The sequence below is a fragment of the Aquila chrysaetos genome, chromosome 7, assembly GCF_900496995.4.
Source record: "Aquila chrysaetos chrysaetos chromosome 7, bAquChr1.4, whole genome shotgun sequence".
NCBI classification, from domain to species: Eukaryota; Metazoa; Chordata; class Aves; order Accipitriformes; family Accipitridae; genus Aquila; species Aquila chrysaetos.
Window position 1 is genome coordinate 37,819,109 of NC_044010.1, and position 513,220 is coordinate 38,332,328.

The 513,220-nt window shown below is 41.0% G+C and overlaps 6 protein-coding genes, 2 long non-coding RNA genes and 1 other non-coding gene across 38 annotated transcripts; 4 read left to right on the forward strand and 5 right to left on the reverse strand.

Moving 5' to 3' along the window:
• Window positions 1-98,487: 98,487 nt before the first annotated feature.
• On the reverse strand, window positions 98,488-140,473 carry LOC115343536. Of its 2 annotated transcripts, none has more exons than XR_003924170.2 (3): window positions 139,846-140,473; window positions 125,345-125,499; window positions 98,488-100,356 (listed from the first exon to the last, which is right to left on the reverse strand). It is a non-coding gene; the product is annotated as an uncharacterized LOC115343536 (long non-coding RNA). The 2 variants fall into 2 exon arrangements; XR_003924169.2 differs by lacking the exon at window positions 98,488-100,356 and adding an exon at window positions 118,037-118,289.
• A 19,316-nt stretch (window positions 140,474-159,789) lies between these two features.
• Window positions 159,790-403,017, forward strand: CASK (calcium/calmodulin dependent serine protein kinase). 23 transcript variants are annotated; one of them, XM_030019535.2, is made up of 28 exons: window positions 159,790-159,878; window positions 233,052-233,164; window positions 266,808-266,913; window positions 279,651-279,728; window positions 281,028-281,100; window positions 306,337-306,439; window positions 318,872-319,047; window positions 321,239-321,361; window positions 323,768-323,851; window positions 324,900-324,999; window positions 330,261-330,278; window positions 338,614-338,735; window positions 357,992-358,069; window positions 359,437-359,517; window positions 364,894-365,082; window positions 365,610-365,688; window positions 370,462-370,547; window positions 371,835-371,903; window positions 378,368-378,436; window positions 379,813-379,848; window positions 382,661-382,857; window positions 384,147-384,262; window positions 389,354-389,434; window positions 389,526-389,606; window positions 393,046-393,248; window positions 395,489-395,572; window positions 397,922-397,948; window positions 401,618-403,017. In XM_030019535.2, the coding sequence occupies exons 1-28, from the start codon at window positions 159,805-159,807 to the stop codon at window positions 401,792-401,794; spliced, it is 2,823 nt and encodes a 940-aa protein (XP_029875395.1). In that variant the 5' UTR covers window positions 159,790-159,804; the 3' UTR covers window positions 401,795-403,017. The 23 variants fall into 23 exon arrangements, with proteins under 23 accessions (XP_029875395.1, XP_029875397.1, XP_029875399.1 ...); XM_030019537.2 differs by having other exon boundaries at window positions 389,369-389,434; XM_030019536.2 differs by lacking the exon at window positions 159,790-159,878 and adding an exon at window positions 175,012-175,630.
• On the forward strand, window positions 168,529-168,689 carry LOC115344188. Its single transcript, XR_003924477.1, has one exon. It is a non-coding gene; the product is annotated as a U1 spliceosomal RNA (small nuclear RNA).
• On the reverse strand, window positions 288,832-291,635 carry GPR82 (G protein-coupled receptor 82). The gene is made up of 2 exons (XM_030019561.2): window positions 291,269-291,635; window positions 288,832-290,042 (listed from the first exon to the last, which is right to left on the reverse strand). The coding sequence occupies exon 2, from the start codon at window positions 290,007-290,009 to the stop codon at window positions 288,975-288,977; it is 1,035 nt and encodes a 344-aa protein (XP_029875421.1). The 5' UTR covers window positions 290,010-290,042; window positions 291,269-291,635; the 3' UTR covers window positions 288,832-288,974.
• Window positions 299,883-304,513, reverse strand: GPR34 (G protein-coupled receptor 34). The gene is made up of 2 exons (XM_030019560.1): window positions 304,416-304,513; window positions 299,883-302,632 (listed from the first exon to the last, which is right to left on the reverse strand). The coding sequence occupies exons 1-2, from the start codon at window positions 304,416-304,418 to the stop codon at window positions 301,472-301,474; spliced, it is 1,164 nt and encodes a 387-aa protein (XP_029875420.1). The 5' UTR covers window positions 304,419-304,513; the 3' UTR covers window positions 299,883-301,471.
• A 14,154-nt stretch (window positions 403,018-417,171) lies between the features above and the next one.
• Window positions 417,172-424,748, reverse strand: NYX (nyctalopin). Of its 6 annotated transcripts, none has more exons than XM_030020802.1 (4): window positions 424,432-424,693; window positions 424,202-424,294; window positions 423,974-424,024; window positions 417,172-420,514 (listed from the first exon to the last, which is right to left on the reverse strand). In XM_030020802.1, exons 3-4 carry the CDS (start codon window positions 423,993-423,995, stop codon window positions 419,115-419,117), a joined length of 1,422 nt encoding a protein of 473 aa, XP_029876662.1. In that variant the 5' UTR covers window positions 423,996-424,024; window positions 424,202-424,294; window positions 424,432-424,693; the 3' UTR covers window positions 417,172-419,114. The 6 variants fall into 6 exon arrangements, with proteins under 6 accessions (XP_029876662.1, XP_029876660.1, XP_029876663.1 ...); XM_030020800.1 differs by having other exon boundaries at window positions 423,949-424,024; XM_030020803.1 differs by having other exon boundaries at window positions 424,173-424,294.
• A 158-nt stretch (window positions 424,749-424,906) lies between these two features.
• LOC115344040 lies at window positions 424,907-425,466 on the forward strand. Its single transcript, XR_003924386.2, has 2 exons — window positions 424,907-425,017; window positions 425,357-425,466. It is a non-coding gene; the product is annotated as an uncharacterized LOC115344040 (long non-coding RNA).
• Window positions 425,467-449,950: 24,484 nt separating this feature from the next.
• Window positions 449,951-469,492, reverse strand: DDX3X (DEAD-box helicase 3 X-linked). Of its 2 annotated transcripts, none has more exons than XM_030019687.2 (17): window positions 468,883-469,492; window positions 466,225-466,282; window positions 465,114-465,164; window positions 459,566-459,689; window positions 458,228-458,368; window positions 458,045-458,144; window positions 457,322-457,457; window positions 456,810-456,895; window positions 456,079-456,177; window positions 455,843-456,003; window positions 455,493-455,637; window positions 455,225-455,369; window positions 454,727-454,908; window positions 454,519-454,636; window positions 453,945-454,101; window positions 452,828-452,955; window positions 449,951-452,474 (listed from the first exon to the last, which is right to left on the reverse strand). In XM_030019687.2, exons 1-17 carry the CDS (start codon window positions 468,925-468,927, stop codon window positions 452,392-452,394), a joined length of 1,959 nt encoding a protein of 652 aa, XP_029875547.1. In that variant the 5' UTR covers window positions 468,928-469,492; the 3' UTR covers window positions 449,951-452,391. The 2 variants fall into 2 exon arrangements, with proteins under 2 accessions (XP_029875547.1, XP_040980703.1); XM_041124769.1 differs by having other exon boundaries at window positions 452,828-452,952; window positions 468,883-469,108.
• A 27,744-nt stretch (window positions 469,493-497,236) lies between these two features.
• On the forward strand, window positions 497,237-501,326 carry RPL8 (ribosomal protein L8). Its single transcript, XM_030020152.2, has 6 exons — window positions 497,237-497,354; window positions 497,517-497,661; window positions 498,998-499,139; window positions 499,534-499,752; window positions 500,725-500,840; window positions 501,127-501,326. The coding sequence occupies exons 2-6, from the start codon at window positions 497,524-497,526 to the stop codon at window positions 501,283-501,285; spliced, it is 774 nt and encodes a 257-aa protein (XP_029876012.1). The 5' UTR covers window positions 497,237-497,354; window positions 497,517-497,523; the 3' UTR covers window positions 501,286-501,326.
• The last annotated feature ends 11,894 nt before the right edge of the window (window positions 501,327-513,220 follow it).

Consider the following 513,220-nt stretch of genomic DNA (forward strand, 5'->3'; position numbering starts at 1 on the left):
AATGGAGATGGCCATTGTCTTCATTTCACAGGCGGTTGTGCTTCTCTGTCAGCCAGTTTTTAAACAAGAGCATCCTGGCTAAAATGAAACTTTTTTTTCTTGGCAGAAATATTAGCACCAAATGACTTTTGCTATCTTTCATTCCAGGCAACGGGCAAAAGAAAACTTCAGAAGTATTCATATGAATATTTAAAAGTGGGGAAAATAAACAGTCCAGATATGCTGCAATTCCATCTAGTTCCCACAGGCAAAATGATGCCAATACATCTCTCCAAAGAGCTGTTACGCTGGCGTTTATTGGTCCTCGTCAGCTGCTGATTGGAGGGGGAAGGAGATAATGTTCAAGAAACAAGCATATTAGAGGGGTCCTACTTCGAGCTTTGGGATTTGGATTTGCTTGCAGCATTATCCAGTTCCACCAATTCATTTCTCCTTGCACATGTAGGTTCAGTACTGAATCAGATTCGTCTGTGCCTTCCTCTCCCTGTACTCCCATTACCGAAGGTGACGACACAGTGAGAAGTGTGAGCAAAGGGTGATTTAAGAGGTTCCAATTCCATGCATAGGTGGTTCCTCAGGAGGCCCTTTACTTTATTTGCGCTTGTCTGTAAGCCGTTTACACCACATTTAACCCACTTTCTGACAGAAACAATACTATGCTTAATTCTTACTGCTCAAGTGAAAGTGTACTTGGGATCTGTGAAGACAATCTGCGTGTTTTAAAAATATCCATACTGTTTCCAGTGGTTTAGTCTGGGCTGAGCAATTGTTGCTTTGTTTTCTGGAAGGCTGAAAGTCACTGCCTAGCTCTTCCCAATACTATCTTCTTTCTCTTGCCTTCCAGTTCTGACAGCTCACTGACAAACAACACATACCGTACTGTTTTGCTGGAACCGCTCCTATCTCTTACCTGTACCCTGTAGCACATCAGATGGGATAAAGACAAGGAAAGCTTTCAGTTTTTAGCTCAGGAAGTAAGAGTGGTTAGCCAGGTGCAGCAGAAAAAGCTCACCCGGTTGCCTACATTTAACACATAATTGCCCCAACTCCTGTAATACGTGTAGTTTGTCCCCTGAGTAGGCAACAAGATTCAGAGCTCGGCAATGGAAAGCCTGAAAAGAGCTGGATGCAGGCAAGAGCAAACTCTCTCATACCAGAGACCTGGATCAGCCCTGCCCCGAGGAGTTTCTGATGCAAGCCGGGGAGTATGCTGACTTCATTAGGGGAAGCTTTAATGACAGACTGAAACACATCTCTTCCTCAAGAAATTCCTCCAGGATGAGGTAGTGGTGCAAAACCTGCCTGACTTCCCCTGAAAAGCATTCGCCAGCCTACCATCCGGAATGCGTCTGCTGTTGTGCAGCACGGCAAGTTGCAAAACGTAAAACCTGTCCCCCGCCACTTTGGCAGTGGGCGTAAAACAAGCCCAGTAATTTGAAAGGCAAACAGCAGCCTCCTCGCTATATGACTGAAGTAACTAAAGGTAGGTGAATAACAGGTAAGATGGTTTGCTAGCCGAAAAACAATTTAACTGGCTTTGGTCAACATGATGGGAGACTAGGCAACTGAGGGGGAATTATGCTTTATAATTTTTTTCTTCCACCTGCTCCTCCCCCCCCCTGCCCTGGTTTAATTTCTCTAATTTTACTTTTAAAAAAGGTTAATAGGTTGTAGGTGAAATCCATTTCAAATAGCCATATTAGATGAGAAAACCCAAGAAAAGGAAAATATTTAAGTGAAATATTTCACTTTGACCAGAAATCACTCACCAAGTTTTTCCATTAATTCATGAATAGCTTTATATTATATTAACTAAAAGCTGCATTTTTCTTTGAAATAAAAATTGCTGAAGTCTGGCTGTGACGTGCTTTCTGCCACTAAGTATTTCTGAATCAGTGGATATAGAAAGTCTCAGCTCACACGTAACCAACAAAAAAACCTGATTTGCTTGGCATTGCTGAAAGGCAGTTATGAAAGAAGTTATGGGGAGAAAATCACTATTTCTCCTAATGATAGGAGGTTCTTTCAGAATATACTGTGTCTTGATGTTATCTCTTCTTTAACCTATTCAGTATTATCACATGAATTCCCCGATTTCAACAGTGCTGTCAGAAAATATTCCAGAGTTCAAAGTAGAAACACTGAACAATTTATTCATAACCTTAGCTTCCATTTTTATTTGCGAAGTACTGGTGAATACATTTAGTGTTCGCAAATGTGGGTATTGCCAAAAGTTTTTCAATTAATTCAGTGTGCATAGCAAATATTCTAGGATTTTAATTTTGAGCATTTGCTATGTGTTTTTCTTTATTTGGGTAAGTCACTATCTTCTGACTTGCTAACCCATGCAGGAATTCCCATTCCTGATGCACACACTTGTGCACGCCCTTGCACAAGAATTCATGACATCATGCCTTTGTGTGAATAAACTTGTGAACAAGTGAATAAACAAAGATTCACATATATGTAATTACCATCCAACAGCTGATCAGCACCAAATTAGGCACTCTTGTAAATACCGCTTATGAAAGATTTGGCTATAGCAGTTCTTACCAACTTAAGTTAAGATTATTGTGGTAGAGGTGACTGTGAACTGCCTCTTTGGTGTAATGTCCTAAGCACGTTAATAGTGCCTTTCTGGGGCAGATTTTCTAAAGGTCTTTCAAAATAACTAGCTACAGGATTACCCCCAAATAAGGCATGTGAAAAGACTAAACTTATCATGGTCTCTTCAGGAATGGAAAGATAATAATAATAATAATAATAATAATAATAATAATAATAATAATAATAATAATAATAATAATAATAATAATAATAATACTAAATGTATGTCCAAGCTGAAAAGCAACCACTCGATCTAGTGTAAGAGTAAGAAGCACCTGATGCCATGCAAAATGCACTTGTAAAATATATAGCAAATTTTCAACACCAAGGAAGAATTCTTACGGACAGTTAACATTTAAAGCGTGTTGTTCCCATGCATGGAAACATTACCAACACCTTATTCAGAAGTGGCCTGTAGCACAGGTCTGAGCTAAGCCAATTTGACAAGCCACACGCCTGCAGTTAGCTGCTCCCCTAAGTCCCTCCAGCTTTCTGCTCAGGGGTCAGGAGTTGCTCTGAGCAGTGTGGGGTTTGAAGCGGGAACATTAGTGAGCACATTACACAACTCCAAATTCCATGCCATGCTGGCACTCGAATTAACCTCCCGAGGGAAGAAGGTTTGGCTTTTCTGGGCATGAGCAACATACTTTTGTAGAGCAGCAAATCCAGCAAGAGAGCAGGGAGAAGGCGACAAAAAGCAGCAGGAACAACAAAACTTTTTTGCCGCAACTTTCCTCAGGTCACTGAAAGTGTCCATGTCTGTCCAGGCTTTTTTCTACCCTCTTTTCCTTTTTGTGTCACTTTTTATATTGCCATCCATTCCTTGATCTCTCTCCCCTTTTATATAAATGATTTGCCCTGACACCAATATACAACAGAGTAAATGAATCACCGCAGTAGTCATTATGAAAATATAAATCACTGGTTATCTGTTCCTGCATGTGTAGGCAGACAATATATTCGGTAATAAACCATGTGCTGAAATGGAGAGATTTATCTGGTGCATAATCTTTGGGAAAATGCTTGCACCTAATATGAATCTGTGGAAGTGTGATCTCACCTGGTGTCTCTCTGAGGGGAGAGCATGGTGTGGAGGAGCAGGTTCGGTTGGGGTTCTTACAAAAGAAAGACTGTTGCCGAAAATGTATCCACGCGAGTGTGAAAAGCAAAGAATATTCCACAGAGGAATAAAAAGAAAAAACAAGCCAAGAGAAAGAAAAAGCAGTAACTCACAGAACGAGGAAGAAATCTGTTAGTAACAAACAACTTCCCATACAGTCTTCCCTTACTCAAGAAGAACCAGGGGCAATAAGCAGCTATGGTCCTATAAACTTTATTATGTCTTGAACTGCCCTTCTGATTATATTCCCATATATATAAAATTATATTTTTTATGTATATGTATTCCCATATATATATATGCAGATAATCCAGAGAGGCAGAAAAGGGATAAATGTGAACAATAATAATTCCCAAACAATAAATTCTGTTAAAAAAATCCTCCAGGTCTTTTTACCATATTATCTCCTGGAGAAAACCAGCAGTTGTTGAAAACCTCAAACATACTTGGCAAAATGGATCATCAGCTGGATTTGATGTTGATTGTGGTGGAGATAAGGTTTGCATGCAGCTGTACAGGGGAAGACAACTTTTGCAAACAACAAAAATAACAAACAGAGAGGCAGTAACTATCAACCATTGCTACCTAGACAGTACAAGGGTAAAAATGGGCACAACCTAAATCCACAAGCTCTCTCATTGCATAAAACACCGTATCTGGGAGCAACTGGGTGATGGGTTTGGTGTGAGGGGTTTTCCTCCATAGACAAAGAGCCCTCATCAGTGCGGCTTGGCCTCTAGAGAAAAATGTCTGTGAAAGCAAAATCCTTGTAACATCTGCTGCGGATAGCCCTGTAGAAAATAACTTAGAGCAGTGCAGCAGACTGCTGGCATCATAGAGCAGCAAAGAAGGAGAAGGAGAAGAGAGGAGAGGATGCAAACTGTCCTACTGACAGTTCTCTCAACAGTTCTCCTCCTTGGCTGGAAAGTGCAGACAGCATATCAGTGTGAAGGGATGTCTGGCAGACACTCTGATGTACAATTAACTGTGTGATTGCTCGTAGTATTACTTCAAGCTGAGATAAAACCTCTGCAAATGCTTCACCAACATGTAAATTTCCTGCTGCAGATCTACAGAGCAGTTTTGGGAGGACCCTGCTGAACCACACTTACCCTCACACATGAAACATTCTCCACTTTTTTAAAGTCAGGATCAGAATAACGCAAAGAGCTCTTGGTGTGCCATATTTCTGAGCTTTCCCTCCCCCTTCTCCACCAGTCTTGTGGGATACCTGATGTTCAGGCAACAGCATGGATCTAGAGTCAGGTCCAGACTTGCAGCACGATCCTTTCCTCGGGTCAGTGTCTTTGATGCGATGGTATAGGTGGTTTATGTCGTTAACGAGACTCCGTTCATTTGACAGCTTTGTACCTTGCTTTAATTCAGCACTGGTTTAAGGCAGAAGTCCATAAATTCAGCATCAGCTGAGTCAGGTTTATGGTGCATGTGGAGCAAACACAACAAAACTGCCTTTTATGTGCATGTGGAGCACAACTGTGTAATACACAAGGTACCTGGGGGCATCTGGCACCTTTAATACGGCCCTCCTTTAATTTGATTGCCTATATGATGTGTTATGCAAATGCAGGGAGGTATTTACATTAACCACTGCATGGAAATCCTTTACTCATTTTCAGTGTCTCATTTATAACCTGTCACACTTTCTCAGAGCAATAGCTAGGAAGGTACTTACCCCTCTACAAGTTCAGACAGAAACTGAAGATCTGGATCTCTGAGGTGCCGGCCAAATGCCATCGGTATGTGCCCATGCAAGTCCCATCAAAATCAGCTGGATAACTCTGTGTGTGCCCATGAGAACGGCTTTACTTTTCCATTTTTTGAGCAGTAGTTTGAAGGCTGGAAACAGCTGGTAACAGCGGTTACTTGGTATTGGCACAGTGGAAACATCCAGAAAACTTGGGAATTCCACTCAAACTTTTTTGCAGAGGCTAGATACAAACAGGTAAATAAGTATGTTGAGTGACAACACCTCCACCCCCCACCCCCCTCAGAAAAAGAGATTTCATTTAACTGTGGAAGATAAGCAGTTGGAGAAGTTTTCTGAATCAAAAGGGGACATGACCACGAAGTGCTGGGTACGCTCATGATTCCTGAGACCTTCCTGGGCTTCATCTCCTTAGTTTAGGTCTTATTGATCCATGGAGCTGTTCAGAAAAACTACCTGACACTTAATCAAGATTATACCTAGGATGTGTTTGCCATGCTTTGTGTTAACTTCCTTCGGTATTACTGACCAAAATACTTTTTTCTAAATAACCAGAGGTGAAATTTTGTTTGTTTTCATAAAAAAAAAAAAAAAAAAAATTACATTCATACTTAGCTTAGGAATAGTTTTCAAAATGGACCCAGGAAGAGGAAGACACTGATAGAAAAATACAGATGGGTAATTTTGGCAGTAACACATACATTTTTAAATTATTATAAAGTAAATTACCTTTGCCCCAGGCATTTTAGAATTTTGTTGTTCAGTTCAGTGAACTGGTTCACTTTTATTGTCTTGCTACAGTTGTGACTGCACTAATTACACTTAATGCTTCTAGCGGATTAGTTAACTGGGCAATATCATTTAAAGTTTGAAGTATACGTGCATGTATATAAATAAATATATATAAAGGCTTTAAAAGTTTTTCTTTGTGGAAGATCTTTGTGGGTTGTTACTTCTTACAGGTAAAAAGCAAGCTTCTGGAGAATTTAATTGGTTTATAATTACATTTGATAGGGAATAATTTTTTAGAAATAGATTCTTTTGTTTTTCACATTCAAAGCTGTTGAAACTGAATACAAAAGACATCTTTTAATGGTAGGAGAATAGATAGTTTTAAACTTCCACCTCCTCTGTGGTACTTTGATTTCTAGCAGGATGGAAATTGTGTGAATAAGGGGGGCAAGCCTTAGTATCGCATGTTTTCTATATTCTAAAACACAGGAACAAAGAAGGGGTTTTTTTGGAGGAGAAATTTCTTGAACACCTGAGGAGAAAAATAGTTTTGTCTTTGAAGTACCTGATCCTATTTAAGCATCAGATCTACATCTTCTTTATCTTTTGATTTTCCCAGCTGAGGGATAAAATGGAACTAAGCATTTGCTATCATCTCCTTCAGCATGTTTGAGATAACAGAAATCACAGCTTCAAAAAATAAGACAGATGACGGCAGAATTGATGCATGCCAGTTCCTTAAATGTTTCTGGATTATCGGGAGGGGAAACCCTGACAGCAATCTATAGACCACCCTGGATGGCTCCTCTGCCAGCCGTTACCACTCTCTGAGACTTCTTCACCCCTGCCATTTATTAGTTGCCTATCTGTTCTGGTAAATCAAAATTATTGTGAAGTGCGGTGGCACAGGAGGTGGCAGGGGCCAGTGAGGTTCTTAGGGATAGTAATAACTAAAATGTCTCATTACTATTGACTTCAAAAGGAGATTGATGCTGGGCTATAGTTCCTAATTCCTTCAAAGTACAACAGAAGGACAATACAAAGTACTGTCAGTATCACTGTAACAGTCCTAGGGGCTTTCTGACCCTTCCTCTAGAGAAAAGGAGCAAGGATGCAAAATCTTTCCCTTCAGGAGTTTGTGGAGTGCTGAGATTCCATGCAGAAAATAACAATGTATGCATAAATATCATTTGTAGCTATAGCTCTGCAAACCAGCCCTGCCTCACTTCCAGGTAACATTATGACCCTCCATAAATTCTGAGTTTTGCTTATGTAATTCTATCACACAAACTGACAAGATCTCAAGCATCATGTGTTATGCGATGTAGAATAACCTGCAATGAACCACTGCCATAAACGCTGGCTGGCTCAGTGAAACACCCACACTAAATCTGTGCTAGTTTATTAAACAGTGCAAGACTGTCCCTGGACACTGGGACTCCAGCACCTCTACCAGTCTGGGGTAGAGCAGTCCCTGGTACACTTCAAGCTTGGACCAGCCAGCACTCTCCCAGGCAGTCCCCAGGCAAGAGCCGGGGACTACTCCAAATAAGCAGTTTTAGAGGATAAGAGAGCATATAACATCATGGATGTGGGCCGTGCTGTATTGACCGGTCTCAGCACCAACAGCTCCACGCACATTCAACTTCCTAGACAGAGATGCAGCCATAGGGGCAATCTGAGATCCAAAAGTTGAAGCAAGTGTTTAAATTCTCCATGCACATTTATGTTTCTCCTGCATCATTCTCTGAACTAGTTAAGTGTACCTACTGGCATTCTGATTTCATCTTTGGGATTGCTTACATTTGGTGTAAAACACAGCAAATGTCGTATTCTTTGTTGCTTTATCTCCTCTGACTTCAGCTAGGTTTCATCGAAGGGGATTTTGGTCAATGGGAAGTTTCTCCACTACATCTAATCTTGAACACTCTTTATCAGGAAGGCATTTGCCATTAAAATGTGGGACGATGTGCTTAACAGTACCTCCCTGAAACCGCTGAAACATATTTTATCATGATCAACTACTTAATCAAAAGTATTCTGTAAAAAAAAAGACAAATCTGTAAAGGTTCTCAAAACAAATACTTAAGTGAAGACTTGTAGATGATTTATATTACTTAGTCTGTAACAACAAGCTTTTCTCCTCTTCCCATTCACAGTTTCACATCCAATTTATATTGTAGTCAGGTAAGGTAACTTGCCATCTGCCCTGCACAGGACAGACAAACATTTGTTTTCAAGCAGCTGTGCTGGTGGTAAGGTTATCAATCACCCCTGCTCATGTCCGATTTTTTGCTACCTGTTAGCAGAGCTGCTTGTCTGATTGCTCCCTAAGCAATTTAGTTAAAATGACCTCTATGAACAAACACCTGCCACTTGATTGCTTTAAGCTAGCTGGTCCCTTTTGGATTGGAGCAAGCTAGGGAGTGTTCACACGAGTGCCTGATACAGAGCAGTAGCCTCTAGCTGCAAGGTAGTGTCAAGAAACTGAGGGCAGGCTTGTGTGAGCATCCTTTTCCACCAGCAGAGTTCAATATGGAAGACAGTGTCTGTCCACAGCCAAACTGGAATAGTTTTTTTAAATGTGATCATGTCAAGGCATAACATCATATTACATAAGAACAATTGGTTTTTTCTCACTCCAGAATGCTATTACTGTGCTAAATGCTGGAGTGAAATATATGTGTATTTCCAGATACTATGGAACTGCAAATGTTTAAGATGTATTTGGGGGGGTATTCATTTCCCTGCCACTTTGAGGAGAAAACCAATCATAAAGACAAAGCACTTACTAAAGTGACCAATTAAGGTAGTTTTCTTTAAGTGTCAACTTTAAAAGAGGAAGAAATCTCTCCCTAAGTTCCACCTGTGTCTATACAGAGGAGGTCATAAGTCTTGCAGAGCACATTTCTTATTTGCATTTTAAATCAACAGTCTCAGCCTTTGCTGTCATTTTATTCCACAAAGTGACAAAGGAGGGCTGTACATTTTTGTATACAGATTTTTTTCTTAAGTCAGTTCATTTCAAAATGGACTTTCAGAGAAAGATACTACAAGTGGCCCTGCATACATTAAATGAAGCTGGTTTAATTCATGAGTCTTACACTGGAATTCCTTAGTCCTAATACCTTGCTGCATTTTAAAATGTCAAAGGCTTGATTGATTGATTGTTAGCTATAAAAGTTGAGGAGATTTATGCCATATTGGAAGGATTCCCAATACATACGGTCTCTTCAACAAAGTAAGAGAATGGCTCCTTGCAGGACTTGGTGTTTAATTCTCCCGCAGGTAATACATATCCAGCCTGATCAGAGGATCTCCAGCCTGAATAACAGCTCCAGCATAAACCTGGAGAAGTTCTGTCTTATTGTCCTGTCCCTGCCTTTTCTTTCTGTCACAAGCACCTCCCACATGCTCTTTCCATGTGGTACAAGTGTCTGAACTTAAACACTGGTCCATGACTTGAAGACGTCTGCTAGACTGGTCCCACCAGACTTCTGAAAAATAATTTCAGTGGCTTTCTGCCATAATAATAAAGAATATGTACTTTTTAGATACTTCAGGACAATTTTTACACTGAATATGCAACTATTCTACAGTTGTATACATGCAAGCTACTTTTCAAACTAGGGGACTGCTTTCATGCTGTGAATGGGGGAGAAAGGATATCAGGCATCTCTGTCTGAGCCTTGGATCTTTGGTAGATGCTACGTCCAGACAGAGGTGACAAAATGAAGCCACTGATATTAGTTGGAAAAAAATCTCTGTGTGGAAAAAATGTTATCAAAAACCTACCTATGATGGCATGTCCAAGATATTAGTCTAACTTGAAGTATTTCAGTAATTATTCTCCCTAGCCACCCTAAAGTTTTCCATTCTGCAAAGAAGGGCTAGTGTCTGTCTAGACTGAAAGACCTCTGCCCTGAAGCATTTAGATAAAATCTAGGGACCTGGTGTCCTCTTCCCTTACTAGACAGTAGAGCAGTTTATAAATGTTGCAACCCATTTTTCACTGGTATTCAAGCAAGGATTCAGATCTATTCATCTCTAATTCCCAACCAGAGAAAGAATTATTCCAAAGGCTTTCTCCCAGCCCTTATTTTTAAAGGGAGTTTAAAATTATGGAAATGGAACTTCTTCTCATGGGAGGGAAAGCCTAACATCCTTGGCTGTTGTCCTTTTAAACCTGATATAATTAAGTCCCAGGAAAGCTCCATCTCAACAGCAGAGAGTATGATTCTAATGAATAATGCTTTCTCTTTAAAGACAGAAGTGTGTCTGCAATAGAGGTCTTGGCTTTATAAAATGTGGTCTTGGAGAGTAGAAGCCACTTGAACCACAACCTCACCACATGCTATAGCTGGATTAAGTTTTGGTATAACATGGACAACCTGTGGAAATGTGTTCTGTCTCTAGCTATTTTCCCCGTTTCAGAAATAAATACTGTGACAGACTCACACAGTGCTCAGAGCCAGTAGAGCTTGTGGAGCAGTTACACAAGCTGCTCAAGACAGACCCAGCAGTCTGCCACAACCATGACCTTAAATAGCTTTTCCTTCTATGCCAATTCAAGCCATGGTTTGACTATACAGCAAATCTGACTTCAGGGCTGCCAACATCGGAGCAGAAATGCTGTGGCCACATAATGCAAAGCATTGATCCAATATAAATTCACTCTGCCAGCTCAAATCTGCTGAAACAACATCAAGAGGTTATGTTCGTACAGGCAGGCTTCATACTGTATCGTGTATTCACACCACGCTGTGCTCCTGAACAGGTATCATCCGTCCTGCCAGAGCTGGCAGGGAGCCAGCACAGACTCCGTACCACATGCATGGACTATCTGGACAGAAATGCGGTCATGCACCCATGCCTAATCCACATCAAATTCATACTACTGCATGATTCAGCAGTAACTCATCCAGCATTACAGGTCACGGGGGCTCAGCGTCATTCCTTCTTGGTCTTGAGACCCCGATCAGAAGGGACAGACATCTGCAGGGTTGGTTTTCTTCCCCTTTCCCTTTCCCTTTCCCTTTCCCCTTCCCCTTCTTCCCCTTTTCCCTTCCACTTCCCTTCTCCTCTTCTTTTCGCTCTCATTTTAATTTCCATTTTGTTTCTGTCCATCTGTCTGTGTTTATTTATTTATTTAACACAAGCCCCTAATTCCCCATGAGATGGTCCAGGACTGCCGTCTATCTGACCACCTCTCACACTGCCTGAAGGGCATCCACGAGGAAGAAGAGAAAAAAAATCAGAGGCTTCTGATCATTTTCACTTGGACTAAAACACAGACCCAAGGGATAGTGTGATACTGATGACTGGAATGGTATAGTAACTGGAGGGCATTTACGAATATTTAAAGATTTATCACTTACACAGAAGTTTTGACTGCTACACAGAAACGAGAGTATCCATCAAGCACATAGTTCAGTGCTTTCATTTGAGCAACAGAACTGTCTTATATCCAGAATGTCGTTAGCATAATTTCTTGAAGTAAGAAACCCACTAGCACGCATCAAAACAAACCCAACCCCAAACCCTAAACAAATCATAAGATACGGATACTTCTTCAGATGCAAGCTTTTGTACAATAAAAAAAAAAAGATTGAGCACTAATATGGACACATAACTCTGCACCTAAAGGCTTCATGTTCCTGATGAACTATTTAACCGCGGAGAGGATACAGGTCTGAACAGGGTTCAGCAGATCTCCTCATCTTCTTTAGAGGTCCTGCAGTCCTTCACTCTTAGGTGGCACTGGTATTTTTCTTTCTGCCAGCTGCCACTGCTCTTCTTGGCTCACTCCCCGTTAGAGGAAACAGGCATGTCAAACGCGACTGAGAACAAAAGTTTCTCAGTGCATCTTGGAATGAAAAGTTCAGTAACGTGGATTAGAAAGACACAGTCATGCCCCGTCTCATCACACCAATAGGTATCCCACTGCTAAGTCCAGCTGTATAATAGTGATTATTACCCTTGGTTTCGGAAGAAAAAAGGGAGCAAAATCAGTCATAACACTCAGGAAAGATTTGCCACCATCAAAATATTAAAAACCTCTTTTGATGACAGACTTGTGTCTGGTTGCATCAATCTTTCTCCACACAGATCATTCCCCTGAATAAATATTAACTTTTCTGCTTGAGCATCAAGCAGTTATTCACATAAGCCTCATTCATAACATAATGATACTGGCAAAAAAAGATAACACACAAACCAAGTATTTTCAAACCTACCCTGGCAAACACTGTGTGTTCTTTATGGGATGGTTTGCTGTGATGTGTTACATTACTATAGTACTATTACTTGTTATATTACTATGTTTGGAACAGACTGTCAGCAGCAGATGGACTATTACTGGTATGCAAGTAGGTGAGATACAGCGGCTAGGCAAATTAAACCATTGTTTGCAGATCTCTGTGCTAGTTTCTCCTCGGTAGAGGGCCATAACAAAGTGGTAGGAATTCCTCAATATTAAATCATTGCTGATTTTTTATAACACAATATAAAAAGTAATGCAAACAAAAATTACTGGCGAGTCACGGTTGTGAAAGCCATTTCTATGCATCATTAGCGTACGTATTTACAATAAGATATAAGATGCACAGGGATTTAGCTGTGAAATTCCCATAGGGGAGCCATATGTGGAATAAATCTATGTACATCTTACTTCAAATTGACTTAAGCTTTAAGTGTTTGGGTAACTTTACGGCTTGAATTTACATGTAGAGTTTTAATGGCTAGATTTGGCAGATTTTAATGCTTTAAATTAGACAGGAAAAAATCTTTTGTCTCAAAAGCGAGGCCTAAATGACATTTCCCCATACAGCTGGCTTATTAACAAAACGATGCAAAACAGAGTCAATTATGCCTTTTTCTTCCCTAACATCAGTGGCAACGGGGTCCTCTGGTCATATCCAGTCTACAATGAGGAAGAGATGGGATCAGCCTGTGGACAAGAGCATCCTCACAGATGGTAAGCAAAGCAGCAGCACACGAACAGGCTGTGCACCATGTGTTTGCTAAGATGAGGTACCCAGCCAGAATGTACAAGCAGCCCCTGCTGAATTGAGTCACGTACAGGGAAGGGAAGGCCGCTGGCTGGACCGGCTCAGGATTAATTACTGGTGTTTATAAATTGCCATCACAGGTGCTCACACACACTCATTCACTGGGGAAGGATGCTGCCTCGTAGAAGAGTCAGTAAGTCCCTGCTGTCCCATCCTCCCTCTATTTGTGTCTTCAAGAATAACACCTGAATAAATTTCATAGAGACTATACCTTTGTGGCAACTTAGCTTGCCTCCTGACCATCTCTTTGTATCTTTTACAATTTGAATCCTGAGATGTAAGCAAAAGAATCTGGGTAGAGGGTGCCAGTGGGGCACAGGGTGCAGGGATGGGCACCGATGTAGGCAGCACAGACGCAAGCAGACCCGTGAAGCTTGAGCTGCCCTGTTCATGTCAGAAAACCGTGGAAGCGGCTCATCACCGATAATGCCTGCGCTGCTCATCCGGGTGTGAGCACCACACCATGCTGATGCAGAAGGCGGGTGTAGCTGGGAGAAGACTGTCTCCCTCTCTTTTTTCTCAGTCAAGAAACAGCCCAGCCATGAAATGAAGGGTTGCATGCCTGATCGCCCAGGAGAAGGATGCAGCGCTGGGAGCCCCGCACAGCCAGCAGTGGTGGCGTTGAATCCTGGCTGGGAGGGGGTCCAAGGTGGAGAGCCCAGACAAGCGTACACAGGCACGTGCTGCGCAGCGACTCGCGAGCACTTCGTTTTGTCAATGGGCAGAGCTGATATGTAGGTCCTCTGCCTCCCACTCTGACCTCTAACTCAGTCAGAAAGCTGACTTTATTGGCTTCCTGCAAGCTGTATCATGGGGGAGTGATGACAGCCGTCTCCATGATGGTTGAATTCTTCTCAGAGCCATGGTAACAATGCTCCTAATTAAGGGACACAAAAAATGAGCGGTCTCCCACTCCCTCTCTCTCTTTCATATGCGCACATACACACACACACAGAGAAAACCCAAAAATGAATGATGCAGCGCTCCTCCTGACCTGAAGGATACGCTAACCGTAGAGAGGGAGAATGTACATGTGGGTCACCTCCAGCTTTCTCCCTGCTGCAGTGTCTATAGGGTTCCCGGAGCCGTGGGGCAGCACGACTGCACCAGCAGGACTGCAAAGGCTGTTTTCCACAGGACTGCGTTAGACAGAGTTGTGACAATCAGGGTGCACCAAGCTGTAATATTTAGCATCTTTGCCTTTGTAATTTCCTGTTGCTTCACCTGCAAGGTACTTAACTAAAACATGGCTGGGAAGAGACTGTAGCCTTCGTCACTGAAGGGGTTGGGCTTTTTTGTCTAACTTCCAGCCAAGAAGAATTAACTCTGTGCCAATCAAGTGAGCTAGACTCAGTTTTTTTCTTATGCCTCCCTCATGTCAGTGGATTACACAGTTCAGGCTGATCAGATGATCCTACAGAGGTTTTTAAAGCGTTCACCTTCTCCTTTCTGGTTAATGGTTTTTACCGTTGTTTCTACCATGATGCAGCCAGGGTTCTCTCCCTGCTGTAATGTGCTACACTCGATGACACCACAAGCTTCTTCATCCAGTGCAGCTTCCACGAACTGAGACTTTCTCAGGTGCTGTAACTTCTGTACCCTCACACAGAAATGCCGTGCAAAGAAACCCTCACAAGCTGCAGTTTGATGCCTTCTTAACCTTAGTCCCATGTAATCATCACACAAACATAAACCTCTAGCACTCCACACAGAAGTCAGGTTACACCTTGCTTTTAGCCATTTCCAGACAGCAAATTCCCCTTTCCCATTTTGAGCATCCTCTTATACACCTTGTCCCTTCCTAGGGTGAATAATTAATTTCACCAGCAGGCTTCTGCCTGTTTATGCTGTACATCCCATTTGAAGTTAATTAAGTGTATTAAAGTTTTCAAGCTAAAAATAAAACATCCCCAAAGATGCTATCTATGCCCTTAAAAACACTATTTGTGCTGGCATGCACAAATTTTGCCTGTCTTTTTTTATCGTGAATAGCCCACGGGCTCATTTCCTCTCTCGCAGTTTTCGCCTCCCTCTGAATTTGCATTGCTACGGGAGCCCAGGGGCTCTTGCTCGGTGTTGCCTATTTAATAAACCGTGGTTCTCCTTAGCCGGGACCTTGTTGTGGCAAAGCACTGAGCACCCACTCAACTCCAGCAAGTTCTTGTTCCACTGAAGCCACGTGGGAAAGTGGTTTCCTGGGGGAGAATGTAACTTTGTGATGTGGTGTCAGCCTTGCAATAAAAGCAATCACTGCCTGACAATAGTTGGGGGTTTTTTTCCCTATTAAAAAAAAAAAAAAAAAAGGTTATTTTTAATTGTTGCTAAAATAAAACTGTCCTCATAAGTTCTTATTTTTCAAAAGAACCCTCAATGGTAATTTCTAAGAAGGTGCAGCACATTTTTACTATTATTAAAGAAAATAATATAAATAATATAATATGCTACTATTCTAAAACTACAATACCCAGCATTTCAACACTGACTATTATGATACCTGGAGATTCTAAGACATGTGCTCAATCCTAAACATTGGGAAAAAAATCCACAGCTTTTCCAGATAATATACCAAAACTAGCTTGTGAATGAAACATAAATAATTTGAGATTCTTGCTTTAGCCTTATGAATTTGGGGAGGATTTTTCAAAATGTAAATGATATTTACTGTATGAAAGGCCACTCTGCACCAGACCGTAAGTCCATTTAGTCCTGTCTCCAATAGCTGCTCTTCCCAAGGGAAGCGTAAGAACAGGACAAGAACATGTGATATTCTCCTCTCATATTCTTCCAGTCTCCAACTGTTTTCAAGTAGAGATGGCTGCTGTGCTAGAAGTGGTTTCTGTGTAATTAGTAACACACAGTGCATTTATTTCATATGCATTTGTCCAGTCTTGCCTTAAACCCATGTCAGACTGAAATCTCTTGTCAAGTTATCCCCCACAAATGGGAACGCTGTCAGTTTCTTTCTTTTTCTTCTTTTTGTTTTGTTTATTTGTTCAATTGTTTTATAGGTAGTTGAGATTTAATAACAGAAGTGCGTGGTCAGGGCTTCAAGGACGACATATACTGTGAGAGATGGAAACACTAGAAACAGGGAACAAACCTTTTCTATCAAGGCATAAACCAACTTCTGACCAGTGAAGTTTAGGAAGAAACTGGCCTTGCAATTTATTTTATAAGCCAGTATTGACCTGCTTCTTGCAGTTTTCTTTGAGGCATTTGGTGCTGGTCATCCTCAGAGGCAAGTGGCCAGATTACATAGACCTTAAACAGGGAAGTTTCTGTGTTCCTGTTCCAACAGTTTATTTTATTTATTAATTAACTGAAGAAATATGCAGATTTGACAAATGGTTGGTTTCCTTCCAGAACTAAACTTCTGCCATTCATACAAGCAATTGCTTTATCGATTGACTTAAAATATGTTCCTTCTTTTATTAATCTGTGGCAGGGAAGTGCACATATTTTCCCATACTTGCTCCTTTGTCTGTATGCTTTCAAGCTTTCTCCATCCCTGCTGGCTTTTCTGTAAGAACAGAAGCCCTGATAAAGCTTTTTTAAACACTGAGATCTTCTTTGGCCTTTTTTTCCCCCCTCCCTCTCTTTTTTTGCTGCTTTGGAACCAGCAACTGCCCCAAAACCTGCAGAACAGAACACCACAGATTCCTACTGATAGCCATAATATTTGCACCCCTTGAAAGAAAGCCAAGGAATGCCCTAACACAAGACCTTGCCCTTCCTTGTCCTCAGCAAAGTCTATCTGGGCTGTGAAAACACCAGGACGAGTCTAAACAAGACCTCAGACCTCCCTTCTGGTGAACAGCCCTGACCTTCAGGCTGTGGAAAAGCGGTCGGAGGGCTGCAGGAGTAAAGCACACACTACAGTATTTCTAGGACTTTCAACCACCGCAGGTAATGAAACTGGTTTTATCTGTCTTAAGAGGTATGGTTGTGATTGATTGTGCCTGTGGCAACCAAATGGGCCAGCTTTGCTGGGCGCACCCACCTGGGTGAATAGGAGGTGGTCAGGGAGTGAGTGGGAGCACTGGACCTCCGACCACCCTCGCTGCTGGTTTCTCAGTGCCTGGTGGGGAGAGACCTGGCTGCGCTCACTGCAGGAGCAGCTCCCAGAAGAAAATACAGATGCAGCTGACCATCTCCACCCTATATGGTTGTCCAACACTCTCCCAGAAGGATTTTGATCTCCAAAAATCCTTATGCCATACTCCAGTATATGCAACACATGCCCCTAGGTGCCTGCAAAAACCCTCTCCCCAACTTGGTGTGTTATAAGACAGCCCTCATGTTACTATTTCAGACATCTCAAGTTGATAAAATGCACCCGAGCAATTACAGCTTAGGGTTGCTACCTGAGGCCGGGAGTTATGCGATGCTCAAGGGGATGCAAACCTCTCTGTGACACTTGCCAAAGGTGGCTGGGGTTCAGGCTAAGCCTTTGACCTTCTCAGCTCTTCTGCAGGTGCACATCAAAATGATTCCTGCTCCAAAAATCAAACCTTAACTCTCGACCTGTCTTACTATGGGACTAATTTTAACATGCCACTGGAAACACTTGGACAACGCTTGGGGTGGAAAGCCAGGATAAATGCCTGTACCCTGCATCTGTTCAATGATCTGACAACTGTCTGCCTGACTCTGCGTGGAGCAACGCAGTCACAAGGGTGCATTTTTGGGAGCAGTTTATCACTGTAGATGACCACGGACGCGTGTTCTCACAGTGGGGCCTCGGGGGCAACATGTTTAGAGGTGCCACAACTTGGCCTGAGACCAACAGAAGATGCAGAGGCTCTTCAGCCACCGGGTGTCTCGAGGTGGGCATTAAAAACATCGAAGGCATCCAAAAGGAAGACATTTTAACAGATCTTCTCCTTAATTATCTCTAAATTGGCAGTACTAAAACTCAGCTGCTCCACCAAGTTGCTGTAAAGGTTAAATAGTGGCATTATTAAAGTGCTTTAAAAAGGTAATTAATCAGCATTTTTATTTTTAGAGCCAAAGTTAACCATTAAAAGAAATTTAAAAGATATGTCTCACTTCCCTGGCACTTGCCTACCACTTAATTCTTTGGGAATATCCATTTCTAAGGACTGCTGCTTTTTTTAACCTACATCAGAAATTCTCAGTTAATGCATGCCATATCATAATAATTACATTTTTGTGTCATTTAACACATTACGTATCTGCCAAACTCTCTCCCAGGCTTATTCTAAGTGCAATTGAATTCAAATTGAAGCAGTGACCACACTAAAGCACTTCTGTTTGGAGCAATTTCTCTTCCCTTTTCACAAGAGTGAGCAACTGAGCAATAGCCGGAGAGGCCAATGAGCTGAGCAAAAAAACACTGTTTCTGTCCTTTGGGAAATTCCAATTTTTTTTTATTTTTTATTTTAATCCCAGATCAAAGGAAGGGGTAATTAACAGGACTTTCTGTGGGGCAAAAATGCTTCTAAATTCTAACATAATCTCAGAGAGTTCAGCTGAATCATTCAATTTCTGGGAAATATCAGGTGGTGTAATATCAGGAGAGAGCCAGGGGTCTCAGGGAAGTTGTAGTACACCCATAAGGAAAGCTGGGAACAGGAATTACACCTCCTTTGAGGCACCTGCACTTCAGTGCAGAGCACAAAACAAAATGGCTCCCTTTTTATTTAAAAAAGTGAAACACTGTAATTTGGTTTGAACAGCAATGCAATATTTCACTTTGATGGCTTAAGAAAAAAGTAAACATTTTGGTCTAAGTAGAAAATTCCCTTTGGATACTTTCACATTTCTGAAAAATCTTTTTTCTGACAGCAAAAGGACAAACATGTAATGGAAAATTCCCAATCAATCTAACAAAAAGTCTCAGTGACTGCCAGCACAGAGCTACACAGGAGGCTCTCCCAACAGCATTCAACTGTTTTAGCCCCTAACCCTTAATCTTATTCTCTACAGTGTTTTTAACGGAGAGTTATTGTTTAGGAAAAAAACCTCTGTTTTCACAGGCATACATTATTTCTGGCACAGCTGAGTGCTGAAAAATGGAACTCTGCAGAATCTCTGCTGTACAGGAAACAGCAAAAGCTACAGGCTTGAAGTTGCCTTTTCTTGGAAAGAGCTGTGGATTTGACCTATGCATGTGCTATGGAGCTAGCTCAAAACCAGGAAAATTTCCGCTCAGACAAAAAACATTGATTTTCATAAGTAACTCAAAAGTAATTGAAGATTCCAAAATCCTATTGACTTTTTTATGGAAGTTTTAGAGGTGTTTCAAAAACCATCAAATAAAAATCCAAATATTTCTTTTCAAGCACTCCAAACCTGAGATGAGAAGGGTTGCCACAATGTCTCATAGGAGCTGTACAACCAGGACTTTGCCCTCATTCACCTCTGTGGGTCAGGGTCTTGGGCCGGGCTGGGTTTCCCTCAATGTACCAGATCCCAACTTTTTGGAGATGAGACAAAGTGAATTGAGAATTACTAATTCTAGAATGACATGATGAGAGACAAACTGACCATGGCAGCACAGCTCCAAGCGTACGATGTGCACCCTATAATTCCCAAAGTCATTACAGCAATTCCATTTCTGTTTTCAGGTAGAAATTCCCATTTTGAAATGTGAGTTTCTAAGCATATATTTCTCCTAATTCTCCACAAAGTAATGCTCTCGGCAAGAAGATCAGTTTTGTCAAAAAAAAAATCTATTTACAGTCAGAAAGTTTTGCAAAATGAAGCTGTTCAACCCGTCCTGTTTTGATATGACAATAATTTCAGTGTGCTTAATATAATCACCCTTCAGACTGGTGCCTTCACTGTGCCAACCTGAGCTACTCCCCATAAGTAGGTAACAGTCACTGACAACAGTGAAAACGATGAAACGAGTTATGACATTTTTTCTTCAAGGAGATGAGTGTGGGTGTTTATTAGCAGTCTGTGTGTGAATTCAGTAATGATACACTCCGTGTTTGCTATTAGAAAAATACATATTGGGAACCTTTCAGGCTGCTCCAGCTCCCAGCACATGGAATTCCTGCACCAAGCTGCATGGTGGAGGTGATGGTCCACATGGGTCAAGGGCACGCAGGGAGGGCATCTCCATATGGGAGAAGACCCAGAGAAAGGGCTTGGGGGGGATGTGGGATCTCAGAGCAGGGAAAAGGCTGCAGAGCATGAAATAGGAGCACAAAAGAGCAACTCTCATGCTCAAAACCTCAGACTTGCCAGACCCGTGCAATACCCAATCACTCCAGTACTTACATTTGTTTTCTTTAGAGGTGACTGAGAACACAAGCAGAGGTGAAGGTCAGCACTTAGGTATAAACAATCCCTGCCTTCCAAGTCTCAGAGGGTAAGAGGCCAGACACATCAGTCATGTGAATAGAAGTTGTTCCATTACAGCCCACAAAGATGCACTGATTCACACCACTTGATTTCCTGAACACTAATTTCTTGCAGGAGAATACGTAAAGTCTTATTCCCCACAGGCTGAGGGGAGGGAAACGTACACCTTGTTCACGGGGCAGTAAGGACAGCCCCGTTAACTTTCATTTAAGCTTGGTCAGAAGTGTTGTTAAATGTCTTTCCAAACAGCCAGATGAAACACAATCTCTGTTAAATCCATCTTCTAAGCTCACTAAAACCAGTGGTGTTTTGCATGGGGAAAGGAGCAGCATTCAGGCAGACCTGAAATCTTTCCACTTAAATTCTGCTGCAGAGAGACCGGGCATCCCTCCAGCTGCCTGTCTGGGTCCAGTTGCGTCATTGGTCCTTCATATTGCTTTATTTTAATTTTTCACTTTCCACTTTCTCAATCCTCTAAACTGAAATCACTGAGCCTTCTGGGTTTTGGTAGAGGTAGCAACATCAGGTGACACCTTCTCTCTAAACCTCCTCTATTCCCAAGCGCCTCAGCTAAGCGACTGCTCGTGACACTCACTTCCCCACTGGTTTCCCCCTTTGGGTTTCTTCCTATTTTTTCCTGTTGAAGTGTTGTACGGCAATGTTCACATATGAGCCCTGTTCAACAGGGACTGGGAGGAAGGGAGATTTAGCACAACTCTGCCTGCAAGCAAGGACACAAATACGATTAAAATAGAGCTCAACTATCTCATCATAGTGTCCTACAAACAGTTTCTGTTTAAAATGGTTCCTAGTAGGAAACCATCCCACTGCTTGGCACATGTTGACAGACTGGTAGCACCTGCATAGGGGACAGCTTGGGTTTTGGGAGGGCAGGGCAGAGGGCTAAGGACGGAGCCAGCCGGGCAGGCTGACCACACCATTGCCCACCCTTATACCTGCCTTCGGAAAGGCACGCCAGACCAGCAAAACACACGCATGGAAACTTGACCACTTTTTTGTTTGTTTGTTTGTTTTTCAATAATGGAAAATAAAAACCATTTTGGGGAAGTATATTACCTCCTGCAGGAGGAGCAAGCAAAGCTCAGGCTCGAGCTTGCATCTGCCTTCTCCTGGCACCCACCCTTGGTGCCCTCCGTGGGGAGGGGGCTGCAGCCACGGCCGGGGCTCAGCCTGCATTGCCAGCCTTCGTCTCTGCCTCCTGCCTCCGGCTTCACCATCGTGCCAGGCCACAGCTGATGTGGCGCATCTGTTTTATCCACCGCCTTCTTTTGCTTAGTGCACCACACATTTCCTAAGGATTTTACTCATCCGGACAAATATCATGTTTCTCCACTTTGTGACTCCGCTTTTAGATTTATCATAGATTTTTTTTTTAAGCTGAGCCTGAACAGCCGCCCTCTAGTAACACCAGCCACGTGCCAGACCATCTCCAGCACTCATTCCTCCTCACTACTGACCTTTCTCAAGTGTTTTGTAGAAGTACTATTTCCCGCAATCCTCTCCTCTTTCCTGCTCCCCACTTGATAATTAGGCTACCTCAGGGCAACAGAGTTAAGATACTCAAGTGGGAAGCAACCAATACGTCTGTCCTGCATTTAGCTGGCAGGGTGCAAGAGCAAGCGTTTGTCCCAGCTTTGGTAATCTCATGGTTCCCTCCCCGACAACCTGCCCACAGCCAGCAGACAATCTCTGAACAGCCCTCCTTAACACTTACGTATCGATCCTGCAACATACTGAATTTTACCAAGCCCCCAGAATGTAATTTTCTGAATAAAAATTCAACCTTTAAAAAAAAAAAAAAAAGGGATACTTAGATACTTTACTGCCAAAATCTGCTTCTGATTATCTTGTTTTCACAAGGTTTTCACCACTATTGTCAACAGAATTGGGCTGAACAATACACCTGGAAGAAGAATCATCACCAGGCTTAGCTGACCATATCACCTTGAACCATTTTCTTTCTTTTTGGTTCTTTTCCTTATAACATAAATGCTCACTTCCAACACCAACATCCCTGTTGCTGCAGTTGCTCCCAACGCCTCCATTTCCAGCTGGAGAGCTGCTGTTTCCTAGAGCACAGCCCTGTGCACACTCCGTCTTGCTCGTTACAATTTACAGTTTCCTCTTCCTCAGCCCTGGGCCACTGCACAATATAAACAATTGCTGTGTCTTGAAAACCATCCAAAACAAATGGGTCTCGGTGCCTGTGCTGCTCTCAGACCTGTAAAGAGAGCTTACTGTATGCACAGTTGGTTTAATCCTGTGAATAGTCTGGAAAATATGATATAATGCTCATTTATAAGCGATGGGTCCTTTGTTGGAGTCTTGCTAGGGAGAACTTACCCCCAGATTATTCTTTGCTCTCTGTAGCCTACTGAATAGTTGAGCTGTATTTCTAAAGCTATTTTTTTTTCCACAGTAAAATTAACCGTCTGTAACAAGGAAAGATGTAAAAAAAAAAAAAAAGAAAAGCAAATAATCACCCTCCATCATTATGACTTGGCAAAGCAGTCATAATAAGCAGCTAGAGTCGGAGTCAATATTTGCCAATACTCTGAACATTCAGAGGCATGCTGTGCACCTGGGATTTTTACTAATATTTCCTGGATACTCATATTTTTCTTTTTGCCTCCAGCACAGTTTCCTGCTGTCTGAGTAAACTCCTCAGAGATTCTGTTTTCGCAGTCTCCTGTGTTTTATAATTCGATAGCAGTTTATCACTCCTTTGAGTAATCCACAGTGGCATATACTGCAATCTTCTGCTACAGGGTTGTCAGGTGTGGGATCTTCCCTCCAACTCAGAGCAGCTGGTTTGCTGACCTTGTCATGACAGAACCTCAGGTCAGAGTGGAAGCATTTCAGTAAGATAAGAGATTAATGTCTCTGTGAAAGGGTAGGCTGTAATTCAAAGGAGTTGACCTAAAAGGATAATCTGAAAAAACAGCCAACTCAGGTTAAAGACTTCCATTTTTTTCTGAAATCAGTCTAGGTCATATATAGTCAATAAGATTTATTTTGAGGTTGTCATCTGGGTTTTTCTCCTTCTCATCTGTTTCCTGCTGATGAGACCCCTTTGTAGAGGAAGCAGACTGCATATGAATTCCTAAAGTCATGGCTTTTCATTGTGTATTATTACATTTTGCTGTATTTCCATCATCCTAGTCTTCAAGGTTGCCTTATTCTGCTATAAAATATCCTTATCTATCTTTGCATTGACAAAGCCTCCTAATTTCCTTAACAAATATCCATTTTCTTGTGCCAAGATAATCTATAAAAGACATTGAACATTGCTTCCCAAAACAGTTCTTGAGGACTGACCTCCCCCCAGCCCAAAATTTTCAAAGAATTTATTTGATCAGCTAAAGGAAATTCCTACTGGGACTATCATACAACATCAAAATGCAAGGAATATGGGATTAATTATTCTGGCTATCATTAGTGAAAAAAAATGAGTATCAGTCACAAGAGCAGCCTTTGAAGAATGCAGTAATAATCCCATTCAATCTGGATGATTCCCCCTTCATTATAAGACTGTTATCTGCCTTCCAGTCTGTGCCTTATCCCCTTATAAGCATTGTATGTCTTCTTCAGCATAACTAATAACAATGTGTGGTACTATATTAAAAAAAAAAATCTAGATAAATTAGATCTACTTTTTTCTTGTCTAAAAAATCAGTTATCTCATCAAAGAAAAACGTGAGGCAAGTCAGATGCAAATTATTTTTGGTGAAACCAAGTTGCGTTTTATCACTGAATTCAGACTAATGAGCCTGTTGTTGCTTAAGTCACTTTTTCCCCTTCTGGTAATGTAGACAGTACATTTACTGTTTGCTACTCCTGTGGCATAAGCTCTCAACTTGCTAGTTTCATTAAAAAAGCTTTGCAATTTCCATGCTGGTTCATTCAGTGTATAGGATGAACACTGTCCAGGCCACCTGATCCAGGTGCATTAACCTCCACGAGTTTTAATTCCACCTTGGGAACTGTAAGTTGCATTTCCTTACACTCATTCCACTAGCCAGCATCTGTGCCCTGACTTACTCAAACAGAAACCATTTTCGTTCATTTAGGTGTAGGACCATAACATCCTTCTGGGATAATGGTCCCATTTGTCTTTCCCTTAATTGTTTTTCATAATCCCAGATGCTCTTTGGCTATCCCAATACTTCATGATCACTGAGATGTAGTTTTCTTTGTTGACCACTCTTTTTCTCTCTTCCTGCAGGCTTTTTCCCACAGATATTTCTGCTGTGATTATCCACCCATGAGCTTACAAGACCTACTCTTTTTTGGGCCTTTCTTTGCATGCAAGTTCCAAAATTTTTTTTCCACTTTTGTAAACAGCAGACTATGGTCGAGTGGAGATGTTTCTAATGAGGTTCTGCAGGGACTGGTCCGTGGCCTTAGGCTTTTGAGTAGTAATTTTAAGTCTGGAATGACAGAACACCTTTATCTTCAGAATATGCAGATGAAAGGAAACTAAAGGAGTAGTAAACAAGGAAGAAGAAAGAACCTGATAGAATTAGTGTGGTCTTTAGATGTATAAGCAGAGTAAATGTAGGGATTTTATATGCAATTTACATTTGGCACTGATGAAACTGCTGTTGAATCCAGTTGTGTTAGCCAATATAATGGAAGTAGAGGAACATGGGAGAATCTGAGAACTTCAAGAATGATACAGGACTGGAAGTTTTTCTTTATTGTGACTGATTTAGGGTAGACCCAACCTGTGGGACACACATAGCTTCAGTATCTGAGTGCAGAGCCACATCTATGAGGTTTTAGCATATCAATATGTCTGCTGATGGCAACAGGCTATGATGGAGGGGTGGGCTGGACATGACGTAACGCCTTATGTCTTTCTTCTTTCTACCTTGTCCAGCTTCTCCAAGTCTTAATGCACTTTTGCCTCTGTCCTCTGCAAAGCAGGAAATCTGTTTGATGGAGCCCATCTATTTCTGAGATGCTCTCTCCTGTGTGCCCATCTAATTCTCTGCAGTAGTCTCCCTTTCCAGTGGAGAATCATTTCCTCTGAACACTAATCTCCAAAGGATCTCTGCCCATGTAGGTAGATGCCTCTGCTAATACCATAATGTATCTCACTTGATGCTACTGCAGCCTCCAGTAGGGAGACATAATTCACTCTTCTGAAATCTTCACAAGCTTTAGAAGTTCAGATTTTCACCTTTTCAAAAATAGAAAAGAGTAAGTGTCAGCTGCTAGTAATAATCTTTTAAAAGGCAGAGGTCCTCCAAGGATTCTGTGTACACCAGGATTTTCAATGCTCTGAGATGCAACAAGGCAGCTCCATTGATCATCATGTATCCCATTAAATCATTTATTGTTGAAGTCTCTCTACAAAATCCCTTTTAAAAAACAGAGAATATTTTGTATTATTTATTACAAAATCCTGTTCTGCCAACAGCAAGATTCACTTCATACAGAACTTCAATAATGGTAAACTAACTGATTTACTGCAAACTAACTGATTTACTGGAATAGCTCTTACATTTTTAATAGCTCTGTCTGTGTGCCTGCTGTTATTTGCACCCTGCAAAAGTGGCAAATGAAATACAGGACAGATGTTCTGAAAGCTGAAAAAGAACACTATAGTTTTAACAAACAGCTACCTGTCTGGGAACTATGCTGGAAAAATACCCATTTCTAGGTGGCTTTTGACGAATAGGGTTTAAACAGGTTAAAAAGTATTATTGGCCCGACTGTTGTCATGGTGCTTTTGAAAGGCAGACCGCTGACCAGTGATAAACAGGGATCTTTTCCAGCAGAACAAGGGTTTATCAAGACTCAGAGATTAATTTTGTTCTGCCAAAGATCAAATCTGAGAATTCATTTTGGACCATAAATTTATCACCTTTTTCAAGAAATAGCTATCTCAGATTTAATTACGCTTTTATGCTCTAATGCCCCAACAAGAGTAGTCAATTTTCTCTTCATAAATTGGACACTTATTCCAGTGGACTGGAATAAGAACAGACTTACCCTGTTCATAGCAGAGAACCGCTGACAGTCTTCATTTAAAGTAACTACTAAGCATCAGGAGTTTAAATTTAAATAGGCCTATAGGAGAAAGCATAGTGTTCAATACTATACGGTACAAAGGTGCAACAGGTCAAATTCAAACTAAATGCCACTCCTCTGAAGCCCATAGATCAGTGTGGATTTGGTTTGATGGATTGAAAGTGATGGGAATCAACTGCAGACTGGATGCAGAGGTTACTGTTTATTCATGGCTCACATTCCATACACAGAGAAATGGAAGTAGTTAATGCTACCTGGTTCCTTGAAATTCAAAGCATTAAAACTCCAAATGTGCCAGATTTCAAATGTGTCCAGCAAGAATAAACAACAGATTGTTTCTACTGAGAGGTGGAACCGTACTGAGCAATACATGATGAACAGGTACCTCCCAGTCTGATGGTAGTATTTAAAGGGTCATGCATTTGAATTGGGTTTTTTTCCCTCTCTTAATCCCCTGCAAATCTCACGGACATTGCTGCTTTAGGTACGCAAGAGTTCTGGACATAAAGCCCCATGAAAACAGTATCTCCTTAAACTGTTTTGTCTCAGCTGCATATAGACCCTCTTTGTAACCACATTCAGTGCCATGCATGACATACAGATTTCAATTCAAGCAGATTAATCTCATTTTAGAAAGTAAGCCCAGGCAGGCACGGCAGAGAGCTGCTGGAAGTGTGCATACTTGTCTTTGCATTTTGATATAAGCCTATCCCAATCACATGCAATCTCACATGAAGATTGTGCTTCATAGGGATATGTACTACAAAGCTATTGATGCAAAAAAGGTTTGTTGAAGCAGGTTTAATGCTACTCAACAATCTACACTAGGAATTAAGTTGCTTTCTGGTAGCTGCCAAGTCCTTTAAGCTAATGAATAGGGAAGGAAAATGAAGGGGAAGATACTAGGTTTTTTACTATGTGACTTAGAACTCAAAGTCATGGCACTCCATTAAGGGCTGTGTAAATATAATTGAATAGGATCCCTGCCCCCAAAAGGTAAGACCAGAGTTTTAGAAAAGAAGGAAGACACACTTGGTGATAGGCAGGAAGAAATTTTTTACAAGGGTGGTGAGACACTGGAACAGGTTGCCCAGAGAGGTGTTAGATGCCCCATCCCTGGAAACATTCAAGGTCAGGTTGGACAAGGCCCTGAGCGACATGATCCAGTTGAAGATGTCCCTGTTCATTGCAGGGGGGTTGGACTAGATGACCTTTAAATGTCCCTTCCCACCCAAACTATTCTATGATTCTGTGATTCTATGAAAGCAAAAGGAAACAGGCAGCAAATACCAGTCAGTTGGTAAGAAGTGCATCCACAGATCAGCCATCCTCAACCTTTCGTTTAGCTCAAAAATTGATAGCAAATCCTTTACCCTCCCAGTACTCTGCTGGAATACTGTAATTGCATACAAACAGGGGAATCAGGACTCCATGCTTCCCACCAGCCTTCAAAAGAAATCAACTTAATGTGGTTAACAAGTCACACTTAGATATGAATGAATTGCAGCAAAATGTAAACCTGGCAGTTCAATTATAAAATATGTCAAGGCCTTCCAGAAGTGATTAGCACCATAACATTGAATAAGGCTACCAGAGGCGTGACTGACTAATTGGCAATGCTAAATTTATTTTTAAATACCAAACGGTGTCTTATTGATGTGGGTTGCTATATGGACAATGTATAGCATTTGGTAACTGGTGGCACACGTATCTAAGGGGTTCATCTGTATCTCAAGCAAACAAGCAGCATCCAAAGGGTTTGTCAGCTGATTGGCAAAAATCACAACCTACAAAGTTATTAGGGCTAAAGCCTCCTTTTTGTCCCTGGTTGAAGGACTGTTAGCTGATGATGTTGTCGCTAAAGTTAAGATACTTTTACACAGCCAAAAATTATATATATTTATTTTTACGGAAAATAGTCTTTCCAGATGCTGTAGAGACATTTTAATGGTTCCAACTCAAAGGAAGCTGAAACAGGCCAATTGGTGACTGGCTTGGCTGCTGTGGAAATACAATTTTGCTGGGAGCTGTTCACTTCCACTCCTTCAGTTACTTGTTCAAAGGCTCAGGCATTGTGTTTATGATTTTAATTTCCTATAGAAGCACCTTACCTGAGCTTTATGACATGTAGGGTGGTGCTGTCCCTCCCCCAGGGAGAGTCTCTATGTACATCACCCAGATACAAAATACAAACAGCTGGAGAAACAGAAGGGATGAAGTGACATCACATCTCTAATACAAGGGTAGCACTGTTACTGTTGAAGTGTTTAACAGCAGGTCTTTCTAAGTGCTCTACCTGTGTGATGGTATAATAAGTCATGAGAGCAGGGGAAAAATACAGAGAATTCCTCTACTGAAAGAGTAAGGAGAGGGACTTGATTAAAATCATATAGGATGTTTAAGAGCTGCAGCTGTGAGCTGCATCTGCACTTGTACTATAGGGTTTCAGAGGAAGGTGAGATGATGTCCCACATTGGACAGGGGCTCCAAGTAGTTTCTCCGCTCATCTTCAAAGACAGCATCCACATCTTCACATCATCGCTGTCAACTGCTTGATCAGGAACAAGTAGTAGATGAGGCTTTCTTCAGGCAGCTGGAAGAAAACCTGATGGAAGAGTTTGCCCATGTCATTGCAAGGCTACTCTCAATCATCTTTAAAAGGTTGGGGTAACCAGGGGAAGTTCCTCAAGGACCAGAAGAAAGTGAATGTCATTGCTACTGTCAAGAAGGAGGACCTGGGGAATGACAGGCTGGTCAGGCTCGGATCAGTCCCTGGGAATGGGAAGGGACAAATAATCCTCGTAACTGTTTCCAAACATTATGAAAAATAAAGTGACTGGAAGTACTCAGCATGGATTTCTGAAGAGAAAATCATCACTGACCAACTTGATAGCCTTTACTGGCTTGGTGGACAAGCGGAGAGCACTGGATACTGTTTATCTTGAGTTTAGTAAGGCTTTCAACACCGACTCCCATAACATTCTAATTTCCAAACTGATGAAGTATGGACTAGGGAAGTGGACAACGAGGTGGACTGAAAACTGGCCAAACTGCGAGGCTCAAAGGATTGTAATGAGCAGTATGAAGTCAGCTGGAGATGAGTCACTAGTGGTGTACCCCAGGGGTCTATAGTAGGGCAATAATGTTTATCATCTGCATTAATGGTCTAGATGATGGGACAGAGTGTGCCCTCAGCGAGTGTGGAAACAACATGAAACTGAGAGGAGTGGTTGACACACCAGATGGTTTTGCTGCCATTCAGAGGGACCTCAACAAACTGTAGAAATGGGCTGACAGAAGTCTCGCAGATTACAACAAAGGGAAATGCTAAGCCCTGCACCTGGGGTGAAATAATTCCATGTACCGGCACTGGCAGGAGCCAACCAGCTGGAAGGCAGCTTTGCAGAAAAGGCCCTGCGGGTCCTGGTGAACACCAAGTGACACATGAGCCAGCAAGGTGCCCTTGCAGCAAAGAAAACAAACAGCATCCTGGGCTGCATTAGGCATAGCATCACCAGCAGGTCAAGGGAGGTGCTCCTTCCTCTTTACTCAGCCCTGGTGAGAAATGCCTGGAGTCCTGGGGCGAGTGCTGAGCTTCCCAGTAGAAGAGAGCCAGGGACATACTGGAGCAAGTCCAGCACAGGGTCACAGAGATGATTAAGGGCTTGGAGCATCTTACACATAAGGAGACACTGAGAGAGCTGGGGCTGTTCATCTTGGGGAAGAGAAGGCTGAGGGAGGACCTTACCAATGTGTGGAAATGCCAGAAGGGAGGGTGCAAAGAGGAGGAGACAGGCTCTTCTCAGTGGTGCCCAGTGATATAGGACAAGAGGCAGTAAGCACAAATTAGAATAGGGGAAATTCCATTTAAACATAAGAAAATACTTTTTTTCTGTGAGTGTGGTCAAACGCTGGAGAAGATTGCGCAGGCAGGTCGTGGAGTCTCCATCCTTGGAGATATTCAAAATCTGACTGGACACAGCCGCAAGCAACCTGCTCTAGTTGACCCTGTTCTGAGCAAGGGGTTGGGCTAGGTGGTCTCCAGAGATGTCTTCCTGCCTCAGCAGCCCTGTGATTGCAGAGTTCCAGTTAAGGAAGGTGAATCTCACTAGGTATGTGTACAGCAGTGCCTGGGCTTGGGGTAGGGGACAGGCAGACACTTCTGGAGTCTCAAAAGCATCATTTCTGTACTGATTTAACATTAAAATGGCCAAACTGTTTGCTTACTCATCTTAGCTCATTTCACAGAAAGAACTTGGCATTCTAGTAAAACCAAGAATAGACAAGTATATGTATTTTGCAACGATAAAACATTTTCTTAATCTATACTATTCACCGGTGTACATAGAGTTCTGTGTGAGTGTGGTGGTAAATGGATTTCTCCAGTCAGCTGGACAGAGACACATCACTGAATTCATGTTCCTGTAGCACCACAGGAGTTATTCTCTTATTTTATATTTTTAAAAAATCCAAAACATGAAGTATGAATGCTCATTAGCTCATTTAAAATACTTGTTTTATACCAGTCATAACTGCAAATATTCATTCTTGTCAAAATACATTTCAGAAAGTGTAACTTTTTAATACTTTGAAATAGGTATGCTGTAAACTAGAATTGAGCTTGCAGTAACTGCTGGAAAAAAGTTCTTTCCAAAAACTTGTTTGCCCTGTTGCTGTTCATGGGCACTGAGCAGATGGCTTATGTTTACTAATTAAAAGCAGCACGTAGTCATTTTCCTGATCTGCTTTCTGGATTGCCCCCTTTTAAATATATAGACCTCCAGTTGTGTGATGTACACACAACTAGTGTTTGTAGTTAAAAATTGGAGTAGATACATACTTAAAGGCAAAGTTATTTTTATAGCAAAACTGCAGGGTAGAGTTAAGGCTATTAGACATGCTGACCAGATATATCAGAATATGTTTAATTTTCTTTAAGTGTTTTCTAAATTCTTAATTTACAATTCAATATTTATTTGGGGAATAATCACAACACTAATTTCTTCTTTCATTATTAAGGTACTGAATTGTATTTGTGAACTAAAACCCTGTTGATATAACTTGTCATCAAGGTATAATAAAAAGAAAAAAACTTTCTTACACACAACTTCATAGCTTTGGCTCCTAAGTCTCTGATGAAAATGAAGTTTCTAAATACTTTTTGAAAATGGAACTTAGATATTAAACACTTTGATATGTTACAGCCAGGCTCAGAACAGGATTAGGTCAAAAGATAGAGATCATGTCTATTCAAACAAAAGACTGGTTCAAATACATACAAACATTTTTTTTCTGTTTCTTAGCATCCTTTTGGGGAGTTGGTTTTGGTTTTGTCTTGTTAATAATTCTTGGATCTGGCTAGAGCTTTGGAGAAGCATCAGAAAATTCAGGAGGAAGTACTAGAAATATTTGTTATGATTCCTGGGATAAGCACTGCAAGCATGAATCTCTGCTTGCAAAGATTCAAACGGAGGAAAGAGTTTATTACAAAGGTCCTGACTGAAAGGCATAGAGTATAATTTAAATAACTGAAAATGCTGTTTCTTTAATAACAATGATTCTTTATGAAACCGCAGTTCCATGATCTGGCATTTCTAATGTAAATGATTTTTATCAATATATGCCAGAAAGAGCAAACACATGTGCAATGGAACTGACAATAAGACTACAATGAGTAATGCTCCTTGAAATGAGACATTTCTCTCAATGAGTAAAGCTCTTTGAAATGAGACATTTGTGAGGTATGATCCCAAGCTCCCAAGTCACTTCACCAGGACTTTATACATTACAGAGAATGCATGGTATTATTACATACGCTGAGACTTTTGAGTATTACATTAAAAAAAAAGGGGGGGGGTATTAAATATTAAAAAGAACCTCATTTACTACAGTGTCAAAGACATATAACAAATAAAAATTGAAACACCTGGCAAAAATGTGTTAAAACACAGTGACTGAAAAGAACAAAACAAAACACAGCGAAGCAAAAAAGGAAATAAATAATGGATGAATTAGTGGTTCCTCTTGCATTGTTAAAATCACAACAGAGGATCAAATGACATTAAAAGAGAACCAAACATGAAAGCTTCTTTTTGGAAGAAGAACTGTCAACATTCTCAGAATACATCTTTAATTCAGAAAAAACATAAAAAGGAAAAAATACAAACAGAAATTCGCATTGCTTATTAAAGAAGGTTTGGAAGTCTACTTTTTCCCTTTTTGGTTGACTTTCTGTCAAGTTAGTAAGCTTGTGGACTTAAAAAAAAATTATCTTTGTTCACCTAGGGGTTGAAATAGGAACACTGTATAAACAGAAAGTTAAGCAAATACACAGAAAATTTATGCAAAAACTGTAATTTTATAAAACCTATTCATCTTTCATGCAGTCCCACGATAGCTTTAACATTTTTCAGTATGTCTAGTGATTTCCAGAGTAACATCTGCTCAGACAGTGACTGACCCCCCTTGCCCCTCTGTTTTCACTTTATTTGATTCTCATAGCAAAGTCGAGGGGTCTGTTACTGCTTTTGTTAGAGTTTCTGGGAGTTTTGCCATCTCCTTGGGTCTCACCTCGATGAGAAAAAATTGGGCTTGTGTTGCTGAAACCCAAACCAGAAGCTATTTCCAATGTGATCTTTTTTGCACAGGCATTTCAGTACCTGGGCACAAGAACAAATGTAGGAACATATAATCCAGTCTCTGTTCTCACCGGTGAGTACTTGTGTGACAAATCCTATTAAAAACGACTGATATACCTAAACCAGCACTTTTTTTTCATTACTATTACTTCTGCGACAGTGAGGCTTATTGGTCAGACTGACAATCGGAGTGAACATTAGACTTTATTGCCCTTCTGGAAATGAGGAAGGTCGGGGAAGATGCAACACCGCAGCCTTCTCTCGTGCCAGCAGGTCAGATGCAGCCATTCTTTGCTATACTCTGGAATGATTTGCTGCTGCTACTTAGCACCAAGGTTGAGGGTTTTTTTCCCATTCTTGTTTCTCTGCTGCTGAGGGGAGGATTTAGCTGCATGTGAGATTTTATTTGCTGTTGGGATACCCCAACCAGCCACTAGCTGTCTCTCTAGAAGGTATGGCTTGGGCAAAGCCCTGTGTCATGTCTCCCAGTCCTCTGCAAACATCTGCAAACCATACATGAGGGTATCTGAAGTGACCTTACATGCTTATATTTAGGCAAACGAATCATGCTGTGATTGGCAAAACTACTTTTCACTCTACAGTTGGCTCTTCCCAATCTCCAGGTAAGATCTTGGACATGGAAATTCAGCGAGACTCTTACTTTTGCTTTCAGCTGGCTCAGGTGGAGCTATCTGGAAGATTATGGTCACAGGCAGACTATGGCTTACAGAGTAGGGACCAGGACCCAGAACAGGAATGGGCATCTGATAGCAGGAGCCTGTGCAGAATACGGGCTGGGGCAGTTATCCTCAGTCACTTTCCTTGCCAAGGAGGCATATTGCTGGACATTGCATAAACTGAAGTCTGTGGGTGCAATAGAGGCTAAGGTTAGTTAGAAGCAAGGGATTGCTGCTTTGTCATGAGTTTGAATGGTTGGATATGGCCACATCCAGGTTAAATACAAATTATTTAATTATAGAAAAAGAAAGGAGTGGACTCCTTTCTGTATAGTGCTTGCAACCACAGCAGCTGTGATATCAAGCTGGAAGCTCTGTGATTGTTTTCATTCTCTCAGGTTTGATCAGCTGTTGAGATCTGCTTCTAAACAGAAAGATAGAAGGACATATCAAATCGGATCCATGAAAACAGACATACCTATACTCAAAGAGACAAAGGGGTTCCTGTGGTAGGCAGTGTTGATTACAAAACCCTCTGTATCACCAACAGACAAAGACAGACCTGTATGTCCTTCCAGAGCGATAATATCTATACCTTCATGAGGCATAAGGTTAACATTTGGGTTTCCTCAGTGAACTTGGGAGCTTCTTGCTGATTGATCTCCTTAACTCAACCACTGAAACCCTTCGGAAGAGCAACACAGGCAGGGGATTGGGAAACAGCAGAACTAAGTGCATTAGCCAGTAGAAGGAGTGGAGGAAGGTGATCTGTTAGGAAGGTGTAGGCAAGAAATAGTCTTGCTTTCCCTATGGAAGAAAGCCCACTCACCTTTAAATATCTCAACTTCTTGAGAGTGGGGTTGTGCAGCACAGCACTGAACGAAGTATTTTTGTGACAGATATATTAAATCTGTTGAACTGTTACATGAAGGAGTTTGGAATTACTAATAGCAAATACAACTACAAAGCATATTTACTAACAAAAAGAAGAACAAAGTTATCTGTTTGCAACGTTAACTAACAGGCATGTTTTGTAAGGGGTTTTCACATGTCATTGTGAAGGCAAAAAAATGGAGAAAAAGCATTCAGCCTACATAATGAGCAATGGCCATTACCACCTCTGTGAAAGACAATGATGGACAACAGTTATGTGCTCTGAGATGGGCCTTTACATAGGCTTTCCCCTTCATAGCCACTCAGAGAGTTCTTTCCTCTGCTTTATCAGGAGTCAGCTCAATTCAAAACCTTAATGCATCCCTTAATGAGGAACAGCTGACAGAGCTCATGAGAAGCTGCCAGGGCTTGCCAGGAGTCCATGACTCCTCTAGCTCTCCCTACCCAGCAGCAGCTGCCACCCTGACTTTCCTCAGAGGTTTTCTGGGAGCTCCCCACAATCCCAGAAGCAGCTCCCTGACAATCTAGAAGACCTCAAAGCGCACCCAGAAGCTGCTGTGTCTGTTGTCTGCCTCTCTTTGCTCCACTCAACATGGTAAATTAGGCTTATGACCTAGCACTACTGCCCATGAAGAGCAAGGGGTGGTCCAGCTATCTGCTTCAACCATTCCTCTAGAGGCTGGAGTTACCTAGCTCTGAACATGGGGGAGGGATCTCTGGCATTTGATGGAGACGCATTTGGACTAAACACCGAGCTTGCAGAAGGATGAAGCTGGATGACCTGGATTCCACCTAGGGTAGCAGGCCTACACACAGCTTGCAATCTGGATAGCAGGGACAGGCACAGGAAGAAGCATCACCTCTGCTTTACAGATGGCCAGCTGCAGCATAACTGATCTGCATGAAGTCTTATATAGGGGATAGGAATCCAGTGAAGAACAGCTCGAAAACAGGTTATGCCAGTCAGCCCTAAACCTATTTCGTTTGTGTTGTTCATTTGTTCTTTTTTCGTCTTCAGACAAGATAACTAAGTTAGCATATAAACTTCATGTATATATTTACACAATATATCTTATGTATATAGGAGCATGTTAAAGGCTACTGTTGGACTTCAGAAATACCCTCCACACTTCTCAATTTTCATCATGCAATGTCAATCTTTGTTATCCTTTCACATTTGGCACTTCTCTACTTTTAGAAAGCAAAAATGTCTGGCTTGGTAGATGAGGGGAGAGCAGAGGATATTGCCCGCCTAGACTTCATTAAGGCTTTTGACACTGTCTCCCGTAAGATAGTCGAAACGAAGCTGATGAAGTATGCGATGGATGAGCAGACAGAGGTGGATTGAAAACTGGCTGAATGGCCAGAGAGTGATGATCAGTGACTTGAAGTCTAAGTGGAGGTCAGTAACTAGCAGTGTACCCCAGGGGTCAATACTGGATCCAGCCCACTTCAGCATCTTCATTAATGATCTGGATGATGGGACGGAGTGTACCCTCAGCAAGTTTGCTGATGACACCAAACTGGGAGGAGTGGCTGATACACCAGAGGGTCGTGCTGCCATTCAGAGAGTCCCTGACAGGCTGGAGAAATGGACTGACAGGAACCTCATGAAGTTCAACAAGGGGAAATGCCAAGTCCTGCACCTGGGGAGGAACATCCTCAAGCACCAGTACATACTGGGGGCTGACCAGCTGGAAAGCATCTTTACAGAAAAGGCCTTGTGGGGGTCCTGATGGACGCCAAGTTGCACATGAGACAGCAATGTGCCCTTGCCATAAAGAAGGGCTAACGGTGCCCTGGGCTGCCTTTGGAGGAGTGATGCCAGCAGTTCAAGGGAGGTGATCCTTCCCCCCTGCTCGGCACTGGTGAGGCCATACCCAGAGCGCTGGGTCCAATTCTGGGCTCCTCAGTACAAGACAGACATGGACATACTGGAGAGAGTCCAGCAAAGGGCCACCACTAAGATGATGAAGGGACTGGAGCATCTTGCCTGTGAGGAAAGGCTGAGAGAGCTGGGACTGTTTAGCCTGGAGAAGGGAAGGCTCAGGAGGGATCTCACTGATGCATACAAATACCTGAAGGGAGGGTGCAAAGAAAATGGAGCCAGGCTCTTCCCAGTGGTGCCCAGTGACAGGACCAGAGGCAGTGGGCACAAACTGAAACACAGTATGCTCCATCTGAACATCAGGAAACACTTTTTTCACTGTGGGGGTGACTGACCCCTGGCACAGGTTGCCCAGAGAGGTTGTGGAGTCTCCATCCTTGGAGATGTTCAAAAGCCGCCTGGACACAGTCCTGGGCAACGTGCTGCAGGTGGCCCTGCTTGAGCAGGGAGGTTGGACCAGATGACCTCCTGAGGTTCCTTCCACCCTCAACCATTCTGTGATTCTGTGAAAAATTATTTGGGCCTAGATTTTGATCGACAATTTTTGATAAACCACCTTTTTCAATAGGTGATTTCCCTTTCACAGGTTTTAGACCACAAAAATTAAATATGTGAACTTTGGGAGTTTTTCCAGTTTGCAACACTTCTGTTAAATAATTCCTACTAATTTCCTCTCAAAAGGTACTTGAAAATTAAATGATTCATAATTTTCAGATTACCAGTCCTTGAAAACTTTCAGGATATCAGTTTTCTTTCCCTACTCTGCAAAAGGAAAAAAAAAAGTATCTCAAAACCTCCTCTGGGATAAAACAAATAATTTCCTTCCCACTCCCTATCATTAAGTCCCCAAGTGAAATACTGGCACCAACAGAATCAACAGAAGATTACCACTCACAATTGCCTTAGGCAAGGCAATATCCTTATGGATTTTATTATGCTTTCCATTTTAAGTATAAAGAATTTATTTTTACACTGATAGAATCTTTCAAAGCAGTGAGCTTTCTGAAGTTCAGTCTCTGTGAAGTTACTAACATTTTTAATTAATGCCATGAAGGCACTCAAATCTCTTTTGTATAATACAGTGAATTTAAATAAGTTAAAACCAAAAAAACCCTTTACTAATAAGTTCTCATTCTCTGATTGCTGGAAATTATTAGCAGGCAGTCTTGCCAAAACTGTGTGATTTTTATATCCACCGAGCCTGCCTTTAGCACCTTCAGATGGGGCACAATTTCACCTGTCTTCACTGCCAATGTGATAAGGTCTATTGGATGTTACTACACATATTTTGAAACCTAGGGATACATAAGTAGAATTTAGTATACTCTTGAAAGGATAGCATTCAGTCTTCATGCTGAATTTTCTGATGCTGAGAGATTCAAATTAGACTTTTCAAGCTATTTTAACTTTATTTTTGACATGTAATATATACTATAGATGTGCGAAATAACACAGTGTTAGTTATCTTGTCACAAGGTTTGACAAGATCACAAAGCACCTAGCTAAGTGGTGTTTAGCTCCCCACCTTTACTCATTAGGGAAGGATTGGTAGGGTGGAAACCACAGCTAGTGTTGGGTTCAGAGAGTATGACTCAAGGAAAAAGATTTGCCTAAGGTGGCCTCTGGCTTAGTGAATAAAGAGACTGCAAGAGGTAAAGAAGCCCTAGGAGAAAAAGGGCAACAGATTGATGCAGTAAGCTGTTTAAGACAGTATCTAATTTGTGAACAAGGGGTCATAGCCTGACACTCCCTGCCCTGGTAGGAAACACATTACACTGTGTACACAGACTGTCTGTTTAAAAAGTGCAAAAGAAATATTCAAAGTCAGCCCTGGAAGTGTAAAAAGAGTGCCTGCAAGATCACTAGACACACTTTTCAAGGGAAGAGGTTGGAAAGGTGCTGTCAGTAATTAGATTTGAGCAATAGAAAAGTGGCCGATTATTTTTAAAACCTTACAGGAATAGGCTGTGGTGAACCATATGGTCTTCTGTGCTGAAACACTCCTGTCTATTTTGAAATAAAGGTCTGTACTTAGCCTTCCAGAAGAAAAGTAAATTGGGTGCTAGGTGTGCAATACAGCTCTTCTGTCAATATATAGACCACATAACGTCTTAGTGAAAGAACCATGTGAGAGGTAGGAAATGGAAAGCATCTGCCACTGCACAGAGTGCAGAGTAAGTCCACTGCACCTCTGCAGCCACTCTTCAGACCTGGATCCAGAAGTAGGACATACAAGAGTTTCTGGTATTCAGAACTGTCAACAAGAAGAGATATTTTACTGCATAATTCAGTCTCCAGATAACAGTGCCCACTGCCAGGGGACTTCTTCATTTAAAGTCTGAGGTTCTTAGAAGTTTAATCCCATGCAATGCACATTCCTTTCTTAGCTTCAAAAGGCATGAGAAGCCACATGCTGATCACAATTGTAATCTGTAACCCACCCATCAGCTTACCTACCAACGACTTTTATAATTGCGGTGAGCCTTTCGTGTGTGTCAGTCCCTTGCACAGATTTGAAGGGACTCCATACAGTTGTCAGCAATGTTATCAGAGGCAGTATATTCACTTGCTTTGGCAATGCTGTCCTAGCCTGTCACGATGATTGTCCATCTGTGTCTTTCCAGTGCTAAACAGTGACATTAATATTCTTTTTCTCCAACCCTCTGAAAGCTGCAGGATGTACTGCTTCTCCTGCCTCATTACATGATGATCTGATGAAGAAATTCCTAAGATCATGGAGATATTTGATGTGCCATTGTGGTTTGCAGCTGCTTTTGTCTTTGCTGTGCACCGTGACCCCTTGCAATCACTTTGTTCAAGGCAGGAAACACTCTGTAAAGGCTTCAGTTATCTGCAGACTGCTCAGTTATATTAAAGGACATGGTGGGACTGCTTTGTCATTTTGTTCTGCATGCTTATGCTTTTGTGTCTCTTTCCAGACATTCCTAAATATTCATATTGTAAGTATAGTACCAATCAAGTACTGCTGATCACTTTAAAAGAGATAGCAATGAGATCACCCTGCCCTTTGCATAAAACCATAGCAACCACATCAACTTTCAGGTCAGTGAACTATATTATTAATTATTATTATTATGTATTAACATAAGTCATTTTAAGGCCAGATCTTACAAATTCTAAGAAAGTGAGCCCATTAAACTCAGTGGGAAATTGAAAACCTGGGGTGAACTGAAAGGGGAAAGGGACCAGCTCGTAGACAGGCTATGTATTCACAGGCATTGCCAACCCAACCGTTACAGAGCCCTGCTTCGGGAATTGTGAGAGTCATTCCCAGCTTGGCTGTTCTTTTGTATATATTAAAGTAGGGCATGACAACGGAAACAAATGTAGTAGATGTCACAATGCCTTCCAGAGTCTGCAGGCAGCCTGAGCAGCAATGCCATTCCCAGATGTTAAAGCAAGACCTACCCATAACACTTGTCCTTTAACAACACCCCCACTGTAATTTCTATCTGCCAAAAGAAGCCGCAAACATTGACAGCCTATCCAGATATGCTATGTGGCTACTAAATTCTGGAAGGAAAGCCTGGTTCTCTGTCTCTCCAGACCATGTGGGAGCCCTGGACATTTTAAAGAGGAAAAGGAGTCTTTCCCTGAATCTGCAGTTGAAGATGAGCAACAACTGCAGAACGTCGTCAGATAAAAGACGAAGGCAGACAATGCCCAATGGCTGTCATAGCTACCTCTAGGAAGCAGACCGGCAGCTGATCAGCCCCAGAGCTTATACTTCTGACCTGTACTGCCTAGTTCTCAGCCTTAGCTCCAGGGTCAAGCCAAAATATTTACTATTCCATGTACTGGTCACATTATGTTAAAAAATAGCTGTTGCCAAATGGGATAACCATTTTGAATCAACCTAATGGAATTGCAGGACACCAATTAAAAAATAGTTTAATTACTTTTTGCCAGTCTAACATCTATGATCCAATCCAAGCTAGATATTAGATCTCTAGCCAAGGCGCAAAAGCTTCATTGGGCATTTATAACTGCAGCAACCAAAGGTACCAGCTCACATGGTCAAGGTCAAAGTGCTTCCCATACTGCACTACCCTGCACCATGGAAGCCAAAGGAAGGAGAAGAGGAATGGGAATGTTCCGCAGAGCAAACCGGGCGAGCCCACTGGCACAAGGGTAACAGAAAGGTAGCACACACTGCACCCTCTTTGATTGTTTCTTGCCAAAGAATTGCCTGGGGCTGCACAGAATACGAATCTGCAGCTGCTGGCAGCCTGCGTAAGGAGACCAAGGTGTAGGTGTGTTCCTGGGAAAGAGACCACACTTCCTGGGGTCAGGCTGGTTCACCACTCAAGCAAACAGTGGGCTGGTCTCCTGCCCACCCACTATCTACAGTAGAATGGCAGGCACAGCAAGACAGCCTACAGGACAAGAAGCATGGAGCTACAAGGGGTCCCCACAGGCCATTACCAGCCAGGGACCGTCCCACCACAAAGCAAACCTGGAGATGGTGGCCAGGCCCAGCCAAGAGTCCAGATCATCAGGCAAGTTCATGGCAATGAGAAAGGTTCAAGGTCAACGGAGGAACTCAATCCACAGATCAGGTCTTATGATTGCCCAGCAGGCCAGCTAGGAAATCAGTCTATTAGTACCCACAGGGCCCTGACAGTAAGTGTGGTTGGAGGGTAAGATTTCTGCATGGTTTTTCTACCAATGCTGTGTGCAAGTAACCCAGAAAATTGTATTTCCCTGGTGTATTCAGTGTATTTTTTCACCAAAGTTGGTTGGTATAAGTCATCAGAGTAGTCTATTGTCAGAACAACTGTCAAAAGTCATCCAAGAATAAATAATTCAATTTTTTCTGCTTAGAACACATGGTCTGTGAGCAGGGAGAGCCAACAAACTATCATATTCTAGTATAAGACACCTACATATCAGGTGCCTGGCTCTCTTCTTTTCAACAAAACTCTACTTTTACTATTTGATAATTTATTAATTTGAGTTTAGAGCCTACTGTCTGTATATACTGTATTCCTGCAATATTAATTGTTTTTCCAAATAACATGATTTGTTAAAAACTAATTTTTCTCAAAAATGCTGCTCAAATGAAAGAGCAAAACCAAAACAAGATGGGAAGGGGGAGGAAGAGAGAAGCTCTCTGGGCTTAATTTTTGCCTTAGCTCATTAGTACTTCAGAGAGGTTTTGTAACTCCTTTTGGGTCTCATTCTTGTCTTTCTCTAGGATCTCTCCACTGTGTAGAACGTGGCTCTGCAATGTTAAGGAGTCATATACTGTTGTAGCAGTAAATTATTTTCAGCCTCATTTTTAAGCTTGTGTAACCATGCTTGCTGCCTGTGTGTCTGCCCCCTCTGTCCCCAATTACTTTTGAATCCCTTGTTTCATAGTCACCACCACATTTGACAGAACTGGACAGATCTTACTGCCATAACATTCCCACAAGCTTTGTGAAAACGTGTGGGCCAGGAGAGGAGACAGGATGAACTCAACCTTTATTAGGTATCAGGGAACCCATAGTGAGCTCAGGTCTCAGCCTTACTTATGTGCTTATGCATGTCTTTACAAAGAGAGGCAGATTTTAGAAGTATTACAGTTACCTTCTTTTTCAGGTGAATATTATGTTGCAATTTGACAAGCAAATATTGTAGAATCACAGAATCATAAAATCATTTAGGTTGGAAAAGACCTTTAAGATCGAGTCCAACCATTAACCTACCACTGCCAGGTCCACCACTAAACCATGTCCTCAAGCGCCACATCTACACATCTTTTAAATACCTCCAGGGATCATGACTCAACCACTTCCCTGGGCAGCCTGTTCCAGTGCTTGACAACCATTTCAGTGAAGAAATTTTTCCCAATGTCCAATCTAACCCGCCCCTGGCACCACCTGAGGCCATTTCCCCTCGTCCTATCGCTTGTTACTTGGGAGAAGAGACTGACCCCCACCTCACTACAACCTCCTTTCAGTAGTTGTAGAGAGCGATAAGGTCTCCCCTCAGTCTCCCTTTCTCCAGGCTAAACAACCCCAGTTCCCTCAGCCACTCCTCGTAAGACTTGTGCTCTAGACCCTTCACCAGCTTCGTTGCTCTTTGACGAGCTCCAGCACCTCAATGTCTTTCTTGTAGTGAGGGGCCCAAAACTGAACATAATATTCGAGATGCGGCCTCACCAGTGCCGAGTACAGGGGGACGATCACCACCCTAGTCCTGCTGGCCACACTATTTCTGATACAGGCCAGGATGCCGTTGGCCTTCTTGACCACCTGGGCACACTGCTGGCTCATATTCAGCCGGCTGTCAACCAGCACGCCCAGGTCCTTTTTCCACGAGGCGGCTTTCCAGCCACTCTTCCCCAAGCCTGTAGCGCTGCATGGGGTTGTTGTGACCCAAGTGCAGGACCCGGCATGTGGCCTTGTTGAACCTCATACAGTTGGCCTCGGCCCATCGATCCAGCCTGTCCAGACCCCTCTGTAGAGCCTTCCTACCCTCGAGCAGATAGATCAATGCTCCCTCCCAACTTGGTGTCATCTACAAACTTACTGAGGGTGCATTCGACCCCCTTGTCCAGATCATTGATAAAGATATTAAACAGAACTGGCACCAATACTGAGCCCTGGAGAACACCACTTGTGACCAGCCACCAACTGGATTTAACTCCATTCACCACAACTCTTTGGGCTCAGCCATCCAGCCAGTTTTTTTACCCAGAGAATCATATGCTCATCAGAGCCATGAGCAGCCAGTTTCTCCAGGAGAATGCTGTGGGAAACCGTGTCAAAGGCATTAGTAAAGTCCAGGTAGACAACATCCACAGTCTTTCCCTCATACACTAAGCAGGTCACCTTGTCATAGAAGGAGATCAGGTTAGTCAAGCAGTCAAGTTAGTCAAATGTCTTTATTCTTCCTTCTAACCGGTTCTTCAAGGCCTTGTCACCATGGAAATTGTGATGACATTCATTGTCCCGCAAAGACACGGGCAACATTGCAACACTGCTGGATTTGCACCTTTGTATACACTGGCTTAGGCACTTGTATCACTTGACACACACTAAGATATCAAGCCTATTTCAACAAGCTGAGTGTGAAAAGTAACATTAGGAAAGCTACAGGGGGATTCTAGTGTAATTCAACCGCTACAGTTACAGAGGACCCATCATGCAACACAGCTGCTCTCCTATGACCTTCTGCAAGTGCTTCATGGCCACCAATGCACAGGGAATCGTCACATAGGGTCTTCTGCTCTACTTCAGAGAATTGCATCCATAGGTGCAAGGGAACATCACAAATTCAGGAGCTGACTTTGCAGTAATGTCATAGGTATGGGGCCAGGTCTTCTGTGAGGGTCTGGGACCCTGTGGTTGCTTGATGTAGGTGAAGGTGATTCTTCCTTGCATAAAGTGATGCCCGCTTTGCTGGAACCAGTCACAGACTTCTGTAACCTTAATTATTTCTTGACACTGCTTCACTGATCTTTAATTTAAAAAATAAAAATCCCCATGTTTCTGTTGTCTCTTAGGACACATTATCCTATAGAAATAAGCAGAAAGAAGTATGTTGCAGGTGGCAATGACAAGCGTGCTTTCTCACCATGTCCAGCATGCTTCAACATAGTCACCTTTCTGAGTGGCTAAACCTTCAGGACACAGCTATGTAGAGTGAAAGAGAATGGTCCTGCTCTCTGACATCAAATTCTTCATCACTTGACCTCTAGTAAATCAGAGGAAATCCTATAGGCATGCATCCTACCTTCCTTACTTTAGATGCAGATTCACATGCTTGCTCACCAATGCACTCTTGCTAGTGTCTTTACTCTTCCAGCACATGGACAGCTATATAGAAAGGTCAAATCAACCACCATTGGTATTCCTGATAAACATTATTTTACAAACGGGTAAACATGCACAGTCAGGAAATACATGTTCAGAAAATGCATAATAAAAAATGCATGATTCTTCCATATTCAGGAGGATAAGCTTGTCTTTGTGATGAGTGCCTTAGCAAGAAAAAAAATGTTTAAGTCATTAGCCTTGTCTCTGGCCCAGATTCAGGAAGCTTATGTTCCACCTAGCTCTCTCTGCTTGTCTTCCCTGATGGTGGTCCTGGGCCTTCAAAAATGCCAAGCCAATAGCAAAGACAAGGCAGAGGCTCCCAGTAACAGTTCAAAGGCACTCTGGTCTAGTCACAGTTTGGGGTCACTAACAGAAAGGCCAGCCCCACTGTCAGGGAATGGAAACAGGGCAGAGAGAGAAGCCTGAGTGCTCAGGTCTTGCCTGACAGAGGTACCGTGTCTATGACTCCGTGGGGCCTGAAGAAAGGCGAATGGCAGACCTTTCTCCTCTGTGACTTGTTAGGATCGCAGTATGTAGATCATTTTCCTGGTTCACCCCTCCACTCTACCGCAATTTATAAATAACCTGTTCATCCAAACCCCTTTTTGCTAGGGAGTTAGCAAACCCAGCAGACCCACGGAGGCGAGGCTACTGCAGCTCCATGCCCCCAGGTCCAACCTGTAGCGAGGCTGAGCATGTTTTCTCAGCAGGCGCACAAAGGCACATGTACGCTGCACGTACGCACACAGGACAACACAGGCACACAGAGCTAGTGATCACACGCTGACATAAACCCCACACGCTCGCTCCAGTCGCTGGCACCATGGACACATGGGCCAGCCCAGATGCTGGCACCCAGACGACCCCCCCCCCAACACACACACAGACATACACACATGTGTACAGGGAACAGAGAGCCCCTCACTCAAGAGTTGAAAAGGAGCTTAATAAGGAGACAGGAGAGACTCTACTGATCAGGTGCAGGGCATGGACAGGCTTACTGACCAGCCACTGTTCACACACAGTTGACCCTTTTTGTCCCTTTAACCTTCTGTTCTCCCACACTTGTTCCTCCCCAAACCACCCTGATCCCTCCTTTTCCCCACAGTTGGTTCCTCCCGAAACATCCCATACTGTCTTACGCAATCCTAAAATGTTCTTCCCTTGCATCCCATAACGTGTGCCATATCCACGCAGGCAGCAATCCCTTCGGTCCGCAAGGCACTCCGGAGAGCCTCTCCATTGATGCAGTGGGTGGATGTCCCCCAGCCCATGGGGCTGACGCTCTCCTGGCACAGCTGGGGTGGGGTGATGGTGGCGGTAGGAGCTCCTTTCCTCTGGGATACTGGGGTTCCCCTGCCCACCGTTGCCTCTCTGTGCTCCTTCGTCCATGTGCACAAGTGTGTGTACTGTTTGCGTGCGTGGAGATGAGCTTTTTATGGGCTGATGGCTCTGCTGTGATGGGCCAGGGTATAATTCAGGTTCCCCTGCCTGTCATTGTCCCTCTGTGCTCTTTTGTGTGTGCAGAGATGAGCTTTTTTATCACATAACGTGACAATCTCCTGCATATATACATTCTTGTATTATTATTCCTGATAGCATCATCCTCTGTCGTACATCTTCTTCTTTAGTCCAGTGACACTCCTGAGAGCAAATACCAACAAAGGAGAGAGCATATTCTCTTGGCTGCCAGACTAAGAAAGGGGTAGCAGAGTTATTTCTTAGCAATGAAGATCTGATTCTCCACTCTTTGCTTAGGCCATCTGCATCTTGATACAAAACCAAAGGAGTTCGAAGCATTTAGGTATATTCTATTACACAGTTGTGCTAACAGGGCAGCCACAGAACTGGAATAGCCTGACATCTTCTTTGGTGTCCTCGGGTATCTGTGATACCCAGGCTAAATGCGTATCAGTGCCAGGCTGCTCTTCTTCCACTGCTCTCAGCCGACGTAAGTGGCTGACATACGTGAACTAACCAGGAGGTGCTTTTGCTTATGTTGGGAGCCAGCCTTTGGGAGCTCGCAGAGTAAGAAGGTAGAAAGTAAAGTAGCTCTTTCCCTACTCCCTAGGCTCTGTGACAGGGCTTGGTCAGACGCATGGTGTGGGGACCCCTGGTTCTCCCCTACTTCTTGCATGTGCTGTGAGAAAAAGGAAAGAGGTGAATCACTGTGCCACCACAACCTCTATGTTTATACTCCTCTACGCACACCATATAATCACCCTGGGAAGAACAAATGTGTCCACGAACACCATGTACTTCTGGTGCAGGGTATAAAATAACTAAATGGTCAGGCTGAAAAAGTCAAGATGAACCAAAATAGAATTCCCAGAGCTGATTTCCTCACAGCACAAAGGTAATGGAAAGAGTTGAAGAATATGGTTAGATCTGCACAATAGTTCAGTTATTTCTAAAATTACATTGATTTCTGTGACAATTTTTTCTATTGACATGGACAAGTTTTTCCTGGTCACCTTGAACTGAATTTCAGCTTCACTCACAGAACTACCAGCAACCACTACACTTATATATCATGGGCCAGGTTCTCAGATGGTGTAAATCAGGGTAGATCCACTGACTAGTCCCAGGCCTGAGAGTTTATAAATGCTGTTCACCTCTTTCTGTGCTAACCACGGCTTCTTTCCTTGTGATCACAGTGCTATCAACACACACTTTCCTGCCCACATTCATATTTTGTGGAATCACTGGTCTACCAAGTTTTGTTTGCCTTTTTTTTTTTTTTAGACAATCAACTAAATTATATTCTGCTATTTACTAAAGCAGCAATTGTCTTCTGGCTCCTGTTGTTAGGTAAAAAATGAGCTACTACCTTGGAAACCACGTCAGTGAAAACATGCCTGTGAAAGAGCAGTTATGCTGCATATCCTGGAAATGGCATAACCACCTACAGAACATGCACGGGACTGTCCTGCTGGCACAGCCGTGCCATCTACCAAGGCCCTGAAGAGCATGAAACTTCACTGCTGTCACTGCAATGTTATAACCACCCAATTATCTCCTCACCAGAAGGACTGAAGGCTCCCTTTTTTTCTCACTTGAATGTTTCGCACCAACTGAAGATGATTAATCCTTGAATATGGATATTAAGATCCACCTTCTGTTTCTTAAATGCTTCAAGGACTCACACAGCTCTCCAACTTTTCTGTTTCAGAGCTTAGTTTTGTACCAGCCTTAGTGGAGTCTCCATCCTCACACCTGTAATTACTTCCTGATAAACTTGATAATTCAAGTAAAGAAGTTTGATATGGCCCTTCAAATTTCCACCCCAGCTTCTGATCTGTTCATGGAGGTTTATTGTATCCTTTGGTCCTAACCTCTGTCCCACCAGAGTTTGCTTTTTTGTGAAAAAAGTTACCATCTCCCTGCTGCAAATGGAACTGCTCTCTCAGTATCCCAGAGGACTGCAGGAACCTTCTTTAAGGAGTCAGTGGGTGCAAAATAAAACCCTTTAAAGTGGGAAGGCAGCACTTAATCTACACATAATAGGAAGAGTTCAATTGACTTTATCAAGTCTTATTTGCTGAGCCTTGTCCTTTAGCTAGTCAATATTTGCAATGAGTAAGCCTGCGTCTTTCTCAAACATTATCTAAAGGTTTTCTAAACCATTTAAGGTTCACAAGTCCTAAACCTATGATATATTTTCTTCACAAGTTTTCTAGAATTTTCTGGAATGTGCTATAGCGCACATTGACATCAGGCAAGCCAAAATATTCCCCTGCTAGCACCAAGCGGGCAGGCTTTGAATCTAAAAGTGTTAATAGAGGCATAAGCCATTTAGCCATGGATAAAGTACATACCACGCAGGATCTGGTATCTTGAAAAAGGTCATCTTTCATGATGAAGACTTCTTCATGGCTTTCTAGTATCTCAACTTCAGAAATGCAACCATGAAAAAGGAAAAATTAAGTTCAAAGTAGAGTTCTCATATAGTTCATTGAAGCTACTTTTCTGGTTTTGTTAGACTGAAAGTTCTGTATGCTGCACAGAATACAGTCAACTGCATAGTGTATATACTATATATTATTGCATATACTAACATTATATAGCATGCAATAATGAATATATGCTGTATGAGTAATTCTATTTATATTTGTTGCTGTAATATGTGTTTATTGTGCACTTAAAATAATATTAGTTATTCATGTTTTGTACACATCTAGAAGTAGGAAAAACGTATAGTAAGATGATAAACTGCTGATAATGAATGCCATAGAGGTAAACAGCTAGAGATCTCCTTAAAACAATATTCAAATCATTTAAGTATTGTAAAGTAGGAGGGGAACATGCACCAAAACCAATGATAGATTTGAGGCAATGGAGAATAAATCATTCCTCATCTATGGGTGAGAAAACCTATGGAAATCTGAAGGAGGTCTAGAAATCATACTAGCAATATCACTGGGAGAAAATATTAAGGATAAGGAACAAATTTTGCAGGGGATGTGTAACAACATGTTTTATTCAAACAACAGCTAGTGTTGAAAAAAATGGTCAAGCTTTTGTGCACACAAACCATACTTCAAGAGCAGCCTAACGACTAGTATTACAGGCAGCATTACATGTTCTTGGAGAAATCCTTAGTGTGAAGGAAGAAAGGAATATCACAAGTTCAGCCATTTGTGGCAGTGTAGCTGAAGTTGGACATCTGAAGTGTGTGTAAACAAACCCCTTACATTTTTTCACTCATTGCAGAAATTCCACATCAGGCAGCTGTGACTCCCATCCAGAAAATATGTCTCCTAATTATCTTGTGTATATCTTTAAACTACACGTTATACGGGCTATTAGACAGAGGAAAGGCAAATTAACAACGAATCAATCTCCTTCACCAGTCACTTACCATGGCCCAATGAGTTACAGTGCACGTCTACGAGCGCGGGTGTTCCTGACGGGGTCTGCGATGGAGATGGTGCCTCTGGTCAGTCCTGCTTCACGCTCCGGCAATCCCACTTGCCTGCAGCCCCACACAAGCTGTGTAAGCTCTCCACCCCTGTGCCTGAGTGCTTGCTCAGTAAAGTCAATTATCTGAATCGTTCTGTTTCCTTGCCTCCTGCTTATGCCTCCCAAAAGCTGTCACAGAGGAGGCACATAATAGTTCTCCACAAATTTTGGGCAGAAATAGATGGGACTAGAAGAAGAGTATGTTCTCTCTCTCACAGACACACATACTCCTCTCTCTTACTCATGTGGCTCTCCTGAGAACGAAAAATTAAGACCCCCTTCATAACCCTCCTTAATTTTGATTGTTTGCAAAAATGGAGTTAAAAACACAAAATCCATGCACATTTCAAAACTGAAGCCGGCTGCCTCATCTCAGGCCCAGCTACCTGTGTGTTGCCATTGAATACCCAGCAGGCTACCCAGAAATCCTGGGAAAAGAGGGCAGTGTCTGAAGCACCGTGTTGTGTACCAGGAGCATTCCCTATTCAAAAAAAAACCCAAGAAAATTGTCTTATTGCTGCTTAGAAATCAAAGAAGAGCTTGCAGAGGCAGGGCTCCTTAAGCTGATGTAAATCACCATGGTGTTTCCATAGCAAAAAAGGTATTTCCCTATAGTTACTCTGTTTGTCAGAAAGCACTGCTTAGTGATACTAGAAAGCAGCAAAACTAATCAAGAGTGTCCTCATTCTAACACCTTCACCAAAAAAAAAGAATAAATAAATAAGCACCCAGCTCAATCATCTGCTGTACTCTTTCAAGGACATTTCATTCACATATAATTCCCCACCTTGACCTCCTTTTCCCTTCCTTTCTCCCCACCTTTGGAACAAGAGGAAACTTTCTCACTCAGAAAAGCCTAGCCTAACAGCAATTTTAGAGCAGCAGATACAGGCACCAGGTCCTGTTCTAGGAGAGCAGAAAGCCTCGCTCCCCAGGGCCCTGCATTACCCTGAACGCTTCTCACAGGGAGGAGAAGCAGCCTTTCCTTTGAACAGGATATTCAGGAAGCTTGGGAAGTTTTTTTTTCCATCTGGGGACTTAGAGTATCTCTGCACAAATCTGCTTGGAGGCTGAAGTCCAACCCTCCTTTGTAGGGGCCCTTTCATGAGAGTTTTCATCCATCTGGGAGGGCAGGAAGAGGCATTTTCTCTGCAGCTGCTCCCCATGAATCAGCTGGCAGCCGCATTGCCCATATTCTTCCTCCAGGACTTTTAGGACATGGCATCCACAGCACTGCGAGTTTCTAATCACTCAGAGAAATCTGAAGCTTTGTTCCCAGTCAGCAGCCTGTCCCCTGGCAGAAAGAAGCTGGGTTTCTGCACTTTTGTTACATATTTACTGTAGGTCACTGCTTGTAATTTCTTAGTCCCAGCGCTCAGGCTTTGGTCCTCCACAATGTCTCGCTTTTCTCACACTTCACTGGCCTTCTGTGTTTCACATTAGGCAATCAGCAGGATGACAAATATGACAGCAGTCTCCAGTTCAGCCTCCTGAGTGTTCTCAGCCAATATGCCAAAAATGTAATGGCTTTTCTTTTTTTGTTTTTAATAACGTTATCTGGATGGTGGCTATAGGCATCTGTTGAGCTTGCCATATGCTCCACATTTCCATATAGAAAGATGATGATGCTAATAAAATAATTATTTGAATAGCACTTTATGGTTTAAAAGGAGTGATTTGATGTGCAGTATATAAGTCCAGACCTGGAGCTATTATACCCAATTAAAGCATCCTGCACTTGGGCATGCATTACAGTTAGCACACGGGAGCAGTAGATTTATTTGTATTTTCAGTCTGGTCATAAAATTAAATCACTGTTTGCCTCCAGCTTAACCCCCTTACAGCTGAGTGGCTGGAGCAAAACTACAGATGAATCTAATAGACTAAATCTCTTCTTTGAAGAGATTGTACATGTCCCAGCTAAATTAGATAGGGCAATTTTCTGTCTCTCATGTTTTTCTGCTTTGTGGTACCATACACTGCTGAGCGTCTCAGGGAAATCAGAGCACTGGTACCCTTGTGCCTGCCCTGTAAGACTACGCATATAAACATTGGTCCCTACCTAAGGTCTCTGGGGCTAGGAGCGTCTCTTTGGCCCAAGTTACCATTGCGACTAGCACAGCAAAGCTTGACCCAGGACTCTCAAGCAATGTCATGGTGTAAGATGGATACACCAATGTGGAAGAAATACATTAACTTTTCAAACAGTACTGGCTATTTGTTTCTATGAATTTAAAATCTACAATTCATAAAAACTCTAATATGTAGCCACAACCATATCTTTCCCTGGCAGGCCCTGCCCAAAGGTCTGACTTCCCAGGTTGACCTGGGACCTCCCTTGTCTTTGTGGACCTGCCTAGCATTCACTGGATCTGACCTGTGGATTGAATTCCTCGTTTGACCTTGGACCTGCCCCATCACCATGAGCTTGCATGGTAATCTGGAAACTTGGTTGAGCCTGCCTGTGATCTCGTGGCCTCCTCCACTCCCTTGCTGGGGGTGGTGGGATGGGCCCTGGCTGGTGAGACCCTGGGGGCCCCGATGGAGACCCCTGTGCCTCCCTGCTCCCAGGGACCTGCTGGCCCTTGCTGCGCACTAACATCATCATTCTCTGAAACAGAGTTCCAGTATTTCCTTAGCCAGTAAAAAACAGCAGAATTGCTTTTGGGGTTGAATGAAGTCCAGCAGAAGCTTTAACTAAGGAGAGTGAAAAAAAGCCACAAACTGGAACTAAAAAGGGGAATGCTGCCAAGCATGGAGATCATCAACAAGCTTCCCAGAGCAGACTTCCATAGTGGATGATTTCACCTCCTTACCAACAAGTGTCCAAGTCAGACTTCTTCAGAGTCATTCATCAAAAAATGGAAAATAATTGTCGCTTGGTACTTGCACCCTTTCAGGGATCTCCCTGGCTTTGAAACTGGCCAGCACTTAAATGAATAAGGCAGCAATACTAGAGAATGGGAGCCCCTTGGTGCGTGTCTTAATCCCATTAGTCAGAACGATGAAATCTGTAGCTGAACTGTGGCAGGATTTTAGCTGGATAAAGATTTAGTTTGTTTTCATTTTCCCATGTTACCACTGTGTAATCCCCTGTACTCTCTGCAGAATGATTTGAGGTTTGTTGTTTCCTCTCCAGCACTTGGGGCTGGGGGCCAGGAGTTACATTAATGAAAAATGTAGCTCAGATCATCAGTCATGAAAAGTCACTTCCACCTGATGCTTCCTGTGATGTCTTTGAAATAAAATGGTTAGGGCTGCATTTCAGCCACCCCTAGTGTCCATCGCAGGGGAAAAGTTAAATTTTAAGAGAAAACTCAATTTTCACATCTTAAAAAGATAATTCTGGGAACCAGTAACAAGTTCCCTGTCCTTCAATGGCTACAGTCAGGAGGCTAAGCTTTCAGATCCTTTCCTTCCAATGTCCTACCTAAAGTGGGCCATGCTAGATTGTGTCCAGATGTGTTATTCATTGACCTTACTGACCCAGCCCTGTGGTCAGGCCCATGCTGCACAGTATGGCAACAGTGGCTAGGTTCCTGAATAAGAGGAAGGAAAACCAAAGCATTCAAAGCTGTTTCACTGCTAGTTGTGTCAACTCAACTCACACTGTAAATGTGCCTGTCCTGTACCAAAATCCTTGCCAGAAGGGCACTGACTGACCCATTCAATGGCAATTGTGGAAGAAGTGGATGCACAAACACACAGCTACTTCACATGATGGTTTACCATTTAGCCACTTGGCCGACCGATGGAGCACAGAGGACTTCCTTCTTGGTGCATAATGTGGGGGTAAAACAGGTATGTAGTGGCCACAGAGAAAGTGAAAATAGGACTTGCCAGTAATGCACAGGAAATGTCTGACAGGTATGTCCCGCATGCAGGTATCCTTGGGGCTCTCTGAACATCCACCCGGCAAACAAACAGCACATTCCCTTCTGGCTTGTTCCCCTGCTATCCCAGCTGTGGAGAGGGAAGCACCCCCAAGGAGAAGGACTCGTGTTCATTTTGGGAACTTGCAGTGGTGTGGTGTTGGGTTGGAGCCAGGGGAGCCACCAGAACAGGGCACGGGGGTGCTCCCAGCGCCCCAGTTTGGAGGACACGGGGCTACAGACAGCACGCAGGCACTGGGAAAAGCTGACATACAGGCATTAAACAGAGAAGGATTTGATCAAGTATTGCCCTTTTAAACGGAGGAAGCTTTGCAGGATTATCAATCAGACATGTTCTAACAGAGCACAGACAGACCTATAAGGATATTTAGCTATTGACTAGTCGGTTGCTGCATTCACATGAGTAACTAGGACTCTGTTTGCTGCTAATAATATGAAAGGTTACATGGAGAAATACACTAACTTTGAGTAATTTGGAGATTCGCTGTCTAGTCAATGCATTGATCTGGATGTAAATTGCTCATAGTTTTGTGTCCTCATTAGAGGTGCAGTGTTTAGGACAGAAATACCAATATTTTCGCTAAATATTGTAAGTTAAGTTATTGTGCACTGTGTTCATTTTTATCTTTTCTTAGTATGTTGCATTTAAAATTGCTCAGTACTTGAGGTTATGAGGTGGGCATTTTTACATATTTTTGAATCTGTATTAAGGCATGGCTCAGTTTTATAATGCTTAACTTCCAAAGGTACCACGGTCTCACAAATCCCATTGGCTTCAAAGGCATTTATGAGTTCTCAGCACTTCTGAAAATCTGGTCATCCTGAATGCCTGTAACTACATTTTAATCAGCTATTTAGGCCTTTGTGGTCAGTGCACACACCACCTTATGCAGCTCCCAGAGGAACCACCTACGGATGTCTCCTGACTCCCTATTTCTGAGGCAAGGAGGGATTATAATGAGATTGCCTGCCCTCCCTCTTTCCTCCTAATATTTCAGTGTTCTGCAGAAAAGGGAAAAGATCTTCAATGCCAAGTTTTCCTGAAGGCCCTGCTGCCAGAGAAGATGCACCTTTTTCTCTGGTATAGGATAAGCTCACCTCTCCAGTTCCTCACTTGTGCTTCCAGGCACACAGTAACCATCTGCCTGAATGCACCCCTACAGTAGCAAAATCTGTAGAATGCAAATAGGAAATGCAGCAAAGCCTCCCAGAGGAGGGATGTTGTGGGATGTGTGGTAATGTCAAAGCTCCTTGCAAGGGCAATGCAGCTCTCAAGTTCCCTGACATGGGGACCTGCTCTGTCCAGACCTCATTTCAGACCAAGGCATGCAAACCAGCTGTAAATACCTCTTACATGGTCTCCTCTATCCTGTTATGCAAAATGGATGAGTGTCTCCCAGCAGGTACAGAGGAGAGCTGCCCTCGGTTCTCACACAACTCTCGGCTCCCAAGAGCCCTGGTTCAAACTCTAGCAGTCAACAAGACAGCACCTGGAGAACTTGATGCTCCACAGGTATGTAGTGGTAGGAAACACACTAAAAGGCCATGTCCTTTGGCACAGTCTGTCACAGTAGCAATTTGTCCCCACTGTATTATTATAACATCCCAGTCTCAAGCTCTCATTCATAAACACAGGTTCAGATTTCCACAAACTGGTCCATTCTTTACTTCCCCAGGCAGGGTGCATTTCCCAGCTGTCGATACTGAATGTAAACATATTCCTCAAGTTGAAAACATTTTATGAAAATATCTTTACCAACCACTTTTAGTAGACATTGACATGGATCTATGCTCTGCTCTACTTCAACCAGTTTTTACCAGAGGACGATGTACTGTATTTCTAAAATGCCCATAACATACTAGATGATGAAACAGCAAGCTAGAGGAGGAAAAATAGAGAGATCCAGTAGCTGACATCCAGGTAGCTCTGCCACATGTGCACTAGGCACAGTTTTGGTTAGATATGACAAAATCTGATCTACAAGATGACCAGATACTCCTCTGGGCAGGGGTGAGACTGCTTGGGGTTTTTTAATGTTTTTGCTAATACATAGGTTCAACAATACAATGGAAATTTTTAAAGAATAGAAGTTAAGCCACAGCTGGTTTATAAAGTGGTTTGGTGCGCTTCTGCACTAGGATCAACTTGTTGAAAATAACTCCAGCTGCAGCTCTGGACTGTAGTCCCTCACCCAGCTAGGAAGGGCACTTTCCTTCAAAAGCATCATGCTGCTTGGGCTGCAGGCAGCCAGCACACCCAGGAGCCTCCTGGGCACACAACTGTGAAGCTGCTAGAGAAGATTGGTTTGAAAGACTGGCTTCTTCCAGATTGACCTAGAAAATTAGGTAAATCATGTAAAGCAGTTGTTTGCCCAGCTCAGCATCCTTTTGACTTCCCTGTTATCAGTTAGCTCTGTGCAAGGCATGCCTGCACTTGCATTCACTCAAGGAGGAAGAAAGCAGACATTCATTAAAAAATAACTTAGACTCACTTTAAATTCAACTCATACTTCCAGAGTGAAGTCCTGAGTTGGAAATACAGAATCAGCATTTGTGACACAAAATCAAAGAGATTTATTTACCATGAGGAGCAGAGATGATACTATATTCTTGCTTCTTCCCTGTGTCTATCAATCTTGAATTGTCTGAGACTCCCCAGTTCAGTAACTGATCAAGATACGAAGTGGCTCATTTTTCTGTAGGCCTATGGCTATATATATAGTAACATTCTCAATATCACATGAGGGTTTTTTTAAGCAGCATTTGAAGAAATTCATGAGTCACCAGATGACTCCCTTTGAACAATGAGAGCTTTATTCACCAGTAATGTAAAAATGTGGCCAAAGCTCATAAAATACACTCCACAGAAATTATCTGAAAAGGCAATAAAACACCTCTGCAATATATTTCCTTGACTGTCTTTGTCTTTACATGCTTCAAAACAAAGGAGTCTTTTTTCATGCAGGTTACACTATTTTGGTCTCCATGTCTGATGGGCCTTTTAACTGACAGATCTTGAGCTTTGTGGATTTGGTTCAATCCTTTACAGAGGGAGGGGTTGACATGATGGCTGATATGGGCTTGGACTCCCAACTCCCACCATACTTCATGGTGTGGTGTAGTCAAAGTTTTTATTCAAGTCCATCTCTAGTAAGGACTTACTAATATTTGCTAGCGTACTGCATTTTTTTAGCTGTTAGTCATTTTGTTTTCATACTATGCTCCCCTCACCCCAAATTCCCAAAATTGTTCTGGTATTATATCTGCTAAAAAATTCAGCCTGTGCATATAATTCTCTCCCAAGTCATGGACACCACAAGTGGGAGTTGTGCTGCAACCATTAAAGGGGTAATGGGCACTGTTATAATTTATGTTTTCATTATGGCAGCAAGGACAAGCGGTGGTTTAGAGATTTCACAATCTTGCAATGACGTCAGACAGACATATTACTATATAAAATATTCCACAAAATCCTGAAAGGAACTTGAAGTCAGACTCAGTTCAAATTTCAACTAGATGAGCCAGCTGGAAAAATCAAAGAAGATAAAAAAGGGAAGCGGGGGCGGTGGGGAATCGCCAGCATATTTCCTCCTAAATTGTGTCAGTTTGATTTCTGGCAGACACAAGTTGAGTTTATTATTGCATTTTCTAATACCCCCAAGCTTTGGGACATTTCTCTTTGCTATTTCTCTGCGTTTATAATCACACTATTAGCTGAGCCTCCCCAATAGCCTGTGTTTGGAAAGCCGGCTGGCCCTACTCCTGAGAGAAACCCCCAACTCTCATATCTCCAGGGACTCCCAAGCCACTGCAATCTTTCTTAACATTGCTTTTTTCCTGCATTAGGATCATACATATATCGCATTTGTTGGTTTGAGCAAACATCCTCTCTAGTATGAAGAGGCTGGGAACAGAAGGATAAAGGACAAGACTCTGGCCCCTTTGAAGTCTGTGGGAATGCTGCCACTGACATCGGTGGGGCCAGGATTTTAGCCAGAGCTTTCTTCCAAAACCAGCATTTGTGTCACATCCTTAACATGGACGTTACAGAGAAGGATCAAAAGGAGGGAGATGCTGTTCCCTCAGCAGTGGTCCCTTCTCAAGCAAATAATCACTATGCCAAACATAGCTATGACAGGAGAGAAATTCCTATTTATTCAAGGTTGTTATCAAGAGAGGCCCCTGGCCCCAGAGCTGACTGAAGCATGGCTCAGAAAAGCAGGGTGAGCAGGGCTGGTCGGTGGTGGGGCCACTAAGAGCTGTTTCAGAGCCTGGAACGAGCACAGCATTGCAGTCCTCCCCCACCCTGGCAGCCTCCAGCCAAGAGCACCCACCAGCCCTGCCCCGCTCCTCGCAGGGCAGCCCTGACCCCGTCGCTGTGGCTCTGAGGGGTCACAGCAGGAGAGAAAATCCATAGCTCCCAGGAACCACCGCAGCTAACGACAATCTTCTTGATGGCCCTTACCATGAAGGCACAGACCTGTGCTACACAGCAGAGGCTATCGTCTTGGACCTAGCCACCGAACGGCACAAACCACTCCAAGGGCTTTTGACTACTAAGCACCTGTACAGCAAGCCAGAAAGCAACTCTGGAAAATCAGAGCCTTTAGCCACCCTCCTACAACTAGGAGATTTTGAGTTAACTTCAAAACCTCCGGCCCATCTTCAGCTTCACTCTGATGCACTCCTTTCATCAGCAAGCTTTTGAATGTTTCCGCAAAGCAAAGCCACGAGCCAGTGAACCAAACCAGTCAAGTGCATTAACTGAGCAGCAGCAACTGCCATTAGAGAGCGTGTAGGTGTTAAGTAACAAACACCACTAAATCCACAAATAGCTTTTATCCTATTATTTGCTGTATCTCATACACACAAAGAAGTGTCTGCTTATTTGTTGCCTGGCTTAGCTGCTGCTTGATTTTGTCTTTATAAAGGATTAAAAACAAATTCTCAGCTTTAGCTCACTGAAAAAATAGTCGGTATCTTCATTAATCACCATTCACAGCCTGCTCCACCTTTGATCACAGCCGCAAGACTCAGAAGATTCACTACAACACATCTGCTAATGACATTACATTTTAGATTAACAATCTGGAGCAAAGAAAAATGCACCTCAGATTAAATGCTTCTCTCAAGTTACACAACATACTGGATCTGGTATTTTCAGGTTCATGAGATCTTGATAACAAATATTTTTATTTGTCAAGTTTGGTTGTTAAAATACTTTCTGATCGGTATGGTTTCAAACTTATTAATGTGGTTATGGAGGCTTTCTCTTCACATTGTCTTTGCAGTTTGAAGCTAACTCTCTTCCAAGAACCAGTTGTACGACTCCACCTCCTCCGAAGTCCCCTGGTCACCATATAACACAGTCTCTGGCTACAGCATCTCTCTGGCGCTAGCATTACAGATGGCCAGGCATTTTCCCTAGAACATTTTTCCCATTAATCTTATGATGAAGGATGACCTCATGCAGAGTACTCAATTTGACTTGACTGCTCTTCTGCAAATGTTTTTTGTGAACAGGCAGGAACTAGAAAGGGAAAAGAGAATGATTGCCACTGTCTCCTTTAACACCAGAGAGGGCACCAAGTGAAACTTGCAGGTAGCAGGTTCATATAGAAAACCAGAGTTGGTAGTTCACAGAATTAAGCTTTGGAGTCCTTTTTTACGGTGCCTAGAACTTATGTGAACTTTACAAAAAGGGATTAGATATATTCATTGGGGAAAAAAAAAAAATCCATGAAGAAATGTCAGACAAGATGTCCTCTTCATCAAGGGCACTGCTACCCTGAGTATGCCAATTTTAAGAAAAAGAAGAGAAGCCTGTGCTAATAGCAAGTTAACCTTCCTATGAATCTTAGGAAGTATTAGAGAAAAAAATACCCAGAATGTATCCCCGATTTAACAGTATTTCATGTAGGTCTGTGCAAGAGGTAAAAAAAGTATGGCATCTGCATGATTAAATATATTTGCTGTAGGAATAGTTTAACAGGCTATTGCTAGCATTAGTTTCTTGCATTTTTATAACCTCTCACTCTGATTATTTTAATTGCCCTTTTATTCTATTTGTTCGATAATTTTTACATTCACCTTTAATTATATTTTTTTATTGCACAAGACTGGGATCAAATTTAGATGAACTGCTTTAAATGGGAAGGATGATAAATTCTGGCATATGGCTGAAACATTAAAGTGAACATTGTTCCTTTAATATAGAAAGCTTCTGCCTGGAAAGTCTATAAAATGCCAAAAGAGCCCCCTCTCAAGACCATCAGTCTGTGAGTGCTTGCTGGAGTCAGCAATAAAGAGGAAGAGTGGGAGCTAATGACCAAGAAGCCACACCACCAAGTGTTTCAGCTGCTTCACCTTGACTGCCCAAGCTTTCCACATTTTGCCCTACTCATCTTAGGGGAAAGCAAAACCCAAGATGAATTCCAGTCTTTTTAACTAGACGGATGGTAGAACTCCTTCAAATATGAGTTTTGCTTTTGTGGTATGCTGATAAACACGTGCTGCCTGTATACAGTGAAGTTCACGTCCATCTGTTAACCTTCCTCTTCAGAGTGGGATGTCTGGGGAGGAAAGCCCCATGCCTCGCAACCTGTCATGCAGCACCCCTCAGACCCAGGGCAACACTCACATTAAAGGGAGCACAAACCACCAGCCAAAATTCAGAAGTGCTTCCTAATCAATGTTAGAAAGGATTGCTCACGCCTTAGTTTTAACGCAAGTATTTTCTTCACCTCTTTTTTGGGACAACCCAGTTGCTCTGTCTTGCATAAGTAGTCCCCATGGCACGCGAGTCTTTCTCCACGAACAAGGTTCATCGGGCTCCAGCCCTTCGTCCGCAAACCGTGAAGGCTCACCTCCCCAGGAGACAAAAGCCAGCAGCACGGTGAAGTCTTTGCCTGCATACGGTTACTAACCCAACATCACACGTGGCCTGCAGAGATCTGAGGCTTTGCAGCACACTGGATGTAAACTACAACAATTTCACAGCACCAAGAGCTCTTAAAAGTTTCATGACCAGTTAGGAGTCTTATTAATTAAACATGCTCCATGTTATTACAGGTCTTGTATCAATTAAGCACTGAATTGGTGCTCTGCTATACAGAGTGACAGTGCCGTTGTCCTTTGGATATTACATCGGTGTTTTTACTTATTAGTTTGGTTGTTTAATCCAGATTTTCAAACATGTAATTAATAAAAACTGAAGGCTTCCATTAAGTAGCCATGGCACTGGACGTACTAATTCAATCACTTCTTATGGGCTTGTACTGATTATATCACTTCGGGTTTATTTAAATGCCTTTGAAACCTTTTGATTCAGAATTAACAAACAAACAAACAAACAAACAAAAAACAACCAAAAGAAGAACTTTATATTCCACTCAGTAATGCATCAGGCTCTCAATTTGACCAGCGCTCTCACTGCCTGCTTTGAAATTAGCAACTTTTCATTTTTAGCTTTACCTCAAATTCATCTGCAAGACATTTACGTTTCTTTCTCCCCAGGGGAGGTAATGGGTTGGACTTAGGATATTTGATCTTATTGATATAACAATAGCATCAGTTTCAGCTGAATACAGAAATTTCAAGTAAAAAGAAAAATACACTTATTATTGTGTGGGCTTATATGATTCAAATTCCACAACTGACTCCTGGGCTCTAGGTAGGAGTAGCACCCATAGACCTGATCTAGTATTTCCTCCCTGAAGTTATGACACCTTTTCTGTTTAGGAAGAAAATAATTTATTTTCCAGTGAATTTCTTCTCAGTATCTTTCATTACCCCCACAGTCATGTCACCTGCTGCTTCTGTGTGAGACAGAAGAGGCATGGTAGGCAGTACTTGAGTGATGCTCATGAAAGCCGTAGTGGTTTGAAGGACCCTAGAGAATCACACACCAACAAACTTTTCTGAGTGACCCTGAGAGCAGGGAAGAGTCAAAGCCAAACAATTAAGGTTGAAGCTCTCCCTCGTCTGGCAGGTTGTGTGCCACTAATGCAGCACAGCATAGTGCATGGTGACAGCATGTATCCAGGGACAATAAAGGGAAGTAAAAAAATGTCCAAAAGGAGTCACTGGCGTGTCTGTCACAGCCACCCATCCTCTAGCTGGTGGGGTGTGGAGACAGGTTGTAGGGGCAATCTGTGCTTTCTGTCAGCCAGAAATAGGAGAGGTGGAGGTGTGGCCCCCAAAATATGATCCCTTTGCTCCACAGGGGAGAGAAATGGGCAAAGCGTATCTCCTCAGTGCTGCTCCACCTAGAGGGAGGAGGTCTTCTACTTGGAAAGAGCAGTGGGGTGATCCCTGGAGGGGCACCTTGCTGTCCTACCAGCCAAGGATGGCAGACCACATACACCCAGACCAGAAGCACTGGGGTTTTCCCCTTCTCCCACTCCAGGCTTTCCTGGCCCCCATGGTTTCTCTGCACCAGGCAGAGATAAAAGGAGATTCTGGGGCAGTTTTCCTCCCACAGGGGACAGGAAGCAGCAAGAACATCCCTCTGCCGCTGAGAGCATAAGGCAGCCACGTTCAGCCCCTTTTCGCACTGTTTTCTTCACGGCTGCTGGGATCCAGCTATGCTTCCAGCTCCAAAACAACATGAACCTTTGCTTATCAGAGGAAGAATTTTAAGGGGTTTGCAAGGAAAAGATGAAGTGCCAGTTTCCACAATTTCCACAGCAGCACCAGGTGCTATTACTCGACAAGGAAGCCACAAGAGGCATAAGGACCGATTCTTTTTGCTCCAAAGGTGCAAACCCAGGATTAAAGATACCTATCCTTGTTTAGACAGGAAACTAGCCATGCAGTCTAAAGAGGTACCCACTGATATAAAGTTCTCTTTCCTTCCCACTCCCCTGCTCCTATGGGGCGCACAGCTCAGCCAGAGCAGAGACGGCTTTTCTTTTTGACTGAGCTGGCAGCCCACCTCAGGGAAGGCACATAAACACTAAAGGAGCCACTGCCAACAACTATGCTGGACTATATGTTACCTGATGCTTATGTATTTGCACCTTTGATCAAGTAAAAGGAACTTCTCCCATTGAATATTCATACCAAGCCTGCCACAGCTACTCACCTAGTCCTCAGAAAAAGTTCTAACTGGGGTATCTATTAGCCATTTTATGTAGTGCACAAAACGTCATCCCTTTAGGAGGCACAGCAACTCTCACCCTTCAACTGGCATTTGTAATGGCCAGGATAATCTCCAGCCGTCCACCTGCCTATGCCCAGCAGAAGTGAAATGTCCTAAATATGCACAAGATCCCCTGCATAGCAATGCAAGCATCAGAGGGACACAATGGGATCAGCAGCAACACCAAGGATCACATATTTCCTCAGACTGCGATAAACATCAGGCCTGAACACTGGGCAGGAGTCACGATTTGCAGAGCCTCAAGAGATGAGCTAGTCCTGTGCTTCTACACCACTTCAAATCCAGGATCCTCTTCTGAAAATAATTAGCATGCCATCTTGTGCAGGGCTGTCACAGCAGCTCATCAATTTATAACCAGTAAAGATCAGCTGAAACTTTCAACATTTATGAATTACTTTTCTGTGATGTGTTCATTTGGCATGTATATGGAAATGTCCACATATGTTTTTCCCTGGCCAGTCTGCTTGTTTTGCAGCCATTCCCACAGGGTGCAGGTGGAGAAATTCTAGTCCAATCCACCCGGACTGCAAAGTGGAGTCAGCTCTACCTATGCAATCCCTGACAGCTGTTTTTCTACAGCACCAAAAAACCTGCTGGGAGTAACAGTGTGAACTCTCAGATTAGAAGGACTCAGTGCTCCTCTGTTGAGGAGATGAGAAGTTTTAATTGCTTTTTTGGGGAGGGATCCCATTGTCCAATACGGTACTCCAGGTACAATAACCAGGAGATTTTAATTTAAAGAAATAAAAGGAGGAAGACTGTTGCCTATCACACAGATATAAAAAAGACAATTTCAGGTCTGGATGACTGACTCCAATTTACAACAATCTTGTAACAATAATCATTTCAATAATGTGGCTTGCCAAGGGTTTTAGGGCAGCTAACTGAATTATAGCAAATCTTTACAATTACAACGTTTGTAATGAACGCAGTTAGTGAAGCCTCAGCGGCCTTCCCTTATCATTTACCATTGACTGATTGCTCGTTGGAGGAGGCCACCCTTCAGCAAAGAGCAGCAGAGCAGCACACAAACCAGCCAAGCCTCTTGCAGCTTCAAGGAGACAGGGCTGCAGGGAAGAGGGCACAGGTGATGTGCAGAAGCTCCCCGTGCCCCTTTTCATCATTTTTGCTAAGGACTGTCTGGATTTATTTATTCCTGCTCCGGCTTCTTTTCTTCCATCACCCCTAAGCATCTCTGTGCACCCAGCAGAGAAGCAGCAGGTTGCGTCGCTGCATTTTTGCAGAGGGCTTCGTTAGGAAGCAGGACTGCCACTGGCGGGGGGCAAGGGGCCAGCTGGCCTGTGATGCCCGCTTATGGGGAGGGCACATTTGGGGTTATTTTGTGGCATAAAACACACCACAACAGGAAAAGGCCAAACCTGACATTTCCCTCCACCCTGGACTCATTGAAGGTCCCATTAAGGAAGTACTTAAACTACTATTTTCCCTCTACGTGTTATATACTTGCACACCACCTTGCTAAAGGGCAATTCCCTGCCCTTGGGGGATGCAGGCATCCTCGCCAGGGCTGGGGCAGAGCAGGTCTCCTGCATGCTCATGGACCCTGTGTTTCAGGGAGAGCACGGGGCAGCCCGCAGCATTCACTTCTCCCTTCTGCTTCTCTGTTGCTGTGCAGCCACCAGCAGACGCACGGCCACAGGTCACCTCCTCAGCAATCTCTGCTCTTGGCTGGAGCAGGACAAAGCAAAACAGCCCCAGCCTGCCCGGAGGCTGGAGGAGACAGTTCCTCACCTGCCTCGAGTGATGCCCCTTCATGCAGTACTGACGGTGCCCGAAGGGGAAAAGTCCTGCCTGAGATCCAGGGGGGCATCCGAAATATGCCCTTTGGATGTGACATAATTTCTTTCATTTGTAGAAGTAAGCATCCCCCAGCAAGTCCAGTGTCTTTTCAAGCTCAGTCAATTGCAGTTCATGATCAGAACAGAAAAACTAAAAAGGGCCCAGAAATACGTTTTGTCCATGCCAAAAGTCATCACAGGAGACTCAGGTGGCTCTTCCTTCCTGTCCTCCAGCGTCCTAACAAGCTGGATAGTCAATGTCCCTGTCATGAGGCCAAGACTCCTCTGTGAGAGAGCCCAGCACCCGTGGGTGGCCAACCTTGGCCAGTCCTTCTCACTCAGGCTGCTCACCAAGGCTCTTCTGAGCACACAGGCAAGATCTAATGTGGAAATAATCAAAAAAAATACGTGTATCTACTTTGTTGATATCCACGCTGGAGCTTATTGTTGAGGTTCCTTCATAGTTCACAGAGATAACTCACTGCTTTGTCTTGTTCAGAGGTGACTTTAAAAACAGTTGACAGATACCATACCCAAGAACTGCCTCTTTCTCCGGGTTACCATATAGCGACCCCAGGGGTGATTGCGGCTGGGGTCAATACCTACAGTGTGACACAGTTAAATGATGTGAAACTCAACCCAGCATCCAAAGTAAGTCCCTTGGCTGGCACCTGAATGTCTGCTCAGACAATCTACCATAAGGTAGGTGCCTGGCACTCTGCAGCTGCCCTGGGTAGCTCTTACGGGTATATGAATTAGCTTGGCTACAAATGGAAAATGTGGCATTACTGCAGCAATAAATCGCACTCCGGGCTTATGTCTGGAGTACACATGTTAATGTTGACTTCTGCAAGCAACTAGTGGAAGCACAGGTTAGTAGAGCCTCAGATTCACATTACAAAGATCAACCATCTTTTGGCTTGACACAACATTCAGCAGTTCCAGCAGCAGCCAGTAAGTGCACACAGGCTCTCAATTGGTTTTCTTTATTAGCCTAATATCAATAGGAAGTTTTCATACCAACGATGGTGATGTATGACTGTGTCTGAGACTTCTAAAACTGTCAGTTGTCATTACATAAATAAATAAGCAGTAACCAAAGCAAGTTGCAACCTAAGTAGGCTTTAGGGAGCTCTCTGTATTAGTGTTGCACCAGGTTGTCTCTGTGCATTTGTGCTTCAAAGCACAAGTTATCTCCTTTTGAAGTCAATGCAATTTTGTAACTTAGCAGTGGAAAATCATCCTTTTCATCACCAGCAATGAAACTCAATGGTTCAAAAATTCCCGGTATGCTGAGACCACCATTTCTCCTGCTGATAAATAGTCTTTCACCCTTCCTTTGTGTTGCTTTATCTCCTGACTGCCTCTGACAGCTGCCTCTCATTCTGATACCGAACATTTCCTGGGAAAGCAGGCATGTTTTTCTTCTAGGTTTCTGCAGAACCTGACATGGTAATAATGATAATAATAAGGATTCATATATTTCCAAAGGAGATACATAGTGACATAGCAGATTTTAACAAAGCGAAGAAATCGGTGTCCTCCTGTAAGGAGCAGAGCTAAAAGACCTGAGTGCTCCTAGCGCCCAGCTTCAGGACTAGCTTTATCACTTTGCAGTATTGATCATTATAAGCCTGGGATGTCTATTGTGCTGCTCTGGTTTCTTTGCCAGCAAGACTTATAACTAATTCAGTCAGACAAACCAAAAGCCCACCGTAAAACTTTACTTTTCTGCCCTCATGACTTAACTCTCATCGTTCTTGGCAGACGGCACTCCTCATACTCAGTCTGCAGGCAACGCTTGGTTTTCTCAATGTCAGTACAACGAGCCAAGGTAGTTCTGCATTGCGCAGATGTACAGCACCCTTGACAGAGAGAACAAAGAACTCCCTCACATTTGTGTGTGTTATACAACCATGGAAATAAACAAAAATACATCCCCAATAAAAATTAGGAGGTCTTCTGTATTTGAATTATTCAGATGTGAGTTTGCATTTAAATCTCAGGCTCGAGGTAGATTACTTCCACAGCATGGCCCACATTCAGGATATTGAATATATAACTAGACATACAGCTCAATATATAACTGTGCTGAACAAAGGGGAGAATTGGCAAAGACCTGCTACTGAATCTCCTGCCGCAATTAACCTTGCTCCTGGGTGGTGCTATAATTGACTTCTGCTCTTTGTTAAATGCAGAAGCACTTAGTCCATTGCTTCTGCTCCTGAACTTAGCAAACTACCAGCTGAGCCTTTTCTTAACCCCATCACAGGAACAATAAGGAAGCAATGTGAGCTTCAGCTGCAGCCCACGCGCCCCCCTCCCCTGTGGTATATACACATTTTGAAGAGAAGGTAGAGCCTATATGGGGTGTGCTCTTAGAAGCAGAACCAACACTACTAGCTGCCCTGTCCTTGTCACAAATGTAATTTGTTTTACTAGTTTGGTGTGGAGAACACCTCAGTCACCAGAAGAGAAGCTATGTGTTTACGATGCCATTAGGAAAAATCAAAACTCCAATTCTAAAAGCAAAAAAAAATCTTGTTCGCTCCCCTTCTCCCTGTTAAAAACAGCTGCATCGTTTCAACCATTTCTGCTAAGAGAAATCAGATTTCATACTCGAATGGGCAGAAACCTCACCAGGTTTTGCTTGCTGGCAAACCCTCAGCAAGCTGAAAAAAAGAAAATTTCGTTTCTTTCAAGGACTCGATGCATGCGCACAGGGCTGAGTAGCACCTTTTTCACTGGGTGGGCGCACGTGCTGTGAAGAAGGGTACGCTATAGCTGCCGGATGAACTATTAAAGGCATTCCCTGCAGGCGAGTGAGCAGAAGGCAGGCAGTGAAATTGCTAGACCTTTTTTTTGTCACTGCCAGAACAAGGGTTTTATCTATTCCAGGGAAAATGAGAGGAAATACTAGCATCTTCCTTGGCCTGACCTCATACAGAAGCAGGGGCTAGCCCAATCCTGCCCTTAAAGTACCAAATTGAGACAGTAGGAAGTTGCAGAGTCTCTGATCTGTCTTTAAAAAACAGGAGCTGTCAACAACTCAGCTACACGGAGGTTAACACAAGCCAGAAACCAATGCCAGAGGGTGCAGGGGAAGAAAAACAGAGTCAGGGCAAGGACCTGTTCCTGCAGTGCCTTGGGTACTGATTTTGGGTTAGAAACTCAGAGCTGAGGATTTTTTGTTGAACTTTTTTTTTTTTATTTTTTTTTTTAATTAGCCATGATTTTATGACTGAGCTGTGACATCCTGCCTGGGAAAACAGATACAAGGTTGTCTGCCCTGTGGCTTCGGGCACCAGCTCTTCTGGCCAGCCTACATGGATGTCCAGTCAAAGCAACTGCAACAGGTTGTATTTTTAAGTTGAGTACGCTTGGATATCTGAAAAGTAAGCCAGTTGTTTCCAACTAGCAGCTGTTATATCCCAGCTCATCAACCCAGTAAAAGAATTTTGTTCTTTACCAGCTCTCAAATGTGTCAAAATGACCTGAAATATATTGGGAAAGGCTCACCTTCCTTCCTTGGATGGATTTTTCTTTTTCTCCACAAGGAAAATGTGAGCCATGATAATTGACAGAGACAGTAGGATCGGGATTCAAAGGCAATGAAGAAAGCGAGTCTCGTTTTTTAAGCAATGCCATCAAACATTACAAGCCTTAGCACTTTTCTCTCCCTTGGTGAATACTGGCTTCAGAGAGAACTGCCCACACACCTGGCTAAGAAGTAGCTGTGGCAGCTCTGCACGATTCATTTAAAGTATTATCACCTCCCATCATTGACGAAGTTACCTATTTGTTCAATATGTTCAGAGGAAAGGTCTAAATATGCCCAAACTACACGCAAAAGGAACTTCAGAAGTTCTGTACATGTCAGAAGGGTCTTTTTACTCAGCAGGCTGCATTTTTCAATACGGGGAGTATTTTAATACAAGAAATTCAGTTCAGATCTCCTATACATAAAAAAGAGCACTCCAGGATGAAAGCTAATTAAACACCTCAGGTATCACTTTTCTAATATTCTAGTTTTTCTGTGTGTATTTTTCTCAGTCTCATACTGAAACGACTTGAAGAAAATATAAAATAAAAGTATTATGTATTCTTTTGTCAAAGAGAAATCCCTGATCTACAAAACGTGAAAAGATTTTTATACAATTCATCTACTAACTTGCATATCCATCAGATTTTGAAAACTTTTATACCACTTGATCATTTTCTTTTTTCTGTAAGAGAAGCATTCAAGGAAAAGATTCCCAATAGTCAAGTTCAAAATCTGCTTCTGCCCATTCTGTCAACATATTGATTTTTAACATTTACTTAAGATCAATAATACTGAAAACAGAGAAAGCAGAGAGTAACTCCTCAGAGGCCCTTCTTTTTTCTATTGCAATGGAAGACACTGAAGTATTTGTCTTTATCCCATACCTCATTTAAAAAAAAAAAAAAATATATCAGTAAAATGAGGCTGACTAGGTTTTCCCCCGAGACCTCCTGAGAAATTATATTCAAAGTCTTACTAGAACATTTTAGCCATTTGTTGTACTGTTTCGGGTAACCCTCAAAAAGTTTGTCTTTCCCAAGCTTCTTATTATGTGCTGCTTATTTGTATGCCCCTTCAGACACAGGCTCTGCTTTACCTCCAGTCGCAACCTCTTGGGAGATGTGGTCTCCACAGGAGCCCTTCTTAAACCCTCAGCTCCCCAACCTGTGCCTCTTCAGGGCTTAGAAGTGAATAACCGCTTCTGCCTAATCCCAGATTAGGCAGCCAGATGTCATACAACCACTGTAAAAAAATTTGATGCGCTTTACGGAGACAGACAGACAGCTATGTAAGCATGAGTGACGACTCTCGGGCTGAGAGAGCTTTTGTATTCAGTACCCGTAGCTCCCTCTTTGAAGTTGTTGTTAAGACTTTCAACACAGATGCCAATTATGACAGACAGCCAAACAGTTGACCTCTACAGCTCTAAATTTTGTAGCTGATCACAGAGCAGTTGAATGGGTGATGACTTTTGGTCACATCAGCCTGGGCTGAATTTAAGACCTTAAGGCAGAGTTGAGAACAGAAAGACTGTTTTCCATTACCAAAGCCATAAGGCTTGTTTGAAAATATATTGGCACTAAAATGTAGGCTAATAACAGCATTTTAGCTTTGCATTTTCATTTTTTAACATTTAGCCTGATCTGTAATGTCATGCCAGTAAAGGATATGCTTGTAACAATTAAGTGAAATGAAAAGTGGTGGTGGTGGTGGTGTTATTGTTATTGTTATTATTATTATTATTAACTCAGAATTTCTTATACAGAGCTTACATTATAAATGTTTGGCATTACAATTCAGGTCTAAGTTTCATAGAGTAGATCTAGGAGTAGTATTAAAGATATTCTTAAAAGTAGTTTCCTGTATGACAAATAAATGCTACATAATTAAATTTTGTGCAATAAAAAAGCAAGAAATAGTCAAATCAACATTAAGAACTGCCAGATGGGTTCACCCCATATAGCTGACACCTCTGCCTAAGCCTTGGAAAGATGAGGCGTGGACCGATATCTACTCTTTGTGTAAACTAGCTTTATATTTATCCACAGAGGTAACTCTAACCCAAAAGCTAATACCAGAGGCCAAAGGGGACAGTTAAAAGACTAAAGGTTTTAGATACCTAGGCAGTGGGCACTGTTGTAAAATTTCCAGGCAGGCAGGCAAAAGAAGCAGAAGCTAAAAATAGGAATTTGTCAACAGGCATCTTTGGGAGATCATTTATCCTATTCGCAACTACCAGCAGGAGTGAAAAGCTCATTACTGTTCACTGGTTACAAAATGTAAAACAAAGGTTCAGAATGAAGTCCAACAGCTTTAAGGCCACATTTCTTAAAAATGCTCATGAAGTTATTCCCTCTGTATGTTTTAAGTGAGATATTGGTGATGCTGGTTCATGGGTAGAGCATATCTGAATCTCTTTCCTAAATCTGGCCATAGATCCACAGTGCCTTTGATAGACAGGCATCTGCCAGAGGCTGGGGCCATAAAATACTAAGTACACAAAGTGAGCACACCCTTAGAGAAACTCAGCCCTTAAGTAAGTTGTTGAATCTAAATTTTTAGCCCCAGTTACAAGGATTACTATTTCAAATATTTTCCATAACAGATTCTGTAATTTATGTGATAGCAGAAATAAAGGCCAAACCAAACCCGAAAGCTTTAAAAATATACAAACCTGATAGACTAATGACCTTCTTCAAACTCCATCCTCAGATAAACCCCATGCTTCCATACTTATCCCTGTGTTGTACTGAGGCAGCAAAGGGTTTCCTACTTCCTCTGAATAACTGCTCTTAACTGGAGGCTTCTTGCAAAAACACTTCACCTTCTCATGGAGGTCAATGGGAACTCTGCGATCAGCCTCCAAGAAGAGCAAACCCCACCAAGAACCACCATCCTCGGTAAGGCAATGCTGGAACGAAAGACACAAGCCAAACCAACCAGGTGTCTTGACCGACTGCATGGCAAACGTCCATCAAATATAGATTCAATGTCACTGATGTGGTTGTGTGACATTAATAATGGGGGGGGGATCTTGTCATGCTACAAAGTTTAGCAGGCTGGCAGGATAGTACAGCCATGTTTGAATTTCAGAAACCCGCGGCTAACACTGAGAGAAAAAAGAAGTTTCACACAGGTTATCCCAATAGTATATATCATTTCAGACACATCTTTATAGGAAGTGTTTGTACAAACTACTGTGAGGAGCTTAGGCTTTTTAAACGTAAGAGAACATTTTAACAGACTTTAACTTAAAGAATACAGATTCCTGAAAATTAAAGGTTCTTTTTCTCTCAGATGCAGGAAAGTTTTCTCAATAAATAAGCAGGAAAGAGAAGCTGATGGTATCTTTAAGAAAACCTATGTAATACCTTAACATGTATGAAAAATCAAAGTAAGAGTTGTCATCTTGCCAAAGCAATGCGCCCATTCTGCTGCTGAAGAGCAGAAAGGCAGTGGCTGTGCAGCAACATTCAACTCCCCGCTGCCAGCAATGGGTCTAACTTCGTTGTGTTGTTCTGTGGAGTCTGGGGGTGGTTTTACTTGTTGCTTTCCAGAAAAAGAAAAAAATATATATATATATTAATAACAGCACCTCACAGAAACAAGAAATCATTTAGGAGCTCTGCTAAGAATGCCAACTTTACCCTGAGGTGTGGAAAACTGTGGCAATGGTAGACAGGAGAAATTATATATAGGTGACACTGTTAAAGTAGATTGCTCTTTAATTTTCTGCCCTGGGCAAATATTACCATCTTTTTCCATTCTTCATTCTGCTTCTCCCCCACATCCCTGACACTAACGTAAAGTTTCATTTTTCAACTATTAATAAACTGGTAATGTTATAAAAACCTTATATCTAGTTGAATAATACCAAATTAACAGCTTAACCACTGATCAAATATATTTCTATGTAAAGGAAGAATATCTGCTTTGATATCAGTGGCACTGTATTACATTAAACTTGGAGAAGATCAGAGTCACCTCTCAAGATTACTGTCTAGGATAAAGCTTTTTCCTCTCCTGTTCATTCATCTTCAGTCTGAGGCCAGATTAATTTTTGAGAAGCATATTGCTTAAAGAGTAGACTACAGGTGAATTTCCACCAGTTTGATTGAAAGGTGAATTTTAAGCTGATGCAATCAAGCAACAGCAAAATACAAGGTGTTTTTTGAAACTTCTTTCCAAGAAGATGTTTAGATTGGTTTAAGAGTGGTTCACACTGATTTAGCTTAAGAGGCAAACAGCTTGCACACCTGTTTACAAGGTTTGTCCTCAGCTAGAGGTTACGGTCCATCAGCTGAGATGCAGGAATTAACTCAGCTGCCCACCCTTAGTCCTTTAAGCACAAAAGGGCAGCAGCTTCACAAACAAGTCTAGCCAGAATGTGAGCACCTGTCTGATCTCGGCTGGAGTCAGTTCCTTTCTCATTTGACCTAACCTGGAATAATCCATTATCCCTCTGAAATACAAATCTCTATACAGGCTTTGGGACTTGTTGACCAAATCAAATACAAATTGATTCAAGTTGCATCAATACAATTTACTTAAGTCCCTTTGCTCTTACCACGCTCCAAATCCTAAGCCCTGGTACTTTGCCCATGATCTCAATGCAGATTTAAATACCCTCCTGTTAACCAAGATATATATGCTCTGCTCCACAGTGAGTCTCCCAGAAATCCTTACTTCTGCTTTGATTGCACCTGATCCTGGACCTGCTATGCACTTCCCTCTGCTCCCATGGCTGTGATGTCTGGTATCAGTGGGAGCACTGAGCAGCTTGCAGGATCTGTCTCCAAAGCCCTGACCATGATGGATACCGGGAGACCCACGCTCCCATCAACAGCACCACAGTCCATGCTGCCCAGTACTTCTCCCAGCCTCAGAGGGAAGACATTTGGCTGATTCATATTTTCAGTGTCTACCTACAACTGCTTCCCTACAGTTATACTTTTCCCTTGTTCTATGCCTGAAATGAAGGCTTCACTTGCACGCTAAGTTTCAGCACGCAGGAATGTCGTTACCCCTCCTTCAAATACCCCTCCACTTGGTCCGCTGACATTTTTCTTCAAACTCTCCCTTTTCAGTCTGTAGCTGTTTGAGATCAGCATTATTTAGCATCTTCGCTCTGGCTTCTAATTTTCTCATCACAGCTGCTGCTATTCCACCAGGATCCTCCTTTCTTCCTCGGTCTGGCTGTCGGGAGGCTGTAGGTGTGCTCCAGCTCCCCAGTTTCTGCCTGCCTGTGCCGACAGATGACCCCAAACTTCCTGGGGATTCCCCACATTCAGGTGTGCCCCTCACCTGCCAGGGAGGTGTTTCTGCACCCCGTACCAGCCGTAAGAGCACAGAAAAAAGGCTAGTTTCACAATATGGTTTCTAGGAAGCCTCCCTTTATTTCAATTTTGGGGAACTCAGCCACGGCAATGCTGCAGGGTTATAGTACCCTAGCTCTAAGTCTGCCTGGCTTTTACTACATGTCCTCCCCTGTTCCTGGCTGTTACGTATTTGAGGACACCCTGTGTAAAGCTCACCCAGTGCCCCACTGAATCACAAAGTATGCTGCCTAGAGCTTGTCTCCAAGGGAGAAGCTAGTGCATCCTGTGCATCCCAAAGGGGAGATCCCCCCATCTCCTCAGCACCCCAACCTTACGCCTGCTGCTGGGCTCCACGGGAGCGGGTAGGCATTTGGGATCAACATTTCCTTGCGGGTGGAACGGTTTGCCAGTCAGTCTGAAACCCTTCTGAAAACTAGACCAGCATTCTGCAAAGAAAGAATAAGCTTAATAAAACAGTCTTGGAACAAATTTATAAAAATGAAAAGGAAGCGCTCTCTCTCAGCTAACTGCATCCTGGCTCGGCTCCAGTTGCTGCTCTCTTTATTTCATCCAGCTGAAGTGCTGTCAGGGCCTGTCTCAGCTCCAAGAGCCACAGTCAGAGCCTTAAGAGCCTGGAAAGCCGGAGCAGTTAATGTTGAACTCCAACACCTTCATTGCTTTCCAGCTCCTTAGGCAAGGCACAAAACAGGATGCTGCCCTGGGGATGCTCCCGTTCCTACAGACCCCATCTCTCTTTGCAGCTTGTTCAGGTGCAGACATCGCATGGAGTGTTACCTGCAGCTGCTAACTCAAATCTTTAATCAAGAAATGCATTTTTATCATGCAACCTGTGGGATTGTTATCTCTTAAAACCTGTCTTTAGGAGTGTGGATGTCCCCTGGGCATAGGCCAGACGCAGCCTGGTATCACTATTTGTGTGAGCAGTGAACTCCAGGCTTTCCTGAACGTGAATGCAGAGAATAACGACTGGGTTAGTCATTTTCCCTGCGAGCAGCCCAAGTACTCGCTGTGGATGAGATGCTCCCTGCACTCCCAACAGGATGACATTTAATCCTAAATCCACTGCGATGAAACATCTCTGCTGCCAAAAAGGGTATGTGTACCCTCCCTCTCCCCAGAAACACTTCCCCACCCCTTTCCCTACCGCCAGCATTGATATAACCACATAAGCAGCCAACTCAAGCCAAACAGCTCTTCAGTGTACGTTTTGCTTGCTGAACTCCCTGAACCAGCACACCATGGAGTAGGACACACAGCAGTGCCGATGCAAACGAAGCAGCCGAATCGAGCAGCCTTGCTCTTTGGACCGGGGGGGGAAGGGGAGCGGGGCCACTCATTTCTGCAGCAGACCACGGCTAGGTCAGCTTAATCGCCCACTTCATGCTCAGTCCTTACAACCTGAAAGCTACATTTTATGCAAACGCATAAAATTACTGTCACGCGCTGTACAAACAAAGGGTGTGACTAGAGACACAACAAACAGCAGGGACTAATAGCAGGAGGGTGGGGGGCAAGTTCCTAACTTGACTGACCAAATACCGGTGCCAGGTTTTAACACCTTCATCGCGGAGTCCACAGAGACGTCACATGCCAGCACTAAAGGCTTGCAAATCTTTTGCGTGTGCACAGGTTGGACATGTATTAATTTTCCATACTAAATGTTGAGTTGGGCAATTCTACAGCTCCTCTGAGGCTCATCTTCTTTCCATCACACCATGATGTCACGTCACCATTCAACGTGGCTTGTCTTAAAGCTGCAGTGGGACTGCAGCCTCCAAGGGTCTGCTCCAAACGCAGTTAGGAGCAACACTCAAAAATTTATTTCAGACTACAGGTTTGTAAACCCACACATGGCGGCTGTTACAACAGGTCATGAAACATCTCCCGTGCCTGACTTCAGTAGTTTCATGTTTGCTTTTGGTGAGAACAGCAAGGGCTTTCTCAAGGAGATGTTCTGTCATCTCTGTTACAGGATTTGATAAGGAGCAAGTGGTAAATGTCACTTGCATCTTCATTTACCAGCCAGCTGAAACTCAGCTTGATACTTTTGGACTTCCACTTTTAAGTGCTTTTTGCTCGACCATTTCAACAGTTTAGATAAGCTGGAAAAATGCAGCAAGGACACACACCAGCCTTCTGGTAATGAATTTGCTTCAAGCTTCTTGATGATATATGGAAAACAGCAGCTAAATCTAGCAATGACTTGTGCTGAAAGCTACCACCAGTCATCAAGACCTGTACTCACCACAGTATATCACGTTTAAAAGTAGGCCTGAAAGGTGCTGGGGAGCCAGTGAGTAAAATGCTGGCGTTTTACTTTAAGAACCATGATTGGAGTGGAAGATGTTGCCTTAATAAAATATTCTTTGTACCTGCTCTTAGTAAATCACAGAGAAATTGACAGTCTATACAGAAGAGGGAGGCTAGAGCTCAGCTTGCAAGCAGACTGAATTACTTCTCACTACAGATTTGAGGTTATTGGCAGACAGCCCATGTTGCCATTTAGTCCTCATAGCAAGCATGCTTTAAAAAATATTTTCCATATAGACAGACATACTGTAGCCACTGAGACTCCAGAGAGCTGCCGTTTAGGCCCTCCTGCCCTTTGGAGGCTCTGGTTTGATTTCCAGGTAATACAAATCAAAACTGAAATTGCAATTATATCTGTGCCAAAAAATTGCTAGTTCTCCACATGGCAAATAACAAAGAGAAGGGTGAAACGTTCCCAAAGAATGAGGAGGAGCACACTGCTTGCTTTCCTCCCAAGAGCTACAAGCATCTCCCCATCTTGGAAGAAGAGGAGCATTTCTGACCAAGTACCACACCGTGACCCCTCTAGGGCCCAAGGGTTTTGTCACAGGCAGTAGTGACACTCACACTCCACAATCACCATATCTCCATCCACACAGACAACACAAGAGTTTGAAATTACATAATTGTGATTTAATACTGCCATGTGATAGCCTGCTAAATCTTGGTAACAGCCGGTGACCAGTGGCATTCCCAGAATGGCACCTCTGTTCTTCACCGCTGCTCTTGCAAGTACCAATCTATAACTAACTGTGAATTCATATGTTCAGAAGTCAACAAACTGAAAAAGTGAGCACACCTTTGCCCACGGTAGGGCTGTAAGTAAAAGATGGGTAAACTTGACTGTATGATATTTGTGAGAAAGACATGAACACTAAAGAGCCCAAATAATGGGGAATGAAGTCCATCTACCCTCAGATCCATCACTGCTTGTGGTTCGCTGGCTGTTGTTTTGGGGTTTTTTTTAAAGCAATGTGTAGAGAGCCTAAATCATCAGTCCACCCTTGGGCCAAACAGGCACAAGGAGGGGGCGAGTGTTTGCAGGACTGACCCTTCCGTGGCACTTGGTCAGCCAATGTCTAGAAACAAGGTGGCGAGGATGGCAAAAAGCTAGGGCCAACTCTATTACCTCTCACAGTCCCGAAATTTGCTTTGAATAGAGACTACCATGTCTTTATCAGAGTAATGTCTTCAGCTATAACTGGGGAAATGCTAGGCAGGAAAAATTTATAATTGTAATGTTTGCTTATACTTGATTACTATATATCTTTTTCTTGTTCTTCTCCCTTTTATACTTTAGACAAGAATATTCTCATATTTAAATGTCTTTTAGGTTGCTACTAAAATAACCAATGAAACACTTTCAAGAAAAAACCCACACAGATTTACTCATTAAGATGTCTTCTTTACCTTTCTCCTCAGGGAACTGGAGTTCTCTATGGCCTATGCAGATATGCTCACCTATGAGCTATTTTTAGCAATGTATTATGGCTGCGTGTTAGTCCCCCTTTAGAGACACCCTTAGGCTATTGCTTTTTTGCACGATCAAAATAGAATTGCACAAACTTCTGGGTGACTAATTGATGCAAATTATACTGACATAGCTGGTGATTTTCCTGCTTTAAATTAGCAACCATTTCAATGCAAAACTTGTTAAAAAAAAGAGAAGAACTAAGTAAATAAAAATGTTATTTGTTGTGTTGTTGGCTAGGCTTAATCCACTAATGCTTTAAAAGTACTTTTTAAATTATTTTCTTTTAATCAGCCCAGCAAAAATTCAAAGGCTGTTTTTTTAACATTACTGTGTCATTGTCTGGTTGGGTCTAGTTTGAAACTGTGGCTGGACAAGAATTTGCACAGTTGCAAGAGCTATGACGGTATAAGTACTCAGGATGGAGGGAGAAAAGGAGACGGGAGGGAAGAAGGGAGGCAGGGATGGAAGGAGACAAGGTTTTTTATTACAGAAGGCTGACATATCCACATTAAGCTCTAGGATAAGTCAGAACTTCCTTCTCGCATCTTTTTCATGTCATTAACAGACTGCTTTTCAGAAACCAAAAACTCAGTGAGAAGATCCAGAAAAATGTATCTGTTTTAATAACTATTTTCTCCTGACTTTCCCAAAATATCTTCTTTTCAATTTGCCAAATAGACTTAATAATAGCCTCCCTTCCCCACCCTTCCCCAAACCAACCCCATTATTTCCAAAGTCATTTTGGCAAAACAGTTATTTGAATTCTTATAAAGGTCATGAATGAAGAGCCTTGACCATCTCTAGCCCTCTTCACAACATAGGCATGAACTTTAGGTCAGCACTGAGCAGTAACCAGAATTTGTAGCACAAAAGTGAGACACTGAGGAAACCTGTAAATGAAGCATTTAAAATGGCATGTAGTTCCTCATCTGTAGTCTTGTGTAAGAAGACTGTGCAGTGGAGACAGGTCCAGCCCAGCACAAGAAGCTGCACCACTACCACAGATGCCCTGAACAGCTTTGGGTGAAAGACCCTGTCACCTGCTTTCCACCAGAACAAGGGCTGATCATGAGCGTGGCTTTGGGGTGGGAAGGCAGCAAGGATTGCTGTCCCAGGGCACCTGCTGGAGCACTGGAGGGTAAGTTACCAGGTTGAGGAATGCTGCTGTCTGTCTCTCACGCCAATTCATGCCCTAGAGAAGCTGGCAAGTCCTCCAGTGTTGCCTAAAATAGCTGGAACGTGTAGACATCTACTTCAAAAAAAAGTGCCTATGATGCTCATGGGCACTTCTCTTGGAAAACTCTCATCACTCTTTCCTTACCCAAAACACTTTCCCTTTGAAGTTCACACATTGCATGCCAACATGTGAGTGTCTTCTAATCTAATGTTAGCAGGAGAAAAAAACCTGATCCTAAATCTCGTGATGCAACTACGATTCCCCTCGAAAAACAGGCAGTCTTGTAGCTGTAACCTTCCTCTTCACCAGACTCATGTTGTCCCCCTTACCCTCTTAGTTCTTTAATCTCAGTAATAGACTTGTGACTAACATAACATTTTAAGAGCTTTGGAGCAGGGATCACAGCATTTTCCTGGAGCTAGGACGTGATTACAACATTCAAATATATGATACATTAATAAAAATAAATTAATCTGCTACAACACAAGAAACATCTTGAAGCGTATTTATTAATTCCACTGGGATTATGTGAACTGCTCAGATCCTTAGAAATTTCTTGTATGGTGCTATAATCTATGCTACTGTACCAGAGAGACTAGACCTGGTAGCAGCCTGCTTATCTATCTATGAACAGGTCAAGGATTAAGCGTTATCAGTGTGTTAGTAGACTTGCCTGGGGAGAACAAGAGTAACTGCATCATCAATAAAGGCAACCTTGCTAAAGTTAAAAATTGTTGAGTTTCTAAAGTCTGTTGCAAAGTATGTTGAGCACATTGGCTCTCAGCATTGTGTACCTCTGAACAGAGAAAGTGTAGCTCTACGGTGACTTCCAAAGTGAAATTCTGCTGTGGGATGAGAGCACGGGACATCTGCAGGAAACCCATTCTGCTGGTGAGCCCAAGGGCAGCTGGGCTGGAGCATCCCCTCTCTACGGGAGGGTAGCAGAGAGGGACCCTGTGCCTAACACGGACAGCAGAGAGGGCCAAGATGGTGTGCAGGGTCAGAATCTACCTTTGGGACATTCCTGGGCTTTGGTGGCAAGAAAGCAAACAGGACCGCTCAGTGAAGATCCTGCAAGGGGATTTCCACCAGAGTTGCGTGGATGTCAAGACCTCTAAGGCTTAAGAAATTATTTACATTGTATTGTTTAATGTCTTCCCTGCTCTGTTTTCTGAGAACGAAGGCAGCCCCCCAAGGTGCTGCTTGGCGTCTTGTGACCATGCTTCAGAGCACACGCCATTAGCACCTGTGACCACCCATGTATGGATTCCAGATCCCAGGGGCACGGCTGTAATCAGTGCTTCATTAGGCTGTTGCTTTGTTTACCCCCTCTTTATATGCAACGACGTGTGCCTGGTCTACATACCCTGTGCTTTGTGCTTTTATAACTATATTATAAGTTGATTGATTGCTGCAACCAGCTAAACTTGGGGGGCTGGGAGGTGGTTAATATTCAAGCATGCTGATTAGCCACATGGCTTTGTATCTATCTACACAAATGCTCATGTCTTGCTCACTGGATACAAAAAGGCGTTTGGCAGCACAGCTTTATTCCACACAGAAAAAGGTTTGTTTAACCTGAATAGCATCGCTTAATGCTGACACCAGAAAGTCAGAAACCTGCACATCAGCAAGTTTCTTTTATAATCTCTTGAGGTTCTACTTCAGCTGTTCTCTGCCCAGCTTGAATGTCTATTTGCCTCATCACAAATGATTGCCGATTTATTGTCAAGGGTAAAATTACCTACTTTAAATCCCTGCTAACTACCTCACTTACTTACAAAAAATGATGAAGAAAAAGACTAGGTGGGGTTTTTTCTTCCTCCAGGATTTACTGGGCTAATGTCCCTTAACCCTAAATTGAGGCTAAGACAAATTATATCACAAAAAGCTATATTAGACTAATATTAAGAATTTGAATTGAAGTTGCAAAATTGACAAATTTCAAAGATGGATCTGAAATTCCCATCTAGCAGCCTCTCCTTTCTGCATCCTGTAAACACAGAGCCTTTACAAAATAAAAGTGTACTACCTACAGATTGGAGACTCATGAGCTACGTCAATAGTAGCAAACCAAACAAGGCCATGGCCTGGCCTCAAACACCATCCATGAATGTCCATAGTGTTTACACGTTAGTGTAACCCTGGTATGGTTTAGGTTCATGTCCATCAACACTCTGCCGCGCAACATCCATGCATGGTGCAGAAGCAGCACTGAGCCATGGCTGCCCTTGCTCTGCTATATGGGCAAGGACACCCGCTCCTTGGGAGAAGAAAACGCAGCACTATGGGAGCAGGTAGTGCTACCTCACATCCCTCAGCGAGAAAGAGCTTGCTCTCATCTGTTTTCCTTCCTAAAACAGGCATAGCTATTCAGTATTTTTATAATGATAAGCCCCAGGACAACGCTTTAGTTTTTGAATCTAGATTTCTTTTCTTTTTTCTCCCTTCTGTGTTTTCTGCTTTGAATTGAGCCGTATCCTCAGTGCATTCTTCCACTCCCCTTGGCATGTCAAGAAACTTAACTGAGTCTGACTGCACTCGGATCAAGCACAGCTCCTCAAGGGAACTGAGCAACCCAAATAAAATTAAATGTAGGGATTAAGATGAATAGGGGAGGATGTGATTAACACAATCAATTAACGCAAGTTCTCCTGTGTGGAATAAGACCTACCACATCCATGATAAATTCTCATTAAGTTACTCATTTTATCATGGATGAACATACAGATAACCCATCGCAGTCCCTTTTTGTGGTAGATGTCCACAATACGGACAGAAGTAAAAACAGGTATAGCCAAGTCCAGGCCTTCGTGGCTGGTACAGCTGTGGCCGAGCTCTCTGGCAGACCAGGGGGATGATTTGCCCTGTGACAGGGCCAGCAGCTGAGTTCAGGTACTCACATTTCCAGACGTGGAGAGGTCTGCCTGCGCAGGCTGAGCATCCTGCTTAAGCACGTTTGTGCTAATCCGTGTGGGGAAAAGGGGGAATGGGGAGCATGAAACATGTCATCTCCAATTTTAAATATACATCAGTTTCAGCATGGGGAGTCGGATCAGCAGACACCAAACGTGGAGCACCCGAAGCCACGGCACTGTCCTTGGTCCAGATCTCTGCCTCCAGGAACTGAGGGTGGCTGGCAGAGACAGTAAGTTGTTTTCTTTGACATTTATCTGTTTTAGAGAGGACTAAACCAAACACTTTGGTAAGGCATTCACAGACCTTCTCTGGAAGCAAGGGAACATGGAAGCAGAGGAATTTAGGAACAACAAGAGGCAGCCCCAGATACCCTCCTGGCTGCTGTCGCTCCCCGGCCCCTTGCACTTCTCCAACGCCTTGTGCAACTGCCCCATCCTTCCTTCTAGACTGTTCCTCCAAACCCCCGGTTTTGCTGTCGCCCCTGCTCTCAGCTCCAGTTTTGCTCTTCTCTTCCCAATCTTGGCTGTCCTAGTCTCCTCACCCACTGCTTCCCAGTGGAGTTCCCAGTCCCATTTCAGCACGCTGCCCCGGTGCTGCCTGTAGTGCCCAGCAGTGTGTGTGTGTGCGCGCACGCGTGTGCACACGCATGCACCAGCTGCGTGCAGTTGTATCTGATGAGCAGTTCAGCAGCCCGCGTTAGATTAAATGCTTCCGCAATAGACAAAATGCGTTTTCCCTCTTTAATAAAAGCTGGAGAGACAATTTTATTTCTTTCCTCATTTACTCTTACAAAAATGTACAGTGGTGTTGCCCTAGGGCTTTGAAAATTATATGACAGTTATCTCCTTAAATAAATAACACACACTGTAATCGCAGGTTCCTGAGGATCCTCCCCACCCAGCACCCAGCAGACCCAAAAGAAGCAAGGTCCTGCTTGCCTGAGTAAGGGTTGCTCCAGAGGTTCCCACAGTAGGGCTGGGGGAACAGCAGGCACTGCATGAGCAAGACGCGGGTTTTTAGTCCTGATTGACGAGGGTCCTTTATAACAGCCATTTCTGAGGTATGATGGTTCCTGCCCAGCCAGCTGCTTTCCGTCTGACAATATTTCAGGTACATAAAATACAGTGATAATGCTTAAAATTTATGCCAGTTCCAGAGTTATTCACAGGGTTAGGCATATTTATCTCTGTAATTGCAATCTTATTAAAACCTGTATGCATTAGGAAATACCTCAAGCACACGTTCTAATAGAGCAACTCTGTTCAGAAGGATTAAAGGGAGGTTAAAAGCCAGGTACATACTCTTTCATGAAAGCATGTAGAGGCATCAAAGGGGGATGAGGTTGTTTTTCTGCTCTTTTTGTTTGTACAAAAGCTGTTTGGCATCTATATTGTATGTGTTTGTTTGTTTGGCAATAGTCTGCCATATGGCTTTTCTCTTCTCTTCCAACTGCAGCTCTATGTTTTCTAAGAAGCATAAATCAGAATGACAGGTAAAATAACAAGACTTTTGTTAAAAGTATATGCACCTCCAGTGTTCTAAGGACATGTTGATATAGCATGTATACATTGTGTTTTGGAGAGAATCTGGAGAGAGACAAATTCACTTCCACCCCTCCAATGCATTGCCATCCTCCTCCGCAGCACGGCAAAACCCCCTTTCTGTACCCAGGTGCAAGTTTACTTCTTTCTTTCACTTCCCTTCCTTCCAAAATGTCAGTCTTTTAGGTACATGTTCAAAACACCAACCTTCTAATCTGCTCAAAAAGGACAGTTCAAAGCTGATATCAAAATCACATTCCCTCTTTTTTCCTGTTTTGTTTGTTTGTTTTGATTTGTGCCGTTTCCCTCAAAATAAGCCAATTTTGCTCTTACAGCCATTCCTCCTGATGAAAACAGCTTAAAATATTTTCCTCAATGAAACCTGGACACCTGCCTTATTTCAATTTCTCAGTGCTTTAAGTGAAGCAGATGCTGTTGAGTCAGACCAGCAGAAATTGTACTGTTCCTAGTCATTTTTGTTAGCTAGATTCTCCCTTTAAAAAAAAAAAAAAAAAAATACCCTTAATCTGTATATCACCTGGTCTCCAAGAGGGTTACAAAAGGCCATGGAAAAATAAAATAGTGCACAACATCTGGAGGCTGCAGAGTCTGCTCTGCCCAGTCTCCTCCCTGGGCTGGAGTCAGCTGTGCATCCTGCTGACTCAGACCCACCAGGGTTTCAGAGGAGTAAAATATGAGTAAAAAGTGCTAAAGTAAGTGTTCATCTATAATTAAAATTTGCCGGATATGTCTACATAAGTTCAAAATACCTTTTCCATAAAACACTATTCCTATAAAATGAGATTTTTCTTTTCAGATCAAAGAATAGTATTAATAAATGAGGACAAAATTATCCGTCGCAGCATTTCTTACAAGAGATGGTGATTAAATTGCTGCAGTTTCTAACCTGATCCCTCTGAATTCTGAGAAGCATTTCCTGGTCAGGTGCTGGCAGCAGCCCACCCCTCGTGGGGTTTTCCTGCTGTACATGGACCCCAGGGCCAGATCCCAGCTGCTGCACAGCTGCACCAGGTGGGTGACTGAGGGCTGTGATCCCTGTGATCGCCTGAGAGAGCAGCAGACAAAATCAGTGGCTGCTTTGTACCTGTCTGCTGGATTATTTATATTGAAGAGAAGGTCACGCAGCCTCAGAAAACGCCAAAACATGGCAAGCTTGCTCCTTCAGAGCTCTCTGAGCCAATTCCCCTGGTTTTTTCCATTGCAACGAAAGCTCTTCCCTGCAGCCACTGTGCTCCTAGAGCTGCCAGGGGAAGGTGATGGTGCAGCACAGCAGCAGTTTTGCTCCGGAGGCTGTATGCAGCGCCTGCGCAGCAACCATCAAAGACCAGACTTCAAGCTAAGAAGTATGTCTGGGGAGGTTTCAAAGAGGCTGCTGGCTGCTACGCAAGGTGACCAAGGTCTCTCTGGTGCAACTATCCCAGCCAGCTAGTTTTCCAGACGTGTTTTGTAAAATTACTGAGTTTTCTATTGACCTCCAGCAACGCAAATAATTTTCCTCTATTTCATCATATTTACCATGTGCTAAACAGCATCAGAAGCATGCAAATGATTACAGAGGGAATCTCTGCCCTATTGGCATCATTTCAACACAGTCGGAAGAAAATCTCAATGTAAGCATTTTCTCAGGTGTCCAAGAAGCTATATTAGGAATATGGCCTTGGAGGAATAAAAAAAATAATTCTGTTTTATATCAACTGTGACAAACTTTTTTATAATTGTTCTTATTGCTTATTACTGAACCAAAACCCAGGCCAGATTAAAATATCAAGAGACAGGCCCATATGGCAAACATTCACAGTCATGCTAAGTATTAAATGGATGGATGAGCAGATGAAAAAAGGACAGCTACAGATCCTAACACTGAAAAAGGCATTAGGTATATTCTCTGGGTCAAGAAGAGGGAGGAACACTATGAAAACGGTGAATTGGGAGTTGGAGGCAAAGGCTGAGCTGGGACCTTCTCTTCTACCTTCTGGTTTTTAATGAAGAAGAAGAGGGGTCTGGGAGAGTGGCTGTGCAAAGAGACAGGGCAGCTGAATGGAAAGAGATCAGGTCCCAGGTGTGCCTCAAAGAGCAGAGGTGGAAAAGCAAGTCTCCAGCTCCAGAAAGTAAACCAGTAGGGTTTCAGGACACAGAAATCCATGAGGCAGGCTCTTGGGAGCTGAGTGGGGTTTCAGCCTCAGCTCCTCGAAGGCTGAAATCCTGGGATCCTCCATCCAGCCCACTTCCCGTGCCCGCTCCGGGATGGGTGGGAGCAGATCACCAGAGGAAGGTCCACCTTGCACAGCTGCAGCACGGCTGCCAGCGCAGACATGGCTGGACAGCAGGGTCCTCAGAGCATGCATAGATTTGTTCACCTCTCAACGGTGAGAGCCCTAAGGGATTTAAAATGGTTAAGCTACATTTTTTCACCTGTTTGAATCATGCTCTATTTCTCCATGCTTTATGGTAATGATGAAGTGATTGGCCAGTAAGACAACCCCGCTCAGGCAAACTCTTAAAGACCATGATTGCATTTGCCTACTACTTGGCTTGTAAAGATAAAATAATGGAATAATAAATCCTCCTCCCCCATCACAGAGGAGCTTTGTTTTTCCAAAGTTAAATAACTTGGTGGATTGTGGCAGTGCACAATTTACTCTTTCAGCATGTGAGTCACAATTGACTTTAATTACTTAAGTAATTCAGTCCCTGAGCCCCATTTACAGTGGGCACCATTGCACTGTTTGGCATCCAGCCCGTGATTTGTAGACACATCTGAATCTCCCACATGCGTGCAGTGCTCCCCTACATAAAACTTTATATATGCCTACACTCCTTCCAGGAGTCATATATTATTTACATCATCTGTATTGCAAACATACCAGAAGTGCACTACAGTTTTCTCTGGAGTTCAGCTGGCTTTTCATGTTTCCCATGCCTGAAAGTACATTAAACATTCCTGCTTCATCCTGTATCTCTACTTTACCGACTACACAGCCTCTTTGATGCAGAGCACTGCTCCCCCTGTAAGTAGGTGAAGGTTTGTTTACTCACATAATGCAGGATGGCTCCTAAGCTAGTAATTCTGAAAAAGCAGCTGTAATGGCAGTGAGAAACAACAGAAGGAACCAAGTAGCAATATTTCCTCCTCTGAACATTTGAATGGGTTTGGCTAGAAGCGAAGGAGAACTGAAAAAAACGAGAAGGTAACTAGGTGGGACCACCAGCAAGGAAACAAGCTGAGATTGGCTCTGCGGTATGGTAACTGGTAGGAGCAGTGGGGAAAGCCAGTATGGAGAAAGAGGAGGAAGGCAGCCCCACAGCGTTCCTGTGTGCATGGCCAGGCTGCAAAGTGCCTCTCCTGCAACTGCCCCAAGTTCTGGGAAATCACTTATGTGGCTTTTGAAGTCTTTGATCTCAAATGGATCCTTCGTTGCTTCAGATATTGATCAGCTTACAAGCTGTTCTGGGCAAACACGAGAGGAAAAATACCGTTTTGGAGAAAAGTGGAATATTGCAGAAAGTAACATTTCTAGAGCACACATTAGAACCAGATGTTCCGCTCAAAAGTATTTGTGGTCAGGGACTACGCTGAGAAACTAACTGCTATAATGGGAAAAACCCAGAATTACAGCACACTGGATACAAGAAGTTGTTACACCAAGAGAAAAAAGAATATTGAAAAAGGATATATTAGGTGTCTTGCACTGACAACCATAATTACAGGTTCTATCCAAGCAAGAAAAGGGTTGGATCCAGCTCCCACATCTTCCACAGATGTGCTTCTGGACTTAGACCAAACCGCATAGGCTTCACTTCAATGTTGAGTAAGGACTTGAGGGCTTTGCCACACTGAGGGGTTTTATTTTCCTCTCTCACTGTGCCTTAGTCATAAGGACTGGATGCAGCCCAGAGGCAGCCAGTTCTGGGAGGGCTGGCAGGGGAAGGGCTGGCACGGCAAAGCGCTGCATGGCCATTTCTTCAGGGCACCACACAGAGTGTGAGGAGAAGGAAGGCGGCTGGAAGTCTCTCAGGGCCCTTCCCAGCCCAGCAGACTCTTCCCAGGGTGAGGATACCCTTGTAAAGGGGGATTGGGCTGCTTCTCTGCCATTTTGAAGAGCTGCGAGGGACAAATTCGCTCATACATTTAGGTCACCCACATGATACAGTAATGGAAGCGTGGAAAAGCATACAAATGAAAATAAATAAATACTTCAGTCATAAATTTTAATGACAGAAAAGCGTAACAGAAGAACAGCCATACTGTTATCATACAGAAAAGCAAAGATTCACCTGGCTCTATACCGTGAGTGTGGTCAGAAGGAAATGTTCAAGTGAAGTGTATGAGGAGTAATGCAGACACTGAGTGACCCTCCCCTGCCTCCCAGCTTCTGGTCATCGGTGACATAGTGACTTCTGAGCTGTGGGTTTCATCCTGAACATCATTTTGAAGAGAAACTGATGGCCCTACCCTCTGGAAATTTGCCCCATCAGCTTTTGCACCCATTTATTATTTCAGTCTCCATAATATCCTGTGGTCATGAGTTGCACAACTTCACCACATGCTGGGTGATGAAGTGCTTCCTTTTTAAACACCCAGTTGATTATTTCATCAGCCTGTATTCTTATATTGTCAGGAATGATAATTAATCTCTTTCCTCAATTACCCGTTACCATTCATGATGTTATCAGGCTTCATCTCCTCCCCAAGCTGAAAATACCCTGTATATTTTGCCTTTCCTCACACAAAAACCACTCCATTCACCGAGCCTGCTTCTTCCTTTTTTCTGGGCCACCTTCAGCTCTCCATTCTGAGCTGTGGTGATGAGTTCACTGCATAATATCCAGGATGCAGATGCATCATGAATTTATGTGGTAGCATAACTTTTTTTTTCCTGTTTGCTCTCTATTCTTTTCCTAATAATTCCTAATAATCTTTTTGACCACTGCTGAGCGATGAACTGATTTTCACAGGGACTTACCAGTAATGACTTCCAAATTTCTTTCCCGAACATTAAAAGCTAATTTAGAAACTGTCATTCTGTAAGTAGCTAGGGTGCTTTTTCCCCATATGCATCACTTTGCATCTATTGACTTTGAATTTCTTCTATCATTGTATTGCTCAATCACTAAGCATTGTAAGATCCTTCTCCAAAGATGAAAATGAGAAAATTGATAGTGAAATCTGGCCAATTTCATGTTAAATGTATTTGTAATTTCATGGGAAGCATAGTCAATATGTGAATAATACAACTCAGCGAAAAACATACCTCTTACTGCCAAGAAATCATGGGAAGTTCATCTCATAGAGGATCTGATTTCTAGAAAAAAGCAATTCTTTTCTTCATTTGTATGTGGCTGTGGGACTTACAGCTTTCCAACCTAAACTTCAAGTCTGAAATTTCTATGATGCAAGGAAGGCTGGATTTGGCAGTGAGGCGGTCAGCATCTCTTCATTGTCTCAGGGGGACGAACTAAGCCTATACCATTCAGAGAGTATTGACATCCCAGTCAGGATAGCTATATCCTGACAAGACTATGTCAGGTCTGATAAGACTGTGAATTGGCGTTCTTCAATGTCCTAACACCCTGATGCAGGGTGAACCGCATGCTTTGCTGTTTGCATTCCCACCCGCAGACCACAGGTCGCTGCTGCTCACATGCTGCATCCCCCTGAAAATACACTTTGGAAATTATTTTCATTAATAGCTTTCTGTATTGATTTTTGAGCCATCTGTATAGGCCATCCACACCTCCAAGCAGTTAGCTGTGTCACCAAAGAGAGGGTATGTCCCACTTGGAGAAGAAGAAAAATGTTCTCTCTGTGCAAAGAGAGAGCTAAAGAGGACTTGTTACCACTGTAACGAGCAAGTTCAAGTGTGCACAAGGTAAACCAAACCTGACACTTGTACGTGGGTGCCTGCATAAGCCAAGAGGTAATGTTTGGCTATGGATTTGCAAGCATAGATCCTGCCCATGAAAAAGGTGTGGCAGGACCTGGGAGAGATTTGACGACGCCTCCTGTCCTTCTCAGGCAAAATGCATCAAGCTGCCACAGGTTTCCGTCCCTCCTTCCTCCCTTCCCATTGCCTTGACTCCAGGAACTTTAATTAAGCAAATGCACAAGCTTGTGCTTTAGCACACACAGTCTTTTACCCGTGTTAAATGTGAGTTTGCTGCATTCAGTGTCATCACAATTCTGAAATTTCGGGTGGAGCACTTTTCACTGGACTGCATTCAATTATTTATTCAGGCTCTGGTTCTGTCCCCACCGAATGCAAGAGCACTGACTTCAACACAAGGAGTATCAGACATACAGCTGGAAAGAGAAAAAATGTGAATTAAATGCCACTTAATCTCAATTAATCACTTTTCTTCTCCTCCTTTCCCAAAAGAATAAGATTTAGCAAAGAAATAAACTGTCTGAAAAGGCAAACTATTAAGTAAGTTTCAAAGTCAAGATCATGCCAACTCGTACTATCTATTTCAGGACTTCCTGCCTTGCTTATCTCCTTTTAATTAACCTATTTCTGACCTGGACTGTGTTTTTGCCCGGCAGACACAGTCCCATTTTGCAATTGCTCTTGGTTAAATAAAAGAGTAAGTAGCAGTGCTTGTGATCAACACTGCTGCTATGTATTTCCTGCAGCAAAGTTAAGAGCAGCATGTGAGTGAGGCCGGGAAGCAGATGCGGAACAGGAGTAACGTAGCGGGAAGCTAAGGTTTTACTCAAAATGCTGCACATTGAAGTGGTTGATAAAACAACATGGTCAGTCTATCTGCTTCTATCTCCCTGTTTCTAGAGCTCAGACGGCTGGAAACAATCCTGGAGCCAAAGGGAGCACAATCAGCAGAATTTCTATTCATTCTTATCTTCTAAAGTGCAGGTTTAAAATCCTCTTGTGCACAGTGACAAACAGGCCATTGCTGGGTGACAATAAACTTGCTTCCTAAATGGAGTCCATCCCTTTATTAAAAATCTGAAAATAAATCCGATAAAATTCTCAAACTCCAGATAACACCTAGCAGTCCCACATGTGTGTTATGCAAAAGGCAGCAGCCCCAGAAATATGTAGTTTTAACTGCCAAAGATTTTATCTCTTATGATTTTAGTAGCAATTTGATGCAGCCCTGGACAGAAAAAAGAGAGACACTAATCCACTTACTTTCCCAGCAAATCCTGTAGTCCAAAAAGTACAGAGGCTTGGGCTAGGGCAAAACTGAGCTTGAACAGTTCCTTTTCCAATGCAGTAAATTACAATAGGAATGTTACATAAATAGAAGAGTTGAAGGAAGGAAGGAAAACAGGATTCCGATGCAAGAAAAAAACTAAGAAGGAGTAGGATTAAATACCTTTATCTAGGCAAGTGAAACCCTTGTTGGTAAATACAGGAAACTGATGCTATGAATAGATAGAATCACAGCTGAAATCTTTTCTCCCCAATTCTTTTCCTTATTGTGTTCCAATAATTAATATAAAACGGTGGTTATTCAGTGCAGGAAAGCTGTATAAATACAAACTAAACACAGCCAACTATGAACAATTGCAGCAGTGATTTAGGAAGAGAAAAGCATATAAAAGGCAGTTTAGAAGAAATTCCTCCAAGAAAGGCAGTCGATGGCAGGATCAAACCTCACGCTCTGGAAAACAGCGCATCTGAGCTGCCTTGGAGGGGATGCTCTTACGCTGTGGCGCAGTCTGCGTGCGGCCTCACAGCGATGAGACTCTCCAGAAGTCCTTTACTGGACCCCAACACCTTCCAGCCTGGTCCAGCTACAAGCACCGCAGTGTCTTGGATTAGAGACAACCAGCAATGTGAAAGTTGAAGATAAAAGATAAATGCAAGATTTTCTCTTCTGTCATAAGCTCAACTGAAATATAACACTGTCCCAAGCAGAGAGGAGATAATCTTAGACGTTGCTGCCAACCTGTTTACTTACTTACTGTCAGATGACAAATGCTGGCAAGTCTTCATCTCCTCCTGTCTGACTGCAGAAAATGTTGCTTTCCAGAGTTTCTCCTGTCAAAGACATGCTGAAGTGGACATAAACTAAGGTAGATTGCACGAAGCCAAGCTATACACTGCTGAGGGGGGGGTGAGGCTGCTGCAGCACCGTGCCCCCAAGCCACAGTGAGGCTAGGCATGATTTCCTCACACTTTCTTCTCTTGTTCAGGGTAATTATATTTCCCAAGGATGGTTATACTCTGGCAGGCAAGGTGCATCTTCAGTGTTGTGAACAGGCTAGGCTTGAACATAGACATCACGGCATTTGCCTCTAAACAGGGCAGTCACAAATGAAATTGAAATGTTAGAACCCTTAAAGGAAAAGCACGTATCTCTGGCAACAAATAACTATGTGCTGGCTTGCTATACCAATTAGCAACACAGGTTTTTTTGTACCTCTCCTCAGATCTGAAAGAAAAGAAATACGAGTTCCCGGGAGTAGAATATAGAAGAGCATCATCCAGCATCACTAAAGACCATTTAACCAATGGCTTCCCTCCAGCACTGGTCAAGGAAGAAGGATTTGCTTCTCAAAATACTCTTTTGTCTGTAACTCTTTTAGGAAGGATTTTCTACTTATTCTTTGCCTGACCCAGACCAGCCCCTGCCTCAACTGGGCAAAACATCCCTGGGAACTAAAAAATTTGTTGTGAAATAGAGCTTGAAAAGTACTGGGAATATTACATCAAAACACTGTGTTTGGATGATGCTTAATAAATATTTCATTTCAGAAATACCTATGTGTTCTGTCTGACATCAAAACAAACAATTCCTCTGAAATGACACTACTTATCTAAACAAAATCTAAAGCAGAAAAAGGTTAAAAGGATTAAATAGTCCTAAAGTGAAGTTGAAAAAACTCCTTTTAGTTTAAATAAAGCGTTTGAGTTTCACAAAAGAATCCTTAAAAATACCCTTTTTGGCTCAGCATCAGGCGAACATTTTTCTATTCTTTTGGTTCAATTGCCATTCTGACAAAACTAATATTCACCTCTCTCTCTTCCACAGTGCAAATTCAAAGCAGGAGTACCCCTATCTTCCCAGACAATGCTGGGAAGAAGAATTCTTTCCTAAGAAGAATTTCTTTTGAAGCTGACATGTCTTGAGCATAAAATCTATAAATAGATACTGAGGAAGGTGACTTGGGACAGCTGTGAGCTGTATAAAGGGCGATTTCCCTACTCAGTGAGAGCAGCAAAATTGGATTCAATTCATTTCTACGCCAAAGACTCATAGCCATGTATCCAGATGTCTGTAATTTTCCAGAAGAGGAACTAGCAAACCTCCCTCAGCAGGGAAGAAGGACTTTTTCTTGGGGCACTCTCGTGCAGCCCAGTCTGGGGGGTGTTGGTCTGCAGATCAGGCTTGTAAAGGTGACAGAGAAGGGCAAAGCCAGGAATGTAGCTCTGCTCTCCCAACCCAAAGGTGCAGTTTCATGTGTCAAATATCTGAACATCAAGTGGGCTGGAAGGCTCAAGCAAATGGCAAGGGGGTGACAGGAGCTTCCCCCAAGCTCATCTGTGGGCTGCCAGTGGCCGGGCATTGCTTCTGCCCAGCTGCCTTTAGGATGACAGGGCCCTTGCTCGAACTCATGGCTGACAGAAAGCTGTGGCACAAATTCGCTATCACAAACACTGCCAGAGTTAGACATTTTAATAGATGCCAAAGGTGAGATGTGCATCCAGCTGTAATTACCTTCCCACAATAAGCAGGAGAGGTCCTGTAAGTCAAGGCTTAGAGACATTCATAGAAAGTAGAAGGAAAATGTTATTGCCACCACGGTAGCTGTACCTTTACCACTGGGTTATTTCTGATAAGTCTATCTGAACATCCAGGTATGAGAGAAAATGACAGATTTTAAATCAAACCTCTAGCTTATTACCAACAGTAAAAGCAGCTTTAATTTATATATGTAAAGAGCTTCCACTTAGACATCATATCCACGCTGTAATTTCAAATAAACAACATTTAAAACTGCAGCTAACAAGACTTAAAGTTAAAAGCCCGATGATTAATCCATCACTTCACCTGTCTTCCCAAATTATGCATGTTTAGCCAAATAAAGTATTAGCATTCTACATTTTACATACAGCAGCACTGAATAAAATAATCCACTGTGACAAATGTTTCCGGAGGGGGAGTGGGGGGAAAGACTTGTAAACTGTTGAGAAAGCTGATGTAATGCACAAGAAGCTCTCGGAGATTTCATAAGCAAAAGGCTGAGCTTTCTGAACAACACCTTGCACATATTTTCTGAATGCATTCATACTTGTACTGAATTACATCGTGCATTTGTGGCTGTTGTCACTGGCAAGGAATTGCAAGGAGGGCCACTGAGATGGCTTCTGCGCCTTTTCCCATTACAAAGGGTTTCACACCACACTGCAAAAAGACATAGCTAGAGGTAAGAAAGGTGAAAATGAAAAAATAGAGAGAGCTGAAAATCATGCTCCATCATGAAACATGGCATAGGGCTGACGGAAACCGCCTGGCATAACTGCAGTTTCTTACAAAAGCAGTCTGAGAATATGCAGAACAACTGATTCAGAGCAGACCAGGAGCAAGCGTATTAAAAAGCAATGCCAGCTTGTGAAATACAACCAGAATAGCACTGAGTGCTGTGACACATAGTCAAGGAAACAGGCTCATTACCTAATGCATATGTTTGGAAACTGTTTCTGAGGGAGATTTTCTGGTACTAGGTACAATTTGTTCCTCTTTCTCATTTAGCTAGGTAACATTTTCACTGATTAAGGAGAAACATAAACCAGTTAGAGCAAGACTGGGACACATCCTGGCTCATGTCTAGGCTTGAGCTGGGAGGCTGAAACTATGTCACCAGACCTGTGAGCTCTTTCTGGGGTGTTGTATGTGACGGAGTCAGGTAGCCCACTGAGGAGGACCTGAAACTACAGGCAATTCAAGATGTATTTTTCTCACATTTATACAGCATGTCTTGCAATTCTGTCACAATATACTTGTATATAAAATCTTAAAACCTGGGAGGGATGATTTACAAGCGCATGACAGCAAGGCACCAAGGGAAAGATGGAGTTTGTTGAGGGAAGGCTGCTCCTTGGGCAGGCTGTGCTCTAGACAGTCATTCCTTGGCTCTGCTTGTGCTTTTTGCCTACTGTCATGATGTAATGCTTAAGAAGAGCCCAAGTTGTTACTGATTTTCCTCCAATGACACCATCTATTAGTGTCCTGTTAGTAAGGACTGTCACCATCATATTATGGTGGTTTTAGAGAATGTCTAGGAAATGGGTGGAGCATGTCGTGCTCTGGCTACTCCCCAGCATAGCCCTTCTCCTCGAATGGGGTTATTACCATCTTGTTGGTGGACTCTTTGACTGACCACTAAGACCTCAGAGGCAAGAAGTCTGGTAAAATGACAGCCTGTGAGCAGCCAAAGCAGCAGTAATCCAGTTTTCCAGTTTATTCTGGCATTGGTCTTTTGAGTGTTATAAGGCTTAGTGATTTCAGAGTCCAAGTCTTAGTGCCAACACCATGTAGAGTTTACGCTGCAGAATGAGCCAGAGGTGTTGTCATTGTATTGCAGTGCTCTTGATGGAAATTTTTTTCCATTCATTTATTCAACCACCTTTTAAGCCCCAGATAAGATTTCAGTGTCCTACAGCAAGTTCCACCATTCAGCTATGTGTTGGGTAGAGAGGAATAGCTCTTGGGCTTTTCTGAACCTGCCAACTGCCGCTTTTGTTGTCCCCCCTAGTTTTGCATTGGAGGAGGGATCTCTTCTGGGCAACTCTGAGCAGTCCCAGCTCACCTTCTCCATACTGCTCACAAATCCACACCATCATAACTCCGGCTCGGTCCTCTCCCTTCCAGGCTGGAGAGTCTCCCCTGAGGCTCCGAAGCAGGACAGCCACCCCCACACACCATGGACCTGTAACAATGGGCACAGAGAAGGGTTTGCCAGCCCAGGTGTGTTGTATTTAGTATGCTCTGGAGCTAATGCAGTCACTGTTTTACATAATACAGACATGCCTCAGACACTCCGGAATCCCTGACCCATTGTCAGAAGACTTCAGTGGGTTGTCACCTGGCATGTCCGTTAGGAAGTACAGACAGGGGAGACAAGGAGGGGGTGTCGTCCTCTATGTCAATGACCAGCTGGAGTGCATGGAGCTCCATTTGGGGATGGATGACCCAGAGTTTATGGGTCAGGATTAAAGGGAGGGCAGGGACAGGTGACATTATAGTGGGGGTCTGCTACAGGCCACCCGACCAGGAGGGCCGAGCAGATGAGGCCCTCTATAGACAGACAGGAACAGCCTCACGTTCACAAACCCTGGTCCTCATGGGCGACTTCAGCCACCCCAGCATCAGTTGGAGGGACAACACAGCAGGACATAAGCAAACCAGGAGGTTCCTGGAATGCATTGATAACTCCCCTCTTCAAGTGATAGAGGAGCCAACGAGGAGAGGTGCTATGCTGGACCTTGTTCTCACCAACAAGGAGGGGCTGGTGGGGAATGTGAAGCTCAAGGGCAGCCTTGGTTGCAGTGACCATGAAATGGTAGAGTTCAAGACCCTTAGGGCAGCGAGGAGGGCGCACAGCAACCTCGCTACCCTGGACTTCGGGAGAGCAGACTTTGGCCTCTTCAGGGATCTGCTTGGTAGAGTACCATGGGATACAGCCCTGGAGGGAAGAGGAGCCCAAGAAAGCTGGTTAATATTCAAGGGTCACCTCCTCCAAGCTCAGGAGCAATGCATCCCAACAAAGAGGAAGTCAGGCAAAAAAGCCAGGAGGCCTGCGTGGCTGAACAAGGAGCTCCTGTACAAACAAACACAAAAAGGAAGCCTACAGAGGGTGGAAGCAAGGGCAGGTAGCCGGGGAGGAGTACAGAAAAATTGTCCAAGCAGCCAGGGATCAGGTTAGGAAAGCCAAAGCCCTGATAGAATTAAATCTGGCCAGAGACTTCAAGGGCAACAAGAAAAGCTTCTATAGGTACATCAGTGATAAAAGGAAGACTGGGGAAAATGTGGGCCCTCTCCAGAAAGAAATGGGAGACATGGTTACCTGGGACATGGAGAAGGCTGAGGTACTCAATGACTTTTTTGCCTCAGTCTTCACTGGCAAGCGCTCCAGCCACACTGCCCGAGTCGCAGAAGGCAAAGGCAGGGACTGGGAGAATGAAGAACTGCCCACTGTAGAAGAAGATGAGGTTTGAGACCATCTAAGGAACCTGAAGGTGCACAAGTCCATGGGACCTGATAGATGCATTCGTGGGAACTGGTGGATGAAGTAGCTAAGCCACACCATCTTATTTGAGAAGCGGTGGCAGTCCAGGGAAGTTCCCACTGACTGGAAAAGGGGAAACATAACCCCCATTTCTAAAAAGGCAAAAAAGAAAGATCCAGGGAACTACAGGCCAGTCAGTCTCACCTCCACGCCTGGCAAGATCACAGAGCGGATCCTCCTGGAAGCTATGCTAAGGCACATGGAAAATAAGGAGGTGATTGGTGGCAGCCAACATGACTTCACTAAGGGCAAATCATGCCTGACAAATTTAGTGGCCTTCTACAACACAGTTACAGCCTTGGTTGATAAGGGAAGAGCAATGGACATCATCTACCTGGACTTGTGCAGAGCATCTGACGCTGTCCCGCACGACATCCTCGTCTCTAAATTGGAGAGACATGGATTTGACAGGTGGACCACTTGGTGGATAAGGAATTGGCTGGATGGTTGCACTTAAAGAGTTGCGGTCAATGGCTCGATGTCTGAGTGGAGACCAGCGACAAGTGGTGTTCCTCAGGGGTCAGTATTGGGACTGGCGCTATTTAACATCTTTGTTGGCAACATGGACAGTGGGATTGAGTGCACCCTCAGCAAATTTGCCAATGACACAAAGCTGTGTGGTGCAGTAGACACGCTGGAGGGAAGGAATGAGGGACCTTGGCAGGCTTGAGAGGTGGGTCCACATGAATCTCATGAAGTTCAACAAGGCCAAATGCAAGGTCCTGCCCATGGGTCAGGGCAATCCCAAGCACAAATACAGGCTGGGCGATGAGTGGATTGAGAGCAGCCCTGAGGAGAAGGACTTGGGGGTTTTGGTTGATGAGAAGCTCAACATAACCCAGCAATGTGTGCTGGCAGCCCAGAAAGCCAACCGTATCCTGGGCTGCATCAAAAGAAGTGTGACCAGCAGGTCAAGGGAGGTGATTCTCCCCCTCTACTCTGCTCTCATGAGACCTCACCTGGAGTACTGCTTTCAGCTCTGGGGACACCAGCATAAGAAGGACATGGACCTATTGCAGCGAGTCCAGAAGAGGGCCACAAAGATGACCAGAAGGCTGGAGCACCTCTCCTATGAGGACAGGCTGAGAGAGTTGGGGTTGTTCAGCCTGGAGAAGAGAAGGCTCCAGGGAGACCTTATAGCAGCCTTCCAGTACCTAACAGGGGGCCTACAAGAAAGCTGGAGAGGGACTTTTTACAAGGGCATGTAGTGATAGGACAAGGGGTAATGGCTTTAAACTGAAAGAGGGTAGATTTAGATTAGATGTAAGGAAGAAGTTCTTTACTGTGAGGGTGCTGAGGCACTGGAACAAGTTGCCCAGAGAGGTTGTGGATGCCCCATCCCTGGAAGTGTTCAAGGCCAGGTTGGATGGGGCTTTGAGCAACCTGGTCTAGTGGAAGGTGTCCCTGCCCCTGGCAGGGGGGGTTGGAATTAGATGATCTTTAAGGTCCCTTCCAACACAAACCATTCTGCGATTCTATGATTCTGTGTCCTTGCCCCAGAACCGCATGTTTCAGTGGAAAGTGATAGTGACAACATCTTTCCAACCAGCCCCTTTCAAAACTTCAGCCTTTCTCAGGCATGTTTGTTTTGACTGCTCCAAAGTTTCCTCTCCCTTTAATAGATGGCAAATATATTAACCAGCACAAACAGGGAGCGCATATGATCGGGTGGAGGGACAAAACAGATGGCACATGAGTCACTCCCGTTTGCAAAGTCAGTGATGAAAACACACTCTTGCTTTAGCATCCTGTTGGAGTCTTTTTCAAAAGACAATTGACGAGCTGCACTTGGCACTGAGTCCCTACAGCCTTCCAAGTGAGAAAGGGATCGCCGCTTAAGTCCTTTCTTCTTACATCAGAATTGATCTGGGAAAGGGCTTGGGGACTGTGGCAAGCCCCTCATAAAAGTGCTGTTTAACAATAGTTAACTCCCCAGCAATGATGTGCAGGGACTGAATGATGCACCAAGACACCAATTGCAGTGCTTCCCCAGGGCCACAAGCTCTCAGTACGTCTTCAGTGTATTAAGCTTCCTTGTCAGATTTTTCCACCTGCTTTGCTATTTGCTTTTAATTCCCTGTGCCTCACAGCACTAGGCATGTTCCCTGTTTTCTTTTCTCGTTTGTTTTTTTTTCCCCTCCCACAATCCTTCTATGGGTAATGGATTTTATATGCAAACTCACATTACTGAAATATCATGAATGACACAAGTAGGAGTAGAAGACATTGGTTATGCTCTTGCCAGGAAAGATCCCCGGCCTATTGGAAATAATGATTATTTGCACTGTATAAATTGGATTTCTGCCATGAACAATATTAGAAGGAAAAGGTAGTGAGCAGTATTACTCTGCTGCTGAGTATTCATTGTGTTAAAACAAAAATAGACATAATATCAGATAGCTACCACCTGGAAACTGCATTATATATTTGGGTGAGAACACAGTCCCAATCTGCAAACACATTTGCACATGATTACTTTTACACATTGCAAGAAATTTCCTTGAAATTCAGTGAGTATAATGTTAATAGTCTTTATTCATGTCTGCAGATGACGGTCTTGGCTTACAGGAATAGTCACAAGGTAGTTATTACTAGCAAGCAAGTTTAGATAATTTTCCCTCATAATTCAGGGAGGGGTGATTGTTGGAGTCAAAGACATATAATCAATTATTGTATTATTAGTTATTTCTAATTTAACTGTCCAAATTCAGAATTCTTTAGATAGCAAAAGACATTTCACTTCATATCTAGAAAGGATTCTTTTTTCCAAAAACCAAGCCAGAGTTATTCCCATAACTATCTGAAAATTAAGATTTGGATTTCAAAGAAAAATTGCTACTATTGCAAATCAGAATCTTTCACGAAAAAGATTCAAATGTGAAACTCACCAAAGTCAAGATACATACAGAAAGAGACTTTCTCATTTTTTCCCTCTTTCTTTTTCACACTGACACTGTAAAATCGATAATATCAAAATTGTTCCAGTTTTGCTTTTCATTTTCCTTTTTATTGCCTGCAATAATTTTGAAATTTCCTCACCTTTGAAAAAGAAAAATGAAACAGTCCCTCCTTTGTGTCACACTTCAAGCACTAGAAAGGTTTTTCAAAGTTTCAATAGCAACCAGCAGCAGAAACACTTGAAAATGCAAAAAAAATTTTGCTTGTGTGGGCAGAGGTGCCTGTTCAGCTTTCATTTTACTGTCCCCAGTCACAAAGAAATATTTGACACTGTTAAAATTTCAAAGCAATCAGACTTCGGTATTTTAAAAGGTTTACAGAAATTCCTTTTGAAAAACTACGTCGTGTCAGAAGAACAATATTCGGAAAAAATCCTAACTGTGGCAGACACTGGTTATTTGCATTAGAGTCCCAATAGTAATGAGCATCAGTAGAAGCAACACTTCCCAAATACTCGAAGCAGCAAGGCTCTAAGGCTCTAATAAAGAAAAATAGCTTACACAAACCCCATCATTTGTCTCCTACAGTGTCTCCTCTTAATGAAGGAGATATGGTAAGGAGAAATAAATTTCTTAAAGTGGTCACTGATTCTGCACTCCCTCATCTTTAGACATCTAACATCGTGCGAGCTCAGGCCCTTCAAATGTGTTTCATGTTCAAAGACTTCCACCAGCGTACTTCTTGGCACATGCAACATAGTATATGCAAACTACACCGTAAGATAGTCACACATGCATACAGATTTCACAAACCAATAAACAGAATAAAAAATACAAGAATTCACGAAGTTCAGAGAAGAAATAGTATAAATGGAAAGTCATAGATACAAAAAAGATGGTCTATAACAAAACAAAACACCCTTTTTTTTTATTGTTAATGTTGGGATCCAACTTTGCACCAGTAAATTGGCTTTGATCTTTGTCTGTGTTACTCTCCCCTGCACACAAATACAATAGCTGATTTCTGCTGTGGTAGCAGTGCTTTCCACTGCGAGCAGAAGAGATTCATGGCCTCTCAGGCTTGGGCTGGTGCCAGGTCATGGATCTGTTGCCAGACTCTTTGTAAGCGCTGTGCGGCCACCTTGCTCTCCTGCACTGATGTAGTCCATCACTCCTCTGCTCCCTTCTGCCTCTGGTCAACCTGGGAAAGGGAGCTGAAGGAGGTCACATACAGCCCCTGCCCAAGAAGGACTTTACTTACACGATTCAGGTAATTCAAGTAGAAGTGAATGCACTTTTTCACCCTCCACATACAGATAACTTCCCACAGAGAGTCAAAAGATGGCCTGAGCCTCACAACCTGTGCTGAATAAACAAAATAGTGGAATTCTGAAGTGGAAAATGTAAAAGAAAATCCTCCTTCAAGTCACATGTAAATGCTTGTAAGCAGGTGAAGGTGCATCACTTTAGTCAGCTTGTCGCGCAAAACCTGTAGGACAGAAAAGGTACGAACAGAAATCAGAAAATATCCCAGACTTAAGCAGACCTGGCTAGGCTCATCTCAGAATAGCACTACAATTGCTGAATCTGAGCAAAGCTTTTCCCAAAAAAATAGAAATGGGACAAAAATGTAACTGTGTGGCTTACACATAAGTAACTACCGGCATAGATGTACCCTCAACCCACCATACCTTTCTGCAGGTAGCATGAAATAACAGCTCTAAGAAACACAAATAACTTTAATATATTCATTTCAATGTACGCAACTAAGGCATTGACATCAGATTAATTCTTAAAGTATTGGTACTAGCTACATGATCTGTTCGCCAGACGACAAAAAAAGATGTGTGATCACATGGTGAACATCTGCACTGGCTCTTTGGATGACTTTTTCTTCCTGACTCTGGAATGGGAAAAACTTGGTATTCATTCATCACTTACTTACATTTCGTCCATCTGACCTACGTATTAAGGAATCACAAGTTGCCACGTTACTCATTTTTTTCCTTGGGGAATTTTTTTGGAACAATAAATCTTACTTTCCTTAATAGTGTGGCTTTGTTAATGAATTTAAAGCAAGGAGGTGTCCACACATGTAGTCCCTGGGTCTTGAAACCTTAGCACCTCAATTTGAATGCAGAGAAATGCATCCCCGAGCTGCATGTCAGGGAGAGCGGAGACCCCCTGTTAAAGGGAAGCTCCCAGCTTGAGCCTGCGATGGAGGGAAAAGACAGATTGGGTCAGGCCCTATTTTGCATCTCTATTATAGGAGTTTTTAAGAGGGGAATGTCAATTTATTAACTTAATTCATTAAGTTTTTAAGGGGGAAGGGTTAAAATAAAATGAAAATGCTTTTCGACGCAAAAGATGGGTGTAGGTACCTCAAACAGGTCATGCAGACCACAGCTGGCAGAGAGGTGCTCGGGGCAGACCACGGGGTAAGCACTGCACAGCAGGGCATCCTGCGGGGTCCCTCACATCCCCGAGTCTCCTTGGGAAGGCTGCAGAGATACTGGCCAACCTAACACAGCGCTGGACCAGCCCTGGCCCTCTCTCCTCCCCACCCTAGTCACCAGCTGGCCACTTGTCATGGGGGCACATGAGGAGATGAGGCCAACTGGGGAAGAGGCCCCCCAGGAGGTGGTGTTGGGTGGGCGTCCCGTATTGCACAGGGGTGAGGGGAGGGACGTGGTCCACAGGAAAGCACCTGCGGGAAAGCTAAGCACCTCACACACACATAACCCCTGTGTGGCACCAGGTGGCCGAGGGCCTGTGTCCTCTACAGAGCTCCTGGTGCAGCCCATGCTTTCGTTTTGGTTCCAATGCTGTTTCAGGTTTCTTGGGAAGAAGCTGAAGGTCATGGACAGAACCCCACTTTCCTGCTGATGTCCCCTCTTGGAAGTGTTTCATATATACGCATGGTAACAGCAAATTCATTAGGCATGTCCATACACAAACCCCCTGGGCACCCACAAAAGTGATGTCAGAGGGGGATGAAGTCCAAATAAATTTCAGATGCAAAAATTACATTTGTTATTCCAAAAACACCTCTCACTGGTAGGTTAATGCAGCATTCAATTTGTATATCCAGTGCTTGGTTTAGCTTTACAGCTCACTTCCAGTGTATCTCAGAATCTACATAAAAGATTTTAATTTAGTAAAATGTCTGTTATCACCAAGATTTACTTAGCTCTCTTCATCTGTACAACATGGTGCAATAGGGAACAGATCGAAGGATCACTGAACTCAGGACAAGACTCTTACTGATTCAAACCATCTGGTAAAAGTGTTTTCCTTGAGTCCAGGGCATGCATCTCACAAGTCACTATAAACTACAGCCTACAGGAATACAATGAAATATGATAACAAACTCAAGCTGTTGAACGAACAGTATAGCCAACCTCTCCCCAGAATGGTTCGTTGATTAGTCAACACCAATGCAGAAACGCTTCACGTGGATAATTTACGGTTCACATAAAGATCACATTATTATAACATTTTCCTGTTCACTGAGAGATAATAAAAGACATACTCCAAATCAATATTTATTATTTTAGTTTTCCTTCCTCCCTACTGTTAAGCTTGACATCCTTCTCCTCCCCATTTATAGCCTGCCATTGCTAACTGAACCCCTTCACAACCTCCGAGATAAGTATCTGTAAGAGATCCATATATCATTATAGCAATAAACCAATCCCTCCAGACACATTTAACCACAATGGAATATTGTCAGGCTTTGAAGACAAGTTGCTCTCTGAGGAGCAGAACTACTGAACCTTGATTTCCTGCAGTTCAGTGTCCCACAGCTTTCCTCTTCTACCCCAAATAACCCCTCTCTGCTTCCAGTACCATAAGTTCACCATGTCCCCTAAGCCCTTTCATAGTATCCTCCATGTCCCTGTAACATTTTGCCTTGCAATACCTCCAGTTGCCTTCATATCTCCCAGGCTTTCTGGTGACTCCACTCGTTTGTCCTTCATGCCCTTGCTGCCCTTTTCTATCTTGCTACTGGGGCAGGAGACAACAGGTACTGAGACTAGGGTGGAAATACACATTGGAGCCTTGGTCTGCCAGAAGGTGGCTGCCACCTGGCCAGCTAGGGGGCTGGCAAAATCAACACAGAGCACTAAGTTGTCCAAACAAGTCGTGAAGAAAACCTCTGTCCTTTTCCCACCTGCCAGGATTTTTTCCAAAGCTTCATTGATAAATTAGGATTGCTGGAAACACTGCCCCTTCTCAGTTTTGGTTTGAAGCGTCTGAGAGTGTCACAAGTTACCAGAGGGCCATCAGACAGGCAACGTAAACCTTGCACCTTCTTCTCCCAACACCACAAAGCCAACCACTTGCTGACCCACCCCATACTCCACTTTTCAGAGTCAGTTGACTGACTCACACGACTCCACATGATCTTCAGTTAGACTGACCAAACTCTTCTTGAGGCAGCTTTACCAGGCACCAATCACTTTTTTGATGTCTCGTGCTAAATTTACATTTTAAAGATCTGTTGCTTATTATTGTCAATGTTGCCAACCCAAATCTATGACAACGTCAAATTGGTTATGCTGCCAATGTTTTGCTCTCTCTGAGGTGAAGCGTTTCTTTCATTACCATCAGTGCTATTTATACAATTTCCTTGTTCAAAAAGAAGGAAAAGAACACAAAAAATTACTTGGAGTATAGGGAACGCCTAGGAATTGGACAGTTAAGACAAACAAAGCTGCAGTATACACATTTCCTTGTACAGCTCTTATAAACAAAGTTTAGCTGCCTGAATCCTAGTGGTTTATACTCTTTGGGCAAATATTGAGCTCATACCGTGATTCATGTCCCTAGTCATACTCCAAAGCAGCACTGTGTTCCCTCCACTGTGTTTCAGATGTGTGCAACAGAATGTTACTGTTTGATCCAAAATGTTTTATGACTTGCTTCCTTTTCCTTTGGTGTATTAGCAGAGGTTTTTGGCAAGCCTGACTCCTTTTCAAAGGTTATCAGAACAAAAGGGTCAGATTCTAATTTCATTGACTTGGAGGAAATTGAGCGGGTGGGAAAAATACATTTGATGTCTCTCTGTGAGCCAATAGCTGTCCCCTGTGGGCAGTTTCTGGCCCTATCTTTTCTTCCATGACGGAAGTTTCACCTTTGAGTCTTGGCTTTCACCAGGAAGAAGTGAGAACTTATCCTTAAAGCCACTTTGACATCAACTGATCATTTTGCTCACCTAAGACTATCATTTATATGCTAATGGCATGTTCAAGGCTGCCATTCAGCTGCCAGCTAGTCCCCAAATGGGTACTGAAGTTTTCTTGGGTCACCTCAGCACTTAGCGGTGACTCAAGGCTGACAAATCAGTCAGGGCTCCTACTGCAGTTGGGGCTTCTGGGAGCTGAGATGCAGGCTGGTCTCACCGGCTGGCTCCAGCACAGCAACCAAGCTTGAAGAATGACAAACACCAGATTTCTGCCACCCCAGGAGGGCCACAGCCCTGCTGCTGCCCGCAGTGGGGACCAACAGCCACCAACACAGGGCATGTGCAGGACACAGGAGAACAGGAGAGGTATGGCAGGGTGAGGGGGATGTTCATCTGCCAGATCTGGAGATGCCTCACATGAGAAACTTATCTTCAGGAGACTATTCACAACTGGGTGTCTTGCACAGCAGAAGAGGAAGAAGAAGGACTGCATGGCTTAGGTTCAGCCCTGGGCTGATGACCCCAAGGTGAAGCACAGACACAACACTCTTTACCAGCGTGGGTCAGGGAGCCGGGAGATCTTTGCGTCATGTGGCACACAGATGTGCTCTAGCTTACTTTGTACATCCATCTTGACCAGAATAGACCTGGCTTGTCTGTCATTATGCTCACTGTGTGGCTCTCCTCCTTGACACCAGGGCTCCTCCATGTCATCACACGGCATAGAGAGAAGTGGGAGCTGTCTGGAGGTATAAGATCAAGAAACAGTGACAGACATTTTGATAGGAACCATAAAACCTTAAACTGCATATGGGGCAAAACATGCACAGGCAGAGCTGAGGCAGCGCAGGCTTTTCCAGGCCATAACCAGGGGCGGGCAGCCACAAGCCCAAGAAACCACGAGGAGCAAAATGTTGCTGCCCACGATGTGGAAGAGCACAGGGCTGATATTCACTGTCCTGCACAAACCTCTCCGCTTGTGCCCCGATGGGCAAACCTCCTTCACAGTGTACAACAGCACTGGTGACTGCGAGGGACTCCCTGCTGCTTAACATGGCAGCCCTTCCATGGCCGAAGGGGACGGCCTGCTTCTGTGAGAGCTCACTGAGCAGCACCGTCCTGACTCCCAGTAGAAGCTCAGACTCCGTGGATGTTGAAAGCTGCTCAAGAATGACAGGAGACATGCTGCCAGTAGCTGATGAGTTAATTGTTGGAGTGAGATTACGGTGAAAAATGGTAGAAATGACTGAGGCCTTGGTCTCACGTGCGGTGGCAGACCTACTTCGCCCAGCTAAAATCATTCCCACTCCCACTCCCATGGTGGCACAGCTGTGTGCGGTCACACTGGGAGACACGTCAGGGAACAGATCCAGATGGAAAAAACTAGTTCAGATTATTTTCCAGGTCATCACACATTTTTGTTGGCAACGAGACAGGGAGTGACAGGAGAGAGAAAGGACGAAGGAGGGTCAGCAGGGAGGAGAAGGGGTGCAAACTGTTTAAATGGCATCACACTCAGACGAGGGCACCCAGGCCAGCGAAGCCTAAATGCTATCTTTAAGTCACTTGGCATTCCCCAGATCTCACTGGAAAAGGGGATCTGGATTTCACAGGCACACATGATTTTTTTTAACGTTGCCCAGAGTCCATATCCCTACATTATTGTCATTTCATTTCAGCTTTTGGCCTGGGGGGACACAGTATGTATTTATATTCATGTACAAAATGAGAGATGAAGGAAGAAAAAAGACTGGGCCAGACTAAAGCTTGCATATTCTGTGGGTTTCCTCAATAAATCTATCAGTTTTACTGATAGGGACAATTCTTAGTTGACTGCAGTTCATATCACGGTATTACTGCATGGCAGATGTTTAACTATTTTTCAAGCAAGCTACAGAATACATGTGTTTTTCTGTCACTTATTCTTTGTTCAAAATATATCCCTACATCACCGAGAAGAGAGAAAGAGGGGAAGGAAGAATCTACACTTCCTTGACATTACACAGCATATTTGAACTGTCAACCTCCCCCATGCCTTATAAGGAGACCTTTTAAGAATTCCAGTTATTGAACATCCTATAAATTTCTTTCTTTAATTTTAAATTAAAAAAAAAAAAACAAGTCTCACTCTCTGCAAGAACAAAATGTGAGGGAACACATATTGTGCAGACACATATTGTACAGTACTGCCAACATCTGTTGCCATAATTAAGGAGAGCAACATTCAAAGCAATAATAAAAATTAGAATAAAATAGTGAAAATATGTCTTTTCACTGGTTTCATTCTTGTAGGCAGCCTCATGTAACACACCTGAAGAGTAAAAGGCTGTTACTTATCTTCCAGCACTGAAGTTCTGGCATTCTGAGCTTCAGCAGCTCTCATCATCTTCAGACTTGCACTATCCGTTATATTTATGTGTTTTATGAATAGACTAAATTACTATCACAGAAATATGCCTTCTTTTTCTGACAAAACAGCACTGCCTCCATGCTAGATAATATGTGTTGCTGTTGCAGCCTAGTAAGCACTTATTCTTTTATATCAAATTTTAGGAAAAAGAATATTTTTTAAGCTATAGGATTAATACATTGACTAGGTTTGTCAGAACAAAACAACAGCACTTACATTAACAAATGAAAAGTCTAGAAAGTCCTCAGAGGCATTTGGTTTAGACGGATTGTGGATATTTTCCTGGCATGGGATCACATTAAAATTTTTACTGCTATAATGTTAATTGCCATATAAAATCTTACATAACCATGCCTAGAAAGCAGAATTGCAGACTGAATTTCTTATTCAGCCTATAATCTGAAATTAATTGGTGTTCAGTTATTGTTGTTTATGGACTACATTGTCCCATTGGTCTGAAGGACAGATTACAAATATAAACATAAAAGTCTTTGCCCTGGGGAATTTACAGTCTACTAGATGAGTTATCTTACAAATGGTGAAATAATGCAACCAACAAGTGGTGGTTTTTTCCGAATTATTGCTTTTTAGCAATAAAACATCACCACATCTCTATTAGGAACTTGCTAAATTATCATCACTACTAGCCAAACATTTAACTACAGTACCTGAGAATGGCTACCATTAAAAAAAAATAATCTGGTAATTAAAGGCCATGATTAGCTCAGAAAGGTGAATTTGGCATGGTCAGCCAGCTCTATCTGGATTTAAGATGACTTATTTTAGATGCCATATTTTTCATATGTAATGTTCTCAGTTACCAAGGGATAATAGACTCTTCATTGAAAACATACTCAAATTCTCCCACCTGGGAGTTCTAAATGAATCTATACACAGTTTGTACCTTGTATATATCAGCCAATGTGTATTATTCAACAAGAACCAAGGGCAATTTTCCAATGCCTGAGAGATAAGGAGACTTAACATGTCAATTTTTCTAACTCAGTGCTTTACAATACAATCCCATTGTTGTATAAATCACTGATAAATAATAACCCCCTTAATACTATCTTCACCTTCCATTAACCAAAATGTTCTTAACTTTAAATTGCAAAATGAAATAAAGGAACATTGCTCTATCATGTATTACATGCACTGTTCATCATTTTACTATTCAATAAAAAAGAATTCAACAACAGGATTCAACATGTAGGTTCACTGTTAGAGAATTTTCATCAACTTCTATGCTGCACCGTTTCAGCTGGAAACAGGGGCAGATGAAGGTCTACAGATAAAGTTTATATTTAAAAAATATTTCTAGATACAACCACAATTTTATTTGGCTAATTACTTTGGAAAAGCAGTTTTTTTCTGCTTAAGTTCATAACTAAGGTACATAGCCTCCTTGCTTTGGCAGCAAAGGGTGCAACTGTATTTCTTAAGAGTTGTGGTAGCTGTGGATGCTGTAGTCCAGGCATTCCCCAACTGCATTCTCTTTGGCATCAGTTATCCAGCCATCTGAAGTTAAGATAGGCAAGGGTAGCACACCTGTTGCAAGGATTATTTCCAATCTCATGCTTAGTAGAGTATTGTCAGTGCAAGCTGGAGTAAATATTTTTCGTATGGCAGAAGTTAACCAGAACCTATTTCACCCCATTTGTCACAGCAGAGTTGCTAACAGCAGTCGTTGATATCAGCTGTTGCAATTTCAGGCATACACAGATGACTCAAGAATTCCTACAGTTTTGAAAGCTGTGATGAAAGCTCCCATGTTTGCCCAAGCTCAGCAAAATTCTGTTAAAAGCACTCCCTTTGCATAGGTTTTAAATTCCCAGAATTCCTGTCTTCAAAAACATCAACATTATTGCCCCTCTAAAAGGCGTGCAGACAATCGGTGGCTTATATATATGCAAGTGCCAAGCCAACATATACTTTATTATTCTAAGTGAATCTTTCCCAGATCTACGTTCCAATTTTCCAGTGCACTGGCAAGAAATAGATTTGCTGAACTCAAAAAAGGTCACTATTTTCAGCAGTGGTTATGACTGTTTTTATCCACCATTCGAGGCCTGGAGGACAAGCAAAATAATTTTTGCACCTGCCTCCTCACTGCAAAGTGTGAGAAGTTGGGTTCCTCACAGTGGTTGCTGGTTAGCTTGAAGTAAAGACATGTGCCCATGCTCTAGAGAATGATGTCATATCATTTATCTTCATAATACATTTTTCCCAGTCTTTGACTAAGAATTGTAGGAGGAGTGACCATTCAATTTTTCTCCACTGCTAAGTCTTGCAACCAGTACCTACAACTACAGACTGTATCCTTGTACTGGATGGCATTCCTCACCAGCTTCGGTGCTTCTGGTAAGTATCAGTCATTTTTAAGATGGTTCTGGCAGCTGGTTGGCTAACTAGTAGATCTGTCTTGCAAAGTAGTTTATTATACAAAAAAGTCAAGATATTCAAGGTACTGAAGGAATTTAAACATCACATCTGGTCTGATTCTCTGGACATCTAGATTTATTCCAACATGAAGTCTATGACAGGAGTGTAAGAAATACCAAATGCTATTAGGTTTTCATTTTCAACACCTTTTAGATGTCTGCGTTATACTTTAAACTGACGCATGATTTAAAAAAATGAGTAATTGTAAAGGACTGAGTCAAAATGCTCTTGGCAGGTATTATCAAAAACACTGTTGATCCATTTAAACATCTCTTCCAAGTGGGCAACATCAAATATGACTATTCTGTAGCCAAGAAAGGAATTAATCCCATACTAATCTAAAGAAGTGCTTCATCTCTAACTGTGTCAAGCCTGACAACACAGGTATTATGCCATCCCTTCAGTAGTTGCTGGATAGGGCCTCAAGCTATGGTGCCAAATTCTACACATACTCCTCACAAACATGTCTCCTGGAAACGTTTGCCAATAGTAAACAGAAGATTGCAAATGGTTTTGAAGTCGCCATCCTAGGAATGTTTCCATGTACCCTGTGCGTTTATGCACATGGCCTTTTCACAAAGAGTTTAATCGAAAACATTTACATTGGCAGCTCCAATATTTCCAGAGTCGTTGGTACCTAATGTCCCTGCCTATTGCAGGGGAGAGAGCAGAGGGCAGGTGGTCTGCACAGTGGTGGCTTCCCAAAACATCTTTCCAGATGAAAGTATTGAACCTTGTACTGCTGGATTGCTTTTGATATGACAACAAATGAATGTCTACCAGGCGCTCTCCTGCACGCACTACATCCCTGGTGTGCTCTCCTGGTCCGTAACGTGAGAGAGCCCGTCCCATCCCTAACCCTCCAGGCTGCCTCCAGTGTTCAGTGTTCACTGTTTCCATCTCACAGCAATAAATTATAGGTTTTCTGGATATAGTCTTACAAATGGCAACAGAACAATGACTCCATTTATACGATATCAGGTATCCTTCCCAATCACCTCCTGAAGGCTATCAGCACTGCTCATATGCAGTGTCCAGCACACAGAAGGAAGAATATTCAGTAGCAGCACAACATCTTGGTAGGTTGTCTACCAAGACTAAAGGGTTCTCTTCCTCTCCCAAGTTACTGTATGAAACACATGATGTCCCAGCCTGCTTAGTATTTAAATGCCACTCACATTCCTTGCTAGCCTCATAACGTGACTTCCTAAAAAATAACAGTGAATATGCTTTAGGAGATTATTTTTTCCACATGTGACTGGTATTGACTGAAGTCTATCAAAGGAGCACGGAAGACGCAGAAGTCACACAACTTCTGAAGATCAAACTGTGGATCTGCTGACACTTAATGGTATAAACTCAGGGATTACTCTTCTGAGAGCCACCCAGATTTACAGTGGTGGGATCTATTAGTTTACATGATGAAGGGCTAATCACCATAAACACAAAGGTCTGGAGATGAGCAGAGGACAGTACCAGGCAGAGGAAGCCCCACAGCACCTGGACCTGGCTACTCCCAGGGATCTCAGCAGAGGACAGCCTGGCTGTGGTCTGGATGTCGGAGGAGTCTCTGCTTTCACCAGACAGCCTGGCAGACTGAGCAGGGTTACTGCTGGCAGGTGTACGGGACTCATTATGGGATGAGCATTTGGGGAATGGTGTTAAATTTACTGCGGGATGTTTTAAAGGGGTTAGTGGGAATGTGTGAGACTTATGGGATATTAAGGGTAAAGACCAAAGGCAAGAATGGGAGGGTGAAGTTTGCTTGCGAAGGAACAAGTGTGGAAAAATACAGAGATCAGTGGATAAAAGGAGCCAGTTACATGTAAACAGGCTGCTGCTCAGTATGCTTGTTTGGTCATGCCCCATGCCTGATCACCACAGTCTTCTAGTTAAACTGTATTTCTAACTACTTTCCTGAGTGAGGGACTCTGCTCTCTGTGTGTGTGCCTATGGGGGTGTGCCTGCAGCAGCTGGAGTCAGGCTATGGGTCAGAGGGCCCATGTCTCTGGGGTGCCAGCAACTGGAGACACCAGTGTGTGTTTATGTGTGTGTGCATTTCCCAAGGGAACGTCAGTCCTGTGTGAGTGCATGTAGGATAAGGGGTTCTGGGAGACAGCTATGAGGGAGACCATAGGTCAGGGGCTGGATACCAGAGAGACACCAGGGGTCTGAGAGTCAGATATTGGAGTGACCATAGGTTTGCACAAGCTCCCAGAGAGACCAATGTGTATATGTGTATGTGCATATGTGTAGCAGAGGGCCTGACTGCCAGCAACTGGACTGGAGTTGCAGACCCATCACTGCAACCGCATGAACATCCTGGTCTCCAAGTTAGCAGCCAAGAAAAAATCACTGGCAGGGAGGCAGAGGCTGAGCAGAGGATGGGACAGTGCAACGTGTGACCTGAGAAGCACTCGCATCCTCCCATTCCCAACCATCAGGCTGGAGCGCCTCACCCAGGTGAGCCAGGCAGAGGAGGCTGCAGGCAGGTGACTTGCCAGACCTCCATGCATGAGGTTGTCAAGGTCCCAGGTCACAGGGAGCACAGTCTCAGCCTGTCCAAGTCTTGTTCTCCCGAGACAGGAGAAGGAGCAAGAACCTGAAGCAGAGCTGGCCACATAAGGGCAGGCCTGACATGGAAGACACAGGTAGGAGCTCAAGCGCTTTGCAGTACTGCACTGCCTAGAGGCACCCCGTGTCCACAGGGTACCCGTGAGACAGTCACAACCTGCCCTGTCCAACAGTGTGATGGAAAGTCTGGAAGTAGCATGAGCAACTTCCAGGTGGACCATGGTGTGTCCCGAGGGTGTGGGGTGCAGCAGTGGTTTGGCTTCTGCCTCACGGGATGGTGCACAGCTATGGACTTAGAGCCATCCTTCCCTCCCCGGTTGCAAATGGCACATCTGCCTCCTGATTCAGGGGAACAAGCAGGGACAGCCCTCCTCACCCCACTGGTTGTTGCTGCAAAACAGGACGGTGGGGAGACGGGCCCTTAGGCCACCCCCCTGCAACTGCTCCTGTGCAATTATGCCGAAGTCATGTATTTGCATTCACTTGTAGCCCAGGCGCCGGTGCTGAATTCTTAACAAAACAGACTTTCATAGGTTACAGCGAAGATGCAAACAGATGGCATAAGGCTTCGAGCGCAGCTGATGCGAAGAGCTGTCATGAGGAACCGGGAAGTGCTTTCCCTCTACGGTGTGGTAGGACGGGGTGGCTCCGGGCTCTGCCATGCAGCCTTGCCAAAGGCATCGCACCTTCCCGCTGCTGCAGGCTGCAGCGATGGGTTCCCGAGGAGCTTTGTTAGAAGCCAAATGAGGGGTATCTTTTAATAAGTGAAAGGGGCGGGGGGGGGGAGAATCACTTTCTTTAGCAAATGGCCTCACTCCAAAACTGCAATCTGATCGCAGGACTCTGTTTCTAACTCAAGCGTAGAGAAGGATTATAACTGCCCTGAATTTTGTATTAAATAGAGCATGTTAGAAAATCCTGTATACATCTGAGAAACCGCAAGTCTAGGCATTAAAAAATCATACCTCTTTAAACTTCACAAAAGTAACAAAGGATGTTAGGCTTTGAACTCCCAATTACAAGTGTTCAGGGGACAATAGAGCTGTGCAAGGAACACGCGATCTGTAATTGATTTGATTGATTAAGTTCTTTTTCTGCCCTCTGAATATCTACAAACATGCTGCAACTGTTACATGCATTTGTTTATTCAAATGCATTTGATTAACAGCATTCAGAATTTTTGACAAAGTGGATTGTTCGTAAATAATCAAAATCTGACTAGTGTTGCTTAGCTGTAATTTGTTAGGGAAAAAGAAATGGTTTAACAAACCAGCAAAGCACAGAGGTACTTGTAGGTAGAAGCTGATTTCTGTATTTGTTTATCTGTGTGGCTTCGAAATTGACTCTCACCCAATATTCGTGCCAGGATAACTATTGTTCATATAGGCACAGCATGCAAACATTAAAGTCTGTAAGCGTGTTCACTCAAACTGAATTCATCTAAAAACTCAGCCACTGTTTGCATACTTTAATTACATACTAAGAACTGGCAGTGCAAGCAACAGAAAAAAAAATGCAAAGAGAGAAGTCAGACATGCCTTAAAAATTAAGCTCCTTGTTCAAGCCCCAGCAGACAATATCAGAGCTGGCCCTGAAGAATAAAGAGCAGAAAAAAGAAAACCAGAAAACAGTTCTCATTTTTCCAGCTTCCCAAGTTGCATCCAGTGAATCTTCTCTGCTTCGGTCTTGCTTTGTGCAGACCACTACTGTGTTAGCAAAGCCATTTTCTTTGCCTGGAAAATGTGAATATTCCCTCTGAAGAGCACTTGAAGCATAGCGGGGGGAAATACTGCAGTGAAGAGAGGTTTCTCTGAAACTAACCATAATGGATTCCCTTTGTTCGTGTGTTAAGGGACTTGCTTCAGAGCAGAAAAGTAGCCAGGCTCCTTCAGAGATAATCTCCCCCTTTCCTTTTGCCCAGTATTGAATGGAGACTGAAAGGGGAAATATATTTTCCTTGGGCTCTGCCCTGGGGTACCCGCCTCTGGTCCTCAGGGGCTCTGCGTTGTATAGGGCCAGGGCGGAGGGAGGATTTGTGGTCTAAGAGTTAAAGCAGGAGGAAAGAGAGATAGGACCCCTGGATTATAGTCTTTGCTCTGAGATAGAGGTAAATAGTCACTTACATTCAAATACAAAAACTTCCCCTTTGAATTATTTTTTCCATTCCCTACCAATCCCAGCTTATCTCCCCAAAACGGTCTTCACTTTCAGAATCAATTTATAACCGATCAGACAGCTAAAATAGCTTCTTACAGTAGGTGTCTCTAGTCAATGACTGATTTGCATTAAGAAAGATATGACAGCCAAGTGTGAAGAGAAAAGAATGATAGTTTAATTTTAGAAAAATTCCACATTCATCTGAGAAATGATTACTAAGCACTGTGTATCTTCATACATAAATTATTTCTAAAAATGTGAAAAGATATTAAAATGCTAAATATTTTCTTGCAGCGGGAGCAGGAAATCTCCAGATCAGATGCTGTGGCCTTTCGCGGGAAGGGATGGACTGGATTCACGCCCCAGGGAGGTACCCGGTGGTCCTGTGCCACTGATGGTGACACCGAGCAAGGACAAGAGTGAACGGCTCAGGGGAAAAGGGGTAGAGGGACACAGGAGGAGAGAGCCAGCTAAGACAGAGGCAAAAGCACCTTCCAGCCCCTCTGGGGATGGGTGAGAAGCCTCCCCCTCGTGCTCCGCTCATGTGAGCGCTGGGACACCCATTCTGCTGGCGCGGCAGGCGCTGCTCGGCCTTAGACAGGCCTGGGGGCAGTGGTGCACGGACATGTAATTATGGAAATAAATAGCGAGGTTCCCAAGCAGGCAGGCTGGGGAGCGCCAGGCAGCCCACCTGTATTGGGTTTGCGTGGCAAGGTTTTGGTATTGAGGGGCTACAGGGGTGGCTTCTGTGAGAAGCTGCTAGAAGCTTCCCCTGTGTCCGACAGAGCCAATGCCAGCCGGCTCCAAGACGGACCCGCCGCTGGCCAAGGCCGAGCCCATCAGCGACAGCGGTAGCACCTCTGGGATAACAGATCTAAGAAGGGAAAAAAAGTTGCTGGGGCACAGGAAATTGCAGCCGGAGAGAGGAGTGAGAACATGTGGGAGAAACAACCCTGCAGACCCCCAGGTCAGTGAAGAAGGAGGGGGAGGAGATGCTCCAGGCACCGGAGCAGAGATTCCCCTGCAGCCCGTGGGGAAGACCATGGTGAGGCAGGCTGTCCCCCTGCAGCCCAGGGAGGTCCATGGTGGAGCAGATCTCCACCTGCAGCCCGTGCAGGACCCCACGCCGGAGGAGGGGGATGTCCGAAGGAGGCTGTGACCCCATGGGAAGCCCGCGCTGGAGCAGGCTCCTGGCAGGACCTGTGGCCCCGTGGAGAGAGGACCCCACGCTGGAGCAGGTTTGCTGGCAGGACTTGTGACCCCACGGGGGACCCACACTGGAGCAGTCTGTGCCTGAAGGACTGCAGCCCGTGGGAAGGACCCACGCTGGAGAAGTTCATGGAGGACTGTCTCCCGTGGGAGGGACCCCATGCTGGAGCAGGGGAAGAGTTTGAGGAGTCCTGCCCCGGAGGAGGAAGGATTGGCAGAGACAATGTGTGATGAACTGACCGTAACCCCCGTTCCCCATCCCCCTGTGCTGCTGGAGGGGAGGAGGTAGAGAAAATCAGGAGTAAAGTTAAGCCCAGGAAGGAGGGAGAGGTGGGGGAAAGGTGTTTTAAGATTTGATTTCTCATTACCCTACTCTGGTTTGATTGGTAATAAACTAAGTTAATTTCCCCAAGACTACTCTGTTTTGCCCATGACAGTAATTGGTGAGTGATCTCTCTCTGTCCTTATCTTAACCCACGAGCCTTTCGTTATAATTTTTCTCCCCTGTCCAGCTGAGGGGGGGAGTGATAGAGCAGCTTTGGTGGGCACCTGGCCTCCAGCCAGGGTCAACCCACCGCAGCGCTCCAGCTGTAACCTCTGCAGAGCCAAAGGCAGCTCCAAGGAGCGTGACACAGGCATCGGGGGATGTGCCAGGGAGCCAGGTGCCAGCTCCTGAAATAATTCCTACAGCTTGTCAACAGAGCTCTGTCATCTTATCCAGAAAAAGACTAATAGTGGGCTGACGCCTGGCACTGACAAATTACCAGGTTGCTGGAATTGGGATTTGGATTCTTTGCTGAGTTTTGTTTCAATTTTTTAAGGATATCTTTATTTTACCAGGACAAGCTCTTTTTTTTTGTCCTCTCATTGTCCAAGCTGGCAAAAAGCTGCCTGACATCTCCCACAGAGGAAGCCCAGACCCTGCCAGGGGCCTGTGCACAAGCGTAGGACATGTTCAGAGGCGGCAGGGACCTCCTTGCAAGATAAATTGTAGGCTCAGAGTCTATGAGAGAAGGAAGGGAAAGAGTCAAGAGGTGAGAAAGGTGTGTGAGGAGGGAGAAAGATGACAAGAAGGTTGCTGCAAGACCGTTAGAGCGTATATTGTGTTTTTTACTAGATGTGCCTCATTTTTCAGTGTCAAGAAGAGGATGAGTACGCGGTGTTTGTCCCACGCTAACACACCCTGCGAGAACAGACATCAGTCACTGTGTGCCACGTTTTTATTAGTTAAGTTTCACAGAAGCATCCCTCCAAGTAGGGAATAACTCCATGCATCACAGCTCAGGTTTGACAGGAACATTAAAGGTAGTATGTATTTTGACATACCGGTCTAAATTTGTAGGCAGCAGAGGTCAGACTTGATGTAAAAAATTGTTGAGATTATTTTTTATGAAAAAGTTAAGTTTGTGGCCCTCTAATGAAGATCTTACTATCTTACCTAACAATTTTTCAAACAATCTAAACTTGTGTTATCTGACATTTTAATTAGCCTCATCTCATTGCCTTGGAAACATCCTGTCTTTTTGCATTATAAGTCCTAGAGCATTTGACACCCTAATGCATAAGACCATTTTAGAAAGACAGCAAACTTTTATTAGTGTTGACTTTGTTGCTATACACTAGAACTCCATTATTTGACATATTCACTCTGCACATCACCTAACTTCCCTGAAATATAACACGAAACTCTTTCCTGGCTTCATTCATTCAGAAGAAAATTATTGTATAAGCAAATTATGTCACATGGAGGACCAGATCTTTTTAGGGATTTTTGTTCTTAGGAGACAACATAGAACAAGAAATTCTCTTTCCAGAAAAGTATACCCATGAGTACCATTAGAATGACTCCAAGTTCTCTCACGCAGACTTCTCAATGGACTTCATACCAGAGGTAGAAATAAAGTAATTCTTTCATATACGGACTGGTCCAAAGACTGAAAGGCAATGGGAATCTTCTCAGCAGACTTGAGAGCAGACTTTGAAGAGAGGAGGTACCTCCAGCTACATAAATACTTACCAATCTTCACCCTTAGTTTAACTCAGTGAGAGTTTGGGAAAAGCAGAACACTTCCAAAACTGTTGCCTTTTTTTTTTTTTTTTGGCTTCACTGTTGAGATCTTCAACGACTACCCATTGTTGTGGCAGAGACATCAACCCTTGTTCAATGCCACTGAAGTGTTATCAAAACATCAGTCGTTATTGTGTATTGGCCTGGACCAAACTCAGCTCATTCAGAGCAGCGTGCTTTCATGATCTCAGTACAATGCAAGCACATTACTCGTTCCTTTGCAAATACATAGCACTGTCAGTGTAAGGGATTTCTTTGTCTCGTCAAAATAATTCAACTAGCCTATAAAAATTACACTATTGTAGTATGACACTGAACAATTTCAGTTCCTTCAAAAGTTCTTTGAAACTGTGCAGAACTCAAGTGTTTTCCACCCAGGACAATAAAGAGCAGTTGCTTTATTTTGCATAATTCCCTTTTAGAATTTTTTAAAAAATTTGTCCTGAAACAGGAAAATATCAATTTTAAGCGATACATTTTAGACAGCAATTTCACACACACATAGAGTGGTCAAAATACTATATAACAGAACATTTCCGTGGTGAAAGGATTATGCTGGTTTACACCAAAAGCTGTATCTCTAGTACTTATGTATTCTGAGCAATAAATTAAAAAAATGGTGGGAAATTAATTTTTTTCATCAGCAGGGCAAAAGGTTCAGCATATGAGTTTAAGTAAGTCAATTGTCTGAAATTGGAGTGGAAAAGCACCATCCCCCATCCAGCAATGGCTCCAGTTTTCCATCTTTCAGGGAAGAGCCAGATTGCAGGAGTTCAGCTCCCAAGTTTAACATTCATCTGTTAAATCTGTTTTCTTTGACTTCTTAGCCACAATGTATGGGTTTTCACCCAGGAATTCTGTACAACAGAATACCCTCACTGCCTCCATTTCTGTTGACCAATTATTGCTGAAACTACATTCCGGTGCTTTTGAAAACAGGCTGTTTAGGCTGAAGCCTAACAGGAGTCACATGCCAGAAAATACGTCAAAGATTTTCTTTCTCTCTGGATGAAGCTAACAAAACCCACACTTTTCCTTTCTTCCCCAGGTAAAAGCTTCTTCGTTCACCCTGTGGAAAGGAAATTTAATGACGTCTTTTCTTTTCAGATAGCTTGCTCTTTTTCAGAGCTGCAGCACTTGCTCTGGACCCCAGGCCCCGTTTTCTGTAGCAGACAGACAGTGCTGATTTGACGGGCTATGCCTGTACAGGAAACAAATGGTTCTGCCAGGAGCATCCATGGGATGGATTGTCCCCACCAGGAGTCTCGGAAAAGGGCACCGAGGCAGGAAAACTGAGCGACTTGTCTCCATGTAGGTGCCCCGGGATATTAATGTGCTTTTACTCTTCAGTCTTTCACTGCTGGTCAGAAGGGCCTCTGTAAAAAATACAGAATCTGCCTTAAAGGTCCTGGTAATTCATTTTTGTTCCTCATGTGAGCACACAGAAACAAGGCAAGACCAGCTCAGGCCTAAATCCCATCAAAGAGTCCCCAAAGGTTTCCACAGGACACCCACACTTCAGAGAAGGGGAGCAAGTCACAATAAAATCTGGGCAGCCACCGTCTACCTCCCTGGGTAGACCTGGACTCCTTAGCTGGCAACAAGAGATGTGGTCAGATAGCACTTTCCCCAACCCTTGCAGCCGCTGCAGAACTGCCTGCAGGCTCACGGAGGACATCTCCACTGTCCTTAAAGGGTAGTCCTGCAAGGACGTAGAAATTTAACAGATTCCTAGCTCTACTTCATGTGTTCATATCTGGGGACAAACAAACCAGACCCCTCAAGTTCCAACACTACCAAGCCCCCAGCCACAGGGTGGTCTCTGCTCAGTGGGCACCCCACTGCTTTGAAAGCCCCCTCCTCTCCTTCCTGGGGCTGCACTTGCACAGACCGTGTACGGGCTGCAGATCTGGTCCTGAACATTGTCTGCGGTCATCACCTTAAATGACTGTCTGGCACAGTCAAGCAAACTTTTCCTTTCTAGGCACATCTGACCAAAGCTATACATTCTTCCAATGCAAGGTGACATTCTGCTATTAATACGTGACTCCGGGAGCCAAAGACCTGCAGGAGCCCCACTGTGAGCATGAATGGCACCCAGCTGCATGGCAGCTGGGAAGAGAGTAGCGCTGCTCTCTCATTTACCCAGCTAAAACGCAAATATTTACTCCCAAATTGAACTGAGCTGCAGCTAGTCTGTACCAGCTGGTTATCCCATTGAGCAAAGAAAAGAGGGAAATGGATTTCTTCCTGTTTTCCTTACTGGTCAAAAGATTAAAAGCAATATAGTGGTGTTGGTCCCTAGGTATTTTCTGATTAATATCCTGTTAGCCGGCTGGCAAATTGCCAAATTCACTTCTCTTTAAATTAGAAAGAGACTGTTCCAAAAGCTCAAATGAACTTTATTAGCATAACACTAATAATTCAGCACTTACAACCCAGAGACAGGATTGCAAGTAAATATAGGCGTGCATTGCCTATCAAGGTTTCTTTTTCCCTTTCCTCCTGGGTAGGCAAAGAACTACAACACATCAGATATTACACCACCACAGTCAGGTCAGAAGGGTCTAACTTTTACAGGAAAGGTGTTATGAAGCAAAAAGGCCAGAAGCCCTGAGAAATTCCTTTCTCCCAGGAGCATCTAGAAACTTGTCCCTTCTGGTTTTTAATAGTGTTGATCAGGGAAGAGGTAACACAGAGAAGTCTTCTTTCTTACCTCCAGGTTTCTGGCCTAGTTAGTAAGCTAGGACTTTCCTCGCTGAATGTTGTCTGCTGGCCCATAAATCAGCTCCCTCTTGCCTGACGCTTCTAGCACATTTCACATTAATAACCATTCTGAATTCTCCAGCATGTCATTTCCTTTGGTCTTCTTCGTAGCAGAGGTTTATAGCCAAGTTCAGTTTAGAAACCACCAGTACAAGACTGGAGTCAGCGGCCCATAAGGTACCCGAGATTGCTTCATTCATTCAATGTTATTCACATGTTTGGGAGTGCAGTTATGACATGCATATCTTTTGCCTACTGTCTGCATCAGCCATTCATGTCAACAGGGATTACGGAGGAGATAACTCCTCTCTGTCACCTCGAGCAGCAGTTGCTTCCCAAATAGTGCTCCCTGAGGGACTGACATGCCATAGAAGAAGATAAATGTTCTGAGGACGCTCACTAAAAATACTGTGTGTTAATTCCCCAATCAAAAGTCTCAGGAGGAGAATAATGAGTGATCTGTTAGCAATTCTGTAGGTTCGCAGTTGTCTGATATCCCACATCTGGGAGCTACTGCCCTCGGGTAGCAGCTAATTGGCCCCAGTTACCGTAGTGCCTCACAGTCCTTAATGTATGTATCCTCTCTACTGCTCAGTAAAGCAAAGAAGGACTAATTTCAGTTCGATAGACTGGGAGCTGCGTTTCAGGGAAAGCAAGGAACTGACTTTACAACATTATACTCCACGTAAAAATCAAAGAGTGAGGCAAAATCCAGGTCCTGACAATTTCTTTCTACGCGGGGGAGAAACTGGCCACAGAAGATGTTTCTTTGGGTCAAATCCGCTTATTTACAAGGACTGCAAAAGTGCTGCTTCCCTATCAAAATCAAACAACAAGCAGTTTCTTCACCTAGCCCCTCTCAGCCAGCCCTGTAACCAAAAAAAACTGTCGCAAGGCCTTTGCTTGAGTGAAGATCCAGTGATTGCTCTGCCTCCTCGGTTTTGTGTTACTTTCTGCCTCTGCCTCTGCAGAAGTCCTGCTCCTTCTCCCACACAGGCAGGCACACAGAGCTCATTACCTCTCCCTCCAGCTCTTTATTCTCACAGGCCAGCGTAATTCAGCTTTTGTGGGAGCTTAAGAACTTGCTCCTATGGTTTTGGAGACTTGGTACAACCAGGGAGCTCTGTTACTTGTAAGGCTTATCTTGAACAAAACGTGGCTTTAAGCCCACTCACCCCCTGCAAACGCGCGCAGGCTGTAACAGCGCTGAGATACCTCAAGATTTTTTTCTTTTTAAATGCTCCATCAGCATTGATTTCAATAGGAGCTGGATGCCTAATCTGCTTATGCACTTCTGAAAATCCTATTAAGTGCCTCTTTACTTCTCTAGGTGCCTAAATATACTTTTCTTAATTTGGCTCTAAGTGATTTGCATCCGTCATCAAGATTTTTGAGAGCGCGGCTCGAGGGGAGACGCCTCCCTGTCACAGCCCTTCCATGCAGTCTGTCACTTGTTCAGATACCTAAACCGGGAACCGAGCTCTCGCGAAGATACTGTGACAGTGTGAAATATGTCTATTAAACTGTGAACGCTCTTCATGCTGTTGCCTCCTTACCTCATTACGCCTCCCATCCCGCGCTGAGCACACGCGCCCTGTCACCCAGGGAGCCCTCACCATGGGGTTATCATGGCTTCGTCTCCCTTTCCACTGCCACCCCAGACCTATACAGTTTTCTGCAGCGGGCCCCAGCTGCGGATGGAGCCGCGGCTCCTCGGCGAGAGCAGGGCGATGTATTTTGGGAGGGGGCAGGGACGGTTTGGGTGCCTGGGGACAGCAGCCGGGACAGCAGCGGTGTCTCACCTTGGCCTCCAGGCTAGCAAATACGGAGCTTATAGAGAAGTGTGACCAAACCAGGCAGCGTATATAAACATTTACTTCTAAGGACGTCCTAGAGAATTAAATGCCTGTGGCTCAGAAATGTCTTTGCTCAGCTTTTCTTATCTTCCTTGGCTTGTTGTTACTAAAAGGCAGTCACAGGCAAGAAAAGCTGTGAGGGGACATACATCTGAGAGGCTCAAAAGAGCTAAGGCTCAGCTCCAAGGTTTGTGTCAACAGGACGGCCAAACACTCCTTGATCTGGAGAAAGGGCACGAAAAAAGGGTCTGTGCCTTTAGAGCCGGCGCTGGATGCAGTAACTGCTTCCTGCAGCCAATGGATGTAGAAATGGGGCCAAGAATAAACCAAACTGGCCACGACCAGGCTGGTACCCACCTATGGACAACTTCTTGGGAAAGATGGGCCCCACTGGGGTCCTCAGCAGCTCTGCCCCAGCCCCACTGCAAGCCTCGGTCAGAAAGGAGAAGAGAGGAAATTAGCACCTCCAGGAATTACAGTTTAAACAGTCCTTGGAGCACCTTTAGCTGTTCTTAAGATGAAAAGAAACTTTGAAAGGGGGATTAAAGTTAGGATGGTCTGGTTTTGATAGGGAAGAACAGCTATTTAAGAAGAGCAATGGAAAATGGAAACATATTCAGACATCTAAGCATACTTTAAGAGAAATCTAGAATAGTGCAAATATGGAAATGCTCTGAATCTGATCAGCTATTTCTCCTCTTACAGACCCTATGCTGCAGCCCAGAAAGCTTTGATGAACCAGAGCTTAAAAACCCACTTGGCCTTTGCCACTGATTTCTCTGTATTAATTCTGTTTGCTAATAATCACAGTGCAGCAGCTGAAGTGCACCATCACGCGCAGCAGCCCCAGTAAGGGCCCAGCAGTGCAGGATCTGGCCCGTGAGCTTCAGTCAGCAACTTCTGCACTCCCAGGTCTTTCCTTGCAAAGTGTCAGCTTGAGCAAGTCTTACAACACATCTGTGCTTCAGTCCCCTGTCTGCAATACCACAGTAATAACAGTGGCCCTATACAATCCTTATGGATTAATTAGTTACCATTTGCAGTGGACATTGACAGTTGTACAGCTGATAAATCACCTTTTTGGAAAGAGTGAATAAACTCCCATTCAAAAACCCCAGCAAGTTACAATTTCCTGATACACAACAAACAGGCAGACAGCCCATATCCAGAAAAAAAAAAAGATAATAAAAAACCGATTTTGCTCATCCTCCCATTGCGTCTGTCACGATGAGCAGAGAGAGGAAGAAAGAGTTACATTTGGAATATTCTTGCCTTGAATCTGCGAAGCTTGCAAGGAAGATCCCCAAGCTGGCTTTCCTCGAGGAGCGAATGTTAACTGACAAACAGAGAGTTGGACAGGCTCCCTTAGGAGGGGAGCAGGGCTTCCCCCAATACTGCTTTGGAGAAAATAGTTTGCATGAGGCCTAGAGCCAGGGGCCAGAACATAACCTAATTAGGCCAGAAAGGGTGATTAGCTGTTTATTTTGAAGATGTTCAAACCATGCACTCACATTATACACTGCCCTGGGAGAAGAAGGATGCTGTTTATACTCCCAGATCTAAGGGATCAGCAGAGTTTATTTTCCCCTACAAATGAAGGCCTGTTCTACTTACATTCTTTCAACTGAGATCAGATCTGTTTATTTTCACTCATCTGCAGGAAATGGGAATATTTCAGTCTATTATTCTGAGTCCAGGGAAGCAGTTTGTATTGCTTAACCATGGGCAAAGGCAAATTAGTCACAGCCTTCACGTGCTACCTCAAAAGATTTTTTTTAACAGTAGTACCATTAGTGGCAAAAGGATTTACAAAAACCCATAGTGCAAATTCTGCTTCTTGAACCTCTTCCAGAAGGCATGAGAAACTTTGTTAAACCCCCTAGATGACTGGTACTCCATCGTGGGAGGTGGAGTTGATCGAGTTCTCCGTCTTCCTAGCAGGCACCTCCATGTATTGATGCTGAGCTGAGGGATTTAATGCAATATTTTCAAGCTCGCTGCTTCTTCACTCTATTGAATTAGCTGCTGATTTGTGAGGGTATCTGGAAGCATGGCACTGAAAAAGGAAAATGCTGGTGGGAGTGGAGAGGTGCAATGAGGCTCCCCACACATGGCTTCTGGTCAGACCAGTGGCAACACAATAAAGATGTCTTCATAATACGTAGAGCACACCCCACCAAAAGCTACAGTGGCATCCCACTTCAGTGTTTCCAAATATTTGTTTGAGTTGGCTTCATATTTAATTATAAAACAGTACCCTTTTGCTTGAGTTTGTTAACAGGATTTGTTGGCATGCTTTGATCTTTTATTTTTAATCATCTCTTGTGTTCATGAAGCCTTTGGTAAGATTCTCTGCTGATAAAAGCGCTCAAATTATAGCAAATGGACTACGAGGTGACATTATATCTTAAAGAGGGTTTTAATTCCTTTGAAGTTAAGCTTTCTGATGGTCAGTTAAATTATTTTAATTGTATCTTACTTATTTTAAACTTAAATCAAGACTGTTTTCCAACTACTGGAACTTAAAAATTCTGCAGAACCTAGGCAACTGCAAGCACTGTGAATGTAAATTTTATCTGTTGACTACATTCAGCAGAAGAAACAATCAAGAATGCACTGAACATCAAATACTGTGATGAAGACAGAAATTACCAGCAACCAATTATAAAGATATGGAGCAGCAGAAGGTACAGTGTGTTACATACATTATGGGGCTGCCAGAATAGGCTACTTAGGGATGTACAATAATAATTTAGATTGTTGATCATAATAATCTCATGCTGGTCATAAGTGTCTGGCTGTTATTTTATGCTTCCCCAGCCCGTTTGCTGAAACTGTTTGCTGGGTTTTGTACTTCTTTATAGTTTGCAAATTGTTCGAGGCGAAGTGAATTTTGCTGTTTGTTTGCACAGTACCAGCTCTCAAGAAGGGGATGGGAACTTCCGTGATCTCCTTCACTGAAAATAATTAAAAAATCCCTAATGGAAACAGTAAAAATTCTTCTCTAGGAAAAACAAACTTAGCTGAACTCTAGCTAAATTAACTGATATCCCTCATGATCCACCAATTTTCATGATGGATTATGCGGAAGCTTTATGAAGTTCAAAAATAGCACCGTGTTCCTCCCTCCTCCTCCTCCTTGTCGCAGGGTCATGCTGGCTATCAGAAGATTGATCTGCCGCAAGCAGAACTTCCCCACTACAATGAACATAATCCTCCAGTTCACTGGTTTAAGTGAGTCTTGAAGGATTACTTTTCAGCGTAATGAGGGGTTAGATGCTTCCCAAGATAGCTAGACAGCCTTCATGGGTTTTTAAGATGAGTCAGTACATGAGAAGTTGCAAAGTGCCGTAGCCTTTACTTAGGTATTTTTCCATTTTCTCACAAAAAGTCCAGGTGCTCTGAGACATTCACCTTCCTGGGAGCAAGTTTCTCATGCGGACCCCAGAGAAAACCGTTCTTGAGGTGCAGATGTTTCTCTTGTTTGTTGGGGTTTTTTTTCAAATAGCTTCATTTTGTCTCTTTATTACAAAAAAAAAAAAAAAAAAAAAATTCTTTTCCATTTTCAAATGTTCCCTGTGATTTCCAGGGCAACAAAACATACCAAGGTAAGATCACTTTTTTGGCAAGGTTTTCTTACAGTGGAGAAGTGACAGCCCACAAACTCGCATGTATGGCATAACCATGCATCCCGGTGGCCTGGCACACTGTTGCCATCCCTTGCTGTTTGAACAGTAAGAGGACTCAGTCCCTAGCAGGCTTCAGAAGATTTTCCAGAGTCCAAAATCACATGCAAGTAAGTCCTACCTGGTTTCCTTGCTTTCATGGACTCCTTGGCCAGTCACTGCCTCCTGTGGCACACATCCTGGTGAAGCGGCTCGTGAGTCATGGAAGTGGGAGAGCAACCGCCCAAATGCTCAATAGCTGGATTTTCCGACACAGGAATGCCCCAATCCTGCCCCCTGCAATGCAAGTAGCAGTTACTGCTCCTGGAGAAGTTGAGGACAAGCAGTCACAAAAAGCAGCTCCCCCATTCCCACCTACAGTCCCCCAGCAGAAAAGCTCCTGAAGGGAATGGAGAAGGTCACAGCTGAACAGCAGCAGCATCCTATTTCCCGCTTCAGGCAACCATCTCTTTGCCCAAAGAAAACAGGCATTGGTTAAACAAAGCAACACCTTTCTTGTAGAGTATTGGTTGTTTCTGGTGTCCCCCTTGCATATGACCAAAGAGTCCAACGGAGACAGTACTTTAACCAGAAGCTTGATGTGAGCCACTCTGGGGTTTGAAGATTTCAGTATTTCAGATTTTTCTTTTTGTTGTTTGTAGGAAAAAAGTAGTTAATAGCTGATTAGCTGGTTGCTTCTCCTGCAAGACCTGACCCACAGGGACAAGCACTCCTAATATCTACTTGAGATTATTAAGTAATTTCTAGCCTCACTAAAAATTGGACACATTTCTGTGGAATTTACTTGCAGGTTTTTTGAGACATATTGAGAAAATCCATGGGAGTATGGCTGATTTCTCCCAATACACACAGGAATCTATGTTAAATTAGCTAACAAAGCTGCTTGGATTGGAAAACAAATTAATCCACCCAGTCTTTTATAAAATGCCCACAAGAAACAGAAAAATAAAAGCTTTTCTACATTTTACTTCTGTGAAGACAGAATGAAACATTCTTGTCTCCAGAGATCTTCCAGTCCCCACTCCCATCCTTTAAGTTTTATCTTCCCTCCCCAGATTCAGATTCTGAGGAGCAAAATTAACTGTTTTTATGAGAAGAGGTGATAATGACAAGAGAGGATACTGTCAATCAAGGACCAAGTCCCCGGCCGCATGAACATCCAGGACAAAATGCTCAACGCAACCAGACAGGCTGTCCAGAGGCTGCTGGGGAGGAATGCCCTGCATGAGGTTCCCCCGCAGCGTTGATGCTTCCAGCAGAGGAGGCATCTGAAGGTCTGATAATTGATGGCGATCTAATCAATACAACGATTGGGGGGGGGGGGGTGTCTATTCTGTTGTTCATCTCAGACAAAAATAGAAGCTTAAAAGCAGATGTTTCTCTCCAGTGACTTGGACCTCTTGCTCACACAAAAGTATCTGCATTTAGCAAAATGAATCCCACCCTTTCTTAAGGCTGTTTGCCTTTCCGGAGGTGCTCAGGAGGGAACTCTCTTTCCTTTCTCTCACACCGTAACTGCCCAAGAGGAGGGTGGGTGCTCAAACTTCGTTTGGCAAGAGCAGTCCCCCCGAGGATGAGTGCTGGGGGCAGTGATTGCCAGGGTGAAAGGAGGAAGAAGCTGCTTGTGTTCAAGTTGAGAGGTTCTAGCAAAGTCCAACAGAGACACAGAGGCTTAAGAAATTCCCCTCAGGGGAAATGCTAGGCTGTATTTTGTCTGCAAAAAACACCACAGCTGTACATCATGGATGTGCCCAACAATGGAATCTAACCAGCAAAGTTCATCCACATCTGCTATCTTTTAAGAAAGGGGCAAAAGTATATTTGATGCGGTGTTCAGCTATTTGCACTTTGGAAATCCAGCTCCCAGGGAGTTATTCTCTCATTCTGTTTTATTAGTTTTCACTGTCTCCCAAGATCTGTGCAGTTCGGCTCCATGGTAACTCAGGAACTTGCTTAGTCACCTTACATATTGATGTATACAAGGAAAGCACGGTACTAATACACTGTTTGAGCATCTCTAAGATATATTTAAAATATCTAAGGCACGTGGCAGAGTAGGATTTATACAGGATACAGAATAGTGCTGCCTTGCCTTAAGGTCGTAGTGATTGTTTCTTGGGAAATCCTGCCAAGTCACTCCTGGCTTTGCAACAACTAAAGTCATGCTAAACTTTTGTCCACACTGTTAAGCAACATTTGTTCTCCCTGCCCTCCAGAGATTACAATTAAAAAATACAAGGTGATTAAAAAGGGGAAGAAAAACAGAGGAAAAAGGACTTGCCCTACAGTAACTAGCGGTGTCTAGACTTACTAGCTGGGTGCTGCTGACATAGCCCAGGACATGAGCCCTGTAGTCCTCATTCTTTGCTTGTCTGCAGCACACCATGACTCTGCTCAGCCTGCCAGGCTTTTTTACAAATCGCAGAAATGCATGAGGGGTTGGTGCATGTCTGTGTTTTGCTCTGACGTGTATCCATACTGAGAAGGACTTCAGGCAACAGGAAACATAGAAAAGCCATAACAACTCTCACGCAGACCTGAAGTCAGATCCCTGGTTCCTACACTTTCCAGCCACCAGCTGGCTAGCCCCGTACATGACATAAACTGATCAGTTACTTTGAATGTGTGTTGATTTTTATAATATATGATGGGGTCCAGACAATAAAATGTTTAGTACAAGCTGCAGTTCTGGAAGTGCTGTGGGGATTCATTAGTTAATGCCACAAGGACCTGGCGTGGAACATCTAAAGCCTTAGCAGCGTTCTGCTCCTTCTCACTCTTGTTAGCTTTGAATATCCTTTGGATTACTTTTTTAAATACCTCAGAGAAGATGACAAGAAAAGTGGAAAAGACTGCCAGAAAAAAAAATGTTTTTCCCACATGTTTTGGGAGAGGAATAAAGCTGCATGTTACCCTTCTAATATTTGCATTGAGCAGGCAAATTTTCAAAGAGCAGGAGAGGGATCAGCTTCTGCTATTTCAGCTGCAGCCAGTGACCTGCATGGTGCTAGCAGAAGATGAGATACTTGTCCAAACACAATGGCAAGAAGCTAAAAACCTGTAACAACATGTTCTGAGATCCTCCAGCCTGCTTACTTTTTCAAATGCCAGTTCTACTTTGAAAAGCCCACCTTTGAAAATTGCTAATGAGTAACCAGTGATGTCAAAACTCGGTACCTGTTGGGCCAGTGAGCTTTCCAACTACTGCCATTTGGATTTTAATGACCTTCTGATGTGTATCAATGCAAAGCAACTCATACCACAACAGATCTGCTTTAACTGTTGCCGTTTAACTTACAGGATAAGCCATTACAGAAACACATCTCTTCAAGGCAGCTGGCAAAACAGATGAGGTGAAGTACCTAATGTCAAAACAGAGAGAATAAACACTGAAGAGCTTCTCAGGCCTGTGAAGGCATTTTCATTGAATGTACCTACATCTGCCTTTGAGCACAAAACCTCTTCCAATAGTGCTAAAGGGTCAGCAATGTGTCGGGGGGGCAAAAAAAAGACCATTGCGGCTGGCTACACTATTGAACATGTCAGAGTAAACGCAGGATCCTGACTCCCTCCACTAGCAAAGGTCAGGCAAGCACAGGCATCAGTCACCGGCTTCAAATCTGGAGGTGAAGGTCTTTGCTTGGTAGTTTCACAGAGTTCCCAGCTAGTCTTCGTCGTCCTCCTGCTCTGGCAGTCTTTCCATCTGAAAGACGCTGCTGTACAACATCAGGGTTACTTTAGGTGAGTTTTAGTTGGTGGTATGCAACTTTCTGGCTGGGCTATGTTAATCTGTAATCCTATCAGCTAATTTCCAAAGTTGAAACAAAGCCAAATGCAGAAAAAGTGAAAATGGTTGTCTTCTATCCATGTTTTAAAGTCTGTATGGACCTCTAAGATGAAGCTCCTTATTGTTATTGCTATTACTATTGTTATTATATTTTTCATTTTGAAGTGCCAAAAGATAAGACAAGAACTAGTTCAAAATTAGTTCAATTAAAAGGAGGGAAATTCACCCAAGTATATATGATATATAATTATACAACATGTATAACTATACCTACTACTACAGAAAATAAATCTACATGGTCAGGATCCAGATCCAGCCTATGTAGATAAAACTGATGAAAGAAAAGGTACTTTACTTCTGGAGACATGTGTTGTCTGCTACTAAGTAGGGAACTAATTTCTAATTAGATAGATCTTACATAAAATGTTTGGCATTATTTGAAGCATCTTGCATTCTGCATCTTGTTTTAGCTACCTGACTCATCAATATTTTGCTTTTGTAGCCAAGGAGAGCCATACTATGCTAAGGCAAAAATAAACAGTCATCTGATCTGTAAGTAAATAATAATACAGTAACGGTAGTGACCTATTATTTCAGTTCCATAACAATTTTTGCTTTAAAGTTCATTTCATTAGAATGCTTCAGCACATTTTTCTCTACACTGCTCCTTGGTTAGTTCCCAATCAGAGGAAAATATTTGGAAGTTGCAGGTTTTAAGAGGAACTGCTTTTTCAGAACACAAAATCAGCAATTTGTAACCTTTCATACTGAAAGTTTTGCCCATTCATTGTCCAAAATAGACAAAATTGAACAGAAGTTTTCTCACTGGCCAAGCTGACAATGAAGACACGGAATATTTTTTGCCAAGAGCCCTGGGGAGGATTTGTTACTAAAGCGATCTCTGCACTCAGTATAAACCCATGAGAAGTTTAGGGAAAGGGTACGAATACATCACCTGTCCTAGTTCTAGTTCTATCATACTTTGATGGCTGGAGATACATTATATATGTCTGGGGACTTATATTAATCAAATTTACATAAAAGTCCCCTATCTCTGCCCTTGTACCTATCTAATGCAAAGTGAAGACCTCAGCCTCTAAAGATCATCCTGAAATCCACCTCTAGCCTATCTCCTTTTATGAATATTCTTGGCAGATGTTGGCAATGAATATACTCAAGCAGTCGTTTAAATTCTGCTGCTTTCTCAGGAAGGGAATTTGTTATAAATTATATTTGGTAGCCTCTACTAATTCATTCATTCTCCTTCAAATGCCAGCTGTAGCCTGATCCCATATGTGTGTTCATGTAAAAAACTTTCCCTTTAAGCATCGAGAGTCCAAGACTCAGCAATAAAAATACTTGAATTGTTGATTTTATTTTCTAAAGAAAATTACATTGAAAACTGCACATTCCCATGCTATGTTTCCACCTTGATTAAATTTCCACTGGAAAAAAATGCATTTTCTGCTCTCTATTTATGGAAGCATCAGTCCATCTTCCTGAGGTTTCTTCGCAGTTCAGACGAGGGCAGTCTGCACTTTGCACCAATCAGCTGTTTACTGCCTTAAAAAAAATTGGGCTTCTATATAACGAGTCACGGGCATGGGAGATTCAAAGATCAGTTCCTGGGTCCCAACTAAGAGAGCACTTAAATTATGCTTAACTTAATTGTTAAAGTATATTTAAATGCTTCTCTGGGTTGGAGTTGTTTTCAGTTTATACCACAACTTAACATTTAATGGACGGTAAGTTTCAGTGCAAGTACCATCATGCAAAAAGCAAACGCACATACTCTGGAGTGACATTTCATGTGACAGCTAGTTAGGAACTTCAGCTGATGGATAGTGAGCATGTACGGACACGGGGGTAAAACTAAGGATGTTGTAGACTTTGCACTGCCTGCTTCCTGGATTTTTAGTACTCGTTTCACCTTTATTAAACAGCCCCATTGTTTTGAAGAACAATAAATTCTTGCAATTAAATCTGCTTTGCAGTTATCTTGTTTGGGAAGTTCTTTATGGATCACAGTCTTTTCTGAAATTACACTGTGCAAATATTATTACTTGTGAGATTAAATTATGCTTAGTGAGTAAACCAAATATGTGTGCAATAAATAGACGACCTTCGCTGAGCAACTTATTTCTGAATACATTTGGACATATCCATTAATCTGGCGTTCTGCTGGCACTGAACCGTAATTTCACCACCTCAATAGCACAGTGAAAAGCAAACAAGAACATAGTCCCTGGGTTTTAGTGCAGATTGTACAGAGTAGCATTTAACTACAAGGCCACAGCATCAGATCGTGGTCCTGGCAAAGACTGGAAGGTCCTACTCTTGAAATGAATGACTGCCAATGCTGAGATTTTCTTTACGATGACTTTTTCAGAGTTTGTTTCTCCCGTTTCAAGTGGAATATTAAGGAGATAGTATTTCCACCAGTATTGGCTCAAAAGATTATGAACATTTCCTTCAGGTTTCTACCTCCATATTTTATCCTGTACTCATTCCACCTACCTTGAGATACCTAACTGAGATGTCTACTTCAGAAACCTCACCACCCAAGGAATATCATCTGCCATTCAAAACTCGTTGTAGTCACCAGCTCTCCTCACTGGTCACAGAGATGTGTTTTTCAGCATGAGACCTGCAGACCCAGAGGCAGCTATGAATTAGTTCTTGACAGGGTTTTGAAAGGTGACCAAGAAAAACAATCCCGTAGTCTGTGGGATGAAATTCACTGTAGCAGGATTCCACCTTACACTGGCAAGTTGAAAGGAACTGTAAATCAAAAAAGACCGAGGAAGACTTTGTCCACTCTTAGCCACTTCCATGGCTAAACCTAAGCGTTTGGTCCTGGCTTTCTTGTGTGATTAGCCAATTCTGAACACTCTGAGGAGCAAAAGACTTCAGCAGTCCTTGGGCATCTTTGTAAAGCTGTCCACATTTTTAAGCAGACTATGAAATATCTTCGAAGCAAACTCCTCACCACAGTTCATTACATCCAATTGTTCAGAAATATCCACGTGGTTATCATCTCATAAGCACAGTATAACAGGTAGTAAAAATCATGAAAACTTACATTTTGCCTCTGCTGAATTCCTAAAATTACCTAATTGCAAAGCTAGTCACAAAATGAAGAGGGAAAAAGTTGAGGAAAACTACAATAAACTCCAAAGTCAGCATTGACAGAGACAAGGTTGCAGGTGGCAGATTAGATAATGTACCTTGTGATTGCATACCACAATGTGGCTTCATTAAAAATACAAACAAATTTAAGCCTGAGGTTATGAAATTGACCTTAATTTGTCTTCCTAATGACATCTAAAAATTTCAGAAGATGTTGGCAGAGAAAGAAGCTAAAGACAACGCTGAAAAGAAGTTCTATTTTTTGTACAACATAATCAAAATTGAAATAAGCCTTAGGTTGAAAATTAGAAATATGATCTGACTTCTAATTAATTGGGTAAAGTTAGGTAATTAGGTAAAAATTAATTCATGTTACCTTGAGCTTGAAAGAAAAAAATATGTAAGTGGAGAAAAGCAATTTACCCTCTGTGCTCAGCTGAATTCATGTTGCTTATGTGTTCAAAGGTACCTATTTTTTTTTACATGAGCCATGTCATTAAAGGGAAAACTTTACTTCTAAGTAAAAGATAACCAAGAATCCAGCGTAATCACCGGCCTTCTGATCATTCATACTAGTTAACTCTTAGGTCATTGCCTTGCAAGCTCTGTTTTAGACTGTCTCAATCAGATAATTCCAACACAGATCTGCTACTAAGGGACTAGCTCTAAGCATTATAAATTCAGGCTATTCCACATAACTCAGCTGTAGTGCCCCCTTAGTTTTCTTTTACTGAGCCATACAGACATAGCCTGGGAAACTTGCTTTTACGGTCTCAACCTTGCTGCCCTGCCCTCAGTTTTTTAGTATAGCACCCACATACACTACACCTCTGCTATAGTTATTTTTTAAGGACACATCAAAGGGGTTTTTTTAAAAAGTGATCAGAACTTAAGCGTGAGGGCTTTGCTAATACAGTCGCATCAGTAAAGATCATACAGCATAGGAATGCTGTTACACTCTTAGCATGGGTATGAGTTTTGAAGGTATGGTTAATTTTGCTTGGGAAAGTAGAATCACAGGAAAGCTTAAAGTGGTTTTGTCTTGTTTTGTTTTGCTTTGTTTTAATCAAATTAAGCTACAATAGCAAAATTCAGGGTTTGCAGCATAAATGGTGGGATTTCTTCAGCTCATTTCCATCGGTTGCACCATGCCACCCTTTTGCCAATGTGGTTTTGAGAGCTAAAACTTTTCTCTCTGACACCTAGGAAGCTGGCTTCTGTCTTAGGCAAATTCCACACATCTGAATACAAAGATCATCCTAGTATAGTTTTAGATATGAGACTTCATTATTAAACATTACCAAGGTATTTTATCTCTGTCTGACAAACAAAGAATATTGGAAAAGATAAACTGGAGTATCTGAGCTGCAGAAGGGCCTAAAAGGTTCATTAGATAAAAAATCAACAGGAATTTGACTCCTAACCCCAAAAGATAATAGCAAATTGCTTGTGCTGGCATTTCAGCTGGATTTTTTTTCCAGATTTCTCTACAGGTTAAGAAAAAAAGACTTGGGAACAGGGACTCCTAAAACAAACTGAACAAAGATTTATGTCTATTTGCAGAAATATTAGTTCTCAGTGGGTATGTCTGCATTCAATATTTTCTATATTATTACATGGTTTCACTGTTGCCAGAGTCTGTTCAGCTACTCTAAATATTTTTTTGCTTAAGGTTATATTTTATTTCTGTTGGTGGGAAAATCTGAGCCTTGTAACTTTCTGGGCTACAAATTCGTAAGTGACAGTCAGACATGAACAGACTTTCTCTCTTCAGCACGCTCGATAAACAGAAACATGGAAACGGTATCTTAAGTGTAAGCAGGGAATACTGATGTTAAAGTGTTGTTTCAAAAACTGCCAGGAAGAAACAATGGAATTCATAGGTATCCAACAAAGAAAAATGAGAAAAAAGAATTAATACATCTATTTTCAGCCAGCAAACATGACACACATTAAAAGGCCAGCAAAACCAAGCTCATGAAATAGGATTCCTCTAGATGGAACTCTTGAATTTTAAAGATGACAGTCGTGTAACAAAAGCATCGAAACTTAGGAAATTATTCTCTTCCTCCACTGATTATTTCTCCTACTGAAACACCTCCTTAGAGGAAAATGGGCTTATCTCACCTACTCACCCCATGGCGTGATGAGACACAGCTCTTCTGTGCAGAAGACTTGAATTTAAAGGACTTGAATAATGTGGTAAAATAAATAAAATGATGACTACGATAGAGGTTTTGACAGGTGCAGAGAGCTATCTATCTGTGTAGTTCCTTTTAGAGTAGGATTAAAGCTGCTAATCAAGGATTTTAGATTTGACTCTGCTCTTGCCATTGAACTTCCTACTAACACTTGCAAACCTGCCTAGAGTAGAAACAGGATTATTTTTATTTTTTTTTAATAATCTTTTAATTATTCTGTAAGTGAAACCATTATATAAAAATACTTGGGAAGTTAATGGGCAACTGAAAAATCAAATCCACTTAAATAGAACAGAATCTTTGTAAAATATTATGAAGTACTGACTCAACCATAGAAGAATATGACATAGCAATTTTGTCAACAGCATCAGAACAGTTCTGCAATGATCTTTAAAGACAAGTCTGATATCTTTTAAAACTAATCACTAAAAATATATTGGAGAAAAAGAAAAGAAGTATATATCTAAAGACCTAAGTGGTATCCTTCAGCTTCAGAAAAACACAAAGACGCCAGCAGTAACACCTAGCCACCACAAATACATTCAATAAGAACACAAAAGCAGATGAGGCAGAAGTGCTAAAATGACAAAGAGCTTTGCAGGATAATACATCTCAACTGAAGCACTTGCAAGGTAAAATAAAATAATACGAGGCAGCTGCTCCTAAAGCCTCTGCACTTGCTCTGAGGAACCAGGTGTCAGCTGGATGTCAGGCCCCTGAACCCCCCATCAACGCTGCAACGAAAGGAACTCCCATAACCAAGATCTCTGCACTTCAGCACAGCGCACGGTGTGGAAATAATAGAGACACATCAGAAATACAATGTGAAATACAAAGGTAGCGAATGTTGACTTCTGCCAGTGACTGTGCAGTTTTTATTCTTTGCATTTTTAGCTTCGCATCTTGACTACTGAAAAACACTTTTCTTGGGGCTATCTTTGGAACGTATAGAGAAATCTTGTCTGGCAGAAAACATAACGTGCCTGACCTACTGTGGTACACATAAGCATGCGCTGTACTCTCTCATAGCTATCTGTTTGCTTCTGGCTGTTATTAGAGGTACCAGTTACCCTCCCAAACTCGTACTGCATATGTAACACATTTATCTTCAAAAGTTCGTTTTTCTCATTGAATCTCTCGCAGCAGCAGCAATGCTTTGCTCCCCTGTTTCTGTGAAGTCCTAGGACTACATCAGGAGATGCCAGTACCCCGATATCCTCCACGCGTGGGCCACGGTCCCGGAGCTGCCTTTCCCCTCGCACCGCTCCAAAGAAGATCCCAGCTTCTGCAGTCAGTGAAACATACAGCTCAGATGTAACTCAAAAATTAAAAATACATGTGCAAAATCATTTAAAAGACACCCCTACACAACACATGCAGCGATACCGTCCCAGCCCAGAGACAGCCCAAAACGCGGTCCCTGAGAGGAGTAAATTGCCACGTGTAGGATTATCGCCCCAGTGCCTAACAAAAAAAACTGCACACAGGAGAAAATGACGCAGCAGACCCAAAATATATTAACTGATCTATTTCTGCTTCTGACATGAACAGCAGGGAGGACCAAAGCCACCTGTGTCTCTCTGAGGTGCAACAGAGGCTTCTGTTACTGCTGCCAGAGGAAAAGGTCCCTGCCCACAAGTCCCATCTTGTGCCCTGGCACAGCAACTGGTCCCAGCTCCGGTACAAGCTGCGCCAGAGTGTGGGGTGGGCCCCGGATGGCACTGGTCCGGCCCTGGGTGCTTAGCGGGTGCTCCTGAGCCCACGGGTGCCAAGCCAACAAGTACCGCGCAAAGTCTGCAATTGCCTGCTACCCCAACGCGCAGCAGCAGATGACAGGGGTGGTAGTTTTTCAGAAGACATTTTGTAATTGCAACTGTGTGTTTCATATACAGCAGCCAGATGCTTGGGGGGAGGGAGGGGGAAGAGCTATAAATCTATAAATAAGTAATGGAGTGTTGGGCTATGAAACTCATAGATTACCATAGGAGAAATTCTCTCAGCGGCTGCATTAACGCCAGGACAGCTTTCAGCTGTTTATCACTTTGAAACGGCTCCTGCCTCTTGCCACAAAGGCTGCGCGGGGCTTGCCTGGCCTCCTGTGTGCTTTTCTCGTGTTCACCTCTGGCCATAAAGAATTAATTCATTACTGAGATCGTACAATCAGTATCTCGGGCTCCACTAATGCCCGCTTAAATAATATGACTCTGCCTCATGTAACACTGACCTCTCTGGCCTCAGAGTCCGGCTTGGTCCTCACTGCCTGTCTGAGAAGTTTTGGGGGGACAAGAGGCGCAAGCGGCCACCTATTTCTGCTCTCACACTGTGAGCCCACGCTCGACATCAGAGACCCCAAGGTCACGGCAATATCCCACGCGCTTGAGACAGGTCTGGGAGAGGATCTACTGGTCTCGGAGAATGCCATGAGCCACCCCCGGTTGTCAAGCAAGGACCGATCCAAACCTGCAGAAGCCCTTCCACGTACTGCTTTTTCAAGGAGGTGCTGGTACCACACGTCCTGGAGAGCTGCCACCACGACCTGCGGCCGCCCAGCAGAGCCACGTCCGAAGTGGTGGCCATCTTCCCAAAGCTGCCTCCCCCACGGCCCCTTCTGCCCCCCCCCACCGCCCAGGGCACCGCTGAGATCGCTGGCATCCCTGGGGCAGCTGCTCAAGGGATGGGTAGCTCCAAGCCTGTTTCCAACCCCTCTCTCGCAGGGACAATGCGTGTTTCGCCTTGCCCAGCTGCCCAGCTCGACACAAGACCTTCCCCCAGGTTCCCCTGCCGAGGGCAGACCCCAAGCGCAGCACGGGGTACGGGCTCTTGCACAGCCCACGGAGGTACCTCGCTGTCCAGCACCTCAATCCTGCAGCTCCTCTCCATCCACGTTTACCCTGTCCCTTACCCGTTTTATAGTGCCTCTCCAAGTGATTATCATCTTCCATCATGGAAATACCATACGCTTTGTAGTTAGTCACTTTATTCCTCTGCCAAGGATGCTCTCAAGCTCCTGTCACTAGAAGCACCCTGTGTTCTCTTCATGCCATAGATCTTTAAATGCAGTAGTTATACATTACTTAGGCTGCACATATTTTTTCCTAAAATAACACAGGCATCTCTATAGACCTTCACTAGGCCTTTGATGCACTCCAGGCATCTTGCTTTTCAGTCTATTATTCAGTAGCACAACTTAAATAATTGGGCCTTAGTACTTTCTAAGTCTTCACAATTTTTTTGACTCCTAACAGGGTGAGTGGTCAGGTGTGATGCAGAGCTCAGAGGAAGCTGGAAGAAAAGAGAATAGATGAGTATGCTAGGAATTAAGCTAGTTCTTGTTGTTTGCCTCTGTAGTGGGGTGTAAGGCCTACAGAGGAGAAAATCATAGATAGTACCATTCTGAAAAGAAGTGAAGAAGGTGAATGAATGGAAAATAATGTAAAAGTCAAAGCCCACAAAAAGTGTGGAGCTCCTGAAGCAGCCTTTCATTCCCCTCAAAACAGTAAGTAAAATCCCTGGAGGTTCCTGTCTCAAGCAGACCAGCAGGGAAGTCCATAGCTGTGGCCCATGTGAGACAAATCCTGTTCCAGCTGCTTCACTGGGTACTGCCTGATCTCGGACAGAAGCATCCTGGAAGGATGCGTGAGGTGCCCAGACATGAGTCATTGAGACATCTGTGCTGTCCAGGCGGAGCACTCCCCACTTTCAACCACGGTCCTGAAATCCCAGTTGCCCACAGCGCGTGCGTGTTATACTTTGCATCTAGCCCCTTCTACGGAGCGAGTTAATTCTCTAGACAGGGAAGTTTGAGTACAGGTGAGAGGCTGGAGCTGGTGGGGACTGACCCCTCAGAGTACACGCGTGCCGAGTGGGATGCCTTTTGCCCGCTCCAGTTCTGCAGGAGTGCCCCAGCAAGGCCCTCATCTTGCTGCAGTCCCCCACACCCACGCGCTGTGCCCCCAGGTACTGTGGCTTGACACAAAAGTGTGATAACAGCAGGCTGCAAACCAACCTTCTCACTTGCTTCTGGATTTTCTGCCTACACATGACACATGCACAGTGTTTGAGACCAACATCTGGAGGAGACAGGGACCTACTTCTCTGTGGGTACCACATTTGTAGGCAGGGATTTGTGGGGGGGAAACACTGTTCTGAAAAAATACAGGTATCCTGGAGTTGTGGTATGTGCTTTGCTAGAGCCCAGGAGTACCTTCCACTCGGGCAATAGAGCCCTGGCATATCAGGGAGGAATATATCTTGTGATGCACCTGTTGTCACCATTTTGAAATACCCTTCCACTGCTACCAGAGCCCAGGTGGCTTGGAGTTAAATGTTTATTAATCAAATAGAAGAAAATCAATACATATCTTTTTAATCCAGTCATCATTTGAAGTATTATAACCTAAAGAGACAAATCAAAACACTGAAGAGGAAAAACACAGAATATCTATTAAAAAAGACCCAGGGTCCGAAATAGGATGTACTGGTTGTAAACATATTCCATCATTTAGCTGCACCACTGTCTACAAGGAAGCAGCCATGGGATATGCTCCTTACGTAGTAAGGTCCAGGGAAACATTTCTGCAGTATCGAGGCGTGCGGGCTAGCAGTAAGGCCAGCTGGCCAGACCTGCCCTGCAATCATCTCTTGCGTGATCCCACTGAAATTAGTAGGGTTGAACAGGCTTACAAATCAGGAAAGCAGGATGCCCACTTCTAGCTGTCGAAGTTGCAAACTAAATCTGATGATCACAGCCAGAAATGTATAAGAGTTTGGTTAAAACGTTACAGAGAAGTCTAGAGATGGTGTTGCAGAGGTTCACGCTGGTTACTCCAGAAGCCCAGAGCGCTTCTGTTTAGGTAGACCATTTTTCCCCAGGTTTAAACCATTGGAATTGCAAGCAGAGTTTGGAAGAAGGGATCCAGCTTTGCCCGTGGCTGGCAGATAACTGAAGTCAGGAAGTTTCTTGCTGAAGTCAGATTGGTTGGGTAAGGGGAGCTGGGTGAGGCCATAGGATGGCTCTTTGAGCGAAGTGTGACGTACAGTAACACCTGAAGTGGAAAATGCTCCATACTAAAGAAAAATAAGAGAGAATTACTCTAGAGGCAGACTCTTGTTTTATTAGGTGCAAATCAGATGCGATATTAAATCCATATGGTAAAGGTTAACATGTAAGAAGTATTGCATACTGATCGCAGCACTTTAGAATTGGCCCATTTTTCATTAGCATTTTATTGGCTTCACAATAGGCAGCAACACTGATACAGAATGCCTAAGAATTAACTGCAACAGTAAATGATAATACAAGTTTTAAAAAGATAATAACGCCTTCCTTACACTTGTGATGATAACAAACAGCAGAGATCCCTAATAGCAGCACCAAACAAGGAAAAATTAACATGGAAGAAAGAAACTAGGCAGATCTACCAATAAAATCATAAAGCTGATAGTAAAATGATCCAGCAGCAGGGGGAAAAGCAAAATCAATAGCAAAAAGATATTAATTAGTACCTTCTCCATTCCGTTGCATCTATGTCAGACTCCAGTGCTTGGAAAAGCAGGAAAGCTTGTGGCATCAGGGCTCCAGTCTCTGAAACTCATCTTTCTATGACTGAGCAATTGTCCCCGAAGGCCACTAAATTAAATAGAGGGAGACAGAGACGGTAACATTTTTTTCCCAAGAACGTAAGAGGATTGTAAGATTAGACATCTCCCCGGCACTGCTCTCGATGGAACTGTAACACACTGCCTCCCCCTTATCTCCACATATTAACATCCCAAACTCTGCAAAATGCCTCCCCGATGGGCGAACCGGCCCTGGCGGTGACCCTGCAGGGTGACAGGAGGGGACTGGGGTAGGCAGGAGGTGGGCTTCGAACCCCCCTCAGCCCCTTCGAGGTCGGCGCTTCTCGTGGTAGGGATCAGCGGTCAGTCCCCAGTTCTGGGAATTACCCCACCGCTCGATCCTTGGGCTCACGCAGGGGTATCTACGCTGATTCGCGTCCGATTTGCATTTCACGGGCACGCCCGGTTAAATGTAAGGAATTAGGACCGCGAGCACAAAGTACAATGGGTAAGGAAGTTATCGGTCAGCGAAACCACAGCCTGAGCGTCCACCCGGACCCGGACCCGTGCACAGTCCCGTCAGCGGAGCAGAGCCCACGCACACGACCGGCGTCAGCCCTGGCCGCTGCTCCGCGTGGTCCGCAGCAGCCCGGAGGCTGGGCACCTCCGCGTCCCACCAAGCAGCCAGGGAGCAGAGGTGCTTTCCGAGCCGGGGAGAGCACGGCGATGGTTGGCATTCAGCAGATAGCCGAGCTGAGGATTCACGCTGCAGCGTAATGGTGAACCCCTCTATTTTGTTCTTCGTGCCTCTGCCAGCAATTCCAGGCAGACTTTTTTCTTTTTACCTCTTGCCTGCTGCTGAACACTGCTGTTTTCATAAAACTGCCTGTTACAGCCCAAGCTCTTTCCCGAGCCGAAATAGCTAGGTCAGACCCCATCGTTGCACATGTAAAGCTTGGAAAAAGTCTCCATTTACACTGCTTTCTACTCATCAGCACTGAATTTCACCTGCTGTTTTACTACGTGGTCATTCAGTGTCGCGAAATCCTTCTGCAACTCTCCAGACAGCTTTCATTTGCACTGCCCGCGGTAACTTAGTGCCATCAGCCAGAGATGAAGTTATTTTGGCAAGTTATCTGAAATGTCTTCTCCCCACAAAAAAATCATTCTGTCAAATAAACAATCCTTCTTCTGTGAGCACACCACTCCAATTAATGGAGGTTAATTGTCTATAACAAACAACCATTCAATGTATTCATTACACTAATGACATTTCCTTTTTAGAGGATTTATTAGTTGAAAAATACAGTTTTGTTCACTTGGCCTTTAACTGCAGCAAGGAAACACGCTTGAATTTGGGAAAGTCTTTCATTCCAAGAGAAACTAACAAACTGCTTTTTAAAGAAAGTGGATATTTATCCACTACTTGACACTTAGATCTCCCTCAGCAAAAGATCAAAAGAACTGCTTTCAAATACATGCATTTACTAGGTGGTTAGTAATATAAATATGTGTGATACTGCAGTTGCACCCACTTGTTACATTGACCATAAAGATTTTTTAAAGCATAACTGACCCTAAGAAAACAATCTGCCTTCCCATGTCACCAGCAGGTTGCCACCATAGAGTTAAAATTACCCAGTTTTAACAACAATGTGCTGGAAAGCCAGTGGTAAGTAACAGTTAAGATACTTTCAATTCCCTTATTTTAAAGTTTTCACAGTTAAAATAATTTGGCTGATTAAACATTGTCCATTAAAATTAAAAGGCACATATCACCAGAGACAATGACACTGGGCTGGGTTTGGCACTGCTGCTGCCAGACCGCTACATCTTGTTAATTTACAGTTAGCCTGTGTATTCTGTTCTGCTCTCCATTCATACCCATGTTTTCAATGTAACTATACCCCAAATAAGAATCTAGTATTTTAATGATTAATAAAGGGATATTCAAACTATTCCATAAGAAAAAAAAAAATATTTTGGTACACAGATATGAGCAATCCCTTAAAGAAGGAAAGAAAATACATTGACTGTGATCTTTGTGGCATATTTCTAAGCCCATCTACAGCATTTTCACATCCTGTGAGTATTTGTGCATCTCTCATTTTGCTTGCACAAATGTTTGTGCTGATCCCTCTTCATTGACATGTGCAACATAATAAGCTGCTATCAGGCAGCCACAAGGCTCCATCAGGCCAGGTGTTCTGCAAAGATCTATAAAGACATTTTATACCAAGAAATTTGAAACTAAGACATTTAAAAAGTGACCACAGTGGCACCAACTTTAAGTCTTATGCACATGGCTTTGTGGTATTTACCTGCCACTCATTTAGACTGCATTTGCCCTCACATCTGGGTCAAACTCCACCTTGAAGGTAAGGTTCTCCGGTGAGGTTGTCCACGTGCATGTGGACATGTAGTCATCACTAAGATCTGTAAAAGCTACGTGATGTCTTATGTGGGAAGTGCTCTGCAGTACTTACAGCAATTGCGATATGATGATAAAAGAAGGCATTTATAGCATGGTGAATATGAAGAGAGAGGAATGGGAAAGATAATGAGAAGCCCTACCAAAAGGACAGATTAAAAGCCTCAGGTACTCCACCATGCCAACAAGCCAACTCATCCTGCATCACTTCCACAGGGCCAGTTTCACTTATCTTTTCCAAATAATATGTGGTCAGCTTTCAAGAAGGGCTTGGCTGTGGGGACTGAAAAATAGCACGGGCCACAGGGCAAAAAATCGTGCATGAATGTTTATAAGAGCATCTACTTAAAAGTAAAAACTCACTTTCATTGTATGTGTAGGTTCATTTCTCACTTCAGCTGTGTGTGAAGAAAAGATCATTAAGAGCACAGGCATGAGTTATGAAAATATTTGACTGCAACTAATAAGATGCTAAACTGAATGAGATGTGATGGGAAACACATCTCTTGGCATGGATTCCACCACTGCTCCATTTGGACTGAAGAAAGCAAATACCAGCTTCAACTCAATTGTTTTACTCCAGCAAAAACCGCTGTGGCCTTATTCATCCTATTGAATTTGCTGTCTCTTTATGTCTTACATACAGCTCCTCTTCCATGAATGGAGAGAAGAGCCAGATGCCCCCTGTCAATCAAATCATACCATGGTATTTTTACCAAAGATAATTTGCAATATACTGTTCCAGGCCATTTTGATGCAGAATTAGCTTTAAATATAATCCACTTCTCTCAGCAACCCCTCCCTAATGTCTCCCAACTAGTCACATACACAGCCAGCAAAACAAATATGAAACATTACTGCATCAGAACTCATATTAACAGATTACATCCTCAGGGACTGCTGCCACTCTGGGTAGTTTCTCAAAGCCAGCATTTCCAAACCAAAATTTTATAATGTGCCTTGGATATGCGATACTTTCTGGGTGAATGAGGTTAGGAACATTTTATTAATGCCAATTAAACAGCAAGAGTAGAAAAGGCATAAGATGTTCCAAAAATGAAACATTTAGTAAGAGTAAATAAAAAGAAAAAAGTGCAAAAAAAAAGAATCCTCAATCTATCTCACTTGATTAGGTGATACTTCTTTAATCAGCAAATTGCAATCTTGTTTCAGACTGCAGATTGTTGCTATGAAGAGTGTAAGAACAAACTAAATCATCTAGCACTTATTTAAAATGCTGCAACACCAGCAGGCTTATTGTAATATAATAGAGTAGTAGAGCAATTACACTGTGAGATTAATATTTATAGAACATAATCAGGTTTTCCTTATTTAAAATATTATTCAATAATTTGTGCTCCTTAAAAGCATCTTCAAAGTCGATGTAGGGTTTGAAATAAGTCTTTACGGAAAGGTATTGAAACCCTGGCAGGAACCCGGAACGATGGTCGCTGCCCCTCAGAGATCACCCGTGGTGTGGTCCCTGCAAGTCTTGCGCTTCAGGAGCGAGCATCTCCCTCTCTGATCTGAAGGAATGAACACAAGAGAGATTAGAGGATGGGTTATAAAATGGCACGAAGTAGGTGCTGTGAAAGGGATTTGCAACATTGCCTGGGACAATGGCCATTCTGTAGCAAGAAACACAAGAAACCAACAGAGATCAGAGACGGAACCTCACCAGGAGGAGGGAGAGGAGGGTATTTTTCCACAAGCAATCAAAAATACTGTGATACTGACATATCCATTGTAATCCATGTAAAGCCAGAGCCTCAGAAAATTAAGTGTGAACCTCCAGGATGGCCAGCCAGTGACACGAGGACACAGGTTTCTTTCTTCCAGGACCGTCCCCTCTCTCGAGCAGGAGCTGTCGATCACCCTGTGTTCATACTGCACAAAGCCCAAGCATGACCAGTCTGGGCAAAGGTCTCTGTGGGATATTGCAACACAAATTGTGTGCAGTAATGACTAGTATTTCTGGAATATAGTTAAAACTAGCATCGGAGCTCTTAAACTATTTACTTCAAATGTGAGAAAGATATATGCTGTGATTTCCTTATCTGAGTCGGAGCAACAACAGTGCCCAGATTAGAGAAAGAGAGATGGAGGTAACAAATCCCTCACACCCACAGCACAGGGGATCAATGTCTCTTTCCATCAAGAGGAACTGACAGTATTTTAAGGTGCTAATTGTTAGTACTGCCAATTCTGAGCTCAACATCTTCTGCTGTAATGAGCCCTGCTTCAAATTGCAAAATGCACGCACATTTTATAACAGGGTGTGGGAGTGTTGTTAATTGCTTAGCTGCACTCTTCAGGAAAGCATTTCTTACATCTGAGTGTGTGTAACTCCTGGTCATATTCTTTGCCCTGTAAATCCCACTTCTTTTTACCTTATAGTAAATACCCAAAGTGCTTTATAAACTTTGCATCTAATGTAACCAACCAAGATATGATTTTGCTGTATAAGCAAGTGGGAGAGTCCTTCAGTTTCCCTATCTTCAAGGTTTGTCCTGCTTATAGACAGGACAAAACCATCACCTGGTTCTGGAGTGCTCAGCATCCAGTTTCTCCGGTATTCATAGAGATTTCCAGACCCCACTCCTGTGACATCTCAGTCTCACTCAGCACCCAAATCTGCTTGGCGCTGCCCAGTGGAGCCCAGGTTCAACCCCGCGCTCCCCTCGGATTAGCCTGAGGAAAAATCCCACACGTCTCCTCTCTGGAAGTGGCCTGTGACAGCAGTGGAGGAGAAGACAGCTCAACCAAGCATCTTCACAGGGAATAATGATAGGTTACAGCAGACACACAAACGGAGAAAATAGAATACTTGAGATTAAACTAATTAAATTCATTGCTGATACAGCTTCTGGCTTCAGCAAACTTGGGTTTTTACATCTCACCAAACACACAGCTCCCTGGCCTCCCTTCTTTGTCTTCAAATTGTAAGAAAGCCAAATTTTTTGTTTGCTTGTACCATCTGATCAGCTTCCTGGCAATGGCTGTCAGCAGTGGACTTCTCTTGACATCATGTCACTAATGGGGACAACTTGCAAAGTATCAGTGTAATACAGAGCAACAAATGTTTCGGATTTCATTTTAGAAAGCACTGAATAGAATATAGCATCCACCGCATAATTCCCCTGTACAGTCTCTGTTAACTGCTCAGAGGTGCTCAGTACTTGGGAAATCCTTGAAATCAAAGGCCATTTCCCTCTTGTGACTTGCTCCAGACAAGCCCAGGCTGATTGGGGTTGCTGGTGGAACTGAAAACAGTTTTGCCCTCTGCCTTTTTTAAAATAGCAGCCAACCATGTCAATCCAGCTTTGTTTGTGACACGAGTAAAAGCTACAACGTGGCCACTTCCATTGTTTGTTTTTTAATTTCCCTCCATCAAACAGTACTTTATTTCCTTCACCTTCATATCTTCCCTGGCAAGCCAGTGATTCACAAATGTATCTTTTTCATATCTTTAGCAAAGATATTTTAATAAAAATATTAGCTTGACTTAGGCGAACAATACCAAAGTGTACTTCCAAGTGTAAGTCTGAATTGAAAAATAGAAATTTGCTTTGATATTCACAGTGCCTTTGGTCCTTGTAAACATTCACAGAAAGGATTTTTTCCCTACAAAGGCAACCAATATGTTTGCAAGTTCATGCGAAGGCACTGGCACTTTTATAAACAACAACAAGATAGTCATCTAATTACAGGACAAAATAAATGGCAGGGGACTTAAGTGGCTATTCCAGCATTGGAAGTAATAAAGTACAAATGGATGACAATATAAATATTACCACATACAGGTGAATAAAAGTGTGACTTGTACGCACCTCTGCCAATATATTAATCCATATCTCACATGTATTATTGTTTTGATTATTTAAATGAACAGCTGGACTTCTCCATCTTCAGTGGCTAATTTGAAAAGAGAAGGTTCCTATTCCTACATCATAGGCAGATAGAGAGGAAATGGTAATTCTGTTTTCAGACCAGGGACCAATCTGTGCCAGATCAGTCAACATTTCCTACAATCATAGAATCGTAGAATATCTCAAGTAGGAAGGGACCCATAAGGATCATTGAGTCCAAATCCCTGCTCCTCGCAGAACTATGTAAAACTAAACCGTATGACTAAAAGCATTGTCCAGATGCTCCTTGAACTCTGACGGGCTTGGTTCCATGACCACTTCCCTGGGGAGCCTGTTCCAGTGACCCACCACCCTCTCAGTGAAGAACCTTCTCCTAATGTCCAATCTGAACATCCCCTGAGACATATTTAGTCCCGTGGATCTCAGTTTTCTTTTTAACTTTGAGATTTAATTCTTTCTCTTTTTTTTTTTTTTCCTGTCTGAAATAATTAGGCATGTTTTGCCTGTGAACCTGGAGGGTGCATCAGCTGGAGCATATTCGTTCAGCAGTTCAACTGGAAAAGTGCATTCTTGAACGTAGACCCATTCCAGAAAGTCAGTTCCTGGTGCCATGTAGAAGGTAGGGAAAACACTTGATGGTTCGTGACTTGCATCTTGAAGAGAGAGCGCCCACAGTGCCCAACACTTTTGCGCTAGTAAGAAAGATGTACCAGGTTGCAGACCCCAGAAGGGCCTAAACTTTATTTCTTCACTTGAGGTGCACAAAGTGGGCAAGAAAAACAAAGCACTGCAGGGAAGTGCTGCTGCAGTCTGCTCACGGTGGCTGTCCTCTCTTTCTTCCCCCCATTGCCACAGCTCAGTGATGAGTTGGCTGTTTAAACAATGCGGAAGATGGGACTGATTTGTGAAATTCTTTTCCTGTGTATGAAATGCTTTGTATGCAGTCTTTTTGACAGGTAGAAGCTCCTGTGCACTCCATGGCTTCCTCTTCTCCTTTATTTAGGAATTCTTGATTTTAACAGGAGAATATTGACTGTTGCAACTATGAGAAAGGTTATGTGGTGTCAGTCTCAGATATCATGTAGAAGGAACTTGTACAGAAAAGACTGCAGGCAAATTAATGCACGCTGTCAATCTAAAATCACTGTTGTCAGGCATTTACAGCCCGTATCTAAATTATATTAATTTTTGACTGTCCATACTGCCAGCCTGACAGATGACTGGTTCATGTAATTGTTGTGTTTTCTTCTCATTAAAAGATACTTGCAAAAGCATCTTTAAGCAAATATACAAGTCGCACGACAAGAAAACGGTGTTCTTCTAGCAACCTTTGCTCTGCACATTTCTGGCAGGTTTTTTCACCACATTCCACATCAATAATGCAACAGCAACCAAAAGGCCATGTAGGCATTTAATCTGTGAGTGCTGAGGGCACACAGCTACCGGCTGAATGCTCTGCAAACACTCTCCATCATATGCTTCCACTCCAGGGAGTTGCCATTGGAGACTCCTCAAAGTCTAAGTTAGATTCATTTTAAAATACAGCACTTTTTGACACTAAATAAAACAAACTCGTAGCTTTATTGAATTATATGAAGTGCTGCAGAAAAAAGAAGAAAAATTATGTCTTTAAACTGTAGTCTTGTCTCATCTGAAAACAGCTACCAGGAGCAGACTAAAACTTCCAAGTGATGGCATGTAAAAGTACCCTTTGTCCAATTTATAACTTGTATATATCTACATAAATGTATACATCATCTTTCTTACTGCACCCAACAGAGCTACATAACACTGATGCCAGCAGGAGAGAAGGAGCAACAAGAGACAGCGTGAAGAAAGGGAGCAGGGCTACAAAATGAAGAGAGCAAAGGAGAGACAGACTCCATATCTACTCTCATCCAAGGAGAATGGAGCAATACAAATTATTTTTTCCAATGGTGTCTTCCAGACACAGCCAAAGGTGCTTTGTTTGACTTTGCCCTATGCTTTGAGATTGTTCACTTACTTAGAGCAACACACAAATATGGAAAGCAATTATTTTTGTGAAGCGTGCTTCAAATAGGGAAATAGTATTTGCTATAACTCGTATCCCATTATATGCACATTGCCAAAGTGCAATTAATCACATGCAAACATTATAAACATTATAGTTGTCAACATTTAAAATCTATATTAATGCTTTTGCAGGTAATTAATATATGGAAAGCATTCCTCCAGTGAAGGAAAGAGAACACCTAAGGAATAGTATGGTAATCTTATCTTCTCTCAAAGGCAAAACTGTAAAGATTTTAGTGGTGACACTGTCTCTGTAATAAATGTAGGCTGCCTGAGCTAAACACATGAGAATATATATATAGCATGAACTTTTAAAGAAAAGTTAGCTTGTTGCCCAAAGAAAAATAAGAGTTTTTTCTCCCTTTTCTTGCTTCTTCTGGTCCTTTCTGACTCCTGAATGCCAGGAAGTAGAAAAAGCAATTAATATTAAAAATTACTGTCATTACATAGCAAATAATATAATATATAATCCCCCTGACACCAAACCTTAGATAAGAATTCAGTCCACGAAAGGACCTTATTGGAAATGTTATTGTGCAACTGCAAAGACAGAGACACAACCCTCGGTTTTGCTTCTAAGTCCCAGGGGCAGAAATAAAAATAGAAACTCCAGGGGCAGCAGGGACAGGACAGCTCGGAGGGCGAGGAACTGGGCTGCCTTCACCTCTTCCCTCTTGCAATGTCGCAGTCATCTGCTCCTGCTGTTATCCTAAGGATGTGTCTATTGCCACTGGAAGGTCTTTGGCATAGCACAGTTTGAAAAAACAACTGCGGTTTACCAGAGGGAAAAGATACTGAGAGTAATGAAGTGAAAGGATAGTCCTTTCTACCCATGTATATATATCCTTATATTTTATCTGCAGTATTTCTAGAACACCTAAGAACTTAGTCTTTGCATGTTCCTTGAAAAAAGAAGTATACATAAACATATGGCAAACGCGTTCCTGGAAAGAAAGATAGCTACTAATAAACGAGCTCCGAATTAGGTGACAAACCCGCTGGAGGGGGAAGGACTGGAAAGATCAAGGTATACCCACACTGCCGTCTGTGATAGAGCTGCAACTGCTGCTGTAAGCGCAGCAGTGCAGATCTGGCTTTGTGCTAACTGCTTCTCGGGTGGGTTTGGCAGCCTGAGCCGTACTCGGAGCTGCTACCACCGAGCTGCAGGCAGCAGCTGTGAGAGTTAATTTAAGACTGGCTTGAGCATCCTTCCAGTATAGTGCTGCAAGAGCACTGACTTCGGGGTACTCTTTAGGCAGTATTACAAAAGTATAAAAGTATTAGGTATAAAATAATGATTAATGTACAGTAGATAGATGGGTGTTCCTTATTTACTCTTTTGCATAAAACAGCGCTAGGACAGTATCAGTAAAATAGAAAACAAACACATCCAGGACAGACTTTTGCATGTGAGGCATAATTAGCTGATGGAGTTCCTCTCTAGCACACATTACTACACCCAACAAATCAGAAGAATTCCAAGAAAGGGTAGAGATTTGTATAAACTGTGAGAAGAGAGTAGAAGGGACAAATCACACATGAATATTGAAAAACACTAATGCTAAAGCAAACAGCAAAAACTCTCTTTTAACTGTTAGGATTTAGGAAGACTACAGAAAATATATTTCATAGTTGCTTCTCATACCATTTTCTAAATTGCTTGGCATGGACCGGTCTCAGAAACTGTCAGCGTACTGGAATAGAGGAGTTCCCAGTATGAGATTTGATACGGGAGGTGCTAATGATGCTGGGAATGATCATCACCATTGCTCAGCAAGCATTCCCCAGACACAAAGCAAGCCTACAGAGGCTGCTTGTGAACACAGCTCTCCTTTCGTCCTGAGATGTTGAGCAGTGATACACTCAACAGCTCACTCTTTTACTGTATTGGTTTTATAGTCTTTAAAGGTCTGAATATGACTTTCCATCTTTCCGGCAATGCTTTTTCTTTATTGCTTGCATGAGTTGTTCCATTTCATTATCCACTGGCATATTATATCTTCCTTGTTTTGACAGGGACTGTTCTGTTACAATTACCTGCTGTCGTTGCGGTTCAAGTGAAGGTGCTGCCAGCTGGACAGGGCTGTAAAGCAACACGAGTGAATTCCCCAATGTTAAAGTTTTTTTGAAAATACAGGAAGCAATTAGCTATCTCTATATTTAGAAGAGTGCTTGTATTGCAATGAGGCACTGCAGCCGGAGATTGGGGGCAGACGGAGCCTTGATGCTTCCCAAACTTCAGAGATGTTTGACTCTTTCATCGCATTTAAAAACTCTTCATCTCATCTGGAAAATTCGTAACATATAGGAACATGTGATACTTAGCCACAAAAGAACATGGGGATAAACTGCACCAAACCTTTCAAGAACAGTATTCCACATCATTCTTACAAGGGGAAACAAAAAGTTATGACAGGCGGCAGAACTGACAGAAAGCGCATGTTCTTCTGGTGGGCTGAGCACCTCTTGTCTCAGCTAACCTGAATAGAAATCAGCAGGGAACAGAAACCTGGGCTTACCAGCATTACAGGTCTGCATCCAAAAACACGGGAAGGAAAGGGGGAGGATGCAGGAGGTGGCAGCACGGGCTCATACAGGTGACCTGCTCCACTACCAACGGATGGACGAGGAACTCCCTCGTGTCCCTGTACGCTCTGTGCTGGAGGGACAGTCGGTGACCAGTGGTGGCCACCGGACCTGGACTGCTGGAAGAAAGGCTTAGGACATACGGGACACCTATCGTCTCCTGAAAGATTTCTTCACGCACAGTTAATTATGAAAAAAATTAATACAGCCTCGTTTTAAGAAACGAACAAACACAGCACAATATTTCAAAGTTACTTTTCAAAAAGATGACTAGAACACATTTGGAGGTCATGATAACCCCAAAGCGTACTACCATTAAACCAGACTTTGCTACCAAACGTGCAGCTTCAGCAATAGATGAGTACAGACCAGAAAGCTGAGGCCATACATGAGGGGCCGTGCTCCTAAATGTGAGATAGAAAACTTGAAGAGAAAGAGGAATTTCAGCTATAACATGATAACTGAAGCTAATCAAAATTTAGTACATTTAGCACGGGTAGTACTTTTTGCCAAATTAATCTTAGTTATATAAAAGATCATTATTTGCCATAATAAGGCATAGGAATGTTTTTTTGACATTTTTTGCAACTAGTTTCTACTGAGCTAGTAAGTCTAGAAATTATTGTTACCTTCTGAAAAATGAAAATTAACCTCTTACTACCTTGTTTGCTCTAAAAGTTTGCCATTTAATCCGAATTGCAATATCCTTTCCTTTTCGGAGGATATACAGTACAAACGGAAATATTTTCCTTCTCCAAAGCACCTTCAGTTTCATGGAAACCTAGAGAGATTCCTGTAATTTTCCAACTATTACAGTCCCCAAACATTTTACTCTTGAAGGTGATTATTAGATCCACCAGTTTTGTCTTTCATCTGTGGCTTCCTAACAGATAAGCTGGTTTTGTGCCCCCTCATAAACTTACAAATTAAACTCCTACATGCCCTCCTGCTTCTTAATTTGTTGTTTTGGGACAGCACTGCCATTAGCTCACTTCAGAACAAAACCATTATTGAGATGAGCTACAACAATCTCGTCTTCAAACAGTAAACTGCAACTTACAAAACAAATTTGCATTACCCTCAATATTTAGCTTAAACATTCAGTACCATACAAAACAAGCTCAAGAGCATTCAATTTAACGACACATGGAAGAAATTCTTTCCAGAAAAGTGAAATTTTCATCAGAAGTCTGGGGTCATCTTGTGTTAATGAAAATGTTTTTGATGGGTCTTCTATAGTCAAGTTCATCACTGACTGCCCCTTGCAGCACTGACTAGTGAATACCAGTAATTATTCTCAGGAGCAGCATACAATTGCCACTTTATACAGTATAAATATTTGCTTAGGCAGCAAGAAAATAGTGAACTGTTTGTTCCCTAGACTTTAAACTGGGCTATTACTTTTTTCAATGTAGAGAGACATACTGTAGCCTCTCACTGGAGTGCGTGATCCGATAATGAGGCATAAAAATAAGGAGGAAAGTTAATCCATAATTCCTAAAGACAATTAGGGTACCTAAAAGTACTCACTGCCAGGATGCTTCTAGTGACGCTCTAGTGACGCTCAGTAGGTAGCAAATTCAGGAATAGCAAGGGACATGTCTTTGAAAGGTACAGTGTATGGTCCAGGCCCAAAGCTACCAGCCAATTTAGGGTAAAATATGGTGGTATTGGTGTTCTTGCTTACCTGGCAATGAGAGTGTGCAGAGGTCAGGCTCAATCTTGCTCTTTCCCTAACCCTGCACACTTGTTAAGTGCGGTCAATAATTGGTCTAAAATATTTAGCTCCATTTTCTAACACTTGCATGACGATAGCAATCTTTGTAGAGCAGGCTGCAATTTCCAAATGTACACAAGCAATAACTATCAACGCGGCAGCAGCTGCTGCCCTTCCAGAGGGACTGATGTGCCATGGAGAGGGAAGCAGGGCTGGAAAGAAGGTTTCATCCTTCAGTTTCTTCCCAGAGATAAGAGATACTCATGGAACACGCCAGTGTGGGTCTGCTAATTCAGAGACAGGAGTAAACTTGATCTCCTGGTGGTAAGGATGAGATATTAAGCTAAGGAGCCATATAGCCAGGGCAGTCACAATGTGAATGAGACGTTACCTGAATAAAGCCTTCATTTCTTTAAACAAAAATCCTTACAGAGACAAAGGTTTTAGGCTCTCCTTTGTTAGAGATTTTTCTGTTCAGGAGAAACTTGGGATCCACAAACCTGAGTCCCCAAGCTCAGGTCCTGCCTGAGACTCTGCAGAGAAGAAATTTCCCCTTTCTGAAAAAGCGATGAACATCTCCTATGTCGTACCAAGGATGACATCTGGACAACCCTGAGTGCACAAAGGTCAGAACAACACCAGGCTGCTGAAAGAAGTACAGTAATGAAAGCAAAAAAACCCCACCCAACCTGGCATTTTTTATAGACTCCAGAGGTAAAAAGTGGAACCTCAATTACAGTAGAAGTGCTCTCATTAAAATCTTCCTCTTTCTGTTTCAAATGTTTATTAGTTAGCATACAGGGAACTACATGCAGGTTTTTATAAATCAAACAGCACGGCATTTATGAGGGCTTATGATGCAGTGATGCCATTTTAATAATAATAATTATGATTATTGTTTTACTTTTGAAAAAATTTATATCTGAATATGACTTGCGACTCAGTAAATGTCTCTTGTCTAGATTGCAATTTAATTTTTCAAAAGAAATTACCAACTCTCTTAGAATTTGAATCAGTTGCTGTTGAAATATTCACAGTGCTTTAGGTATAGCATTTTACATAGGATTTAATTTCATATGAGTATATATCCTGGGGAAGCAATGCCTGTTTTGTCTCTTTGGACTGCACTGGTAGGTGACGAGTATGGCTCCCTGCACCCCCACCCGGGTGATACCAGGTAATCAAATCACTGTTCCAGAAGGGGTCAAGGTACCCAACCAAGTTAACAATGTCATCCCAGACGGATGCCATGAAACACAGCACTGCTAATTCATTTCCCTGAAAGGTACGAGATATTTGGGAAAGTGCACTCACACAGCGACTGATGTCCGTACAAGTTCATCTCCTTGCCCTGGCTTAATCTCTACCACTCTTAGTTCCAGGAGACCCGCTTCTACCCACCTCTGAATTAACAAACTGTTATATTCGCTGCATCTGCCTCCCTCCCCACCTCTCTCTCTGTGTGGCTATCAGCTTCTATTTGCTGACAACCCACTTCTTATTCCTGGGATGAGAATTTGTGAGGTTTAAGCATTCTCTTTTGTTTCAAGCCTTGGGAACAGTAAACACTCCTAGACTGGACAAAGTCAAGCAGATGGGCTTTTTTTTTTCCTCACTCTGCTATTTTTCCTGAGGGAATTATATTTTTCCCATTGTTTCGTCTCCCGTGTAATTTTCCTTTACTGCCCTCTTCTGATTTAACTCTTGGATATTAGGTAGGTTAATAGTGAATAGATAACCTGCAAGTCATCCAATATGGTAAAGATGCTGGCACTTCCCTCACTCTGCCCATTAGAGATATTCATCATTATATCTCCAGTGACAGCATACACATAAACCATCACCAAGGATGCTAGACAAAAGAATCCCCAAGTTTAGTGGATAAATCAGAAAAATTTAAACAACATCATAAACACAAACTTCCATACTTTCTACAAACTTCCATTACTGCCAGCAATACATTTTGAGATGATGTCATAATGCATACATCACAAATATCCAGATAAGCAAGGCTTGTAGCAATCTTCCTACCAAACAGCCAGAGAGCATACATATGTGAATATCTTTTTGGCAGTATTTGGGCTGGAGGAAAAAACAACATTTTTCTCAGGCTCATCAAAAAGCAATTGGCTTTTTAAGCACAGAGTTTTTCATCCATGGGGGTTTATTTAGGGGACTTTATTGGTTTCAGTATTTTGCAATTGCACATTGATACAAACAACTTATTCTATGTATATTTCAAATTTTGTCTTTGCTCATTGTGAAATTAAATAGCCTGATATGAAATTTGAAATTACATGCTTTTATTTCTGTGTAAACAGCATCTCCCAGTAAAGTAACCTGTAACACAGTTATGGAAGGAAATTATTTTAGAAATGGCAATTCTCAGTTGAATTTGTCTGCTCCCTTTATAGATTGAGTCACCAAATCTTTATAGACAAATGTTAGTCTTTACTACTTTTTGCTTTTGCAAAAGTGTACACCCCTGGGAGCCTGAACTGGGGTGTCTTTATGAATCATTAGACTTCAAGGATTGCAAAGAAACCCATTAACTGCATCCCAAATTCAGAAATCCTGCCGCTGGTCATTCACAAGCTATAGAGAAACACAATCTTAATTTGCAGGATACATTTGCTAAGCTGGTATCTGACAAAGCAATACATCTGGCAGGAATGACAGAGGCAGTTTGTCTGGAGCCCTCCAGTCACCAATTTTACAGTCTTGTTCCAGTCCGGAGCTGCAGCGCCCTAACAGCACCTTTGGCCAGGGGCTTCTGGAATCTACAGCAAGTTGGTAGCGTCCATCCGTTCGGATCACAAGAGCCAGGCTAACCGATCGCTAACCCCCCCCCAGTGGACTTGGGACCTGAATCTCCCGAATCCTTATCAAATCAGCTGGATTTCTGGGAGGGGAATATCTGAAGTCAGCCCACCCAGACAAACGGGAGATCCTTCCCCAGCCTGCCAGACAGGTAAAGGGAGAGGTAAGGGGGCACAGAACGGCACAAGCACCGTGGCCCCAAAGAGGCTGGAAGGTCCTTACTATATCCTTACGTCAGGCAACCGCCTAGTCATCGTGGCCCGTGACCCGTTGCTCGTGGCATTGGTCTCTGGCAGTGCTAGCTAGCCGAACTGAACCACAACAATCACCTAAGCTCAACTGCAGGTAGAGACGTAATTGCACACAACCTGCTGCCACCCTGACAAAAACTCATACACTGTAGGTTGGAGTGTTTCCAGGGCCCCAGGCAGTGTCTCACTGACAATACTTCTCGTGTTTAGAAACCACTCTCCTTTAATAGCCAAGTTAAGATTCCGTATATTACTCTTACAGCTTTCACTCTGTGACTTTTTAATGACTCGACTATTAAAATCTATAGACTTTAAATGCAACCAAGGTATAGCTTAAAAAAAAAAAGAATCCCTAAGTTTTACTGTTGGTAGGTGGTAACGGCTGAGTTAAAAGGCGTGATACTTCTCAGCAAGGATCGCTGAAAGGGAAATTAGCAAACTGGAAACTTGAACTGTCCATTAAAGAGAAGGTCCCTGCAATGGGAGTCAAGTGTGACAAGACAGACCCTCAGAGTGAGGTTCATGCAGACTGCAAGGTAAGCTGAACAGAGAGAGAAGGGATCAGAAGTAGGTATGAGACGAATGTAAGAAATGAGTTAAAGATCAGAATGAGGCACAGGGAATAATATGGCAGTATTCTATAGAAAAGATTTTAAAGTTCAAAGGTATACCTTTGATCAGGACTGATATGGACAGACAGCCGTAGACTCTGAGATTAAGAGAAAAGCATTTTTATTTATAGGTCCAACTAAAGAATAAAGCTATATGTTTTTGGACCAAAGAGAGGACAAAGAAAGCTTAGGAGTACTAAAAACCTGAAATTAAACTCTGAAAGGCTGTAAGTATTGGTTTTAAAATACAGAACTAAGAAAAGGCTCGGTATAAATATAAATCTTGTTTCCATAACGGAAGTCCAAGCTCTCAGATTAGAATCCCTTCATATTTAAGGAGCTAGGCTGTCAACACCCTATAATAAGGACTCTCACCAACTTATGTCCAATCAACTTCAGGTCTCTAGAGCAAGAGCTATAACATGCGATAGAGGATGAAGATGTTTCTAAATAAGCTTTAAGGCCTGAGTCGGTCTGGCATGACACTTTTATGCTTCCAGGGATGCTGTGGAAACAGCTAACTGGGCTTTTGGCAGAGGTAGAGCGCACTCACCCAGGGCAGCTTCATACTATAGAGCAGCAAATGGCTGAGCAGAAACATGCCCACGTCTTCTCCTCTGCCTAACACGTCTTACTTTCTTCGTCCTGGTGGAGCATGAGCAAACTCCGCTGTCTTTGGAGCGCAGCGGTGGAGCATGATCAGCTCTGGCAGGAGAGCAAAGGGGTCCCAGTTCAGCTGCTAGCTACACCTGAGCGCTCCTGTCTGGGAAGCTGTAACGCTAGTACATCCTCAGCAAAAGTCCCTCCCCACTGGATAATATAGCAGAAGATAGGAACCAGTAGTTGTTTTTCACGGCGGGGGGGGGGGGGGGGGAAGGATATAAATGTGGACAGAAGAGCTACAGCAAGCTACTTAAATGCAACTCTTTAAATGCTAGTCTATCCATGTTTTAAACACAAAACTCAATTCTATTCCCCATTATGAGAAATACATAAACTCTTCAGTGCACAGCAAGGTCTCTAAAAACTTTGCTCTCCATGGGTCCATGTGGGACTCCGTTCTGTCAAAACCTAACCCTTTCACAGGGGCAAGGGGACTACTTTTAATAAGGTGTTTCAATAATATGGTGGGGTGTGGGGGGAAGGTTTCTATAACACCCAGATGGGGAAACTCGTAGTTATTTATACCCAGTTACACTCAGCTAGGGGCAGCCCCAGGTGAATGGGGGTTCACAGCTTGCAGCCAGGGCAGCCACTTCTGCGTGATGGTGTAACCCGAGGTACTGCTGCATCATATGTGACCAAGAGGACTCAGGTCACCACACAGGTCCCTCTCACGGTCTGTACTGCTTAATTTTTGTCTCCACTCCAATTGCATCCAAAGATGAAACCTGTCTTCCGGGAGATTTATGGCCTTTGTATCACATTGCATCGAGCCCATCAAAATTTAAGATCAATTGACAAAAAACAGCGCATGAGACTTCTTAGGTTGTGGATATCTACACTGTTAGGGAAATGGAAAAGACATAAACTCAGCAGTACAAAAGGACAAGACTATGAGCTTGGACATATCTTAGGCACTTTCTGTTTGTTTTCTTTTTTTCTCCAGGATGGAAAACCCAGCCATTAAAGCGGACGTGAACAAAACAAAGATGGAGACAGGAGTCTCCATGGTTCTGTGGGATAACCTGTAATTTTACAAATGATTGTTTATTTTAAATAGAAATATTTCTGACCTCTGGTTTGTTCAGATGGCTACAGCCGTGGTTGTGATGCAACAGCAGAACCACTTTGTTCTGATTCTTGTTCTGATGCTTATATGACAGTTGAGGATTTCTGATTGTTAATAAGTTGGCCATAGCTGTATTTCCTCTACCTTACTGAGGCAGATTTACCTTGGGGTACAAAATGGGCAGATGGCAGGGATATATAGGTCATGTGCTCTTCAACACTGACAAAGGAACTCCTCCATGCGTATACATTGTCTGTCTCCTGCTGACTAAGTCTGAGAATAACTATAAAAGCACTCATTATAAACTGAAATATCTGAATTTAAGAATAAGCATACTGCCTAAACTAATTATTATGTTCAATTTTATATACCCCCTGTGAATATAAATTTCCTGATTAAACAAAACGAAGCATCTGATCATCCAAAATATGAAAGTGCTGGGTTTTAATATTGTTCATATTGATTCCTCTAATTAGCACCTTTGACTTCCAAATGGGTAGACTAGATGATACTACCTAATCTAGGATCATGTCAGCAACTGTTGACAGTCCCAGATGCTTCAGATGAGGAAGACAAAATCCTCTTCTTTGTGCAAAGATGAAATAGCCAGTCCGTTTCCTTATTTTAATGTCTGTTTTTAAGTCCCTGAATTATGATAATTTTTACTATGCTTCCTCTTCAGTCCTATGCATACTGTAGTATGCTCTAATTGAGGACATAAATATCTTTTAACTTCCTCCATCTGGTTCTACTCCTGGCCTCAGGATTATAGTCTAGTATTGCATCCATTGCTATCCATTATCCATTCTGTCTTTATCTAAATATGGTAAGTTTTATCGGTTTTGTTTGACATTTGGATTGATTGAACATCTTCTTGCTCTTGTATTATAACTAAAAATACAAGAACATGAAATATCTTCCCTTAACTATTTTTAATGTGCACTTCTATAGTTCCCATTCATTTCTTATCTAGATAATCCTAATTTCAAGTTTATATGGGAAGTTTTCCATGTTGTTCTTCCCAGTTGCTTCCAAATTCTTCTTTTCTGCTGCTCATTCTTTTTACATGACAACCAGCATTGAAAATTTCCAAATAAAAATACCACAGATTTATTTAGCATATAAATCCATACCTTCTTCCATGCCACTCCTAGACTTGGACTGAAGTTTTCATTCAAAACTTTCTTTTTTACTGGTTGCCTTTAACTTTGAGCTCTGACATCTGTATAAGCAGTTTAGGCAATTCTTCCAAAATGCAATACCCACATTAATTTTCATCTGATGCTCAGTGACCTAGCTTAGCTATCTCAGTAGTGCTCTTCAGTCTTCTCTTGTTTTAATTATCCCAAACAATTTTGTCATATTGCAAACGTTGCCACCTCACTGATCATTCTTTTACAGACTGTGAATTATATTAATCACTGAGTACTGGTACTCAGCCTTAGGCCATTCCACCACTTCTTTTGACATTTCTTTATCTGTCTCACCATGTTTCTATAAGAACTTTCTCTTCCCCCACAACAATTAGCTTTTTTCACAGGTTCCTACAAAGAATTTTTCAGAAATAATTTTTTTTTTAATTCATTTCTGTAGAAAATCTTGCGTTTTCTTTGATGGAAAAATGTTTGCTCCTACCACATGACATCCACTTAGGTGTCTTGTACCTATTCATAATTGTTTAATCCAATTTACCCAGCAGTTAAGCAAAGCTCACAAGGGCTGTAATCACAAGATTGTCCAGAGCACTTACAATCTGTTCAGCTGTCTAATGCCTTTGCGGTGTCTCATCTCCCATTTGCGCTGTACCTCCCTGGAATAAAAGCCAGCCCGGTGATGCAGGCAGAAGGCTCGGAGTCAACACTGGATTCCTGCTCCAGCTCTGCCAGCTACTGGCAGTGTAACCTTAAGTAAGTTTTCTAACCTTTCCAAATCTCCCTCCTTTCTCCAATGCAGATGGTGCTTAACAAGGTCACAGGAACAGATTTGAGAGGTCTCTGTGTTTGTCTTAGTGCCAGTTTCTGGGGGCTTGTTTGGTGTCTCCGTCAGAGCATTAGAGGTCGCGGTACGTGAGCGCAGAGCAAGCAGGGTGCCCTGCTCCTCCGTACGTCTCTGAACACCCCGCCAGCTTTCCGAGGATTTCCTTTCTGGACTGGACAGGGAACACTTTGCGGGCATGGCTCTGCCGGGCCAGAGAGCAGGGCTTCGAACCGCTCGCCTGCAGGAGCAGACACATCTGGAAAAGCTACACATGAATTTTTTATGAAGCTTGATTATTAACATTTTGTAAAATGCTTGGAGATCCTTGGTAGGAAAATTTTACCACCTGCTAAGTATTAGCCTTCTATAAATATTTCCAAGCGGGGCACAGTTGCCAAACATTTCGGTTCAAGTTTAACCATTCTAACGCTGGGCTGGGGGGAATTTTCATGACACCCCAAATCTTCCTGTTGAACAAATGTTTTGCACTGCTCATTTTTCTGGTTTCTGTGTCAGTAGTCCCCATTGCTTCCTGCCCTAACCTGTCCTTTGAATGGTCATTGTAATCATGGATATAAACATTTTTTGTCAAATGTGTATCTTCTTTCCAAAGCCAGAACTATACCGTCTTAGTATTAATGCACTGGTATGCTGCAGATATTAGTTTCAAGGTCTCAACGTACGTAACGTAATTAGAGAATCTGAATAATTTGTTCCAGTATTGTCATTTTAACACTGTATTGGTTTTCAGCTTCATGAAGTATTGCATAGGACCCTAGCTGCAGAAACTCTGAGATAAATTACACCACTTGAATTTTGAATTTATTTACTCAGTCAGTAGCTTGTAGCAAAGTTCATAGCAGTAATTCTATTGGGTAAATTATGGTTGTAACTTTTTGGCAGCTTCATTTAAAATATTAGTAGCTGACAACAAAATTAGTAAAGCAATTTGCCCCATTCAAAATGATGCAAGACCAATATGCAAACAGAAGAGAGAGAGCTTTAGAAATGTAGAACTATTATTATTTGAATACATATGTATTTAAACTTGTATTTAAACATATACACCACAGAGATGACACCAGCCAATGCCAGTTGGTCCTCCTACACCGTAGGCTGGCTTTGATCTCCATGTTCCACATATTTCTTTCCTTATACCAGCAGAACTCTTGACTTTCTCTGCCAAAGCACCACCTAAATGGCTGACTTCAGTGCGAAGTTTTTCTCTTCTTTTCCACATGCTAGTACTTGAATCAGAAAATATTATTCTTATTTTGTATTATATTTGCGTACGACACTGTTTTTCCTTATCTTAGTATGCTGTGTTAAAGACAGAAAAGTAAAATTGTCTGATCGTTCATGCTGAATTCCTGGTGACAACCTGTCATACTGTGAAGAAGATCCCACTTGGGTTAATTTTCACTTACCATCTCTCCTATATGTATACTAAGAAGATGGTGTAAAAAAGACACAGAATTATGTTCGGGAGTGATGTTTTCTTCATGTTGTATGTCCAGTCTACATGACTACATGATCTACTCTAAAGGCTTGGTGTTCTGCAGCAAGAAGCAGTCGCAAAGAAATAAGTGTCCAGGGCAGGCTATGTGCTGAATTTGGTGGGGAATTCCTCAGTTAGTATTTCTCCTGCATTATGTCCCCCTTGGAGGGAGGTCTTTTTACTGCAGTGGCTGAAAATGAGCCAGGCATGTTTTCAGAGTGTACTTCAGTTTGGTATCACCATACAGAAGGCTGATTCAGTTAAACAGACAAAACAAAGTTTTCAGATACTTAAACACACAGTTAATCTTACATATGAGAGATCCCAAGTTTAAGGAACAGATTATAGATGTGATCTTTCAGTGTGCTGCAGGATTGAACCCCAGGGGTTTAAGGTCGTGTGGGAACCAGGCTTTTTCTATGCTATTTCTCCTTCTCAAAATGTTTTCCAAAACATTTTGCTTACCTGTCGAAGAATGACAAAGGTGCTTAAAATTGACCTTGAGTCAAACAAAGATAAAAAAAGATTTAATTTTTAGTCAAGAACTAAGTTTAATCAATTCTTTTCATAAGATTAATTTAAGAGAGTCTCATGAGCAATCTTCTGCTATATTTAGGGATACTGTGTCATTTGTGTGACATGAAAAATCAAAGCATAAAGAGGAAAAGGTAAAAAGAAAAATCAGGCAAATGCATAACATACTAAGAAACAGAGCAAATAATGTTACCAGCCTCCTCTTACTTGAAGTGAGAGGTTAAACCTAAAAGAAAACAAAAAGCAGAAGTTCTTCTGAAAATCTTAACTTTTGATTCATTTTGATCAAATGTAATTCTAGTAAAACAAGGGTATGCCGAGTAACAGCATACAGGTCTGCTGAGGGTAACAGGACTGCTGAGACCTGTGACATTTTCACAGTGAAGGTGGAACCCCTCGAGCGTGGAAATGAAAATTCTTTAATTACAATGAAATTGCCAGCATTTTTTGCCTATCCACAGCAAATCATTTCTGTAAACATTTTCAGCATTGGGGAGCATGTCTCACAGATGAGTGATAGTTACGAGTGCCATCCGTAGACTTCAAAGTACAAAAACTGAGAACATTTTCTGTGCCACAGCTGCTGTTAGCTGACAGTATCAGCTGTAAGGCTGCCCAGTGCGGGGAACCACAGCTTTCCAGAGCTCTGGAAAAAGCCAGGAGCTGGTGCAGAGAGCCAGGTTAAGCCATGGCGGTCAGTGAGATATCAGACAGGGAATGAATCAGATTTCACTCAAACGCCTTGGCTCTGTATGTTTACAAAACAAAGCTTGGGGCCAAAAATAAAATGAACTAAGAGTATAACTTCACTGAAGACTGCAATGGTCAGCACAGATATCTGAGCCAAATTTAAATCAGTGAGCTTTCAGCAGAGCAAATTAACCAATGCAGAGCTTCGTGCTGTCATACACAACTAGCTTCGCATATGAGCACGCTCTCAGAAATTTAGTCATAGCTGCTTTAGTTTATGATATTTAAACTAAGGCATATAATCTTGCACCTGGGACGTGCCGGATGCTTAGGGACCAATAGACATCCATTCTGGTTGTAGCAGTCATGGCAGAAGCTCATGTGTTCAGTCAAAATGAGCTGGGTAGCTTCAGCAATTTAAATAATAAGTCTTCATTAATCCAGCTCATTTTCTAGAATGGTTCAGGAAATGATCACACGAGGGAGGTTGATGTTATCATTAGTATACCTAGCCTGACAGACAAGAAAGGGTTTAAAGATTCCTTGGAGAGACGAATGTTGTAGGCAAATTCGTGCCTGACGGAGCTGCCAGAACCAGCTTTCTAAGCCTGCCGCTCTAGAAAACAGAGGACACGGCAAAGTGCTTGAGAAACGAGTGCCACCGCTAGCGACAAAGCTTGTGAGAAACCAAAGGAGTTAGAGAGGCCTGTAAAAGTAATCGCAATACCGAGTTTTCTGCCACCCGCTCCGAGAAAGGCAGTGGCACGAGTCCTCTTGACGCTGCATGGCAGCTGCACAAGTGTCACGCGTCTCAACAAAATGCCAGTGCATCTCAAAAGGAGAGGGGAGGCGATGGTCGTCAGCCCCACAGCTAGAAAGGTTCACACTCTCATTCCCCAGTTTTAGCCGAAAGTGACTGTTGGCCACAGGGACCTGGGAAATAGTACTTTAAAGAGGGATATTCAGCTACACATATGGGATTTGCAAGTTAAATGTAAACCTAGGAAAGTTTTGGTGGTTGGAGGCACGCTTTCCTATTTAACAGTAGGGCTGTGGGTCAAAGTCCAGAGTCAGATTTTATGTGAATCAGGCAGATAAAAAGCAACAGTAAAAACAGAATATAGACTTTCTCAAAACTGCTCTTACAAACAAGTTTCTTACAAAATGTAATTAAAAGTATTTACATACTGTGCCCAGCACATTATACCGTCTTTACTGATAATCTTTATCACACTAGAGTTGGGGGAAGCTCTTAGCGCCAGATGGATGCTTGAAGACACGGGAGCCGTCATTTTTAGGATGTTATTGAAAAATGATAAAATGGACAAAGGAAACTCATTTATGGATTGAAAACTGTAAGAGAAGGACTAGAGATTTGTCCTGATCCTAAACAAACGATGCCATTAAGGAAGTGGTAAGACTTGTAAAATGGCACAGCAAGTACTTGTTCCCAATGCAAAGGAGAAACAAACTTGCATGTCCTGGCTGGAAAAGGAAAATGCACAGTCAGCAGTCCCTTACTCCTAGATATGTATTTAGAGTATTCTCATTTTCCTGAGATAGTGTTGCTAGAAAACATAACAGCTTAGAAAGATGACATCCCAAATTTGATTCAATATGCTAGGCCTGGTATACTTGATACAGTAATGTCTGACATTTATCAGGTTCGTGTTTAACCGTTCTGCTCTGAAATACAAGTTCAGTCATATAACCATAACCTCTATTATCTCCAGGCTCTGAAGGCTAGCAGAAAATATGTTAAAGGATATACAGGAACAGATGCCAATTCTGATCCATACTTGGTACTGTTAAATAATGGAGTCGTACCAATGTAACATGACTTGTTACTTGCTGACATTTTATTCAACAGAAAACTGAGAACAAGAGTGCCTGCTCCTAAGCACCTGTTAGGAACTCATGTCAAAGTCACAGCAACCAGCAGATATATGGGAAAAAAGACAGGGTGGGGGGAAGGTGAAAGGAAAACATAATCTGGGGTACTGGGAGCTGTCACTGTTTTGTAAAAAACAACTGTGAGAATATCTATAATGAAAAGCAATGACTGCAAACAGCAATAATGTCACAAGAAATATCCTGTGGTCAGAGACAAATTGAGGCACCAGGTGGACGTATGCAGAGGAATAAGTGACACTCTCTCTAAAGGAGGAGTACGAACACAGCGATTTTACCTGAGAAATTCTGACAGCCAACAGCCACAGCAGGTTGAGATGAATTAGTTTCAGGACACAGCACAACTGGAACTAACAGACTTGCTGCCATCTGACAGCAAGAGTATTGATACTCTGCGAGAGATTTCCAATACCATGAATCAGTCCAGAGTACCTTAGAGACTAATTGAATGTGTGCTTGTTCATTAAGTTAGATTAAGTTAGTATCTGAACTTCCTTATTATGTTAATGTTTAATTTCAAGATGCAGAGGCAAGTTGCTGAGAACCATGTCTTTAAGAGATTCTGGCTTGAACCAGTTGTTAAATACAAGCTACAAAGTGCAATGCTCTTGTTAAGAGCTCACACTCCAAGTAAGGCAGATCCCTATCAAACTCCATGGTGCCTGCTGGTCGCAGGACAACCCAGACACATGAAGGAGACAACTTTTTTACTCCTGTGAAGGTGAAAGCCAGACCAGGAAAAAATAATACATTTCTCATTACTTTTTAAAAAGCTAGTAATTTTCTCTGTTTCTTTTAGGGTACCCATTACTATATTAATGGAATAGTTTAAAGCATCCCCTCTGAAAGATCAACAGCAAAATATCCCTATTTTTTATAAGGGAAATCTAGGAACTTTGCTGGAGCTACTCGCTGCCTCCCCAGCATATCCAGAGTGATTATGCCCCAGAAATGCCTGTATCTGTTGACTGGCTGTAAAGGAAGCCCAGACAACTAGCTCAGGTGTAGACGTCTATACCACTGCTGTCTAAAGTTACATGAGATGATTTGTATTAGAAACTCACAAGATGAGAAAACAGAATTAACGATCACTTCCCAAAATCTTGGTTTATCTGACCAGCTGGGCACCGGCTGTAGCTATACAACAGAGGCAATAATAGTGTGTTTCCTTATACATATTCCATTCCTGGTGTTCATGCCCTTCACATTCTTGAGTTGACATGCTTTTGGACAGGTACAACTACTGTGGGCCACATCTTCTCTGTGATTATCTTCATACTTCCAACCAAAGGCACCGAAGGAGGGACAACACAAACCACCATCAGGCCTAGTACTATGAGTCACAGCTTTTCCACTGGGTATGAGTTACCCATTGTTCTGACAATTACTGTAAATAAGTACTTAGCAGTTAATTATTAGATATCCATGCTAAGTTAGAAGGTTTTTAGATAGCATCTCCTTTCTTCTGAAACAAGAAAACACTTGATCCTGCCTGTTTTGTTCTTATTTGAAAGAATCAGTGGTTATGGCTGAACTTGAGCCTCCCTCTAAGAGTTGTCCTTTATCCAAAACTGTGATGACTGAGCACAGGCACACCCAAAGCCTGGGGGTGCGGAGCACATAATGGACACCAGGGTAGTTGTAAATCTTCCTCGAAGAGAACCCAAACAGCAAGGGAGTCTGAGGGATTTGAATGACACATAGTGACAGCGTGGTGAGGACACCAGTGGGTATTCCTGCTCTGGGCTAGCCTCAGAGATGCTTCGCTGTTCCTGTGCCTGTTACAGCACAGAGGTTTGGGTGGACAGTCAGCAACAGGGATGGCTTTAATTAGCCTAAAAACACTGCAGTGTAAGTAAGTGGGTAGTTCAGAGTCTGAGTGACAAGCAACACAGCTATCTCTTCCATAGGCTAGGGCAGACAAGAGATGTTAAAGTAGATCCCCCCCTTTCTTCATCATCAGAGCCCTAATTTTCTTAAGTTCCTTCTAAAGAAGCCAATACATCCATCCGGAGCCCAGCTCTACAGTGACTAAAGCAGAAATTATTTAGAATTTATCAAAAAGTGTTACTTCTGGCTCTTTTCCTCACAGAAAACATAATTTCTCCTAAAGCTTTGTCCTCCTTAATTCACAGTAAAAATATAATCTTCGGAATTTAGTTCTGCTAAGTGCTTTTGTGTTACTTGTGCTAAGGACATCACCAGCATCTGACAGAGCTTCTGATTAGGAGTCATCATCCATAAAATACATACTAAGTTAGAATAGGTATCTGCAGTTCATTAAAAAGTGTTTATATATTTCCATGACCCTTGGTTTTCCTCTGCTCCTATGATAACATATGGATTTTACATTGGTGAAGGAGCAGAGAGATGTGTTTGATGTTGCTGTACACCTGGAGCTGTGAGAAAACTGAGGGCAAAGTCTTGTCTCCAGATGAGCAATGATGGCCGAAAAACCTTGACGCTGAGCATATTGGCCTCATGTATAAACAGCGAGCAAAGCATCACCAGGGACCACAGTTTACTACAAGGTAAATAACAATTTGTTCACCTGTGTGTCAATCTCCTGTCCTAACATCAAGATCCACTTCTTCCCACCTTCTGTTACATTCTCCATTGACATTCCAATAGTGAGAGCACATAGGGCAGCAGTCCTGAAAACAGTCTCACACATAGCACACAAATACCTTTTCCCAAACAAAAAAATATTTTGCCTTTGTGGAAGTATTTTTTTCCTCCTCAGTGAAAAGGCCCCAAGCTACTCATAAAAATTTCCGCTGAGATTCAGACCATGTGCAGTGCACAGGTGATCACCAGGGGAGTATGGCTCGAATTTCTTCAAACTAAGGGTGCTCTTGAGCCCATAAAGGAAGAGATCAAAGAAATACTATGTGCTGGGTTTAGAGAGAGATATTACAGAGTGCAGTTTTGTTTTTTCTCTCTCCGCTGTCTCCAAACTTCACTTTCACCACAGCTTTTTAGCTACAGCCAGAGTGTCAGGTTCCCAGAACAATGCTGTGTGCAGCGGACGCTGCCTGGGACAAGAATGCCCAGGGCTGGTCCCCTTGGATGGCTGCCAGAGTGCTGCTGCCGACATAAGCCGTAGGAAAAAAGGATATTTTTCTTCCAGTTTCTCCCTCTGTCAGACCTGAATAGAATTTCACGGGACACAGAAAAGCATACATCTTTACCCTCCAGGACTTTTTCCCTGCTAAATTTCAAAGATCTGTTGCAAACAATCTATGAATTGGATTTCTGCAGGCAAAAGATTTACAAGAAGCTTTCTCAGTGGTAACTTGGCCAGCCTGAATCAGGAAGTTGATACTAACTGCTTCCATTGCAGGTGGGTTTGTTCTCGAAGGATAAAAGAGCCTCGAAGTTTGGGTGTGAATAATCATGCCGTGTCAGCATAACACTTCAGAAAGGGAAAGCGTAAGGAAGGGACAAGTGGGAGTGGGAAGTACACTAAGTGGCCAGGCAGAGAGGTGTTTGCTCTCCTCTTTGAAGCTATACCCCATCTGAAAAAAACATTGGCTGAGAAAACCAAGAGAAAAGGAAAAAAAGCTGGATGACAAGGAGGAAGATGAAATACGTGGCAAATAATTATTTACAGAATTAGTATTCTCTTCTAAAGTTATAAAATGTGGTAAGCTTGGCTTACCCTGAGGCTATAGGATAAGTGGTAAAGCCATAGCTGTGTCTGAGGAGTCTTCAACTGTAAGCCTTGTCAGCTTTTGGATTGTATTACTGCACATTAATGGAAATAGTGATCTGGGAAATGCAGTAAGAAAAAACAGGTACCTCAAACCTCATAAATAGGGTTTGGAAAATAAACTGGTGGCAGAATGAGGACAAAATAAAGGACAAAGTCAAGAATGAAAAATGAAACATAGGATGAAGCTAAAAGGCTGAGAATATAAGAAATGCCCTAATGGGTCCACCTAGCCCTACTTACCCAATAGGGGATCAACAGACTGAGATCAATAATGTGGCCTTCCTGGATAAGGATATTCTTTGCATTCCAGGTATGCTGACTCTTGTGATTTCCCCGAATGTAGAGAAGCTGACTGCATAATTTGTAGTGAAAGACTGTATTTACACCTTTAAAAATGAAAATGGAGCAGTGGGAGATAGTTCAGAAAGTGCATGAAAGCCTAGCCACTCTCTGCAGTCAGTTCCCCTTCCACTTTCCCAGCACCTACATTTGTTGTGCTAGGGATGCTCCACGGCACAGCCCTGCCTATTCCTTCCAGTATTTGTTTATAATGATGTGTCATCCCTGAAATGGTCTAATTTCTTTTTGAACCTGCTGATATTATTGGTGTCCACAGCCTCCTGTGGCAGCAAGTTCTCAAAGTTCACTATCCAGTGTGCATGTATATTTTTTTTAGAAAGTACTTTCATGTATCTGCCTTAAACTACCTTCCTACTTGTTTTACCAAGCACACCTTAGTTTTAGTATTGCAGGATTTGGTGAACAACAGTTCTGCCTTCACCTTATCTACCACCTTCATGATTTTGTAAACCTCAACCATATCCTGCCTCAGGTGTCTCCTCCACAAATTGACAAGTCCTTTTGACCTCTCCTGGCAAGGCAGAGGGCTCATCCTTGGTTTCTTTTCATTGCCCTTCTCTCTCTGTTCCTTTGCAAACTCTTTTGTGTCCTTCTGTAGAAGAGGAGGCGTGAAATGTCCCAACCCTCCAGCTGTGGGTGCACCAGAGCTTTACATGGAGGGAAAATGACACCTTCTGCCTTGTTTTCATGCCTGTCCTGATAGCCCTAATATTTTATTGGCTTTTTTTTGACCATCACTGCACCCTGCAACAATGGTTTCAGAGAACTGCCAGAGTGAGTCCGAGGGCTCTTTCCAGAGCCGCAACTGCCAGTTCCAAGTTCAGCATCACGCAGGGATGGTGTAAACGAGGATTTCCTCTAGATGCAGCATTCCTTGCCATTTATCTACACCAAAGCTCCTCTGGGCACTTACTCTGCTTTGCGGGGCCCTTCTGGAGTTCCTAACTATTAAGGTTGCACCTGCCTCCTCAAAATTGCTTAATAGGTTTCTACAAAAGATAGTAGAAGGGTGAGAAATGCAAGAAGAAAGATATGAAAGGAAAATATAAGTGGGCTTTTTTTCAGTGGTAGTACATAGCATTTTGATATTGTCCTTATGATGTGATTTTTAATTATTTTTCTGTATATAGGTGCATGACTGTAGCATATGGTTGCAAATTTCTGTTTAGAATAATGATGAAAAGATAACCGGAATTTTGAGTTGGTTTTATTACCTGGTTTTATCCCCTGTACATCTTGTAAGATCTTTTTAATTTAAAAAAGTTTCAATAAAAGCATCATGGAGAGATTTCCTCCACAATTCTTAGTATTTAATCCATAGCCATCAATGAGGAAAAGCTGCAACTGGGGAGAAAAGAAATAAGCATCTCCGGTAATTCAATCAAGATTGTTCACAGGTACACAGTACACAAGGAAGGGGAAAATAACCAGAATGGCAAGGAATAGCTAAAAAAGAAACTCCATTAAGTAGGGGTTTGTGTAATTTTTAACTTTTCCCCTCTCTTTTGATGTTGCCAGCTGTCCCTACCTGGGACTGTTTCACCTTTGGAAATTGATGTTGAAGGGTGGCTGTGAGCTTCTGTGACAGTATCAGACAGGCTCAGCTTTGGTTTAGTTTACTACCTGTCTTCAGCAGTGTTACTGTAATTTATGTTTAATTATGAGAGTGGTCTAATTACAGATGAGGAACATGACATTTTCCCTTACCCTTCCTTGACCAAGATCTGCCTGATTACTTGACCTGGCGCTCTCGCCCAGCTGGGTCACTATGAGCCAAGTGTCCAGTGAAGGGGATGTGGTCACCATGTCTGAAGGGCAGTGAAAAAAATTCCTCATTCAAAAGAGGCAGCTCTTAGCCGGTTGCCTGAGGAAATTACACTTATGCTTTGCCATGTTCACATATACATAGAAGCCTGTATCTTTCCCAGGAACTTTTGAACCTTGGGGTCAATTTCAACAGAATTAGATGGGGGCAAGGTACGGATCCCAGAGATAAGCTCCAACTGTCCTTTGAAGATAGGGGGCTGCAGAAAAGAGACCTGATAGTGTCTTCAGTGAGGAAGGGTGGCAGTGAAAGTCCACTTCCCATTGAACAATGGAGAATTGACACCGTGGAGGAACTTAGAAAAAACTCCACTAAGGAGAAAAATGCAGTTGGAGATTTATCTTCCTAGACAAACATAATTCACCTGTTAAGACACGCATTTGTGGGAAACCCGGCCTCCTTAATTACAGTATGGCACGACTTGTGCAGCATGCTACACCCGAGCTCTGCAGCTGCAGACTGCCCTGCCACACAGTAGATTTCCAAGCAGATTTAATTATATACTTTTGTAAGAAGTTATCCAGACTTATTCAGGGTTGGCTGATGGCTTTTTAGGGTTCTTTTGACCGTCATTTTTTACAAGGATTGAAAATGTCTGTGTCTGTCGTGATCAAAACATTGTCTCTTTTCACTGCAACCAAAATACATTGCATTGCCCAAAATACAAACTATTTTCAGTTCACAGAATTTGCACTCCTAAACAAGATGGCAGTTTGTCAGAAATCTGGTAAGCCTCCAATACTCTCTCTTACAAAGTACTAACAGTTCATACTCATCTTCAGTGCCAGTATCATCCTCAAACTTTGTAAGATGGAGTGAATTAATACCCAGGTTACAGATCAAAGTACCCGGGGCCCTGTTATACTTGGAATCTGAGGCACAGAATTTGGTGGTTCCTACATCTTTTGGATTACAGAACACTGGCAAAACCCTAAAATTTCTTGTTCTTCATCACGTACCTTTTACATCCCACTTTTAAATGAAAACACTATAAAGGTTGTTTGGATGTAACTGATAACTATGGTTCCATAAACAACCTTTGAACAACTTACCTGCCCTGCAGCTCACCAATGGTGTGCGGACCGTATGTGCACACCCTGCAAAGACCACAGCCATGTAAAACTTGAAAACACCATAAAATTTTAAGAAATGGGTTTTCTAGTGCCCAAGCCCTCACTCAGCTATTTCTTTGGACTTTAAAATAAACTTTGGAATTAAACAATGTTGGTTTGCCTAAAAATACTCCTTAACCTGGCAGTACAGAATCTGACAGACAGGCAGCTCAAACACGTGCAGTGGTTTGGGGAAGGCTACTAGGGATTGTAAAGCATTTCCCTCCTGCAAATAGTCAGTGTCCTTTTCTTGCTACTTCTGTATGAAGAAGTCCCTCTCCCAGCCCTGACACGACTGATGCCCTGAACTGTTTTCAGACCAACCATTATCCTTGTCAGTAAAACATTCCAGGTCTCAAGTGTAAAGTTTCTTCTGCTTGTGTGTCAAACATTATTGTTACATATTTTTAATAAGATGTTAGATGTGCGTATTTCAGAATTTAACCTTATAATTTTAAATTAAAGCCAGAATCTGTAAGGAGGAGGATACATGGGTGAAAATCAAGAATGCCTACCTGTGAAAGGGAAAGGGAATGACTACTTTCAAACTGGTGGCTGAAATTCATGATCACAAACATATCTGTATATGCATTGCTTGGATGGTCATAATATTGGGTATTGGCTGCTGGCGAACTTACGCTCGTATTTTCTTGAGCCCATTCAATCTGAAACTGAGTTACAGCATAGATCTCATTTGTTCTACTAATTGCTGATGTAGTGGTATCCTTGCTGCTTTTGCTGGTTCAGTATGCAACTTTGTATGATATAGATCTGCACACAAATCCTAGTTCAGACAGATTCTTCTCATGCAACTCCAGTGCTAGGTAGCACCCGTTTTTGCTCTCCCCCTGCGCTGAATGTGGACAACCGACATGTTTGTAGGCTTTCATAGATTCGCCTTGCTTCTTGCCAGCCTAAGCAATGAATGCTACAGCTGCTCTAACGAGTGTGTCTTTGCTCCAGAATGGGAAAAAAAAAAAAAAAAAAAAAAAAAAGGAAGCTCAGCCCATCAGATAAAGAAGCAGCAGCTACCCTCCTTCCTGGAAGGTAGTAGGACCCTTCAAGTAGGCTAGATGCAAAGGGAATGAACCACCTCTCTCAGCAGAAGCCCATTTTTGTTCAGTGTCTTCCAAGAAACTACCTTCCCACAACAACTTGAACTCTTCAATCTGTGCTCTGAGACCCCGTTCATTAGCAGAAAACCATGTTTATGTGCTGTGTCATCCCAAAACGGACCCAACTGCCCTCCAAAGTTCTTAAAGGGTTTGTTCTATTACAATATTTTGGCCCCAAGCCCCCCCATGTATTATGCTTGGTATTCCTTGTTTTCAGTTTAATCTGCAACACCCAGGTGATGTGGCCTGGTGTGACTCTTAGCACTCGGCATCCAGAGGAAGGTGAGACCCCCGTGAAGTGATGCTGCTGGACTGGCAAAAGCATTTGCCTCAGCCCGGGAAGGGATCTCTTACAAGCATTTTAATGCCTTGTGTGTTTTTCTATCATTTTTTCTTGTTAACTTCTAATGATGGCTCCGCATATAGTCAAATAACAATTTCAGCTCAAAACATAAGTGAACACTCACCCATATTCTAAAACTTACTACTGTGAGGCCTATGTGGTACTCAGCCTGATGGCCTTGCAAAAGCAAAAATTGCTTGCCCACATGTTTAGCTGTGTGAAATTTAGTGAACAATCTAAATACATTGGCTTTTTGTTTACGTTCCAAATAGCAGATGGTGTTTAAATACTATTTAAAGGTTTGTATGGCATAGAGCACAGCCTCATGGGAATCTCTCACCTTATATGCTACCATTGTGCAGGAGATCGATGTAATTATTTTCACTGCTTTTCTTATTTTTTTCTTTTGAATTCATCTGGAGACAGGAACAAGGTGTTCTTGGTTAAGTGTTGTCAGCTCTGCATTTTAAAGCTAACCTTTAAACCATTTCATCAGATAATTCTGCTTTGACAGGTTTTTTCTCAGTGTGGGGAACAACTATATAATTTACCTTTGTTAATGAGTTTTAAGAAGTTGCATGTGTGCTGAAGTACTTTGGCAAAAATAAACACTTTGTAAACTGCAACAGTTCCTTACTAATTCCTTCAAAAGAGCTTTGCTTTCTTCTACAAACCATCTAATTCAGCACTTAGAAGAGCACACACATGCAACTTAACATCTCTTTCGTATATAGTTTTCTGTGTGACATCTCAAAAATCATGGAACACGCTACATCAGGGAAGTACTTCGTGTTCTGAAATTCACCGGGTGTCTCATACACTGTTTTTAAGTGGCTGTTAAGAGAAACGACAGCCACCAGTTACTTGCCCAACTGGAAGAGCACTCCCAAAAGGTTCTTTCAATGCACTACTTTTAGGGCTAACAGGATGACTGTTTTCCTAATAACAAAGACGGTTCAAATCGTGCTCCACACAATACTTGTATCCTCTTGGGGGTGGGGGGGGAGCACTTCAGCCGCCCCTGGACAAAGCCCTACAAGCCCAGCTGTGCACAGAGGTTCTTTATTACCACGGCCGCGTTTGTGAGAACGGGAAGGGACGCCTGCCGCTACAGAGCACGCCTGGGCGTGCAGCCGAAGCGCCGTACCCCTCACCTCAGCAGCGGCCTTCGCCAAGCGCTGAGGCGGCGGCGGCAGCACCAAGTCTCCTCTCTCCCCTCCCCGCACCTGCCCACGCACCGCACGCCCCCGCACCCCCCCCAGCTCCGGGGCCGCGCTCCCCCCCACACCCCGCGGCCTCAAGCGCGGCGGGGCCGCCGGTCCTTCTACCGCCGGCCCCCCGAGAGCCGCTGGCGGTCAGCGGACGGGCGGCGGGGGAAGGTCGGTACCTCAGACCTGCCCGCCGCCGCCGCTCGCCGCTCTCCGGCCCGGCCGCGCCCTCACGCACCACAGCCGCCGGCACCGACAGCCGCCCCGCCGAGCCCCCTCCCCGCGCCATGACGTCACCCCAGCCCGCGCCTGCGCACATTGCCCCGACCGCCCCGACCCTCCGAAACGGACGGTGGGCGTGGCCCCGCGCGCGATACTGGCGGGGCGGGGCGCGGCGCGGGGGAAAGGCGGGAGGGAGCGGAAGCGAACGCAGCCCCCCGCGTGCGTGCCGCGCCGCGCCTGCTCGGCACTGCCGGCGCGCGCGCCCCGCCGCCCGCCCGCGCTCGCTCCCTTCCTCCGTGACGGCTTTGCGTGACGGCGGCTGGGAGCGCGCGCCCGCCCGCCCGCCCTCCAGTAAAGCGAGCGCCTATCGCGGCCGCTGCCGCTTCTCCTCCTCCTCCTCCTCCTCCTCGCGCCTGGGAGCGTAATCAACGGCCGCGCCTGCAACTCCCCGCCCATCCCCCTCCCACTATTATCCTCCCTCCCGGCGCGCGCGCCCCCCCCTCTCTCTCTCTCTCTTCCCCCCCCCCCCCCCGCCAGCCCGCCCGCCCGGCCGGGAGCGCGCGGCCGCCCGCCCGCCCGCTCGGCGAGGGAGCGAGACGGCGCTGCCGCCTGCCGCCGGCCCCTCTCCTCCTCTCCTCTCCCCGCCGCGCCGATCCCCTCCATGGACCTGGCGCCGCCCCGCTAGCCGGAGCTGCCCGCCCGCCCGCTGCCGCTGGGGAGTAGCCGGCTGAGAGGGGGCGGGAGGGGGGGTGGGGGGGGGGGGGCGGAGGAGGAGGAGGAAGGTGGGGTCGCGGAGTGTGTGACACGCGCGGGGAGCGGCGGCTGCGGCCCGCGGCAGGAGGAGCGGGGAGTCCCGGCGCGGCCGCGGGAGCCCCCGGGCGGCGGCGCCTCAGGAAGGTGGCGGCGGCGGCGGCGGCGGCGGGAGCTGCCGTAGCGGTGGGGATTTACCGTGGTGGTGGCGGTTGGCGCTGACCGGCAGGGGAGCGCGCCGCGCGGCGGGGACTGTGCCCGCGGCCCCCCCCCCCCCCCCCCCCCCCGGGCCGCCGCCTCCCGGGCTGATCCCCCCCCCCACCCCCCCCACGCCCGGACCATGGCCGACGACGACGTGCTGTTCGAGGACGTGTACGAGCTCTGCGAGGTGATCGGCAAGTGAGTCCCGCGGGGAGCGGGAGGAGGGCAGGGCCCGGGCCGGGCCGGGCAGGGCGTGTGCGCCGGCGGGCAAAGCGGGGGAGGGGGCGGCGGTGCCCCCCAGGCCCGGCCCCCGCCGCCGGGAGTCGGGGGAGCGGGTGGGGGGGGGGGAGAGGGATGCTCTGCTCGGCACCCACCTGAGTCGCCGCTGCCGCCGCCAGCGGGTCGGTGCGGGATATCCGGGTTCCCCCCCGTGGCCGGTGGCGGTGAGGCGGAGGGTGCCTCCGCCGCGCTGCCCACCTTCGCGATTACACGGGAGGCGGAAGGGGGAGAAGTGACCCCATGTTTCCTCCAGCCACCATGATTAACCAACCACCTAACCATCGCTCAGGCTGGCTGCAGCGAGCGGCAACCACTTCCCACCCCTTTTCTTCTCCTCCCCCCTGTATCCCATTCCTGGCACACCCATCAAGGATTGCCTATTGGGGAAGGGAGAGGGAAGATATCTCCCCGTAGATCCACCTATTCACTGGGTGTCTGCATATCTGTGCGCCAGGTGTTGGTCTTTCCTCCTCTTTGCTGCATAATAACCAGCTGCTTAGTGGCAGTAATAGCGGCGCCGGGGTTGTGCTCGGTTTTCGTCCAGATCTTTCCCTCTGCTCTCATTCGTGTGGAAATAGAGATGTATAAGGCAGCAGGAGTGCTTGGCCTTTTGAGTAGTCTTATGCAACTGCTATTAAACCGATGTTCGAGGCTTGTATCGAACCTAGGAGTTGAGGTAGTTGCTGGCGTTCCCCAGCAGCCTGTTTCGGGCTACCGCTGTTGTAGGGTGGATGAAAATGACAGTTCAAGTCTCGGTCTGCGTAATCGCACTAGGAAAATGCATAGAATCCCCCCAAATCAGATTTGTGACAAAGAATTAAAGCTGAACTCCGTTCCCCCCCCCCCCCCCATGTTTTTGTGACCGCTCGGTTTCAAAATCCGTTTTTTATTTATCCATCATCTTTCATGTGTTTTATGTAGTTGTGTCTGTATTGCAAAATGGACATGAAAGATGTAGCAATATTGTGACTTCCTAATTTTCCGTACGTTTCTGATTCCGAAGCTGAGATTGCTGTGGAAGCCTTAGTAGTGACACTGTTCAGTGTGTTTGCATTTTTTTTCTTCCTGACAATGAATTTTATAGGAATAATTGTTCACCATGTTTTGATTATAAACAAAGAATTTTTTCTGCATGTGTTCTCTTGCCCGCTCTCCAGCAGTATGCTTTTCAGTTTATATCAAGTGCTGTCTACTTTCAAAGCTGGGGCTAAAAATAATCTAGAATTAATCTTTCCTCAGGATTCTACTAAAATGCTAGCCTTGGACTTAGCAGGTGACTTTGTTGTCAGCAGAAGTTTCAGCACTCAGTTCTGTCATTTCACAAGGTGTTACTACCTTTCTCGTAACACAAACAACTTTTTAAAATATTAAGCTTAAGGGGCCTTGTTTGCTGTCATAAACGGAAAGCGATTGCTTTAGCTTAATGCTGGTTGTTGGTGAGGAGCTTCTGTAGCCGAGAAACAAAACAGTTATTAAACATGTTTTGAAGACAATTTTTGGCACACTCCTTTCACAAGAGGTTTTATGCTAACCACTGCAGTCCACACACTATTTTATTCATACCTGATTACCGTTAGAAAGAAGGTGCAGTGATTATGCGTGACCGCACACCCTTTTAGAGAATGGGTGATTCACAGGGGTCCAGATGTTTGCACATCTCGAATGACTTTTTGTTTTGTGATCGGAGAATTTTGAAGAGAGAGCTCAAAAACTGTGGATTAGGTATTGGCTACAGAAGTTCCACATGAGATTTAGGTGGTATAGATAGTGTTGTGATATAACTAGATCTAACGGATAAATATTGAATCACAGTAGCATAATGATGCCAAGAGCACTGTAGCAAAAACAGGGTGGATCACTGAAAATAGCAGCAGTGATGGTGTGAAGGGTTGATAGCTCGTTGTGATTGCTCAGGCTTTTCCGCACAGATGTCATGTCAGTCCTCTAAAAAAACGTTTAAAATAAAAACACAATTTCATGTGCGGTTGTATAAGGAGTGTTCCTGTTTCTTTGCAATACTACTCAGGTGACTTCCAGGGAACCAGGGATGCAGCATCTTTATTTAGCTTACAGATTCTGGGTACCACCTTGCCCATCTTTAAGCAACTTGAGGAAAGCCGCTGTAAATCTGCTTTGAATTGCTACGTATGCATCTTACTAAACATCCTTCAGTGAAACATCCACTAAATGTCTGCACATTCCTGTGATTTATTATTGATTGATACAGTAATTTAGTTCTTGCAAATAGCACATCTGGCCCAGATTTGCGTTTCAGACACATGAAATATTAAAACGTGTGATTTATCTTTCCTAAATTGTTAGTTACCACTGTCATTTAAGATAGTAAAAAGTATTTTCACAAAGGGTGTGGGAAAGAGATCTTTGCCTGTAAAATGTCTGAATATTTAGTCAAAGTTCCCATACAATTTACTAGAAAGTAAGGAGAGAGTTTCTTAGCTGACAGCATGCGGCCCAGTTTGTTGACGCATATTCTGATCTTTAGGATAAACTTTAAACACTTTTACATACAATAAACTGGTAAGACTTACTGTGTGTGAACGCAGTTATAATAGCTTTTGGTGTGCTGGAGTGTGGAACAATTACAATGCAATAGTGTATGAATGAATAGATTGGAATGACAGTGATAAACTGTTTATTATGTGATATTTAATGTGTTTGAGTTCTGCAAGCATGCGTTTTCCATTTTGAATGGGTGCAGGAGAAAAGAAAGGCCAGGAGGGGTAAAGAGAAATTCTAGTTCGTGTTTCCTTTAAAAAAAAATAAATTAAGGGAAATCTTCATTTGCATATATTTCCAGTATACCCTTCCATCACTGAAAGCTATATGGAGATAAAAATTGGAATAATAATCCCAATTTCTTGTTGAACTTTAAAAAAAGGTATTTATGACACTAACATTAGTCATGTAGTTTACCCTACCAGATGTGTTATGTTCTAGGTTACTGTCTCGTCTTCAGACTTGGCTGACACAAACACACTTCAAGCAAGAAGTAAATTGGGGATTTATAGATTAGCCTTCAAAAATGTGTTAATGTATCTCAGGATAACTGGTAGTGATGAAAACCACAGGTGTGCCATTTTTTTTCAAACTTGCTTCCAGGTAACTTTGAAGAGATTCTCCCTGTACATTGGTTAGGAAGTACACAATCTAAGCCTTTTGTTATGTTGATCAGACCATGCGTTTGATTGACGGTTCACAGATAATAGTGCTAAGTGTACTTCTTTAGTAAAATTTTCATTCAGAACGCATTGAGTAGTTTATAAAATGTAGTAGTTGTAGAGTTGAAACATCTTGGGTATTCATCTGCGGTGAAAACTGTTATGAGTTTATCAGAGGAGCTCCATATACACATAGCAGCAGTTTTCTTTATGCCAAAGAGAGAATGCCTGTCTTTAGTTGGTATTGAATCTAGAAGACCGAAGCATGGCTTTTGTGATAGATAGAGTCCTCCTTCTGCAAGGACTTTATTTTACATTATCTGGTTTTGAGTTTCTGCACCTCTTAAGATTCATGTCAGTTTATGTTAGCATTAGAGGAGTACCATAAAGATTGTCTGATCTTTCTGACAGTAGGATTGCAGGTTGCTTAAAAATTTCTGCAACTTTTTAAGTTGTAAATACTATGTGATAAAGTTGATAAAAGTTTATTTGTGTTTAAAAGGGCATTGATCACAACTGAAATCATTAGTTTTCATATTAATAGTCACTTAAACTGTAAATTTTTGTAATTTCGTCTTCCATTTGCGGACCGTATATATGTACAATCATTGTGCATAGTAGTAGTGCAGTTGTTGGTATTTTTAATACTAAAGTATAATGTGATGATTGGTGCTAACACTATTGTAGCTTTCAGGACATTCTCTGCAATATGGCTGGGTTCAGTCTAGTCCTTTTCTGCACTGCACACTTGAGGATTTTAGTTTGTTTTCATCCTCCCTTCCCCTACGGTGGGATGATTCTCTCTACTTGGGCTCTTCCATCTAGTAAAGAGGGGTTAAAGTGCCTAGAGCCTGCAGGTGTTCCTGTATTCTGCAGCCTACCAGGACTGCTGGAATACTGGAGGAGATTTGAGGGGAGGTTGCAAGGTCTTGGGGCGGGAGGTGGGACAGGGGACTTTTTTGCACTGAAATATGAAGGCTTGTATCCCATTGAAGTCAGACAAGGGGATGGTGGTTGCAGTTCCATCCTAAGCTATTACCTTGAGATGGAGATGCTTTAGATTTATGCCCCAGTCAGGGAGTGTTTAGGAAAGGGAGGAGAGAGCTCGTGGATTCCTTGTCCAAGAAATATTTTAATAATTTTAAGTATTGTGGTAACAAAACTGTGTAGAGGTATTTTGATGGTTTCAGTGATATTGTTTTTTCATTATTGCCTCCATTTTCTCTGCACAGGAGTGAGAATACTGTTGACTCTCAAATGTTCTTTTTCTCTAATACACTGCTGAAATTTTGCATCTCCTGTAAAACTGATGCAAATAACTAATAGATATAGTGTTGACAAACCAAATGAAAATGTGAAACAACTTTATTATGCACTCACTGTTTGGAAAGGGGGGAGAGGCAAGGGAACTTCTCTGGGATATGGAAAGTGATTTGTCTAGCTTAGCTTTTGAGTTTTTTAGTACTGTTTGAAATACTAGTGTACTAATAGAACATTCTCAGCTCTTTTCTGTGTTCCAGTGTTTAAGAGTAACAAATTATAATGAATATTTGATTTAAGCATGAGGTCATAATGGGCATTACTTCAGGAAAATAACAGTAGATTATTTGAAGTGTATAGTTGCTGGAATATCTCCTTAGCTAAGTTATTCTGCTATGGATTTTAACTGCGGTAGTGACCTGTTTCTACTTAAGAGGTTCTGTCTACTTCGGAGGTTCAACTGTAGCCGAACATGGGGTAGAATTAATATACCTAGTTGCAGAGTACAACATTTTAATCAGTAGTCTCCATTTGTGTCCCTTTTTCTAGTGTTGTTTTGATAAGCAGCTGCATTCTTGCATACATCCTTATGATGTGAACAAGACGGCTGTAACGATTGGGAAGTAGAGGCTCGCTTAAGAGGGGAGTTTGAAGGAACTTCATCTAGGAAAACGCAAACGGAGAAAGATTGTGCAAGGGCTTTGCAAATATGTTTTTGTGCTTAAACACCCAAGGGAAGGAAGCCCTTGAAGATAAGAGCAGATGACCAAATGTGTGCAGACTAGTCCCAAGTAATTTGAGGCTGAAAATTAGAAGATTTTAGACCAATTTACTACTGAAATTCTGGAGCAGCTGTCCATGAGAAGTTGTGGGACAAAAAAAGCTACCTTGTCTTGAAGATTTGCAAAGTTAAGAGTTTGATCTTTTTATTAAAATAGTATGAAACTTTGTTGCCTTCAAGAATGGGGGCTAGGCTTTAGGACCCAAGTGATCCTTGATAATCATTTCAATTCAAACACAATGCTTGAGATGAAATGCTTCAGGATAAAGAAATATTAGGGAAAGAAAAGACCCATATTTTATGTCAACAGCCACTCACCTACTCAGCCCGCTGTCTGATACAGTGGCCTTTTTATAATCTGTTATGCAGATATCATGACAATGAATGGTAATTGAGTAGTATTAACCCTAATATGATGTTTCCAAAGATCACTTTTCAGAAACCTGTAGTCACATTAAATGTGCCATCTAAAGAATGGTGACTTCAGAATTGAAAGTGGTTGCTGTTAAAAGGAGGTATTTTATGCCAAATTATGGAGCTAATAAAAATAACTCTTACGAATTCTCCTTTCTTCCAGGAGTGAGTACTTTTTCTTAATATACAGTGTGAAAATCTGTGTACAGGATATATTACATGCATGGCCAGAATTATGATCCCTAGTCGTTTAAAAAGTTAGACTGATCTCTTAAGATAGTGTACTAATCACGTAATATGCACACTGAAAGAACCCCAAGAAAACCTTTTCTTTTTCTTTGCGTATGTCAAATAAGCATGTAAGAGGATACCTAGGTAAGGCATCCAAAGCATGGCAAGAGAGAGCCTTCACTTCAATGTAGCTGTAAACTGAACTGTGTTTTAGAGTGTCAGGTTAGTAACTTCTTTTAATAAACTTCTGCTGTATTCAGAGTGAGTTACAATGTTTCTTGGGAGATGTCTGTTGGTAAAAGGAATGCCTCTCCTGTCCAAACAGAAGTCCACAGCAAGCTTTGGCATTTCAGTTACAATAGTGCTACTAGTGTTTAAGCCCCGTTCTTCCCAATATCTTTTTCTGAAATGGAAACAGCTAAATAAGGTTTGGAATAATGTTTGGAGCTTGACCATAAAAGACCTTTGCATTATAATAGACTATTTCCTAATGTATTCTCAAATAACAGAAGTGACCCTCCTTTGGTTAACAAATGCCTTGCTCTTTTACTTTCATACTTTTTTTGCTAGAATAGGGTAAGAAGGGGTAGCCAGAAAGCTACTACATACCTTCTGTCTTTTATTGCAACATTCAAGGTACAGTGGGGCTGTACTTCCCTTCCAGCCTTAGGATTTGTCAGAATTCTTGTATTGTCAATATTTTGTCAATGTCTACATTGACTTAGCTTTTTCAGAAACCAATAGTTAAAACATGTCTTCGCTATGTGAAGACATTTATAATTGATGCATAGTTCTCACACACTTAAAAAGTTCATTGTGTGCCCTTTAAGTTCTGTATATTTTCCTTCCACCAGAGGTTTCTAAGTAGCATTTGGTTAACTAGATTTTTGCTTGGCTTGTTCACCTGTTTCTTTGGCTACCCAGCGGCATGTGTAACTGCTTGCAGGTACTCTGATTTCATTTTTGACTACCATCCCCATTTTCTTTTCTGAATAGTGTGGACAAAAGCAATTATTCCTAGTATTTAATACTGAGTAAATTTCCTAGGATATGTGAATTAAGCAAGCTGTAAAGAACTTGCCTCTGAACAATTTTTAGGAGTAAAAGCTGGGGTCTAAGTCCTGTATGGGCACTTAAACTGGTATAAAATGTGTTCTGTTTCAGTTCAGTTGTTTAGGAAGCACTTTCACCTAAGTTGAAAAAACTCGTTTCATCTCATCAAAGTGTCAGTTCTGCTGTAGTTGAGATTGAGAAATCCTTACCATTTTAAAGTGTGCCTTTCCTAGGGAACACATGATTCTTAGCTAATTCATGACTTCATTCAAACTCACTGTTACCAGGGTTTGGAAGGTAGTTCATGTTTGGAAATTTTTGATCCAAAGAGCTGTAGGGGTAAGGAAAAGGGTCTTAGCTGCAGTGAGGCTGAGGCTTCTCAGGTACAGTGGCCTTTAAGAACTCAGAACTTTATGAAATCTGTCTCTAGATGTCTTCTTACGTGGGTATGTAAAGTATCCATTTTTCTTTTGTGCCTTCAGGATTCATTATGGACTTTCCTAGTATTAGAGCAGTTGTCTTATTTTTTAAATAAATAGATAAATAAACAAAAAACCCTTTACAAAGGTGGTCCCTGTTTTTCACCCTGAAACTTCTCACCTCTTCTGCCTTTTTGATGGAATACTGTAGAGCTCTTTCGGGGGGGGGGGGGGGGGGGGGGGGAGACGACGACCAACCAACCAAAAAAAAAACACCACAAAACAAACACAACAAAAACCACAACAAAAGTAACCCACAAACCAAAAGAAAAGTGTTCTTAGTATTTCTCCTAAAGGGAAGTTTAACTTGTCCTGGCAAGATCTTTAGACATGTTCCTCTATCTTCTTTATTCTCCCAATTTTGTTTTGGGGAGAGGGTCTATGAGTAAAACCTTTGGCTGCATTCCTGATGTTCTAGCTTAGAGAAGCCAGCCAAAAGGGTCTCCTATTACTTTACTTCTACCCTGCTCCAGGGAAATCCTGCAGCTGTTGCTGCAAATGGAGTTGTCAGCTACCCACTTTTCTCCTTTTTTTTTTGTCTCCAGATGTTGTTCCTGATACTGAACAGAGGGGAACAGTTTTGAACTGTGGGAAAGCACTAATTTACACTCGATTAGAGGGATCTATACACCTGTAAATGGAAGGCACAGCAAAGAAACAAGTGAGGCAATCTTATCTCCCTTCTCCGAACCACCATTCCATCCCCCTCTTACTGGTTAGGAGAAGATGATATAGAAGGTGGGGGTGAGGGTAGCCTGGGAACATTAAAAAAAATTTAGGGAGTGATACATTTCAGTGATAGGATCTGCATCCATACCGATCTGACCTAGTAACATTTCCTGGAACAGAGCAGATCTTTGTGGAGCTCTTTAGTTTTGCCAGGGTTGAATTTGAATTCAGCAGGACCAGATAGGTTGGGTTCAGATGGGTTTAGAGAAAACATCTGTCTGGTCAGCGCTGGTCTAGCTGTAGAGCAGCTAACCAGGGCAGGATTTGAGGTGAAATTCTGCATATCCGTAATCCTGCAGCCTCTTTAAGTATATCATGATTCCTGAAGGAGAGCTGTATTGAGTTGTAGCTGGTCTGTAGATTCTGTAAACATGGTAGTAGTAGCCTTTCTCCTCTTTTTGCCCCTGTGTGAGGCACTGTGGGAGTATATGAGTGCAATTTTGTAATGTGAGCTGAATTAAGTTTGCTGCTGCTGGAAGAGGGAGGTCTTGCTCTCTTTATGTGCTTCCATGCCCTGCATGATCTACCCTTCCTCTTTACCAGCTTTAGCATTCATGTGATCTATATAAGTCAGATGCACTACAAAAATATTCACTTGTTGAATGGGTTATTCTGCTGTTTTCACTGGTTTGACTAGACCTACAATGCAGTCAGGGCTAGCTCAAAGTAGAAGACTTAAGGATGGAGAGAGAGAAGGTGTGCAGGACCCCTTTCATCTCGTCATCTTTGACAGCAAGGAACTACTAAGGCCATATCCTAAAATGCTTTATTGTTGTTTTTTGAAACATGTTTGGCTTTTTTGCATAATAAGCTGGAAGATAGCCTCCGAACGCTTTCCTGCAACAACCCAGAAAACGGTGTGGAAAGGGGAGGAAAAAAGGGAAAGATTTTTTTTTTTTTAAGGAAAAAAATAAGTTGCATATTAACAAACAATTATTAACATACACACACACACAAAAATCACACTTAATTGCTTTTATGTTCTTAATTTGCTTCTTCCTTCTTTCTATACACAGAGACATTCCCTATAATTAAAACCAAGCACTAGCTTTATGTCAGGACCTCACCTCACTCGGGATTTAAATTGGATACACAATAGAGTCAAATTAAAATTAGGAAGGCAACTGTAAATCTGGAATTTTTATTTTTTGAATATTTGTATTAACACTTTGAAGCATATTATCTTATGACCTGGTCAGATGCTCTTCAAGTGTGCATGTGTTTTGCTGGGTCCTTCAGGGCTTAAATATTAGCAGTTGGATGTCCTCTGAAGTGCAAGCATGCTTAATGTTTGTGAGTGCTTCTAATTTTTATAGAAACCAAATCTAAGTCTGATACTTCTGGTTCTGATGTGATTATGTGCAGAAGTACTGATAGCATATTTGGGAAAATTCCATAAATTCAAACCCAGAAGTTTCCTGAGCTACCTTTTTTCAGATTTTGTTTTGCTCTAAACCTAAATTTAAAACTAATTGCATTGATCAAAAACTTGTTTCAATTAAAATTTTTGCTGGGTGTTTGGTTTTGGTTTTGGTTTGGTTTGGTTGGTTTGTTTGTTCTTTAGGAAAAGTTCTGTGTTAGTATATCTAGATCAAGTTTAGATTGAAAAGTACCAACTTCTGCTTACAAAAACCACTGTTTTCCTTTCTGCAGCCCCTAAACTAGAGATAATTTCTTCTTTAGTGTGTTCCTGCAAGCGTCTTAATTCAGAGCTTCAGCACTACAGAGATGAAAGCAACAAAACGGGCTTTTAGAACTGAAGGTCAGACAGAACTGTTCTGCTCAGTTACAGTTATTAGATTTTTTTTTTTTTTTTTTTTTTTTTTACTTTTTCCTCTGTAGAAAAAATGGTTACCTTGTTGGCTGGGTTTCTCGGATGCTCAGCCCTTAAGGTTCAATTATCTTTAAAAGCATAAAGTAAACAGGGTGTTTAAAATATCAGGAGCTCTTTCTCTAATCTTAGATCTCAAATGTGTCAAATTTTTATCAGCTGTAGGCACTTCCACTTGGAAAGTATTCAATACTTCATAGCTGCCATTGAGACAAGATACTTTCTCAGTTCTTACAGTTGTATCTCCTTTCTTGGATTCTTAGTTTCTTCATTGTTTGAAGTTTTCAAATGTGAATTGTCTGTTTGCTTTGCTGGTTAGGGATATTTTCAAATAGATTGCCATCTGTAGAGCTGGTTTCCTTGTGTTGTATATATGAAATACTTAAAATTCTCTCAGAACAGGGACTGGGAATCAGATGTCTTCTTTTTGCTTAGTAAGTATGATCATCATGGATGCTTCTTTTCCCTTCTTAGTGATCTGGTGAATATTAAATGATTCCATAAAACATCAGCTGGGAGTGTTGAGAATACCTTTGTTTCCCATATCTTCTAGCCTGGTGAGTGCTTTTTCAGGCACTGTGTGTTAGGGAGGGACTTGAATATGTGCCTCCTAATTTTGGAGTGAATGTTCCAAGCACTGATGAGTGAGTAGCAGCTGCCGCTGCACTGGGCATGGACTGGCAGGTTGGTTCTGAGAATGTGTCCCAGTTAGTAGCTAGGCAAAATATGTAGCAGAAGTGTTGGTTTGGGTATTCTCTAGTTGTAAGATACTGAGCTATTTGTTGCTGTTGAGACAGTGCTTTTCAATATGTTAGGATCCTTTTGTTTTAGAATTAAACAGCAAACTCAGAAGTGTAGAATTTTAGGGTATTCTCAGGGATGCAATTTAGCAGAAAGGTGAGATCACTTTGTGAAACTTTTGTGATTCTTTCCCTGAATATTTGTCGTTTTTCAGAATAGGGCTTAGTTTCCTATATTGCTAATGTATTTTTAAAAAATTTAAAGTGTTACAGAAAACTAAGAGTTGAAAATTCTCTTCCTGAAACTGAGCCTATATGCAACTTTCTAGTATTTGTTACAGTTGCAAAGCTGAGGAAAAGCATGAGAATAATACCGTCCTGAAATGTGGTTTCAGATATATGGCTGGAACATTCAGGAATCAGTGGTTACTTCTGAGAATATTGATACGTGGTAGATTCAAACATGCATATTTTATTGAAAGCTGTTTTAAAATGCTTTTTCTGATATGTGCTAAAAATTGGTCTGTGAAGTCATTGCATTTAAAAATAAAGCCTTACTGTGGTTTATACCTGTTCTTTCTAATGGGTTTCCAATTTTTTTTGTCACTGTTTAAAAAAGGAAAGAGAAAAAACCAACTTGAAATGTTTACTTTTTGAATAAAGCTGTAAGAATTATTCAGAACTTTCCTTTTCATTTAACTTTTTCTCTTACTCTCAGTTGATAGCTTGAGACTTTGCTGCCATCTCTAGTTTCTTGATGAAATTTATCTTGAGCTGCTATTTGGTCCTACATTTTCATCTGTACTCTTAAAAAGACAAATTTTGGCTGGATTTCATGACTGACTGCTGTTAGAAGAGTTTGTTTTGTAAAGCTTGTATCAGTGAAGAAGATAGCTGTGTCCTGTGTTTATTTCCTTTAGAAAACATTAGGGAGTTTCTCTGAAGAGAATTATCTTGTATTCTTCCTTGACTCATCTTCAGATACAGCTGTAGTTAATAAGCAAACTTTCAGCACTTTTTTGCTCTTGTTTTGGCTGTTAAACGTTTGCAAGTCACACTCCTGTTACTGTTCTTACTGTGATACAATACCTTAAGTTTTTAATCTTAGTTTGTTTTCTGTAATTTTAAGAGACGTTTCAGAATGGTTATAGTTTGGTTTTAGCGATTAATATGCTGTCTTATACCACTTCTATGCATATTTATATCGTTTGTAAAAAGTAGTTCTGTTCATCATCCTCCTTCCTACACCTTAGAGTGCTTTCAGAATATCTTGAAGAAAGGATTATACTGGATCTGACTCTGCTTTCTCTGTTGGTTGGTTAATGAATATAGAACAGTTTTATTTTTTGCTAGTCTCTTCAGTACCAACATTTTACTTCTGATTTCAGTGTCAATATACCTTAATGGTTTTTTAAGGGTTTCTCTGCCAGTTTTCATTCTTTCAGCATTTCTTTTATAATATAAAGCTCCTCAGTAGCTCTGCCAAAGCTTCTTTCTGCCTTTTTTTCTCCTCTTTGCCTTCCATTTATTTTTCATATCAATACTTTTATATGTTGTTTCACACTGTATGTGCTGGCCTACTCTGAGATCTCATTTAGTTTTCTTCAGACTCACTGGCCTCCCAGCAGACCATAGGATGTCTGTCAATCAGAATTTTGCTCCCATGGAAACTGGCTTGCTGCAGAATCAAACTACAACTTCAGTTTCTGAAATCAAAACTAACAAAAAGTTTCTCTAGTCCTCATAGTTACAAGAACCTTTGAAAAAGTGTCATTATTACAGTTTTATCTTTGAATTTGCAGCCAACTGCAGACCGTAGTGTTGCGACCTGGATTGTTTTCCTTAGAGGGAGTGGTACACAGTAACCTGTTTTGTTACTGTCCCCTGAAAGTCCTGATGACAGTTCAGGTACTTAGTATGTGATACTTCCCGCCGCCCCCCTCCCCCCCCCGGCCCCCCAAATATTCATAAAAGCTGGGGGGGGAAAGCTTTTATTCTAGCAGGTTGACTGTGCTTCCCTACTCTCTTGGTCTGGGGGAAGAGCACACGAGCATGTTTTATACCTAATAACTACAAACTTGCTCCAATCTTTCCTGTATACTGTAACTAGCAGAAAATATTTTTTGTATTTTTCTACTTTATCCAATCTCTGTGGCTTTGGGGCAGGTGGGGGGTAGTCCTCAAAGAATAATTAAAAAATGCTTCTTTTTTTCTCCCTGCTACTTCTGTTAAGCTGCTGCTGGTTTACAGGATAACTCTTGAAATCTCAGGAAATGGAAACTTGCATGCCTACTGCCCGTGTTCAAGGTCCTGTTACTTCCAAAAATATAAGCCTCCAAGGGAAAGGAGAAAGTCGTATCTCCCAAGTCTGAAACTGTAACATATCTTCTGCAGGAGCATATGTGTTCTGTGGAAAACATTATGCCAGTAAGCTGGTTTGGAGGGGTGTGATCCTGCCCTGTTAGTAAATGAGAGATAATATCAACACTGTGGGTTTTTTGGTTTTGTTCTTGTTTTTTAAACTTTATCCACATGTAAATAGGCTGGTGGTAAAATTCTTCTTTTTTTTTTCCCCCTCATTCTCCTTCACTTCTAGTAAACATAAATATGATCTTCCATCTTATCAGCTTAAATGCTATTTGGAGAAATTGTTGTTTTTAAACCTTCAGAAAGTATGCTGTTCATTAATGACGTGCAAGAATCTTTTGATCATTCTTTGGAGTGGCTCAAATGCACAAAGGTGTGCTAAGTCCAAATTCATATTTGGCCAAGTGCTAATTAAGCGTTTTTCTTGTTTGGAGTTAGGACCCTGTGAAACATGCAAAACCCCTGTATTCTTGTCTGCTTTAATGGATATGAGCTGAGTTGTTATGGTCAGTATCTTGCTCAGGAGCAAATTTTTGATCCTGGCATACTTAATGCAAAGGTGGACAGTATCAATCTAATGTGAAAGTATCCTTTATTTTTTGGTGGGTTTTTTGGTTTGAGTTTTTTTTTTCCAGTTGTTTCAGATGTTTTCTATATCTTCCCTAGTCCTGTTTCTCAGTAAAGCGTATGTAATCTGTTACTTTCTCTTTTCTAACAGGTAGGTTGGGAAGGGCTATTTCTAATTATTAGCAAGCTAGTAATCAACAAGGTAAATATGCTGATATGGTTTGGGATGATCCAGTTTCCAAAACTGTCAGTGTATTTCTGAATCTTTGGTGCCATTCAGATTGGACTGAAAAAATCATGTTCAGCTTTTCAGTATTATGTTGGAGGTGACTTGCTAATGAAAATTGATTAGCATATGCTCTTTCATCAGTTAAAATGGTTTCTTGGTTTACATTCTTGAGAAAACCTGTCTAGTAGTAAGATTCTAACTGTAGTCGGACACTTGCCATAAAAAGTTTATTTAAATTATAGTCCATGTTGGTCTATGTAAACAGTTTGTAATGTTTATGTAGTATATGAAAATCTTACTGATTTACACAGGTATTTCTGTAAAATGGGAATTATTTCCCTGTGAAGAAGTTGACAGCAAATAGTAGAAAATGTTCACAATATTAATATTGCAGATCGAATTCTTTGTCTTGTCCAGAAAAGTTTCTGTGCAAATGTTTCAAAGATTTTTACATTTCATAGTAAAATGTATATAATGAAGTTCTAAAAAAATCTGTCAAGCAGTGTTCCTTCAGATGTGTTCCCCCTGCCTTGTCATTTTTACTCATGTTCTTACAGTTTTGAGGCCTAAGCTAGACTGAAAAAAAATCTGCATTAAAAGGAGTGTCTCTCCCCCCTCCCCTTTCATAAGTTTCCCACCGAGTCATTCGCTTCAGACATTTTGGCCAGTTTTCCAAATACAGCGCAATTACTTTTAAAACCTTCATCTTTACCTGGATAGGAATCAGGGTACACCGGAAAGCAAATTGCTGTGTGAACAGTGACGTGTCTTCAGGAAAACAGTTAAGCCAGGAAACCAGTTTATCAGAAAGATTACATGTGTTTGGTTTTAGAAGGAAAGCACAGATGATATCAATTTTTTTTACCTCTCAGGCAAATATTTTCTGCTTCTCAGTGGACTACGTGTGGTTGTCACATGTTGGAAAACAGTAGTGAAGGAAGGGGCTTTTGGTGTTGGCTCCCTTTCAGTGATGCTACCTTAGTGATGCATGGACTGTGTGATATTTGGAATCTAGTTTGTTACAGAGGAGTGTCATATAGTAAATATACCCATGTGTAGTATCCCATGTGTAGAAATTATTTTGTTAAGAACAAGGCTGGCACCTTCCTTGAATGTTCCAAAAAAGCCCAGAAAGAGGAGGACCAGGAGATCATTAGCAGTTTTCAATATACATATTTTAAAAAAACTTCTTCTAGTTTGGCATAATCTTCCTCCAGTTTGTGTTTGAAGCCGCATTCAGATTAGAGTCTCAATAATAAAGTGATGGCATTAAAGCTTTGTTCGGGACAGATTCTTGCAGAAAGGACAAGACTGTAAAGATGGAGTTTTCTAGCCTTATGAAGGGAGTGCTTTCTCCTTAAGATAGGAAATGAGCAATCAATTGGAAATAGATAATCAATTCTGAAAGTGTGCCTCAACCATAAAAAAAAAAAATGTTACCCTAGATATATGGTTGAACTATGTAAAATGATTTCTAGATATCTTAGAGCACTCTTTTCATGGATTATATATTCTGGTTTTGGCCATAGTAGGATCTGGTTTTGGCTATAGCAGCTGGCATTGGGTAAGATTTCCATAACAAATGGGGGGGATCACCTTTGTATTCAGAGGGAAAATACCCTAGGTATAGAGAAGACTGCGTTTATTCTGCATTCCAAGTCTGCACCCAGAGGGGAGAAAAGAAGCAAGATTTGAATCTCAAGAGGTGTGCAGAGGGTTGCTTTAGTTCTTTCAGTTGCACTTTAATATAAAAATGAGGAAGGGGGTTTTGATTCAATTTGTAGTATGTGTTTGCACTGAGAATCAGGAACGGGATCCCCATTAGTAGGGGCTAGTTAAGGTGACAGTTCCAGACCTGTTCAGCTGCTTCTCAATTGAATGTGGAGAGAAAAAGCAGGTAATAGCAGTGACCATCGTTCTGCCTAGTTCCTACTAACATGTCACTGGATCTTCAGGTAGAAGTAAATGAGACTTGTTTTTTGCAAGGTAGGATAGATTTGAAATGAATGCTTGGACAAACTGATTAAAGAAAACTACTTAGCTGCTGCAAGTTCTTATTTTAATTAGTACATTAACTTCTGAAATATGGCCTAAGCTTACCCAAGAGACTTTTATAATAAGCTGATAACTGTCTGTGGGGGAAAAAAGGGTTTGTTCATTTGTTTATTTTTAAAGCATATGCATAGCATAATTTTTAGTATGTTGGGGGAAAAAAAAAAGTGGGGGGGATTTTCGTACAAACTGTTTGGCAGTAAACCCTACCTTTCAGCATTTCAACCTTACTCCAGCTGTGAAGGTTCATGCAGTACAGCCTTGGAACTTTTTTCCTACTTGTTGTAGCTGTACTGAAGTTGCATCTCTGCAGAAGGCTGTGTCAGATTTATCATCTGCTACCATGTCTACCAAAGGCTTTCACCACCAGTCAGGATGCATGCTTCAGTTCTCTTTTGCCAGTTACTCATTGCCAAGACCGAGCCTTGTCTGCACCCAAACTTGAGGCAGGCCAGGTAGATGCACTTACTGTAGTATCTGCAATCCTTTTTTTTATTCAAAATGTAACTGGATGTTAAGTTTTGTGCGAATTTGCTTTAAGTCCATTTCTGGGACCTCCCCCACCCCACCCTGACTTGTCTGAAGGTCTCAACAAAGACTGAAGACTGTCAGATACCTTACATCAGAAAAAGTAATTTATATTCAGAGAAAACTACTTGCTGAAATACTTTCATGCTGTTCTATCCAGTCAAAAGATGTAATTTTTACTTTTTTTGTACCTGTCACTCATATTGAGCTGCTGAGTTTTATCTCAATTAGTATTTTGCCATCACTGCTTTAAGATGAATGAAACGATTATGTTTTTCCACATATCCCCAGTGCTGATGTTTTTGAAACATATTCACATCTCTTATGGGTTATAAGGTATAAAAGCAAATTAAAAGTTTGAGCTTTTATATTGTGACAAACTGAAGGGAAAATTATCTGTGGTTTAATGGCATTGAGTTCATCATTGGTTTTTTTGTCCTGATAAGAGTAAATGTGCAGTTTCTAGGTATGAAGTTCTACATTTAAAAAAAAAAAATACCGCTTAATATTTCTAAAGTGTCATCTTAATTTTTTTCCCCACAGAATTAGCTTTAGTTGTATAGTGTACTTTCTAAAATTATTGGTCAGTTCCAGTCTCTGCTTGAATAGAACTGTCCAGGAAAAATCTACATCTGTGTGTTAAATGGAATTGATTCAGGGCTACATTTAGATCAAGGATTTTGCCCAATTTCTACTTTCAGAAGCCTAGCAGAGCTTCAGTTGTATGCTGTGGGTCGCTTTTTATTATTACTATTTTGTTGTTGTTACTTATTTAGAGCTTCATCTGTACCTTAATTTCACATGGTGTAAAAAATCATTGATACTTACATTTGGGAGCAATAAATTAGCAGTGTGCTTCAGCAAAGTCTACAAACTCATGCTCAAATCTGATCTGCTGACATAGTTGCTTAGGATAGGTTTGAGCTCTGTTATGTTGCAGCAGTGAAGGAAACAGTGCAAAACTTCTCCTCAGCCTCTGAATATTTTGACATAAGCTTTCTCAGGTCAAGTCTGGCCGTTTTAGAATATCTTGAACTCGGTGCAGAGCTCATCAAGCATGGTTACTTTTGATGAAAACTGGGGGAAGGGGGCATGGAGAGGGAGAGTAGGAAGCAACTTCCTTTTGTCCAGTGCATGGTTAGTGCACCAGCCCTGGCTGTTGGAGACCTGAGTTTGACCGAGTGCCCCTACTACTATGTTAGAAGTCGGACTTAGATGTGGAGCTCTACAGCTGTTCTAGCTGGGTGACTGTACGCAAGAATACACTGTTACAGGGCTACAGGTAGTGGGGAACTTAGACTGTATTCTTGCCTGTGAAGGGAACTGCACTGTACAGGTTGGAGCTTCTAATGCCGTTTATGCATCTTGTTCAATGCTGCTGGAATGAAGAGTACTTAAGCCTTTGGAGCAGGAGAAGTGTTAGAGCCATCTAGGATTTCAGTATATCCATAAAAATATGATCTGCTCCTTCTGGCTCTTTGTGTACAGTTCAGCTCATGAATGCTGGTTTTTGGTTTGGTGGTTGGTTGTGGTTTTTTTTTTCCTTTGGAGAGTCAGACTGGTTTAATCAGTTTTTCAGGTGAACCATCTTATATGCAATAATAGAAGACACTATTTCTAGCTCATATAAAAAGACATAAGGTATATCATAATTAAAGTAGTAAAGGTAAAAATTGAAGAATTTCATTAATGGTCTCAAAGACAGCTTTAACAGCTTCAGAAGAACTCTTAAGAAAAGGAAGATATAGAATAGATGTCAATATTTAAATGGACTTCTTAAGTTCTTAGAATACTATGAAATAGGTTAGAGTTGCATTCTAGGTTCAACATATAAAACTTCTCTAAAGAGGATAAATATAAAGAAATGAAGACTGTAGAAAAGAACAAGCAAATAAGTTCTAGAGAATACAAGGTAATTTAAAGTGTAAAATGCTCTCATTTTCTCATTAAGAATTACAGTATTATAACATTTTATGGGAAAAGTATGAAAAAGCAGTCATTGGTACATATAAGGCTAATACATCAGAAAAAGAATATTTCTAAGAGTTCTCATAGCAAGTCTTAAATATACAACTGATTCGTTATTTATGTGTGTTTGGTAAGTGAAGGACTTCATATTTTAGGGCTGCTATAGCAATATCTGAAAATGTATATATTTTGTTTAAAAACTAAATCCTAGTTTAAAATAAATGCTTAACTTCTCAGTGTTATGCCTTTTTTTTTGTTCCTGAAGGGGACGGAGCAGGAGTCATTGAAGTCCTGGCCAAGTGGATTCCGGAGGCTTGTTTTTTAAGTGGAGCATGTTCCAGCCCAGTTCTGCTCAGGAGTACATTTGCAGTTGCTGCAGGATGAGAAAGGGGGGAACAGAAATTGGAATTGGAAGCTGCTGAGGGAAAGATTCCTACCAGGAGCGAATGTGGGAGAAAGAGGGAGGGAAAAGGATGAGTAGAGTAGGTTGATAGGAAGGAAGGAATAAGGAACTGTGTTTGAAAAATGAAATTGAATAACCAACCAGAGGAGGAGGATTGTGATTGCCAGCCTGCAAGGACAGAGAAAATGGCTTGAGGGAGGGAAAAGGAGCAGCAAGTAGAAATTAATTTACAGGTTAATAACAGAATGTTTGTAAAGGTGAGAGGAAAAACATGCCAGCTGAGCTAAAGGTTGTGGAAAAGCAGCAGCTGGTGCCTGAGAAGGTCTGGGGGAAGAGGAATGGAAGTGAGATGAGAATCATGGAAGGCAAGATTAGGATTAGTGAGGTGATAATCAGACATGACAGAGACTACTTTAGCAAAGCAGAACAGGCAGAAGCGTGTAAAGATTGATTCGTGAGTAGGGATGGAATGTTTGACAAGGTTATTGCCATTAATTCTTCCTGAATATTCAGTGGCTTTTAAGTAGAATGTTTTTCAATTGCAATGATTTATTTCTTTCTTTGTGTGCCGTTTAGTGGCATGAACAGAGTAGAGGTTATTAGTATGTTAAAGTAAGCTATGAACAAAAATGTTGACTTCAGAAACTGTACTGAGCTGAATCACAGGGGATAATCGTGGGAGGTAACAGTTGACTTCTGTCGGCCATCTCAAGTTATATTTTCCCTGTTTCTTAATCCTATATTTTAACTGATTAAATTACTCCTTAATCTTCATTCTTGCTCCTCCTTCCCCCTTCTCCCTAGCGCTTATGGCACAGCTCCTTTAATTTTAAATGAACTGTGTTAATTTAAATGTTTCAAATATTATATCTTTCTAACCTAGCTCATTCAGACTAAAGCAGGTTAGGGAACAATTGCACAAACAGACAAGGTGAGGGATGAAAGCATGCTTCAACTCTGACAGAGGAAACAACAGTTGGTTATAACTAGGTTTGACAGCTCTGTGCCAGCTTGGATTCTCTGATCCTGTATGCCTGCATCTTACTGCAGCTGTCTTGTAAATACATATAAATTCACAATTTACTAAAAGTTATTTAGGTTTTTTTTTAATACAAACTCCATAACATTATGCTAAGGTCATGCAGATTTTTAATATATTAAAAATATTATTAATGTGTTTATCTGTTGGTACAACCTACCTGAAGATGTTTTCTGGACAAAATTTGGTGACTCACTCCCAGTTGACAGACCTATTATTTTCAGACAGCACAGAAAATGGAAGACTTTTTACCTTTTGATAGTCAGACTTTTTCTAAATCTTAAGGTCACAGCAGATATTTTGTTCGGTTGGTTTGGGGTTTTGGTGGTTTTTTGCAGGGGTGGGGTGGGTGGGGCATGAGTGGGTGGGGTGGGGGAGGGCATTGTGGGGTTTTTTTAGTCTCCTAAAGCTGAGCACTCAATGTATTCCATGTTAACGTTATGATTCTGAATCCTGTGGGTTTCTTGTAGCTACATACTGGTACTTCTATTGTCTTTCTTCTGAAAGAGTTAAGTTTCTCTACTTCTTGAGATTCTTTGCATTTTGTTCTTCCTTAACTTTTCCACATGATGCATATAAGTCATTGGTTTAAGAAAAAAAAAAAGAAACAAAACCTGTTAGTATTGCAAACTTAAAATTAGCCAGGACTAATTAGTAAGTGTGACTCTTTCCACCTTTCCTGTGATGTGCAGTGTGAATACTGTAACCAGAGTGGCTTAAATCTACCGTCTAGACTTGAATGAGTTGCATAGAAGTCAGCATACGGTTGTTAAATGCAATGATTTCCTATATCATAGCCTTGCAGTCTCCTTGAGTAAGGGCTGGATTGTACAAGGTTACCAACAGATAGAATTCAGCTTGCAGCGCTGCTGTTGTTGGCACGTTACAAAGAAAGAGCACTTGATTAAACATTCCTGGAAGGATGTTGCCATGTAGAAATACCCATTTTACAAATATAAACCTGGAAATTACCTTCTACTTAAGTGCTGCTTTTGTGTAAAAGAACCTTCTGTATAGATACAATAAAAAATTTAGCCATTGCTCATATAGTATTTTTGTATACAGGTTTAGCAGAAATCAAGCATTGTAATTTTTACATTTCCTTCTTAAAAACATGCAAGATACTGCGATGCCACTCAGCTTGCCACGTCTCTATAGAATTGTGTGATCGTCTTATCTGTCACTGAAAAAGAAGATTCCCGTGTATGGATGCAGTCAGAGGATGGGGTTTTGTGTCAATCAGGCAGTTGTTTATATTCAGTTAACAATAGGAAATGGTGCTCTGTCCCTCCTCCCCATGGATTTTTTCTGTCTTTTATGCTGCTGGAAAGAAGCAGGTGGTTGTCAACTCTCTGCCTCAGACTAATGAGACTGGAGATGCTTAATGTATTACATAGTATGAATGCAGTACAAACTCTCTTGCTGCTAGCCTGTTTGAATGTCTGAAGATTTATGGGTGAGAAAATGAAGAATATCACTTTAAGACTTTGTTGCTGTGGCAGTTTTCTTTCCCATATGGTGACCCATCAGTCCAGAGGCAGCAGGATGGATAAATAAGATCTGTGTTGCATTGTTCCTTTGGCAAAACAAACAAAAACCCCTGAAGACTCAGATAAGTGAATGAGGTTTTGGGAATGAATGAGTTATGCTGTCTATGCTTACTACGGGTGTGCTGTTAGGCCACTGCAAACATAAAGTAAAATTGATTTCATAGAATCTTTCAGATTAAAGGGCCCTTGAGAGGTCTTCAGTCCAATCTGCTTGAAGTGGATTGCTCGAGGCTTTGTCCAGTTGGGTCTAGAAAAGGATAGAGAGCCATAATTTCCATGGGCAGCCTGTTCCAGTGTTCAGTTATTTTACTAGGGAAAAATGTTTTTCTTATATGCAGGTGGAACCTTCGCTGTTTCTCTTTGACTGTTGTGGCACATTCTTCCACTGTACACATTGGCAAAGAGCTTGGCTCTATCTTCTTGACAACCTCTTAGGTGTTGAAAGACTACTGCTAGGTACCCTGTTATGCTTTCTCTTCTCTAGGCTACACAAGCTCATTTTCCTCAGCTTGTCCTCATAGGCCAAATGTTTGAAATTTAATCGGATGCTAGATTTGTCTCTCGCTCCCCCCCCAAGGACCTTTGGTCCTACTTACAGTTGGTACATCTCCATCTTTTTTTTTTCTATGAAAAAAGATCAAGGTAGATGAAGGGACAGCAAGGGATATTCATAGAATTATAGAATGGTTTGGATTGGAAGGGACCTTAAAGATCATCTAGTTCCAACCCCCCTGCCAGGGGCAGGGACACCTTCCACTAGACCAGGTTGCTCAAAGCCCCATCCAACCTGGCCTTGAACACTTCAGGGATGGGGCATCCACAACTTCTCTGGGCAACCTGTTCCAGTGCCTCATCACCCTCACAGTAAAGAACTTCTTCCTTGCATCTAATCTAAATCTACCCTCTTTCAGTTTAAAGCCATTACCCCTTGTCCTATCACTACATGCCCTTCCAAAAAGTCCCTCTCCAGCTTTCTTGAAGGCCCCCTGTTAGGTACTGGAAGGCTGCTATAAGGTCTCCCTGGAGCCTTCTCTTCTCCAGGCTGCACAACCCCAACTCTCTCAGCCTGTCTTCGGAGGAGAGGTGCTCCAGCCCTCTCATCATCTTTGTGGCCCTCCTCTGGACTCGCTCCAATAGGTCCATGTCCTTCTTATGCTGGTGTCCCAAGAGCTGAATGCAGTACTCCAGGTGGGGTCTCACGAGAGTGGAGTAGAGGGGGAGAATCACCTCCCTCGACCTGCTGGTCATGCTTCTTTTGATGCAGCCTAGGATATGGTTGGCTTTCTGGCCTGCAAACATGCATTGCTGGGTCATGTTGAGCTTCTCGTCAGCCAACACCCCTACGTCCTTCTCCTCAGGGCTGCTCTCAATCCAGTCGTCGCCCGGCCTGTATTTGTGCTTGAGATTGCCCCGACCCATGTGTAGGACCTTGCACTTGGCCTTGTTGAACTTCATGAGGTTCATGTGGACCCACCTCTCAAGCCTGTCAGGGTCCCTCTGGATGGCATCCCTTCCCCCCAGCGTGTCAACCGCACCACACAGCTTGACGTTGTCAGCAAATTTGCTGAGGGTGCAGTCAACTGTCCATGTCACCAACAAAGATGTTAAACAGCACCGGTCCCAATACCAACCCCTGAGGAACGCCACTCATTCTAGATATTGTCTACCTAGACTTCAGGAAGGCCTTTGACATTGTCTCCCATAAGATCTCATAAAGAAGATGGAGTATGGGTTGGATGAGCAGACAGTGAGCTGCATTGAAAACTGGCTGAACAGCTGGGCCCAGAGGGTGCTCACCAGTGGCGTGAAGTCTAGTTGGAGGTCAGTAACTACCATTGTATCCCAGGGTCAATACTGGGTCCAATCGTCTTCAACATCTTCATTAATGACCTGGCTGATGGGGCCGAGGCAATCCTCAGCAAAGTTGTAGATGACACCAAACTGGGAGGAGTGGCTGATAAACCAAAGGGTCGTGCTGCCAGCCAGAGAGTCCCTGACAGGCTGGAGAAATGGGCTGACAGGAACCTCATGAAGTTAAACAAGGGGAAGTGTGCAAGGTCCTGCAGGTGAGGAGAAACAACACCATGTACCAGTACATGCTGGGGGCTGACCAACTGGAAAGGATTTTTGGAGAAAAGGCCCTGTGGGGGTCCCAGTGGACACCAAGTTGAACGTGAGGCAGCAATGTGCCCTTGCCGCAAAGAAGGGCTCATGGTATCCTCGGCTGCCTAAGGAGGAGTGTTACCAGGAGGTGGAGGGAGGTGAGAAAGGCAACAGGCACAAACTGAAACACAGGAGGCTCTGTCTGAACACCAGGAAACAGGTTTTTTTTTTACTCTGAGGATGGCCAAGCACTGGGACAGATTACTCGGAGGTTGTGGATTCTCCATCCTTGGAGATATTTAAAAGCCGATGGTCCTCGGCAGCTTACTCTAGGTGGCCCTGCTTGAGCAGGGGCGTGGACCAGATGACCTCCAGAGGTTCCTTTTAACCTCAACCACTCTTGATTCTGTGTACATGATTTAGAGAAATAGATGGTACATCTTGTGTTTTTTATAAGATCTGTGGCAAGTTTCCTCAGCATAGGCTGAAGGCTTGAGGTTTTAATTGGATCCAACCCAGGTTTGCATGTGGCAGCTGCTTTTGATGTTTCTGAGAGTGGAATGGCCTTTGATACTATATTCAAAATCTCACAGTTTATAAAAATAGTGGGAATGAGATGCACAGTTCTATATGCTCAGGTTTGCTGTGATCAGAAATATGTTGAAAATCTGGCTGTAATATACCTTTAAGTTTGTCATCTTAAGTTGGATCTTTCATTTAGTACTGAAAGTTATTAGACAGCATTCCAGACCTCATATCCTTCTAAACCTGGGGGGGCACACACAACTAACAAAACATTTGGAAACATTTCTTATGATGCCTCAATTCCTAATTGCTGCCTCATTCACTATGCATGTATGACGATGCTTTCTCCCACAGTGTGGTGCTATTGTGTTTAGCTCTGTAAAGCTAGTAACAGAACTGAAATAAATCATTCTTTAAAAAGGTGTAAGACAATAGAGCTACAGCTAAGAAGGATCCTGATATTTTCCCCCTTCTGAACACCACAGTCCAGTTAACGTTTGTTATAATTGAAGCTGTGAGCATGGACAAGGTTTGCATGGAGTTATGTGCTAGTAAACCTAATTATTGTTAAAGTTTTCGTGGCTTCACAGCCTCCTCTCATTTTGCATTGTAAACAGAAGCAAGAAGTGGAATGTTTTTTAAAGGTAGTTTTTCACTGCATCTGTCAGAGAAACATGAATGTACATGCATGTTCCTCATAGGTTTTCCATGTGGACTTCTGTAGAGAAAGGAGATAATAACAGTAGGTGAAACACCTGGGTACAAGGTAGTTCTTTTTTCCGCTTCAGTCTCTGCTAAATTAATGTAGACATTTGACTAGGTCATTGGACCACCTTTACTAAACCAGAAGTGAATAGCCTTCTGCACAGGACTGGAAAAAAATGAGCTTAACTTAAAACTATTATTTAATTTTGTTTAATTGTGACGTTGATTTCCCCTTCCCTCCTCTTAAAGTGATAGTGGAATTTAAACACAAATGTAAATCAGTGGTATGTTATACTAAGATACACCTCGCATTGAAAGTGAGACATAGTAAAGTTGGGTCATCATCAATTGTTTTATTTCCTGTAACAAAATGTGCCCAACTGCTTGCAGTCCATAAATAGTTGTCAGTTGTGCTTGTTCTTTTCTTGTTGTTCTTTTTCCTTTTTTTCTTTTCTTTCTTAATTGTGAATCAATTTGTGTTTCCTGAGAGGAAGTTTTTTCTTAAGACTTTGATTTACACTAATGTGGCCATAAGTGATTCTAATAGAGCTTTCTTTGCTTTTTTTTTGGCATGATCCTCAAGTATCTTCCCTTTCACCCCATTGCACACACTGAGTTCAGATTCTTTTTTTTTTTTTAATCTTTTCATCACATTCTTCTCTTCTTTTTCTGAGTTACATCTTTCTGCCTGCAATGGCATCTGTGCAGCAGTAATGTTTACTCGTCTGTTTTAGCCACATGGGTCTGTGATTTTAATCCTCTCTCCTGTTACTGAGACCCAGTGCCAAAGACTGAAATTAGCTTATTTAAATCCAGTTACAAAAAGCTATTAGTTCTTGAATTTGTCTTGCTGATTTAGTATCCATATACAGGCTTTTACTTGAAAGTGATGTAATGAATGGCTTGTTTGCTGTGATTGTTCAGTTTTTTTGAGTTCATGACATCCTTTAATGTAACATACTCTGTAGTTATTAAAGGTGTGAAGTGCTTTCAAGAGTAGTGTTGGTAACAAACTTTATAGGGTGTTGCTTAAGCTTTAAAATGTTCTGAAGAAACTGAAGCTTATGCAGTTATTTTTAAGTTATTGCATCTGAAATAAATAAATCTTCAAATAGCTGCTAAATAGGCTAATAAGACTTATCTGGCCTTCACCATGTTTATGCTATAAATAGATCTAAAGCCAGTCCTTGGCAGCAGGCCGCTTAACAGGCTTCTGTATGGCTTTACAGCGAGAGCTGTGTATGTCTGGGAGACCCACCTGGTGAGTAAGCTCACTTTTTAAATGGACCTTTTTTCAATGGTGAAAGTAAATAAGAAAAGAAGTAAAATTTATAGTCATGGGAAAAGAGGGAGGGGGCTGGATCCATCTAGTGATTTTAGCTCTTCTAAAATCTTTAAGAGTTAACAGCATGCTTGTGCTACCTCAGTAATTAGATGAATAAGTTGATCGTCAAATATCCAAGGAGTATTCTGTTTTTTTCTGAGTACACCGCACTTAACACATCACAATTGATATAATTTATCATTTCCCCCGTGGTTGAAAAAGACATAAGTAAAAATTTGGTATGTAAAAGAGCATAAAGGATCACTTGCTCCAAACTTGCTACTCAGAAGAGTAAACATAAAATACCCTACTCCTAATTAAATTATACTTGAGCATGTGTCCCAATTTAGGGCACAAATAACATAATTGGAAAGAATGTCCTCAAAGTTTGCTACACTAGAATGGGAGACCACAGATCACCTGGACTGTTATAGATACCTAATTTAATTTTTTAGAGAAATATTAAGGTGATGGGGGATCAGATTGAAATAATTTTCTTACCGAGAGATAGAATTTAAAAATATTTTTCAGGAGAGCATGATGCTGTTTCTCTCATTTAAATGATCTTGTAGGCATTTGATGAATAATTAGGTCTTTAAAGAATGTACATTTAGATTCATTTCTGAATCTACTTAAAATGAGTATACATCATATATAGAAGTGGCTAAAGTGCATCCAAATTGTTCTCTGTTATGCATTATCTGTAAAAACAAAACCCCAAGATATTTATTTGAGATGATATACTGTACACTGTAATTGTTTTATGCAAAGCAGCATGTCTTGTTTTCTGCACAGTACAGTGACAAATGGAGGGAGGAGTTTCATGAGAGACGAAGCAGCTTCTTGTTTAACAGTGCCAAGATTTCTGTTTAACTGCCAGTAGTATTGAAACCTGTCAGTTATATGCTGTCTATAAGCGGGTATTGCTTTTGTACCTAATACTTGAATTAGTTGTAGTAGCCACTTGCTTAGAAGTATTGACCGCTTTGGACATTAGGCATGTTTCTGATTTCCAACCCAGCCACACAGAACTTTAATTTTAAAACAAGGTTACTGAAACTAACAGCTGGGAAACTAATAGTATCTCATTATGTTTGTGAGCTGAAAAATAGTGTGGCAGCAAATAACAATTTGGGAAAAGTTGGGGTTTTTATCTGTGTTCCTTTGTGCAAAGAGTGTTATTAATGCATGCATGCATTTCCTCTGAACATAATTTATTTGGGGTTTAAGGAGATGGCTATAGTCTTTATGCCAGCCATGATATCAAAAATTCTATTATTCTATAACAAAACTGTTTTGTAACATAATTGTGGCAAAGACTTTTACTATCAGTACATAAAGACAATTAATTTCATGAGCACATTCCCCCTCCCAATCCTGAAAAGTACTGCTTTTGCAAATACAGAGTGAAATAAAGAAATTAGTTTCACTAATAATTAGAGAATATATTATTTGGGCATTTTACCTACAACTTTAATTTTCTTTTACTGTAAGACAAGTGAGAAATAAAAAAGATACAAATTTCTCAGGCTTGGCTCTACATTGATATCACCATGCACAGTATTCCAGAGTTGTGTTCTGTAGTATGTACTCTGTATGCATGTAAACATAATTTATAGGGTATCTAATAGTCTCATTGAAAAATGTCAAATACAAATTTGTCAGAAGGTTCATCTTAGAACATTATGGGGAAAAATTAACGTTTGTCATTGCTTTCTTGCATTGTCTTGGGAACTCTGTGTACTTAAAATTGAACCATATTAGATGTTTTGTGAGGTTTGAACTTGTCCAAGAAACATAGGACTATGTGGTGTTTGCTTTATATGTTTCCCCGAACTGATGTATTTCATCAATGTGATCTGTGTACGAAATACACATGTAAGAGGTGTTCATGACAGGAGCATCACTAGCAGAGGCAAATGAGTATTATAATTAATCAGGTTCTATTGTTTTGGAAATGGTGTAACTTATTAATATGGGCATTGTTTAAGTGAGTTTATCCTGCATGCAGTAATGCTTCTATAGCACAGTGCTTGAACAGTAATTTTAGTGGTTTCATTTCTTTTGTTTAAGGTTCTCTAAACCCAAGGTTGTGGCCTGAGCAGATGCTACTTATGAATGACCAGACCATTTTCAATTAAGTGAAAACAGAAATGAAATAGTTTCCAATTCAGCTACCAGTGAGCAGTGATTCTTTAATATAAAACAACAGTACTACTGTTTTTGATTGCAAGCACAATGATGTAAGTTAGACACAATGACAACTTTCTTAACTCTGGATTTTTCTTTTTTATAACTTTACTTGTAACTGCTTTAGTTATATTCCTTATGGATCTGTTAATCATTCTGTTCAAAACTGAAGAATAATTTGAGATACTGCATAAAATTTGATGCGAATATGTACCAAACAGTTAACAATCCTTAAAGTGCCTGTGGAATTCCTTTACGTTTCCCAGGTAACTTTCTTTATTGCATGCTGTAAAAATTGCTGTACTACTACTACTGTATATTATAATAAACTGATCTCCATACACCTTCTCCAACAGCTAAAATACATCTTAAAGTAACACTGAAATGCTTTTCTAAAAGCACAATTAAAAGTGCTTTTTATAATACTCCTGTGCATGAACTGTGACCTAAATGTTAGTGTTTGAAAACAATCAAACAGAAAACCCACAACAAAACCAAAACAAAACAAAAAAACCCACAACAAAACCAAAACAAACAAACCCCGCAACAAAACAAAACCCCTCAAACACAGACAACATTCAGTCTGTCCCGTCCCCCCCCTCCAAAACTAATACACGTTTTGTGTTGAAGACCTGTGTTCCATGTGTACAGACGTTCTACAGTGGTTAAAGTAATGAAATAACATTAAGTTAAAAATATGGTGACCATAAGGAATATGTGCAGAACTTAGTTCTATGTATTTAGTTTTAAATGTGTTTCAAATTAAAGTACTTTGCTCTGCAAGGGGCTTTATTTTGTCGTGGCCATTAAGAGTAGCATCTTATTTAGATACACAGACTATGGTTATCTAAACTTCTGTTTTGTAACAGTGTGTAGCTTTTCTAGCATGTCCATGTCACTGACAGATGGTTAAAACTGAACCAGAGGAGAAAGTGCCCTGCTTTGTGTCGTTTGAGGTAATCATTCCTGTCTATGAAATTTTGAGACTTAATGAGAGCTACTTAATTCTGTTTCTGAGACAAAACTATTGGTTGCCTAGAATTTTACTAGTTGGAACAAGTATTCTGGCCTTACACTTTGTGTGCGTTTGGGGAATTTAATATTGTTAGAATAACTGCTTGTTCATGCAAAAATATTCTAACAAAATTGGAATGCAATCAGTAAAATGCATGTTGTTATGGGATTAGAGTTACATTAAATTCTACTGTCAGAACTCATTAGAGGAAGTATTGTCTGAATGCTTTTTTAAACCTGTACGAGTAAAACTTAAGTAACTTCTTCCTACAAACACTATTCTTTCATAGCTGTTATGGTCTAAGCATATAACACTATTGCTAGAAGTATTGGCTTAATTTCTTTAATATTGGTAAGTAGCCAAGTAAGGCTATCATTCAGATAAATAGTAAGACTATAATTCAGATATACAGGTGTTTAGTAGATTTTACCATTTCTGGATTATGGCTTACTTTACTCCTGCAGTTAAAATACTTTGGGTAAATTGAGTTACCCCTTGTTCAAATACAATTCTGTATTGTCTTTTCCAAATACATAGAACTAAATATAATGTATCTCAAGGATGTTTGCAGTTAACTTAGTGTTGATATTTTCACTATAACAAATCCTTTCAGTGAGTTGCGTCGTTTTTACTAAAAACTGTGCCTTGCTGGTACTTGTGCTTATGAATAAGTTGAGAAATGTTGTACCTAGCAAACTTACCGTATTGATTTTATTAACAAAACAGAACTGTGGTTTAAATTTCCAACATTCTAACATTACTGTGTTACTAGTATTATCTGTACATACCTATGCATTTCAAAGCTGATCAAGTATTCAATACAATAACTTGGTTTTGTTCTGAGTGCTGGTTACAGTAGCTTGCCGTTTGCTTTGGGGTCTGACCTTTCAAACTGAGGAACAGAATGAGTCGTATGCTGATTTCATTGGTTTTGTGGAATGTATTTAAGTTGCATCCTAGCTGAAACATCTCTGCTGGTAGCAGTTTCTTACAGATCCTGATGTGGACTGGGAGGAAAAAAAAAAAGCAGATTAAGTCTGTAACTTGAGCAGCAATGTCTGGGACCAAAACATCTATGAACTTTTGTAGAGTACAGCTAAACAAATTCCACTAACCTTTTAAAGTGTAATTTTTTTGAAAATTCTTTCTGTATTGGTTACTAACATAGTACCATTATTAACGAACAGTAAGAATGTGAGCCAGTAAAAGAAATTATCTTAATATATCTATTTTTTAACATTGCTACAGTAAATGTGAATAGATTTCATATAACTTGCAGGTATCTTGCCCTCTAGATAGTCTAACTGTATATATTATGCTTTAGGGCATTTACCTGTGATCCTAAAAAATAGCCAGTAAATAAGCTCAAATATAAAATCCAATGTTTAAATTGCATAGTTGTTAACTCCCTCCGTGGCTTAGTTTTTGATTGCTCCCACTGCCTCTTTCAAAAAAAAAAACTTCTGTAGAGCTGGCTAGCTGTGAACAAAGCATATATGAGCCAGGTAGTGTTGCTTGACCTAGAGTCCAGGAATGGGTCTTTGGTTGTCTCTTATTTGGCTGTTCAGCAGTTCAAAGGTCAATTTCTAACTTTTACATTTGAATGTACAAAATTATTAGCTGAAATAAACACTTTAATTATTGCTTGCAATTACAAATGTAGTGTTCCAGAATGTATAGCAGATTACCTGTGTCAGGTACAGTATGGGCAAGTATTTTAAATATTGTTTTCCCAAATCATCTAACATGCAGGTTAGTGTGATTACAGGGGGAAGAGGTGCAGAGCCCGTCAGAATTAATTAGAAAAAACCAAAACAAAACAAACAAAAAAACCACCAAAAAACACAAACCATAAAATAGCAAAAAATTAAGTACAGCTACAAAAGTCGGAGTACAGAAAACCAGATATGATCTCTTGAGGTCTAGTAACAGTGAAGATGTGAAAAAGAGTGTAACAGTATTTCTGCCCATAGATTACATGGTGCATCTCTTGGTAGAGTATCTTTAGAAGATTGCTGCAAAAGCAGCATGTTAAAGTTAATTTAGTGTTCCCCTCGTGAATTCTGTGGGAAAAAAAGGGAAAATCAAGAGATAAATTAGGTGATGTAAATAAATTTGAGATAGAGCATATTTAACTCCCTAGTCACTTCTTATATTAACTCTTCAAAGGGAAACAAATTTTTATTATATGTTAAAATTTTTCAATTGTCTCATATTTTTTTTCTGGGTTTTTTTGTTGTTTTTTTTCCAGATGTCTGCCTCACAATCGTATGACTTAGTGTTTCCAGGTCACATCAATATATATCATAGTTTAACTCTTAATGGTGTTTGAGAGAAGAGGATGGCTCTTAACATGGGGCTTTATCAGAACTGTGTAAGCCATGCTACTTCACTGGACTTTGTCAAAACATTTTTAAACACTTCAGAATTTACCAGTCTAGTACGTGAAAATTAGCATACGCTTTCCCCAAGAACAAATGTGCAAGAAAGATACAACACTGTAAATCCCTTTCTGTTTGCAGTGTAGGTTGTTTTAAAGTATGTGATATATTTTTTCCATATTTCCAATGTGAGTTTTAGATTTCTTTGTTACAGAAAAACATATTTTAAGCCAGTGGACCTGCAATATGGGTGTGTCTCCATTGGTGTTTTATTTCAGGTCATGAGTGCTCTTTTGAATTAAGTCTCTTGATCATCCAACCTTAACATGCTTTGCTGCATTTCATATGGTAGAGTGATCTCAGAGTGTCTGAACTGAATTCTTTTTGAATTAAACTAAACTGAATAATGTGCTCTGAAGGTGAACATAATGCTTTCCAACTACTAATGGGTCTTTAGTCCATGGGACCAGACTAGAGATAGTTCAGAGCAAAACTTCTGAAACCACTTTCAGTGTGAACATTTGGATTCTCAATACTCTTTCACTCTACCAACCAATTCCTATTGCACTGCACCTCTTGCTAATGTAGACTCGTGGTCTGGTACATAATTTGTAATTTTCTGAATTTTTTGACAGGAGAGGTGTTGCAGAATGTTCATTTTTAGCTGTCCTAGTGAATTTGACAAGTGGTTTTATCTCTTAGGTTGTCTTTCTTTTCAGATATATAAGGTACCAAAGTTTTGATAAAAATTGATTTACTGAAACATTTGAGAGCTGTGGTTGCAATGATAATAAAGTATGAGGGGTGTCGGGTTGGGTAGTGGTTGTATTGCTTTAGGTATCCGACTACTATCATTTAAAGGTAGGGACCTATTGCTACTCTGAAGGAGGTGAGAAAGGGCAGGGATAACCAACTTAGGCAGTATCTTCCAGTACTACCTTCACCGTAGCTCTGCTTTCCAAAGAGGGAAAGCACATGGGTTTGACTTGGTTAGCTTGGACTGATTTAAACCTCATCACGTTTTAGTCATATCTCAAATCAGAAAAACAAAGGTGAAAGTTTCATTATTAATGCTCTATTTATATAGAGTTTGCTCTTCACTTAAAGGCAATCCTGTGCACTGTCTTGCATTAGCAGAGTGTGATTTTTTTTTCTTTTTTTTTTTTTTTCTTTTTATTTAAATGAAACTGTTGTGTGGGGTGTGTGTTTGCTTTGGGGGGGTATTCAGCACATAGCAGGTTTGCTCAAGGGCAGTGTACCTGTGCTCCAGGTCCTCTGTGTGGCAGTGGGCAGGTTGAAGGCCTGTGCTGCTCTGTGGGTTAGCTGCTTCAAACTTCTGAAATGTAGCATGGAGAAAAGTGAGGCAGTAAACTGACAGCTTTTAGGCCAAAGTAAACCAGGATAGCCAACTGGTATGCTGAAGGCCAGATCTGGCAGTTAAGACACCTTTATTTGGCCCTGAGAAACACTGACAAAAGACAGTCTATTCCAAAGTCAGGGATATTGCTGGTGGATTACATATGGGTCTAGTGGTAGTTATTGGCTCAGCTGCAGCGTCTGGTACTTTTGGTTTATCAGGTACCACCTGGGATGGGTTTATCACACCCAACGGGGAATGAAAGTGACATCTCAGAATGCAGAAATTTGTCACCTCTTACATAAAAACCTCTGAAACTACTCTTGTCTGCTCTTATAGTTTTAAGGAAGAACTTTCAAACTGGGTCTCCTTTTCCTGGGATACTGGACTTCACATAGCTCAGTGTACCCTCCTGTGCTATCCAGGCTAGATCTTGAAAAGAGACTACAGAATTTTTTCTGTTTACCTTGAAGTTTATCTTGACAGACATAAATATGGTAACTTTTACTGGGAGGGTTCCCATCTGGAAAAATTGATAGGGATGGTAGCTTATTTTGATTTCTCCAGGGAAACTGTTCTGTGCCCTTTGTGTGTGCGTGCGACCGAATTGCACCAGGATGAGAGATGACTTTTGACAAACAGCTTTTGATTTGTGACATTCAAGATGTTGGCTGTGATGTGTGTCAAGACTCACACAAACCTGATTATGAGTGACATCAACACACATGTGAAGAGATGACTTAATGTGTAGTTGTGTTGTTCTGTAATAGCAGAAGAAAAAACACTGTAGTTTAATGTACAGTTCATTGTGTAGTATAAGTGTTGTAGTGTTACTGGTCTTTTTTGTCAGTTTGCATTCATTTTTTATGAAGATAATGTGATGGATTATGTAAATGATTTGAAATTGGTCTGAATTAAATAAGGATGCTACATGAGTAGTCAGCATGGATTTACCAAGGGGAAGTCATGCTTGACCAACTTGAGAATCTTCCAAGGTGAGACAACTGGCCTGGTGGATGAAGGACAGCAGTGGATATTGTCTGTGTAGACTTCAGGAAGGCCTTTGACACTGTCTCCCATAAGATCCTCAGAGAGAAACTAAAGGAGTATGGGCTGGTTGAGCAGACGGTGAGGTGGATTGAAGACGGTGCTCATCAGTGGCACAAAGTCTACATGGATGCCAGAAACTAGCAGTGTACCCCAGGGGTCAATACTGGACCCAGTCCTCTTCAACATCTTCATTAATGATGTGGGCGGTGGGGCAGAGTGTACCCTCAGCAAATTTGCAGATGACACCAAACTAGGAGGAGTGGCTGATAAACCAAAGGGTTGTGTTGCCATCCAGAGGGACCTTGACAGGCTGGAGCAATGGGCTTTCAGGGGCCTCATGCAGTTCAGCAAGGGGAAATGTGCAAGGTCCAGCAGGTGGGGAGGAACAACCCATTGTGCCACTACATGCTGGGGCTGACCTGCTGGAAAGCATCTTTGCAGAAAAGGCCTTGTGGGGGTCCTGATGGACGCCAAGTTGCACATGAGACAGCAATGTGCCCTTGCCCATAAAGAAGGGCTAACGGTGCCCTGGGCTGCCTAAGGAGGAGTGTTACCAGCAGTTCAAGGGAGGTGATCCTTGCCCCCTGCTCGGCACTGGTGAGGCCACACCTGGAGTGCTGGGTCCAGTTCTGGGCTCCTCAGTACAAGAGAGACATGGACATACTGGAGAGTGTCCAGCAAAGGGCCACCCCTAAGATGATGAAGGGACTGGAGCATCTTGCCTGTGAGGAAAGGCTGAGAGAGCTGGGACTGTTTAGCCTGGAGAAGGGAAGGCTCAGGAGGGATCTCATTGATGCATACAAATACCTGAAGGGAGGGTGCAAAGAAAATGGAGCCAGGCTCTTCCCAGTGGTGCCCAGTGACAGGACCAAAGGCAGTGGGCACAAACTGAAACGCAGTATGCTCCATCTGAACATCAGGAAACACTTTTTTCACTGTGGGGGTGACTGACCCCTGGCACAGGTTGCCCAGAGAGGTTGTGGAGTCTCCATCCTTGGAGATGTTCAAAAGTTGCCTGGACACAGTCCTGGGCAACGTGCTGCAGGTGGCCCTGCTTGAGCAGGGAGGTTGGACTGGCTGACCTCCTGAGGTCCCTTCCAGCATGTGAAATACATTTTGGAATTAAAAAGCAAATGTGGAAACAAATGTAGAAAATGCAGGTGGTCTGAAATTTGTGGGAAGTAATACTGGATTGTTTTAAATAGTTGCTTCTGCTTTAAAAGAAGGTTTTTGAGGAGATCATTTAGGAAACCTATTCAAGTCGTAGTATATATTGGAAGATTGACTAAATACTGCTCACTTAAAATTATTTTCCTTTTGTCGCATTTAGCATGTGACTTGCAAGATTATTTCAGGTAGGTGTTAGGCCTAAAATAACCTCTGAATTTGCATAACTACAATAGTGCAGTGTGGATGATCTAATTGAGAATGAAATACTTGTTTTGGAGAGCTTTTTTTTTATGATCATCTGATTGCATACTAAAGCATATTAAGATTTCATGGGTATTTTAATCGCTGTTTGTAGGAACAGCAAAAAGGTTTTGTTTCAGGGTTTTATATTGTGTGATTCTCAACTATTTTAAAAATAGTTTTGAATGATAGGTTAATTCTTTGCATCTAAACTTTAAGCAAAAGTGAATTAGCTTTTGACAGAAGAGAAGTCATAGGGTGTCAATTTTGCTTTCATACAAGTGAGGTCTTAGCTTTACTTTTATAATTAAGTTTCTGGCTGGAGTAATCTTAGTGATAACAGTGGCCGTAATTTTAATTTGTATAAAATTGAAGAGTGTCAGTATAAAAGAGAAGCCAAACCTGTTTTGCAAATAGGATTCTTCAAATGTTTTTAAGACCTGTCAGGTTCTGCTAACAATCTTCTGTCCTTTAACACTGACAAGCACTCTTATGCTTTCATTTCTTTGTTTCAAGCTGATTGAAGTAACATGTTTCGGAAAGAGGTGATCCTTCCAGTGACCAGAAGAGAACTGAAAACCGACTCATCTAAGCCCAGTTCTTTGTGATGGGTTGTTTTTCCCGAGGTACATTTTTACCTGTCTCACTCCTGTGGCCACACAACTGCCAATGCTAATACGAAGAACCTGGCAGAAGTGCATGCCTGGAAGGACAGGATTTCCTCATTTGATGACTACCTGTATAATGGTTCATCTTAAAGCAATTGTCAAGCTGTAGTCCAGGTGGCAGCTGGAGTCACTTTTGGTGTCTGCCCAAGTTTTCTGCTTTTGAAAAAGGTCCAGAGGTGCAGTAGAACACAGGAAAGAGTCACTGAAGTCTGGCCAAAATAATCTGCTTGTGTCATACTTGTCTAGCATGGAAAGTTGTCTGCTTGTGCTGCAAGTTCATGTTAAGTAATAGGTTTTTTTAATTGGTGCTATTTGGTTTTGACCCAGTATGGTACCTTAATTACATTTAAATTACACTAAAGCATGTATTAAAATGTTTATACCTTTTTTAAAGTATGTTTGTGTTCTGTTTGTTATTTGATGCATTGAGGGCAGGAAATATGCTTTCAAATAAAATGAAAGCACTTATGATCTGTATTTTAGGTGCAAAGAAGCAGTCAGTACAGAATTGTTAAATAATACAAAATTGAGTGTATTTTTTAGTCTTGATAAATATCGTAGTACCAAGTCATGCGTAAGCATTACTTTCTCAGCTTTGCTAATTACATATCTAGGAATAACCTTCTTGTTGTAATTTCTGGATAGCTAATTGGCTAAATACGCTTTGTCCATAAATTGTTTTATTAATATTTAAGCTATGTTTACTAAAATTCTGCACAGTGCTTGCAAAAGCCACTTGTTAGCAGCAGAAGAGAGATGGTTATAGAGGCAAGGTAGTGATAAAAGCTGCAGATAACATGCAGAACCTGGAACTTATATTTCAAAAACTTTAAAAAAAAAAATCTCATGTGTGAAAATAAATTTCTTACAGGTAATCTAGTTCAGTACTTGTGTCTTAAAGCACCAGAAGCAACACAGAACTGATTGGTGTTCTCCAGACAGGAAATGGATATCCTGCAGATGTTAATCTTGGTTGAACTTGTTGATAATTGTTTGAACTGTGAAGATTTGCAACTTCATCAGGTTTTGTTTTTTAACCCTTGTTGCTTGGCAGAGCTAAGAATACAAGTGTAGCAGAGATGGTGAAGAAGGAGAATAGTTATGTGCTAGAGAATTTGACTTTTGCAGTCAGCTTGAATCTCTCAACTTGTTCCTGCCTTAAGGAGGTGTCCTTGTCCTGTTTCAATACCTATGTGTGGGACTGGGGTGAAGGGCTGTCAAACCTACTGTACAGACAGAGATTCAGTATGCCCAGCATTTTATTATAAATACCCCATTCTGTGTTTGGCAGAACAGTTGTAGAAGGGGTTAGAGAGCCCTGACAGCTCTTAGTAGACTGCTGCTCCTACAGTCTGTCCAATGCATAACCTGTCCTCTGGTTGCTCTTGGGAAAGAAGGTTCCTGGGAAAGCAGCCAGCATTGAAAGACTTCTGTTCAGATACAGTGTGAATGTTTTTGCACCTTATATTGAATTGTAAAGACCATTTAACTTTGTCCTTCAGTCACGGTTGTAATGTTCAACCACTCTGGTGTGGCCTATGTTTATCTTAAGGTGCAAAGAAAGATGCTCTCTGTAAGGCAAGCAGTCAGCTTAAAATTGAAAATAATGCATTTCCAGGAACTGTAGTTGGTAACCTGTGACTAATTTTTTTCTGATTTTTACTTTTTTGAGCATTTAGCTTTTATGAAGAACTTTTTAATTATGTTACAAATATGTAGAATATATAGGAAAAACCATATAGTGAAACTATAGCTCTTGCTAATAGGAAGTGCCTCCATTAACAAGGCAACATTAGTCGATTACTGAAGGAGCTTTTTCTAAACGTTTCTAGACAATACGGTAGTTTTGAGTGCAGCAAGTGGATAACAGAACAACTGTCATGGTTCCGTCAAACTTCATGACCGTACAGAGGAGAAGAATTTTAAGAGCTTGCTATGAAGCTCTTGTAATACAAAGGAGGTCTGAGCAGATATTAATCTGTTGCTGTATAGGCAGCTCTATTTGTTTTCATAGCTTTCAACATAACTTTTGCAAACAGTAGAAGAGTAGAATGCTCTGAGAAAAGGAGCATCATCCGTTTGTATTTTCTCTTTATTGGTAACTTTGTGATATCCATATTTCTTTCCCAGCATACACGAAAGCACAGGAGAGAGCTTTTTCTGTTGGTATCATAGGACTGCTTAAATTCTGAATGACAAACTCCATAAACTGCCATTTTCTTCCCCCAAAGTGGTCTTATTTGCTCTCAGTAGAGCAATTGGAAGCTTAATTTAGGCAGATTATGTTGTGGCTTTTAAAATGTTAGGGGTTTTTTAAGAGAAATTTTAAAAAAATTTGGGATTCTCCTATTTAATGTTGTTAGATGGCAAACTTCTATAGCTCTACATTTCACTCATGCCTCCTGAAGAACCAAGAGGTGAAGGAGCAGTGTCGCTTGTGATTTTCTTCTGTAACTGATATCAAGTGTTTACCTGGGGAGAGGCAACATGAATACCAGATATCATTGCATACCTACAGCGTGCTCTTGTGAATATCTATGCATATCAATGTAGAAACATAACTGATTTTCAAAGCCTTTTAACAGTCTGTAAGTAGTTCTGTAAGAACTTCAGAAATGAGACTTCTGCAGTACTCAGTTAATTTTATTTATCTTTTTTAAATCTTGCCTATGGATTTAAATAACTATCAGCTGTTGTCAATAGTCTGTATTCTAAATGTATTCTGCTGTTTCATTTCTGCTGTCTGTAGAGGATTTTTATTTTTTTTAACTTAAATTCAGTGCCTGGTGTTCCTAGATAAAGATCTGATGCACAACATAAAAATATTGATTAAAATATTTGTGTAGGATTGTCTATTGTAAGATTGTGATCTGAAGCTAAACCTTTTTCAATAGATGTGAAAGATGGATAGGGAAGCAGAGGAGATGGGACATAACTGTGCATTCTAACCAAAAATCCAAATCTGCGCTTGACTGAAATACAGTAAAGACAGTCTTTATTATAAATAATGAAAACAGATTTCACAAAACTGGAATGGGCTCCTTGTGTTGCTGTTTAGCTTGTGATTTGTAGAAGTGGAGTTTTCCATGTGCTAAATACAGTTATTCTTGAGAATTACACAGCAGTAATTGCCAGGGGGAATGGTAAATATCAGTAATGCACTGAGTTTACAGTTTTACTGGGATTTAATTTTTTTAACTTTCCTGAAGAAACAAGAAAATTTCTATCCTTGTTCTTCTGTTTTTACTAACACTCCGATTTTAGCTAATAGGTGAAAAGAGTAAATAATGTAGGACAGCTAATGTAATAGGTTTTATCAGTTGACAAGCTGACAAGAGGTATTAAAGTCAATCCTGCTGAATTGTTTTTTGCTGTTCTGTGAAGCTAAATCTTGAGGTGCTTCATAGACATGAGCACTTGTCTGTCTTTTAGCAAACTAAGATCTGTGACTGATGAATTTTGCTCAGCTATAACTTCTACAGGAAGGATTAAATTGTCTGATCAGGAACTACATTATTGATAAATGCTTCTGAACACTATCAAATATAGCATCAGGTCTTAAATTATTGGGGGTTTGCCTCATTGTTGACCCATTACACAAGATGTTTTTGTGCTGGTGCGCTACAATAATTTAAAAAATGTAACTTTAAGGTAGTGAAAATTTATACCTTGGACACCTGCATTTTATTTAAGAGTGGATGGAACTGAAAAGTTAAAATTTATAATGATGCGTTTTTTCAGAATGAAATAACTTTATCTGGTAACTTTCTGTTATGACCATGAGTTAGCCTGCATACTTGGGTTTGCAGAATAAGAACTCCAGTAGAATTAAACATAGAAGAACGATCTGAGCTATTTAATGATGGTTCACTAATGCAGTCTCAGATCCACTTAATTTTCAGAGGAGAAAACTAGATTTCAAAAGTGTTTGCAGAAGATTTGACTTGAACATACATTGGAATTGCTTTGGCATACTGCACTTTAGCTCTGTGTGTGTGTATATGTATATATATATATATGGGGGGGGAGGTCTCTGTGTGTGCATATAGGCATCATGTATATCTATGCCAATTTGTATTATTAATAATGTACTCATTCAACTACCTCAACAGAAACTCCATGGAAAGGCTAGATCCAGCTTTGATATCTCCTTGAAATTGTTGTTATTTCGAGTGAGTTTTGAATATTATAGCAGTTTTGCCAGGGAATTGGGTATAAGAATTCCTCATGGTATGCAGGAATCACTGTTCTAGATATGTTGCCATCCGTTCGTTTTAATGTGAAACTTAGTTTAGTACTATCAGCCAATAAACTTTCTGTCTGCAGGGGTATTGCTAAGCTACTAATGAAGCTGTAATTTGTTATAAAGGTTTATCTGGAGATGCCACAGACACTAAAGTAAGTTGGAAAATAAAATATACAGCTGAGTTATGAGCAAAACTCTTATTCTGACAGTTATCTGAACAAGTAGATTTTGTATCTAAATGACTAAATACAAAACAGCCTGATCAAAATTCCCTTTTAATTCTGGTATTGCAAGATGTCAAAGCTACTTTCTGACATCAGTTTTTTTCTTTTGTTGCTCTGTATTTCTCTGTGTTTGCCAGCATTCTTTGATTTTTATGCCTAGCCAGGTGTGCTAGTAAGCTACAAAAAATCTCTCTCCTGCTCTTATTTCTGTGCTAAAGTCTAGGGCTGTGATACCACTTTTTGCCTTGCTCCTTCCTTCTGGGATCCTGAATTCTACCATCTCAGGGTCCTGCAGCAAAGGCTGCCACTGATCTTTATGAGTTCTTCCTTGATTGTAAGTGTGAGGTTTCAACAGACCATCTCCCCTCATTGGTTCCTCAACCATGTGTGTCAGGAAGTTGTATTCCATTTGATGTACTCCAGAAACCTGCTGGATTGCATGCACCTTGCTGTTTTGTGCCTCCAGCAGATATTGGGGTGTTTAAAGTCCACCAGGAGAACCAGGGCCTGTACACATGAGGCTTCTTCCAGTTCTCTGAAAAAGACTTCATCTGCTTCATTGAATAGAACCTCCTGGAGGACGTGTCAAAACATACGGAAGGCAGGGAGGTGATTAGAGACAAACAACATGGCTTTAGCAAGGCCAAGTTGTGCCTGACTAATCTAGTGGCCTTCTATAATGGAGTGACTGCATCAGCGGACAAGGGAAGAGCTACAGATGACATCTACCTAGACTGCTGTAAGGCCTTTGATACAGTCCCCCACAACATTCTTGCCTCTTAATTGGAGAAATATGGTTTTGATGGATGGAATATTAGATAATTAGGTAATACCTGGTATCAGTACAAACTGGGAGATGAATGGGTTGAGAGCAGCCCTGCGGAGAAGGACTTGGGGATACTGGTGGACAAAAAACTGGATGTGAGCTGGCAATGTGTGCTGGCAGCCCAAAAAGCCAGTCATATTCTGGGCTGCATAAAAAGAAATGTGGCCAGCAGGTCAAGGGAAGTGATTCTCGGCCTCTACTCTGCTCTCATGGGACTCCACCTGGAGTACTGCATCCCATTCTGGGGTTCCCAGCACAAGAAAGACATGGACCTGTTGGAGTGAGTCCAGAGGAGGGCCATGAAAATTGAGTGCTGCAACACCTCTGCTAAGAAGAAAGGCTGAGAGAGTTGGGGTTGTTCAGCCTGGAGAAGAGAGGGCTCCAGGGAGACTTTATTGCAGTCTTTCAATATGTAAAGGGGGCTTACAAGAAAGATGGAGAGTGACTTTTCACCAAGGCCTGTAGTGACAAGAGAAGGTGCAACAGTTTTAAACTGAGAGTAGGTTTAGATTGGACATAAGGAAGAAATTCCTTATGATGATGGTGGTGAGACACTGGAACAGGCTGCCCAGAGGGGTTGTGGGTGCCCCATCACTGGGGTTATTCAAGGCCAGGTTGGATGGGGCTTTGAGCAACCTGGTCTAGTGGAAGGTGTCCCTGCCCATGGCAGGGGGATGGACTTAGATGATCTTTAAAGGTCCCTTCCAACCCAAACCATTCTATGATTCTGCATTTTCCTGACCAGGCAGTCTGTAGCAGACACCCACCACAATGTCTCCCATATTGGTTGTATGCTAATCCTGACCCATAGTCTCTCACCTGACTCCTCACCAGTCCTAAGGCAGAGCTTCATACATAAAGCTGCTCTCTTACATAAAGAGCAACTCCCCCTCCTTACTGTGCCAGCCTGTCCTTTCTAAAGCCTTATACCCACCCATTGCAGCACTCCAGTTGTGTGAGCCAGTCCACCATGGTTTTGTGAACCAAATGACACTGTAGCCCTGCACCTGCATGCAGACCTCTGACTCTTCGTGTTAATTCCCCATGTGGCATGAGTTATTGTACAGGCACTTCAGAAAGTCACCTAGTTGTAGTGATTTCCCAGAAGAGGTATGAGAGCTGTCCCTGTGCTGTCCTGTACATCCTTCCTTATTTATTAAGCTTGAAATCGGTCATTACAAGGTCTCTGCTGTCCGTATCACCCCCCTCACTTTGGTCCTCATTTCCCTCCCCTGTCATTCCTAGTGTAAAGCTCTCCTTTACCAGGATGACCACCTTGTTGGCAAAAATGCTTTTTGCCCTCTTTGGGTGGAATCTGTCACTTCCTAGCAGTCCTTGGTCCTCAAAGAGGATCACATGCTCCTAAAAGCCAAATAAATCCTTGTTGCCAACTTCAACTGCATAACCAGCTGCCCAGTTATTATGACTCAAAAACTGCTGGATGGATGTTTGAAGGGAATAAATACCATCATAAGCTTTCATTAAAGTTTTGGGGGTTGTTTTTGGTTGGGTTTTGGTTTTCACTTGTACATGTTTCACCTAAAGTATTGGGTGTCAGGTATTTATATTTTTACATCTTTACAAGTAGAGTTGTACAGTTATTTGAAAACCCTGCCAATGGGAAGTTGCTTTCGGTGGTTGAGCAATACTCTCTGTATTCTCTGCAATCTATTGCATTTCCTTTTCTCTTTTTCTCTCTATTTAAATTATTTTGGCATAATATGAAGCATATTTCAAGCATAATGAAGAAAAAATAGTATGATAATTTGATTTCTTCCCATTTCCCTTTCCCTCATCCTCAACTGCCAGCGCTTTTCTCCTCATTCGTTTTTTCCTAAATGTTGCCTTTCTTAGCAGTTAACTTCTGGCTCTGTTTTGTATAGCCTTAATTCATCTAAAAATATGGTTAGACTTAAATTTACAATGAAATTTCTAGTATAAAGCAGGAGGGTGCTATGGTAGGGTTCCGTAGCACATGTTCATACATTCAGTCCAAAAGCAATTGGCAGTTTTAAGTCCTAGTTTCGTTCAAATTTGTGACCTCACTGTTTGAATACTTGGGATTCTTCATAGCTCTGAGGTTGTGCCATTATTCAAACCATAGTAGTAGCTAAATTCTCTGGCTTTGCTTTTTTTTTAATTATTTTAAAGACAGGGCAGTTGGTGTAGATATGTGCTTACTCCTTCGTGTGTATATAGAACAAAGCTGGAACTGCATTTCTACTGCTGGGGCTCTTTTCTGGTGACAGCAGTAGCAGCTGCCACCAGCTACTTGTGGCAGCCAAGCAAGCTAAGCTTGGGAATGCCTCAAATAGGCAGCAGCAAGTTTCTTACTGAGCAGTCTCCTAATTTCTTTTTTAGGACCTCTACCAATGTCTCTGGATTTTTATTTTTTATTTTATTTTTTTTTAAGATCATCAGTGCCCAGGTGATTTGGTGCTTTGAGACAGTAATTTAGGGAATGACTTTGATTCTGTGGTCCAAATGGGGGACCACAGCATTTATCACTGCAGTTGAAATCACTTTTAGTTTGATTTGAATTTAGAGTGACGTAACTGAAAGAATACTTTGACTTTTTGCTTGTTGGTGTAAGAATATGCAAGGAAACAAACTGAGATCTACTTTTGGACCCAAGGTTTTGCTCATCTGCCTCATTTCATTATTCAGTCCGTGAAAAAAATAAAGGGCAGCTGGAAACTGGTGAAATGTCAGCTGTTCCTGGCCTGGACCATGAATTCAACTTCCTATTTTTGTCAGTGTCCCAAAGGTCAAATAATCACTTGCAGGATTGTGGAGTCTTTCAGTGTGTGCACCTTACATGGTCATGCAGAGATGGAGTCAGTCCTCTGATTACTGCTAATTTCATAGTTCCGGAAATAATTTGTTGTTTGATCTTTTCAAAAAAGCAGTACTAAAAACCTAGTTGTCTCCTGGCAGGTTGCTAGCACCCCTGTGCTATCTTCACATAGGCATTGGCACAAACTTTAGTACAACTGTGTCTCAGAGCTGACTGGGAAATTGATCCAGGCAGCTTTTCCTTTTTTATAACAAAAAAAAAAGAAAAATATTAAATGTAGCTTTTAAGTAGAGGCTTTACATTTAGTTTTAGGTTGTTAACAGTTCTATTCAATGTTTAGCAACTGGAAAAAATAATGTGGCTTTTTTAAAAAAGAAATTGTGAAATGATCATACAATACATTATGCTGTATGCGTATTAATAATTGTCTTGTAGGTGATTATAGTTCATATAGGAATAATATTCCTGTAGTTAATATGAGATATTTTGTATGGTAGAGTCTTTCTAATGACACGATCATGCTAAGTAGAGACCTTTAAATTAACATGTGAAGAAGAGAGTTTAATTTAAAATTCATGAACAATTGTTTTACAGGAAACTGGTATCTCATGTTTAAATACTTAGTGTAGTTGTTACTTTTACAAACAACAGTGGTTCATTTTCCTACTATACTTATGTAACAATATACCTTCCAAATATTTAGTAAGGTGAATAGCCCTATTTAGTTTTAAATGTTTTTCTTGTAGCTGCATTAGCTTTTTCCAAGACATCTTTAATTTTTGAAGTTAGCGAGATGACATTTCTAAATAAACTACTAAAAAGTAACTTGTTTAAAGTTTAGAAAAAGGCTGAACTAGTAGAAATGGTATAGATTAGTGTTTTTTTCATAGATAGATTGAGGCTGTTGAAATGCAATCTGTACTTAAAAAAACAAACCCCAAAACAAAACACCCTGACTTTGAACAGTAGTTTATATGCCTTAAATATATAAAAATACAAAGAACTACTGTTCAGAAACCTAACAGATCCAGATGGAAGAGAGAAACTAAGTGTTCTTATTTTCTCTGTGTCAGATTTTTCATTCCAGTATATTGTTGAAAGCTTCAGATTTCAAGAGGTCAGAATTTAGTCATTTTTCCCCTGGAGAGAGAATTCAACAACCTTCTATAAATATCACAACCAGGAATTTTTTTCCCAATATTCATATGAATGTTCTTAATAAATCCCATAATCCTTCCGTAATTTAAAACATTATGAATCACCCTAAAGGCTGATGATTTGAGTCATAAATTGATTGCTGAAATATCGGAAGTCTTCCAACATCTTTAAAAGAAAACCTCAAGTATTTATGTTTTCCTTCACTTCATACATGGTCTTGATGACAGCTTATGGAATTTAATACTAATCTGCATACTTTTGAGACACAGAAGACACTTTCTTTTCAGGATACTTTTAATTTTCCTAACACATGAAGGTGTTTGGCATTTCAGAGGCCAAACTACTGTAAGAAGTACAAGAAGCTGTCTGTCTGGATCAAGATTCTTCAGATAATTTAGCTTTACTGATCAGTGCTGCTCCAGAGAACTTCCTCACTTAGAAACTTGGTCTCTCTTGATTTCCTCAGTAACTTCTGTGTATTGGTTCCAAAGGGTCTTGTGAATTGGTATGCACACAGAAATGTCCCTGAGGCTGTGATTTTAAGTGACAGCTAAACTGAACTGAATTGTTTCTTTGTTTGTTTGGGTTTTAAGCAAAATTTAAATATTGAGCTATACAGGAAGCAATTTTGATTGAAATAATTACCAGAATAAATTCTGTTTAGATTCAGGTATCAGTTTCATGGGAGATACCAATTTCTTGTATATGTGTGTGTCTTAAAAACATTGTTTTGTTTGACCATTGCTGTGTTTCAAGTTTGAGACTCAACTATTGTGTAGTGGTAGCAGATTAAATGGGAGGTTTGTTGTTAGTCAGAAATGGGGAAGAGAGAGGCCCTCAAAGAATTTCTGAACCTTTTGCATATGTTGCAGTATAAAGATGATACATTTTCAGTTTTGAGGAACTGTCATGTTATCACAGACATAACAGTACTTAAATGAGGTTATTTCCATAAAAAATGTGAAGTTTATTCTCTACTTCTGTAGTGGCCCATGCAAGTTAAGTGTACCTTTCTCCATTGTCATGAACATGTAGGAAACTTCTGATTTGTGTAACACAGTAGTGTTGGGGCAGCTGAGTTAGTGGTGGTGTATTCTGAGCAATGAGAAAACCCCTTCTATCAGTCAGATCTGCTAGTGTTTCCCTCTCACTTCCCTCCTGTAATTTGGGTTGCTGGTTTCTTTAAAACAAACAAAAATATTACTATATGATAAATGTGAAGTATTCCGTATTGGACTAAAGAAGAAATTAGAACGGGGCATTCAAAGAGGAAATAGTGCAAAAAAGTGAAGGTTTGTCATTGGGCAGTTTTGGATTAGTTGTCTGCTGGGTTATTTTAAAAGAAAAAAAGACTAAATTGAAATGTACTGGTTAAACTATGCTTTTTTTGATGCAACATTTGAGGATTAGTGCTGCCGAGGAGGATCTGGACATCATCCAGAAAAGAAAAAAAACCTTTACTAAAGGACTAAACTAAAGGACTTCAGTAGTGGAAATTATGAACTTCTAAATACAGGATCCACCACTTGAGAATGGAAAAACTAGTAACAGGCTTTGGGGTAGGCAAAGGCTGGCTGGTTGGAAACAACTGAGGCGAAGAATGTAACTATATTAGGTGGCTATATGATGTGCGTGTCGAGAAGGCAAGTACAGGATTCTACCAGGCACAGTACTTCCAGCAGAGAAGAAAGTATCGTTAACATTGTGCAAACTTTTGCTAAGACCTTGTCTGGGGTACTACTCACAGTTCTGGTTGCTTTTGTTAAGAAAAACTGAAACTGGAACAGATGCAGGGAAGAGATTCTGAAATGAGAGAGCCCATCATTAAAAAAGTGTATTTTGTTAGGCTTGGCAAAATCTGCGAGTGAAAGAGAGAAGAGGAAGTAGTATGTAAGCTCAGTTTTGTTAGCAGGACTAATAGATATAAAGTGGACATTAATAATCTTAAAGTGGAAATTTAAAATAGAACCACTGTGCAGGAGGGAGAGATGATGTAGGGAGCATTTAACATATGTAAGTTCACCTGAGGCTGTAATCTCCTGAAGAAATTTTTGGCAACAGTGGTGGCTGACGTATTCCCCATTCTTCTTTCTCATCTTGCTCTCTGCGCTATGTGTTATTGAAAGCACTTGTAGTTGCAAGACAAACTGCACAGTGGAGCCAGCTATATGTGGATTTACCTAAGACTTTCTCAGATAAGTTCATTTGCTTCATTGCATGAGTGCACATATGCTATATTGATGCAGGTCCTACAGTTGGCTGTAGGACTGTATGAAAAATCATTGTGGTCTGAGACTAGATTCACTTTTAGCAGCAGTGCTGCATAAGCACCCCCTGTGTCCTAGCCATTTGTTCCTGGTTTTGACTGTCTTGAAACAGCTCTTTGCGTAGCTGTACTGTACGCCAAATCAAGCAACTGCTCTGGATGAAGAGTAATACAGTAAAAAAACGGGAGAAGTGGTTTGTGGGGGGTATTTGGGTGGGGTTTTTTTCTTCTTTGGCTTGGTTCAGTGTAACCATGCCAAAGCTGTTTCAGGAGGACACAATAGCTAGAAGGGTTGCTGGTTTGGCCAGTACCACTGCTGAAGAAATGCTGGTGAAGCCACAGCCTGAGATGGAACAAGGCTGTGTTAATACATGAATGGGATAAAAGGGTCCTCTGAATGGGAAAAGAGAAAAGTAATGATCATTGTCTCTAGCTGATGAGACTGAAGATACTCTACAACCTTTCTCTATTTTTTTGGAGTCAAAGCTATTATTTTTAATATACTCCCTTTTGTTCCTGTGATTGAAGTGCTCTTTTTAACACATTTGTTCATTCCTGCTGCTTTTCTTCTCACTGTTGAATGATTTCATACCTAATGTAGTTTTAGATTTTTTTTTTTCCAGATTTCCTTCGCTGCCTCCTGATCTTGCGCACTAGGTCTTTCTTCACAGAGAAGAGAAAGGGGCAAAAGATTTGGTCAGATTTTAAAGGAGTCTGTTAGGACAACAGCATCAGTTTTTCTGAACAGTTTTGAACTGATGCTCTTGATTCAGCTGCTGGTGTGTTGTATTTTTCTGTGAAGTGTTACAGAACGTTAGAGCATAAAAATAAAATTTTGGGGATTTTGATTCTATGCTTTTATTGCAGTATTTCCAGTGGGAATTTGTCAGTGAACAAAGCTCTCTTTATGTCCCCCTTCTCATGTTCAAGAAGTAGGTTGTGTGCTTTGATTACCAGTCTCTACCCACCAAAAATCCCTTCCTGCGTGAGATGTGGATTCTCACCTACCTTAAGGTGAACCAGAGAGAGAGAGAGGAGAGTTATATTAGTCATCAGTTTCTTGAGTTCTTTACTGGTGAGGGGACAGGATGTTTCATCTCAGCTTAACAAACCAATTTTCATTCTTCTTTCTCACCAACAGTTAAAAAATAGCACCATTTTCTGAGACCCTTATAATTATTTATATCTCAGTTAAGAGAATGTCATAATTTACCTGTGTACTTAGTACATACATGCCTTAGAAATAATTTTTTGTTCCTTCTTTCATCCATCTGGAAGTGGGACATGTAATCAGTCACTTTCTTGAAGACTGAGGCTGCTAGCATAGCGTTTTAAACCTATGTACTGATTCAGGAAAGTGAAAATACTGTCCAATATCTAATCTTGCAGCAACAGCAAATTAGTAGTGAATCATTGGAAACAGATTATCAAGGAAGAAATGAGCTAAAAATGGAATCCATAGAGCCAAGAGCCTGAACTCTTTAAGAAGGCTATTTAAGAGTTACTCAGATTTGAGGTCTTGACCCTTCTCTTGCAAATGACCTTTAATGAGTTGAAAAATAGGATGTAAAGGGAGATCTGAGGACAGTCTCTTGAAAGAGCTGTTCTATGTCAATAGCTATTGCTTCTGTTTAAAACAGTCATCATACTTCAGTATCATCCAAACATGAACTTGAAATGATGTTCTGTAATCTTCTGTATGTGGCCCTTCCTGTGGAAGCATGCCCCTCGGAAAGCCACCCAGCAGCTAATGTCTGATCTTGTTCCAAAAAGTGTATAGGTCTTAACAAAGTATGCTTGCTATTACTATACCTGCTATGGCTGCAGCTTTCAGACCAACTCTTTTTAGACCATGAAACCTATTACTACAATAATTATTGAAAGCAGAATTTGCTTCTCTGTATGCTGAGTTGAAAAATTATTTGTAAATGGTTGTTTTCAGAGAGCGAGGTAGTTTCTGCTGTTTTCTTTGGAAAAAAAAAAAAAAACTTAACGTGGTAGTATTGGTTCTGATAGCAACAAGTAGACAGATTTTTGTTCTGACAAAATTTATTAAGCATGTCCCTTCAGACGTACCCTCCAGCCTATATTCTTCTATAAGTCTATGAATAAAATGTGAGAATTTACAAGGATAAAGTCAGTGTTAACAGATAATTATGGAATTCTGAAAATGAAGGGTGTTGTAGTATATGTGAACATAAAAATATTTTCTGAGTAGATTGCATGTGAAGAATGTTGTTTGTGACTGGTGCTGAAATTTTTATTTCATGGTAATAGAATAGAGGATCTAGTGAGCATCTTATCTCAATGTTCTTTCTTTCCCATCCCCTCAATATCCCAGCCAGTCAATGTAAAATATGAGTTGTTTACAAACTACAGATACATTAAAGATATTTTTCCATATCAGCATCTGTTTATAGCATATGTATGCCTAAGAGATTTGGTAGATAGACACCTCATACGTTAAAATGTAGAATGACTGATAAATTCATTCTTGCTTTTTGCTTGATAAGAAGAAAAATCAGGCCACAAACTTACCATTTCTGTTGATAGAGGTTACAAATCAGTTAAGGATAGCTTATCGCCCTTGCAGGTTGGAGATAGGAAAGACAGGATAGCAGAAGAGATCTCTTTCTGCCAGTGCTCTGCTTTTATAGTGACAAAAACATGTAAACAAGCTTCTGAATTGTACCAGAAAATCCTAAAATTGAAAGTAAATATTTTTTTCAGTACCTTGCATGAATTCTAAGCATATCCTAAGGTTTTCTTGGGGAGTGTTTCCCTTTCACAAGCACTGGAGTGGCTACTCCTTCTGTAGTTTCCTATGGAAGGAAAGAAATGGTTAAGAAAAAAAAAAAAAAGGGAAAAAAGGCTTGGAAGCTCCTCTTGTCTCCTCTCTGTTTTTTCTCTGGGGTAACTCTGCCAGTGTTTTGGCACTGAACATAATCGTGTGGTGGTCTTTTCAATTTTAGTTTTCATTTCTTCCCTTTCTGTGTCAGACAAGGCTTTGAGGAGGGCTGAAAAATGGGTTCTAATAACACTGCAATGAGGGAACACTGCTGGAAGGGCAGTAGGTTGGAAGGAGGACCATGACTGGGTTTCTGGTCCACACGAGCAACCACTGCTTCTGACTGGAGTTGCACTGAGCTCTGCAGTAGAAATACTGAGTGATAAGGTCATGCTGGATGTCTAATTAGCTCCTATAGTGCACTGCATTGATAGGACTATGCTTTTTTAAGCATGTTTCCCCACCCTCACCCCCCATCAGGTAGTTATGTGTTGAATAACTGAAGTTTAAGTTACTCTAGGTTTTTTTCACAGGTGTTTTCCCTGAAGTTTTTGTTCCTATGTAGAAAAGCTTGCTTAAGCCTTTAAAATAGACAGTAGTTGACTATTTTTAAGCTGTAAGAGTAATTTCTTATAAATCATATTTTATTACTTAGCTAATATTTCTTAAATTCTTTAAAACCTATTATTTAAAAAAACCGCCATTTCCAAATCTTTTCTTGACTTTAGTTCCAATGTTTTTAAATGACCTGTTTCAAACCCTACCACTTTACTCAGTAGCCTTTCTCCAGTTATTTCATTATTTACAAAATCATTAGAAAATATGCATTGTATTCAAATATTATGTAAACACTATGATTCAGTACTTTCTAAGGTGTTTAAGTGAGCATGTCTCATAAAAATGATCATGAAGGTGAAGGAAGACTTCTGAGTTGTTGGGGGTTTTTTCCTACCTTAGAACCACAGCTTTGGTACTCTGTGTATATTCTTTTTTCTGTTGGATTAATATTAGAAAGTATGTATTCATATTGGGCTGAGATCCAGTGAACTGCTGTCTTGTGCTTTGTTCTTTGTATGTTTTATCCTAAAACTGAGTTAAAACACAGGCTTGGTTTTGAAGATGTGAACTGTTGAAGCATAATTGTGATAGAAATGTTGCTGCTTGGGAACTCAGTTTTGTGACTTGTACTGGGATATCTAATTTTCTAAAGAAGTACCAGATCTTCAACCCAAATGTTCTTCTGTGCCACAGTCATAATAATTCTGTATTTTAAACTTTATTTTGAAAATATAACAAAAAATGTGTACCCAACATTGCCAGTGATGGCTTTTTAAATGTGGATGCCGTCTAATCCAATGTGCTAGCTTGCAGAGAGGTTCAGTCACTGTTTTAGGCTGCAGTTCCATGTGCAAATGAGCTGATATAGTGACTAATTGCAGGTTTAATTAATCTTGGAAATACTTAATTTTCAAAAGAGGTTCACTTCAATCAAAGGGAAAATTAAAGAACAAGAATATATTATAAATGACATGGATGATTGAAGAGGGAAAGAGAACTATCTCTTTAAAATGTGGTTGTAATTTGCTTCCTTTCCAACAATTTTTGTCAATTTAGATACAGTCGTTTTGGAAGTATTAACCACATTAGTACAAAGCAGTGTTGACTGCTGCTTAGGTAAGAAAATGCATAGCCTTTAAAAAAAGAAAAATTAAAAGAAAAAAAATCTGGGTATATATGTCTCTTCTTATGTGACTTTATCTGTATACGTTTAAACTACCTTAATGCAACAAACTGACATAATCCCTTTTAGGAAACACTGATCTTCCATTTAAAATGTTGAATAAAGGTAACTTTAAGACCTCTTATTACATGTTTCAAATTCTTAATAGTTAAGCCCTGTTAAATAAGGAAAAGGAATCTAAGGCCTTGTACTTCTAAATGGAAGCTCATTTTTAAAGGAGCACTCTGGTCATTGGAAAACATGTTGTTCACTATTGTTGGTTTTACTGACAAAATGTTCAACTTGTGTTTCTTACCTTTTTTTTTTCCAAACTTAAATTAATGAAACTGAATTTGAGAGCCAAAATGCATTGGTTTATATTAAATTCCTCAAAAAATTGTGACTCACTTAAGAGAGGTGTTAAGCAAATTCTTGGTGATCCAATATGAAAATGACTTCAAACCTCAAGTTTGACGGCTCTGAAGCACAGAGGTTCAGAAAGTGTCTTTATAGCATCTGTCAGTAGGAACTCCATTCCCACAGGTCGGCTCAGTTCATTCAGGACACGCGAAGGGAACAGGCTGTAGTTACTGGTTGCGAGTATTTGTGGTTGTTATGAACCAGCAAGGTATATTTTAATCACAACCAGTTCTCATTCTTGCACACCAACATGGATTGGAGGAAAGGGGAAAGGAAGCAGAACAGACAGGTAAACCAATAAGATTCTAGTATAAAAAAAATAAAGCTTGCAAAATATCATCTTATGATCTTTATGCTTGAAGTCCTAATGACATAGACTAAATAAAATAATTTAAAGTGAAGGACATGATAAAAAAGTCTTTGATGGTCTCAAATTTTTAGGATTTTATTCTAATTCAAGTGGTATATTCCTGAAGGAGAGAGTAATTAATAATTGATTTCCTTCAAGTTTGTGTCTAGCTGATATAAAATTAACTGTTCTGTGCTAGACAGTAAAGCTAATCACCAGAAAATTGTTTCACTAGGGTTAAGGTTACATCAGGACCTGCCCTGCTTACTCGAAATTTTGGAATCATGAAAATAACTGGTTATGAGGCACCTCTTCAGCATTCTTACCCACCTTTTTATGGCCTACATGCCTACATGTAATCAACAACCTCCTTAATAATGTATTCTAATACTTGATTTCCATCTGCAGTAGACAGCAAAAATCAGCATGCATCCCAAATTCATTTTAAGAAAATACATTTTGCTTTTTGGTATGCATTGCTGGAGGGACTCAAAGTATTGCAGGTGTTGGAATGTGCTGCTGCCAATGTTGACAAAATATCAGTGAAAAAATTATCTGTCCTTACTACTTGCATATTTTAATGATTCTCATACTTTGAGCTAGTGTACTCTGTTGTGTGCATCCTAACTGCAGTGAAAGATTTTGAAAGCTTGAGGGAAGGCGGGAGGATAGCTCTGAAACCAAAGATTTATGTATCTCAGCAGGTATGTCTGTTAAGGGTAGCACAGAGAGAAATGAAATATAAAACATATTACATTATAATTTTAGTTTGCATGACTGTTACAAGATGCAGTCTTACTATGCAACTTAACTCAGTTCTTCTGTTTTAATAAGTAAACAAATAAGTACTCTGATCTATCGATAACAGTTTTGATGATCTGTATCTAGTGTTACAGTTATTCCTTCCCCTATCTGCATCACCTCTGTATTTTAGATCTGTATAATTCAAGCTGCAGGGTTAGTAAAATGAGCTATAGAAATTGTCATTTAGTGAGGATGTGATACATGTTTCCCCAGTGGCAGACACAACTGTTGAATAGCTCCTTGTCTCACTTCAGAGATGAAACACTGTAGTCCTTTTCCTGACTGAGAAGAGTGTGATTTTAGTACTGAGGGTGACCTGAAAGACTTTTGTGACTTAACTTCCAAATAAGTTTTGAAACTACTGTGTTAGGAAGCACAGATTTTTTTTTTCTGACTCAGATTAGACAGTATCATCATGGGCTATTATAACTTTATTTGTAAAATTGCTGTGTGTCATTGCAGCTATGAGGAAAAAGTCAAAAAGCTAACTGCAACCTTAATTTATTTAAAAGTTCCTTTCTGTTACTTGGCACATGGAAGCAATGGTGTCTGCTTAATTGATGAGGGCACCTCTCATGGGTGTTTTAAAATTATGTAAAATTGGAAAATTCAAGCCTTTATTGTGCTGCAATTGTCATGGAACGCATTCATCTAATGTCATAACATCTACTATTTTGAGGCTGTCTGTGGCTTGAATATGAGCGAGATAATTTTGAAAAAGTTGGAAATCTAAGGCTTGTAAACAGCTGAATCTTCAGGTTATGTTTAAAAATCTTTCTATTTCTATATGAAACTCTAAATTGGTGTGGGTTTTTAATAGAATGAGTTCATTGTAGGCATCACTGAATTCTTGATTTCTGTGCTTTACAGCACCTTTGATTTACTTAAGAGTCTTTGGCATTCTTCATTCTACGTAGAGAAGGCTCTGTCAAAAACATAGCTAAATTTCAGTATGACCATAAAAGTTGAGACTGTACAGATGTTTCTTGTACCTTCTCTGTTACAGAACTAAATAAAATGCTTAATTTTTTTTGTCCCAGACTTAATATGCAGGAAGCAAATCACTGAAGTCAGGGTTCTAAAATGTTAATGCATAATGGAAAGAAAAAATAAGTCACGGTTATGAGAGAGAAAGGTAGGGTTGACCACAAGACTGATACCTTTTGGAGCTGCAGTTTGTATGCTCCTTTTTGATTTATGATTTCTCTATCTCTCCTTGTCTGCTCAAAGTATGTACACATATTCTGGTGGCTGGGCAAGCTCTCCAGCCCAGACTTGAGGAAACAAGGAAATCTAGAATTAGGTTGGTCAACAGCAAGAAATACTTATATTCATAGAGTTTATGTGAATGAACAGAAGTCAGGGGTCTACCTATAAGTAAGGATATGGCCTTGTCAGGCATCTCTACGCTCTAGTAATCTACCATTCTGTAACAGATTATGTTAAAAGCATTGTTTAATGTCTTCAGAAAGGCTTTGTGTGTGGAAAAAACAATGAGAATGAAAAGAAAAAGGATCATTTTAATGAAATACATTTGGTTTCTAGTAATTTGTGGCAATTATGAATGAAAATGAGTATTGTCAATGTTATTCCAAAGCTGTGGTTTAGGTTTTGAAATGTTTTTAAGTTACCATAATATAAATGTGTTTATAGTATTTTAAAGCAATTTTACTTTGACAGATGCTAAAACAGTAAGCAGGGACTTGGGATAAGAAGGTGACAATGATCTATATAAAATGGGACTTTTTAATAAAAGATTACTTTTTGAAATGTGGGGGGAGGATTCGAAGTCAATAGTTGTAGGCCTTCCGATGCCAAATGAAGTCAGTTGAGCCTTTCGCATTTACAGATGTAAGTGGATTTCTATGTATTAGAGTCTTAATTGAACATCTTTTTAAAAATATCTGTGGTAACTGTTGGTAAAAGACCAGATACTGAACAATAGTGGGGTGTGGATTCAGAGGAGAAAATAGCCATCAGTAGGGAGGATTTCATTGTATGTTAGGAGCAAGGAAAGAGGAAAAAAACCCACGCATTTTCTTGTGTAGTTAGTTCTGTTTGAGCACATCAGTGTAATTCACATGTATATAGCTGTGCTAATAAATACTTTCCTTGTTTGTGAATGTTTAGATTGTGATTCATTGGCTGGTTTTGGTATTCCTGTTCTGTGTCAGAAATAATCCTATTTCAAGAAATCTTGGCAAGTATGTTGTTTAAAGAGTACAAAAATTGGATTTTAGCTATGGGAGTACAGGTTTGGTAGTGTGATGAAGTAAATACTTCGAATCATCTGGTGTGTAAAGGAATAACAAAAGCCACTTATAAGGGTTTGTAAGTGCCCTTAGAGGAACATTTCTCCCTTTTCAGGGAACCTTTTATTTTGAGAATTGTGTTGCTTTGCAATCTCATTGCTCAGAAACTTGTAAGCTAACTTCCAGTTCACTGCTTGAATGGAAGAATTTATCTTTTAAGCTATATTTAAGAATTTATTTCACTCAGCAGGTGAATGTTCACTCAATACATGAACTTCTGAACAAAGGCATTTTCCATCCTCAAATTTTCCCTTACATCTTTTTGAATGGATTTCTTTAGAACTATCATGTCAGTCATTAAATAAGTAGCAGTAAAAAAGGATTGATTTGCCACAACTATTGCAGTCTTGAAACAATCCTATTCTGTTTTCATAACCTATTAATTTTTCATGTTTGAAAGCTTGACCTACCATAATTATCTGATTGTATTATTTGTTGTTAATATTGGATGGAAGATTTCATATTTTAAGTCAAGGCACCAAGGACTTAAATCATCTACTAAAAGAAGCTTCCAAAAATTGTATTGGTGGTGATGGTTTTTAAAAGGTTGCCATTGTTCTAACTTGTGTTTTGGCAAATGTAATTTCAATTTTGAAAAATAACTAGGTTTTTATTAGTCGAGTGCAATACTAACATCTGTCTGAACTAATTTTGATAAGTCTTTTTATCTATAACTTTTGTGGAGGTTCTTTAAGTGCCATAGATGAGAGAAATTTATAAGCTTTTGTGAAATTTTGAAGTATCATAATGGAGGTTGTTTATATCTAGTGATGTCAAATAAGCTTAAAATAAACCTAGTTTGTGTAAAACAAACAAACAAAACCAAACAGCATGACTCAACAATTCTGTTACTCTTATCATTGTTTTGAAGGAATATCCTTTCAGTTGTTTCAAATAGTAATTTCTAAACTCTAGCTTAGGACTGAAAGCAAGAATGTCTTTCTCAATTTTTTTTCCACTATTTGAATTATGAATCAAAATAAAGTCCACTTAAAATTTAATAATAATGTCAGTATATTGCATAAGGTTTTCTAAGAGTATAGACTTTCTCAAGCGGCAGGGTAAGTTAATACAACTTTAATATAGGAAAATACAAAACTCATTTGGTGTTCTTTACACTAGTCTGTACTTAAAATTATTAATTTTGATTTAATGGGCAGCAAGGATGAGACGTATAAGCTTCTGTGTAAATGCTACACTTGAATGTTGGAATCTAAATTTTGTTTAGAAATAATGGAATTGTAGCTCAACGCATAAAAGAGAATGGCTTATTTATTGCTGTTTTCTGTGTGTGTGTTTCAGGGGTCCATTCAGTGTTGTACGGCGATGTATCAACAGGGAAACAGGGCAACAGTTTGCAGTAAAGATTGTCGATGTAGCAAAATTCACTTCAAGTCCTGGATTAAGCACAGAAGGTAAGAACGAACAATTAAGTAAATTCTAAGCAGACAGGTTTTTTGATTTGTCAACCTTTTCTATGTTTGTTTGCTTTGTAAGATCCTTTCTGGTTTGTATTTTGTAGAAGTTTTATGGCAAGGTCTTATATCTTAAATTTATCTTGATTCAACTTAGTGCATACATTTCTAATATTTAGTAGTTCCTACAGCTATTCAGTTGTGATAATAAATATTAGAAAGAATAGTAGGTCTATACTAACTCTAAGCCATTGCTATTTCTGTTTGAAGTTTTTTTTTTAAGAATGTGAATTTCTTAAAGAAACAAATTAATTCTGAATCAAAAAAGCATACAAAGGAAGTAAGAACACATCAGTTTTGTTTTTACTAGTCTAAATTTAACAAGTAATTTGCTATAAAATGTGTGGAAACTTGTGATTGAAGTGTGCAAAATTATATAAAAAACTATACATTTTTCATATAGTCAGGATTTTAAAACAATGCTGCAGAACTGCTGCACTATAAATAAAAGGCTGTAACTCAACATTTCCTATTTTAGGATAAAACACTAAGTCTTTTCTAAATTGAATATGCAACTCATGTGTGCATAAAGTGCTTCTTTTACACTGCATGAAAAAGCATGGTAACTGAATGACAATCACTGTGTATTCTATGTCCAGTGTATTTTTGCTGGAGATCATATTCTTTTGAACAGTAATGTTTTGGGGGGATTCCACTTGTGCCATCTAAGTCCTTATTGAACCCAAGTTCCCCAGCAAAAAAGGGTTTAATGACTTTTGTTGGCAATGATAACAAACAGAATCTTAAGCCTTAATTGCTAGTTTGATTTACAAGGTAAATCACAGGTCTTGCTTCAGACTTTACCAAAGATTTTCATTTAAATCTGATAATGCCATTGCTATTTTCTTTTTCCTAGCCCTCCAACAAAATATACCCCATGCTTTTCATAATATTCAGCTTGTGCATAGCCACATTATGGTTTTGGCAGGTTATACCAAAATCATTGTATTTTGAGATAGTGTAATCTTACTAAAATGATTTGGTATCTTTTAAAGAAGTTCTGTCTGTATTCTAGTGTGTTTCTGAGCCTCATCTTGACTACTGATGCTCGGACACATTTCTACCTTTAGTGGAGTACTGCTTTCCTCACTCCATGACAGTAAAATTCAACATTTTGGAACTATGAAGGAATTGTTGAAAGGGAGAAATAGCAGACAAAAGAGTAGGAAGTCATCAGGAGGAAAAGAGAAGCCAACAGTAATAATAGATTCACTGAAAAAATGAAGGATAGCTGTTGATGGTTTGCATTTGCTGCCTGGGTCTAAAGAAAAGGCTTGGGAGTATACTAAGAAATTTTGTTTTTTTCAATTCCACTTGTGTTATATTGATATAGTTATAATTCAAGCTAGTAGGTTGTTGAGTTAACAGGTCGTAAACACTTTATGTGTTTAGTGGGTTTTTTCCTTTTGTATTTCTGGTTGCTAATTGTTGTTGGGTTTTTTTGGTTTGGGGTTTTTTTTAAGATTTTGAATTGTTATGCATTAGATTTGTAATATTAAGACACATAAGATGTATAAGTGAATGTGGAGCAAGTCCTTAACTCTCCTTAAGAATCTAAGTCTGTTTTTCACAAACTCTTTCCATCTTGTGTACTCTTTATTTTGTTTTTCCTCTGTGCTTGGTTTGGGGTTTTTTTGTGTGTGTGTGTGTACCTCTCTTCTATCCATCCTCTGGGTTTATATTTTCAAAGATTTTATTTTTCTTAATTTTTTTATTTGTTTGTCTTATTTCTGATATGGCATTCCTTAAACATATTGGTGGGGAGCCATGATGGTGGTATTTGAATAAAATAAATGTTAGATAACTTATCTGGGAGGAAGCTGTGGTTGTAAATTGTGTTAAAGTGTAAGGCAGAATGGAATGGTAAGATTAATCCTTAGGAACATTCTTTACCTCAAAGTTTTGCCCTCTGCAAGACCATTCTGGTCTTGAAGGTTATCTTTGTACAACTTTCCAACTCCAGTCTTTCTTTGAGGCACAGGAGTGGAAGAGCAGGACATTCTGCATGCGAGGGAGCTGATGACAGTTCCTTCCTTAATTTCACATACATGTAGAGTGCTGAGAGGTAAAGACCCCAATATGCCTCCACGCTTATGATTAAGTCTCAAAAGTCTCTGTTCTTGAGTGCTATTGCATAAGTACCCATGTGGGATGACATGTGTTTATGGGTAAGAACTTTGTCTTTGTATTTGTCAGCAGCGTGCTCATGTGGCAGAGGCAGCCAACTGCATAGCAGACTTGCAGAAGTGTAGCCAGCAAGTCAAAGGAAGTTATTATTCTCTCTATTCATCCCTTGTGAGACCGCATCTGGAGCACTGTGTGCACTCTTGGCTTCCCCAGTACAAGAAAAACAATGATGTACTGACATGAGTCCAACAGAGATGGACCAAGAGAACTAGGTTTGTCTAGCCTTAAGAGGAGAAGCTAAGGTGAGATTTAGTGCTCTCTTCAGCTACTTAATAGAAGGGTATAGAGCAGATAGAGCCAAACTTTGTATAGGCGCACAGTGAAAAGACGAGAGGCCATGCAGACAAGTTGCAACATGGAAAATTCCAATTAGACACGAAAAAAAAATTAACCCTGTGAGTGGTAAAACTCTGTTACAGGTTGCACAGAGAGATTGTGGAGAGCATCCTCAGAGATGCTCAGAACTGGGCTGCACAAGGCTCTGAGCTGCCTGATCTACTTTGACCTGCTTTGGACTGGATGACCTCCACAGCTTCCTTCCAACCTACCTGATTCTGTGATTCTGTGGTATTAGGAGCAACAGTCTGCATGTAATCTGTGGGGCTATATAGTTTCAGTACTACTTAGGGAGAAAATTTAGGCTTAACAGCACTGTGCTTAAAAAGGAGTTAAATATAAGCCTGGGTTTGATACAATGTTTCAATTTTAAAGAGTTAATTTGTTGTAGTTTGATACAATGTTTTAATTTAAACCTGGTTTTGATACAATATTTCAATTTCTTTAACATGTGAGGTGGTTGGGCACGGAATGTGTTTTAAAAGGACTATTTGCTAGTCTAAACAATTCATTTAAAAATAATTATACCGATTTTTTACAATAATGGTATCTGCTTTACTACAGTAACAAAAGCAATCAAGCTTGAAAAATTAATACTTCTCTAGGCTAATCTGTGTTTATCAATTGGTACTATCGTGAGCATTTGTGGTATATGATAGAGAAGCCACTAGTTTGCAAGGCAAACTTTCATCTAGTATAGCATTCTTTCCATAAGGCTGCTTACACATAGTGTGTATAGAGATGGACATCTCAAGTGATTTTTATGTCTGTGTGCATCTCTGCAGTGGTTTGATAATAGGAAAAAAAAGAAATTAATGCTATGTAACGATGCCTGACAGCTAACAAATCTAATTTAGGCTAAATTCTATTGGATTCAAGTATTAGTATTCATGGTCTTGCATACTGTGTGTCATCAATCTCTGTAGTGTTGTAATTCAACCATATTAATGAAGTATATTGACACCTTGTCACTGTTCAAGTGGCCACATGATCTACTGGATTAATGTTGCCTATTTTACAAAATGACAGATTCTAGTAGAGTTCACTATGCTTTCATATCACAGAGACACAAAAAATTTAAAATATACATAAGAAAGTGCAAAGCTTGAATATTTTTAGATATAAAAGTGACTATTTTGTACAGTTCAATTTAGAGGATTCATGTGGAAGAGTACTTGATGCTCTCAGAAGCTAGTTTACTCATTGAGGCCTAATAAAAATATCAGTGTAAATAAACTTGTTTTCAAACACAGCTCTTGGTTGTTATACTCAGAATTTTTGCTATAGAAAAGTGTAAAAGCATGTTCCTTATTTCTGAATTTGTTACAGCTCATACCATAGTTACCTTTTACTGTCCATTTCTTCTGGTGCTCTCTTCACATCCCATGCATTTTATTTTTCTCATATTTTTCTCTCTCTGACTTGCATATCTTGCTTTTAGTTAGCTGTTCTAACACCAAATATCTATAAGTGCAAACACTATTTCTCAGGGAGAGAATGGTGATTGCTTCTTTACTACTTAGTAAAAGCCAATATATGTAATTTGTCTGCCTTTTCTTAATGTCAGATTGTTCTCTTGTAACATGCTGAGGGTTTTTTTTAAAGCAAATTAAAGGGCAGTGACCTGTGCTTACAGTGCATGTCTTTTTGAAGTTGTTTGTCAAGATTTGATTCATCATATATTAGATTCAGTTATCTGTAATTCATTTTGATAGAAATGTCCTCTGAAAGAAAGTGATTACCATTACTTCCACAACCTTCTAATAGGGTAGACCTTATTTATTAGGTTGATATATGCATCTGTACAGGTTTGTATGCATGCAAGGCACTGTGAAGCTGAATAGATGAGCTGATAAGGAAAGATTCAGGTTTCCTTTAGAACCCCAACTGGTTCTACTGGAAGTGAGCTGTGAAGACAGTCTCTGCAAAACGTTTTTTGGCTGTGACAAAGAGCAAGATTGTAGTCAAGAAAGAAGTGGTTTGAACATAGTTCTTGGACTACTTCTAGCACGAGGAGGGGCAAGATAATTGAATCAAAACTGGCATTGCTATGGATCATCCATTTTAGAAGAATTCCAAAATTATTTCATTGGGGACAAAAAATGTGAAAGTTGGCATCAGTTTGGTTTTTTTCTACAAAGAGCCCACAGATCTTTTCCCTGACATATTTTCAGGTTGTGAGTGATTTTCTTACAACTGAGACCTTACTCTTGTTCTGCATATTTCCTTAAATAGGATAATAAATAAAACTTGTTGGGTGTTGGTTTTTTTTTGTTTGTTTTTTTTTTTTTTTATTTAGACTTGCATTTTTTAAATCATTTTGTCAGGGCAGTTCATTTGAAAGGCTTTACTTTAATTCTGAGTAAAGATGCACAACTAAGTATCTTAAACTTTTGATATTGGAAGGCTGTGGTGAATCACAACTTACTTTTTGCAAAACTATCTGTGTGTAATATTCTGCACCTTCCTCCCTGTTTTTTTTAAGGGTTTAAGCAAAAAAAAAATGCAGTGTCAGTGTTGAGCTCAAGTCTTTCAGTAAAAAATATTACAAATCTGTATGTCATCAGATTTTATGATACTATACCATATGTAGACTGGATTTGAAGAAAGGGTGAGTGACTCTGCCTTTGATTTGGAAATACCAACTCACCTGGAATTTCTGGTAGTTGTCAGTTCTGTGTTGTACCATATTTCACAGATCAAGGGAAGTTACTTCCTTCTGTGTGGCATTATTGGGCCCACACCTGAGCTATTGTGTCCAGTTTGGTGCTTCACAATTTGAGGGATGCTAAAGAACTGGAAAGGTCCCAGCAAAGGACTAGCAAGATAGTCAGGCCCCTACAGCATGTGATGGGCAAAGAGAGGTTGAAGGAGCTGGGTTTGTTTAGTCTGGTGAAGAGGACGCTAAGGGGATGATATAATAGTAGTCTACAACTACTTGAAGAATTACAAAAATGGCAGAGCCAAGCTGTCTGTTTAACACTGACAGCTATTACAACAAAGAGTAATGGCCAGGAATTGTTGCTTGGAAAGTTCAGGTTGAACATGAGGAAAAACTTGTCCACTGGGAGGGTAGTGCAGCAGGTACAGGTAGCCCAGAGAGGTTAGAGGACCTCTGTCCCTGGAGGTTTTCAAGCACAGCTGTGCTTATCTAATGTTAGCAGTAACCTCACTGCATCAGCTTGACCTTGCTTTTTCTTTTATTATTATTTTAACCCTATAAGAAATCTTAATCAAAGTATTTAGTGATAGTAGTGTTGCAGATACAACTTTATTATATAGGAGCTTTCTTGAAAACTCATTGAGTGTATATGTCTTGGTACTGAAGAGGTTGAGGCATCTGTTTATAGACTGCAAAAAATCACATGGTATTAGTGACGCCTAATACACGAATATGGCATTTTGAAGTAAAGGTATTTAATGTGTTGGTAGCTGCTTGTCATAGGGTTCATGTTGCTGGTCTTTTAAATACCACTATAGTTTCTGTGTATGCTGTACCAACAATGAAGCAGGTTGGGGTAAAAAGGTAAGAAGCATTTGAATTTACCATGTAGCTACAGTAATACAAAATCAAGTATAAAAAGAATGCTTTTTAGGAAAATAAAAAAAAAAAAAGAACGGGTGTCAAGGTCATGATAAAGGGGACACATACTAGAGTTTGTGCCTATCAACAGGACTTGAAGAACGATGCTTAAAACAAGTTTTGATGTTTGTCATTCCAGGAGTCTACCTTTCTGTAGAATAATAGAATTCTCTAGAATAATATTACTAACATGTAGTTCCTAGCTTAGTTCTACTTCTTTCACACATGGGTAGAACTGTTCCTGTTTTGGTACAGAAAATGTTACCTAAGCCTTTTTGAGGAGTTTGCTTGTTTTAACTTAATGAAGGATTTGAGTGTTGTTCTTTTCTTTTTTTGGAGAAGCCATAGGCTGGTTTGGTTATAAATTCAGTTCAACTATTTTGTACATATAAATTTCATAAATGTGTAACTGGTTTATAGTTCTGCTATAACTTTCATAAATAAAGAGTCATTAGAATTAAATACTTCTGTGCAGAAACTTAATGTAAGAGATGGAACCAGGCTTTTTTCCCCAGAAGGCATTTCTATAAGTGTTGAAGCATGTTAACTATATAATAGGTACAATGAATCACAGGAATGCATGAAAGCGTAACAAGGATTTCTTTTTCAGGACTCCTTTTTTTCTTGCTACTGGAAGTCAGTTCACTGCAGAAATGGTGCACGTGTTTTTTGGTTGGAAATACAGAATTCAGTCTTAGGCAACACTTCACATAATTTTTTTAAAAGTGTAAAATACAACGTTATATATTAGGGGCCTTTTTTGGTGCTGTTTCTAGTACGTGCTGAGATACAGGCTCCCAGGAGTGGGATATGAAGTGTCACTAAGTCACTAAGGTCAAATTACCATTGTTTTGACCTCTTTTGGAGTCCCACATACGAATTTGATTGGTCCAGGGAAACAACTACAAAGTTCTATAAGGAAACATGGCCTTTCATCCAGATCATAAGCAAAGAGTAATAAAGATCAACTATATGGTATTATTTTATTTCAAGAACATAAAATTTCTTGAAATTTGTTGCAAGCATAGTCACAGCAGTGTTGACGTAATGCTTTCCCTTTCCATCTTCAGAAGGGAAAACATAGCTTGTGAATTTATTACATCCACTTTAAAGCACATAAGAATATTTACCTAATTTTTTATGAACTATTGCTTAAATAGAAGGAAGATCATTAAGTTTTTATGTGTTGCAAGCAATTGGTTCTTTATTCCTCCTAATCGGTCTCCAAAATAAGGACAGCTTTGTTTGCTTTATGGCTTCAGTTCCTTGCCTATAATATGTATCTGTTTTTACTGGATTTACTATAGTACTGAACACACAATGGCTCTGCAGGAGCACGCCTCTTCCCCCCTCTTTTTTAATCTTTACTACTTGGCTACACATTGCTCTGATAACTTTGTTCATCTGTTCTTGGCTTCAGTGTAGTGCCAACATTGTAAAAATGACTATTATATTTAGTGGCTGAAACCACTATGGACTAGTTGCTCATTGCCAGATTAGGTAGGTCTTACATAACGTTATCGTGAAACTGCTTTTGAGGATGGTATTATGCAGCTGAGCAGCAAGATTAGTCAATGCATTTCCCAATTTTATAAATGTGAACAGTACCCTGTATAGGTTTCAAAATGCAATTATATGAAGTGTATTTGACTGTCATTTTAATAATTATTTATTCTAAGAATAACATATTAGAGCATTAATTAAAAAATTGCTGTATCTTGAAATTCTTAGAACACATATAATAATGAAATAATTATGTAATTAGCACTAAACAGAATTTATACAGCAGATAATATATAACTTAACTATTATTTTTGTTATATAACTGAGTATGCAGTTGACCTGCATTTTTTAAAAAGTAATCATAATTGATTGAAAAGTGCTCCTGATGTAACATTGCTATAATCTTTTCTCTCACTTTACATCCCACTTCCATACAAGTGGAACAAGAAAATATGTTCACATATATGAATAAGAAAATAAGACCTATACAAATGAATCTTGTTATGAAAAGTTTCTTTAAACTTCCTGTCATTTAAATCAGTGAAAGTTGGTGAATATGGTTTGTCACTTAAAAATTAATTCTTCTCTGTACATATAAAATAGGGCTTAGTGGCCATTTATTAAAATCTTTACTGAAATAACTAGTATTGTTAAATATGTGAATCTTGTTGGGTAATACATAATACTGAACAATTTTTCCAAAGAAATACACATCATTTATGCACATCTTAGTCATCTCAAGTCATAAAGGATATTTACTAATTGAGGAAAACTTCTGTACCGACTTGTACTTATGCATCACTTCTGCTTCATCTAGACAAAAACTGCTCGGTCCTTTAAATCTGTTGTTTGAGTCCCATCTCTGTACCTGGGAGCTCACAACAATTTAGAATGTAAGTTTCACTGAAAATTAAACTTGAAAATATTTTAAATTCTTAATAGAATTTTTGAATTTAGGAAAAACATTTTCAGATAGTGCTTGTGGTTCAGCATAAATCACAGAACCCAAAAGCTGCAGCTGATACTATTTATTCCAAGCAGACTGGCAAAATGATGCCTGCCAGGTAATTGGGACATCCTATGATGTACTGAATACCTTACAAGTGTCTTGGAAATAACTGTCCTAGGTTTATTTTGTGGGGGGTTTTTTTGCCGGTGGTGAGTCTGTCATTGAAATGTCCATCCCACTCAGCTACAGTTGTATCCTCAGTCAGTCACTCTGAACCTCATACTGCTTATCAAACCATATCTCCCAAACTGTAATGAGAAAGGTTGTAGTTGCAGGGTTCTAAAAAGCCTTCTATACTAATCCTCTCGCTCCCAGAAAAACAAGGAAAATAAAATATCACAGACATGCTTCGCTATTATTCAAAAATAGGCTTTAAAATCTCATACTATTTCAATCTTTTCTGTCCCTTTACTAAATATTTAGTTGCATGCATGCGGTAGTTTAAGAGTATGATGACTAACGTGCTTACATTTGGTAGTTAAATATGTGAAGTATTCAGTAAAGGAAATGTCTGAGAACTCTCTGCTTTGTGTCAATCAGAAACAGGCCTGAAGCACCCAAGAGGATACCATCTTGTTAAAGTGTTCATTGCCTCTAAGTGTATTTACACAGATGTGGGTCCATTCCATCAGGGCCCAAAAGTGCTGATGGAGCTGAGAGATACCATTGCAAGGCCACTCTGGATAATCTTTGAATGATCATGCTGTTTGGGAGAGGTGCCTAAGGACTGGAGGAGAGCAAAGGTCACTCCTATCTTCAAGAAGGGCAAGAAGGAAAACCCAGGGAACCACCCAGGGTCAGTCAGCTTCGCCTCCATCCCTAAAAGGAAACCATTTCCAGGCACATGAAGGACAAGAAAGTAATCAGGAGTAGTGAGCATGGATTCCCTAAGGGAAAGTCATGGTTGACCAACACTGAGAAACTTCAAAGATGAAATGACTGGCCTGGTAGGTGGAGAGCAAGGGATTTTGTCTACCTAGACTTCAGGAAGGCCTTTGGCACTGTCTTCCATAAGATCTCATAAAGAAGATGGAGTACGGGGTGAATGAGCAGACAGTGAGCTGCATTGAAAACTGGCTGAACAGCTGGGCCCAGAGGGTGCTCACCAGTGGCGTGAAGTCGAGTTGGAGGCTGGTAACTACCATTGTAGCCCAGGGTCAATACTGGGTCCAGTCGTCTTCAACATCTCCATTAATGACCTGGGTGATGGGACAAAGCGTACCCTCAGGAAGTTTGCAGATAACACCAAACTGGTGTTGTGGTTTAAGCCCAGCTGGCAACAAAGCACCACAAGGCTGCTTGCTCACTCCTTCCCCCCCCGGTGGGATGGGGAGGAGAAAACGTAACAAAAAGCTTGTGGGTCAACACAAGGACAGGGAGGGATCACTTGCCAATTATGGTCACGGGCAAAAAACAGACTCAACTTGGGGAAAAAAACAAAATCAATTTAATTTGTTACCAATCAAATCAGAGTAGGGTAATGAGAAATAAAACCAAATCTTAAAACACCTTCCCCCCCACCCCTTCCTCCTTCCTGGGCTCAACTCCACTCCCGATTTCCTCTACCTCCTCCCCCCCCCCAGCAGTACAGGGGGACAGGGAATGGGGGTTGCAGTCAGTTCATTACACGTTGTCTCTGTAGCTCCCTCCTCCTCAGTGGAGGGCTCCTCACACTCTTCCCCTGCTCCGGTGTGGGGTCCCTCCCACGGGAGACAGTCATCCATGAATCTCTCCAAAGGGAGTCCTTCCCACAGGCTGCAGTTCTTCACTAACTGCTCCAGTGTGGGATCCTGCACAAGCTGCAGGTGGATATCTGCTCCACCACTCCCCTCCATGGGCTGCAGGGGGACAGCCTGCCCTCTCACCACGGGCTGCGGGGGCATCAACCTCCTCCGGTGCACCTCCTCCTTCACTGACCTCGGTATCTGCAGAGGGGTTCCACTCACATTCCAATCCCCCTGCTCACTGCAGGTTCCCCTTCTTAAATCTGTTCTCCCAGAGGCACTACCACCATCGCTGATTGGGTCAGCCTTCGCCAGAGGTGGGTCCGACTTGGAGCCAGGGAAGCTTCTAGTAGCTCCTCACAGGAGCCACCCCTGTAGACTCTCCCTTGCTAACAAAACCCCGCCAAACAAACTGAAAACAACTGCGAGGAGTGACTGATATGCCAGAGGGTCATGCTGCCATCCACAGGGACCTTGACAGGCTGGAGCAATGGGCTTTCAGGAACCTCATGAAGTTCAACAAGGGGAAATGTGCAAGGTCCAGCACGTGGGGAGGAACAACCCCTTGCACCAGTACATACTGGGGCTGACCAGCTGGAAAGTATTTTTGCAGAAAAGGCCCTGTGTGGGTCCTGTTGGACGCCAAGTTGCACATGAGACAGCAATGTGCCCTTGCCGCAAAGAAGGGCTAACGGTGCCCTGGGCTGCCTAAGGAGGAGTGTTACCAGCAGTTCAAGGGAGGTGATCCTTGCCCCCTGCTCGGCACTGGCGAGGCCATACCCAGAGCGCTGGGTCCAGTTCTGGGCTCCTCAGTACAAGAGAGACATGGACATACTGGAGAGTGTCCAGCAAAGGGCCACCACTAAGATGATGAAGGGACTGGAGCATCTTGCCTGTGAGGAAAGGCTGAGAGAGCTGGGACTGTTTAGCCTGGAGAAGGGAAGGCTCAGGAGGGATCTCATTGATGCATACAAATACCTGAAGGGAGGGTGCAAAGAAAATGGAGCCAGGCTCTTCCCAGTGGTGCCCAGTGACAGGACCAAAGGCAGTGGGCACAAACTGAAATACAAGGGGCTCCATCTGAACATCAGGAAACACTTTTTTCACTGTGGGGGTGACTGACCCCTGGCACAGGTTGCCCAGAGAGGTTGTGGAGTCTCTATCCTTGGAGATGTTCAAAAGTTGCCTGGACACAGTCCTGCGCAACGTGCTGCAGGTGGCCCTGCTTGAGCAGGGAGGTTGGACTGGCTGACCTCCTGAGGTTCCTTCCACCCTCAACCATTCTGTGATTCTACAAAGGCAGCCTCAGAACTTCTTGGATGGATGGATGGACGTCTCTCCTGTGATGGGCCTGGGAGCAGCTGAGCAGGGTATTATTTGGTCTCCTCCCATACCCTGCACAGCATTGTCTCTCTGTGCTCCTTTGTGTGTGTAGCAGATGAGGTTTTATTACATAACCTAATAGCATTTTTCTTTTCTAAACCCCTAGTTTAATTACAGCTGCCTTCTTGCTTAAGCAAACAAACTGAGAAAGAGTTTGAGAAAAGCAAGTTTGAAAAAGAAATCTAGGTTGGAGAGGGAAGCAGGTATATTCCTCCTTTGGTGTTCCTAAAGTAGTAAGCAATGCCTGGAGCTTTTACTGGCACAGTAAGCCAAATGACAAAGGTGTGTTTCTTCACCCTCTTTGAAAAGCAAAGCCATAATTAAATTTATGCAAAGAAATCTGGAAATATGCTTTTTAAAAGATTTATTTTGAGAACTCTCTCAAGTCTTCATTCTTAAACATTATTGTCTTTAATCTCTTTGCAAGAATGCATGAGGTATGTCCAACTTCTGTTCTGAAAAGTGGAAACGCTTTCCAAAACACTTCTGTCTTTGTAAACATTCTGTACTCATTTAACGAATCATGATTCTTGCCAATAATTCCAGAAATAGGCTTCTAACTGTGCTTGCCGTTAATTCAGGCTGGTTACAAACATAGAGAAGATAATAAGCATCAGCTGTATTTTCAAATATTTTCTGTTTGGATGCAAGCATGTATTCTGTTCTGGTTTGTACAGTCAACAAAACTCAAGATTAATTGCAGCTGAGCTGCAATTTCTGTTAATTCATTGATCCAAAAAGAACCTTCTTTGACTCTTAAATGCTAGGGTTTGTTGTTTTGTGAATCTAAAAATATATGTCACTGTGATATGATAAATAATGATCCTTGTGCAATATCACTCTTCTAGAACTGCTTTTCATGTTAGAATGACAAACCTGTATATCCTGCCATAGCAGTAAGACATTGGCAAAAATTCAGTCTTCAGGTTGTGTGATTTTTTGCTTGGGACAGTTTACATCCTGTGAAAATCTTATCTAAAATCTGTTTTTCCAACAGCAGAGATTTCATGGTTTGTGATCCATAGATTCCTATTCTTTTGTACTCTCCTGAGTTTTCTGCTAAGTCAGATAGGTACATCATGATCTTAGGTAATCTTCCAACAAATCAGCTACAAACATTCCACTTGGTGCTTTTCTGCATGTACTGATATTTTTACTGGATTATAGATGAACAAAGTTTTGAGCTATAGGCAATGGAAATTTGCAAAAGTAAAGATGTGTTAGCAAACATTGATGGACCCCTTAAATAATAGGATGGGAGAAAGAATGATACCTTTTTAAATGGGGGCATACTTTTAATATATAATATATATAAGTCTGTATATTCATAATAATATCCATACACATACAGAGTAAAAACCTAGATCGGATGCTGGTTTTTGTAGTTCAAAACTAAAAGTACTTGCTCGTAAATCAGTAAAAATACAAGAGATAAACAAGAATGCATGCCTGAAATAAAAATGTTTTTTGATCTTGACTGCTTAATGATCAGTTACTTAAGAAAGTACAAGATAGCTACCTAATGGTTGCTGTTAGTTGCTGTCAGTTGTATCAATATTTGTACAATATGTCAATTTGCTGCATATGCACTGGTGATTGTAAGAGCAGTTTACTAAAACCGCCTAACTGGTCTTCAAACTGAAAAATTAAGTAGAGAAAAAAATGGTAAAGCTAAAGACCAGTGACACACTCATAATCTATACTACAATTGTAGAAACTGATCTTCATAGAAACTTTCGTTCTAACATCTGCATCAGCAAATACTTATGACTAATACATGAAGTATATAGGAGTTGAGAGTTCTCTATAGTATGTCATTATGTGGGAGAATGGAAATATTTTGAGGAGAAGAAAGTTCGAAATGTATGGGGTTCAGGAAGTTGTCAGTATGTCAGTTGCTTGTGAGAATTAAATACTTTAGGTCGCATTAGCACATATTAACTTGTAGAGATGCAAAGGTATCTGCCTTTCTTGAGTGCGAGTCATGGGTTTAGTCCAGTTTTAAACACTGCCAAACAATGGCTGTGTTTTCAACGACAAGAGTTGCTTCAGTAGGAAAAGAAAAAAAATATATCTTGTAATCTTTTTAAGTAAAAATCTTTGGAGAAAAGAGAAGAAAAAAAATGTCAAGAGAAACAAGTCTACTGATGTGAAGGCAGATGGAAATATTTTTTGGAAGCTATCTTGTAAAACAGTTTAAAGAAAAGATCTTGGCTAACATATAGAGTAGAATTTGGAGATTTTTAGCTTCTCAATATAGAGAAGCATTTTGATTTAAATAAGTCAAAGACCTGGAGATCCTGAGGAGATCTATGAAATTAATTCTGTTTCTTAAAGGCTTTCTACATTTTATCTGCTATTCTAGTTCTACCATGTCAAATATTATAATGTCAGTTGTCTTCCAGTATATTAATTATTTTAATAGAATGAAAGAAGTTAGGTACAAACAATAAGTGTTTGTCTATACAGTTAAATTTAAGATAAAAATCCACTTAAAAACTTGAATAAACATACGATTTAGGAATTCAATTTTATCTTCAACTTTAATACCGCATTAAATTTCCTCCTGATTCTATGTTTTAAAACTATTACGTGTTTAACCAGTAACTTTAAGAATTTGACTGAGACAACTGTCATTCTCTCCACTGCAGAGTAATGGAATGGAAGATGTATAGTTTTAAAACACTTTGATCACTTAACTACCTAGAAGATAGAAGGATGAGAATATTATATCATATCTAACTAAGCACTGCAAGATACTTGCATTTTCTTAAGGTTATAGCCTAGCAATTTTGGGTTTCTTTAAGTGCCAAAGGCTTTAGGAGAGAGACCTGTTTTAACAGCTCTGTGTATTACTGCAGTCTGAACACTGTGAAACAGTGCTTACTGGCATGGCATTTTCTAGCTACAAGTCATTTATTTTAATGAAGACACTTATCAGGGACACCTGGATAGCCTGCTCTTGTTGAATGTATTGTATGTACTTGATTTCCTAATATGAATCCAACCAACAAATACACACAGTTGACAGTAAGTAAATTGGCATTGTAAAAAAAAATACTGTGATATATAGTTGGTTTACTTCAAATCTGTGACAGAGATTTTTCTTGGAGGTTGTTTTTTAAGATCATATATGAATAAGACTTACACTGTGTTTCTTGGTTGGGGGAGGGGGTTGTTCTATGTATTTATTTTACCTAAAATATTCAGTGGTCAAATTCTTTCTTTTTTGAAGTTGCTGTGGAAGAAATAGCCGGATTGCAAATTAAACTGGTGCTTAAAAGTAATGTTTTATTCTTTCAGAATGTCTTAGCATTTGTTAAGGCACTTAACTGATGATTTTTTTTTTAATACTTTACAGAACTGAGGAATTACTTTATAGATATATTCCAAGTTCCACAGAAAGTTACTAGCAGAGTCAGCGATATAAAACCTAAGTTTCTTGATTTCTTCTGGTTTCCCAGAAGACTAGCTGAATAAAGTTAGGTTAAAAAAATACATTGTTTTATCTGCTGTGACAGAACCAGTTATTGTAGATTTCTTAATATCTGTCACTTTTAACATTGCCTGTGAAACAATGACAATTAACAATTGTAGGCCCTAGTGAAAATATTGCCTTAGTTTATAGCATCATAAATAGTGAAAATGGCTTATGAAATACTACTTTGCCTGAGTAAGGTAGATTTTTTCCTTTGCCAAATCAAATAAGTATTTGTATCCAAGTTGCCACCACATAAATGTTTATTACAATATGTATGTGTTACACATCAGCATTTTCAGGTCTGTACAGGTTATCATCACTGTATTCTCTTTTGTTCTCATAGTTCTCTTTCAAAAGCTGTGCCAAACTGGAGCCTGTTTCCAGCATGGGGCTGGACAAGTGGGGTTGATGTGTTTGGAAAGAAGCTTTTAATCTCTGATGTTGTAGTTTTACAAGAACCTCTATTCTCCTTGTGCTGCAGAGTGATAGGGCACCTACCATATCTATCTCTCAAAAGCTTATGTTTGAGGGGAAAACCAGTAAAGAAACTAGAATGCCCTGGAAAGATAGGATGCTAACATCTAGAATTATTAGATGCCACTTACCATCTCTGCAGTGTGTGAGTGAGTCTCATTGCTTTGCATCTCCTCCCCTTTCCCCCTCAATAAGACTGGCTTAGCTGGTGACGTGGTTTAACCCCAGCCAGCAACTAAGCACCACGCAGCTGCTTGCCCACTTCCCCCCCACCCAGTGGGATGGGGGATAGAATTGGGGGTAAAGAAAAAAGTAAAACTCGTGGGTTGAGATAAGAACAGTTTAATAGGACAGAAAGGAAGAAAATAATAATAATAACAATAATAAAATTATAACAATAATAAAAGGATTGGACTATACAAAACAACTGATGCACAATACAATTGCTCACCATTTGCTGACCGATGCCCAGTTAGTTTCCAAGCAGTGATTTGCTACACCCCAGGCCAACTCCCCCTGGTTTATATACTGGGCATGATGTCATATGGTATTGAATACCCCTTTGGCCAGTTTGGGTCAGCTGCCCTGGCTGTGTCCCCTCCCAACTTCTTGTGCCCCTCCAGCCTTCTTGCTGGCTGGGCATCAAAAGCTGAAAAGATCCTTGACTTAGTGTAAACACTACTTAGCAACAACTGAAAACATCTGTGTGTTATCAACATTATTCTCATACTAAATCCAAAACACAGCACTATACCAGCTACTAGAAAGAAAATTAACTCTATCCCAGCTGAAACCAGGACAGCTGATTTAACAGCTCCTGGCTACTGAAGGAGGAGGGAAAGCCCCATTTCTTCAGCCCAGGTTCCTTATTGTGCAGTCCTGTCATTTAATTTGCATTGGCTTTGTTACTTTTTCTACCTTTGGACTGATTTATTCTAAATCAAGCCAGGGAAAAAAGTGGACAGAGGACTTGCACCCTAAGTCTGCTAGACTTTACTTTCTTGTCAACTGGCTTGCTTCCTTTTTTAAATGCACCTTATTTAGAAACCTGATAGGGTTAAAGAAGAATTACCTTGTTAAGGGGAAAGCATAAGCAAGCATAGTTTGAATTTATTCAGCTGGGAGTTTTGATATTGTCTTCAGAGGAAAATATTTCTGTATGTTTTGTATTAGCCTAGAATCTGAGGTAATAAACCAGTGTGGGATGCTTAGAAAACAGAAGAGAGGTTCACTTCTAAGGGCTACCCTGTGACTCTGTTTAACACATGAATGCAAGCTGGAGTTGGAGTAGGAACTGTATGAGCATGTCTTTTAAGTCTTGTAAATAGCTGTGGTTGCTACCTCAGTTCCTTCCTAAATAGCTCATAGGCATGTTTGGTTTTTCTTTTTGCCTTAAATAACAAGCAAGCAAACAAGCTTAGGTGGAGAAAGTGCATGCACAAGGTAATATTGATGAGAAAGTGAGAGGAAGAAGTCTCAAATCTTACCAAAGCTGCTATCCTTATCTGTGTTCCTGTCCATCTGGTAGGACTGGTCAGCAATTAAATATCAATTAAGGATTTAAAGATACATGTTCCATTCTAGAAATTGTCTGGACTACCAGGCTTTTCCCCCAGTTTCCTTTTTTTGGTCATGTCCTGTTTTGTTTGTGGCTGTGGAGCAGTCTATAATCAGCTCTTCTTAAGGGCACTGCCCAATTTACTGAAGGCGCTCGTTCTGTTGGGATTTGCTGCTTTTGTGTCATTATCCCCTCCCTCCCCCATCACATGGCCAAAAGAAGAGTCTACTAATTTGGGGGGAATTTAAATCAATTTAATTTATTATCCATTAACAAACTTTTAATTACTGATTCTGGTATTGAAACAAACACACACGAGCTTAGGCAAAACATCCCTCGCCCTCCACTCTGCCTGGTCTCCATTCCCGTGGCCACAGGTAGCCCTCGGTCCCCTGGGAGAGGCAGCGACAGCAGACCCTCTGGAGCCATACCTCTTGGCTCTGCTCGGGCTGCTGCTCTGCTCCAGCCCCTGCTTTCTCCTCCTGCTCCAGCCTGCACCTTTTTTCTTCTGGCTTCTCATTCCTCCCACTCTGGCCTTGTTGTTCATCTTGGGTTTTTTGGTGTTTACTGCCCTCTCTTAAATATGTTTTCACAGAGGGTCTATGAATTCCTCTGGTTCAGAGGCGGCACACGTGTGGCTGATGGGGCTCGGCTGTGTTCTGTGGTGGGTCCATTGCAGAGCTGCCTGTGTCTGGCATGGGACAGCCCCTCACCTCTTTCCCCTGAGAGCATCCCCGCAGCCTCTTGCTACATTAAGCATAACACCTTGCCGGTTATGCTTAATACACCACACGCACCCCCAACCACTCTTTTATGAGTTTGTATGAATTTGCTCTTCTTTTTCTCTTTTTGGTCTTTGCTAGTCTTGCTTTTTCACTGTCCTCTATGAAGATTTGGTCATTTGCTGTTGTCAGGTAATGTTGGAATAAATTGATTACAGGGGAAATACAGCTGGAGTTCAGTGCAGGGTACTGTTTTGTTCCTTGCTTATCCCTTTGTGTGTTACAACATAAGAGAAACTTCTACCTTGGTTCTGTTGTATTTACTAACTTCCCCATACAGAGTATAGTTTGTAATGACTTTTGAGGAATTATGGGCTGTACTCACTAACAGTCAAAGCTATTCACAGCTTCAGGGCATGGTAATCTGAGTTGCAAATGCTGGTCTGAGGACTGAACCCACACCTAAGTGCACCAAGATATGCAATGATCTTTGGAGAAAAAAAAAAATCTTTTAATATCTATTCTGGTTTTTTGTAAAAATAATTTACATTTTGAAACCTTTTTCTTTTTAGGTCTTCCATGTAATACCAACTACTGCAAAAGATCTGTTTCTTCAGTGATGTAAAAACTGAGGGGAGACATAGCTTCTTTATAAAATTGGGTATCTTCTGGGTTAGCATTTAGAAATATTTTGTTGTAGAACAGGGCTTTAGAGCTGGTCATGCTGTGGTGATCGTTTGTTTGCTGATAGGAAGGCATTCATATCCTGAATCAAATCTGTACCCTCATGTGACATTGCAGTAACCTCATTTCCCCTTGCTCTCAGTCCTGTTCTTCGCTATCACCTTTGCCTCTTGCAACCTGATTGCTGGATTTACCCAAGAGAAGTAGCTCCTCTGAAGAACGTCATGTCAGATGAAGAGGATTCTGCTGTCCTTTGTTTTTCTGAAATTGTGATTAGAAGCCTTGGACCTTCAGTTCCTGTACATGCTTTGTTTCCTAAGTTTGTTGGCTGTATTCATGATCCAGTGGCCCAAAAAAGAAATAAATACAATTGGTCTAGTTCTGCGGTTACTTGTAACATGTAGGAACTGCTAACCTTGAGGGCACTGGCTTTGCTGAGATAATGCTGATTTCAGGATTTGCTTTGTCTGTCTCAGAGGATTCTGTCCTCCTTCTGTATCAGTTAGGATGGAATTTCTGAGTTGTGCATCACCCCATATTTGCCACACATTTCGTAGATGCTGGATGGCACTTGTGCATAGTTTTGTTTTGCCCTTCCTGTTACTAATAAGGATCTTTCTTACAGGGAAGGTAAGACTTCCTTACCTCACCAAGTGGACTAGATTCTGGCTTAATATTCCTACAGATTGAACTTTCCACTGCAGTTGTCTGGGGCCCTAAGAGCTTAAGGCATCTTGTTCCTTTTATAGTTGGATGGAGTCTGTCTGGCAGCAATTCTCATCATGTGTTAGTAGGAAGTTAATTGGTGTTCACTTAGATGTTTGTATATAGGAAACGTTGAACCTATTGAAAAGGACCCAATTCCCAAAAGAGTTTGGAGGTTTTAAGGACTAATGGGGCAACACTTAACACATACCACATTGCAAAAAAATGTATTGTTTATGTAAATGGTGCTCTTGGTAGCTGTCAGTTCTCTGAAGTGGTATGGGGACGACAAAGGAGCAGTTTTGTTTGTGTAGAGTAACTTATGTTGTTTCTCCATTATCGAGATGTAAATTGTCATTTTCATTTGGTCTGGAGGCTTTTGCACAAAGGCTAACCCTAAGAGTGTTCTGAGGTCAGGTGGTTTGCTTTGGTTGTTACAGTAATGGAGTTTATTCTATCCATCTGAACTGTTTCCGAAAAGGATGGCATGTTTCATGTATCAGGACTTCAAGAAAGAGGTTGTAAAAACAAGTAAGCTCTGTTCTAGGCCTTCCTTTCTTAAGCCTGTTGTCTGGGCAGGTCCCTGTGGGATCCTGTTGCAACTCCGTGGCTCCTTAGATCTTGAAAGATTATAGAAAGTGAAATTTTTTTCCCTTTCATCTGATGCTATGCTGATACTTTATTTCAGCGTCCAAGTCCATTCTTCAACAGATTTTAACCACTCAGAGAGCGGTCAAAGTCCATCTCAAAGATTAGTTATTGCTGAAGGTCTTGTAACTTACAATATTAGGTGATTATACTGAAAATGTGTTATAGTAATGAAGGATATGTGTATACAAGAAGCGGAAGAAAATTTTTTAACTTTTAAACTTAGAAAATGGAAGCTTTAGAAAATTTTCTTACAAGTTTGTTGTGCTTACTAATTATGTTATGTGTAAATAATAAATCTGTATATTAAAATCCTTCTCCAAACTAGAGACGATGAATCAGATTTCATTGCTATTAGCAGGCAACTGGTTTTATGTCATTTTTATCATGTGAATTTTATCAGTATTTTGGGAACTTGAAGATAAATTTGCAGTTAAAAGACAGCAAAACAAAGAAAATAGTCTGTAGGAGAAATGGTTGTTACATTTGTGCAGTATTTACATTTATACTTACATACAACAAGTTAAAGTTCAGCCAATGTTTTCATTAAAATCCATGGGCTGTTGTAAATGTCCTCAAAGTTTAATTTGGCATATAGCTTCTTAGACTTTTGTTACACGTATTTTTGAGAAAACTCTTAAAAGTGGGTTATGACAGATATGTCATCGTCTGCTTTCACCATTCTTTGATTCCAGTATTCATTGCTGGCAACACATGGCACTTTTGTGTCTATGAGTGTTCTTAAGTCAGCATGAGCATCACTTGAATAATATTGCTTGTGGTAAAAAAAGGTTTAAATGGATTCCAGTTTCATGATTTTCTGTGGCATCTGGAAAACAAAAGATGAAAGATGATTTAATTTAAGAAAGCATATCTCAAGAATGCTGAAAAGTTCAAAGGTTTAGGCTCAGGTTCAATGCTAAAGGTTTAAAGGTTTAAAAAAATGTGTTGAGAGCTTTATTTTTTTTTTAACTTAAGAATGTTATGATGCAGTTTATTCTGTTTTAAAATCCTACTTACCTAGAAATTACAAATAGGCTTTCTAAACTGACTGTAGTTATGTGTAAAACATAGGATATATATATAAAATGTATGAATTTCTCTGTGCTCTGAGGCCATTTTATTTCCCTAATTAGTTGTTCATGAATGAGGATTTATACAACAGAGTGATTTAAGCAGCCAAATCTTACTTCTCTATGGTAAATGGAGACTGAGGTACTGTAGCTAATAAGATAAAAGAAGTGCAATAATACAGGTACAGTGGGATGTGTTAGAAAACATGTGGATGTGCAAAACATGTTCAGTGTGCTTGTATCTGTCGAGATTTGTGAGCTCTAGCTTAGCACCAGTCCAGAACTGACCCTTTGGAGAGCATCAGCCCCGTTTTCTTGGCACTCCATTTCTGGGAGTGTTTATTAGCGTATCCACAGCTTGTGTTTAGCTGGGCTAATAAATCCTCAAGAATCGGGGTCTCTGTGACTTTCAAGTGATCTTATGTGGAGCTAGCTCAAGTCCATCATGGTTTATTAATTCAGGTATTGACTGGGAGAGACTATACTGTGTCATCAGGCCCTGAAGCAGCATAGCTGTTTTGCATATACTGCATTTAAGCTAATAAATTCTGCTAGACCTGATCTGGCTCTTAATATTGTTGCAGATGCATATACAACCTGCAGATTGTTGTATCTCAACAGCTCACAGATTTGCAAATTTGACTTTTTTGTCCAAGTTACAGGTGCATAACTCATCCCCTTCCTATAGTGGCAAGTACACCCCTCCCTGCCTCGGTTTCTTGTCTTCCTCTGCCTACTGCAGTTCTCTGAAAGAATGAGAACATGGCTGTGCAGCATGAGGCTCACTGAACAGGTGATTTCACCAGAATTTTGTGAGAGAAGGGAGGTCAGGCTCAGAACTAGTATTTGCTTCCTCCTTCGCGGAAGGGATGGGGAGTACATCTCGTGCAACTAACTGTGCTTCATATTATTTTCAGGATCTGGACAATGCTGCATTCAGCCTGAGAGTCATGTGTTATCATGTTAAGTCATGGTTTTGATTTTGTTGTGCAGACAGGAAAGGTGGTTTAAAGAATCTGCAGAATGGGTCAGGGCTCTCTTAATTCAGCTGACCTATGTGAGTGTTATGTTTTACGTTTCCAAGTACCCTGTCATGTCAATGAAATTCTTTATCCTAGTGGTATTTAATGTAGACAGATATTTAATCTTTTTTTTTTTTAACTTGTGAGGAAACGAAATTTGGTTTGTTCTTTTAACAAAAGAACCCTGTTAGCTATTCTTCCAGTGCTCTTACAAAGTTCTGTTTTGCAGAGAGGATACAAATTATTATCAGTTATTCTACTTCTGTAGACTTCTAAAATATAATAGTGGACATGCTTTGCCCATTTAATATATATGCAAGCTTATTGTTGCTCTTGCACTTTAGAGCAAGAAAAATGGGCAGAATTTATAAGGTTCTGTTCTTACTCTGATTGATCCTCATTTCACATTTGGATACCAAAGTAAGAAAATGGATCTCATGCTAAGCGTGCAGGAGTGAGATAGTACAGGTTAGTTGTTGGAACAAATCTGAGTCAAGACTTTTAACACCTGCAGAAGGTTCATTCAGTTCTGAGAGTGTTTTACATGCAAGTACTATGAGTGTAAATACTTAAATAATCTTTGCTCTGTCAAGCAGGAGGAGCAATCCATTATCCCCAGCTGGTTACTGCAAGGCTTTATAGATGGATGTCAGTCCCTCAAAATGCACTGTGACAGTGAAGGAAATTGTTGTGTATTACTATGTGCTTCTTGCCATTGGCATCACCTGGAATTTCAGAGACAGTGGGAAACTCCCTCAGAACTTAGTTAAAAAGCCATGCGGATGTACTGTTTACAAGTCTGTATCTCCTGCTTTCTGATATAATTTCCAAGTTCACAGAGTGGATTAGATGACCAAATGGTTTCTAACTCAATTTTTGCTAAGTATGAATTTTAGGTATTTTTTGTTCCTCACTCATCACCAGATAATAAAGAGGGGAAATGAAATACTGTTTTCTTAACACTTGGGTGAGATTAAAGAAGTAAACTGTCTATATCTGTATTGGTGAAGAATTGTCCTTTAAATATCATGAGAAGTGTGCGAATATTATGAAAGAAAATATTTCTCAGATGACCTTTAATTGTGATAGGATTCAAATCAGTTCATAGGCAAAATTCTCATTGGATAGCTTCTTTACAGGGATATATTACCTTTGTCAGTTTTGGCTATTTTACAGAGAAAAGCATAAGTAACTATTTCTAAAATTTTGCAGTATTTTCAGCCTGTTGTACAATTCGAGACAAGTTAGGCAAGTTAAAACCTTATTCCTAGAGCTGTGACGTGAACGTTGCTAGAAACAAGTTTGAGCTCAGTTGCACTGGTTTCATCACTAACATTTGATTTTTGTTGAATGAAAGGGGGGATATATTTTAAGGGCACTGGTTTCAGAGGCTCGGAAGAATATTGCAACTGTACAAGCAGAAAAAGGAAGATGTGCTCTTTAAAGCATTACAACCTTAACAGGCAGTATTTAAAAATACTTTTGGAATATGTGGAAGTAACAAGAAGTCTAGTTAAAACTTTGTTGGTTCTTAGCATGAAATCCTGAAAGTGCTGGTGAAGAATACATTCTGTAGTGGGATTTTTTTATTACTGAACTAAGACTTGCACACCTGTTCTACAAAACTTGCTTTATAATGTGTCAGTTAACAAAGAAAAGAAACAAGTTTTCTGTGACTTTAGGTAATAATTGCAAAGAGAAGCATGTGCAGAAGTGGAACAAACCAAAACTAACTTTTTTCTTATCCTGGTTTACTACTGCTTGAAAAGAGTTTTCTGGTTCCTGACATTGTTCTGTCACTGAACCAGAAAACAAGTTTTGTTCAGGTAATTTTTCTCCAGTGTTCAGACATCATTCTGCTACAGGATTTCCTAGCTGGACAGAATTGGTATCATCCTTAGAAGTTGCTAGACAGTTATCTATTACTCAGGGTGCATCTCTGCAGTGAACTGTAGCTGCTGTTTGTCCTAGAGTTCAGTGTGCTGTGGAGGGCGCTTTCGGTACTGAGGCTGTCTCAGTACAGCAGCATGTAATGCAGCTTGCGCTATTTTACCTGAGAAAAACTGTAAAGTAACCTGTGCTGTATGCCACAGCTACCAGAACTAAAACGCTGTCACTCACTGAGCTATGTGACATTGCTGAGTTAATTTCATTGGAGCAGACTGATATTTTAAATGCTGGTTTTGCCTGGGTTGTCTAGACTTGATATGGGCAAAGTAGACTATTTCCTTTCCAGCATTAGTGAGCAACTGGTTTCATATTGGCTGTGCAGAGCCCGGCAGTTCAAGACCAAAGAAACTTTGATCAAAGCCAACAAACAAGTAAATTTTGTCTGTATGAGAAGCATCTTAAGCTGTCAGTTCCTTCTTCTGAGTGCCTTGGGGCACTCTGTTTCTGCCTGTTAGTGTTCAACAGCAGCAGTGTAATGGATTATTTAACCCTTCCTAGAATAGGAGTTAGGGACAGTTTGTCTAGACGAGTTGAATCTGTTATGAATAGATTTCTGTTGTGACTTTCAAATTCCAGACATTTTCCCGTAAAATTGAGATTCTTTGTTAACATCAGAAAGTAAATTTCCCTGTCATTATGTTCAGGTAAAGGCTAAGCCACAGAAGAAAAGACATTTCAAACAAAAAGAAAACTGCAAATATTAGAATGATCAGCAACAGAAATAACTTTTCGTTTTTCAGGATCAAGTAACATTCTTTTCTTGATAATGTTCCATTGCCTTCAAGGACACTTACTTGATGTAATGTCATTACATTTTAGTACGAGTACTAAAAACTCATTTAAAGGACTGCAAAGTCTAACCTTTAGTTAACCTGATCTACCTAAGTGAATTTTGGCCAAAATATTAGAGAGATGTCAAAGTTTGGGGTAAAAATTTTCTGCCAAGCTGAATTTAACATTGGTAGTGATGCTCTTAGCACATTCTAAGATATACATTACCTGTATTGCCCCAGCCAAAGCCTGAAGAGAAAACACGCATCCCTGCAGCAAAAAAAAATCCCCGGAAACAAACAAACAAACAAAAGCCAAAACAAAGAACCCACCCTGTGTGATTAACCTTTAAAAAGGAGAAATTCCGGTGATTTAAACTGAACTGCTTGCAGGTTCTAGCTTTCTAAAGCTTTTTGCTGGACTTCAAAGCGATAATCACACTGCTCTGTTATAGTTTTGTGGATTAAACAAAGAACTTCTGGCTTACGTGAGCAAACTGTGTTTAAATGTATTCTAGTTGTCTAATACAGTTATCGATGTGTGCAGTGTGCAGTAGATGACTGGTGTAGTCATCAGCTCGGAATGGCTCGTTAGGCGTAGAGGAGAGAATGGTCTTCCAAGGAATCTGGATAAAAGGGTGCTTAGCCCTGGATGTACCTTAATTATTTTAGGGTGGCGTAGGTTTTTTTTGTTCTCGGGTCTGAACTGTAATCATCATTAATCAGATCAGTGGAATAAAACTGGCTAAACGTAGAGCGCTCTGCGGCTAACTAAATGCAGCCAGCTTTTGTGTTCGGTTGCTGAGTCCATGCCAGCTCCAAGCAGGAGATGGGTTGCCACCTAGCGAGGAATCCGTAGGTACGCATGTCGTCTTGGAGTTCCACCAACGTAGGAAATGACAGAGAGGAAAGAGAAATAGGACCTGGCCGTTTGTTTCTGTTGCTGTGCTGTCAACACTATTGTGCTCATACGTGTTTGTGCAGATACCCAGAACTAGCCAGAACTAGTCTGGCTGAAAAATAGCTGTAAGGGGAGAGGAAAAAAAGGTTGTTTGCAGTCGGATTGATTCCTTGATCGTGTTTATTGTGCAGTTGTACAAGGAGTTGCACTAGCATGAAGGGGAGAGATGGTGCAGGAGGGGAGAATGAGTTGACAGAAGAGGGAACGATTACTACTTTTAATGGGGCTGCTAGTTTTAAGTGTTTGTTTTTTCTTGTAGTGAAAACTGATAATCTGTGTAACTTTGTGAAATTATGACCTTCCAGTCATTTCAATAAAGATGACCGCTGTGACCTTACAGGTGAGCATGTTGCCAGTTCAGTGCTCCAGCTAGCGTGTAGCATTCTTTCACCAAATACACACCTTATGTCTAATTGTTTTTCTATTTTTATTTAGTTAAAGAAGTTTCACAGCATGTTCTGAGAGATCTGCTGCTGCACGTACCTTCCACTTCCCTCTGTTAAAGAATTTATTGTATCGCAAAGTGTTTAAAGTTGTGGTTTGTAGTGTAACAACATGTGGTCTAAGGTAATTGGGAAGGTGTTGGGTTTCAGACTATTACGCAGTGTTGCATAACAGGTGGGAACATGGGATTTAATATAATATGGTTATCAGTAGTAAACCCACTTTCATAATTTGATTGATCATGGCTGGAGAGTCAATGACTATTTTCAATTTCCTTTCATTAATTATTGAAAACGGAGCAATGTTAGGAGAAAAGGAAAGTGGTTCAGATTTTACAGCAGAGGTTCCAAAATGTCTTCAGCAGCAACTCCACTTCTGTTTGGAAGTCCAAACTTGTGACAGAGAGAACCCTACTTATTCCTTTTGAAATTAATTTATAGAGTTTATAACACTACTTCTGATTATCATGTCCCTACTTGAGTTTGTGAAACGCTTTTGAAACTGCTACTTTGCTGTAGGGAGAACTACTAACAGTGTTTTGAAATACAGATTGTGCATCAAAAAAAACCACCAAAAAACCAAAACCCAGGAAGTGTTGGTTTCACTTTTCTGTGTTTCCCCCCTTCTTCCTCTGTTCCCCTACCTCTCAGAACCTGCTGTTGAGTATAAACTGAGAGGATGTAGAATGTAGAAAAAACTTAGAGGAGAGATATGGGTTTATCCAATCTTTGTTCCTGCTTGAGAAAGATTAGATTTAGTTTGTTGTTTGTTTTTTTTTTCTTTGTGGTGGGTGCTTTGTAAAAAAGTTGCTAAGAATTATCATTTAATTAAATGAAATTAAGTTATTTGGTTTTAATTATCTGCAATAAGCAGCTGTCACTATTCTTTCAGACATTCTTAAACATTTTTATTAGTTCAAGTTCATTCATTACCCAAAATACACCATCTTATTTATGAAGCATTGCTTATTTGTATGCCAATAAAAATGAGGAAACGAGTAAAAGGAGGGAGGGTTTGCTTTCATGGACACAACCATGCAAATCAACTTACAACGTCTGTCAGATATGTGATTCTGGACAAGTCTGGTGGATGTATCAGAAGTCATGAGAGAAAAGGAAAGAAAAGTGTTTTTTCACACCCAATTTCATGTATTTAAAGCTGATGGAGTATAAACTGAGGAAGGAAAATTGCCTTTTAAGTCTCCCAAGACACCCAGATCCAGCTAAAAAGCCATTAACATGTTTATATTTATGTCCAAACACTGAGAAAGAATAGAGTAGAAAATGGAAGTTATTCAGAATTTAGTGAGCATCTATAAAGTCTGATTCCACAAAATGGACATTTCCATAGATTTCTGCATGGGGGGCTCAGAAATGGATTCTGGTTGTTGAGTATTAGGTGTAACTGCATTTTGTTTTTCTTCATGTCATTGTTTTGTTTCCAAATGCTACAGTAGCATATAAACAAAAGATACTGGAGATGGATTATCTCACATTGTCATTGTAATTGTTGATTACCATGGTGTTTTTATCAAGGGCTGTTCACAAGCTATATGCATTTGTTTCTTTTTGGTATGTGTTTTAAGCATGTTTGTTAAGGTAGAGATTGATTATACCAATTGATTATACTGTAAAAGATTTGATGATGATGGAGACACTTTGCAGGGAAAGGTGTGTATTTGGGCTTGTACTTGTGTTTTGCAACATCCTAAGCAGCTCCGAGTGCTGGCTTTCATAGTCTGATTTGCTTTCTCCTCCCATATTCCTTTCCATTCTTCTAAGCCAGCTTCTGTACTTGAGATTGCCCACTGAGCCATTTCACATGCTAAGATTGCATGACACCAAGCCGGGGGGGGGGGGGGGGGGGGGGGGCGGAAAATGAATGGTTTTTTTACTGAGTTAACACTGAAATGGTTTGGTGTGTGGTGTGACAAGCTCCAGGCTGCTGTACAGTGGAACAGAGGGCAAGAATGTGTGTGGGATGAAGGGAGAAACAGCCAGCAGTTAAATCAGCTTGGCTACCGCAGAGCTTTAGCCACCCCAAAGTGCGTGGGAGGGGAGGCAGGAAAGCTTTTACTACTTGTTGAGGCAAGGAATCATTAACTGGTCAGATGTATCTGTGCGATGAGGAGTCGGTCACATATTCCAGGAAGGTAGGCAGTGCGGTTTTAATTAAGAGAAAGGGGAATACTCTCTCGTGGAAGAAAAAAATAAAAAAATCTTTGGGGCAGAAACATCACTGTGGTTCTGTAACATGAGAGTTTGATTGCCAATGTCAATACAGAATGTTCCCACCTCCAGCTGCTCGTTCCTGTTGCAGTATGTTGGCTGTACTGAGGGCTTTTATGACTTCCTTGCTATATTATTAGAATAATAAAGCCTAGAAGTAATTTTCACAGAGGAGCAAGAATGAGCAAACAGAGAGGGGATAGGGAAGCTTTTTAAGCTAGTATTGCAATGAAAGTTTGCCTGGTTTTGGAAGTGTGACCTCATGTACAGTATGATTGGTTAAACTAGAGTTTGCTGTTGTGCAGGTCGTGTCGTGTGCTTGTTACATGCTGTCTTGAGGCAGAGGTGTATAGTGGTGTGCTTGGCTTGGAAGCAGTCAACTCCTTTGGAGCCCCTTGAAGCATGGTGTGTAGTGTAGTCTTGGCTACTAGAAAATGGAGCAGACCTGTATTAAATGCAAGTGGCAAGTTTTTGGTGATGGGAGGCTGCAGGGGCAGCTTCTGTAGGAAGAGGCTGGGGGCTGTCCTGTGCTGTACACTGCCGGTTCCAGATGGCTCCAATGGACCAAAGCTGAACCCATCAGACGTGTGTGGCGCTTCTGTGAAAATATATTTAAGGAAGGGTAGGAAATGCTAGAGTGTGGCATAGGGAATGTGGAACAAAAAGAGGGAATACCAAGATCAGGGAAGGAGGAGGTTCACCATGGCATAGCAGATATCCCTTGCAGCCTGTTGAGGACCCATGCTGGAGCAGCAGAAAGGTGTGATAAGGAAGGAACAGCAGAGAGGAACCACTGTGTACTGAGCATGAGTCCCACCCCCTGCACCACTCAGAGTTGGTGGGTAGAGGAGCCTGGAGTGAAGGAGTGAAGCTGAGCCTGGGAAAGGGGGGAAGAAATTTGTTGGTTTAATGTTGTATTGGTTTTGGCTGCGATAGAGTTAATTTTCTTCATAGTAGCTAGTATGGGGTTACAATCCAGGCTGCTAGAGAGCATCTAATTCTTCCATGCTGTAGGATACCATGAGCATACTTTCAAAATGTGTTCAGTATGTTTGAGATGTTTTAAAACCTTGGGTATCAGACTTTGAAAGGAAATTCAGTATTTGCCAGAATTGTCAGAGATGCGTAGGATATTAGGTAGTTAAGTCCCATAGAAATGTTAAGTGATGCTCATGTTTTATGTTTTCTCTCAAAGATTGACGTATCTTTCTTTGCGATTATTTAGAGCAGTTATCTTTTTAGGGTTTCCAGCAATTCATTTTCAGTGTCTCTATCCAAACACAAGGCTGCATTTTCTCTGTATGGTGATTATCGCTGGGAGTTCCCTTTTCCATCTTGGAACTTTTCTATTTGTTACAGAAGTCTGAACTTGCATGCCATTTTAACAACTTCAGTGACTCTCCCTAAATAATTAGCCATGTATAAAATGGAAACCTGAACATGTCTCCAGTTGATAAAAAAACCCTCACAGTTTTGTAAACAGACTGAAATTCTGGACTGCTTATTGGTAAAGGTAGTGTAAAATGACAGCTTTTAAATGCTTTTCAAATTATGATGTAAAGTATCAGACTGTTTGCTAAGCAAGTTAAGTGAAACACCACATCTTTCTCCCTATTTCTGGTTGTGTAACAATACCTTTCATGCCATTGGCAGAGGAACTTTTAAAGCTTGTGCTTTTAAACCTTGCTGTTCTCTTTATTATCGCTGTTGGCATTAATGTTTAATTTTGAAAGAGTGCTGACAGAGAAGGCTTAAAGAATGGACTGGAAAGTAATTTCTTCAGCCATATCAAGAAGAGAAAAATGAATAGAAGACGTGTTCAAAAAGGATTCAAATATAAAGTACAATAGTCCAGCAATTAAAAAATGATGGTTTGGTTTAGATTCTAAGACTTTGTCTTACCTTAGGGTATGTTCTTTTACCTAAATTTTATTTACTAGTAAAGGAGACTGTTCTAAATATTAGATACATAATCATTAGTAAATGTTACATGTCACCTCTTGCTGCTTAAAGCCGACTTACTCCATTGGCAGATTCTAGAGTTGTCCTGAAGCTCTTTTAGGTGTTTGGAATATGAAAGGCTTATTTTGCTATGGGATGTGTTGGACCTTTATTACTACACAACATGGCTAAAATACTCAGCAGACGTTTAGAAAACTTAGAGGAGGTAGCAAATATTTCATACAATGTTATATTCAGAATGATAAATTACAGACAATATGGTGGCTCACAAGATAATACTGGGATTTTTCTTAGGATATCTTCAGCCACCTGCTTGCAGCCAAACATCTGCTTGGTTTTATGTTGCATTCAGAACTGGAACAGTCTCTATAGGCACTTGGGATTTTAATTACCATTTGAGGAATATGTGGAGATGAAATTTAATTCAGTCCAGTAAAAGCATTTGATAAAGGTTTGAGTAGATGATGATGTCATTTTTTAAGTGAAAACAATGACATATATGTGCCATCTCTGCCTTTTCTCCTCCTTCCCCTTTCCTTTTTACTGGTCTTAAACATGACGTATTTTGACATTTGGGTCACAGTCCAAATGGACTTCAGAATCTGTCATCTCTTTTCTGCCCTTTGCCTTTGTTGAATCAATGTGGTATGTACTCGTCTGTCTCTTTATACCTAGTTTTCTTCTTCCACAATAGGTCTACTGTTAAACAAGTTCCTGCTGTTTTTAAAATAGGACTTTGTTCTGCTTTTAGCCCCGAGACCCCTTAGTCATACAAAACCTTGTTCTTTGACTTCTGTTCATTTGTTTTCCTGTTTGGAGATTTTATTTTCCACTTCTGTTTCTCCTTCCTCTGGTACTGATGCTCAGTCTGTGAGCAATTCTTTCATCCATGCAATATTACACAAAGGAGCAAGGTAAATGGCAGCATATATTTTCTTCCTCACAGTTCTACTTCCCTTCAAAATATAAATAAAGCCCACAAGAAATTAAGAGAGTAAGCAGCCAAAATAAACTATTTTGAACACAATTTCTACGTGTAAATAAAGCAGAACTTTTTTGTAGTTGCCTATTGGATTTTCACTTTGCTTTCCATCTAAAATAGGTATCAGATACTATGGTGAAGTGTGGTAGCATTAAAGTCATTATACAGTAAGAGACAAAATAAAAGCACCATATTTTCTGGAGATCATAGTCATTCACAGAATCACATAGTTTTCTATTCTCTTATGCTATCCATCAGTATGCTTACCTGTGATGCTATTTAGGAAAGACTGGATGTGTACTTCAGTGAAAGACAAGGACTGCCTCACTGCCTAGAAAAGAGGTGTTAATCATCTAGTGTGAAATCAATGCCTAAACATGATGGAAGGGAAAGCTACAATACGGTTTTAGTAGTTACTTTGCATGAAGGTGATGTAAAAACTGATATGCAAGTATTTTCAATAGTGAAAGACATACTGGTGTTTTCTTACTTGATAGAATTTCATCTCTGTATAAAGGAAAAATTTTACATGAATTTCTTTATCTAAATTTCTTCTGCATCAGTGAAAGACAGTTATTTGCTTCTTTTTGCTGCTCTGTTTGCACTTCCTAAGATGACATTACATAATGGTTTCTAAGGGGTTGCTCTACTCATTTTGCTTTTAGATTATATTTGCAAGGATGTGAGGGAGGAAGCGCATAATGCAAGTGTAATATGACAGTTCTATTAAGAAAATTTGCACTTTGTGAATCTGAAAATTTTTCTTGGATTAAAATTTAATCATTTCCAAATTCTGAGCATTTCTGCTGAATTTATAGATGACTAAAAGATCACAACTCTACCATAAATCTGAGTAACCTGTTAAACGCTTCACGTGAAAGAATGTTCATCTCGCTGCTTGTATTTTTGAATGTTGTTGATTCATGTTAGAAATGTAATAGGGCACATATGAAAATAGTGCATTTTAAATTTCTTTCTAGTGTAGCACAACAATATGGTAAGCATTCTCAAACCGAGAAAGTGTATTTGTATTTTCCCATAAATACATATATAGGTCATTCTTGAACAATGAACAATTGTATGGAAAGAGAATAGAAAAGTAAAATGTCTACTTCAGAATACAGACTGGTATTTTCCTCTCTTCTCAAATTATCATCAAGGCTATTCATTCAGGACTTTGGTATTTTTCTAGAATACTAGTGGTAAGTTTAAAAAAAAAAAAACAACCCACTTTTAAGGATGATTAATTAACAAAAATACCAAATAGTTTCAACAGAGAAGAAAGAAAATTAATTTCAGTGTGGTTTCCTTTTTTGCATTTCTGTACTAGCAGAAGGATTGATTTGTGATCAGAAAAAGTAAGTGTGGTGTTTGGTAAAAACAAAAACTTTCAAGCTTTGAGAGATGTCACAGTGGTTTCTGCTCTTTCTTTATTCACAACTCTTTCTGCTTTTCTCCCTCTTCTCTAGAACAGAGGTGCAAGCTAATACAGGCTGGTTAAAATTTATGCCAGTGTTATTTCATATACTGTGATTTATTTATTTCTTTTTAAAAAAATCACTATTAAAGAACTGCAAGAAATTTAAACATAAGAAAAAAACTTACTTACTTATGAGAGTGATCAGATACCAGTACAGATTTCCTACACAGGTTGTAGAGTCTCCATTCTTGGACATGTTCAAAATCCAACTGGATGTGGTCCTGAGCAACCTGCTGTAGTTGACCTTGCTTTGAGCAGAGGGATCGGACTAGAGACCTCCAGGTTTTAATAGTTCTGTAGTGTGGTGAAAGAGCCTGTCTTCTGTATTTAGAGATAATTTCGCAGTGATGTTGGATATTTAGGATGAAAATCTTGGTGTAGTCTACATATGTGCATTAAAGGAATGTATGACTGTATAGTCCTTCAGATTATGACCAAAGAGATCTTTTATTAATAGGTCAAATCAAGAAAGCCTGTTAAGTTTTGTGTGTTTATATTTTGAGATCTGCATGAGTTTAAGTTAATTTCACACAAGTTCTGAAGGAGAGTAATTAAATATCATCTCGTCAGTGTTCTTTATAAAGATTAAAGAATTTATTAGAAATTTCAGATGTGTACGTCTTTCCAAACAGTGTGTTCGAATTGTTTTCAAATTTTTTTTGTATTCAACAGCTTGAATATATAGCTAATATACTACTTCATTATCTTTCACAGATCTGAAGAGAGAAGCCAGTATTTGTCACATGCTGAAGCATCCTCATATTGTTGAACTATTGGAGACATACAGCTCAGATGGAATGCTTTATATGGTCTTTGAGTTGTAAGTTTCTCTCTTTGATTTTACCTTTCTTTGTTGTCATTTGCTAAATAAAATCCTAAAAGTATGTCTGCTTTCACCTGCTTGTTTTGTAGCTCAGAAGTCTTGAGTGCTATGAAAATATTTATTTCTGGCCAGTACAGGTTGTCCCAAATAAAAAAAGCTGTCACACTGCTAAGTGGCTGACATCAGGCTGATTCTTTATAGCATGCTTTTTAAGGGCAGACATGCAGTTTATTGATGGCTGCTGTGTCCCTAATAGGGTACATGAGAACGAGTTAAAAATCTGCTGATGGTCATCATCTTTGGGTAACTGATGGTATTCTATTCCAGTTGTGAAGTTTTGTTTGTTTTTTTCCCAGACTATTGTTTCTTTTGCACTGCTTTTTCCTTTTTTTTAAAGTATTTGAGTATTCTTGTAAATCAATATACCTATTCACATCATATGAAGAGAGGCATTTGTCTAAAAGATATGTTTTGCAAGTTTGAATGTAAGAGTTTAGTTACTGTTGGCATATGGAAGGGTGAACAAAACATGACTTTTCAGCAGTGTACAGGTATTTTTAATCGACAATAAGAAACAGAAGGGGGGCAGCCCCTGAATCGCCACATTCCTTCTTTGAGGGAAAATTTTTAGTCCTTCTTGAGTTAGGTTTTAGCTAACTGGGAAGGACAAGTATAGACATGCAGAATGCTGATTTGTGCACTTCTGTATTCAATCTTCCTTCTTTTCTCTGCACCTACCAGCTCTTCTTTTTATGTTCCCCATATATGGATTCCTAGTGTGTCTGGGCATATGTGTTTATACCTCTTTAATTTCTCTGATCTTCCAGCATTATGTTCTCTGATGCATTTGGCCTGCTTATGTTGGAGCAAGCCACATCCTACCAGTGTGTTAGGTTGAACTGGCATGTCCACTAGAGCCAAGAATTTGACGTGAGATATGCACTTAAAAAATAGTTCTCACATGTTAGTTCTACCGTTGAGGTAGAGAAGGTGGCAGGAGCTAACAGCAAAAAAAAAAATGATGTAAAGCTGAAAGTTGTTGCTTTTAAGTCTTCTGCTTTTTTGGATTTGTTTTTTTTTTTAGGTGAGTTTATAAACTTATAATTGTGTGAAATAATTGTTTTATGCTTTCCTTTTTGTAAGTTTTGATTCAATACTGACTTTCGTTTTTATTTTGTAAATCCCAAAGCATGGACCAAGGGACTTTAATTATCTTATTATGAAATAATTATGTACACCTTGGGGAGACATACTGTGATAATTAACAAGATTTTGAAATGGAAAAAAGGTTTTGCTTCTATTTTTACCATGCTGGTAGCTCAGAAATATGAGACAAAAGCAGTAATTATTTTTTAATGACAAGCCTATTATCATTTATGTTTGTACACATAAAAAGTAAGTCTGAACAATTAGGATTACTACACAAATACTGTACCTGACTTCAGGCCACATGAAAGAAGGAAATACGAGGCTAAATTATTTGAAGGATAATAAATCTTTACCATCTTGTATGTCCTTGTCTCCCTTGTACACTGCAAGACATCACTCTTTTGTAACAAACAGTGATAGAAAATGAGACAGTAGGAACACCTGTGCTCAAAATGTAGCAGGGAATGGAAGAGTTGTGGGTGCAGTGTATTATGCTGAAGGGGATGCTTTGGTAAAGCGATTCAACAGAAGACTGATGTTTGCTGTGGAGTAAGACTGCATTGTGTGAGTTTTATTGAGTTAGTGGCATACTATATAATTGTGACCATAATAAGAAACTTGTAGTTAGTAGAAAAGCATCAATGTATTTGTAGGTAACTTATTTTTCCTCGTACTGCTTTCTGTTCATTATGCTATTATTATAACAAACTTAACTGCTTTGCAACAAAGTTCCGTCTACAGTAATAAAATATATTTTATTAGGGTCTAGTTATTCTGAAATGACAGAAAAGGGGAAGACAACACAGATTTGCAGAGGAGATATAAGCCCAGCTGGTGATGGGCTATTTGTGGACTGGCAGATGTTTTGCATGAAAATTAATTCAGGTCCAGCACATGAAACGCACAGAATAACCACATCTAAAACTTTGTGCCATCAGTTGCACATAAATGATACATAGGTGCACTACTGTTTCTCTTTCATAAGCTGTGAGCTACATGGAGCAGCTGGTAAAATGGCCCTGAATATCTTGCCAGATCTATCGTATTTGAAAAATTACACTTAAATAAGCAAATGCAGCATATATCTGATAACAAGAGATTGTACAACTCAGGAAAACAATCCAATCTGTGCCCAATTTTGAAAACTTTTGTTAAAATAAACGTTTAAAAAATCAAGTCATAATTCATAGAAGTACTGATGAACATGAACAGTAGCAATGAAGTTTAACACAAAAAAATTACCTATGTTTTTAACCACTTTATACGGAAATTCAAGCACTCTTTAGAATGGGGCCATCATGTCATGTTACCAGTAGGTTGCCATTAGCCATATGGTACTGCTGTAATAAACTGCATAGAAGCAGTTGGTCTTAATAGATGAAGTGCCTGTGTAGAGTAAGAAGCAGACCCTGTCCCAGAAAGTCTAATTCTTAAAGTAAAATTATTATTTTAAAAGTATTTAGATGTTATTACATCATAAATGAGAAAGTATGTGCCTGTGCCAAGTGATTTCCTCCCACACACACCCCAGCTGCTCCTCAGAAGGGTAATGGACTCTTTCCACTGATGGAAGAGATCCCTTGGAGGCTCTGGAGAGACCTTGCATCTGAGATAGGGCCAGCTTTAGTCTTCATCATACAGTCACAGTTTTCTTTCCCATTCTGTGGTGTTATTTGCTGACAGCTGTGTATAGAATCATAGAATCATTTAGTTTGGAAAAGACCTTTAAGATCGTAGAGTCCAACCGTTAACCTAGCACTGCCAAGGCCACCACTAAACCATGTCCCTAAGAGCCACATCTACATGTCTTTTAAATACCTCCAGGGTCTCAATCATTTCCCTGGGCAGCCTGTTCCAATGCTTGACAACCATTTCGGTGAAGAAATTTTTCCTAATATCCAATCTAAACCTCCCCAGGCGCAACGTGAGGCCGTTTCCTCTTGTCCTATCGCTTGTTACTTGGGAGAAGAGACCAACCCCCAGCTCACTGCAACCTCCTTTCAGTAGGTGTAGAGAGCGATAAGGTGTCCCCTCAGCCTCCTTTTCTTCAGGCTGAACAACACCAGTTCCCTCAGCCACTCCTCATAAGACTTGCTCTCCAGACCATTCACCAGCTTGGTTGCCCTTCTCTGGACACACTCCAGCACCTCAATGTCTTTCCTGTAGCAAGGGGCCCAAAACTGAATACAGTATTGAGGTGCGGCCTCACCAGTGCTGAGTACAGGGGGATGATCACTTCCCTAGTCCTGCTGGCCACACTATTTCTGATACAGGCCAGGATGCCGTTGGCCTTCTTGGCCACCTGGGCACAGGCTGGCTCATATTCAGCCGGCTGTTGACCAGCACCCCCAGGTCCTTTTTCCATGAGGCAGCTTTCCAGCCACTCTTCCCCAAGCCCATAGCGCTGCATGGGGTTGTTGTGACCCAAGTGCAGGACCCGGCACGTGGCCTTGTTGAACTTCATACAGTTGGCCTTGGCCAATTGTCCAGATCCTTCTGTAGAGCCTTCCTACCCTTAAGCAGATCAACACTCCCGCCCAGCTTGGTGTCACCTGCAGAGTTACTGAGGGTGCATTCGACCTCCTTGTCCAGATCATTGATAAAGACATTAAACAGAACTGGCACCAATACTGAGCCCTGGAGAACACCACTTGTGACCAGCCACCAATTGGATTTAACTCCATTCACCACAACTCTTTGGGCTCAGCCACCCAGCCAGTTTTTTACCCAGCGAAGCGTATGCCCATCAGAGCCATGAGCAGCCAGTTTCTCCAGGAGAATGCTGTGGGAAATGGTGTCAAAGGCATTAGTAAAGTCCAGGTAGACAACATCCACAGTCTTTCCCTCATCGACTAAGCGGGTCACCTTGTCATAGAAGGAGATCAGGATAGTCAAGCAGGACCTGCCTTTCACAAACCCGTGCTGACTGGGCCTGATCAGCTGGTTGTCCTGTACATGCTGTGTGATGGCACTCAAGATGATCTGCTCCATAACTCCCCGGCACTGAGGTCAGGTTGACAGGCCTGTAGTTCCCCAGATCCTCCTTCTGGCCTTTCTTGTAGATGGGCATCACATTTGCTAACTTCCAGTCAACTGGGACCTCCCTGGTTAGCCAGGACTGCTGATAAATGATGGAAAGTGGTTTGGTGAGCCCTTCCACCAGCTCCCTCAGCACCCTGGGGTGGATCCCATCCAGTCCCACAGACATATGTGTTTGTCTAAGTGGTGTAGCAGGTCACTAACCGTTTCCCCTTGGATTATGGGGCTTCATTCTGCTCTCTGTCCCTGTCTTCCAGCTCAGGGGCTGGGTACCCAGAGAACAAGTGGTTTTACTGTTAAAGACTGAGGCAAAGAAGGCATTAAGTACCTCAGCCTTTTCCTCAGCCTTTGTCACTATGTTTCACCCTACATCCAATAAAGGATGGAGATTCTCCTTAGCCCTCCTTTTGTTGCTAATGTATTTATAGAAACATTTTTTATTGTCTTTTACAGCAGTGGCCAGATTAAGTTCTTTGAGAGCTTTGGCCCTTGTAATTTTCTCCCTGCATAACCTCACAACATCCTTGTCCTCCTGAGTTGCCTTCCCCTTCTTCCAAAGGTCATAAACTCTCTTTTTTTTCCTGAGTTCTAGCTAAAGCTCTCTGTTCAGCCAGGCTGGTCTTCTTCCCCGCCAGCTCATCTTTTGGCACATGGGGATGGACGGCTCTGGCACCTTGAAGATTTCCTTCTTGAAGAATGTCCAGCCTTCCTGGACTCCTTTGCCCTTCAGGACTGCCTCCCAATGGACTTTGTCAACCAGTCTCCTAAACAGGCCAAAGTCTGCCCTCTGGAAGTCCAAGGTGGCAGTTCTGTTGACCCCTCTCCTTACTTCTTCAAGAATCAAAAACTTTATCATTTCAATATCACTATGCCTAAGAGGGCCTCCAACCGTCACATCACCCACCAGTCCTTCTGTGGTTGTGAACAACAGGTCCAGTGGGACGCCTTCCCTAGTTGGCCCCCTCACCAGCTGTGTCAGGAAGTTATCTTCCACACACAAGTGATCCATCATTAGTCTTGATTTAACTGTGACCTTTTACTTAACACAAGCATGTAGTCAATAGAAGTATGTGAAACAGATATATTTTACAGTGTCAAAATAGATGAAAGCAATCTTTCTTTAAGTCTGTGCCTTGCAAAGAACAAATAATACGCAAAACTCTCCTGCTATTTAAAAATTCCATTTATGAAATGGGGCACAGTCTGGTTTCTTTAGTATTTGTTCAATACTGTGCTATTCTAGACAGTGCTGTCCCTGTCACATCATGTTTGCTTGGTAGCTTATGCATGACGGGGACGGGGGGTGTGGGGAGACACTGGTTTTACATAGAATGCTGTTTTCTGTTTGGTATATAACTATCACTTTTGCTTTTATATTCTGTTGCTTATGACTTTTTTTTTCTAATGACCATGGGTCTTTATCAATGACAATACTTTGAGAAGGGTCAGCTACTTGCAATATTTCTAAAACAAAGCAAATATTCCATTTGAAGTGTCTGAAAAGTGCATTTTAGACTGAGAGTACATTATATGCAGTTTATCCTCAGTATAATCAAAATATGTGGACTGAGAGTACTTACCTTTCATGCTGAAGAGCTCAGATACATGAGTAGTGAGTGAATTGCAGACACCTTAATATCTGGTCATTTGCAGAATAATGTCTTGCCACTATACATAGGTGGTTTTGCTTTTCTTAGTGCATTCTAAGAGATTTATCTCTTGGGACATTAGAAGAACTGATCTTATTTACCAGTTAGGCTGCATATACGTATAGTTATATACACGTAACTGCCATTTAACCTAGCTAACATGTAAAAATGCTTTAGTTTCAAAATCTCAAATTCATAAAAGCAGTACTTTACAATGCTGCAATTATTTAGGTTTACATTAAGCATAAGCTGATGAGCATTTAAATGACAGTACATTCAATCACTTGGCTTTGTTGAAGTGTTAATTAAAAAAGAAGGGGAAAAAATGAATGCTATCTATTTATTCTGCCTTATTACAATACTGTGAAATAGCACAGCTTCTTAGTTTATAGAGTGAAAACTTTTTTTACATTATTTACGTAATGATGTTAGGATTCCAGTTACGGTTTTATTTTTAAATGCAGTCTCACCTGTAGTCCTTCACCTTTTATATGCATAATGCAAGTATGAAAGAACTTTTATCTAGGGTAAAAATAAGTCTTAAATGTTAACTTTTAAAAGTAAAATCAAAAGAAACTAAAAACTGTATTTTTCACGCCAAAACAGGTTACTGTGGTTACTGAAAGAAAATCATTTCAGATGCTTCTAGGTTTAAAGTTTGGGCCAGACTTTCGAAATATCCAACAAAAGGAAAAAAATTCAAATTCATTTTGAAAAGCTTACAATACACTTAGAGAAGTCATTAAATTAGAGAGTCTGTCTGTCCTAACTTCAGATATTTAAAAATTACACTCTAAATCTGAGGCATCTCTGTACGTGCTGTTTTTTCCTGTGGACTGAAAGGGAGCCTAAAGTGACTAACTCTAATTTTAAATCTTAGAATAATTTGTGTTGGAAAGGACCTTTAAAGGTCACCTAATCCAACCCCCCTGCAAAGAACAGGGACATCTTCAACTAGATCAGGTTGCTCAGAGCCCCATCCTATCTGACCTTGAACGTTTCCAGGGATGGGGCATCTAACACCTCTCCGGGCAACCTGTTCCAGTGTCTCACCACCCTCATTGTAAAAAATTTCTTCCTTATATCTAGTCTAAATCTACCCTCTTTCAGTTTAAAACCATTACTTGTCCTATAGTAACAGGCCCTGCTAAAAGTGTGTCCCCATCTTTCTTGTAGGCCCCCTGTTAGGTACTGGAAGGCTGCTATAAGGTCTCCCTGGAGCCTTCTCTTCTCCAGGCTGAACAACCCCAACTGTCTCAGCCTGTCCTCATAGAAGAGGTGCTCCAGCCCCCCTGATCATCTTCGTGGCCCTCTTTTGGACTCGCTCCAACAGGTCCATGTCCTTCTTGTACTGGGGACCCCAGAACAGGATGCAGAACTCCAGGTGGGGTCTCACGAGAGCAGAGTAGAGGGGGACAATCACCTCCCTCGACCTGCTGGTCACACTTCTTTTGATGCAGCTCAGAATGCAATTGGCTTTCTGGGCTGCGAGTGCACAGTGCTGGCTCATATTCAGTTTTTCATCCGCAAATACCCTTAAGTCCTTCTCCATAGGGTTGCTCTCAGTCCCTTCAACCCCTATCCTGTACTGATACTGGGGGTTGCCCCAACCCAGGTGCAGGACCTTGCACTTGGCCTTGTTGAACCTCATGATGTCAACATGGGCCCACTTCTCAAGCTTGTCCAGGTCCCTCTGTTTCCATTGTGTTTGTATTTGGGATTTTTTGTTCTTTTTTTACTGTTATGCATATTCGGTACATTGTAGCCTTGTTACTCGGGGACACAAAGTTTAGGCAGTTATCTGGTCTGGGTACGCTGTTTCTCTTTTGTCCCCGATAGCCTGTGAACTATTGATTGGTTACAGTCAAAGGAAGTGATAGAGAATTTAAAGCTAACTTATGTTTGAGGAAAGAGATACCAGGTTTTCATCTTAACGTTTGCTTAATATTTCTTGATTTCATTCATTTGAAGGACAGGAATTAATAGGACCCCAGACTTCATTAGTATTAATGCTTAAAGAGCAATCTTTGGGGGCTTCCTGTTGAGAAGGCCAGACTTAGAAATCGAAATTTTGGCTCTCTTATTATAAGTAACAAAATTTGGCAGAGCAGCTGAGAATTCAGAGCATTGAGGCACTGATGCATTGAAATTCAGGCATTTATTATAACTTTAAGTATCACAGGCTGTTAAGGTGCATTATTCTATGTTAGCAAAGCTTCAGAAGACCCACTTTTAAGCAAAATTAACTGGTAGAAGTCAATATAAAATGTTAATGCATATACTTGTATTTTCAAGAGTTTGTATAAACATGAACTAATTCACACAGCATTGCTATAAAGTGAGTATTTTTGTATGGCCTCATGATACTGGCTGACATGAAGGTTTTAACATTAAATTGGAATATGGATTAAAGATTTCAGGTTAGGTACAGTACTACTTTTATATTACTACCAAAATCAGTGCTTTTTAAGGATGCCTATGTTCTTTATTTCGTGCTATTTAATACTCGGGTTGGACCATTGCTATGAAAACACTAGTAGAAAATTGTTTCCAAGCATACCTATTTAGAATTACTTACTCCTCCTAAGATCATCTTCTATGCTGTGATTTAGGAATTAAGTATTACTCAGTGACGTTTGTCCATTGTTTGTGACTAAATGGAATGAGTTAGTTTATAAAGAGCACTGAAATTCATCTCTTGGCTGCCAGCAAAATTGTAAAAATGTCTCAGGTAAACTCAGGAACATCATTTAATTATCCAGAATGAGCTAAAGCCTGGATGCCTGGGCAATATATAGGGAGTAAGAGTTTCTGTACCTCTTGGTCTTAATTTTCAGAGGTTACTGCATAGGTCTTCAAGAAAAGTTAAATACTGTATTTTTTAAGTTAATTTATGGCAGTTTATTTGTTGTAAGTGAAGATGGCAAGTATATAAAAACTATCCAACTGAAGGAAAAAATGGCATTGTGCACAGACCTTTAACATACATGGTACAAAACTCAGTTAAGCTCAGTTACAAGCAATATGCCAAGTCTTTTTTTTTTTTTAAGTAATAATTCAATTCACTAAAGCAGTGTTTCTCAAACTTTCTGATTCTTCATCGATAAATTAAGTTGTAGGCCACATCTTATTAGGTTATCAGCAAATTCAAAGCTATCATACTCCCAGTATTAAAATGTAGATAGATCCCTTTTGGAGTATACTGTCTATTCTTCAGAGTGACTGTTGGCCTCAGAACAGATTTCTGCATTGAATATGATTCAGGAGTAAACTTTCTGGGCAAGTTGCAACTTATCATAAGCTTTGTGCCCAACAGCTGAAAGATTTTCAAGGTGCACAGTAGCACTGATCAGAGCTATGGAAAGAAACATTTATCCAAAGGGCTGAGATCCAGGCACAGTTCTTCTAAAAACATGGAAGAATCAATAGTAGAATATGGGAAATTGGGGGACATAGTTCGTACTGATACCCAAAACAATTCAGATGTGGTGGTGGTGTCTGTTAACTCCCCGTTCGGAGTTGCTTTAGCTGGCACTTTCAGTGTAAATACCATGACCTGTCCCAGTTTATGTAGCTTCCGTGAGTGCCCTCTACTGGTATCAGGTGATTCTCTCTCAGATCATGAGCGTGCTGTAATTTGCCAACTTTTTTTGCATCTTCCGCTTATGTCTTCAGCATATATATATATATGTGTGTGTGTTTATTTTGCTGGATTTTAACTTTTTTTTATTATTTTTATGGTTTTCATGTGCCTGATGCTGTTAGTCCTTAAAAAAACCTTGAGACTTCCTGAAATTTCATTTCATTGGTATCTCAAAATTTTAATGCTCTTACATCACATAATTCTTTCACTTTCTGCAAAGTCATCTTTTAAGTGGTTGTCATATTGCTGAGTTTTTAGTCTGTTAGTGTACTGAATCTTCTGGGCTTTCTTATAACCGAGGCTGACTCTTGCATTTGCAGCCTCAGCTAGATAAAAGTCACCTAAGATTTTCTTATAAAATTTAACATTATTGGGGTGATACAAGCCTTATTTATACATGAAGAAAAATCTACTCCTAGAATAAGATTTTGTCTTGAAAAAGTAGTCAGTTGAAGTCAGAGATTAAAATAGATCTGCCGCATATTTGTGCTTTTGAGATCAAAAGAATTCATCTTAATGGCATAAAACTTACAAACATTACTGCTCACAGTCTGTAGCAATTTTTAGTATCAAAACAATTTAAACTAATTGAAAAAATTTGCAAAAAGAATTCAAACTGCCACTTACTGTTAAAAAATTTAAATGAAAAATGCTGGTATGTGTAAGTGGGAGGTAGAAATACATGTTCAAGACCATTCTGATTATAAACACCTTGTTTAATAGAAAAGTTAGTGTAAAGGAATGACACTCGTGGCTTGGTGTCTCAGCAACTATTGATACTGCTAAAAATCTTGAGTGCCTCTGGATCTTTATTTGTGGGGCTTGTTAAATCCGAAGATGGTACCAGGTGCCGAAATAACTGCCCAGGAAATTTTTTTTCCACCTACTTAAATGAATGTGCATTTCTTTTGGTCACCAGTCTCTTTTATAGTTGTCAGTGCTCTATCTACATGATAGTGTGTTTTGCATGGGGATACCTTTTGGATTTATTTGGGAATTAAAGCTTCTGCACATTGCTTGTGACTCATTAAGCAGAAGTTTTGCATTGCAGGTTGTGGAGGGTTACCAGGTGCCCACCAAAGCTGTTCTATCCCTCCCCCCCCCCGCCCCCTCCAACTCAGCTGGGCAGGGGAGAGAAAATATAACAAAGGGCTCATAAGTCGAGATAAGGACAGGAGAGATCACTCAACCAGTTACTGTCATGGGCAAAACAGACTCAACTTGGGGAAAATTAACTTAATTTATTGCCAATCAACCAGAGTAGGGTAATGAGAAATAAAACCAAATCTCAAAACACCTTCCCCCCACCCCTCCCTTCTTCCCAGGCACAGCTTCACTCCTGGATTCTCTACCTACCGCTCCCAGCGGTGCAGGGGGTCGGGGAATGGGGGTTGCGGTCAGTTCCTCACATGTTGTCTCTGCCGCTCCTTCCTCCTCAGGGGCAGGACTCCTCACACTCTTCCCCTGCTCCAGCGTGGGGTCCCTCCCACGGGAGACAGTCCTCCACAAACTTCTCCAGCGTGGGTCCCTTCCACGGGCTGCAGTCCTTCAGGCACAGACTGCTCCAGCGTGGGTCCCCCGCGGGGTCACAAGTCCTGCCAGCAAACCTGCTCCAGCGTGGGCTCCTCTCTCCACAGGGCCATGGGTCCTGCCAGGAGCCTGCTCCAGCATGGGCTTCCCACGGGGTCACAGCCTCCTTCGGGCATCCCCCTGCTCCGGCGTGGGGTCCTCCCCGCGCTGCAGGTGGAGATCTGCTCCACCATGGACCTCCCTGGGCTGCAGGGGGACAGCCTGCCTCACCATGGTCTTCCCCACGGGCTGCAGGGGAATCTCTGCTCCGGTGCCTGGAGCATCTCCTCCTCCTCCTTCTGCACTGACCTGGGGGTCTGCAGGGTTGTTTCTCCCACATGTTCTCACTCCTCTCTCCGGCTGCAGTTTCCTGTGCCCCGGCAACTTTTTTTCCCATCTTAAATCTGTTATCCCAGAGGTGCTACCACTGTCGCTGATGGGCTCGGCCTTGGCCAGCGGCGGGTCCGTCTTGGAGCCGGCTGGCATTGGCTCTGTCGGACACGGGGGAAGCTTCTAGCAGCTTCTCACAGAAGCCACCCCTGTAGCCCCCCAGCTACCAAAACCTTGCCACGCAAACCCAATACACAGGTGTGTAACAAAGCAAAAGTAATTGTAAGCTGACATTCTGGATAGCTTACCAAAACGGCCCTGATAACATTGGCTTTCTAGATACCTTGCAAATTCTGCCTTTTTTTTTCCCCCTTGAGTCTTTGGTGGAGAGGAAAAAGAAATGTGTAAAGGCTGAAAATGACGTGTTACAATTGATATTTTGGCAAGTGCCTTGTTATGCATGAATTATAATGTGATTTTTATTGTTCCTGTTAAGTCTTGTTACTCTCTCCTTGCCCCGTCAAGCAGTGAACATTTTTAGATATAAACCTGCCTTAGGTTACTTACAGGAGAAAGAAAGGGAGGGTGGTTTTGCCACACCAAGCTGCTTTAGTTTTAGAGAAATAGTAGTCTAATTTTAGCCTAAGGGCTATCAATATACGTGCATCTAAAAGCATTATACTACTCATTGTGGGAAGTTAGGTTATCAGAAAAGCTACAGACAATTAGGGAGAAAAGGAACAAAATTATCAAGTATCAGAGCTAGTGATATAGTATGTGTGCTGTCACTGTTTTCAGGTGCCTTCAGTGAGGCTGTGAGGTTTAAAATATCTTTTTGGCTTCTTAATTATCCTTATGAGAATGCTAACTGGAAAAACTATACTACATTTCTATAGTATTTTTTAAAGTCTTCATTTAAAATTCAATTTGAGTAAGATTTTTGTATAACTACAGTCTTTATGATACAGTTGCACTTGTAATGCTTTTAAGAACAGACTTAATGTAAAGTCATGCATTAGTTGTTAACTTGCAGAGCCTTCTTGTACAGGGCATTGACTTTCTGCTGTCTTGCGCACCTTGTTCAATGAGCGGTTTAAGCAGTAGAAGAAATGTTTGGTTTTGCTAATGTTTTGAGAGAACTGTTATATGATCTGAGGGGCATAAAACAGTTAACCTGTGGCAAGCCATATTCTATTAGATTACCTATTAAATGCTGTTTTCGTTAGTAATGCATTGTATCCAGAGTATTTTATGTAAGATTTATATAAGTGGAGTAAATAGATTTTTTTGAAGCATTTTTATGTAATTGATTGTAGTTATTTGTCTTAAGCATTTTTCCCTCTTTTTACCTGCAGTATGGATGGAGCAGATCTGTGTTTTGAAATCGTGAAGAGAGCAGATGCTGGATTCGTGTACAGCGAGGCTGTAGCCAGGTATGTATTATAATTTTAATTAATCCCACAGGATAAATGGAAAATAATGGAATATACTGTTGTACAATCTGGTAGCTAGAAGTTGGAATACTATAAATAATCCTGTTTCCACAGTCTGAATGTTTATTACAATAATTAGCATAATCAAAGTAGAATTTTGGAGCATTTTGTCATTTACTAGTTGTATATTTGGATGGGATTATTGAATAAAATAGTATATCACATCCAATACTTAATTTTCTGTCTTTGCCTTTTATGGATCTCTCATACAATGGCATTAGGTGACTTGCCTGACAGGTCTGAGTTTTATTGGTCTTGCTAGATGGAGTCGTCTTGCCCCCCCCGTTTTTTTTTTATATATCACTTTATTTATGGTCACTTCAACTTTTCACTTACGAGGTAAACTAAAGTCAAAGAGTCTATATAATTTCAGGAGGACAACAAACCCCATTGTCCCAGTGGCATGATAATTGAGCTCAAAGCCCATGAGATTCTTTGTTTGCTTTTCTTGACACTGTAGTTTTTTTAGCATCATAGAAGCCAGGTTGGAAGAGATATCAAGAGGTCTCTATTTCAACCTTCTGCTCAAGGCAGAGTCAACATTTCATTTGGATTATGTTGCTCAAGGCTTTGTCCAGGGGGGTCTAGAAAATCTCCAAGGATGGAGATTCCACAGCCTCCCTGGTCAACTTGATCCAGTGCATAATTATGTTCCTAGGCAAAAACATTTCCTTATAACCAGCTGGAACCTCTAGAGGACAAGGATTGCCTCCCTTAGCCTAACAGTAATGCTCTGCCTGATGCAGCACAGGATGCTGTTGGCTTTCTAGGCTTTCTATGGTCAGTAATCTGTCAGGGGATCCTTTGGACACAGGGGAGAAAGAAGTTAGTCTTCAATCTGCATCAAGTAAGCCAAGATCTTGGTTCTGTCCCTTTCTAGTTAAATCAGCACTGATACTCACTTTTTGCATTTCTGTGTTTTGTTATAGAAGACCTGAAGGGTCCTGACTTCCTTGTCATATGAAGCAGAATTATTGAACATTTGAAACCTTTACAAAATGGAAAATGCAGATTTTTCTTTTCTAATTTTCCTTGACTTCAGAATCAGAATAATCCTCAAACTTTACATTTTATTATTCATTATTATAAACACAAACTCTATTCTACTGACCTCTGCATACTTAAGGTTAAGTTGGTTGATTTAGTTTTACATAGTTAGACTCTTAAAACTTGGTTTGTTATATGTGTATAGTAATTTTCCCTGCAGGTTTGTCATGTATGATGTCTTTGTTTTTTCAGTCATTACATGAGACAGATATTGGAAGCTCTACGTTACTGTCATGATAATAATATAATTCACAGGGATGTGAAGGTAAGGGGTTTTAATTTTTTCTTTTCTTCACCACAATAATACAAACTACAGACTTTTGATTTCTGTAATTTAAAGGAAGGGGGAAGCTGTAGAAAAGGAAGCTATATTTGCTGAGTGTGTGTTTACTCTTACTGTGTCATGTAAGATTAAACCCAATCTCTAATTCCATCAATATAGAACATTTAGGAGGTCTTTATTCACAGATTACATATGCATTTGATTGCAAATGACTTTCAAAGTCAGTTTAATTTCTAGTTTTTGAATATTCATATGAAATCTGCTTGCTTTTTTTTTCTTGTTAGGCAAGTGTGTACATAAATTAATTGCATAAATTAAACTGGAATTGGTACATTAATGGCATCGTTTTGACAGCATAATGACAGTCTTCATCCAGACTAAGACTTCAGAGATGTGCATGCTTAAATGCCACAGTATTGGTAATATTACCTACTTCTTGCAAGCAGTCTTATACATTTATTATGAAAACTTCTCTAATACAAACAAGTTTGGGAGGAGAAATACAGTGTTTAACAACAGTGTATGTACATACTTTTTTTGATCTGGTAAATTTTGTACTATTTCTATGGATATTTATGGAACTAGTTTATCCCAAAATACTGTCATGTAAGTAATTGGGAGTTTTAACCTAAGTGGGTTTGACTCTCTTCAGTTTGAATATACATATTCGTTGTTAATGTCGTAGTCTAAGGTAGTTATTCCCACTTGTCTTCTCCAAGAGTTGCTTTTATCCAAAATGAGTTAAGCATTATAGGAATTAATGAAAATTCTGACAAGCTCTGATGGTGCAGTTTGAGGAGTGAATCTCTGGTTTTAGTGACTAGAGAAGACTGAGAGAGGGTAAGCTGTGTTTCAAACTCCTACAGGTGATCTGTGAGGGAAGAGAGTATGGACACTGAACTGATGATTTTCATTTAAAGAGTCGTTTGGTCTTGCGTACGCAGGCATTGCAGACCTTTCTCAATCTTTTTCCTTTCCTTCTAAAATCAAGAAAATTATTCCATGTAATAGGCTTTTTTTTTTTTTTTTTTACTAAGTTTGGTATTTTAAAAGTAATTTCTTACAGCAAATTCTAAATACAGCCTCTTAATTGCTGGTAGAATGTCTCATCTTGTTCTGTTTTGAAGGTTCCAGATTCTTTTAATTGTTCCTTTTTGGTACCACAGGAGAATATCATCTTTATGTTGCTGTGTCTTCCTGAAAGCTGCACCTGTTTTTGTTGGACTATGTTACTGAACGAAAACAAATTTCAGTTTCAAGGGCCTCTGAGGGAGGCCCATTTTACTGAGTGTAAAATGGGAGTTTATTTTGTAGCTTATTCAGACTCTGAAAACTTTAAAATCACTGTTTTCATTAAATACCATCCTTAGAAATAAACCTGTTCAATTACATAAGTGAGCGAGAATTTTTAACGTATCAGTCTAAATTAGTGTAAACCAACAGATAGTGTTTCATTTTGGCAAAAGCAGTGCAGAAATACGCGTGTAGGGTTTGGGTGTGTAACATACTAAGCTAACTGCAATATCCCAGCTCTAGATGTCACTGTAGACATTGTTTTGAAAGGAAGTAGACTAAATGACCAATTTCCAAATTGTCTGAATAGATGAAAGTGAATTAATAAAAATCTGTAAGGTTGATATAGTCATACTACATTTTTTCCTTCTTAAGGTTTCTGTGAATGTTATTGTGAACTGCAAAATGTTTGATCATTATCTGCTGCACAGGAAAATTTGTACCTTATAGTCCCTGTAAGAATTAGGTGTCTTTTAGCCACTTTTGTGCTCCCTTAGGTCTTGACCAATTAGGAAGAGTTAGACGGGAATACTTCAGTTTGCTGTAGTCTGGTGCCAAAAACGTCACCTGACTTCTGTAAGTGACAAGATCTACCAAAGCTTCTGGAGCACTATGACGCAGCCTATGATAAACTCCCATATGCCCCAGATTCACCTCCGATGACAGAATCAAAACATGATAGCTTTTACAAGATGGCCTGTAGTTGTCTTAATTTCCTTCACTGCTCTGTGAGACCAGACGTTTCTTGAGCCTCTGTATATAATTTGACCCCTTTCAACATTGCTTAAAAGCTTTATAATAAGTGACAATTACACCTTTGCTTCACCTGCAGTTAATGTGATCCTGCATTCAGTCACTGCTTGGAAGTTGGATCATACAATAAGGAAAGTAGAAAATGCTAACACAGGAAGGTGAAAAACTCAAGACAGCTGTGCATCAGAAATGCCAATGTCAAGAACTTTTTCCCTTACCACAACATTTATTCCTATTCTGCCAACCTAGTGATATAGGACTCAGCCATTCCTTTTATTCTTTCAGAACCTTGCTGTGTCAGAAATACCCAAAAGATGGCTACCAAAAGTAGCAACATTGAAATGGGGTCTTTTCCAATATAGACTGTTATTACACAGGAATACGTATACAGAATGATCTTTATGTAAGAGATCAAAAAAAGGGGAAATGGGAGTAATGTGGGTCTGAAATGAGATGCTTTTTCCATAAAACCCTTGCTAGAGTTTGAGTACCATTTGTCACTGAAGTCAGCCACTTTCTCTTGAGCTGTCAGTATTAGACAATAATGAAAGTATTTTGTTAATATAGTCATTAAAAAGTGATGAGTGGGAGAGGACCTTTAAAACAGGACAAAGAACTAGGAGAAAAATGGCTTATCTCTTTCTTCCAAATCTCCACTTCACTATATTCTGTCCTGCAAAATAGTGTTTTCTCTTACTTCACCTTCAGGAATAAGAAAGTAACAAATTGGGTTAACTCTGCATTAAAGTGGTTTTTCTCTTAACATAAATACAACTGAAGATAGTTCCCTTGTATACAACAACACATTTATTACAGGCAATAATGCATACCTGGAGATTTAATGGAACTAAAACCAAGTAACGAAAATGTGCTCTATAGCTGTAAACTTTCTTCAAGCAGGAGACAAATTAATAGTATGCCTCTGCAACTCTTAACTGTGAAGGATACCACTGATCATTGAACTTCCTTAAGTTCTGTGCTATAGAATTATTTTAATAATTATGATTTTAAAAGCTGAATTGGTGGGTTTGTTATAAATAGGTGAACTTGAATATTTCCAATCCCTATGGCAGTTAATGTGGTGTAGAGTACCTAAAGCAGCACTGTGCATTTAGCACAGTCACATTTGGTCAGCATTCACTATTTTGAGTCATTACATTCTCAGCATGTGGGAAAAGTTGCTTTATCTTGCCTTGACAGTTTCACTGAGTTACCTTTTAGTAAGAGGATAGACTAACATTGATCTTGGTAGAAGACTTTTGTGCTAGTTACTGAAAGTAGAATGGTATTCAGCTCAAGAAATAGGCTGTTTAAGCATTGTGTAAGTTATGAAGCAGGACAGTGTTCTATAAAAAGTGCATTTCTTCAGTGTTTATTGCAGATTTTTTCACCTGTTCATTTTTGCAATAACTTCAACGGAATGTTTTTTTATCAGTAAAACATCAAGAGGTTTTACAATCTTCAGTTAGCCTATATTGTGATGCTTATGTAGCATTTTATATAGTTGCAGAAATCTTGTTATAAAAATACCTTTTAATATAACCGATACAAGAGTAATTTAATCACATCAAGAGCATTAATTGTGGGGGTTTTATCCTTAGTCCACTCCAAATACTCCGACTTTGTTCTATGATTTCCTTATAGTTTAAATGTTTGTATGTGTTTCTGTGATCAGTAGAATGATTGGTGTGCAACTGAAGTCAGAGCAAGCTTGTTGGCTAAATGTAGACATCCAAAATTTTCATTTATCTCAGTGGGTATGAACACTTGTTTCCAACATGTGATCATCTAAATAGATAAAACTGCTAAAGCAAAAATACACGGATTCTGCCTTCTCTGCTGTTAAGATTCAGTTCAATATTTCTGTGGCTGGAAGTAAAACCACTTTTTCCAGAGAGTAGAACTAAGCATTAATGCACTGTGTTGTGAGTCTCATACAAATCTCAGTTGGTCCAGGTGACTTGAGACTTGATCTGTGGATAGATTTGCATGTTGATTTATGCGCTATACAGAACTTAATTAACCATATGCATTCTGAGAGCGCACACAGTTACCACTTCTGTCTTTCACTGCCTAAACTACTTGTAGTTAGGCGCTTCAGATTTTGCCAGTAGAGTTCAAGAGTCTTATACTTCTGCTTTTAGGTGTATCTAGAAAATGAGTAAGGCTTGTACATATGTGTGTGTGTGTGTTTATGTAAATAGTGTATATTCAAATATATAAAAAAATAACCAGAATAGAAGCTGTTCTTTAAGACCATCTTCTCTTTCCAATCTTTGAATATCCAAAACAAGAAATCTGCTGCGTGTTACTTTCCTTCTACTCTTTTCACTTTGGCATGGAACCTGTTTTATGCTTTCTGGAGACAGCCAATAATAACTGGTGCTTTTTCTGTATTTTCTAGAAGTTATTAGATCCTTGAGATCCAGTAGCAACTGCTTCCTATCTCAGAGTCCCCATTCTCATTTTGTCCTGCCCTTTTCTTAGTGTACTGTTAGCTGGCTGCTGGGTGTTCAGAAGCAGTTTTGCTGAGAAGTATATTTATGCTGCTTGGCCTACTTAGAGCTCAACATCTACATGCTTTCTGATCAGGAAGTTTATATATTCCAGTCATTTGCCCAGCCAGTCAGAAAACATGTATCTTCTGATCGATGAGCTGGCCATCCATGTAGCACATTTGAACAGATTAACCAGAAAATAGACAGACACTTGCAGTCTTTTAAACTGCTTTGCAAACCATATGCTGTGCATATTTGCCTTAGGATTTTGTGTTCCCTGCTGTGGAAGTGAATTATTTTATTTCCTATTTTACAATTCACGAGTCACTTGCCAACTTCTGGTTTGGCACCAGGATGTCTAAGCAGTGCAAGAAGTTTAGAACGAGCTGCATTTTGCTGAAGTATTTCTCTGTCCCTCCCTCATGCCTTTCTGTTTTGGGGTATTTTTCCTCCATGAACTATTCTGTCAAATGCTAGACCAATGTATTACTCAATTTGTAGTTTTTAAAATTACTTGTACTGTATGAAAGCTTTTCCACTATTTAAAACAAGAAAAATTTTAGATGCAATTCAAAAATTTAAAGGAGACATCATCTTGAACAGACTACATAGGAAAAAAGTAAAGTATACATCATTTTTTTGGCACTATGTAGAAAAGGTGGAAAGGCGTTTTGCTAAGAGTCTATCACAAAGTTATATTTGATTAGTAGTTCCCGAAGTTTCATCCGTTTTCTTGCCTTTTTGATAAATGCAGCACTGGGGAACAAGTGACTAGAAAAGTGGAGAAAGAATGACTTAAACCTATGCTACCATCAAGAACTCTATATTAAGAAGAACATTCACAGGCAGGCGCTTTGCTGAGATATCCTAACAACTGCAAATACACTCCCTAGAAAATGTGTTTAAGGAGGGACAGAAGTAGTGGGTTCTCAGTTTGGGCCTGTGCAAGTTTTAAGATCATATTGGTAGTAAACAGCTTTGCTCACCCAGACTTACTGATCTAAAACCAGTCATCTAAGCAGCACTGTGCCGTCTGGAGGACTTAAACTGCTCGATTCAGTCCTGCTGTAGGTACTTGGTCATTGGTTGTGTTGCGCAGTCAAAAACCCACCTGCACAAACCAGCTTCCCATGCTCAAGGACTGTGTTCGCAGAGCAACTTTCCTACAGCGCTTTGTAGAATTAGACCCTGAAGCTGCCAACTTCAGGTTTTTCCATAAGTCGTATGCTAAACATCACATGGGAATCCTGTGAAAGAAGCAATCACTAAATTTTATTATCACGGGTAACACTGTATTAAATAAAATACTATATTCCTATGATTTTCTGTCTTTTTCACTTGCATCTTTATTTAACTTCTGCAGAACACGAAGCAGCTGTCAGATGATATGAAGTCTTGGGGTCCCTCCAAGAGAAGACCTAGTATTTTGTGTCTACTGGCACTTGGGTCGGTTTAGTGTACCTGTCATGGAACTCAGTGGTATTGTTGGGAAGACAGAATTGCTTACTACATTTTATTGTGAAGTTTTGGATGAGCAATAGGATTTCTCAGAATACCGAGTATTTTATAGCACTTTTTACACTCAGTAAACTCCTCTTGATCTCAGTTGCAGAGAAGATTGTACAAAGGTAAAAAAACATTATGTAATCTTAAGTGTCTTCTGCAGAAATGGTTCAAAATAATTGAAATCTTTAAGTCATCATGATATTCTAACTTCTACAGTTAAAAAAAAAACAAAAAACAAAAAACCTTCCAGCCACAAAATCTCCTGGTTTGCATTGCTCTCATACTGTTAATGATCATTAAATGTTTATCATTGAATATATTTTGTATACCAGTAAATAATAAGCATTTATGCCTTCCTAATTAAACCATAGAATATACCTCACAAGATTAGGCTAGGAGTATGGAAATTCCAGTGATTTGTTTTGGGGTTTGGGGGGGGGGGGGGGGGGGTTTAATCATAAGTAGTACCAGAGGTTAGAAATAACTGCATGTATGCATTTCATCCTTCCCCCCCCCCCGCCCCGAATATTATTGTATATTCAGATATGTTGCAATTTTGTAGATCTTTTGTGCTTTATGCACTCTTCTATAAATGATCTGGATTTAAACATTGGTGTGAAGGAGGTGGCTTCTGGAGCAGCATGTGTTAATGCACCTTTGAAGTGGAATAAGTTTGTAGCACTTTGGGGTGAGTATGGTATCCTGGGTACACCAAGGCTGCGTATCAATAAGGAAGCCACTGCCTCAGCTGTTGAATGGGACTGTCCTGGATAAGACTGCAAGAAAAATTACTCCTGACAAAGCTACAGAGCATGTATAAAACCCATTCTTCTCAAACACTAAGTAAAATCCTAGATTTTCTAATTTCTCTTCTTTTGTGGCTACTTCACTCCTGCAGGTTATCTGTCACCATCAAAACTTTCTCTTCAGAGTCACCGTGTTACAGATGTAATTTCAGTAACACTGTGGCCATGATAGGAAATGTCAGTGCAGTGTGATAAATTAAATCTTAAATCTGAGATTTCTGCTATTTTAGTAGAAAGCTGTAGTAAAGCTTTTTCTGTGAAGGCTAGAATAAAAAAAGTACATAATTTCTTAACACAGTTTTTTACTCCTAAAAAAACAGTTCCTATAGCAAAACCCTAATGTGATGGACAGAGTTAAAGTAAATAATGGCATTTTTCAGTAACTTTAGAATAAGATGTCATCAAGAAATTTTCTTTATGCACTAAAGAGTTTTAGCATCTCGTGATGCATTCCCCATTTAAAAAGAAAAAGGAATCAACTTTCTACCCAAATAGTCCTGAACAAAAAACACATATTAATCTTGAATGTGTTTTGTAGCTCTCTGTGCCTGCTTCCTTAAGCCTTTGATATGTGGTTCAGCCATTGCAGAGAAAACGTTTGTGCTTTGTTCAGCCTTCTGTATAAAGGAAACCCGTGTCCAAAACCTGGGATTCTTTTATTGATGATAAAAGAAAACTGGGTCCTCAACTTCAGCCTAGTTTCTGCCTTCTTCCTTGATTATTTAGGTAGAAAACACTGTCCATGGGTCAAACATAAAATGTCTTTTGCATTGCATGGATGAAGGGGTATTACACAGTTCACTTGGATTCATTTGGATATGCACATCAGATTTATTATGGCTAATGTTGATGTAGCAAGCAAGATAATTTGAAAAAAAAATTACAAGTAATATGTTATCATTTTACTTAAATATTCACCATGTCATATCAAAGTCTGGTTATAGGTAATTTAAACGAGTTTATTGTTACTTATATTCTACTAAAATCTTTTCATATTCCTTCACATTTCGGGAGTCTCTTCAGTGAAAATATCAGCTTTACGTTTGTGGTGTTCTGGTGTGGATTTTGTAAACAGGCCATACAGACATTTCTTAAATTTTTTATCTAGCAGAAGGGTTATAACTGGATCTAAACTACTCTTAGCAGCAGCAAGACAAGTAAGGAAATTTTTAATTTCCACTAGACGGTTTAGCCTTGGGCAGTCATTATTTGTAAGCAGTATATAAAAAATTGGCCTAAAAATATGATACGGAAGAAAGCAGACAGTTAATATCATCTGGATGACAAGAATGTTTCTTTTCACTGTATTGTAAATTAGATGTTTTTCTCCAATACAGGTATTTTTTTGTATTTTACTCAGATGTCTGGTAAGAGAATAGTATGATGACAAAACTATCATAAAAGATAAAAAAAAACATGCAGTGGCAAGAGAAGCTGCAATCATTGTGGTAAATTCCCCAGCTTCTACCCTGATGTTGTAGCATCTCTGAAATTCTTCCATAGCCCCTCCCTGGACATTATATGTTATAGCTATTACCGTTATGCAGAGCACAGTAAGCCATATAATGATGCACAAATATTTAGCAAATTTTGGCTGACGAAATTTTTCAAGTACACATCTGTAAAAGTTTTCATTAACCACTTGAGAGTATTGTGTGTCACTATTTTTCTTCAGTGTTGCATACTGACTTAGAGCAGTTGAACATAAAATTATAATCGTAACATACATACTGACATGCATAATGAGAGTCCCAATGTGATTTGCTATTCTGCATGCTACAGAGTTGTAAGTCCACTGGTACCCTCTTGCAAAATAGACAGCCAGAAAAGGCATTGTGCTACATACAAGTAAATTTGCAGTGACAAGGTTTGCCAGGTAAATGTATTGTGTTCTTTTTGTGGGTGCTTGTCTCGAAAATATCCAGGCAGCAAGAATATTTCCAAAACTTCCAGCAGGAAATAAGAAAGAGTAGATGACTGGTAGAGCTACAGTAGTAGCTAACGATGGCTGAAGAAGACATGTTGAATTTCTCATTTATGCTGGTATTTCTTGAATGAATGGTCAGAGCTGAAACACAATGAAAAGAATTATTCTTCTGTAATGTGCCTCTAACATCTCTCTTATTCTTTGCTCTTATTTTAACTGTTTCTTTTTCTCCCCTACTTTTCAGTGTTACTAACTGCTGTTTGTCCTCTGCGGTTATCATCTTGAGTTTGCATGAGGTTACCGTTTGGGTGCTCTCTTCCACTGAGAGTTTGTTAAACCCCAAAGATTTTACATGCATAGAACCTAATAAAATAAACTAGGAAACAGAAGGTTTGAGCTAGGGTCTGACAATAACTGTGTGGTCTTGGTTTATTTCTCAATCTTCTGGAACATCTGTAACCTACTTTGGAAACCACTTCTAGACTATATTCAGTTAAATAAGCAAAATAAATGCAAAGTACTACTTTAATTGCAGAAATGCAGAGGAGTATCCTGTACCTCCATTTAAGTATAAATTAGACTGTGCGTGATGCAGGAATAGGTGCATTTATTTTGTGCTGATACCTGTATCTAACGTTACTTTATTCAAAGGTCTAGTCTTAGATGTACCTTTTGCATAAGCAATTCAGTCTGTATTTTTCAACATAGAAAATGGTTGTTGAAAACTGATATATATATATATATATATATATATATATATATGTATTTTTCCAAGTTCAGTTTTCAATCTTTTCTCAATTTCCAGGCTGAAAATAAGAAATCAAACTCTATACAATGACTGCATATAAAAACTGGCATTTCAGCTTACTAACCTGTAGTGAAGAGAGATTTTATTGTTGTACAGGTACTGTTTTAGTGAAGTGTATCCTAGTTAGCTTTTGTTCCATATAAAATCATATGGAAAAAATCAACAGATTTCAAGCTTACAGACTGATAATAATTTTTTTTTAAACAGCTGTAAGTAAATGAACTCGGATACCAAAGAGGATTCTGTGTAGCTATGATAAAAAGGCCAGATACCAAGTTGATTAGATAGCAAAAAGTTGTAAAAGTCATATTTAAAAATTATGCTGTAGGCCATGTTTGACAACTTGCAAATTAAACTGACTTTTATAGCTGTTGCATTTTAGTGTACACTAAGTCCCATATGGATTGTTGAACCAAAATGTGTTAAATTCTTTTACGATAATGAGTTACATTCACAAAGTAATTGTTGAATTCAGTCATTTAGAAGTCTTAATGATCATTTTTGTGTCAATGCCCAAATTTTGTCAGTTGAAACAAAGAAGTAGTAGTTTTAAGCTTACCTATGCAAGCTGCAGGCAACCTTCCTTTGCAGAGAGGAAATTTTTCTGTCTGATGTCCTTTTTATCTCCAATGCTGCAATGAAACGGATGATACTTGAATCTGGAAAGTACAGTTAAGAATATCTCTCTGACATAAGTAGGTTTTTAGAATGTACGCTTTTCTTTTACAGTGTCAAAATGCGGCTAGACATTTAAAGTTCAGGCAAGATGATGTTGTCTGTGCAAAAAAAACGTTGAAATCAGGTCAGGGTGCAGCTCCATTAGAGAAATAAAAAGAATGAGATAGTGTCGAAAAGCGATAGTAACAGTCCTTTGGTCATGTAGGTATGGCATAGAAACACCTTACAGTCCTTTGTCTAGTGCTTTCCTCTTTTTGGGGGTGGAGGGATTGTTACTGTCATTCTCTTTAGGACTGCCCACTTTCTAGAGTGAAAAAAAAAAAGAAGTTGCTGTTTTACGCATGAAAACTTGTATTTTCAATGACATTTAACTGTTCTTCAGCTCCAAGAGGTATCACAAACCTGACTGTCTATTCCTGAAGCCCACATGCAATAATACTGTATCCATGTCTGTCCTCATATGAGTGACCAAATGAACACCTCATGTGTCTGTTCAGGTGATGGATTGTGTGGAAGCAATTTACAGCTGATACGTTCTAGGCATCAGTTGGGGAAAACTGACTCTGTGTCCAAGAAATACTGTATTTTATACAAATCATCCAGAAGTGTGCACAGGACAATTTCCTTCCTCCACAGGAAAGGTTTGATCACAGATCAGTCAAACTCTGTTTAGCTCTGCAGAGCTTGAGACCTTTGGATTTCCTTCTGTCTGATACATGTGTGGTTGTCAGATATGGCTTTTTAACAGTTATAAGTAAGTTCCTTTATGAGAACAGAGGAGATACCATACAAAAACTTCTGCAATTTCGGTAAGGTTCTTGTTTTGTTAGTTTTGTTTTATGTTTAAACAGACACTGTGAGAATCCACCTCAGTGATCTACTATCAATTTTATTGTTCAGTCTCATTATTAATTTTATATTTTTTTTACTAAAATGATAGATACATATGCTGGCCTCTTATTTAGACTACATAGTTGATCTCATTTAAGATGAAGTTTAAGTGAGGGGAAACTTGCTGTGGAGTGTTAGTAATTAGTTTGCATATGCTTTAATTCTTGTTCCTGTTAGGTTTAGTTATACCTTGTTTTTATTTTTTCCACTTTTGAATGTATAGTTATATTAAAATTTGTTCTAACAAAGGAGTCTTGCATTCATTAAATATTTAATAGTCTCTTAAGTAGTCTTAGAAGTTCTTGTTACTGTGGTGTTCCATACAGGTTTAGACACAAGAAAGCACATCCTGAAAATTTGCTAAAAGGAGACATGCTAAAAATTGTGTGAGCAATTCCAGTTAGTAGGGGTTTTTTTAATTATTATTACTCAGTTTGTTATTAACTGTAGCCTGTATTATTTATAATTTGATGACCATAACTCTTGCTGTAGGAAGAGATAATGCTACATTTTTTTCTGAATTATTGTGTGGTAATAGATTATTATACTCAATTACAGTCTATCAGACTTCATTTTGGAACTGATGAGTAACAAAGGAATGGGATAAGTATAAAAAAAAAACCCAACCCCAGAAATACAGTTACAGTTGGTTCTAAGCTCTAGTAAGCACCTACATTATTCTTTTAGTGGACTATTTCCATTCACCTAACTTACAAATGGCACATTTTATCTAAAATATATTTGATGATATGGTATATATTTGATGATAATGGTAAAAGTGCATCTTTTATGCCATTTGCTCTTAGGTTCTTCATAATGGCTTTCATGTGCATTCTTCACCTCAATTATTTATATTTTCTATACTCTTTAACCATGATCATTTTCTAATTTACACATGTAACTAGATTTTATATGCCAGAAGGCAGCATATGTTGCATTCTGCCATTGTATGCAGACAACTTATTTTGTGGCCCAAATCCAGGGAAATTCCCAGTGGTGAAAGGTATTTCAGTTAGCCGCATATAACCCATACCTAGCGTGTTATGTAATATAATCATATATGACAGAGTGATCCACTTGCAGGCTGCCTGGCCACTTCCTCTCCCCTCCACCTGCTTGAGATGATAGAAGACGGCCCGGTCAACCTCCTATCTCCTTGTGCCTGTCACAAACCAAATGGAGAACTGGACTGTTCCTGCTGTACAACAGAGTATATAATGCGTTTGCAGCAGTTGCTCCTTGCAGGATGGAAGAAGGCAGCAGCTCAGTTACCTCTGGCTCCTGTAGCAGTCCTGGCTCGCTCTGTGCCGTGGAGGGCCCAAGGGATGCACTCAGTCTCTGCATCTTGAAGGGTGGAAGGCGACTGCTGAGGCTAGGGCACAGAAAAGTGTGCGACCCTGGGTATGGCTACAATGGGTGCTGAGGATGAATCATACCGAATAGATGTACGGCATGCACCAAGCATGCAGCAGCCTTTAAACTGAGATTTAATTTCATGTATTTGGAATTTGATCTACTGTATGGCATTTAATACCAAGATAAGTCTCTAAGATGCACTGGCTACTACACAAGTGCGATCCATATTTTCTTTCCAAAAAAAATCATTTACCAAGTAGTTTGCCTAGAGCTTTGACTTTTGGTGCTTAGTTTCATTGGCGATTTTTTTTTCCTTAAACTTTAAAATTGAAAGGGTTTTTGACTGCATAAACTCTTAAGACAGATGCACTACACGATAAATGTTTTCAGTTGGACATCTATATCAGGAGAGTTGTTGCAGAGAGGAACCATGGTGCTCTGCCGGCTCATCAGCTTTCCATGCAGGGGTGACCCGGTATGTGTGCAGCTCTTCTCCTGACTTGATATAATGAGGATTTTAGCTATAGTCAGTGTATGTATTTAGTATTGTAAGAAGAGCTTATCAAAGCAAAATCATCTAAGCTCATGTTTAAATCTACTCTAATTGAGTCAAACACTATGCTGAATCAGTGAAGATAAAATATTTGGCAGGTTTGAGCTGGGTCTGTCTTTGCTGTTCACTAATGATTTATTTTCACCAGTTTTAGAACTGCCCTTGTGGTTCAGCAAAATAGGCCCAAAATGAAACTTCTTACATTGTTTGATGAATTACAAGTGTATGCAGCATAACTCTGTAGCATCCTTAGGGATATAGAAATGGGGATATATTGCACTCATAGCTTCAATTCTTTGGTTGTCATAAAATATAAAAAGTTAAGTGTTTCATGGGCTCTGGGTAATTGTTTTACATAGACAAAACACAAGCCAAACAATGTCTTTTATGCAGGAAAACTTAGCTTGAAGTTGACAGTACTAACAAAAATAATCTTCCAACATTTTTATACTTCAGGTCTTGAATGCTAAATACTTGGTATTTTTTTTCCCCAATGACGTTCTTTCTGCAGCTCTCAGAGGTGTCTTTAACTGTGTTTGCTTCTAAAAAAACATTGGCTGTGTATTGGTCATGATGATTTTTACTTTTAACTTAAGAAATCAGTTTTTAACGTGAAAACTGTGTTGGCCATCATACTCAAATAGGAAAGTTTCTCTTTGTGTTTCTGCACCATACTATAATTTGTGTTTTTTCAAATTAAATATGTTTGTGTATAACAGCTTTCTGGCTTTTCCAGGTTCTTCTTGAGCTTCTGTGAAAATGCAAAAGTAATAAAGCAAAAATAAAAACCTAAAATGTGGCAGTAAAAGCAAAACTGAGACTTAAAAGGTAGATTCTGTTGGCTGCAAGCTGGGGAGTTCTGGCTGCAAAATTAATTCCTTGCTGATAAAGAACATTTCTATACCCCCTGACAAAAATGACCCTGTCTTTTCATCAGAGTTTTAATTTGTTGTTGACCGTGCTGACGTTAACATCTTTACCTAGTAAGAATTTTTGTGGGAGGAGTAGCAAGTATATTTTTCTTTTCAAAGCACAGTCATTTGTATCTGTGGTTTGAGAGTTCTATGAAGAAGGTGGCCTTGCTTTGTAATAAGTGCAAAGGTGTACTAGCACTCTTTGTATGCAAACTTAAAGGAAGCAAGACTCACTATTTTCAGGCAAAAGCAAGATAACTTTTGAAGGTAGCATGTACCAGAATGTATTCGTGTTGGTATATTTTAAATAATTCATTCAGCTTGTTAAAACATAGGCTTATGAGTAAACCCCAGCTTTTTTTCCTCCTCATTTTGTTTCTCACTTTGCAGTACTATGATACACAATTAGCCATTTCTTTGCCATTCATGTTCTTATTTCTACACTTCCCACTCTAACTGTGCAGTTTCAATGTTAAGGCTTTTTCCAGCTTCATCCCTTCCCCCCAGTTATTCTCACTCTCCTGATATCTGTGAACAACTTCTGTGCAAGGATTTTTCCTACCAATTCACTCTACAAGCAGTGAATGGTGACAGCTTTGTAGCACCTTCTCCCTTCCCTTGGATTCCACAGTAGTTGGGATTTTGTGTAAGGGATGGAAAAAAGGCTGTCAGAAGGTTACCAGTGCTACAGAGAATACGTTGAAAATATATTTTGGACTGGTGGAACGTTATCAATGGGTTCTTTTTCTGTGTACACTTTATTGTACTGTGCAACACAACTCCCCCCTCTCCACCCTGATTCTGTATGTGCTTTCAGAGAGAGCAGTAAACTAGAGCATCCACATGTGAACTTTCCACATCCAGGAATAATGTGGCTCTCACTTGTTTATCAGTGATCTAAGTTGCACTTCTCTTCTATAGTTTCATTGACTGATGTTGTGAAGGAAGTTGTTCAGTTAAATTTTTCCATGTTGCGTTATCAAAACAATTGATAGTTGTCTGCCCTCATAAAAAATACCAATTTGCAGGTTAAAACCATAATTACAGTTAATTTCAGTGTGAAAATGAAAGCTGATGTTGTGGTTTAACCCTGGTAGGCAGGTAAGCGCCACACAGCCGCTCACTCGCTCCCCCTCAGTGGAATGGGGAAGAGAATCGGAAGGGTAAAAGTGCGAAAACTTGTTTATGATTTCTGTCTCTTCCCCCTCCTGTTCTTGCGGCTGCTTTGCTGCAGAGCAGGCTGCTGCTTCTGATGTTCCCTCCTGCTCCCTCTAACACGCTCTGGTCAAATCTGTCGTTATCTCAAACCCTTTGAGTCCCACGTTGGGTGTCAAAAAGGGTTGCGGTTTAATCCCAGTAGGCAGATAAGACTCACACAGCTGCTCGCTCACTCCCCTTCCAGTGGGGTGGGGGGCAGAATGGGTAGGGTAAAAGTAGAGAAAACTCATGGTTTGCGATAAAGAGAGATTAATAAGCTTTAAGGGGCGGGGGGGGGAACAAAACCAAGAAAAGCAAGTGATGCAAAAAAACCCAATTGCTCACCCCCAGCTGACCAATGCCCAGCGAGTTCCTGAGAAATGGCAGACCTGGCAAACTTCCTCCTTGGCTTTCATTGCTGAGCATGAGGTCATATCTTCTGGGATATCCCGTGGGTCAGTTGGGATCAGCTGTCCCAGCTGTGTCCCCTCCCAACTTCTTGTGCCCCCCCAGCCTGCTCGCTGGTGGGGTGAGGAGCAGAAATGGCCTTGATGCTGTGTAAGCACTGCTCAGCAGTAACGAAAACATCTCAGCATTATCGACACTTGTTTTCAGCACAAATCCAAAACATAGCCCCATGAAAGCTGCTGTGAAGAAAATTAACTCTATCCCAGCCAAAACTAGTACAGCTGTTTACTCAAACCAGGTACACTTTGATATGTTTATGATTCAAGCTATAAACTTGTATCTAGCAAACAGTTTTGTTTCTTGGCTTATTTTTTTCCATTCATTTTAAGGAATATATGTATAAGAATATAGCTATTAATGTATTTGTCAAGTCTAAAAGGTACAGAAGTGACTAGCCAGCATGTATGCTTTTTATGCATTTTGTAACTATTTATTCTAATGAAGAATATGTGCTCCTTTTTACATGGTAAAAAAGAGGTGACATTTTGGTACACCAACTGAAATTTGAGGATGTGTTGTAGATTTGAATAAAGAAGGAAAACAAGATTCATGCAGGTTATGTGGAGATGTGTGTTGAGTTAGCCTCTACTTAGAGAAAGAAGAACAGATAGAATCATTTTCATGTTGAAATTCAGCTGAAGACTCAACTAATTGCTATAGTTGGCCCTAATAGTACTTAGGAAGCACTGCTAAGATAAGAAGTAAGAGACACTATTAAAGTGACTAATTATATGGTCATTTGACATGTCACAGTGTAACTTTCAGCACACCTCCCAGAATGCTTCAGCTGTTTGCTCTTCAGTAATATTGTTTTACAGAGCCTGGCATTTTACCCTGAAATTTGGGAAAATTGATTGCAGAAAAAATGTAAGGATTAAATATTTTTAAAAAATAGTAAAGATACCTGCTTTTGGTTTTGGTAAGTAGTAGTTGTTTCCTACATGACAGTGCTGTCTAGTTTCAGATCCCTTTCTCAGCCAGTTGATACATCTGGCCTTTAACATCTTAAAGCACTGATTTACATAGTACTGCAAATCTATAAGTATTTTCACTTGTCTGGTTGCTTTTGGGGGTTATTTTTTTCTTCTAACTGCTACTCTCTTAATGCCACACTCTGGCAAAGATCATATTGTCATACCTGTTCCCCTCTTCTGTGCCATACCTGCCGTTATAGACTTGTTGTGCTCCCTTTCAGATTTTCATTTCTGAACTGAAGAGTTATTTATTTAATGTAGTCTGTATCTAGATATCTAGATAGATTCTGTATCATATAAATTATACAATAGCACAATGATGACTTCTCAGGTTTTTTCCTCCTAATTTTAACTGTCTGTTAGCTCTTTTATTGCTGTTCAGCAGAGAGTTATATCTTCAACTTTTTTTAGGTTTGACTACCCTGAATAATTGTGTGTTGTTTGAAAACTTCGTCATCTCCTTACTCTCACTCATTCCACATTGTAGTGTTAAACATGTTCGTAAACCTATCTATTTGCATTTTCTTGGGGAATATCGTGAAGAAAAAAGACTATGTATTTTTAAGCTTTCTTTCCAATTTTTAACCAGTTTTAAAGCAAGAGTTAACATCTAACATCCTAGGGTTTCTTAGAGCCTTTAGTAAATGACCTTGCTGAAGTCCAAATACACCATATCACCTTTATCCCAGTTCTCAGCTCTTCCAGAGAGCTCCTCTGTTATTGATTTTCTGGTACATGGCTTGCCTCAAACAAATCTATTCACTTTTACCTAGAGTACCTTATACATCCAAGCTTGCCTAATTTTATTTGTCTTTAATAGGTGCTATGGATTTGCCTAATACGAACATTAGACTGTAGCTCTCTGAAATCTCTTTAAAAGATTTGGGTCATATTTGCTGCTTGTGTACAGAGACTGGTCTAAGCAACAGATTATCCTGTATTGAAATGCTTTTGAAACATTTTAACGTGTAGCGTTATTTTAAAGTAGTCCTGGGAAAGTGTTACTCTTTGACGTTTCTTCTAAAATGTTTTTTTCTGAAACCTTGTCTGCTGATATTGTGCATGCCTTCCTTGGTGCTCCTTCTCTACAATCTGTAAAGAATGGCTGTCATGTAGAACACATCTGATCAATGCAAATAGGTATGGGTGTTTAAGGCTTTCCTCTTGAAGAAAATACTGACTAGATTTCACTGTTGAAATTATTAAAAACAAAAAAGCCCATGTAATACTATTCACATGATGGACCAGAATCTTGAACTTGTACTGCTTGACTATTTTCCTGTTGTCCTTTTATGTATTTAGTTGCTTACAAAATAATATTATAGTAACCAAGTAAATATTACATAATTTACAGAAGAAGTATGCCGAGAATACTAAGGTGGTCTTTTTTTGTCCTGTGGAACACATTTCTATTTGGCTTTGGCTTTAAAAGTCAACTTCATTTGTAGCATTGAAGCCCTATAATATTACTTGATCTTCTGAAGAGACCTGAACAGATCTGGTTTTGCAGTCATGCAGTGTCCATGATTTGCAGCCCTTGTAAATTAAAATTCTGGTTTAAACAGAACACTTTCTTCAAAAGAATTTTAGAATTCAAATTTTGTTCAGGCCGCACTGTGTCGTTCATGTCCATCCTGTCCCATGTTCCCCACCCTCCCCAGCCTGGTGATAAGTGTCATCAATCAACTACTCACAGTAGTAGAAATATAGGCAAAGAAAGAATGATGAGATAGTGTATGTATCTTGTGCAGTGATGGTTTATAAACTCCTCTAGATTTACCAGAGTTGAGTAACTATGTAGAATTACTATACTGCATAGGACAATTGCAGAGGGCAAGGAACATGCTATTCCTTGCACTGTACAAATACAGAGCCAAGACAGTTCTTGCTTCAGTGTACATGTAATAGGATGACAAGATGCTAGATAAAAGATCATGAAAAAATATAATGCAATTACTGTGAGAATCAATCAGAAATTATTGTACAAATATCTTAATTGTATGCTGAAATGTTTAAGAAAAAAATGCAGTTACCACCGTACTTTTATGAAAATTACATGTTTGTAGGGATCTCTCTCTTGAAGATTAAGAAACCTCACCCTTTTTAAAAAAAAAAAAAAAAAAACCACAAAACCAAAAAACATTAGCTAGTAACGGTAATTTGTTTAATGTGTTTATACCCAGTTTCACCAATACTGAATGAAGTAAAAACACATAAAAATTAAACCAAGTTTATATCTAGCAGAGGTGAAGTGTTACGTTTACTTTGCTCAATAGGATTTTTATGAGTAGCTTCTGTAAAACCAGAATACTGTACAGAATTAGTAAAAATCCACAAGTTTGACAAAGATTTGGCATTAAAAGTCATGTGATCCATCAGAGAAGTTACTGGTAGTCGTATTAAAACCAAGTTCTTTAAACCAGCTTACATGAGCAATATTGCTTGGTATGTTCAGGATAATAAATCCTTATTTTATGGAGCTTAACATCTAGTGTCTGATTTGTTCACCTTTCTGGCCTCTCATGCCAGACGTTTAAGTTGTTCTTCGTATAACTGCCTCTTTACTCGTCTTTGGGTCAAACAACCCCCACCTTCAGCCCCCTTTTTTTTGAACAATGTTACAGTTTGAAATTTTGGTTTGTGCCTAAATACATAAACTTGTTTGGTTTTAAGCTGAGAATATAGTTGTATCTATGGGACATTGCTGTTACTTTGCTAATGAGATAGCATCAGCAATTATCAAGATTATTTTAATCACGTGAAAAGAGAAGGCCTGTGCCAGGGAGGAAGCGTGCAGCTGAAATGCCTGGCTTTGGAAATCTGTAAGTAGACCGGTGACTGAGCCCAAGTAAAGATCAGAGCTTGTGTGTCAAGTCTTCACGAGAGCTAATTTTTCTATTCTGTTCTTTACGCTCAGTTCTGTGAGTTTTTATTTTCCTTCTTGAACTACTTTGTGTAGCTGCAGTCACCAAATTTGTCAGAGTTTGAAGGAGATCTTAGGTAACTGAAAATACCCATATGTCATCTCTCCTTCATTAATTTCTAATTTCTAAAAGCATTGCTTAGTTTTCCTCAGGTGTTCAACCTTGACATTCATTAAAATGTTGAAAATATAATAAGGAGCTTAGGAGGCTTGAATATTTTAATTTTGCTGTTTAATAAAACTAAGTGTATCTTCTGTAATTATAACTGAATTAATGGCAGTTGTATTATTCACCTCATTTTTAAGCTACATATGTTGCTAAATTCTCAAATATTTTCTTGGAAAAAATACTTACATAAATGTAATTAAAATGCTGATCTCTTTGAAACCTGTTAAAACAGAGAAGTACATAAAATCTGTAATGGTTTATGGAGCTTTTTCAAATGGACACAATTTACTTTTTGCAAAATTCATCTATTATTTACATACACAAGTTGGTAATATTAATGTCTATATACAAGATTCCTTATGCAGGTTGACACCACTTGGTGAAAATCTCCTTAAAGAGTTAGTGTTCTAGTTTAGTCCAACAGAAGATGTCTGAGAACTTCCTGTTTTGTTTTCTTGGATAAACAAGAGTAAAATACTTCTGAAGAGTAACTTCTCATTTTCACAAACAGAAGTAAGACTTCTCATTTTTAACAGGAAGACAGAGGCAGGATTAGTAGCTCTACAGTATAGCATTTGGTAGTCTTAAATTGATGTCCTGGAGTGACAAAGAGAAGCTAGTACCCATTCATTTAAACAATCAAATCAGAGACTTCTTCTTCAAAGAACTTGTGTGGGGAGTGGTAGTAGATAATCGCTCTTGTGTATATTGTCCAAGTTTTATTTCTGAAGTGCTTTCCAGAGTTAGGCCTGAATCTCCATGAATTCTTCTGCAAATAAGTTGGAATACAGTCTTACGGACACTTCTGGACATTAGGAAATACATAACTGGGTCTAAGCAGCTGTTAAAAGATGAAAATATAAGCATCACCTCATTGCATTTGTGAATTACTTCCTTCCAATAACAAGATGGATTTTGTAACTGTGATGTAATGTAGACAAACCGGAACACATGGTAAGGAACAAAACAGATGGTGAAAATAATGAGTACAATGAAGGAATTCCTTGCTGTCTGGGTGTATTTTCCTGCGTTGGGAAAATTTGCTCTTTTCCTTGAAATTTTTAGAAGGTTCTTGGCAATTTTAACATACGAAAGTATCAAAAGGAAAAAAACTATCCAAAAAATGATTACAATAATATAATTTAAAATTGCTTCTGTCTTTGCATTCTGTTTATTTCGGTAATGAAAGCACATGGTAGAATTGCTGTCCTCACTCTTAAAGAAAGATGGTGCAACTACTGTTATAAATCCTGTTAGTGCAAGTGCCCACACCACACAACAAATATGTATACTTCGTGTAGTAGTTAACATTTTAGGATGCTTCACAGACTTATTTATTTTTACGTAACGATCTAGGCTAATTAGTCCCAACAGTACTATGCTAATATACATGTTCATATAAAATAGAGTTCCTACAATCTTGCATAAAATCAGTCCAAACATCCAGGTGTTTTTGGTAACATGATAGAGTATTCGGAAGGGAAGACAGAAGATCAGCAGAAGGTCTGCAACTGCTACATTTAGCAGGTAAACTTGGATAGAATTCCTTTTCTGATGAATGCACAGGAAAGCAAACAGGGCTATAATATTTCCAACCAATCCAACAACAAAAATAATGGAGTAAAAAACTATCAAAGCAAGTGACAGTGAGTTCTCATCTAAGGGACAACTGGCATTATTTTGAATTTCCGAGGCATTTATGGCTAGGTTAGTTTGGTTACTCCAGAAGTCTTCCTTGTATGGAATAATGGTCAGTAAATCAGCTGAAGCTGCAGCCATCATTTGTGAGGATTTTTTGTTCTGTAGGGATGCAAAGAGAAATTTTAAGAATTAAATTGCCATTGGATCATTTTCACATGTTTGCTTGCTTTATTGCATACAGTCTTATGTGATGTAAATATAAAAGGCAATAACTAAAAAAAGTAAATGCACCAAAGTATCACTGTAGCTGAGTAGAAGCAGGACTTTCAGCTGGATATCATGATACTATGTAAGTCTAGAATAATCGGTTCCCCGTTTTTCTTCATGTGAAGTAGGCAAGAACAGATGGTACAGAGTACTCACACAGATAACTATTTTTGTAATTACATCTTTATTACTATCTTGTGTTTTAAAAATCAATCATTATGTTTTGCTGCAAACTTTAGAAATTTAAATTTTTTGTTTTATCTATAAGTACAAATGATTTTTTTAAGTTCAGATGTTAAGATTAGTCTTTCTAACACAGGAAAATTTTTAATTAACATGCAAGAACAGGTAAGCATAGCTAAGTGAAGTATTCTCAGTGTTGATAAAAAGTACATAGGAATATGTGAGAACAATTCTAAACTCATCAGTATTAATTTTAAGTAAGTCCCCAGGATCTCTCGCATGCAAGTCACTAGTTTTCAATTAGAAAAGCAATTGTCAATTAATATTTATTTGGCTATGTAATCTGTTATAAGTAACACTGTGAGTCAGTACTATTACAGTAGCTTGTTTATAATCATTTATATCTTCATGCAAATTTAAGTATTTTTTCCTTTTCTTGACTGTTCACAAACCAATATTATGCAAATAAAATAATATTAGCTGGAAACCACATTAATGCAGTAACAGATTGTTTTCACATCTTCATTGTTTTCATTGTTTTCATTTCAAAATTTTAATTTCACTAAGCTTATTTTTGACCAGGAAGCTACAATCAGGAAGATAAAAGACAGCTTTGACCAAAGAGGGAGGACCAAGAAAGTGTGTGGTTAGGAGAGCAGAATCACAATGAGCTGTTTAGAGAGACGGTTAAGACTGATTAGTAATGATATTATTACTAATTTTTGTCCTCAATTTTAACAGGGCAAGGTTTTTTCCCCATATCTCATAAAAACTTCAGAAATGGTTTTTGGTACTCTGAACTTAGTTGTCCAACAACAGTAACAAGAAAAAAAACAACAACAAAACACTGTCATATACATAACTTTAAAATAGTTTTTCATTTGCATGCTAGGTCTTAAAAATGAAAATTTACATTTAAATGTGTGATATAGCTACAGCAGTGAAAATGGCAGCACTTTAGGTAAAATTCTTAGTAAGACCTAATGTACATACAGAATCTGAATTATGAGAGGACTGTCTAAAATATTTTAACATCCTATGTTGGCTGAGCTTACAGTTGCATTAAGTTTGTGCAATATCTTAGCAGTTTCAAAAATATTTCTGTTTTCATATTTGCTATTCATATTGTCAGGACAAGAAGTAATTTTAAAAGTTTGATTAAAAACCATGATGCTTTCAAATACATCTTGAAACCTATCTACTACTAGAATTTCTTGTTTATGTTGCTTTTCTATAAAAATGCTTGACATCATGACTTGCCTAAGTAGTGACAAGTTTTAGGTCAATGAGAGAGAAAAATCAGTTACACTGCAGATACATTAGAAACATAACTTTTCGTTATCCTAAGTTTTGTTGTCTGTAAGCAAGCAGGCATGCTTATACGTAAGTATATTTAAGAAAGGGTTTGAAGGTCAGTAGTACCTCTGCAGTTAAGAGAAATTTTAATAGAAATTTGTTTTACTATAGCTTAAGTATAAAAGAAGCCACTTACCATTTATATATTAAGAACTTCTCCTGATTGTCAAAACCACTGGTGAAGACAGGGAGGAGTAACATGCAAGTCCTCTTATTAGAAAGCTAAAGTACCAGCTTCTCTATGAAAGTGATGAGAATCAGCTGACACAGTACAATTAGCAACAAGGGGAAGTTTAACTAGTGTTGCAACTGTTTTTTTTAAAAGATATTTTAAACTAGCAAAACTCAGTTTATTGAAAAGATCAATTTTGCTGTTAATTTGGGCTTTGCTGGGAGAGGTTCTACAATAAAATTTTCTCTGAGTTTCACTCTGAATGGGAGATTTGGATTTTTTTTCTCAGAAACTTTATTTCTGGTGGGCAGTGTCAGTGGCTTCCTTTTTGGATGACAATTTTGTTGGGTACAGCCTGTCTTCTTTTTAATAATGTCATGGAAATAGTATCACTTTTTCAAATGTAGGGTAAATATAAATCAACACCACAGTGAAATGGTACATTTTGCTTATGTTGGTGTAGTTCTCCCATCTACCTTCCTCCTTGCCTGGGGTTAGAAAATTGAGGTTGATCTTTTTCACTCAGAATGATAGCAATGAGAGAACGTGAAAGTGCCCAAAGTGTGCAGCTTAACAATTTCAAAAAGGCAGAAGTGAAATACAATATGCAGAGATAATACCACCTAGTAATACTATTTTAAATAGGATGTAAGGGATTGAAAATTACATTTATAAACTGCAAATTTAAAAATGGATTCTAGAAGTCCTGGTATAAGGTAGCCTAAATTTCATGATCATCTCAAGAACATTGTCTTGGCTTAGTATTCTCCTTAGCATTTGAAATGAGACTTCCCATGTTAACTTTCTTAATATATCATCTGTTTAGGAATTGGGCTTTTATGGGATTCTGCAGATTTCAGTTAGAATTGTAAACAGGCTATGCATTCTTACTTGAAGGTGCTTGTTCTCATACAATCGAAACTTTTTAAAAGAAAACATAGGTGGTTACAGATGATGACTTTACAGGGAGTCAGATTGAGCTTGTTGTAGCCCCTTTGCACTATTTTGAGTTCCTAGTTTTGTAATTTAAGTGGTAATGTATTTTCAAGAAGCAGTATAGAAATCTGACATTCTTCCTGTTAAATAATATGGTTGACTGCAAAGGGAGGCATTGAGTAAATGCAGGAAGTTGTTCTATATTAAATGCGGTAGTTTGGCTATGTGTATTAAATACTAAATTGTGTTCCAATAGATTTTGTCTGTATGTTGCTTCCTCCTACACCAGTCACTATACATCCAAATTGTTGTATAATATTATTCCATTTTTATACGTTATACCTCACTCTTATTAGTGGAAACACTGTGGAAAATCAAAGGTATAGATGACTGTGCCTGGAATTCAGTTTAGAAACCTAAACAATTTCCCCCTTTACTGTAATATTTATTAGAAACATCACAGGGATGTTCCTTTTCTTTCCTGCAGTTGGAAAGTGATCAGTGATTTCTGTGATTAAGGCTCAAAATAGTGTTTTATGTTCCCTGTGTGAAGGATAGGATCCCACAAAATGTATCATAGGCAGGATATTTCTGCTGGAGAATTGAAACAGTGTAAGGCTTAAGGGTGAAAGGTAAAAAGAAAAAATAATACCAGGTAAGAAATTATAGGTGTTAATTTTTTATCTCCATTTTATTACGATTTCACTTTGTATTCCTTGCAAGTTCTGAAAAGTCCTGGAAGGATTTTGCTGTGCCTAGGACAATTGAAAGGGAAGCCAGTGAAGAAAGAGTCGTCCATGCCAGAAACAAATATATCTGAAATTAAGAAATTCTTTCAAAAAAAACCCAAATTCTAGCTTCTGTTTGCAAATTTATGAAAATAAATTCTAAAATGCAAACTGTATTTCTCAAATAATATAATAATTTGTCTGGGGTTTTGTCTTTTCAGCCACACTGTGTACTGCTTGCCTCAAAAGAGAATTCAGCCCCAGTAAAGCTTGGTGGCTTCGGGGTAGCAATTCAGTTAGGAGAGTCTGGGCTAGTTGCTGGAGGTAAGAAATTTTCCTTTGAAGTTATATAATATTATGCATGTTGTACTGCAGAGTTCTGTTCTTCCGACACAGCCTGGCCTGCAAAACAAGAGCTCAAAAATAATCTTTCACTAAAGACTTTGTTAACATTATAAATGCACACAGTTAAGCTAAATTTCTAGTAGAATTGTTGTGCGTACATATACTGAGTATTAAATCCATCTAAATGTTACTCAAAAGGAGCTTACACTGGTTTGATCAAAATAACATTGAAAAAAAGCAAAGAATTTTCCACTTTAATACAATCTTTGGCATAATTCTTCCATGCTTGACAAAGCAAATGAAATAAAAATGCTATCAGGATTGAAATGTATGTCAAAGCAATTGAGTAAGGACTTACTACAGCATCGTCAATGCTCCCCTATGTTTCCTAGGCAATTTCTGTCAGAATGCTATGCTGTTTAATAGCAAAATCTTACTAGTTTTCACATGTGACTCTTTTCTGTGTTTTAATATTTCATTGTAATTATTGCATAAGACATCAATACTTTGATATGTATGTATATTTTTTGACTAAGTGTGTTTTGTTTTCTGTGGATTTTATTTCTTCTAGCTGCCTTCCATATTGTTCCAGACAATAGGGTTATGCTTTAATCAGCCTGCACAGATGAAGACCCAATCAATTTTCTGATGCTTTCATTGCCAGAGTAGACCACAACAAAAGATTTTGTTAGTTTTAATATTTTTTTGTTCAAAACGAGTAACTTCCTCTCAGTACCATGCTGCTTCAAAAACTCTGATTTCCTTATCTAATTCCTTAAAGGTCTGCATCAATTTGGCTTTTATATGCTCTTTAAAATAAAAAGCAAATCCAATATAAACATACCAACAGCTTCCATTCCCTTCCAGATATCACTAATACCCTGGAAATATCTAAGTATCTTATTAACGTAGAGAGCTAGATACATCTTTTCAAAGAAAATACTCATTCAGTTAAGCTACTGTTGTTTCCTTAATAGAAAGATCACTTCTTTCTTTACTTTTCTTGTGTTTCTCAAATTTTCTGTACCTCAGCCACTGCTTTTTTTGTGATAGTTTCTACACTTTTGTTTATGATTCTCTCATTTTTCTTCTTTATATTCTCACTGAGCAACTTTATCCATTTCTTCTGTTTCAGCTACTCTTCTGGAGGTAGTCAGATACAGTGTACTTTCTTTCAGACTACTAGCTGTCTCGCAAGAAACCTCAAGTTCAACTTGGAAAGAAAATCCTGCGTTTTTCCCCAAATTTGTCATGTCCTTCCCTTCCTTTTACCATTCACTGTTCTGTGATCGCACTCATCGTTCACGTGCTCAACTTCCATGCAGTTATCACTGCTTGTCTGGTCTTTCCTTTTCTATGTAAAAATGTTTTCATTCCTTTCTAGTTCTGTTTGCAGTACATATAGAAGCTTCTTTCTTAAGCCTCATCAGTGTAATATTTCTCTGTATCTGTATCTTTTGCCTCATCCATCTCAACTTCTTCCTTCCTTCCTTCCTTCTTTCCAGTCTGCCTTCATTTTTTTTTTCCTCTTTCTCAACCATCATTTCCAATTTGTACCCTTTTCCTTAGCACTTGTTACTTTCAGCTTCAAATTCTTCTTGCTTTCAGGGATATCCAGAGTAATTCCACTTCATTTATATACCATGGGAGGTCTCAGTTCTACTACTTGTTTCAAACTTTCTCCTTAACAGACTCCTTATCTCTTTCTTCTCATCTTCCATTTTAGTCTTTATACCACAAACTACATCTGTTATCTGGCAATTCTTTTCCCTCCCAGAGTCCTACCTGAAGGCATATTAGTAGACAGTCCCCTACAGAGCACTTGCAAGATTTTATTTCTTCAACTTTACAGTATCACCCCCTATGTGTTATATGAAAGTAACAATACTGTCTGTTTGAATTGGGCTATAAATATCTTGTAAAAAATGGTTTATCTACATGTTTGTTTAAGTTAGTTATCCATATGCCCTATGGATAATTTTGTTTTGTAGTAATAATAAATTACAGGCACTACTTATTTCTTAATTGTCTCCTAAATGAAATAGAAACTCTCCTTATAGAGAAGTTTGAGCAGTGTAATAGCTGACCTGTTCACTTTCACATACTTTTTCTGATTTTTAGTGAAAAAATTTGATTCAGTTTAACATAGTCAATCATTTCCCTTTCAGCATGGCAATTCCTGTATTTGGTGGTTAACACATAAAAAAAGAAATTCTCTATTAAATAAAAGCTATTATGGCATTAAGGTTCTCTTACTGACCTAAAACCCCTGTGCTAAGCCATTTCAGTGCTCAGTACACCTTAAAATTTTTACAATACTGAAAACACGCTGCCTTATACTTACAGAAAGTGCAATACTTATTAATCTGTCTGTATCTAGGTAATGGGTATTACCACGATACCCTAACAGCATATACTCATTACTAGTGTAAATCCCTATGTAGATGACCCTGGTGTTCAAGAAAAGAAATCTTTTCTCTTTCTTTATTTTATGTTGCTTGGTGTAGTTTATCTTTTAAACCAGAAAAGGACAGCTTTCCTTTAGAAAAAGCATGTCAACACTGAAAGTAATTCAACTGTAGTGAAGTTCAACTGATAGGACCCTTCCCTTAATCTTGCATAAAAATCCAGCCATTATACAAAAGCTCTTCAATATCTATGATGATCACTTTCTTTTGTGGTAGTATTTTTCCTCCTAAAATAGGAGTTGCTACATCTAAAACATTCAGAGGCTACCCATATTCTAAAATCTTTTTCCTGCTTTCATGCATTTGCGTTTGTGCCATTTTGCTTACCTTTTTACATTGACACACCTATGCCTGGCAAGCCCAGATTGTGTGTACCCCCAGGAGAACACAAATAGAAGGGAATTTTCTCCCTCAATGTCTTCAAAGCCTGCCTTCTGGGGTACAGCTTTTGCTTTGTTTGGGACTATGGATTTTTTTTTTAACTTAACAAAAGACAGCTTTTTTCCAGTGTGCGTAAATTGTTTTTTGGGGGAAAGGGGGGTTTTGTAATAGTTAAACTAAGTCCCAGGTATTGAAAGTAGACCAGTCCCAATCTTTTGATATAAGTCCAAAGATAGACTTGTGTTGTTTAGAAGGATTATAACTACAGTTTTCTTTCGAGCCGATAGAGCGTTATTTAGCAGAAGTGTAAGGGAGCTCATGATAGCAAGCTATGACATCATTTTAGATGTCATTAGTGAAAATGTCTATGGAATAGATTTTAGGAACATGGCTATTTTATCAGCTAACAGCCCAGCTGAGTTTATTTTTAAGAGAGTTTAATTATTATTAAGTACCAAAAAAGGACATAGCCATAACTCATTTTTTCATAGACCAGAAGGGAGAATGTAAGGAAATACTTCTTGTTCCACTGCTTTTGCCCATAAGCTGCAACGCAATGAATAATAAGCATGTGTCATCTTCTGAGTTATAAGAAATTGTTTTCATGAGCTACCAATCTCTGAAGGTGTCTTCTTGCAGTTCTTATGATCAGAAGTGGAAAATTTTGCTAAGTGTATTCGTTTGAAGCATTGAAGTAGGTACTTCAAGATGGAATTCTGGCAGTGTACACAGTAGTTACAGATCATCATAATTTATAAGTGAATTCTTTTATGGAACAGGATGTAGACAGGAAACAGTTATGTTTGCATGGTTATGATGCAGCTGGAGTAGTGGAACCCCTGAGAAGTCAGTGATTTAATAGAGCAATCTCACATTATGATTTCTGTCTTCTTCCTTGCACAATTTTTCTTTCAGAATGTGGTATGAATTGTCACAATATTTTTGTAAATAAATGTGACATCAGATTTATCAGATATCAAATATCTTGGATGCTAAGTCTTGGGATTTTTAGCTATCATATCATATAAAAGTCTGAAGGAACAAAAGCCATTGAGTCCACAAGTGCTATTTCCTTCACTTAATCTACTTATTTTCTCCTGGTTTCAACTAGTGCAAAATAAGATAACTGTATAGACCTAAGTGGTATGAGGTTCTATACTAACTGTCAAGTCTTATCTATGGATAGTTAACTGGTTTTCACTTTTTACCTTTAGCAGCAAAATGTCACAGGTGCCATGACGCTAATCCAGTCCAGTATTGATTTTATTATTAATTAGCTCCCCTAAATTGCTTCGGAATCCTGTAGTATCTTCAGGTATCCTAACACAACTGCTATCATCTTACTGGAAAACATCTTACATGTTCTTAATAGAAGTACAGCACATAAATATCAAGTGTTCTTGGTTCTTCATCAGCTAGCCTTTTAGACTTACTACAAAAACAGCAAAGGAAGGCATTACCATGTATTTCCCTGCAAATAAGACTATGGAATTTGGGGTGGGGGTGGATCTTTTAAGTTCCTTATTTTTGTTTTGTTCCCATCAATGTAAAAATGATCATAGAATCATAGAATGGTTTGGGTGGGAAGGGACCTTTAAAGGTCATCTAGTCCAACCCCCCTGCAATGAGCAGGGACATCTTCAACTAGATCAGGTTGCTCAGAGCCCCGTCCAACCTGACCTTGAATGTTTCCAGGGATGGGGCATCTAACACCTCTCTGGGCAACCTGTTCCAGTGTTTCACCAAACTGGATCTTCTTGGTGGTTTTATAAACCCCAGTTTAAAAATCATACTTTTGAAATGTTTTTTTACACTGCATAGACTTTTTTCCTTTTCATCATCAGTGTCTCAACGATATAGCGAATCTTTCTTTTGTTTTCCAAGGAGAACATTTGTAGGCTGAGATCCTACACTAGTACTATTCTTTCACTTAAATGGTAGTGTTTCTTTTCTCTGCAAAGCAAGAGCACTATTTCACGGGGGTTTTTTTTCCCCCTGAAAAATAAAAAAAATGTGAGCCTCTTCAAAGCTTTGCCTCTGATAGACTTTGTTTTGTTTAAAAGATACAACTGTGGTTTGCTGTCTCTCAGAAATTCCATTTCACATCTGGGTCGATTTGAGAGTGCTTGCAGGAGGCTAATGTGTTTAAAAGTCAATTTAGGTTTACTTCCTCCATCATAGTTTTATGGCTGAAAAGGCCGTTGAATCAATTATTATAATTTGGTTAACATGTGATCTTTGCGTTGTTCATTTTCTGGACACTAATATCCAGTTGTCCAGTTGTCTGCTGATGCATCTTTTAAAATACATTTTCTTCAGACAATCTTCTGTGCTGAAGCTGAATTGCCTTTTTTTTCTTTTCTTTTTTTTTTTTTTTCTTTTAAATCTATTCATCTTCTCTGTACACCTGCTTTAAACATCTCTATTGTCTGGAGTAATGTGGAAAGGAATTAAAAGTAGTAAAGTATTGACCTATCTGATCCGTTGTGTGTGATTCTTCGATTCCTTCCACATTATTCTGGATGTCCCACTCTTTTAGAAACTCCTTAATTTATGAACATATTTCTTATTACACTATTGTGAGAGGTCAGATGGTGATGTTTATTAGTACCTCACATTTTTTTCCTAAAAATTATTTGTTCCAGTTGTTTCCTTATACATCGTTCAGATACTACTGCTGTTGAAAGACTCTCCTTCTGATATCTTGGTCATCAATCCCCTGCCTTAGGGATGACAAAATCTGATTGGGTCTCTGTATATACTCTTCTTCTTGTGGAAAGCATAGCCCTATTGTCTGGAATAATATGGAAAGAGTCATAGAAACTAAATTATCAAAGGTAAGTCAAAATTTATCTTTAGTGCTTGTAAATGATATCAGATTGACAACACCTGAAGACTGAAGCTCTCTGTTTATCCACAGGAAAAATCAGCAAAATTAGCAATTTTATAAATATCCAGACTACCAACATGCCTCAAAACTGGCTGATAAGAAAGCTTACCTCTAGAAATAAGATGTCGAATATCTGTACCTATTCAGGCATTGAGTGCTTCCTAAGTCAGCAAACACTTTGTAGGCATTTGTTTACAATGAATTGGATGGAGGCAAGTATCACATTGAATACATACCACTGCTGAGTCTTCATATAGTGATGATTTTCAGTTAATGCTACTCTAGAACAGATAAGAAGAACCTAGAAGCACATAGACAGAAAATTTATTCTAGCCTTCCATACAATGTCTTCTCACATACAGATACAACTAAAGCATGTGTGTATGCATGCATGCATATTTATTGAAATAATGTTATTTTTTTCATGGGCAGTCATTTGAGTGTTCTTATATGCTGGAGAATAAAAGACCTCTGGAAGGCAGAAGTTATCTATTATAGAAAGAAAAAATGCCTGTGCTTACTGTTCTTTCTCACACTGGCTCCAAAAAGATGCAAAGCTTCTCCCAAAACACCAAAGAAAATTCAAAAGCTTCTAAAATATTTTAAAACAATTGAACTGTTGACAACAATTTTGAAATTTTACACTGAACATATTTAGAAGGCAAATTTTCTAGATAATGTCCAGCAAAAATTATACTTGGTCTAAAGAGCAGTGAGTATCCATGATTTTAGAAAACTTTGCTGTCTATAGATTTTGTTTATCCTGTTACTGATATTCACCTTACAGTTCTTGTAGTTGCAACATAGGCAAAATCCCTATCTATGTAAGTTCATGTGTGCACTCCGTTCATTTTGCTGAGCTAAGTGCAGCCCAGAAATGCAGGAATGCTCAGCTCAGCAGTTCTTGCTCAGGTCAGTTTTTAGAATAACCTCAAAATCATCATTTGCTCCTTAGATGAACCCAGTGAAGTGGTTAGCTGTCACGAGGATGACAGCTGCCCTAGAAATTACTTTAGCCTTTTTGAGTTTCTAATACATACATACATACCCATATATATGCAATTTTTAATCCTGTTTAACTGGACAGTTCGGTTTCAACCAATTAATTAATTAATTCTGTTTGTTCTGGGTTTGGTTTTTCATGTATATGAAATAGTGATTTCCACCATCACCACCGCCCCCCCTGTCTAAAGTATCAGGATCTTGTAATCTACACTAAAACGGTTATGAAACCAAATCATTCTGTAATTATTTCACTAATTATAATCTAGGAGTGGTAAATGGCAGGATTTTATTAAGTTAGCCTAGCCTTCTTTCTCATTTGATTTGTATTTATGGAGTTCTCATTTTAAATTTAAAAGTGAGTATTAAGGTTTAGTAGTACTGATTTTTCAGCATGCTATTAAGTAGCATCCGTTTTTCAACTAGTTTATAGCAGCAGTCTGTTGGGGTCTTAATGTTACCTATTACTGAACTAGTCTATGTTCCTTCTGCTCAACATCAAGCAGTTCATTAAAGTGGATTTTTATGGTATGCTGGTTTTGAACCAGGGCAACGAAGACAGAGTTCTTCTGCCTGTGATCTAAGTTCTTTAACTTCCAAGGGAGGAGAAAGAAAATTTGGGGTCATCAGACAGGGACAGGGTTTTTTAACCATAACTTCTGTGTCAGTTTGTCTCTAAGGGCACTCGAGTACTAAGTAAACATGCAGCCTCACATTCTGATGTGAGGTCACCAGATAAAGCAAAATAGGAATCTTGAAGTATCAAGAGGCTATAATTTGTCTATTGTCACATAGAAAGTAGGAAATAAACCTCAAGAAGCTTTTCTGTTAGGAAAAAAAGTGTCAATGAAAAATAACTATAATATGATGAAGGTCATTGATAATGAACAGAGTGCTGGCAGTGGATGGCTACTGCACAAGAAATGCTTGCATATTATGTTTTGTCTGTAATTTTGATAAGCATACTGTTGCAAGTTATGTTTGCTACTTGTTGATATTCAGTAGTTTTGTAAGTATTTTTGTATTGTCTTACCCTGTCGTCAGGAAGTGGAGGGGGAAAGGAAATCCGAAAGTGTTGTCTACCATCAAGACCCTGCTTTGCAAAATATAGAGAAGCTGATTAATGCTCAGTTTCAAGAAACTATTCTGTTCTGCATATATTTATGAGTGTGTATAAATAATGAAGGATTTTTTCTTGCTTATCAACTTCTGCAAAGTAATTTTAATTTGAAACATTATTTGCTGAAGGGGAGAAGGAAGCAAAAAAATAGGCACTTTTAATACTCTCTTGACACTGTAGATTACTTATTTTATACAGCCCATGATTAAATTGGGTAAGGTGATATTTGAAAACTAAAAATGAAAGAAACAAGCTGTATCTTTGGAGGAAGATTCATCTTATTTTTCCCATCTAATCAGTATTCTGTATGTTAATACCAGCATAACCACGTGTGGTGGGTTGACCTTGGCTACGGGCCAAACTCCTCACTCCCTCTCCTCAACAGAGCAGGGGGAGAAAATAGGATGGAAAAGCTCATGGGTCAAGGTAAATACATGCAAACTGCTTATCAGTTACCATCACGGGTAAAACAGACTTGTCTTGGGGAAAACCAGTTTAAATTTATTGCCAATTCAAATAGATTTGGGTAGTCAGAAACAAAGACAAAAATGAAAACACCACCTCCTCTCCTCCCCTTCCCAGGCTCAACTTCACTCTCTTGTTCCTGACTCCCTTAGCCCCCAACCCCGAGTGGAGCAGGGGGAATGGGAATGGGGGGCTGCGGTCAGTCTGTAACAGCCCCTCTCTACCGTGCCTTCCCCCTCACACTTTTCCCCCGCTTCTCCGTGGGTCTTCCCACGGGCTGCAGTCCTTCAGGACAAGCCTGCTCTTGCATGAGTCCTCCACAGGCCTCAGTTCCTTCAGGGAATATCCACCTGCTCCAGCATGGGGTCCTCCATGGGCTGCAGGGTGGATACCTGCTCTGGTGTGGGGTCCTCCAGGTGCTGCAGGGGCGTACCTGCTCCACCGTGCCCTCTCCGGGGGCTGCAGGAGAACCTCTGCTGGGGCACCTGGATCACCTTTTCCACTTCTTCCTGCTCTCACCTTGGGCAATGTTTTTCCCTTTCTTACACACACTTTCCCTGAGGCACCACCACCTTGGCTGCTGTGCTCAGTTGTGCCCTGCAGTGCATCCACTGGAACGGGCTGTGTCTGGCATGGGACAGCCCCAGCTTCTCCTCACAGAGACCACCCCTGCAGCCCCCCCACTGCCACCACCTTGACACCTAAACACCTACACCCAACAATGCTATTGCATTGCTTATGTAGCATGTGTAGCTGCTAAATATACTATTTTACACCATAGGAGAAAATGTAGGATGGGTAATTGTTTGCAAGTACTCCTTTTCCTCAGAACAGGATGTTCTATAGGTCGGCCTTCACTGTACTGCAAATGCCCAGCAGACAACCGCACTGGCGAAAAAAAACCCAAACCAAAACCCAAACCTTTATGTCTACTTCTCACAGCACATGGTAATTTTTTTACCATGTTCATCTCTGCAATTCTTTACTTAAAACACAAAGAAGGTCCCGAGCTGAGAGGAGTGGCACACGATTATTGGAAATACACATTAAATCAACTTAGAAAGCATTTGATACATAGGATTCTTAGTTTCATTAGCTACTTGATCCAGACTACTCTGTATCTCCCTGAAGTTTAATGCCTCTTTTAAACAGCTTGCTTTGTTCTTATGATATCTTGTCTTCTAGTGATTTCTGCTGTTTGTCTTTTGAATAATCACTTTTCTCTAGACTTCCCAGATTTCATAACAGCAATTAAAAAGCCTGGTAGGAAGGCAGAATCTTCATAGTATGCACAGTTTTCCATTTGTATTGATAAAAAAGATTTAAACGATCTTTATTACCAGAAATGTGTTTTTCAATGTGTAAGAAAGGTTATACCTGCTCCAAAGTTGCAAATGAGTACCTCTGCACCCAAATGCCAGGAAGTTTACCACTGAGATAAACAACACTTCGGTAAGCCAGGCTGCTCTGCGGTCTTGCATGATGTCGTCTGTACTAAAGATTTCCAGACTGTGGTATGCATACCACTAATGTCACATAAGCAGTCGAAGTGATACACAAATACTGTTTGATCAGGCAGGTGTTGCTGCTTATGTAATGCATAGCCTGATACAGAGATGGAAATGTTGATGTTTTTGCTGTCATCAAATGGCGTCTTAGGGGAAAAAAAGTTAGGAAACCCTGGGAGATACAGATTTGTAGGCACATTAAAAAAAAAAAAAAAAAAAAAAGGAAAAAAAAACAGAGTTCTCAGCAACTTGTGCATAGTGGATATAAATTTTTTCTGTTTTCCTTCCCTTCCCCACACCTGGCATCTAAAAGAGAGAGACTTTGCATCATCTAAGGAGATAATTCTTTACCTCATATTTGTGATCTTGAAGATTTGGCTTTGAGGTTTATCACTTAGGCTGGAAAATATATCGTAAGCCTATAAACTGTGTATAACCAACAAGAAGAATTAGTAATCTTTCCCATGTCCTTCTCTCTCTTTCTCTGTCCAGAGTAAATATCGTTCCTTTTCCCCCAGTGATAAAAGGGATGAGCTGGACCTGCAGCATCTTGCTGTTTTACTCTTTTTAGCCTGGGAAGGAACTGCCCCTTTGCTATCATGTCAGCCTAGACTGCATGGACTTTTTAAGATGCCAGCCTAGCTTAGTGGTGAGGTAACATTCCTTTGTCACAGACAGATTCCTAACATTTGTTTGGCAGAGGGATCACCTCATAAACTGGGAATGAAAAGGTTTAACACAAAGGCAGGTGAAGAAGTTTGACAATGGTGTTGTTTCTCCTTAAGAACAGTATGGTGAAAAAACTACCATCTTTCTGTCAGTTTTTTAATCCTTGTAGATGCAAAAAGGAGTGAGTGGGGACTAGTTAACAGCGCGTAGTGTCGTGGTTTAACCCCAGCCGGCAACTCAGCACCTTCCAGCCACTCCCTCACCCCCCTCACAGTGGGATGGGGGAGAGAATCAAGGGTAAAAGTGAGAAAAGTCGTGGGCTGAGATAAAGACAGTTTAATAGGTAAAGCAAAAGCTGTGCATGCAAGCAAAGCAAAACCAGGAATTCATTCCCCACTTCCCATGGGCAGGCAGGTGTTCAGCCATCTCCAGGACAGCAGGGCTCCATCACACCTAACGGTGACTTGGGAAGACAAACGCCATCACTCCGAACGTCCCCCCCTTCCTCCTCCTTTCCCCAGCTTTATATGCTGAGCGTGACGTCCTATGGTCTGGAATATTCCTTTGGTCAGTTGGGATCAGCTGTCCCAGCTGTGTCCCCTCCCAACTTCTTGTGCCCCCCCAGCCAAAACCAGCACACATGGTCAGATCGTATTCCTGCATTAGGTGGTATACATGAAGGATGGTCTTTACTGACTAAGCTACTGCCAGATAGTCTTGTAGGTGTTTGTTACCAGTGCTGTGACTTAACTAACTCGCATTCAAATGGAGTGCAGGATAGGCTAGTCTACCAAGAGTCTTTTTACAAGACAAGACTGAACTAAATACGTGCCGTGCAAACACCTTGAATTCTCTAGGCTGCATTGTAAACCCTCCTAGCCAGCACAAAGGTGCTGCAAGCATTAAATTGAGCCTCGGAAGTCCGCTGTAGTATCAGTGAGCAAGAATAATTTATGAAGGTGGTACAAGTGGTAACAGTTTGCTATAGTTGTGGGTTTTTTCTTCTGTTGGTACTTGGTGGAAACAGGGTAGTTCAAAGACTACAGTGTTTGTAAGTATCAGTAATGCCCTGAGCATTCAAATCTTGATTCTTAGAAACCTTTTGCAGTGGAAACAAACCTCTTTACAATGGGAAACATTTATAGGGAGAGGTAAAATGTTTGTTGCTTTTATTTGGCTTAATGTGTTACATAGAAATGGAATTAAGTCATTCTAATCAGTTTATCCACTCAAAAGATTAGTTGGTACTAAATGTTTTGTTTCCGTGAGTGTACGTTCATTACCAATCCAAAATCAGTACTGTCCCAGAACCGTTACTGTGTGGCACTCATTGAAAGCACTCTGTGAAACAAATTTGCATTATCTTTTTATCTGCGGTAAGATATTGCCTACTTCAAATAAATGAACAACGTATTTGCTTTCTTGTTGGCAGTTTCAGTAGACTGGCTAAGGTTTGGGCAGAGCATCAGACCAAACTATGCTTTTGCCAATTACAGGCAGCTTTTTCAAGTAAGCAGTGTAGACTAGAACTCTACAATGTCTTTGTACATGCTCTCTGGATAAGTAATTCCTGTTTCAAAGATTGTCCAAATTGATATTTTTACTTTTGTATGGCATGTTTCACTGAAGAATCTTAGTGCTCATATATAAGTCTTGTCTCACAGTCTGCAGGGTAGGATAGAATATTCCTCAATTTATAAAAGTATAAATCAAGCAAAAGGGAAACTACTGATTTGCCTTACTGGATATATTTAAAAAAAATTAAACTTAAGGAAAAAATAACTGTGTTAAAAGCTTAACCTATGAACAAAACTTATTAAAACTGTTTTAGTTTAATGCAGTGATGTTCTTCATTTCCATGTTTGACACACATCACCTTGACTCAATTTTGTTTTTATTTCCATTTAGGACGTGTAGGAACACCTCATTTTATGGCCCCAGAAGTTGTAAAAAGGGAACCTTATGGGAAGCCTGTAGATGTTTGGGGTTGTGGCGTGATCCTTTTTATCCTGCTAAGCGGTTGTTTGCCTTTTTATGGAACCAAGGAAAGATTATTTGAAGGCATTATTAAAGGAAAATACAAGGTAAATGACAGTGTACCTGAATCCTTTTCCAGTGAGATGAGCTTTGCTGGTAAAATTTCTGGAATTTGATTTTTGTATTTAGGCTGATTTAAATATGAAGCTTATAGAAATCTGTCTGTGTTACACAGGAAGAGAGATGATTTTCTCTCTCCAGTCTATCTTGTTCCTGCTGTGTTTTTTATCAAAGTTAGGAATTAGAATACAGAAATATTTACTCAGATGAAATAATAAATGGGTGCAACAACTAGCCCTTAATTATACATTGGGCTTGGTAGGATTACATAAGGTTTAGCTGTGAAGTATAACATACTGTATTTTACCTTAGTTTTATGGATCATTTAATATTTTTAATCAACTAAAAGAACTATCATAAAGGCTGGTCATCAAGTTGCCTTTGTTTAAAACAAAATGCATGTTACTGTAAAAATGTAGTTATGCATTTTTCTTTTTAGTACAGTATGTGTTGAAGTACAGCTGATGATTCAAAACGAGCCACTTGCAGCTGAAAGCAAATTGGTGTGCGTGCAAGATAAACGTGTTTCATAACATAAGCATCCTAGAGCCATTATGGAGATAAATTTAAAGCTTTGACTTCACTGTTTTTGCGGTTTTGTCTAAGATGAGTTTTGCTCTATTTTGCAACCAAGCTCATACATGATCTGTGTATTAGCCAATTAAGAGTGGAAACTTCTAAAACTGCCTGATTGTCTGTAATATGGTTTAGGAAGTATTTTATTATATGAATTTAACAGTAGTCTGCTAAAATTTAAGTGACAGCAGTGGTACTGCACTTGGTCAGAAGCACGTTTTTCATTCTTTAAACTTTGTATTGCTAAAAACAGTAGGATTTCTTCATGGCATTAGCTTTGGGATTACATAGACTGGTAGGCGTTCCAGTTTCACTTTACAGAAGATTTTTTTATGGAATCTCTTAAGCAGCTAAAAGCTTCTGGAACCGTACAAGTTAACTTTTCTTTGTTTAAAAAAAAGTCATGGCCAGCACATTGTGTCTTCTCAGTTCCTTTTCTGTTCCTGTTTCCACAATAATATGTCTATTCAGTGAAAATACTGTAATGATTTCAAAACAGTCTTGCTGCAAATTTGCAATTACCTTCATTTCATTAGAGCTGAAAAAGAAATGACAAATCACAACTATAAATGTGCATTTCATAGCCATATAATGTTCCTGAGTGCTCCAATTTAAAGCCATCATTTTTCGTAAAGACTGATTTTAAATAAAATGGACCTCTTTAAATGAAGAGATTATAACATTGAAGAGAGTCTGGTTATAGTTTTGAATTTTCATTTAGTACCTTATAAAATTAGCAGTGTACCATTTAAATAAAACTTAAGCTCTTCATAAATTAAAGAAATATTAGAAATAGCTTAAGGATAGAATCCTTCATCACAGAAAGAATTTTCTTACTTTAGTTTGGCTTTATCGAGTGTCCATCATCTTGACCAGTTGGACATAAACCTACATATGCATAAGATGAAAATATATTCTAAATCATCCTTCACATTGTTTCTCCTAAAGACACAGTTTTGCTCTAAAAAGTGTTGCAATTGCTTATACAGTTGATCACATGTCAGTATGCTTTCCTACCTGAGTGGCTGAAGATGCTTAACTGTTGTAAAGTTGAAAGGAATTTATTGGGAAGAGCCATTGTCCATGATACCTGTGGGACAGGACCAGAGTAGTTCACAACAGGCATTAGCTTACTACCTTCTTACTCAGCAACCCTGGCATGAAATTGTGGGTTGCTATAGATAGTCATGCCATTCCTTATACTGATTTCAGGAGTAGATTTAATTTCTAAATTTATCATAGGCATAGTTAACGGTCAGACAAAGCCTAATTATTTTTTCTTTTTCTAGTGAAGGGTCACTTTTATCTGAAGAAAATGTAGCATAGGTAGAAAATTATACTGTAATTATAAGATAATACCAAGGATATGTCAGCTTTTATGTGATACAGTGCTCACTGTTTTCAATTTTTTATGCCATTTCAATAGCAACTAATGTACAATTTTTGTAAGTTATTAAAAAACTTAGAAACTTCCTTTTACTATAATAAAATGTTTACAAATACCAACCACTGTTAAATCTCTGCAATTACTTTACATAAAAAGTAGGTTCTTTTCTATATTCTTATTACTAATGTATTTTCTTTTTTATTCCTTGTAATCAGATGAATCCTAGGCAATGGAGCCATATTTCTGAAAGTGCCAAAGATCTGGTACGTCGCATGCTTATGCTGGATCCAGCAGAAAGGATAACAGTATATGAAGCACTGAATCATCCCTGGTTAAAGGTAGTAAAAGCAGCTGTTTACATACCAGTTTCCTCTTCAAGGGAGAAAAAGATTTATTTCTTTTTTTCTTTGAACTTTTCAAAGTAGGCATGACATTGTACAAAATGTGTGATAATATGTTTTAAATGCTTTGTAAGATTAGAGCCTGAGATTTTGATAATTGCCAGACTTGAACTCTTGCTTAACAGCAAGAGCAAACTCACTTAGGCATCTTCGGCAGCATCAGAGTACAGGGAGTAGGGCTGCGTAGAATAAAGCATGAAGAAGGTCTTCATGCGTCTTTCTGCGGCTCTCAAACTCCAGAGGAGTAATTTCTGATGTCGTCTTTGCTCAGTTATAACTAGGCCTCTTTCATATTACGCATGTAGCCTTGCAGTTTATTGCAGTGCATTATGCTACTTAACTGTGCTGCTTTCTTACATTAGACTCCTGAAATATCCCACCAGAGTGAAGGAAGTAGGTAGTGGTGTGTTGCTCAAAGGCTGCTGTAACTACATAAAATTGTATGGCAGCTGGTAATCAAATTATTTTGCAGTGGTGGCAGAATTTACAACACATTTTGAGCCAGTGGAAGAGTAGTTGCTGGAAACAGAAGATTAACAACAGGAGCAGGAGAATATACACCTAGCTTCTCAGTAGTCCCATTAATAGGCTGTGCTAAACATTGGAGTTGGAGAATGATGGGTGTGTTGCAGATTTAAAAGGTAGCAAGTACTGGTTCAGAGCATTGTATTTTCTTTGGCAGAAACTGCTTAATCAACTATTTTTCTTTGTTATCCTCTACTTTTCTGTAGTGTGGGCCCAGGGTAGGGAGAGTCATAATATCATTAACTTAAACAGGGCACTTACTTGGAAAGGGTGCTGTTCTGATGTCTGCTCCTGGGCTGTTTAAATGTTCTACATTAGACAAATATTGACCAAAAAAACCAAAACCACAAAAAAAGAACCTTGGAAGCACAGGCTCATATGTTTTTCCTCCAGGTAAATGGTCTAACTACTAGTGAATGGAGTTGTTCTTCCACTTCTCTGCTTATTTTCTGGCTCTGACACTTGTATTCCAAGCTGCAGAATGGTCTAGCTTATAAAAGGAGGGCAGGAGTGTGCACTCTTGGAGAGTGGTTAAGGCACTCTTCTGAATATTGGGAAACTGTGGGTTCAAACCTTTCTACTCGAAAGGAGCCGAAGTTCTGTCTGTTCATCTGGGGCATACATAGTGCATCAAATATTTCAAAGAGCATAGGAATGAGCACCATGTTTGGGAATCCCAAATGATCATACTCCAGTGACTGAGTTTGTGGTAAACATAGGTGATCTGGTTTTACCTGCTTGTAATTTGACTTTTTCCTCATTTTGTGAGCTTACCCATATTTAGATGCCAAAGCAAGGGTTTTGTTGAGGGTTATTTTGGCAGAAAACTTTGCCATTTTTTGTTGTTTGAGCAACTAAGCTGATTAGGCTTTTTAAAAAAGATAATTCTGTAATGCAAATATGCAAGTTCTTCCTATGTAGCATAGCACTTTTGATGTCTGTAGTCTTTTTCTGATCTTTCCACTATTTGTTGAAAGACAAGCAAGGAGAAAGATTTAGTTTAAGACAACTTTGTTTCCAAGCTTAGGCCAGCATTCTGTCAGTCAGTCCTCTCTTATTTTTGCCTGTGATAAACTGCCTTCCCTGCTGACTCAGAATTTTCTTCTAAACCATTTATAGATAGCAGCCAAATACAGCATGAGACAGGGACATCTTTAGTGCCATAAAGAGACTGAATTACTTCTGCCAGTGATTTCACTCTGATTCAGGAGATGCATGTGATAAACATTTACATTTAATTAATAAGTGTGTGTAGCTTCTGTGATGATTTGGGGCAGGGGAAGAAAGTAGTCAGTGCTGCAAGTTCCACCCCCACTATCCGCTGTTCGTTGGCAAATTTTTCATCTGCATCTGCAATGGAGAATTCTTCCTGTAAGCTTGCACCTGGTGTCAGCAGCCATCGAGCTGGCACTTCCTGCTCTGTATCAAGCACCCATTCAAAGAGTGCTTGACCACATTGCTTCACTGGGATTTGTGAATCCCAAGAAGCAGAACTACTTTGTGCTTGCCAGTTTCAAAGTTCAATGCTAGCCACAGACTGACTAACAGCACAAGAGTAAAACAAAAGGCTAGGGTCTTACTACAAAATGGGAAACAAAATTACAAAAATAAAATATCCCTGGCCCAAGTTAAGAATTCTTTCAAAATATCTTAATCCCTCTCAGTTTCTTGAAGTTTTCCTTAAGTTGCAACAAATCCTCATTCTCCTTAGGATACTTACTAGCTGGTACGTTTCTTGCCTAGTTTCTTAATGTCGAGAGAATATTAAGAGCCTGTATTTAATGTTTCTTTTGTTTTGTTTTTGCGGGGTTTTTTAAGGAGAGAGATCGCTATGCATACAAGATTCATCTTCCAGAAACAGTAGAACAATTGAGAAAATTCAATGCAAGACGAAAACTAAAGGTAAAATGAATGTAGTGTTAAAACAATATAACTATGTAACTTGAATTTTGTGTGATACTTTATTCATTTTTAAAGTGCTAAGAGAAATCTATGCTCTGAAGTCAGCAATAAAATAAAAAGTTGAAACAGGCCTTCACAGTTGTTTATTGCAATGGTGTCTTGTTAAGGGTGTTCCTCATAAACAGCACTTTCTCTTAGGTGGTTTGTATGTCCAGGTAATGCTTTCATTAAAATGTTAGCTAGGACATTTTAGAATATCACCTGTTTTCCTGCTCTAGCGCAGTTTCAGATCTTTCCCAGATTTCTTCCTGGGGAGGCCACTATATTTAGTCTCCTGAGAGCTTTTATACCAGTGCTATTTGTTTTCTACCATTTTATCCGAAGCACTGTTCTGCAGAATGTTTCCTGCAATTATTTGTTGTCCATTTTGCCTACTGCCACAACTGTAAGACATTAAAACCTGAGTGCTTAAACTGTAATTTACTTGAAAAAGTAAATATGTCAGAGCAGATAAACATTTTTCTGGCTTTGTAACTTCCCACGTAACACTCATTCTGGGATTATTACATTTTCATATAGACATATTATGGATGTCAAATATCCTAGCGCTGTCAGTGTCAGATTCTGACAATTTCTCAAATAACAACATATTGTGTTGCTTTAAAGCGTGGATTTTTATACTTGCTAAGCCATCCAGTCTAGGTAAGAGGGGAAAGAGCAATAAATTAGTTCTTTTGTTTACATTGTACTATGGGAATGTATGCCTCACACTTATTATTTTAAAATGCTTTCCCATAAAGAATTGTTCTCATGAATCCTCTCGTAAAGAATATATTTACTGTTTATTAGAGTAGTGTATGACCAGATCTTCTGTTAGATATGGTCACTGGTAACAGTGAAGCAGAGCTGAAGACTATAAAATTTATTTATTCTTCACTGAGAAGGTCGCCACATGAAAGACCTCAGGAGACCGAGTGATCCAAGGTGTCTGGAAATGTTTCATTATCCTTCTTTGTGTAATTTAGACTTTGTGGATATTTTTATTCAGGGGGCAGTACTAGCAGCTGTGTCAAGCCACAAATTCAACTCCTTCTATGGTGACCCCCCTGAAGAGCTGCCAGACTTCTCTGAAGACCCCACCTCCTCAGGTATTTTAACAGAAAGTATATTTACTGCAGTCAACCTGTCTTAATTCTGTGCTGACTAGAGTACCAAGTATTTACTAATTTCTCATTTCATAAAGTTGCATATTAAGTTAACGTTTAAATGGGAAAGCATAAGTAGTTTTCAGTCCTAATGGTGTTAGTGACTGCAGAAAATGAAGAAAATCTCTGCACAGTTGTAATTTTCTACAGAAATTCTGTCTGATTTTTTTTATTTGTTGTATGTACATTTAATTACAAATAGTGCTGTAATCTCATATGTATATTACTTGAGCGTAAAAGCTTATTGACATTTTGTCTTGAATTCTTAGGCAGGAGCAAGGTTCTCATACCTTACTAATAGTTATTTATAAAAAGAAGCCATTGAGTACCAGAGTTTCTTGACCTCCTGTTTTAAAGAACAGTATGATTAAGATGTCTCCTCTTTAAAGCACGCTGGACAGTATTTCTGATACTATAACCCAGACCCCCAAATCTTCAGAGACAATACATGTACTTCAGGGACCTCCCAACATACTTCGAAGGGGAGGATAATACCTTTGCTGTGCTGTGAGCACCTAGCTAGGCCTTGGGCAGGACAGTGATCTTACTCCAAGCAGTCCTTTTGTCCTCAGCCCATATTCAGGAACTTAAATAACCTGGCAGTCCCTATACTAACACAGTCCTGTCATAGTTATGTATCTTAATTTTGATATAACATTACTCACAACATTTGCAGTGCAAAAGTCTGGGTTGTTCTGTCTGATCTAAAATTAGAGTTGGTCTGTCTGATCTAAAAAAAGTTAAATGAACTTTTAAGAAAAATTTAAGGCCAATAGGACACTCTCTTCTATTTTTCTAAACAACAAAGTAGTACTTGCAGAATATTTTAGCTATACACTGACTTTACTAGAAGACATTTCAGGAACTTAATTACATGTGCTGAACTGCTGTGTGATAATTCTCTTTCCCAATGTTTTTATAGGTAAGAAAATTACTTACTGACTGCATATTTCTGCTCTTTCATATGAGCAAGTAATTTTTATAAATTATTTCAGCGTCATTGATATAGGAATTGGGGGCAATTTTTTTTGGTTGAAATTCTTAAATTTCAATTCTTGGAATTCAAGTTTGAGTACTTAAATTAAAAGGTTGCTTTGTCCTTAGAGATGCACACTGCTCATAATTTCCATAGAAGTGAATGGGAATCTCGGATCATTTATTGCAAATGGGTAATTACAACCTCATGGCTTAACTTCAGGCAGCCAGCTTTTGAATACTTGATGTACTTGTAAGTAAGGATCCATATATTCTTTTAAAGAAAGAATAAGTTGGGTTTACTTCATCCAGAATTACTTGCAGTGCTTTAATTTTTCTTCACAGCTACTTCCCCCATTTCAATAAAATGAATAGGCCACCAACATGATTGGCAGTGGCAACTTTCCCAATCTAAAAACTGCAGTTCCTCTTTCCAGTTTCAGTCTGACATCAACAGGGCATGTGTCTTCCTCATAGAGTGATGTAATTGCAGATTATCAGTATACGGCAAAGGTACAAGTTCTATTTTTTCCGCACACAGAATACATGAATCCAGTACACATGTAAACTCTACAAAATACCTGTGCTGGATCCATTGTTATCTTGTGTTCATCTCTGAAATAACTGAAACAATAGCTTGGATTTCTCAAGGAAGTGTAGTTATTCTCCAAAATAACATTGTTGATCTTGCTGATGGGAGATCGTAGTGATCAGGACACCATACTAACCGGGTAGTTTTCGTGATGTTTCCCTGACTGACTACATTAGCTGATAAAATACTTAATATCGCAGGATAAACACTGAGGCTTGCAAGAAAAGATACTGCAACTTTCGGCTTCTGAAATTGCTAGATATGGAAATCTATTTTGTTTCCTCTTCAGAAGTACACTAATAAAGGTTTCAAATATTTCTAGCTTGTAAAGATAGGCTCTTTTGATGATTCTAAACTAAACTAGTTTATAGAAATTAGACATAAAACTCTTGAATTGCAGTAGAAACTTGACTATCTTAAGGTTATTTAAGTTTCCTTCCTAACACCCCATAATGTTATTCCAGATCATAAACCCTAATGAAAAGCGATTAATATTTAAATGTTGTTGCCTATTTAATCCTCCCATAAAATTCCATGAAGCTTATCATTAAAATTAAATGATTTGTCAGAAAGGGGCAAATGTGGAACTCCTACTGAGATAAAGATGCAGAAATATAAATGCTTATTAGGTTATGCAAATTGTATATCCTGTCCTCCTCCAGGTCTTTCTAAACACAGAAACAGAAAATTTTCAGTCCTGTCTTTTTTCCAGATTAATCTAGAGGTGTTCTTCTTCAGAGTTCAGTAAACCTGAGTTTGCTGGAACCTTTGAGCATCCTCCTATACTACCAGAGTAATAGCCTGGGATATGAAGGCACTATAGGCAGCAAGTCAGATGAATCACAAAGGATATTCTTGTTAGAGAGCTTTGCAATGAGGGTCAGCAAATTGCTTAACTAAATTAGATGGGAATGAACACAGATAAAGTTCATTTAAAGTCAACCAGGTATTTTTCTGTATACATCTTCCTTTCATTCATACAGAGCGTGCTAATAATTCTTGGTTCCCACAGCTTGTCCTGGGTGATCTATTTCCTCTTTCATCAGCAACTGTCCTCTGAAGGACTTAACTTAATCCCGCTATCATTCTGTTGGTAACGTGGCAGAAGTCAGTCTTGCTGAATTCTGAGGGAGTATGATAAAGGCTTTTAAAATGTTTTGGAAAATTAGGTAAATATTTTTAAACTAAAATATTACTTTACTGCTGATAGGCTGTGTTCAGTAACTTCTTTAGTAAAGCCACTAAACAGCTCAAATGACATCTTGCAAGTATTTTTTGCCAGAATGTAAAACTTTTGACTTTCAGGTTGCCTGTCTTCAAGACATTGTAAAATGTCCATTTCCCAAGGCAGTGAATGTTTTGGATATTTTTAATATGCTGAAACAAACATAAATCAGAAGTTAGCAATCAGCAGCTCTAAAGGCTAAATCTGGCACGTGAGAAAAATTGGCCTAGTAGAGAGTATTTGAAGTGGACCGTGAAATTAATTAGGTGCCAGAGAAATTCACAGTTTGCTCTCTGCTGCCCTTCCCCATCCAACTCCCTCCCCTCTCCCCTGCCCTCCCTGGCCCTCCTATCACCTGGTTGCACATTAGATCAAGACGGAGGATTTCCTCCGATTGTGTCATATGCTGACCATTTGTCCCCTAACAGAGAGTACAGAGGTATAATTTTCACGTTTTTTGATAAGAATGCCTCAGGCTGCAGAATGAACATCACCAGGGTAAAACTTTTAATTTTTCCTCCTTTTGCTTCTTCAGCTCCCCCATTCTGCGGCAGCCCAAGGAAAGGCTGTGGAATTGTTTGACATTTTGACTTGGGAAGCTGAATTCAGGAAGACCTTTTAGTTTACTTTGGAGTTTTAAGTAGATTCAGGATGTTTAATTTTTTAGGCCAACAGTTAGAAAAGCCCATAAATTGAAGAGGTTTTTTATAACTTTCTGTTTCCAAAAACCTTTTTGTAGCCACATTTTCAGAACTACTGAGTCAGCGTTGGAGTTAAGCCAGTGGATAGTCCATAGTCTTTGGAAACCTGCATAACTGATTTTTAATTAAAGCAAACCTTACCTTTTGGCTAAAGGACTTTCTCTGTAATGCCTGATTGAATTGCTTGGTTTAGTGTGCTCATATTCTGAAATGTGACTAACAGCTTTCAGACTAGCTTTTTGCTGCAAACGGTTCTAGATTCCTGTAAGGCATTTTATGATGCTGTGTTTCGGTTCAACCACAGAGAAAGCACAGCAGCATATTTTATAAGAGACTGACCAAATGTATGTATGTAGCCTAGGCTAACAAATAGCGCTGTTGCAGTACTTCCTGAACATTTACGTGCTTTCTGAGCTCTGTGGTAACAGTGTAAGGTGATGAACATAGAAGCAGTGTTTTTGCATTGCACAGAAAGCAGGCACATTTAGTCTATGTCAGTGTTTCTAGTTTGTTTTCTCAAACTGCAAGGCACAAACTTCATATGGCATTTTTACAAATGCATTTTGCTATTTTGTCTCAGGGTTTCTGTATGTAAATTGAAATTTTCGTTCTTTTTTATCTTGTTAGAATCTATATTGTCATATCAAATGAGAAATTTTTAACAGTATGAGATATTGATTTTCAAATTTGAAAGTAATAATAATGGGAAAAAAGGTAAATCTGATAGTCTTTCAGAGTGAGATCAAACAGCAAATGTATGGCCAAGTTGTAAAATCCCTGTTTCCAACATACGTGGAACTAACTTAACTCACAATTTAATGAGTGTTTAGTAGTTTTATGGGATTTAGATTCCATGAAATATGGGCAATATAAGCCCATATCTTATAAACGGTCTCATGGACACAAGGAAGAAAAAGAAATACTGTAGTTACACAAAAATTACCTATGATTTTGTAAATATTTGCAAAGGGTCTTGTGTAACATTTTTCAGTATGAGTGCTTGGGGAAAAAAAGATTACATTCACCTTATAATTTACTGTTATTAAATCCTTATCTAGTATTACAGGTATAACTGACTATCAGTTTTGAGATCACAAGTTTGAGTGTGATACTCCATTATTATCTTTATGATTTTTCAGCTATTTAATCTTTGTTCTGGTACATTTAAGTACAAAAACTTTTAAGTATATAAAGCCACTGTAAATTAAAATCAATAATAAAGTGATTGTATTTCTAAATAGTTCTCATAATGGTTATCACTGCAACTTTTGTAAAACAATTTATTTCAATATAATATTGCTAAATTCTAGCTAGTAAATATATTAATTAATATGATGTTATGCTTCGTTTGCAGTATGTTGAAATAGTTTGTCAGTTCACCTCTTACAATATTCTTACTTTAAGTCTTTTTTTGTCCACGAGTTTTTTAAAATAGTTTAACCAATGTTGAGAAAAGTCTGGTATTATAGATACCTAACACTGCATACATGTGCTACCCTCCCATTGCCAAGTGTTTGTTTTCCTCCCATCCCAGTCGCAAGTTGCATTTGCTTCACACATAGAAACCATATTAAAAAAAACGGGGGGGTCCTGTCACTTTGTTCATACTATTTTGTGGCTAAACTAGTGTGCTAGGTTGCAGCTTTATAAATCGCTTGTTCTGAAATCTTCATACTGTTTGTTGTTTGTCCAAATGCTGCCTTCCTACTAGGACTTCTAGCAGCAGAAAGTAGGTATCCCTTTGTTTTCCTTTAAGGCATATCATTCAGCTATGGTGTGTGTCTTTGCATGTTTAAAAATCAGCTTTCTTCTCTTCTCTTTGCTATTTTCAGTTTTAATACTGCCTGTTCAAGAAAAATAGCCCATATGTTTTTGACTAAATCTTTCTATAACTTTGAAAGTATAATTACCCAGAAGTAACATGATTTCCAGGGAATTCTGAAGATTCTAGTATAGAGGCAGTATTAAAATTACCTGGCTTTTTGTTGTCAATATTTGCAACACAACTGAAATAAATTTTAATTTTCATTAAATTAATAAAGGATAAAATGGTTTGGTTTTGTGTTTTAGTTCCAAAATTAATGTTTTCATGGACTAATGGGCCTTTTTCTCCTCACACTAAATATATACTATAATATTAGTCATGTATTATTTTCTTGCTATACCCTTGCATGAAATTTCTTGATCATTCTGTGTTGATGTGATACATGATATATGCATATGCATTGTGTATATGCATACACCTGATTTAAATAACTATCCAGTATGTGTCTCCTTAATGAAGGAATATTATTGACATGTAGGGAGGAGGTTCAGCTGCAAGTTAGTTGCACGCTTCATCAGAGACTGAAAGCACAAGCACTTCTAAAACCTGCAGACTATACTAGACAGAGAAGGTGTGAAATTCTAGACCCTTTGACACAAACCGCAACCATTTCAAAACGAACAAACTCAGCATCTCAAAACACAAGCTATAAAAAGTGGGGGTTTTCCTGCAGCATTTTAAGATTCGTAGGCTAACAGTTCTTCTTCCGTCCTATGTCAGGGCAGCAAGACATATGTCCATGTCTCCATTTCTGATCAAAGTCATGGATTTTGTTGTTGTTGTTTGGTTTATTCTTTTGACCTTATAGGTTGTGGGGTATGTTGCTCCTTGTCCTCCTATTTCCCTGTCCCAGAATGCCTGTCCAGTAATACGAGAGTGAGAACTCAGTGGATTTTTATGTAAAATTTTTGCAACAGTATTATTTTTATACAGTTGTAGGGAAAAAAGAAATCTCACACAGAGCCTCTGCCACTGATGTTTGGTTTTCATTTGTGCATAGAGACTTTCTTCAGTAAACCTACTGACTGATAGAGTGTGCTGCCCTCGTACTGGTCAGAAGAGGGTTTCCATATATTTTTGCAATAAGGAAGAAAGTATCTAAGGAAGTAATAGTGAAGGGCATTCATTTGTTAAAATACTTATTTGTTTAGTTGCATGTGAGTGTGCTACCTGTAAGGTGTGGGTCTGGTCTGAAAAACAATACCTTCTCAGCACATATTTCTTTACCACCACACTAGACTGCCTTCTGTGGTATCTGTGGCTAGTTTTACAGTGAGAGATAACTGGGAAAAGGAATTCACAAACTTTGTGTAAAGGTCCCAAGTATGGAGACAGGAGAAAGCTGGAGATCTGCATACACACAGTGCCCCTGTGTGTGCAGAATAAAACGAAGGCTGTTTTCAAAATCAAGCATCAGTTTCTCCCTGCCCCTTCCCCCCCTCCCCTCCCCTCCCTTCACCCTCACCCCCTCCTTTTTTTTGTATTTCCATATATAGTACTCTCCTCTGCGTTCCTGCTTCTGTTTAGGAACACTTTATCTCTTGTTTTCTCTCTCTTTTTTTTTTTCCCTTTTCTTTTTATTTTGTTTGGTCTTTTCCTCTTTCTCCCTGTTTTTCTCTCCTGCACCTATTTCCTTTGGTTTTCTCTGACTTTTACATGCCTTTCTTTCCCTTCTTGTATTCCATAGGTGTTCCATAGGTATTCAAAAAGCGAGTGGATGGGATACTTCAGGACATGGTTTAGTGGGCATGGTTGATGGTTGGACTCGATGATATTGAAGGTCTTTTCCAACCTAAATGATTCTATGATTCTATGATTCTTAACTTCTTTGATTTAGTTGTAAATCCCAGTACCCTTCAATCGCACCAACTGCCTTCTTTCTGAAGTTTCACTGTAGTCTCCATAAACCTCCATCTTTCTAGTTGTCTCCCTAGATTCTTCCTCATTTATATATATATAAATGTGTATATATATATTATTACTGTCTTAATCGCTTCCCAGGAGCATTCACAGAACTGTGTGCATGTAGGAGCATGTAAATTAAGAGAGTGTCTAAACTTGGCTGTTTGGTTTCTGTCCAAGAAGGAAGAAGTCATTAAACACTATATAGCTCAAATTTGAGGAGGATAGAGTCCTTACTTACCTTTCACTTTAATTACACTGTTGTGTATATATGTGAAACATGTATCTCCCACCTTATTTTAAGCTATTATAGGCATATATATACACATGGCTTGGCTGTCATCTGTTCTTACAGAGATAGTTTCTCTGGAATATAGTGAAAAACAAAGAGCAACAAATTACTGTGTGAGGTTACAGGCATCTCAACTCCAGTGATTCTTGCAGATGTGGTTTAAAGTGATGAAGAGCATCTGGTACTCACCTGGCTTTCTCTTACATCTAAGAAGTTACATCAGCACAAGTAGTAGGAAGATCCCATCTCTGTAAAAGATTATTTTCTCGCCTTTAATGGAAACAGCATGTGTTTAGTTTTTATAATTATGCTGATATTGAGCCTAGATTTTCATGTTTCGCTAAAGTGAACAGTTTTAAATGGGTACGTGATTGTTATTTGAAAACCTCAGCTGACAGACACCCCATCGTTTCCACAGCATTTTGATATATTGCTTAATTACCTAATGTGTTAAAGATTTATGCGTTGTGTTTTTAGGGTATCATAATCAGATGCCAGCAAAACAAAACTACTGGAGGCACTGATTTATACAGTTATCACTAAATACATCATTTAAAGGTATAAGTGTGGCTGGAGCCTTAAAGCAGAAGCAATGTGAAAAATAATAAAATCCACGCAACTTGAATCTCACATTACAGAGTTGGTAAAAATTATCTCATTGTCACTTTACCAGATGTGCTCTATCAGAATCTAATAGTATTTATAAGATATTTTTTCTGAAAATAACTGCACTTCATAATAATGCCCATGCTTGTTTTTTATGAGATTGTACCAAGTGACTTCATTTAGTGACTCTAATATTTGATCTCTCTAAAATCTAACAATTTTGGATGGTTTTTCTTCTGTCCTTGCTGTATTTGCTAGCTTCAGAACTCTTCATAAACAAAGTGAAATGCAAATCCTACCTTCTGAAATGCCTGTGCTTTGAGAGCCAGGATTGTTTTTTAATTTCATTTCCGGTGGCTGCACACAAGAAGGCATCCAAGAGAGGAAGTTAGGAGAAATCAGCTTGTGTTGATTGTAGATTGACTGCCATAAGGACTGAATTGTGATATATAGAGAAATTGCAAATAGCAGCTAAGCTTTGGTTAGTCATTTAAAAACCACTGTAAAATCTTCAATGCATAGTTACTTACCTATTTGTACAACATAAAGAATAGTTGAAAAGCCAATCCAAACTAAGGTAGTTTATAAGAATGAGCAGGATTATAATGAGTGGTTGGTGTCAGGACCTTAATTTTATACGATTCTACAAATCTAAGGGGTTTGCATTTTGTCAGTGTCTGTCTAATAAAAATATGCTATTATTATAATGTTTGTTATAAGGTCTTCTGCAGAGTAATTTCCTGGAATACTAATTGCAGGAGACTTGCAAAAATGTCACGGGTTTATAGTTTTGTATTTAAACAAGGTCAGGCTTCCTCTAACAAGTTCTCATTGCTCAGAGGAGGGTTTATGACTGACAAAGACTTAAATGGGCATTTGTAATCTTCAATATTAAAAAAATAAAACAAAGAATTCTTTTACCCTCTCTCAGAATGTGTTTGTAGTCTAGAATGTAGTCTTTGCATTTTGCAGCAAGATGTAAGTCTTTTTACCTAAACCCTCTTTTATTCATATACTGTCGCAGATCACTGCTGCATGAAAAGAAGCTCGTAATTCACTGTACTGCCTGCTGCATAAGAGAGGAAGTCAATTGTACCTGCCTTGTTTGCTGAGCCTCGGAAAAGCAAACTTTTGGTGTGTTTTGTGGTGGAGACATATTACTATTGGAGAATATGTAGGCAATACGTGGAATAGTGTTTTAAAGATTTCTTTTCTTTTATTCTCTTCTCTCCTCTTCTGCGGAGAAGTAAGCAACTCCCACCTACCTCTAAAGTTCAGTTTCTCTAGCCAAACCACCTGTTCCAGATGAGAACAGCTAGATGCCAGAATGTAATAGCAGCACTATTTTACCAAAGATTCATCTACTTGCAACTTGATGAACCAGTGTCCCTACCAACTTCAGGTAGTATTAAGGGCACTGTATGAGAACTACAAAGACTCTAGAGACAGAATTTAGCTGTAAGAGAGAACTACTTACTAATGGCCATCTCCATAAATGAGGTAACAGAACCTGCAAGAAATACCTATGATAACTTTGACTACACACTGGGTAAAGAAATAATCCCAAGTTATTGCCTTATAAAGCAAATATGTCTAACTGACAAATAATAGATCTGCCTCTGTAGGCAGAAAGCTACTCAGTTTATCTCCATCTTCTTAGAAGCAATTTGATATCATCCTTAAGAAGTCATTCCAGTAACTATGAAAACATTTAAGGTACTAGTACTGACTGCGGAAGACTGTCATAAGCATTCTTTTTTTTTTCTTTTTAATATAGTGAGAGCCCATAGTTTTCAACTTTTCAGAGTTGTCAGCCCCAAGGGAACTGTGAATAGTTGCAGCCATCCTTTCTTAGGTGGTCTTGTGGGAATACAAGAAAGATAAGGTTGTGTGCATGGCCCAGAGTCACTGCTCATTTGCACACCGAGAACATTTGTGCAATTACAGTAGGATCCACAGTTACCACAGTCTTCTCACAGCACAGAGCCATGTTTGGTGTGGATTTTGTTACTATTATTGTGGAGAAGAGTCTTCTACTTGTATCGCTGGAATTAAAGCTTTCCTGTGCAATTGTATGTGTATATATTTTTATAGTAACTTAAGGTGCAGGGTGAGATTCATATCACCTAAGTGGTTGGGGCTACTTGAAAGTTCTGTGGCAGTAAGCAGCATTTTCTAACAACGTTTACTTCAGGGAGTCTTAAAAAACCAAACAAAGCCAGTCAAGTTAGTCGACTTCCTTTTTTTCCTGGCTTCCTAATATTTATGCATCGTTCTGGTTTTTATATTTATGGATTCTGTCTGTAACTGCTACAGACCATGAGAAATCTGAGCTTTTAGATTGTATGACTGTATAATAACTCAATTCCTTCCTTTATCATCTATGCTGAGGCTAAAATGGGTGCATTTGCAATGATGAAAAGAGATTAAATCCTATTTCTGGAGGATACAAGCTTTAATTATAAATATTGAGTGTTTTTACACTTTCCCTAAAGATTAGAAATTTAGCTTAAATATGATAGAATATGAATCTCTTTAGAGACAGGTATGCTGTAAAGATTGGTTAATTTATTTTATGTAGTATCTTTTATCTGAATTTAAAACTCTTCTGAAAGGTACTCTTAGGCTTTTAACCAGATGTCTGTAACAGAGAGAGTTGAGGTGTTTACAAAAATGCCTGCAGAATTGTTCTATCACTTTTTTATGCAATGACATGCTGTCAGTATATTGCTACTATGCCGTTTTCTCATGCAGGTGCCTGTTGTTTGTAAATGCATGAAAGACAGGGCAGTAGATACAGCATAAAATTATAGGTAAAAAAACATAAGGTAGAACTGTGATTTTGAGGGATTAGCAAAGTCACTGTCAGAACTTCTCATCAGATTTGTTAAGGATATTCTTGGAAACTTTCTTTTTTAGCCATCTATTCAATGCGACCAATGGACAGGAGAAAAAAGACCTAATGAACAAAGCTTAATATTTTGCAATTCCCAGATATTCAAAAGGTTGTTGAGAAGCAAATATTAAAAAATAGTAACATTTATTTCTATTTGAAAGACCTCAAAGTATTCCACAAAATAAAATTCCCAAAGTAAATAATACTGTAAAATAAATAATGTGGTGGTCCAGAGCATTCAGTGTGTCACAGTAATACAGCGCTGCAGACAACTTTGAACATGCTTCTTCATTGGTTCTGGTTTTGGCTCAAGCTTTAGTGGTTATGAGCAACATTGAGCAGTATTAGAGACTCTTAACATATCCAAGTCTCTGAAGTGAATCTTATCTTGAGTTTTCCTTAAGCGGTCCAAATACACAGAAAGACCTTTGAACCCAGAAAGGGAAGTTTTGCTAGAAAAGAAAATCATTAATTTAAACTCTGAGCATGACAAGAATAGAAATAAAGGGAATTCTAACAAATTTCCTTCTCCCAACTGCGTTCTGGAAAGTCAAGCACTTTCCTTCAGGCTTGAAGATCTCTAAGTTCATCAACTTTTAACTGACATACTGAAAACGTTAGAAGAAACTCAGCGCACAGTCCCTTTTGGGTCCCTAGGTAATGGTTTTCTTCCTTGCCTTTGAGGCTTAGCTGTGATCTCTCCATGCTCTTACCAGCAGATTCCCAGTGCCTGTATTTTCTCAGGTTTCCTGCAGTGTCTCCCAGTGTGGAAGCTGTGGCGCAGGCAGAGGAATATGGAATGTTCCTTTCAGCTGAGCATGCTTATTCATTATCAAAGACAGAGCAGTTTTTTCTCTTCATCAGTGCACCTGACCCCATGTACAGCAACTATACAATAAGGCAAACCATTAGTTTTACTTGCTGACCAACCACCGCTTTTTTAAAGGAGCATAACTTAAATTAATACATCAGTTGGAAATAAGTAGTCAGACACATTTAATGGGAGAGGACTAAGAAGTCTTATTGCTCCTGAGCCATGGTTGTGGTGAGGGGAATACTGTTGTTCTTAACCTTGGTGTACAAGGAACTGTGAGGAGAATCCTAGGTTGAGATTTGTACTAAATGCAATGCAAGAGTTTCTAGACTTGTAACTTACTCATCCTTCTAAGCCATGAGGTCTCAAGTCTTCTATAGTAGTTTTTGTGTATTTTGTTGTGTTTATTCCAGTTTTTCAAGGTTTTCAGAGAAATAAGTGAATTTAACTTGTTTCCTTCTGTGGTTAAGAGGGGGTTGGAGGTTTTGGTTTTATTACATTCTGAAAATGCAATAGATTACAAAAGGATTTGTTCATACAGTGGAGGATGGAATTTCAAGAAATACAGCCATTTTTTAGATATTATCTATCTTGACAAAAGGAGACTGGCAAATTAATTAAGTAAACAGAATAAACATATTAAGGAGAAATTAGTGAAATACAGAAAGTGTAGAATTCTGTATCCAGAATTAAGAATTTATTTATGAAAAAGCATTCAGCAGTTCACTGTCAGACACCAGCATTTTTGTAGACCACTGGATATGCTACCATCTTTCCAGATGCTTATACCACTGTGGAAAAACTGAAGACATGGGCTGTGGGTGTTTAGATAAGCCAAAGTTAGCATTCTAGTAATGCACACAAGTGGCAGCCACCACTGATATCTGATTTGTAAAACAAGTTGTTACACAAGGAACCAATATGGGCTGGTTTACTGTTTACTATTGTGTTTCTGTAACCTCCCCTGCTGTGAGTTCAACTCTCCTCATGGACTTCCACCTTCCATAATGCCTCCTGTTTCTCCTTTTTGTCCTCATATCCCTCGCTTCTCTTTTCACCCTTATGCCATATAAAAATCATCCCCATCTTCCTATGACCCAAAACAATCCACTGGCCAAAAGGCAGCAAGTGCTATAACTGGGTCTGAGATAACTAAGCAAGCAGAACAAACAGAACAAAAAACGGAGCTCATGTTACAGCCTATTTTTTTCTCCCCCGGAGGACACAGCAGCCAGGTCTTTCTTTCTCTTCCTTCCTCTATCCAGATGCTGATTTTAAAAGAATTTGTGAAAACGTTGCTTCTTTCAAATTTTTACTGATTTGGAATATGTATTTGAAATTGGCCAGCAGTTAAAAAAGTGAAAAAAGAGAAGGTTGGGGTGAGAATGGTGAGGACAGGCAGTTGGGCAGATAATCCAAGTAACTTCGAAAGACAGCATTGGAAACCAGGCTAAAATAGAACAAAGCTAAGCTTAATAAAAAAGAGTTTTAACCTCTCTTCAGTTAAACCATTTCTTATGTATAATTACACTATATATGGGCACTGTTGATATACATGAAGTTTATTCGGTGAGTTTTCCTGTAAAAACTCCAGCTTTCTGAGGTTCCTGTTCCCGTTGTACCAGATGAAGTGAAAGTTTCCTTTTCCAAAGTTCAGTTTACTGTGAGTCTTTGCTTTATTGATCTTTATTCTTTCTTTTTTTTTTTTTTCCTGTTTATTGCCCCATAGGAGCAGTCTCACAAGTGCTGGACAGCCTGGAAGAAATTCACGCACTTACTGACTGCAGCGAAAAAGACTTAGATTTTCTTCACAGTGTTTTCCAGGATCAGCATCTTCACACGCTACTAGATGTAAGTTTTCTGTGATAAACAATTTGAGTGCATTTCTGTGTCTGTTGTTCATTGGATAATGTTTTGTTTTATCCCGAATATATTCTCTGTTATTGTTTCATACCAAAATGAATTTATTTAGGTGTGGAATGTCACAATCAACTTTACACAAAAATACATTCTAGGACTACATATACAGAATATTTTAGAATATGTAAGTGCTTAATGACTTGGTTTGAATTAATAGCTTTGCTTTAAAATAATTTATCATAATAAGCTTTTTTCTTTTGGTAAGGGCTGGATTATATTTTTTATTTTAAATGTGACTTGCAACTTTATAACTGTACAGATTCATCCTTTTTTTATTATTTTTGAGTAATGTAATTATCTTAGACCAGTTCTATGGATATTCTTACAAGTATGACTTTTTTGTGTGAAACACCTAGGTATGCTTGTTTCTGTCATATACTTGAACACAGCATGTAATAGGCTCAGTCATTTACATCTGTATTATTCTGTGATTCGTGAGAGCTATTACTCCATAAGACAGCAGGGGGTGTTTCACAAGAAAGTGTACAAAAATTACAAAGCTGGAAGATTCAGGTTAGTGCTCCTGGTAGGCATAATCAGGACTTGGTTGCCATTTCTTCACTGTCTATCTGTAAGCATAGTTCACTGTCTGGCTACACATACAGATCAACTGTGATATCAGATGGTTCGCAGATTTCTTTTTCTTCCAGAAAACTAAAGCACTCTATTTTGCAAAAATAATTTTAAAAAGCAAGTAGTCTGGTGTTTGAGAGAAAAATGCTTGCACGCTACTTATCGTTCTGTGCCTTGAGGACTTCCTCTTTTCAAAGTTTCTTGTTATCTTGTCACATGCAGAAATCCTATTTATATTTCCCAATAGTTTTTTAACCAAGCAGGCCTAAGAAGCAAATACATTGTACTTTCTCCAAAACTGTGTGAGTTTGGGAAAACATACCTATAGTTTTGATGTAGAAGTATTTGCTGAACTTCAACTGTCTGCAAAAACAGACACCTTCAGCATCACTGCAGGCTTACACTTCATCCCTCACATTGAGTGCCAAGACCCTCATTGAAGGACAAATTCAAAAGCATATCATGCTGTCATTGATTTCTGTGTCTACACAGTATTGGGGTCTAAAATAAAGGTGAAAAATAAGCAGAAAAAACTTTCCCTGATTTTTTCTGGGATATATGGATACTCCATGTTGAAGGCAGAGGACTTGCCTTCAGGCAAGACAAACTTTTTCTAAAGCAATCTACACATTCCACTGAGAAAAAACTTACGATGGAACCAGATCCACAGGCATAGGCTATGTCCACATTAGCAAGTACTACAACATAACAATAACAGATCTGTAGAGCAAAGCAGTTGACACCCAGTGTCAACAATTCTTACACTAGCTATACCGCAGTCCTATGGACTGAATAGCCACTGGTAGGTGAACAGCATCTTCTATTTTAGCGTCATTTGAGAGTAAATATGCTCTGGTAACACTGTACAATGAAAACAAAAGAATGGTAGGTGGGCATAATCAGAAGATTCATTTCAAAAATGCACTCCTGAATCAAACAAAAAGCTCATGTGACCATATAGATGATGACCGTTCTACTATGTCTTAAATTTAACAGCTTGGATACCTCAGTGAATATCACAAATCTAACAAGATGTCTATGCTTTTTACCCAGTGAAAGACACACAGCAATAGGAGTCATTCCAGCTATCTGATCTGCAGGTAGATGATTATGGTTGTAGAAACTTTAAAGAGTTTCTGAAAAATTGTTGAATGCTTTAGTTCCTATATGCAGCTTTGCAAGGGTATGACCTGAATGTAAATGGTGCCATAGTTCCTTTGGTGTCCAAACTCTTTAAAATGTAGTAGATGATTTGTACACTTCTTACAGTTTTTTTAGTGATTGGTGAATAGTGGGCCACCTGGATTCTGTGCATCCTTCAAGTTTAAAGGACTGAAATCCACACATAGTTCCTTCCAGAAGAGGACCCAGCTGTGGGGTTCTGAACTGGCCTGTATGGGAACATAAGCCTTCTGGTAAAGCTTCCCCACAACATAGTTGCCCGTATGACTCGAGGGACCGGAGATAGCTGTTACGTGATGAGGGCATTGCTCTGGCACAAGACTCTACAGTTCTAATCTTTGTTCTTGATAACTGTTTATGCATTTTACATTAAACAGTCATTGGAGAAAATTATATGAAGTATGCAGGAAGAAGGGATTCAGAGCTCATGGCTTTCCTAAATTGCATCTCCAACAACTCACCTTGCAATTTGCATTAAAATATGAATCTTTTTTTTTTCCAATGTAAGTTCTTCTAGCTTGTGTTCCAGATGCTTAAGTTGCTCTGTCTTTTTATATTGCATGCTGCAGTATAGAAAGGTGGTCAGATAATAGGAACGAGAAATATAAATCTGGACAGGAAGATAACAACATGACTGTAACAATAAGAACCAAAACACTTGTGTCACTCATGCAGAAAGGTTTTATATATTTATTAACCATTATTATGTTGTCATATAACTTCTTGGGCTTTGGTAAGTCAGATGGCCTTAGTTTTAAGTATTTAGCTGTATGACAGGTCTGCCAGACATTAACCCACTCTTCTGCAATACTTTTACTTTTTTCTGTTCTTTACAGTACCAGTCTGGTTCATAGTACTTCGCTAATGATCTATTATTTCTGTAATGGTCTGCTGTAGCCTTTTAAACAAGAAAAAGCTGCAATGAATTCATACCATTTTACCATTCTTTTATTTAAAAGTCATGGTCATTCTCTTAGACAGAAAGGGATACATTTAAATGCACACTATAATAACATATTTGTGAGAACAAAATGCTATCAAAAAGCATTTTTGTTTTATTATGATATGTAGAAGGGGAATGATAGAATCTTCCAAAAAATACTTTGATTAGAATAATACAAAATAAAGTTCTAAAAGATTGCAATGTCATGAAATACATATTTGAAAGACTGATGCAAGTTACAGACAGTATTATTTGAAAGGGTAGCTTTTTCATTTCAGTAACATATGTGGGAAATTGATTTCTGTTTTTGCATTGATACTATTCCAGTTTCTCTCAGAAATCTGAAAAAATCATCAGTTGTACTTGGATGAAGTTCTGTCAGGGAAACGGTTTATTCCTCTCAGAGTATTTGAGGTTAATGAGGCCGCCAGAACAAGTCACCTGTAAAGCATTGCATTCCACTGAGTAGGAATTTTCTAATCTGTTGTGAAGTTGTGGCTGTCACTTTGCCTTAAAACTACTGTTCCTCTTCCTTGGACTTTTTCCACAGTTAAATTTGTTCTCATGTTCCTACTCTTTCTCAAGAGTTATCCTTATTTTTAGATTAGGCACATGATGATAGATCACATCTACTGCTGAAATACGTTCTTTTGCTTCTGAACTAACTTTTTTCTGAAAGTAAAAAAAAGAAAGGACAATCTTTGTGTTAAGAGTGCACGTTACCCATGTGTTGTTTTTTTCAGGTATTACAGATCACAAAATAGAAGTCCTCTTTCTGAGTAATTCATTAACTTAAATGTTATGAGGACAGGCACCTCTGAAGGCCATAGAAGGCAGGGTTCCTGTCATCCCACTGATTGTTTTTAATTGATTCATTTCTGTATGTCTGTTTAGATAGCTATTTTAAGACTCTCTTCCACTATTTGGGTGCCAAAGCTGTTCAAAACAAGGGGGGAAAAGGTGCCAACTACTTACAAAGTAATTTATATTGACTCTGTGCCAAATCCTGCAAGACACCTGATGTGGGCTTATTGGATAGCTGCATGGTGTGTTTTTTTCATAATTTTACACAATCCTTCTGTTCTGTTGAGTGCTTTTTCCTACACAAAAGTTACACAGTACATTATTAAAAACTTAATTTTGATTACTGGGGAGAGTAAAGAAAAGGGCCTTCTAGGAACAACCATTTAGAAATATTCACCACCTAAAAAAAAATTTATTGTTTAGTAATTGAAAGAGTAGCTTTGGGTTGGACAGATTTTTTTTTTTTTTTCCTTGCTTCTGTTAGAAATGTGATGATCAAAATTTTGGTCAATGCTGTAGGACATTCCTGTGTGTGACTTGGAACTGTCTGGGTTTATGCCTATATAAAGCTTTATAGATTGTTTCATTTTGGTATCCAATTTAGATCATAAAGAATGTAATAAAGTCAAGTAAAGAATATAAATAACTTTATGGAAAAACAGAGTTAAATTTAAGTAGTGAAACAGCTTTTTATTACCACTGACAGATTTTTAGAAGCCTTATCAAATGCTTGAATTAAGATTTCTTTTGTTGACTTTCATGAAAGAGATCCTGGGAGGCATTGCTGTCTTGTGCCAGCAGTACCGATAAAGAAGTTGGAAATAAATATGAAGAGGTTACTAATTTTGGAGGCGTTGGTGTTTGGCTATTTTCTGTATCATGACAAAAGATTTTACTTTAATGATTATTTGTTTCGAAAAGTATACTGGGCTTCAAGGCTGTGCCAAATGGGGAAGATCTTTACACATTATGTTTCATCTCTATTGGTGCATCAAAGGAAGCAACGTTTGCTAAAAAGTAAAACCAGAAGCTGCTATTTTATGCAGCTGCCTATATTGAAGGAGACAAGAGAAATCATTCTCCTCTTGAGTCAAGTAGTTTGGTCACCTCTCCAGGGATGCTTTCTGTGGGTGATTCTGAATGCAGATGTCGTTCGATTTACAAGTGAGATTTTCGCTTAGCTGGAGAACAATATCAGCTTTTGTGTGACTGGGGCCTCTCTATGCTACCGGCTTTGTCTGTGTCTGTCCTGAGTCAGATAGTTCTCTAGGCTGATAGCTTTTCGCTGTTAATTTAAGAAGTTTGTTACACTATTTTCATAGATGGAATCATTAAGGTAAGTGTTGTTATTTCTGCAAGTATATCTGCGATAGAAGTGTTATGAACTGTTAAGAAAGTTTATTTTAGCTTTTGCTGGCGTAACACATTACACACATACGGTTTTAACTCAATGAGATTAAATACATTTTGGAGTGGCTATACGTATCATATCTATTTGTTTAGCTACTTCTTCCCTTTAGAGTTTAATTTCAAGAGAATCTTGCTTTTATGTCTGTTATCCTTTGCTGCTAATGGTAATGTTTCAAAAAAACATGCATCCGTGCACACTTCAGAGTTCCCTTAGTATTTCTTTTGAGCTCAGTCATCCAAACAGATTTGGTCCTGAAGTCCAGACTTTTAAGGAAACATACTTTCTCTTTTGCTAGAGTGAATGTTGTTGGGACCTCAGTTTAGCCTCTTACGTTGGCTAAAGCTTTCTACTGGATTTGTTTTGGTTTGTTCTGTTTACCCTCCCAAAGTTGGACGTTGGCACAGTAAATTTGAACGTCTTTTGTAAAAGTAGCTGTTATTCAGCAGTGTCCAGCCATGGCTGATACTATAGTTCTCTATTTGAAATGTCTTAAACTCTTCATACATTTATCCCTGATTTGCTCTTTTCTGAGCGAAGTGTATTAAATTAACAATTCTATTATATACTTTGAAAAAAACCAAAGCAAGAGACATTTTTATTTCTATTTTCAGGATGCTTTAATTTCCTTCTTCCTTTCTTTTCTCTTATGTTATAAATAGACTGGTGGAATATCAATCATATGGTATAGAAAAGACAATAAAACCAGCAGCTGTGTATAAAAAGCTCAAATATTTTCATGAATTGTCTAATTTTTCTATTTTTTGATTTGAATAAGAATGGTTTTCTATGTGAATCACATAGCGTGGTTCAAGTGTTTTGGATCAACATTGGTCCTTACGCTCTTGAACACTGATTATGTTAAAACTAATAAGTGGAACATGAATGTGTTTCTTTTGCAAAAACAGATCGAAAAGTGTATGTGTGCTAGATGTCTTGCTAAACTCCCTCAGAACATGTTATACTTATGTGAAATAATCCTTTCTCATTTTTAAAACACCTTCTTTTCCAATTTTTAATTATCCTTTAATTGATATGTTTGTAAGACAAAAGCAAATGGAAAATATTTGTTAAAAAAAAGGAAAAGAAACTATGTTGGCAGGAAAGCACCTTGCTATTTGGGGAATCAAATCTGGCTTTTATCCCAGTCCAGCAGAGGCAGCATGCTCAGCCCCAGGGAGTGGGAGGGACTGTCTCTCACACTGCAATGGAAACTCCTTTCCCAAGTAATGTAGAAGGAACAATGACCAAGCCTTAGGGAGAACTGTTTGAAGAATTCCTTCAGCGGGTGGGCTGGATCATCATCACCACTGCAGTATGCTTTTTCTCTAAAAGGTAACTTCTCTGGAAGGCCATATCTGAAAGAACACTAAAAGCAGAGACTACTCTAGAATTTCTTCTGCATTATTTCGTAATCATTCTCTAAAATACCTTCCATTTTCAACTTCCTTCATGTATTTGCATTTCATTTTCTGTGCTCCTGGGATATGTAGATCACTGTGCAAGTCAGCATCATCTCATTGTTTTCTTGTTCCTCCTGTTTCTCTGTCTTACAAATTTATATAGAGAATTTGTCTTATATTTAGTCTTCTGAGCAGAAACCATTTTTCTTCCATGTTTTTATAATATCTTATATAATACTGATATGTGACTGGGTCTCTTAAACACAAGACTAATACAAGTAAGAGCTAACAGTAACTTTTATATTGAATAATACTCATTTTTTGAGAAATGTATGTATCCACCACTTTCCAACAATGCAAAATTCTGGGTCGGATTGCATGACACTGTGATAGTTGCTTTGTTGCACTTAACCTGTTTTATTTCTAACTAGTGTTCTGTCATTCTGAGTATTTACAAGCATAGTACTGATGTGGTGAATCATCAAGTGAAATTCAGCTTAATAAAGTATGTACTTTAAATTAGAATTGTACTATTTAGCCCATTCCTCTTGGCCTAATGTCATCTTCCCTGTGTCAGTGGTGTGTCATTGTGAGTGTCTGTGCAAGTGTGTGTGTCTGTGTGCGCCAACATATCTTACTCCAAAAGCATAAATCCGTAGACTTTTTTTTAGTATGTGGAATTAAAAATTCCCTTGATTACAGTGTATTTTTTTGTTACTGGGCCATGATCTGTCAAAGAACACTAGAATTGTATTGCTGGCACTTGCAGAACGTTTAATTAGCTTCACTGATATTGTTTAGAGGTAAAGAGGATCATTTTCATATCTGACTTTCTAGATTTTCTTCACTTCTTTTTATGTTGACTGTAGTTCAAGTTAGTTTGAGTTCCTTTTTACCATAAGGGTTACCTGTTTGGGGTTTTTTTCCTTATAAAACTTCAGATTCTCAGATTTATTATTTCTCCAGGAGCTTGGGACTTACTCTGAGAAAAGACAAAAATAAAAAAATGCTACAGCGCCTGGCGTACAGTCCACAAATCTTGAATAACACTTCTGCTTTGTTGGTGCTGAGAGCTTTCTTCTATACTTAGTTTACATTAAAATACCCAAAGGCAATACAGTAACAGCCCAATAAGCTATGCTTCTATCTTTGAAGTCAGTCAGGCCTCACTGCCTCCTACTTCCAGTTATTCAAGTAGTTGGCTGGTACATGTTGACTGTTCTTTGTACTAATGAGTTCATTGCAGTGTATTTTTATTCTCAGTATATCATTACAAAAAGTTTAGATGGATAGGGAAAAACAAAAATGGTTCTAACTCCAACATTAGCACGTCCTGGTGCAAGATATGCTCAGTGTCACAAAACAGGTGGGAAGCTGTGTTCTTTGGCAACTCTCTGTAATCATTGTGGATTTAGCTAGTTTTATATGGATTCTATATCCCCCTGGAATAAGGTTTGTGTTCATTAGCATCCTTTTCTTCAAGATGGTGATCTAACCCTGAAAAGTTAATTCAGCTGACAGAATTGGGAATGAGCCTATTTAGGCTTAACCTGAGTCTATAGTTCCTGCTATAGGTCATTAGTTCATATTGGAAGTGGGGCAGTAAGACGGGGGCAAGGGTTGTTCTGTGGGGTGTATCAAGGTGTTGTCCATGTAACATAACTCTTTTTGTAGCCCTTCATGTGTTGAGGCATTAGTTTTCCCTGGTGCTTATAGAATCATAGAATCATTTAGGTTGGAAAAGACCTTTAAGATCAAGTCCAGCCATTGACCTAGCATTGCCAAGCCCACCACTAAACCATGTCCCTAAGCACCACATCTACACATCTTTTAAATACCTCCAAGGATGATGATTCAACTACTTCCCTGGGCAGCCTGTTCCAGTGTTTGACAACCATTTCGGTGAAGAAATTTTTCCTAATACCCAAGCTAAACCTCCCCTGGCGCAACTTGAGGCCGTTTCCTCTCGTCCTATCACTTGTTACTTGGGAGAAGAGACCGACCCCAACTCGCTACAACCTCCTTTCAGGTAGTTGTAGAGAGCGATAAGGTCTCCCCTCAGCCTCCTTTTCTCCAGGCTGAGCAACCCCAGTTCCCTCAGCCACTCCTCATAAGACTTGTGCTCTAGACCCTTCACCAGCTTCGTTGCTCTTCTTTGCACACGCTTCAGCACCTCAATGTCTTTTATGTTTACTTTTATCTGATCAGCTGCTTGGTGTCATCTTTGAAAGGTGGTTTGCCTTGGTTTTGTTAAGATCAGCTTCAATCAGATATCTGATGGAGCAAAAAAAAATCAAGGGACTGTTATCAAAATAACAGGATTTTTGTGTCCTTGAAATTACAAATATGTTGAAGTACCTTGTGAAATAATGATCTAAGCCCGTGTCTTTCATAACAGTACTACTGGTACATTCCAGAATGAGAGTGGGGCTTTTTTATTGGGACCATTGGATTTTAGTGTGCTGATTTTCCGACTGCTGTGCTAGTTTTCTTGGTACTGCTGTGTGCAAAGTAGTACCTTTATCTCATCCTAGCTTAACTTCTTCTATCTTTCCAAAAGAAGTTAAAACAATTGCAATGTGAACAGAGAAAAATCTGGTTTATGATATAAGAATGCAGTTGAGACCCCCCCCCCAAAAAATGGCTGGAGGGACTTGTGGCAGAATGTTCCTGAAATAAAAAAAGATTAGACAGCGTACTGAAGGTTTCTTGTAGTGTACAGCGGAGGACTGAAGGGTAGCCTGGATATCTGCAGTGAGCCCGTGGCAGCAGAAATTGAAGAGTTCTCACCTCCTTTGAAGAGGTAGGAAAACATCTTTATCAGTCTACTTACATCTAAATCATTGTTGTTTTGGCACCATGACTTTAAAGTGTAGCATGTATTTATTTAAGATTATTCAATACCAGGCTTTGCTTACCACACTTTGCAATTTGAGAGAACATATGTTTACCTACATGTATCGCGTATGATCTAGAATTTTGCTAAATTGCAACCTCTTCCTCTTTGGCAAGCTACGTACATGTACTGTCTGGCATATCTTTTAACATCTGCTATCACTTGTTGAGAACTGCAGATTTACAGTCAATATAATTTTTATGATGACTATTAATATGGGTTTTTCTTAAAATATGAGACAAATTACTAGGTTAGAGTCCTAATTTATAGTGAAATATAATGCTGTCAGGTACTAGAGTCTGGATTCATTATACATGAAATAATGTCTTGTGTGATTTTGAGGAGTAGCATAACTGTTTATCATCATTACTTCTGTGACACAAAAAAAAAAACCCTTCTTGGTAAATATGAAGCAAATCAAGAGGCACAATTTAAAAGAACAGTTGTGGGAAAAAAAAGCACACACACTGCAGTTTATTTTGTAAGAACATTGTCTTTTCCTCAGCTCTTTTACCTCTGAAGTGTGAAGGCTTTGAATTTACAGAGTAGGTGCATAGCACATGGTAGTTTCTGCAAAAAAAGAATACGTTCTACAATAGAGCTAAGAATTGTTCATAGCTCATGAATGCTGAAGGTAAACAGTTAGCCTCTTTAAAGAAATAAAACATACAAGTCAGGTATTACTGAACATCTTGACACTTGACCATGTGGTCTGAACCAGTATAAGCATAAGTGTGTCTCTGAATCTGCTTGAACTATATCAGTTTAAAAATAAAATTAGATCAAGATTGATTTAGAGCAAATTGTGAAAATATTTGGTGTTCTATGAAGACTGTAAAAAGCAATGTGCCATGTAATACACATAAGTAGAAATATTTCCTTTATCATTTTAAAAGCTAAAATTGCTGCTTGTCCAAACTAGCAGCATAAGAACTACAGTCAAAAAATGGTTATGCCCACATATATAAGTGCAGTGGATTTAGTGTATGGAGCTGCACAGATTTGTATAGCCTTAGTTTCAGATTGAACTTTGTGTGATTTCCCACAGTTCATGACTGCCTGCAGTTTTGCTACAGGATTGTAACCTATTGAGCTAATTTAAACTTGGATACATTTTCACTTTTTTAAGTTTTGGTCAAAAGATAGTTACAACAGATATCCCAACATTTAGCTACATAACAGAATGGAAAACCTTTTCAATGCTCTATACCTTAACCTTCTAGTTCCCCTGGTGTTTCCAAGTGTACAAAATATGTCAATGCAAGATTTAGATGATAAAATATTGAGTGGTAACATATGTAATGCCCCTTGGTATCTATGCCTATTGCCAGCACTGGTAAAGGACTGTATGCTTTCCTTCCAACTGTCATGTAGCCAAATTGACACCAATAGACAGACACTGTGAAGGCAATGAGGAGGATTTCTTTCTGGGTTCCTTTTTACCCCTTGGATTACTATGAAGGCAAGGCATACATACACGGTCCTTCGGCCGTGCACTTCTTCGGGTTTGGGGGGATGTGTTTTCCCTCTGAAAGGAAGCCTACAATCGTTTCAGGGTTCCACCTTAATAAAACGGATACCATATCTGTCCATCGATCCGCAAAGGACCATATCTGTCCTTTAATTTATATTCATCCTCAGTAGAATGAAGCTTGATGGTTTGTGCTTTGCTAAGATGGTGTTCTGATAACTCAGTAGGACCACATCTGACAAGCAGTGTTTGTTGTCATGTATAGCACGCTGAACAGTCAAGGAGTTTTATTATAGCGGTTCTTGAAGTAGAACATATTTCCTCCTTCTCCAGTAGTAAGGCATCGACCACTAAAAAACATGTAATATCCTCTGTGAGCATCAGAAATGTGGTTATTCACATCCTGCTAACATGTATTAAACAAATTCCAGTTGGCAATTAGCTTCATTGGTATGTCAGTTTTGCATGGTCAGAATTTCAGGTTTTGTATATGCAATACAATGAAATTTGTCACTCTGTAGAAGACAATTGTTTGCCAATCGTATGCAGTAGGAATTGAACTAATACACAGAGAAAAATGTTTTGCCCAATTTGATCGGGTTTCCTCTCCTCTCTTCTTCCCCCCAAAAGTTCTTGATTTAAAATAAAACAAGTGAAGAAGCCCAAATGTGGAATGGTGCCAAAAAAAGGAAGCAGCTTGGAGTAAAAGTTGAAATTCCATGGGGCTGATTGAGTTTACCTGGCATCATTTCTTCTTACCCGCTGTTGTAGGTAAAGGCCTGAGAAGATCTGGGTTTATGTTCATTTCTGACACAGGTAGGAGCAAGTGAAACTCTGTTCTACAAGTAACACATTATAAATATGTAAGAATACAGATGACTTTCAAAACAAATTACAGTTGGCCTACCTTTTGCAGATAAAAGTTCCTCTAAAAAATAAAAGAATATGTATATTTCAGTTCTATCACCTAAATAATCAAAATTAAAGTGAAATTTGGGGTTCTCTTTGCTACTATAAGAATTTTTTTACATAAAAAATAATTTATGTTTTGCATGAATGTGAATATGTAGAAAGAAGTCAAGTATTTCAAATTAGTATAACCTCTCTCAGGGTTACTGGAAGTCTGAGTGCCTGAAGTGGCAAGCTGCAGTGATGGCAGCTGTCAGTTCTGTGGCTGGAGAGAAGCAAACACTTGTCTGTTCAGACAGAATTAATGTACTGCTTCAGACTGTCTTGTTCTGTGAATACTGTCTCAGGGAATCTTATTTTAGCTGATAAACTGCTTCCTGAAACCTTCTATTGAAGTAGTTTTGTTCGCTGTTTAGTTGCACAGCGTTTCACTTTGTAAGGAACTTGAATGCAAAGGTTGATCATACTCCGATTCTACAATAAGTGTATCACACAGAAAAAAGTTTGAAGCTGTGGAGGGCTGTAACGTGTAATGCTCTAGAGGTCACAAAGTAGAGTCTTAAATATGCTTTGGACTTTCACATGGGACGGGACTGTAACATGCTGTAGAATTATGCTGGGAAATGAATGTTAGGTCACTGATGCTAAAATGGTAACAGTGAGCTTCAGGCACAGTCCTTAGCAGTGAAAAACAGAGGGTTTAAAAGAACAAACTGTCTTTAAACAAAGGTGAAGATAAAGCCCCTGCTGACTGTGACCTTGTTACTCAGTGTGTTTTCCAGTAGGAATCGTTACCTTCAGGGTTGTGTTTCCTTGAGGGCATAGAATCCCGAGGAAAGAGGCACCCATGGGAAGGTTATAACATTTTGCATGGAAAAGGGGATGTGAAACAGAACTAGCAGAAGAAAGAATGAAGTGGTCTATCAATTATCTAAGTGGCTCTTTATTACTGCTTGTGAATTTTCATTCAGTAGGTCATGGATTTCTTTCAGACTTGCAGCACATGAAACCCCTGGGTAAATGGAGTACCATGATAGGGAGCTGTGAAAGGTAACAGAGCAACAAGCCTATTTGTTAGTAAATGTTGCTGTGCAAGGGGCAGCAAACCCACCTGAGAATTTTTAGATGGTACAAAAACCTAAAAGCGATGAAAAACAGTCCTCTAATATCACTGTGTTGCATATGGTTATATTGTTCAGAAAGCAAAAGTCAAATATATAAGGACATGTTTTAATGATTATTTTTAGATGTTTCAATTCAAGGATTTAATATTTGAGGTTGGCAACCCAGTATCTGTCTGAATTATAACTGAATCCTCACAAAACGTGTATTTGTGTTGAAAAATCATGGGGTTTTATGCACTAGCAGTACAGTAACTCTTGTTTTAACAAAAGTTTCTCGTTTGCATCACAGAAACTTCCAGATTTTGGATAGATAAAATACTCACTGATTTCACTGTGTGATCTAACTTTGATTACATTCAAGATTAGACCAGACAGTGATGTGAAATTTCTGCTAGTTGTGATGTATCTAGATTTTTCAGTGTGACATTGAATGGGGGTTGTGTTCAGACAGTATTCTGACTCCTCTTACAGGAAATGGTTAAAAAGGAATTTCTGCACATCTGAAAAACTAGTCAGAAGAGAACAGTGTGTTGTTTTGACTCGCCTCCCTGATTGCAGATTAGGCTGTCTGCTTTTAAATATCAGAAGAAACGAGTTCCCTTTATACAGGCAGAAGACAAAGTCTCGACTCGTGCAAAAGCTGGTCAACTGATAGTGACACTACTTGACTTGTTGTGGGTATTCTCTTTATAGCATTTGTGTTCTAGCATGCAAAATTTAAAGCAAAACTTGTCTTTTTAAGAAGCAGTACTACTCTGTTAATTAGCTATTATGTCAATTTATGTTTGTTATATCAAGTTTTCTTAATATATCAGTTGTGATTGTTAAGCTCTTCTAGAGCAAGCTCTTAATTTTGATTTTCTTGTAGCAAATGCAGAAGAACTGGTGCTGAGGAGTGAGACTGAGATGCAAAGTATTCAAAAGTCTGGAAATTCCGAAGGTTACAATTGCTGTGGCATTTTACAACAATTGTTTTTCATTATTAGAAATTTTTAATTGTTATATTTATGCTTATTGCTGAGTGAAATTGTTGGAGGTTGGGCTACTGGGGTGAGGGGGCAGGGTTATTTGCTTGAAATTGGAGCATCCCAGCAAAAAGAAAGCCCATTGTTAGGGCACATACAGATTTTGCCCTGCTGAAAGTCTGTTAGTATTACATAGAAAAGCATTCTGTTGAGGACAGTGAAGAATGAACCAGTTCATTCTGTTCCACAAGAAACCACCTTTGGTATGGTCCCTGAAGGACTGAGTTGCAGTTGAGTTGCAGACTGAGTTTCCCTGAGTTGCAGGGCTGCTGAAAGACATCAGCATTGTAAACAGGCTGGCTTTCTGTGACTAAAATTGTGTAGCTAACTGAACATAGTAATGTGTTCCGTACCACAGGAGTATCTAAAGCCTGGCTGCAATTCTCATTAATGTTTACTTTAATCTGTGATGCGTGCAAACAGGTTTCATTCAGATTTTTCTTAAACATTTTGTAAAAAGTTTGTGTAAAGGTGTGTTGGATTCTTATGTCCAAGGGGGAACAAATGTTCTTCTTAATGTGTCTAAACGAAACCTCTAAATTCAGATGCTTTCAGAGACGAACTATGGAGCTGTAAATTCCTTCTTCTAAATTGCTTCTGCTATAGCTATTTTTTAAATGCAAAAATATTTGAAAAGTATTGCAAAACAGTCTTTTTTCAAAGATTGCAAAGAAGGTAGGACTGCTTCACCAGTTCTGGTGCATTAATGCATAGTGTAAGCTTTGCTCCTCTTACCAGCTTCTGCTATGTTCTGTCGGAAAGCTTCTAATAATCTTCTGTAACCAGTAAAGACTAATATTTGTTAGAGTTTTTTGAAATAGGCTTAATAACATAATGCTAAAAATTTCTGACCAGACTGAACACACAATTACTAAAATTGGAAGTGAGAGATACAAAATAATATCCTGGATTCGTCCTTCTGTTTACACAAGTACATACCAAACAAGAGACAGTTTAGAACCAGACTTTTTTTTTAATGTCCAAAAAAATTCTGTGAAAGCATTGTTGAAATGGTATATTGAAAAATTTAAATATAAAACAAGTACTAAGAGGTACTAATACTTCCTTTGTTTCTGGGTTTACTTATTACTTCAGATGTTTTTAAAGTTACATATCTTGGTTGTATTCTTATTTTTGCTTTGAGTTCTTATTTTTGCTTTGAGTACATAAACAGTTAATGTAGAAATAGTACTTCTGATACAATCTTGTACATAATATTATTTTCATTTCTCTTAAGGATGCATTAGAAATCCATAAGGACATGTGAACCTGAACAAGATAAATGGTTCATGGGGGTTTGCTGTATATGTATTTATAGATTTGAAAACAGTCTTGTCCTTTTACTGTCTTTAGTGTGCAATAATTACATTTGTCTTGTGTATTGTAATTTGTGCCACTACTCTCCAAAATAATTTAGTGTTATAATGCATTATACCAGAGAGAATTTGCGTGGCCTGAACAAAAGGTTGTTTCCAGATGAGATATGAAAATAGACACTGAGGCAGTTTGGTAACAATACTGGTTGTCTCCACTAGGAAATTTTTCTGTTGCTAACATCAAATGTCAGTATGTAAGTACAGCTGTTTTGTTGTTAAAACGGGGTGAAAAACAGTTTTAGGTCAAGACAGTGTTCACCATCATTTCAAGAACCACAATTAAAACCTAAGAATTTGTGGCCCATCTATAAGACAAAAAAACCTTGACATGATGAAAGCCACGGTCAGCTCCTGTTTTAAAAGTAATTCAGAGCACAGAGGTAGAGCACAACTAGCTGAACATCTAGAATGTGTGCTTCAAAAATATTGTACAGGAATTGACAAACTACATTTTTCTGTATGTCATTTGGATCTTCTCATGTGGAGATCTTTGACCATTGATAACTTCACATACAGAAATAAATCTTTCTACTACTGCTATTGGCTTGCTTTAGAATAATGCATAAAACAGCAGTTTTAGTGATATAGATATCATTTTCCAACAAATTACAAAATAAATTATTTACAGTGAAATTTTAAAGGTTAATCTGTTTATAGAATATGTGGCTAGGAGTGGCAATTTTAATTATGTAGCCTGGTCCCCTTGTAAGCTAGAAACTCCATGAACTAAATTGAATCAGAGTGTACCATTTAAAAAACACGTGTTTCTGATTTTTTAAAAAATTCCCAAGAGAGTAAATGAATTACACCCTTAATTACCTGCAATGTTGATATTGGTGCTTTAATTCTACTCTGAGTTTGTCCTGACTACTTCCTTTCACTCAGATCATGTGATAGTTTTGTCATTTAAACTGAATTCCCTTATTTTATCAAACTTCTGTCTTCCTTAAGCATTTTGTTATACTAGCGGGGAGAGATGATTGATCTTTTTGGAAAGTGTTTTCTGAGTACTCTGCCTCTTGACATCTTTCCTGTATTTTGAATGTAGAACTGAACAGTGATCTATTGTGGGCATGCCACAAACACATATACCAGTCTTATTTCTTAGTTGATATTCTCTTATGGTATGGCATTTGGCTGTAGTCTTCCCTGGGAGAAACTCATACATAGCTGACTTTATGCTTTCTGACTGCCTGAGATTCCTCCTTCCCCCTGCCAAGATAGTGTCCCCTCCTGTAAGTATTATTTGTATTCTTTGTTCTTAGATGTATGGTCTTTTATTTGGGCAGAAAATACACTTTTCTTTTTCCTTGCATGCAGAGGTTAAAGTAATGGTGACCCAGTTAAACAAATGAAAAAGTGTATTTCTTTTTTCCTTAAATCATACCTTCATGAAATGTCCCTGGTTTTAATTAGGAATTTACCATTTTAAAATGCATGTCAAGTTGTGGAGGTTCAAGTTTCTTTTCAGAGTTACTGTGGGTTTTGTTTTCTTCTTGCTTTTTAGAGTTACGATTGGATAATACTTTAGAGAAAAACACATTATACTCATGGTAAAAACATGCAATGTAGGCTGTTCACATAGTCTTTCCATTAGACCCTGGAATGAGTGCCTTCCACTGTAATGAGCTTTGGAGGAAGAGTACCCAAGAAAATTCTCTAGAACAGATCTGCTTGTGCTGGTGACGCTACCAAAAATACTTTCTCTAGTTGAGGCTGTCTTCTACCTCCGGAAACAATGAATGGATCCCGTGGCTTGAATAATATATAGGCTTAAAGCCTTAATGCAAACATGAAGGTTTTTCTTTTAAGTACTGTCAGAGTCGCTCCTAATGGTTTGGTGCCTTGGAAGCAAATCTCAGTAAGTAACAGTCCTAGAAGATGACATTTAAGTGCCATGCCTCAGCATGAAGGCGCTACGGAAAAATAAATGCACCCTTGTTTAGTCTGAACTTTGCCTTGATTTTTTTCTAAACATTCTTAGAGTCACTTTGCTTCCTACTTTCCTTTTTGCCTCCTTCCTAATCTCAGAAGATAACTTTGCCATGATAGTGAGAAAAAGTTGTTTCTGTAAACTGCCGGTTGTTTTGGATCACAATAACACAGCGACTTGAGTGAAATCAGCAACTTCAGCGACTTAGCTTTTAAACAATTGCTAGAAATAACTAATAAAAATATTTTCATGATAACTTTTCTGTGATTTCATTAATCTTAAACAGGATGCGTGTGTGAGTTTTAGAAAAATAAATTCAATTATATTCATGTTGGGTATCATGCATTTTCAACAGCTCCTACTGCACTTTACTCAGTATACAGTGCTTGATGCAGTTTCTTAATCGGTGTAAAAATGTGATACTTAATAATTTGGAGTTGCTGGAGTTTGGGTAGGTTTTCTTAAGTTATTTAAGATAAGGTAAAAACAAATAATTGTGTACGCAACTAAAGTATCTCCTGAACTATAAGCTAGCAGAAAGCTTTTGTTTTAAAAACTTCAACAATGGTCAAGGCTGCTTAAACTGTTGAGTACAGCAGTGTTTTGGCAGCACAAGGTGAAGTTGTCAGATGGGGAAGAAACTGATTTAGCTTGACTTTTCTACTTTTCTTTCCCCAAGATAGTGGTATAACTGTCCTACAGGCAATGTTTTTGGAAGTGACATTGTTTCCTCTTTTTGTATTTATTTGCGTATGGACTTGAAATGTTCAACATGTGCATTAGATTGTTAAGGAACACAGGGAAAATGATGATGATATTGGATTGCGTTTATTGCAATTTACATCTCTTCTAAAACCGAATGGTATTTCATGTGAGAAAGAGGGCACTTCTGTAGTTCGACAAGATTCCCTTTTTCAAACATCTGAGGCCGTCCTCAGCCAAACAATGGAGCCGTAAGCTTCTCAGAGGAGGCTCCGGAGAACTCCTTGCTGAGCAGCCTGAATGGGGGGGTTCTTGTCAACTCATCCTTTACACTGTTAGGATTTGCTGAAAGTGTTATAGAGTCCTTTGTGTATTTACTGTTTCGAATTTCACTTGAGTTTTGAGTATTTCCAAAGTTGAGAGATTCCACAACTTCCCTGGGAAACTTTTTGCAGTGTTTCACCACCCTCATTGTGATAAAAATTTCTCTAATATCCTAAAAATAGGGTTTTGTATCTTTTTTCTGTCTTATATTTCAAAGTAGTAGTCTAACATAAATAGGAAATAATTACAGGCATGACCATCTTTTTATTGTTTGAAATGTAAGCCACAAGTTTTTTGTTTGAAAACAGTACTTATTAAAGTGCCTGTTTATTCTTAAGTATACGTTTATTCCTTTATAACATGCATAATCTGTTAGGTTTGTATGAAAGAGAGCCTGTAATATCTACCTTTGATTTGAAGCTGAAGATAGATCTTTTGCTATTGTGTTTTGCATAGTTGAGGGGTTTTTAAAAGTTTTTTTAAAAAAATAATTAACCTGGGAGGTTTACGATTTCCTATTTAAATACATTGGCATTCTTCTGTCAAATAGAAAATCCTAGTAAAATAAGGGTACTCTTTTTTGTGAGCACTCTTTCTTGGAAAGGTTTGGGTTTCTCTTCTCCAAAGACTTTGGCTTTTGTAGCGTTGTATCTTCAAGAGCATTTTCCCATATTCTGAGGTTTATTTAAATTACTGTGTGCAATGTCTGATGATTTGATTTATTGAGAAAAGTGGGATATGCAGATTAATTTGATTTTATAGCAGAATGTATGATTTACAGCATTTATTCAAGATTCATAGGATCACTTCTAGTAGAAGAATATAGTTTCTGTAAATCTGTGGAAAAAGCATGGGAGGTTTGCAGAATCCCTTAACCTCTTGAACTTTCCCATGTCATCCTATGAACTCTGAATCTATGGCACTGTTCAAATCAGGAAATGTTTAAAAATGAAAAGCCAAAACCCTAAGCTGCTAGATTTTGTATACAAAACATCTGTGGTTCTTGCAGTTTAACAATCATCTTTGTCATGGTAACAGAAGCAGGCTATTGTTAGCGCTCATCTTTATATGAAGTAGCATATGATTTCAGTAGTTTGTTTTCTTGTTATTTCAGCTTTACGACAAAATAAACACAAAATCTTCACCACAAATCAGGAATCCCCCAAGTGATGCTGTACAGAGAGCCAAAGAGGTAATGGCTTTAAAATACATTTTTTACTTTGAAAGTTTGATTGCATTTAAAGTGGAACGTTTTTTTCTTCATTAAGATACTGGTATGTATTCTGGTTCATAATCTGAATTATTTCTGGAATTCTACCATTGCTTACTTAAGTTACAGAACAAGTTGCATAACCTTGCAAAATTCCATTATGTCTGTAAGGATTATATATTACTCAGTTTCATCGTTAAACCTCTCCTGCAACAATAGTGGTATTAAAAGCAATACTCCTGTTGGGTAAATGCAGTATCTTTCATGTTCAGTTTCTTTATCTGCAGCAGAAGTTTCACATTTATATGACTTAGTCACAAAAAAAGATATATTTCTAGGTATCAGCTTTTTAAATTGAAAAACGAAGTTTATCATAGGTAGTTCTAAGAAGAGCAGACCTAGAAATGCAATGAAGGTGGCCCACTAAGGTGAAAGATAAATAGACACAGATGTTCTTAATTCTTATACCTGACAGATAGTATTGTATTTGTTTGTTTATTGCAAGTAGTAAAAAAAAAAATAGTTGTATTATCTATTATCAGTATAAATAAGTACAATTGTTGGGGGTAATGTCATAGGAAAACACTGTTTATAGTGCTATTAAAATAGAAGGAACAGGAAGACTTTAAAACACTATTTAATAACTGAAGTCATACGGATAGACATCCTGAAGTCCTATTCTGCAAAATTTTCTGGCAGTTAATCCTGGGAGGTGCTTCCAGAACCAAAATACTCTGCTTTTGTTGTCCAAGTAGTTACATGTGAAAATAAAGGTGTAAGTATCAGGTTGCAGGCAACTGAGTTAAAGCTTATTTACTCCTTCCTCCTTCCCCCAATGATAAGCTGAAATATGACTCTGATTTTATAAAATCTGGAGCTTGGAGGTAGGGTAGCAGATGGACCACCTACACTTGATGTCTTTGACAATTTAATTTGTGGAGAGAAGGTTTTATGAGTATTTTTAATTCTGCTTTTAAACTGATTGTTTTAATAAATTGAGACCATGTGTGAAAGTAGCAATTGGTGGTGGTGACGTGTGTCACCTATTAGCACTTCATTTCTGTCTCCATATATTTAGCTGTTGGAGGAATGCTGTCAATTGAAAAAAGAGCAACTGTTTCCTTCAAATTTCTGCTTCAATCTCTCAGAAAGAAAATTGAAATGAGGTATTAAATTCTCTTGAGGGGGTGGGGAGGGCACATTCTCCTAAGCCCTTCCCTATCAAAAAATATTCTTTTGTATAATTACTTGGAGGTATTCTGGCAGACCAGTGAGGGTTTTCATTTGTTAGATTAATAGCTTTATTTAAAAGAAAGTTACTATGGGCATTTCTCCTGCTTATTTTGCAGGTATTGGAAGAAATTTCATGTTACCCAGAGAACAATGATGCAAAGGAGCTAAAGCGTATTTTAACACAACCTCATTTCATGGTAAGCACATGCTACTCTTGTTGGTTTGGGGCGGGGCGGGTAATATTCTTTGTATTAGAAAACTTAAGTTCAGTAAGTTCTACCTAAAATCTGCAAGTGATGAAACTGCATACAATACAATAGGCCTATTAATAAATATTTCTAATGCGCTGATCTGGCAAAATAATTACTATTACTACTACTATTGGTCCCCATTACTGTGCTGAAAACTGTCAACAGTTTGGAGTAATCTAATTATGGAGCAGTTTCGCTGTCTTTTTGAGGGGGCTGTGTTGCACATAGAAAGAAGAATGAATCCTTTTGGATGTCTGCAGGTAGAGCTGGGATCTTCCTTTTTCCCAAGGTCTTGTTAGGATAAAGGTGTGTGAATTCATTGCAGAATAAATGTTTATTTAACGTTATTTTACATTAAATCGATAGCTTGTACAGTCTAGTGAATTTGTGTTACATATCAACTCCTTCTGTGTCTGTTTCACAAACCTGATTTGTGGGCAGTAATTGTCCTAAGTTCAGGGATGTGACTGCTTAATAGCTTGGTTCAAGTTACTGAAGTCCAGTCTTTTGAAACTGCTTAAAGGATTTCTTTTGTTTATGCTGTGGATGAAGTTCCTAATTTCAGAAATAAAGGCATTTGCTTAAATTTGCTATACACTATTGTTGGTTTAAAATCGTGAATTTGACTTTCCCTAACACAAGGATTATATGCAGGGGGCTTTGTGGAATTGGCTTACCTGAAAGCTGAATTACTGTAAGTCTGAAGGATAAACCTAATTTCCAGGAAAGAGTGAGCTGAAACCAACCTCATATTCAGGTATAAGATGAAATCTGGATAGCTGCATGTCCCAGTGTGTTCTTTTGATGGCCACTGTAGCTTTGGGTGCATTTTTTTTTTCAGTACTTTAAATCAGATCAGGAGTGTGTTTTTGAAATGAATCTCCTGATTGTCCCCTTACAATGCTTTGGCTTGTATCATGTAAGGGTCTTGGAGCATGCAAACTAGACTCCTTTCAGGTAAAATTAAACTCGAAGATATACGCCAGAAGCCAGTGTAATCCAGCAGCTAATGGGCATTCAGTCCACAGGGCAAGATGGAAGCTGGTCAGCAGTAAAAACTCCTGCAATGCATTCAGTGTGTACATCAGGTCCTCACTAACCCAATGGTTTTACTTGTTGATTCATTCCTATTTCATTGCACTAATTGCTAATGCAGACATTGGCTTTTTATGTTGTACTCAGCAACACACTGATATGTCATTGCCTGGAGATGATACCTATCCTGAAGTCTGTAACAAATCTGGTTCAATGTTTAACAGGAATACTTGCTTGAAATAGAGCAGAAAACAAGGTGGAATGGTACTCAGCCATATTGTAAGAAAGATTTAAAAAAAAAAAAAAAAAACCAAGAACAATACTGTCTGGCACTCAGTCTGACAGCTCATTTGATTTACCGTTTTTGCATAATTACCACACAGTATTGCAAAAACATTAGGCACTGTGAAGAAAGAGCATTTTTAAAGTATATTTTCAGAGTAGGCATCAATAAAAATGATTGTGGCAGATAAAAATTTCATGTATCAAGTCAAGCAACAGGAAAAGTGAGTTGGAAATCATCTTTTACAGGTATTTATTTCCACCTGATATCCTCATAAATTTAAAACCATCTGTCAGAATTCTTTTGCTGCAATTCTATAAAAAGTATTTTTTTTTATAAAGAATAAGCTGCAATTCCTTAACAAATATTTTTGATGAGGAGTAATTTCAGTAAGTTAGTCTATGGCATCCCAAGCTAATTTGCTAGTTGATGGAGTCCCATCCCTTCTCCCCATGTTTCATCCTCTCCCTTGCAGTTGTTCTGAGGTTCATCTGACACTGCACTTCGGTATTGCACTGTGCTAAACTAGTAGAAAACTGCTTCAACAAAACCGTTATCCATTTAGCAAAAAGAATTGGGGACAACTGGAATGCTGCCAGACCCAGAATGAGCAAGGGGATAGAAATACGCAATCCGGGTTAGGGAGGAATGGCACGAACATGTAAAGCAGCAGTTAAATCAGCATATGTTGCTGTGGAACCATACCTTTAGGGTGCAGATAGCAAAGAGTCTTCAGATGTCAGAGGCAATCTCATCCTCTCCCATCATTCCTACTCCTGCTCCCAGATACACCTTTTGTAAGGTAGCAGACCTTACAAAGTTATTCTTATATATGTGGCATTCTGCCAGACTTTCCTTCAGAGGCAAAGCCTTTAAAATAGATACTATTAGGAAAGGAAATAACTGTATAAAACGATATTGTCAGCCTACACTCAATGTGTTTACCAAACATTGTCCAGAGCAATACTCTGGTTAGTAAGTTGCTGAGCTCTGATGCACTGAGACTGAAGCAATAAAGTGTAATAAGTAGGATCATGTGCTTTAACACCTGTATGATAACAGAGTATTTTACCATTATTTCTATTATTACCTAATGTGTATGCCTAATCGGAAGACAATGGAGTATAATCTGTCTCGTTTACTTAAACACAGTGTTAGTGGCTCAGACTATGTATAGGCCTTTACAGAACCAAAGCCAATAAAGTATGTGTTTGTAAGTACTCTTACTGGCACTGAGATCTTCAAGTTCAAAGTTTTTTGTTTTTAGTTTTGTTTTACCCTTGCTTGCCTTATGGGTACAGGAATAAATTATTAATTTAGTCTGTACATGCTTAATATTTTAATTTAAAGAAACGTGTAAATTTTACATAAAGGTCTTTCAGCAGACAGTTAATTTAAGAATTCTTTAAAGATTGTCAAGTACCTCATTTGTTATGTACAAATTTCAAGGAGCTTTTATTCTATTACACAACTTTGAGTAGTTTTTCAAATGTGCAGGTATTATCTGTAAAAGGTTCTATTATATATGTTTAGTATGTGGCAGGAATTGAAACATTTGCTGTACTAGGAGACTTTTACTTAATTACATATTGAAGTTTCATCTATCATCATGTGCCTTCCTACGCTGTTCTTTGTAGACAATGATACTGAGATATAGTAGAAAGCAGTTGTTCTCACTAAACTTATTTTCAGCAGGATTATCATTTTCTGCAAAGGAAAAAAAAACGGGGGGGGGGGGGATCTAAATTATCAAAATTAACAGAAATGCATGAAAACAAGTATCTTTAAGTAAAGTCCAATAGCAGCCTTTATATTAAATGTTTTCAATGTTTAAATTGAGCTTGCTGTACTTGAATATCTGGTGTTTCTGAATCTGTGTTAATTTTTGTTAACACATTCAGAAGTCGTCTAGTATAATTATGAACCTTTAAAAATGTTCAGATTACCATATTTTAACCTCCTACAAGGTGTATATTATTGCTGAAAATACAGTGTAAAGCAAGGCAGGTATTTGATGTGAAACAAATGTAAGGCCCTGAATTAAATAAGAAATGTAATATTAAAGCGTGGAGAGTATAACAGATGCAGGCAGGTGCATGAAGTTGAGTAAGTAGCTTTGAGCAGATTGAGCTGAAGGAAGCACAGAAGATCATCCTACTCTGTTAAAGAGTGCTTGTGTGCACAGCCAAGACCATGCTCACTCCTAGAATGGATGGGTTTTGTAACAGCCAGAGCTAAGGCATGATTGCACATGGCTGCTCTTCTCTTATCTGGGACAACTGCAAACAGTTTTCAGATACTAAAATGAGAATTAAACTAAATCTCTAAACCTAAGAGTTTGAGCTTAGTGGTTGACAAAATAAGACGAAAAACAGAAAATGCAGATACAGGTCAGTATTTAACTAAAAACAGTATTTGTGTAGGTGGGCTTGAAACACTGGAAAAACAGGAGGGAATGTGGATAGAGCATTGCTAATTTAGGGAATTCCGTTCCATCATTGTAATGCTGAATTCCCAACTATAGTTCAAAACTGATTTGAGGAAAGGGAACTTAAACTGTTTATGGAGCTGTCTTTTATAACATAGTACACTTTAGAAGTGCTACCTTGGGAACAAATTCAGGATTTTGTAGAGGCCATAAAAATCCCCTTGTAGGGATTTTTTTTATCACTTTTTTTCAGTTTAAGTTCTGCTTAAACATTTTAATTGAAGACTAAGACGTTGCAGAGTCAGATTTCTCTGCCAAAAAAAATTCTAGGTGGTCACTCTCAAGCCTTGCAGGATTGATGGATTTTGCAAGTTAAGAGCTATGAGCCTTAAAATGAAAATTAACAAGATGTTAACTATAATATAGATTGACCTAACTGTGGTGGTGGCTGATGTCTCTACTATTGCAGAGATATTGTAAGAACTAGGCTTGATTTATCAATCCTTATCTGAAAGACCCGTCCATTTGGGTATAGAGGCAAGATCTATCTCTGGTCCTTGATGAGTTAGTATAGCAGTACAATTAGCACGTTCACATATAAATTGTATTTAGCGTTTTGACAGAAGCAAGCTAGTTATAATATACTCCTTATTAAAAGTTGAATGCAAATGTGAAATGGATGTGATATGGGGCTTTTAACAATATCCTGGAGGACAGTGGAATGTCATACCATAAAAAAGCCTGGTACTATTGAATACTGCTTTGCAAATGTTTACACTTTGTCCAACTTATGTCTCGTAGTACTATGTTATACTTTTTACAGTTATACAGGCTTCAAGTCTTTGCCCTAGCTTAGAGTTCTTAATAAGTTGTTCTGCTTATCAAAGATATTTAAATACATTTAATCAATTATGTGTTGTACCATTCTTTGCATCAAGAAACAGAATAAAACTGATGAATTAGTATTTGAGCAGTTTGTTGGTTTAGACTGTAATTTTTATCACGCATTTTGAACTCAGTGTGGTTGTGCTGGGTCTGTGCTCTGGGGGAAGGGGAGAATATCGAAGTGGTGATGCTAGTAAACAACAAATAACAGTATTTCATTCTTTCAGTCAATACCGATCCACAGTCAGTCTTTATTAGAATGAAATACCATGGGATCCGAATACCTTTCCATTTTACTAGGATAATTATTAAAGAATAGTTTGCTCAGAAAGATAGCTTCCTAATTCTGTGTCTAGGCACATAAATAAAGATGGCTTAATTCTGACACCTTGCAGGTGTCAAGAAGACAGGGGAGAGGGAAGCAGCATCATTCTCATTGAGGTATCTACAGTGGAAAATCAGGTTTACTCATGTAGATTTTAAAGGCTAGGTATGTGTGTATGCATTTGCAGTCTGCTGAAGTTTACCTTAGAATCCTTTAGGGGAAAAGTTTCTGTATAGAAAGTGAAGTACAAATAACTTGGATTTCCTTTAGTTTCTGAAAAGCTTAAAAAATACTTAAAGGAATGAGGGGGGGGGGGGCATCAGAGATGATGGAAGTCTGATATTTTGTTGCTATAATCTCCCCTAGGCCTTACTTCAAACTCATGATGTAGTGGCACATGAAGTTTACAGTGATGAAGCGCTGAGAGTTACACCTCCTCCCACCTCTCCATACTTAAACGGAGATTCTCCAGAAAGCGCCAACGGCGACATGGACATGGAGAATGTAACACGAGTTCGACTGGTGCAGTTCCAGAAGAACACAGATGAACCAATGGTATGGAGGGAACCTCAGTATTTTTCTTGACTCTGTACTGGTAGAGACCAGTATTATAATGATTTTAATGCCAGGTTCTGCACTTTGAAGTAGGGCTGCCAGTATAATTGGAATAGTTCAGCAGCCATTGTAGATACTTATCCTCCTGTGCACATCCTTAACTTAAAATGCTATGTGTGCATTCGTGCTACTGCTGTACCACTAGAGCTTTTTTTGTTTAAAAATGACCTTGTAGCATTTATAGCAGATTAGGCTTTAAACCAAGCTGGACGCTTTGCACTTCAATACAAAATTATATTTTTAATAAACCAGAATCTTGTATGCTCATATATTAAAGTATTACATCTTCACTTATAAATAGTATCTATTTTCATTGCTCGTATTTAAGTGAGTGACAAAGTTTTTATTTTAACCTTAAAATTTATACTCTACCTTCAAGCTTTTAGGAGAAGTGACTGTTCTTAACCACTCAAGAATCACATTGCTTAATGTTTTATTTTAAAAATATAAACATTTCCTTTTTCTAGGGAATCACTTTAAAAATGAATGAGCTGAACCATTGCATTGTGGCAAGAATTATGCATGGAGGAATGATTCACCGGCAAGGTAATCATGTGTCATAAATAGTTTTGTCGTCAAACACAATTATTTAGACCATTTTGTACAAACTGTGTAACGGTACATACTCCTCATTTTGATTGCTACTATTCCATAGTAGTGTACCTCTGTATTTGGATGAAGTCCTGTTAACTGCCTTTGTTACCTTCCAGTTGCAGATGTCTGCCAGTGTTTTGAGATGAGAGCCCGCGATATTTCATTTAAGCCTTAATTAGGGTAATGGGAGCATAGCTCAGTAAGAGATTGAAATGCCAATAATTTCTGGAGCAGTACTTATTTAAGCCACTGTTTCAAAAAGAAAATCCTTAGACTAGTTACAGTACTTTTCCTTGCAAAAAGGAAAGAGCTTTGTTCAACAAAAAAATTAAATTTCTCCATGTATTTTCACACAATTCTTGAGGATCTTTGTACTTTTGAAGTTGAGGGTCATAAAAATCATTTTTTAAATAAATATATTTCTTGTGCCTAGAACTTGAATTTTTATTTTCAGTTTTCACTACTACAGCAAACCCTGCAAACATGCATCTTTTATCTCCAGTCTACTCCTTTTTTCCATTTTGTGTGTCCAGATCAGGTGTCAAAAAATAGCTGGGCTTTGTCCTACTTCAAACAGATGAACTTCCCTGCTAGGTTGTTAGCTGCAAGTTGGGATTGCACCCTTAAAAGGATTACTTTAGTTTTTCCAGTTTGCCATCTTTTTCTTTTGATGAGCACAAAAATTTTCATCATTTGTCAGACCAAAGTTCCTTCTAGCCTAATGTTCTATTTCAAAGGAAGCTAGGAACAGGTAATTAGGAAGACAAAACATAAAACAGGGAAAGGGTACAGTGATCTTTCCCTGATATATTCACTTTATCTCCTCAATATGGTCAAACCTGTCAAGAAGCAGGAAAGATAGAACTTTTCATACAAGCAAAGACGCAGTTCATACAGACTTTATGTTCCTTTAGAGGACCCTCTGAATTGAAATTTATTTGGCTTCTAAAAGTGAATTTAAAAGGAGGTTGCCCTAAGATTCACAGGAAGAAGGTTTTCTTCCAGCCGTACATAGGTAGTGGTGATCCTCTGCAGACTATTGTTTCACGTGAGTGTGCCACAATGGGGGTAATAAAACTTTTAAAACCTGTTAAAACTTCATCTAACTAAGGTAGCTCTTCTGCACATACGTTTAGTTTGAAAATGAACTATACTTCAGTGTTTTTGTAGTACTGTTTGGGGGGTGGGGTTTAATGTTTCTAATTTTGTTAGTGCTCTAGATGCCTCCTAGCTTCACTGCTTCATTCAACATATCTGTATTTAAAATATTTTTACTGAATAGAACAACGCGAATGTAAGTTAACAGTGACCTCGAGCACAACATGTCTTTGAATCCTATTGACAGGGTCTGTGGCTTTTATTTGATTCGGGGTGGGAATATGTTGTTGTTTCTGCTGTCTCCTCTTGCTATATGGAAAACTGCCAGGCAATAACAGCAATGACTAGATAACAGATCTACTGGGAGGGTTACAGGAAATGTGTAATTTCAGGTCTAGCAATATTAAGTAGAAACTGCACAATTCCCAATCACGAAATAGAAGCTGCTGTGAAGTCTGCCTCCTGTCTCTATGCCAGCTCTATCTAGTCCTGCTGATTATAGTTGTCCTTACTCAAAAGGTGGGGGAGTTGAAGTGGGAAGATAGGCTTGTAAAGATGCTATTTACTTGCACCTTCCAGAGGACTCAGCTCAATGAAAATGAAACACCAGTTTCAGTCATTAAAAATTGTCCTTTTGTTGACTTGTCTGCTTTTTTAGGATAAGTAAATGAATGGTATCTTAGATCTCAGGCTTTTAATTATGTCTTGGCTTTCCCCTTTGTGTCTGTGCCTTAACTTATCTCAGTTGTCCATTCACTTTTTACCTGTGGATTCTGTTTAGACTACTCATACTGTAAATACTATTTTCAGAGGATCTGCATATAGCCTGAGTTCTCAGCAGCTCTCAGTATCTTAACCCATGGGGTTTTTGCTGCTGACTGATTTTGGGGCATACACGCTTAAAGGTGAATTCATTCTTAAGATGCATTTAAGAAGAGGGACCAATACGGCATTTAAAAATATTTCCAAAGAAGAGAGAGGACTTATTGGCAGCTCATTTAACTTCACCAGAAAAACAGCAGTTGTACATTGTCTGTGCTACATTGTTGAAGTGACTTAATGTAAAACTCACACCAATTTTTGAAACACTGATACGCCGATAAGTTTTATTCAGTTCTAACAAAATGTATGTGATGACTTGGTGAAAATATGATTTTACGTTTACAGCCTTTCACTTTCCAAGCTACAGGATTTTCTTTTAGCTACAAAACATGTTTCCGAATAGGGACTCCAAGAATTTGTTCTGTCTTCTTCCTAATAGGGTAGGATTTCTCATACTTCTGTGCAGAGCAAGAGCACACACTTCCTAAAACTGTCATCGCTCTGCCTTGCAAAGACAAAGAAGGAGATAATTTACTCCAGAAATACATCAATTCTTTGTTATTACAGATGTGTTACACATCAATAAGTCATGAATAGCTTAAGTTCTAAATAAACACTGCACTGTCAATAGAAAAGGAAGCAAAAGCAACCAAAATTAGATGCTTAAGCTTAGGTATCATGGGAGCTACAAATAGCACGGAAGACTCATTATTCAAAGATGTCGAGAATACTCTTTTCCAACAAGAATATTTAGAAAGATTTAAAAGTTTCTACAAATAATAAAAGCCTCTTCCCTCAGATTGAAAATGTCTTCCTGTGGTTTATCAGTGCATCCACCCCTCAAAAGAGAATGACCATCTACTGCTAAATGTCCATGCTTTATTCTCATCTTTTATGTGTACTGCTCCATTCCAGGCATGAACAGAAAAATATTCACTTCTGTCAGAGTAACAGAAATGGGAATTTCTCCAGAAGAGGGGATTTTATTTAAGTGCACTATTGAAATGATTTGATACAGGGATATTACTGAGTCTGATTCTCATTCTAATATTTAATTCCATCAGATTTATATTTTGAATAATGCCAAAGAATCTTTATACTATTCCAGGTCATATGCTCTTTCTGATTCAGTATTATTGTTTAATAACAGTTACACTCCAAACACAATTTAATCTTGGCATGATACAGTGAACACAGAGCCTCATTTTTTTTAGAATTTTTTTTTTTTAAGAATTGGGTATTGTATGCCTTCCTGAGAAAGTCTGCCAAAACTGAACTTTCAAAGTGTTTCACTAGAGATTCAGTCATTAATATTCTAGATGTGAACTAGATTAATTTGAAATTCAGATGCAGGACTGTTGCATTCACATTCAGTAAACTATTAATTGTGATAATTTTTCCACTGAAGTGTGGAAGAAGAACTGCGATGAGTCCTCTTTTGTAATTTCACTGTCAGCAGATCAGCTTCTGTAGAATTGTTTGGAGCATTTAATGTAGCTGAAGGACTTACTCTTGAGAGTACTGAAAGTTTGCGTAAACTTTGGGCTCTCTCCTGTAGCAATGCCAAGTGAGCTTCAGTTTCACAGAAGAGAGCCCAAAGGGACTCATAGCAACAGAGCTGTTCAGGATTCTTCTCCTTGGTTCAGTCTGTGCTTGTGTTTAGCAGGCACACAGTTTGATTTTCCTACGTTTGTCCAGCTGAAAGTTTTGCTTGCATGGTATTCTTTGGAAAAACTGACTATTTTGGTTCAGGAAAAGAATGTTAAGGATTTTCCAGGATTCTAGTTGATTGACTTTTTTCAGGTAATTTTCCATACATGTGTTTTAGTTTAGCAAATGTTTGACAGTTGCTAGTTTTCTAAGTAAGATTAATTATATTAGGTACAGTAATTGTATTAGGTACAGTATTTTGAAAAGGATACTTGCACAAATTATTTAAATCATATAGCAGAAAGAAGTATATGTGAAATAAATGGTCTTGTCATATTTCATTATACATGAAAAACATCTTCTGACTAATAATAAACCATGGAAGTTTTTTTGGAGAACTGCTAGAGAATTAGGTGGGCTTAAGCTACTCAAGTCAGAAATTATCATCTAAAAAGAGCCTCCTAGGTTGCTTCTAATCCTGAAGATAATTAATTAATTTGCTGCCTCCTCCCTGTTGAGCTTTTGTAGTCTCAGAGCCGTGTTGCAGCATGCCATTCCCATCCCAGCTTCAGCAGGTCAGTTTTTGACTTGCCTAAGCTAAGTAGATAATTTGGTTCATCATCTGACATTGTAGGTAGTCACACCAATCATTACATTCAAGCTGAAGTCAAGTGTATATACAGAAAATGCATACTGTAACTATAGCAAATCAAAATCAGAGAAATGAAAAAATACGGCAGTCTGACAGATAAAATTAAGACTGTGTCCAGAAGCCAAACTGCATTAAGTAGTCATCTGATAAAATACTGCTTGAATATCTCTGTTGAATGTTTCCAGCTGACTAGTTGCAGGTGACTTTCTTTTCAATGTGTGGGTTTTTTGCAGTGTCCTTGTACGGGACTGATGTTTTCCCCATCTACTTTATAGGGTGCCCAGGAGTCTCATGCTGGTGTATTGACTGCACTCTGAAAGACAGATTTGTGATCTTTGGTAGCTAATACATAGCTACCGAAGTCCTTTTCTGAATCTAGCCAAAAAAATGATTTTAATGTTGTTTCATATTTGTGCCTTTGTATGAATATTAGTACTGTCTTAAAATTATCTCAATTTGTAAAAACATGTTTGAGGTGATTGTGTATTTTGTTAAATCCACAGGTACGCTACATGTAGGGGATGAAATCCGAGAAATAAATGGAATCAGTGTGGCAAATCAAACTGTAGAACAGCTACAAAAAATGCTTGTAAGTGCATGAAATCTTTTTCATGTTCTTTATAAAAGTGCCTGTCTTATTTTGACAACTTTTGTGTAATTGCATTGTGACTTCCCCTTTTTCTTCTATTCTTGATAGCCTACATGTGCAAGTAACACAAAGTCTTCCTGTGTTCAGCTGTTAAAGCCTTCTACAGGCTCTCCCCTGTTTTTTAGTACTGGCTTTTTTGCACCTTATACCCAGGAATGGTAAAAGGCACCTCCAGGTGTCATTTTATTTATTCCATTTAGTCCCACAGAAAAGATCATTGACACCCAGCCATTCCTGACAGATGTATGTCTGAGCAGCTCTTAAAAAAACTTGAGTAATGGAGGTTCCCCAAACTCTCCAGGCAGTTGACTTTAGTGTGTAACTCTTCTATGCTTTAGAAAGTTTTTTCTAATGTCTGACTTTCCTTTGTTGAAATGCAGGAGTTTCTTCTCTTGTCTGTAGTGGACATAACAGAAAAAATACCACTTTCCTCCTGTTACTCATCCCAAGTTAGTCTATAAAGATCATGCCCTTATTTTAAATCTTCAGTCTACACCAAGTGTAGTCACTGAGTATACTGTGAGAGAAAAGAAACTTTTCTTGACTGTTGGTATAATTGCTACACAAATACAAAGACAATAAATCATAGAACCATTCAGGTTGGAAGTAACATCAGGAGGTCTCCAGTCCAGTCTCCTGCACAAAGCAGGGTCAATGTTGAATGCAGCCCAGGTTGCTCAGGGCTTTGTCTGGTTAAGCCTTGAAAATATCCAAGGGCAGAGATTTGACAAGACAGGCGCCTCTTTGGGCAACCTGTTCCAATACTTAATTATCATCATAGGGAAAAATGTGTTCCTTAAATGTATCTGTGAATATGCTTTTGCTATTTTAACATGTATGATGAAAGGGAAGAAAATGCCACTTTAGTAGCAAAGAGTCTGTGGATCACAAGAATATAGCTACAAAGAAAAGACTGATATGGAAGAAACCTACACATCTCTGAATCTCTCACCTTAAAATACAGCTGTAGGTTCTAGGCATTCGAAAACTGGTCAGGCGAACAAACTGATCATATATGTTTATATTTTAGATTAATGAGAGATGATTTAAATGTTTGTTTATAAGTGAAATGACAAATTAGCTGTAGCATTTTAGCTTTTCTGAATATTTACTTTAGGAAAGCATACAGCTGCTCTCAAGCTATGATGCGTTCCTTTCAAGCATTAGTGATTTGGAGGTTTTATCTTCAGTGTCATAGTCTTTAAAGAAGTGCTTCTCTTTTTCCAGAGGGAAATGCGTGGAAGTATTACCTTTAAGATTGTGCCAAGTTATCGCACGCAATCTTCATCCTGTGAGGTAATGAATTTAATGAACTGTCCCATTTCTTCCTCAGTCCTGTAACTAACTGCCTGCTGATGGCTGAATGTTACTGCTTTCTGGGAAATTGTTTCTGCCTGTCCTGTTAGATCACGCACACCAATTTTACAACAAAGATAACGGAACATGAGTAGGTCCCACCTACCTACTCAGCCCTGCCTTCATATTCATCTCATCAGCACCTTAACTAACTCTTTACAGCCTATTAAAAAAAAAAAAAAAATAGGAAAGGGGATCCTCAACTTCTGCATTTAGGAAGCCCCTTTAAAAAAAATTACAATTTAAACGCATTCTCCAGGAAGTCTATTAAAGTTCCTAAGCTGAGGAACAATCATCCTTTTTTTAGGCATGAAACATTATTTTACTGCTTTGGGCTGTTAAGGGTTAATTGAAGAATCTGTTTCTGTATAACCCTGTTGAGGTAAATTTGTGATGGTTGTCTGTAACAGTTACATGTGGCTTAATATTATGTTTCCATGAAAAAATGGTATTTGTCATTACAGAAGAAAAACAGATTTGGAGTTAGTTCCTGTGGAACTAGAAACTTGGTATTATGGTTTTTGCACAGTAATGTTTAATTCCCTTCTGCTCACAAAATTATGTTCCAGACTGCAACTGAAGGGAATTAAATTCTAGAAAATGGCTACTGAGAGATACTGTTCCAATTTAAGCATACAGATGGCATATGCACTATGTAGATGATGCCAGTCTTTCTGTGCCACATGCTTAACTGCGCAAACAGTTCCCAAATTAGAATTCCAAGGGTGAAATCACAATCCCTGTTGAAGTCAAGCACCTTATCTTAATTAGAGCTGTGATTTCACCCTAATTGTTTTTGTGTCTCAGCAGATGCTAGAACACACAGAAACTGCTATTGTGATTGTCAAAACAATCTGTTTGCAAGAAAAAAATTACTGCTTTTTGGTTGCCTTCTGTAGTTCTAATAGAAGTCAACAAGAACTAAAAGGTTTTAGAGGTAGCAGGTTTGACAAATTTTCACCTATGAGGCCAATTTTCTTAAAAGGTATAAATATGAAAGCAAAAGTTCTTTATGAAATGCAAAGGCTTTAAAAAAAAAAACCTCAGACAGAAATTCTAGAGTGTGCTGACAAATTTATGTACTGACTTCTGTGCTGTAAACAGCAGTAATAATAAAAGACATCTCACTTTCCAATATTAAAATACAGAAACTGGTGAAATTATAGACCTGCTGAGAAGATGATTATTTGAAAAAAATAATTCAGCATACAGCTTTAAATTAATACTATTAGGTGTCATTTTAGTAGTAGCAGGTCGTCTCTTTTCCTTAGCTTTGTGCCCTTAGGTTCTTCTTGACTATTTATTTCACAGAAGAGAGGAAAATGGACTCCTACCTTCCTTTGGAAAAAACAGTAAAACTAGAAATGTGTGATCAAAGACAAAGGAAAAAAAATAAGCACGTCTATCACACTTTGTGGTATTTAGCATCCATTCAATCAGACATGGCTGAGTCTATTCCACCTGCTTGGCCACACTATGACTTTGGGTAGATTTTCAACTGTTACAAGTATACACAAAAAGCCAACATTTTTAAATCATCCTATTAAAGCATCACTAGTCCTTTGGTACAGAGAATTTTTCAGGATTGTGATTCAGATGATGAATCAAATTCTTAACCATTGATAAAGGCTAAAAATGAATGTTGAATGACATTACTAAGACACAGAAAGCTTGCTTCTCATGCTCTCTAGCAGGATAAATTCAGAGATTGGGTCTTCACTAGTATAATCTTACTAGTTAAGGTATTTTTTGGCAGTACTTTAGTATAAATTTATGTTTGGTTCCCCTCCCTCCCTTCAGTCATGGACTGATGCTCACATAGTATAGTTTTACCAAAGAGGAATGAATATAAAACAGAATCGATAACTGGGTTTTTTCGGAGGCTCCTACCATGATTGCATCATTGGATTGCAAAGCATCTTGTTAAATAAGAAAAACTAAATGTTAGTAGAACCAGAGGTGATCTCCCTTTTACATAGAATCTGTCTATTTGGCTTTATCTACAAAGGTGAGGAGGGGCGCAGGATGGTTTGGGTTTTTTTTAATAACTGAGATTTGCATTTTTTGCCATATTTTTCTTCTTTTGTAGGCATTTAAGAGAAGTGGTGCAGTGGTGGTGTTCTAAATATTAAGCCACTTTTGCATGTATAGGGAAGTCTTGTCCCTGTAGTAAGTAATGGTACTTCAGTATCACTAGGCAGTTTCCAAAACCTCAGCTGAATAATTTACACTTTCTTAGGGATTTGTGGCTTCTCCTGCACCCATGCCTTCTATTCAGTTACCAGACCTTCTATTTTGTGGAGTAGGCTTTGCTTGAAAACATAATACTTATGAATACCCTTGTATAAAAATCTGATCAGCTGATCTACTGTGAGATGATCTGTTCGGTCATCGTTGTGGCAAATGGCCTGAGTTACTCAGATATCTAGATAACGGTGCCCGGGATGTTGTGTTTTCTGCTTCAGATACCCAGGAAGTTACAGACTTATATAAATATGAACTTAAGTAATTATTGCAACACATTCTTCTTATGGCTGATGACTGCATATGCTGTTTATATGTTTCAGCTTTATCCAACTGAGTAAGCATTTTGCTCTAGCTACATTTGCATTCTTACTTTGTACTGACAAAACACCCCGAGTAGCTTTTTATAGTGTCAGATATGTGAGAGTGGTAAAGGAAGTACTTTTTTTTTTTTTTTTTTTTTTTTAAACAAAAAAAATTTCCTTATAAACATCCTTTATGTTTCAGATTGTCTTCCTGAAACACTTAAGCTGTTTCATTAAGAAGAAAAGCCCTTATATATATGAGGTTTTAAAAATCTGGTGGTAATCACCATGGATTTTTTCCTTTAGTCTTGCAATGTTTCCACTAGTGCTCAGACTATAATACTTTTTATAGTCTTAAACCTTTTTTGCATTTGTATTAAAAATACTGCCAGAAAGGTTCCTTGAGCAAGACTGAAATTGAAATGTATTTTCAGGTTTTTGGAAAGTCTCTCTTTTTTGTGTGTGTGTGTGGATCTGGCAACAGTGTCATTAATCTAGCTGTTCTTGTCAGTATCTAATTTGTTCAGGCCACATCTAGTAGACATAATGGAGTTCTGCTGTAGGATTGCATCTCAAATGCATTGATTTATCATTCATAATCCACACCTAAGAAGAAAGAATCAAGAGGAAACTAGTTTTGCCATCATCTGGAAATAATTGTGATTGTTTCCTCTAAGGCTTCAGCTGTGGTGCTTCAACTGAAGAGCAAGGATCCAAAACACTTCTGTTTTGTCGTTTGGCTTGGGCCTAGACAAGGTTGGGAAGTCTAGGTAGTCGAGTTATACTGAAATATGATGATAACACTTTTTCACTACTCAGAATCATTGGATCCTCCAAGTGTTTTTCCGCTTTTATCGCTGGAAGAACTAAGCCTTTTCTGATTTACTGGAGAAACAAACTCACAACCAAAGCTGAAGTTTTCTGGTCCAGTTTTAAGCAGTCCTAGCATTCTACAAGGATCTCTCTACTCATTGATTTGTCTCATTAGACTGTGCATAATAGTTTTTCTCTTAACTTTTGAGTCTGATATTTTTGGAAAGAAAGACAGGTCCCTAGGAAATAATGAATCTAAATGCCTTTGAAATTGTGGCTGAACTGCCTTACTATTTAAAAATTGTACATATGCCTCTTGACTAGCTTCATAGATGTCGTGTTTTAACCCCAGCCAGCAGCTAAGCACCACGCAGCCGCTCACTCACTCCCCCCCACCCAGTGGGATGGGGGAGAGAATCGGGAAAAAGAAGCAAAACCCACGGGTTGAGATAAGAACGGTTTAATAGAACAGAAAAGAAGAAACGAATAATGATAATAACAACACTAATAAAATGACAACAGCAATAATGAAAGGATTGGAATGTACAAATGATGTGCAGCGCAATTGCTCACCACCCGCCGACCGGCACCCAGCTAGTCCCCGAGCGGCGATTCCCTGCCCCGCTCCCCAGTTCCTATACTGGATGGGATGTCCCATGGTATGGAATACCCCGTTGGCCAGTTTGGGTCAGGTGCCCTGGCTGTGTCCTGTGCCAACTTCTTGTGCCCCTCCAGCTTTCTCGCTGGCTGGGCATGAGAAGCTGAAAAATCCTTGACATTAGTCTAAACACTACTTAGCAACAACTGAAAACATCAGTGTTATCAACATTCTTCTCATACTGAACTCAAAACATAGCACCGTACCAGCTACTAGGAAGACAGTTAACTCTATCCCAGCTGAAACTAGGACAATAGATTAATTTCTTACAGTTAGTACTGAAATCACCAATAGCACTGAAAATGTGTATTTTTCTCAGTATGTTATGATGAACATTTGCTTTGAGTAATACGCTGTCTTCTGTTGAGAATTGTTGGAGGAATACAAATCAAAACACTTTCAAACCAAGAAAATTTCCCTCAAAGGGAGAAGCCTTCAAGAGAGTCTGGAAATAGTGGCATTCTCCAAGTTACTCTAAACTTGTTTTTCTCCAAATGATTTGGGTGCTTGCATCACTTTTCAAAGCTTTCCCTTGCTAAACCATCACTGACTAGCAGATCATAACAAACTAGGTTTAAAAAAAAAAAGGTAAAATTAATTTTTCACCTCTTCTTGAAAGTGAGAAAATGCCAGAGACAGAATTGCAGAGCAAGCAGAAAATCTCTTTATAAAAGAAGGAAGTCACTGACTTTTTGGAAAAAAGTATCTCCTAGGTGCTAATGGATTAAGGTGATGCTGATAATCGTGTACACAAAAAAAAGGAAAAACAGTTCCTTTAGGCTTTTCTTTTTTCTTTTTTTTCTTTTTTCCCAGTAATTAATATCTTATTTGGTCTCATTTGAACATTTTAAACTTGTTATGCTGGAGTGATTTTGTAAATAGAATTAGAGCTGATTTCCCCCAGTCTGTTACATGTTGCAAATGAGTATTTTGTTCTTATGCATGTAGCAGAAGTATATAGACCTACGTATTTTGAACCACAATGGTTTTACAGCCATAATATTGTCGGATCTGTCCTCAACTGTGTTAAAATCAAAGCAAGCAGCTAGATAGCTACATATGGAACTTTCTGTGAAATCATATCTAATGAGTCCACAAAAAAGTGCAGAAGTTCTACATGAGTTCATTGCACATCAAGCGTATAGGCAGCAAGAGGGATAAAGTATTGCCTGTCATTTTAACTTTTCTTGATGCTTTAAAATAGCTATGAGTGCTATCACATAATTAGTATAGGTTTGAGGATATTAATAGAGGACCTTTACCTGATTAATGTTGCATGAAGAGTTTAGCTCCAATTCTGGTTTTTAATTTATTCACAAAGGGCCCTTGTATTGGTAAAATGTGACAGGGATAACTGTTTTCTTTGAAAACTGTTTTAGCCCTTTTTTTCTGCTATCCTTGACATTATGCAAAATTACCAGACGTTCCTACATTGACCTTTGACATGGAATATTATATTCCAAAATTCCTCTGGGGGTAAAGGGGATTTCCCCCCCCCCACCCAACATATGAGTGAATTATTTTATTTCCTGAAGAGGTGGCTCAATTATCTGATCTTATGGAATTAAGTGCTATACAGTCAAAATGGCATGTGAAAAAGATTGCTCTACAAGGGACGTCCTTGCCTTTGCAAAACCCAGTCAGAAATTCCTATTATCCTTTCTGTAGAATTTCCCGGTACGCACCCTGCATCTGCTGTCTCCTCACTGAAGTGTAGGACCACACTGGTAGTCTGAGGCAAGAGAGGTGGCTTTTTTGAAGTGATATATTTTGGCAAGGTTTAATACTTTTAAGCCCATAAGAATGTTGGAGGAAAAAAACCTCAGTGTGCTGTAAACTGGATGCGGAGGGAGAAGAGAGCGTCCACCTTCCTTCTCAGGTGTTAGCTTCCGTGTCTTTGAGGCACTGCGGAGAGATGCATCTTACAGAGTACAAACCGATCAACACTGACCACCACCACATAGCTCAAAAAAAGATTTGGAAGCACTTTAAAATGGAATTATGTGCCTCATTCTCTTCAAAGTATTATTCAGCACATAACTTTCAGGTAATTGCCTTTAACAAAGACACCAGTATGACTAACGGCCCTTAGCATCGTCAGCCACACGAGATCTAAGAGACCCCAGATACTCAGTAATTAAAAAGCTGTTTGATTGCTAAGGCAATGTAAAAATAGTTATTACCTAGGATACATCAAAAAGTCAAACCTGAATCTTAGACTGTGGAAAAACTTTTCAGATTTACAGAGTTTGTAGTGTGGAAACTTTCAGAGATGAAGCAGCTAAGCAAATGGTTATAAGGCTGTGGATGTAACTGTTCTTTTAAATATATCTGTGTTCCTGTGATAGTGTTGTGTTGTTAATGAACCTTGTGTCTTATTTCAGAGAGATTCCCCCTCTACATCCAGACAGTCCCCAGCTAATGGTCATAGCAGCACTAACAATTCTGTTTCGGTAAGATTTCCAGTTCCACACAGAGAAAGTGTGAAAGTTTTGTTGGTGCTCATCTGCCATTACTGTTATACTTATCGTGTGGTCAGTGGAAAATTTTGTCCTGCTGATAGAACCAAAGTTATTACATATGTAACTCCCCGTTTTCTTTTTTTAAGACTTTTTTCCAACATATTCTTCTCATTAAAAGCCATGCAGTGAATTAAATGTTAATAACTGTAATGTGACACTTCAGTCATCCTTAAATCATTGTTAGCAGTTTCCTCAAAACTAAGCAAAGGATTAAAGTGGAAGTTGTATTTCTATCCTGAACTTTGGAAGCAGTGTTTGAAGAAAGAATAACTGTGCAGTTGGTATTTCAAGACATTTTAGACTCTTTTAAGTTTTGTGTTTTGAGAGACCTCTGGAACGTGTACTGGTTTCCGCTATCTGAGTTAACGAATTGGTGTGCCCTCTGCTGTTGTGGTACGTGCACATACTTTGTGAAATATGAGCCTTGCCTGGATATGAAAAGCAAAAGGAAGTGGCTTTAAACTGCACTACAAACCAAGCTATTATCATCACATCTTTAACACAAAGTACTTCTGTTTCGTATGTATTCAGGTAGAAAGGTGCTGTTGATCTCCTGTTTTTTCTAAAGTATAGTAATGTTAAAATTTGTGTTGTTTATCATTTGTCATCGTTTGGACCAATGTAGTAACTGTACATGCAAGTTCCTTCAGTAAGAGTGCTGTCAATATCATGAGTTCATGGGACTAGCTAAAAAAAAAAAAAAAAAAAAAAGAAAAACAAAACTCAGTAACTATTCCTTTAACTATTAAAAAAATTACAACTTAGAAATTATTTGCCACAAGGTAAAGTGCTTATTAATTAATACAATGAGAAATAATTGTGTGAATGAAAATTTTAAGAAATTTTTGTGAATTAAATTGAATTTGTAACATGATTAGTAGTTATAATCTTATTCCTCAGCACGATTAATTGCATTATATATTTTTAATTATAGATTTTTTTTAATATTTATAATAGCCATCGTTCTCTGTTAAAAACAAGACTAAGTATTAAGTGGAAAAAGTGTTCGCATAAAGAGCCTCTTTCACTTGACAGTGCTTTTGTGTTGAAGATGCTGAATTATTTATTAAAAAGCACATTCTCTACCTGCTTAAACTTTTGACCTGCTTTCTTCAGCTTGCTGCTAAACAGCCTGGGTTTGATTTTTCCTTAAGAAAAAAAATATTTCTAAACATGGGTCAATGCTTTATACTTTTGTCTGACTTACCATTTTACTGTAATGTAGTATGAATCACTAACAAATGGTGTTGTATACCCTTAAAAAGTAAAATGAAAATTTCTTCTCCTGGGTTGACTTTATTCTGCAGGACTTGCCATCGACAACACAACCAAAAGGACGACAGGTGAATAGATATCCTCCATGGGAATTTTTGTAAACTTAGCTGCTAGTGAACATCCCTGCTTATCTTTTCCCCCCTCATATTCTGTATGTGCTGGACTAAAACATTTAAGCTTGGAAAATTTGTTCCATTTTTTTCATTTTTCTTTTTAACTCATTTGTTTGTGGCTAATTCAAAATAGCATTATTTTTTTATGTGTCCATATGTGTGAGAGTTACAAAGTCATTGTAAATTTAACTGGAGATGTTGTTTTAGTTCAGAATGCGTTAATAGACTTACTGTTGTGCAGTGACCTGTGCAGATTTTCATCTTAGAGGAAACCTCAAATTTGTATTTTAGCTGAAATGGAGACTAGTAGGGCAAGTGTCTAATACTCTCCTCTAAAACATTGTATTGACAAAGATTCTAAAGCTTGAGTTGATCTATAACTTAATAATTAACAGTAACAAAGCTCTTCAAAGAAAAACATTAAGGTCAGTTTCTATTAAAGGTTGATAAGTCTGAAGATGCCCTCTTAAATTTTCAGTCCTAAGGCCCAGATTCAGTAATGTACCTTAACTTTGTTACCTTGACCTGATGGTAGTACATGTCATCAGGGAACAAAGAAAGATCTTCCCTCTCCAGACAATTCCAAGAAAGCCCTTAAAGGCTCTGCAGAGGATTTCCTATGATTCCGTTTGCAATTTTAAGAATTAGGTTTTTTAACTGCAGCCTCCAAATCAACACATACCATCAAGTGATTTGTGATTCCTCTTCAGTAACTGCTCCATTTATATATAGCCCTTCCAGCATCTGCCTCTGAATCTTTAACCATGGACTCAACCTCTTTCTCTACCAAGGGTTTTAATAACAACCCTTGCAATTCCACTCAAAAGAGTCAATTAAGTCCATGATCTGTTGTCTTTGAAAATTTTTTTATACTACTGTCTGGTTAAGTTAGCTGGAACATCTATTACAAGAATGGATTGCTCTCACTTCATTTCCTATTTTTAAAGCTTACAGCTATATTTCTTTCAACTTTCTGTTGTCTTCTGAAGTTTGCAGCTGCCTGAATGTAATTTTGGAAAGGCTTCATGAAAGACCTTCCAAGCTGTTGTGTTAGGGGTTTTTTGCCTCTCATAAGGTATTTTTCCCAGGAGAAGAGACTTTGTTCAAGGCATATCAGAATAATGGTGTTCCTCGTACTCGCACCATTTATAGTTACCTGTTTTTTTCAAGAGTCTTTTCCCATTGAACCAGCGTTATTTTTCTGGTAGCTTGTCGTCCTTGAAGACAGTAAGGACTTGGATAACAGATACATTGCTCTCTGTAAGGAAGTCTGTAACATTCCATGAACTGCCAGTATGTGGTGGATAATGGCTCAAACTGGAGCAGGGACTTGAAAATCAAGGAAGTTTCTAGATGGTAAAAATACTGCTTACATTTCTAGACCTATATTAGATAAGGTTGAGGAGAAATAAGGGATTGGTTCAATACTGATTACTTCATAGAAAGCCAATTACTAAATAAACAAAAAAATAGGATGTTTTGAAACCAAATAAAAGTGATTAAAAGAAGTTGGGTTGCTTGTCCAAACTCACATACTCAATGCACTGCAGAACAAGGGTCAGATTTAGTATATTAAAAGTTGACTTCTATATTGAAATTATCATCTGATGCTCTCACTGTGAACAGATAAAAATGCATCGGGTACAAGATAGTAGTGATTAGCCATTTAAGTTAATTTATTCATATGTTGGGTTGCAGATTGGATTACTATAGAAATGAACTTTTTAAGTGCCATGAATAGTGCTAACACTGCATAGTTACAGCTATTTTTGGAGCAGAATTTGAGCAAAGTTGGCAAGTATTTGTTACAGTTTAAATGAAGGATATTACTTTGCAATGTAAATTTTTTTTTTAAATTTAGTCCATTTTTAGTAAGGAAATCAGCAGTAGACTACACATGGCTGCCTGAGATGCTATAGTGTGATGTTTGAAGTTCATAAACTGTAGAAATTACCCATCTTGGACATGACATTTAATTCTGGTTTTAAGATCCTTGGATGCATCAGGGCTGTAATTAGCAACCAAAACTGTAGATCACTTTTATTTTTATTTTCTAAGCTTGAGACCTCACTAACACACAAAGCAAGGATTGGTATATTATTTTTAATTGTGAAGTCAGAATCTGAATTCTTTCTGTTAATGCTCCTTAGAGAATAACTTATTCAAATCGTTAGTTTTCATTTATATGGGAGCGGACTTTTACTGAAAAATCCATGCAGAGAATTCCCACATTCCTCCCAAGTAGCTATATGCAATGGGTGCAACACAGGACTTCCTATTTAATCTTAAAAAAAGGTACTAAATTTTCAGTCTAAATACTAAAGATCAGTAATGTAGCCTAAGTCCTTTATACTGTCCAATAAAATTTCCTGCCATACAAATTTTTAAAACATACCGTGGGACTTCAGTTGGAAAGCCCAGTATAGTTCAAGTTGTAAGCTGCTGGCTTATAGTCTTTAATGATTCATGATAGTTAATATTGATTTGAGGGACTCTGTCTTACATGTGTTCATTTTTGCTGTTCAGGTTTTACAGTATGTAGAAGACATGAGCTTTCAAAATAACATCATATGTCTCCATTGCTTGCTGGGGGGGTGTGTTTCTGTTTCATTTTCAACTATCACTTATGCTTTTGCCATTCTGTTTCTTCCTTTGCTTGTTGCAAACAGTATGTGTTGCTACATGCACAGATCAAATTTTCACCTGTTACTTTTAATACTGTACCAGTAATAATACTGCAGTGTCTTTTATAAACTCTTTTTTATAGATATATGTAAGAGCACAATTTGAATATGATCCAGCAAAGGATGACCTCATTCCTTGCAAAGAAGCTGGCATCAGATTCCGAGTTGGTGATATTATCCAAATCATTAGCAAAGATGATCACAACTGGTGGCAGGGTAAACTTGAGAACTCCAAAAATGGTACTGCAGGTCTTATTCCTTCTCCTGAACTTCAAGAATGGTATGACTTAAGTTTTCTGTAAAAATGAATTTAGCTTTGCTTTTATTTCTGTCTTTCACGCTTTTCATTGTTGTATAGCTAGTTTTTGTATAATTTTTTCTTTTTTTTTTTTTTTTTCCCAAAAAAAAGTCTATATATTGCCTCAGTTTGTGTGGCATTGATTTTTTTCTCTCGTATATGCATAGCAGTAAGAGTTGCATGCAATATCATATGTGTGGTTACATTAGAAAAATAATCACCTATGTTAGTAAACATTGTGCTTTCTGATATACTATAGGAAACTAGGATTGAAGGCTAGTTGTTTATGTAAGGGGGTCAAATTAATTTTTTTTTTTTTTTAGGTTCAAAACAGTGTTTTCATTAGTACTGCTTACACGCAAGTGCTGCAGGAATAAGGTGTTAGCAAGATGTCGAGCACAAAGGTCATTGAGGGAGTTTGGGGGTTTTCTCTTCTTTTCATTTTTCATATGAAAGCCAAAAAGTAAAAAGAAATCACAATGCAGATTCCTGAATGACAGATTCAGTGAACTGCAATGGCACTGAGTACCACAAAAGCAATGCAGAGCCTTTAAACAACCTCTTGCAGAAACTGTTTAATAAATACTTCAAATGTATCAGCACGAACTCTGGCAAGCAAGTCCTGGGCCATGAAAGTCATGGCCATAACTCAAGAAAGTTTATCAATATGGATAATCTAGCCCAAAATATTTCATGCAAGATTTGCTACGTAAAAGAATTAGAGTGCTGTAAAGGGTTTAACAGCACCTGTGCCACCTGGACTGGCCCATGGAGATTTTGCTAGAGGAGAAACAGCGGTAGACAAGACATTTCATTCCATCTCAAGAGCTCCCTTGCAAGCCCTGACGTAAGGGGGACACTGGTATACATTGCAATAGGAACACTTGCGGTAATTCATCCTAAAGGTGGACCTCAAAACAGTTCCGCAACGCAACTTGCTCTGAAGTAATTTAGACCATAGTGGTCTTTACAGACCTCATGCTCTTCCAGTCTAATCTGCTGCAAAGTGGTCTACAGCCATTTTAGCAGCTACCCTTCCTCCCATGCTCACTTGATTTGTGAGTTCTAATGATCTACCACTCAGAAGATATTCTTTATATCAAAATACCTCTGTATATAAGTGCTTTTAAGTCACAAAAAAAAAAGGGGGTGAAAAGTTTTACTGTACTCTTGTACTATTAAAAAGTATTAGTTTTCTAATTCATTCTGTGTGGCTTTTTGAAAATACATTGATTACAACAACAAAAAAATTTTTCTCCTCCATATGCCAGGCGAGTTGCTTGTATTGCCATGGAGAAGACCAAACAGGAGCAGCAGGCCAGCTGTACTTGGTTTGGAAAGAAAAAAAAGCAGTACAAAGACAAATATTTGGCAAAGCACAATGCAGGTAGGAAAAAAAAAAAGCAAGTATCATTAACAGGTTAAATTTTTTACAATCTAAACCTTGCCGTTAATTGTTCAGCTGGCATTGTTATATAAACCTAATGAGGTACTTAGGAAAATAGAAGTAAAATTCTGATTATGCCAACATTGCTGTGCTCGGGTTTTGCTATTTAAACATACAGCTTAATCAGTGAGAGGCAAGCTGCAACAAAATAAATGCATCATAATGTATCCTAACAGCTTACATTGTTTTGGTTTTTACATTTGAAGGAGCACTAGAAACCAATAGGATATGAATTTTGCAGTCTATGTAACTGTACTGTGCTCTACAGAAGACTTTTCAGTAGCATCCTTGTTAATGTGTGTTTATAGTTACAGATCATATGTGTGAAAACATCGTGAAAGGATATTTTTCTTGAAGCGTTACAGCTGGCAGTGGAATAAGAGCCATTGCGTAGTCAGTGTGTTATTTACAGTTACCAAATAGAACAAACTGCAGAAGTTTATCCTTGCAGTGATTTCTGCCTGAATCCTAAGTTTTTGTTTTCTATTTAGACTGCTGAAAAAATGAATTGTTTTAGAAAATTTTGAAAGTAGAAGTGTAGAGTAAGAGATCCTTGCTGAGCAAAAGTCATTAGTTTTAGTAGTAAAGAAGGAAGACCCCTTCATTCATGAGCGAAATTTAGTTCTTTTTTTCTTTTAGTATAAAATGCTCAAAGTGCTGAAGCTGTTTCTGTTGGATTTGCATTGATATCACATACTGTAATGATAAGTATGTTGTTGTAGTCTCTTGGGAGACTTGCAGAGATTTTTATTAGAATTAAAACACATACCTGTCCAAACAGTGTAATGAAAGTATTTTATATATTGAATTAATTTCTGGGTTTTTTTCAGTTGCATTCTTGAATGCATGAATCAAACAATATAAATCTCTATTTTTGCATTTCTCATTACCTGTACAATCTGTATGCAGTATCAGAGCTCATAATATAGCAGTACTACAGAATTTGTTTACTTTTAAAAAAGTCATTTGAAAATAAAATCTAAGAAAGTCAAAGAACAGTAATTGTCATTTATAGTCCTTAATTCACCGTCACATTTCAGATGTTCACAGTTAAATATAAAATTACGCTTTACCCTGAAAACCCTTACAAGTAGCGACTGAAAGCTTTAACTCGTTTTCTTCCTTTTGCTGGTTTAGTATTCTGGTTGTTTTAATGTTTCCACTTCATTCCGGTAGCAGTAAACCATGTTTTACTAATTATGACCTTAACAAAAACTGTTGAGAATAAACGTGGATTATATGACCTAAAGTCTTTGACAGTACTGCTTTTAAAGTATTATCAGTTGCTCCCAGCACACATTCCCACAGCATTGCTACTCCCTTCAGGTGCGGCCATATACCTTTGCGTGGCCACGCTGTTAAATGGATTAGCTGAAGAACAACCCAACAAAAAACATTGATTCTTTTTCTTTAGGGCAGACACATTTCTTAATACAGTTCACAGTGCAACAACAGAGTTAATAATGTCAGTGTGACTAAGCGTGGCATGCTACAAAGGAATAAGCAAAGGAAGGAGGATGGCCAGGGAAGGAGAAGGAGCAGGCAGTACTTTAGGAGCAAAACTAGCCCAAAGAGTTCCTATCAATTAAATCCCTGAAAGGAAGGTAATGTAGACTTTCCTATCTTGATGTAGTGGGGACATTTTGGAGAAGGTTGACAGCACTTGGAGTCGCAGTTTGCCTGCCTCAGTGCTTGCCACTATCAGTGCTGTTAGTCACTTTACATCAGAGCACGGTGTTTGCCAAAAATTAGAAACATGAACTTTAAAAGTTATCACAATGACCATAAAAGAAACTGTTCGTTTCAGAATACCATCTGATACCTCCCCTTCCCCCTAAGAAGTCAAAAAGTTAATGAAAATGCAGATTGGAATCAAGATTTCTCTTAGAAATGTTTATTGATCTTAGTGTCCTTGAGTTATTACAGGTGATGCCAGTAATATGCCAGGGAATGATGACAAATGTAGGATATAAAGAGGTTCACTGAAATGCTATGGTGCTCGCATGAGTTTAAGTTTAACTAAGGTGGTACTGAATTTACCTTCTCTGAACTACTCTATCATGTCTGGTATTGTTAGTCAGAAATACGGCAACGCTGGCTTTTGCAAGCTTTCAGTGTGTCTGTCTCGGAATAAAAACCAGATCTTTTCTTCTGTCGGTTCCAAAATAAGTATAATTAATTTGGAACTGAGAAGTCTAATCCAGATGTCAAAATATTGCTCTTACAATAAAGTAGAATTTATTTTTCTTCTGTTTTAGTATAAAATTCAATAAATCATTTAGCAGTATGTAATCTGTTTGGACTTCCCTGTTATTTTTGTCTTAGGGATGAGACTGAACTGGGGTGCTGAGAAACGACCTAGTAAAATACTTCATAGTCAGCTAAGATTTGTGTGGCTAGCTAATGATTTGAGAGCTTAGATTGTAGTGTGATATATTGGGATATTACTGGAACTAGAAATGAAATTATTCTGCAAATCAGACGTAGTTTATGAAGTAAAGAGAATATTTCGGTTAGTTTTTATAATTAAAAGCAAATATATTCTCCTTTACAAGAAAAATATCATCCCATTTTTCTTTCCTCCATACTTGATATTATTGTGTCCTTCAAGAGACAATTTCACAATCATACATCTTATCATTTTAATGTCAGTTTTAAACCAAAGCCCACAGAAAAAATAAAATATTTTTCATTATTAGGTTCACTGACATTTTTATAAATGCTCTAGAGATATACTGCAGTGATATCTAGATATATTTTTTTATTTATTTTACCGAAATGTTATTGCAGGACTTCATAAAAGAACACTCTTTAGAACATACTAGAACTATGCTTCATATTATGCATAATGTAGAAAATTGCCAAGCTTTTATAAAATATGTTTATCATTTCTTAATGTGATTTATTTGCCTTGTGTTTAGACTATTGCATGGTAAAGTTTATTTTGTGCATATACTTTTTATTTTACTAATATATTACAAGCCATATCTCAATGACCCCTGTACATTTTTCATGCTGTCTTACTCCCAATGGCCTCTGTGCATGTAAGTAACCTGTCAAGTGACAATGCCTCTTTATTTGCTTCTTACTGTTTCCTTTCAAGAACTCCTTTTCTTTATTAGCTAGTAACACAGAAGCATTAAAGTTCAGTCTTTAAATGTGCCCTGTATTCCTCATATCTTGTGTATATTAAAAAATTAATCATTTTTCTTTTGCATTTGAAAACCCTACAATCATTAGTTAAATCCATGTAGACTGAAACACATCTTCTCCATGCTGCTGGTTTGTGATGAAGGCATTAATATGTATCATTTCTGTTGTTTGTTCCTGTTGTTTGTATCTAACATAATGTGGTTTTGTTCAAGAAGAAAATAAAGGATTAATTTTTTCAATTATTTTTTAATGGGAAAAGATACTTGCAGGCCTAGATGGTTAGCATGGTAAAACTGTTTAACATGTTGTAGATCTTTAACCCTTTCTAATATGAAATTATTTATTAATTAGTTTAAATAGTGTGAAGTTGCAAAAAGGACAGCAGTAAGAATTCCATGTTTGTGGAACGGAAGAAAAATATTACTAAATTCTTGCTTGTAATATTTGGGGAAAGGTTGAAAGAGATTCTTCTTTAGGATGAAATTCAAAATGCTTCAAATGGACTAGGAAGTTTTCATATCTGTATCTTTTCAAGGTCTTAAAGAGTTGAGTACGACGATTGACTAATTTGTACTTTGACCAAATTGAAGTAGATGTACTTTTTCTCTGGGGTAAAAAGACTGCCATTGAACTGAAAAATCTGCCCTATAAAAAGAAATACATAAAGTTAAACCCTTTGCTGCTTTAACTGGGACTTTAGTACAAAGAGCATGTGCTTTCTGGTAGGCTCCACAGTGTTAATGCTGATCGTGGTGGCTGGGGACTTCTGGAGCAAGCAAACTAAAGCTCCTGCCACTGCGTGCTTTCCTAAGGGGTTTTGGATAGGGGGAAAGGGACAGGGATATATCCGGACTCATCCTAAAAGATGGATGGGATATAGTTGAGGTGAATACACCAGCTTAGGACTTGGAAACACTCAAAGATCCCATACTTTAGATGCAGTCTCTCCTCCCTTCTTTTTATATCGTGCATAAATACAGAACTGAAAACTCTTGTTCGTTATTCTGCTCACAATTGCTGATTGCTGTAATCTTTACAAGTATAATTAACTGCCTCCTGGCTTCTTTTTCATTAGAATTCTGCAAGAATTACCAGAGATGATGTGTTATTGCGCACAGGAGGAATAAGCTGTTTTCAATGAACAAAACTTGATTTGTCAATCATTATATATCTTGGCAATTGACAATAGATTGATAGGCATGATGGAATTCATCCAATTTCAACTGCAGTTGAAATTATTTCTGAAATAATACTTTTACAATTTTTCCCTAAATATGGTGGAGGTTCTTTTATGTAATGCCATCACTTTTCATTAGAACTCTTCATTCTGTCACAAGTTTTGAAAGCATGTCAGTTTAACTAGCACGTGTGTTTAAAGAGAACTCTAATTACAATTAATGTGGTAGTAGTTTTGAAGACTAAATACCACAAAGTATTAACAGTCTTCTCTATACATTTCTCATAGACCTTGTGAAAACATGATTATGAAAGTATCCCTATCTTTAGTGTAAATAGATGTTCTCATATTGTATTCATGTTGGTCACTGTCTACAGATTTTTATTTAGTATTGCTATTTCTTAGGAATGCAAACGTGAATGGCATGCCATTTTAGCTAATTTTTGTGGTCTGCTGAATACTGCATGAAAGGACATGCAAACTTTCCTGAGCATTTCAGTAGCTTTGTTATTGCTTTTTAACAGTTTTTTAAACGAACACTTTTGCTAAAATTGCATAATGAAATCGTTTTATTTTCCATAACATATGATGTTGTATTGTAAATCTAAAACTTGCTAAAATTATAATTTGTAGCACAATTAATTACCACGCTTAATATGCCTTTTTTTCTTATCCCTGTGGGGGTTTCTTTTGTGTTTTAGTGTTTGATCAATTAGATCTCGTCACATATGAAGAAGTAGTAAAACTGCCAGCATTCAAAAGGAAAACACTAGTCTTACTAGGTAATTTTGAGTTATTATTCTGAACGTAACAGCATGGGTTTGAAACTCTTCTAGTGGAAAATTTATAATTCATTTCTGTGTTGTGGATTAGGTGCACACGGTGTTGGAAGAAGACACATAAAAAACACACTCATCACAAAACACCCGGACAGATTTGCTTACCCCATTCCTCGTAAGTAGCAGTGTTCAATGTACTGCAAAATTGTTTGTATCATCCTTGACAACACACCCATTGTACTGCTACATGTGTTCAGTTCTGCTGAGACGAATCCTATCTTAAAGGTGGGAACTGTGATAAGACTGGGTATATTTCTTCTTTTGTTTTTTCAGGACGGGGCGGGGGGGGGGGCTTGTAAGTAGCACCACTTTTACATTGGATGTTTCTTAGTATTCACAAAACTTCTTGTTAAGCATACTTCTCTCTACCCCAAATGTTTGTTAATTTAGAATGAAACTTAGGGGTTTTTCTACCTATAAGGATTTTGTTGTTGCTGAAAAGTATTATTTTTAAGAACTTACCTGTTTCCCTATTTGGAAGGGGAAAAGGATTAGTTGGCTGCTGATTTAAGTTCCCCAGGCTTGCTCGCTAAGGAGTTAAGACAAAGACCAGTGCCAGCAGAAGGAAAACAGAAAGACCTAGCCCTTTTGAAAGCATGAGCCATTAGATCACACCAGCAGCAATGTGAAACTGCACTGTTTGTCACGCTACTGTTTATATCTAGACACTAAAATCCTGGATTAGATGCTTTAAAAGCAGGGTGCCAGGAGTATGTGATGTATGTTGTACCTATGTTATTCAATACAGACAAGATTATGTGGGGGAAGGGAGCAGTAACCCAGCAAATATGTTCTCCATTACAAAGAACTAAAACAAAGAGTAATAAATGCTTTACAGTATGCTTTTCACCCAGTCTCTCTCAAGTACTAACTGTATTGCTGTGGGGAGGTAGAAGCTGAACTAGTTAATTTATCTTCAAATACCTATGAAAATGGACTCGCCTATACCATGACGACCATGCCTTAGATTGCCTGCATTAGGTTCCTGCTCTGTGGAAGCACTGAAATTGCTTCACTGATTATATGAGAAGACTAAAAAGACTAGACTGCAAATCAGGATGAAATTCAGGTGTTAAAGCATCAGTTTGATGTTTAGATGCCTGTTTTAGACATCACTTGGCCTCCAGCTCCACTCCAGAAGAGCAATGGTCTCCATTGATTCCTGTGTTACATCTAATAGTCCTATATGGATATTTCAGATTTAAGGCATTTAGGGCATTTAAAATAGCACTTTATGCTGGTGTTTAGAGACCCAAATTACTTCCTTATGTTAGTAGTGATATAAATAGATCATATAAAATATATCACGTACACTTTAAGTATTACGTGAACCTGATCTGTCTTTCAGCTGACTCTAGGTAATTGAATTTATTCTCTCCAACTCTCAGGGATGGATTTTACTGCATTTTCTGCATTCTTTTACAATACCATGGTAGGATTAGGCAGCTTTTGAGGTAGGCCTTAAGTTGGGTGTGAAGTTTTGGGGAATGCTTTATGAAGAAATTAGCTACCTACTGAAAACCTGACCATAAAGGTCATGTCACACACAGTGGTAGTTAATTAAAAGGATTAGTAGGCCATACATCTCTTACCACATAGGTCTGCAGAAGCAATATATTCGAAAAGTATGTTATTGCTAAGTAGCTTTCATCTCTCTTGACCACAAGTAATCAGGCCCTCATCCACTTTTTAGACTTACACTTTCACACTCAGAAGAAAACCTCATAAGAATTTAATTTAAAGAAAGGAAAAGGAAAATACAGAAGTGTTTTTACAAAAGAAGAGGATTTGGGGGAAATATAAGTTCAGTAGACCTGAGGCAGCAGTGAGTAGAATAGTGATATTATATGGTTTATATAACCCATTGTTCTTGAATTCCTTAAAATAATAACTATGAACTATAATATTTCTATAGAACTTTTCATCTTTGAAATATGCTAATTAATCCTCAGAACATTGCTAATTAATCCTCAGAACAGTAATAGGTATAATTAAAAATAGATAAGTTCAATTTTTGGATACTTTGGTTGAAATTATGATAGGGTTGTTGGAAGATACAGGATTAGATTGGGAAGAGATGTGGTGTTTCAGATATGTCACCAACATAAATATGATAGTGGAAAAATATGAGAGCGAATCAGTTTGTAAGGGAATATTAGAAGAAAGAGAAGCAAGTGGATATCAGCATGCCTGTGGGGAAAAGAGGAGCAGATGGCCTACAGAATCACAGAATGGTTGAGATCCCTACCTCTGGAGGTCATCTGGTCCAACCCCCCTGCTCAAACAGGGCCACCTAGATAGAGCCAGTTGCCCAGGACCATGTTCAGGTGGCTTTTGAATGTCTCCAAGGATGGACAGTCTATACCACCTCTGTGAGCAACCTGTGCCAGTGCTCAGCCAGCCTCACAGTGAAAAAGTGTTTCCTTACGTTCACGTGGAAGCTCCTGTGCTTCAGTATGTGCCCATTACTTCTTGTCCTGTCACTGAGCACCACTGAAACGAGACTGGCTCCATCTTCTTTACGCCTTCACTTCAGATATTTGTACTCATTGATGAGATCCCCCCTGAGCCTTCTCTTCTCCAGGCTGAGCAGTCCCAGCTCTCTCAGCCTTTCCTCAAAGGAGAGATGCTCCGGTCCCTTCGTGCCCCTTCACTGGACTCTCTCCAGCATGTCCATGTCTCTCTTGTACTGGGGAGCCCAGAACTGGACCCAGCACTCCAGGTGTGGCCTCACCAGTGCTGAGTAGAGGGGAAGGATCACCTCCCTCCACCTGCTGCCAATACTTTGTCTAATGCAACCCAGGATACCTTTAGCCCTTCTTTGCCACAAGGACACGTTGCTGGCTCATGTTCTACCGGGACCCCCCAGAGAGCCTTTTCTGGAGAGCTGCTTTCCAGCTGGTCAGCACCCAGTATGTACTGGTGCATGGGGTTGTTCCTCCCCAGGTGCAGGACTGGGCATTTCCCCTTGTTGAATTTCATGAGGTTCCTGTCAGCCCATTTCTCCAGCCTGTCAAGGTCCCTCTGGCTGGCAGCACGACCCTCTGGTGCATCAGCCACTCCTCCCAGTTTGGTGTCATTGGCATCCTCGCTGACGGTACGCTCTGCCCCATCACCCAGATCATTAATGGAGATGTTGAACAGGATTGGGCCCAGTACTGGCCCCTGGGGTAAAATGGAGATGTTAATTGAATTGTTTAGAAACTATAAAAACTGTGAGATGTGCCCTTTGTTTGCTGTTGAAAGCAGCTGATAGAGTCTTATAGTCCTGACCAGGTAAAGGTTATTTATGACCTTCTGTTCTTCCTCTGTTACCTTTTGATTTTTACCTTTTCCACATCCCTTCATTTCCTGCTTTTCCCAAAACACATCCCCCTGACTCCTGCTTTTCCCAGCCCCTGTTATTCTGCCTACCTCGAGCTCATGCTTCATTGTTCTATATGTGATTTGACAGGTCATCATTCAGTGAATAAGTATTGATAAACCAAACAAAAAGTCATATATAAGCTTAATATTGCTTTTGTACTAAAAATAATTTTATTTTGTTTTTTCAGACACGACCCGACCTCCAAAGAAAGATGAAGAAAATGGGAAAAATTACTACTTTGTATCACATGACCAAATGATGCAGGATATATCAAACAATGAATATTTGGAATATGGCAGCCATGAGGATGCAATGTATGGGACAAAACTGGAAACAATACGAAAGATCCATGAGCAGGGACTAATTGCAATACTTGATGTAGAACCTCAGGTAACTAATTAGAAGTATATTAAAATGGGACTCATCACAAATCCTTCAACCTTACTTTATTGAGATTTATTTATTTTCATTGATCGCACAATAGATAAGTAATGCATACAGTAATGTGGAACAAAAGTCCCTGGAACACCAAGGTATCAATCTGTGAAGTAGAATTCTGGTAATCATCTGGTTAGAAGGACATAGAGCAGAAACAAATTCATAGTTTATCTTGGTATGCAACCACTGTAGCTTGAAAATCTACTTACTGTGTGACTTTTTACTATATTAGCCTCATGTCCAGTGAAACATATCAAAACAAGTGATTGGCATTGCCTGCCAGGAGTAATGTTTCGATATTTTCAAAAATTTCTCTTCGATGCTGTATTAGAGGGTAATCTTGTTCCTAACTGACTCTTGGCTCCATATCACTATTGAGCATGGTCAGAAGCATTTGTGGTCAGTTATCGATATTGGTCCTGTTTGCACAATGACCAGATCAGTGTTGTTACTTTATAAACTCCTTTCTGTGTTGCGGTATTAAACTTTTCAGAAGAGGGCAGGAAGGAAAATCAGGCTCTCAGGAAACACTAAGTAGTTTGTTCATTCATTATATAAAATCTTCAGTGGAAAATTCTGATATCTTTCCTTTGAAACATCCATGTAGTCATGCTTTTCAGTTCACAGGGATGTGTTTATATGTTTTGTTAAGTGGAACAACGTGAATATGGACAAATGTGATGTTTATTATTCTAGCAGATTGAAGGAAATGGGAGGAAAGACAAATTAAAATTGTGACCAGTGTTATCTATTTAACTTTGCTGCCTTCTTTCTTCTTTGTGAATGGATTCAAGAAGTTCAAACTCATTAAGAATTTAATAGCAGAAATAAGATACCTGACTAAATTATTTAGGACAGCTAACATAGTATGCTGGTGTGGTGCTGTTCTGAAAAATAAAAGCCCACATTTAACAGTTTTCAGGGAGAGCAGCATTTGTAGTTAGTTCAAATGGAGCAGCTGTTAAAAGCAAACTCTCTTGAGAAACCTTTTCAACTTGCATTATTCAGAAGTATTACAATTCTCAGAAGCCATTTTAATCTTTGTTAGAATATATTTACATTTGGTAACAGCCGCCTTTGCTACACTTCCTCCAGTGTCTAGCAAGCCTCTTTCTTAACCAGCTTCCTCACGCATCCATCTCAGCTCATTAAGGCCAGCCTGTTTGTGGACTTATTCCTAGTTATGTTCACCACTTGCCTGTTTTCCCTTGTGTACTCTTAGTTATGTGAGGTTTTTTGACTTTCACATACGGGGTTTATCTCTTTTTTAGAGGAGGTGGGCGTAGATGACGTATATATATAGGTGGGTTTCAAGCAGCAGAGGTTAAAACCTCTTTATCTTGGGAAAAGGATGGATTGCGGGGTTTTGTTTGGTCTTTTTTTTTTTAAAAAGAAAAAACTTTGGAGAAGACAGGAAGTGGAAGGAGCAAAAACAGACTGACCTTTAGTAGTCTTTATTTATCTTGTCCACCCATTTGAGTTCAGCTGAGGTATGTTTACTTGCTCTCCTGCACTTTAGTCTAGCTTGGATCTGTACCAGAGTTTCACATATGGCAGCTCTGTGTGTCACTCAGTAAATTATGACTAAGTCAACTGTTTAATGAGAACTCTTCTTTTGCACAGATTCGGTTCAGGGGGTTGGTGCTGCATTTACTGTATTAGTGCTAGGCTCACTTTTTTAAAACCTCACTATGCTTACTTTTTAAAAACTTTGAACCTTTCACATCACATTTTCATTTGTTTCAGAAAATAATAAAAAAGTGTTGGTAGGTAGAAAAAGTCAGAAAAAATTATATTCTAGTTAATATTTATTCTAAAATACAGTTGGCTCTTTTCCCTATTTATGGCATGAGTGAATTTTTTTACCTGGTGTTAATCATTTAGTTTAAATGAAAACAGAATTCTGCACTCTTTGAGACTGTATGGGAAGAGCCTCTCTGAAAATGCCAAAGCTTTCATTGTCTTGAAAACTCTCTTTAATTAAGGATAAATACACGGTTTGACCACCAAAAATGTAAAATAATGCAAAAAGCCAAGTGTCTGTATTACTGAAGTCTTGACTCCAGATCAGTTAAAAACAAATACCAGCATTGGTAAATCAGGATTTTGTATCTCTTGCTCGTGTGACTAAACTTATTCGCATTGATTGTTGAGGGGTTCTTCTAAAGTATCTGATTTTTTTTTTCACCTAGGCATTGAAGGTCCTGAGAACTGCAGAGTTTGCTCCTTTTGTTGTTTTTATTGCTGCACCTACAATTACCCCAGGCATTAATGAGGTATGGCATGTTGCAATCTAATGTCCTATCAGAGACAGAATTAAGGATGAGATTCAAATATGCAGATAAGACTCTTTAATTATTTCCTTGTCTGTAAATGGAGGCAGAAAGACAGTTGTATAGCAGCATCATTAAGTTGATTGAGATGTGTTTATTGTTTATTAACTGATTTTTCTAATTCAAAATATGAACTTCAAGTTGAAATATCCACATGATGTATTCTAAAAATACAAATTCTTTTATTTCATTCCCTGCCCTAGCTCAAAGATCCATTTCCAAATCCTCAACAAATCATTAGCACAAATTACTCAATTCTGAGCTGCAGTGCTAGCACTAGATTACAGCTGGCCTGAACTGAAGAAATGGGTGTGCGTGACTGTGTTGTCATCCCACCTTTATCTTTTAGTATTCTTTCTATACAGCAAATATATATCAGAAATAGGCTTATTAATTTTGAAGACTGTTCTCTAAGAATTGGAAGCTTTGACCAAAGGGGTAATTGCTTGTGGAATAATGTTAAGTATTCATGGAGGTCCACATCCTGAATTTCCTACTTAGGTTTTTATAGAGTATCCACTCTGCAGATTGCTACTGATTTCAAAGATGGTATCAAGCGGTTCTGGATTTAGCTCACAACAGGGCAAACGGTATTTATACAAACACTTTATCTGCTCAGCCTTTTTTAAACCATGATATTAAGGTATTTAATCAATTGGATTTGACCATGAATCTGTTCCAAATCTCCTAGATGTCTCCTTGATCATGCAAAAAATAAAGTCAGAAGCCCTGTCTCTACAGCCTGTTTCTATAGAAATGTAATCACAGTATCATAAGTATGAAACTGTGACATCGCTGCAGAGGCTTGCAGGAAAATAAGGAATAAGACAAACATATTTAAATGCAAATGCCCCGAATGATTATTAAAATAGCAAGTGGAGAGTGAAAAATACTGGCCTCAAGCTGCAATTTTACTGGCAGCTGAGGCATTGTACTAGTTCACTGTTGCTGAAGGGAGGGACTCTCTCTAACTTGCTTCTAGGACATATACTGCCAGTCTGCACTGGCCATGGCACTCACCAGATCCTTTAGTGAGCTACTTTAGCTCTAAATTGGATTTTTGTCAGTTTTCAAGCAGCTCACAAAAGCTCTGACAAGCACCAATGCCAGAACAAGCAGTGAAAGCATATAGCCAGGAAGAGAGAGGGGAAGGGGAAGAAGGCACTTTTAACTTTCACAGCAGTAAGTTATGTCATTTCACTGTGTCTTATCGACCCATACCCTAACTGGTAAATGTCAGGAGTACACAGACGAAGGTGTCTCAGAACATCACAATTTGCTATGTTAGTGAAGTGACAGTTTGTCTAACTGCTGGTGTTGGCATATGCTGTAAATCAGTATGATCTTGAGAAAATACTAAAATTTTGTATTCTACACTGAATTCGCCTTTATGCAAGCAAACGGCATGGCATCGCTTCAAAAATAGTTAGAATCGTTCTTTGGATGTATCGGGCAAGCATTGTGCTTACAGCAGCACTCGGGCAGCCAGGTACCCTGTGGAATTATGCAATCGCCTGGGTTTGTTGCCTCCATACCTGTGTCTCAGCTCCCAAATAGTCTTCCTTGGCCTCACTCACCTGCCAGTGGTACTTAACTTTTAATCTTCCAGCTGTAGGATATAATGCAGAGATATTTGGGACAGTTCATATGAGGGAGAAAATATTTTCCGTGGTACACTAGGAAGAGGACAGAAATGTACCTTTTATAGTAGTGGTGGGGAAATATTTGTTCATGCCAAAGAAATATTAGTAGAGGTAAAGTATTATGTTCTAAATATTTGCATTCATGCTGTAAGACTGTGTCTTTATTTTAAGCTCTTGTGACTAAAGTCTCTGTGCATGCAGGGTTTCACTCAGGCACATGAATTGCTGAACTGAGGCCACACTTATAAAGCATGCTAATTTATGAATCAATTAAACTTAAGGAAAGGGAGGGGCAGGAAATGTAATAGCAACAGACCTTACCCAAATACAGGATCCTATTTTCCAAGGTTTGCTGGGCTGCATGAAGGGAGATAACGCCAATTGTGTCTGTGTGTTAGCAGCCTGCAAGGCAGCAAACAAGGGTGGAGAGTGTGTGTTTCATATTTCCCATTCATGCTTCCTTTTTGAAAGGTTCATTTGCATAATGAGTATCCCTTTCTGTTTATCCTCTTATCCTGTTTTGTTTATTTTACTTACGCTTTTTGAGAACATTTCTGTAAATGACTGTCCTTTTTTTCCCCTTATGTTTTCTTAAATTTCATCTTTGCTTTTCTTTTCATTTTCCTGCACTCGTACTAATTGTACATAGCTGCCAAAATGGTGCAGAAAATTGCCTGTAAGTACCAGCTAGGGGCCGACAAGGTAGTCCTGGTTATTTCAGTAGTTTTAGAATGTAGATATGCTCGTTCCCATTCAACGTTACTTTCGCCATTGGAATAAAAATTTAATGTAGTAATGACTTCAGATATCTGCGCTAAAATTATCCACTAGTAAAAAGAAACTAGAGAGTAAAATTTCTACTCTTACAGCTGTACATCTGAACTTTGTGGTAAAATCAGTGCAGAGGCCTGATCTTAAAAGGATCTCTCGAGACACTTTAGCCTATCACAGACCACAAAAAATATCTCAGTAATCAAGGACCCCACAGCAAGAGTTAAGAGACAAAATATTATGCTTTCCAACTGAATATAGCAGTGCACTATGAGCAATTCTGCAAAGCACAAAACCAATTTAAATCATATAGGAAATCTCCCAGAGTGTACCCACCTGTCTAATCACAAAGGAAACAGATTATTGCTGTGCTAAAACAGGGAGAGGAGAGAGCATATCAGGAAACACTGAAGTAGTTCCTCTTTCCTCCAGCTGTTTTCTACCTCCCGTTGCCCAGACAGCAGCAATGAGGAGTTGACAGGCTCCACTTTTTTGATCTAAATCTTTATTGAGCCACATGTAAATCTGTATTGAGCCAAATTCATCTGAATTTTTAGCTATGCTTCTTCCCTTCCTACAGCCAAAGAATAAAAGGAATTTTTCTTAAGGAGTTCACAGTCCACCAGCTGTTTAAATTGAGGAGAATTTCTTTCTGTTGGAGCAAAATTGGCAAAGGCCGGATGGTGTGTCTAGACATTGTTCACAGCCTCAGAAGGGATTATTAGTAATTTGTTAGGCTGTGATTTGACTGTCACGAGCAGCAGCTACTGTCCTACGTAATTTAGGACAAAAAAACCCAGCCCTCAGAGACTGAAGATATCACTGGTGGCCATTATGCACGTGGGAGAGATTTTGTGGATAACAGCCGTGTTTCACTCCTTTCTGTCCCAGCTATGGTGCAGGAGGAGAGAAGATTAGCAAAGTGAACTGAATTCTAGCGACAGGAAAGAAAAGTCTGTTCCAATAATGGACAAACTGCAACTAGACCCACATAAAATGCCTATTACTGAAATTACTGAAGTTGTGGCGATTCATTTGTCTGTCTGCAGCTAGCTGAACCTTTTGATAAATACCTTCTTTCTTGACACTATTGAGAGCGCAACTGCTGGAGAATATTCTTCTTGGAGAATAATCTGGGATGTTCACTATTCAAAATTTAATTAAGAAATTTTAGAGAAATTGAGAGGAACTTACTACAGCAAAAATTTTGAGGAAGTGTTAGCCTCGAAGATGAACTTTGGCATTTAAGACTTACAGAAGAAACACTTAGCCAAGTCTGACGTGGTTTTGAATGTACAAATCCCAAACTTAATACAGCCCCTAAAAGTATATGAAAGAAGTAATGTTTTACATTTCCAACAGGCTAGGAAATCTAGATATTCCAAAATACAACCCACTGTGATCCCAGTAAAGTTGGATCTAGGAGAAGCTAAGTCAGAAAAATATTAAAATTTAATGAATTCTTGAAACTCTTAGTTTTGTGACATCTATGTGTGTAAGGTAAATATTAGTATTCATTCTTCTCTACCTACCAGTTGTTGTTTTTAAGATGAGATAGCTGTAAGTTTTTCAGATTTTTATTGTCAGTCACCATAAAATGCTTGAGTGAGAAAAGTTCATTCTTGCAGGTAAAGGTGACACTGTGGGGAAATCTGAATAGCAGTTAAAAAGCTACATATGAGTTAACAGTTCTAAGGCTTCGTGGGGGTTTTTCAGGTACTGTTAGCCTTGTGCCATGAGATTAAAACTCTTTTAAAGGTGCAATATGATTTTGCTAAGACTAGCTTTAAATATAAAATTAGTCTTAGCTAGATATGTTTAAAGCACTGAAAATATTCTGCTTGACAGTTATGATTTTTTTTTCCTTTGTAGGTTAATTTAAGCAGAAAAGTATAGATCCTCTGCTGACATAAATTGCTGTCTCTTTTGGAATCTATGAGAAGTTGGCAGTTTACCTAACTAGGTTTTTGGCTTAAAGACACTGGGCCATATGAAATCTTCCACGAAAATATTTAATATTAGTATTGATCCATATTGTCCAATTTGTTAATACCATAAATTAAATTTGCATGCACTGGTATTTTCTGTGGAAGTTCCAGACATCGCTGGCGATGCGTAACGGTCCGTCCATACAAGGAGCATCCCTTGTACAGAAGCGCATGTGAGGAGTATTTGTCTGACTTTGAATGAAATCTGTAGTGATTATCAAGTGAAGGCAACATCCCCCCTCCTCTGAGGCTGCAGCTTCAGGAGAGAAGCAGAACTGTAACTTTGGTACAGAACTTCTCCTCCAGAAGTGGCTGGTTTCATAGCTACAGGGAAGGAGAACTGTCTCAGTGCAGGTTGTTCCCTTCAGAGGACCTGAAAGCTGCTGTTCCACAGCTACTTGTCACTGTAATTACAAATACTTGGAAGTTTAAACAGAAAAAAGGGGAGTCTCTTATTCTGGGAACAGAATTTATCAGCTAATAATTTCTTTGAAAACAGCTATAGGCACTGCGTCCATACTTCCTGCAGCCTAAAACTCTGTTATAATAAAGTGTATCCCAGTTGGTAGATCAAGTAGGGTGAGTGACCCTATAGATACTTTAGAGCAGCAGGAGTCTATACTGTTCATATGTAATTTTGCCCCGTATCCACCCCAAACCTGTGGGGCAGGAAGGACTTGATTACTTTCCAGTGGCTATTTCAAGGTTCCTGAAAGCAGCAAATGTTTTTTGGGGGGTTTTTTTAATTTCTAAGGGAATTTGCGGGAAGAGAATTCAAACTAAAAATTGCTGCAGAGCCGTAGAAAGAAGCCTTTTGCAATCCCGCGCTCTCAGAGAGGCAGACCTCACTCACAAAGCCCATCGCTGTAGCGCTGCTGGCTGCACAGAGTCCAGTAGCACACCCACCAAGTAGGATGCGGTTGTTTGCGTAAGGACACTGACACAAAGCCATGGAGAGCACCCGCCTGCCATCGCTGGCCCTTCTTGAGCGCGGGCCGCGTGGTTCGTCTTCAGGATCTCGCCCTAAGAGATGCTGGAAGTGGCATGCTCTGAAATAGGAACCGCAGAGTAATGCGGAGTGAGAATTTCCTTATCAGTAAATGAGTATTAAAGGAAGTAGATCCTGAAGACTGACGTTGAACAGAAAACACGACCAAAACTGGGAACAGCTGATACCTGACAATACGCCCTCTCCTGTTTCTCGTGTTCTTACCCGGACATAGGCCCAATAGCTCATATTTGTGCACTTTGTACGTTATATTCATATATGGTCTCTGTTGCTCATGTCTGTGCTGCTTTTCTAAGCTTCCATCCTCTGCCTTGCTTTTTTAATGCTAGACTTGTGTTTTGTCTCAAGTAATGTCAGTAAGTGAGTGCTGTTTGAATGTCAGCTTCGAGAGAGAAATTGTGCCATTTCTCCCCTCTGATTTCCGTAGATGTAGGTGGGGGATCTAAACGACCTAGGCCTCCCCAAGACTTTTTGGCCCATTTCCTTCTCTGTAAGCAACAGTTAGAAAGCTGTTGTAGAAGAGTACGAAAGGATCCAACTTCTCTCTCTCCCATTTTCTTTTCTGACCGCCGAACAGGATGAATCTCTTCAGCGCCTGCAGAAGGAGTCTGAAATCTTACAGAGAACATATGCACACTACTTTGACCTAACAATTATCAACAATGAGATTGATGAAACTATCAGGCACCTGGAGGAAGCCATCGAGCTTGTGTGTACAGCCTCACAGTGGGTCCCGGTCTCCTGGGTCTACTAGACCGGTCATGAGAGAATTGACAAAAAAAAAATCTGTCATTACTGGGAACCACCTCATACATGGAAAACCTCTTCGTTATTGACCTTGTGTCAACAGGTCTTGGCCCCTAGAGACTACCTAGATGTAGTGTGACCTAAAATATAATTATTGTCATGTCCGAATAGATAGGAGGAGGGGAAAAAAAAAATTAAACACTAATTTAAAGAGACAGTATCTTTTTTTAATCATTTCTCCTAAACTTTAATAAAATGTATCTTTAAATATATGTATTATTCAGTCCTTTGGAATGTTATATTTTTGGAAATCATAGCTTTTTATTTCAAGGGCCCCTAAAAACTGCACAAAATAGATGCTGCTTTCTATAATCTATTTTAATAGTAATAATAATATGATTCTGTTACCTTAACTTGGGGGTGGAACACTACATTCTTTTTAGAGTCTGATTTTTTGATTGGAATACTTTGCTTTCCTTTATTTATTTGAAGTAATTAGTCTAGTGGTTACGAAACAAATTCATAAATTTTAAAGGCCTTTTTTCGCTTTTTTTTTCCTAGGATAGTATTTTTAAGTACTTTTGTGTAACATCCAGATAATGTGATACTGTCTCTTTGAAGAACTCTGTAAAACTTTTAGAAATTTGAAATTGGGTCTTGACTCTTAATGCATGTGGACAGTCGCAAGCGTTCATGCCGTTGGTGTATCTGTGTTGATAAAACCTGTAATCTACAGCAAAGTACATTCCGTTCATGGGAACACGTACCCAAGGGAATAAAGTAAAATATTATTCTGACTAAGTTGTAAACCTATGCACATCCCTTGCATTTTGGGCAACTTTATAAAAAAAAAAAACTGATTTTTATTAATAATAATCATGTAGTGAAATGTGTTTGTAATTTTGTCTCAATTTAATTTGTTGTAAGGTGGGAGGGGGCAATTACTGGTTTCACCATTTCAGATCTGTGTTGTCTGAGAGTATTAACGTTTTAATTAAGTTTAAGCAAAGAAATGCTGATTTTTAATATGTATGTAATTGTTTAAAGATGCACACATTTTAAAAGAAAATACTGTGCAATGAAGAAACCAGTTTAGGCATTGCGATAAACTGACTATTCCAAAAGACTCATCTACAACAGCCCTGTAAATTCCTTTAAAAATGGTAATTGACTCTACAGTCTGACCAATTTTTTTTATTTTAAATATACTTCCTTTTATGTGTTCAACAATTAAATGCTTTTGGGTCCTTCATTTCATCGCAGGGAGTTTCAAGAGCAAATCAGTGACTCATGCACGAGAAAAGGTTTCTTAAAGTCCGTTAAGGGAAGGCCCTTGTAGGGCAAAGCCCGTAGTCTGTTCCAGGGGCTCTGCTCCGCCGGTACTACCAGCACAAGTTCAACTAATTTAGAATTAGAGCAGAGCCTAGTAAGAAAACTTAACCGTGTGCTGACCTGGTGTTTTGTTTCCCTTCTTCATGCTCTCACTGGCCCAGATGGTTTGCATTTTTTTCTGAAAATGGTTAACAGAAGCAAGCATTGCCACCTCTTTTTAGGTGTCAGAAATACGACGTTCCTTAAAATGATTTATCTTCAAAGCTTGGTTGGCTGTGCTGTTGTATAGTATGAAGTCTAGTGTTTATATTAAAATGATACAGTGTTCTCAAAGGATTTATCCTCAAAGTTGAACTATCAGCTGTAATTGATCTGTGGGCTGTTCCAGTTGTTTGGGACCACTGCACATGTAATCAGAAAAGGTTCTCACGGTTGAACCTTTACCATAGGGGTAATTATCATAAAGTGCGTAGGTCGCTACTCCTACTGCAGGTCGGGTGGTCAAATCTCTATTCTTGTAAAATCCTTAGGCAAAGTCTAGGTCCAGCTAGGCATCCCTTCCAGCCAGGTCAGGCGAGGTGTTTATTTTGTGCAGCATTCTCAGCACAGCTTGCAGCCTGCAGCCCAGAAGGGAACCTGAGCCGCCGCGTTACCCCACCTGCTGAACCCACTTACGCTACAGCTGGAATCACAGTTCTGTGACTGCGTCCCAAAACCAGTACTGTAACCGAGTCCCTTGAGTTCGTAGTTTGCGGAGTGCTGGAAACTAACCGGTGAGAAACTACCTGTGTGGGCCAGCGAGTAAGAGGGAACCTGTTGGAGTAATAGTAGCTGCTCATCTGTTCTGAATTTAGCCCCTGTAAAAGGGGATAGGTGCAAACTGTGAAGTATTTTATTTAGTGAGTAAGAGGTAATGTTTCAAGTAGTCGTGCCGTGTCATTTTAGTCCCGGACGAACCTTAGCAGGTGTTCCTGTAGATCAGCTGTTGCAATGGTAGTATTACACACCAGCTGAGCTCATCGAAGTGACAGTTTCATTCTCTCTCAAAACTACCTCTTTTCCCAGTAAAGCACAAAGATGGGAAGACCTGCTGAAAATCAAGCAGTGGAGTGTTTCTGATGTTAGAAATACAAACTTCTTCTCTGGTAAGCATTGGTATCTGACTTCAGTGACACATTCTTCATCTCAAATGTTTATGATATTAAACCGGTAAAGTAATTTTGATAATTCGGCTATAGTCCACCATAAATGTTTTGACTACACGCTTTTGACTCTGTTAATGTGAATTTCTTGGAGTTTCTGTGTATCCAGCCTGTAAAGAAAGAAAACTCATAAGGCCCATGAGGGTGCTTCTGCCTTACGTAGATGACCATAAGTAGTGATTTCATGTAACTAACACACTTTTCTTCTCTTAAGTGGAGCTACCATTCAGTTAATACTGCACAGTAGAAAGACTAACTTGGAGAGCTTTGTTTCTTTTATTCTCGCTGTATAGCCTTTTATCAAGAGACAAAAACTGTAAAGCACATCAGCTAGCATACTGCCCTGCCTCCTCTTTACCACAGACTGTTTTCCTTGTAGGAACCTTCCGTAGCAAAAGATTAACTTGGAACCCCCGCTAGGCTTTAAGTACAGCTGAACCACGCAGTCCAGTGAGCTCCGTGAACCGGTTTCAGCACAGGCCCAGGAAGCGCAGAGCAAGCCCGGGACTCCTCAGCCTGCCCGATCCACGCCTCCCCTGCCTCCTGCCCTGCCCAAGCCCTTCTGATGCGTCTCTGTTATCTGTGTGGTACGTAGAGGGCAAAAGGCTGCCATAAATTCAGCTGGAAGCTTCGCTTGCATAGCGAAGACTCATGCAGGTGCAGAGCTAATGTTGTGATTCTTTTTTTTTTTTTTTTTTTTGATCTCCAACTGGAGAAGGGTCCTCCTAGTACTGTAAATATCACCGCATAATTTAGAGCACCTCTTGGACTTCTCTAAATTTATGCTGAATGTGACCTCAGAAGCAGCCCTGGGATTGGGAAGAAACAAATATTTCTGTTTGCCCCTTTTATACTTTATTTTTGTACAGGGGCTCATAGATTTGTAAAGAAAACTTGATCTTATCAGTATGCTGCCTCTCAGTCTGACTGATGCCTGTGATTTCAAGGTGTTAAGTTGGTCCAATAAATGTTCGTTAACCTCTGCTTCCATTTACTTAATAAAAGTACACTAGGTTATTCAATGTCTCGGAGTGGTAAGATTATTGCATGGAAATGGTAACCTAGTTTAGACAATCCTGGCCGCTGTCATGCAACCCACAGCATGCAACTATTTAAAATCCGAGGGACGTTTTTAATCTCATCACCAAAACTGAATTATTCCGTATGTTTTAGCATTGGTTTTCTTTTTATTTGATTTGGGTCAAGAAAGACGCTGTGCCACTAGCCTCTAAGTGAAAATACCGCTACCTGCTTCAGAAACTTCATCAGCAAAGTTACTCAGTTGATTTTGAAAGGACAACATAGAAGATGAGATGAGCAGCATTGAACTGGAGTGTGTACTTCAAGAACTGGATACTAGAGCCATTAGGAAAAGTCTAACTTCAGTATTTGTTCCATGTTTATTCTTTTCCCTAAAGAAATTATTTCAGAGTGCTATTATTTAAACAAATACTTGGAAATGCTGCCAAAGCTTACATTGTGTTTTGCAAATCTAGATTGAAATATTAGATGCAAACAGTTCTGGTCCCATTCTCTTCCACTGTAATTAGTTCTCAAGATCTTTAATGAAGGTAGTTAGAACTCAATTTCAGGCTCTAAAATACTTGGTAGAAGAGGATTTGTGAAAACTACAGAAGTACATTTCTTGACCGACTTGAGTAAATGTCATCTTTTTATAAGCTAAATTGATAGAGTATGAGCTAAAGCAGACACCACAAAAAGTCTGCTTTCTTTATGTAAAGCATATTCATTTTCTTAATAAGCCTGTCTCTCAGCCTAGTTTCTTCACTACTTTTAATGAGCTAAGAGATACCTGTAACTCTTACCGAGGAGACTGCTGCACATTAGGTCAAATAGTCAAACGAATTAAAATATCTGCACAACAGGAAATATATCATAGACAAGCAGGGCAGAAGTAACTTCTCCTGAATGATTGTGCCTTGTGTGCATACCATGAGGATGAGCGCACAAGCTTAAGTTAGAGGAGAGTGTCTTTTTGCTACTGCTACACAAAAAATACAAAGCCAGTTCCAACATTTAAATGTTTACCATGGGGTTTTTTTCACTTGCTGATACACATAGTTAGTGCACCTACCGTAATTTTTACTTTCTTCCCCTTAAGTGATTTTTAGCAGTCTTCTGCTCCAATCCTGTGAAAGCTGGACTGAAGCAAGTACAGAAGCTTTTTGACTTCTTATGATTTCGCCTCAGAGTTAAAGGCTTTTCAAGCCTCTTTCCCAGACCTGTACGTTACATAAATAATTAATTCTTACCTGGGAAATACGTTTCCTGTAGCTGTAATCTCAGTTAAGATTTTAGTTAGAAAGTTGATCGCTTTTCACGTAGTCTTAACCTTTCTAAGAAAAAATAAAGGGGGAGGTGTGCATATGCGTGTCCATGCATTCTGCTGTATCTCTTCTTAGCAACTGCCATGGGAAGATCAGTAACAAGCAGATTAAATCTGGCCACATCTCTACCATATGTTCTTATGATTAGTATGTAACTTGAGCCTGGTTTTGTATTGTGGAAGATAACTGAACTAGTAGCCCATTCCACACTGTATCCTTGAAAGAGTTCACATTGCATATTAGCAAAGTAATTGCAAATTTTCCCTTGTCAGTAGCTGTAGCTAATTTTTCTATCCGCATAGAGGAAATACCCAAGAGGAAGGGAGGAATTTGCTTGTTGTTAAGTGTAACTCTTCTTGAAGCTGAAACCTGAGTCTGTTTTTCTCATTGCCAGCCATCCAGACGGAGTCTTCGCTTTCACTGTTTTTTCACAAAATGGTCATGGCGGTGGAGCAAGTCCTGAAAATAGCAGGGATAACATGCAGATTGTGCTGAATGTCACAGTTAACAAACCAGGGAATACATCAAAAGCATGACCAGGCTTTTAAAAGAGAGACGCAGCAGAGTAAGGAGAACTCCATGGCGTCAACCCATGCCCAGACCTGCTATGGGACTAATACATTGAATGTGTGAAAAGAAATTTAAACAGATGCGAAGCAGCAGAACTGTCTTATACTTGGGTCCATCTTTGTGTAACTGGGGGGAGGGAGAGCGGGTAGTATCACATTCGGAAACTTTAATTTTAAGGTACGTTCCCTAGCAGTTGGCAAATGTGTCTTACCCCTCTGTATTACTTAGTATCCTTATTACTTTGAAGTCTTTGAAGATTCATCTCCATATTAACCAGAGGGAGATGTGGAGGAGGGAGAGGTCAATTAATAGTTCTGTAGAATATTTTATCTTATGGTAATTTTGATAGAATTTATATAAATTTGTTAAAATCAACAGAATATTTATCAACAGTAAATACAGCACATAATACTGAATGCTGAAGAATCCATTCCAGGCTTACACAGAAATTCAGCTTTTTAAACTCAGTCCTTTTTCACTAAATCCAACAATTTAGATGTCTAAGCATCTCCTTACTCTGCCTTACAGCCATTTCTGTTTACTAGGATGGGTATAACAAAAGCAACAGCTCTGTGTCAAAACCATAATCCAGTAAAGATTATTGCTTAATAAATCAGTAAAGATTTATGAAGTTACCCGGTAGGTGAAAGAAGAAGAAAGAAGTTCCACAGGGTTATTTTCTGTTTATTATGAAAATTTTCAAAACTTTTATTTTCATTGAATATTGGAAAAAAAACATACAAATAAACTCTGTAATGCATAAAAAGCAGATTTATCTAAAAAACGCGCAAGTTGGCTAACCATGATGACTCTCCTAAAGTAAAATATTCTGGTTTTTCACTTAACAGAATAAGCATTTCAGTAAAGCCGTTGGGGTATTTCCCAAGTGTTAGGAAAGGAAGAAGAGAGAGATTCTGCTTCCAGGAAAATACCTTGTTGATTTTAGCAGCTCGAGCAGCTGCCCCTGCCAGGGTCTGCCCTGGAAGGGTTTTAGTGCCAGCAGTTTGAGGGTTCCACTCTGCCAACATTTTCTTATTACAATTTGTGATTTTAAATTAGCAAGATTTCAGGTAGAAAAGAACAAGCTTTAGCTTCTTGCGCGTATGTGTTGCTGGGTTCAATGTTTTCCCTCTGGCTGTAATTTGGAGTGCTCCTTCAGTGTGATATTAATCCACTGAAGGCAATGGAAAGACTCCCAATAATTTCAAGAAGCTTTGACTTTCAGTCTAGCCATGTATTTTCATTAATAGCTTTTTAACATATTTATCTGTTTTGATCGTTAAAACAATTAGCTTAAAAGTTGGAGATCACTGAGGGTGTTGCTATCTACTTTCTCATTCCTGCCCTCTGTCCCAGCTGTGCAACAGATGGGTTGCTTTGTAGGCTCCGGTGCTGCGCGGGGTTCGCGTGCCGACTCTCGCGCTAGAAAGGACCTTTTAGGATCCACACAGCGATGAGGTCCTCTCTACCTGAGTCTCGCAGACTCCATTCTTGGTAGCATGCAGTAATCAGGCACGAGGGAAGGGTAACATTGCTGCTCAGAATGGCATATAGGACTAAATCCTACTGACTCTCAGGGTCAGGGCTCAGTGACTGGTGTCTGTTGTCTCCTGAGAGAGATCCTGGCCCTGTCCAGGACAGACACATCTCCACAGGCACTGTGCAGGGAAGTTTGCATTTGCCGGGGAATTCTTTGGGGAAACCCATGTGCCTGACATAGCAGAGCCCCCCCAAAGAAACCGGTCACAAGACTGCTAAAGGAGAGAAGAACTTGGAGAGCTTTGGCCCCCAGACTAGGGCAACAGTCAACAACAAAAGCCCAAAACTTAAAAGGCAACAGAAGACATTTTACTAAATAAAATTAAGCATCTTTCTGGATACCAGAGATCAGAAAGAAGGTGATTGCAAATCACCAAATTCAATCCACAGAACAAGGCAGTCTAAGCTCAGACTTTAATTACTAGGGGTTTTTTTCTCTTGTCATTTGAAAATCCCTGAACCTCACTTAAGTAATCCACGTGCTCTCTTCAAGAGTTCATACCCAACCCGATTTGGATTTATAAGGTACCTGTCAATAGAAATTAAACAGTAGGATTGAATGAACAAAGAGAAAGGTAAGTTGCCTCCAGAGAAAATAAATAGACAAAGGCTCAGAAACAGAGCAGCAGATTTGGGAACATGAGAGCTGTGCTTGGCTCCAGGAGTCATCTGCTGTGCAAGACAGGGTAAGTCGCTTCACCTCTCCCTGCGCGTCCTCTCCTGCGTTGTCACTTGCTATCTATTTAGGTTGTAAGCCGTTTGGATAAGGACCTGACGCTCACCATGTGTTTTACAATGTCAAGCCTAGATAGGTAAGGCTGCAAGGTGATACCAGAATATACGGGCATTAACAACTCCTCCGGCGCTTAAAGCTGATGGTGAGGCTGAACAGTCCCCAGCCCCTGAGCAGTGTTTGCAGGCATGCTCTGTGTAAAGTAACTTGGGGTTTCATCAGAGATTTTACCCCATCACAGTAACATTCAATGCCTAAATCTGGATTTCAGTAGGTGCTGTAGGTACAGGCGTGGTGTCCACCATCTGCCCAAAAGACAGGCAGGTTTCTACCGTGAGATGTAAATACTTAAATCGGAGGTACTAAACGCTAACTAGCCCTTTTAATACTAAGCTGCACGGGCAGCATCCTGTGTAAGGTCTTCCATTGACTGAAGACAGAGATGAGAAATTCCCAGGGCTGGAAGAAGGGAGGAGGGTTTTCTTGGCTCAGGGTAGATGCTCACCAGGAAGAATTCATTGTGCCAAGGAAGCTGCTCACAGAGCTTAAAATTCGGGACTGCGCAGTCTGTGGGATATAGGTAGCTTTATAGCTGTTGCTTGTAGCAATTTGTGGTTTATTTCCATTTTGAGGGTTTGGGGCATTGTTTTTTAAACTGTCTTGTCTTCTCCAGTGTGACACCAGTTGCAATGCTTCTTCTCCTGCAGTGCCTGCATCTGCCTCCTGGCTGGTTTGTCACTGTTTTCCAAACTGTTTCTGACAAACACTTTGTCCCATTTTAGTGATTTCATGAAAAAAATTTCCCTCTCAAAAAGGTTGGTTCTATATATGATATACTTGAAGGCTACGTGGTTGTTTTTATTGGTTGATGTTGCCATAAATGCCAAACTGTTGAAACTTTACATTTAAATCTTAAGTCCAAAGTTTAAAATACTTAAGTCTTGTTTTCAAAGCTTGGGGGCCTCTTACTGGAGTGTTACATAAAAGCATGTGAAAAGTAGAAAAGCCCTGTGAATCAAAGTGAACCTCCACATCCCCAGGGGATCCTGTGGTGAAGGTCATTGTGCTCTGTGGCATAGAGCAGAGACGTCTCACTCGTCTCTAGAATTTGTGATCATTTGTGTCCCACGCTGCCCGTGATCTGGGCGGCATTGGTTAACTGGCTTGCTCACAGACGCTTTCAAAGGAAACCCAATACACAAAGGGAGCTTCATAGCTCCCACAAGACTTAACACTTCCTAGGTCTCTCCATCTAAACAAGACTTACCACCGTCTAGGTCTCCTTCTAAAAAAAGCCAGTCTTTTCAGTCCTGGCTAATGAGAAATCTTAGTTCTGTGACTCGTCTCATTTACTTCTGTCACCAAACTTTATTTCTGCTATGTCTTTTCTGAGGTGGCGAGACAAGCTGGACATACTCCAGATCATGATGTACTGCTAAAAGGCATAACAGTCTATTGTTATTTTTCCGGTCCCAGTCTTTGTTACTCACAGCATTTTGTTTGGTTTATGTCAGTTGATCTACCAGCCCTTCACAGCAATTCTCAGGTCTTTCTTTCCCCAAAAGCCCAGCCATGCCTGTGAGCAGTTCAGGTCGTGTCTTCCAATATGTATTACCTTACATAGGTCAACAACTATTTTATCTACCACATTGCTCCAAATTACCTGGCTTTCAACTAATATGGAATTCATCAAAACCTACTTTAAGCTTTACTGGCCTAAAAAATTCTGCATCTGCAAATTTCAGCGCTACTTTTTGCCTACGAAAATAATCAATCACCTATTTCAGCACAGATATTTACAACAAGCTTTGTCTGATTGCAAGTTTATCATTTATTTCTACAGTTTGTCTTCTGACTCTTTGCCAGTCTCATACATCAAGAAATCCTATCCACATAGTGTGGATATATCCACATAGTGTCTGATATATATCTTATTGTCGCAGCACATTGAGACATAATCATTCAGCATGGTGAGGAATTGCTACTGCCAACTCCATCCCAATTTATATGCACACAGCTAGTTGTCCTTTGTTACTGATTTATCACGTTTGCCCATTTGCCTACTCCCAGCACTGTGCACTCGGGTTTGTTTTCATCATCAAAAGACCAGAAGTAAAACCCCACTGAGCTACACCTATTTTTACACCTGCCTGCGTGACGCAGTTTGCTGTGAGTCCAGCAGATCCTCACTCCACCAGGCACTCAGTCTCTCCTTGCTTGCAGCAAGGAAATCTTGCTCATCCCCTTGTCTGCTCTCACAAAGCCCGAGCCTTCCTAGACCTCTCCTCCCTACTCCCCAGCGCCCCTGTGCCCGTGAGTCAGCCCTCAATCTAAGCAAAATAGAAGTAAAAAAATAAAAAAATAAAACCGTTATTCAAAAATTAACGCCCACAGTCCACGTCCTCTCAGCTACAGGCAGGTCCCACAGAACCACAGCTCCGCGTTGGGCGATCCCACGCAAGCCGCTCTGTCCTTGCGCAGAATTGCGCTCCTCCTTTCTCGTTAGACCAAGGCACGGCTTGACCCTCTTCCAGCTGAAGCCAGATAACTCCCAGGGGTCATTTTCACATGAACGCGGTCAGATCTGATCAGTTGTTAGATGTTTAGTTGTTGCTCATGGTTTTAATTAAAGCACGTAAGTAACCAACTCGGAGGCTGCTCATGTATTGTTTCAGGGGAGAAGGTAGACAAGCTGCAATGATGTCATCTTCAAAAAAAGCTGTTTGCACTAAGTACAAGCAACAACAAGAGTTAATGATAAAAGTCCTAGAATAAGAGCATTTTTACAGTGTGTCTTAAGCTATCGTGTAGGGCCTATTTTGCTGAAGCATTTCTTAAATTCAGTTGTTAATTTCTTTGGGTCCCGAAAAGAGAGAACACCTCTCCCTGTACCTTCGCACCAGATCCATGCTGGTGTGAGTAAATCATACGGTGCAAACCAGCAACTGAGCGTGATCTTTCCAATTTAGCTTGTCCCTCTTTCAGATACAGCAATTACAGTTTCTTATTATTAGCCCCAGCTTAACCCACTTATGCCCAACCTGACTCATAAACTTTTAGGGGAAATAGTTGGGCTCCTAACCATCAAAAAAGAGGGAGGGGCAGATGTTGTTTTTAACTGGGACATTTCGGTGATCCACTTTCAAGCACAGCCAGCCTTGCGGCTGCAGCGCAATGAGGGTGTGGGCAAGTTTTGGCTTGGAACAGGAACAGGCAACCAGGGAAAGGAGGGTGGGGGAAACAAGGGCGGGAGAAGAAGGACGCCTTAAGCTTGTCTCACTGCAGACCTATAGCCACATCAAGAAGCTGCTGTCACAGGTCAAAACCCCTGTCCTAGATGCTGAACAACACGAAGTGAAATTAGCTGTTAACCCAAAAAGCAAATAAATAGGATATGCATGTAAAGTAAACCATGGGACGGGTAGGTATGGTAAAGCTAATGGAAGTTTTAGGTCTTTTTAAAATGCCTTGGGATTCTTCACAGAGAATATAAGATTTATGCTGTACAAGTTAAGAATTAACTCTAAATCAGACCTTAAAAGAGGGAGAGATGAAGAGGGAAATACAATAAAAATCAAAGGATGTGGTGAAGGTCAAAGGTGACAAAAAACTGCAGAAGTAATGAACTTTTTGCAGTCAAGGCTAAAACTAACCACAGCATACAAGATCAGACTGGTTCAGCTAACCACAGGGTCAACAAAATCAGGCTTTGGGCAAGATCTACTCTGTCCAGAAATATCTATTTGCCATATTTGTATTCATCTTTATATTAGAGTTTAAAAGACTAGCTTTGCCCCAAGACAAAGAGACCTTTTGGTCCTGATCCTGTGCATCTTTAGGTTTTGACCTATAGGTGCTTCATCATGTAAAATCTAAAGTTTGTCCAACAGCTGGCCACTTGGTAATGTCCCTTGACATAGTTGCTTCTTAGACCTTACACGTTTTCAGTATTAAGATTATTTTGTTATGCTTTAAAAATTAATTATGTGTTTTTCTTTAAAGTAATACTTGTGATGCTTTTTATTATTTTTTTTTCATGGTCTTTACACCATGGTTAACATTTTCCATAAAGCTCTTTTAAAACTGCTTTGGAGGTCACTGCAGCAGATTCTTCAAACTCCACAGGCCTCTATCAGCTTCAGGTCGGGGGAAAGGAAGGACCACTATTATTAGTGTTTCTGCAACAAGCCCATACCTTGACTTTACAAAAGCAGGCATTTAGAAAGGTACGCTTCATGTAGCTAGAAAGTATTTTTTTCTTACCCAAACCTGCCCTATCTTCTGAAGTTCACACTGGGGCAGCAGTGATCATTACAGGCTTTTTTCTTGCAAGGCTTCATATACTCCAAAGGAGGAACAGCAGTTTTCCGGAATAAGAAACTTTAACTCAGTTGATTTGGTTCCTCTTGAATTTGTGACCGCAAAAAATTATCAGGGGAAAACTCAACAAACCAAGGTTTAATTTTTTTAAAAGCTACCAGCTAAATGTCATAAAGACAAGAATTAGCTAAAATACATAACAACCCACTTTAAAATTGGCGATGAAGTTCCCAAGTCTCAGCGAGCCAGGATCTGCTGCCTTTCTAGCAAAGTTATCTTTACAGTGATTCCTCTTGCCCTGGACTTCATATTTCTTTCCAAAGCAGAAAAACAATGTAAGACTCCACATGATAAGCAAAATAGCCAGTAGCTACATCTCACAGGAGGTTACTGGCAGAGCTGGAAATTTAATGAAAAAAAAAAAAAAAAAAAAGGGTCGTAACAGTGTTCATGTTAAACACCGAGTATGACCCCTAGGAATGCAACATGGGGGCAGAATTCTGAGACCAAGAAATGATATCCAAAATCAGATAACTTCTTTTTTCTATTTACTTTGACCATTTCTCCCTTCTAATCTAATAGCAACTGTTGTAAAGCATAAAAAACAGTTGCACCAGTGAAGAGCACTGTGTTAACAGGTATCGTACATTGAAACGAATTGCCTTCTCCCAGGACCTCAGATGCTTCGGTGTGGGAACACCAGCTCTCTGAATAAACTTCAGTCAGGAGGTATATCCTAACACCAGGCAACTCATGACCATCCCTCCCCACTGCTTGAAGTAAAGCTGAGGGCAGGACTCAGGATGAGCACCCGCATCACCCTCCTGGATGGGGTTTTGCTGAAAACACCTGTAGTTAGTCTAAACAGACACCGGTTTGGCAGAAGTTTTCAGTCATTTTCTCTGCCTTCCAGATTACAGGCAGTCAATGTAATCAAAACCAATGGACCAGTCAAAAAAAAAATAATTCTTTGAACGTTTCCTACCAGCTCCTACCCCAGCATCTGTCTGACCTGCGACAGGGATGCAGAGTCTGTGCAGGGCAATGATTTTGTAACCGGGCACCCTACTGAAACGATATCACGTCGCTTCATCTGAAAGACATCCACATGAATACCAATGAATGAAATGCCTGCCCCATCACGGTCAGACCATTACGGGTTTGCCCTCACCAGCGCATGGAGAGCAAGGCACTGGAGGATGTGAGTGCAACTGCATCATGGTGTTTTTATGTCCGTGTGCTCCTGCGGGAGTAGCGTCAGGGTGCGTGATGGATGATGTTGCCCTCAGCAGCGATGAAGTACTCCTTGTACTCGTGATTTCTCCCTTCTGCTGCCCTTTTGCCCCAGGACAGCCTCAGGCCCCGCAGCACTGCACCCTCCTAGAGCAGACCCTGCTTTATGAGTACCTCAGCCCACGGCACAGTGACATGGATGTCCCAAAGCCAGCGTGAACTGAGACTGGCATCTCAGCTGGGCTTGAACTGGATTTCTGTGACATCTTTGGAGGTGTCTCAGTCCAGAGGCAGATTTTGAAAACAGCATTGGTTTGTGAAGGGACTCTCAGCCATGGACTTGTAACCAACAGCTGGTTCAGGTTTACCAGCTGAAGCACGATTTTGCAGCAGGAGTCTAGTCTAAGAAAATTTAAAAAAAATCAAACTATTCACGCAAAAGGCAGATCCCTAACTTTTAACTTGTTTTCTTATCAAGAGATTCAAAACAAAGAAAAAAATGCAGTTGTGAATTGGCATCTACCCATGTAATCAGTGAAACAAGGCCTTTGCTCAGAGCTTAGAAACAAGGATCATGAAAGAATGAACTGGGCACTTCTAGTCTAATACAAGCTTTCACGGTGCTGGAAATCCTGTCAGGGCTTTTGAGCAGCCATACATCGCTGTCCTTCCCAGAAGGCTGCTGCTCTTCCAGGTAAGTGCCGAAGCTGAGCAGAGAGGGAGACAAGGAAGGAGTGACGCGGAGGAGAGAGGAGCAAAGCGAGAGCAATGCACAGACTCACGGACTTTTCCTGAGCACTCACATGACAGGTGCTCTGTACCACTGGAAACACACATCACTGATCTCTCGGCTCAGGATTTCGGAGCAGGAGAGCATGAAGTCTGTCCCCGTTACTGCAGGGAAGCTGAAAGCCCATTACATGCAGCACAATGCCAGCCATGCGCTCCTAGGCAGCCACAGCTATATTACAGCAGCACAGGGAAAGCTTTCTGGGGCAAGCAGTTAGGGTATTTGACTACAAGAGACATTTAAACCATTGATGTCCAAGGCCACTGGCCCTGTTGTCACACAGTAAAGTATGATATACAGTCCCCTTGCCCATCACTTGACAGTGCAATCTCTGCTAAAACCTACACTTTAAGATGCTTCACATTCAGATCTGCCATTCTTGCAGGTAAAACAGAAGCATCTTTGAAGCCCTAATTAACTTGAAAGCCATACTCAACAACTGCAGAGTAAGACGATCCTCAGGTTTAATGTATTTCAGAGCAGAAAATGGAAATGTAGGTTATAAAAACAATTCACTCATGAGACATCCGTGCTTATCGGAAGTGAAATACAACCATTTGTGCCCAATGTCCTACCATCTGTGCCAAGCCTATTGATAAACCTTCCCTGACAGGATGAAATACTGCTCCTGTAAAGGCATCCTTAACATAATATGCCTCTACAGCATTGGGCTGGACTAGGTTTGAAAAACAGCCTTTTATAATACACAGATGAATTTAGCACTTAAGAAGATTAATGGATTCATAAATAGCCTGGAAATCCAAACTCATTGAATTTAGTTCATGGAACAGGTCAAATAGGCATTTATCAAACCATCTGGCATCTTTCTTCCCTGGGGAAAAAAACTGTGGTCGAGCTACGGATAGCTGAGGAGCCATCACAACAGGGAGGGTTTGGTTTTCCCTGTACTAAGCTTTCCTCTAGAAATCGCTAGCGCTAATTAGGCAGCAGTAAATCTTTTTGGATAGAGCACTGCGGACCAGAGCAGGCTGCCCCAAGGCATGTGTCTTGAAGCCGCTGGAGACACTGCCTTTTTTGCTGGCAAAACGTGCAGGCAAAAAAAGCGGCTTCCCTGTCTCACGTGGCAGCTGCTCCGGGAGTTCAGGAGCGCGCAGTCATTTTGCGCCTGAGCTAACGTTGGCTTTCGACAGAGCTGTTTATCCTACGGGGCTGCGGGACCACCCGTGGGCTTGTTCACAGACGTGCTGGGATGCCAGCGCTGCTTGAGGCCGAGGGCATTCACTCCTCCTCCAGGCTGGCCTGGCCCGGCTACTGTGAACAGACCCGACCCAAGGCACCTTTGCTGAAGTGTTGAGCCCTTTTTGAAAAAGTTTATTTATTTCCCCAGTTTTCCCAGACAATCACAGATGTAAGAGGGCACGAGAGCTGCTACGAAAAGGTCTTTGTGCGTGAATTTGTACATCGGCCACCATTTTTCAACTGTTCTATGCCCAAAGTCTATCATCTTCAGCTGGCCTGTCCTTTGCACATGTTTTTGGATACTCACTGGTGTGCGACTGGGGGAAGGGGCAGAGGCAAGGACAGCTACTCTCAGTTGGTTTTAGCCAACGTGTTGTCCATACTGAACCACTACCTTAGCAAAGAGTGAGCCAGGGCAGCTCGCCCTCTGCCACTGCTGCTTCAGCACCCACGGGGACCGAGCCAGGCAGGGGTGGAGGTCACGTTCATGTTGAATTGGTCATGAAAAGGCGGGGGGGGGGGGGGGGAAGGGGGTTATGAAAATGTTTGATAGGTTTTTTTTAATTAATTTCCATTTTTATTCCTATTTCATGACATTTTAGCAGTACTAAAGGACTGTATATGCTGTATCATTTTATATGAACATGTACATCATAGTATGATAAGCCATGTATAATAATTTAATATAGTTAAAATATCACAGAATTGTATTTCTATCTAGTCACTTATTTTTTAAAGCATTGCTACTTAACACAAATGTAAGCACGGTCATGTTCTAAGTTAAACTGTCTATTCTTTATGCTGCAATAAGTAGCTTGCCATTTGCTCTAAACCATAAAAAGGACATTCATGTGCACACATTTGAGTAGCCTACAAAAAACCCAGCAGAGTAATTCGAAGATCTCAAAACAAATGTGGGTTTTGAGCAGATAGTTTATTTTTGTGAGCAAAATATCAGATTATTTTATTAATGTGCCCTGATACATAAAACGTGATAATTCTTTCTGGCCATATTAGCAGCTTTCATTGAAGATTTCAAAGATAAAACATGTAAGAGGCCATATAAAAGAAAATGATGGCATAGTTGGTTAGTACAGCATAATATGACATGCTATGTGGTACACATTAGTGGTGGAAATAATGCAAAATATTTAGTAGGGCCTGGTTGCATTTGTCATGTTCTGCCCCTGCTGTCATGGCATGAAATAATCTACAAATAAAAACGATATATTCCTTGAAACAATAGATTCATTGAAAAATAAAAACACATCGAAATGGCATTAATAAGTAAGCCATTAATTTTAAATAGCTTTGCCTCAGAGAAGAATGTTTTGACAAACATGGGTCTGTCTGGTTCTCCTGCACCTGTGCCAGGATAGCAGGGGGAGAAAGGATCAAAATCCTGCCTGTCGTCACGGCCAAAACACTGTGCCCATCCCAGACCCGCCTGGGGCAGGCACCCTCCCCAGATGCTGTTCCGTTCACAAGGGCTAGTGCTGCACCCCTGGACGCTGCCCAGGACAGCCCAGCTCCCCCCAGCACACGCTGGTGGAAATCAGGAATGGTTCGCCAGTCTTCGGCAGCACCCGCCGTGGGTGCGGGTGGGTGTCTGTCAGGATATGAAGGTGGGGGGGTCTGGTTTTGCTGCCTCATCTTGCTCTCGTAAAGTCGATGGTTGCGTCAACCAGAGTTGGCCCGACGGAATAAACGGCGCTGCACCACCAGCCGTGCAGAGCCCTCTTCCCTCCGCTCCCAGCAAGGGACACCGCACGTCTCCAAGCGAAACTCACCTTACTGCTATTCTTTCATTGCTCATCTTCCACGCAGGTCGGTGAGGGTCTGGGACGCTCTGAGACCGCACACGGCAGAGTGGGACCCAGCCTTGAACCAGATCCTACCAGCTCCCAGGGGAATCTGGAGCCAGATCCAACCAACCCAACCTGGGAGAGTTTGGAGCCGGTTATGTATCGGAGGCCCGCGGTACAAACTTTTCCCTAATGACTAGGTAGGTACAGGGACTAAACGCTTAAGCGGGAGCCACGCTCCATGCAGCCCTTGGACTATTTGCACCGCAAAACAATCACTGTAAAAAGTGCTGGGAGGTAAAAAGAGAAGGAGATGGCCTCGATACTGTCTTCCCCCACCCCAGAAGAAACCCCATCAGTCAGTCCATCCAGCTGGGTGCTGTTAACATAGACTTCGGTGGTGTTTGCCACCTCTTCGGGAAGGCCCATCTGGAGCAAGAGTTTGGAGATAAGGCTGTTGAACTTGCTCTCTGTGGTAGACCAAGGCTCTTCACTTGGGGTCGGGCCTTCGGATGTAATGTTTAGCTCCACCGGGTCAAGACAGTAACCTTCTGGCGATCTCTCGTAGAGCACGTCCATCAGGTCAATGCCAGCTACTGAGGAGGGGGAGGCACAGGGAATATCCCTGACGAGTCTGTAATTCTCCATCCACTCCTTCAGCCACTCGATGCGGCAGTCGCACTCCCAGGGATTGCGGAAGAGGTACAGCCGCCCAAGGAAGTACACCGGCTGGAAGACAGAAAAGGGCAGGGTCGTCAGGTTGTTGCTGTTCAAGTGCAACGCGACCAGGCTGGTGAGGTTTTCAAAAGCCCCTTCCTCAATGTAGTTGATCCTGTTGCGGTCCAGGTAGAGGACCTCCAGCTCCCCCAGGTCCCTGAACCAGGTGTTGGAAATGTTCCTGAGAAAATTACCCCCCAGGTTGAGCATCTTCAGGCACCGCAGGCCATCGAAGGAGTTTTCTGGAAGCTCGCTGATCAAATTGTCGTTCAGGTACAGGTACTCCATCTTCCGGCAGCCCTGAAAAGCTCCCTCGTGAATGACGTTTATCCTGTTGTCCTGCAGATTCAGGTATTTCAGCTTGGTCAGGCCCTGCAGGGAGTTATAGGCCACCGCTTCGATCCTGTTTCTCTCCAGGTAAACATGGGTCAGGTTCTCCATGCCCCTGATGGCACCTGGGATCCTGCGGAAGTTGTTCTGGAAGCAGAAGAGCTCCTGCAGAGCCGGCAACTCAATGAAGATCCTGTCCGGGATGTTGAAAAGGTTGCAGTCCGCCAGGTCCAGCTTCACCAGCCGTCTGAGGGCAGTGAAAGTCCGCGTGTGGAGATAGCGAATGTACTCGTTGTGGGCCATCTTCAGCTCGGTCAAGCTGGGCAGCCCCTTGAAAGCCCCCGGGGTGATGAAGGAGATATTGTTGTGGTTGAGCGACAGGGATTTGAGGGAAGGCAAGGTCCCGAAGGCCCTCTCGGAGAGGAACTTGATGCTGTTTTTGTCCAGGTTGATAGAGGAGGCTTCACAAGGGAAGTCACTAGGGATCTGCCCCAGACCGGCACGATCGCAGAGGACGGAGCAGCTCCGCTCCTGGGTGCACACGCAGTTGGCGGGGCAGGACCGCACGCACGCCCACACCGCATGGACATGGGGGACCCAAAGGATCACTGTCAGAGAGGAACGCGCCATCCCCATGGAGGCACGGGAGGAGAGAATTGGGATGCGTCATTAGCAAATACATTAGTCACGACAGGAAAAGGAAATTACGCTATCTTTGCCTTCCTTTTAGCTAGGCTAATTGCCACACGCTACTTATACACCAGTGCTGACCAAGGAGATCGCATGAAACTTTCCTAAAAATCTTCTGCTGGGGTTTTTAAACCCTCTGAGAAGGGGTGTGTGTGTGTGTGTGTGTGTGTGTGTGTGTGTGTGTGTAAAACACCATCTAGAATATCACCTCTGATTAATTTCTCTACCCAAAAGGGGGATTCACCTGGACTTAAGTATTTCTCAGTGTCTCTGTGACTGGCCTCTCTGCAAGTTGATGGGGACACGGTTTGGCCGGGGAGCAAGCAGAGATGCTTTGAAGGCCAGCAGCTGTGGATGGGTTGCAGTATTTCTGGGTGGGGAAGAGGGGAAGGCAGTGTATGCTAGCCCAGCAGTGGGCAGGGGACAGTTAGTTAGACAGTTAGTGGGCAGTTAGTTGCCTGGGGCACGTCAAATTCATGCCTTTTGCTTTTTTCTTTTCTTTGTTCATTCAACCTAACGTTTCTTCACCGGAGCCATGAGCTGGTGCAGCACTACAAGGGGAACTATCAGCTCTCAAGGATGCAGTACAGTGTTTAAAAACACATTACCACTGTGTACTGGTAGAGCGGCATGAGGAAAAACAAATTGAGGGTTATTGTTCAACTGCTTGCTTCATGATCTCATCATAGATGAGATGATAGATACTCTGCGCCTCCAGCACAGTTTTTACTGTTTTGCCAATTCTCAAGGCAGTCACCATAGTGCCTTATGCTTGATGGGAACAGCTGCTTTGCCCTTTTATCAGCCTGACATGAGAGGTGTGTGGCTATTGTTGTTTCTTTTCAAGTTAGTCCCACACAGGTGGATGTACAACAAGGAGGAGGAGAAGAGAGCTCTTGGGGAGAAATCAGAGAAGAACGAAAGGAATGGGAGGCATCAGCCTCCACGGACAGGCATTTTTGTAGGGAAAAAAACATCCAGTCAATCAGACATCTGTGAAATAAACTCAATAGAGAGGAAGAACTGAAGGCAGAGCTCATTCTGTAATTGCTCTTGCAGGCACATCCTACCTGCCACTCAACAAAATGAGCAGCCACGCCAGCAAACTCTCCATGTAGTCACTAGTGGGAAACGGTGGTATTGCTACTGATTGGTTTTTCTGCTGCAGTTTATTGGCTCCCACGGAAGCATAATCCTTTTATTTTTTTTTCAACAAGACATGAGATACCAACAGCCACCTTTATTACAGCACTGCTGGGATCGCATTGCTGCTGCTGCTGCGTGTATGTCTGGCCCCAAGGGACAAGGAACAGGCTTTCCCCCACGCTCCTGCTGACTCGTCTGGAGAGCGGAGCTCCCAGCAGCCGGGCTGCCTCTCGCCGCCGGTTTGCAGCGCAGTGATTGCCCGCTACAGCTGTATTCCCGATGGACATTTTTTTACTAAGACAGACTTGTGAGATGATATGCCAGGAAACATCAGCTTCAGCAAGTGTCAAGCTTTTATTTTTGCAGCCTCTAAGGCTTTAATGTGCAGACCGAACTACAGTTCAAATTGCAATTGCTCTGTCCTTTCTCCATCTTTGCCTTTAAAAAAGGCAACATGCACGGTTACTGTATTTATGACTTTACGCTGCCTGTGGCTTCTTCGAGCAGGAGGCTTGCAAACCCAGTTGCTGGGCAGGTCCCCATTGACAAGACATCAACCCCAGAGCCACCCAGCCTGGTGCTGTTCGAACTAACCTGGTCGTTGCATGCAGAAGAGGGATTTAGATACTTGGATGGAACAGCACAGAAGGACTTTAGCTGTGGCCTCTTTATCAAAATTCAAGTCCCATCAAGGCTGGCTACGCTATCGTGACCAGAGAATTCACGAAACAGCATCACTTCAGGGATAAATGACAGTAAAGGACTCTTGAGAGGTGGAAAGGATTTTAGACAGGTTGTCATTTTGTTTGCTTGTATGTATGCTCTCCTCCTTTTTCCTGAGCCCTTATCTAACATCCATGGCTAAAGGAAAGTGCCCTTTCAGACAGGGCCCTGGGTAGAAAACAGGCGAGGAGCCTAAGGACAAGAGGGGGATAATGCACCGGCCTCGGATTGCTTTTTCTTTGTGCAGGCTGCCCAGGGGCTGCCTCGTTTGCTACCCTTTGCACCAGTCCACTGTTGCTTGCAAACAGGGGCATATGTCGTTCCTGTTACACAGTTACATAAACTGAGGGCCAGACAGATTAAGGATTTGCCTGTTCCCAAATGTCTGACCGCAGGTGGCTGTCTGGAACTGATGGATCCAAGTGTTGCTGCTGGAACGAGAGCCTTGCATATGCTCAGGGTGACATCCAGAGGGATGTATGTGCATAGGCTATCCTATAGGTGAGTATGTCCCAGGCAAGTTCAGTGTGTAGCTACAGCTATCCCGAGCTCAGACACAGCTCTGGCCTTCAGAGCAGACCTCTCCCAGCAGCCGTGTACACTGCGTGCATAGGAATGAGCACGGTGATAACCAAATCCCATCCTTCCCCTCCCTGCTTGTTCTCTGATCACTTGATAAAGGAAATGTCTGTACCCAAGCCTTATGCAGCCTGTTCTCCTTATACACAAGGGGGGGTTAGTGCCAAATCTGGGTCTTTTGCTAGTGGCATTTCACAGCACGCTTCTAAGAAGATCTCTATTTACAAGTGTATCCATCTCTTTGCATAGTGCGGTACATGGAAAACAAACACTTGAGGCCCATTCAAGCAGAAAACAATCCCCTGGCAATAGGAGCTCAGAGGAGCCCCTCGGCACTGCAGTCTTTGTGGCAATTCTCCCTCTTCGTCTTGCAAAGGACGTCAGAAGAAAATCCTCCATCTGAACCCCACCAAACCCTCAGAAGAGCTGCTGCTCAGAGCACAGGAGATCAGATCTCTGCTGTTGGCCAGATCTCCTCTGACCAACATAGCATGAAACATCTCCTCCTCTCCTTCCTTCCTCCTTCCCCAAAAAAGGACGTTCTTTGCTTTTAACACTGTGGCAGCAGACAGGGCAGCAGCTGGAAGATGCCTCCAACTCAGTGTCACAGAGGGTGCTCAAATGAGATATGTGTTTAACAAAAAGGGTGAAATACAGCAATAAGGTCAAAAATATTCGTGATATTAAGGAATAAACAAAACTCCACCCAGGGGTGATCTCTTTTGCTTTTTTATACTATGGTAATTCAGCATTTGAAAGGAAAAGTGAGAGACTAAAAAAATGTTTGCAGAGTTTTTAGAAGGGTAAAGAGACAATGATTGCAGTAATTGAGTATTTAACCTACACCTTTCCAAACGATCTGTCTAATCCACTACTGGGTAATGCAGAATAAGAGTATACTCACCATTTAAAATGATGGCAAACATTACCTTGATTATTCACTAGTGGCATTTCAGGTCTGGCAGGCAAACTTGAGGGATCTAAAAGCACACAGGAAGAACAGAGACAGGTTTCATCCTCTGTCATTTCCCTGCATCATTTTCCCACAATAAGATCTATGTTTAGAAAGGAAGATGAAGGAAAAAGCTTCTCTCCCACAAGCTTTCAAACTGAAGAAGTCTCCAGCACCTTTCTGGTATCTTTCTTCCACCACTGACCTTCTCAGGGAATCCTGCGGCTTTGTGCTACTCCTTTTCAGGAGCTCATCCACATCCTTCCCACCAGCCGTGCCAAGGGCAGGTTCCTATCATCTGAGGTGAAAAAAGATCGGTAAGAGGCTGGCCCTCTCCCTAAGAAATACGTGCTGGTACAGAGAAGCGTCACCAGCTTAGCATCAAACAGTCGAAACCAAAATTCCCAACAGAAATCACCTAGATACATTGCTTACCTAGCCAGGCAGTGGCTGTGTCCTCCCTCCTGCTCATGAGGCTGCCATTAGCCATACGAGTCAGTCTCTGAAAAGTTGGCATTTTTTTCTCACAAGCTATCATTTAATGGCAGGAAAATCCTCTGTATCAGAGGAGGATTAGCAGAGATGGAAGAATGTGTCTGTCCTCTAAAGCTCCCAAAGCAAAACAGGGATTGCAAACAAACCAAACTGACGCCCCCCCCCCCCCCCCCGCCAACCCACTCTCCCCCCACCATTAAAAAAAAAAAAAAATTACAGTTCAGAATTGGATCGCTGCCATTCAAACAGCATTGCTGAAAGTCATTACTCCACTCCCTATTATATAATGGCAGAGGAGGTGGGAGCGGAGGGTGCAGCCTAAACGGGATTATATTTGGGGGCAAGCGCAGGCTTATGGTTTCCCTTCGTTGAGCTCTCCGAACAGACGCAGCTTGCGACTCTTTTCCCCCATGCACGCTTTCCCAGTCCCATCGTGGCTCACGCTGCTAACAGGATGCCCGTGTGCTTTGCTGTGCGGGGAATTGCTCCTGAAGGACGAGGAGATGCCAACAGCACTGGGAGAAGGGTCAGCAAACACAGGGAGCTTGCATGGTGTCTGTGGCCCTGATAATAATGAACTCTGCCCTGTCTGTGAGTGTGTTTTGCTTGTGATGCTGCAGCTGGTGCACGGAAATCATAAGGACAGGTTCTGTATGTGGCGATGTTTTAGCATTCAGGATGTGAATTGGGTTTTAAAGCCTTTTCTGACAGAATGATGATGGTTTCTTTGGAGAATGGGGGCTGAATAAGTGAGTTATCTCAGCCTCCCATGCCTTAGGTAATTGTGTTCACCATGTCAGAGGGAAAAATAGCTCTACTCTTCAATTCTAAGAAGTGAATTATTCTGCTTTTTTTTTTTTTTCAGGAAATGGAATACCTGATGAATTTATGCTTGATACAGCAGGAGAGATTCAGCTGGGAACCAGCCTGCTGCTGCTCGGCTCTTCCTGCAAATTAAAGCACCCAGCTACATCAGGTTTATTTTGTTTTGGCTTTCCCTCAGTCTTAAGGCACCTGGCTGGCACCTCAGGAAATTTGTGTCTGTCTGTCTAAACAGCATGTAAGCAGGCTGGTGCTGGGGGACAGGCTGGAGGGAAGGGGGTGACCCACATAGCACTGATTTTTATCTGAAGGATACCTTTCCCCAGTGGTGTTGTACCAACCCCCCCCCAGCTTTGCACTTCTGCGCTTTGCACAGAGGAGGAGATTTGCAAAGCCACACACAGGTGCGTTGCGGTCTCCGCCACGGAGCTGAAGCTGGCGGAGACCTTGTGGGGACAGAATTGGCACCGTCTGGGTGCTCACCAGCACTGGGGCAGCTGCTGGTTCCCCTGAAGGTCCCGGTTCCCATGGGAATACCGGGAAACCACAACCTGTGTGATCGCAGAAAGCAGATCGTGATGAAAACTAGGGGGGAGGAGGGGAAAGTGCTATTCCCAGCTCCTTTCTCCCCAATATTTATCAGAGCCCTAACAGCGGTACCAGAAACCTTGTCTCTCCCCAGGTGCACGCATGCTGTAGACAAGGGTTAGAGGCAGTGGGCGAGGAGGGTACGCGGGACTCGGGGACAATTTGGTGTATTATCAGTCGGCAGCTCCCTAGGGACTAGACCTGCTGCTTGGTTTGCACGGCAATACTAAATCTACTTGTCAGAAATGAGGAAGGGATGATCTGCACCAAGGCACCAGACTTCTGCTGAGACTCTGCGGCTCTCCTGTGCCTCACTGCTCTTCTTCCATGTGCACAGTAAGGGACTGGTGGGGATGGGACATAAAGGACTACTGAGCCCCAGAAAGTGCTTTTGTGATCTGCAGAGCCACCTCCTCCAGAGGGGCAGCTTGCTGGACCCAGCAAACCACATCCCCTACGGAGGGTACTGGGAACCTCTGCTGGGTACAATGGGTGGATGGGGGCTGGTAGGTTGGGGGTCGGGGAGGGGGTTGTTAAAGTGGGAGCTGTATGCACCTCAGCAGTCACTTTCGAAGGTGGGGGGAAGGTGGCAGTAGGTGCCTGCTGCAAAATCAGCAGCCACGATGTTGTTAGCAATGCTGCCGAAGGAGGCTCCAGCAGAAGCTGGAGGAAGGCTGGCAGGGAGCACCTCCAGGAGCTTCTGACAGCAGCTCTGCCGTCAGTGTCCCACATACAGAGCTCGGTGGCTGCAGCTAGCCTGGCAATGGAGCCCAGCCCCACTCCGGCCTTTTCTACTGCGGCTGGAGGTAGGAACGGCTGAAACAGCCCATGTCCTGCCCCATCGTGAGCTCTCCCACCCACAGCCTCACCAGCCAACCTGTGCTGGCACACCTGGAGCTCCTGCCTGGCCAGCAGCAGCAGCAGCAGCTCCAAGGCTTATACAATACATTTCTGTGCATCATCTGTGAGCAGGAGCATCACCAGGAGCACCTCCAGACCACAGCACAGAGAAGATACGAACATCTCAGCATGTGCACGGGGAGAGCCTGGGGGTGGGAGACACACTGAGGTCACAGTTTCTAGGAAAGTCTCCTGCTGCTGGCAGCCAGCTGGTCAGGGAGCATCGTCCTGCGAGTGGCTTCAGCAGAGCACTGCAAGGAGCACCAAGCTTGCCACCCAGTGCTTCCCGTGAACTTCTGCCAGCTCTTGCAACTCCTGATTCATCTCCCGATAACCCTTGGTCCTGAAAGAGCACGACAATGTGAGAAAGAAGCCTGGTAAAGAAAAGTTTCTAGTCCTCTTATGTAGAAAAACTTAAATACCAGGGAGTACATACGGTAGACCAGCGTTTATTCTTAAAATAAACAAACTTGGGCTTTAAACCACACCTCAACATTTTTGAGAGCATGACTCACGGCTGGTTAACGCTGAGGGTTGCGCACACTGCAGATGCTCGGTGCTGGGAAGCTGCTGTGGCTGCCAGGCTGGAAGTAGACTCGGAAGCTATAGACCTTGCTACTGCAGCTCTGCGCCGTTAATTTTTTTGCCACCAAGGGCTCTTCCTCGTGACCTGTCCTGCCCTTTTTAATCTCTGGGAACTCAGAGAAGCCAGAGGTCAACATAGCAGTGGAGCCGAGCCCAGAAAGCAGCAGAGCTATGCTGCCACTGAAAAAAAAATAAATAGATGTTTATATCTGATCTTCCACCAAAAGAATTTGGAGAATTCAGCCCTGACCAGGAGCCCGCTCTGCTCCGGCTGTGTGTGCTGGGGACATGTAAGCCTTGGCACAGCTTCACTAGCTGGCTCTGAGGACAAGCCCACCTTGCAGGGCAAGCTTGTGCAGACTTGATGCAAGACTGCTTCTAACAACCCATTTCTTCGTGGCCAGGGGCATTTCATGTGACCGTGGGTTAAGGATCTGAATGTAGCTCCTACCTCTGATGATACACATTGGTATGATTTAAAATGATCGCTGGGGACCGCTAAGTGCGTGCAGTGGTTCAGCTGCAGGTTAAAATATTCCCTTTATTTTCAAAGGTTGGGTAAAAACAGTTGGTGGGACTCATCTTACCACTTTAGCCATCTACCTGTGGGTGCCATCGTGGGCCTCAGCGGGGCCCGTTTTCACCGACGGAGGATGACAAGACAGCCGTGCAGCTTTGGGGACACCTTCACACCATTAGGCACCAGTGCTGGGTTAGCTGGACCCCAAGCATCGCACGTCTCGATGCTTCCAGCCAAACGCTGCCCTTCTCAGAGCAGTGAAGAGGCAGAGCTGCTTGCCTGACTCCGGTGGCTGAACATCTTCGCTCCCCCTGTTTTTTTATCTCTAAGAGCTGCCTGCATTCGTGGGACTAGTGCAGGGGGGGGGGTGAGGTTACTGCGCCGCAGAGCGCCCGAGCCCCTCCGTCCGCCCCGGGCTTTGGTTTCCTGCGCTTCTGTAATAGCAGCCGCAGCTCGGTGCATACTTCCCCTGGTCTCACAGCAGCAGCTGTGTCGCACGTCCGAACCTCTCCTGTGCACGTAATCGCTGGGGGTGACCTTTGAAGGAGCTGCCTCAGCGTTTTTCTCGCCGGGGTTCCTGTCGTCAGCTCCGCTTCACGGGGACCTGGGCTGCGCGTATGGTGGTCACCCAGCCGGCCACGCTGCTGCAACACGCAGCTCCGGCTGGTGTAGGTTCGGGGTGGGGAGGATGAGTCCTCTGCAGCAGGGACCGCTGCGGTTCAAGACGACAGGACGGACCACGGGCAGCCACGCTGGGGTTTGCAACTTCAGCACAGCCCACGCCACCGCCAGAAACAGTGCTTGGTTGCAGGCGTGATGTTGCTGCTTACACGAGATGCAGAAGCAGCTGAGGAGCCAACCAGGACTTCACGAGCAAGGAGTTAAGAGCCCTTCTCTCGCTCAGAAGACAGGACAGCTTTTCTCCTGCAGGCAGGGGGGTCATTTTTGTCTGGACTGAGGCCCCCAGACTTTGCTCAGGCTTTAAGCTCCGAGGGCACCTGGAGTTGTTATACGGGGAGTTCCACCCCTGGGGCCTCCCCTCACCCTTGCCCAAGGGCTCGGGGGGAGGGGGGGGGGGGGGGGGGGGGGGGGGGGTCTCATTTCATCACAGCGCAGGGCCGTTGGTCCCTGCCCAGCCTGGGTGCTCCATGCACGCTGCCTGCCATGCTCTGCCCCGTGTTGCAGCCCCCTCGCAGCCTGCCCAGCCCCGTCAGGCTGCCGTGCCCTCGTCAGGTTGCCTTCTGCTGGAGAAGACCCACGCCGCCTCAAGAAACCCCCTTGGAAAGGAGAGTTGCTGTGGTGCCCACCGCGACGTCCTCCCCGTGTATCCTCAGCAAGGAGGGCTGCCACCAGCGACAGTGCCTCCGGGCTGTCAAAAATGGCTCCTGCCCTTCAGAAATGAACCCAGCCCGAGGGCGAAGCAGCCCGGTGGGGTTCGGCTGGCTGCAGGCTACCTGCGGGGGTAACTCGGGGCGGGGGGAACTCTTCACCGCCTGGTCCGTGGCAGGAGGAAGCAGGGAAGCACCAAGGCGGCCAGCAGCAGCGTTTGGCAAGAAATAGCCACCAAAAAGCCGCTTACCCACGGGGAGGGTAAGGAAGCGAAGCCAACGAAGCAGCAGAAGGAGGAGAGGGTCAAGGTGGGCACCAGATTTGAAGCCCCAGCCCAGCTGCTGCAGGACGGCCAAGCCCTGCAGCAGGAGCAGAGGCCCAGGAGCCTGCAGCTGCAGCGGGAGCATCTTCCGAAAGGGAACAGCACACTCTAGGGTAGGGAGACTGAAGCAAAAGCAGCTGCACAGCAAACCACAGGCTAGCGTATTCGTCTGTCAGCCCAAACCTCCGCCGACGGCCCGGTTAGTCATCACGCAGACCCCATGCAACAGGGACAAGGAGCCCAGGGGATGGAGTGTAGCTCCATCGGGGTGAAATCCTCCCGCTGCCTCGTGCGAGGGCAGGACAGGGACCCTCTCCAAGGCTGTCCAGGCCACCGGCTTTTACACCAGGTCATGGGGTCTCTCCCAGCCCATCCTGTGGATGTGGTTTCGTGTCCCACTCGTGCTAATCAAACAGTAACATTTCCAGCAAGAAAGGACCGGTGTGGGCTGCTCTGCAGTGAGGGGCTGGGCACTCACCTGGGAAGCAAGCTCCTGCTTCCCATTGCAATACATGTGTATGGATGTGATGCTGAAAAACAACATCGTTGGGGTTACCGGCTGACTCCCCACAATACCCAGAGCAGCCTTGGGGAGGGAGAAGGAAGCTGGGCTCACATCTGTGTTAACTAAAGCTGAAGAGGAACTTGAATCTACATCTCCTACATCTGCCCTATGACTCTTGGCCTCCATCACAATTTTTTTTTTTTTCTAAAACTGGCCGGCCACACTCAGACGTCGCAATTCAGGGATGAACCGCTGCTGGTGAAGCCTGAACGCGGGCTGCATCGCCTGTCTTTCTCTGCAGGGTGTGGGGAGCCCTGCCCTCGCTTCTGCCTTCAAACAGCCCTCAGCTCCGCGTCCCGTGCTCCATCACCGCTTTCGCCCGGCGTGCGGCCGAGCAGGCAGCTGCTGCTCGCACATCCCGCGAGCAGACGGGGAAAGTCAAGACTGGCAGTGCCCGCGCCGGCCAACCTGCCCTCCCCGCTGAAGCCGGTCCAAGGGTGCCAGTGGTGTGGGCATGCACAGCCGGGGAGCCCCGGGGGGGGGGGTTCGGGCTCATGCTGCTTTTACTAAGAGCTGAGCAGCTGCCCTGCCCCAGCCCTTTGGCATCTGCAGGGTCATTTCTATCCTGTGTAATAAACAGGGAGCTGCTTGCCTCCTGCCTAAGTCCTCAGGCTTTCCACAGGCTGCTGCCCAAGGCGGTGACTGCTTGCAGTTCCTCGTTATCTAATGGGAAGGCTGCGCGGTAGACGCACAAAGGCAAGGACACATCGCAGTGAGCTCCGCTTAATTCCCCGTTAGTGGCTAGTGAGTCCATTAATCTTAATAAAGCTGCCTCCACAGCCACGTATGGGCAATGCACAATGAACTTAAAACACAGCACTGCAAACACCTTTGGCAACAGCCTTGTCTGCAATAAACACACAACGGGCAATATGTTATCAAAGCCAACAGCCCTCCCAGGCCTCGCCAGATGATAGTTTATTTACCTCCCGGTGATTCATCTCTCCCACCTACATGACAGGATCAGTGGCACCTTCTCCCCGTTGTATAGTGTTAACATTTGGGGCAGGTTCATCGCCTACCTGTCTCCGCTTAACTCGGGCACTTCTGTCAGGAGCCTGCTCTGTAGCCAGATCAGATACTCGGGCAGAATGAACCAGAAGTCCTGGGACTCTTGAATTGAGGACTCCGGGGGCTACGGCTGTGCTGCACTGTGATTTTTGCTCTACCAATTACAGTACTTTCCCCCACCTGACTAATGTTTCTGAACACCAAGTAACAAGGAGCACTCCATCACGCCAAGCAGCCATAATTCCCTGGTAATAAATCTAAAAGGATAATTCTGTTGCCTGTCAAAGATGCTGGCAGATAGGAAAGGAGCCACTCATCAAATCAGGAATAAACTTCAATAACACAATAACCAGCGCACTCAACAGGAGGTTAGAGCAGTATACACTTACAGATGATCTGAAAGATTTGTTAAATGAACTTACCATGCCTTCCTCAGCATGTAATGGCAATGCATTCAGTGCATAATCAAGCCCAGATCAGTTAAAGGACTGGGCTGAAAACACAGTAAGAGAACTTACTAAAAAATGTTCAATATGGCCAAGTCCTCCTTCCAGCTAATGTTACAGTACGAATAGCCACATAGACACCTTTCACCCATGCCCCCTCCTAGTAAAGGAAAGGGGCATAAGAAAGTCTCCAGTGCTCCTCCCTGCAGCTGTGGGAGAAAAAGCTTCCCCACATGGTACAACGCACCTGAACGGCATGTGTTGGACCACTGCAAAAGGATGTGTCATGGGTAAAGGACAAAAAAACTCAGGGAGCCCAAACATGGCGTGCATAAAACTCTGGTAAGAAACCGAGCATCACTCCAGGGTGCGCTGGAGGGGACAGGGAGCAGCCGATGGGGCAGCCGTCTGCCACGCTGCTTTCTCCAGACCTCCACCGAGTTCATCTGCAAGGGGGTTAGATTCTCCAGCTACAGTAATGCAGCTACTCAGACATCCACCACCTGATGTACGCAGAGTTTTTGCACGGGTCTAAGACGATTAAAGCTAGCAGAGCTTGGGGGTGGGAGGGGAACGGCCACTGTGGTAGGTAAGCACACATTTACGCCCGCATGTTCTTCCCACTCGTTCCCTGCCTGTGGTTTTATGGGCTGCTGACACCTCCTCCTCCGTGCCAACCCTGAACATTGCCAAAAAAGCCCCCGTGGCTGTGTTACGGGCAAACACAGCGAATCCTCCACACTGGGGTGTATTTATGGATCACAGAAGTATACCACTTCTGCTCATGCAAAAGGCTTTGTTTCCTGCCAGCTGCAGAAGACCGTGGTACCTGAGGGAGAAGGGGCACAACAGGTTTTTTTCTGCGATATCAAATCAAGAGCGACAGAAGAAATAACTCCTCTGCAGCAGGGCGAGTACTACCCTCTCAGATAGGATCGGCGCCGAGTCCCAAGCCTAGCAACTGGCAACGTGAAGAGAAAGCTCTACTCCTGCTAGCACGATAGCCGCCAAGCTGCAGCCTGCAAATCCCTTAACCGTTTCTAGGTTGCATAGAGGGATGCTGTGCAGGTTGCGTGAGGTTCGCGGGAGCCTGCAGATGGGTGGGGTAAACCCTCTTTGCGCTGCTCAGAAAAGCTGTGCTACAACAGCTGCACTTCAGCAACAAGTGTGTTGCAACAAGTTCTTTGAGCTACCGTGCTGGATTTGAGTTATAACAGAGAGTAGAGAGTATCTGCTTTCCTTCTATGGTGGGAAACAGATAATAAATGAAGAAGTAAACACTGTGTGTACGAGGCAGGGGGAGGGAGGTGCTGCAGAAGCACATTGATCGAGCCAAGCTGTGGGAAATGCGAAGGAGGGCTAGACGTTCAGCATTAAAAATAAATCACACCAGGGCTCTACAAGACACCACAGCCCTCAAAAAAACTGTCTTCTACCGAGAATTTCTCACTCTGGTTATTATTTCCCTTTGATTTAGGCAGCACTTTCATGCTTCTCCTCTGAGACTTACCACGTTGTGCTGGCGGGACACATTTGGCTCATGAGGGTGTGGGATGGGGAAGGGACAGCGTGCCTGGCCGTGCAGGGCTGTGCCTCCCTTCACCCCGGTGCCCGGCAGCATCTCCGGGACATCCAAAACACAGCCTCTCCCTCCTTGGCACTCGCCGAGCGTTCGCGGCAGCCGCTCAGGTGCTCTCGGTGACAGCCCATCCACAATCTCGCTCTCCTACCAGAGCAATGGGCTCACCAGTGTGACAGAGATGCTTGTCTTGCCTTTAAACAGGATAGGGAAACTGCTGCTTGGGGCTGCTGCTACGATTTTTCGTGGTGCAATTTAAAAATTGCAAAACAAGGAGCAGACTGTGGAAGCGATGAATGAAAGCACCAAGCTGGGACACCCTCTGTCTATTATTTTGGGTAGATGCTCAGTAGGTGCCTTTGACAGAGCATCCCATCGGGTCTGAAGGACCTGACCAGGTTGGCTGCATGGTGCCTAAGGGTCTCCAACTGAAGGGCTACAGCATCGGCCCTCATCGCAGGGTGCGGAGAAAAGGTGCACGCACGGGTCCCTCCCAACTCGAGGGGCTGTAGCGTCCACAGGGGAACGGGACGGGCAGCCAGGGCGGTAACACGGTCCAGCGAGGTTGGCTTGTGCCAGCAAAGCCCAGATCCGAACACACCTTCTCTGCGAACACCCCTCCGGCAGCTTTGGGGCTGTGCCGGGCAGTAGCCCAGTCCAAATACACGCCGTCAGGTGTTGCCGGGGCGTTGCTCACAGACCTTGCACTCCTCCACCTTATTTCGTGTACGGAGCCCAGCCCGGCAGTCGCTTGCGAGTAGGGCAACCTCCCCGGCGAGGCTGAAGAGAGCGTTTGCCACCACTCCTCTGGCAGCATACAGGGACAAACTGTGCTCCGCGGCACGCAGCAATAGTTATACGAGAAATGTCACCCAAGGCTTGTGTAACCGGCAGGTTTTTGAGCGCTCGCGTGACAAACAGCAGCCCCAAGTTCTCTGCTTTCCACCATACGGGGAGAGCCAAACCCACACCACCCCTCTACCTTAAAGAAGTGCCCCACCAACAGAAGCGATGGGCCAGCGCGGATCGAAAGGGGACTATCCCCCCCTCCTGTTGAAACCATGACACTGTGCAGCAAAATTAATAAATAATGCCAGCAGGCTCCTGTCTGGCAGAAACATACTGAAAGAGGAGACAGGGCTTTGCAAACATATCCGGGGGGGCGGCGGAGGGGAAGCGTTGCCTTCTGTTTCCTGGACAGCTTCCGCATTTTGCATTGAACCGATCTGTAGATAAAATGCAGAAGCAGCCTCAGGAGCCGAGACCAGACCCCAAAATTCCCCCATCCACCGTGAAAGCCCTCGCAGGCAGCCCTCGCTGCTCCAACCCCTCTGAAGGACACTATGTCCTTGGCCCCATGCCGGACAAACACTCACGCAGGTAAAAAAATACGAGGCCCAGAGACTTCGGGCACCAGCAGAGCAGAAGCTGAAAAGGTCAAAGTTTTGTGCTGTAATTAATTTTGGGGTGGTTCCTCTTCCAGGAGGCCCCTCTGGCATTATCAGACCCCTGCCCCGATGACAGGGCAGCTTGTCTTCTTCCGATATGTAAAATGGGAAATGGCAAGATTAACAGAACCCCGAATCAACAGACTTAAGTGTCTGCTTTTGAACAAATCTGATAAGGCAAGAAAGCTTAACCAGGGCCTAGAAGAGCACTAATTATCAAATGGAAATTTAACAGGTAATAATTGTCTCTAATGTGAGCTAATCATTTTGAGGGAAGGAATTAATTAAATGGGGGAATTAAATCACCAAGAATTTGCGAAGTGACCAGTTCTGATGGGATTCAGTTAATGAGCTATCTGATAATCGTGTCAGCTTCATTTTTTTCTCCTCCGGACACAAGAGGAGAGACAGAGAGCAGGAGATTAGTGCAGTGCCTCCCCCTCCCGGGCTGCAGCCTATGACTGCACCTTACTCAGCCTCAGCCTTTTTTCTTGACAAAATTTGAGTGAATGAAAAGCAAAAGCCAAAAGTAGACAGCTGGCAAAATGCAGTTGTTAAAAAAAAAAAAAAAAGATTTTAAAAATTAGTAGGCAAGAGAGAAGGAAGTTTCCTTTACATAAACAGCTCACAGGGTCATGAACCACCATCCTGCCTTAGCTCAGCGCCAAACAAGCAACACAGTGAACTAGAGTCAAAGTCCAGTGCCAGCGCTCTCCAGCAAAGCAGGGGGGTAAAAGGTGAGCATCCTTCCCTCGGATACACGCGAGGCACTTGGAACAAGAAAAAACTCAGTTTGCTTGGGATTTCAGTTGTGTCTGAGCTGTTACTCAGCCCCAAGCAATGGATGGGAGGATGAAGCTCTTCCACGGCCGTTAATAAAACCCAATCCGCACGGTGCTACCGACACGCTCCAGGCTGGGTGCAGGCACGCAACCTCATTTCTGTCTAATTAGCCAGAGCGGTGTTTATGTCAGCGTCACACTTTTATGACAGCTCCGTGCCAGCTGCAGGAAGAGAAATGATCTCCAGCTTGTAGAAACGCAGAGCCACATGGGCAGACACCACCTGATCTCTCACAAAGCCTGCCAGCACAAAAATAACTTCTCAGAAACACTGGCACACGTCTGAACAAGCAGAGTGAGCCAATACTGGATCAGCACTTTGCATCACAGGGCTGCAGCATTTGTGACCCAGCCTTCAAAGGCCTAAACGTGTATTTGCTTGGATTTGCTGCATCTTCAAACCAATGCCCAAGCTCACCTACTTTCAGTTCTGCCACCTCCTTACAGCATTATGTGCCAAATCCTCTAACAACCCTTCTGGATGGAAAAACACAAGCGTTTACACTTCAGGGCAGTGACTAATTTGTGGCACCTATAATGGGTGAGGCTCTGCAAGTGAAATAATATGGTCAGATCCGGGTGGAACTGAGGGGGGCAGTTACATTATCCACTTCGTACACAGGCTGTGTTTTTCCACAAGTGAACAGAAGCCGAAGGAGGCAAACTAAAAGCTCACGGCTCTCTCAAGAAATGAAATTCACTGTGGCTGATTTGTAAAATGATTCTCCAGGTGTTAGGATTTTCCCTGATACTGCATGTACTTGCTGTGGCAACACAACCTGATAGCTCTGAGACATTTTGCAGTTTATGCCTGAATGACAATAATAATAAGAAAAGCAAAACATGAAAGCTGTCAGTGTCTGTTAGTGAGTTCATATTACAGAACAAAATATTCTCTCCTGGAACATGCTGAGTCTTATGCAGATTCAACTTTTCTGGGTGACGCAAATGCTGTAAAAACAATTCTGAGTCATAGAATAAAATCACATAATTCTCCAAAGCCAAGTAAGGACAGAACTCAGCCCACACGGCTCTAACTTCCCACTTTCTTAGTAGTAACAATTTTGTTTATCTTCCCTTCTAAATGATACCATTTGCCTTGCTCTCACTGCAAATCTTGTGTTTCCTATCACTCAAGCCCATAGTCGGTGTAAATACTGGTATTGTAAAAAGCAAAAGTCCTGTCCCAGCATCTGCAAGGTCTAGCGTAAAGCCTGTTAGGTGCTCTCTGGGACTAGCTTTGCTAATTGGTATGAAGTCTTTATGAGGAACCTGGAAGGCATTCTCCCAGGCTGTCTGTAGTTTTATTTTGATATATTTTTTCACCAAGAGTTCGTTTACAGCCCATTAGAGCCAGGCTTGGGTATTTTATGAATGTAATACAGCAGCATGCAAAGAGCACTTAATGCCTTAAGTCTTTAGAAGGCTTTTTAATTTCATAACACAACTAAATTGTTTCACCGCCAGATTTCCCATGCGCCAAATTGGGCAAAGCCTTGTGCAAACAGTCTTGCAGCATGTAAATAAAGCCTTCAGACTTGATCTGTGGGTGGTGTAAATCATCATCACTCTGTGCTGCTGTCATTTTGCATCAGCAACTGCTGAGCTTTCCACTTCAAAACATTTTATTAATAGAGTGGGAGGAGTTGCATAAAAAGAGTTCTACGTAACGAACAAGACGTGATGTATTTGCAGTACATGTAAGCATATTGTTTTATTTATTTTCAGCATTTTGGATTTTCATTCTCCCTGGGTTGACAGCATCTATTCATGAGAGCTGAGTGACTGTGCTGGAAATACAGGTTGTAACATTCGAATGGTAATGCACCATAAGCTTGATCGAACTGTAAAGCAAATAAGAGCTATTTGCGTCCTTACTAGTGACTAACAACTCTCTTCAGGGGCCAGTCTGGAAGATGCGGTGACATACCCTTGGCTTTACATTTTGCAAAGCCAAAGCCTCTTCAACTGGGTGAGAATGTAACACTGTGTTTGCATATTGTTGCTGCCTGATGATTGACATATACGATATACTGCTGCCTGACGAAGATACGCACACACTCCTGAAGCCATTAATACAGCAACGCAAAGACACACTCAAAGTGTGGGATTCATAAATCAGAAAGAACAAACTGTGCTGTGATCTACCAGAGCTTTAACTCATCCTTCGGCTGCTGCGCCGCAGTTTCAGCCAGCCAACGCGTGCTGGCACAGCTGCACCTCCTTGTCAGCCTTCTGTTTAGCTATCCCTCCTTCTCTTCCCTGCACTTAAGTGTCCTCCAAGTTACCACTAGTAACTGAATATATTTACCGAATATAACCGAGGTCTCCAAGAATAGAAGAGACCTCGTGCACATTTGACATTTTTGTGTTTAGCAGTAACATTTATGTATTTGAGGCATGTTTTTCCACTGCTGTTTTTGAAACACAGTAAATTCAGTCCCGTTTTAATGCTGTTTTTTCCTGAAAGATCTACCAGATCTCTAACGGAGGCTATATCACCAGCATGTTACTTGACGAAAAGCAAAAGAAGTGATTTATTCAGTCCCTTTAAAACTCCTGTGTCATTAAATCCAATGTAGCACAAATGTTTGAGAACTGTTGAGAAGAAAGTATGTCTCTATTAAAGCTCCAAGACTCTTGTCTTTTTGATTAAGGAAAAGCAATTTTATACTTCTGAGACCTCCCACACCGTATTCTTAAGAGAGGAAAGGCAGAAAATAGTCTATCTGACATTCCCCCTTTGGGGGGGGGGGGGGGGGGGCAGGAGAAACACTTCAGAGTTCCTTTATTTATCATAAGCTAGCTAAAAAGAAATGACCAGGGTTTTGTCTTTGTTGCCAACTTTAATCCACTGATAAGCCTGGAAAACTCAATGCTTCCACCTGGGACTTACATGTCCACATGCAAGCATAAGTTAGTTGCAGGTAAGCATCCCTAAAGAAGAGAAAGGGCATGTTAGTACCCGACCATCCTGGCACAGTATCTGTAGTGCTGTATATGAGCTTGAACTGGGGACACAGCAGTGACTTCCACTTGGACAAATGATACATGTAATTCTACAGTGCAGTACTGTCTACAGTAACCACTAAGAAGCTTACAGAAATTTCCTCCAAATACTGTTACTCATCTGTCTAATTTGTACCGTCACAAATGCACTATCATGGGCTTTGTTGTAAGTGCTGGCCTTTCTTTTCCATCAAAAGGAATGTCTTCTATTGAGATTTATACAAATGGGCTGCACTGCAAATTGGTAACAAGCCTTTGCAGCCCAAATGTTTGGTTCTTTACCTGTAAATAGACAACATGATCAAATCTGAAGTTGACAGCCTAGGAAGGTCACTGGAGCACTCTGCCCCTTTAAAGCTACACATAGACATTATACTATTTTAGCCTTGCACATGGAAGACTGCAATGCAAACACCAATGCATTCCCAGGCTGCAACTGGATTTTATGACCTTTGCTTTTCGTCTTGCATCTCCCGCTTCTCTAACTCGTGGCAAAAGCTGCACCTCCATCTCTCAGCCACGGAAGACAAGGGGTGATGTGTCACAAACCAGCGAGGCTGGAGCTGTCAGAACTGACGCCAGTGTTGGCTGTGTCATTCTGCAGGGGGCACTTGTTACTCCTCCGGTCAGTCACCAGACCATGGTATGCACAGTTTCACAGCTGTCACGCTGAATATTTTAAACGACTGGTTTTTTGCCAAGTCAGAACACATTCACAAACCCAGAGATCATCTCAGGACAAAGCCTGTCCAGGAAAAAGCCTGTTTCTATTTTGGCACTGCAGCTTGGAGCAAGAGGGTACAGATCCCAGGACTGTCACAGCTGGAGTCTGTTTATGGAGGAGGTTTAAAACACAGACTTAACTACTCTCTGAATTTCCTAAAGCAAAACATACAACACTGCTTGTTTATTCCCCCCAGACAGGAATTTCATCAGATGAGGTCTGTAGCATCTCAGACTGCAGTTTGCCAACCACACTCTCAAAGCCCACAGGCGATACTTCGGGGAGATCAGAGGAAAAGCAGACCTAAGAGACTGCTATGAAGCGTCCTCCCTAAACTCTCGTTACCATCAATCTGTATGAATTATGGAGTTAATCCTCTCTACACTCATGAGTAATCCTATGTATTCGCATAGCAATTCAGACAAGATGCTACTCTGCTAGATGCTATACAAACATGCAACAAAAGGCTACAGGACATCACAGATGGGATCTGTGTTATCCCACGAGTCCATTGCCAGAGGTGGCTGGCATGTGCGCTGCCACATCGTGACACCCTCTGGAGGGACGATCCCATTGGGGTAAGGGAAATAAATAATGGAAAGGAGACATATCCCAACTGACAAGGTGGGACAAGGTATAAAAAGATGGTCCAGAAAGAGTTTAGGCAGAAGTCCTGCCGTGTTAAAATCAAAGTACCTCAGAACAAGGGAAGTGAGAGACGATGAAACAGATGGAAGAAGTTTGGAGCCTGGGACCTGTGCAGTCCTCTGCCTTACACCCCTGTGCGCTCAGGGGCCTCGGATTTCCTCTGAACGTGCTTCAGTCTATCAAAATACACAGGAACACGTGAGCAACTGTAATACATGTGACACATGACTGTACACCAAAACATGAAAGCCGGAAGGGAAGAGTGAAAGGTTGTATTTGAATGTGCAAAATACTTGTCCAAGGCAAACTGAATTATCCCGAGTCAAAAAGACTCCTACGCTGTTTAAGTGCCCAGTTCCAAAAGTAACAGCATATGCACTCTCCCACCTGCAAGTCGTCAAGATCGAAGAGGCTCAGTTCCCCGAGCGGTGGGCTGAAGAGAAATACCCGAGGGTTGCCTCCAGCCCCGGCCGTGGCGGGGGGGCTCTGCAGAGGAGCTTTCATATGACCAGCAGCAGGTGCTGCCCAAGGGACAGACCGCACGTGGGAGCCAAGTGCCTAAAAGGGAGGGTAGGTAAATGGTTCCCAACCCTCCCACACGCATGCCCTGCCTTTAAAAGGAAGAAGGGCCGCTTACAGCTAGTATCTTTACTAGCAGGCCTGTTCTTACAAATAAGCAGAGGTCTGTATCTAGGACTGCTATGTTGGATTGCGGGGCGGGGGGTGGGGGGGGTCACAGCTGTTGAAGAACAGCATCTTTGATCAAAACAGCACAGTCAGGAGATACTGAGCTCTCCGAGCTAGATGAAGAGGCACTAAGCTAAATTAAAGATTAATGTTAGAACTTGAAGCATAAATTAATCTCACTATTGGCTATATGGGTTAGAAATTGAATTAATTTCTCATCACATGAAAGGGGCTTGAGCACTATCTCTGGGATTTTTAGCTTCCCACTAAAGGACAATAGTTTTACATTATTTAAGTCAGCCAGGATAAGCCTGGCTCCTCTCTAGACTGGTTTACTGGCACTTCACAATGCAAACATGCATCCTGTACCAGCTGGGCTATAGAGACTTGAAGCAATGTGCGATGGAAATGTTCTGACACTAATGTACTCTGCTCTTAATGGCTCTTGCCAATCAGCAATCACCCTGCTAAGGCTGACAGCCTTCTCTACTGCACTGAAATCACTATTTCCTTACTCCCTATCTGCTTCTTTTCCAGTTTGACCTGGAAAAACCTGGACATTTTTCCTTCCTGTCTGCTCCTTTACTAATACTGTAATACTGTCCTACAGGCAAGCTGCCCAACATACTTGAAAATGTGCTCTGAAAGTCCCTGGTGACACAACGTACAAGACGAACAGCAATCAAACCCATCAACGCTTTCATTTTAGCTGCTGCGTAGCTTGCCTTCTTCTGCCCAGCGCTATTCCAGGCCAGCACTCCAAGGACCTCTCAATGATCCCAGCGAAACAGTGACATGGTGGGAACTTTCTGCTGGGAGAAAGGGAAAAGCATAACCTGCCCCAGACCTATTTCTGAGGGCAGCATCAAAGGTTAAATCAGTCTGGGTGGGAGGTGTCACCCCACAGCCACAACCCTTCCCTCACCTCCCAAAACAAGGGAACACAAATCTGATACTCAGGAGGCACAACAGGAACGAATGGTAGCACCAGCCACCCACAACTTCAACAGCTAAATAACCCCCGTATTGGGAAGGAAACCGAGACATTTCTATAGCAAGAGAGGATCAATTCAGCGATATATAAAGATGTTCAAAGGAAAAATGTGGCATGTAGCTTGAGAGCAGGGGGGACTCTGGGAAGCTCTGCATGGAAAGCCCAGGAAAGACTCATATCCATCGCTTCAGTCTCACAATATTTTTCTCACTTCAGCTCTTGCCAGCGCTAACTAATCCAAGACATTTTCTCTACCCACAAAGCTGATCAAGCATATCCTCCCGCCAGCCTGCGAGCGTCAGCAGCCAGCTTGCACCAGCGCCAGCATACCCAGCTGCCATCTCCCCTGCCTCCCCCACAAGCCAGCGTCTCCGCCGTTCGCAGCCTAGCCCCCCACAGCACACAGCCTCAGAGATCGGGATGCAGGCTGTGATCTGTTACGCTCTTCCCACGTCTTTAAAGCAAGATCCAAAGCTTTGATCCCATTCCCACTTTGCTATTGAGGTTGGAGGGCAAAGCCTACAGCACGGCTTACTGCAGCAAGGCTAAGTTGCCGTTTTTCAGGCAATAAAACATAGTTCCCCCCGACTGGTGGTAGACCCACTAAAAGCCTCGTTTACAGTAGCAAATACCACCACCACTACTAACCACCTGCTGCCTTCAAGGCTTAAAAAAGACTCATCCTTCAACTAAGCCCCATGAAGCAGCAGAGGAAGGACTGTCCTCAGCCGCCCAACCGTAACACCAAATCAGAACCGGTGAGAGCTGCTGAACCAACTTTCTTCCCACTTCGCATCAGCCGGAAACTTTCCTTTCAAGAAAACAGCAGTGAAGGTACGCCAAGAGCCAGGACGCTTTGGAAATACTGCCTCGACTGTCTCCCCTGAGCTTGGAAAAGTGCTTTGCAAGAGCATTAATCGAGATGATGTAACCCTACCGTAGACCTCAGCAGAATCAGCCCTGTACAGTACACAAAAGGAGACAAACAAACTAGGAGTTTAAAGGCCCACTTTTGTTCGCAAAAATCCAACAGACATTTTCTCTACAACATTTCTGAGAGCAGGATGGGGCTATAAATCAGATATACTCTACAATCCATATACTGAACACGTAGGCTGCTGAGGCTGTACTTTCATAAATTGGTGCTAACTTTGTAAAATGAACATACAAAATAATACAGTGAATAACAAGGCAAAACTGCTGGCAGCCCAGGTGCCCCTGCTGCTCACTGGAGTGAAGCAGCTCACCCCCAGGTTTTTATTGTCAGATGGCACCCACCCACGACACCTGAACCTACAGCACCCAAGGCTGAATTGGTGACACACAGTACAAATTTTGAGTCATGCTGCGACAAAGAAAATGGTGTCGCACACTGATACGAAATTACAATAGAGCCGGTCAGGAACTCTTCAACAAAACTGTTTTGTGGCTGTTAGAAAATGCTGATACTTCAAAAAACATTTGTGAGGTGGGGCCATTGTGAAAAATGGTTCAGAAGTGTCAAAATGTCAATCTCGGGCATTCTTTAAAAAAGTATATTTTGAGTATTGGATTTAGAAACTAAAGCCATTTTAATGTTATTTTTAATAAAGGGAGCAGTACCACAAATAGCCTCAAGTTATCAAACAACCCAGAGTTAGTGTTACAACAAAGACATTGCTATTTTGATCCTATGCTCTGTATCGGTAGGGAGGAAAAGATTTTAATTTTAAAGTTGAAAGATTCCAAGGATAAGGAAAAATCATCCCATCCAGGTCTAATTTTAATAATACAGCATGCTCTAGTAAACAAAATTAAACACAGCATGCAAATACAAACTAGCTTCTTCCTCATTTTGGAGGTTAATCAGTCACTGCATTCTGGTATTTTTATACTACTGACAAAATAATAGTCAAAAAACCCCCCTTCTCAACATACAGCTATCTTCTCCTGAACTGATGAGAATTCAGATTTTGAGGACTACATGCAAATTTCACAGCCATATCCATTACAGTTCTGCCAGCTACTGCTCTAGGTTAAAAGAATACAATGACCTGGAGAAGCTATGTTTAAATAACCTACAGTAATAATTCTGCTGAGAAAAACCTTGAGCAGCCATCTTCCTGCGGCTCAGACGGGACCTATTTATTACTTACGAGGTCCTGCCTGAGCAGACCTGCAAACTCTGCATCTGGAGGCATGGATTTCAGAAGTTCATGGCATGGTTCAGAAGGATGAGGGCAGATCTTTGGGACTCAGAGGAAGGTAGAGGCTTCTGGGCTTAGTAGAAAGAGTCAGGGAAGACGGAAGGAAAACAAAATGCTTGTAAGTCAGTGGGACAAATGGCACAAACACGTGGCAATAAATGGCTGTTGGTCCCCAACTTCATGGCTGGCAGTTTAACACCCTGCCTAAAAACTGATGGACACAAAACCTAGCACAGAAGTAATCTCTAATCACAGAGCATCTGCTGATTGCAGAAGGAAAACCACTCAACAGCTGGGGTAACGAGGATATGCACCACAAAAAAAAATTTGGATTTCCAGTTGAACCATCCATGTGGAAACTCATTCCTTGTCCCTAAGCATGATCTATGATATTCATGTAATCCTTGACAAGTCTTCATTTAACCTGATCTTAAAGGTTTCCACTGCTGGAAGTTCCACCTCCGATCCAATGCCTTCAGCTGAAGAACTGAAACTGAGGTAGGGGTGAACCTGTATGTGGTGTCTACAGCCTGTCCATGTGGGCTTGAATTAACACGGATGATCAGATTTCTAAACCAAAGCTGTACCCTTAATATTAAAAGAATTGCTCAAAGCAGTATGATCATTTCCTTACATGAGAGTGAGATTCTGGTATTGGAAATAAAGAGCATGAAGTTACTTGACCTCTAGTGCATCCTGGAGTCTCCACTGAGTTAGCAAAAGCCCTAGAAAAGTCACTTGTGGTGTGATTATCAGGTAGACATTCTTTGACCACGCTTGCTCAAGCAGACATCAACAAGGACCCAGAGAGGTCCTGATGCTTCCATCTTGTTAAGACATTCATAATCCTATGGCACAGCCTGTGCCAGAAAACTCAGCAGTGCGCTGCAGGGTTCAACTCTTATTTGCTACTAGTTATAGGAATGCCGTCTTGTACTGCCGTATACACTGAAACCTGCCTCCATTTCCTAAGTGGCTCCTGTCAAGTGTATTTCAAAGTCATGATTAACTCCTTTAAGGATACCTCAGAGTTTTACAGCAAGGGAAGCAAGGATGCATCACCTCTGGTGCTAAACTGAAGACCAGACCAGCAGTAGCAGAAAACACCTCCTAAACCCCCGATGACCACCAAAAGACTTATCTTGCATGGGGAACTTTTGATTTCCAGGGACCTACTACTAAAAGAGTAACGACTTCCAAGGCAAGTGCAATGGCTGCAGCCTGAGTGTCAGTTCCCATGCTAAGACAGAGTGCCTCACGCTGCTTCCAGCTCCCCAGGTTATCATGAGAGGAGGTTGATATTTGCACTACAAGAGCAACATGGGGTCACTCAAGAGAAGAGCCAGGCTTCTGGATTCTAACTTGGCCACTGACCTCTTGCTTGACTGCTTTGCGTCTCAGTTTCCTGGCAAGGCTGACCTCCTTCTTAAAGCATGCTGAGACTTACCTGTGAGAAGTACTGCAGAAGCACTAGCGGTTGTGGTGGGCCTATCATTTTAATTTATCCACATAAAATACGCAAGTACTTGAGTCCCTGTGGGAACGAATCCATTTTGTCCATGAAGTACATTGTGATTTGACAGTGGTCTAATTATCAGATTCCTCAGCTGTTTAAGGAGCAGTGAGGAGAGGAGGTATCCTTCTTTGGACCAGCTGATACAGTTAGAAAACTCTGGCAAGCTTTCAAGTACATGACCCCATTATACTCTTAGACACATACAACTTAACATAATTAAGTACATATAGAGTCTTTTCACCCAGAGAGTCCCTAGCATATCTTCTCCATACACAGATGGAGAGGAGAAAGCTGGAAAAGATCAACAATGAGGTACTCTGTTTCCATAAGCCAGTCCTCAGCTTTCAAGTGGTTTTACATTTCTTCAGAGAACACTTCCCATAACCTGAATCTCATCTCTGACTAAGCTCAGCATACAAGTGGTATTTAACAAACAGCTTCAATTATGACTCCTGGTCCACTTAATTTCTGGCCATTTCTTCTTTGTAAATAGCCCTAAGCATCTGTTTCCCTTGCTTCACAAGAAATGCTTTCAATCACATGAACCTCTGAGATCTCAAGCACCACGAGAAGTAATGTTTGTTTCAACTTCAAGAAGAAACAAGTGTTTACCAAAAAAAAAAGACAGAAAACAGAGTAAACAATGGAAGTTGGACTAGAAAGAACCACAAAAGTAATTATTTGAGCAATTCTACCAGAAATCTCATTTACCTGTCTTGTTATAATAGAAAAATGAAGGAATATGCTAAGGCATCCCATGTTCTTATTGGGCAGTGATTTCTTTTTAAGTTGAATCTACCTGCAAATTATTGTTTTTAAGTAGAAACTAGAAGTCCCAGGTGAGATGACAGATGAAATACGATAGGATGCTGCAGTCCCTGCTTGAAAAAGCTGATGTCTTACACTGACAGGATGAACAAGAGACAAGGAGAACAGTTGCAGCATGATGATGTGACTGGCCCCAGGTACCTCAGATCAGCAGCGCAGCTGGGAACAGATGCCATGCGTCTTTGCCTAACCCTTTTTCGTGTTTCCTCTTCAAATTTATCACTGCTACTTCTTTCACACTGAGTCATCAACTGAAGGAGATTAGATAAATTACTTAGCCACTGAAAAAACTCTGGCACTCAAGTCCCTCCTTGAAGCAACACTGTTGCATTTTCTGCACCAAGTACATAATACCAACAGATTTCTATCAATTTACTGCAGATTGTACTTCAGCCTTCCCTCCAAAGTCTATAGTCCTAGCCTATCAGAGTATGCCCCTTGATGGTAAACACTTCACCTGAGAAATCTAGTTTGTATAAAACATCAGTGGGAACAAAGTTTTCATCACACCAAATATGCAATTTGACACCGTCACTGTACTGAAACCTGTACAGATCATTAATCAGATTCAGCACTGTGTAATCTGTGCTCTGAACATACTGAACGTCTATTTGAACAATGTAATTCCTTCAGCAGCAATATTTTTTGCTAACAAATCAGATGATATACATGATAAATTTCCCCTGAAGTGGCAGGACTAAGAGTGAACCTATTCTTGATAAAATGCAAACAGTTTAGAGCAGGATTTCAATTGCTTACAAAAACTCTCTGCAGAGATGCAGTGCCCCTACTGACTAAATATACAACAGAATTTCCTTCCACCCTCATCCTAAATGGACAGCCAAGACTTACGAGATCCATAACACTGACAGCCTTTCCAGATCTTCCCGAAATAACGCCAAGAAGAACTAAGGGTAGCAGTAGAGGACGACGTTATGGTAGATCAACGAGTGGACAAAGGCCCTACCGCCACTGACCATTTTCCTAGTCTTGGCTCTGGTCCAGGCCTGCTTCGTTAACCATCAGCAAGTTACTTCAGCTTGGTAAGTAGTATTACTGTGTATCGGGGGATAATTAAACAGATCACTTTCCGGGGACTACTTACGCGAGTGCTACATATGAGCAATGCTACGCACAAGGCAAATGATTCAATGAAGCAACCAACCAACCAGGAGGCCAGCAGAACCAGTTAGAATCTGTACGGGTATGTTTTCTGACACAAGGTGGTAACCAAGATAGTTTCATGCAGTATTTTATGTCATCTCTATAGCCTTAGCAATCTTCTTCGCCTCAAAAATAATCCAGTTATGACCGTCCTGTGAGGTGGGCTTGTGTGCTAGTGCAACAGAAATTAGCCAGGTTCACTAAAGTGGAAGAGCTCACAGCACAGTAGGAGTGAAACTACACACTTCTCCTTTGCTCCCCTCCTCCAAAGAATGAGACCTAACACTTAAGATTTGTAATTCGGTGTAGACACTATAACAACTAACTGCAGGTTGTTTTCAGCAACACACTGATCAATATGAGCAACAGTGAACACTGCACTTGATGAGGATTCACAAACTCAGGCGGCTACAGACACACAGTTTTAATGAGGTATACAGTGCAACTTCTGTTTGATTGCCATGGTGAAAGCCTCAGCAGTATCCTGCTTGCGGAAGCCGTCTTTCCTTTACTCAATCACTGCCTAGATTTCATGCTTGCACCTAACCAAACAGTAACCAGTTCCCTCTAGTAACCCCACTGCTCTCTCAACTTCTATGAAAATCCACAATAGCACATTAATCTAAATCCCTCCCACCCCTTGTCACCAGAGTCAAACTGATGTTGTTTCAAAACCACTGCTTATCTGCACAGGTCACAGTAATCTCACTGGCAGAAACAAGTTTTACTACAGCCCTTTTACCATAACCTCTGCTGCTATTGGCATATGCAGCCATTTATTGCGTAAGGACTGACTTTACTGCACATTTTAAAGGCCTGATACAATGCAGCTTCAGAATCAAAGACAAATCAGTAATCATTTTTACCATTTAACTTCATAGCCCTTTCTTTACCTTACAATTTAGGATCAGTTTTCTCCACCCCTTCCCAAGTCTTTTCCCATTTATCACGGAGAAAAATTATGCTGCCCAGTAGGCCAACAACTACTAAAGTACAAACTCCCACCTCTGTGGGAACATGCCCTCTGCTTCTCTTACCACAGCACTCTAAGTGCCCTAACACTCCTCACACCTGCACTAGTTTCAGCCTCGTACCACCAGACATAAATTGCTTCCTCCAGCCTCAATGAAGAGCCTTCCTCAGCATTTCTGCCACACATTGGCACCAGACTTCCTCCCTCAGTTTTCACTCACTTTGTACTCAGAGCTCCCCTTGCTTTACACTAACTATTCCACTACCTTTACAACCCCTGGTCCGGAGAGCATTGCTCACAGGGCTGGCCTAGAGCTGCTTTCACTGTGCTCCTGTGGTTTCAGCTGCCTAATGAATTCTGCCGTGCCTGCACTTTCTGCAACAGCCTTCACCAGGAACAAACCTCATCCTCAAGCATCAAGTGCAAACCTTTACACTCAGAGCTTGACTTCCAGATCCCACGGACCACCTCCACAGCGCACAGCCCTTCACTCAGAGTATCTCCTAACTGTGGTTCCGTATTTCTGTAACTTTAGCTACAGGATATGGGGGCAGAGAAGGGGCAGGGCAAGAGGCAGGTTAGAGCTTTTGGAATATACTTAAGTGCATGTTGCACATCCAGGGACATAGCATGACAACACAAAGCCCTGCATGATGAGGTTGATAATTAGTGCAAGTCTAAAGCAGGTAAATTTAGTGTGGTCCACAGTCAGTGCGCTCAAAGCTGATCCTCCAGCAAGCTATCCCAGTAAGCATGCCGATCTCCTTTCCATCATTCTCCAAGGCCCATACATATTACTGATTGGCAGTGTACCAAGTAGGGTAGATTCCCTTTACAGATATGCACTATGAGGATCCAGGACTCCAAGTCCACATTGTTCCCTTTACTGGTCCTCAACCCATACCATGCACCTGCAGCACACTTCTGTGGATCAGGGTTCCCAGGCATTACTTTCTCCCTGCTCCCTTCCTCACCAGGAATGCACCAGTTTCTACAGTCATTTCAGCACAGACCCAGGTTCTTTCTAAATCATCTTCTTCTTCTAAATGAAGCAAAACTTTTGTCTGGCTTCAAAGATAGGCTGGAAACATCTGAACCTATTCCTTCCACTGTATCCCCTTGGATATTCCAGTACTCACCCCTCATTCCAGCCTAATTACAGCTCAGTCCCATAGCTTAGTTTTAGAAAACAAATTCAAAACTGGAGTGTGGGTATACATTTGGTAACTAGGGGAGCAAGGAGGCATATTTTCGGAGAAGGAAAAGGGTATGTACTGCAGTTTTCCCCCAGAATCGCACATGCTTGTTTTTGATGAGCCTGCCAATCAACAAGTAAGATGTCAAAATTAAAGCTGTCTACTACAAGGCACCATTGCTAAGGTCAGAGGCACAACTGAGAGATAAGGTCCTTAACATTACATGGCTAAGGAATCAAGTCTGAGGGAGTTCAATAAATCTTAAATTTTGTTACAGCCAAACTTGGTACCCCTAAGAAAAAAAAAAAAAAAAAAAAAGAGAAAAAGGTTGTCTCCCTATCTGTCCCACATCTGCTTTGTTAAGCTTCTCTAGAAAACTTGTGTACAAGTATCCAACATTGTGGGGCAGTTATTTTAAGGTTGCTACAGCTATAGCCCTAAGCTTAGCTGCCATTTATAAGCACACTGATGTGTACCACAGTAGATTCACCTGCTTCCAGAGTTGCATGTCAATGAGACTACTTGGGCTACAGATCTTGTAAACCAGAAAAGTGACGCTTCACAAATGAGTAGACTGTGCAGTTCAACTTTTTTATTTTAATAAAATCAAGAATATGCACAGCACATGCAGTGCTAGCATCTAAACTAATACAATAAGCAATTCTAAACCTACAGTGACTTGAAGTTCAATTTTCACATTCAGCAAGTTTAAATCCATTCTTGCATATTGTTTTGAATCCTTGTATCTGAACTGAAAATATTGCTGGCTGATAAAACTTGCTAAAATGCACAAGTCACTGATTATGCCAATACAACAAAGATAACCACATGTTTGAGGATTGCAATGTGCCAGACATTCACTGAAAAAAAAAAAACACACAACTAAACAAAACTCACGCAACAAACATCTGAGAATCTGGACACTTCACATCAGTGTTTAGAAGTGTTTCATTAATATCTTAAGACAAGTGTATCAAAACCTTGGCATGTTTAATTTTAAGTTGCCAATTTTTGTTTTACTATCAGAAAGTTATGGCTACACTGCCAATGCCGGGTCTGCTTAATTTGACTTAAGAGTTTAATATGACTTAAACATTAAAAGCTCACACTACCCCGAAATATATAATTTCACGCATACGGTGACATTCAACATTCAAGTGCCAGTGTTTTTGTACTGTCTTTTGGTCAAGTTTCTTTAAACTTTCAAAGAATCACTTTTAGGCTTACAAAAATAAATATTTGTCAAAAATGTTCAATAAATATTACACAAAACTAGCAGCAAAAAGTATCTAGAAATCTGTCGTGTGCAAATAGTTTTCTTCCCAGCTATCATTCCCATGGTCCCAAATAAGTTTTAGAATCTATTTCCTTCTCCTTAAACAAGCTGCGTTCAATCTCCAAGAGACAAAATAAGATTGGAAGTTAAGGACACGCACACAAGACATATATAAAATTCTCTGAATGTGCAATAAAAGAAGTATTTTGTAAAAAGTTATGGGCAAAATGTACAAGGGCCTAAACCTAGACTTGAAATAGCACCATAACAAATGACCTCAATACTGTCAAGTGCACCTACTTAATAAAAGTTTTAGAACAAGGCACAATACACTTGAAAAAATCTATTGCACTTTAGGAGATTTTTGCCATTTTCCTACGCCACTGTAGATTAGTTGTTAACTGCTCTGGCCACAAAGTTAGCACAGAAATTCCAAGTGGCAGAGGCATTTTTCTGGTGGACAATACTTATCTTTGGCCAGATTTAGCATAAACAGACTATAAATACAATGGAAACCTATGCAACTAAAACTGACTAAAACTGCACTTTAATAGCAGAATTGAAACCTTGTGCAGTTTATGTACATTTCCAACCTCTGTGATCTCAGGTTTGTTTGTTACTCTTCTGGAGCCATTTTACAAAGTCTACAGTAAGCCAGTTTAACATCTCCACGCAGCTTGAACAGAGTAATGTGAATCTGCATTAAAATAAAGCCTGCTGCATAATTCTTCCTGTTCATACCCTCTTGACCAAAAAACATCAACACTAGCATGCGTTATTAGACCAAAAATTCAGTCAGGCCCTTAAGGAGGACCAATCACTGCCATGGTCAGCCATTCTACCATTTCAATTTCATATGGCAGGCATTTTTAAAAAGTCTAAATAGATGAATTCTCCTAAAAACTATTTCAAGTTATCAGACCTTTAAACGTTCCCTGTAATGTTCTGCCCACATTTGGCTAGCTCACATTAATGATCTGCCTAAATATTGAAAAAGGAATTGCTGTATTTACTTGCATTAACTTCAAAAACAGTGCTTTTAATGTATGCATGTATCCATACATCATCTCATCATGACTGGAATGGCTTATTAAAGGCTATCAGGTTCTAAGTACCTATCCAGGATAGAGTGAGCAAATCAGAACTTTAACTTAGTACAGTTTTGCCACATTAGAAACTAATTGCATTGATATGCTTCAAGATGTTTTATTTTTCAAATCTGCAGATACCAAAAGCCCTAATGCAGGCTACCGCATAAGTTTTTCTTTGTAATATTATGGATGAATCAGTGATTCCTGTTTAAGTTGTATCACACCTGTGTGCCAAGGTTTGATTTTAGCCCAAGTTCAGTAATTTTTATTTTGTCAAAACAATTGATATCTTGAGCATTACTGAGCCAACAGGACATCAAAATAAAAGTTGTCTAAAGTTAAAGGCACAGTACATTAACAAACAAATGATCCTCAGTCACAAAATTATAAATGCAGTTTCTGGGTGGGGATGGGTGGGAGGGGAGTTAATCCTGACTACAGCAATAGAGTCTTCAAAACCACCTTCAAGATAGGGCTACTTGTTCCTTTGTTTCCATCTTGTGACCTTGAGCTCCCTTAAAAAAAATTTCAGTGGAGAATCACAGCTGGTAATGTACTGCGAGTTCTTGAAGCTACACAAGGTATAGTCTGGCTAAGTTACATGTGGTTTCCATATTAGCTTGTTTGGTAGGATATCTGCTGCAAGCAGATTCAGTTGCCCCACCAGTCAACCCCCTGGGAGTTATAGTTTCCTCCATATCCATCACTGTTGTAGAAGCCTCCATAACCACCACCTATGAAAGGCAAGAGAAAGTGATGCTTAATTAACCTGCTAGACTTGTGCCTTCACAACAAGAAAATAACCCAGGGCACAGACAAGATGTCTATTATCTATTAAAGTAAACCCACCCAGAAGTACTGTCAAATGCACACAGACCAAAGTCCTGGAAAGAGAGGTAGCATCAAACTATTCAAAGACAGGTAACTTGTGCTAGCCTAGATCCAAGAAGGATGCTAAGACTTTGCATAACAAGCACCAGCTGACCTCATATTTAAACATTACCTCCCGAAGTTTTACTACAGCAAGCATTTTACATCTGGTTTTGCTATTAGCATTTGCTAGCACTGCCTGCCCAGTTTTTCTTACCTCCAAATCCTCTGCTGCCACTTCCTCCACTGCGGCTGCTGGTTGATCGACTGCTACTAAAGCTACTGCTGCCAGAACCGCTACTTGTTCGATAGTCTCTGGCACCAAATCCTCCACTGAACCTACTGCTGTATAAAGGAAGGAAACAAACACTTGAGTAAAGTCAGTGGTATTTTAAGCACTGTAGGCATTGAGATTCAAGTACTAAATTTCTTAAACTCTGGTTACCAACTACAGCTGGCCAACAACCAGTACAAGTGTCAAGCTCAGCAGGCAAGCTTGCTCAGTAAGCATCCCAATGCTACCTGGAAAGGGCATTCAAGATGGCAAAGGAAAATTTACTATTCAAGCAGGCTCATGTTGAACTTGTCATGTTACCCTAAAAATTACTCTCTCGGGTCCAGGTAAGATTTGATTCAGTGTGACCTCTGTTCCACAGAGTTTCTAAACCTATCCCAGGGTTTAAGTGATACATTTATGACTATTTTTTGTGTTGTAGAAAAGGATGACCATTTTACAAGCATACTTCTGAAGAAAAAAACCCAAACAACTAGAATTCATGTGGTCATATCATCTTAACTACATTAAGAGGAAGGGTTGTCTCTCCTCCCACCCCTTTAAGCCATTAAACATAGCTTTATATTACCAGCTTATGAAGCATTTTAGGTTTCCATAGCAAAACTATTTTACCAGTGGCCACACATCTGAAGTCTAACTTCTCATACCTTTCCTCGTTTATGTCAGGAGGCATGCATTACCTTCTCCTAAACATCAGAATAGCTGCTTATAGTACACCTCTGGCACATGCAGGTATGCATTTTTAGTTAAGTGTTTTGTAAGTGCTTTCACAGAGTTCTAAAGCCATTTTTGCTAGATGTCATTCTACCTCAGCTGTATCTAGTTGTCTGCTTAAGAGGAAAAAAAGTCTTATGGGTTAATTGCCTTACAGTAAGATAGAACACAACTAGACATCAAGCTGTCACCTTCTGGTGCACCTAACTCAGTTTATAGTGCAATGGTTTGTCTTCCTCCAACTGTATTTTTAGACTGAAAATACATCACAGAACTGCCTCACACAATGGATTAAGTACACCTTTAGCCAAGTTGTGACCATTACCTCTTAGATCGCCCACGGCTACCACCTCCTTTGTGATGCTGTTCATAAGCCATGTTTTCCAGCCAAGATGGTACTTCTTGCTTAGCCTCAACAAGAAGATCAAGCAAGTCCTTGGTGATGTTTATGTTCCTCTCATTGAAGAATGAGGTGGCAAGACCTGAAGTAAACATTCAGTTTTAGCACCACACAAAACAAGTACCCTACAGCACCTAAACCCATTCCACAACTCCACTTGCAGCTGTGACAAGTACAGTATCAGATTCCTTATAGCCAAGCTTGAGAACATGACAATTAACTAAAGAGAATGCTATTTCTAGTCACAAAACACTGGCTATTTACTGACACAGAAGATACTAAGCTTACATGTGGCAGAGCTTTTTAACAGCAACAAAAGCACTAAAGGAACTGGTTACTTTCCACACTGGCTAGACAGCAGTCACCAGCTTCTGGTCACAGAAGGTAGCACATGGGTTTCTCTCAAGTACTTAGCTGGAATTTGCTACTTAGCCAATACTAATACCTCAGTTGATACGTGTAGTAAGTGCTGTCTATGAAAATTCCAGGTAACACTTACCAAGGTTTCCTACACGGCCTGTACGACCTATACGATGTACATACTCTTCAATGTCACTTGGCAAGTCAAAGTTTATGACATGCTTTACATTTGAGATATCCAGTCCTCTTGCTGCTACCTAGTGGTTAAAGGATTAAATCAAGTCTTAGTAAAATTCCACAGGCCAAGTAACAGGCTTACTGGCTCAAGCTTCATAGATTTCACTTACTGCTGTGGCAACAAGAATTGGGCTCTTGCCCGAACGGAACTGGTGCAGTGCTTCCTCTCTGTCTCTTTGAGAGCGATCTCCATGTATACTTGTACAGGCATATCCTTCATGGTACAAGAAGTCCTCAAGAGCATCTGCACCCTTTTTAGTTTCCACAAACACCAGAGTCAAGGAATCCTTGCCTAACAATAATTAAGGCACAAGTTAGCAGAAGAAAAGCTACACAGACAAATACATGGCTCCACCACCTTGTACAAGGCAGTTTCAGTTCTCTGCCCTTGTTTATTCTAAACTGGACACTAGAGACCTCCCTCCTCATTTTATATTACCAGAAGAGCTTACATCAACTTAAAACTGACATTTAGCCAGTGCAATACATTCACTGCATATAAAGGAAATACCCTTTCATTCACCTACTCAATAGTTCCTATTACTTGAGTCATTAGATTTGCCCCATCTGAATTTTGCGTTATTTGCATATCTGAAACTGGTCTTTACCTGTAGCATTTAGCAGGTCGAGCAGAAATGATCGTTTGTCTGACTCTTCCACCCATACTACTTTCTGTGTGATATTTTCAGATGTAGAACCTACTCTGCCAACAGCCAGAAAGATATATTCATCCAGGAAGTCACGAGCTAGCATCTAAGAAGAGGGAAGGGGGAAAAGAGGGAAAAAAAAAAATTTAAATGGAGTATTTTTCCCCTCCTTCCAGAGATGAAATCTGGCCCTATGACATGTTAAAGCATTTGAACTTTTGTAAAGTACCTGGATTTCCTTGGGGAAAGTAGCACTGAACATCATGGTATGACGAACACCCTTTGGTGGCATAGTATCTTGTTCAACAATCCGACGAATTTGAGGTTCAAACCCCATATCAAGCATTCTGTCAGCTTCATCAAGCACTAGGTATCTAAATAGTAACAAAAAAGGTTATTCTTCAGAGCTTTTTTCTTTAAGCTGTAACCCAGCACAGACACTGGACCGCAAGTTCTCAACTAGACGTTTACACAGTCCAAAAGCTACAACTTAAGTGTCATTAACTCCAGATGTCACTTTAAAATGCACAGTTGCTAGTTGTCAAGTCATTCACATATGGACAAGAACACTTTACTTACTTGCAGAAATCCAGTCCAATCTTCCCCCTCTCCATCATATCAACCAGTCGTCCTGGAGTTGCTACAAGCAAGTGACATCCACGTTCTAAGTCACGTATCTGCTGACCAATGTCTGCACCACCGTATACAACACAGGGACGAACTCTGGAACGGTATGCAAACTATAAAACAAAGTAAGTTAGCTCTAAGAAAAACCATACTTCAGCTATTTTATAATAATGAACTCCTAGATATACCTTTCTGGCTTCCTCATAGATTTGCACAGCCAATTCTCTAGTGGGAGCCAAGACCAGCGAGATTGGATATTGCTTGCGGCGCCCATACCTTCCATTCTCCTGAACGAAAAAAAAAAAAACCACCAAACTTTGAATGAGTACCCCAAATACAAAGGGAATTAAAACAGCTACTATAGGCAATGTTGAAGACAGGTCACCCAAGTTTGTCTTAACAAGAGAAAAAAAAACCACCACAGCTGAGAGCCAACTTGTTTTAAGCACTGCATCTGAAGACTGCCCTACTACAGTACCCAACTGGTTAATACATTAACAGCAACACAGCTGCACAAGCTTGGCCTCTACAACCCACACTGTGACCCATAACTTAAGCAGCAGAGAAACAATAGCCATAAAACCCGTTACTTTCTATCCTAAAGTCACTACAACAGACATGTGTGACCAAGTAGCTTTTTTGTAGCTAGAAAAGCACTTTTAAAGCTTACACAACAAACACACTTGTAAACAACCTTTTCTCTAGACAATTACACATATCAACTCTTTAGGTAGGAAAAAAAAAGCGTTCTACAGCCCTATTTTTCAAGAGAAATAGCTAAAATCTTCTAGAAGTTGAGAAGCTTGCCCATCATACCCAAAATAATGACAACATTTAAGCCCAGCTACTATGTTCAGAAGAAGGCAACAGCATACAAGGCAAAAATACACGTTCCAGGGCTGGGTATTTAAATACTTGCCTTCATAGCTCTCAAGGCATCACCAGGGCCATCTGCATAGATCTGGCTCAATATTGGTAGAAGAAACGCAGCCGTTTTCCCAGACCCTATCAGGACACAGTTCAGTATTATTAATAGTTATTTCAAAGCTACTGTACTGTCAACTACAGCACTAATCCTCTATCACTAGCATATTCCCAATAACACCTGCACTACTATATGGATGCTACCTATGCCATTGGAGTGCACTCAGCCAGTAGAGCTTATCTACAAAAGACTTGTCACTCAGCACCACAACACCCTGAAGTGAATGTGATTTAAGCTATGAACATTTCTCTCAGGACAAACACATTAGATCCAGTCAAGCTACATCTAAAACAGTTGCAAGACTCTAAAGCTAATTAATTTCCAACACTGTAGGTATTGCAGTATACTCTAAACAGCAAGTTGTACTACCTTACAGACCTCTTACCTGCAGCTTGAGGAATACAAGACCCAACTGCTGAGAGAGAGAGACTAAGCAGTAAACTTACCTGTCTGAGCACAGGCCATCAAGTCTCTCTTTTCTTTAATAATAGGTATTGCATGTTTCTGGACTGGAGTAGGACGGGTGTAGCGTGTGAGCTCAATGTTTCCCATAATAATTTCTCCCATGTCAACATCACTGAACTGTAAGATATTTAAAACAAGTAAGATTGGGATCCTTCCCTTCAGCCACCATGAAACACATCATTCAGTCCAAGAAGTCATTTGTAAAATAGCTTTTGTTTCATCTCTTCCTATAAAACTTACCTATTAAGTTTACAGATACTCAGGAACTAGCTACCAGGAGTCTGGTAGCTACTTAGTCCAGTCACATAAGTGATTCTTATAAAAGCCAACCAAGCCTGAAGTGCAGACTACACTAGCACACTACAATTAGCACAACACAATGTCTATGCTTAAGCAGTTGCTACGACAAACCAGCACCTCCAAGCACTCCTACTTCTATACATGTTTACTGTTTAAAAACAAGCCACATAGTTAAAAGTGAGCTACAAGTGTTAACTAACAAGCTTACACAACTTCTCCCACGTCTTAGTTCATCATATGCAATCCTCCTCTGCAAAACAGCTTAGCTGTAAGGAAGGCAAGACTGTTTCCCTTCCTCCCTAAACTTAAGATAGCATGACATCAAGTTTCACATGCAAAATAGTCACTATTAGATACATAAGCAAACCAGACTCAAAAAAAAAACCAAAAAACACAACACTTACACTTTCAATATGTGGAGGACAGTTGCTGCCTGTTGCTTCAACAGGAATGTCATCATACTTCTCAAAGTTAATGCCAGTATTGCTTCCTGAAAAGAGCTCTCTAAAAACATAAGAGAAAGTATTTTACATGCTAGACTTATCAACTGACCCCATCGTGTGAATTTACATTAACACATTACTTACTGTTCCAGGCGTTCACTTGGGGGAAGAGGCTTTGACCAGTCATCTTCATCTGATTTGTCAGACCAGCGGCTATTCCCACCACGGTCAAATCTACCAAAGCCACTCCTATCATAGTCGCCACCTCTTCCACGCTCTTCATATCTAAATACAGCAAGAATATCAGGCCACCATTCCTGGACAACATGATTTTTTTTTTGACACGCAAAATTAAACCTATAATAATCTAGCAGTGTATGCTCTGTGTATTACACATACAACTGTAGAACAATTCAAAGTCATCATATTATCTGTACTTGCTTCCTGACCTATGAACCAAAATTAACTTAGTCCCAGCCATCAGACTAGGTCATGATATTCTGCATCATAGACAGAAGAGTTTGTCATGATTTCACAGCTCAGTTTAGCTTAATACGCTGATCCTTGTATTGAAACTTATTTGGTTAACTGTAACAAATGTAAAGAATCAGTCATCTGCCAGCAGAGCTGCAATTCAAGTCGCTCAGTCTTTGCCATTTTTTGTAGGGAGCTCTTCTTAAACCTCTTGGGAGGCACTGTTTGGTATTCCCCCCTTTCTCTGTGCCTTATTTATATAGGTATCCCACCTCCAGACAAAACCCTCAAGTGCTGTAGTTTTCTCCTTTATTCCCCCACCACAGGTGACCAAACTAAATACCTCAATCACATGTCACATTATTATTTTATAGAGAGGGAGCTCACCTGTATTAGACACTTGGAAAGAAGGTGGAAAAAGTCCTTACCTCAACTGTTTAGTTTTTGGTCTGGTATATCATGTTTGAGAAAAGTCTGGATACAGGACTAGCATCAGCTTTACTAGTCGATAAAGGTCACTCTCACCACACTTGTGCATACAGCGCATGATGTGTGTAAGACTGATCAAGTAAGGTAGAGAACCTGCAAGAGTCTCACCCAGTTTTATTAACTACACTTTTTAAACAAGGAAAAAAAATACTGAAATTAAAAAAAAAATCCATTTTGATGTATTTTACGTGCTCCCAACAGCTCTTCGTGATTTTTCTGGAAGTAGCCACCCATCTAGCACTTTTTTGGTGAAATGGTTAAGTCAGCAAATCATTATAGCTGCAGTGAGTGGCTGGTGGTAGACTACAGGGCACATTTTTCAACACATGCAAGTTTCCCATCCTTGAACTCATGCAGCTTTAAAAGCAAGGCTCTCTCACTCTCTCCTCCCCTCCCAGGTTCCTCCTACCTTATCCTGCTGTTCACACCTAGAACTCCAATTTTAACGTCAAGATTACAGATGCACTACTAGAACTGAGACAAACTTCATATGTACCACCCAGACAAATAAGTACTTGCCTTCCTCCTCGTGATCCATTTCCACGATCAAAGAAGCTTGACTTTGCTCCACGGTCAGACCGTGCACCAAAGCTGCTGTATGCATCCTTATCTCTGCTAGAACTCCAGCCACCACTATCAAAACCTAGTAGAAGAAAGATATTTTAGCCATACATTACACGGTCTAGGCTTTTACAAGAAAAAGCTAAGTTCTGCCCAGTAAGCCTTCACTGGAAAGTCTACAGGATTGAAAGGCACACAGTCCTTCAAGAATGGAAGATGTACAGATGTTAAGACTTGATCAAATAGGGACTAAGTATCTCCCATTGCCTATCAGAACTTGCTGAAATCCCTCCACTCATGTACAAGCATGTTATTTTTTATAACAGTGCACTTGCCTTAGCACTAATATTAAAGTTGCCTACTCTGGAAAGATGGGTATCAGAAGAAACATTAAGACATTAAGTCTTGCCAAGCCTCATCTACATTATCTCTCGAACTTCAACACATACCCTTGACAATGCATTTAATTTTTGTGAGGCTAACAAGGCCTCTGATGGAGATCAATGAGTGGTATTAGCCCTTGCATTAGAAATCCATATGGAAGTTAGAATGTTTTGTCATACTGTAAGTACACAGAGCAATCTGATCTATGCAAACTAAAACAAATTAACAGCATCACGCAGAAATGAGGAATATGGAGTTCTTCACTATGAATTACCACATTGAATTTTTCCACAGTACTTTTACACCTACCTACAGTAAGTAGATGCCTACTTAGGTATGTTAACTCAAAGAAAAAGGGCCAAGTAGAATAGAAAGTACATCAGCTTGCCAACACCATCAAGTAAAAAGCATTGGTTTTTTTCAGCTACCAGGGGGTTGGGAGGTAGACAGAAACACAGAGCATTCAACAGTGCTTTGGTACTACACTAAGAACTTACAAATTCTGATTCAGAGTTTCAACCTTAAGTTTGAAAACATGACCCAATGAGTCTCAGCTATGGGATGCTGGCAGAGAGTAAGTGACATAATTAAACAGATAAACAACTAATGTCACTCCTGTTAGTGAGCATGCTTTTGCCAGCCTCACAGCACAAAACCAGTCAAGACCTATGCACTGGACAATAAAAGCAACCACAAAACAAAATTACTCCAAAGAAAGGCATTCTTCTAGGTCCTCTCTCTCTGAAAAAAAAAAAAAATTCCCTACAACAATTACCCTACCTTGTTAGATGTGCTCTGGCAAGTGTCATTACCCCCCCCCCTTTTTTTTTTTTTTTTGAAGTAAGAAATTCTACTCCCCAGAATCCAGACATGCTCTAGTCACGAGGGAACTTTAAAAACTAGTGTGACTATAACTCATTTGGTCTGGCTAACCAAAGCAGACAGCAAAAATAATCAAGGCATGAAGTTTATTAGCACAGAAGACCATGGAATGCTTCAAGACCTCCAAGTCTTTTAAGAAGTAACTTAAGTCCTTAAGGATAAATTAACTTCACACAGAGAGACTGCTGACAAAGATCAGGAATACCATAATCACTTCATTAACGCATGAGAAAGTTATTTGTAGCTTGTTTAGAAAGCATCTAAAACCAGATTTTAGTATGAGTATCTTTCAAACCACAATAAAAATACTGGGGTATGTCACCCTGCCAAGAGATCCAACAACAGTGGTACTGACAGAGCAGTCTTCAGGAAGATACAGATGTAGTTTCTCATTAATGAAAAAACTGGGCTGACTCTGTACTACATTAAGATCTTCTACCAGGTCTGAAGAGTTCCAGACAGGAGTCAAAATTTTATACTCCAAATAGTATACCAAGTAAGCTTACTAATCTAGCTTGTTACTGCACTGGTTTCTGAAGCTGGTACCTTGCCATATTTTTCTTTAAGGTAGTGTAGCAACCTCTGGACCAAGTCCTTAACAAATACATATATATATATATACCCTGCTTGACAATTAGGGCCATTAATTCTGCTTTTAGTTTGGTATTCCTGATTTGATTTTACTTGTGGATCAGCATAGAACAACAGAGGTCCAGGCCATTCAAGTCAACTTTAAGTAACCAACTAGCAGAAGATATCACCATGACTTAGAACAAGACATGGCAAATTAAAATCAAAAGCAAATGCACTAAAACAACCCATAACAGACCACAGATTGATGTCTCTGAAGTGAATGATCACGAGACCATGCAAGAAATATCAGGAAACTCCTTTAAACATCAAGGCTTTTTTTTTTTTTTTTTTTTTTTTAGTAAAAACCTGTATAGATTCCATCCAGCACACATTTCTTATCTCAGCGTTAAGTTCGGAGTTCAGTAAGTTAATGAACTTCCAAAGCAGTTTTGTAGTTCTTGCATCTGTGAAGTGATAGAATTTTCAATGCTTCTCCTCAATCAGCATGTTAATTCGCGCATTTTATAATGTTCTAACACCAGTCGTTGTCGGCTTACTTGGAAAGCTGCCACATGCAGCAGCAGTCATCAGGTTTATTTTCAAAGATGGGAAAAACAGTTAGAATCATGGAATCCTTTAAGTTGGAAAAGACCCTTAAGTTCTATCATCTACTCCTTGACCTACTATAGATCAGATCAGACTTTAAATATCCAAGAACAGCTTCCAGAAAGCTTAACAAGAAAATGACATGACAACAAGCTTTAGTGTTCTCAAGTCAAGCTCATGGAAGCAAAATACTTTAGACCAGGCAGCCCTGCATACTGAGCTCCATATACTGTACCTTCAACAGCTGAAAAACAGAACTGCCATTAAGTAACCTAAGGACATATTTTTTATGCATGCTTTTACTTCCTGTGGTTCTGTACTGTACCATTTTGTTCCCACGTGCAAAGCTAACAGATTAGTATTACAATAGGGACAGATCTGCAGGCGTATGGAAAGAATAAGCTGAAGAAAGCACTGCAGGAGTTTTAAACAGAAATACTCTAGATCCCTTAGCATGCTTCCCCTGTCAATACCTACTGAAATCATGAAGATGCTCAGCTCTTCATGAACACAAAGAACAGCTATTTTAAAAAAGTATTAAGTCCACTGCCTTAAGCAATTTCTTACTTAGCTGCAAGTAAGCTTATTGTGCAACTTTAACAGTGTCTATGAATTACTATACCGTCAGCTTCAGAGAAAAGTGAGAACCCCAAGCTAGAAACTATACACTGTTTCTAGAGCATGTCTAAGGGAACACCACACAAGAGAAACAAATAATTTTTTCTTTTTTCAAGTTTTTTTTTAATTCAGTAATAGTTAATTAACACTGTCACAGAAGTCAATAAGGTCATGGTAGGTGAGCAAGACAATTCTACTGGGTTACTGAAATACAGTTCCACCCAGTAGTTTAACTGAATAAAAATTCAGTCAGGTTACTACACTTGAAAGGCTGCATCAAGAGTTTTGTTGCATGGTCAAATACCACTGTTATCCAAGGTCTCTTTTGCCTGCTGCTTGCTAATGTCTACACCTTGAATAATCTCTTGCTAAAGATTCCAAGGAGCAGCCAATACACAGCCCAGCTCCAACACAGCCAAAGAAGCAATCGTTAATTTAGTTGTAAATAACACAAGCAAACATTACTTTTCTGAAAGTACAACTGTGTAGCAGACTTCAAATCATCCTATAAAATAGCTCAGTTTTACATCACTGTACTGATGATACCCACTTTGCTTCTCAGTAGGGGGCCTGAACTGGAATCATAGCTTTTCCATTAGCCATCACAAACCCCATCACAGGGAGCCATAAGGAGCCCTAGTGATACAGTACTCAACCAGGTTTAAAGGAAGTTTTGAAACATTAGGTTTACCAAGGGAAGTTGGCAGCCTATGTTCTATTAATTGAACAAACCATGTGTCAAACTTAAGTTTCATGACTCATTTACCTTTTTCCAAGGTGAAGCTTGAAGCCCCCAGAAAAGCCACACCTGATCACATGTACACTGCAATATTTGACCTCTGGTCTTGCACAAAAAAGACAATAGTGACAGCCCTATACATCATGATATGAACTCAAGGTTAACACTATATCTCTCCATATCTGATAGCCCCCTAAAATTGAACTGGAGTTTGGTACAAATTACCATATAGGGAAAGGAAATCTATGAACAGCACAGGTCCACAAGACAACTTTTAAGTTATTTCCTGCTTTTGAGAAACCTGCACATTCCTCTCTGGTTTAGCTAGCTGATTTCTTGAAAGACTGCTCACACTTGAGGTTAACGTGACCAGGAACTTCAAGAGCATTACTGAGCTGCCAACCAGTCCCTCTACTTCCCCCAACACATTCAGCTCTGGTAACAGGCTGTTCATCATTTGGTGCTTTAGGCCATGCTTCTTTTAGGTTAAAAAAAAAAAAAAAAAAAACACCAAAAAAAAACACACAAAAAAAAACCCACCAAAACAAAACAAACCAAAACACCACACTAGCTTGGACACATGCAAAGGTTAAGACAAAAACAGACTGATCTGTCTCTTCAAACAGCATAAAACTGGAATGGACCGTTTTTCATCTAGTCAAATTTAAGATTACATAGCTCCAGAAACACTGTGAGTTATATCAGCATTTATTTCAATATTCTCCTCCCACCCGCTCCTAATGGAGTCCTCTTGCAGTATTGAAAAGAGAATCTGAAAGTCCACTGCTTTAGAAACAGATGAGATCCAAGTCCTCCCATACTATGAAACTTCAATTTCTTACGCTGTAGCATTAGCGGAAAATACTTTAGCTCCTCAATTCCACTATTTCAATAGGTGTTAGAGGAAATATTTCTCTTGTATCTCCAAAAGTCATTAGACATGACGATAATACTCGCTGCAGCATGGACAATCTCTGTATGTTACAAATAAAGATCACAATTTGCTTCACTGAGGCACTTCACAAAACTTTTCTTCTTTACCAGGTTTTGTTTAGAAAAACCAAGTGCAAGATATAAAGGCCATTTCTCAGCACAAACCCCTGTGTAAACATATGACCAACAATGGTCATGTATTTCATGTTTCTTTCACCAGCATCCTGCATTTTCTTCTGCAAGTACTCTTGCGGACTTCCATAAAAACTGCAAGAAGCTAAACTAGGACATCCCTGGTTTGCTTCTCACACTCCCCAGTTAAAAGCAAGTTGTGTAAAACATCCATTTACAAAGTGAAATCGTGCTATTTGTTCATATTAAACAACTGGTTACCGTAAGTTCCACATGACAGTAGCACAAAAACTGGTACTCCCAAAATCTGCTAAAATTGATTCTCGAGATTACAGAGCTAGTCAAGTTAACATGGAAGACTCCATCTTGCTTCAGGCAGTTAATTGCTTAATGAGACATGGAAGATACTTTGCCAGTCAGATACTGAACTTGAGCTTACAATATAACTTGGTGAAGAAAGCCCAAAATAGCACACTAAAAGCAGAACATTAAGTTGCAGTGTTTTGCACAGAATAGTCAAGCACTCTGTAAAAACACCTTAAACAGTAATGTCAAAGCCTTTAACAGTCTGTTCCTATAGATTCAGAAGGAGGTCAAGAACCAGTTAGAAGTGTTGCCACTGTTATTTCTGATACGTACCCTGTTTTGAAGCTTCCCTGTTCCGCAAGTGAGGAGGAATGTATCGGCCTTCTAAAGGACAAAAGAAACATAGTGTTACAAGACTGCAGCTTGCAGCCTTAGCACCTTTTGAGACACTAGTCTTTCCAACAACAGCTTTTGCTTAGAAAAAAATTGTCTGCCTCAGAAGCTTTAAGGCCTCTTACTTCAAGTGTCTTTAAACAAGAGTCCTTTAACACACCACTTAATATCCTTCTCTCAGAGGACCAACCCAGTGAAGATTAACTTCTTGCATGCTCATTTAGGTATGCTGCCCTTTTTTTTTAAGGCACAGATGTCTTTGACCAAGTCATACAGGCCCTTTATGGATGTTACAGTGTCCATGATGAAAGCCTGTCTTCCTAGAACTCATTAAGGCTTAAGCCTGGTGCCAGATATTTGAGCAGCTTAAGATTTTCACTGTGTCGTTCAAGTGCTGCCACTCACAGTATTATTACTTACAGTATTTTTCCTTCCCCTTAAATTCAACCATCCCCATCAGGTCAGCTCAGATCAAACCAGAAGCCACACGTAATTGCCTCTGAATAGCATTCTTCATTTACAATCCAGAAGCATCTGTCTGCTAAGCAACGTGAATCAGAATGTACCAGGCACGAGCTGAATGTGAATTCCTGGAAGATTCCTCCCCTCTTCTAAACATACTTAAGCCTTGCATGGCAGAGAATGCAGTTTCTACTCAATGAATTACAATTAGTACAGTTAACTATTTTAAGTTTTACCTTCAAACATCCCAGCTCTAGCTGGATGTTTTGAGAAGACAGATCATCACATTACTACTACAATCAGTGGCCTCAGTTATTTGACTAGAGGCAACAAAATCTGCGACAAAATTAGAACACTAACTTCTCTCAGTTAAGTACTTAGGAAATTTACACATGCCATACCACTGCTAAATTAAGTGCTCCTATCTAAAGTATATAGCATTTTCGAAGCAGGCATAACTAGCAACCTCCTCAATTTCCCCCATCAGCCTCTGTAAATCTTGGCTTCAGAAATTACTTTTCACAGGTACAAAACACTTATTTCTAAAACTGTGTGTCTGTAAGAGAATTGAGAATTTGCATGTACTTACTGCTTGAAGAGCTTCCTTCACTCTGAGAGTCTGAGGAATTCAAGTCTAGACCAGAAAACTAGAATAAAACAAGTATCAACATGTTATATAATGAATTTATGCGAAGATACAAAAAGCCCTTTTGCTTATCAACAGTAAGCAGTGTTCCAACAAGTTATTGCTGCAAAGAAATTTGTTTAGTGTCAGTTACATCTCCTCTAAAGAAGAAAAAACAAAGCCACAGTTAATAGTCAAGGCTATACCATCTTCAAGTGTCTTCACATCCACCGATAAACATGCACCACATGGGCAGCAAGGCCAGAAGAGTATCTTACACCCACAAAATCAAATACCACAGACTTCTGCTTCACACACTATATGCAGGCTCAACAGCCATTTAAAATAGTCCTTCAGTCCACCAAAAGGCATTCCGATTGAGATCAACGGCAATTTATTTTTTTTTTAGGTGTAGAGACTACAGCCCAAATAATACCAGTTCACATCACTTGCAGGGACTCAGCTATTTCTTTACACTGCATTAACACTACTGAGACATTACAGCCTTCACATTTGAGGCAGCTACTCCTCACAGAACATCATGTGACTACCTCCTACAATTACTTCAACAAAAATAATTTTGCGTTTGCTTTTCTAAAACTTCATTTGCGGCCTTCCATCTCACAGTAAAGCCTACCAAAAGGTATTTCAGTTCAGGCACTACTAGCATGTAACCCAAATGTTTCAGGTCTAGCACAATATGGACTCATTTCAGCAAAAGGTAGTGGGCAACTCACAAAGCTTAAGCACCAGCTTATTACAGTTGTTTGCCTGCACAGCAAGATTAGAAACTTATTTGGGAAAAAAATAAGACACATTTAAATACAATTAAATTGTATGCAAGACCAATTGCACAAAAGTGTCTTCCTATATGACCTGAATCAATCCAAAGCAAAGATTCCAATGCACTATCCTTTCAGATGTTCAGTTGTGCGTGCTGCCATTTAGGACATCCAGGTTCTTGAAAAATCGTCCCATGGCAGGCCTCGTACTCTTAAAGCTACTACTTAAAATCTGTTCTCTTTAGTTGATCCAAACATCAACATGAGGCTAAAGATCGATTCTTATTTGAACAGTAAACAAAAACAAATACTCTCTACTAGGTTAAGAGCAGCTCTCCAGGGCCAGTCAACAGAAGCGATGCATAAATCTTCTCGCACTGAACCCCCACCGTCTCCGCCGTGGGGGCAACACTTGCCAAAATCCGATCTCGGAGATGGCGCAGCGACGAAGCCCGGCGCGGCCGCCATCTCAGTGCGGCGGTGCAGCCGGCACTGCGGGTTGGGATTTTCGGCGCAGCAGGGAGCAGCCGCAGCCGCCCAGCTAATCCGGCAGCCGGCACCCGTCACGTGCTATCTCGGGAAGGGGGGGAAAGAAGCGGGGAAGGGGGGAGGACCGGCTCCCTGACCTACTTCGCCGAAGACTCCGAGCGGCGGCCGCCCGAAGCCTACAAGCCGCCGAGGACTAGCGGGGCCCTGCCACGCCAGCTGCCCGCCCTGGGTCTCGCTACAACGTAGGGGCCTCTTCCCGCCCCCCCCCCCCCCCCCCCCGCGCTTCTCCACGGATTAGATAACCATCGATCCCCTCCACATTGGGCAGGGGCCTGCGCCTGGCTCCGCCCAGCGGGGGGGGGGGGGGGAGGAAGACGTAGGGAGAAAGAGGGGAAAAAAAAAAAAAAGAAAAAAAGAAGAGAGAACAACAACATCGCGGGCCCGGGAGCCGCCCGGACACATGCCGGCTGAGGCGCTCCTCGTCCAGGCCCAACTGCGTCACCGGGGCCCACCGGCACCGGAGGAAAGAGCGGGAAAGGCTGCTGCCGGTCCCTGCTGACGCAGCCCGAACAAAGGCAGCCGCCATCGCCCCCTCCCCCAGCCCCTTCCCCGGGGAAGGGAGCGCCAACACAAAGCGCCGTCCTCCCCCCCCCCCCCCCCGCCTCGTCACAGGCACAATGGCCGCCATTTATCGTGTCTTTCTCCCTGCCCCCCTCCCCCCCGGGCTCCCTCTTCCTCCCCCTCCTCCTCCTCTCCCCCCCCCCCCCCCCCACCCGCGGAGCCGTTCCCCGCCGCCGCCACCAGGGGTCCCGGCAGCCACCGTTACCATCGTCGCTCGCCGCCACACAAAAGCCGGGCCCGGAGCGTGGCGAGGAGGCCGCGGGGGTAGGCGCAGATTCCGGCTCGGGCGGTAGCGGCGGTCCCGTCCTTCCCGCACACCGCCCCCCCTCCCGTCCCCCACCCCAACCCCCTTCCCCGCCGCGGCGATGGCGCGCCCCCACGGGAGGAAAACCGGCGCGGAGCCGCCGCACGACGGAAACTGCGCAACAACCGAATACGCCACAAACCAGCCGCGTTGGGGAGGGGGGGACGGGCACGGAGGGGGGACGGGGGGGCCTGCCGGCGAAAAATAGGGGGGGAGGCGGAAATCACGACGCAACGGTCGGGAAGCGAGGAGCAAAGCAAGTCCCACGCTTGGAATCCCGACCGTCCTGCCCCACGCGCTTCGAGCCGCCTACGCGCCTCTCCTCCCGCCCCGTCCGCCGCCACACTCCGGTTAACGGAGCGGCCTGCCGCCGCCTTCCCCCCCCATCCCCCCCCCCCCCCCCGCATTCCGGGGCCCGTCTCTCACCTGCTGGTCTAGACCGAGGGCATTTTCCACCGCCACATGACTCATAACGAGAGATCGTCTCGGGGTGTCCCGCTCCGCCTCGAGAAATTCAGATTCGCCGGGCTGGGACCTCGCCGCTGCTGCCGCTCGTTCACCACGAATCGCTTTTCCTGACTGAGCCCCCCCCCCGCCTCGGCCCCGGCCTTTATATAGTCCCCGCCCCCCGCCTGACCTCAGCGCGCACGCTACCGCCCCTGCCCGAGCGCTCCCCTCCCCCCCCCCCTTCCTCCTGCCCAGCGCTATCGCGAGAGAAGCCGAACGGCGCTGCGCCGGCGGGGAAGGGCTATCGCGAGACCTGGACCGGCCTCCGCAGCTCAGCCCTCGGTGAAGGGCGCTCCGCAGCTGTCGCGAGACTTGGGGCGCCGGTCCCGCGCAGCACCCGCTGGCTCGCCCGGGCTTTGCTAGCGATACCGCGAGGTTCCCCCACCCCCGTGGCGGCCCGCTCCCCTCAGGGGGAGAACGGCCACGAGATCTCGCGAGATCACGATAACACCCACCCCCTCCCTGCCGCCCTCTCCTTTTGTTCGGCGGGCTCGCGAGAGCGCCCCGTTGCGCGCGCGGCTGAGATGTCTCTAGAAGGAGTCAGATTCTAGGTCACGTGGGCGGCCCCGCCGGCGCCCGCCGCCATCTTGTGCGCTTCCCCCAGCGCAGTGGCGTAGGTCCTAATGGAGGCGCGGTGAGCCCGCGGCGCCGGGCTGGGGCGCGGCGAGGGGAGGAGGCGGGCGGTAGCAGTGCCGCGCTGTGGGGCCCGGCTGGCTTCAGTGTCACCCAGAGTGGGAGCTGGACCTACGGACAGCGGGGGAGGGGCTGGGTGCCACTCCACACGCAAATACACCGGCCTCCTGCTTCGCCACACAGAGGTCCCCACCGTTGCCTTTGCGGGGCAGGAACTCGGGCTCCTTCCCTTTACAGGCCCCACTGTGCATCACGCCATTAGTTTCTGCATGCTTCAGAGAGGTTCTGTCACCTCACCTTTTTCCAAGCAGCCCCTCTCAGCCTGCTCTAGACCATTGCAACTGAGCTGCGCTCAACACAAATGCAGACACATTAACTTGTGGCTCTGCCTCTGCCTACAGAGCTACAAAATAATCCACTGTGCCTACCGTCCAGTGGCACATCACTGTGAGCCACTCACCCCAACGCATTGGTATTGGCAGTCAACACTAGTTACTACAAACATCCATCATCTTCTTCCCAGAACCTTTAGCCATCAAATCTATTGAGATACGAAAGGTCACCCCTGTTTTCCCTGTAGGGACAGTTTTACCAAGCTATCCCATTATATTCACAAAAAGGCCCACCTGGGGCTCCGTAGAACTCATGTTTACTGTTAGCCTGTAAAATGCCAGTCAAACAATAAGCATTAAGCTACATGTCACTTTTCAAAAAAAGAGGAACACCCCTATACCCTTCCATCACATCACACCCTGCTGACACAGAAAATACTAGAGCCATTTCCTTGAATTTGGGTCAGTAAAAGTACTGACAAACATGCTTACAGGATCAAAATACCTCTGAGGCTATTAAGTCACAAGGAAAAGGAAATGGGGTTTGGTTGTCCTTGATCCACACCAAGCAATTATTCCTCCATTTCCCCCCTCCTTGAGCTCCTGCCTCTTCCAACAAGAAAGTATAAGGAAGATTCATACTCCAGAAGGATGGCTAGATTCACCGTGGGATTTAAAAGCAAGACAAAACTTTTCCATGGTACTCACACATAAAAACACCTATCTTTACCTAGTTTCTCCTGAACACAGAGTTCTTCCACATGGCTGCCCTTAAAATTGGAGCTCGAGAGCCAAAATCATTCCATTCCAGAAATTAAGCCCTACAAGATTTAAACACCCACAAACAAATCCTTAAATGAGCAACACATACTCCCTCTCACAGACAAACTAGCCAGTCTGTACAGGACAGGGTCTGTCCTTAAACAAAACATTTACCATTCTTCCTCTTTGGTCTTCCATAATGCTTCTTTAGCCAGCTACAGCTCCAGAGCTAAAAGTTTATACTTGTATTTCTTCCCCAGGTGCACCTATTTATGTCATTAAATGCTTGCAGGTGTGTTCACCAAGGCTGCCTGACAGTTGAAAGAAAAAAAAGATTCTATATTTTTTAAAAAGCTGTTATTGGACGTAGGGCCAAATTTTGTTTTTTTGAAAGCAAATTTCAAATAAATCCTGTAATTCCTTTTCTTCTTACAACTTTGCAGACAATTCTAAACTCTAAACAATTCTGCAATGTTTACATCCCTACAATGTCTGCAGTGCTTTTGTAAACAAGGGCATTGTTTGATACAATTCATATGCACTAGAAAATGACATTAATTAATTCTTCTTCACTGTACAGGTCTTAGAAGTATCACAGTAATTTAATTCCTGGTCCTGCAGTCAGGAAAGCAGGTGGGCCCGCTTGCCTCCATGACAGGTTAGTAGAGGGGCCTATGTGTGTCATACTGTGTCACGCTGGCAGTGTGCTCCGAGGTAGTCCACCCAAGGCAGAGCAAATTACAAAGTTGGAGTCTTCTGCTGGAGGCACACAAGTGCTCCCATTGCTTAGGGAAGTCAGTTTTCCCGTTGTTATTAAGTTACCATCTGCATTAGCCAGGACTACGTATTCTCAGTTTCACTTTTTATTCTTCTGCAGCTGACTCAGAGACAATTTGCTGGAGGAAGTTGAGCAGCTAATGAGTACTTGAGTCAAGCATTAAGCTAACACTGGAGCCCTCACAAATCCTGCTCACTGTCTGTTAAACTCAGTAAGTTTTTGCTGATGGACTCAAACAAAACTGCTTAAAAGCTGACACTGCTGGGTGCTTGGACACTCAGTTCTTAAATCCTAGCAAGACTCCCAAATTTGCTATTCCCTCACCTGCAGAGCCTCATCTGGTAGGCGTTCTGAAAGGCTACGCTGTTAGCCTCAAAATAGCTAGAGACAGAGCTTTCTGAGTATTGAGGAGATCATTGCTGTGCATTAAGAAAGCAGTATCCCTGATTGCCACCAAGCAGCATGGGTTGTAAAGTCAACACTGTTTATGAAGTTGTAGCTGCCCTTTAGGATACTTTTACCCAAAGCTGATAGATGCTGGCCTTGCGTACATGGGTTTCCTTATCTGTTTTGAGACTAATATCAGCAGGTCATATGGTACTAGCCATCTTAACAAGCAGTTTTCCATCTTACAGAACTTCTAAGGGAAGGAGGTATTTTACTAATGGTAAGGCAACTCAGACTTAGGCCTTGAAATCCAGAGTGTGATAAAAAATAAATCCTACCATGGATGTAATTCTCAGGTTGCAGTACTGAAAACTTGTTTCGTGTTCTACAGACCTAGCTATGAGACTAAGACCACACACCATATTTTTGCGAGTCTTTCATATTGCAAGCTGGCAGGGCAATAAGTTAATGTTGTCCAGCCACAAGTTAGCAAAGGGACTGAGAAACAGTCTTTAGTCAACAGTGTATATCTCAGTAAGACCAGAGGTCTGTCTTTAACAGCATAATTTTTAAATGCTGCATCTGATCAGTTCCCAGATTTCTGGGGGCATTTTTAGGCATCAAAAAGGCAGAGTTTTACTGATTTGGAGGAATAACATGAAAAGAAGAACCACATGCAACCATTGATATACTGTTAGTGAAGCCTTCACTACAAAGCCTGCATTTCCCTACAGCAGTGGCTACAAAACTCTTTGGACCAATGGATTAGTTTCAAATAATGTATGTAAAAGCAATTTATGTGCCAGAATAAAATGAAGAAGCATTTTTAAAGCTGGCATACTTCTTCTAACTTCGAAACAAAACCAGGCCTGTTGCATTGGATGGTCTTCCCAGGTTCCTCATATCTGGGAGGCTGTCGTTCTTCAGACATTGCTCTCATCAGCAGTACTTGTGTAGGCAGTTCCCAGCAATTCCCATTTGTTTCTGTCCTCAAGCTGTCCCCTCGGCTGTCCCAGTAGAGCTGTTTGTGATGCCAGTCTGTGCAGTGAATGGAGGAACTGATCTGAGTTTAAAATAACTCTGTCTGTTCATAGGGGTAGAAAAAAAACCTGCCTAAGTCAACTCTCTGCCCAGAGAAATGCCTATGGGATATTGGTTTGTAGTCAATGAGTTTCTTCAATTTAGTGAGTATTTCCTGCCATACATACCTTAACTCGGTGTCCAGGGCAAAGCCAGTGCACTTAAGCCAAGCATTTCTTTCACTGGCATTGCCAGCTGTCGTAGTCCCTACCTCACTCTGCACCCCCAGCTCATTTCAGCCTCTCAAATAAACCAGTGGGAAGAGGGTGTTATTTTTCACCCGGATCAGTCCTTCAGTCTGCTTAGGGTGGCTACACAAACACCTATGCCGGTCCAACAAGAGTGGGGTAGCTAGCCCCAGGCAGGGAAGACAGGGGCCTGGAGCTGCTGCAGCCAGCACTGCTGCTGAAGGAACCTGTGCAGAGCCCCAGCCTCCTCTGGGGAGGCAGGGGCAGAACAGGAGAGCACAGGATGCACACCCACGTTTTCCCAGGGAAGGAACGCACTGGGGTGCTCGTTACACAAACCATGGGACCCAGCAGGGAATCTCAGGAAAATCTAGGCAGAGTTTTCTGTTGCCTGTAGAATTACATTAGGTATTTTAGCCAAGATGTGCACAGCTGATTTTCTGGTTTGGGTCCCTCCGTTTTGATATAAAATCTTACTCTAAGGAATAAGGGGAGTTGCTAATAATAAAAATATGATTACTAAACTGCCTGGACAGCATTTGACAGAATATTTACAAAATTTTCCACTATGCTGCAACACTTTTTTCTGTCATTGTCTATGCTGAGTACACCTCCATCCTCAGTCTTAGAGAGGACATTATGCCTTTACCTTACATGAAGAATTAAAAGGCAATCTGATTAAGAGCTCCTCTGTTCTTTGACTAGTGTATTGCCACCCAAGCCTTGCTGGCTCCCCTTCCCTTGTCTCTCCACGCTTCCAGACTGGTAGAGGCTGATAGAATGTACATAATTGATTGGGGAAGCCTTGATGAAGAGCAGATTAATGATGATTCTCTGAAAAGGTGCCTGGAGCATGTTGGAAGACTTCAAAGACATTCACATCTTGTCCTGAAAAGCCACAAAAGACTGTTTACAGAAAGCAGAGACTCTTTACGGGCAGGAGAGACAGAATCAGAAAGTTTCATAAGCTATGACTCTAGAATAGGGATACACAGAGAGAATTTGGCCATTTCAAACATCTGCTAGTCCTTATCTGAGGCAGCACTCAAGGCTTCTCTCTCTCTCTCTCTTTTTTTTTTTTTTTTAATGAAGTCTTCTTTTTCTTTTCTGTAATGGTTTAGTGACAAGATCAAGTAGTCACAAGCTTCTATGGGAACTGAGGAAGTACAAGCGTAGTTTTGTCCTTATTTCTTTTGTTACACTAGGATCAGACACAGGGAAGAATTAGTCCATGAATTTCACACAGGAGATAGTTCTTGAGCTGGGGTCAGGGCCCAGAAGCCAATGACCTGAGTGCCGCTCAAGGCTGCCACTGAAATGGCAGTAGGGGGGAACAACAATGTGGGCAAAGGGATGGGAGACAAGACAAGAACTAGTCAGTTTTAGCTCTCTGCTGTAGGTGAATAGTTCCTAATGGCGCTTGCTTCCTATATGTCTCTTGCTTGGGTCTTGGAGTAAGTCCCGTTTCAAGGCAAGAGTAAGCAGACTAGCACAGATACACCCATGCTGCTTGCCGTGAGCCTACAATGTGATGTGCCTGGCCCAAGAAAGGACTGGCCTGGTGTCTTAGCAGGGCTGCCTCGGCTTGCCTGGGTCCAGAGCAAGTGTAGTACTGCAGCAGGAGAGGCTTGCCTCAGTTGCCCTCGCTCCTCCCTGAGTCCCCAAGCGCACAGCTGACAGGCTGCTGAAGTCACTGCCCTGTGGTCTGAAGAAAGCTGTGCTCAGCCCAGCCTAGCAGGGATTGCTGCTACTAGCTAATACCCAGACCAGAGCCTGGTGAAATATCCAGCCCCTTACTCCCAGCCTCCGGCCCATGTCCCAGCTAAATATTCCTGCTATGCCAGTGAGTCACTCACTCTGCCGTGCATCTCTCTTGGCTGTGGAGGATTTTCCTTGGCCACACTGCATGTAAGGGATGGGGCAGATATGTCCTGGGGTTTCAAGGAAGGGCCTTACCAGCGCTCTCCCCTCTTGTGTGAATGAGTTTGACTCCTGCTGCCAGGTGTGAACACCTGGCAAGCTTTGACCTTTGCAGACGGTGGTTGTGCAACATGGCGCAGCTGCCAGGAGTGTTTGGGTTAAGCAGCAGTGGCCTCAGCTATCTGAGGAATGCCCAAGGTTGCTAGTACACCTTATTAAATGAGAAAGAGATTTTGAAGTATTAAATATTGTTACTGAGAGATGGCACTAACCGAATGCTCCAGCTTGTGCACTGTTAGAACCATGTTGGGCTTTTTCTGTGGCTTGGAGTTGTAGGGCATGGAAAGGAGAGTGCGTTTTGACTAAAATGGCAAGGGTTGTTTTCCCGAGTGGAAGAATGAACAGAAAGAAGATGGCAGTTCTATGAACATTGAAAAGTTCTGAGTCAGGCTCTATTTTTCGTATCCCTAGATTCCTTGCTAGCTTGGATTTTAAAAACCTTAATCACTCTTATCCCTCTTCATGCAGATCTCTCCATCATCCCCACTGGACTCCAAATTACATTGCCTCCCTCTCTTACTCCCCAAGTTCACGCACTGCTTTGTCTTCCCAAATGCTGTTTTCCATGTTCAAATTAGATTAAGGGCTTGCCTGCACAGGAAAGTTGCACTACTATTAATTTGCAGTTTGCTTTAAAGAAATTATGTTAAACCTGGGCAAAAGGCCATGTGGATACCCTGGTATTCCTTTGCAGGAATACAAATGGCTTATTTCAGGTTAGATCAGGTCAATTAGGAACAGGAAGAACTTGCAAAGCAGTAAGTTTTCCTACACCAGAACAAAGAGAGTCCAGCAGTTTCTGCAGATTGTGTCCTCCAAATGGGAAGAAAGGTTGGGGGCATGGTCTTGACCTCAGTGGGAGCCACAATCTGCTGGACAGAGGTGACGTACCACCAGTCAGCTAGTCCCATCAAAGCAGCAGCCTCTGCTGCCATTAAGTTCTGGCACGTGCTGCGAAGCAGGCTGTTTCACGCTGCAGCAACTGCCTTTTTCCTACCCAAGGCAGCCTGGTCCGCAGCACACAGAGCAGGAGTAGGGACTGCTGCCTCTGTGCAAGTTATTGGCTTCCACTCCATTCCTACAGGTATTAAAAATGTAGTCCTTTGCCAAAAAAATATAGTATGATCTTGCCCAATAGGAAAAAGTCATGCGTATCCGTCTACTGCCCCTCTTTGAACACTGCATGAATGCCTGGAGTTAACTGGATTGGTTTAGAAGCAGACTGTAATTTTATGAGTGTGCCTTTCTCTTGTAGACAAGCTCAAAGTAACAGAAGGTGAAGACAGAAGAGAGACTTATAGCAGCAAGAAGAAATGAAAGAGGCACATCAGCAAATCTTGGATGCTGTGCATTCTCATCGCGAACTGGTTTGAACTGGTAAACTAGTAATTGCCTAAATCCAAATAGGCACCTAGTCAAGATGGCTCCTATATTAAGCAGCATTAGTATTATACTTTGAAGAAGGCACTAATGCTTCTCACTTTGGTTTCTGTAAACCTCTTCCAAGTACCATTTCTAAATACCAAATGTAACTTTTATGTCACATTAGGGTCGTCTTTGAAAAACCTCTAGAGGGTCACTGACCAGATACTAGGGTGGTGACAGCTCAAAAATGCCTATGGGATTGTCAGGGTCCTGAGGGCACCACCAGCACTGACTGGAGACAGAGTGGGACGGGTCCGGGCGGCCAGACCCTGCTCCAATGCCCTGGGCAGCCCCTGCAGTCCTGGCCCCCAGCCCCAAGGGAGCTGCTGCCCTTGCTGTGCCCTGCCAGGAACTGAAAGACCTAAAATCATGAAGCCTGAGGGACAAATGAACCAAACACAATACTGGTCTTCAAGAGAAAGGGGGAGGAACGCCCACCTTCCTAGTTCCCTCACTGTTGCTGGTGAGTATCGATTAGGTCTGTCCCTTGGCCGGTGAAGGATCTCCAGCAACCACAAGGGAATGGAAGCGGTGTAGAGACTTGTAATACAAAGGTTCACATAGGTGTGAACAGAGAAGGAGTGGGAAGGTCTGGGTGTGGAGGTACCAGCAGGAGCACTCAGCAGGGGAAGGGCTCTCTGAACGGCCTGTGTTAATGACACCCAGATTAGCAGGTCATCAAGACCGCAGGGCATCTACCTGCTGTTTCACAAGACACCCAGATCTGGAGACAAAGTGATTAGTCCTGATGACTGCCAGATTTGGGATGGGACGGAGATACTGCCAGTTCCAAAAAGATACAGGAAGATATGCAAACCCTGTGCATGGTCACCAACCCAAGAAATAACCCAGGAGACATGAGGAGGACTTGATAGCTGGCATCCCTTGTTCTCCATGACAATCACAACAGATCCTGGACCTATTACCTGGGCACAATCTTCATGTTGCCTGGATTTTGGATGGATGGCTTGAACGTGCTGACCTGGTGCCCGGTGGCTGCACTTGTGAGTGTGAGACTGTGAATGTGGCTGAGCGAAACTTGTTTTGTTTCGTTTTTTTTTTTTTAAATTAAATCACTTTCTCCGTGTGTGTCCCCCCCCCCCCCCGATGTTTTCTACCTTGTTGATACACTGTTGGAACAGTATTTCCTACAGAGGAACAAGGAGTAGTAAATAGGAGCGCCCAGCTGCATAATCTTTCAGTCATATCTCTTGTGATGGCAGCAGAGAAAGAACCATAAAAAATTTTATGTCAGGAGGAAAGAGTCTTTTTTCTAGATGGGTTCTTCAAAGACCACCCTGTCCCTTTTTCTGGCTTTGGTCAGCAGTGCAGGTCACTCAGCTGGAGCTCTGGTCCACTCCATTGTAAGAGGGTTAGCTCAGGCTTCAGCTCACACATTGCAACCTTTCCGCTTAACAAATCATATAAGGTAAAGGGGGGTTGAGACATCTAGTCCATCACACTGCCTTAAGACTAAATATATCCATCCACTCTGGACGGGTGCTCATCAGACTGGATCTCCAGAACACCGACCACATCTCCAAGCTGGGGGAAGGGCTCCCAACCCTGGTAGCAACTGGCCTCTCCTGAGAGGCAGGCCACCGTCATGTCACCACAGCCACCGCTCCTCAGCTGCGAGGTAGGAACCCCTGCTTCGTGCTGAGACTGAAAAGCTGCTTAGCTCCCAGCTCCTTTCAGACACCCACGGGCTCGGTGGAGCTGTAACCCTCCCACCCCTTTCAGAGGCAGCCAGCTCAGTGCCTGCAGGGAAGCAGGAGCTGCTGCTGCCTCTGTGTGAGACAGCAGCTCCTCTTGACTTCCCCTTTGTCTAAAAGATGGCACGATGCTGCCGTTCAGCTCCAAGAAGTGGCTGCGTGGCTTGTTGTTGCATGCCACCTCACTTTGGAGTAACTTAAGTCTCCGTGTACTATAAGCTCATCGCTTTTTAGCCTATTCATAGTAAACAGGAAGAGTAGTTTATTTCCTTCCTCGTTGCAGTTACTTTTTATGTATTTGTGTACTGCTATTTTGCCTCTCCTCAGACTTCACTTCTGGAGACCAAATTGTTTTTCTTTTTGCCTTACAGTTCATATCTTCTGAACTTCCAGTAGAGCAACAGTTTAACATTTAAATGAATATTGTGTTTATTAAATGAGCTGGACTAACAGGCATGGAAATGGAGACTTCTGTCTTCACAGATTAGATGCCACAGTGGTAGGAGCAGTGAGAACTCCATACCTAACTTGTGATCTGGAACATCTCTAGAGGCAAGGATAATGTAGTGATGAAATTTATCTAAGTGGTTCAGATTTCCTTTTCAATCAGTAGCCTCTAGGCTGTTTCAGCCTGCTAGGATTCATTTGTGCCAGATGTGGTAGTGTTTTTGTGATACAGACAAAACATTGCAATAGCAATGAACAGTGTTAACCAACTCATTTCACATAAGTTACCAGCCTTGTGGAGGCAGAGCATTCAGGCAGGGTTCATTTAATCAGCTGTAGATGGCTACGTGGAAGGCTCTCCAGCCAAGCTAGTCACCTCAGGCCCCTGTTACAGCCGCAGTGGAGAAAAAGACACTCTGAGGTCATGAATCATCTCATCCTACAGTAGATATTTAAAACAGATCAGATAAGACATACCTTTGAAGTGCCTATGGGGCAACAGGCTCAGATGTAGGGATAGACACTGTAGACGTCTAAAATTAGGTGAGCTGAATCTCAGCTGTGGAGTCCCTCAAACTGGTGATGCACAGGTGAAAAGCCCCACTTCCTGTGGTGAATTTTCAGAGCACAACTTCTGCCTTTTTAAATTTACAGCCACCTCAAAACAGCCAAATGTAATGGCTGCCAAGAGACGTATGAGGGTCTTCCACCAAATGGCTAAATCTTCTTACTGATTTTCAAAATAATAATAAAAAAATCCTTCTTTTTTAGTTTAGTATTTATATAATCATTTTTCAGAACAGGAATAGTTGCTTTTTCACTTCTGCTCATGCCAGCATGTGGAGTTGGACAAGCAAATGCTTGGATTAGGAAGCACTGATGTTCATCATGGCTAAAATAATGATATTCTGCAGAGGGGAATTTTTAGGTTGATTAACTTGATACAGTTGAACTGTAAAGATTTATCTTGCAGAGTCTTTGGAAAATATGTACTTCAAAACAACCTTTTTTACTACCACAGAATTTTCTCCCCCTCCCTCCCTCTCCTCATTTTTATTCCTTAGTTAATAGTTTGTAATTAACGAAGAAGGTTCTCTTGATACCATAGTACATCTCCTGACCCACTTCAGTGCAAATGCATACATAACCACTTGTTTGTTTGTACTTCTACAGGTGTTGGTGCTGTGCAGATATGGGCTGTGGTTAAAGTTTCATAATGGAAAATCTGACAGGCAGTTAACTAATCCATGAGTCATATTTCGTAATAGCCTAAAGGACTCTGATGTTCGACCTTCATTTGATACCCTTGCCATCAGGGAGTTATACATAACCCATCCGAAGAACATTCTTTATATAGATGACTGCATGCTGCCCTTTTATACCTGCAAGAATGGGCATTGCACTTACTGAACCAGGGAAGTCTTCTGTCTCCCTTTCCACCACTCTGTCTCTGTGAGTCTATTTGCAGGGCTGCAGAGGCGTACTGCAGGAAACTCACCTGATGAATGAGAACAGTGGAAATCTCTCTGCTTAGTTTTAAGTCCTCTGTAGGGCTTAGCTGAGACATAAGGAGAGAGGTGGGGAGCTGGTTTTGGACTCCATTCGCCCTAATGTTTCTGAAGGGATTTCTGGTCGGTACAGCTCCAGTAATAAAAGTAGAAGTGGAACTACCAGTACTAACAGAGCTCTCCTGATTTCACCTGTGCATGGCTCACTTCTGCTTAAGGCAGGCCAGACAGATACAGAACAAGACAGCCTTTTGTCAGACTGTCCCAAATGGGAATCCCACCGTTGCTGATGCCAGCGGAGTTGAGCTAGCAGTAGCAATGCCAGGGTGTTTATAGGAAGACTTAATGTGGAGAGGGCTTGTCTACAGAATCTACGCCTTTATTTTCTAGCCAAAGGGTGAAAAAGCAACACATTGCTTATTAGGGTACCATAACATTGTTGTCTTTCGGGACTTCTCAAGTCCTCCCTCAAAGGCAGCAAAGGATGTTGGCATTGCTGCTGTTCCCAAAGCTAAAATAAGGCAGACAAGTGACTTCAGTAACTGGATGTGAAGTTTACATACTATGACTCATCGTAACAAAGAAACCTAAACAAAATCCCAGTGTGTCATTAAAGCTGGAATATGTTTTACATACTAAATTCTTTTAGGTTTGATTTGGCTTCTTTTTTACAGCTGTAGAATAGTAGAGTATCGCAGGGATAATAACTGTTGCCATTGCAGGATAGAAAGTTCTGGTCTTCATTAATGGACCCAGTATTAAAACACAGCAGAAGGTTATCTTATTTTTTGAAACACTCTGGCACAACTTTTACAGCAGTGCCAAATGCCGAAGAACAATGAGAACAGCTGAGATGACAAATAGAAAGAAGAAACCAGAGGAGAAGAGTTGTGTCCCAACTTTTAACTCAGGCTGCCTTTTTAAGAAACTCTGCCATTTCCAAATAACTATTTTGTACTTGTGTCTTAAGATATCAGCAGACACCACGAGTGATGTACATGTAGCATGTGAGTTGCCCGCTGTATATGGAAAACTGCCTAGTGAGGGTCTGGCACAGTGGGAGGGGCAACATGCCCAGCCTGACTGTAAGCACCAGTGAGGAGGTTAGTCATCCTGCTGAGTCAACAGGAGACACAAGCACCTCCAAAGGGTGCTTCTGCCTACTTGTTGTCTAACGTTAGACAGCTAAAGTTACATGGAACAGAGTCTAGATGCTTGGTGTTGGACTGGGCAGGGGCTTGCAGTGGTTTTTTAGGGCTCTCCTTGCAGCCCTTCTCAAGCAAATGCAGAAGGTGAGAAAAGGCCAGATGAAGGTCCCAGCAGGATTCATGTTCATGCAAATCTAGCACCAGAAGCCGGGCAGCAGTGTTTGAATTCTGACAAGGAAGTTGCTAAAAAGGGGCTGGGAGAAGGGAAAGGATTACACAGCAGATGTATCTGCCCCTCTGTCAGCAAGCAGTTCTAGCTTTTCACCCACCTCTGCCTTCCACTCACATAGGAACTGATTCTTGGGTGGTATTTTAATGGTGTGAATTCCCACTTATCAGGACATGGTAATAGTTAATGGTCCTTATTTACAGAGGTCTAGCTGTACAAGTTTTTGTCTAGTCAGTCACAAATTTCCAGGCATCGAGACTCTGGTCCAACAAACAGGAAGGTTTAGGGTTTTTCCGTCTTCACAAATAACTTTCCAAGAAGTCATCACCAAAAGTTGGATAAACATGCAGTTATCCTTGTCGTACTCCAGGCAAAATGACAATATAGCTAGAATCAGAAAGTCTGAGGTTTTTTCCTGACGTGGTACTAATTATATGACTAGTACTGAGATAAACCTGGCAGAAGCAGTGTAGTTTAAACTCTAGCAGCTTTAGCTTTAGAGGACTTTCCATCCTGTTCAACTGCTACCTTGTTCCACCATCTCAGGCCACAACCTCTTTGTGTCATCCTTACTGAAAGATTTTTGTTGCTATCATTTAGGGTCCCTGCAATAAGAAGGGCCCAGCTACACAAATCCCACTGGCAGGATAGGGCTGCTGAAACAAATCTAATATAATAAAATGCATTACAGAATTGTACAACTCTTGTCTGATGATCTGAGGAACTCCTCTCCCAGTTTGGCCCACAGTACCCACTGAAGTCAGTGTAACTATCTCCAGCAAGTCATCCTGGCACTGGATCATGATATTCATAACAAACTTTTGGTTTAAAGTGCCAAGACACAGAAACTGTATTGTATGACTGTTCCACAACATGCTGCACTCTTGCTTTAGCTGAATTTTTGTCTTTTTGAAAATATTTTTCCTTTTTAAAAGTCATCTTAATATCAGAAGAGAATTTTTGTTTTGTTTGTCTTTCCTCTTTTTATTGCAGTATTGGCTGTAATTAAACATTAAATTACAGGGACATCATTACCTGACATTTTTCTGTCTTTTCCAAACAATTCCTGGAACTGAAAATTAATAAGAGAAGGTACACCTTTTCAGTTCTTCATTTAGTTCCCCTGGCTTATTTTCAGCTTTGACAGTGCTTTTCAGGCTCTCAGTTTCACTGCTTCTTCCCTATTTCCAGGTTCCCTGAGCTTGCACAGAGCCTTTGATGCTGCAACAGGGCAAGGTAAAGCGCTGGAAAAAAAAGTAAAGTACTGTGACAGAAGGACAGGCATCGCACCAGGGATTCATATACTGAAACTTCTTTAAAATTCTTCTGAAAAACTGACTAGCTGGGAGTTGACAGTATCCTTTTAAGAACAGTTTATGTTAAGAAATCCTAGTTAGTCTTATGAGCAAGTTTTGGCTGAGCACAAGTGCTAATGACTTTTTTGAAATGAAAAACATTTCTAAAGACAAAAATAGCTAGTACTGAAATCTCTCACAGTCATTATTTACAATTTCTGTGTGATCCCTTGTCCAGAATTATAATGATTGCTTGCCATGCCAGCAGAACTTATAACTTTGTGGGTTTGTCTTTAATGCTGTAATTAAAACCAGGATGATTTTCATGGGCACAGAATAATTTGTAATTCTTGTGAGAGCTCTGTCTTTTAAGTGGCCTTACATAAGATATAGTCTTCACTGGCCTAAACATGCAGACTCATTTTTTATACTCACTGATACTTTCATCAAGGAATTGTATACCTTTGGGGTTATTTCAACCTGATACATTTAGGTAAAAGTACAATTTTCCCAGCCTTTCTAAAGATTTTACGATGTTTTTAAGTTGTTTTTAAGTAAAACACTCCTTCTTTTTCTTCTGCCAGTATGCCTCCAAATAGCTTGTCTCTGTTAGTCCTTCTATATGAGTTAAAGACATGCCCTTTAACCATCCCTTTATACTGTCTTTCCTCCAGCACGACATTTCCCATTTTACTCATGACACAGGCTGGGGACCCTGGAGTGACTCCCTAGCATTCCCAGAGCCAAACAGTCTAAAGACCAAAACCTTCTTGTTCTTCTTAAATATGGGCTCATTATGTAGTGTAACCCCCAAAATCTGATCTCCTACTAGTTCTCCATATTTGTTAGAGGTGTGGATGTTCCTAACAAAAAGACCAGACTGGCATCACTCACACTCTCAACAGGGCAGACAACGTATTACAGCAACAGTCAGTGAGGGGTAGTTATATGGGGATAGGTAGAGAGTTAGGTCCTCAAACGTGAATTCCTTCTTATTGGAAAACACAGCTATTTTTGAAGTCTGAAGTTTCATTAACATGGTTCCTCTATGGAAAAGTTTCTGCAGTGCAGAAACATTTAACTTGTCCTTAAAGTTTTTGTTCTGGGAATATTTCATGTAAGGTGTTTGAGTCTTGAACCTGCTTGTGCCTGGTAGTATTAATAACCTGGGGCAGTGAATGTTTATATAGTACTGAGCACCATGACAGCACTTAGTAAATAATGAAATAAATCACAGGCTTTGTTTCTGTTTAAATACTGTGTTTGCCCTCTGTGGATACAGATCTTCTGGATCCTGCTCAACAACCTCATTTGGGTGAAACTGGATATTGTGCCAATTTTATTCCATCTCCTTTAACATATGGCAACAGTACAGACAACGCACTGGCTAACAAAGGACTTGGAGTCCCCCATCTAAACCCTTAAGAAAAAGCCAAAGTCCCTGGAACCTGCACTAAAAATATCCACCAGGATTGTTAATTTTTATACAAATACACAATGAAGGCAGAAAAGGAAAGAAGTGAATATGTCCAAATCAACAGTTACAGCATGCAGGAACCATTAGGGTCCAAATTCACGGCCCCATGCCAGACTTCTAGAGTGCACTGAAAATACCAGGGCTCGGAAGTTACTCTGGCTGCTACGGAGGGGATGCCCAAGCATATGAGCGCCAACACAGAATTAGCGATGTGAAGAAAACTCACACTAGTTAAGTGTTTTGAAGCACTGAGCAGAGAGAAATTGGGAAGACAAGAGTATTGCATTCTACGAACTTGGCCTTCCAGACCTGCACGCAGGTGCAGAAGCCGGGGGGAACATGTACTGTAGAGATGAGCTGTGTGTTTCCCTTCAGAACAGCATGAAAGCTTCTCTGGAATCCCAGCACTTAAGATACATCTCGGAGAAATCATACTGCGGTTGACTGTGCCTAGCTCGCATATGTTTTAAATAGAAACATTGAAAATAATTTCAAGATTGAGGCGTATACATGTTAAACTTTGAGTATAAATGGAGGAAGAAATAGAGCTATGCTAAACTGGTTTCTGGTACAGCCTGAAAAAATACTCAGGAAGCCACCTAATCCCAAGTGATCCCATAAAAACCACCAGTATCTATGTAATCTCCTACCACCAAATCAGTCTTAAATTTGTAGGTGAGGTTACTACCTTCTTAGTCTGATTTAATCTCTTTTCCGTCAGGAGTTGGCAAAGATGAGAAATACTTTAAGTGTTTGTGATATTTGTACTTCTCTATTTTGAATATAAAATATAAGTAAAGATAATCCCTGTAAAGTGTAAAGTCATCATGCATTTATTATGGAATAATAATACTTACATTAATCAAAAGCTTTGTAACATTTGTCCATAACGTCACTACTGCAGAGTGAGCTGCACTAAGGGGCCTTGAGGAGGTCCAGAAGACAGGAGAGGACAAAATTCAACTCAAACAACCACCAAATGAGGAGTTAAGGTGTTACAAACTGAAGCCTCTGGAAAACCAGACTAAAATGCAGAGTTAAAAGACTCTGCCAATTCTGGAACAGAAACAACTCTGCTTCTACCACTGGGAAGCGATAGCAGCCAGGGGAAAATGGGAAGGGATCAAGAAACAGTGGGGTGAGAGACAAAAGCTAAAAGACCATCAGGATGAAAAGTGAATTTGTCATCGTAGGTGTCATCAGATGAAGACTGCATGCCCTGTGAGTCTTGATAGTCCAACATAAGGTATTATTAGGTCCAGCAGAGGGTTTCTTGGACAGAGTTATGCAGGAGGCCAAGCTGCAATCTGGATGGTGTAGGATATGCAAGTTGGAGTTTCAGCACTGTCTGCTGCTTGCTTTGTGACAGCGGTTGTAGCAGTATTGAATAGTAAATGGGCGAGTGAGTAGCAGCATGCTGGCAGCACTGTGGTTGCAGTAAGAAGAGAGGTACACGTGTATCTTGAAGGTTCAGACATGCCCCGTGTCAGCAGTGAATCCCCCAGTTTGTGTCAGTAGGAGGAGGAACACAAGTGTGCTTGCCATGGGGGTGGCCAGCAGTCAGGCAGCCTATGTGAATGTAGTTGTGGGGGCACAGAAACGAGGAGCCGAAGGTACTGTCTGAAAAGAAATCTGTGGAAAGGAAGAAAGGAGATACCGTTCTGCATGTCTGGGCTAGTGTGAATTCATCAGGCTCCGTGTTTGAATGGGAGCCAGGTATAGCGTACAAGTAACTCCTGTTTTCTGTGCCTGACCTAAATCTAAGTGCTGCTTTGTCAGGTTTTGTCCAACACGTGTTCTGTTTCCCTACGCTGCTGGAGACTGGGTGTTAGCATTGGAAACCCGATGATTCAAACACAGAAGTATGAAGGCTGTATTGCGGCAACAGGGAGGAAGCGGGGACATGTAACCTTACCATGTATTTTATGGTGGTCAGAGGTTTCAGTCCATGTTAAAAGAATTCTTACATGGGAAGTTTCAAAGGATTAAATATAGACTATCTTCACATGCTAGATGGCAGTGAGGCTCTGCAAGCAACCCGCTTCTCTGCTAACAATGCTGTGGGGATATAATGTCTTGTTTGTTTGTGTATTAAATAGTCATTTTTCAGGATCAACATCTATCAGAGCCCAGCTGTGCAACTCCACTGCCTCCCTTTCCTTGGCAACGGTCCCCCCGGTGAGAATGCACAGCCGGCGCAAGTCCTCGAGCTGCCTCTGAATCCTTCCTCATCTTCAGTCTCACTGGTTTGGGAGAAGACAGGAGTATTACACAAGAGGTCTTGGGGGTAGTAAGATAAGCATCTGCTATTTGAGCCTCTGCCTTTAACTACCACATTGCCATGAATGAGTAAGTTTCCAGTAGCAAGAAGCCAGGAATTACGCTCAATAGGAAAACTGCCAGCTCTTCTGTGATACCTGCCTCTGGCTGGGGCATGAGAGAAGTCCCCCGGTAGACTATCTTTGTGAACACTGAACGCCACTCACCGCTGATACTGATGACAAGGTTGAACAGAGCAAATGCGCTCTATCTGCAGATGATGCCATGATCCTTTTCTCAGTAGAAGAACAGCAGGTGAGCTTGGTGTTGAAGGCGGAGAGGGTGATCAGTGAGAGGTGAGAAGACAACAGGCAATTGAGATTGTTGCAGTGTAAGTCCACTAAGGCCCCAACCATGCGATGTGAGATTTTACCAGGCAGTGAAGGCATTAAGTGTCTACTATTTCAAAGATTCATGTTTAAACCCTAAACAAACAAACAATTAAATAAAAAATAAGCAGTAATGAAATGGAAAAGAAAATCCACAAGCCAAAAAAGGGGTGCCAGCAGGTAGCAGGGAAGGGAGAAGAACAACTTTTGGTCTAATTAGGTGACAAATGCCTAAAGTTGCTAAGAAGCAGTCATTTTGCTGCAGCAAGAAACTCCGTCTCAAGTCAAGAAGTAGTGGAGGTGAACTCAGTGCACATTTCCCCTCGTGCTCTTAGCATCAAGCGTAGGGTACCACATACATACAGTTTAGCCAAGCTCGCACACCTGGAGTCCATGTGTCACCACAGTGCAATGGTTACAAATGTTGTCACTCAAAGGAGAACAAAGAAATATGCGTAAAATTACCTTTTTGGAGGAAGGAGGAGGGGAGGAAGAGGAGGAGGTGGGTGTAACTTGACAACCCTAGCTCAAATGACCTACTGGTTGGACTATCAACATTACTCTCTATTCCCTCGCTTACAGGAGATTTCAAGACAACATGACAGATGTGAAGTTATGAGAACATAGAATAGCCTAAACCAAGAAGCAGTCTTTAGCTTTAATTAGGACAGTACTGCTGTCCTGCTGTGGGCTCCTCAGGGCCCTGAGTGCACTAATAGCCCTGAGGAGCCCACCCTGGGACCCCCACCCCAGCACCCACTGGCCCCGGAGCACCATGCCTCCCGGGTCTGCACCATGGCGGTGAGGGCACTGCCTGCCTCGGGGCTACTCGGGGCTCCCAGCTCGTCCCGCCGTGTGGAGCACCCTGCTCCTGCTGCTCCCCGACATAGAGCTGAAAGAATAACACCAAAACCACCTCAAAAGCAGAGACTCTATTTATGAATGCTGTCATACTTCCAAAGCAAAATTAAAATTAGTGCTATTGCAGGATGACAGACGTGGACTAATAAGCCAAAAACAAATTTTGAAAGAAGGAAAATATATGCCTACAGTACCTGAACCAAGATCTCAGTGTACAACGTTACAGGCAGAGAGGCTGTACAAAATCTTTAGATACTTAACCACTTGTGTGTGTTCCTGTGGGGAGGGAAATGACAGATTAGTTTTCCTGTGGAGGATTCATTAGTATTCTGTCATTGGCAAGTCAGTATTTTTAGCTTAGTGAGCTCAAGATGTATTGTGGTTTAGGCCTCAGAAGTTCCCAACTCTGGGTAGCGAATTAAAAGAAAAAAAGGGAGTGCGTTAGGAACTGTAGAGTGATTTTCCGAGATCTTTTATGAACCATCCTCCTCGCTTGCTGGTTAGCATTAAGCGCCTATTAACTCCATTTCAGGAAGGTGGTGATTAAACTGGGTCAAATGGAAGTGATTAGGTTGGATTATCCCTGTCATGGAAAAATTCACTGGAAGATCTAAGAGGGAGGAAATTGCCACACAGATCCCAGCAAGTCTGCTGGAAGGTATATGAATTTCCTTTTCTCCCTGCAACAGAGCTCCGTCCCACTCAGGATCCCTCTAGATGCCTCAGACTCGCTTTGAATTGAATTGTTTTCATCTTGGAAGTTCCTCAGGAGCGGTAAGGAAAGCCGTTGCCCCAGCATCACTCCCACTTTTGTGGCCCACGCCAGGTCTACATGTGCTGGATTTTGGAAGTGTCCCTGAAGCAGGCTACCTTTCTTCAGTGGTCTTTAACGGAAAAACCTCTCTCTTAATTTCTGGTGCTAAAAATGACTAAGGACCTGTTCAGTGGACAAGGTTGTTGGGAGGGCAAACTCTGGAAGGCCTCTGAGAGGGCCCAAATGGAGAAAACAAATCTTGTGCTTGAGACTGGGCTGAGAACTGGGAGGGCACAGGGTGCTGTGGGTGTGCATGAGCACATCTGCAGCACCCGCAGGGCTTGGGATTTGCCCAACCCAGAGAGCAACCTCTCTCCTGTAGGACACGAGACGGGTCCTTGTGTAGCCCATGCAGTGAGGCCAGATTTGGCAGCGTGACCCTCAAACTTGCTGTGTGCTAGCAACAGGCTCCCGAGAGCCCAGCTCAAGTGGAAGGCTCAGGAGCCCCAGATATTGTGCTTGAAATCAGCCCCATACGAGCGTCTAACCTACACAGGCAACCCGTGCATGATTTGTGCAGCGATCCTGAGCGCTGGAGCAGAGCTCGGAGTAGACACATACCCTGGCAAGCCTCTCTCTCAGCACAGCCCCAATTTAAGGCCGCCCTCCATAACGTGATCCTGCCACAGAGAAGCAAATATTTGGGGATTGTCACGATTACTAAGAAATAAGTAGTATTTTATTGCGGGGCTGGTACACAGAGTTTCCTGCTGGCCAGCAGCCAAGGGGTTCCTTCCTCCTGGTGACATCTCTGAGCGCTCTCTGCATGCTTGGCTCCGCTACTCTATTTTACCGAGATTTTCCGCAGACACCGTGTCACTGACCCCTCTGTCATAACCCTTCGCCTCTCGTGCCGTCAGAGAACTGCCCTGGGGAAGTGGGGCCGAGACGTGTGTATGTGTACGAGCGCGTGTATGTGCGTGCGCCCGTGCGCACAGCTGTGTTTGTTTTATGTTGCATATAGAAGAAAAGAGGATTATTTATGTTCTGATCATGATGTGTTCCCCAAGCAAAATATTTTCTGCTCTGATTTATTGGTCTCTTTAGGCCTGCCCTCAAGCATTGTTCTTATATTTGGAGCCAGTCACATTTTTTCCATTTGGAAATGGAAATCTTAAATGTAATGGCATATTTAATGAAAAAAACCAACAGTTATGTGGAGGGAGCAGGAGTTTCACTTCTCTGTTTTCCAATTTTATGTTTGTTTTCTTTCTCCCATCTTTCCATTTTCTCCTTCTCCTATTCTGTCTCTGAAAAAGGAAGGAAAAACAGTATCTGGAGAAAAGGCAGGAGCAATATTTTTTCTCATTTTTGGTTAAGAAATTAGACAAGTTCAAAAGGTTTTACCCAGAAAAAGTCCACATGAAAAGTACCTGTCATTTTCTGATTAGCACTGTTGTACTATTGATCAAAAGTATCTAGCCAATAAACCTGTGTAAATTAAAAATGCTTGTGCACTCTACAGAGATAGCATTTCTTGGTAACTACAAAAGAAATGCTTTTTTTTTTTTTTACTTCATAGGCCTTAGAGCTTGATTTTCTTTTTATCTCACAAATGTCAAAAAAGAGAGGTTTGCTGCACCCCCAGCCTTCTTTTGCTAGAGGACTTCTCGGAGGACCAACAAAATCAAATTAGTTTTGTAGGCTGCACTTAGAAGATACAGGAGAATGCAGATCTTTAACAAATTGAGCTTTTCTCCCACGTGTTTCTCAGGAGTTTTGATTCAAACAATCTCAGAAGAGTTTTTACACAGTCTGAATAAAAATTATTTTAAAATCCTTTTTTAAGTCTTTTCCCCTTACTCCATTTTTAATTCCCCTCAGTAGCTCAGGTTTCCTTTCTGTTTTGAGGCATGAAATCCCTTCAGCTCCATTGCCTACATGGAAAAAAGAGCAAGAACAAAGCAAGAGATTATGGGAAAAAAAACCCAGCCCAAGAAAATAATGAAATTTTCTTTTAAAAAAAAGCTCATCCATCATTATGCCATAAGAAAACAAAAAATATCAAAACATACACTTTTTTCCTCTCTTATGGGTCACATCTATCAAGCAAGAGAAAGTCCTGTGCTGTTATATTTGGTTTCTAAGCTGGATGCACAGACTACCCTGGCTGTAGCCTCCAGGGATGTTGTCACCAAACAAATGCTGCCATTAAAGTGTTGGTAGGAGGTCCATTAAGAAATGCAAAGAGAAAAACAATTTTTGGGGGGGTTGGGTAGGAAAAGCAACTAATAACTAAATCTGGAAGTACAGCTGAGTGCTCTTAAATTAGAAGTCTTTAGGAGGTCTCCCACACATCACTGTAGGATTGCAAGTTTGCTAGAGTTTTTTGAGCTGTGCATTGCTGCAGATATGCTTCACCTCCTCCAGCTTTGCTATCCTTTTCTTGCTAAGCTTCTCTATCGCTGTAAGCCTCTCTCGGTTAACTCCCCAATGTCTCTCGGGGTAGTGTCTCACTGCTCTTCCATCTCTCCTTCCAATTCTCTTAATTCCTCAGTATGATTTCAATCCCGTATCTTAGCTGCTCAAGAGGAAAGAAAATTAGCTGGGTGGATTTCTCCCCTTCTCCATCAGCTGTCCCTATTATTTATCTCATTAAAAAAAAAGCTTATCCAGATGTATAACTAAAAAGACATTTTTTCTTAGACATTTTCTTGTATGACTCTGCAGGTAATTTTATTGTTGTTTTACAATACAGGTAGAAGGTAATTTTCCCACATACAGTGTTGCTTGGCCCTGAATCTGGTGGGTTGTCAATTCTTCCCTGTTTGCAGCTGAAAATAATTTTTCAGAAAACGTGGTCATACTCCAATCTGAGAGGACTAGCACAGTATTTGAGCACTCCGTTTCAAGGACTAGTCCACAAAGGCTGTGTTCTGCAAAGGCATCTTAATGCACGTGTAATGCCTGTTTCTTAAGCACACAACTTACATGCATGTAAGCAACCGGATCACCTCACCAGATAGGTGGGCAGTTTTTCCAGGATCAGTGATTAGTTGAATACATCGTTACAGATTATGAAGGAAGTAGCTCCTCTCTTACTTGACAACACACAAAGCAAATTTCTTGCAAAACGGGAATCTCCAGAATACCTACAACAGTTACTGTGCAGACTTTGAGGTTGCTGCACACAGGGAATTATTATTACCATGGTTAGTGGGAGGAAAAGAATAACTATCAATTACTATTCCCCAACACCTTCCCTGTTAAGGCTAAAATTAATCTTGGTTTGAAACTAAAATAAAGCAGAATTCTTGTTGTGCTCGTTGTTCCGGAACAGGAAAGATCCTCAGAAAACAGGTGCTTTGGGGTAAAGGCCTCTAGAGGTCACCAGAACCTAATTAATAAGCACCGCTAAAACCATCTGTGAAGTGTAAATTGCTTTGTTTTGATTGGGACTTTCCACCTCTGCAGCTCTGGCTCTCCCCTCTCGCAAGGAATCCAGACTGCCATCAGAAGACGAATAACATAAAACGCTCGCAGACCCATACCCTCCTGGAGAGGCTTGGCTATACAGCAGCCAGCTCCCTTTTGGGTAAGAAAGCAGAGTCACCCAATTGGCATCTTTTCCTCTCTGCGCGGTTCCAATCTTACCTGCGTGCTTCTGTGATAAAACCTGCCCTGGCACAGCTGGAGTCTCTTGTGCCCCATGGGCGATGTCCTTGCCACACCTTTGTAAGCCCTGAGAATGCCCTGAGTGTTACCAAAGTAAGCCTAGAGAATGCCGTGAGTATTACCAAAGTGAGAGGGATGCCAGTTCTTTCTATTGTGCTGATGTGTGAAAGCAATAACTAAAAAGGGAGCACAGGCTGAGAGTGCAGATTAGGTAATTGGCAAGGATTTTTCTACGTACGGTTTTTTTTGCCTTGCAGATTATGACCTGCAAACACAGGAAACCCTGTAAAGAGTAAGGTTTCCTTCCAGGTCACCCAGTGCTGTATCTACAGGGAAGGTTTAGAGGAGATCTACAGTTTAATTATGATTAAATGGTTGTCGTGAGGCCAGAGACCTCATCTGCTTCATGCAAGAGCAGAAGGGAAAGCTCAAGTAATTTTCCTGGAGCTCTCTCCAGGGTTTAGGAATGAGGCTGGGGAGGAGGGAGCTGGGTACAATCGAGGGAGAATATTTATTTCAAGACAGCAAACAGAAGCTGGTCCTTTCAGGAGAAATTCCTCTGAAGAGAGCAAAGGTATTTATTTTGGGAGCAGTCACTGGAGTGGAGGCCTGTGGTGTCTCAGCAGAGGGATTTTTGTCCCCTCTGAAAAGCCAGAAGAGTTGAATACAGACGAGTGGCCTGTGCCTTGGCCCAGATGCTGAAGGTGGTATGGGGGGGGCTGCTGTGAGGGAATCCTCACAAAGGGCTCCTTTGCTTTTAGATACAGGATACTTTTAGGCCCAGGATGTTTCCTCGGAGTCCAGGGAGTTTTTTCTGGATGCACAGCAGGAGGTGAGGCTTTGCCCCTTCAGCAGTCCGTGCGGTAGCTCCTTCCCACGACCCTTCCTTTGCGCCAGCGGCAGCAGGTGACTCGCACCCCTCGCGCCCTGCTCCGGGAGCAGCAGCCCGCAGGAATAGGATCGCCTCGCCCTGAGTGTGTTTGCTGGGGATTAGCAGGTATGTTATTTTTTGCAGACTGGAACGTTGATGCTGCAGCCTGGCTGGAGTGTGCGTGTCAGTTCCTAATCCCATGCAAAGCCCCGGAGAGGTCAGCAAGACCATAAACAGAGGTATGTGCCCACCTGAAGGAGGTCAGGATTATTTTCGTTGTAGCATACCACTCCCAGACAGGAAACACTCACGTGAGTCTTATAGCCATCCTTTATTTCCTTCCCTTTCAAAAGATGCACAGGTAGAGTTAGGGGCTTCCATTCTTCTCAGTTCCCTTCTAAAGGTGGGGTCCCAGAGAAACCTTGCTGCTTCTTCCCCCTTTCCAAACAGCAGTATCATCAAAATTTCTCGGTGGCTGCCATCTGTTGCAAACTGAACACCACCCCTTTTGCTATTTACAGTGCAATTAACCTTTAGCAAATTAGGCTGTGACTGTCGTGAAAGGATTAATTAAGGCAACACACCCTTGACTTGTTCCCACCGTGCAAGTAGTGTGCTGCATTTGCAGCACCGTACCCATGACTCTGCCAAAACCCTTCCAGAATCAGGTGGATAGTTTTTATCCTTTCCGCATTATCCCAGCAAATTTGCCAGCCACAGGGAAACGCGCAAGGAAGGCCTCCAACAGACACAGTCCCGTGGAAGCAGCTATGGTGATATAAGACCTGGCTTACCCCAGCATTGTGGGTGCTTCCCTGCTGCTGAACGTTACTGCCCTGGTAGCAAAGATGTGGGGCCATGCCTCGGCCACCTCAGCTGAGTGTTGTAGTTTAAGCAGCCAAAGAACGAAGTTGCTGCCAAAATATCGGGCTGTGATGTGCAGCAGCTGTGCTTTGGAAACATACCCTATTTTGCCTAGCACTGCCAGACGTCCATCCAGATTTCTGTGCGTGTGTCTAGGAGGCATAATGCATGCACGCTGAGGCCAAAGCTTCCCGAGAGCCTTAGACCTCTGGCCCTTGTACAGCAGAGTTGATCCGTGCAGATGTGCAGGACGTGCCTGGGTTATCTGGACATCCCTTTGCTTGCTGCCAGGTCTCGGAGAACCCTCAGGCAGAGGAACCAGTTCCCCCAGCTCCAGCACGGCCTGAGTTCTGGTGGAGAAAGAGGCTTTGGCCAGGGAAATCCAGCATGCTGGCCATGCCTCCGCTCCTCTTCCCACGCGGCTGTAACTCCCGGCAGAGAGGCAGGGCGGCCAGTAAAGGCAGTAACGTCTTAAGCCAAAGCAGCTGCAGTCGCCAGAGGTGATATCCTGAAGGCCAAAATCTCGGGACTCGAAGCTGCACCGGAGAACAGCGCTGTTGCTGGTAGGCAACGCCAGGCAATACCTGTATTTGTGGACAATGCTTTTGTTGTACTATCAGTAGCCCCCGTGTCCCACGCTGTGTGGTCCAGCATGGGCTTGTCCCGCTGTACCTCTGCCACTGCCACCTCCTCCTCACGCAGCGAAATCCCCCGCGGATGGGTTCTGGGGAGACGACGTCAGCCCAGGGAACGGGGGCTTAGTGAAGAGGGAAACAGCCTTGTCACAAACCACGGCACCGCCTCCTAAAAATTTAACAGAACAGCGATCATTGGTAGTGCCCAACACTCATATTTCTTCAGCACCAGGATTCGAAGGGCATGACCCATAGCAACGTGGTTCTGACAAACCCTGGACGGTATTTTTTAATAGCAATCAGGTGTAAACTACTTCCTTACATTTCTTTGGAACCATGAAATTTTGAAGGCACAGCAAAACAAAATATTTAACCTTATTGTGAGTTCAGTCCGTGCTTGGCTGGGTCAGGTAATAAAATGCTGTTATTCCTTGATGGTCAAAGTGTTTAGCTAACGTTCTGTCTTATAGCAGGAGAAATCAATTATAAAGTTACATCATCATTGATGCAGTTTTGTCATCTATTTGCATGCCTTCCCTGATTCCCAAACTCCGTCAAGGCTAGAAAACTTGGGAGGCTTTCAGGGTTTTGCATCCATGTGTGTATCCTAAGGAAATCATGAGCACATATAGACATGAGACCTAGTGCATACCATTCCCAGCCTCCTCCTGGTTTTCTCTGATGGAAAAACACTTAAGAGCCAGCTTGGACAATACCGGCACTGGAACCCTGGGCACGCAGCATGCTCTGATCCAAAGGTATGCATAAACACAGCCTGAGGTGATACAAATAGGTAATAATTATTCAGCGTTACTGGGAGGAAAGGCTGAAACGGCGTATGTTGCGATGGGGAACTCGGAACTTTTCACACTGTTACGTTATAGACACTTCTAACAACGTTCAGAACATCCCAAAAAGCTGGTAGGGACGAGCAAGGGATTATTCTGGTTCCAGCCGTACCCTCTGTGTTGCAGCGATACCTTAGCAGCGAGGCAGCTAGCCAAGCCCACGATATAACTGAAAGGTTGCAGCTTCACCTTGATGGCGATAGCAGTATGCAAGACTGCACCATGAATTAAATAATAATAACATGAATACAAAGTACAGTTGGTACAGGATAATAAAATGAATACCTGTACTAAATCATTACACAACTACTTATCTTTTTATATAACTGATTACTAAGTCCTTACTAAGAACATGAAAGGGGAGTGGCCAACGTTATTTGCTGGTTATATGGGCTTTATTTGGGAATTCAGGTAGTTCCTTAAGGCTCTGATTCTTGTCGGATGTAGTAGCAAAACCTAACGATGCTCCTGCCCCCACAGCTGAAGCCAACAGGAACCATCAGTCAAGGTCTCTAGACACCCACGCTCAGCGTATCAATGTAAACCAAGGTAAGTGGCAGTTTGTCACGATACGTCGAGCTGTAACATGTCAAACGGGGCTCAGGCTGAGAAGCTGACGCACTGGCTGCTTGTTGGAGGGACGGCGACCTCCAGCAGATGGGCAGAGCGGACAGCCGGCTGGGCTAATCTCTTCACCTGCGGTGGCCGAATCCGACAAGGATCGTGACTCGGAGCCCTTAGCATTAGGGTTTGGGTTTTTTTTGCCTGTAATGAGGGGCGCGACTTCCATTTGTCCTGGGAAGACTGATGTGGGAAAGCTTATCTATCGAGAAATGGTGGATGCTTCGGTTCTTCTCCGTTCAAGGCAAGAATAACAATTGCGCACACGGGCCTATGCTGATGAACTTTGCCTAATTCCTAATGAGTCAATCTAGAGTGAAACAGTCCGTCTCTAAGTGAATTGGGTCATCTGCAGTGACCTCTTTGGGAAGGAGCCCCTGATGCTGAAAACCTAGTGGACTGTTAAAGAAGTTAAGGCACTTTTCACCTCCCCTTCCAGGGTGTAGCACAAGTCGATTAGGAACACTAAGACGATTACCTCTGCTTTGCAGTATCTCTCAATTACGCCCTAATTAATTTTGATAAAAATCTGGCAAAGGCAGCTTAAAGCAGCTGCAGGGTTTTTATCTCCAGTTGCTTCCTCGCCTGAAATCTGCAGCCGTTAAACTGCACAACACAGAAATCTTAAAAAAAAAAAAAATATATATATCATCAGTCGAGGAGCCTCTTCCTGCAAACAGCGTCTTCGGCCCGGCTAATTAGGAAAGGTTTTGGCGCGAGGGCTCGTTTTGGGAATGGCTCTCGGCTGGGGGAACGCGGTGGCTTACGCGCGCTCTCCAGGCGGCAGGCAATCACCCCTCCGAGCTTTTAAAACACTCATTGCCTCCAAAAAAAACCCCAAAAAAGGGCAACGATAAACTTCCCCAGCCCCTCCGCCAGCCTGCGAGCCCGCTTCGCCCCCAGCCCGTCAGAGCGACGTCAGACAGCGTTACGTCAGCGGCTCCCGGGGGCGGGCAGCCCCCACCGCCTTCGCCCCGCCCCTCCAGCGACGTCACGGCGGGGCGGGGCTCTCCCCCGCGCTCCCGCCCCGCCCACCCCCGCTCCCGCCCCGCCCATCCCGCCCCCGCCCACCCCCCCGCCGCAGGAAGGGCGGGAGCTCGGTTGCCTGGCAGCGGCGCGGCGTGACGTCACGGCGGCGCGACTACCGCCCGCCCTCCCCCCGCGCCGGAAGGGCCTTGGCGCCGCGGTGACGCGAGCGCTTCCTTCTTTCCCAGCGAGGCCGGAGCGCAGGTAGGAGCGCGGCCGCCGCGGCCCGGCCCGGCCCGGCCCCGCCATCCGCCGCCATCCGCCCCTCAGGCGCGGCGGGGCCGGGCGTTAACGGCCGGGGAGGGGTGTGTGGGGGGGTGAGGGCTGCCCTCGCGGGCGCCAACGGCCGCCGCCTTCTGCCCGCAGGAGCGCCATGGGCCGCGTCATCCGTGGCCAGAGGAAAGGCGCGGGCTCCGTGTTCCGCGCCCACGTGAAGCACAGGAAGGGCCCGGCCAAGCTCCGCGCCGTCGACTTCGCCGAGCGGCACGGCTACATCAAGGGCATCGTCAAGGTAGGGGCCGGGAGCGGCCGGAGGGGCCCCCGGCCGGCTCGTCGCGGAGGGCCGAGGCGCCCCCGAACCCCCCCAGGCCTCGGGGCCCGAAGCCCCCCGGCCGGTGCGAGGGCTGGGCAGCGCCGTCGGCTGTGCCGAAAGGCCTTCGGCTGTTTGTGCCTCAGTCAGGGCCGCCGTGTGCCTTGGAAGGGTCGGCTGCTGCCGGCCTCTGAGGGCCTTTCTGTAGAGGAGCGGGCAGCAGTACGGTGTTCTGCTGGAGCTTTGCTGATGCAAGAGTTACGTCGCCCTGCTCTTGTGTCGCCTAAGAACTCCCTGTACCTCAGGAAACGCGGGTGGGGAGAGCTGGCCTCATAGCTGATTGCGTCTTACAAAAAAAAAAAAATAATCAGTCTTCGTAAATGCTAAGCGGTACCCATCGTCTTAGTCCTGAGGCGTGGGGGCAAGGCAGTGCTTTGGTTTGGGCTGTGGTACGGTGTTTGGGGTGTGCTGTCGGTGGGTTTTGGGTACCTAGCTAGATGCTCTGAACATCTAGCCATCTCTTCAGCCTTTCTGAAAAGCCATCGTCAGGCTGTAGAAAGAACTTTCTTCACACCATAAGTAAGTTTGATGGTAAAAAGCAGGTAGGTGGGTTTGACTTGGGTGATACTGTCCTGGTTTCAGCTGGGATAGTTTTGCCCAACAGGGTCGAAAACAGTGGAAAAAACATTAATACTGGACACCAGCAATATTTGAGCTTTCCTAGAAAACAGACACATTTTAAACAGCTTTAGTCGTTTAGCTGTAGTCTAAATATAGGGCTGTGTATCAGAGTCTCAGTGTACTTCAGGAACAGAATTGATATCCTTTTCCAAGGCAAAAAGAAAGAATAAGTCTGTGCATCCTCATCTAGGGGCTTATATAACTCCAGTGTACTTGGAATCAGAAGGTTAGAAACATTTCCATTCTAAAAAAACACTCTCAGAAATTGCTGCTTGTGTCCAATTTTGTCTCTGCCCAGAGGTGATCAGGCAACTAGTGAAAGTGAATTTCTTAGTATGGAGAGATCTGCTATCTCCAGAATGTCGGGAATAAAACAGTTCAGACACAATTAGTTTCAAGCAGCACACTTAACCAGAGTCATTGTTTTGTGATACAGATGCTTGAGGTTGTATTCTTACAAATGTGAATCTTTGACTCATTCACGTCAGGAGAAATCAAGATCCCTCTGAGAAAGGGGGATCCTAGCGAGAATTGTTCCGGTAGTAATAATAATCTCCAGTTTTTCTAGTTCTTTGATTTCTGCAGAACCCATGACAAACGCTGTATCCTGTTCTAAAGCACATCTACGTTCCAACAGGACATCATTCATGATCCTGGCCGAGGCGCTCCCCTTGCCAAGATTGCCTTCCGTGACCCATACAGGTTTAAGAAAAGGACCGAGCTGTTCATTGCTGCTGAGGGTATTCATACTGGTCAGTTTGTTTACTGCGGCAAGAAAGGTGAGTTAGGATGGAAAGTGCGTTGCCTGGGCAGCTTCAGAACACTAAAGCAGATGTCGTTGTTTTTAAGTGCAGTTGCGAGCCATCACAAAGCAGTGGTTTCCACCAGCTTCAAGCAAACCTAGATTTCCTTCTTGGAGATGGCCATCTCCTCGCACAGCCTGTTTTGCTTAACAAGCCTAACCGCAGTTTTTGTCAATTTTGCCTGCCTTTCTGTAACGCTGCACGTGAAACTTGTGTTTCAAGTCAAACAACAAAAAGTGCCCCTGCCTGTTGCTACTGAAGTGTTTATGCAGTGCCTTTCTTCTGTGCACAGAGGCCTGTGTTAAATAGAATTGTAATTCAAGTACAGGAGCCTGAATTAAGCTGTTGATGCTCTGATTGCCCTTTGCAGCTCAGCTGAACATCGGCAATGTTCTACCTGTTGGCACCATGCCGGAAGGCACCATCGTGTGCTGCCTCGAGGAGAAACCCGGTGACCGGGGAAAGTTGGCCCGTGCTTCTGGAAACTATGCCACCGTTATCTCTCATAACCCTGAAACAAAGAAAACCAGAGTGAAGCTGCCTTCTGGCTCCAAGAAAGTGATTTCTTCTGCAAACAGAGCTGTTGTTGGTAAGGAGCGACAACTATGAACTTGTTACTGAGTTTACGTAATGCTAAGCAGGCTTTCAAACAGGGCCCCAGTTTCTAATACCGTCTTGAAAATAGCATCATTTACAGGTTGCACCCAGGATTGTGCACTCTGTGTACAGGTGCCTAACGTATATCATGCCTGCATTACTTTTGGTTAATGGTGACTTAAATTTGGAGATGGTTTACCTAGTGAGAGGACAGAAAAGTAGATGCTCATTGTCCTCAAGCTGTAATGGAATTGCTCAGCCTGTAAACTGCAGAAAATGGCATTGATGGTTTCCTGCCTTTGATACAGCGACCTAGTCTATAGGGGTAGTGCTGGAGGTGCTTAGCTGCTGGAGGTGTTGTCAGTTGGGTGAAGTGTTCTGGAAGACCTGACAAGGAATCAATATCATTGTCAAGAAGCAGAGGTTTTACCAGGTTTGTTGTACACTTGACTGACAGCTGAGATGGATGCAGTACATGGTCAGCAAGTGACACTTGCCTGCCTCTGAAACTGAGTTATCTGGTCTGTTACTAATGGGTGAAATAAATCATGAAATAACTAGGTATTAAAGTACTTGAAAGTCCCCTGAAGTCTTTCAATTCATACTTTCTTTAGCTGAAAAACTATTGTTAATGTTACCCAAGAAATTTTAGCAATAAAACTGGTAGTGCTTTAGGAAGTGTTAAACTCAATCCTGTATGTATGGATTGAAGAACAGCAATTAAAGTATGTGTCTCCTTGCAGGCTGCTTAATGTGTGGCTAGTACCTTGAGTCTAATCTCACTGTTAGTGTTGGCTGGAAAATATTAGCTTGAATACACAGCTGGGATTGTTTTGAGATTGGTCTTTAGAAGCTTATTCTTAGAACCTGAATATTATTAGGAATTAGTCCCGTTCTGAAACACTTTCTTTTGTACTCTTGTCTGTTACATTTGCATGTTAACATTCCTGCCATTTTTTTTCAGGAATTGTTGCTGGTGGAGGTCGTATTGACAAGCCCATCCTGAAGGCTGGCCGTGCCTATCACAAATACAAGGCAAAGAGAAACTGCTGGCCGCGTGTCCGTGGTGTTGCCATGAATGTGAGTCCATTTTCAATTAGGGTTTTCACTTTCCTTTTTTATGATTTAGAAAGGATTTTTTTGATATGGGGAGGAGTCTGGCATATATATGGAAAAAAAGCTTCACAGATTACTCTGTAATTGCACATTTAATTAGTGTAGTTAGCAGCACTTGATAGTTACTGCATTATACATGAAAAATGAAGCGGTTAAATTTTTTGTTCCCTTAAATCAGTTTATTGCTGTTAAACATCATTACTCATTTCTGTTAATAATTATATTGATGACTGGCTTTCCTTTTCCACAGCCTGTAGAACATCCCTTTGGTGGTGGTAACCATCAGCACATCGGCAAGCCTTCAACCATCAGGAGAGATGCTCCTGCCGGGCGCAAAGTCGGTCTCATTGCTGCCCGTCGTACGGGTAGACTGCGTGGAACAAAGACTGTGCAGGAAAAGGAGAACTGAAGACCCAGTATGGAGTTTACAGAATAAATTTTTAAAACCTAGCTTGTGTGAAGTTCAAGTTATCTGTTGCTGAAGTGTGGCTAAAACAGGGATAATATTCAGCTTCAAGAGGGGAAGGTGTGAGGGGAGATGAGGGTTTTTTCCCCTGCCTTGAAGAGCAGGAGTTCTTTCAGCCAGTGAGCTGGTACTACAGGCTGCAGTAACACTTGGTGTAGATGCTCTTGGGCCCAGGTGTGATGTTAACAGTGGCCTAGTTATGTGGTTGCTTAGGCCTGACAAAGCATTACAGGCTGATCGAGTAATCCTTTGGTTACCTGGTTTAACTGAGGAATCTAGCAGAAATGGGTGAAGGGTGCTCAGTTTTCTAAGTTCATAGGCCCTAACGTAATTGTTTTCCATTGTTATCATCTGCTGTGTTTCTTTGGAGGAAAAGCTTGTGAGAGTAGTGGAACTCCTTCCAGAGCAAGTGTTCCAGCTACTCTTACTGTCAAGTTTGGGCCTCCTTTTTTTGAACCATCAAGCTCCAACCAAGTCAAAGATCCTTCCCTCTGAGCACAAACTCAGAAGTTGTGAGTATCGCAAGTATCACACAGCCTGCTGCCTTTACTCATCCATGTTTGGAAAGGGCAAACAGCTTCAAAATTCTCTCCTTTGCAGGCCATTCACAGAGTGGGGTCCAGCTTCTCATGAGTGGATATTCCTAGGTACTGTAATAACATAGGAAACAGCACTAATGCTTCTCACAAGGAAGCTGTATTTTTGTAAGAACAGCAGTCTTGTGAAAAGCCAGCTTTTTGGAGGGGTGGGAAGGGAGATAGAAGTTGTGGCGTTTATTGCAAAATGGCTTAATGATTCACAGCTTTCCTGAACTGGCCTTTGGAGAAAAGTAAAAATCTATCAGAGCAGCTGGAGCTCAACTTCACTGAGCATGCCTAAAGCCAGGGCTCCTGTTCACATTCTGCAGCACCTCTGGTTTCACTGGAGCTGCGCGGTGTCGAGGGCACCGTAGCAGCTCTCCGCTTGCTCTGCGGCTCAGCTGAGACTTGCGCTGCTGCGGCCTGGGTGTGCGCCCTGGGTCACAGCACCCCCTTCTCGGCTGCCTCCCGCTGCGGGGTGGGGGGTGCCCGGGTCTGGAGGGCTCCCTGCCGTGTGCGTACCTGCTGCAGCAAAACAAACAAACTGGAATCCTGGGACAAGTGCACTCCCCACCTGCTGCGGCTCCAGGCCTTGGCTGTTGTCTTGACTTCAGCCAGTATCCCCACTGCTGCTGCAAGTCAGTCAGGTCCAGGTTCTCAACACTGACTCGCTTGCAGACTTCTTTAGTCGTGTCATTCAGTCTGTTGTGGTTAACTGCTGCATAGCTGAAGTGCTACCAGAATAGACGTGGATTCCTCTATGGGCTAGATGTTCCCAAACAGCAAAGCACTGATCCATGTCAAAGACACAACAAGGTATACGGAATGCAAAAACATGTTTGCTCTTCAGAGCAGAAGATTCTTTCCCTTAAGGTGCAGGGTAGTTCACATACAGCAATCAATCAACATAATGCCACTGATCCTGAAATGTCTGTGCCAGACCTCCACATATGAGTATGACCTTATATTGATAGGAATCCAGTGGAATGCAGAGCAAGAAGTTACTTTCTGTATCCACCCACAAAAATAATACTGTCACTGGCCATACATGTAGAGAGGAAAAGGTAATAAAAAAAAAAGCCAACCCCACATCTTGAAGAAAGGTACCAGATCACATCTGGGAAAAAATCTAAAAAGCAAGTTTTGTTTCTGTTTATATACCCCCATCATCCAACTTTGTGAAAGTTCACGTCTCATGTTTTTGCCACGAGGCCAGAAGCTCTTATGTGCCTGCCTGCATTCTTCTGCCATGGATCTAAATTTAACACTCCTTCTCCCAAACAGTATCAGAAGAAGAAAAGGTATTTAATGTTCAAAGGAGTATCTTAACAAGAGCCAAGTTAAAGATTTCACAATACATCAAATACAGTAGAAGTTTCCCCACATGAGAGCTGTACTTTTAGGCTGTTGCTACAAAGAACTTCCAGAACAGTTTCCATTAAACGCACCTAAAGGACTCGGAAATAGCGGTTTCCAACCATGCTTGGATTTGTTCACTCCATATATTTTCTAGGGAAGGGGGAGATTCTTACTGACAACACTTGCCGCCGTGGTGGCTGATGCCAGGCTCTGACAGTAGGTATCGAGTAATTACACAAATAAGTACCATACTATAGTGTGGAAGGCAGCTACAAACACACATTTAATGTAAATATACAGGATGTAATGCTAAAAGTCTCTTTAAGTTCACACAGTAGCATGAGGATTTTGAAGATCTGAACCCATTCACCGAACTGAGGAACAACTGCTCTTGTTGCAAATAACTATGATTGAAGTACAGTTTCTTGTTACAAAGTCTTCTACACAGTCGCCGCTTGTCTTTAAAGTTTGCACCCTATAGGCCTGAACGTGCACAACACATTCTAACCGCTCCTGGGGAAAGAATACCTGGAAATGAAAGCCAGGGTTGTGAAAAATCCTAGTGTGTGTTCCAAACATTACCCCCTCACTCTGCTGAACAGGGAGTTTAAGCCAGTTGACCAAGGAAGAATTAGATACCTCCATGCTCATTAGCTTTAAGCCCAAGAATAGGTAATGAAGCGGTCCCTGAGGCAAATGCCCATTTCGGAGCAGTAGGACAGGACTACTCGGACAAACCTAACTAGAGGAGCGGACGAAGCCAGAGATGGAATTTCAGGCAAGAAAAAATTATGCTTGAACAAAAAAAACCTTATGCTTGGAAAAAATCGTGGGGAGCCCACGTGTGCGTGTGTACACGCAGAGCAGGATTTAGGATTGCCAGGATCAGGCTGCAGGACCCCCCCCCCCCCCCGCCCTGGTGGGTGGCACAAAGGCCACCGGCACCCACGGGAGCCCTCGGCGGCGTTGAGCCAAGCCCCTCGGTGCACGGCGGAGGGGATTCCCAGTGAAACAGTGGGTACCCGCAGCCAGGCTGCCAAACGGTCCGACAGGACAAAACACAGAAGGGCAGTATCAGAACTTAATTCTTTCGGAGGGGAAATGACTCTAGAGACTTCAAGTCTGGTAACATGTAACTTAAATTAAAAAAGCCCCAGTGATATTGGCAGGTGACCACAGCACGAGACAAACATTCGCCAGGGGCAAAACGCTCCCCCCCAGCACCAGTGCTGCGGGTGCTAAAAATTTATGAAAAGAAATGGGAGGAAAGAGGGAATTAAATAAAGCGAATGACTAAAAAAAAAAAAATAAAAAATCAGAGGCTCTAAAGAAACCAACCCCAAATGAAAAATTTCAATAAACTGAAACATGTTTTCCAAACTGAAGGTCTAACTTAAGACAAGCTGTTGAACAGAGAGTGAACTCCAGCAGATTACACAATAGGGGAAATTAAGAGACCTAACGATGTGACAAGGAAAGAATAAAGAAAAACACCAAACCATAAAAACATGCTGTTGAGTTACTAACAAGCTTGCTTCAGCCTGGGAGGATCTGTGAAAGCGCCGAATCGAAAATGAAATGGGACTGAAGTTAACGCAAGTCACTGGCCTCTGCGTGGGCCGAACGGAGCGTCAGCCACCCGCGGCAGGCGGAGGGTTCAGCTGAGCAGGGTAGCGGCTCCTTCTGAATTTACGCTGTAGAAATTGGAAGTTAAACAAGACAGGGGCACTGCGAAGAAGGAGGGCGTCTGCCTCTACCACCTTGGCTGGCACGATCCTCAGCGTAGGCTTATTACTTTCGAACAACAAAAACGTGGTGCAAACACGGCAGTATCCAGTGGGACAGTAGTCAGACAATCGATAAATCAAGAGCATTTTGTCACTGGGATCTGGTGTATTTAACCACGATCTACGGCTGGTCCTGGGATTCACGGGTGAGAGATTTACCACGCAGTGAAGTAAACCATTTGGAAATAGCCCCTCTTATTTCCAGCCTCGGTCGGCATCGCCTCCATCGCGCAGCACGCTGCTCTCCGGGGTTACACAGCTCGGGTCCCGCTAAAGCCGTAAAATGCCAATAGAAGAAATTAAAGCTCGAGCATCCCCCCTCTGCCCCCTTGCCCTGCGTCTGCGCGAGGGACCGGTTCCCCCCCAGCAGCCAGCAGGGCGGTCGTCCCCTCCCCGGCTCTAAACCCCGCTTTCTGCTAAGAAGTTGCTGACCTCGGAGAGCAGGAAAGAGAACTGCTAAGCTGGTGGTGAGGTGGACGGACTTCTGAGCTCCTAGCTGTACTGAAGAAGCTTTAATACAAAAATACTTTTGAACCTAAGTTAGCAGAATAAACACAAACCATGTTCAATAGAAAACACGTGGCTTCCTTGCATGGTATTGTGCTTCTCCTACCCCTGTAACTCATTGTATGCTTTTATATTCGCTCCTAGTAGTTATATTTTAGAAGTATATCATATTCAGCAACCTCTTGCTCAAACCAGCTGTTCTTATCAGCATGATAGACTACACAATTGATTTGCTTATATAGTTTATACCCACGATACTTACTTCATGGTTGAGCGTCTCAATTCCCAGCCCTAATGCTGCACAGAGGACATGAGCTACTATACATATAGTCAAACTTCAAAAACTACAGCCGTGCTTATTATTAAAATAATAATATAAAAAAAATCTCCTGTAAAGATTAGCATGGTTACAAGGACATCACAAATCTTGAAATGAAGCAAATTCTGTTTCAAAGAAAGACGTTAAATGTTCATGCAGGAATTTCAATGGTTATTTCCAGTATAAGGCTTTGTGTTCTAAAAGGAAAAAAAAAAAAAAAAAAAAAAAGATACGTACCAGTGAAGCACTAAAAATCTTCCTTTAGAAGGGCTTCAATTTTCCACCTACCAAAAGACCAAACAGCATTTTCTTTATACTTTTTTGAGGGCATATTGAGAATCACCGAGTCCTACCTAAGCATCGACACGTATCGCAAGTTCCTTCATCATGACGCAACACCCTCGTTAACGTTGTTATCCCTTTCCGACCTACTGCTCCACCGCTATCTCAGCGGCCCGATGGCTCTTGCACAACCAGCCACCTCGACTTGTGCCGAGACGCACACGGTAGAAGCACGGCTTCATCCAGAGATGGGCAAGGCTCACCTCTCCGGCGCTTCCCACACCACCATCTCCCAGTCTTACCGGGACACCCGCAAACTGACCGCCCGCCCCGGATAAATCCGAAGGCGGCTGCGTTTCGGGAGGATCAACAGCCTGCGACACACCAGTGCGGGGAGGGAGGAAATACAAAGGGAGGTGCAAGGAAACCCTGTAAGGTAGAAAAAGGTCAGAGCAAATCCACCCAGAGAGTTTTTGCAAAGAGAAGAGAGGGAAACAAGCTTCAGCAACAAGACTGTAACGCCGACTCTTATGTTGAAGTTACCAAGTGAGCGATTGTCAAAACCAAGAGAAATGCTTTGGGCCATATTTTCAGCTAATGTAAAAACCACAGGAGCCCAAATTCTAAAAGGTTCCAGGGGGTCGGGTGATCAATAAATCATTACATATTTCACGGTCTCCGTAGAAGTTAAATTAAAAATTGGCTTTTCTGTCCTGTGGCATTTAACGAATTCTCAGACAGAAGTGTGAGAACAGAACACATTCGTGGGAGTCGCTTTGTGTTTTTGCCGTCTTCATCAAAAGCTTTCTTCTCCCAGTTTGTAACAACACCCCAACTGGTAATGATTTATTGGGATACATCCAAAATTTATCTTGAATTCTTATTTTTTCCTAACATGTCAATTCCCAGAGAATTCACACGCACGTCCACTCAGATGGGTTACATCAACGGAACCGAGCTACGATAAACTCGGGCGTCACCTGCTTCCACGGATGTCTTTTTAAATTGCTTTTTATTTAATGTTAGTACTACAAACTCCCAGTGATTTGCCATTATTTTGTATTTTCATTTACGTGTCTCCAAAGCCAGTGCCAAGTGCAAACACAGTAAACCAGAGGTTTCCATTAGCTCTCCATCACACCCACTTCAAATTCCTTTTACGTGATGGCCCCTCGCTCTGCTAGAGCAAAGCAACTGGGTCATCGGCACGTTAGGGAAACACAGGCAAGAGCAGCTATCCAGCAGCCTGCGTCGGCTTTGGACAACCTGGAATGTGAAAGGCCACCTGTCCCTGGAATTGCCACTCGGTACCCAAGAGAGGCAAGTGCAATTTACAGAAGCCTTTGGCCCTCAGCAGGCATGAAGGTGGAGTGACCCCCAGGAACGTTCCCGTGCAGCCAACTCTTCTCCAGCGACTACAGCGCAAACGAGTCGGTCCTTATGTGCTAGAACAGATTCAAAGGCAACAGCGAACCTGGCTACCTTCCCGAGTTGAGGACACCCCAGCTTTATTTCCCTGTCGTCATCACAGCGAGTCTCTTCCATCGACAACTTCGTTATATTGTATTTTAAGAAATTCAACACAAGAGTCCTCCACTAGCCCATTCTTCAGTTAAGTCCACATTTTATTTATGGTTTGCTGTTGGTACTTCAATCAGATTTATATATACATAATCTAAAACCTACATCAAAATCATGTTGACTGCTCTGAAGACCGAGAGAAATGACACGATTGAAGTTTTCTTCCACAGCTATATGGTAAGTCTACATTCCCACAGCAGTTTTTTGGTTCAGGTTGCCGAAGCGTTCAGAAAGCCAATGCCAGGTCTCTCTGACTCGGAGTGGGAGGGTTACACAGTTCTCTTTCAGCATTTCAGCCTTACACACAACCACGGTAGCAATCGGAAACATTTCTTTCTAGATAAACACCTGGGTTGATCTGCAGAATACTGGCTTTTCACAGTCTGACATCTCTCTCTTTCTAAACCCTCACCGTATCAACATAGCTAGAAACAGACACACCTCCCTGCGGTTGCATTATTGGAACAATATTAGTTGCGAAAGGATTTTATGCTACTTCACACGGGTAAGGAGGTAGCACGAGAGACTAAGTAGATGTGTTTGTGAGTCCACGCGGTGCCACCTGAAAAAACGCCAGTTCCTTCATTTTGATGCAAACATACGTACCTACTCTTGGAGTCACGTTTCAAATGATTTCATACACGCCGAGGGGGAGGCAGGGACTGCCCTGTGCCGGCCCGGCAGGCAGCCTGACCTGGTATTTCTGCACCCGTATTGGCCTGACCCAGAAGAAACTGTCATGCCGCTAAAGCCACTTACCGGCGTATCAGCCTGCAGCGGCTCGGCAACGAACGTCAAGAGGTAGAAAGTATTAACAGAACAAGCTTGCGAAGCCTCTCGCTCAGCCCGCTCCCTGCCTTTATGTGCTCAGAGGATTCAACTCGGTACAGATCTTAGAGAAGAAAAAGAATAGAAAATGCTTTATATGCCACTTAATCAACTTCCTGCTAGAAATCAATTCTGCGGTGCTCGGGGAAGCCCGTGGTTCAGAAGAGCTCACGCCGGGAGGGCTCACACCCAGCTGCTGCCAGTGAGCCCAGGCAAAGCACGCTCACCCTTTCCAGTTCCCAAGGGATTCCACAGAGCATGACCTCTCTCCCTTCAGTGAATTATTTCAATTTCCGCTACGTCACCTGTTCTTAATCACGCAGCAGGGCAGGCAGATGGAATTTGTGAGTATCGTTAAGTCTTGAAGACCTAGTCTTCATGTTCCTAAGCTTTTAAATTTGCTTCCAGAAGACTTTCGAAGGACTCTAAAGCACCTACCAGATATTTAAATACAATCAAGTATATTAAGAAGTGTCCAAGTTTTCAATCAGCCGCCTTTTCCAAAGTAGATTCCAGCGAGACCTACCATTTTTATTCACCTGTAGAAACTAACTGTTGAAGATAGAAAATGAAGCAAAAAAAGCCCCAACCACCCCAAAACCCAAACAAAAGCCAATAAGCTACAAGCTATTTGAATTCAAGACTGCCATCAGTAGCACGAAGCTTCCATATCCCACATAAATTCTGGGAAGATTTGAGAGATGACAAAGCCCACCTGGTCAAGGCTGTGGCTGCAGCTACCACACTGTAAAATGTAGAAGGCTCCAGTCTGGAGAGCCAGGTTCTTTTGTAGCAGCTAACAGCAAAACAGCAGGTGTAGGTAGAAAAGGAGGTAAAAAACATCACAGCAAGGGAAGGGATTTGATTCCAAGAAAATACAAAAATATTAAATAGAAAATGATCCTGGCAATCCAGAGTGAGAAACTTGGTAAGAAAGAATCGTAAGAAACGATGGACAGGAATTTAGGAGTGATGGACAAGAACCGAGCAGCATTTCAAGAAATAAAGCTACAAAAAAGGCCAATACCTTTAAAAGCTGTATCCACAGAGGTATCATTACAGAAAAGGAACATAACTGCTCGCTTAATGGCTCAGGTGAAACCACACTTGGGAAGCATTCATCCAGTCCTGGTCATTGTACAAAAACAGAAACAGCACATCACGACAATGAAAATGTGGATTAGGGAACTGGCTTATATGGGAAAAACATTTAAAGATTTTGCTCTGGTAAGGACTAAAGGGGACATAACTGCAAATGCATCAGGAAGCTGCAAACTATGCAGCTGACACTGCTTAGGGCAATATAAACCAAATTACTGGAATAGCAGTTGTAAATTAAGAATAAAAATTAACATTATCAGACATTTTAAGTAGTATAGAGACAAAAAAGGAGGGAATGATCTTATTTTCCTGCACTGCCTGATTTTCTACAGTTAGATTTTGGATTAATTCATAGAACCTTTTTTCCTTTTTTCTCCCATTTTCATTATTCATGGTTAGCTCATTGTTAAAAACTAGAAGACATTTGCACATTATTTTGACCACTGAAGAATGACACTGTCATTTCAGAATTGTGCTGATGTAATTAAGGCTATATTGAATTCTTCCAAGAAAACAGCCTGTAGGTCAGTTTTATTATCAAAAAGTGGCTTTAAAGAATTCTAAAGCTAAAAAAATACAGAGTTGGGTATTTAAAATCTGATTAAAAGTTAGCCCTTATTCAGGAGAGTGTTTTTCTTCTTCAGAAACTGCTTCTCCCATGCCCATTCTGATTTCATTGTCCGCAAATAAGCGTAAATAAAACAAGTAAGATAGATAGCTGTCTTTGTGCCACCTGCTGACTTATCTGGCTTGATCCCTGCAACACATCACCAACTTCAACTCTTACAGTGCTGAAATCAACAGGACTCATAGAAATGCGGTTGAAATCCATGGATCCACCACAGCTTGCATTGGAAAATCAGATCACAGGATGAGGATCTCTGAATTTAGGTGCTGGAATCTACATCAACACACTTCTGTGAACAGCCTACCGTAACAGACACTACAGGGGCAGGACTGAACACTTGCTCTTGTAAAAAAGGACAAAAGAATGGCTATTGGACATTTTAAAACAGTTAGTCCAAGGGAAATTTTTATACCTCAGAAATAAAAGGACATTTATAGTATGAACCTTAAGAAGTTACATAGCGTAAAAAGTGACAGTGCTCAGATTGGGTTAAAGCCCTTCTAGTGCAGTACAGCTGTCTAGTCTGTAACAGAGGGCAAGTCTCAGTGTAAATGAATGGATTAACATGACAATCCTCAAAGACCAATAGAAGGAAGGTATAATGAACCCTGGAACAGCATGGAGGGCATATATAGGACGTGTTGCTTGTGCTGCTGCTGCTGCACAGCGACCTTTGCTGCACTAGCGCAGACCGATTCTAGCTGCAAGCCAGAAAGAAAATGCTCTGAGCTTTAAAGAGCTCTGTTTGCTGTCATCCTCCTCATGAGACCGCTTGCAAGAGAAACAGAAATCATGCAGAAGGATGCAGCTGGGTTTCTTTCACCTTGCTTTCTGTTTACTGTAGTACCACTGTGCAGCTTGCAGTATTTGCAAGACGGTTCCTACTTCTCCCCCAGAAAGCCTCTTTTGTCTTGCTCTAGATAGAAGGCAGGTTTAGACTTTATCCCCAAGACCTCATGGCTGTCTGAGAAGTGTTATCATGAACATGATGGAGAGCACAGGAGGTAAGAAGATGGGGAGCCAAAACTACTGTTGTCCCGATTGCACTGTGCTGGAGCAGGGCCACAAACGGGAAACTCCCACACCTGTCTTAGGAAAAGGAGGATTTGCAAGTGTGGACTAACGAGGTTTAGCTAAGATATTTAAACACTTAATTGGTTACCCTGCAAATTTCCTAACATGCCACTTCTTCCTCTAATTTATACAGTTAGTCTTTAACTTTCATTTGAAGTTAAATTCATTGCACTGAAAGCCTCGCTGCAATGCCTAGTAACTGAAACACAAGCCAACAAAAACATTGAGCCACTTTGCCTTGACATAGTTTATCAGCCTATTAATTTCTGGCAAAAGACTCAGAGGTAGACAAAATTTATTGAAACCAAAAATGAAGGAAATTGCTACGGCAGCCTATTTTTGCCCATTATAGCTTTGGCAGAATGGCTCATCTCATTCCCTCCTGGAACTTAGGAAACATATAGAAAAGTTTTGGAACCGTAAGTGCTTTTTCATGATACATATGCTAAAACACACAAGCTAGGCACAACAAAGTGGCTGAGAAGGCATAATAGCAATTACTGTAACACAATTTTTTCATGTTGTCTAAAGTAAAGTTTCACTCTGGAAAAAAATATGAAATGTCATTGTGGAATTTCATTTCTTTCTGGCTCAATTTCAGCAAGATACACGAGCTTTAAAAATAGAGAACTTAATTTTTCAGAGCTGGTAGTTAGCAGGGAAAATAATCTGAAAAATTCCAAGTCAAGCAGAGTCCTTTTCTGCTTGTTCATCACCACAAAATCAGGTTCTGCATGGCAAATAAGCTTTGACTGAACCCTGTGCAATCTCATTGTTGTCAATGGGATAACACAGGTGTAGGTGACCAACTTTGTGACCAAAACTTACTACATTTACTGATACACAAATAGTAACTGAATTCCTTTCATATATGGCTGTACTGTTTTTTTTTTTAATAACAGCAGCAAGTGTTAAAAGCTTGTTTTAGTCACTAAACAAGCACAATCCAAATGTACGAGAAGGAGAAATTATGCATAGTAAGGTTATGCATTTCCCCCTAGGTCAAACTACACATTAACCACCATATAACATCATCTATAAATCTTCAGTTTCTATGTATTTGATGTTACATTGTCAGGAACATTAGTAATTGCTTTACTATTTATTGGCTCATTTTATGGAAGACCAGAGATACCCTAGTTACTGTTCTACACAGAAAACAGGACTGAAATTAGTGATGGGGGAATTAAAACTTTAGGCACTTTGAGGACTACTATTTTAAAGTGTGCCATCAACAATGAGGTACTGTGTATCGCCTGAAAATGACCACTGCCAAAATGCTGTGACAGTAACATGCATATGAAACTTTTTGCTTGTACAGTATTTGTTAAGTACAATTCAAAATTGTTTTGCCCAGAGTGAAGAAAACATTGCACCTTTTACTGTAGCTATCCGTTTAAAAGCAGCAACTGCAACAAACAATACAGGCTATCCTTCTTCAAAGTCACAAAGATGCACAATATTCTCAATTTGCTGCCTGAAAAACAACGGCCACTGCAGTCATTCTCAATTCAGGGACAGGGGTGTGTATGACTGAAGAGAGTCACAGCCTTAAAGTGTCACAGGTTTGACATGTCTCTACAATCATTGCAAAAGCAAACACATTTGGCAAGGCTGAACTAGCACATTACATGTTTTACCTACACAGTAAAAAATACATAATAATCCCCTCTGAAATAGCTTGTTTAAGAATTACTGGTCCAAATAAATATGAACTATTTCAACTTGAGTACTCAGGGTGGAATTTTGGAGTTAAAACCTCCAACAAGCATTCCCAAACATAAACGGGAACACTTTATCCAAATTCACTAAGTCCAGGTAAAATGGTATTACT

Excerpts from the sequence above, each read along its gene's own strand:
- CASK (XM_030019535.2), top strand. The coding sequence starts at position 159,805 with ATGCAGGCAGAAGGCTCGGAGTCAACACTGGATTCCTGCTCCAGCTCT. Across the intron at positions 159,879-233,051 it reads TACTGGCAGTGTAACCTTAA|GGGTCCATTCAGTGTTGTAC; the intron begins GTAAGTTTTCTA and ends TGTGTGTTTCAG. Across the intron at positions 359,518-364,893 it reads TAACACAACCTCATTTCATG|GCCTTACTTCAAACTCATGA; the intron begins GTAAGCACATGC and ends AATCTCCCCTAG.
- GPR82 (XM_030019561.2), bottom strand. The coding sequence starts at position 290,009 with ATGAGAAATTCAACATGTCTTCTTCAGCCATCGTTAGCTACTACTGTA.
- NYX (XM_030020799.2), bottom strand. The coding sequence starts at position 424,534 with ATGATAGCTTGTGAGAAAAAAATGCCAACTTTTCAGAGACTGACTCGT. Across the intron at positions 424,025-424,431 it reads CACAGCCACTGCCTGGCTAG|ATCCCTCAAGTTTGCCTGCC; the intron begins GTAAGCAATGTA and ends GTGTGCTTTTAG. Across the intron at positions 420,515-423,973 it reads GCCACTAGTGAATAATCAAG|TGATCCTTTGGGTCCCCCAT; the intron begins GTAATGTTTGCC and ends CCTCTCTGACAG.
- DDX3X (XM_030019687.2), bottom strand. The coding sequence starts at position 468,927 with ATGAGTCATGTGGCGGTGGAAAATGCCCTCGGTCTAGACCAGCAG. Across the intron at positions 456,004-456,078 it reads TCTATGAGGAAGCCAGAAAG|TTTGCATACCGTTCCAGAGT; the intron begins GTATATCTAGGA and ends TTTGTTTTATAG. Across the intron at positions 454,102-454,518 it reads AGGCCGTGTAGGAAACCTTG|GTCTTGCCACCTCATTCTTC; the intron begins GTAAGTGTTACC and ends TGTTTACTTCAG.
- RPL8 (XM_030020152.2), top strand. The coding sequence starts at position 497,524 with ATGGGCCGCGTCATCCGTGGCCAGAGGAAAGGCGCGGGCTCCGTGTTC. Across the intron at positions 499,140-499,533 it reads TGTTTACTGCGGCAAGAAAG|CTCAGCTGAACATCGGCAAT; the intron begins GTGAGTTAGGAT and ends TGCCCTTTGCAG. Across the intron at positions 499,753-500,724 it reads TGCAAACAGAGCTGTTGTTG|GAATTGTTGCTGGTGGAGGT; the intron begins GTAAGGAGCGAC and ends ATTTTTTTTCAG.